At 44.2% G+C, this 490,140-nt stretch overlaps 2 protein-coding genes and 1 long non-coding RNA gene across 6 annotated transcripts; 1 reads left to right on the plus strand and 2 right to left on the minus strand.

Annotated features, from left to right (window-relative positions):
* Positions 1 to 32,864: 32,864 nt before the first annotated feature.
* LOC138649680 (gamma-aminobutyric acid receptor subunit pi-like) lies at positions 32,865 to 305,237 on the minus strand. Of its 3 annotated transcripts, XM_069740284.1 has the most exons (11): positions 305,120 to 305,237; positions 294,105 to 294,432; positions 281,107 to 281,163; positions 179,049 to 179,146; positions 128,143 to 128,210; positions 79,768 to 79,985; positions 71,977 to 72,059; positions 64,617 to 64,754; positions 48,517 to 48,669; positions 35,630 to 35,826; positions 32,865 to 33,312 (listed from the first exon to the last, which is right to left on the minus strand). In XM_069740284.1, exons 2-11 carry the CDS (start codon positions 294,149 to 294,151, stop codon positions 33,025 to 33,027), a joined length of 1,347 nt encoding a protein of 448 aa, XP_069596385.1. In that variant the 5' UTR covers positions 294,152 to 294,432; positions 305,120 to 305,237; the 3' UTR covers positions 32,865 to 33,024. The 3 variants fall into 3 exon arrangements, with proteins under 3 accessions (XP_069596385.1, XP_069596393.1, XP_069596403.1); XM_069740292.1 differs by lacking the exons at positions 281,107 to 281,163; positions 294,105 to 294,432; positions 305,120 to 305,237 and adding an exon at positions 262,237 to 262,391; XM_069740302.1 differs by lacking the exons at positions 281,107 to 281,163; positions 294,105 to 294,432; positions 305,120 to 305,237 and adding an exon at positions 183,851 to 183,893.
* A 15-nt stretch (positions 305,238 to 305,252) lies between these two features.
* UPF1 (UPF1 RNA helicase and ATPase) lies at positions 305,253 to 448,270 on the plus strand. Of its 2 annotated transcripts, none has more exons than XM_069740264.1 (24): positions 305,253 to 305,609; positions 347,878 to 348,020; positions 350,133 to 350,222; positions 350,989 to 351,156; positions 352,952 to 353,132; positions 353,391 to 353,552; positions 355,063 to 355,147; positions 358,257 to 358,355; positions 370,625 to 370,733; positions 375,506 to 375,665; positions 381,814 to 381,932; positions 402,324 to 402,488; positions 408,656 to 408,770; positions 409,204 to 409,347; positions 410,498 to 410,711; positions 410,800 to 410,917; positions 411,013 to 411,169; positions 411,263 to 411,405; positions 414,934 to 415,108; positions 415,280 to 415,361; positions 421,435 to 421,596; positions 424,986 to 425,236; positions 432,419 to 432,541; positions 446,326 to 448,270. In XM_069740264.1, the coding sequence occupies exons 1-23, from the start codon at positions 305,445 to 305,447 to the stop codon at positions 432,536 to 432,538; spliced, it is 3,327 nt and encodes a 1,108-aa protein (XP_069596365.1). In that variant the 5' UTR covers positions 305,253 to 305,444; the 3' UTR covers positions 432,539 to 432,541; positions 446,326 to 448,270. The 2 variants fall into 2 exon arrangements, with proteins under 2 accessions (XP_069596365.1, XP_069596373.1); XM_069740272.1 differs by having other exon boundaries at positions 305,275 to 305,609; positions 355,069 to 355,147.
* Positions 360,104 to 360,570, minus strand: LOC138658146 (uncharacterized). Its single transcript, XR_011317362.1, has 2 exons — positions 360,533 to 360,570; positions 360,104 to 360,415 (listed from the first exon to the last, which is right to left on the minus strand). It is a non-coding gene; the product is annotated as an uncharacterized lncRNA (long non-coding RNA).
* Positions 448,271 to 490,140: the final 41,870 nt, after the last annotated feature.

Raw genomic sequence — 490,140 nt, forward strand, 5'->3', positions numbered from 1 at the left:
AACAAATGCCCTAGGGAGAGACTCTTAGAGGTAATACCCTCACTTCAAAATGCAGCAGGCTTCCTCGCAGATGCCGCCATTGACTCAGTGCGGTTTTCTGCCCGCGCATGTGCCCTCTCCAACTCTGGCAGAAGGGCATTGTGGCTAAAAAATTGGTCAGCTGACTTTCAGTCCAAAGCCAAATTATGTGCAGTCCCTTGTGAGGGCCAGTATCTATTTGGGAAGGCACTTGATGAGATTCTAGAGAAGGCTGCGGATAAGAAGAAACACTTCCCACCTCCCCCCTTCTCAAGACGGCGGTGGAGTGATAACCGGCGTTCCTTTCGGGGTTCAGGAAAAGCAGGCCGGGGTCGGCCGGGGGATAGATCCGCCCGTGGGAAGCCCTGGGGTGAGAGAAGGAGGATATCTCTTTAATAAGCCTTCTCAGAAATGAGACCCCAAACAACAACAATGACGCCGATATCCGGGTGGGAGGAAGATTTCGTTTTTTTGTCCACCAATGGAAAAAATTGCAGACATCACAGTGGGTAGTATCCCTACTAACCGAAGGCCTGCGTCTAAATTTCACCTCCCTCTTTGGGCAGCACGGTGGCGCAGTGGTTAGCACAGCAGCCTTGCAGCGCTGGGGTCCTGGGTTCTAACCCCACCCAGGACAACATCTGCAAAGAGTTTGTATGTTCTCTCCGTGTTTGCGTGGGTTTCCTCCGGGTACTCTGGTTTCCTCCCACTCCAAAGACATACTGATAGGGATTCTAGATTGTGAGCCCCAATTGGGACAGTGATGATAATGTGTGCAAAACTGTAAAGCGCTGCGGAATATGTTAGCGCTATATAAAAATAAAGATTATTTATTTATTATTATCAAGTAAAGTTCACCCATGTCGCAAAAAGGAATCAAGCAACATTGGAAAGGGAAGTTCATCTCCTCAGGGAGAAACAAGTTCTCGTAGAAGAACCAACACAAGAAGTTGGGAAAGGATATTACAGTACCCTATTCCTTACACCGAAGCCAGATGGTTCGCTAAGAACGATCTTCAATCTGAAATCCCTAAACCAATACATCAAGGTAGACAAATTCAAAATGGAGACGTTAAAAACTACAATAAAGCTGCTATATCCAGGCTGTTACATGGCAGTAATAGACCTCACAGATGCCTATTATCACATTCCCATCTGTGTAGAACATCAACAATTCCTAAGACTAATAGTAGAAATAAATCAAATCCCCACTCATCTACAGTACCAATGTCTCCCCTTCGGGGTGTCTGTGGCTCCCAGAATTTTTACAAAAATAATTTCAGAGATAGCGTCACTGGTAAGAAAGGAAAATATCTTACTAATACCATATCTAGACGACTTTCTCCTTGTGGCGGACAGCCAGGAAGAATGCGTACTAGTAGTCTCGAAAGTACGGGACCTATTATCCAGATTGGGGTGGCTGATCAATTTAAAAAAAAAGATGCATATACTACATCAGAACGAATGGTCTTTAAACCAGGAAATTTTTGGGGAAATCTGTGCCCTTTGGGGTACCCCACAGATAGATCTCTTTGCCACAAAGCAAAACCGGAAGGTAGAAAGGTTCTATTCCCTGAACCCGTGAGAGAACCCAGAAAGAGTAGATGCGCTGTTACACCAATGGGATTTCCATCTGGCCTACATTTTTCCTCCGTTTCCGCTGATACCGACAGTGTTGAAGAAGATCCGGGAGGAGGGAACACGAATAATACTGATTGCACCCTTCTGGCCAAAGAGGGCCTGGTTCACCTGGCTCAGGCGTATGTCCATGTCGGACCCATGGATCCTTCCAGAAGTGCCGAACCTTCTACATCAGGGTCCAGTGTTCCATCCTCAAGCACACAATCTGCATCTCACTGCTTGGAACTTGAGAGGGGGCTTCTACTAGGAAAAGGTTTCTCAGCTCCGTTAGTTTCTACTCTGCTATCCAGCAGGAAAAAAACTACATCTAATAAATATCAAAAAATCTGGGAGAAATTTCTAGAGTTCTCAGGGCGACGCCTATCAACCACCACTCAGAAAGTCCCAATAAGAGAAGTCTTAGAGTTCCTCCAAAAAGGTCTGGAACGGGGGTTATCTACCAGCACCCTAAACGTGCAAGTTTCGGCGCCTTATTTGATAAAAAAATTGGCGGATCACCCCTGGGTGTACAGGTTCATCCGAGCCTCCTTCACGGCCAGACCATTTAAACCTCGGCCAAAAGTTGCTCCCTGGGATCTAAATTTATTGCTCCAGGCCTTAACTTGTCCTCCTTTTGAGCCTCTTAGCTCCATATCGGAGAAAATCCTAACCCTAAAAACGGTTCTCCTGGTTGCCCTGACATCTGCCCGACGCATTAGTGAGATTCAGGCTATATCTATTGATCCTCCATACACTACAATTCTGGGGGATAGAGTAATAATTAAAACTGACCTGGCCTTCTTACCAAAGGTCAATTCAAAATTCCACAGGGACCAGGAGATTGTTTTACCTTCATTTTGTTCCAATCCAAAATCCCAGGGAGAACAAACCTTTCATTGCCTGGACGTCAGACGTTGCCTAATCCAATACCTGGAGGTGACAAAATCATGGCGACAATCTTCAGCCCTTTTTGTTTCCTTTCAGGGAGCAAACGGGTTAAAAAGCCACGAAATCTACTATTGCTCGGTGGCTCCGCATGGCTATTGCACTCTCTACTCTTCTGCAGGGCAATGCCCTCCACTAGGGGTGACAGCACACTCCACAAGAGCTATCGCCACATCCTGGGCGGAGAGGGCAAATGCGTCAATAGAGCAAATTTGTAATGCGGCGGTATGGTCTTCACTCTCTACCTTCTTTCGCCACTATAGGTTAAACTTGGGGCTTTCAAGTCTTGCCTTTGGGAGGAAAGTCTTATCGGCTGTTGTCCCACCCTAGGAGTCGTCTTCTATTTTCTCCTCTCACGTTGGTGCCGTCATGGGGAAGGGAAAAAATGATAATTACTTACGGGTAATTTGATTTTCCAGATCCATGACAGCACCGTATTAATTCCCGCCCTGTCTTGGTGATGGTTGTGTGTTGCACAAAAAAAAAAAAAAAAAAAAAAAAGGTATATGTATATAAAATGTATATATGAGTTAAGAAAAAATATATACAAAAAAAAAAACTGATGGGGAAATATAACTGCGCCTACAGCAATGGTAGAGATAAATGTAATGTTACATTGAACCTGAACTAATAAAGCGGTTACCTTACATACTCTGTCAACAAACTGAGGAGAGAGGTGCCGCCCCCATCTTTTATCTCCTATGCAGGTTTTCTGTTCCTGGGGGGGCTGGAACCATCTCTCCCGTTGGTGCCGTCATGGATCTGGAAAATCAAATTACCCGTAAGTAATTATCATTTTTTTTTGCTCATTCTGCTTTGCAAAATAGCTCTAGCTCAGTGAAATTGCATGGATAGAGTCGGTGAACAGACAATTTTCGAGTTTTGCCACAGATTCTCAATGGATTTAGGTCTGAACTGTGACTGGGCCATTCAAAAACATTAATATGCTTTGATCTAAACTACCAGCGTCTTTATCAAGTGAAAAAAACCAAATGTCATTTCATTTACTTTTGTCACTTGATAAAGACGCCTGTACGACATTGAAACTCGTTGTGAATAAAAAACCTTATTCTCTTCATCCTTTCTGAAAAATTGATTTACTCCAGCAGCACAGCCCACCTACATGATCATCCAACTGGATTCAATATCTCTTGGAGGATTTATTCATCAGCCATGGGGCAGCAGCTATTTTTCTTCCTGTCTTCACATGAGTTGTGCCTATCACAACTCCGCCAGGTGAGCCTAACCAGCGCTCTCCTACTCTCCCTCCATAGCTTATTGCCCTGTTGTGCACTTTATTTCCCACTCTTAGATTTCTAGTTATGGCTCTTTTTAGCCACTCCTCCACAATGACCAGATTTGTTCGGTATACAATAGGAGTAATAGTTGTCCTGTGGACAGATTTTCCCACCTGAGCTGTGAATCTCTGCAGCTCCTCCAGAGTGACCATGAGCCTCTTGGCTGCTTCTCTAATGATAATTGCTCTCCTTGCAAGGAATGTTAGGTTAGGTGGACAGCCATATGTCTTAGTAGGTTTGCGGTTGTACCATACTCCCATTTCTTTGGTTTACATGGTGTTTTTTGATCCTTTATGTTCTCCAGTTTTACTGAGAATACATTACATATGGGTGGACTCAATATATTAACTAGGTGACTTCTGGAGACAGTTGGTCACTCAGGATTTTATTTAGGAGTATCATAATACAGAGGGCTGAATACCTATGCATATCACAATTTTCACATCTATATTTAAATGTTTCGAAAACCATGTATCTGTTCCTGTACACTTTGCAAATACTTGCTACTTAGCGTTGGTATATCACACAAAATCCCAATAAAATACATATAAGTTTGTGGGTGTAACATGAAAATATGTGGAAAAGTTCACAGGGTATACATAACTTTTCAATGCACTGTATATAGCTATATATACATATATTACTCTCTTGTTCCGGATCCAGGCTTTACTACCTTCACCCTGCTCTGCAGAATGCTGTTGTGCTGTATGTCAGGCTTTGCATTTGGCCTTATGTGCTCCCATGAGATCGTCTGCCTGAGCCTATGTAAGGCTCACCGAGACATACACCTGTGTCTTGGTTTTGAGACTCTACTCCTGTTTCCTCTCTGCCTTTGGCCTCCACTGCTTCTCCTTCCTAGTCTCATGCACCTGCGGCCTCCAGTTCATGTTTTCCCTCAACTGCTGCACAGACGCCCATTTGCCCACTCAGACTTTGGGCTTGGAGGATCCACCTCACCAGGTGAGCCAAAACGAATATATGTGTGTATATATTTATTTATACACACACGGCGTGCAATGACCTTTTTTATTCTGAAGGCCACACTATCAACTTTTTCTACTGTAGCTGGCTGCAATAAAAATTCATATTTGTGTCATACTAATATTGCATGGGTACTCAATTTGTGTCTAAATAATTTAATCTCTTTATGTATTCGTGTGAATTGCTCAGTATTCCCTAGCTGTTGCTGTTCAGGTTGTATTCTATTAAGTGGTATTCACATATCAAACACATGCAGCATGCGCACACATACCACTCGTATTGAGCACACACCACTCACATATCAGACACATGAGCACATGCCCTATATTCTAATCACTAGTACATTAGACGGATGTTGGTAAAGTGATGCATGTCAAGAATTACAAACATCACTTAACCTCTTCATGCCGAAGCCTGTTTTCACCTTATTTACCAGGCCAAATTATTCAATTCTGACAAGTGTCAATTTGTGGTAATAACTCTAAAATGCTTCACCATATCCCAGTAATTCTGAGATTTTTTTCTTGACACATTGCACTTCATGAAAGTATAAAATTTAGGTCGATATGATTTGCGTTTTTGACAATAGCTAAAAATATCACAAAATTTGAAAAATTGGCAATTTTGTAACTTTGACGTTTTATGTCCTCAAAACAGTCATACCACACAAAGTAATTATTAAATAATATTTGCCCCACATCTACTTTGTCAGCATCTTTTTTAAACTTTTTTTGTTAGAAGGGCTAAAAATTTTGCAGAATTTTTTTTTCATTTTTCCTGCGAAATTTACAAATCCTATTTTATTAGTGACCTCTTCACTTTAGAAGTGTCTTTAATGGTCCTATGCATCAGACAGCCCCCCCCCCACAAAAGACCCCATTGTAAAAACGACACACATCACGATATTCAAAACCGCATTCCGGAATCTTACTAACCCTTCAGGTGCTTCACAAGAATAATAGCAAAGTGGAAGAAAATATTAAAATTAAAAAGGTTGTCCACTACTTTTACCGTGATGGCCTATGCTTAGGATAGGTCATCAATGTCTGATCGTCCCGGGTCCTACACCTCTGCCTATCAGCTGTTGTGCTGGCGGACGGAAGTACTCACTTGCTGAGCTGCTCAGTCTGATCAGCGGGGGTGTCGGGTCTCGGACCCTGGCTGATTAGACATTGATGACTCATCCTAAGGATAGGTCATCTATGTAAAAGTAGTGGACAACCTCTTAAACAAATGTTTTGCACCAAATTTTCATTTTCACAATGGTAACAGGCGAAAACTAACCCAATTTGTTGTGCAATTTCTCCTGAGTACATCAATGACCCATATGTCGGGTAAAACTGCTATTGAGGGGCACAGGAGGGCTCAAACAGGAAAGATCACCATTTGATTGCAAATTTTGCTGGAATAGACAGCGGACACAATGTTGCCTTTAAAGAGCCTCCAAGGTGGCAGCTAGTTAACGGTGATTGTAGTGAAGTGTGTGTATTTTTGTATGTACAGTTGTGCACAAAAGTTTGCATACCCCAGCAGAATTTTTGCTTTCTTGGCCTTTCTTCAGAGATTATGAATGATAGCACCAAAACTTTCTCCACTCATGGTTAATGGTTGGGTGAAGCCATTTATTGGCAAACTACTGTTTTCTTTTTAAATCATAATGACAACCCAAAACATCCAAATGACCCTGATCAAAAGTTCACATACCCTATTTTTTATGACCGCGTATTGCCCCCTCTAAGATGAATGACGGCTTGAAGTCTTTTGTGGTAGTAGTTGTGGATGAGGTTCTTTATTTTCTCAGGTGGTAAAGCTGCCCACTCTTCTTGGCAAAAAGCCTCCAGTTACTGTAAATTCCTGGGCTCCCTAGCATGAACTGCGTGCTTGAGATATCCTTAGAGTGGCTCAATGATATTGAGGTCAGGAGACTGAGATGGCCACTCCAGAACCTTCTATAAATTCTGCTGTAGCCAATGACAGATTGACTTCGCCTTGTGTTTTGGATCGTTGTCATGTTGGAACCTTCAAGTATGTCCCATGCGCAGCTTCCGAGCTGATGAGTGCAAATTTGCCTCCAGTATTTGCTGATAACATGCTGCATTGATCTTTCCTTCAACTTTGTCCAAGTTTCCTGTGCCTTTGTAGCTCACACATCCCCAAAACATCAGTGATCCACCTCCGTGCTTTACTGTAGGAATGGTGTTCTTTTCATCATAGGCCTTGTTGACCACTCTCCAAATGTAACTTTTATGGTTGTGGCCAAAAAGTTAATCTTTGGTCTCATCACTCCAAATGACCTTGTTCCAGAAGTTTTGTAGGCGAGATACTTTGTGGCATTTATAGAAATACAATAATTTTTATTGAATGCAAAAAATACACCAAACAAGGACAAACGGACTATAAAAACAACTAAAAAAGTCAAAATAGGCCATAGAAAAAGCCACTAGAGGTCCATGTGAGGACCAAAATTAACCTCCTCCAATGCATTGGCTATAGAATACAGGAAAGAAACAATGTATGAATAGGGTCACCCAATTCAACAAAACGAAATATTACCCATGTGATGCCAAATGCTAATAATAATAATTTCCAGGTCGTGCCTCCTGACAGCACCACCAGAAGGTTGCCCTTCATATCCTTGATGGGGACAGGAACACAGAAGAGGTTAAATAGCTCCTCCCCACCTCCACCCTTCAGTGTTTTTCCTGTCCCTATCAGGGACAGACACAGGGGAGTGTTCTCCAGAAGAGAATGGATTTACCTGATTAAGGAATCAGGTTTCGGTAGAGCAGGCACTCCCGAGGGCGGTCTTTTCCTCCTGGTGGGGGCTTTGGGCCGCCGGAGTCTTGTTGGAAGGACTCCCCAGATCGCAGGATACCGATGGAGGTCCTTGACGCGATAAGGTAGAGCTGTGTGCTCCCGTCAGCTGCCCCATCCCTTAACAGAGGGGCTCTGAGGCTGCTGCTGCGGTGTCCGGCGCTAATCCCTGAGCTCCACATGCAGCCAACGGTGTCACCCGAACTTCCGGTCCGGCGCTTCACGTCAGATGTTGCCGGTGACGACTTCCGGGGGGCGTGACCAAATTCCCAGAGGTCTGCAGCGCCAGCGATTTCCGGGTAGGCCGAGATACATCAGTGGAACAGGAGTCCGTGACATAATGGCGCCAGGATCAGGGTCCCAGGCTGGTCAGTGTGCGTTCCAGATGACGCATGCGCAGTACAGCTGGGGACCTGCAATCACCGCAGATGCCAGCAGCTGAGCTCGGAAAGAGGACGAATCAGATGTCTTGAAGTCGGGTAAGACTGACTAATGACTGACAGCACACCTGACTTAGTAAGATGGAGGGTGCTAGTCGTCCAGACGTCCAGCCCTTAGAGCTGCCCACGGACCATGTGAGTAAACATGGTGGGGAAGAACCTAGCGGGACTTTAGATCCATTAGATACAGGGCCGCCTTTTACATTTTTAGGACAAGGACATCCCCAAACAGTCTGCCACTAATAAGGCGGCTATCAGATGTTCGTTATGTGCCGCCAAGCTCCCAGATGGTTATAACAAGAAGTTATGCGAAGTGTGCATCGCTAAACTACTTAAAGACGAGCAAGCTTCGTTATTGACTAACATTAAAACCATGTTTAGAGACGAAGTCCAGGCTACAGTATCCAGGCTACAGTATCAACATTGGTGCCACCCCAATCCCCTCACCCTAAGAGGCCCAGATGGGATATGGACTTAAGTTTGGAAGAAGGAGAGGTATCCGGATATTCCGACCCCGACTCGGGTGAAGGTGGCAATCCCTCTGTTGTATTTCCGGAGGAACACAAGAGATACCTGTTCTCGTCCGAGGAGAACTATGAAAATAGAGGACTCCACTGAACCACTATCGGTTCAGGATGAAATGTTCGGGGGCCTGAGAACCCGCAGAAATAGAGTATTTCCAGTTAACAACCATATAACGGCGATGATACTGGAAGAATGGGAAGATGTTGAAAAAAGCTAGTAGTCCCGAGGAACTTCAAGTACCGTCTTCCCTTTGATCCGGAAGAAACTAAAGTCTGGTAATCTGTCCCAAAGATTGATATTCTGGTAGCTAAAGTCTCATGGAAAACATCTATTCCTTTTGAAGACAAATCTGTGTTGAAAGACCCGATGGATAAAAGGTCGGAAGATCTCCTTAAAAATGCCTGGGAGTCGTCAGCTGCCAACAAACAAACATAGCGGCCACTTCTGTAGCAAGATCCATGAGTCTCTGGGTAGACGAGCTGGAATGTCACATTTAAAGACAGGACTCCCAGGGAAGAAATTCTGAAGTCTCTCAGTACTGAAAATGGCGACTGATTTCATGGCGGATGCTTCAGCGGTATCAATGCGTTTTGCTGCCAGAAATAACGCACTGTCAAATGCGGCAAGACGGGCCTTGTGGCTAAGATCTTGGGATGGGAGATACTCAATAGAAAAACAAACTATTTGATTCCGTTCTCAGGATCTCATGTATTCGGTTCAGTCCTAGATGAGCTGCTCGAGAAAGCATCCGACAAGAAAAAAGGCTTTCCCGAAGAGAAGCCAAAGATGATGCCATTCTTTCGGAAAACTTGCTCCCACCCGAGGCAGGACTACAAAGGGAAAGGGAAGTCCGACAGATGGAGCTACCCTAAAAGTGGCAGGGGAAGAGGTTCCTTTCGAGACCAATCATCAGGACCCAGCAGGCAATGACACCAACAATATGGGAGGAAGACTACAGTACGTCTTAGAGGGACGGCAGAATATTGCTCAGAATCAGTGAATTCTACAGACAGTCGCACAGGGGTACAAGATAGCATTTACTCACCTACCCCCCAAAAGGTACTGTCTAACGCATACCGAGTCATCAGCAGTTCATCAAAGACTGTTCATCAACAGACATACAAGAGCTCTTAGAGCTGCAAGTCATAGTTCCGGTACCCCATCACCAGCGTTTCTATGGACATTACTCCAGCTTATTCTCCAAAGAAAACCAAGCGGAGAATACAGTACAATAATAAACTTAAGACCATTAAATCAATGGGTGGCTTACAAACGCTTCAAGATGGAGTCTCTCCGATCAATCATACCTTTAATAAAAAAGAACTTAGTAATGTGCACGCTAGATCTCAAACATGCATACATCATGTGCCCATACATCCCTCACACCAAAGATTCCTCAGGTTTGCAATAAGGAGCCACAAGGAGATGCTTCATTTCCAGTTCCAGTGTCTACCATTCAGTCTCGCCTCTGCCCAAAGAATATTCACAAAACTCATGACGGAGGTCATGGCTCACCTAAGAGAAAAAAGTTCTTATCGCTCCATACCTGGACGATCTGTTGTTGATAGCAGGTTCATCTCATCAGATGGAAGAATCCTTAAAAATTACCATATCACTCCTGAAGAGTCTAGGGTGGATAATAAATTCAAAAAAAGTCAAGTCTCAAACCAGAAAGACAAAAAATATTTCTGGGAGTACTACTAGATTCTGAACGGGAATACTCCTAGCTACCAGACCAAAACAATGGACAATCAAACAGGAATTTCAAACATTAAGAAAACGCAAATACATTTCCATCAGGAAAGCCATGAGGATTCTAGGTCTAATGACCTCATGTATTCCCAGAGTACAATGGAGCCAGTTTCACTCCAGAACTCTTCAACGGGAAGTCCTTTCGGTATGGAATGGAAGGAAAAATTCATTAGACAACAAGCTGCTGTTACCCAGCGAGGTAAAGCTGTCCCTCTCATGGTGGGTCAACATGGAGAACCTCAAAAAAGGGAGACCTTTGAGAGTATCTCCATGCGTAAATATAACCACCGATGCAAGCTTAAGCGGCTGAGTAGCCCACATAGGACGTTACCTTCAGGGAACATGGCCCACATCGGTACGCAACAGTTCCTCCAATTACAGGGAACTCAGAGCGGTTTGGGAAGCACTAAAAAGGTGCCAAGAGGAGATGCAGGGGCGTCGCATCAGAATCTTCTCGGACAACTCGACCACGCTATCCTTTCTTCATCAGGGAGGTCTGAGGCACCATCACCTCCAGAGACTAGCAGAATCCATATTCTCTTGGGCAGAATGCACTGTGAAGTCCATCACGGCAGTACATCTAAAAGGTTCAGAGAACCAGATAGCAGAGTCTCTCAGCAGAGAAAAGGTGCAACCCTTGGAGTGGTCTCTAAATGGAAAAGTCTTTGTTCAGCTAACTCAGCAATGGGGCACTCCACAAATTACTTATTTGCCTCAAAGCAAAAGACAAAAGAATTCTTTTTATTAAATCCAAGAAACAATCCAACTGGCGTAGATGGCTGGCTCAACACTGGGACATGGAACTTGTGTATGCATTCCCTCCACTCGCTTTAATTCCCAGAGTTCTGAGGAAGATTCAGGAAAGTCTGGCAGCAGTAATCCTAATAGTGCCATATTGGCCCAAGAGGAGCTGGTTTCCCCTGCTGAAGTGGATGGCGTTGGAAGAACCAGTTCTACTACCGCTAAGGTGGTGGGACCTTCTGACGCAAGGGCCGCTGGTCCATCAAAATCTAGACATGCTACAACTTTCAGCGTGGATCTTGAAAAGGAGATCCTAAGATCAAATGGACTATCAGATTTGGTTATCTCAACCATGCAAAAAAGCAGGAAGCAGATGACCTCGGCTATATACCTAAAAATCTGGAAGAAATTATGCACACAGAGCAAAACTCCAATATCCGTTTTCCAAGAACCAGATATTCCTCAGATCTTAAATTTCCTTCAAGCAGGCTTCGATATGGGTTTGAGGCCTAGTATTCTAAAGGTACAAATTTCCGCTTTACGCGCCTTTTATGACTATCCACTAGCTGATCACCCCTGGGTAGTGAGGTTCATCAAAGCTACGCAACGTATCAGACCAACAATACGTAGTTCAGTACCCCCTGGAACCTCAACTTGGTACTAAACGAATTACGGAAAGCTCCATATGAGCCACTAGATCAGGCAGACCTAAAGTCTGTAACATTCAAAACTGTCTTCCTAGTAGCAATAACGTCGGCAAGGCGAATAGGCGAGATCCAAGCCCTGTCCATAACAGATCCACACTTAAAATACAAGAAGATTGCATTATTCTAAAATTGGATCCTACGTTTCTCCCAAAAGTAGTGACAGACTTTCACAGAAACCAAGAAATTATATTGCCTACGTTCTGCCAGAACAACAACAGTGACAAATAACGTTTTCTCCATTCCCTGGATGTTAAAAGAACAGTATTGCTATATCTAAAACTTACAGACGGCTGGAGAATTGACTAAAACCTCTTTATCCAGATGTCTGGCAAGAATAGAGGCAAAAAAGCCTCAAAGGCTAATCTAGCCAGATGGATTAAATCTACCATTTGCGCTGCTTATATTTCAGCCGATGAATCTCCTCCAGAACACCTAAAGGCTCACTCACTAAGAGCAATATCTGCTTCATGAGCAGAGTGTGCAGGTGCATCCATGGACCAAATTTGCCAGGCGGCAACTTGGTCTAGCTCAAATACCTTTTGCAAACACTACAAGCTGGACATTCTGTCAAATCAACAGACTGTCTTTATGAGGAAAGTCCTCCAAGCTGTAATCCCACCCTGAATCGGAGTTATTTGGTATTTCTCCTGGTGGTGCTGTCAGGAGGGACGACCTGGAAACTAGGAATTATTCCTACCGGTAATGGTATTTCCAGGAGTCCATCATGACAGCACCCATTATTTACCCTCCCTTGAATTCCTGTCTGATGTGTGATATGAACAAGTATAGAGAGGAAGTTCAATAAAATTGCGTTGTATCCATCCTGGTTTGGTACTTTGTAAAATCACTGAAGGGTGGAGGTGGGGAGGGGCTATTTAACCTCTTCTGTGTTCCTTTCCCCATTAAGGATATGAAGGGCAGCCTCCTGGTGGTGCTGTCATGATGGACTCCTGGAAATACCGTTACCGGTAGGACTAATTCCTAGTTTTTATATAGCGCGAACATATTTCGCAGCGCTTTATAGTTTGGACACATTATTATCATCACTGTCCCCGATGGGGCTCACAGTCTAAATTCCCTATCAGTTTGTCTTTGGAATGTGGGAGGAAACCGAAGGAAACTCACGCAAACACGGAGAACAGTCAGGTTTGCCATATATGATGATAATAACAAAACTATTAGAAAAAATACAGACAAGGAAAATGCCAAAAGACCTAAAAATGTATTGAATATTGTTAGAAATTCCAACAAAAAATCACTCCAGACAGCTATAAAACCCTGCTGCAAGAGTTGTATATATAGTAACATAGTTATTAAGGTTGAAGGAAGACTATAAGTCCATCTAGTTCAACCCATAGCCTAACCTAACATGCCCTAACATGTTGATCCAGAGGATGGCAAAAAAAACCCATGTGGCAAAGAGTAAGCTCCTCTTTGAGGAAAAAAAATCCTTCCCGACTCCACATACGGCAATCAGACTAGTTCCCTGCATCAACGCCCTATCAAGAAATCTAGTATATATACCCTGCAACATTATACTTTTCAAGAAAGGTATCCAATCCCCTCTTAAATTTAAGTAATGAATCACTCATTACAACATCATACGGCAGAGAGTTCCATGGTCTCACTGCTCTTACAGTAAAGAACCTGCGTCTTATTATGCCTAAACCTTCTTTCTTCCAGACGTAGAGGATGCCCCCTTGTCCCTGTCTTAGGTCTATGATTAAAAAGATCATCAGAAAGGTCTTTGTACTGTCCCCTCATATATTTATACATAAAAATAAGATCACCCCTTAGCCTTCATTTTTCCAAACTAAATAGCCCCAAGTGTAATAACCTATCTTGGTATTGCAGACCCCCCAGTCCTCTAATAACCTTGGTCGCTCTTCTCTGCACCCGCTCCAGTTTCTTACACACCGGAGACCAGAACTGTACACAATATTCCAAGTGTGGTCGAACTAGTGACTTGTATAGAGGTAAAATTATATTCTCCTCATGAGCATCTATGCCTCTTTTAATGCATCCCATTATTTTATTTGCCTTTGTAGCAGCTGCCTGACACTGGCCATTAAATGTGAGTTTGTCATCCACCCATACTCCCAGGTTTTTTTCATTGACGTTTTTGCCCAGAGATTTAGAATTAAGCGCATAGTTATACATCTTATTACTTCTACCCAAGTGCATGACCTTATATTTATCCCCATTAAAGCTCATTTGCCATTTATCAGCCCAAGTTTCTAGTTTACATAAATCATCCTGTAATATAAAATTGTCCTCCATGTATTTATTACTCTGCAGAGTTTAGTGTCATCTGCAAATATTAAAATTCTGCTCTGAATGCCCCCTACAAGGTCATTAATAAATATATTAAAAAGATGGCCCAATACTGACCCCTGTGGTACCCCACTGCTAACCGCGACCCAGTCCGAGTGTGCACCATTAATATCCACCCTTTGTTTCCTATCCCTGAGCCAGCTCTTCACCCACTTACACATATTTTCCCCTATCCCCATTATTCTCATTTTATGTATCAACCTTTTGTGTGGCACCGTATCAAAAGCTTTTAAAAAGTCCATATACACTACATCCACTGGGTTCCCTTGCTCCACTCCGGAACTTACCTCTTCATAGACATTGATGAGATTAGTCTGACAGGAACGGTTCCTAGTAAACCCATGTTGATATTGGGTCATGAGGTTATTCCTCTTCAGATACTCCAGTATAGCATCCCTAAGGCTATATGCACACGTAGGAAGGGTCCCTGCGTGTTCTCCCGCAGCGGATTTGATAAATCTGCAGGGCAGAACCGCTGCGGTTATCCCTGCAGATTTATCACGGTTTGTCTTGCGGTTTCCGCTGCGGGTTGTTTACTATTGATGCTGCATATGCAGCATCAATAGTAATGTTAAAAATAATTAACAGGGTTATACTCACCCTCTGATGTCCCGATCTCCTCGGGGCTGCACGCGGCGGTCCGGTTCCAAAGATGCTATGCGAGAAGGACCTTCGTGACGTCGCGGTCACATGACCGTGACGTCATCGCAGGCCCTGCTCGCATAGCAACCCTGAGACCGGACGGCCGTGTGCAGCGCTGAGAGGTGAGTATATCATTATTTTTCATTTTAATTCTTTTTTTTTTTTTTTTACACATATATGGTTCCCAGGGCCTGGAGGAGAGTCTCCTCTCCTCCACCCCGGGTAGCAACCGCACATTATCCGCTTACTTCCCGTATGGTGGGCATAGCCCCATGCGGGAAGTAAGCGGATCAATGCATTTCTATGTGTGCAGAATCGCTGCGATTCTGCACAAAATAAGTGACATGCTGCGGATTGTAAACCGTTGCGTTTCTGCACGTTTCTTCCCGCTGCATGTGCACAGCGGTTTGCGGTTTCCCATAGGTTTACATGTTTACTGTAAACGCAATGGAAACTGCTGCGGACCCGCAGCATCAAAATTGCTGCGGTTCCGCGGTAAAAACCGCTACGTGTGCACATAGCCTTAGAATGCAGTATTTTTCTGCCCAATGATGATAGTATTCTAGGAGTGATACCTTTATTGGCTAACCAGAAAATGTTTGCAAGCTTTCAGAGCACAGAGGCTCCTTCTTCAGGCAAGATTACAAATAGATTAGTAAGAAACAAGCACAACATTTAAAGAATACTACAGGAGGACATTTGTTAGGGGGTGGGATGAGTCCATAGATAAGCCAAGGTAATCGAATTTGGCATTTTCTTACAAATGGAGAGGCAGTGGGAATAATGTTCTTAGTTATCTGGAGTCCATCTGGTGGAGGTGTGAATTGTATCCATGTAGTGACTCATAAATCCAGGTGATAAATTGAGTCCTAGTGTCAAGGAATTAAACATCTTCATTAGTTTGTATTCACAAATTTTTCTTTCCCTGTGGTCCTTAACCCCTTACCGGCATCGGACGTACTATACCGTCCGATGCCGGCTCCCCTGCTTTGATGCAGGGCTCCGCGGTGAGCCCGCACCAAAGCCGGGACATGTCAGCTGTTTTGAACAGCTGACATGTGCCCGTAATAGGCGCGGGCAGAATCGCGATCTGCCCGCACCTATTAACCAGTTAAATGCCGCTGTCAAACGCAGACAGCGGCATTTAACTACCGCTTCCGGCCGGGCGGCCGGAAATGACGTCATCGCCGACCCCCGTCACATGTCCGGGGGTCGGCGATGCGTCTCCATTGTAGCCATAGAGGTCCTTGAGACCTCTATGGTTACTGATTGCCCGTCGCTGTGAGCGCCACCCTGTGGTCGGCGCTCACAGCACACGTGCAATTCTGCTACATAGCAGCGATCAGCAGATCGCTGCTATGTAGCAGAGCCGATCGTGCTGTGCCTGCTTCTAGCCTCCCATGGAGGCTATTGAAGCATGGCAAAAGTTAAAAAAAAAAGTTTAAAAAAATGTGAAAAAAATAAAAAAAACATAATAGTTTAAATCACCCCCCTTTCGCCCCAATCAAAATAAATCAATAAAAAAAATATCAAATCTACGCATATTTGGTATCGCCGCGCTCAGAATTGCCCGATCTATCAAATAAAAAAAAGTATTAACATTAAAAACGTCATCTCGGCACGCAAAAAATAAGCCCTCAACCGACCCCAGATCACGAAAAATGGAGACGCTACGAGTATCGGAAAATGGCGCAATTTTTTTTTTTTTTTTTTAGCAAAGTTTGGAATTTTTTTTCACCACTTAGATAAAAAATAACCTAGTCATGTTTGGTGTCTATGAACTCGTAATGACCTGGAGAATCATAATGGCAGGTCATTTTTAGCATTTAGTGAACCTAGCAAAAAAGCCAAACAAAAAACCAATGTGGGATTGCACTTTTTTTTGCAATTTCACCGCACTTGGAATTTTTTTCCCGTTTTCTAGTACACGACATGCTAAAACCAATGATGTCGTTCAAAAGTACAACTCGTCCCGCAAAAAATAAGCCCTCACATGGCCAAATTGACGGAAAAATAAAAAAGTTATGGCTCTGGGAAGGAGGGGAGCGAAAAACGAACACGGAAAAACGAAAAATCCCCTGGTCATGAAGGGGTTAAAATTACCTTTTAGTATTAAGACTTTTAAGTCTGTCATACTGTGTCCAGGTCCAGAGAAATGGTTTCCCACTTACAAACATACATACAAACTAATGAAGATGTTTAATTCGTTGACACTAGGACTCAATTTAACACCTGGATTTATGAGTCAAAACATAGATACAATTCACACCTCCACCAGACTGACTCCAGATAACTAAGAAGAACATTATTCCCACTGCCTCAACATTTGTAAGAAAATGCCTAATTTGATTACCTTGGCTTATGTATGGACTCATCACACTTCCCACCCCCTAACAAATGTCCTCCTGTAGTATTCTTTAAATGTTTGCTTGTTTCTTAATAATCTATTTGTAATCCTGCCTGAAGAAGGAGCCACTGTGCTCTGAAAGCTTGCAAACATAATATTTTCGGGTTAGCCAATAAAAGTATCACTCCCAGAATACTTCTGTCATCATTGGGCAGAAAAATATTCACATCGATTTTTGTGGCTAACACGGTACCACAATACAATTTGTTATTGTACATCATATATGCAGTAACATTTTTTACTGTATAACATTCAATGGCTGTATTGCAGCAACAAATATCTATGTATATTGTAACATGCACAAAGAATATAAATCCTGACAATGAAAAAGAACACAGAAGGCAATATTGGACTGAGAGATATTAGCAGCAATGAGAATACATGAAGAAACAGTCCTTAAGGGGAACCTGTCACCCCCAAAATCGAAGGTGAGCTAAGCCCACTGGCATCAGGGGCTTATCTACAGCATTACAGCATTCTGGAATGTTGTAGATAAACCCCCGATGTATCCTGAAAGATGAGAAAAAGAGGTTAGATTATACTCACAGGGCGGTCCGATCCGATGGACATCGCTGTCTGGTCCGGGGCCTCCCATCTTTATAGGATGACACATAGTATACTGCCCAGTCGCGTAGTATATTGCCCAGCCACGTAGTATATTGCACAGCGACATAGTATACAGCACAGAGCCACGTAGTATATTGGCCAGTCACGTAGTATATTGGCCAGTCACGTAGTATATTGGCCAGTCACGTAGTATATTGGCCAGTCACGTAGTATATTGGCCAGTCACGTAGTATATTGGCCAGTCACGTAGTATATTAGCCAGTCACGTAGTATATTGCCCAGCCTCGTATGTAACAGGTTAAAAAATAAAAAGGAAACATATACTCACCTTCCGAGGGCCCCTTGTAGTCCTGTCGCCTGTGTGCGATGCACCCGGCAGCTTCCAGTCCCAGGGTTGGTATGAGCGCAGGAACTGTGATGACGTCTCGGTCACATGATCGTGACATCACGGCAGGTCCTTCTCGCATAGCATCCTTAGCACCTGAACCTGCCGCTTGCACTGCCGAGGACAGGGCGCAACGTCGTAGGGTGAGAATAACGTTTTTTTTTTTTTATTATTATTTGTAACATTAGATCTTTTTACTATTGATGCTGCATACGTTCAACTACCTTTTCCTGTAGATCCGTTGACCCGTAGATCCGTTGACAATTCTTTTGCTTTCCCCATGACTTACAATCCAGAAACGTCAGTGGCTGGATGAAAGATGCAAGAGTCTGTCTGGAACCCAGGAACCCTCTCAGCTTTTATGCACACACACTGATTAGAAGCAAACAGGTCACAGATGAGGATGTTACCTTTAGTAGCCATTCAAACCATGTATGTCAACTTCTGTGCAGGTTATCAGGCCAAAATCACCAGGGTATGTGACCTTTTGATCAGGGTCACTTGAATATTTTGGGTTGTCCTTTATGATTTAAAAAGAGAAAACACGGCAGTTTGGCAATAAATGGCTTCACCCAACCTCTAACCATGAATGGAGAAAAAGTTTTGGTGTCATCATTCATATTCTCTGAAAAAAAGCCAGAAAGCAAAAATTCTGCCTGGTTATGTAAACTTTTGAGCACAACTGTATGTATATGTATGTATGTGTGTGTATATATGTGTATACTGTATTTTTCGCTTTATAAGACGCACCCCCAAATTTGGTGAAGAAAAAGGGAAAAAAATATATGTTAAATGGGGGTCTGTCTTATAATACCAGTGTCCGTCTTACAAATCATATGTCCCTCATACTGGTATCTATATAACCCCCATCCTTGTGCTGGCACATGCCCCCCTGTGCTGCTGGCAGACACATGCCCCCCCCCCCCCTCCTGTGCTGCTGGCAGACACATGCCCCCCCCCTGTGCTGCTGGCAGACACATGCACCCCCCTGTGCTGCTGGCAGACGCATGCCACCCCTGTGCTGCTGGCAGACACATGCCCCCTCCTGTGCTGCTAGCAGACGCATGCCCCCTCCTGTGCTGCTGGCAGACGCTTGTCCCCCCCTGTGCTGCTGGCAGACACATGCCCCCCCCCTGTGCTGCTGGCAGACACATGCACCCCCCTGTGCTGCTGGCAGACGCATGCCACCCCTGTGCTGCTGGCAGACACATGCCCCCTCCTGTGCTGCTGGCAGACGCATGCCCCCTCCTGTGCTGCTGGCAGACGCTTGTCCCCCCCTGTGCTGCTGGCAGACAAATGCCCCCCCTGTGCTGCTGGCAGACACATGCCCCCCCTGTGCTGCTGGCAGACACATGCCCTCCTGTGCTGCTGGCAGACACATGCTCCCCCTGTGCTGCTGGCAGACACATGCTCCCCCTGTGCTGCTGGCAGACACATGCTCCCCCTGTGCTGCTGGCAGACACATGCTCCCCCTGTGCTGCTGGCAGACACATGCCCCCCCTGTGCTGCTGGCAGACACATGCCCCCCCTGTGCTGCTGGCAGACACATGCCCCCCCTGTGCTGCTGGCAGACACATGCCCCCCCTGTGCTGCTGGCAGACACATGACCCCCTGTGCAGCTGGCAGACACATGCCCCCCCTGTGCTGCTGGCAGACACATGCCCCCCCTGTGCTGCTGGCAGACACATGACCCCCTGTGCAGCTGGCAGACACATGCCCCCCCCTGTGCTGCTGGCAGACACATGCCCCCCCTGTGCTGCTGGCAGACACATGCCCCCCCTGTGCAGCTGGCAGACACATGTCCCTCCTGTGCAGCTGGCAGACACATGCCCCCCCCTGTGCAGCTGGCAGACACATGCCCCCCCTGTGCAGCTGGCAGACACATGCCCCCCCCCTGTGCTGCTGGCAGACACATGCCCCCCCCTGTGCAGCTGGCAGACACATGCCCCCCCCGTGCTGCTGGCAGACACATGCCCCCCCCCCCCCCCTGTGCTGCTGGCAGACACATGACCCCCCCCCCCCCCCCCCCTGTGCTGCTGGCAGACATAATTTCAGTTGTTTCACACTTTTTTAAGTATATAATTCCACATGTGTTAATTCATAGTTTTGATGCTTTCAGTGTGAATGTACAATTTTCATAGTCATGAAAATACAGAAAAATCTTTAAATGAGAAGGTGTCCAAACTTTTGGTCTGTGCTGTATGTAAATAAAAATATTAGTAATTTCCTTGAGGGTTTTAAGGTGCTGATCTAGTTTATCCAATATATTTCTTTTCTCTTCAAGGTTTTCATAGGGTTTGGGATTTCTAGGGAAACTGATTCAAATGGTGTGATGGAGAAAGTTGTAGTACAGCTAAAAAGCATTCAATAGGGTATAACCTTGGCAATAAACAGTGTACATAGTATGGTATTGCTCACTTGGTTAGGTCAGGCACCACTTTTAGACAGATGGAGGGAAAAAAATGTGGGAGGCAAGGATCAGCATTAATAAACAAAAATTTAATTTAGTTAAAAATAACTAGCAGTATGAGAAATGCATTTAAAAACAATTTAAAAAGCCAGACCTGCTAAGGGTAAATAACTGGGGGGCCATATAAGGACCCACCAAACTCCTCCACTATTTGCATCGGGGTGTGCTAAAATATTGTCCACTATAGAAAATCTGTCTATAAAATACAGTTTATATATCCAGGACTTTGACAATACAAGAGAATGCAAATATCCTTAACCATTAAGGCCCTGAAACAAAAAGATATTCCTTTAAGAAAATAGGGAGAGTAGAGGTAGATGTGGGGGTATCCCGGAGGTATGGGATACAAAATCCCAAATGGAAGGATACGAAAGAGAGCAGGTAAATAAGACTGTGTAAGAGCTGTTGGTTGAAATATTTGGATAAATGTCACCCAGTCACATCATGGTGTGTGGGGGAAAAGAAACTCCACGCGTATCGCCACACAGCGTGGCTTCCTCAGGGGAAACTTTTATAGAGATCTAAATACCAGCTGCTCCTGCTCTGTTTGCTAGAATAAAATTTGCTGCACTGCTGGTGAAAAAGATATTCAATGGTGATGATGGTGTTGACCAAAGATAAGTTTTGTTAATCTAAGCATTTGAGAGTGGAGCAAACTCCTTAATCTAATATATAAAGCTGAATGTGTGTGTGCATGTGTGCAGCTACAGCCACAAAATTTTAATAAAGTATATAACACAGTATACCCAAGATTATACGCAAATACAATAATAAAAAATAAAATGGTATAAAATATACAAAGACTGTATAGGGTGCGCTGTGCAGAAGTACAGTGAAAACCCACTGTGAAGAGGACCTAACAACCAACGTAAAATTACATGGGACAGAGTCCAAAAAGACACCACCAAGGCTGGAATAAGGATGAATCAGGCTTTATTAATAGGATGCCTATGATTACATATAATCAAATATAATATATGAATTAAGTAAAAATCACAAAAAGTAGATAAAATAAAAGCTTGCGCACACTAATATTGTATAAAAAACCAACCAGCAGGATATAAATTATTATATGACTGCACCAAAGAGTAAAAAATTGTAACTGTATACAAAAATAAATTGAATTATTATAAAAAACAATTTTTCATATATATATAGAATATGAGTGCAAATAATTTAATATATTATTTCAAAATATTGTGAAAAAAGGGGGGGGGGGGGGTCGGGAGGGAAAAAGAAGAGGGCAGCTTACTAAATACCTCAGAATGTACACTGTGACAAATCAAAGTGACTAGTGCAAAAAAGAGCAGCAGGAAGAGGGATATAAAATTCCTGATATCTATCAATATCTCTATTGTATTACCCAGACAATAAAATGTGCAAATAAGTAAAAGTGTATAAAAATTAGGTATAAAAACCATCCACTACATATGCCATAATATTTAATGTGCAAATATGCTAATTAAAGTAACAGAGTGCAAAGCATACAAATAAGGAGAAATAAAAAAGAGAAAGGGAACAAAATAAGAGATAAAGGGATATATACCCTATCCTACTGCTGTTTGTCCACTCCAGGGACTCAATTACCGTATATACTCGAGTATAAGCCGACCCGAGTATAAGCCGACCCCCCTAATTTTGCCACAAAAAACTGGGAAAACTTATTGACTCGAGTATAAGCCTAGGGTGGAAATGCAGCATTTACCGGTGAATTTCAAAAATAAAAATAGATCATTATTTCCCCATAGCTGTGCCATATAGTGCTCTGCACCGTTCATATTGCCCCATAGATGCTGCACAGATGCCCCATATAGTGCTGTGTGCCGTTCATACTGCCCCCATAGATGCTGCACAGATGCCCCATATAGTGCTGTGTGCCGTTCATACTGCCCCCATATAGTGCTGTGTGCCGTTCATACTGCCCCCATATAGTGCTGTGTGCCGTTCATACTGCCCCCATATAGTGCTGTGTGCCGTTCATACTGCCCCCATATAGTGCTGTGTGCCGTTCATACTGCCCCCATAGATGCTGCACATAAATCTGTGCTGCCGCTGCTGCTGCTGCAATAAAAAAAAAAAAAACACATACTCACCTCCCTTGATTGCAGCTCCCAGCGTCCGGTCCCGGCGCCTCCATCTTCCCGGCGTCTCTGCTCTGACTGATCAGGCAGAGGGCGCCGCGCACACTATATGCGTCATTGCGCCCTCTGACCTGAACAGTCAGAGCGCAGACGCCGGGAAGATGGAGGCGCCGGGAAGATGGAGCGACGCCCGGCGGCTGGAACGCGGACAGGTGAATATAACATACTTACCTAGTCCCAGCGATCCTCGCGCTGTCCCTGCCTTCCTCCCCGTCTTCTGTGCTGCAGCATCTTCCTGTCAGCGGTCACCGGCACCGCTGATTAGAGAAATGAATAGGCGGCTCCGCCCCTATGGGAGGTGGAGCCGCTTATTCATATCTCTAATGAGCGGTCCCACGTGACCGCTGAAGAGGGGAAGACGCTGCAGCACAGAAGACTGGGAGGAAGGCAGGGACAGCGCGAGGATCGCTGGGACTAGGTAAGTATGCCTCAGCGCCCTCTCCCCCTCACCCGCCGACCCCACCACTACCGTGACTCGAGTATAAGCCGAGGGGGGCACTTTCAGCCCAAAAATTTGGGCTGAAAATCTCGGCTTATACTCGAGTACATACGGTATAAAGGAACTATTAAAACTCCCGATGCACTGCGATTCTCGGTGATTAAATAAAGTGCACAGGTGCCAGTGATAAGCCTAACTAATGCCCAACAATAGAGAAGTATTCACAAATTGGTGCCGAAGAAATAGTTAATATGTACCTGCGGTGGTTAAGAGTGTGTGCGCGCTCACCCGACGCGCGTTTCGGAAACGATCCTTCTTTCCTTCGTCAGGGGTCACCGAAACGCGCGTCGGGTGAGCGCTCACACTATCTTAACCACCGCAGGTACATATTAACTATTTCTTCGGCACCAATTTGTGAATACTTCTCTATTGTTGGGCATTAGTTAGGCTTATCACTGGCACCTGTGCACTTTATTTAATCACCACCGAGAGTCGCAGTGCATCGGGAGTTTTAATAGTTCCTTTATAATTGAGTCCCTGGAGTGGACAAACAGCAGTAGGATAGGGTATATATCCCTTTATCTCTTATTTTGTTCCCTTTCTCTTTTTTATTTCTCCTTATTTGTATGCTTTGCACTCTGTTACTTTAATTAGCATATTTGCACATTAAATATTATGGCATATGTAGTGGATGGTTTTTATACCTAATTTTTATACACTTTTACTTATTTGCACATTTTATTGTCTGGGTAATACAATAGAGATATTGATAGATATCAGGAATTTTATATCCCTCTTCCTGCTGCTCTTTTTTGCACTAGTCACTTTGATTTGTCACAGTGTACATTCTGAGGTATTTAGTAAGCTGCCCTCTTCTTTTTCCCTCCCGACCCCCCCCCCCTTTTTTCACAATATTTTGAAATAATATATTAAATTATTTGCACTCATATTCTATATATATATGAAAAATTGTTTTTTATAATAATTCAATTTATTTTTGTATACAGTTACAATTTTTTACTCTTTGGTGCAGTCATATAATAATTTATATCCTGCTGGTTGGTTTTTTATACAATATTAGTGTGCGCAAGCTTTTATTTTATCTACTTTTTGTGATTTTTACTTAATTCATATATTATATTTGATTATATGTAATCATAGGCATCCTATTAATAAAGCCTGATTCATCCTTATTCCAGCCTTGGTGGTGTCTTTTCGGACTCTGTCCCATGTCATTTTACGTTGGTTGTTAGCCACAAAATTTTGCACAGTCACACGTCTGGACCCCGAGAGCGTCATAGGCCATGTTGTGAGGCAAAATTTTAACCCCGCGTGTTCCAATTCACCAAACAATTTTGCCCCTATCTACATAATGGGGAAAAAAGTGAAAGGAAAAGTGTTGGAGGCAAATTGACAGCTGCCAGATGTGCACAAGGGGGACTTAAAGAATGAGAGCGATGGCGCCAAAGACTATATACCGTACAGTTGATAAGGTGGGGCCCTGACATAGGATACTCACCACACATGGGGATTAGAACACACACACAAAATGCGCCACACACTACCACGTGCTTGAACACATATACCACCCTCAGCACACATTTCACCACACATACACCAACATCGCCACATAAAAGTCGAAACACAAAAGTCGCCGCTCAAAACCCGCCACGTGCAAAACTCGCCACATGCAATACTAGGCTCACGCAAAACTCACCACTTGTGCAAAACTCACCACACGCAAAACTTGCACACGCGGAAAAATTGCCACATGCAAAAAAGTTGCAGCACATGCAAAAGTTGCCTCACACAAAACTTGCATACTCAAAACGCACCACACATAAAACTTGCCATGCGCAAAACTCACCATGCGCAAAACTTGCTGCACACAACTTGCTACACTAACCTGTCACATGCAACTTGACACACAAAAAATTGCTACACGCATGTCGCCACACAAAACTCATCTCACAAATGTCGCTACATGCATGTCGCCACATGCAACTCAACACACACAACTTGACACATGAAACTCGCCCTAAAACACACACAAGTCTGGTATTATCCTTCAAAAATAAAAATCTGATTAATAAGCAGACAAACTACAAGAGCAACAAATGTACCATATAGGAAATACGGCAGCTGTCAGTCACATGACCTGTCTATGATGTGTATGTGTGAGCTATTATATACTGCCAGGGGGGAGGGGTTACTGTTGGCTGGGGATTTATCAGGCTGCCAATTTAGCTTACAAATACTGAGGTAAAAATACTGAGCAAATAACGTGTGAACGCAGGCTAATACAGGAGGAGATGGCACACAGGTATATACTATGTACAGGGGAGATGACACACGGATATATACTATATACAGGGAAGATGACATACAGGTACACACTATATACAGGGGAGATGACATACAGGTACATACTATATACAGGGGAGATGACACACAGGTACATACTATATACAGGGGAGATGACACACAGGTACATACTATATACAGGGGAGATGACACACAGGTATATACTATATACAGGGGAGATGACACACAGGTATATAATTTATACAGGGGAGATGACACAGGTACATACTATATACAGGGGAGATGACCCACAGGTATATACTATATACAGGGGAGATGACACACACGTATATACTATATACAGGGGAGATGACACACAGGTATATACTATATACAGGAGATGACATACAGGCATATACTATATACAGGAGATGACAACCTGGTATATATTATATACAGGGGAGATGACACACAGGTATGTACTATATACAGGAGAAGATGACACACAGGTAAATAATATATACAGGAGCAGATGACCTACAGGTATATACTATATACAGGAGGAGATGACACACAGGTATATACTATATACAGGAGGAGATGACACACAGGTATATACTATATACAGGAGGAGATGACACACTCGTATATACTATATACAGGAGGAGATGACACACACATATATACTATATACAGGAGGAGATGACACATATATACTATATACAGTAGGAGATGACATACTGGTATATACTATATACAGGAGGAGATGACACACACATATATACTATATACAGGGGAGAAGAGACACAGGTATATACTATATACAGAGGAGATGACATACAGGTACATACTATATACAAGAGGAGATGACACATATATACTATATACAGGGGCAGATGACACAAGTATATACTATATACAGGGGAGATGACACAAGTATATACTATATACAGGGGAGATGACACACGTATATACTATATACAGGAGGAGATGACACAGATATATACTATATACAGGAGGAGATGACACACAGGTATATACTATATACAGGAGCATATGACACATGTATATACTATATAAAGGAGGAGATGACATGTGTATACTATATACAGGAGGAGATGACATACAGGTATATACTATATAAAAGAGGAGATGACACCTAGGTATATAGAGGAGGGGATGACATACAGCAGGTATATACTATATACAGGGGAGATGACATACAGGTATATACTATATACAGTAGATGACATACAGGTATATACTATAGGAGGAGATGACATGCAGGTATATAGTATATACAGAAGAGATGACATACAGGTACAGTGGGGCAAAAAAGTATTTAGTCAGTCAGCAATAGTGCAAGTTTCACCACTTAAAAAGATGAGGCGTCTGTTATTTACATCATAGGTAGACCTCAACTATGGGAGACAAACTGAGAAAAAAAAAATCCAGAAAATCACATTGTCTGTTTTTTTAACATATTATTTGCATATAATGGTGGAAAATAAGTATTTGGTCAGAAACAAACAATCAAGATTTCTGGCTCTCACAGACCTGTAACTTCTTCTTTTAAGAGTCTCCTCTTTCCTCCACTCATTACCTGTAGTAATGGCACCTGTTTAAACTTGTTATCAGTATAAAAAGACACCTGTGCACACCCTCAAACAGTCTGACTCCAAACTCCACTATGGTGAAGACCAAAGAGCTGTCAAAGGACACCAGAAACAAAATTGTAGCCCTGCACCAGGCTGGGAAGACTGAATCTGCAATAGCCAACCAGCTTGGAGTGAAGAAATCAACAGTGGGAGCAATAATTAGAAAATGGAAGACATACAAGACCACTGATAATCTCCCTCGATCTGGGGCTCCACGCAAAATCCCACCCCGTGGGGTCAGAATGATCACAAGAACGGTGAGCAAAAATCCCAGAACCACGCGGGGGGACCTAGTGAATGAACTGCAGAGCTGGGACCAATGTAACAAGGCCTACCATAAGTAACACACTACGCCACCATGGACTCAGATCCTGCAGTGCCAGACGTGTCCCACTGCTTAAGCCAGTACATGTCCGGGCCTGTCTGAAGTTTGCTAGAGAGCATTTGGATGATCCAGAGGAGTTTTGGGAGAATGTCCTATGGTCAAACTGGAACTGTTTGGTAGAAACACAACTTGTCGTGTTTGGAGGAAAAAGAATACTGAGTTGCATCCATCAAACACCATACCTACTGTAAAGCATGATGGTGGAAACATCATGCTTTGGGGCTGTTTCTCTGCAAAGGGGCCAGGACGACTGATCCGAGTACATGAAAAAATGAATGGGGCCATGTATCGTGAGATTTTGAGTGCAAACCTCCTTCCATCAGCAAGGGCATTGAAGATGAAATGTGGCTGGGTCTTTCAACATGACAATGATCCAAAGCACACCGCCAGGGCAACGAAGGAGTGGCTTCGTAAGAAGCATTTCAAGGTCCTGGAGTGGCCTAGCCAGTCTCCAGATCTCAACCCTATAGAAAACCTTTGGAGGGAGTTGAAAGTCCGTGTTGCCAAGCGAAAAGCCAAAAACATCACTGCTCTAGAGGAGATCTGCATGGAGGAATGGGCCAACATACCAACAGTGGCAACCTTGTGAAGACTTACAGAAAACGTTTGACCTCTGTCATTGCCAACAAAGGATATATTACAAAGTATTGAGATGAAATTTTGTTTCTGACCAAATACTTATTTTCCACCATAATATGCAAATAAAAAAACAGACAATGTGATTTTCTGGATTTTTTTCTCAGTTTGTCTCCCATAGTTGAGGTCTACCTATGATGTAAATTACAGACGCCTCTCATCTTTTTAAGTGGTGGAACTTGCACTATTGCTGACTGACTAAATACTTTTTTGCCCCACTGTATATACTATATACAGGAGGAGATGACACATAGATATATACAGTATACAGGGGGAGATGACATACAGCAGGTATATACTATTTACAGGAGAGATGTCATACAGGTATATACTATATATAAGGGAGATGACAAACATATACTGAGGGGAAAATGAGAGGTGTGAGGTGAAAATGAAAAGGTGTGAGTGCAAAATGAGGAGTGAGGGAAAATAGTGGAATGATCGGAAAATGACAGATGTGAGGTCGAAATGACAAGTGTTAGGGGGAAATGAGGGGCGTGATGGGAAAATGAGAGGTGAGGTGCTATAACTAACCACAGATATTTACTATGCCCAGGCAACGCCAGGCTCTTCAGCTAGTCTGGAATAAAACAAAACCTCCTTCTTGATCAGCAGTGCAGCTTTTTTTTAATCTTATGAACATATATTTTAACATCATATAAGAATGAATTGCAAACAAAAAACAGTGATTGAAAATGAAGTCGAATATCGAGATTTTATATGTATACAATAATATTGTCATTTCCGGTGTAGAAATCATTCTTGTCACCGTGTAAGATCTGAGGGGACATTCCTCAACAGTTTGCTGGATTGTTTGACGGTCAGCTCCACAGTCACAGGCAGGAGAGTCAGATTTTCCCCACTTATGCATAAGATCTGCACACACACCAAAGTTTGGTCTGATACGATTCAATGTAAGCCAGGTTTTCCTTGGTAGGTTAAAGCCTGGTGGTGGATTTTGTAAGTGAGGAAACGTTTGAAGCTCACAGTCTACTGCACTGATCCAAAGTTCTCGCCATTTCTCTTCTAAATTGAAATCATGTTCATACAGGGTAATTGCGGTTCGGTTGGGTGGATGTCTTGATTTCAGTCGCTGTATTTGAACATCTTGGATATTTTGATGTATTGGGAGATTTTTATTATTCACTACTTTGGTGTATTTAAGTAGGAGCTTTTGTCTTCTCAGGTTTGCAGGTGCGATATAGCTCAAGACAGGTAACCAGTGGACGGGCGTAAGTCTGATGGCACCAGATATTATGCGCTTAGAGTTGTTCAGCTGAATGTCGATTGTATTCACCTGACTACTATTCAACCATACTGGAGCACAATATTCTGCGGTAGAAAACACCAATTCAAGGGTAGACGTTCTCAAGACCAATGTTGAAGAACCCTAAGATTCCCGCTCCCCTCCCCCCCACACAAATGACCCCATTTTTGAAACTATACCCCTCAAGTAATTTATCTATTTTGTGGTTAGCACCTTGAACCCGGTAGCGCTTCACAGAATTTTATAAAGTTGAGCCATGAAAATAAAAAAGTAATTTTTCCTAAGAAATGTTGCTTTAGTCCCAGTTTTATTTTCCAAAGGATAATAGGAGAAAATGGACCATACAATTTGTTCTGCAATTTCTCTTGCCTACGCAGATATGCCATATGTGCTACAAAACCACTGTATGGGCACATGGCACTGCTCGGACGGGACGTCAATGGGTTGCTGACGCCATGTCAAATTTGAAAAGCCCCTGATATGCCAAAACGACAGAAACCCCCACTAGTAACCCCATTTTGAAAAAACCTCTCGAGGAATTCATCTAGGGGAAAATAATGAGTGTTTTTAACAATCAGGTGATTCACAGAATTGTATAACATTTAGGCTGAGTAAACTAAATATTACTATTTTCCACTAAAAGGTTGCTTTGGCTCCAATTTTGTACTTTTCAAAGGGGATAATAGGAGAAAACAGCACAATTGACTACACAATTTCTCCTGCGTACACCAAGTGGTCGAAATCTACTTTTGAGGTACAGTGCAAAGATCAGAAGGGAAGGAGTGCCATATTGCAGTGCAGGTTTTGCTTGATTGGTTTGCGGGTGGTATGTCACACTGGGAGAGCACCGGACTTCCCAGAACAACATAACCCCCAACCCGCCCCGTAAGTGACATTTTACAAACTACACCTCTCAATTCATCTAAGTGTGCTGTGATCGTATTGACACCATATGTGTCTCACAAAATATTATACCATTAAGCGGTGAAGAAAAAATAATTTACATTTTTACCACACAAAATTTTTAGCCCCACATTTTATGTTTCCACAAGGGCAAATGGGTATAAGTGGCACTGAAATTTGTCACGCAATTTCAGCTGAACTTGGCAAAACCCCACGTGGCTGTACACTACTGCTTAGCCACATGGAGAGACTTTAGTACATCACATTGTTAATGCACTTTATCACTATGCCTTTGCAGTGCGTAAAATAATGTTGTATATTATATATATTTAATAATTTTTTTAAATGCCTAAATAATTCAGCTACTTTAAATACTATGCACTTGCACCTTTGTATTGCTTAAAAAAAGGCCACACTTTTTTTTTGGGACCGAAAGTCGCCATATGGGCAACTGAACTGCACGCGGATTGACTCTACCATGGTGTGCTGCCTCCATTTTCATTTTTGTGGATATATATATATATATATATACAGTGGGGCAAAAAAGTATTTAGTCAGTCAGCAATAGTGCAAGTTCCACCACTTAAAAAGATGAGAGGCGTCTGTAATTTACATCATAGGTAGACCTCAACTATGGGAGACAAACTGAGAAAAAAAAATCCAGAAAATCACATTGTCTGTTTTTTTAACATTTTATTTGCATATTATGGTGGAAAAAAAGTATTTGGTCAGAAACAAACAATCAAGATTTCTGGCTCTCACAGACCTGTAACTTCTTCTTTAAGAGTCTCCTCTTTCCTCCACTCATTACCTGTAGTAATGGCACCTGTTTGAACTTGTTATCAGTATAAAAAGACACCTGTGCACACCCTCAAACAGTCTGACTCCAAACTCCACTATGGTGAAGACCAAAGAGCTGTCAAAGGACACTAGAAACAAAATTGTAGCCCTGCACCAGGCTGGGAAGACTGAATCTGCAATAGCCAACCAGCTTGGAGTGAAGAAATCAACAGTGGGAGCAATAATTAGAAAATGGAAGACATACAAGACCACTGATAATCTCCCTCGATCTGGGGCTCCACGCAAAATCACACCACTTGGGGTCAGAATGATCACAAGAACGGTGAGCAAAAATCCCAGAACCACGCGGGGGGACCTAGTGAATGAACTGCAGAGAGCTGGGACCAATGTAACAAGGCCTACCATAAGTAACACACTACGCCACCATGGACTCAGATCCTGCAGTACCAGACGTTTCCCACTGCTTAAGCCAGTACATGTCCGGGCCCGTCTGAAGTTTGCTAGAGAGCATTTGGATGATCCAGAGGAGTTTTGGGAGAATGTCCTATGGTCTGATGAAACCAAACTGGAACTGTTTGGTAGAAACACAACTTGTCGTGTTTGGAGGAAAAAGAATACTGAGTTGCATCCATCAAACACCATACCTACTGTAAAGCATGGTGGTGGAAACATCATGCTTTGGGGCTGTTTCTCTGCAAAGGGGCCAGGACGACTGATCCGGGTACATGAAAGAATGAATGGGGCCATGTATCGTGAGATTTTGAGTGCAAACCTCCTTCCATCAGCAAGGGCATTGAAGATGAAACGTGGCTGGGTCTTTCAACATGACAATGATCCAAAGCACACCGCCAGGGCAACGAAGGAGTGGCTTCGTAAGAAGCATTTCAAGGTCCTGGAGTGGCCTAGCCAGTCTCCAGATCTCAACCCTATAGAAAACCTTTGGAGGGAGTTGAAAGTCCGTGTTGCCAAGCGAAAAGCCAAAAACATCACTGCTCTAGAGGAGATCTGCATGGAGGAATGGGCCAACATACCAACAACAGTGTGTGGCAACCTTGTGAAGACTTACAGAAAACATTTGACCTCTGTCATTGCCAACAAAGGATATATTACAAAGTATTGAGATGAAATTTTGTTTCTGACCAAATACTTATTTTCCACCATAATATGCAAATAAAATGATAAAAAAACAGACAATGTGATTTTCTGGATTTTTTTTTCTCAGTTTGTCTCCCATAGTTGAGGTCTACCTATGATGTAAATTAGACGCCTCTCATCTTTTTAAGTGGTGGAACTTGCACTATTGCTGACTGACTAAATACTTTTTTGCCCCACTGTATATATATATATATATATATATATAATAGTATTTTTTTTCTTTTAATTAACAACTAGGCATTACCTTTCATTTTTAAACACTGGCTGAACAAACTGTTCGGCGACACAACCCACCAGAAGTGGAAACATCCAGTTGTCTATTAATGTTTAGAACTAAATGTAGCAATTACAAACTATAGAGATCAAAGTAAAAATGTTCCAGAATTATTTCTTGAAAAATACGGTACATGTCTTTACCAAAACAGTCATTTCCGGAGAGACAACTACTGGTAAGTATAAATTTCAATATCTTTTGCTTGGTCATTTTCTTTAATTGTGCTGTACATGAATTTGTCTTGATCTTCCTACATATGATAATGAAGCTTTATTGCACAGTAAAAATGAGAACCAATTTGACATTTAATAGCCAATTTAACATAAATGAAATTTGTAAACTATTTTGCATGTGCCACAATACTGTCTTACATGTATAGTTTTACTATAAAATGTTTCTTAACATGGATGCTTCCTTACAAATAGAGGTAATAAGACCAGTAGAATACGTTCACAATTAAAAATAACAGAGGAAAAGCCACTCTGGAGTAATAGTCAACGTTTTCAGGATTTTTCACTGTGAAAAAATCAACAAATGTGTCAAATTGTTCTCTTATTTTCAAGCAAAAGCTAAAATGGACTCTAGTTGTGTTAATTTCTGGTTTTAATACATTGTTTTCTATTTTATCCTCGCTTGTGTTCTTTTCTTTAATATCATTGTTGAGTAGGATGACAATATTATCTTTCCATTCCTCAGGTGGAATCTAGAACAGAGTAAAATAATTGAGAAAATATACATCATACAGTAAATATATGCAAGATGTAAAAGTATTTGCTAGCCCTAAGTATAAAAGGCCCATATCTATGGAACCAAATTTAAGGTAACTAACGGCTATCTTTGACCTGGTGATAGGTCCTTTAACTTTTAAATTCAACTTGAAAGTTTTTGATTCATTAAACAACATTAATTTTATCCACCAGATCCCAAAAGGTTTCCCGTAGGCCATATCCACATTAATGTGCTGAATATTGCAGTGTCTTAACAAAATAAGCTTAAAATTCTTTTACTTTGACCATAGGCTGAGCTCAGAGAAGAAAAACATGAAAATCTAAAACTTTCAATAGAAATTTATGAAAAAAAACATTTTATTTTCTGAAAGTCAGTTGTAATCTGATAGCTGCTAGATTTATATGGTCAATTATGTCATAAGGAGCTTTATATTTGCCACCTAACTTAGAAGGTGGCAACTTGCGTTCATTTTTACTTGGTGGCCAACCACACCAATATGAGAATAAGGGCTCATTCACACTTGCGATGAAATCAGACGAATGCTATCCAATTAAAAATCAGATAGAATTATATTGGTCCGAATGCAATCATTGTGTGTTCATCTGCATTGTGTATTCGACAATGAGCGAAGTGGAAACAAGTTACAGCATGCTGCAGTTATCGGAAATCAGATTGCATCCCGCAATGGAAGTCATTGGGTGTGAGAAAAAAAATCTCACAGCACTCGGACCATGTGAGTGTTGTCTGATTTTTACACACCATACAGTAAAATCACACTGACAGGTTAGCATAGAATAGATATATACACGTAGGATACATACATATATAGATGTCAGTGACATGCACATACACTGCTCAAAAAAATAAAGGGAACACTAAAATCCCACATCCTAGATATCGCTGAATGAAATATTCCATAGTGGAACAATAAAACCTAAAAATGATCAACTTAAATCACAACTAATATCTCACAGAGGTCTGGATTTGGAATGATGCTCAAAATCAAAGTGGAAAATGAAGTTACAGGCTGATCCAACTTCAGTGGAAATGCCTCAAGACAAGGAAATGATGCTCAATAATGTGTGTGGCCTCCACATGCCTGTATGGTCTCTCTACAACGCCTGGTCATGCTCCTGATGAGGCAGCAGATGGTCTCCTGAGGGATCTCCTCCCAGACCTGGACTAAAGCATTTGCCAACTCCTAGACAGTCTGTGGTGCAACATGATGTTGGTGAATGGTGCGAGACATGATGTCCTAGATGAGTTCAATCGTATTCAGGTCTGGGGAACGGGTGGGCCAGTCAATAGCTTCAATGCCTTCATCTTGCAGGAACTGCTGACACACTCCCGCCACATGAGGTCTGGCATTGTCCTGCATTAGGAGGAACCCGGGGCCAACCCCACCAGCATATGGTCTCACAAGGGGTCTGATCTCTTCTTGGTACCGAATGGCAGTCAGGCTATCTCTGGCAAGCACATGGAGGGCTGTGTGGCCCTCCAAAGAAATGCTACACCATTACTGACCCACTGCCAAACCGGTCATGCTGAAGGATGTTGCAGGCAGCAGATCGCTCTCCACGGCGTCTCCAGACTTTCACGTCACATGTGCTCAGTGTGAACCTGCTTACATCTGTGATGAGCACAGGGCACCAGTGGCGAACTTGCCAATCCTGGTGTTCTGTGGCAAATGCCAAGGATCCTGCACGATGTTGGGCTGTGAGCACAACCCCCATCTGTGGACGTCAGGCACTCAGACCATCCTCATGGAGTCGGTTTCTGTCAGTTTGTGCAGATACATGCACATTTGAGGCCTGCTGGAGGGCGCATCTCCACTTAGTTCTTCATTTCTTAGTTCTTCATTTCTTGTCAACTGTATTGGCATTCCTTGTTTTATGTGTTTTAACTTCATGTTTCAATAAAATGATTAATTTAACCCGGATGGTTTTTGGAGGCGCTTTTGCTCTTCTGTAGGTCGTTGCATTGTACACGGGCCTCCACATCATTGCCTAGGGCACTTTAGGTTTATATTTTGCACCCGGTAACCGGATACATCGTTGGAATCAGTATAACTTTGCCTACATTATCCTGCTCTCACTTAAGGTAGAAAAAACCTGCTGACAGATTCCCTTCAATACAAATAAATTCCAAATAAGAGCTACTCCTTTGTTTTAGAATGAGGGCATAAAGCATCAGTAACGGTATGAACAGTGCATAACATCTGCCAGCCAAATACCAGAAATTTTTTTCCATGTGCATTGAATACCAAAACCCCCGTTCCTTTGTTATCTTACCTTTTCTTCTTTTTCTTTATTGGCAGCATATTTTTCACTGCAATAATGAGCGACTGCATATTCTAGTAATGCGCCAAAAACAAAGGCGAAGCAAATACCAAGGTACACATCAATTGCCTTTACGAAACAATTGGCAGTAGGAAGAGTGGATCGGGACCCCATTAAAATGGTTGTCATGGCTAAGACTGTGGTAACTCCTAGAATGACACAAGAATGTCATAAAGGTATTAGACAGAACATCGGTAGGATGTATGTCACTTTTTCTCAAATACATCTGTGTGAATTAGCATTGTAGCTTCCACTAACAAAGCCATGGCGGCGGCGTTTGATTTCGGGGTGTTTCCCATTCATAATGCTTTCTGTTGTGGGTTTGCTAGTACAATCAATACAAAGGCCTGATCACATTATGTCCTACGTTTGCAAATAGTACAAACATACTGTACTCTATTATCGAGTGACCAAACATCCAGCAAGTATACATCTATGTATTGGGCAGCATCAAATAATAAAGTAGGAGAATACAATGTTCTATACAAAATGAAATAGTACAAAAGGAAGACCGCTTGGCATATTCTTTTTCAGTAACTGGAAGCCTATTTGTGACTCCTCCGCTGTTTGCCATTACAGTTAGATATATCACAAGTTACCTTCTAATATATATATATATATATATATATATATATATATATATATATATATATATATATATATATATATATATGGAAATCGTACACAAAATGTAATGTAATCGTAAAATGTAATGTAATCGTACACAAAATGGAAGTTTTGCCCACTGCAACCAGCTTCCAGCTCGTCACAACTAGTTACTGTCCCGATACTTAAGTACACAGGGAATAATTAAACACATGGGGGTATTGTTTTTTTTTTGTTTTTTTTTTAATATATTTCTAATATATTTTAACTTAAGTAAAAATGTTCAAGTTGATTTTGGCAGGAAGGTGCCATCTAAAAAAAAAAAAAATACTTTTTTCAACTATTTAAAAAAATGTAAACAATTATTTTTTATATATAAATATATGGCAGAGGGAGCGGCCGCCCCGGGCCCCGTGTTCTGTCGGGGCCAACCCGAAGCTACATTACTGTAACTGTATCAGCGTGCAGAGCACGCCCATACAGCTACACTCTGTCGCAGAGTAGAGAGACGCGATCTTCCTGCTCTAACACCGGACCACTATTGGGCCTCTGAGCAGGAGTGAGGGGTCGGTGTCAGCCATAATCGCAAGTTTAACTGTATCAGCTAGATGCCGATACAGTTGACCACATTGATGAGTGGGAGTGTCATGCTTCCTGTCCCATCAATCCCCCTCTGTCTGATGTCCCACCCAGACACTGATAGCGGGCGCGATGATGTCATTAGTTGGCGCCTGCTATGCTGAGATGAGCAGATGCTCAGAGCCGCAGGGGAATGAGGAGAAGATGTGAGTATTGTATTTGTTTTTTATGGGGGTGCTCTATATTGTATAGTCTCCCTATAGCGGTGCATTATACTAAATAGTGTGACTATGGGGGTGCATAATATATCTAATATATAAAGCTGAATGTGTGTGTGTGTGTACAGGTCCTTCTCAAAAAATTAGCATATAGTGTTAAATTTCATTATTTACCATAATGTAATGATTACAATTAAACTTTCATATATTATAGATTCATTATCCACCAACTGAAATTTGTCAGGTCTTTTATTGTTTTAATACTGATGATTTTGGCATACAACTCCTGATAACCCAAAAAACCTGTCTCAATAAATTAGCATATTTCACCCATCCAATCAAATAAAAGTGTTTTTTAATAACAAACAAAAAAACCATCAAATAATAATGTTCAGTTACGCACTCAATACTTGGTCGGGAATCCTTTGGCAGAAATGACTGCTTCAATGCGGCGTGGCATGGATGCAATCAGCCTGTGACACTGCTGAGATGTTATGGAGGCCCAGGATGCTTCAATAGCGGCCTTAAGCTCATCCAGAGTGTTGGGTCTTGCGTCTCTCAACTTTCTCTTCACAATATCCCACAGATTCTCTATGGGGTTCAGGTCAGGAGAGTTGGCAGGCCAATTGAGCACAGTAATACAGTGGGGCAAAAAAGTATTTAGTCAGTCAGCAATAGTGCAAGTTCCACCACTTAAAAAGATGAGAGGCGTCTGTAATTTACATCATAGGTAGACCTCAACTATGGGAGACAAACTGAGAAAAAAAAATCCAGAAAATCACATTGTCTGTTTTTTTAACATTTTATTTGCATATTATGGTGGAAAACAAGTATTTGGTCAGAAACAAACAATCAAGATTTCTGGCTCTCACAGACCTGTAACTTCTTCTTTAATAGTCTCCTCTTTCCTCCACTCATTACCTGTAGTAATGGCACCTGTTTAAACTTGTTATCAGTATAAAAAGACACCTGTGCACACCCTCAAACAGTCTGACTCCAAACTCCACTATGGTGAAGACCAAAGAGCTGTCAAAGGACACCAGAAACAAAATTGTAGCCCTGCACCAGGCTGGGAAGACTGAATCTGCAATAGCCAACCAGCTTGGAGTGAAGAAATCAACAGTGGGAGCAATAATTAGAAAATGGAAGACATACAAGACCACTGATAATCTCCCTCGATCTGGGGCTCCACACAAAATCCCACCCCGTGGGGTCAGAATGATCACAAGAACGGTGAGCAAAAATCCCAGAACCACGCGGGGGGACCTAGTGAATGAACTACAGAGAGCTGGGACCAATGTAACAAGGCCTACCATAAGTAACACACTACGCCACCATGGACTCAGATCCTGCAGTGCCAGACGTGTCCCACTGCTTAAGCCAGTACATGTCCGGGCCCGTCTGAAGTTTGCTAGAGAGCATTTGGATGATCCAGAGGAGTTTTGGGAGAATGTCCTATGGTCTGATGAAACCAAACTGGAACTGTTTGGTAGAAACACAACTTGTCGTGTTTGATGGATGCAACTCAGTATTCTTTTTCCTCCAAACACCATACCTACTGTAAAGCATGGTGGTGGAAACATCATGCTTTGGGGCTGTTTCTCTGCAAAGGGGCCAGGACGACTGATCCGGGTACATGAAAGAATGAATGGGGCCATGTATCGTGAGATTTTGAGTGCAAACCTCCTTCCATCAGCAAGGGCATTGAAGATGAAACGTGGCTGGGTCTTTCAACATGACAATGATCCAAAGCACACCGCCAGGGCAACGAAGGAGTGGCTTCGTAAGAAGCATTTCAAGGTCCTGGAGTGGCCTAGCCAGTCTCCAGATCTCAACCCTATAGAAAACCTTTGGAGGGAGTTGAAAGTCCGTGTTGCCAAGCGAAAAGCCAAAAACATCACTGCTCTAGAGGAGATCTGCATGGAGGAATGGGCCAACATACCAACAACAGTGTGTGGCAACCTTGTGAAGACTTACAGAAAACGTTTGACCTCTGTCATTGCCAACAAAGGATATATTACAAAGTATTGAGATGAAATTTTGTTTCTGACCAAATACTTATTTTCCACCATAATATGCAAATAAAATGTTAAAAAAACAGACAATGTGATTTTCTGGATATTTTTTTCTCAGTTTGTCTCCCATAGTTGAGGTCTACCTATGATGTAAATTACAGACGCCTCTCATCTTTTTAAGTGGTGGAACTTGCACTATTGCTGACTGACTAAATACTTTTTTGCCCCACTGTACCATGGTCAGTAAACCATTTACCAGTGGTTTTGGCACTGTGAGCAGGTGCCAGGTCGTGCTGAAAAATGAAATCTTCATCTCCATAAAGCATTTCAGCCGATGGAAGCATGAAGTGCTCCAAAATCTCCTGATAGCTAGCTGCATTGACCCTGCCCTTGATGAAACACAGTGGACCAACACCAGCAGCTGACATGGCACCCCACACCATCACTGACTGTGGGTACTTGACACTGGCCTTCAGGCATTTTGGCATTTCCTTCTCCCCAGTCTTCCTCCAGACTCTGGCACCTTGATTTCCGAATGACATGCAAAATTTGCTTTCATCAGAAAAAAGTACTTGGGACCACTTAGCAACAGTCCAGTGCTGCTTCTCTGTAGCCCAGGTCAGGCGCCTCTGCCACTGTTTATGGTTCAAAAGTGGCTTTACCTGGGGAATGCGGCACCTGTAGCCCATTTCCTGCACACGCCTGTGCACGGTGGCTCTGGATGTTTCCACTTCTCCACAATCTTCCTCAGGGTCCGGTCTCCTCTTCTCGTTGTACAGCGTTTTCTGCCACATTGTTTCCTTCCAACAGACTTACCATTGAGGTGCCTTGATACAGCACTCTGGGAACAGCCTATTTGTTGAGAAATTTCTTTCTGGGTCTTACCCTCTTGCTTGAGGGTGTCAATGATGGCCTTCTTGACATCTGTCAGGTCGCTAGTCTTACCCATGATGGGGGTTTTGAGTAATGAACCAGGCAGGGAGTTTATAAAAGCCTCAGGTATCTTTTGCATGTGTTTAGAGTTAATTAGTTGATTCAGAAGATTAGGGTAATAGGTCGTTTAGAGAACCTTTTCTTGATATGCTAATTTATTGAGACAGGTTTTTTGGGTTATCAGGAGTTGTATGCCAAAATCATCAGTATTACAACAATAAAAGACCTGAGAAATTTCAGTTGGTGGATAATGAATCTATAATATATGAAAGTTTAATTGTAATCATTACATTATGGTAAATAATGAAATTTAACACTATGCTAATTTTTTGAGAAGGACCTGTATGTATATGTGTGTATGTCCGGGATTGGCATCTGTACCATCGCAGCTACAGCCACAAAATTGTGCACAGCCACACGTCTAGACCCCGAGAGCATCATAGGCTATGTTGTGAGGCGAAATTTTAACCCCGCGCTTTCCAATTCACCAAATAATTTTGCCCCTATCTATATAATGGGGAAAAAGTGAAAGGAAAAGTGTTGGAGGCAAATTGACAGCTGCCAGATGTGAACAAGGGGGACTTAAAGAGTGAGAGCGATGGCACCAAAGTCTATATACCGTACAGTTGATAAGGTGGGGCCCTGACATAGGATACTCACCACATACGGGGATAGGAACACACACAAAATGTGCCACACACTACCACGTGCTTGAACACACATACCACCCTCAGCACACATTTCACCACACATACATCAACCTCGCCACATAAGTCGAAACACAAAAGTCGCCACTCAAAACTCGCCACGTGCAAAATTCGCTACATGCAAAACTCGCGACATGCAAAACTAGGCTCAAGCAAAACTAACCACACGTGCAAAACTCTCCTCATGGAAAACTCGCTACACGCAAAACTTCCACACGTGGAAAAATTGCCACATTCACAAAAGTTGCAACACATGCAAAAGTTGCCTCACACCAAACTTGCACATACTCAAAACGCACCACACATAAAACTCGCCACGTGCAAAACTCGCCATGCGCAAATCTTACTGCACACAACTTGCTACACTAACCTGTCACATGCAACTCGACACACAAAAAGTTGATACACGCATCTCGCCACACAAACCTCATCTCACAAAAGTCGCTACATGCATGCTGCCACACGCAACTCAACGCACACAACTTGACACATGAAACTCGACCTAAAACACACAAGTCTGGTATTATCCTTCAAAAAAAAATCTGATTAATAAGCAGGCAAACTACAAGAGCAACAAATGTACCATATAGGAAATACGGCAGCTGTCAGTCACATGACCTGTCTATTATGTGTATGTGTGAACTAATATATACTGCCAGGGGGGAGGGCTTCCTGTTGGCTGGGGATTTATCAGGCTGACAATTTAGCTTACAAATACTGAGGTAAAAATACTGACCAAATAACGTGTGAACGAGGTCTAATATAGGAGATGACATACAGGTACATACTATATACAGGAGGAGATGACACACAGGTATATACTATATACAGGAGGAGATGACTTACAGGTATATACAGGAGGAAATGAAATACAGGTATATACTATATATAGGAGGAGATGGCATACAGGTATATACTGGAGGAGATTATATATTATATACAGGAGGAGATGACATACCTGTTATGATCCGGTGACTTTGGAGCTGCATGAGAACTTTCACTGGAGATGGTGGCCACTGTACTGACTGCAATCCTGAACTTAACACTGCAACTAGAAGTAGCCGTGGAGTGTACCTAACACACCTAGACACCTCGTCACAGCCGGAGGACTAATTACCCCTAAAGATGGAAAGAGGAATACTATCTTGCCTCATAAAAAATCCCCAAAGGATAGACAGCCCCCCACAAATATTGGCGGTGAGTCGGAGAGGAAAAAACATACACAGGCAGAAAACAGAATTTAGCACAGAAGGCCACACTAGCTAAACAGAACAGAATAGGACAGAGTTTTGTGCGGTCAGTAAAAAACCCTTCAAAACATCCACAGCAGAAATAACAAAAACTTCCTACATCTAACTAATAGCTATAGGAGCGTAAATCTGCAACTCCAGTGAATCCTACAATCAGAGCAGGAATAAAGCTGAAACCAGCACACAGCAGTGTGCCACAGATACAAAGAACCAAACACTTATCTTTGCTGAATTTGGCAGCAGGCAGGAGAAGCCAGAAAGTGATCCATTACTTCACAAGAAACATTGACAACTGGCAAGGGCTAAAGGATCCAGCACATCTAAATAACCCAGTCCGAATTGTAATCATCAGATACACCTGGCCAGGACTGTGACTCAGAGACAACTGCATTCCCACCTACAACCACCGGAGGGAACCCAAGAGCAGAATTCACAACACATACCGGTATGTACTATATAAAAGAGATGACACATAGGTATATAGAGGAGGAGATGACATACAGCAGGTATATACTATATACAGGAGATGACATACAGATATATACTATATATAGGATGAGATGACATACAGGTATATACTATATACAGAAGAGATGACATACAGGTATGTACTATACTAGATTGTGGCCCGATTCTAACGCATCGGGTATTCTAGAATATGCATGTCCCCGTAGTATATGGACAATGATGATTCCAGAATTCGCGGCAGACTGTGCCCGTCGCTGATTGGTCGAGGCAACCTTTATGACATCATCGTCGCCATGGCAACCATTATGACATCTACGTCGATACTGTGCCCGTTGCTGACGCGGGATGTCTACGTCCTTTATGACATCATCGTCGCTGTGCCCGTCGCTGATCAGAGACGCAGGATTTCCAGGACAAAGACAGACAGACGGAAAAACCCTTAGGCAATTATATATATAGATACAGGAGGAGATGACACAGGTATATACAGGAGGAGATGACATACAGCAGGTATATACTATTTACAGGAAAGATGACATACAGATATATACTATATACAGGGGAGATGACATACAGACTATACACAGGAGATGACATACTGGTGTATACTGTATATAAGGGAGATGACAAACATATATACTGAGGGGAAATGAGAGGTGTGAGGTGAAAATGAAAAGGTGTGAGGGAAAATAGTGGAGTGATCGGAAAATGACAGATGTGAAGTTGAAATGACAAGTGTTAGGGGAAAATGAGATGTGAGGGGGGAAAATGAGAGGCGTGATGGGAAAATAAGAGAAGTGAGGTGCTATAACTAACCACAGATATTTACTATGCCCAGGTATGGCCGGGCTCTTCAGTTAGTATATACAGTACAGACCAAAAGTTTGGACACACCTCATTTAAAGATTTTTCTGTATTTTCATGACTATGAAAATTGTAAATTCACACTGAAGGCATCAAAACTATGAATTAACACATGTGGAATTATATAAATAACAAAAAAGTGTGAAGCAACTGAAAATATAATATTCTAGGTTCTTCAAAGTTGCCACCTTTTTCTTTGATGACTGCTTTGCACACTCTTGGCTTTCTCTTGATGAGCTTCAAGAGGTAGTCACCGTAAATGGCTTTCACTTCACAGTTGTGCCCTGTCAGGTTTAATAAGAGGGATTTCTTGCATTATAAATGGGGTTGGGACCATCAGTTGTGTTGAGCAGAAGTCTGGTGGATACACAGCACATAGTCCTACTGAATAGACTGTTAGAGTTTGTATTATGGCAAAAAAAAAGGAGTTAAGTAAAGAAAAACGAGTGGCCATCATTACTTTAAGAAATGAAGGTCAGTCAGTCTGAAAAATTGGGAAAACTTTGAAAGTGTCCCCAAGTGCAGTTGCAAAAACCATCAATCGCTACAAAGAAACTGGCTCACATGAGGACCGCCCCAGGAAAGGAAGACCAAAAGTCACCTCTGCTTCTGGGGATAAATTTAGCTGGGTCACCAGCCTCAGAAATCGCAGGATAAAACAGCAGCTCAGATTAGAGACCAGGTCAATGCCACACAGTTCTAGCAGCAGACACATCCCTACAACAACTGTTAAGAGGAGACTTTGTGCAGCAGGCCTTCATCGTAAAATAGCTGCTATGAAACCACTGCTCAGGACAGGCAACAAGCAGAAGAGACTTGTTTGGGCTAAAGAACACAAGGAATGGACATTAGACCAGTGGAAATCTGTGCTTTGGTCTGATGAGTCCAAATTTGAGATCTTTGGTTCCAACCACTGTGTCTTTGTGCGACGCAGAAAAGGTGAATGGATGGACTCTATATGCCTGGTTCCCACTGTGAAGCATGGGGGTGCTTTACTGGTGACACTGTTGGGGATTTATTCAAAATTGAAGGCATACTGAACCAGCATGGCTACCACAGCATCTTGCAGCGGCATGCTATTCCATCTGGTTTGCGCTTAGTTGGACCATCATTTATTTTTCAACAGGACAATGACCCCAAACACACCTCCAGGCTGTGTAAGGGCTATTTGACATAGGAGAGTAATGGGGTGCTACGCCCTCCACAATCACCAAACCTGAACCCAATCGAGATGGTTTGGGGTGAGCTGGACCGCAGAGTGAAGGCAAAAAGGCCAACAAGTGCTAAGCATCTCTGGGAACTCCTTCAAGACTGTTGGAAGAACATTTCTGGGGACTACCTCTTGAAGCTCATGAAGAGAATGCCAAGAGTATGCAAAGCAGTCATCAAAGCAAAAGGTGGCTACTTTGAAGAACCTAGAATATAAGACATATTGTCAGTTGTTTCACACTTTTTTAAGTATATAATTCCACATGTGTTAATTCATAGTTTTGATACCTTCAGTGTGAATTTACATTTTTCATAGTCATGAAAATACAGAAAAATCTTTAAATGAGGTGTGTCCAAACTTTTCGTCTGTACTGTAAGTGTGTATATATATATATAGAGAGAGAGAGAGAGTGAGTCTGCCTATGGGGGTGCATTATTCTATATAGAATCTACCTATAGTGGTGCATTATACTATAGAGGCCTATGAGGAGTGCATTATACAATATAGAGTCTGCCTATGGGGGTGCATTATACTATATAGGCCTATGGGGAGTACAATATACAGTCATGGCCAAGAGTATTGACACCCCTGCAATTCTGCCAGCTAATAATTATTTTCGTCCTGAAAATGCTTGCAAACACAAATTATTTGGTATTATCTTCATTTAATTTGTCTTAATTGAAAAAACACAAAAAGAATTGTCCTAAAGCCAAATTGGATATAATTCCACACCAAACAAAAAAAAGGGGGTGGACAAAAGTATTGGCACTGTTCGAAAAATCGTGTGATGCTTCTCTAATTTGTGTAATTAACAGCACCTGTAACTTACCTGTGGCACCTAACAGGTGTTGGCAATAACTAAATCACACTTGCAGCCAGTTGACATGGAGTAAAGTTGACTCAACCCCTGTCCTGTGTCTTTCTGTGTACCACATTGAGCATGGAGAAAAGAAAGAGGACCATAGAACTGTCTGAGGACTTAAGAAACCAAATTGTGAGGAAGCATGAGCAATCTCAAGGCTACAAGTCCATCTCCAAAGACCTGAATATTACTGTGGCTAACCTCCCCAGATGTGGACGGAAAAGAAAATTGACAAGAGATTTCAACGCAAGATTGTGCGGATGTTGGATAAAGAACCTCGACTAACATCAAAACAAGTTCAAGCTGCCCTGCAGTCCGAGGGTACAACAGTGTCAACCCGTACTATCCGTCGGCGTCTGAATGAAAAGGGACTGTATGGTAGGAGACCCAGGAAGACCCCACTTCTTAACCCGAGACATAAAAAAGCCAGGCTGGAGTTTGCCAAAACTTACCTAAAAAAGCCTAAAACATTTTGGAAGAATGTTCTCTGGTCAGATGAGACAAAAGTAGAGCTTTTTGGGCAAAGGCATCAACATAGAGTTTACAGGAGAAAAAAAGAGGCATTCAAAGAAAAGAACACGGTCCCTACAGTCAAACATGGCAGAGGTTCCCTGATATTTTGGGGTTGCTTTGCTGCCTCTGGCACTGGACTGCTTGACCGTGTGCATGGCATTATGAAGTCTGAAAACTACCAACAAATTTTGCAGAATAATGTAGACCCCAGTGTGAGAAAGCTGGGTCTCCCTCAGAGGTCATGGGTCTTCCAGCAGGACAATGACCCAAAACACACTTCAAAAAGCACTAAAAAATTGTTTGAGAGAAAGCACTGGAGACTTCTAAGGTGGCCAGCAATGAGTCCAGACCTGAATCCCATAGAACACATGTGGAGAGATCTAAAAATGGCATTTTGGAGAAGGCACCCTTCAAATATCAGGGACCTGGAGCAGTTTGCCAAAGAAGAATGGTCTAAAATTCCAGCAGAGCATTGTAAGAAACTCATTGATGGTTACCGGAAGTGGTTGGTCGCAGTTATTTTGGCTAAAGGTTGTGCAACCAAGTATTAGGCTGAGGGTGCCAATACTTTTGTCTGGCCCATTTTTGGAGTTTTGTGTGAAATGATCAATGTTTTGCTTTTTGCTTCATTCTCTTTTGTGTTTTTTCATTTACGAGAAATTAAATGAAGTTAATAATACCAAATAATTTGTGTTTGCAATCATTTTCAAGAAGAAAATGAGTATTATCTGACAGAATTGCAGGTGTGTCAATACTTTTGACCATGACTGTAGAGTCTGCCTATGGGGGTACATTATGCTAAAGAGGCCTATGGAGAGTTAATTATCCAATATAGAGTCTGCCTATGAGGAGGTGCATTATACAATAGAGACCTATGGGGGTGCATTATGCTATATAGAGTCTGCCTATGGGGGTGCATTATACAATATAGAGTCTGCCTATGGAGGGGCTTTATACTATATAGTCTGCCTATGGTGGTGCATTATACAATATAGAGTCTGCCTATTGGGTGCATTATACTATATAGAGTCTGCCTATGGATATGCTTTCTACTATATAGGGTTTGTTTCCCTTTGTGTCTATCTGAGACCAGGACTAATGCTCCTGCTGCCCCATGCACTAGCCAGGGCCATGCTTAGGGAAAGACAGGAATAGGAATGTGTGGGCCAAATGGCATGAAAGAACTTGTCTAGGGACGTCAGGGTTCTCAGGGCTATGCAGAGCAAGTTTCAATAATTTCCCTTCCTATATCTCCCTAGTGGCAGAGCTTCCCTTCCCAACCATCTTGCTGTGTGCCTCTGTGGAGCGTTACAGGGCTAATGTGATGGCCATCATACAGTGTAGGGACTACTTTCGGGCCATCATACAGTGTGTGTAATACTGTGGGAACATTCATACTGTGTGAACTACTATTTTGGTATCATAGAGTGTGGGTGGACAACTGTGGGGGCATCATTCATACATTTTGGAGGCTACTGTGGGGTCCATCATACAGTGTGGGGGACGACTGCGGGGGCCATCAGTGTTGGAACTACTGTGGGGGCCATCATAGAGTGTGGGGGCTACTGTTTGGTTATCATACAGTTTGGTAGCTATTGTGGGGGCTATCATAGTGTCGTATAGTGGCTCATTATACTGTATGGAGCAATATATGGGGCATGTTATTCTGTAAGGGGAGCTGTGCGGTGTCCACAATACTGTATGGAGCAATATATGGGGCTCATTATACTGTATGGAGCAATATATGGGGCATGTTATTCTGTATGGGGCGCTGTGCGGTGCCCACAATACTGTATGGAGCAAAATATGGGGCTCATTATACTGTATGGAGCAATATATGGGGCTCATTATTCTGTAAGGAGCACTGTGGTGCCCAGAATACTGTATGGAGGGCTTTCTGCTGGATACCGGCTGCACGGGAGTACACACATGGGTAAGCCTAACATGCGGCATGCCACTTAGGCATATCTAAAGTTATTCGCACTTTATGGGCACTGCTGCAATATGGATGGGTGTAAAAAGGGATAGGATAGAGCAACGCTTATGAGTCACTGGCCACTGAGCCTTATTACGCCTCACCTCCACCCCATTAGCGTCCGGATAATGCCCTGTCTCCTCTGAGACATTTACTACATCTGCTGCTGATTGGCAGTACCCTCACCTCTTATGTGTGTGTTCTCATGTGACTGGTTTCCTTTGTAGTCTTTCACCTTACCCTCATCATTTGGTATTGTACTATTATTTTTTGATGTACTTATTTGAATAAAATGTGTACATTTTTATATTTAATCTATTGTCATGAATATTTATGGGGCATTATGCTCTGTTGTTGATAGGATTCTATTTGTTTGGGAGTTTTGACCCCTTTTCCCCTTGTTGGAGAGCAATGGGCATTTCACGTAGAAGGGACTGATTTATGACCTATTGTAGAATGTGCAATAGTTATCACTCATGTAATGTATGGGGGGACATTGTGTATGAGATGGGAGCCCTATAGGGGGGCTGCAATGTATATGTGTTTGGGGGGGCGCCGTTTTGAAGTTCGCCTCAGGCACCAGTGTGGCTAGGTTCACCCCTGCTTACATTGAAGATGCATTACGATGCAGGATCTTACCAAAGCATGTTCTTGCAGGAACAGAAGTTTTTGAAATCCAAAAAGAAATCCATGATACCATAACAAGCAAAGATGATGGAATATAGGTTTCCAAAATGAAGTAAAGAATGCTCCTTTTGAGCACAAAGTATAATGAAAGTCTTGGGTAGGTCCCTGTGGAGACACAAGCATAATATTGATAAGGATATCAGAAAACATGCAAAAATACATGTCATACAACTGATGGCAGTTACTATAGGAAAATGACAAACGTAGAGATGAGCAACATTTTTTTGGAAATTCAAATTCATTCAGGCAGCCTTATTTGAAAATGCCTGTTTACTATAATAGCGCTATTTTGCAAGTAAAGCACTCTTGGGAAAACAAGTATCTGGAAGCTCAGTGTGTCTGCTTGGCTGGAGCACATTTTTACTTTCGCTTTGCAAGCTGACAGACTAGATGCTAAGATCCCAAGCTATAAGAAATACCAGCTGTAAGCTGTGTTATCTTTGTTCCTGAATAAATATATATTCACTGTTCAATGGCTGGACAGTACAGAGATTAATCTGCTGCCAACAGGTAATGGGCCTAGAGACTCGGTTACCCAGAAACCCAAAAAACAGCCCACAGGAGAGAGAACCATAGTGTACTAAGGAGAAGCAAAGATGGCACCAGCCGAAACTCTACTGTAAAGTTTACAGTGCCAAATCTGACTAACCAGAACTATCAAACCTGGAAATTCAAGGTAAGAATGCTGCTGATAAGAGAAGGTAAGTGGAAATACACACAGGAGTCTAGAACTGACCCACTACCAGAAAACTGGGTAGAGAATGATCAAAAATCACAAAACTATCTCCCTCAGTATAGATGATCAAATTGTGAATGTATGGGGGGGTCAGCGGGTGCTGTAGTCCGCTTGCCCCATGGACCAGGGCCTATTCCACTAAACGCCGACTCTCCTTTTACCGTGTGAATAATACTACTCAGATAATACAGCGTGAGGGTAAAACAGCATGGCAATATTGAACCAACAGACACTAACATATAGAACAGTCCCAGCAAGATACCCAAGATGGTGCAAAATTACAGAGTCTCAGCCTTCCGCTGACTCGCCAGGGTTAGAGCAGTTGCAACTTCGGGGATTCCAGGGCCGACTACTCCCACCTGTGACACCCACAGAGAGGAGGTAACAACAAGCTTAGGAAGCTGACCCTACATTGAGGCACGTGGCCAGGTGACCAGAGGGTTTCAACCTGGCTTCTCCATATGTCTCCAAGGAGCGAGGTGACCGCTGGGTCCCAATTCTGGCTTCCCCAAACAAATTCAAGGAGCTCAGGTGACCGGTGGGTCCAAATCCTGACTGCCGCAAAGGTATCGATGGCTCATCAATGGTCAAAAGAGCAGATCTGTTTTCTTTCAGCCAGGACCATGGTCCCTTAAGCTGGCATCCTGTAGAGCAAGGGTGGGCAATTGATTTTCCCGAGGGGCCACATGAGACCTTGACTGTTGTGGAGGGCCAAACTAACAGCTTGAAATTAATTCTACTCCATATTAATTTATTAATATTAATTGTATCACTTAATATTGAGCATCATTAAGTATGCTGACACCCCCTATATATCTTTGAACCCCCCACAGCCCCTTATGTACAGCATGAGCCTCACACAACCTACTACATATGCGGCATGAGCCCCACACAGCCTTCCTGGATACAGCATGAGCCCCACACAGCCTCCCCATGTACGGCTTGAGCCCCACGCAGCCTCCCTATTTACAGCATGAGCCCTACAAAGCCTCCCCATGTACAGCATGAGCCCCACATAGCCTCCCCATGTACAGAAAGAGCCCTACAAAGCCTCCCCATGTACAGCATGAGCCCCACAAAGCCTCCCGATGTACAGCATGAGCCCCACACAGCCTTCCCATTTACTGCATGAACCCCAGTTTCCCCATATACTGCAAGAGGATCCACACCGCCTCCCCATAAACTGCATGATCCCCACACAGCCTTCTTATATACAGCATGAGCCCCGCAATCTCTCCACATAATGAATGAGGCCCCACACAGCCTCCCATATACTGCATGAGGGCCCACAGCCTCCCCATAAACTAATTGAGCCCTACACAGCCTCCCCATATATTGCATGACAGTATACAGCCTTCCCATAACCTCACCATGTGCAGCATGACACCCCCATAGCCTCCTTGTGTGCAGGATGATTCCCCCATAGCCTCCCCGTGTGCAGCATGACACCCCCATAGCCTCCCTGTATGCAGCATGACACCCCATAGCCGTACCATGTGTAGCATGTCACCCCCATAGCCTCCCCATGTGCTGCATTCCTATGTTCACCCCTATAGAATCCCCATGTTCACCCCCATAGAATCCCCATGTTCACCCTCATAGAATCCCCATGTTGACCCCATAGAATCCCAATGTTCATACACATGAAAAAAAAAACACCACATACTCACCTCGGTCCTGTTCCCAGGCACTCTGCTTCTGTTGTGGTCTCGGTTGCGCTGACTCTCTGGCAGTACACAGCTGACGCGATGACATGACTTCATCGCGTCAGCTGTTTCATGCGCCGATTGGTGGAGGAAGTGGCCAGAGGCCACTCCTCCACCAATGCTGACAGTGGGTGGGCATGTGCAGCCCACGGACCTCAGGTTTTCAGCCCCACGGCTGTGTCGGCCGGACTGAGACAACCAGGGGGCCGGATGTGGCCTGTGGGCCGCACTTTTCCCAGGTCTGCTGTAGAATGTCAAATCTTTGTCCATCGTGATAGAGCCATGATGTTTTGGCTGCTGTCCTGTAGATTGCTCCTGTCTGTGATTTTATAAAGAGTCTCCGATTCTTTTAGAAGGATAGAAAATCCCTTTCTATACCCACTTCTGTGGTTCAGGTCATCATCCATATATCGGGGGGAAGGTGGGATGAGTTTAACTCTAATTGTTTGAATATTTAATCAATCTATAGTTTGTCCTCTATTTTGCAGGTCAATAAACTAGCTTGACTTATATAATAGGCTATCAACATATTAACGAACATCTATTGTTCAATTATCCTGTCATCCAAGATAACAACCTTACATCCTTCTCCACTTATTGGGGACAGTCCTCCAGAATGTCTTTGAGCATAGACAAGAATGTAAGAGGTCTCACCTTCATGAAAACAAAACTTTGTATGATTCAGTTTTTTCGATGCATATTCCGTGTCTTCCTTTGCGAATAAACTTGACAAATAATTGACGAGAACCGAGTCCTATCTCTTGCGTCCACACATCGCGTCCTCCACATCCCAAGGTTCCTGGATAAAATCCGTTCGAGTGCCAATGGCCTGGCACAGCTCCTGTAGTTGTCATTTCTTTTTGCAGTTATACGTCCACTCTGGTCCTCTTTGCCCCTTATTCCCATCCTTGTCTGCATGGTTCCTCATCTCTATCTTTGTATGTATGGCCCCCATGAGAAAAGCATTAAAAAATCCTACTTACCTTCCCTGCGAGCCCTCGCTGCATCTCGTTCCGATGTCAGCAGCTCCTGCGGCCAAGCGATCACGTGTCTCTGCTCATTAAGGTAATGAATATTCCCCTCACTCCACGCCTATGGGAGTGGAGAGAGGTGAATATTTATTACCTTAATGAGCGGGCACCCTGCTAGCCCAGCAGCTGCTGCTGTAACTGTGTGCGCTATAAGAGAAATGGATATTCATTGCCAGTGCAGTAAATATTCAGTTATCTTTAGCACTGGGCACAGGCTTTAGTCACAGCCACCAGGTCCTGCCTCCTGTGAGCCACCGCTCCCCAGATCTGATCTCCCTTAGTCCTGGACCTCCCGCACATTGGGGTGTCTCTCTAAGTCTCTAGCGAAGTCGGCGATCAACGCAGATAGCCAGAGACATGGCCACCTCAAGGGAGACTGGAGTCTCATACGGGGCTAAGGCGTCATTCACCCTTACTGATAGTCCCTCACAGAACTAACTACGGAGTGCAGGGTCATTCCACGTCAGTGGACCACCTTCGGAACTCTGCAATACTTTTCTGTCAGCCGGTCTCCCTGCTCAAGCTGACGCAGTGTGGACTCAGCCAAGGAGACGTGGTCTGGGTCGTCGTATGTAAGACCTAGTGCCAGAAAAAAATCCTCCACCGTCTGAAGCAACTTTGAGTCAGACGGGAGAGAAAATGCTTATGCTTGCAGATTCCCCTGAAAGAGCAAGATTATTATACCCACACATTTCTTCTCGGTTCCTGAGAAACCAGGACGTAACCTAAAGTACAGTTTACAGGTCTCACTGAAAATAAAGATTTAAAAAAGAAAAACTGACCGTCACATCCAAACATAGACTGTGTAAACAGGTGCTGAACCTAGAGTCATCAACTCATATACAGTCAAATAAATAAGGCAGCACACTGCGGCGCTAAAACATGCAAACACGAAACATGAAAAAAACATGAGAAATGCTGTTCAATTTTCATGTTTGCCTGTTTTAGCGCCGCAGTGTGCTGCCTTATTTATTTTACTGTATATGAGTTGGTGACTCTAGGTTCAGCGCCTGTTCACATTTAGTCTATGTTTGGATGTGAAGGTCAGTTTTTTTTTATTTGTATTCGCTAGCCTTCTAACTGAGCACTCCGCCTCTTAGCCACAGGTGTTTTAATCGCAGCAGGTCCATTACCCCTCCACAGAGAGAGAAATTTAGTCTCAGAAGAGGTTTCACAGTTACCCATTCAGATAAAGATGTTTATTCTCAGCAAGGAAAGTGTAGGACCTGGTATACGAGCGATGCCCTAATGTGGCTACCAGGTACACATGAATTGGCCAATTTATGCGCTAAACGCTCTCATTTTTTCATATTTCTAGTGCAGTAATGCAGGTCAATTTTCATGTTTGCATGTTTTAGCGCCGCAGTGTGCTGCCTTTTTTATTTAACTGAAAATAAAGAACTTGTCACGCCCTCATATTGAGCTCCACTAAGGGTTGCTTGGTTGCTTCAAAACATCAGTACGTAAATCTGCCACATCCAGGCTGAGATGCTGTAGTTGCTCTGTCAGAGCAGTAATAGGATCCATAATGGATCAAAAAACGGTTTCTGTCAGAGCTAATGTCATAAATCTGTTGTCCTGTGACTTGGGACCAGAGGTTCCTTTCCTGTCCCTAATGCTAGGGGGCACTATAGCTTGCTCTTTTCCCTGGGTCAATTCTGAAGGTGAAGATGCCGAGGCCACATACCTTGCCTTATCTCCTGAATCCACCCTCCGTCTGTACCCTTCCTTCCCCCACCCAGGAAGAGAGAAATAAGTATGCACCGTTGTACACCAATCAGACAAACAAGGTAACACGAACAGGGGAAACAGAAAATAACAGGCATACAAATATTAACATATAACAGAGGAATGCATCGGAGAGTGGAGAATGCGGTACAACCAAAGTAGGAGAAGGAAAGGGATTTATCACACAACGATATCTATAACTCTGTATGTAACCTCTTTCTCATGTACAGCACCATGGAATTAATGGTGCTATATAAATAAATAATAATAAATAATCACACTTACTAAACTGAGCAACAGTCACAGATAAACCCACCAAACGCCTTCTCATATAACCACCAACTGCTATCCTCCCAGCCATGTAGCAAAAGTGAGCTCTGACATGTATTTAAGTCAGGAGCCAGATTATATAGGGGATAGGACTGACTGACAGTGCTCAGCTGGAAGCTCTAACTCCCAGAACTCTCAACATGGCCAATTAACCCTTGTACTGCCAAAATAAATTTACACCATTTAAAAAGGTGAAGTGCTTGAAAGTAAGTGTAGGAGTAATCAGCTGCTGCAGTTGTCTAGGTCCTCTCTGTTGCACTAACCCCGTGATAGGTGATACTGATGAGACTCAGACACCATAGGCGCATGTGTAATAGAGTGCAGGGTAGACTATGTCACCACGGAACAGACAGACCAACTGTTGAGGGCGGTTTATTAACAGGGGCGGTATTCTCGCAGGGAGAAAACAGTAGAATATAAACTGCAGAAATAACGGTGCAAAATATATGGGAAGCAGTATAACAGAAGTAAACGGAAGTTCTTGGGAAAAACACTTATCAGTCTGAGGACTTGCTTGTAGGGTCGTCTTCTCCAATGATGTAGGTGCCGGGAATTAGCGGCATTTGTCGTCCCTCTGTTATCTGTGAGCTGTGTAGTCTCTGGGAACCCGCAACCTGAGGTTTGAGGGGTTACTGTGGTGAGTAGAGGGGATGCTAGGCAAACGGGGTCCCCTGTGCTGAGTCTTCTGCCTCAACAGTGCAGCCTATCTCGGGAGAGCGATGCTCAGTCTATTATTGGGTCTCTCAACAGTAATCAGGGGCTCTGCACTAATGCCGTGTGTGCTAGGGGCCACTGTCTCTGCACGGGTCACTGTCTTTGCACGGGTCAATGTCTTTGCTCGAGCATCAGGGCGCACCTCTCCAGTCACAGCAGAGTCCGCTTTCACGTACTCACAAGATGCAGTCTTTCTGGACAATCTTCCTGTCTCAGTCCCAACCGGAAGCTCTCTCCTCCCCGAAGTGCAGCTGCGTGCTGTTCTGTCTGCTGTATTTGTTGCTCTCTCTGCTGCACATGCTGCTCTCTCTGCTGCACACTCTACTCTCTCTGCTGTGCATGCTGCTCTAGCCCTGGAAAGCGTGCCTCTTTTCTCTCTCAGCTGGGCTTCCTTCCTGTCCCGGCTTCTAAGTCTGCCCCCAGGGAAACCTGCTGCACAGCTAAATGGTTCCAGGCATGGAGCAGAGAAGGTAACCCCCTTACATTTGCAGACTACTGTGCTGCCAGGGCAGGAAGATGAAGAGGGTGACTCACAGGGCGAGGAGTGGGAGAACAGAGAAAATGATGATGAGGTTGTATATCTCGCTTCATGTAAACCCAGAGGCAGGCAGCTGAGTAGCTCAGCAGAGGAATTGGAGGAGGAGGAAGATGTTGGGTTGTGGTTTGATGCACAGATACGGAGTGATGCAACCAGGACAAGCACTACATCCTCAGCTACAACTGTGGCTGTGGCCAGCACTGGTCGCAAGTCTGCCGTTTTCAGGGGTGGCAATTGTTGCCTATACTGGGACTTTTTTGAGACCACAAAGGATTACCCAACTCGCATTATCTGCCAACTTTGCAAAAAAACAACTCTGTAGAAGGAAAAATTGCTATAATTTGACCACTACATGCATGAAATGGTACATGCGCGATTAACATGCCTTAGTCTGCGCTGAAGTGCAGACAAGCGGACCTCGCCAACCACCAGCCATCCATCCCATCAACCACATTTGCTGCTTCTTCCTTCTGTCACAGTGCCAAATGTTCTCATACAGAACCTTCATTTATTAACCCCTACAGTCGGGATGAGTGAGAGCTGTCAGCTGTTACAAAAGTGGACATGCCTGCTGTTTTTCCTTCATGGAGCACAACATATCTTTCTCAATCCACCATAACATCACCTGTACCTCTCAGTCCAGCAGTTTGTCCTGTTAATCCTACTCCACCCTCTCTCAACACAGCAGCCAGGCCTCAGTCACGCAGTTGTGGCCACGTAAAATAATTTTTCCTTTTACACATGCCAAAGCTAAGAGCTTGAACTCCACCATTTCAAATCTGTTGGCCATGGAAATGCTGCTATTCCACCTGGTGAATACAGATGGTTTCAGAATGTGATGGCCATCCCAGTACCAGCTGCCCACTCGCCATACAACATCACCCATTCCCTGAACAAAAATCTGTCTGCTAGGTGCATTTCACCATTGACACCTGGACAAGCAAACATGGGCAGGGGTGTTAAATCTTGCTGACTAGGCACTGGGTGATTCTGGTAGCTGTGGTGGCAGGCATTCAAGGGGCTACTCCACAAGACTTGAAATCCCCAAGGCTTGCGGGACAAACCTCTGTATCTAACAGTACCTCCATTGCTTCTGGCTCCTCCACCTCCTATAGCAGGGGTGTCAAACTGCATTCCTCGAGGGCTGCAAACAGGTCATGTTTTCAGGATTTCCTTGTACTGCACAGGTGATAATTTAATCACCAACTCATTATTTGTGTAGGTGATTAAATTATCACCTGTGCAGTACAAGGAAATCCTGAAAACATGACCTGTTTGCAGCCCTTGAGGAATGCAGTTTGACACCCCTGTCCTATAGGGCCTCCACCTGTGCCCCCAACCTCTCCCTTAATTAGACGATTTCCAATAGTTCAGAGATAATCCCCCACCTCCATACTGCGCATCGCTGCCCTATCTTCTATCTTCAACATTATACCTGTATTCTTGGGATTAGAACTAGTGCTGACTACTGGGTTACCACTCTGTTAGATCCATGGTACAAGAGTAAATTTTACCAGATGCTTCCCCACCCCCTGGAAAGGGACATGCGCATGCTGGAGTATCTAAGCACGCTTGTAGACAATCTTACAAGTGGTTTTCCTAAAGACAGCAGTGAGGCACACCGTGTGCATCGCAGTTCTAGATTTCCATCCCTGGAAACGTCAAGAAGTTACCGCAAAAATATTAGCAGCTGCAGCAGTGTAAGTGGCATAAGCAATTCCTGTGAGTTATTTCACACATTTTTTAGACCAGCCCATGCACTAGCGGAACAGACCTAAAGTCTGAAACTTTGTGAATGACTGGAGGGGATGGTGCAGCAGTGTCTTGAGCACAATGTCAATTTCCACCTCTCGTGTCTCCCTTTTTCCTGTAGATTGTAAGCTTGCGAGTAGGGCCCTCACTCCTCTTGGTATCTATTTTGAACTGTGTTTTTATTACGCTGTAATGTCTATTGTCTGTACAAATCCCCTGTATAATTTGTAAAGCGCTGCGGAATATGTTGGCGCTATATAAATAAAATTATTATTATTATTATTATTATTATTAATGCTATCAGTGGGAATTTAGACCCTTTTGCGGTTTGGTCTTCAAAAATAGAAGAATGAGAACGTGTCTTCAGCACTGCTGGTGGTGTCCTGACTGATAAGCGCAGGCGGCGGGCCCCTGAAAGGGTAGACCGCCTAACTTTCATCAAAATGAACAAGTCATGGATCTCCAGTGACTTTTGCACCCCAGTCATAGACTTTGCAGACTAAGCGATGAAGTTGTTTGCAGTGTCATGCATTGATCTCATGTTATTGCAGTCTGTGATACCTTTGCCGTGGCCTCTGTGCCTGGTTTTGCTACTGCTGCTGATGTTACAAATAATTTTTTGAAATGTGGATACTCCATCTGTTGGGTTGCCTGCTGTGGAAGGGATGTAAGAGGCGCATTATACTGTTTCTACTCTGTGAAACTTGATGCCACTTTAGTGGTGTGTGACAATAATTTTTTTTAAATATGGAGGGTCTCCATTGTGTGTTGCCTGTAGCAGTAGGTCTCCCTGACCAGCAGGCCTGCACTTACTTTCAGTCAACTACCTGTGTTGCTATCCTTACATCTATTGTTTGAGGTATCGGGGCTCCCAGCAAGGAAGGCTTATACCGCTCACTTACTCACCTCATCTTATTTGAAACTTCCATTCAAATCTCTAAATATTGGGCCCAGACCCTGACACCTCATGAATGGCCCATGACTGACTGCTTTTGTGCCTTTTTAAAATGTTCTACTGTGGGTCAATTGATCAGTTGTCTACCTGTTACTATCCTTATTTTACCCTTCGCCACAACAGCACCCACAATGAGAGGGACCCGCCCATAGGAACAGGAAACCTACAGAGATAAAAGGGCGGTCCCCCTTTCCTCCTCAGTTGGTGTTCTGTTCCTATTGGAAATCCCTGGAATACCTGCATGAACGGAGGTGGTTGGAGCACCTTCATGAACCCTGGCCTGTGCACCCACCTGTGTAGTCTCTGCGTAGACAGCAGGGGCTGTGGCGCCGGTAGCAGCGGCGGGGGAGCCACTGCATGCAGCCTCCCCCCTCTTCTGATCACATTCCTGGCAGGTTCCAGGCAGCAAGCCTGGCCTATGGAGAGGAGGACGCAGGAGCGGATCACTTCTAGGAGGGGGCGGCGGCATCTCCCAGGTAAGTGCGCTCTGTCTCATTGAACAGGAAGTAGTGGAAACACTTCCGGTTCGCGGTCTGGCACGTGGGCAAACGCCACACTTTCAAATATGGAGCCGGGACACAGAGCAAGCATGCTCAGAATATCGTCCCCGATGCAGGAAGAGTATCCACCAGTGGTGGAGCAGGATAGCGCTGGCAAGGACAGCAGCGCTAAAGCCTCAAAGTCCACAGCAAAACCTGTGAGAGAGAGTGGTCGCTCTGCTAATGGGTCTGACACTCATACAAGAAGAAGTAGAGATACGGATCTACTTAGACTCCGCACAGCGTCTCCTCCTCCAAGACAGGTATAATGAATGCTTCACTCGGTGAGTGTATATAATCCTCTACCTATAAGCTGATCCCTTCCTTCTCTATCCTCTCCCCATAGGCTAAGAAAACCAGTAAATCGAAGCATAAGGAGTTGCACCCTGTGTGTACAGCCTCTACCCGAGTCATATTCAAAAAGGTTGTGTTCAAGTTGCATAAATCAAACCTTACAGGACGAGGCTGCGGGTACAACCACTAAAATCAGGACTATAATTAGGCAGGAGATCCAATCTCTGGGATCAAAAAGCCTAAAAAAGCAAGAAAGTAAAAGCTTTTCCCTCGTTTCTAGTTCAGAGTCTGAGGAAGGGTTAATCCAGTCCTCTAATACCTCGGGATCATCATCCAGTTCTTCTGAGGATGAGGGCGGAGCATGCTTTCCACTTAACAGTATAGACAATCTTATAAAATCAGTGAGAAACACTATGGGTTGTCCAGACACTAAAGGGGTCAGATCAGCCCAGGATATCATGTTCGCAGGCCTGGGTCACAAAAAACGGCAAGCTTTCCCAGTCATTTCCGCCATCAAAGACCTTGTAAGAAAAGAATGGGACAAACAAGGAAAGGGGTTTCTTCCATCCTCTTCCAAAAGGCGTTAACCCTAAATCTTAATTAGTCACTTCTGATGCAGGCCCAGAAGGGTGGGGGGCCCATCTGGATCAAAATATAGCTCAAGATCGCTGGAATTCTTTAGAGATTCAGCAGTCCTCCAACTGGAAAGAACTAAATGCGGTGTATTATGCCTTGAATTTTTTTCCTTCCCCAGCTCCGAGGATCTCATATCAGAATCCTGTCAGACAACACAACAGTCATTGCATATTTAAATCGTCAAAGCGGAATGCGATAGGGAAGTCTGATGTCTTCAGCAGCAAACATCTTCAACTTAGCAGAATTCAATTTTCTATCACTCACAGCTCTCCATATCAGAGGAGTAGAAAACTTAAAGGCCGACTTCCTAAGTCGCCACACTCTTCGCCAGGGAGAATGGACTCTCAATCCTCAAATATTCAGGAGCATAGTGGACATATGGGGTCTGCCACAAATAGATTTGTTTGCAACCAGAAACAACAAGCCGGTACAGACATTCGCCTCTTTAAATGTAGCAGATCGTCCAGACATAATAGACTCGCTCCAGTATCCTTGGGACTACGATCTGGCCTATGCTTTCCCACCAATGATAGTAATCCTGTTGGTCATCAAAAAGATAAGGGAAGAGAAAGCAAGAGTGATATTAATAGCACCATTTTGGCCAAAAAGGCCTTGGTTCTCCTGTCTTCGAGCGATGTCAGTTTGTGATCCCTGGATTCTGCCAGTGATCCCAGACCTACTGTCTCAGGGTCCATTCTACCATCCACAAGTAAAAGGTCTTCACCTAGCGGCGTGGAACTTGAGGCAAATACTAATGTTAAGAGGGTTTTCTCAAGAGCTAATTAACACGTTACTGCTAAGTAGGAAAAAGTCTACAACTTTAATATATAGCAGAGTATTGAGAAAATTCCTCAATTTCTACACAAAACCCTTCTCTAATAAGGTTCCTATTAAAGCCATCCTAGAATTTCTACAAAAAGGCCATGCGCTGGGCTTATCAGCCAATACCTTAAGAGTTCAGGTGTCTGCCTTAGGAGCCCTTTATAGTGCTAACATAGCTGGTGACAGGTGGATAGCAAGATTTATTAGAGCATGTGAAAGATGTACACCAGTACATATTCCATGTTTGCCGCTCTGGGACTTGAATCTAGTCCTTGGTGCTTTGACTGAACCTCCTTTTGAGCCCTTACATTCTATTTCTCTAAAAAATATCACATATAAAGTAGCCTTGTTGATATCTTTAACTTCGGCCAGAAGAGTGGGAGACATCCAGGCTCTCTCCATAGACCCACCATTCTTAATGACATACCAGGACAGGGTAGTTCTCAAACCAGATCTATCATATCTCCCCAAAGTAGCAACAAACTACCATAGATCTCAGGAGATTTTTCTGCCTTCCATTTATGATAATCCATCAAATCTAGAGGAAGAGAAGCTACAGATGTTGGATGTGAAAAGAGCAGTCTTAAATTACATAGAGAGAACCCAGTCCTGCAGACAGAGTAGGGCTCTGTTTGTATCTTTTCAGGGTCACCGAAAAGGCCATGGGGTCACAAAAGTTACTTTGTCCCGCTGGATCAGAGAGGCCATCCATCTTGCATACTTATCAAAAGGCAAAGATCCTCCAGAAGGAGTAAAAGCACATTCAGCTCGGGCCGTATCATCCTCTTGGGCAGAGAACAAAGACATCTCCATCGAGCTCATATGTAAGGCCGCAACCTGGTCGTCACCTTTGACTTTTTATAAACATTATAGGCTTGATCTATCTTCTGCATCTGACTTGGCATTCGGGAGAGCTGTCCTGAGCTCGGTGATCCCACCCAGGTGCAGGTTCTCTGTAAATCTCTCACTGTGGGTGCTGTCGTGGCGAAGGGTAAAAAGCCGGATTACTTACCGGTAATGCCCTTTTAATGAGCCACGACAGCACTGTCACTTCCCACCCTAGTTAGTTATGTATAGTTATTTATACAAATATTCTCATGGGTGAATATAGATGAGATAAAATGTACAAACAAATTACGGACATATATACTAATTTAACAACGGCGGTTCCTCTTGTACTCTGAAAAACAACTGAGGAGGAAAGGGGGACCGCCCTATTATCTCTGTAGGTTTCCTGTTCCTATGGGTGGGTCCCTCTCATTGTGGGTGCTGTCGTGGCTCATTAAAAGGGCATTACCGGTAAGTAATCCGGCTTATTTTTCTTACATTAGTGTTTTAACAAGCTGATATATAGGCCACCTGAGTGTGGCTGTGCAAAAAAAGCAGTTTGAGGTGTTGCATGAGGTATAAGGGCTCCCATTAAGTCAGAATTACACCAGTTACCCCTCCCCCCTCCACACACACACACACACACACACACACACCTCGTATTAACTGAAATTTCAATTCAAAACTCTAAATACATTATGCATCATGCATGGCTGACTGTTACTGTGCAATTATCAAATTTCTACTATGGATCAATTTATGCCACTTTTCCTGGTGTCTTCCCCTAATTTTTTTGTAAATGTTTTGACTCCAAGTTGGGTCTCCTTCATGTGTGGTGCCTGAATTTGGCAGGGTTCTCAGAGCACCAGGCCTACACCAGTCTCTCATCAACCTGTTACTGATCAATGTTTAAGCTATAAATGCTGGTCCAAGCCCTGTCCCATGCATCCATGCTGCGCAATCATACTTATTGTAATCTGGGTCAATTGATACCACTTTTCCTGGTGTCTGCCCCTAATTTGAGCTGTTTGAGAAGCTTTTTCTCCCCCTTTAAGGTGTTGTGTATATGTTTAGCTTTGCCTCCCAATGAATTCAATGGGGCTCGGGTGCGTTCGACAAACCAAACCTTGAAACATCCAGCCTAACACTGTGGAAACAGGAACACATGGGCTACTTGCACAGTGAACAAGTCTGTATGATCATGTTCACACACCACCAAGAAACCTGAAGACACAAAAGAGAATAGTAAAACCAAAAACACCCAGTTTGAAAAAATGTTGCAGTAATCCGCAAGTGCTAGTAAAAGATGTAAAAAACAGGGTATTTGGTTGATACGTTTTTTGCAAAAAATGTATACTAAGCTGCTCTACCAATCTTCACGGTATACCCTTATCAGAGCAGTCCTAACTAATGTATGCAATCCCTATCTGATGTATTTAAAAACCTGATCATCTGTATATAACCTGTGTGAACAGGGTTCAGAGAGGAAAAATCCATGTGTGCATACAGGGTAGAACAGCTTTTGTGCAGATAGCCCAAGAGGAGTGGTGGAACTCCCCAGTCTTGTAGACACAAGAGAACAATTATGGAAACAGGAACACATGGGCTACTTGCACAGTGAACAAGTCTGTATGATCATGTTCACACACCACCAAGAAACCTGAAGACACAAAAGAGAATAGTAAAACCAAAAACACTCAGTTTGAAAAAATGTTGCAGTAATCCGCAAGTGCTAGTAAAAGATGTAAAAAACAGGGTATTTGGTTGATACGTTTTTTGCAAAAAATGTATACTAAGCTGCTCTACCAATCTTCACGGTATACCCTTATCAGAGCAGTCCTAACTAATGTATGCAATCCCTATCTGATGTATTTAAAAACCTGATCATCTGTATATAACCTGTGTGAACAGGGTTCAGAGAGGAAAAATCCATGTGTGCATACAGGGTAGAACAGCTTTTGTGCAGATAGCCCAAGAGGAGTGGTGGAACTCCCCAGTCTTGTAGACACAAGAGAACAATTATGGAAACAGGAACACATGGGCTACTTGCACAGTGAACAAGTCTGTATGATCATGTTCACACACCACCAAGAAACCTGAAGACACAAAAGAGAATAGTAAAACCAAAAACACTCAGTTTGAAAAAATGTTGCAGTAATCCGCAAGTGCTAGTAAAAGATGTAAAAAACAGGGTATTTGGTTGATACGTTTTTTGCAAAAAATGTATACTAAGCTGCTCTACCAATCTTCACGGTATACCCTTATCAGAGCAGTCCTAACTAATGTATGCAATCCCTATCTGATGTATTTAAAAACCTGATCATCTGTATATAACCTGTGTGAACAGGGTTCAGAGAGGAAAAATCCATGTGTGCATACAGGGTAGAACAGCTTTTGTGCAGATAGCCCAAGAGGAGTGGTGGAACTCCCCAGTCTTGTAGACACAAGAGAACAATTATGGAAACAGGAACACATGGGCTACTTGCACAGTGAACAAGTCTGTATGATCATGTTCACACACCACCAAGAAACCTGAAGACACAAAAGAGAATAGTAAAACCAAAAACACTCAGTTTGAAAAAATGTTGCAGTAATCCGCAAGTGCTAGTAAAAGATGTAAAAAACAGGGTATTTGGTTGATACGTTTTTTGCAAAAAATGTATACTAAGCTGCTCTACCAATCTTCACGGTATACCCTTACCGTGAAGATTGGTAGAGCAGCTTAGTATACATTTTTTGCAAAAAACGTATCAACCAAATACCCTGTTTTTTACATCTTTTACTAGCACTTGCGGATTACTGCAACATTTTTTCAAACTGAGTGTTTTTGGTTTTACTATTCTCTTTTGTGTCTTCAGCCTAACACTGTGTTGTTAATGTTTGATTTACAGCTAGCCTATCAGGCCTTTCAGGCCCTGACACTGGTGGGATCTCATTGACAAAAGTGTATGGCATTCTAAAATGCTTTTTTTAGGGCTGACACAGCTAGTGCTTGACAGCAGCATTATTATTATTATTATTTAACGGCGTTCAGCTCTTTCTCGAGTCATGGATACTTGATGGATTAACGCTCTGTGGATGATTGATTGTATCAAGCCATTGGGTTGCTGGTCATCCTTTTCACCTTGTAGCTTTTATTTTTCTGACTATTATGCACTTGTCCAGTGATTGCTCTCTTTGTATGATGTGTGCAAAGTAGGCAAGTTGTAGCTTGGTGATCCTTGCTTCGAGTGACATCCTTCTACAGCACCACATTTCAAAGGCGCCAAATTGTGCTGCATCTTAATAAATTTGGGGCTTTGCACTCAAGTGAGCTCTTCATTAAGACTGCTGTGTAATGCCAGTCTTAATGAACTGTCCCCAACTAATGCAATTCACTAAAATAAGTGATAGATAACATTCTTTATACAATTTTTTTAAATTTTCTAAGTAAGAAGTTTTACCAGTTTCATCGTTTCCAACCGAGACTTCAGTATAATATTTTTCAACAGTATATTGTGCAAGTTGCAACTTGTTCATTCCATAAATTGAGTTATTTCCTCTCATCCATTTATATACAAGGTCTTTAACGTTATATCCCCCTAGGGAAAAATATAAATAGATTAAGAAATTTAGAATACTTATTTACCAGTTCAAGATTGGACCATTTACCCACATTTCACATTTTTCCTTCTTTTGGGACTTCATTTTTATGTCATTGTCATATTCATATTTTATATACAGTGAGGAAAAAAGTATTTAGTCAGCCACCAATTGTGCAAGTTTTCCCACTTAAAAAGATGAAAATCATCTTGTCTGGTTTGGAAAAAATTATTTTGCATTTTATGGTGGAAAATAAGTATTTGGTCACCAAAAAACATGCAAGATTTCTGGCTCTCACAGACCTGTAACTTCTTCTTTAAGAGGCTCCTCTGTCCTCTACTCATTACCTGTACTAATAGCACCTGTTTGAACTTATCAGTATAAAGGACACCTGTCCACAACCTCAAACAGTCACACTCCAAACTCCACTATGGTGAAGACCAAAGAGCTGTCGAAAGACACCAGAAACAAAATTGTAGCCCTGCACCAGGCTGGGAAGACTGAATCTGCAATAAGCAAGCAGCTTGGTGTAATGAAATCAACTGTGGGAGCAATAATAAGAAAATGGAAGACATACAAGACCACTGATAATCTCCCTCGATCTGGGGCTCCACGCAAGATCTCAGCCCGTGCGTTCAAAATGATCATAAGGACGGTGAGCGAAAATTCAATAACCACACAGGGGGACCTAGTGAATGACCTGCATAGAGCTGGGACCACCATAACAAAGGCTAAAATCAGTAACACACTACGACGCCAGGGACTCATATTCTGTAGTGCCAGACGTATCTCCCTGATTAAGCCAATACATGTCCGGGCCCTTCTGAAGTTTGCTAGAGAGAATTTGGATTATCCAGAAGAGTATTGGGAGAATGTCATATGGTCTGAAGAACCAAAGTAGAACTGTTTGCTAGAAACAAAACTCGTCATGTTTGGAAGAGACAATGCTGAGTTCCATCCAAAGAACACCATACCTACTGTAATGGGGGTGGCAACATCATGCTTTGGGGCTTTTTCTCTTCAAAGTGACCAGAACGACTGATCCGTGTACTTGAAAATTAATGGGGTCATGTATTGTGAGATTTTGAGTGCAAACTTCCTATCAGCAAGGGCATTGAAGATGAAACGTGGATGGGTCTTTCAGCATGATTATGATTCCAAGCACATTGCCAGGACAACGAAGGAGTGGCTTCGTAAGAGGCATATGAAGGTCCTGGAGTGGCGCAGCCAATCTCCAGATCTCAACCCCAACCCCATAGAAAACGTTTGGAGGGAGTTGAAGTTCTGTGTTGCCCAGCAACAGACCCAAAACATCACTGCTCTAGAGGACATCTGCATGGGGGAATGGGCGAACATACCACCAACAGTGTGTGCCAACCTTGTGAAGACTTCCAGAAAACGTTTGACCTCTGTCATTGCCAACAAAAAATATAAAACAAAATATTGAGACGAACTTTTGTTAATGACCAAATATTTATTTTCCACCATAATTTGCAAAATAATTCCTGCCAAATCAGACAAGGTGACTTTCTGGATTTGTTCTTATTTTGACTCACAGTTGTGGTCTACCTATGATGTCATTTATAGGGCTCTCTCATCTTTTTAAGTGGGAGAACTTGCAGAATTGGTGGCTGACTAAATACTTTTTTCCCCCCACTGTGTGTGTGCGCACGCGCGTGTGTGTATATAGATATATATACATACACACACATTATATATATATATATATATATATATATATATAGATATATATATCTATATATATATAGATATATATATCTATATATATATAGATATATATATCTATATATATATAGATATATATATATATATATATATATATATATATAGATATATATATCTATATATATATATAGGAAGGAACTGCACAGTAAACTTATCTTCATGTGCAAGGCCCCCAAACAATCTGTCCACTGATCATTCAGGCTTCATGGAATTAAAAAATAAAAAAAAGAGGCAGCACTCCATTGTTCCAATATAAAACGTGCAGGGTTTAATTTACCCACATGACTGGGCAATGTTTCAGCTCAAAATGAGCCTTGAGAAAGGCTATTGCACTATTTTGTAGTGCAGCGGTGACCTTGCTGTGCAGTGAGACGGCAGTGACCCAGGAAAAGATTCAAAATAAAGTCTTGTTTACTGTTCAGCGTACTCACAAACAGAAAGTAACAAGTCCCCCGGTACGCAACCAGGAAAAAATGAAGACCGTCTGTTCACGAGTCCACGAACAAACTACACCAACCGTGTATGTGGGAGGGTGTCAGACTTTAGACCCTGCCTGGCCCTGTGTTGCTCCACACAGAAAGAGCTCTGCACAAGTCTCCTGCTCGGTCTGCTTCCAAGATCAACACTGACACACCCCTCCCTATACTACAGCTACATCTGCGACTGCAATACCCCCCGTGGCCTCACTATGCCTCCGTGCGCATTCTGGGGAGCACAAACAGTGCCCCCTAGCTGTAAATCACTCACTTATCCAGCTCATGCAAATATTAAATGGAGGAGATTAAGATAGAATAAAAATCTTGTCCTTTATTAGTGCATCATAAAAACAAGTTGGCAAGCTAATGCAGCCGCTCCCGGCTGTAAATGACTGTTGAATTAATGAAATGAAGGTAACGTAGCTTCGAAGACTTGCGGTGCCCCCTGGTGGCATAAACTTACATGAACTGTAGCATGGGAATTTTTCTGAATATTTTCTCACGCTACAGTTCAAATGAGTGTATGCAACCAGGGGCGCAGATTCTGTGACGGCACCACAAGTCACCGAAGCTACGTTACCTTAATTTCATTCATTCCCCAGTCATTTATAGCCAGGAGCGGCTGCATTAACCCCTTCAGATGTATTTACATCGTGGGACATAACTGTACGGTGGACAGGTATGGGATATTGTTGCTTTTTATTTTCCTTTTTTTTATAGGAGAACGAGGGTCTTCAGTTGGATTGAGCATACAATAAAGATAATAAAACCCCATGTGTTTGTTTATTTCATTAACCCCTTAGTGACGGAGCCAAATTTTTGAAATCTGACCAGTGTCACTTTATGTGGTAATAACTCTGGAATGCTTCAACAAATAACTGATTTTGAGATTGTTTTTTTGGGACACATTATACTTTATGATAATGGTAAATTTAGGTCGATATGTTTTGTGTTTATAAAAAATATCAGAAATTTGAGAAAAAAGTAAAAAAATTAGCAATTTTCAAATTTTGAATGATTATCCCTTTAATCCAGATAGTCATTCCACAGCAAAACAATAATAACATTTCCCACATGCTGGCTTTACATCAGCACCATTTGTAAAATGTTCTTTTATTTTGTTAGCATTTTAGGAGGTTTAAAATTGTAGCAGCAATTTTTCATTTTTTCAAAGAAATTTACAAAATTTATTTTTTTAAGGACTTAGCCATGTTTGAAGTGACTTTAGGGGTCCCATATATTTGGAACCCCCCAAAAGTGATACCATTTTAAAAACAGCACCCCCTGACATATTGAAAACTGCTGTCAGGTAGTTTTTTAACCCTTCAGTTGCTTTTCAGGAATTAATGCAAAGTGACATGACAGAAATGAAAATGTGCATTTTTACCACCTACATGCCTTTAACTTCTGAACAGATTACAACAGTCGGCAGACTCTTAAGCCAGAATTTGGTCATGAATTGCCAATCGCAAACATCAGGACTACACAATCGTGATCTGAGGGCACCAATTGGGATTAGGAGGAAGCCCCCACAGTCTGTTTACCATTTATTATAATGTAGTCACTATTGAAAGGAGCATCTAAGGGGTTAAACAGATTTGAACGGTGCAAACACTGATCGTGGCTGATGCAGCAATTTGTCAGCTGTAGTGTACAGCCGACAGCTGCTGGATTGTCACCTGTATGGGAGGCTATTCTCTTAAATCTCAGGTCAGTTAAAAGACGTATTGGCTGTCACTAAGGGGTTAAAATACTTTATTCTTAGTGTGTGTGTATTTTTAACCCTTTACTAATATTGGCGTAATAATGGATAGGTGTCTTATTGACATCTCGCCATTATTAACCAGGCTTAATGTCACGTTACATTAGCAAGGTGACATTAACCCTTTATTACTCTATATCCCACCGCTACACGGGAATGGGAAGAGAGTGGCTAAGTGCCAGAATAGGCACATCTTGCAGATGTGCCTCTTCTGGGGTGGCTGGGGGCAGATGTTTTTAGCTGGTGGGGGCCAATAACCATGGACCCTCTCCAGGCTATTAATATCTGCCCTCAGTCACTGGCTTTACCACTCTGTATTTATACTCTGTATTAAATATAAATATATATGTGTGTGTGTCAATGACATATATATATATATATATATACCTATTCTATGTGTAGACATTTATTCTATCTATTCTATTCTAACCTGTCAGTGTGATTTTACTGTACACCTCACTGAATTACCGGCTTTTCTATAGAACATCGGTGCGTATTTCTCGCAAGGCAGACTTGTAGTCCGTGTGTAATCCGTATTTTCCTTGCCCCATAGACTTTCATTGGCATATTTTTGGAGGAATGCGCTAATAATGGCAGCATGCTGTGATTTTCTCAGCCTGTAAAATACGGCTGAGAAATATACGGCTGATGGAAGCTGCCCCCATAGAGAAACATTGGTCCGTGTGCAATGCATTGTTTTTGCGCCTCTCCCTCGTCCGTATTTCTCTCTAGTGTGACCCAGACCTTGTGAAATTTCTGGATGAAATAACATTTTCAGGGATACTGTTTTTATAAATATAAAACTTTTGATAGTGTCATATACATCTACTTTTTGTGCAGTTGTATGATATAAAAAAAACATTGTTTTGCCATTTTTTTTACAGTATTCACTGATGTAAAATAGTACAAAAGATTTATAAATCGGGTACTTCCAGATTCGGTGATACCAATTACCGTATATACTCGAGTATAATTTTGCCACAAAAAACTGGGAAAACTTATTAACTCGAGTATAAGCCTAGGGTAGGAAATGCAGCAGCTACCGGTGAATTTCAAAAATAAAAATAGATGCTCCATACCGTTCATTATTGCCCCATAAGATGCTCCATATAAAGCTGTGCCACATATAATGCTCCATACATTTCATTATGGCCCCATAGATGCTCCGTATAAAACTGTGCCACATATAATGCTCCATACATTTCATTATGGCCCCATAGATGCTCCATATAAAGCTGTGCCACATATAATGCTCTATACCGTTCATTATGCACTCATAGATGCTCCATATAAAGCTGTTCCATATATAATGCTCTGCACCGTTGATTATGGCCCCATAGATGCTCCATATAAAGCTGTGCCATATAGAATGCTCTGCACCGTTCATTATGGCCCCATAGATGCTCCATAGAAAGCTGGGCCATATAGAATGCTCTGCACCGTTCATTATTGCCCCATAAGATACTCCATATAAAGCTGTGCCCCATATAGAATGCTCTGCACCGTTCATTATGGCCCCATAGATGCTCCATAGAAAGCTGTGCCATGTAGAATGCTCTGCACCGTTCATTATGGCCCCATAAATGCTCCATAGAAAGCTGTGCCTGTGCCATATAGAATGCTCTGCACCGTTCATTATGGCCCCATAGATGCTCCATAGAAAGCTGTGCCATGTAGAATGCTCTGCACCATTCATTATGGCCCCATAGATGCTCCATAGAAAGCTGTGCCCCATATATAATGCTGTGCACCGTTCATTATGGCCCCATAGCTGCTCCATAGAAAGCTGTGCCATATATAATGCTCTGCAACGTTCATTATGGCCCCATAGAAAGCTATGCAATATATAATGCTGCTGCTGCAATAAAAAAAAAATGACATACTCACCTCAATTGCTGCTCGCTGCTCCTCAGCGTTCCGTCTCGCCGTCTCTCCGCACTGACTGTTCAGGCAGAGGGCGGCGCGCACACTAGTACGTCATCGCGCCCTCTGACCTGCACAGTCACTGCCAGAGGACGGGAAGACGGAGTGGAGCCCGGCGTGTGGAACGCGGACAGGTAAATATGACATACTTACCTGCTCCCGGTGTCCCTGGCTCCTTATCCCGGACAGATGGTCTCCGGGTGCCGCAGCCTCTTCCTATGTCAGCGGTCACCGTTACCGCTCATTAGAGGAATGAATATGCGGCTCCACCCCTATGGAAGTGGAGTCCATATTTATAACTTTAATGAGCGGTCCCACGTGACCGCTGAACAGGGGTAGAGCTGCGGCACCTGAAGACCGTGGGACTGCAGGGGCAGCGCCAGGAGCGCCGGGACTAGGTGAGTATATGACAGAACTCTCTCCCCCTCGTCCGCCGACCCTGCCGCCGTCCATGACTCGAGTATAAGCCGAGAGGGGCACTTTCAGCCCAAAAATTTGGGCTGAAAATATCGGCTTATACTCGAGTATATACGGTATGTGTACTTTTTTTTTTTTTTTTTTACATACTAATGCATATTAATTGGCGTAATATTTTTCCAAGACTTTTTCCGTTTTTCATTTTGAGGGTTTTTTAAAAAAAATATTTTTACAATTTATTTTTAGAGCTTTTTTTTTTTTTTTTTTTTTACTTTTACTTAATTCTTCTGTGGGATTTCAACTTTAATTTTTGGGATCACTCGTCTATAATGCACTGCTGCCATGGCTTTCGTCCCAGTTTAGACCACTGGAGCTGCCTACGCTGGGTCCAGTGTGTTGGCAGCAGCGGATTGTGCTTCCTGTTGTTAATTTTGCCTCATCTTAACATGCCGGCAAAGTTTTTAATAGGGTGGAAAGCCCTTTTTTAAAATATGATAAAGGAATGAGTAGAGATAAGTGGATTAATTTATATATGATCAACTTTGTGTTGACTTTCCTCAAATTTGCAGTTTCCCACGAATTTGAATACTTTGCGATTTGATAGTGTTGCAAAAAAAACATGCTTTTTTGCCATTTCATACACTGCTGAACATTCAGAGCAGGCTAAAGTCTCTCTCTGTCTCTTTCTCTCGCTCTCACTTTTCCTCTCTCCCCTCTCCGCACCTCTCTCTGTCTTCTCTTCACCTCCCCTCTTCATCTCCATCTCTCCCTCCTCTCAACTCCTCTCTCTGCCATTGCTTATTATATTACGGAAAATGAATTTGTCAGTTCAGTTTAGATTGTCATACCGTTATACTACAATTATTTACAGTCTTGTTAAATTACTATTATACTTACAGCTCTCTAGCTGCAGTTTGCATGTCTGCTTGTCCATGGGATATTTGGTAAGGTCCATATTGCAAGCCACTGTTGTTGTAATTCTAAATGGAAAAACACATATAAGCAGGTTAGGTAGAAAAAAGGCCTGATGTGATGTGAAATGTACATGTACCCCAGTAATTTGGCACCTTAAAAAGTCACAATATTTTTGTCCAACTTGGCAGTTGCAGAAACATATCGCAACTTTTGCCATTTACACGCTAGTCCTGGATAGCTAAGATGGGTGTATCATGGGTGGAACAGGGCATGGTCATGTCCGCTGATCAAATTTATCTTTATTTACGCCACTAAAGTTGCACAACTTAATACAGCTGGTGTACTTTTTTGGTGGTGGTGCATGATGGGTATTAGACACCCCTGATTAATGAATCTGATCAGTGTACTCAAGTGAACACTGCAATGAATTTGAGTTTGTTGCTGTAATATTTAGTTACAAAGTTCTAATAAATGCATTTTAACGGGAGAGTCATACTGCCTGAACAATGGGCAGCATCGATCAAACTCTTGCCGCTTAACTGCAGCCTTGTATGTTTTAATCAGAAACGCAGCAGCCAGAGCAGAGAAAACATACTTTAAAGAAAATGCTGGCGACCATGGCCTCGATTCATGAAAGTGTTTTCTCAGGCAACTGATGTAAAACGCTAATAGGTTGCAAAATGTCTGCGGAACTCAAGGTTGCACAAAATATTGTGAATTTTTGGCAGTTTTGAAATTGGAGAAAATGAAGCAATTCTCCCAGAAAATAATTGGCATCTCACATGTTTTATTATACTCATGTTTATTTCAAGGGAAAAAAGGCAATTTGGACATAATTTCACACAAGACCCCCAAATTGGCTGAACAAAATTGTTGACACCCTTAATTTAATATTTGGTTCACACGATCAACAAGCTCTTTCACCTCTCAACTGAAATTCTGGACCACTCGTTTTTTTTTTTCAAACTGCTCCAGGTCTTATATTTGAAGAGTTCTTTCTCCCAACAGCAATTTTACGATCTCTCCACAGGTGTTCAATGGTATTTTGATACAGACTCATGGCTGGCCACTTCAGAACTCTCCAGCGCTTTGTTTCCATCCATTTCTGGAAGCTTCTTGAAGTACGTTTGGGGTCATTGTCTTAGGTCACAATCCCAGCTTTCTGACACTAGGCACTACATTGTGACCCAAAGTCCTTTGGTAATCTTCAGATTTCATGATGCTTCGCGCACAGTCATCTGGCCGGAAATGCATGCACTGCTGACCCCCATCACGTGATTGGGGGTCATCGGTGCATCGGCATAACAACCAGAGGTCTCCAGCAAACCTCTATAGTTGTTGATGCCAGATTGCTATGAGCGCCATCCAGTGGTCGGCGCTCATAGCAATGCAATAATTTAGCATTTTTTTTCTCGTTTTTTTCGCGCTAAAAACGCTATAAAAACTCATTAAAAACGCATACATTATGCATTCTATTATTTAGAATGCATTCTGCATGTTTTGTGCACATGGATGGGTTTTTTTCTGCAAAAAAAACGCATCGCGGTAAAAAAAATGAGCATGTTCATTATTTTTGCGGATTTTCTGCGTTTTTCCCGCAATTCTATGCATTTGGGAAAAAACGCACAAAAAACGCAAAAAAAACGCATGCAGATTTCTGGCAGAAATGTCCGGTTTTTGTCAGGAAAATTTCTGCAAGAAATCCTGACGTGTGATCCTTTAACAAGCTGTACTACATGATTTAGGATAATAAGCCAGTTAAGCACTCCATTTGCATACACGTGTTTCAGTGTGCTTGACTTTCCTCAGTTCAATGCAGGAGATCTGATTTGGCTGGGTGAAACACCTCTGTTCTAAACAGAAACGTTTCTCTTAGTGAACTGCGTCAAGGTCGCATAAAGACACTTAAAGCCATGCAATGCTCTCCTGAGAAATTGGTTTTGCAAATATCCTCTTCATAAAGGAAGAGGTCTTGAAATCTACTAGATATAATAATAATAATAATATATCTATTACAGTATATGTGGCAATCTGAAAAGTCAATATGGAAGAAGAAAGAATAGAACGTGGGTTGTATATGGAACCAGGAGTCTGAGCAAATACTGTTGGAATTTAATATGGGCAAAAGCTCAAATCAGGGGCGTAACAATCGCATTCACAGAGGATGCGACTCTGACCAGGCCCATGCTGGAGGGGGACCATGAAGGTGAGTGATCAACCGACGCCATCAGAAACTTCAACTGGATGTGCGTCATTCACACATGTAGCTAAAGTGCATTGCGGCGCACAGACCCGTTAGGTCTATGAGGGCAATACACGCTGCCGGCCAATCAGAAGATAGCACCTGGCGTTGGTATGCCGGTGACTGGGGGCACATGGCAGTGACATCATGTGGTCCTGTTGCTTGCACGCTGTAATCAGCTGCCAGCTTCCGAAGAGGACACCTCGCAGCGGGACAGTGGAGGGAGTATGATTGTTTATTTTTTTTCTATGCATTATAGAACAGCAACAGAATGGGGGGACTTACACCAGCAAGGGGCCATACTAACAGGATGGGGTCAAGGATAAGGGACATATGCCAGAATAAGGGACATATTACCAGAATAAGGGACATATCAGTATGGGGCCCAGGATAAGCGATATATTACTAGGAAAAAGGACATGTGTATGTATGCATCAGGATGGGGCCCAGGAAAAGGGACATATACCAGGATAGGGCATATATATCCTTGGATGGGGATATATATATATACCATGATGGGGCCCAGGATAAGTCGCATATATACCAGGATGGGGGATATATATCAGGATGGGGCCCGGGAAAAGGGACATATACCAGGATAGGGCATATATATCCTTGGATGGGGATATATATACCATGATGGGGCCCAGGATAAGTCACATATATACCAGAATGGGGGATATATATCAGGATGGGGCCTGGGAAAAGGGACATATAACAGGATGGGGGACATATATACAAGGATGCAGTATATATACACCAGAATTGAGGGCACACATATATAGATTCCTCCCGTGACTGTTAGCAGCACATGTCAGCTGATCAGATCAACTGTCATGTACCGGAAAAGGTGCAGGCTCATCGCCGGAGCCTGCACTGAACAGGGGGAGGTGTCCAATGAAGGATAGATCCATCATTGGTTGTTAAGGGGTTAAAGGTATCAGAAAGCAAAACTTCTGTAGAATTAAGGTATGTTCACACATTGCAGTTTTGCAGCTTTTTTTAATGTTAACTTTAATCTGCTTAGAAATAGCAGGTTTTGCTTAGTTTTTGATCTTTTTTTTACTGCATTTTTGTCAGGGTACATTTGTTTCTTGTGCATGCTGATAAAGTTTAGTGCATTAAAAAAAATCAGATTTCAGTACATCAGATTTTAGCACCAAAAGCGCAGCAAAAACCTGACACCTGCGTTTTTTTGCAAAAACGCAGCTCTTTGATAAAACAGTCGGGGAATAAAAGAACAAGCTGTGTGCATGAGATTTCTGAAATCTCATAGACTTTGCTGGTACTGTGAAATGCAGCTGAAAATTTGCATAAAAATGCATCAAAAACGCTGCAAAAAGGCAAAATTTGGATCAATCAGCGGTGAAAAACATTGTTTAAAGTGATGAATCTACATTTCTGGCCCTTTCCTGTACTATTTGGAGAGTGAGAACTTCATTTCAGATGTGACTATTCCAGGTTGTTTGAGTTATAGTAGTTAAGCCTTCACGAAGAAGGAAGTACCCAAAATAAAATAAAGATTATGTCAAGGTACACAAGCTAAAAACAAGAAAATCCAAAATAGCCCAGTAATTAAAAAACCATGATTTTCTTAATACAAAAAGAAACGAAGTACAACAGAACATGAAAACATTACTAAAACGATAGATGGCATAGCGGAGTGAGAGGAAGTCAGGTGATTGCAGAAAAATAAATGCAACAATTATTGACAACACAGGTCTAGAAAAAAAAAATTTCAGGTGCCAAGGTTTTTTTTCTTTAATGGACATAGGGTATTTTGAGGGTGCTGAATTAAAAATCCCTTTACTTTTCTTGAAGAGTTTTTAGATAATTCATCCATGAAAATAATGCATTCCTCCAATGAGACTTGTGTGTGATAAATGCAATGGCTGTTGGTCTTTTGATTCTTTACAATATCTCATATTTTGTATTTTAATTTGTAGGTTTTCAATGCTATAAAATTGAATTTTTGAAGCCAGAATTCTACTGAAATTAATTATTAAATATCTCAGAAACTAGAGCCAATCTGGCAAAATCAAAGTAATATTCTTAATCAGAACCATAAACTTAATATAAATCCATTCAGACATCACTGACGCCAACATCACTGTATACCAGTGTGATAATAACCACATAAACCAAACCCATGTTGTGCGCACCTAATTTTAATGTATATAATAAAAAACAACAATGTAACCCCTTACTGACATCCACCCTACTTTACAGTGCACAAAGGCACAAAGTGAGTCCGACCCATACCTGGCAGATAATGGTTGAGTGTCACAACCAGGTCCTGCCTCTAACAGCCGCAGTTGGAGCGGAACTCTGCCTTCTACATGACAAGCGCAGTGGATGGGATTTATAGCACTCCCATGCCCACTGTGCTTCTATTTGACGCTGCGTACACTCCCCCGCTGTGCGGGTTTACGAGCCGCAGCATGTCAAATATCTGAAATTTCCACAATATAATGTATATGATGGACCATCCCTGAACAGGGTCCCCTTGCCGATGGTGGAATCTCTTTTATGCCTTTTTGATCAAAAACAGTGTTACTAAGAACCCCTAAGTAATTTAAATGCACTTTTACTTTTGCTACTTACTTAGTAACAGCAGGGTATATGATGATTTCATTTGTTATAGGTTTTATACGCATTATTAATCCAAGGACGCAGTCAGACGGCCGTATAAATTGGAGTGTGATGTGAATGCAGTGCATGGACTGCCCGGTGGCGCTCCCAACCCGAATATGGCAGAGACAAGGACATGCATGACGCTGTCACACTCGGCATCGGGCAGTCCATGCCGATCTTACACTGATTTACATGGCCGTCTCACTGCGCCGCAGAGGACACCTGTCATGGTGAAAATGGCATCTCATCTGCAGGCAGGATGTTATAGGAGAGTAGGAGTTGATCAGATTGATGTACATTTTTGTGGGAAAAGGTTCACTAAAACTTGCATGTTATTCATTAAAATCCCTTGCATTGCATGCGTAAGAGTCTTAAGCGTGGTCCTATTCAGTGATTGACCCCCTGTATGACTGTGCTGCAGAGATAGCTGTCAATCATAGCTTAAAGCATGGCCAGGAAAAACTTATACTAAAACTTAACATTTACTGAATATATTAAAAAGGCCAATATATACCTAGGACAAACATATAACCAACAATTACAAAGTATAAGTGGTCATGTTTAGCAGTGCTCGAGTAAAAAATGGTTCAATCTCACCATGTCCTCCAATACCTGTTTACTATAATGAGGGAACCAAAGCGGGAAGGGAGAAGAGGGGGATTTAAAGAGTAAAGACAAGGTAGTCTTTCTATTTCTCCCTGTCGTGCCTCTGTTATACTCCCGCCCTGACGAGGGCAGTACCCAAGTGTGGCCCTGCTTCTAAACTACCGTATTTTTCCGACCATAAGACGCACTTTTTTCCCTCCAAATTTGGGAGGAAAGTGTGTGTGCGTCTTATGGTACGGATGTAGCATGTGGGGAGGGGGGTAACAGTGAGTGGGATCACACTGTTATGCCACTTCAGGATGTCCCAGCTGCCCAGAATCAGTGCTGGGGAAACCATGTGGTCCCGATGATTAAGTGCAGTGAATATTCATTAGCGGCTCCCTGCCCACCTATCAGCTGAGAGGTGAGCTGGGAGCAGCAAATGAATACTGCACTTAAGCAGGGACACACATGGCTTCTCCAGCGCTGATTCCTGCAGCAGCTGGGGAGGTCTGTGTGTCCGGGGGAGAAGGAGGCAGCAGCAGCAGGGGCCAGAGGAGAGAGGAGATCGCTGCATAACTGCCTGCCATGCCTGGGCTGGACGTCAAGTGCTGTGCACAAACAGGACCTGTTTGATGTCAGGAGTGGGCGGGCTGGAGCATCACATGGCAGCTCAGAGCCCTCCCTCTTCTTGACATCATCACAGGTCCTTCAGGCTCTCCACTAGAATCTGCAGCTTCCTGATAACCTGTGCTGTGGAAAGGAAACAAGAGGGAGGGCTCTGTGTGCAGTCATGGGATGCTTTTACCTCACCACAGTGTGGCTGGCTGCCACATTTAAGAGGTTAGTCTTTCCAAAACACAATAAAGCACTCTGCCACTCCTTTGGTGAACTATAACTCCCAGCATGTCATAGGCTCTGCAGGACATGCTGGGAGTTATAGTTCTCCCATGGGATTTTAAAGCAGCACTCCAGTGTTATTTTGCAGTGCTGGAGTGGTGCTTTCAATATAAGCCCTGTGCCCCCATTCTTATACTCACCCTCCAGCATCTTCATATAGTACTGTACAGACGCCACACTGGTCCCGCAGCTTCCAACATAATAACATACTATTATATATAATAACACCACATATAATAGTATGTTATTAAATATGTTACCACTTTTTTTTGCTTCAAATATTTTTTTTCCCTATTTTCCACCTCTAAAACCTGGGTGCGCCTTATAGTCCGGTGCGTCTTATAGTCTGAAAAATACGGTACCCATGAATAATGTAGCTAGAGATAGCTGTCAATCACTAGAGGAACCAATGGCCTCATACAAGTTATTCTGAACATCATTCTGCTTCTCTCTACCATGCTGTCCACAGACTGGCCAATGTACAATGTTATTATTATTTATTTATATAGCACCATTAATTCCATGGTGCTGTACATGAGAATTTCTCTCATATCAACAAATATCAGTCGGACATCAACACCGGCCAAGTCAGGTACCCTCAGTCCACCAAAGTGGAAGAAAAGAGTCAACGCCTCACAGAGAAAGGGTGAGAGCTAACTTCATTTGATCATCCGGATGTAGTTCCAGCCATGGCGACCAGATTTGAAGAAAGGAGTTCCAGCTATCGGTTCTCGTCGCTTGGATGCGCTCATATATCATGATAGTGTTCATTCTATCTTTGACAAGAGATATTGAGAGTGAAGGAGACCTCCATTTTGACGCTATGTGTATTTTGGTCTCCATTCCCAGCAGGACCACCAGTCTGTGTAAATTTTTGGATATTCCCCGCGGCCTTAATTCCAGGAGGAAGGTCCATGGATTCATTGGTGTCTCCCTTCCACAGGTTCCTTCTAAGGCCGGGATCACACACAGCGAGATACGGCTGAGTCTCACAGGTTAAAACCAAGCTCTGGCACCGGCACTCCAGAGCGGAGCGTGCGGCCGCATAGCAATACATGGAGCCGCACGCTCCGCTCCGGAGTGCTGGTGCCAGAGCTTGGTTTTAACCTGCGAGACTCAGCCGTATCTCGCTGTAGTGTGACTCCGACCTTAGGATGTGTTAAAAATTGCAGTGAAAACCATCATAAATTCAGACAAATTTGACAGAACAGATTCATGTAGAAACCTGACAGACCACTTTGTAAGTCAATGGTGTTCACTGGGCTCCTGAATGTTTCATGGTCCAATAGATCTGATGCTAGGTTGTGAATTCTGTCATACAGGTGTGAAGCATTCTCTTCTCTAAATGCATAGATGTCATAATAATGCCTTAGTGCAATAGATACAAAAATATTCAAAAATGTCATGGTTACCTGATTGCATAAAGCACAGTTCCATTGGAATAGAGACGAACAAGACGATTATCCACAGTAACGTCATGCAGGAATGATTTTTTGGAATCTACAATGTATGTGTCTGGAACCCAAAGCAATTGCACAAGCCTGGGATCCAAAGTAATGCTTTTACTGCCATCAAATACTAGACGTTCATCTATCCATCTCTGGCGCAGAAATATTGTGGCTGTATAATCCTGTAATATGGAAAATATTGTAAATCACAGAGAGGAATGTCAAATATTGAAAAATATTTGAAGGCATTTTTTCAAAGGGGTTGTCCACTACTTTGACATTGATGACCTGTCTGATATTCATAGTCAATTTAAGCCAATATATTAAGAATTAAAAATAAAAGATGTATGACATTTACAAGAAAATGAAAAATTTGAACATTTAAAACTTTTAATGAATTTCTGTAAACTAGATATTTATAATGCACAAAATTTATTACTGACATTTCCCATACTTCTTTGTTATATTGGCTTCGATTTTCAGTGTAAGGCTGGAGTCACACTAAATGTATGAAAAATCGGTCCGAGTCTCCCTGCCGAGAGTCGCATGTGTCATGCCAGTACAATCCGATTTTTCACACCTACCATCCGATTTACATCCTAATGCAGTGCGATTGCGATCCGATCTTAACATGAGCTTTTACATACAGCAATTCTGTCATTTACACATCGATTTCAAAGGAAATATTCAGCAAAACACACACACACATATGTGTATATATATATATATATATACTGTATGTATGTATGTATATATATATATATATATATATATATATATATATATATATATATATTAGAAGAAAAGCCGGCAATTCATGGGCCGCATACAGTGTAATCACAGCATGACAGGTTAGAATTGAATATATAGAATAGATATATACACATATAATACATAGATATATAAATGTCAGTGACACACACATATAGGTATATATATTACATGGAAGAAAAGCGGGCAATTCTTGTGCTGTGTTCTGTAAAATCACTGCAGGAGCCGACAGGATAGAAGAGATGGATTACATATAGTAAATACAAATAGAATAGGTAGATATACAGATATCTGTGGTAAGTACAATTAGTAGTGTGTGTGTGCAGCTTACTGTACATGTATTTAATTAATAAAAGATTATTTTTCAGAAAAGAATGGCGTGGGCTCCAGAGCCAATTTCGTAACCAGCAGCGGTAAAGCCAATAGCTGGGGGCAGATGTTTATAGCCTGGGAAGGGGTAATACCCATGGAGCTTTCCAGGCTATTAATATCTGCTCACAACTGTATACTTAGTCTTTACTGGCTACTAAAATGGGGGACCCTAAAAAAAAATGACATCGGGCCTCCTATAATTAATAATCAGCAAAGGCTATTCAGATAACTGTGGGTGGATATTAATAGTCTTGGAAGGGGCCATGGATACTACCCCCAAACTAAAAATATCAGCTCTGTCACCCCAGAAAAGGCACATCTCTAAGATCCGCCAATCCTGGCACTTAACTTCACTCTTCCCACTTGCTCTATAGCGGTGGCAAGTGGGGTGATAGTTGGGGGGGTTGATGTCACCTTTGTGTTGTCAGGTAACATCAAGCCTTGAGGTTAGTAATGAAGAAGCATGAATAAGACGCCCCCATTACTAGTCCCATAGCCACATTGTAAGAAAACAAACACCCAGAAAAAGTCTTTTAATTGAAAGAATGAAACAGACTCCTTTAATAATCTTAATTAAACCTTAGTTACGCTCTCGACCATTCTCCCGATGCCCTCGTCTGTTGTGAATTCTGTTGTCAAGCTCCCTCCTGTGGTCATGAGTGGTACTTCGGCTGGTTCTGTCCATGGGCTTCCTCTGGTGGTTGTGAGTGGGGCTGCGGCTTCTGAGTTTCCTTCCACAGGTGACGAGGTTAATTCGTTAGCTGGCTGCTCTATTTAACTCCACTTAAATCATTGCCCCATGCCACCTGTCAATGTTCCAGTATTGGTCTAGTTCGCTCCTGGATCGTTCCTGTGACCTGTCTTCCCAGTAGAAGCTAAGTTCCTGCTTGTTTTTCTCTGGTTTGCTATTTTTCTGTCCAGCTTGCTATTTTGATTTTTGTCTTGCTTGCTGGAAGCTCTGGGACGCAGAGGGAGCACCTCCGCACCGTGAGTCGGTGCGGAGGGTCTTTTTGCGCCCTCTGCGTGGTCTTTTTGTAGTTTTTGTGCTGACCGCAAAGTTACCTTTCCTATCCTCTGTCTGTTCAGTAAGTCGGGCCTCTCTTTGCTATATCTATTTCATCTCTGTGTTTGTAATTTTCATCTTAACTCAGTCATTATATGTGGGGGGCTGCCTTTTCCTTTGGGGAATTTCTCTGAGGCAAGGTAGGCTTTATTTTTCTATCTTTAGGGCTAGCTAGTTTCTTAGGCTGTGACGAGTTGCATAGGGAGCATTAGGAGCAATCCACGGCTATTTCTAGTGTGTGTGATGGGATTAGGGATTGCGGTCAGCAGAGTTCCCACGTCCCAGAGCTTGTCCTGTGTTATTAGTAACTATCAGGTCGTTCCGTGTGCTCTTTACCACCAGGTCCATCATTGTCTTAACCATCAGGTCATAACACTCATCATCTACAAAAGAGTTAAAAGCAAACAGTATTCCTCACCTTTCCGCAGAGATGCGTCTAATCAATTTGGCCCACAACAGGTCCAGCTCTGCTACATCTAGATGGCAGGCTACATGATGCGACCCTGCAACCTGTAATCCAGCAGAGACACTGAGCAGCTCATTGTCTCCCTGTGAACGCCTATTCCTTGTCTGACGGCACCGTGAGCTCGAGAAAGTTCCCCTGCTCGTGGTGCCATCAGAAAGGTTCTGCGAGTTCACAGCCAATGAACTCACTTCACCTTTCTGACATCAGCGCGAGCACCATGGGAAATATTGCAACCCATACTATTCATATAATATTTAATTACTTATGACCTACTGATGGTACCTATAAACACTACTCTATGTGTAGACCAATCTAGAGACATGTGTGTTCACCTTTAACCGGGATGAACAAAGAGGAAGTGGAGGGCACCATCCAGGCATGATAGCAGTACCAAAAATACCAAAAATAGTGGGTCAACCCTAAGCATGACATAAATAGGATACAAGATACAAAGAAAAAGAGCGTCAAGCTATATAAAGGGGACCACCGCTAGAGTATTTACACAACCATACAAAATTATTTTTATTTGTCACCCAAAGAACAAAACACCACACTATTAAAATCACTTAAAAAACAAATTGGATCATGGGTTCCAAATGAAGAACCACCCACTTGGACATGAGTGTGATAGGGAGCAATGTGCACACAAGTGAACAATATATGTAAAGGAGATACACTGGTTTATAAGCAAAAAATGGAACTATGTTATATGTAGATGAGAATGATACGACTAACAGAGTATCACCGTTAAAATAATCACACATGAAGGTATAGTACGGCTCGCAGCATTAATGGCACTGTACGACAAATAATATACAGGCCTGTGTGTAAATGAATTTTAACTGCTAGTCGGCATTATAAACATAATATGATAGACCCACAAACACACAATTACATGCATTACACATAGAGATAAGGCACAGCTCACAACGTGGATGGCACTAGAAAATAATATGTAAGCTAAACGTAAATAAGTTCTAGCTGCTAGTCGTCATTCTGAAATAGCAGAGAAGAATATACATATAGAGCTGTAGGCCGAGTAACAAAAGAGAGACCAAATCCACTGTTCTCTGAGGATGTAACAATAAGATCAGTGTACAACCCACTCCAAATGCCCAGAGACTGCCAAAAGAAACTATAGTTCACTTATACATAGAGACGTCTATCTGAGAGATATCAATGACACAGTCAAATGAATATATAAATCGAGAGATGGTTATTCGGTGAACCAGCATCGTGGAGTGAAAACATCCCTGGAGACTATAATTCACCTTTAACCGGTCAGCAGAATCTATACCTGTCCAGGAGGTACACTATCCTGAAAACCTAAATCCAATTTACAAGCGAGCACTTTATTATAAACTGTTTATTCAACACTCACTGAATAAGACAGGCTAATTGTCAGGTTCTTCAACCTATAAGCACTTTATGGGTGTTGGTGATGGCTTGGTGAGGGATTTCATTTAGGGTCAGACAGGTTTAGTCAACGTGGAGCGGGGGCGCCAATTCGTCTCCCCATAGGGTGCCAACCTCCGCTGCCAGGTAGGGAAAAATGTATTATTTTATCTATTTCACTAGTATATAGCCTTTTTGCAATTGAGACAATATTGGACCTGGCTGACAACTATTATGCACTCCTATACATTCTGTCTGACCCTCTCACTGAATTGTTATTAATGCTTTAGACTTTTTGAGATTTTTAGAGGAATTTAATTAAAAGTTACCTTTAAGGTCTGATTTATTTTGGTTTTCATAGGAATGACCAGGATAGGGATGAGGGGCCCCTGCATCCCAGGATATTATTTTGTTTTTCATATTCATATCAGACCCACTATACTCTGTTTTGTTTTTTCTCTCCTCATTAGGGATGAGCGAGTGTACTCGTCGGTCGGGTGGTCTTCGAGTATTTGTAACTGCTCTGAGATTAAGTTTTTGTTGACGATGCTGCATGATTTACGGCTGCTAGCCAGCCTGAGTACATGTGGGGGTTGCCTGGTTGCTAAGGAATCCCCACATGTATTCAAGCTGTCTATCAGCTGTAAATCATGCAGCTGAGGCAAGGAAAACTAAATTTCCGAGCACTTACAATTACTCGGAGACCACCGGAACGTGCTCGGGAAAACCCAAGCAACGAGTTTACTCGCTCATCACTACTCCTCATCTCTTGCCTGGTATGCATGGGCTCCTCCTCCCTATCTTGGTATGCATGGCCTCCTCATCCAGATATGCATGGCCCCCTTCTCTCTAGCCTGGTAGGCATGGCTTCTTGATCCCTATCGTGGTAGGCATGGCCCCCATCTCCGTCCTGGTATGCATGGCCCCTTTATCCCTATCCTGGTATGCAGGGCCCCCATCTCCATCCTAGTATGCATGGCCCCATCCTTATCCTGGTATGCATTGCCCCAATCCTGGTATGCATGGCCCACATCTGAAAAACATTAACAAACCATAAACCATTATACTTACCTTCCTGCTCTCTCTTGCAGCGTCCTGTTCTGATGTCAGCAGCTGATTTATGCTTGTAAGCAGCGCATTGCAGGAATGTCATGTGCTGCTTACAAGCAGAGGACCGCTTCCAGAATGCTCACTGCTCTCTATGCCAGGACTATGTGCCTGGAGATCAGTGAATATTCATTGCTATTTAACAGCGGGCAGTGTTAGCCGCAGCTGCTGGCTTCCTGCAGCTGCCGGGCGTTCGTGTGCTGAGACTAACAGCATGCCCGCTATTAAAGAGGAATAAATATTCACTGCCCTCCACCCCCATGGGCATGGAATGCAGTGAATATTCATTTCTCTTTAGCAGCGGGCACAGGAGTTAGCCGCAACAGCCGGCTCCTGCCTCCTGTGACCCGCTGGCACTCTCCCACCTCTTCACCACAGTCAGAGCAGCTACTTCCAGACAATAAGAGACCCCCCCCCATTTTCCTTCTCATTTTTGGAGCAAAAAATGTGTTTTCTAGTGCGAAAAATATCTGTCTCTAGTATATGTCAATCAGGTGCTTGTGTGATTGTGTGCTCTTTTAGTGTATGTGTTTTGCTTGTAAGTTGTCTGACGTGTACTATGCGTCTGTGACGTTCACTGTTAGTTTGGTATCTCTGACCTATATGCTGTGCTTGTGCGATGAGTTTTGCATGTGTTCTGTGCTTGTGTGACATGTGCACTGTGCTTCTATGACTTGAGTGCTGTGTGTGTTCTGTGCCTGTCTGATGTAAGTTCTATGCTTGTGTGATGTTAGTGCTACTTATTGGAAGGGTCCCATACACAATTCTTACAAAAGGGCCCTTTGATCCAGGGCTACTGTATGGCTACATGCCAGGGCTCAGAAGGGAAGGAGCACTATTTGGGTTTTGGAATGCAAATTTTTAATTGACTTTGTATCACTATATTAAATTTGCATCGTACCTGACGTGTTAAGTACCCATAAGTGACAATTTTTTAAGCTTTAGGGTATGTGTCCACGTTCAGGAAACGCTGCGTGTTTGACGCTGCGTAGAGCCGCAGCGTCAAACACGCAGCGTCCAGATGTTACACCATAGTGGAGGGGATTTCATGAAATCCCGTCTCCACTATGCGGTAAATCACGCAGGCGGCAGACCCGCGTAAACGGACATGCGGCGCGTCTTTTCAGAACGCAGCATGTCTGTTTACAGTGCGGCGACGCTCCGTCGCCGCACCGTAAATTTCCCATAGATAATCATTAGATGCGGTAAAACCTCATCTAATGATTAGTGAAATGCGTAGAAACTGCGTTAATGCAGCTTACTATGCATGTCACATGCCGGCTTACCTGTCCCGCCACCGGAAGCCCTGTGTTCACTGCAGTTCTCGCGGTAAAATAAGTTTTCACGATAACTTAGCTTACCGCGAGAACTGCCGTGCACGTGACCGGGGCTTATCTCCGGTCACACTAGGCTGGTTCTCACCGTCAGCTGATTGTGAGAAAACTGCAGTGTAGATGATCGCTGGAGAGTTATCTCCATCGATCATCTACAAGCTCTGCTATGTCTGGATGTCAGGCATCCAGATGTAGCAGAGCTGGACTCGTCCTGGGATACTCGTTAAGGGATATCTGCAGACAGGGAGTATGAATTTGTTTTTGTTTTTTTGCAGGACGAGGGTCTTTAAGAGGATTGAGTATACAATAAAGATATGGTCAAAAAGTGTGTGTAATCATTTCATTAAAATACTTTTTTTCTAGTGTCTGTGTTTTATTTACACTTTACTAGGATTAATAATGGATAGGCGTCTTATTGACGCCTCGTCATTATTAACCGGGCTTAATGTCACTTAAGGTGTCATTAACCCCTTATTACCCCATATCCCACCGCTACTCGGGAGTGGGAAGAGAGAGGCTAAGCGCCGGAATTATAGGTGCGCCATTTCTGGGGCGGCTGGGGGCTGGTATTTGTAGCCGGGGGGTCCAATATCCATGGTCCCTCTCCAGGCTATGAATATCAGCCCGCAGCTGTCTGCATAGCCTTTCTGGCTATAAATTATATGGGGACCCCACATGATTTTTTTTTTTTGAGGTCCCCTTATTTTTATAGCCAGTAAAAGCTACGCAAACAGCTGCGGGCTGATATTCATAGCCTGGGAAGCTCCATGGGTATGAACCCCTTCCCAGGCTTCAAATATCAGTCCCCCAGTCGCTGGCTTTCCTTCTCTGGCGCAGAAAATTGCGTGGGAGCTCCCACGCCTTTTTGTTTTCAAAAGTTTTTTTTAAATTAAACATTGCATTTAATGCTGGGGTAAATACCCGACACTGCCGCGGGCACTCAGGACCGGAGCGTTCAGCTGCATAGAAATACGTGCAGCCGCACCCTCTGGTCCCGAGTGCCCATAGCAGTGCCGGGTATTGAAGCGAGAGACTTGTGTGAGTTCCTCGCGAGTGTGACCCCTGCCTAACACAGATTTCATGGGTGTATGTGTCTTTATTTAAGGCCGGGATCACACATGAGAGAAACTTGGACGAGTCTCGCATGTTAATGCCGCTGGAACTCGGGACCGGAGCGTGCGGCTGCACAGAAATACATGCAACAGCACGCTCCGCTCCCGAGTGCCGGCGCCAGTACTGGGTATTAAGATGCGAGACTCGTCCGAGTTTCTCGCATGTGTGATCCATCTATCGTATCCATCATATCCATCTATCGTATCCATCTATCTATTGTATCTATCTATTAATCTATTTATCTCTTATCTATCAATATATCTATCGATATATCTATATATAGATAGATATATTTATAGATAGATATATCAGTAGATAATAGATACATTATATTGATAGATGGATACCATAGATAAATACGATCGATATCTATCGTATCTATCTATCTATCTATCTACTTTTCAAAAAAGAGGCAGCACTCCGTCATTTCAAGGCTTGAGAAAGGCTAATTCAGAGCCGAAACGTCGCCCACACAAGTGGGTTGATTAAAATCCTGCACGTCTAACACTGAAATGATGGAGTGCTGCCTCTTTTTTGAAAAGTATATGTGAAGTTGGGATATATTGGACGGATTCCCTGGGGGCCTTGCACCCGAAGATAAGTAGAATTGTGCTGTTCCTTTTTTATATCTCTATGTATCTATCTAGCTGTTGTATGTGTAAACATTATTCTTCAATGCAGTATGTAAATGAAGAGGTTGGACAGTAAATAACATCACAATTCTTTTTTTTGTATATCTTTATTTAGCTTTCAAAAACGCACACAAATCCGCATGTAAAAACGCATAAAAAACGCAGGTGACCTGCCAGTGACCTCAGGTGCAGATTTGGCACAGATTTTACCTGCATCAAATCCTGAGGTAATCCTGATGCAATCCTGAACATGGACACATACCCTTATATCTCATTTACTAACGGACATAGTGAGTATTTTTGGCAAAAAATGTTTCATGAAATGAGTAAGCGGCAGAAGGAATAAAGTTACTTTTTTTTTTGTCCAGACAGGGAATTCCACAAAAGGATCATGAATGTCAGAAGTGTGAAAGTGGCCTCAGGGTTTATTTTTCCTTTACAGAATTGACCATGTTGTACCTGATACATATTACCTTAAGGCTATGTGCACACGTAAGAAAAGAGGTGCAGAATTTTCTGCACAAAATCCACATCTGCTGGCAGAATCCGCAGCTGCGGATTTGCTGCGGTTTTTATGCGGTTTTAGTACGGAATTGATGCGGATTTTCTGCAGTTTTTACCACTGCGGATTTCTATTAATGGAGGGGTGCAGAAACGCTGCAGATCTGCACAAAAGTGACATGCACTTCTTTGAAATCTGCAGCGTTTCTGTGCTGATTTTTCTGCACAGCTTTTTTTTTTTCACATTGATTTACATTGTACTCTAAATCACAGTGCAGATTTGCAGCGTTTCTGCGTGGAAAAAAAATGCTGCAGATCTGCACTAAATCTGCATCGTGTCCACACAGCCTTATTCTGTGCCAGTACAATTAATGCAATACCACATTTATATAGTTCTATTTGTTTTACTGTGGTGAAACAATACAAAACCTTTTTTAGGGTTAAGTTCCCACCATGAGTTTTTAACCCTGCAACAAATGCAGTGTCTTCCAGCAAAGTTGATAGGACTTACAGAAATCTGTCCGTTTTTATATTGCGTATACTCACTGCGATGTGTTTTTTTTTATTCCACAACATGTACATTTCTCTTGCATGTAATGCTGAGTTTTCTGTGTGGTATTGTATTAGATGTGGAAAGGCCACTAAAAAAAATCCAGGTAAAAAGCGCATACGTGTTTTTAGTGCATTTCCCATGCAAAAAATGATTTAAAACACACGTGGTCCACACATGAATAAAGTTTTCTCAAAGCCAAATACTAAGAAGCATCAAAAACATAACTGCCTAATTTAAAATATTAAATGCCAAAAAGTGTCAAAAATTACAGCGTCAAAAATGCACTAAATATGCAAGGAAAAAACCCCTAATGATCTATTTTACTTAATAAACACCTATAAACAAAGGCACCACACATTGGTACTATAAAAGATCACTTTATTAATAGAAAAAAGACCACAGCCTGATCTATATTAAAAAAGCCATAACAGGCATACTGGTAAGACATAACAAACACAGAACGGGTAGACACAACCTGGTAGATAACAACAAATCATTATATATATGTACTAAGTGTGACAATAAAGACTCTCATTACATAACATACATGCTATATATAGCAATAGGGCAATTATGGAGTCACTTTATTAACTCCAGGACAGTGCTATAGTCACTGTCCACCAAGTACAGGTGTACTTATCTAATGGTGCTGGAGTAAACAAAGTGAGTCCACATATATTACATCTGACTCATTGGAACAAATCAACATGCGTTGTAACATGAGATTAGCTAGGCCAAAGACACTTAATATGCACAATATCAGAAAAATACCAAAACATATGCCCTGCTACAAAGTATATACATAGAACATGTGTTACCCGTGTACAGGAGAGAGAGGAACCAGGAGTCTGGTGTGGTAGACTCCTGGTTCCTCTCTCTCCTGTACACGGGTAACACATGTTCTATGTATATACTTTGTAGCAGGGCATATGTTTTGGTATTTTTCTGATATTGTGCATATTAAGTGTCTTTGGCCTAGCTAATCTCATGTTACAACGCATGTTGATTTGTTCCAATGAGTCAGATGTAATATATGTGGACTCACTTTGTTTACTCCAGCACCATTAGATAAGTACACCTGTACTTGGTGGACAGTGACTATAGCACTGTCCTGGAGTTAATAAAGTGACTCCATAATTGCCCTATTGCTATATATAGCATGTATGTTATGTAATGAGAGTCTTTATTGTCACACTTAGTACATATATATAATGATTTGTTGTTATCTACCAGGTTGTGTCTACCCGTTCTGTGTTTGTTATGTCTTACCAGTATGCCTGTTATGGCTTTTTTAACCCCTTCATGACCCAGCCTATTTTGACCTTAATGACCTGGCCGTTTTTTGCAATTCTGACCAGTGTCCCTTTATGAGGTAATAACTCAGGAACGCTTCAACGGATCCTAGCGGTTCTGAGATTGTTTTTTCGTGACATATTGGGCTTCATGTTAGTGGTAAATTTAGGTCAATAAATTCTGCGTTTATTTGTGATAAAAACGGAAATTTGGCGAAAATTTTGAAAATTTCGCAATTTTCACATTTTGAATTTTTATTCTGTTAAACCAGAGAGTTATGTGACACAAAATAGTTAATAAATAACATTTCCCACATGTCTACTTTACACCAGCACAATTTTGGAAACAAAATTTTTTTTTGCTAGGAAGTTATAAGAGTTAAAATTTGACCAGCGATTTCTCATTTTTACAACGAAATTTACAAAACCATTTTTTTTAGGGACCACCTCACATTTGAAGTCAGTTTGAGGGGTCTATATGGCTGAAAATACCCAAAAGTGACACCATTCTAAAAAATGCACCCCTCAAGGTGCACAAAACCACATTCAAGAAGTTTTTTAACCCTTCAGGTGCTTCACAGCAGCAGAAGCAACATGGAAGGAAAAAATGAACATTTAACTTTTTAGTCACAAAAATTATCTTTTAGCAACATTTTTTTTATTTTCCCAATGGTACAAGGAGAAACTGAACCACGAAAGTTCTTGTCCAATTTGTCCTGAGTACGCTGATACCTCATATGTGGTGGTAAACCACTGTTTGGGCGCACGGCAGGGCTTGGAAGGGAAGGAGCGCCATTTGACTTTTTGAATGAAAAATTGGCTCCACTCTTTAGCGGACACCATGTCACGTTTGGAGAGCCCCCGTGTGCCTAAAAATTGGAGCTCCCCCACACGTGACCCCATTTTGGAAACTAGACGCCCCAAGGAACTTATCTAGATGCATAGTGAGAACTTTGAACCCCCGGGGGCTTCACAAATTGATCCGTAAAAATGAAAAAGTACTTTTTTTTCACAAAAAAATTCTTTTAGCCTCAATTTTTTTCATTTGCACATGGGTAACAGGATAAAATGGATCCTAAAATTTGTTGGGCAATTTCTCATGAGTACGCCGATACCTCACATGTGGGGGTAAACCACTGTTTGGGCACATGGTAAGGTTCGGAAGGGAAGGAGCGCCATTTGACTTTTTGAATGAAAAATTATCTCCATCGTTAGCGGACACCATGTCGTGTTTGGAGAGCCCCCGTGTGCCTAAACATTGGAGCTCCCCCACAAATGACCCCATTTTGGAAACTAGACCCCCCAAGGAACTTATCTAGATGCATATTGAGCACTTTAAACCCTCAGGTGCTTCACAAATTGATCTGTAAAAATGAAAAAGTACTTTTTTTTCACAAAAAAATTCTTTTCGCCTCAGTTTTTCATTTTCACATGGGCAATAGGATAAAATGAATCCTAAAATTTGTTGGGCAATTTCTCCCGAGTACGCCGATACCTCATATGTGGGGGTAAACCACTGTTTGGGCACACGGCAGGGCTCGGAAGGGAAGGCGCGCCATTTGACTTTTTGAATGGAAAATTAGCTCCAATTGTTAGCGGACACCATGTCGCGTTTAGAGAGCCCCTGTGTGCCTATGCATTGGAGCTCCCCCACAAGTGACCCCATTTTGGAAACTAGACCCCCCAAGGAACTTATCTAGATGCATATTGAGCACTTTAAACCCCCAGGTGCTTCACAGAAGTTTATAATGCAGAGCCATGAAAATAAAAAATAATTTTTCTTTCCTCAAAAATGATTTTTAGCCTGGAATTTCCTATTTTGCCAAGGGTAATAGGAGAAATTGGACCGCAAATGTTGTTGTCCAGTTTGTCCTGAGTACGCTGATACCCCATATGTGGGGGTAAACCACTGTTTGGGCGCACGGCAGGGCTCGGAAGGGAAGGCACGCCAATTGGCTTTTTAAATGGAAAATTAGCTCCAATCATTAGCGGACACCATGTCACGTTTGGAGAGCCCCTGTGTGCCTAAACATTGGAGATCCCCCACATATGACCCCATTTTGGAAACTAGACCCCTAAAGGAACTAATCTAGATGTGTGGTGAGGACTTTGAACTTCCAAGTGCTTCACAGAAGTTTATAACGCAGAGCCATGAAAATAAAATAAAAATTTTATTTTCTCTAAAATGATTTTTTAGCCTGCAATTTATTATTTTCCCAAGGGTAAAAGGAGAAATTTGACCCCAAAAGTTGTTGTACAGTTTCTCCTGAGTACGCTGATACCCCATATGTGGGGGTAAACCACAGTTTGGGCACATGTCGGGGCTCGGAAGTCAAGTAGTGACATTTTGAAATGCAGACTTTGATGGAATGCTCTGCGGGCGTTACGTTGCGTTTGCAGAGCCCCTGATGTGGCTAAACAGTAGAAACCCCCCACAAGTGACCCCATTTTAGAAACTAGACCCCGAAAGGAACTTATCTAGATGTGAGGTGAGCACTTTGAACCCCCAAGTGCTTCACAGAAGTTTATAACACAGAGCAGTGAAAATAATAAATACGTTTTCTTTCCTCAAAAATAATTTTTTAGCCCAGAATTTTTTATTTTCCCAAGGGTTACAGGAGAAATTGGACCCCAAAAGTTGTTGTCCAGTTTCTCCTGAGTACGCTGATACCCCATATGTGGGGGTAAACCACTGTTTGGGCACACGTCGGGGCTCAGAAGGGAAGTAGTGACTTTTGAAATGCAGACTTTGATGGAATGGTCTGCGGGCGTCACGTTGCGTTTGCAGAGCCCCTGGTGTGCCTAAACAGTAGAAACCCCCCACAAGTGACCCCATTTTGGAAACTAGACCCCCCAAGGAACTTATCTAGATATGTGGTGAGCACTTTGAACCCCCAAGTGCTTCACAGACGTTTACAACGCAGAGCCGTGAAAATAAAAAATCATTTTTCTTTCCTCAAAAATGATGTTTTAGCAAGCAATTTTTTATTTTCTCAAGGGTAACAGGAGAAATTGGACCCCAGTAATTGTTGCCCAGTTTGTCCTGAGTACGCTGATACCCCATATGTGGGGGTAAACCACTGTTTGGGCACATGTCGGGGCTCGGAAGTCAAGTAGTGACGTTTTGAAATGCAGACTTTGATGGAATGGTCTGCGGGCGTCACGTTGCGTTTGCAGAGCCCCTGGTGTGCCTAAACAGTAGAAACCCCCCACAAGTGACCCCATTTTGGAAACTAGACCCCCCAAGGAACTTATCTAGATATGTGGTGAGCACTTTGAACCCCCAAGTGCTTCACAGACGTTTCCAACGCAGAGCCGTGAAAATAAAAAATCATTTTTCTTTCCTCAAAAATGATGTTTTAGCAAGCAATTTTTTATTTTCTCAAGGGTAACAGGAGAAATTGGACCCCAGTAATTGTTGCCCAGTTTGTCCTGAGTACGCTGATACCCCATATGTGGGGGTAAACCACTGTTTGGGCACATGTCGGGGCTCGGAAGTCAAGTAGTGACGTTTTGAAATGCAGACTTTGATGGAATGGTCTGCGGGCGTCACGTTGCGTTTGCAGAGCCCCTGGTGTGCCTAAACAGTAGAAACCCCCCACAAGTGACCCCATTTTGGAAACTAGACCCCCCAAGGAACTTATCTAGATATGTGGTGAGCACTTTGAACCCCCAAGTGCTTCACAGACGTTTACAACGCAGAGCCGTGAAAATAAAAAATCATTTTTCTTTCCTCAAAAATGATGTTTTAGCAAGCAATTTTTTATTTTCTCAAGGGTAACAGGAGAAATTGGACCCCAGTAATTGTTGCCCAGTTTGTCCTGAGTACGCTGATACCCCATATGTGGGGGTAAACCACTGTTTGGGCACATGTCGGGGCTCGGAAGTCAAGTAGTGACGTTTTGAAATGCAGACTTTGATGGAATGGTCTGCGGGCGTCACGTTGCGTTTGCAGAGCCCCTGGTGTGCCTAAACAGTAGAAACCCCCCACAAGTGACCCCATTTTGGAAACTAGACCCCCCAAGGAACTTATCTAGATATGTGGTGAGCACTTTGAACCCCCAAGTGCTTCACAGACGTTTACAACGCAGAGCCGTGAAAATAAAAAATCATTTTACTTTCCTCAAAAATGATGTTTTAGCAAGCAATTTTTTATTTTCTCAAGGGTAACAGGAGAAATTGGACCCCAGTAATTGTTGCCCAGTTTGTCCTGAGTACACTGATACCCCATATGTGGGGGTAAACCACTGTTTGGGCACACGTCGGGGCTCGGAAGGGAAGGAGCACCATTTGACTTTTTGAATGAAAGATTGGCTGGAATCAATGGTGGCGCCATGTTGCGTTTGGAGACCCCTGATGTGCCTAAACAGTGGAAACCCCTCAATTCTAACGCCAACACACCCCTAACCCTTATCCCAACTGTAGCCGTAACCCTAACCACAACCCTAACCGCAACACACCCCTAACCACAACCCTAACCCCAACACACCCCTAACCCTAACCACAACCCTAATTCCAACCCAACCCTAACCCTAAGGCTATGTACCCACGTTGCGGATTCGTGTGAGATTTTTCCGCACCATTTTTGAAAAATCCGCGGGTAAAAGGCACTGCGTTTTACCTGCGGATTTACTGCGGATTTCACCTGCGGATTCCTATTGAGGAATAGGTGTAAAACGCTGCGGAATCCGCACAAAGAATTGACATGCTGCGGAAAATACAACGCAGCGTTTCCGTGCGGTATTTTCCGCACCATGGGCACAGCGGATTTGGTTTTCCATAGGTTTACATGGTACTGTAAACCTGATGGAACACTGCTGCGGATCCGCAGCGGCCAATCCGCTGCGGATCCGCAGCCAAATCCGCACCGTGTGCACATAGCCTAATTCTAAAGGTATGTGCACACGCTGCGGATCCGCAGCAGTTTCCCATGAGTTTACATTTCAATGTAAACCTATGGGAAACAAAAATCGCTGTACACATGCTGCGGAAAAACTGCACGGAAACGCAGCGGTTTACATTCCGCAGCATGTCGCTTCTTTCTGCGGATTCCACAGCGGTTTTACAACTGCTCCAATAGAAAATCGCAGTTGTAAAACCGCAGTGAAATGCGCAGAAAAACCGCGGTAAATCTGCCATAAATCCGCAGCGGTTTAGCACTGCGGATTTATCAAATCCGCTGCGGAAAAATCCGCAGAGGACCAGAATACGTGTGCACATACCGAAACCCTAACCCTACCCCTAACCCTACCCCTACCCCTACCCCTAACCCTACCCCTAACCCTACCCCTAACCCTACCCCTACCCCTAACCCTACCCCTAACCCTACCCCTAACCCTACCCCTAACCCTAACCCTAGTTCTAACTCCAACCTTAGTGAAAAAAAAAAAAAATTCTTTATTTTATTATTGTCCCTATCTATGGGGGACAAATGGGGGGGGTCATTTACTGTTTTTTTATTTTGACCACTGTGATAGATTATATCACAGTGATCAAAATTCACATTGGAACGAATCTGCCGGCCGGCAGATTCGGCGGGCGCACTGCGCATGCGCCCGCCATTTTGGAACATGGCGGCGCTCGGGGAAGAAGACGGACGGGACCCCGCCAGGATCGGTAAGTATAAGGGGGGGAGATCAGGGCACAGGGGGGGGAGATCAGGGCACGGGGGGGCGTCGGAGCACGGGGGGGGAGGGATCGGAGCATGGGGGAGAGTGATCGGTGTGCGGGCGGGTGGATCGGTGTGCAGGGGGGGTGGATCGGTGTGCAGGGGGGGTGGTTCGGAGCACGGGGGGGGATCGGAGTGCGGGGGGGTTTGATTGGAGCACGGGGGGGTGTGATTGGAGCACGGGGGGAGCGGGCAGGAGGACGGCGGAGCGGAGCACAGGACGGAGGGGAGCGGGCCACAGATCGGGGGGCTGGGGGGGCGATCGGTGGGGTGGGGTGGGGGCACATTAGTATTTCCAGCCATGGCCGATGATATTGCAGCATCGGCCATGGCTGGATTGTAATATTTCACCATTTTTTTAGGTGAAATATTACAAATCGCTCTGATTGGCAGTTTCACTTTCAACAGCCAATCAGAGCGATCGTAGCCACGAGGGGGTGAAGCCACCCCCCCTGGGCTAAACTACCACTCCCCCTGTCCCTGCAGATCGGGTGAAATGGGAGTTAACCCTTTCACCCGGCCTGCAGGGACGCGATCTTTCTGTGACACAGCATATGCGTCACAGGTCGGATTGGCACCGACTTTCATGACGCATACGCTGTGTCACAGGTCGGGAAGGGGTTAATATAGATCAGGCTGTGGTCTTTTTTCTATTAATAAAGTGATCTTTTATAGTACCAATGTGTGGTGCCTTTGTTTATAGGTGTTTATTTGTAGTTTGGTAATCCACATAAGGATATATTATAGGTGTTATATTTTACTTAATAGTTACAGAAATTCTGCAACATCACAGGCTCACCAAATACTCAGTGGGTTAAATTAGATTCCGTCTTCAGTGACGGAGCCAGTTTTCATCCTTGTAATTAAGCTGCAACATTCAATTCTGACAGGAGTCATTTTATGTCATTATAGATGTGGAAAGCTTCTACTTATTCCAGTGATTCTCAAAATGATTTTTGTAATGTAGTATACTTTATTTTAGTAGTAAATTTAGGTCTCAATATGTTATTAATGAAAATATCTGAAATTTGACAAATTTAGAAAAATTAACAATTTTCAAATGCTAAAAATGTAAACCTTATTCCAAATATTTGTACCACACCAACATGATATTAATATTCACCATACTAACGGCTTTTTTTTTTCTTTTTTTATTGTGTTAGGATGTTAAAAAGGTTTCAACGTTTAGCTGCATATGTTCATATACATAACCTATTTTTACTGGCCTACTCAATTTGCTGTGACTTCAAAGAAGCACTACCATCAAAATTGTTATCATCTTAATATATTGCAATCATATTATACAGCACTGTGTACTTACAATTGCTCATTTTGCCTTTCTACCCAGCTAATTCTTCTCTTTTCCAATAGGTCCATGACATCACATAGTTAAGATCTGACTAGCAAAATCCTTCTAAGCTCTATGTAGAAACAGGAGGTATAGTTTCCCTGCATGAGCCTGGCAGGTGGAAGAGTGGAGCAGCTGGGTCAGGAGTTGGAGAGGAGAATGACAAATGCAGGGAAGAGAGTCTTCCTGTTTCTACATAGACCTAATACAAAAGAATTAATTGGGAAGAAAGGCAAAATGAGCAATTGTAAGAACACAGTGCTGTATAATATGATGACTGCAACATGTTAAGGGGATAAAAACTTTAATGGCAATTCTTCTTTAATTGTTTACAGGGCCCATATATTAAAAAACAAAAGTGATACCATTGTAAAAGCTATACCTCTGTAAAGTATTCAAGACTGCTCTCAAGAAGTTTAACACTTCAGGTGCTTCACGGGAATTACTGGACGAAAATTTTGCTTTCGCCACAAAGTTTTCATTTTCACAAGCAGTTAAAAATATAAAATAGACCATATAATTTGCTGCACGATTCTCCCAAATTGGTCAATACTACATGTGTGAATATTTGTAATGCATAATAAAGACTTAACTTTTCAAATTTTAGCCAATATATCCTACTCCTTCAGATCAGCTAAGAAAATAATGGTATTGATAGATTTAAAAATGTTATCCAAAGTAATCTGACAATTTGTTTTACAATTTACTTTTCATTGCTATCTTCAATGGTGCAGTATGAATGAATATGTCCATGTTATTACTGAGCAGCCATTAAGATCTCTCTTCTGATTGGCCTCAATATGGCTTTTGAGAATGCTAGTACACCAGTTTTCTTAAATATGTTAGGGATGTTGAACTGTGCTCTTTTTTTGTACCAGGTTAGGATACAGGAAAGATATATATCTTTGTACTGTGTTAACCAGTAGATAGATGAACATTTAGATTTGAGAGTCCTCAGTGGCTGATGAAATGGCTAACTGAAAAGATGTAACAAATTGCGAACTTTGGAGACTACTCAGGTGTCTTCATAAGGCATAGACTAATACAAAATCTGATGAGTCACATAATTATAGACAACGGGAAACAGAAATAATGCAGAAATAAGACAAGTGAGGTGAACCAGAACTATCATTATGGGAGAGAGATAAACAGTAAATATTGGAACAGTTCATAGATAAGGAGTGTGAACGTTTTATTGTTCTGTGATTGAGGTCTGGTAATGTGTTCTGATACCCCGACAAGGTCTGAGGAGTAGATTCCTTAGTTGATGTAGAAAGACATAAATCCATGTGACACATTCGTTCCTGCACTGAGTGTGTCAAATGTTGTCATACGTTTGTACTACCAGACTCTGTTTCTCTGAGATTTGAAGTTACCTTTCAATACTAGTAATTTCATGTCCATGGTGCTGTGATCTGGGATACAAAAATGTTTGGCCATAGGTAAATCTATTATTTTTTCTTTTATTGTGTGGCGATAAGAATTCATCCTTGTTCTAAGCTTTTGCCCTGTCTCCCTCACATACAGACCCCCAGTAGGACATTTGGTTCATATAATTAAGTATAAGTACATTTAATGTGATGCAACTAAAAGTACCTGGGATCTTGTAGTCCTGATGTGAGTTGGGGATCTCTATCTTGTCCATGGTCATTTTAAATGGACAGGTTTTACATTTTTTCTGGTTGCAGGGAAAAGTTCCTGCAGCTGTTTGAGAGGACATGGAGCTTCTGAAAATGATACTTCTTAGATTTGAGAGCTGCCTGAAACACAGTAGTGGGGGTCTGGAAATACTGATTGTATTCGGGCATCTTTTTGTAGTGAAGGTTGTAACTTCCAGGTAGCTCCCCTTAGCACCTCCAGATTTGGATTGTAGGTGACTACTAGAGGTACCCAGTTGCTTTCTTGTTTAGCTTTGCACTGTAGAAGATGATTGCTTGATATTCTGGTGGCTCTTGTAATTTGCATTTCAATTGTTCTTGGATGGTAGCCCTGATTCAAAAAGATTTTCTGAGGCCACCAAGGTGTCCATTGGGTTGGAACATATGCTGATGTACCTGGTGGTTTGGCTGTAGACAATAGTTTTTATGTGATTTGGATGGAAAAGGTAACAACCACTGGGGACTCTCAAATTGTAATATTTTTGTACCAGGTTAATCATACAAGTTTGTTACAGTAAAGCTGCTTTTACACTTGCCGTGTTTTTGCGGGCCATTTTTGTGGCCCCTATAGATTTCTATGGGGCCGCAAAAACAGCCCGCAAAAATACATCGTAACGCTGTGTCCCGTATGGCCGTGAGGGCCGTATATGCGGCCGTGAAAAAATATCGAGCTTGCTTGATATTTTTCACAGCTCACGGATGCAGCCTCCATTTAAAAAAATGGTACCGCAAAAACAACGGTAGTTCGTTTTTGCGGTACACCGTATTTGCGGATCGCCTTTTTTTCCCCTGCAATTTGTTACAATAGGGAAAAACGGTGATCCGAGAAAGTCAATTGTGGCCAGTTTTTGCGGGAGACTGCAAAAAACACGGCAATACGGCCTGCAAAAACGGCCTGTAAAAACAGGCCGCAAAAAAACCCCGCATGTGTAAAAGCAACCTTGAGCATTTTCTAGATCCAAGCAAAAATAGGAGATGCAATATGTTATGTTATTTGAACACTAGATGGTGGTGTTGACTTACAAATGAGAAGCTCAATGCTGCTCTATGTCAGTGAAATCACAGAATGATGTTCATATGCAAGTGATAATGAAAAAGTGTGAAATCAAAAGACTTTTCAGAAAAAAAGATATGTTAATATGTATCTTCAGTAGGTACTTATATATCGAATGCTGTGAACTACAATAATAAAGGAATCGGGGCTTGAGACTGAAATTTTAGAAATACAGTGCCTTGCAAAAGGATTCGGCTCCCTGGAACTTTTCAACCTTTTCGCACATATCATGCTTCAAACATAAAGATACCAAATGTAAATTTTGGGTGAAGAATCAACAACAAGTGGAACACAATTGTGAAGTTGAACGAAATGTATTGGTTACTAGATGGTGGCCCGATTCTAACGCATCGGGTATTCTAGAATATGTATGTATGTATGTATGTCATGCTTAGCACAGCCACGTAGTATATAACACAGCTACATAGTATATAGCACAGCCACATAGTATATAACACAGCCACGTAGTATATAACACAGCCCACATAGTATATAGCACAGCCACGTAGTATATAGCAGCCACGTAGTATATAACACAGCCCACGTGGTATATAACACAGCCCACGTAATATACAGCACAGCCCACATATTATATAGCACAGCCCACGCAGTATATAGAAACAGGAACACATGGGCTACTTGCACAGTGAACAAGTCTGTATGATCATGTTCACACACCACCAAGAAACCTGAAGACACAAAAGAGAATAGTAAAACCAAAAACACTCAGTTTGAAAAAATGTTGCAGTAATCCGCAAGTGCTAGTAAAAGATGTAAAAAACAGGGTATTTGGTTGATACGTTTTTTGCAAAAAATGTATACTAAGCTGCTCTACCAATCTTCACGGTATACCCTTATCAGAGCAGTCCTAACTGCACAGCCCACGCAGTATATAACACAGCCACCCAGTATATAACACAGCCCATGTAGATTATAGCAGCCACGTAGTATATAACACAGCTCAGGTAATATATAGCACAACTTACGTAATATATAGCACAGCCCACGCAGTATATAACACAGGCCACGTAGTATATTGCACAGCCCACACAGTATGTAACACAGCCCACGTAGTATATAACACAGCCCATGCAGTATATAACACAGCCCACACAGTATATAACACAGCACACGTAATATTTAGCACAGGCCACGTAGTATATAACACAGGCCATGCAGTATATAACACAGGTCACGTAGTATATAACACAGCCCACGTAGTATATAGCAGTGTGGGCACCATATCCCTGTAAAAAAAAAAAATTCAATAAAGTTATATACTCACCCTTCAGCATCCAATGAAGCTGTGCCGATGTGCTCGATGCTGCCACCAGCCTCCGTTCCCAGTGATGTATTGCGAAATTACCCAGATGACTTAGCGGTCTCACGGGACCGCTAAGTCATCTGGGTAATTTCGCAATGCATCTCTGGGAACGGAAACTGTCGGCCGCATCGCGAGGAGCGGGAAAGCTGCGGAGGCGACGGAAGGTGAGAATAGCATGTTGTTTTTTTTTTATTATTATTATTTTTAACATTATATCTTTTTACTATTGATGCTGCATAGCCAGCAACAATAGTAAAAAGTTTGTCCGGGATGGGGCAACACACTGGCGCTGACTGGAGGGGAGTAGGGAGGGGGCACTGACTGGAGGAGAGTAGGGAGGGCCCAATTCGCGGCCGGACTAAACCTGTTGCTGATTGGTCGCGGTCTGCCGGCCACGACCAATCAGCAATGCGGGATTTCCTTTACGGAAGTTGCAGACAGACAGACAAACAGATAGAAGTACCCCTTAGACAATTATGTATATATAGATTTTAAATTTTTGTGGAAATTCAAAAACTGAAAAGTGGGGCGTGCAATATTATTCGGCCCCTTTAACTTAATACTTTGTAGCGCCACCTTTTGCTGCGATTACAGCTGCAAGTCACTTGGAGTATGTCTCTATCAGTTTCGTACATCAAGAGACTGAAATTCTTGCCCATTCGTCCTTGGCAAACAGCTCGAGCTCAGTGAGGTTTGATAGAGATCATTTGTGAACAGCAGTTTTCACCTCTTTCCACAGATTCTCGATTGGATCGAGGTCTGGACTTTGACTTGGCCATTCTAACACCTGGATACTTTATTTGTGAACCATTTCATTGTAGATTTTGCTTTATTTTTGGGATCGTTGTCTTGTTGGAAGACAAATCTCCATCCCAGTCACAGGTCTTTTGTAGACTCCAACAGGTTTTGGTAGATTTACAGGGGTATGATACTCCTTCCATTTCAATATGATCCCTTGCACAGTGCTCCTTGGGATGTTTAAAGTTTTGGAAATAATTTTGTATCCAAATCCAGCTTTAAACTTCTCCACAACAGTATCATGGACCTGCCTGTTGTGTTCCTTGGTCTTCATGATGCTCTCTGTGCTTCAAACAGAACCCTGAGACTATCACAGAGCAGGTGCATTTATACAGAGACTTGATTACACACAGGTGGATTATATTTCTCATCATTAGGCATTTAGGACAACATTGGATCATTCAGAGATCCACAATGTACTTCTGGAGTGCGTTTGCTGCACTGAAAGTAAAGGGGCCGAATAATATTGCACACCCCACTTTTCAGTTTTTAAATTTCCACAAGTGTTTGCAAATTGAGATCTGGTTTGGCGCTTATCCTAAGTCATGTGACAAGGCTCGTTAAAGGGTCAACATTGATTGTTAGGATTGCTACTTCCAATAGGTGGCACTTGAGTTCTAGTCCTCTTCCTCTCTGAAGAGATAATTTGCATATTTCCCAGAGGAGCATTGCGGCTTTGTCTCCTCACCTTGACATGCTTAACATGTCACTCTCCGCAAGGAGAAACGATACTTCTTGAATTTCCACAAAAATTTAAAATAACCAATAAATTTTGTTCAGCTTCACATTTGTGTTCCACTTGTTGTCGATTCTTCATTAAAAATGTACATTTGGTATCTTTATGTTTGAAGCATGATATGTGGGAAAAGGTTGAAAAGTTCCAGGGAGCTGAATACTTTCGCAAGGTACTGTAAGTACCCAAGAAAGTCGGTCCAATTATGTAAGCACATCCAAATAATTAGAGAATCGAAAAAACAATGGAAGCCAATGAGATTAAACATAGAAATAAATTTTATTGAGAAAATATTCAAATATAAAATTTTTAAAAGGGATAACAAGGAGAAAGTGCCAAGGAGCACTATAAGGAGCATAGGTGATAAAGGGCTTTTCCAAAATGGTAATAAAAAATATAATAAAAAATATACAAAGCAATGTATAAACACCCTTGCACAGATGGTCAGAATTTATAACGAGGTATACTGGGACTCAAAGATCTATTTATTAGGGATGAGCGAATCTGAACCATGGGTTTATGAGAAATCGCTCCTGTCAAACCAATCTAATCAGTTTTTATGAAGAGGTAAGCTATAGGCTGGACCACGGTGAGTCATTGGACGTGGTATATCTCGATTTTTCCAAAACGTTTGATACCGTGCCGCACAAGAGGTTGGTACACAAAATGAGAATGCTTGGTCTGGGGGAAAATGTGTGTAAATGGGTTAGTAACTGGCTTAGTGATAGAAAGCAGAGGGTGGTTATAAATGGTATAGTCTCTAACTGGGTCGCTGTGACCAGTGGGGTACCGCAGGGGTCAGCATTGGGACCTGTTCTCTTCAACATATTCATTAATGATCTGGTAGAAGGTTTACACAGTAAAATATCGATATTTGCAGATGATACAAAACTATGTAAAGCAGTTAATACAAGAGAAGATAGTATTCTGCTACAGATGGATCTGGATAAGTTGGAAACTTGGGCTGAAAGGTGGCAGATGAGGTTTAACAATGATAAATGTAAGGTTATACACATGGGAAGAGGGAATCAATATCACCATTACACACTGAACGGGAAACCACTGGGTAAATCTGACAGGGAGAAGGACTTGGGGATCCTAGTTAATGATAAACTTACCTGGAGCAGCCAGTGCCAGGCAGCAGCTGCCAAGGCAAACAGGATCATGGGGTGCATTAAAAGAGGTCTGGATACACATGATGAGAGCATTATACTGCCTCTGTACAAATCCCTAGTTAGACCGCACATGGAGTACTGTGTCCAGTTTTGGGCACCGGTGCTCAGGAAGGATATAATGGAACTAGAGAGAGTACAAAGGAGGGCAACAAAATTAATAAAGGGGATGGGAGAACTACAATACCCAGATAGATTAGCGAAATTAGGATTATTTAGTCTAGAAAAAAGACGACTGAGGGGCGATCTAATAACCATGTATAAGTATATAAGGGGACAATACAAATATCTCGCTGAGGATCTGTTTATACCAAGGAAGGTGACGGGCACAAGGGGGCATTCTTTGCGTCTGGAGGAGAGAAGGTTTTTCCACCAACATAGAAGAGGATTCTTTACTGTTAGGGCAGTGAGAATCTGGAATTGCTTGCCTGAGGAGGTGGTGATGGCGAACTCAGTCGAGGGGTTCAAGAGAGGCCTGGATGTCTTCCTGGAGCAGAACAATATTGTATCATACAATTATTAGGTTCTGTAGAAGGACGTAGATCTGGGTATTTATTATGATGAAATATAGGCTGAACTGGATGGACAAATGTCTTTTTTCGGCCTTACTAACTATGTTACTATGTTACTATGAACCAGAAAACTTGGGGTTCATAACGGACACCCAATGTCCGGTGCCGAGCATGGACATTTTACTGTATGTCCGGTTTTCTGTTCAGGTTCAAAAGGCTGTAATGCAGCCATTCAACATGCTATTAGACTGTGGGCATGTAAGGAGCATTCACAGCCATGCCAAGTAGTGCCATGGCTGAGATAGGCCAGCACAGCATGTGACCCGGCCCGTATAAAGGCTGGATCACGAGTGCAGCTGCCATTATGCTCATGGTGGTGTAGGAATAGGATGCATCAGGGGGACAGATAGTAAATGCGCACTCTGCAAACACAGGGTGTACTCTGCAACCGCTATATGTGCTATTTCTGTGGTAAAAGCCACTGTGTGTACTTTGGCCCCCCGCCTGTAGGAGTTCTAACCTTTAAACTGCTTTGTGTACTCTGCACCCTCTGACTGTGGGGGAGTACTGTTCTTGAAGAAGCTGTGGCTACTCTGCACCCGACCTGTGGGAGTACTATTCTTGAAGAAGCTGTGGTTACTCTGTACCCCCGCTTGTGGGAGTACTGTCTTTGAAGAAGTTGTGGATACTCTGCACCCCCCGCCTGTGGGAGTACTGTCTTTGAAGAAGCTGTGGGTACTCTGCACCTCCCCCGCCTGTGAGAGTACTTTACTTGGAGAAGCTGTGGGTACTCTGCAACCCCCGCCTGTGGGAGTACTGTCCTTGAAGAAGCTGTGGGTACTCTACACCCCTGCCTGTGGGAGTACTGTCCTTGAAGAACCTCTGGGTACTCTGCACCCCACCCCCCGTCTGTTGGTTGTACTATCCTTGAAGAAGCTGTGGGTACTCTACACCCCCCGCCTGTGGGAGTACTTTATTTGAAGAACCTGTGGGTACTCTGCACCCCCCACCTGTGGGAGTACTGTCCTTGAAGAAGCTGTGGTACTCTGCACCCCCGCGTACTTTGCTTGAAGAAGCTGTGGGTACTCTGCACCCCCTGCCTGTGGGAGTACTGTCCTTGAAGCTGTGGTACTCTGCACCCCCGCATGTGGGAGTACTGTCCTTGAATAAGCTGTGGGTACTCTGCACCCTGCTCCTGTTGCAGTACTGTCCTTGAAGCCACTGTATGTTTTCTATTAGTTTGAGAAATAAATAATTGGCATCAGTAGACTCATTGCTATTAGTAGGCCTCAAAAATAATTTTTCAGGCCAGGTGTTTGTTTTCTACTATTTTTGCAAATCAGTACATTGCATAAACCTTCTCATTGCCACTTGTAGACTTCAAAATTATTTTTTAATGCCTGATGTGTGTTTTCTTGTACTTTTACAAATCAATATATCGCATCAGCCGTGTTATTGCCATTTCTAGGCCCCAAAACTAAGTTTTCAGGGCTGACGTGTTTTTTTTCCAGAGTCTGAGAAAGAAATACCATCAGTCGTCTACTTGCCATTTTTAGGCAAAAGACATACGTTTTCAGGCCCACTGTGTTTTTTCTAGTATTGTTGCAAATAAATAAATCTACTCTTCCGCCATGTCTTTGCGAGTAGCGTTTACAAAATCAACTTAGAAAAATGAGGAGAGCATCAAATAAGGGACGTAGGTGTTGTCGTGGTGGTGCTGGTGTAGCTGCTGGTGGTGTAGCTGATGCAGGGAGAGGATGTGGTCATTCGGTACCTACTATGTGCATAATTCCACCTTCCTCTGGTGCATGCAGGCGACAGGACGTTATGCATCCTTTTGTAGGCCCAAAAACCACTGCATGAAGGGTGAGGCCACAAGATGTTGAAAAGGTGTTAGATTGGATGGCTCATAGTGGCTTCAGTTCCTTCTCATTATCCTCCAATCAGCCCAGTTCAGAAAGTGCACAGTTGGCACCTGAGGACCATAAGCTTCCATCTCACCCCCTTGAAAATCAGCCAAGCAGTCTGAGCCCCAAGTCCTGCAGCAGTCTCTTCTGCTTTTTGATAACTCTGCTGGCTGGGGTTCTGTGGCCCATCCACCTGTCCATACTCCAGATTTTGAAGAGAATAAGTGTACTGATGCCCAACCACTTGTTAAGTTGGATTATGAGTACGTGGGAGGGCTATTGCACACAGTGAGTAGACCACCGCAGCACATGTCAGATGATAATGAAACTCAGTTGCCAACTACAGTGTCTTCATGAAATGTGCAAGGAGGGCAGGGTTAAAAAGTTGATGGAAGATGATGCAGGGGATGAGGTCCTAGACCCCACATGGAGCGAAAGCCATCCTAGTGACATGCACAGTTCAGAGGAAGAGGAGATGGCCACGCTGCCACAACAGCACAGCAAAAGAGGGAGCAGGGTACAAAGGCACAGCCGGCCACCGCTAGCCAGTACATTGGCTGCTAGTGCCCACCGCATCGCTGCTATAAGTACACCAAAGAAAGCTCCAAAGAATTCACTGGCATGGTATTTCTTCACGGAATGTGCTACCGACAAGCGACAGGTGGTTTGCACTTTGTGCCAATAGACCCTGAAGTGAGGCATAAATGTTCTGAACCTGAGCATCACCTGTATGACAAGGCACCTGAATTCCAAGCACGAGGTGCAGTGGAGTGCACACCTTGAAAACCAACACAGATTTGAGCCTCCTTCTGCTCCGTCTTCTGCTGTGGTCTCAGCCTCTTCTACTCACGATCAACAGGGCCACCTGGCTCGTCACATTTAGAGGATGTGACATCAACACCACCACAAGTGTCATTGAGCATCTCCACACCATCCCATGGAAGTGTTCAGCTTTCCATCCCCCAAATCCTTGAGTGAAAGAGGAGTTACCAACCTAGCCACCCACAAGCCATGGTCCTGAAAAACAGCATTTCAAAATTACTGGCCCTTGAAATGCTGCCATTCCATCTGGCGGAGTCATACAGTTTTTAGAAAATATCAGTGGCTGTCCCGCAGTGCGTTGTTTCCAGCTGCCACTACTTTTCAGACGGAGCATCCTTGCCCTGCACACAAAAGTGTGCAGTGTGCCACGCCATTAGTAGCAAAGTCCACATACCCGCCGATACGTGAACTAGTATGCGTGGCCAGGGAGGGTTACATCTTCCTAAGTGCCCACTAAGTAAATGTAGTGGTGGTTGGGGCAGAGGTCCTATTTCATGTCCTACCATCTAGTATTCCTGGACATTTATCTGTCCAGATTCCCTCCTCCTCCTACTCTTCTTCCTCCACCGCTTCCTCATTTAGTCACAAGAAGACCTGCACCACCAACTTGAGCACAGCCAGGGTTAAAGAACAGCAGGCTGTTCTTAAACTCCTCTGTTTGGGGCACAAATCCCACAAAGCACAGGAGTTGTGGACTTGGATCAAACAGCAGACAGATCAGTGGTTGTTGCTGGTGAACCTCTTGTCCAACCTGGTGGTGTGCAATCATGGGCTGCACATCCCTTGTCTGGTGCATGTGCTTAAACTTGGTGGCACAGAGCTTCCTGAAAAACTACCCAGACATGTTGGAACTGCGGCTGAAAGTGCTCACCCTGTTGCTGCTACCCTGTTTGCGCTGCAGCATCACTTTTGCCTTCCTGCTCACCAGCTGATAAGCGACATACCAACAAGGTGGAACTCCACCTTGCATATGCGATGCCCACCAGGGCGATGGGGTTCTCAGAAGCAGGTCAGACAGTTCTTTGGGGAAATCACGGGGCTGTGACCCGACTCTGTGGCCCTGGGCATGCAATAAAAATGCAAGGGGGAAAATTATATGGGATTGATTCGTGACGCCACCCGTGGTGTTCGGCCAGGGATTGCCTACGCTACAGTTCAGATCCACTGGGGCAGATGGTGACGCAGCAAAGATGTTTCAGCTCTCCACAGGTAGAGCGGGCCCCAGGGAAAATATAGGAAGCAATTAGACGATGGGTACTGTTGCAGTACTGGGTAGGTGACGCAGTAAATAATTCTGAGGACACAGCAGGGTGCAGTCTTCACACTTTACTCACAATCTCCAGGTTACAATCACCCGCCAGGTGGTCCAGCCAGCTGCGCTGCTTTGATTACTCCACCAGTATAGCCAGCGCTGATGAAGCCATCATCAATGTTACTATACCACTTATATGTTTGCTGGAAAAAGCAAATCAGGCCACAATTGATGAGGTGGTAGCACAGAAGGAAGAGGAGGTGCAGTAGAGCCAATTCACACGGTTATCAGGCACGTTGTCCACTCATGGTTGGGAGGGTGGGTTACTGTCCCAACATTGGATAGGTATCCAACTGTACAGGTAGGGGACAGATTGGGAGGGTGATGAGGTGGTGGGGGTGGAGGAACAACCATTTTCACAGTCACAGTCAGATCAGCTCCTGGGCATCACTGGAGCGTGGCTGGGGGGATAAAGAGCACCCAGATGATATAACTCCCACCGAGGACAGCTTGTCGCTATCTCTGGCAAGCCAATACATGTTTGCAGTGCCAGGATGCAATGATGAGCAGGAGGCAGAGTAAGAGTTAACAGATTATATATATTTATATATATTTCTCAACAGTAAATACTCCACGCAAGGAGTAAGGGGGTATCAACATACAGGCCCACAATGTGTATATGGCAATATAGGAATGACAACGGGTGAAATAGCTGGTTAACTTATCAGTCTCTGGTTCCTGGACGAAGGTGGCTGGAAAATCCCACGATGGTGGTGCGTGAAGTCTCTGAGCCGGTCCTGAAATAAAGTGTAGCACTGTCTCTGTATGGCAAAAAAGCATCCTGTTCTTCTTTCCTGTGGTCTTGTGGTCCTGGAATGAGGTGCTGAACGAGGAAAGATCTGCTGCATGGCTAAAGATATACAAAGTCCCGAACTGGAGGCTGCAGTCTCTCCACTACGTACCGCGTGCAAAGCCAGATCAGTGCTACCAAGAGGGACAGAAGATGTCAGATGTACCGACTGGTTAATGCTGTTAAGGTCGGAGAGTAGCGGGGAGTTAGTCTCGGGGAATGCACAGTCTGTGTGCATGGGGGATGGAGCGCTGCAAAGCGGTCTTGTCAATTGGCGTCGGTCAGCGGAGAGGGAGTCAACCTTGTCCTGTAGCGCAAGCTGGGTACCCACCAAAAGCCCCGTTCCAGCACGCAGTCCCTTTTTATCTCACACCCACCCCCAACAGTCAGGTGCAAAGGTCTACTGTCAGAAAGTGCTTCCCCCGGCAACAATAGTGACAGTCCCAACAGTTCCGGCCCAGACACACAAGAGAGGCCACTATTCTGGTCCATCTTCCTACACCTGCAGAATTACCGCTGAGTTGTCTGTATTGTTACCAGTGCAGATTCTGAGTGGCCACCCTGATGGAACCCCGGTAAAAGGACAATGTGCCATCACTACTTCCATCGCTGGAGAGGGATTGTAAAATGCGCAAATACAAGCACACGCTGGCAGAAAAATTGCTAATGGTTTTCCCATTTGACAGCGGTGGCTCAGTGGAACAACAAGGTGAAGGAGAATGTTGCCAATGCAGTTGGGTCACTGCCAGCAGCTCGGAAGGCAGGGTTAGCATGGCCGAAATATGGAAAAACTTTATGAACACGCCATGACATCCGACACCACCATCTGATAAAGTCTGTATTAGTTGAAGGCAGCATTACAACAACATGGTGGAAGACTACATGTCCACACTTTTCCATGTACTAACAGATTTAACTTTTGGGTCTCCAAATTGGACGTATGACCTGAGCTTGCTCTTTATGTTTTGGAGGTGCTGGCCTGCCCTGCAGCAACTGTACTGAAGGATTGTGTGTTTGCACAGCAGGCACATCCACCTGTCCACATCCAAAGTGGGTAACCTAACGTTCCTTAAAATGAACTAGGCGTGGATCCCACATAACTTGTCCATAACTTTTGGATGACTAGACAACTTATAACATCCACACCTAGTGAATATTTAACTCTATTTGCCATTCGTTACATTTGGCAAATGTGTTTGCTAGTTCTTCCTCTGCCTCTTTCACTTGCAGTATACCGCCACGTCCACCTGTTCCTCCACAGGAAGCAGCTGTAGTCAGGTGCAGTATTAGGCTTTGTGTGTGCACAGTTTTACAAAAACACTGTCTATGTGTACTTTGCACATGTATCTGTGATATTATCGTGGGTACACAAAGAAGGGAAAGAAGAGATTAAGTACTTGGGCTACATCGTTGGAAGGGGCGAGATAAAACCACAAATAGACAAAGTGGAGGCAATCCAAAGGTGTCTGCTGACATTCTCCATAAAGCAGGTTAGGGAGTTTCTGAAAATTACGGGATATTATCGGCGATTTATCCTGAATTTCACCATGATAAAACCCCCAACGGATCTTCTCAAGGGCACAAGGTAGTTGATGGTCAAATGGTACTCCGAAGAGGAGATTGCATTCCAGGAGTTGAAGTTCATCCTGTGCAGACAGATGGTCTTGGTCGCACTAGACTTCACTAAGGAGTTTGTGCTCCATATGGATGCCTCCGAGGTTGGTTTGTGACCTGTGTGACCTATGTCCCAGGAAATAGACAAACATCCAGCCTTATACGATAAGTACGAAACTTTCCTCCTGTGAGAAGAACTATGCCATCGTAGAGAAAATGTGCTTGGACATCAAGTGGGCAATCGACACCCTGTTAGGCAGAAAGCTCAGGCTAGTGTCAGACCATGCGCTCCTGAGAAGGGTGAGGGAATTGAACGGGAAAAATGCTTGGGTGACTAGGTGGTTTCTGGCGCTCCAAGACTTTTCATGTGGAGCACAGGCCAGGGAAGTTGCACGGGAACACAGATGTCCTGTCCAGATTCCCCTGGTTAGTGAGTGAAGGTGCCCAACCCCCCGGCTTTGCGCAGAGGGGGGGAATATGTGACAGTCACTGGTAAAGGGGAGATAGGTTTTACTACAACTAATGTCGTTAGTGATATAAAAACCCAGAGTTTTTCCTCCAGCACACTAAGTGATATTAGGGGTTAAGTTATTTACATAATGGGCAGGCTTTTATGTGGACATCCACAGAGCAGGTGGGAGGATGTCCACCTTGTCTCCAGCCCAGAGTGTGGTCTGGGGCTTAAATAGCTGGCCTCCAAAGGCAGCAGTGTCTGGAGAGGAACACTCCAGAGAAGTGGTTTGTGTTTATGCTAAAACTTGAACCGTGTGTGTTCTGTTAGCTGTGAGCTCTCAGAAGGACTGTGCTTTCTGCTACAGTTTTATCTTGTTTTACTGTTTTGCCCAGAGGGCTGTATTTGCTTTTTACACCTTCGTTTATGCTGTCCATAGTCGCAGACTATTGTTGTCACAGACAACATCACCCGTTCCGTGAAATAATCCATGTCTGCAAGGGTGCATTTCACTACTGACAACTGGACGAGCATACATGGCAGGGGCATTACATCTCTCTGACTGGGCACTGGGTGACTCTTGTGGCTTTGCGGGTGTCATGACTCAGGACGGGGTGGTTCTGGCTCTGTCCTGGTCAGGTCAGGGTTAAGATAGTTTGCCTTTCTTTGGTTCTGGGGCAGCTATTTAATGCTTTTAGTTCCTGGGTCCAGTGTCGGTGATACTTCCTTTTACTTGGCTAGGGATTGCTGACCCAGGTTACTCGTCTGTAATCGTTGTGCATCTGTGCGTGTGAGCTTTTCTGTGTATGACCCGGTTTGTCCCCTGACTTCTGCCTCTGTGTTCTGCCCTGTACTGCTTTGTCCTTCCTGGTTCTCTGACCCCTTTGCTCAGCTCGGTTTACGCGCGGTCTCATCCCTAGGTACCTCGCTCTCGTTTGGCTTTGACCGTTGGCTCTCCATTTGACTATGTTTTTGTTTTGTGCCCCATATTCCACGCTCTCAGCTGCTTCCCCGTCCTCTTGTGCGGTAGCTCCGCCCCTGCCATCACGTGACTGTTTAGTGTCAAGTCGTGTGCACACTGCGTGCTTTAGCTCTCACACTCCCTGAGTTCGGTTCCGCGCCCCCTAGGCTTCTCAGGTGACACACACGCCGTGTGTCATTGCAATATCCCGACCCACTTTCAAAATTTGTTTGGTGGCACTTTTGTTTGTCTGTGTATATGGATCCGCTGCATGCTTTGTCTGAGCAGGTAACTAATCTGACTCGGATGATGCAAAATCTATCTGTGGAGCAAAGGTCCTTAGTGGCATCTCACCAACAGGTGCGGAGAGAACTGGCTGAGACTAAAATCCATTCGGAGTGGTTCTTTTGTTTCTGACTGTAAGGATGGGGGTGTGTCTGATGTTTCATTACCTTTATCTGAACCCTCTGTCAAACTTCTGGACACCTTTTCTGGGGACAAGAGTAAATTCCCGGTGTTTAAGGAGGAATGCAAACTTTTTTTTGTCATTTCTCTTTTGACGGAGGGTCTGCAGTACTGGGCTTATTCCCTGTCTCCCTCCACCCCTGAGAGAGTGTCTGTTGATCAGTTCTTCGAGGCCTTGGGGCTGATTTACGATGAACCAGATCATGTGAGGTTGGCTGAGGACACGATTATGAGTCTCTCAGCTGAATGGTATTGTTCTGTGCATCGACGTTGGGCTCTGGAGGTTACTTGGAACAACTCTGCACTCAGAGGGTTGTTCCAAAGAGGGTTGTCCGACCACCTTAAGGACACAATGGCTCTGCATCCACCACCCAACTCTTTGGAGGAGGCCATGACGCAGGCCATTTGAATGGATCGCAGGCTTCATGAAAGAGGAGTGATACAGCGTGAGGCTCCCTTAGTTTCTACCAAATCTGAACCCGCATCTCTTTTGAGCCCATGGAGGTAGGATCTGTCTCTGTGAATGAGAGGAGACGCCGCAGAGAGAATAAGCTCTGTTTCTACTGTGGGTCCACGGGACATTTGTGAAAAGACTGCCCTACCTGTCCTACATCTTCCAAGGTGTCGGGAAATGCCTAAGTCTGGGTAAGTGTCGAGGAGGTTGCCCAGACTCCCAGGTACATTTTTCCTCAGTTTCCAAGTTATTGCTTAAAGTCGACCTTTTTGCAAACAGCTGTTTTTCCCCCCTGAGGCTTTTGTGGATTGTGGGTCCACTGTGAATTTGATTGACTCATGGATGGTGGCCCAGTATAGGTTAGGGACAGCTAGGTTGGCTACTCCCATAAAAGTGGTGGCTATCGACTCTACACCCCTCACCAAGAATGAGATCTGTTCTGTGTCAGAGGAGTTGATCCTCAAGGTGGGCCCCGTACACACTGAACGCATCACCTGTTTTGTTCTGGACAACTTGTCTGCGGGGTTGGTGTTGGGGTTCCCTTGGTTGCTATGTCATATTCCAGTCATCAACTGGGAATCTCGTGAGATTGTTAGTTGAGGTCCAAATTGTGTTAATAAATGCCTAATATTTGCATCTGTCTCGTCTGTCAGTCTGGAGTGTAATCCAGAGTACATGTAGGACTTCGAAGATATGATCTCTGAAAGCGAGGCTGAGGTTTTATCACCTCATCGCCCTTTTGACTGTGCCATTGACCTGATTCCAGGTGCCCAATTACCCAAGACCCATCTGTACAATCGCCATGAAAGAGTCTTCGTAGGGGGCACATTCACCCTTCTGTTTCTCCTGTGGTAGCAGGGTTCTTTTATGTTAAGAAAAAAGACGGTGGTCTCCGCTCATGCCTCGACTTTCGGGAACATAATAAGATCACGGTAAGAAATACTTACCCGCTTCCACTCTTTCTGATTTATGTAACCAATTATCTGGGGCTAAATGGTTTTCAAAGCTGGACTTGCGGGGCATATAACTTGATTCAAATACGAGAGGGGGATGAGTAGAGTCGGCATTTCTCACATCCAAAGGCTTGCTCGAGAATCTTGTTATGCCTTTTGGGTTGCCAAATGCTCCTGCAGTCTTTCAAAATTTCATGAATTATGTGTTCTCTGATTTGATTGGGCAGTTTATGGTCATATATTTAGATGTTATTCAGATTTTTTCATCTGATAAGCAGGCTCATATTGGTCATCTGTGTATGGTTCTCCAGAGGCCCTGGAAGAATCAGCTGTTCGCCAAATTAGAGAAATGTTTTTTGGGGTTCATTGTGTCCTGTGAGGGGTTTTGCATGGATCCCAAGAAGGTTCAGGCTATTGTGGACTGGTTCCAGCCTCGGGATCTGAAAGGTCTGCAATGCTTCTTTGGACTCTAATTATTACCGGAAGTTTATTAAAGGGTTCTCACAGGTAGTTAAGCCCCTCACTGATTTGATGCAGAAGGGGGCTGATGTTAAGAACTGGTCAGTCCCAGCTATTTTGGCATTTTTGTCCTTTAAAAAAATGCTTCATGAGTGCCCCGGTTTTGGTTTAGCCTGATCCATCTGAGCCCTTTATGGTAGAGGTGGATGCCTCGGAGGTGGGGGTGGGGGCAGTGTTGTCCCAGGGGCCCACCACATTGACCAATCTGAGACCATGTGCCTTCTTTTCTAAGAAGTTCTCCCCAGCAGAAAGGAAGTATGATGTGGGCAATCGAGAACTTCTGGCTGTTAAGTTGGCTTTTGAGGAATGGAGGCGTTTTTTGGCTCATCCCATTACAGTGGTGACCGATCATAACAACTGTGCCATCAGGGCTGGAATGGGTGATTCGAGAAGCTCAGTCTCAAGCTCCCCCGTTCAAATCGGTTGATAAACTGTTTGTGCCTATTCAGTTTTGACTCAGGGTTCTCCGGGAGTTCCATGTCTCAGCTCTGAGTGGACATCCTGGGATCTTGACTATTCGTGGGGCCATTGCGAGGGTTTTTTGTGGCCCTCGCTTACGTCTGATGTGAAATTTGTGTCTACCTGTGAAGTGTGTGCCCGCGCTAAGGCTACGTTCACATTTGCGTTGTGCGCCGCTGCGTCGGCGACGCAACGCACAACGCAAATAAAAACGCACCAAAACGCACGCAAAAACGCTGCGTTTTGCAACGCATGCGTCGTTTTTTGCCGAAATTTCGAAGCAAAAAAAATGCAACTTGTTGCGTTTTCTTTGCCCGACACTTGCGGCAAAAAAAACGCATGCGTCGCACAACGCAGCACAACGCATGTCCATGCATCCCCCATGTTAAATATAGGGGCGCATGACGCATGCGTCGCCGCTGCGTTTCCCGACGCTGCGTCGGGAAACGCTAATGTGAACGTAGCCGAAGAGCTCTCATAACTGGCCGGCCAGGGAATTGGTGCCTTTGCCAGTTCCTGATAGACCATGGACACATTTGTCCATGGAATTTATCACCAATCTTCCCCCTTCCAAGCTAATATGGTCATATGGGTGGTGGTTGACAGGTTTTCGAAACAGGCACACTTTGTACCCTTGGTAGTGTTGCCCTCTAGGTTGTTCATTCATCATGTGGTGCGATTGCATGGTTTGCCCTTGAGTGTGGTGTCTGACCATGGAGTGCAGTTGGTGTCCAGGTTTTGGAGGGCGTTTTGCAAAAGGTTGTTGCGTTATCCTTTTCATCTGCATATCATCATTCGATAGAGCGAATTTTGTGATGTCTTTCCACCTCCAGACAGGATGATTGGTGTGATGCCTTGCCCTTAGCAGAGTTTGCATTCAATAACCGTGTAAACCACTCCACAGGTACCTCCCCTTTCTTCTGCAACTACGGGTTCAATCCACACTTTGGGGAGTTTTCCCGTATGGACTCCGGTTGCCCTGGGACTGATGTAGCTGTACTGCAGTTGGGGGATTTGTGGCGGGAGGTCCAAAGGAATATTGGGGAGGCTCACAGGAAGTTTAAGCTATTTGAGGACAGGAGACGGGCTGTGGGACCGACTCTCCGGGTTGGGGATAAAGTTTGGCTGTCTACGAGGAACATTAAGCTTACGGTTCCTTCGCCGAAATTGGGGCTTAAGTTTATTGGCCCTTATGAGATCACGGAAGTGGTTAACCCAGTGGCGTTTCGGATGCATCTCCCATTGTCTTTTAAGATCCCCAATGTATTCCATAGGGCCCTGCTGAAACCTTTGCGTGCTGTCGAAGAAGGATCATTGGGTCCCTCACCACCTGTTTTGGTGGATGGTCAGGAAGAGTACGAGGTGGAGTGCATTGTGGACTTCCAGATGGTCCGTTGTACCCTCCTGTATCTTGGGCACTGGAAAGGGTATGGTCCGAAGGACCGATCCTGGGTTCCTGCCCAATCGGTTTATGCCGATCATCTGGGGCAGGCTTTCCATGCCCAATTTCCTGAGAAACCTGGGGGTCCGGTGGCCACCCTTTGAGAGGGGGGTACTGTCATGATTTAGGACAAGTTGGTTCTGGCACTGTCCTGGTCAGGTCAGGGTTAAGATAGTTCACCTCTCTTTGGTTCTGGGGCGGCTATTTAACCTTCGTCAGGCTGCATAATTTTACAACGTTAACAGGCTGCAGAGGTACAATTGTACCTTCATATATATTTTATTGAAATTTGGCCAATATATTCTGGACCAAAACTGCAGAGATGTCACGAAGTTTCAGCACTCTACGGCTTTTCGAAGAAAAAAAAGTTATTGCAATTTTAAAACGGAATAGTTACAATTGTACCTACTCAGCCGGACAAAGGTTAATGCTTGTAGTTCCTGGGTCTAGTGTCGGTGATACTTCCATTTACTCGGCTATGGATTGCTGACCCAGGTTACTCGTCTGTACTGGTTGTGCCTCTGTGTGTGTTAGTTTTTCTGTGTATGACCCGGTTTGTCCCCTTACTTCTGCCTCTATGTTCTGCTCTGTACTGCCCTGTCCTTCCTGGTTCTCTGACCCTTGGCTCGTCTCTGTTCACTCACTGTCTCATCCCTAGGTACCTCACTCTCCTTTGGCTTTGACACTTGGCTCTCCATTTGACTACATTTTCGTTTTGTGCCCCGTATTCCGTGCTCTCAGCTGCTTCCCCGTTCTCTAGTAGTAGCTCTGCCCCCCTGCGATCACATGACTGTTTAGTGCCAGGTCCTGTGCACATTGCATGCTTTAGCTCTCACACTCTGTGCTCTCGGTTCCGGGCCCCCTGCAAGCACCCCCTATGTCCTTCAGGTGACACACATGTCATGTGTCATTACAGTGGGCAGGTGGCTGCTCCACAAGTCTTGGAATCCCCAAGGCTTGTGGGCAAACCTCTAACACTTCCTCCACTGCTTCTGCCTTCTCCACCTCCTCTAGGGCCCTATATCTGTGCCTTCAACCTCTCTCTTAATGAGACAAATATTCCAACAATGCAGAGAGAAACCCCCCACCTCTGTACTGTATAGCCATGGCTCACTAAATCAAGCAGTGTTTAAATTGATATACCTTGGTGACAGCAGTCACACAGCTTAAGGGTAGTGGACAGCTATACAGGCCGAGTGTCAGCAATCACTGTCTCCACTGAACCTGGAGCCAAGGAAGGCCGTGTGATAGCGGGGCGAACCTGGGGCCCTAAGCCAGAGCAAGCACACACACGAGCCTTGCATGGCTCATGTCCTTAACCAGGTGGTACGTCAATTTCTCCGCCACTATCCCGGCATGGATGAGCTGTGGCAGAAATCACGGTCACTGTGTGCTCACTTCCGCCATTTGCACCCTGCAGGTCATCGACTTGCATTGTTACAGAGGTCTTTCTGCCTACCAGCTAACCGTATGATTTGCGATGTTCTAACACACTGTCACGAAACAGCTGTTGGGTGACCCGGGACAAGGGCCTCCTTCCTTTACCCTACCATTAGGGGGTGCCCTATGCCCCGGGATACTTCTGAAGGTGAAGATGTCAGGGCTGCCACCCTTGCCTTATCTCCTGAGTTAGCCCTCTGTCTGTTCTCTTCCCCCACCCAGGAAGAGGGGCGCTATTGTGCATCGCAGTACACCAACCCAACAAACATGGCTACACAAACAAGGGTTAACAGAAAACTCCATGCATAAAAAATATTTACTCAGATATAACAGAGGAAAGCACCAGGGAGTGGTGGATGGGGAATAAACAAAAGTAGAGAAGGGAAGGGAATTGCCACACTTGCAAGCCACACAACAGTCACAGATAACTCCACCAACACTCCTTATATGAACATCTATTCCTCATGAAGCCATGCAGCAAATGCTAGCTCTGACAAGGATTTGCATCAGAGCTCAAATTATAAAGGGGAAGGGAGTGGCTAACTGAGCTGAGCTGCAAGCACATGGCCGATTAACCCCCTGTTCTGCCAAAAGGAATAAACACCATTTAAAATGAAGGAGAAGTGTTACTTTTAAGCACTGGAGTAGGAGCAATCAGACACTGCAGTCTTCTGGCTCCACACTGTCGCAAGACATGTTGCAGCGACGGTGGCAGCTGCGATGAGCCCTGGTGCAGTATGTCTTTTTGCATAGCTTGGGCCAATGCAGTACGGACATGGTGCAAATCATGCTTTTGGAGTGGGCACAGATAAAGGACCTCTGCTCCCGTCTGAACAATTTCGAAGTGGTTACTAAAATGGTTAACATTGACGATGTCATCATCAGCATCACCATTCCGGTCATCTGCATGCTGGTACACACTTTGGAAGCAAAGGAGGATGAGGAAGGGATAATATGTCTAAGTTCTGTTCTGTCGTCACACAGGTGGGTGATATGGAAGGATGAATTACAGTGATCAAGGGGGCTCATGGTACCAGACAAACTGTTAGTGAAGGTGCAGGAGCCGAGTAACAAATGGAGGAGGAAGAGGTGATGGGCTTGCAACAGTGAGGAGATGAAGATGATAATGATCCCCTCTCTATTGTCTGTGGTTGGTGGGAGGGGATGGAGGAAGCAAGCTTGAGTATTACACCACCACCAACACACCATGGACTTGGACCTCATGGAAGCGCCCGACACATGAGCGACTTCTTTCTGCACTGCATCTGCAACATGATGCCCGTATTGTCAGGATTTGAAATAGTGCTAACTACAGGGTTGCCACTCTGTTAGATCTACAGCTTTTAGGCCCTCTTAAAGCGTTGTCTATGCGTTTGGTTTTGCCTCCCATTGAATTCAGTGGGGTTCTGGTATGTTTGACAAATCTAACCGAACCTTGAAAGGTTTGCTCATCGCTACTCTTTGGCAACCATGTCTGTCATAGTACTTGGGGAAAAGGTGGTGTGTATTCTTGAACCATAAATGTGTGGGAGTACTTTGCTAAAAGCTGCTGTGTCTACTCTGCAGCCCTGCCTGTGGACCATTGTCTGGGTGTGAAATTTGTTATCAGCTGCTGTGGGGAAAATTTGGAAACCTGCTCTGTGGGTGTAATTTTTAAGTCGGCAGCAAGACTTGCTATGGACCGCCAGCACGATCCAAGCTGATATAAGCTTTTCATCAGTGGCATTTAGAACATACACTACTATAGCAGACAATTTGAAGCTGTGGGGGTAAAAATTTATAAACTGCTTCTGAGGTGTACTCTGCTCCATGGTCTGTGGATGAAATTTGTAAGCTGCTTCTTGGGGGATACTCTGCCTCATGGTCTGTGGGTGAAATTTGTAAGCTGCTTCTTAGGGGATACTCTGCTCCATGGCCTGTGGATGAAATTTGTAAGCTGCTTCTTAGGGGATACTCTGCCTCATGGTCTGTGGGTGAAATTTGTAAGCTGCTTTTGAGGGAGAGATACTCTGTCCCAAGGTCTGTGTGTGAAATGTTTAAGCTGCATCTTAGGGGATACTCTGTCCCATGTTTTGTGGTTGAAATTTGTAAGCTGCTTCTTAAGGTGTACTCTTTCCCATGGTCTGTGGGTGAAATTTGTAAGCTGCTTCTTAGGGGGTACTCTGCCCCATGGACTGGACTGGAAGTAGCTAGCCTCAGTCTCTGTGAGGGAACTGTTAAAATATATATGTTATTTATTTACTTCCAATTTTCAAATGATTGCTATAGTGACAGAACCCCTTTAACTGATTTCCTTATTCACATTTTTTGCAGGGTATTTGTCCTGCTCTTACCCCCATTTAGCTTCCTTTTGCAGCCCACTAGCCCTCACTATGACCATTCTATAGTTATTATAAGGCACCAAAGTTCAAGTTCCCATTGACCTCTATTGGGTTCTGGTCAGGGGTCAAGTTTGAGGTCAAACTCAGACCCGAAACAAACTTTTTACTTTATATTTGGCAAACCAGAAGATCGACAGGTTTGCTCATCTCTAATAATGAAAATCAAGTTTACCAAAGGAGTTTGGATCACAATGATCCAGCGCTGGGTTTGCATCCCAGGAGGACAATGACCCCAAACATACTAAAAGAAGCACCTAGAAACAGATGGAAACAAAGCCCTGGAGAGTTCTGAAGTGGCCAGCAATGAGTCTGGATCTAAAAATTCCATTGAACACCTGTGGAGAGATCTTAAAATTGCTGTTGGGAGAAGGCACCGTCACGTATAAGAGACCTGGAACAGTTTACAAAAGAGGAGTGGTCCAACATTCCAGTTGAGAAGCGTAAGAAGCTTTTTGATGGTTATAGGAAGTGAGTGATTGCAGTTATTTATTCCAAAGGGTGTGCAACCAAATATTTGAGTTGAAGGTGCCAACAATTTTGTCCAACCCATTTTTGGGCATTGTGTGAAATTATGTCCAGTTTGCCTTTTTTCTCGCTGTTTTTTTGTGGTGTTCCAATACACACAAAAGAAATAAACGTGTGTAACAAAATTTTTGTAATTGCAATAATTTTCTGGGAACAATACTTAATTTTCTGGTACAATTGCAAGGGTGCCAGCACTTTCTGCCATGACTGTATATAACATATGTATGTTTACACATTACACATGCATTAAAAATGTACTATACACATGCACAAAAGGATGATGTATATAAGATACACACATATATACATTACGTATACATATACACACACTGACACATACATAGTTGACATACAGCATTTACAATTTCTACATTTCTGTTTTTTCAGTCAAGATGGGGTGCAGAGTGTACATTAATAAGAAAAAAATGAACTTTTTTGAATTTACCAAATGGCTGCAATGAAACAGAATTAAAAATTTAAAGGGGTCTGAATACTTTTCGTACCCACTGTGTGTACATATTATGCACAAAAGTGCACATTACTGATATATTCACATAGCACTTGTGACTTAGCTTTTGTAAAGAACTACAGGAAAATATGTTCCCATGATGATTATTTGGTGAGTTTTTTATGTTACAGATTTTCTGCAGCATTTTTGCACATTTGTGACTCTGGTTTTTGTCTCTGTTTATAATGTCATCTTTTATATAAAGCTGGTTTTTTCATACTTTCTGGTATGTAGCTTTGAAAAAAAGTGTTTAAAAATGTATTAATTATACGGTAATTTTTTTTGCTCCATTTTTTAAGAATTTTACAAAAACAGATTTCTGATGTTTACCTTTAATATGATATGTTAGTACATAATGTCTGTAAAGAAGAATACAATTTATCCTCTTACAAATAATGGTACAGAGGCTCAGTGTTAATGTTTGTGCCTATCGAGATAAAGGCCCTGAGTTTGAATCCCAGATATTATACTCTTCAATCATAAGCAGGCAGCAAAACTCAAAGGAAAAAAGTACATGCCTCCACCATAGTTACATCACATCTGACAGACAGCGCTGATCAACTGGTTTAATCCTGCAAGATTAGAAAACACAGATGACTAACACTTTTCCGAAAAGGTCCCTGTTGGGGTGAGGCAGCACAGCTGAGTTTAGGTGTGTTGATTGCAAACTCTCATCAGCTCTCCTCTTTTCCTCTATTTGCACTGTTAGCTCTGCTGAACTGTCTCTCCCTCCAAACTGGATATGTGACAGTAATCATACTTACCATATGTTTCTGTGCTCAACTTATAATTGCTCTGCAGTGAGATCAGAGCAGGGTGTCATTATAGCTCACACAGAAGTAGTCCAGAATGAGCAGGTCACTTCTGCTCGAGACATAATGACAGCCCTGGTCTCTTTGCAGAACAATTACCAATTTCTTGAGCACAGCAAACAAAAGTCTGATTACTGACACCCTCAGTAATCAGGAGAGCTGATAGAAGGGTTCTTAATGTGATATAGCTAAACTCAGCTGTACTGCCCCTTTCCCATAATTACTCATACAGGAGTTAGACCAGGCCATCCAGGCAGTATAATTTAACCTCATAGACTGAGAAATCTACTCTAATCTTTGGTGGCGGCGTGTTCTTGTTTCCTATCCGTGTTGGTGCCTGCTCATGATTGGTAAGCATCATACAGGGAGAAAAATACACCCCCCCTCCCCCCCAGTGAAAACTATCTAATATTACATCTTGTGTCAAGCTCAATATGAAAAACACAAGTTGGAATAGAAGGTCAGATGGGTGCATATGCCCTCCCTATGCTTACTCCTGTCATTTGCTAGTTATTGCATTGTTATTGCATTGGACTGACATGTGTTCTGAGTCTGACCCAACTTCTATATCTTGATTACTCTACTAAATAACCCCATGGATGACTTATTGAATGCCATTTTGAATCATTTGATTACTCTTCTGTTGTGTGTCTCTGTCAGACTGCGCTATTTGGTAACCGATTCTGTTAGTGAATGCCTGACTCCCTGGTTCTAACTTCTAACCAGGTTAGCGGACTCCTCTTCCTTTGACCAGCAAGCAGCTTGTCTGTAGATTTAACCCTAGAGATTCTGCAATGAAGACCAATCCTCTGTATAGAGGTGAAAGAGTGACTACTCGAGTGCACTTAGGACCTCCAAAGTGGCATAGCTTATATCAATTCTGTCTGTGGAAGACCATTATGAGCTGATAAATATCTTACATTAAAGGGGTGATCTTCCCTTTTTAAACATGAGTCACGACTGCAGCAGTCATGCACCATCCCCATCAAAAAAGAAGGCAGAGAAAATGTAGATGAATCCAGGCAGCAGCACAGTGGAGCAGAGGAGGACCGACAGATGAGTATTGCTATATATTTATGCTATGCTGAGCCCTTTTATAAAATAAAAAGGGACAGAAAACCACTAAAGTTTGCTCCATAAAAGTTCCCTTTAACAGTAGTCGAGCCGGGATGTCAGTAAGGATAAGATATCAAACAAACCCTTGCGAACGGTCATACATTATCCAAGTAGCTTTAATACCTATATATGTATATATATATATATATATATATATACACACACATATATATATATATATATATATATATATATACATATATATATATCTATATATATAATTGTCTAAGGGTTTTTCCGTCTGTCTGTCTGTCCTGGAAATCCCGCGTCTCTGATTGGTCAAGGCCGCCAGGCCTCGACCAATCAGCAACAGGCACAGTATCGACGTAGAAATCCCGCGACGGGCACAGCGACGATGATGTCATAAAGGACGTAGACATCCCGCGTCTCTGATTGGTCGAGGCCACCAGGCCTCGACCAATCAGCAACGAGCACAGTATCGACGTAGATGTCATAATGGTTGCCATGGCGACGATGATGTCATAAAGGTTGCTTCGACCAATCAGCGACGGGCACAGTCTGCCGCGAATTCTGGAATCATCATTGTCCATATACTACGGGGACATGCATATTCTAGAATACCCGATGCATTAGAATCGGGCCACAATCTAGTATATATATAATTGCCTAAGGGTTTTTCCGTCTGTCTGTCTTTCTGTCTGTCTGTCTGTCCTGGAAATCCCGGCTCTCTGATTGGTCGAGGCCGCCAGGCCTCGACCAATCAGAGACCGGCACAGCATCGACGTAGAAATCCCGCGTCTCTGATTGGTCGAGGCCGCCAGGCCTCAACCAATCAGCAACGGGCACAGCGACGATGATGTCATAAAGGACATAGAAATCCCGGATCTGATTCAGCGACGGGCACAGTATCGACGTAGATGTCATAATGGTTGCCATGGCGACGATGATGTCATAAAGGTTGCCTCGACCAATCAGCGACGGGCACAGTGTGCCGCGAATTCTGGAATCATCATTGTCCATATACTACGGGGACATGCATATTCTAGAATGCCCGATGCGTTAGAATCGGGCCACAATCTAGTGTATATATATATATATATATATATATATATATATATATATATATATAGGTATTAAAGCTACTTGGATATATATATATATACAGGTCCTTCTCAAAAAATTAGCGTATAGTGTTAAATTTCATTATTTACCATAATGTAATGATTACAATTAAACTTTCATATATTATAGATTCATTATCCACCAACTGAAATTTGTCAGGTCTTTTATTGTTTTAATACTGATGATTTTGGCATACAACTCCTGATAACCCAAAAAAACCTGTCTCAATAAATTAGCATACAGTGGGGCAAAAAAGTATTTAGTCAGTCAGCAATAGTGCAAGTTCCACCACTTAAAAAGATGAGAGGCGTCTGTAATTTACATCATAGGTAGACCTCAACTATGGGAGACAAACTGAGAAAAAAAAATCCAGAATATCACATTGTCTGTTTTTTTATCATTTTTTTTGCATATTATGGTGGAAAATAAGTATTTGGTCAGAAACAAACAATCAAGATTTCTGGCTCTCACAGACCTGTAACTTCTTCTTTAAGAGTCTCCTCTTTCCTCCACTCATTACCTGTAGTAATGGCACCTGTTTAAACTTGTTATCAGCATAAAAAGACACCTGTGCACACCCTCAAACAGTCTGACTCCAAACTCCACTATGGTGAAGACCAAAGAGCTGTCTAAGGACACCAGAAACAAAATTGTAGCCCTGCACCAGGCTGGGAAGACTGAATCTACAATAGCCAACCAGCTTGGAGTGAAGAAATCAACAGTGGGAGCAATAATTAGAAAATGGAAGACATACAAGACCACTGATAATCTCCCTCGATCTGGGGCTCCACGCAAAATCCCACCCCGTGGGGTCAGAATGATCACAAGAACGGTGAGCAAAAATCCCAGAACCACGCGGGGGGACCTAGTGAATGAACTTCAGAGAGCTGGGACCAATGTAACAAGGCCTACCATAAGTAACACACTACGCCACCATGGACTCAGATCCTGCAGTGCCAGACGTGTCCCACTGCTTAAGCCAGTACATGTCCGGGCCCGTCTGAAGTTTGCTAGAGAGCATTTGGATGATCCAGAGGAGTTTTGGGAGAATGTCCTATGGTCTGATGAAACCAAACTGGAACTGTTTGGTAGAAACACAACTTGTCGTGTTTGGAGGAAAAAGAATACTGAGTTGCATCCATCAAACACCATACCTACTGTAAAGCATGGTGGTGGAAACATCATGCTTTGGGGCTGTTTCTCTGCAAAGGGGCCAGGACGACTGATCCGGGTACATGAAAGAATGAATGGGGCCATGTATCGTGAGATTTTGAGTGCAAACCTCCTTCCATCAGCAAGGGCATTGAAGATGAAACGTGGCTGGGTCTTTCAACATGACAATGATCCAAAGCACACCGCCAGGGCAACGAAGGAGTGGCTTCGTAAGAAGCATTTTAAGGTCCTGGAGTGGCCTAGCCAGTCTCCAGATCTCAACCCCATAGAAAACCTTTGGAGGGAGTTGAAAGTCCGTGTTGCCAAGCGAAAAGCCAAAAACATCACTGCTCTAGAGGAGATCTGCATGGAGGAATGGGCCAACATACCAACAACAGTGTGTGGCAACCTTGTGAAGACTTACAGAAAACGTTTGACCTCTGTCATTGCCAACAAAGGATATATTACAAAGTATTGAGATGAAATTTTGTTTCTGACCAAATACTTATTTTCCACCATAATATGCAAATAAAATGTTAAAAAAACAGACAATGTGATTTTCTGGATTTTTTTTTCTCAGTTTGTCTCCCACAGTTGAGGTCTACCTATGATGTAAATTACAGACGCCTCTCATCTTTTTAAGTGGTGGAGCTTGCACTATTGCTGACTGACTAAATACTTTTTTGCCTCACTGTATTTCACCCATCCAATCAAATAAAAGTGTTTTTTAATAACAAACAAAAAAACCATCAAATAATAATGTTCAGTTATGCACTCAATACTTGGTCGGGAATCCTTTGGCAGAAATGACTGCTTCAATGCGGCGTGGCATGGAGGCAATCAGCCTGTGACACTGCTGAGATGTTATGGAGGCCCAGGATGCTTCAATAGCGGCCTTAAGCTCATCCAGAGTGTTGGGTCTTGTGTCTCTCAACTTTCTCTTCACAATATCCCACAGATTCTCTATGGGGTTCAGGTCAGGAGAGTTGGCAGGCCAATTGAGCACAGTAATACCATGGTCAGTAAACCATTTACCAGTGGTTTTGGCACTGTGAGCAGGTGCCAGGTCGTGCTGAAAAATGAAATCTTCATCTCCATAAAGCATTTCAGCCGATGGAAGCATGAAGTGCTCCAAAATCTCCTGATAGCTAGCTGCATTGACCCTGCCCTTGATGAAACACAGTGGACCAACACCAGCAGCTGACATGGCACCCCACACCATCACTGACTGTGGGTACTTGACACTGGACTTCAGGCATTTTGGCATTTCCTTCTCCCCAGTCTTCATCCAGACTCTGGCACCTTGATTTCCGAATGACATGCAAAATTTGCTTTCATCAGAAAAAAGTACTTGGGACCACTTAGCAACAGTCCAGTGCTGCTTCTCTGTAGCCCAGGTCAGGCGCCTCTGCCGCTGTTTATGGTTCAAAAGTGGCTTTACCTGGGGAATGCGGCACCTGTAGCCCATTTCCTGCACACGCCTGTGCACGGTGGCTCTGGATGTTTCCACACCAGACTCAGTCCACTGCTTCCTCAGGTTCCCCAAGGTCTGGAATCGGTCCTTCTCCATAATATTCCTCAGGGTCCGGTCTCCCCTTCTCGTTGTACAGCGTTTTCTGCCACATTGTTTCCTTCCAACAGACTTACCATTGAGGTGCCTTGATACAGCACTCTGGGAACAGCCTATTTGTTGAGAAATTTATTTCTGGGTCTTACCCTCTTGCTTGAGGGTGTCAATGATGGCCTTCTTGACATCTGTCAGGTCGCTAGTCTTACCCATGATGGGGGTTTTGAGTAATGAACCAGGCAGGGAGTTTATAAAAGCCTCAGGTATCTTTTGCATGTGTTTAGAGTTAATTAGTTGATTCAGAAGATTAGGGTAATAGGTCGTTTAGAGAACCTTTTCTTGATATGCTAATTTATTGAGACAGGTTTTTTGGGTTATCAGGAGTTGTATGTCAAAATCATCAGTATTAAAACAATAAAAGACCTGACAAATTTCAGTAGGTGGATAATGAATCAATAATATATGAAAGTTTAATTGTAATCATTACATTATGGTAAATAATGAAATTTAACACTATATGCTAATTTTTTGAGAAGGACCTGTATATATATATATATATATATATATATATATATATATATATATATATATATATATATATATATATATATATATTCTGTTGGCAATATCCTAAGAAAAATCTTTTCTTTGCAAGATTGTTTTTCAATAAAAGATGCATAGATAATTTTTTAGCCAACCCATTGAGTTAAACCATCAGTTCTCATAGACTCTTTCCCTTACCATGTTCTCTTCTGAAACAGAGGCAATGCTTGCAAATTCCAGAGTCACTGCAATTTCAACAGGCTTTTCTGCAAGGAACAAAAATTGTTCATAGTTGTTAGTGACTCGCTCACTGAAATAAAGTATAACTTTTAAAACATATTTGTACATTTCAAAGTTGTCATATATGTGCATGTATGTGTAGCCATTATATGGTTTGTATTCTGCATTTTTCACCAGTTTTCCATTCTGCAGAATCTCTCAGAACAATATGTATGACTTCACGTCCAATCATTATAGCACCCAAGCTCATAAGGTTATGCCCGGTCATCACCGCGTCAGCGAGCAGGAGGTAACATGAGGGCACATGGGTTACATCAGATCACCCCAAGGTAAGGGAATCATACAGATTGAAGAGTTCATGTCAAGTCATATGAGTAATCATGATACACAAAAAAACAGAGGGTGTGACTCAGGTGGAGAAAGGTGCAAGTGTTGGACAACATCTAAGATTAAGCCAATGTGGGAGAACTAATAGGAAATGTAGTAAATTGGAGATAGATGATATAATCAACCGACAATGACAATAAAATTAAGAGACAAACAAATGATGCATGACAAAGATGACACAAGTTCACAAAGTATACAAATTGAATGAGGAAACCACACACACAAATGCATAAAAACACTTTGTGAAATATATGACATAATCAAATATGCAATGTAAAAAAAAGAAAATATGTAATAGGACTCATTAAAAATAAGTACAGACAGGCTTTCCCATTACTGAGATAGGAGACAGTTACTATGTATATATGTTCTATATATATATATATATATATATATGTGTGTATATATATATATATGTATATATATATATATATATATATTTCAGTTTTTCTTTTTTTAATATATTTGCAAAAAATACTACATTTCTGTTTTTTTCAGTCAAGATGGGGTGCAGATTGTACATTAACCCCTTAAGCCCCGAGGGTGGTTTGCACGTTAATGACCGGGCCAATTTTTACAATTCTGACCACTGTCCCTTTATGAGGTTATAACTCTGGAACGCTTCAACGGATCTTGGCGATTCTGACAATGTTTTCTCGTGACATATTGTACTTCATTTTAGTGGTAACATGTATTCGATATAACTTGCGTTTATTTGTGAAAAAAACGGAAATTTGGCGAAAATTTAGAAAATTTCGCAATTTTCCAACTTTAAATTTTTATGCCCTTAAATCACAGAGATATGTCACGCAAAATACTTAATATGTAACATTTCCCACATGTCTACTTTACATCAGCACAATTTTGGAACCAAAATTTTTTTTTGTTAGGGAGTTATTAGGGTTAAAAGTTGACCAGCAATTTCTCATTTTTACAACACCATTGAGGGGTCTATATGATAGAAAATACCCAAGTGTGACACCATTCTAAAAACTGCACCCCTCAAGGTGCTCAAAACCACATTCAAGAAGTTTATTAACCCTTCAGGGGTTTCACAGGAATTTTTGGAATGTTTAAATAAAAATGAATATTTAACTTTTTTTCACACAAAATTTATTTCAGCTCCAATTTGTTTTATTTTACCAAGGGTAACAGGATAAAATGGATGCCAATCGTTGTTGTACAATCTGTACTGAGTACGCTGATACCCCATATGTGGGGGTAAACCACTGTTTGGGCACATGGCAGAGCTCGGAAGGAAAGGAGCGCCATTTGACTTTTCAATGCAAAATTGACAGGAATTGAGATGGGACGCCATGTTGCGTTTGGAGAGCCCCTCATGTGCCTAAACATTGAAACCCCCCACAAGTGACACCATTTTGGAAAGTAAACACCCTAAGGAACTTATCTAGATGTGTGGTGACCACTTTGACCCACCAATTGCTTCACAGAAGTTTATAATGCAGAGCCGTAAAAATAAAAATCATATTTTTTCACAAAAATGATCTTTTCGCCCCCAATTTTTTATTTTCCCAAGAGTAAGAGAAGAAATTGGACCTCAAAAATTGTTGTCCAATTTGTCCTGAGTACGCTGATACCCCATATATGGGTGTAAACCATTGTTTGGGCGTATGGCAGAGCTCGGAAGGGAAGGAGCGCCATTTGACTTTTCAATGCAAAATTGACAGGAATTGAGATGGGACGCCATGTTGCGTTTGGAGAGCCCCTGATGTGCCTAAACATTGGAACCCCTCACAAGTGACACCATTTTGAAAAGTAGACCCCTTAAGGAACTTATCTAGATGTGTGGTGAGCACTTTGACCCAACAAGTGCTTCACAGAAGTTTATAATGCAGAGCCGTTAAAATAATTTATTTTTTTTTCGCAAAAATTATTTTTTAGCCCCCAGTTTTGTATTTTCACAAGGGTAACAGAATAAATTGGACCCCAAAAGTTGTTGTCCAATTTGTCCTGAGTACGCTGATACCCCATATGTGGGGGGGGAACCACTGTTTGGGCGCATGGCAGAGCTCGGAAGGGAAGGAGCGCCATTTGGAATGCAGACTTAGATGGATTGGTCTGCAGGAGTCACGTTGCATTTGCAGAGCCCCTGATGTACCCAAACAGTACAAACCCCCCACAAGTGACCCCATATTAGAAACTAGACCTCCCAAGGAACTTATCTAGATGTGTTGTGAGAACTTTGAACCCCTAAGTGTTTCACTACAGTTTATAACGCAGAGCCGTGAAAATAAAAATTCTTTTTTTTTTCACAAAAATGTTTTTTTAGCCCCCAGCTTTGTATTTTTTACAAGGGTAACAGAATAAATTGGACCCCAAAAGTTGTTGTCCAATTTGTCCTGAGTACGCTGATACCCCATATGTGGGGGGGAACCACTGTTTGGGCGCATGGCAGAGCTCGGAAGGGAAGGAGCGCCATTTGGAATGCAGACTTAGATGGATTGGTCTGCAGGCGTCACGTTGCATTTGCAGAGCCCCTGATGTACCCAAACAGTACAAACCCCCCCACAAGTGACCTCATATTGGAAACTAGACCTCCCACGGAACTTATCTAGATGTGTTGTGAAAACTTTGAACCCCCAAGTGTTTCACTACAGTTTACAACGCAGAGCCGTGAAAATAAAAAATCCTTTTTTTTTCCCACAAAAATGATTTTTAGCCCCCCAAATTTTTATTTTCCCAAGGATAACAAGAGAACTTGGACCCAAAAAGTTGTTGTGCAATTTGTCTCGAGTACGATGATACCCCATATGTTGGGGTAAACCCCTGTTTGGGCGCACGGGAGAGCTCGGACGTGAAGGAGCACTGTTTTACTTTTTCAATGCAGAATTGGCTGGAATTGAGATCATAGTAACATAGTAACATAGTTAGTAAGGCCGAAAAAAGACATTTGTCCATCCAGTTCAGCCTATATTCCATCATAATAAATCCCCAGATCTACGTCCTTCTACAGAACCTAATAATTGTATGATACAATATTGTTCTGCTCCAGGAAGACATCCAAGCCTCTCTTGAACCCCTCGACTGAGTTCGCCATCACCACCTCCTCAGGCAAGCAATTCCAGATTCTCACTGCCCTAACAGTAAAGAATCCTCTTCTATGTTGGTGGAAAAACCTTCTCTCCTCCAGACGCAAAGAATGCCCCCTTGTGCCCGTCACCTTCCTTGGTATAAACAGATCCTCAGCGAGATATTTGTATTGTCCCCTTATATACTTATACATGGTTATTAGATCGCCCCTCAGTCGTCTTTTTTCTAGACTAAATAATCCTAATTTCGCTAATCTATCTGGGTATTGTAGTTCTCCCATCCCCTTTATTAATTTTGTTGCCCTCCTTTGTACTCTCTCTAGTTCCATTATATCCTTCCTGAGCACCGGTGCCCAAAACTGGACACAGTACTCCATGTGCGGTCTAACTAGGGATTTGTACAGAGGCAGTATAATGCTCTCATCATGTGTATCCAGACCTCTTTTAATGCACCCCATGATCCTGTTTGCCTTGGCAGCTGCTGCCTGGCACTGGCTGCTCCAGGTAAGTTTATCATTAACTAGGATCCCCAAGTCCTTCTCCCTGTCAGATTTACCCAGTGGTTTCCCGTTCAGTGTGTAATGGTGATATTGATTCCCTCTTCCCATGTGTATAACCTTACATTTATCATTGTTAAACCTCATCTGCCACCTTTCAGCCCAAGTTTCCAACTTATCCAGATCCATCTGTAGCAGAATACTATCTTCTCTTGTATTAACTGCTTTACATAGTTTTGTATCATCTGCAAATATCGATATTTTACTGTGTAAACCTTCTACCAGATCATTAATGAATATGTTGAAGAGAACAGGTCCCAATACTGACCCCTGCGGTACCCCACTGGTCACAGCGACCCAGTTAGAGACTATACCATTTATAACCACCCTCTGCTTTCTATCACTAAGCCAGTTACTAACCCATTTACACACATTTTCCCCCCAGATCGGACGCCATGTCGCGTTTGGAGAGCCCCTGATGTGCCTAAACAGTGGAAACCCCCCAATTATAAATGAAACCCTAATCCAAACGCACCCCTAACCCTAATCCCAACTGTAACCCTAACCACACACCTAACCCTGACACACCCCTAATTCTAATCCCAACCGTAAATGTAATCCAAACCCTAACCCTAGCCCTAACCCTAGCCCTAACCCTAGCCCTAACCCTAATGGGAAAATGGAAATAAATACATTTTTTTTATTTTATTATTTTTCCCTAAGGCTAGGTTCACATTGCGTTAGGGAAATCCGTTTAGCGCTAGCGGATTGCGCTAACGCAATGTCTTTTTAGGTGTCGTGTTTAGTGGTCGCGTTAACGTCCCCGCTCTGGAAGATCGGGGATCGGACGTCGGGCGCAGCGTCCGCGGCGCGCCACAAAAGAACGGCACCTTGCTAGCGCGAGCCGAAAATGGCACGCTCTAGCGATGCGCTACACCCGAAAATCACATTGCTGTCAATGGGTGTGCTAACGGACCCGTTGCACGGCGTTAATTGTGACATTTTCGCCGTGCAACGCTGTCCGTTAGCGTTAACCCATTAACGCAATGTGAACCTAGCCTAACTAAGGGGGTGATGAAGGGGGTTTGATTTACTTTTATAGCGTTTTTTATATCGGATTTTTATGATTGGCAGCCGTCACACACTAAAAGACGCTTTTTATAGCAAAAAAGTTTTTGCGTCTCCACATTTTGAGAGCTATAATTTTTCCATATTTTGGTCCACAGAGTCATGTGAGGTCTTGTTTTTTGCGGGACGAGTTGTCGTTTATATCGGTAACATTTTCGGACACGTGACAGTTTTTGATCGCTTTTTATTCCGATTTTTTGTGAGGCAGAATGACCAAAAACCAGCTATTCATGAATTTCTTTTGGGGGAGGCGTTTATACCGTTCCGCGTTTGGTAAAATTGATGAAGCAGTTTTTTTCTTCGGGTCAGTACGATTACAGCGATACCTCATTTATATCATTTTTTTTATGTTTTGGCGCTTTTATACGATAAAAGCTATTTTATAGAAAAAATAATTATTTTGGCATCGCTTTATTCTGAGGACTATAACTTTTTTTATTTTTTTGGTTATGATGCTATATGGCAGCTCGTTTTTTGCGGGACAAGATGACGTTTTCAGAGGTACCATGGTTATTTATATCCGTCTTTTTGATTGCGTGTTATTCCACTTTTTGTTCAGCGTTATGATAATAAAGCGTTGTTTTTTGGCTCTTTTTTTTTTTTTTCTTACGGTGTTCACTGAAGGGGTTAACTAGTGGGCCAGTTTTATAGGTCGGGTCGTTACGGACGCGGCGATACTAAATATGTGTACTTTTATTGTTTTTTTGGGTTTTTTTTAGATAAAGAAATGTATTTATGGGAATAATATTTTTTTTTTCTTCTTTATTTAGGAATTTTTTTTTTTATTTTTTTTTACACGTGTGGAAATTTTTTTTTTTACTTTTTCACTTTGTCCCAGGGGGGGACATCACAGATCACCGATCTGACAGTGTGCACAGCACTCTGTTAGATCGGTGATCTGACATACAGCCGGGCAGGATTAGAGCTGCAGCTGCAGCCTGATCCTGACCCGGAAGTGCTCCCTGCAGGACCCGGATGCAGCCCCGCGGCCATTTTGGATCCAGGGACTGCAGGGAGAAGACGCTCGGTACACGGTGAGCACATCACCGTGTACCGATCGTCTCAGGGAAGCCCGCAGGGAGCCCCCTCCCTGCGTGATGCTTCCCTGCACCGCCGGCACACCGCGATCATCTTTGATCGCGGTGTGCCGGGGGTTAATGTGCCGGGAGCAGTCCGTGACCGCTCCTGGCACATAGTGCCGGATGTCAGCTGCGATAGGCAGCTGACACCCGGCCGCGATCGGCCGCGCTCCCCCCGTGAGCGCGGCCGATCGCATATGACGTACTATCCCGTCACTGGGAATTAAGTCCCAGGTCACCTGGACGGGATAGTACGTCATATGGGATTAAGGGGTTAATGATAAAAAATGAACTTTTTTGAATATACCAAATGGCTGCAATGAAAAAGTGAAAAATTTAAAGGGGTCTGGATACTTTCAGTACCCACTGTATGGTGGTGGTCAAGAAAAGGACATCCCTCTTGTCCTTGTACTTGGCCACCAGCATGTTGTCGCTACTTTGGGCTCTACTCTCACCCTCCCTGAGCAGCTGCTGAATTAGCATCATAGGGAGGCCTCTCTGATTTTTGCAGACAGTAACGCATACTGCGGTAGCTCGCGCAGAGAGGACTTGAAGAGTGAGATGATGGTATAAAAGTTATCTACATAGAGGTTATAACCTTGATCCAGCAGTGGGTGCACCAAATCCCACACAATTTTCCCACTCACTTCCAGGACAGGGCGGCATTCAGGGGATTGAATCCAGGTGTCATTCCCTTCATAAACCCTAAACACAAACTCGCACAGTTTTTAGAGCTTAATTTCATTCTTGGGCCTCTTACTGGACAGGTATTGCCAGAATTTGAGACTCCTCTTGAAAAATATTAGGGACTCATATGAGCAGATGTCCCTTTTGGGAACTTACATCAAACTTGTTGCTGAAGTGCTCAATAACTGGCTAAACTTTGAAAAGTCGGTTAAATTTGGGGTCATCTCGGGGAGGACATAGTGCATTTGAAAGCAGCTTGGGGGATGCAGTGACAGACAGAAGGCAGAGCAACGAGTAAACAAATGTAATAGTTTTTAATTTAACAGGGGGTTAACTCCTCGCAGGGAGATGAAGGGTTAAACAAGGGAATAGCAGTCCAACTGCAAAGGATATGCAGGGTTAATAAATAGTGATGAGTGAGTGTACTCGTTGCTCGGGTTTTCCCGAGCATGCTCTGGTGACCTCCGTGTATTTGTTAGTGTTCGGAGATTAAGTTTTCATCATGGCAGCTGAATGATTTACAGCTACTAGACAGCTTGATTACATGTGAGGATTCCCTAGCAACCAAGCAATCCCCACATGTACTCAGCCTGGCTAATGGCTGTAAATCATTCAGCTGAGGCGATGAAAACTTAATCTCCGAACACTAACAAATACTTGGAGGTCACCTGAGCGTGCTCGGGGAAACCCGAGCAACTAGTATACTCGCTCATCACTATTAGTAAACAAAGTAACAGTAGTTATGTTGTGCACTTATTGTGTCAGGAGTTCTTCAGAATGCAGGTACCACTTGGGGGTAGGTAGCACCAGCAACGGCTGGCGCGGAGTTTGCCCAAGGAGATTTGGTTGCTAAGGGCAGTCCGTCTTCTTGCAGCAGCGGTTGGTCTCCGGCACCTTCCGCTGAGTCTAGTCCATGAACATATGCAACTGGAGGAAACAAGGCCGCAGCACGATCAGGATCCCGTGGGCAGTAAGGTATATGCTGGTAAGGTGGGCTGCAAACTTCTGTCCAGTACCCGGTTCTTTACGGCACATGTGCTGTACTCACAATCACAAATCGCACAGCACCTTGCTCTCTGCCAGCTACCGGGCGTACTGCACTTCTCTCTCTGCAACCCCCGCTGGTCACGGCGGGAGTACATGGATGCGGGCCGGTGCAGGAAGCTTAAGGAACGAAGCACTTCTTTCCCTGTGCTGCGCGCTGCCTGTTCCCGCCAAGACTGACTACTTCCACGCGCGCTGTGGCTGTAGCCACTTAGCCACACCCCCTGTTTCTGAATGCAAAGGTCTGTCCGGTCTCTTACTCTTTCCCCCGGACAACAGAGGAGACAGCCTCGACAGTTCCAAAGCTGGCATAGGACAGGTACCCACGGCCCGGTTATCCTCCTTACACATTATCACCGTAATGCAAAAATTTGTGGATGGGTTCAACGTTTGTCCGGGGCATAGCCATGCGGAGCAGTAGAGTGTTATACAAAACGTCAACACTCCTATAGTTTCAGAATTTTTGTCTTCTTCACTATCCCCATGTGAATAACAAGGCCCCCCCAAAATTCATAATTTTTATGGCCTCTACAGGGGTCCAGTTGGAAAATCATGAAGTGGGATTTGGGAATAAAAGTTGTTGCATACAAATTTGTCTGGGACACCATGAGATTTACAATATCCTCAGAGAAAAAGACTTTGAAAAAGTAAATTTCTTTGAGTCTGGTAGTGTCAAATTGGATTCCTGATTGCATCACAAAATCAGGAATTTGTGGCTCATAATTTTCGGGTCGTGAGGTTCATAAGGGGTCACTAACAATAGGAGCTGGCTGTTTTCTGGGGCATCTGTGTGGCGGTTCCGAATCACTCGAGGAAGAGGAGGACGAAAATAAAGGAAGGAGAGATCCTCTCCCTCACTGTCAGAAGAAAACGTAAAGAAAATAAGATATGTAATAGAGAAATTATAAACTGTGTAACATATTATCCCCTTAAAAAATATAATTTTTAATTAGATAACCTTAAAAATACCAATACCCAGTGAAACAAAAAATAATTGGTATTTTTAAGGTTATCTAATTAAAAAATTATATTTTTTAAGGGGATAATATGTCCCTCACTGTCAGAAGCAAGGAAAGTGTATGCATCCTCTGTTGAATACCGTGTTTGGGGCGAGCAGAACAACATATTTTCATGTATGTGGTGTGGTGTTTTAGTGTGTACCAAATTTTATTCAGGTGTGTTTGGTGTAAACTTTTTTATTTAGAAGAGAAAAAAAAAGAATCTAGACAGAAAAAGCTAAAAATAAAAAGAATATACAAATTTTGTAAAATAAAAAACAACTTCCTAAACGGATGTCAGAAAAAAAAATTGCTGAGCACCCGAAACTATCTGACACTAACCCTGACTAACCCTGACTATATTCAGTAAAAATACTGTAGTAGTCACCGATTGCTACAGTATATTTTTACAGTCCCTAATCTAGTCCTATCAACTAATCAAAATTATTATTTTTTATTAAACAACCACCGGATGCCAATCAGTGATGTCACTGATCAGTGCCGTGGCTATAAGTAAGACACACGCACAGATATGATTTTTTTTTTCGCTATCTGACATTAGCCCTGACTATATTCAGTAAAAATTACTGTAGTAGACGCTGATAACTACAGTATATTTTTACTGTCCCAAACTAAATCCTATCAACTAATCTAAATAATTTTTTATACAATTCTTTCTTCACACAAAAAACAACAATGGAGGCCAGCCAGTGATTTGTGTTAATGACCAGCTCTCGATGGCTGTAGGATGCATGCACGGATGTCGTGAAAAAAGGGGATAAAAAAAGTCTTGGCCAAAAGCGAACATGGGTGCCAATCAGTGATGTATATATGATAAGCGGCTTGGCGACTGTAGGATGCACACTCTGAGGTGGTGCAAAGGGAGGGGGAATTAGTTAGGGAGAAAAAAAAAGTCCTGGAAAGGGACTCCATCTCTTCATTAGCGGCATTTATCCACTTCTGTTTCTCGTGGACAGGCAGTTTTTGCATCTCTTGCCATGACTGTGGCTCTGGTTCTGGAAGTATTCTGACCATATAAGAAAGGCGTCTAGCTGGGATACCTTTGTTTGGCCTTTCTGGTCTGTTGATTGGAGGTTGACTTGGTTCTTCTGTGTCATCCTTGGTGGCTTCAGAGCTTATCCATACTTCAGTGTTTTCCTTTTCGGGGTCTGGGTTTGGTGATGGAGATTCTTGTTCTTGCTTCTTAGGTTGAATAACTGGTGCTATTTAATGGAATTTGAGTTTTCATCAATCACTACGTTTCTGCTGATTGTTACTGTGTTGGTCTCTGGGTGTAGGATTCTGTATCCCTTTTGAGTTTTGCCATAGCCCACCAAGACTCCTTGCTTTGCATGTGATTCCCACTTGGAACGTTTTTCTTTGGGAACATACACAAACGTTTTGCTTCCAAATATCCTGAGATGCTTCAGGTTAGGCTTCTCGCAGTTCCATAGCTCATATGGAGTATTCTTTGTGTCTTTACCTGGCAGTCTGTTTTGAAGATAGCAATTAGCAAGCTGTCACGATGGCTTCTTCCCAATACATTGTAAGTAAATTTGCATCAAACAACATACTCCTTCCACTTTCACAGAGAGTACTGTTCTTTCTCTCTGCAATGCCATTTTATTCTTGGTTGTATGGAACGGTAGTCTGGAACACGATTCCGTTCTTTTTCAAAATGGTTTGCACCTTACCACTTGTAAATTCGGCTACATTATCTGCACGCAGGGTTTTTGACATTCTTCAAAATTTGCTAAACATTACAGCAAGATATTCTTCATGTTTCTGTGGAACTTCTTCCTTACTGTGAAGCAGGTAGGCGACTGTATATCTGGAGTAGTTATCAATAAGAGAAAATATCTCTTCTTGCTAGGAGTTTGAACGCTCATTGGATCGCATACATCTGTATGTATCCGATCCAGTGGCTGTGCAGATCTAGTGGTGCTTATTTTAGGAAAGGATTTTCTGGACATTTTCCCTTTAAGAAGGCTAAAGGTACCGTCACACATAGCGACGCTGCAGCGATACCGACAACGATCCGGATCGCTGCAGCGTTACTGTTTGGTCGCTGGAGAGCTGTCACACAGACAGCTCTCCAGCGACCAACGATCCCGAGGTCCCCGGTAACCAGGGTAAACATCGGGTAACTAAGCGCAGGGCCGCGCTTAGTAACCCGATGTTTACCCTGGTTACCATCCTAAAAAGTAAAAAAACAAACGCTACATACTTACCTTCCGCTGTCTGTCCTCGGCGCTCTGCTTCTCTGGTCTGGCTGTGAGCGCCGGGCAGCCAGAAAGCAGAGCGGTGACGTCACCGCTCTGCTTTCCGGCTGACCGACGCTCACAGCCAGAGCAGGAGGAGAGCAGAGCACAGCGCTGGAGGACAGAGAGCGGTAGGTAAGTATGTAGTGTTTGTTTTTTTACTTTTAGGATGGTAACCAGGGTAAACATCGGGTTACTAAGCGCGGCCCTGAGCTTAGTTACCCGATGTTTACCCTGGTTACCAGCAAAGACATCGCTGAATCGGTGTCACACACGCCGATTCAGCGATGTCTACGGGGAGTCCAGCGACGAAATAAAGTTCTGGACTTTCTTCCCCGACCAGCGATCTCCCAGCAGGGGCCTGATCGCTGCTGCCTGTCACACTGGACGATATCGCTAGCGAGGACGCTGCAACGTCACGGATCGCTAGCGATATCGTCTAGTGTGACAGTACCTTAATGCACTTCATCATTTGACTACACTGGTTAATTTCAATACCATTTGCAAGTTGAGCTAGCTTCCTTATGCTTCTGGGTCTGTGCCATACATGGATACAGTTCTTATGCAAATCTTGCCTAGCACTGTACCCTCTTTCTTTGCATTTTATCTGATAAAGTTCATCTTGGATTTTTCCTTCTACAAGCTTGTGACACTTTGAGATGATGCAGCTGTTATCTTTAAAAGTAACTACATTCCCCTTTTGTGTGAGCTTCTTTACTGACAGGAGATTGCTTTCAAGGCTGGAAACATAGAGAACATCCTTTATTGGGATCTTTGTGCTGAGGAAACTGGACAGTGGAGTTAGCCATCTACTACTCCTTCTCAAGTTATATTGTGACCATTAGCTAAGAGGACCTTTTCTGACTTGCTTTCATTAAGGTCAGTGAAGAAATCCTTATTTGTTATTTGTCATATGGCTGCTTGCACCAGAATCTATACACTATATATGCTTTGCGGATAGGCTTGTACTGGCATTAAATGCAGTTTCAACAACCAGATTCAAGTTAGTCTGCAGTTAGCTATTAGATATTAGTTAGCTATTCGATTTTCCATGCATGGTGAATTATACATAGAGTGGATATTGTTTGGGTAAAATTTTGATCAGGACTTTGAGACGTTTATTTTGACTACTTGTGGTCCTGGGTTATTCACATAAATCGCTTATGTCGCACATAAACGCACTCAATCGTACGTAAGTTCAATTTGAAAAGAGGTACCCTTGACCACTAGTACTCAAATTGAACATATCAATGTCCTGAACAATATTTACCCAAAAAAATATCAACTCTATGTGTAGTTCAGAAGTTATTCACGTAAATCGCTTATGTCGCGAATAAACAAACGCACTCAATCGTACGTAAGTTCAATTTGAAAAGAGGTACCCTGGACCACTACTACTCAAAATGAACATATCAATGTCCTGAACAATATTTACCAAAAAAAATATCAACTCTATGTGTAGTTCAGAAGTTATTCACGTAAATCGCTTATGTCGCGAATAAGCAAACACACTTAATCGTACGTAAGTTCAATTTGAAAACAGGTACCCTGGACCACTACTACTCAAAATGAACATATCAATGTCCTGGACAATATTTACCCAAAAAAAATCAACTCTATGTGTAGTTCAGAAGTTATTCACGTAAATTGCTTATGTCGCGAATAAACAAACGCACTCAATCGTACGTAAGTTCAATTTGAAAAGAGGTACCCTTGACCACTAGTACTCAAAATGAACATAATAATGTCCTGAACAATATTTACCAAAAAAATTATCAACTCTATGTGCAGTTCAGAAGTCATTCACGTAAATCGCTTATGTCGCGAATAATCAAACGCACTTAATCGTACATAAGTTCAATTTGAAAAGAGGTACCTTGGACCACTACTACTCAAAATGAACATATCAATGTCCTGAACAATATTTACCCAAAAAATATCAACTCTATGTGTAGTTCAGAAGTTATTCACGTAAATCGCTTATGTCGCGAATAAACAAACGCACTCAATCGTACGTAAGTTCAATTTGAAAAGAGGTACCCTGGACCACTAGCACTCAAAATGAGCATATCAATGTCCTGGACAATATTTACCCCAAAAAATATCAACTCTATGTGTAGTTCAGAAGTTATTCACGTAAATTGCTTATGTCGCGAATAAACAAACGCACTCAATCGTACGTAAGTTCAATTTGAAAAGAGGTACCCTCGACCACTAGCACTCAAAATGAACATATCAATGTCCTGAACAATATTTACCCCAAAAAATATCAACTCTATGTGCAGTTCAGAAGTTATTCACGTAAATCGCTTATGTTGCGAATAAACAAACGCACTTAATCGTACGTAAGTTCAATTTGAAAAGAGGTACCCTGGACCACTACTACTCAAAATGAACATATCAATGTCCTGGACAATATTTACCCCAAAAAATATCAACTCTATGTGCAGTTCAGAAGTTATTCACGTAAATCGCTTATGTCGCGAATAAACAAACGCACTAAATCGTACATAAGTTCAATTTGAAAAGAGGTACCCTGGACCACTAGCACTCAAAATGAACATATCAATGTCCTGAACAATATTTACCCCAAAAAATATCAACTCTATGTGCAGTTCAGAAGTTATTCACGTAAATCGCTTATGTTGCGAATAAACAAACGCACTCAATCGTACGTAAGTTCAATTTGAAAAGAGGTACCCTGGACCACTAGCACTCAAAATGAACATATTAATGTCCTGAACAATATTTACCAAAAAAAAAAATCAACTCTATGTGCAGTTCAGAAGTTATTCACGTAAATCGCTTATGTCGCACATAATCAATCGTACTCAATCTAACAAATTTTGTCCCAAAAATTCAGAACTCTATGTATTTTTGAAGAATTATACAAAATATGCTAACTCCATATGTGAAACATTTTATAGGTACCTGACTGTTTGATATCATAACTTACTTGAAGTTTCCATAAGGGCTTAACCCACTAATCGATGTTTAATTCAAGGGTTGTTGAACAGATGCTAAGTTTGTGTGTGAAATTATACTTAATAAAGTTTTATGTCATCAAATTATTTATATGTAATTGTATCGTCATTCTTAACCTTTTTTAACTTTACATAGTGGTTCTTCTGTAGACAAGGGGGTCAGTGGGTGCTCTCGTCCGCTGTCCCGACCGCCTTTACAAAGACAGCACGGACCATGGCTCATCCCAACTGAACGCCCGACCTCCTCAACAGTGGGTGGAACACTACTCAGACAACACAGGGTGAGGGAATCACAATATTAGGACTTTCTTGGATCTCCAAACAATTAATGGCATATATCACACAACCAGCAAAACACAAAATGTAACAGGCAACAGTTTCTCACCCTTCCACTGGCTCACCAGGGATTATAATATCCGTTCATCAGAGCTTCCAGGGCTACTTACTCCAAGCCAGCAGCACCCTGCTTTCGGCGGGCACCCACCGAGAACGGAATAATGCCAGATTTAGGAAGCTGACTGAGTACCGCAAATTCTGTAGTCAGGTGACTGGATTATCCCAAGCTGTATACCATCCTTATGTAGTCTTTGATATCTCAGCCGAATCCTTGCATTTGGTGCTAAAGTCCATGTAGTCTTATAATTCATGTTCAGTTATGGCCTGCAAATCGGATCCGCAGATCAAAAATTGGTACCATGCAGCAAGAGAGACTTGGTCACTGGACAGTCCTTCTATACCCCTGAGCTCTCAATTCAGACTTGGGGCTTCATGATTGGTGGAATAAGAGTGTGCTAGATTGGCTAGATTCCAAGCCGCAAACATAATATCCTTAGTACTAATGGTGTCTAACAGAGATGAGATAGTCAGCTAATTTACATAGAATCGAGCAATACAATGAAAGGTTAGCATAATTGATTTATCTGAGTCTGTGACCTTCCCTGGCAAAGGTAATTATATGAGTTAACAGGAACTGTAAAGGTACCTTCACACTAAAGGCCCCTTCACATTTAGCGACGCTGCAGCGATACCGACAACGATCCGGATCGCTGCAGCGTCGCTGTTTGGTCGCTGGAGAGCTGTCACACAGACCGCTCTCCAGCGACCAACGATGCCGGTAACCAGGGTAAACATCGGGTAACTAAGCGCAGGGCCGCGCTTAGTAACCCGATGTTTACCCTGGTTACCATGCTAAAAGTAAAAAAAAACAAACAGTACATACTTACCTACAGCCGTCTGTCCTCCAGCGCTGCGCTCTGCTTCTCTGCTCTCCTCCTGTACTGTCTGTGAGCCGGAAAGCAGAGCGGTGACGTCACCGCTCTGCTTTCCGGCTCACAGCCAGTACAGGAGGAGTGCAGAGCGCAGCGCTGGAGGACAGACAGCGGTAGGTAAGTATGTACTGTTTGTTTTTTTTTACTTTTAGCATGGTAACCAGGGTAAACATCGGGTTACTAAGCGCGGCCCTGCGCTTAGTTACCCGATGTTTACCCTGGTTACCAGTGAAGACATCGCTGGATCGGTGTCACACACGCCGATCCAGCGATGTCTCCAGGGAGTCCAGCGACGAAATAAAGTTCTGGACTTTATTCAGCGACCAACGATCTCCCAGCAGGGGCCTGATCGTTGGTCGCTGTCACACATAATGATTTCATTAACGATATCGTTGCTACGTCACAAATAGCAACGATATCGTTAACAATATCGTTATGTGTGAAGGTACCTTAAGCGACGCTGCAGCGATCCAGACAACGATCCGGATCGCTGCAGCGTCGCTGTTTGGTCGCTGGAGAGCTGTCACACAGACAGCTCCCCAGCGACCAACGATGCCGGTAACCAGGGTAAACATCGGGTTACTAAGCGCAGGGCCTTGCTTAGTAACCCGATGTTTACCCTGGTTACCAGCGTAAACGTTAAAAAAACAAACACTACATACTTACCTACCGCTGTCTGTCCCCAGCGCTCTGCTTCTCTGCTCTGGCTGTGAGCACAGCGGCCGGAAACCAGAGCGGTGACGTCACCGCTGTGCTTTCCGGCTGCCCGGCGCTCACAGCCAGAGCAGAGAAGCAGAGCGCCGGGGACAGACAGCGGTAGGTAAGTATGTAGTGTTATGTAGTGTTACTAAGGCCCTGCGCTTAGTAACCCGATGTTTACCCTGGTTACCAGTCAAGACATCGCTTCACACACGCCGATTCAGCGATGTCTGCGGGAGAGCCAGCGACCAAATAAAGTGCTGGCCCTCTATCCCCGACCAACGACATCGCAGCAGGATCCTGATCGCTGCTGCGTGTCACACTGAACGATATCGCTAGCCAGGACGCTGCAACGTCACAGATCGCTAGCGATATCGTTTAGTGTGAAGGTACCTTAAACCTACACTCCTAAAGGTACCGTCACACTGAGCAACTTTTGAATGAGAATGACAGCGATCCGTGACGTTGCAGCGTCCTGGCTAGCGATCTCGTTGTGTTTGACACGCAGCAGCAATCTGGATCCTGCTGTGACATCGCTGGTCGGAGCAGAAAGGCCAGAACTTTATTTCGTCGCTGGATCTCCCGAGGACATCGCCGATTCAGCGATGTCTTCACTGGTAACCAGGGTAAACATTGGGTTACTAAGCGCAGGGCCGCGCTTAGTAACCCGATATTTACCCTGGTTACCATTGTAAATGAAAAAAAAAAACAAACACTACATACTTACATTTCGGTGTCTGTCCCCTCGCCGTCAGCTTCCAGCACTGACTGTGAGCGCCCGCCAGCCGTAAAGCACAGCGGTGACGTCACCGCTCTGCTTTACAGCCGGCTGGCGCTGAGACAGTGCAGGGAAGCTGAGGTCGGGGGACAGACACCGGAATGTAAGTATGTAGTGTTTTTTTTTTTTTACATTTACAATGGTAAACAGGGTAAACATCGGGTTACTAAGCGCGGCCCTGCGCTTAGTAACCCGATGTTTACCCTGGTTACCCGGGGACTTCGGCATCGTTGGTCGCTGGAGAGCTGTCTGTGTGACAGCTCTCCAGCGACCACACAGCGACGAAACAGCGACGCTGCAGCGATCGGCATCGTTGCCTATATCGCTGCAGCGTCGCTTAATGTGACGGTACCTTTAGAGTCTTGTAGAAACAATGAGGGTCTTATCACATGGTAATAAACAGAATACCATCATGTGTGACCAAATTTTAAGAAACTCAACCCATGCTAGGCATTGAAAGAGTCCATGTCATCACTGATCTGTTCTGAAGTGATACACTCACTTGGAAGCCATTGAAGTATGCCATAGAGCGGCCCTACTTGGAGGATTGTCTGTGAACGTCATCTGTCCATGGTAAGTGTTGAATTGGCATACTGGAGTTAACTTACACTGTAACCTCAAGTCTGAATTTCAGTGTTGTTGTGTTTGTCCTGTTTGAAAGTTAAATTTATATTTGGGTATATAAAATTTTTAATATGTTTATGAATAAAAGTAAATGATGAGATCAGTCTCAACATTTTACTTAAAAATGTACTTGCTTAACCCCTTCCCGACCTTTGACGCACCTATGCGTCATGAAAACCTGTGCCAATCCGACCTGTGACGCAGCATATGCGTCATGGCTGGATTGGGCTCCTGCAGGCCGGGTGAAAGGGTTAACTGTAATTTCACCCGGCCTGCAGGGACAGGAGGAGTGGTACTTTAGCTCAGGGGGGGTGGCTTCACCCCCCCGTGGCTACGATCGCTCTGATTGGCTGTTGAAAGTGAAACTGCCAATCAGAGCGATTTGTAATATTTCACCTAAAAAACTGGTGAAATATTACAATCCAGCCATGGCCGATGCTGCAATATCATCGGCCATGGCTGGAAACACTTATGTGCTCCCACCCCACCGATCGCCCCCCAGCCCTCCGATCTGTGGTCCGCTCCCCTCCGTCCTGTGGTCCGCTTCCCCGTCCTCCTGCCCGCTCCCCCCGTGCTCCAATCCCAACCCCCGCACACCGATCCACCCCCCCGTGCTCCAATCCACCCCCCCCCGTGCTCCGATCCACCCCCCGTGTTACGATCCACCCCCACGTGCTCCGACGCCCCCCCGTGCCCTGATCTCCCCCCCCCCCCCTTATACTTACCGAGCCTCCCGGGGTCTGTCCGTCTTCTTTCCTGGGCGCCGCCATCTTCCAAAATGGCAGGCGCATGCGCAGTGCGCCCGCCGAATCTGCCGGCCGGCAGATTCGTTCCAATGTGAATTTTGATCACTGTGATAAAACCTATCACAGTGATCAAAATAAAAAAACAGTAAATGACCCCCCTCCCCCCCCCCTTTGTCACCCCCATAGGTAGGGACAATAATAAAATAAATATTTTTTTTTTTTTTCCACTAAGGCTGGAGTTAGGGTTAGGGTTAGGGTATGGTATGTGCACACGTATTCTGGTCCTCTGCGGATTTTTCCGCAGCGGATTTGATAAATCCGCAGTGCTAAACCGCTGTGGATTTATCGCAGATTTATCGCGGTTTTTCTGCGCATTTCACTGCAGTTTTACAACTGCGATTTTCTATTGAGCAGTTGTAAAACCACTGCGGAATCCGCAGAAAGAAGTGACATGCTGCGGAATGTAAACCGCTGCGTTTCCGTGCAGTTTTTCCGCAGCATGTGTACAGCGATTTTTGTTTCCCATAGGTTTACATTGAACTGTAAACTCATGGGAAACTGCTGCGGATCCGCAGCGTTTTCCGCAGCATGTGCACATACCTTTAGAATTAGGCTATGTGCACACGGTGCGGATTTGGCTGCGGATCCGCAGCAGTGTTCCATCAGGTTTACAGTACCATGTAAACATATGGAAAACCAAATCCGCTGTGCCCATGGTGCGGAAAATACCACGCGGAAACGCTGCGTTGTATTTTCTGCAGCATGTCAATTCTTTGTGCGGATTCCGCAGCGTTTTACACCTGTTCCTCAATAGGAATCCGCAGGTGAAATCCGCACAAAAAACACTGGCAATCCACGGTAAATCCGCAGGTAAAACGCAGTGCCTTTTACCCGCGGATTTTTCAAAAATGGTGCTGAAAAATCTCACACGAATCCGCAACGTGGGCACATAGCCTTAGGGTTAGGGTTGGAATTAGGGTTGTGGTTAGGGGTGTGTTGGGGTTAGGGTTACGGCTACAGTTGGGATAAGGGTTAGGGGTGTGTTGGGGTTAGGGTTGTGATTAGGGTTATGGCTACAGTTGGGATTAGGGTTAGGGGTGTGTTGGGGTTAGTGTTGGAGTTAGAATTGAGGGGTTTCCACTGTTTAGGCACATCAGGGGGTCTCCAAACGCAACATGGCGCCACCATTGATTTCAGCCAATCTTTTATTCAAAAAGTCAAATGGTGCTCCCTCACTTCCGAGCCCAGACGTGTGCCCAAACAGTGGTTTACCCCCACATATGGGGTACCAGCATACTCAGGACAAACTGCACAACAATTACCGGGGTCCAATTTCTCCTGTTACCCTTGAGAAAAAAAAAATTGCTTGCTAAAACATCATTTTTGAGGAAAGAAAAATGATTTTTTATTTTCACGGCTCTGCGTTGTAAACGTCTGTGAAGCACTTGGGGGTTCAAAGTGCTCACCACATATCTAGATAAGTTCCTTGGGGGGTCTAGTTTCCAAAATGGGGTCACTTGTGGGGGGTTTCTACTGTTTAGCCACATCAGGGGCTCTGCAAACGCAACGTGATGCCCGCAGAGCATTCCATCAAAGTCTGCATTTCAAAACGTCACTACTTTTCTTCCGAGCCCCAGCATGTGCCCAAACAGTGGTTTACTTCCACATATGGGGTATCAGCGTACTCAGGAGAAACTGGACAACAACTTTTGGGGTCAAATTTCTCCTGTTACCCTTGGGAAAATAAAAAATTGCGGGCTAAAAAATCATTTTTGAGAAAAGAAATTTTTATTTTTATTTTCATGGCTCTGCGTTATAAACTTCTGTGAAGCACTTGAGGGTTCAAAGTGCTCACCACACATCTAGATTAGTTCCTTTGGGGGTCTAGTTTCCAAAATTGGGTCATTTGTGGGGGATCTCCAATGTTTAGGCACACAGGGGCTCTCCAAATGTGACATGGTGTCCGCTAAAGAGTGCAGCCAATTTTTCATTCAAAAAGTCAAATGGCGCTCCTTCCCTTCCAAGCCCTGCCGTGCACCCAAACAGTGGTTTACCCCCACATATGAGGTATCAGCGTACTCAGGACAAATTAGACAACAACTTTCGTGGTTCAGTTTCTCCTTTTACCATTGGGAAAATAAAAAAATTGTTGCTAAAAATCATTTTTGTGGCTAAAAAGTTAAATGTTCATTTTTTCCTTCCATGTTGCTTCTGCTGCTGTGAAGCACCTGAAGGGTTAATAAACTTCTTGAATGTGGTTTTGTGCACCTTGAGGGGTGCAGTTTTTAGACTGGTGTCACTTTTGGGTATTTTCAGCCATATAGACTCCTCAAACTGACTTCAAATGTGAGGTGGTCCCTAAAAAAAATGGTTTTGTAAATTTCGTTGTAAAAATGAGAAATCGCTGGTCAAATTTTAACCCGTATAACTTCCTAGCAAAAAAAAATTTTGTTTCCAAAATTGTGCTGATGTAAAGTAGACGTGTGGGAAATCTTATTTATTAACTATTTTGTGTCACATAACTCTCTGTTTTAACAGAATAAAAATTCAAAATGTGAAAATTGCTAAATTTTCAAAATTTTCGCCAAATTTCCGTTTTTATCACAAATAAACACAGAATTTATTGACCTAAATTTACCACTAACATGAAGCCCAATATGTCACAAAAAAACAATCTCAGAACCGCTAGGATCCATTGAAGCGTTCCTGAGTTATTACCTCATAAAGGGACACTGGTCAGAATTGCAAAAAACGGCAAGGTCTTTAAGGTCAAAATAGGCTGGGTCATGAAGGGGTTAATGTAAATTTTTTGAATAATTTTTGTTTTGATATCTCAAAAAGGTTAGATATTGGAGGTCTTGCTTTAAAATTTTTGTCTTAATACGAAACTGCTACAGTGTATGTATAAATATTGTTGACAAGTATCAGTGTATGTATAAATATTGTTGACAAGTATCATCTTGTCAATAGTGTGCAAGGAAGTAGTGCTTCAAATAGATATTCATAGTCTATGTATTATATGCACAAATTATGTGAAATTAACCCCTTCCCGACCTGTGACACAGCGTATGCGTCATGAAAGTCGGTGCCAATCCGACCTGTGACGCATATGCTGTGTCACAGAAAGATCGCGTCCCTGCAGATCGGGTGAAAGGGTTAACTCCCATTTCACCCGCTCTGCAGGGACAGGGGGAGTGGTAGTTTAGCCCAGGGGGGGTGGCTTCACCCCCTCGTGGCTACGATCGCTCTGATTGGCTGTTGAAAGTGAAACTGCCAATCAGAGCGATTTGTAATATTTCACCTAAAAAAATGGTGAAATATTACAATCCAGCCATGGCCGATGCTGCAATATCATCGGCCATGGCTGGAAATACTAATGTGCCCCCACCCCACCCCTCCGATCGCCCCCCCAGCCCCCCGATCTGTGGCCCGCTCCCCTCCGTCCTGTGCTCCGCTCCCCCGTCCTCCTGTCCGCTCCCCCGTGCTCCAATCACACCCCCCCGTGCTCCAATCAAACCCCCCCGCACTCCGATCCCCCCCCGTGCTCCGAACCACCCCCCCTGCACACCGATCCCCCCCCCCTGCACACCGATCCACCCGCCCGCACACCGATCACTCTCCCCCATGCTCCGATCCCTCCCCCCCCGTGCTCCGACGCCCCCCCGTGCCCTGATCTCCCCCCCCTGTGCCCTGATCTCCCCCCCTTATACTTACCGATCCTGGCGGGGTCCGTCAGTCTTCTTCCCCGAGCGCCGCCATGTTCCAAAATGGCGGGCGCATGCGCAGTGCGCCCGCCGAATCTGCCGGCCGGCAGATTCGTTCCAATGTGAATTTTGATCACTGTGATATAATCTATCACAGTGGTCAAAATAAAAAAACAGTAAATGACCCCCCCCATTTGTCCCCCATAGATAGGGACAATAATAAAATAAAGAATTTTTTTTTTTTTTCACTAAGGTTGGAGTTAGAACTAGGGTTAGGGTTAGGGTTAGGGGTAGGGTTAGGGGTAGGGTTAGGGTTAGGGTTAGGGTTAGGGGTAGGGGTAGGGGTAGGGTTAGGGGTAGGGTTAGGGGTAGGGGTAGGGGTAGGGTTAGGGGTAGGGTTAGGGTTAGGGTTTCGGTATGTGCACACGTATTCTGGTCCTCTGCGGATTTTTCTGCAGCGGATTTGATAAATCCGCAGTGCTAAACCGCTGCGGATTTATGGCAGATTTACCGCGGTTTTTCTGCGCATTTCACTGCGGTTTTACAACTGCGATTTTCTATTGGAGCAGTTGTAAAACCGCTGTGGAATCCGCAGAAAGAAGTGACATGCTGCGGAATGTAAACCGCTGCGTTTCCGTGCAGTTTTTCCGCAGCATGTGTACAGCGATTTTTGTTTCCCATAGGTTTACATTGAAATGTAAACTCATGGGAAACTGCTGCGGATCCGCAGCGTTTTCCAAAGCGTGTGCACATACCTTTAGAATTAGGCTATGTGCACACGGTGCGGATTTGGCTGCGGATCCGCAGCGGATTGGCCGCTGCGGATCCGCAGCAGTGTTCCATCAGGTTTACAGTACCATGTAAACCTATGGAAAACCAAATCCGCTGTGCCCATGGTGCGGAAAATACCGCACGGAAACGCTGCGTTGTATTTTCCGCAGCATGTCAATTCTTTGTGCGGTTTCCGCAGCGTTTTACACCTATTCCTCAATAGGAATCCGCAGGTGAAATCCGCAGGTAAAACGCAGTGCCTTTTACCCGCGGATTTTTCAAAAATGGTGCGGAAAAATCTCACACGAATCCGCAACGTGGGTACATAGCCTTAGGGTTAGGGTTGGGTTGGAATTAGGGTTGTGGTTAGGGTTAGGGGTGTGTTGGGGTTAGGGTTGTGGTTAGGGGTGTGTTGCGGTTAGGGTTGTGGTTAGGGTTACGGCTACAGTTGGGATAAGGGTTAGGGGTGTGTTGGCGTAAGAATTGAGGGGTTTCCACTGTTTAGGCACATCAGGGGGTCTCCAAACGCAACATGGCGCCACCATTGATTCCAGCCAATCTTTTATTCAAAAAGTCAAATGGTGCTCCTTCCCTTCCGAGCCCCGACGTGTGCCCAAACAGTGGTTTACCCCCACATATGGGGTATCAGTGTACTCAGGACAAACTGGGCAACAATTACTGGGGTCCAATTTCTCCTGTTACCCTTGAGAAAATAAAAAATTGCTTGCTAAAACATCATTTTTGAGGAAAGTAAAATGATTTTTTATTTTCACGGCTCTGCGTTGTAAACGTCTGTGAAGCACTTGGGGGTTCAAAGTGCTCACCACATATCTAGATAAGTTCCTTGGGGGGTCTAGTTTCCAAAATGGGGTCACTTGTGGGGGGTTTCTACTGTTTAGGCACACCAGGGGCTCTGCAAACGCAACGTGACGCCCGCAGACCATTCCATCAAAGTCTGCATTTCAAAACGTCACTACTTGACTTCCGAGCCCCGACATGTGCCCAAACAGTGGTTTACCCCCACATATGGGGTATCAGCGTACTCAGGACAAACTGGGCAACAATTACTGGGGTCCAATTTCTCCTGTTACCCTTGAGAAAATAAAAAATTGCTTGCTAAAACATCATTTTTGAGGAAAGAAAAATGATTTTTTATTTTCACGGCTCTGCGTTGTAAACGTCTGTGAAGCACTTGGGGGTTCAAAGTGCTCACCACATATCTAGATAAGTTCCTTGGGGGGTCTAGTTTCCAAAATGGGGTCACTTGTGGGGGGTTTCTACTGTTTAGGCACACCAGGGGCTCTGCAAACGCAACGTGACGCCCGCAGACCATTCCATCAAAGTCTGCATTTCAAAAGTCACTACTTCCCTTCTGAGCCCCGACGTGTGCCCAAACAGTGGTTTACCCCCACATATGGGGTATCAGCGTACTCAGGAGAAACTGGACAACAACTTTTGGGGTCCAATTTCTCCTGTAACCCTTGGGAAAATAAAAAATTCTGGGCTAAAAGATTATTTTTGAGGAAAGAAAACGTATTTATTATTTTCACTGCTCTGTGTTATAAACTTCTGTGAAGCACTTGGGGGTTCAAAGTGCTCACCTCACATCTAGATAAGTTCCTTTCGGGGTCTAGTTTCTAAAATGGGGTCACTTGTGGGGGGTTTCTACTGTTTAGCCACATCAGGGGCTCTGCAAACGCAACGTAACGCCCGCAGAGCATTCCATCAAAGTCTGCATTTCAAAATGTCACTACTTGACTTCCGAGCCCCGACATGTGCCCAAACTGTGGTTTACCCCCACATATGGGGTATCAGCGTACTCAGGAGAAACTGTACAACAACTTTTGGGGTCAAATTTCTCCTGTTACCCTTGGGAAAATAATAAATTGCAGGCTAAAAGATCATTTTAGAGAAAATAAAATTTTTATTTTATTTTCATGGCTCTGCGTTATAAACTTCTGTGAAGCACTTGGAAGTTCAAAGTCCTCACCACACATCTAGATTAGTTCCTTTGGGGGTCTAGTTTCCAAAATGGGGTCATATGTGGGGGATCTCCAATGTTTAGGCACACAGGGGCTCTCCAAACGTGACATGGTGTCCGCTAATGATTGGAGCTAATTTTCCATTTAAAAAGCCAATTGGCGTGCCTTCCCTTCCGAGCCCTGCCGTGCGCCCAAACAGTGGTTTACCCCCACATATGGGGTATCAGCGTACTCAGGACAAACTGGACAACAACATTTGCGGTCCAATTTCTCCTATTACCCTTGGCAAAATAGGAAATTCCAGGCTAAAAATCATTTTTGAGGAAAGAAAAATTATTTTTTATTTTCATGGCTCTGCATTATAAACTTCTGTGAAGCACCTGGGGGTTTAAAGTGCTCAATATGCATCTAGATAAGTTCCTTGGGGGGTCTAGTTTCCAAAATGGGGTCACTTGTGGGGGAGCTCCAATGCATAGGCACACAGGGGCTCTCTAAACGCGACATGGTGTCCGCTAACAATTGGAGCTAATTTTCCATTCAAAAAGTCAAATGGCGCGCCTTCCCTTCCGAGCCCTGCCGTGTGCCCAAACAGTGGTTTACCCCCACATATGAGGTATCGGCGTACTCGGGAGAAATTGCCCAACAAATTTTAGGATTCATTTTATCCTATTGCCCATGTGAAAATGAAAAACTGAGGCGAAAAGAATTTTTTTGTGAAAAAAAAAAGTACTTTTTCATTTTTACAGATCAATTTGTGAAGCACCTGAGGGTTTAAAGTGCTCAATATGCATCTAGATAAGTTCCTTGGGGGGTCTAGTTTCCAAAATGGGGTCATTTGTGGGGGAGCTCCAATGTTTAGGCACACGGGGGCTCTCCAAACACGACATGGTGTCCGCTAACGATGGAGATAATTTTTCATTCAAAGAGTCAAATGGCGCTCCTTCCCTTCCGAACCTTACCATGTGCCCAAACAGTGGTTTACCTCCACATGTGAGGTATCGGTGTACTCATGAGAAATTGCCCAACAAATTTTAGGATCCATTTTATCCTGTTGCCCATGTGAAAATGAAAAAAATTGAGGCTAAAAGAATTTTTTTGTGAAAAAAAAGTACTTTTTCATTTTTACGGATCAATTTGTGAAGCCCCCGGGGGTTCAAAGTTCTCACTATGCATCTAGATAAGTTCCTTGGGGCGTCTAGTTTCCAAAATGGGGTCACGTGTGGGGGAGCTCCAATTTTTAGGCACACGGGGGGCTCTCCAAACGTGACATGGTGTCCGCTAAAGAGTGGAGCCAATTTTTCATTCAAAAAGTCAAATGGCGCTCCTTCCCTTCCAAGCCCTGCCGTGCGCCCAAACATTGGTTTACCCCCACATATGAGGTATCAGCGTACTCAGGACAAATTGGACAACAACTTTCGTGGTTCAGTTTCTCCTTGTACCATTGGGAAAATAAAAAAAATGTTGCTAAAAGATAATTTTTGTGACTAAAAAGTTAAATGTTCATTTTTTCCTTCCATGTTGCTTCTGCTGCTGTGAAGCACCTGAAGGGTTAAAAAACTTCTTGAATGTGGTTTTGAGCACCTTGAGGGGTGCATTTTTTAGAATGGTGTCACTTTTGGGTATTTTCATCCATATAGACCCCTCAAACTGACTTCAAATGTGAGGTGGTCCCTAAAAAAAATGGTTTTGTAAATTTCGTTGTAAAAATGAGAAATCGCTGGTCAAATTTTAACTCTTATAACTTCCTAGCAAAAAAAAATGTTGTTTCCAAAATTGTGCTGGTGTAAAGTATACATGTGGGAAATGTTATTTATTAACTATTTTGTGTCACATAACTCTCTGGTTTAACAGAATAAAAATTCAAAATGTGAAAATTGCGAAATTTTCAAAATTTTCGCCAAATTTCCGTTTTTATCACAAATAAACGCAGAATTTATTGACCTAAATTTACCACTAACATGAAGCCCAATATGTCACGAAAAAACAATCTCAGAACCGCTAGGATCCGTTGAAGCGTTCCTGAGTTATTACCTCATAAAGGGACACTGGTCAGAATTGCAAAAAACGGCCAGGTCATTAAGGTCAAAATAGGCTGGGTCATGAAGGGGTTAATTTATAATATTAGAAAGTATACATATTATAAATGTTTATTAAATTCATGTCACTGACAATAATTTCAAAATATGTGGATTATTAAGTTTTATGTACCTGATCAAGGTTATTGATTTAGTAGTATGGTTTTAGTAAACTGATTATTAGGCATACATTTTATTTGTTACCAATCCTTGTAATATCTATGAAATGCAACTAAAGTGAGTTGTGTCATTGAGAAAAGTGGAACATTCATGTATTTTAAACACAGTGGATAATTTTAATGCGCATAAAATTTTTAGGTTGTTGGCTTAGGAATGTTTTGATGTACGAAGAGCAGCCATAGGCACATTAAGATTTTTCAAAGGCAGATAAGAGACTTTAGTTATGACTCAGTGGTTGAGTCTATACCCATCGTTGAACTAACAGGTTTGAGTTTACGAAACGTTGCAACGTGCATGTTAGCTATTGCAGGGCGTAAATTTGTGTGGCTATCTTGCATCAGGGTTGTATGATTGGCGTTCTAGTTGGCTTAAGGTACCGTCACATTTAGCGACGCTGCAGCGATCCAGACAACGATCCCGATCGCTGCAGCGTCGCTGTTTGGTTGCTGGAGAGCTGTCACACAGACAGCTCTCCAGCGACCAACGATGCCGGTCCCCTGGTAACCAGGGTAAACATCGGGTTACTAAGCGCAGGGCCGCGCTTAGTAACCCGATGTTTACCCTGGTTACCAGCGTAAAAGTAAAAAAAAAAAAAAAACACTACATACTTACCTTCCGCTGTCTGTCCTCCGGCACTGTGCTTTCCTACACTGACTGTGAACGCCAGCCGGAAAGCAGAGCGGTGACTTCACCGCTGTGCTTTCCGGCTGGCCGGTGCTCACAGTGCAGAGAAGCACAGCGCCCGAGGACAGACACTGGAATGTAAGTATGTAGTGTTTTTTTTTTTTTACTTTTACGCTGGTAACCAGGGTAAACATCGGGTTTCTAAGCGCGGCCCTGCGCTTAGTTACCCGATGTTTACCCTGGTTACCCGGGGACTTCGGGATCGTTGGTCGCTGGAGAGCTGTCTGTGTGACAGCTCTCCAGCGACCAAACAGCGACGCTGCAGCGATCCTGATCGTTGTCGGTATCGCTGCAGCGTCGCTTAATGTGAAGGGGCCTTTAGACACCATTAGTACTAAGGATATCATGTTTGCGGCTTGGAATCTAGCCAATCTAGCACACTCTTATTCCACCAATCATGAAGCCCCAAGTCTGAATTGAGAGCTCAGGAGTATAGAAGGACTGTCCAGTGACCAAGTCTCTCTTGCTGCATGGTACCAATTTTTGATTTGCGGATCCGATTGGCAGGCCATAACTGAACATGGATTATAAGACTACATGGACTTCAGCACCAAATGCAAGGATTCGGCTGAGATATCAAAGACTACATAAGGATGGTATACAGCTTGGGACAATCCATTTTGTGTTTTGCTGGTTGTGTGATATATGCCATTAATTGTTTGGAGATCCAAGAAAGTCCTAATATTGTGATTCCCTCACCCTGTGTTGTCTGAGTAGTGTTCCACCCACTGTTGAGGAGGTCGGGCGTTCAGTTGGGATGAGCCAATGTCCGTGCTGTCTTTGTAAAGGCGGTCGGGACAGCGGACGAGAGCACCCACTGACCCCCTTGTCTACAGAAGAACCACTATGTAAAGTTAAAAAAGGTTAAGAATGACGATACAATTACATATAAATAATTTGATGACATAAAACTTTATTAAGTGTAATTTCACACACAAACTTGGCATCTGTTCAACAACCCTTGAATTAAACATCGATTAGTGGGTTAAGCCCTTATGGAAACTTCAAGTAAGTTATGATGGCAAACAGTCAGGTACCTATAAAATGTCTCACATATGGAGTTAGCATATTTTGTATAATTCTTCAAAAATACATAGAGTTCTGAATTTTTGGGACAAAATTTGTTAGATTGAGTACGATTGATTATGTGCGACATAAGCGATTTACGTGAATAACTTCTGAACTGCACATAGAGTTGATATTTTTTTTGGTAAATATTGTTCAGGACATTGATATGTTCATTTTGAGTACTAGTGGTCAAGGGTACCTGTTTTCAAATTGAACTTACGTACGATTAAGTGCGTTTATTCGCGACATAAGCGATTTACATGAATAACTTCTGAACTACACATAGAGTTGATATTTTTTTTGGTAAATATTATTCAGGACATTGATATGTTCATTTTGAGTACTAGTGGTCAAGGGTACCTCTTTTCAAATTGATCTTACGTACGATTGAGTGCGTTTGTTTATTCGCGACATAAGCAATTTACGTGAATAACGTCTGAACTGCACATAGAGTTGATATTTTTTTTGGTAAATATTGTTCAGGACATTGATATGTTCATTTTGAGTGCTAGTGGTCAAGGGTACCTCTTTTCAAATTGATCTTACGTACGATTGAGTGCGTTTGTTTATTCGCACATAAGCGATTTACGTGAATAACTTCTGAACTACACATATAGTTGATATTTTTTGGGGTAAATATTGTCCAGGACATTGATATGTTCATTTTGAGTACTAGTGGTCAAGGGTACCTCTTTTCAAATTGAATTTACGTACGATTGAGTGCGTTTGTTTATTCGTGACATAAGCGATTTACGTGAATAACTTCTGAACTACACATAGAGTTGATTTTTTTTTGGTAAATATTGTTCAGGACATTGATATGTTCATTTTGAGTAGTAGTGGTCAAGGGTACCTTTTTTCAAATTGAACTTACGTACGATTGAGTGCGTTTGTTTATTTGCGGCATAAGCGATTTACGTGAATAACTTCTGAACTACACATAGAGTTGATATTTTTTGGGGTAAATATTGTTCAGGACATTGATATGTTCATTTTGAGTAGTAGTGGTCAAGGGTACCTCTTTTCAAATTGAACTTACGTACGATTGAGTGCGTTTGTTTATTTGCGATATTAGCGATTTACGTGAATAACTTCTGAACTACACATAGAGTTGATATTTTTGGGGGTAAATATTGTTCAGGACATTGATATGTTCATTTTGAGTACTAGTGGTCAAGGGTACCTCTTTTCAAATTGAACTTACGTACGATTGAGTGCGTTTGTTTATTCGCGGCATAAGCCATTTACATGAATAACTTCTGAACTACACATAGAGTTGATATTTTTTTGGTAAATATTGTCCAGGACATTGATGTGTTCATTTTGAGTATTAGTGGTCAAGGGTACCTCTTTTCAAATTGAACTTACGTACGATTGAGTGCGTTTGTTTATTCGCGACATTAGCAATTTACGTGAATAACTTCTGAACTGCACATAGAGTTGATATTTTTTTTGGTAAATATTGTTCAGGACATTGATATGTTCATTTTGAGTACTAGTGGTCAAGGGTAACTCTTTTCAAATTGAATTTACGTACGATTGAGTGCGTTTGTTTATTCGCGGCATAAGCGATTTACATGATTAACTTCTGAACTACACATAGAGTTGATATTTTTTTTGGTAAATATTGTTCAAGACATTGATCTGGTCATTTTGAGTACTAGTGGTCCAGGGTACCTCTTTTCAAATTGAACTTACGTACGATTAAGTGCGTTTGTTTATTCGCGACATAAGCGATTTACGTGAATAACTTCTGAACTACACATAGAGTTGATAATTTTTTTGGTAAATATTGTTCAGGACATTGATGTGTTCATTTTGAGTAGTAGTGGTCAAGGGTACCTTTTTTCAAATTGAACTTACGTACGATTAAGTGCGTTTGTTTATTCGCGACATTAGCAATTTACGTGAATAACTTCTGAACTACACAAAGAGTTGATATTTTTTTGGTAAATATTGTTCAGGACATTGATATGTTCATTTTGAGTAGTAGTGGTCAAGGGTACCTCTTTTCAAATTGATCTTACGTACGATTGAGTGCGTTTGTTTATTCGCGACATAAGCGATTTACGTGAATAACTTCTGAACTACACATAGAGTTGATATTTTTTTTGGTAAATATTGTTCAGGACATTGATATGTTCATTTTGAGTAGTAGTGGTCAAGGGTACCTTTTTTCAAATTGAACTTACGTACGATTGAGTGCGTTTGTTTATTTGCGGCATAAGCGATTTACGTGAATAACTTCTGAACTACACATAGAGTTGATATTTTTTGGGGTAAATATTGTTCAGGACATTGATATGTTCATTTTGAGTAGTAGTGGTCAAGGGTACCTCTTTTCAAATTGAACTTACGTACGATTGAGTGCGTTTGTTTATTTGCGATATTAGCGATTTACGTGAATAACTTCTGAACTACACATAGAGTTGATAATTTTTTGGGTAAATATTGTTCAGGACATTGATATGTTCATTTTGAGTACTAGTGGTCAAGGGTACCTGTTTTCAAATTGAACTTACGTACGATTGAGTGCGTTTGTTTATTTGCGACATAAGCGATTTATGTGATTAACCCAGGACCACAAATAGTCAAAATAATCATCTCAAAGTCCTGATCAAAATTTTATTCAAACAATATCCACTCTATGTATAATTCACCATGCATGGAAAATCGAATAACTAACTAATATCTAATAGCTAACTGCAGACTAACTTGAATCCGGTGTTTCAACACATGCAGAATCTTCCTTTACAGCTGTTTTAACCATCTGATGACTGTTCTGCTTTTTAACTCTTTCACCCCCGGAGCTTTTTCCGTTTTTTCATTTTCGTTTTTCGCTCCCCTCCTTCCCAGAGCCATAACTTTTTTATTTTTCCATCAATATGGCCATGTGAGGGATTATTTTTTGCGGGACGAGATGTACTTTTGAACGATACCATTGGTTTTACCATGCCATGTAACAGAAAAGGGGAAAAAAATTCCAAGTGTGATGAAATTGCAAAAAAAGTGCAATCGCACACTTGTTTTTTGTTTGGCTTTTTTGCTAGGTTCACCAAATGCTAAAACTAACCTGCCATTTTGATTCTCCAGGTCATTACGAATTCATAGACACCTAACATGCCTAGGTTATTTTTTATCTAAGTGGTGAAAAAAAATTCCAAAGTTTGCTAAAAAAAAAAAAAAAATTCCGCGATTTTCCGATACCCGTAGCCAGAGGCGTATCTAGCCTTTCCTGCACCCGGGGCAAAGTATCAGTTCGGTAGCCCCCCCCTCCCCCCGACCACAGATCTGGACAGTATGGGGGCACAGAACCGGACAGTATGGGCCATAATGTCCAGATTTGTGCCCCCAAATGTCTAGATTTGTGCCCCCCATACTGTCCTGATTTGTGCCACAGTGCCCCCATACTGTCCTGATTTGTTGTGCCCCCTTAATGTCCTGATTCTGAAACCCATCCGCATCCATTCCCCTCGGCCCCCATATCATGATATGTTCCCTCAGTCAAAGCAGCAGTCTTTCATCCAGCTGAGCTGCCAGTGCCTGCCCTTAAAGGTACCTTCACACTGAGCAACTTTACAATGACAACGATCCGTGACGTTGCAGCGTCCTGGATAGCGATCTCGTTGTGTTTGACACGCAGCAGCGATCTGGATCCCGCTGTGCCATCGCTGGTCGGAGCTAGAAGTCCAGAACTTTATTTGGTCGTCAGGTCGGCGTGTATCGTCATGTTTGACATCAAAAGCAACGATGCCAGCAATGTTTTACATGGAGCTAACAACCAGCTACAACGATAAGTGAGTCGCCGATACGTCACTGGATCGCTCCTGCATCGTTCTGGAGCTGCTGTGTTTGACGTCTCTACAGCGACCTAAACAGCGACGCTCCAGCGATCGGCTCGTTGTCTATATCGCTGCAGCGTCGCTGAGTGTGACGGTACCTTTAGGTTTTGCCTTGCTTTGCTAAGCTTCACAGTCGTCAGACTCACATTCTCACAACAGCGAGTATGACAGACACACATACCCATTTTTTCCGTTGTTGCCCCTGCCCTGCAGGCTGCCCTGGCGCCGTCATCCAGACACAGTGGATCCCGAAAATATAAGGATCTGCTCCACCAAAGACTCAGGGCCCCCCTAATACAAGGATCCGCTCTCTCTTCCAGATATACAAGACCCCCATAATGTAGTCATATGCTCCACCAGAGATGCAGGGGACCACATAATACCAGGATCTATTCCTCCAGAGATTGCGGATCCCCTGTAATACAAGAATCTGCTCTCCATAGATCAGGACCCTCATATACGGGTTTGCTCTTCCAGAGACCCCCCATGATGTAAGGATCTTGTCCTCCAGAAAAACAATAATCCCCATAATATAAGGATCTGATCCTCCAGAGACACAGGACCCCCATAATACAGGGATCTACTTCTCTGCATACATAGGACCACTATAATACAAGGCTCTGCTTTTCCATTGTCACAGGGCCCCATAGTACCAGGATCTGATCCTCCAGAGATATAGGGACCCCCATAATACAAGAGGATCTGCTCCTCCAGTCTGACACAGACACCCCCCTAGTACAAGGATCTGCTCCTCCAGAGATCAGATCACTGTAAATCTGCTCCTCCAGTCCTACACACCCTCCCCCTATGCAGCAGGCAGGTTTCGGTTCGGTTACTCGGTCGGTGTCTGCAAAGTTACTAACTTAGTTCAGACTCTTCAGAGTCACACTTCAGCTCCACCCGGTCCCCGTGGCCGCAGACTGGAGCACTTACCACTGGCATTGACGACGTCACCGTCCAACTCTCCAACCACAAACAACACACAGCGAGTGCGAGTGAGTGACCCGAGTCACTGACCGGCACTGCGGCGCAACGACCGTGAGTGACGACGAATGAACTGAAGCAGCCTGTCACACGCTAAGTGACGTCAGCCGCTGCTGGCGCTTCCCTGATGCGGAAGTGCCAGCAGCGGTCAGCGCCTCTCAGCGGTTGTCAGGGGCGCACGCAGGGACAGGACTCCTCTTGTCACTGAGTGAGTGAGTCACAAGGCAAGCGAACCGGCGCCCGGCGGGCGGGTAGTAGTGCAGCAGCACGGGGTGGATTATCTCACTGGTCTGTCTGTCTGGGGGCGGCAGAATGCCGCCGGCGCCGACGAGGAGCCTGGCTTTGAGACAGGCAGCTGCAATGCTGCATCATCAGGCGGCCCCGCTGACGCCCCCTGTCAGCTGCGCCCGGGGCAGATGCCCCGCCTGCCCCCCCCTGGATACGCCACTGCCCGTAGCGTCTCCAATTTTCGTAATCTGGGGTCAGGTGAGGGCTTATTTTTTGCGTGCCGAGCTGGTGTTTTTAATTATACCATTTTGGTGTAGATACGTTCTTTTGATCGCCCGTTATTGCATTTTAATGCAATGTCGTGGCGACCAAAAAAACGTAATTTTGGCGTTTTGATTTTTTTTCTCGCTACGCCATTTAGCGGTCAGGTTAATCCTTTGTTTTTATTGATAGATCGGGCGATTCTGAACGCGGTGATACCAAATATGTGTATGTTTGTTTTTGTTTTTTAATTGTTTTATTTTGATTGGGGCGAAAGAGGGGGGAGATTTGAACTTTTAAATATTTTTTATATTTTTAAACACTTTTTTTTTTTTGGCATGTTTCAATAGCCTCCATAGGAGGCTAGAAGCATGCACTACACGATCGCCTCTGCTACATAGAGGTGAAGTACAGATCACCTCTATGTAGCAGAAATACAGGTGTACTTTGAACGCCGACCACAGGGTGGCACTCAAAGCAATCGGCCATCAACAACCATAGAGGTCTCAAGGAGACCTCTGGTTGTTATGGCAATGCACTGCTGACCCCCGATAATGTGACGGGGGTCAGCGGTGCGAGTACTTCCGGCCGCGCGGTCGGGAGCGCTAGTTAAATGCTGCTGTCAGCGCTTGACGGCGGCATTTAACTAGTTAATGGGCGCGAGCGGATCGCGATTCCGCTCATGCTCATTGCGCGCACATGTCAGCTGTACAAAACAGCTGACATGTCGCGGCTTTGAGGTGGGCTCACCGCCGGACAGGAATGGAGTTGTTGCACCAAACATATCCCAACAGAAAGTCCTTCCCTTGACATATACATACTTCAAATGTTGGGGAGGGGTTAAATGACATCATTGCTGGTAGGAATGCGATCACTTGGATCTGAAGGGTTATGAAAGCAGCCAGGGATCTGCTAAAGGTCTCTGTAACTGCCTTATTTGTCCTTGAAAAATGATAAAGGTTGCACCATTATTAACCAAAAATGATTACTCTAGAACATTGAAAATGCATTACTGCCATAGAAAATAGGAAAAAAGCCCAATTGCCATGTCAAGGCGTCCTTCGTAATTGTGTGCCTGTCCTGTTTTGTCACCTCTCCCGGGCAAAACAGGACAGGGACCCAATTACGAAGGACGCCTTGACGTGGCAATTGAGCTCACATACATTGGCTAATTTATGCACAAAGTACCTTCCTTTTTTCATAGCAATTTTTGCAGATAAATATTTCATGTGTACATTATATAGCGCTTTTTTCCTATTTTCTATGGCAGTGATGCATTTTCAATGTTCTAGAGCAGGGGTCTCAAACTGCATTCCTCGAGGGCATCAAACCATGTGTGCTTTCAAGATTTCCTTAGCATTGCACATGGTGCTGCAATCATTATGTGTGTAGGTGATTAAATTATCACCTGTTCAGTACAAGGAAATCCTGAAAACATGACCTGTTTGCGGCCCTTGAGGAATGCAGTTTGAGACCTCTGTTCTAGAGTAATAATTTTTGGTAAATAATGGTGCAACCTTTATCGTTTTTCAACTTATGTTTTTTTAACTGGCGCCTGTTCACACTAGCTTAGATGTGCTGGTCTTTTTCGCTATTTGTATTATGCCTTATTTGTCCTATTATGAAGCTCGGCCACAGGCAGAGCTTCATAGAAGAACTGAAATTTCGCTTTAGGCTACGGTCACATTGTCAGTATTTGGTCAGTATTTCACATCAGCATTTGTAAGACAAAACCAGGAGTGGATGAAAAATGCAGAATTGGTACACCCGTTTCTATTATACTTTACTTTTTCTCTGATTGTTCCTCACCTGGTTTTGGCTTACAAATACTGATGGAAAATACTGACCAAATACTGATGGTGTGACCATAGGCTTGTACTGCCAATTTAAAGTAATACTGTAGATCAATCACAGGTTCAGTCCCCTTCATGAAAATAAAAAAGTAAGAAAGTATAAATAAAGTTTTAAACATAAACATTGATAATATAGAAAAGTTTAAATCACCCCATTCAAAAATAATGAAATTAAGTTTTTTTTTTTGTTTTTTTTTAAAACAACATATTTGGTATCATCTTGTTGAAAAAAGTCTAACCTATCAAAAATGTAAAATTAAAAAGAAAAAGGAGAAAAAAAAGATGCCGGAATTGACATTTTTCATCTGTCAAATTTCCCAAAATATAATACAATAAGTAACAATCAAAATTGTATATTACCTCCAAATATTTAAAACCTCCATGCAAAGTTCATAAGTATTTGGAATGTTGTTCTTGAGACTGTTGTTTAGTGATGTGTCTGTGTGCATAGCCTCATCCTCTCTTACTTGGTTTTTCCTTCCTTTACTTCCCGGTGTTCCACTCTGTTGTTTGTGAGTGCATATTTGCATGATTGGTATTTTCACTTATCCCTGTACATCTTCCCTTGTTAGTCTGGGTTGTGTATTCTTATACACTACAACTCCCCACTTCACTGGGTGGGAGAGGGGACAGATAAGGACCAATTGAGGTCAGCAAAGCACATGGCCCAAGCATCTTCAGTATTAGAAGTAATTTGGGTAGCAGGGATAGCTAGGGAGCCCCTAGCTTTAAGTATATAAGGATAGATATAGGGCAGTGCTTCACTTCTGAGGTGATTTCCCTCCTAGAGGTGAAATAGAAATCCTTCCAATATGAAGGTTGTCAGATCCCCTTATTTGTATTTCTCCTTTCTCTGCAGGATGAGGATCAAGGGAGTACCTTCTTCTACTGGCTCCTATCCCACTACTCATGACTGAACTATCTTCAACAATCTCACAGGAGTTAACTCCTCCCACTCCAATGTGACTTTTACAGTGGCAGTCATTGTCTGACTTCCAGGGGAAGCTTGTTCAAGCTCTTTCCAGAAATGTCTGCATAACAAGCTGTGCTGAGTCATGTGAACAAGCCCCTGAGAGGGAAGCTTATCCTTTGAGTGCTGCCTGTCTGCAAGTTTCACAATGTGTTACAACTAGTTCCGATACTGAAATATCGGGTATCGACCGATATTCGCTGTATCGGAGTTCCGATACTGAGTTCCAATACTTTTAGAATATCGAATACGGAATCGGAAGTTCCCATAATGCAATGAGCCAGTTTGATTTTGTTCAGCCAATGAGGATCCTAAGAAGTGTGGGCACATCCTGTTACGCATGTTAAACATGTTAACTAATGGCATGGCTGTGATTGGCTGCTGAAATGATGTCATTACCTAGGGGGTCTGTGCGGGCTGCCGGGGGGTCTGTGCTGGCCTGTCGAGGGTCTGTGTGGGCCTCTCGGGGGTCTTTGTGTGTGTGTGCAGGCATCGTCTGATGGGACTACAAGTCCCATCGGGCTATGCCTGCTACAATGAGAGCGATTGACACATTAGCCAATGATGGGACAGTAGTAGTCCCTTCATCCGGCTAATGTGATGAATGTAAAAAAAAACATAAACATACATACTACATACATACTACATACATACATACATACAACATACATACTGCATACATACAACATACATATGTACTACATACAACATACATACAACATACTACATACATACAGCATACATACTGTTATGGCTGGCAATCAGGCAACACAGCGTGCAGTAATCAGCGCACATACAGAGATCTGGCAATAACCAAAAACAATAGGACGAGCTCTGAGACGTGGAATCTCTGTAGACTGCAGTACCTGATCTATCCTCACACAACTATAAGCAGCAGTGGATTGCGCCTATCACTACCTATGCAACTCGGCACTGCCTGAGGAGCTGACTAGCCTGAAGATAGAAATACAAGCCTGACTTACCTCAGAGAAATACCCCAAAGGAATAGGCAGCCCCCCACATATAATGACTGTTAGCAAGATGAAAAGACAAACGTAGGAATGAAATAGATTCAGCAAAGTGAGGCCCGATATTCTAGACAGAGCGAGGATAGCAAAGAGAACTATGCAGTCTACAAAAAACCCAAAACGAAAACCACGCAAAGGGGCAAAAAGACCCAACGTGCCGAACTAACAGCACGGCGGTGCACCCCTTTGCTTCTCAGAGCTTCCAGCAAAAGTTAATAGCAAGCTGGACAGAAAAAACAGAAAACAAACTAGAAGCACTTATCTAGCAGAGCAGCAGGCCCAAGGAAAGATGCAGTAGCTCAGATCCAACACTGGAACATTGACAAGGAGCAAGGAAGACAGACTCAGGTGGAGCTAAATAGCAAGGCAGCCAACGAGCTCACCAAAACACCTGAGGGAGGAAGCCCAGAGACTGCAATACCACTTGTGACCACAGAAGTGAACTCAGCCACAGAATTCACAACAGTACCCCCCCCTTGAGGAGGGGTCACCGAACCCTCACCAGAACCCCCAGGCCGACCAGGATGAGCCACATGAAAGGCACGAACAAGATCTGGGGCATGGACATCAGAGGCAAAAACCCAGGAATTATCTTCCTGAGCATAACCCTTCCATTTGACCAGATACTGGAGTTTCCGTCTAGAGACACGAGAATCCAAAATCTTCTCCACAATATACTCCAATTCCCCCTCCACCAAAACAGGGGCAGGAGGCTCCACAGATGGAACCATAGGTGCCACGTATCTCCTCAACAACGACCTATGGAATACATTATGTATGGAAAAGGAGTCTGGGAGGGTCAGACGAAAAGACACCGGATTGAGAATCTCAGAAATCCTATACGGACCAATAAAACGAGGTTTAAATTTAGGAGAGGAAACCTTCATAGGAATATGACGAGAAGATAACCAAACCAGATCCCCAACACGAAGTCGGGGTCCCACACGGCGTCTGCGATTAGCGAAAAGCTGAGCCTTCTCCTGGGACAAGGTCAAATTGTCCACTACCTGAGTCCAGATCTGCTGCAACCTGTCCACCACAGAATCCACACCAGGACAGTCCGAAGACTCAACCTGTCCTGAAGAGAAACGAGGATGGAACCCAGAATTGCAGAAAAATGGAGAGACCAAGGTAGCCGAGCTGGCCCGATTATTAAGGGCGAACTCAGCCAACGGCAAAAATGACACCCAATCATCCTGGTCAGCGGAAACAAAACATCTCAGATATGTTTCCAAGGTCTGATTGGTTCGTTCGGTCTGGCCATTAGTCTGAGGATGGAAGGCCGAGGAGAAAGATAGGTCAATGCCCATCCTACCACAAAAGGCTCGCCAGAACCTCGAGACAAACTGGGAACCTCTGTCAGAAACAATATTCTCAGGAATGCCATGTAAACGAACCACATGCTGGAAGAACAAAGGCACCAAATCAGAGGAGGAAGGCAATTTAACCAAGGGCACCAGATGGACCATTTTAGAAAAGCGATCACAGACCACCCAAATGACCGACATTTTTTGAGAAACGGGAAGGTCAGAAATGAAATCCATCGAAATATGTGTCCAAGGCCTCTTCGGGACCGGCAAGGGCAAAAGCAACCCACTGGCACGTGAACAGCAGGGCTTAGCCCTAGCACAAATTCCACAGGACTGCACAAAAGCACGCACATCCCGTGACAGAGATGGCCACCAGAAGGATCTAGCAACCAACTCCCTGGTACCAAAGATTCCTGGATGACCGGCCAGCACCGAACAATGAAGTTCAGAGATAACTTTACTAGTCCACCTATCAGGGACGAACAGTTTCTCGGCCGGACAACGATCAGGTTTATTAGCCTGAAATTTCTGCAACACTCTCCGCAAATCAGGGGAGATGGCAGACACAATGACTCCTTCCTTGAGGATACTCGCCGGCTCAGATAACCCCGGAGAGTCGGGCACAAAACTCCTAGACAGAGCATCCGCCTTCACATTTTTAGAGCCCGGAAGGTATGAAATCACAAAATCAAAACGAGCAAAAAATAACGACCAACGGGCCTGTCTAGGATTCAAGCGCTTGGCAGACTCAAGATAAGTAAGGTTCTTATGATCAGTCAAAACCACCACGCGATGCTTAGCACCCTCAAGCCAATGACGCCACTCCTCGAATGCCCACTTCATGGCCAGCAACTCTCGGTTGCCCACATCATAATTACGCTCAGCAGCAGAAAATTTCCTGGAAAAGAAAGCACATGGTTTGAACACTGAGCAACCAGAACCTCTCTGTGACAAAACCGCCCCTGCACCAATCTCAGAAGCATCAACCTCGACCTGGAACGGAAGAGAAACCTCAGGTTGACACAACACAGGGGCACAGCAAAAACGACGCTTCAACTCCTGAAAAGCTTCCACGGCAGCAGAAGACCAATTAACCAAATCAGCACCCTTCTTGGTCAAATCGGTCAATGGTCTGGCAATGCTAGAAAAATTACAGATGAAGCGACGATAAAAATTAGCAAAGCCCAGGAATTTCTGCAGACTTTTTAGAGATGTCGGCTGAGTCCAATCCTGGATGGCCTGAACCTTAACTGGATCCATCTCGATAGTAGAAGGGGAAAAGATGAACCCCAAAAATGAAACTTTCTGCACACCGAAGAGACACTTTGATCCCTTCACGAACAAGGAATTAGCACGCAGTACCTGGAAAACCATTCTGACTTGCTTCACATGAGACTCCCAATCATCTGAGAAGATCAAAATGTCATCCAAGTAAACAATCAAGAATTTATCCAGATACTCACGGAAAATGTCATGCATAAAAGACTGAAAAACAGATGGAGCATTGGCAAGTCCGAACGGCATCACCAGATACTCAAAATGACCCTCGGGCGTATTAAATGCCGTTTTCCATTCATCTCCCTGCCTGATTCTCACCAGATTATACGCACCACGAAGATCAATCTTAGTAAACCAACTAGCCCCCTTAATCCGAGCAAACAAGTCAGAAATCAATGGCAAGGGATACTGAAACTTAACAGTGATCTTATTAAGAAGGCGGTAATCAATACACGGTCTTAGCGAACCATCCTTCTTGGCTACAAAAAAGAACCCTGCTCCCAATGGTGACGACGATGGGCGAATATGTCCCTTCTCCAGGGACTCCTTCACATAACTGCGCATAGCGGTGTGTTCAGGTACGGACAAATTAAATAAACGACCCTTAGGGAATTTACTACCAGGAATCAAATCGATAGCACAATCACAATTCCTATGCGGAGGTAGGGCATCAGACTTGGACTCTTCAAATACATCCTGAAAGTCCGACAAGAACTCTGGGATGTCAGAAGGAATGGATGACGAAATAGACAAAAATGGAACATCATCATGTACTCCCTGACAACCCCAGCTGGTTACCGACATAGAGTTCCAATCCAATACTGGATTATGGGTTTGTAGCCATGGCAACCCCAACACGACCACATCATGCAAATTATGCAGTACCAGAAAGCGAATAACTTCCTGATGTGCAGGAGCCATGCACATGGTCAGCTGGGCCCAGTACTGAGGCTTATTCTTGGCCAAAGGTGTAGCATCAATTCCTCTCAACGGAATAGGACACCGCAAAGGCTCCAAGAAAAATCCACAACGTTTAGCATAATCCAAATCCATCAGATTCAGGGCAGCGCCTGAATCCACAAACGCCATGACAGAATACGATGACAAAGAGCACATTAAGGTAATGGACAAAAGGAATTTGGACTGTACAGTACCAATAACGGCAGAGCTATCGAACCGCCTAGTGCGTTTAGGACAATTAAAAATAGCATGAGTAGAATCACCACAATAGAAACACAGTCTGTTCAGACGTCTGTGTTCTTGCCGTTCTACTTTAGTCATAGTCCTGTCGCACTGCATAGGCTCAGGTTTACTCTCAGACAATACCGCCAGATGGTGCACAGATTTACGCTCGCGCAAGCGACGACCGATCTGAATGGCCAAGGACATAGACTCATTCAAACCAGCAGGCATAGGAAATCCCACCATTACATCCTTAAGAGCTTCAGAGAGACCCTTTCTGAACAAAGCCGCTAGTGCAGATTCATTCCACAGAGTGAGTACTGACCACTTCCTAAATTTCTGACAATATACTTCTATATCATCCTGACCCTGGCATAAAGCCAGCAGATTTTTCTCAGCCTGATCCACTGAATTAGGCTCATCGTAAAGCAATCCCAGCGCCTGGAAAAATGCATCAACATTACTCAATGCAGAATCTCCTGGTGCAAGAGAAAACGCCCAGTCCTGTGGGTCGCCGCGCAAAAAAGAAATAATAATCAAAACCTGTTGAATAGGATTACCAGAAGAATGAGGTTTCAAGGCCAAAAATAGCTTACAATTATTTCTGAAGCTCAGGAACTTAGTTCTGTCACCAAAAAACAAATCAGGAATCGGAATTCTTGGTTCTAGCATCGATTTCTGATCAATAGTATCTTGAATCTTTTGTACATTTACAACGAGATTATCCATTGAGGAGCACAGAGCCTGAATATCCATGTCCACAGCTGTGTCCTGAAGCACTCTAATGTCTAGGGGAAAAAAAAGACTGAAGACAGAGCTAAGAAAAAAAAATGATGTCAGGATTTCTTTTTTCCCTCTATTGGGAATCATTGGTGTGGCTCCTTGTACTGTTATGGCTGGCAATCAGGCAACACAGCGTGCAGTAATCAGCGCACATACAGAGATCTGGCAATAACCAAAAACAATAGGACGAGCTCTGAGACGTGGAATCTCTGTAGACTGCAGTACCTGATCTATCCTCACACAACTATAAGCAGCAGTGGATTGCGCCTATCACTACCTATGCAACTCGGCACTGCCTGAGGAGCTGACTAGCCTGAAGATAGAAATACAAGCCTGACTTACCTCAGAGAAATACCCCAAAGGAATAGGCAGCCCCCCACATATAATGACTGTTAGCAAGATGAAAAGACAAACGTAGGAATGAAATAGATTCAGCAAAGTGAGGCCCGATATTCTAGACAGAGCGAGGATAGCAAAGAGAACTATGCAGTCTACAAAAAACCCTAAAACGAAAACCACGCAAAGGGGCAAAAAGACCCACCGTGCCGAACTAACAGCACGGCGGTGCACCCCTTTGCTTCTCAGAGCTTCCAGCAAAAGTTAATAGCAAGCTGGACAGAAAAAACAGAAAACAAACTAGAAGCACTTATCTAGCAGAGCAGCAGGCCCAAGGAAAGATGCAGTAGCTCAGATCCAACACTGGAACATTGACAAGGAGCAAGGAAGACAGACTCAGGTGGAGCTAAATAGCAAGGCAGCCAACGAGCTCACCAAAACACCTGAGGGAGGAAGCCCAGAGACTGCAATACCACTTGTGACCACAGAAGTGAACTCAGCCACAGAATTCACAACAACATACATACAACATACATACTACATACATACATACTACATACAATACATTCATACATTACATTCATACATTACATACATATAGACATACAGTACATATAACAGAGTACATACTCCCCATCACTTGTTACTTTGATCCCCAAAGCCAGTGTCACCTGTAAAAAATATTAAAATAACAAACAAACAATATACTCCCTGATCCGCAGAAATCCACGAGTGTCCCACAACGATCTCCCATGGAGAGCATCAGCATCAGCTGATGCGACCGCTCTCTAGGGGCTCCAGGAATACAATCACAGGAGGAAGGTATCCTTCCCCACTGTATTCCTCTGCCACTGTAAAAAATAGTCCCTAGTCTCACTTTTGGCACTGCTGTGTGTGAAAGTTCCCATGCAGCAATTGTCATAAAGTGAGACCAGTGAACAACAGTAACCTCTCAGTGATACACTGCAGGAGCCATGGCCATGGCCCCTCTCTAGGCTATGAATGTCAGACCGCAGCTGTCTGCGTAGCCTTTTTGGCTATAAAATATAGGGGGACCCCACGTAATTTTTTTTGGGGGGGTCCCCCTATTTTAATAGCCAGTAAAGGCTACACAGACAGCTGCAGGCTGATATTCATAGCCTGGGAGGGGCCATGGGTATTACCCCCTTCCCAAGCTACAAATATTGGCCATCGGCTTTCCCCTTCTGGTGCAGAAAATTGCACGGGAGTCCACGACATTTTTTTCCTTATGTTCATTAATCAACATCGGCCTATCTATGGATATATCTATCTATAGATATATCTATAGATACATAGATGTTTCTATCCATATATCTCTCTGGCTAATTTCACACATCAGGTTTTTGCCGTCAGTCACAATCCAGCGAGTTTTGAAAAAAACGATCCGTTTTATTTTCTGCTGAATCCTTTTTTTCTCATAGAGTTGTATTAGCGCCGGATTACGCCTGATGGCCACATGTTTCATCCGTTTTTTGCCGGATCCGTCAAAAAAGCTGTTTCCGCCGGATGGAAAACACATACAGAGGAACAGTTTTGGTGCAGTTTTGATGCAGTTTTTGGTGCAGTTTTAATGCGTTTTTGATGCAGTTTTGGTGCAGTTTTTGGAAATAAACGGAAAATGTGCATGATTTGAATGCAAACATGCATGAAGAAACGGATTCGGAGGCCGGATTCATCATATCACATCTCAGTTTCATACGTTTTTCGCCGGATCCGTCGCTGTGTGTTTTTTCGCCGGACAGAAAAACTGTTCCTCTGTATGTGTTTTCCGTCCGGCGGAAACAGCTTTTTTGACGGATCCGGCAAAAAACAGATGAAACATGTGGCCATCAGGCGTAATCTGGCGCTAATACAACTCTATGAGAAAAAACGAATCCAGCAGAAAAAAAAAAGGATCGTTTTTTTTCAAAACTCGCCGGATTGTGCCTGATGGCAAAAACCTGATGTGTGAAATTAGCCAGATAGATATATGGATAGAAACATCTATGTATCTATAGATATATCTATAGATATATCCATAGATAGGCCAATGTTGATTAATGAACACAAATAAAAAAATGGCGTGGGCTCCCGTGCAATTTTCTGTGCCAGAGGGGGAAAGCCGACGGCCGGGGCCAATATTTGTAGCCTCGGAAGGGGGTAATATCCATGGCCCCTCCCAGGCTATGAATATCAGGCCGCAGCTGTCTGCGTAGCCTTTACTGGCTATTAAAATAGGGGGACCCACAAAAAAATGCCGTATATTTTATAGCCAGAAAGGCTACGCAGACAGCTGCCGGCTGATATTCATAGCCTAGAGAGGGGCCATGGGTATTGCCCCCCCCCCCTCCCCGGCTACAAATACCAGTCCACAGCCACCCCAAAAATGGCGCATCTGTAAGATGCGCCAATTCCGCCACTTAGCCCCTCTCTTCCCACTCCCGAGTAGCAGTGGGATATGGGGTAATAAGGGCTTAATGTCACCTTGCTATTGTAAGATGACATTAACCCCTTCACCCCAAAGCCTGTTTTCACCTAAGTGACAGGGCCAATTTTTACAATTCTGACCACTGTCACTTTATGAGGTCATAACTCTGAAACGCTTCAACGGATCCCGGTGATTCTGACACTGTTTTCTCGTGACATATTGTACTTCATGATAGTGGTAACACTTCTTCGATATGACTTGCATTTATTTGTGAAAAAAACAAAAATTTGTCGGAAATTATGAAAATTTAGCAATTTTCAAACTCTTAGTTTTTATGCCCTTAAATTAGAGAGTTATATCACATAATCTAGTTAATAAACAACATTTCCCACATGTCTGCTTTACATCAGCACAATTTTGGAAACATAATTTTTTTTTGTTAGGACGTTATAAGGGTTAAAAGTTGACCAGCGATTTCTCATTTTTGCAACAAAATTTGCAAAACCATTTTTTTACGGACCACCTCACACTTGAAGTGACTTTGAGGGGTCTATATGACAGAAAATGCCCAAAAGTGACACCATTCTAAAAACTGCACCCCTCAAGGTACTCAAAACCACATTCAAAAAGTTTATTAACCCTTCAGGTGCTTCACAGGAATTTTTTGAATGTTTAAAAAAATGGAACATTTAACTTTTTTTTCACAAAATTTTTACTTCAGGTCCAATTTGTTTCATTTTACCAAGGGTAACAGGAGAAATTGGACCACAAAAGTTGTGGAAACCCCCACAAGTGACACCATTTTGGAAAGTAGACCCCCTAAGGAACTAATCTAGATGTGTGGTGAGCACTTTGAACCTCCAAGTGCTTCACAGAAGTTTATAATGTAGAGCCGTAAAAAAAAATTTATATTAATTTTCACAAAAAATGATCTTTTTGCCCCAAATTTTTTATTTTCCCAAGGGTAAAAGGATAAATTGGACCCCAAAAGTTGTTGTGCAATTTGTCCTGAGTACGTCGATACTTCATATATGGGGATAAACCACTGTTTGAGCGCATGGCAGAGCTCGGAAGGGAACGAGTGCCATTTGACTTTTCAATGCAAAATTGGCTGGAATTGAGATCGGACGCCATGTCGCATTTGGAGAGCCCCTGACGTGCCTTAACAGTGGAAACCCCCCACAAGTGACCCCATTTTGGAAAGAAGACCCCCTAAGGAACTTATCTAGATGTGTGGTGAGCACTTTTAACCCCCAATTGTTTCACTAAAGTTTAGAATGTAGCATTGTGAAAATTAAAAAATCATTTTTTCTTTCCACAAAATGATGTTTTAGCCCGCAATTTTTTTTTCCCCAAGGGTAACAGCAGAAATTGGACCACAAATGTTATTGTCCAATTTGTCCTGAGTACGCTGATACCCCACATGTGGGGGGGAACCACCGTTTGAGTGCATGGCGGAGCTCGGAAGGGAAGGAGCACCGTTTGAAATGCAGACTTAGATGGATTGGTCTGCAGGCGTCATGTTGCATTTGCAGAGCCCCTGATGTACCTAAACAGTAGAAACCCCCCACAAGTGACCCCATATTGGAAACTAGACCCCCCCAAGGAACTTATCTAGACGTGTTGTGAGAGCTTTGAACCAACAAGTGTTTCACTACAGTTTATAACGCAGAGCCGTGAAAATAAAAAATATTTTTTTTCCACGAAAATGATATTTTATCCCCTATGTTTTTATTTTCCCAAGGGTAACAGGACAAATTGGACCCCAAAAGTTGTTGTCCAACTTGTCCTGAGAACGCTGATACCCCATATGTTGGGGGGAACCACTGTTTGGGCACACAGGAGAACTCGGAAGGGAAGGAGCCCTGTTTTACTTTTTCAAAGCAGAATTGGCTGGAATTGAGATCGGACGCCATGTCGGGTTTGGAGAGCCCCTGATGTGCCTAAACAGTGGAAACCCCCAATTATAACTGAAACCCTAACCCTAGCCCTAACCCTAACCCTAGCCCTAGCCCTAACCCTAGCCCTAGCCCTAACCCTAGCCCTAACCCTAGCCCTAACCCTAGCACTAATGGGAAAATGGAAATAATACATTTTTTTACATTTTATTATTTTTCCCTAACTAAGGGGGTGATGAAGGGGGGTTTGATTTACTTTTATAGCGTTTTTTTGGCGGATTTTTATGATTGGCAGCTGTCACACACTAAAAGACGCTTTTTATTGCAAAAAATAGTTTTTGCATCACCACATTTTGAGAGCTATAATTTATCCATATTTTGGCCCACAGAGTCATATGAGGTCTTGTTTTTTGCGGGACAAGTTGACGTTTTTATTGGTAACATTTTCGGGCAGATGACATTTTTTGATCGCTTTTTATTCCGATTTTTGGGAGGCGGAATGAACAAAAACCAGCTATTCCTGAATTTCTTTTAGGGGGGGCGTTTATACCGTTCCACGTGTGGTAAAATGGATAAAGCCGTTTTATTCTTTGGGTCAGTACGATTACAGTGATACCTCATTTATGTAATTTTTTTTATGTTTTGGCGCTTTTACACAATAAAAACTATTTTATATAAAAAAAATAATTGTTTTTGCATTGCATTATTCTGAGAGCTATAACTTTTTTATTTTTCTGCTGATGATGCTGTATGGCGGCTTTTTTTTTGTGGGACAAGATGACGTTTTCAGCGGTACCATGGTTATTTATATCCGTCGTTTTGATCGCGTGTTATTCCACTTTTTGTTCGCCTGCATGATAATAAAGCGTTGTTTTTTGCCTTGTTTTTTTTTTTTTTTTTTTGCGGTGTTCACTGAAGGGGTTAACTAGTGGGATAGTTTTATAGAGCGGGTCGTTACGGACGCGACAATACCAAATATGTGTACATTTATTGTTTTTGTTTTTTTTTTACATAAATATATGGATTTATTGGGAAATGTTTTTTTTTTTTATTTGGGGATTTTTTTTAATTTTTTTTACACATTCTATTTTTTTTTTTTTACTTTCTAACATTGTCCCAGGGTGGGACATCTCTGTATTAGATCAGATCGTTGATCTGACACTGTGCATAGCACACTGTCAGATCAACGATCTGACAGGCAGCTTAGCTGGCTTTCCAGCGCCTGCTCTCAGCAGGCGCCGGCTAGCCAGGTCACTTCATGACCCGGAAGGAGTCCGGCGGCCATCTTGGATCCGGGGACTCCTTCCGGGTCACCGGAGCAACGCGATCTCATTGCGTTGCTCCGGTGGGAGAGCGCAGGGAGCCCCCGTCCCTGCGCGATCCCCCTCTATGCTGCTGTCACTACTGACAGCGGCATCAGAGGGGTTAAATGCCCGCGATCGGCGATAGCGCCGATCGTGGGCATTGCTGCGGGGTGTCAGCTGTCATATACAGCTGACACCCGCACCCGATCACCGCGGCGCTCAGCGCGAGACCGCGGTGATCGGTGCGCCGTACTAGTACTGCTGCTGGCACTAATGCAGTGCCGGCAGCGCAGTACTAGTACGGCGCATGTCACGAAGGGGTTAAGCCGGGTTAATAAAGGAGCGGTGTCAATAAGACGCCTATCCATTATTAATCCTAGAGTAGTGAAAGAGATAGATGAAAACAAAATAAAGACACAGCCAGAAAAAAGTATTTTATTATTCTTAATTTAACCATACTTACCATACTTCAGTGCCTGCAAAAACGTAAAATAATAAACCGTATACTCCCTGTCCGACGCAGTCCAATTAATAACGAGTGTCCCATGACGATCTCCCCTATAGAACAGTGACATCTGGTGATGTCACTGCTCTATAGGACCTCCAGTGACACACTGACAGGAGACAATGGCTCCTGCAGTGTATCACTGAGAGGATACTGTAGTTCACTGGTCTCACTTAATAGCAATTGCTGCGTGAGAACTTTCTCACATAGCAGTGCCAAAAGTGAGACTAGGGACTATTTTTTACAGTGGCGGAGGAATACAGTGCGAAGGATACCTCCCTCCCATCATTGTATTCCTGGAGCCCCTCGAGAGTGGTCGCATCAGCTGATGCAGCTGCTCTCCACGGGAGATCGTTGTGGGACACTCGTGGATTTCTGCAGATCAGGGAGTATATTGTTTGTTTGTTATTTTAATATTTTTTACAGGTTACACTGGCTTCAGTGATCAAAGTGACAAGTGATGGTGAGTATGTACTCTGTTATATGTACTGTATGTCTATATGTATTGTATGTAATGTATGAATGTATTGTATGTAGCATGTATGTAATATATTGTATGTATGTAGTATGAATGTAGTATGTATGTTGTATGTATGTAGTATGTTGTATGTATGTAGCATGTATGAAGTATGCATGTAGTATGTTGTATGTATGTAGTATGTATGCTGTATTTATGTAGTATGTACGTAGTATGTATGTTGCATGTATGTGGTATGTTGTATGTATGTAGTATGTATGCTTATGTTTTTTTTTTTCTTTTTACATTTAACACGTTAGCCGGATGATGGACTACTACTGTCCCATCATTGGCTAATGTGTCAATCATTGTCATTGTAGCAGGCACAGCCCGATGGGACTTGTAGTCCCATCGGACGATGCCTGCACACACACACAAAGACCCCCGAGAGGCCCGCACAGACCCCCGAGAGGCCCGCACAGACCCCCGACAGCCTGCACAGACCCCTGAGAGGCCAGCACAGACCCCCGACAGGCCCGCACAGACCCCCGGCAGCCTGCACAGACCCCCCGGCAGCCCACACAGCCCTCCGGCAGGCCCACACAGACCCCCGGCAGCCTGCACAGACCGAGAAACCCTAGTGTGGTTCCATCCGTATCCAGCTAGATTGCTTGCAAACCTCCCCCAATACATTCTACATTATTCTTAGTTGTTTTCCTTCATGTAGAATTAACCTACAAGTAAAGAAAGGGTTTATTTTCATTCCGATATTTGTGTCCCATTGACTTGCATTGGTTTCCGGTATCGGAATTGGCGATATCCGATATTTTTTGGGTATCGGTCCTATCCAATCCGATCCGATATTTCTCGATATCGGAAGGTATCACTCACACTAGTTACAACATACAGTGTATACAGAATTCACAGTATTTGCATGAAACACACTATACATCCATTATTCCATGCAGATTGCCACTTTGAGATATCACACTATATGTACAAACCGCTGTCTTCAGCCCTTCCTGGCGATGTTCTAGTCCCAATCTGCCATCTTGTGACCACAACTTCTGGCTGGCAGGAATTCAAAGGTAACGGTCAGAAGCTCTCAATGCAAGTCTATGAGAGCCTCGTTCTGGCCTTTTTCTGGCTCTCATAGGCTTAAATTGAGTTGTGACTTCCAGATCATCCAGTAAAAGACTGACCAGAGGCACAATAAGAGATGAAGACGGGTCTGGTGAGTAAAATATTAGGGGCAGGGAATATAGATTATTGACTCCACTCCAGCGCTGCAATAAAAATTACATACTGGACTGGTACTTTAAGTTCTTATATTGTGTGGAGGACACAGTCTGTGATTGCTTAATAAGTGACTCGGCAACAAGTGGATTAAAAAAAAATGCAAGAGATTAAAACAAGAGTTTTAGGTCTATAATTGATTAATTTTCCCCAATCTTTTATTATTCTTTACGGTGTGCTTGGTTGATAATTGATAGAATTAATAAGAAAAAAACTGCTATACTTACCGTTGAAATGTGGTCGTAAGTATTTGTTGTAATTATTGGTGACATTTTGAAATCCTGAAAACTCATCCATCTCTTCAGCTTGTAGGGAATACATATCACTGGAATATAAATATAAACTGATTATAAAACATATGAATGTGCATCTACTGTATATTTAGATTTGTGTTGAATCTAAAAATTTAATTAACCATAACATTACATTAATATTAGCAAACAATCATCTTTTAGTTTTAACCTCTAAATAATTGCTGATATGCTTTTTTTACTGCTGTGGTGTAGAATTATATCATGCTACAACCAAGATTAAAATTGCCATGCCCCAACTGTTAACTTAAAGACAGTGCATGTGAGAAGCTGTGATAGGCCTGTCAGAGCTGTCAATGCTGTGGTAGGCCTGTCAGAGCGGTCGGTGCTGTGGTAGGCCTGTCAGAGCTGTCAATGCTGTGATAGGCCTGTCAAAGCTGTCAATGCTGTGGGAGGCCTGTCAAAGCTATCAATGCTGTAGGAGGCCTGTCAGAGCTGTCGATGCTGTGGTAGGCCTGTCAGAGCTGTCAATGCTGTGGGAGGCCTGTCAAAGCTATCAATGCTGTGGTAGGCCTGTCAGAGCTGTCAATACTGTGGTAGGCCTGTCAAAGCTGTCAATGCTGTGGTAGGCCTGTCAGAGCTGTCAATACTGTGGTAGGCCTGTCAAAGCTGTCAATGCTGTGGTAGGCCTGTCAAAGCTGTCAATGCTGTGGGAGGCCTGTCAAAGCTATCAATGCTGTAGGAGGCCTGTCAGAGCTGTCGATGCTGTGGTAGGCCTGTCAGAGCTGTCAATGCTGTGGGAGGCCTGTCAAAGCTATCAATGCTGTGGTAGGCCTGTCAGAGCTGTCAATACTGTGGTAGGCCTGTCAAAGCTGTCAATGCTGTGGTAGGCCTGTCAGAGCTGTCAATACTGTGGTAGGCCTGTCAAAGCTGTCAATGCTGTGGTAGGCCTGTCAGAGCTGTCAATGCTGTGGGAGGCCTGTCAAAGCTATCAATGCTGTGGTAGGCCTGTCAGAGCTGTCAATACTGTGGTAGGCCTGTCAAAGCTGTCAATGCTGTGGTAGGCCTGTCAGAGCTGTCAATACTGTGGTAGGCCTGTCAAAGCTGTCAATGCTGTGGTAGGCCTGTCAGAGCTGTCAATACTGTGGTAGGCCTGTCAAAGCTGTCAATGCTGTGGTAGGCCTGTCAGAGCTGTCAATACTGTGGTAGGCCTGTCAAAGCTGTCAATGCTGTGGTAGGCCTGTCAGAGCTGACAATACTGTGGTAGGCCTGTCAAAGCTGTCAATGCTGTGGTAGGCCTGTCAGAGCTGTCAATACTTTGGTAGGCCTGTCAAAGCTGTCAATGCTGTGGTAGGCCTGTCAGAGCTGTCAATACTGTGGTAGGCCTGTCAAAGCTGTCAATGCTGTGGTAGGCCTGTCAGAGCTGTCAATGCTGTGGTAGGCCTGTCAGAGCTGACAATACTGTGGTAGGCCTGTCAAAGCTGTCAATGCTGTGGTAGGCCTGTCAGAGCTGTCAATACTGTGGTAGGCCTGTCAAAGCTGTCAATGCTGTGGTAGGCCTGTCAGAGCTGTCAATACTTTGGTAGGCCTGTCAAAGCTGTCAATGCTGTGGTAGGCCTGTCAGAGCTGTCAATACTGTGGTAGGCCTGTCAAAGCTGTCAATGCTGTGGTAGGCCTGTCAGAGCTGTCAATGCTGTGGTAGGCCTGTCAGAGCTGACAATACTGTGGTAGGCCTGTCAAAGCTGTCAATGCTGTGGTAGGCCTGTCAGAGCTGTCAATACTGTGGTAGGCCTGTCAAAGCTGTCAATGCTGTGGTAGGCCTGTCAGAGCTGTCAATGCTGTGGGAGGCCTGTCAAAGCTATCAATGCTGTGGTAGGCCTGTCAGAGCTGCCAATACTGTGGTAGGCCTGTCAAAACTGTCAATGCTGTGGTAGGCCTGTCAGAGCTGACAATACTGTGGTAGGCCTGTCAAAGCTGTCAATGCTGTGGTAGGCCTGTCAGAGCTGTCAATACTGTGGTAGGCCTGTCAAAGCTGTCAATGCTGTGGTAGGCCTGTCAGAGCTGTCAATACTGTGGTAGGCCTGTCAAAGCTGTCAATGCTGTGGTAGGCCTGTCAGAGCTGTCAATACTGTGGTAGGCCTGTCAAAGCTGTCAATGCTGTGGTAGGCCTGTCAGAGCTGTCAATACTGTGGTAGGCCTGTCAAAGCTGTCAATGCTGTGGTAGGCCTGTCAGAGCTGTCAATACTGTGGTAGGCCTGTCAAAGCTGTCAATGCTGTGGTAGACCTGTCAAAGCTGTCTATGCTCTGGGAGGCCTGTCAAAGCTGTCAATGCTGTCTGTTGTAGGCCTGTCAAAGCTGTCTATGCTGTGGGAGGCCTGTCAGAGGTGTGGGTGAATTTCAGATTAAAAGGATTGTTGTTGTTATAATAAATAAAAGCTGTTAGTGAATTACAATCACTTTCCCACACCAATAATAAATCATCCATGTATCTGGAATACCATTTAATATGTTCACAAAAGGATTGTCAGGACTAAAGATGTACTGCTCCTCCCACCATGCCATTACTAGGTTGGCTACCGAGGGTGAGAACCTGGCTCCCATCGAAACTCCATTATTTTGGAGTAAAAAAGATTTGTCAAATAGAAAATAATTGTGAGACAGGAGAAAAGCAAGAACCGAGATAATGTACAATTGTAAATCATGAGAAAATGTGCTACAGTATATTTCTGCAAATGAAACTGTACTGCATGTAAAGCTATCTAATGTGGGATGGACGTGTATAGAGCAACTACATCGCAAGTTAACCATGACCGGGAGTTCCACGTGATTTCATTAGAGATATTAAGTATACCTCTGGAATCTTTCAGATAGCGGGGTACTCTTTGTGCTAACGGTTGAAGAATAGTATTGAGCCATTCACCTAAGTGTTCACTATAAGACCCAATGCCTGAAACAATGGGACGCAAAGGAGGTGGAAAGATATTTTTATGCGTCTGAGGCAGGGCATGTAGGATCAGGATTACAGGATTATCAATGAAAATATACTCCGCCTGTTTTTTTGGTTAAAAAAATCCTGACCTAGACCGTCATCAATAATTCTTTTGCAAATTGTCAGATATTCCAATGTGGGATCTGATTTGAGCTGGTGATAGATATTAGTATCTGACAACATGTCATGAATAGCATTAATATAATCCGATTCATTTAGAACCACCACTGATCCCCCTTTATCCGACATTTTAATAATAATGTCTGTATAAGATTTTAACTTCTTGAAAGCTTCAAGTTCTGGTCTTGACAAGTTGTATTTCTTGGAACGAACGGCAGATTCCAGCATAAGTTTTCGGATGTCCCTTTCTACGTTTTCCTGGAAGCGATCCATAGAATCAGTCCTTGTGTGAACTGGATAAAATGAGGGATTCTTGGTTCTGAACGCAGTGATCAAATTAGTGTCCATTGGAGATTCATTTGTGGTGTCCAAATCCATAAGGCATAATAAACCATTCTGTTCAGAAAAATCATTTAAGACAAGTGGTTGAAAAGGAACAGGCACTTCTTGTTCTTCTGTAAAAAAAAATGTTTTTTTTTACTGTTAAGTCTCTAACAAATGTATTGATATCTTTCAAAGTGGAAAAAACGTTGAGATCCGTATTAGTTGGAGCAAAGTTCAAACCTTTTGATAATAATTTAGTCTCTGCATCTGAAAGAACAATGGATGGAAGATTTATCACATCTAACGAGGCGTCTTGTTGTAGCTCCTCAGTCAATTTTGAAAGAAGGGGGGACATTTTTATGATGTTTTCTCCCACCGCTCCTGATGCGTTTTTTGAGGCATTATTTTTTGGAAGTCCAACATTATAATTTCTTGACTTACAATAGTAACTAGTTTGCGATTTATTATCATTAGTCATTTGACGCATGTTGCTGTCATGATTGTTCGAAGAATCAACAGATACATCCGACTCCGAAGTGCGAGTGCGTTTTTTCAAAATTGATCTGGGTGGCGTTGGTTGCCTTTCCCATCTACCCCATTCGTAGACCTGATTATTCGTGTAGTCAAAAACATCCCTGCTGAATTTCCTCTTTTTGGTCAAAATAATAGACTCCTCCAGGGAATGTAATTTTGTCCTTAGGTCTTTTTGGAAGTCTTCATATTCCTGCTTGGTCACTGTGGATTTGAGTGACAGCAGGTCTTTGTCCAGATTATTTTTAATAGTGGACAGTTCATTATTTTCATATTTCACTATGAGTTGCATTAGTTGTTTTGAACAATTAGACAATAAAGTATTCCATTCCTTTACGAAATCCTCATTAAATATCGTTGTAGGGATTTTTTTTATTTGCAAACCTCTTGGAATAATGTCTTGTTCAATATAATTTTCAAGGGTGGTTTGATCCCGCCAAATGCGTGTCTCATTGAGAGATAATTTTTTTTATTGCATACATAGTGTTTAATATGTCTGGAGAGGTGTCTGCATTTTTGCTCACTGATTGATAGACCTGTGCTGCACGTTCCCTTCTAGAGGGATCAATTAGAAACTCCATATGGGGTAGATTTGGTCTTGCAAAAAGTGCACCATTGGTATAGGATTTTTAAAACAAATGTGAAAATAAAAACAAGAAAAAATCTAAAGGCATTGTTGAAACAAATGTCCACTTTGCATAGTGACATGGATAGCAGCTTAACAGCAATGTATATCCATTAAGTCCAAAACATAATAATTTAGTAAGGAGTGCATGAAAAGCAGACAATTCAGAGCAAGAAAAATTCAGCTCACCCTTATAAGAACATTCCCATAATCAAAGGGAAAAATTCGAGCACGGAGAAGCGTCTCTGCCCAAAGCTGTAAACTTGTATGAGGAGAAAAAGAGGTATCCAGCTCCGGAGATAAAAACAAAATGTCTTTATTTTGACATCTTTAAAATGAAAAGCCGCTTACAAATAACCGGCATTTGCCAAGGAGAAAATGCCATGAACCACTGAACGCGTTTCGAACACTTGTAGTGTTCTTAGTCCTCAGTATCTAAGTGAGCAGTCTGGTTCAGAATAAGAACGTTCCTGAAAGGTGAGAAACACATGTGATGATTAATTAGCTATTATCAAGATAATCTCCTTAGTATGAATGCAGGAAAATTAGGCACAATTTATAAAAAAAAACATAAGTGAGAAATTACATGATAAATTGAACTAAGTAGGCCTGTTCAATTGGTAGGCCTGTCAGAGCTGTCAATGCTGTGGTAGACCTGTCAGAGCTGTCAATGCTTAGGCCTGTCAGAGTTTTCCATACAGTGGCAGGCCTGTCAGAGCTGTCAATGCTGTGGTATGCCTGTCCGAGCTGTCATTGCTGTGGTAGGCCTGTAGGAGCTGTCAATTCTCTGGTAGGCCTGTAGGAGCTGTCAATGCTGTGATAGACCTGTCAGAGCCGTCATAGTTACCCTGCAGGCCCCTTCCCAGACTCTCACTTTTAATTTTGTCAGAAGAAAGGCATGTACCTGCCAGAACAGTTCAACATGTAAAAAATAATCAGCGGAAGGGTGAGACTCTGTAATGTGCACCATCTTTGGTACTGTGCTGGTGTAAGGGATGACTTGGTACGTCATGTGCCGCCCCTTCTTTGGTTGCTGTGCACATGTAATACATGCAGGACCTTGGTGGTTATTCATGTTTATGTGATGCAATGTTTATATACTGTAATGCTAATGTAATGTGTGGTCCCCTACTCTTATTCAATGTGTGTTATATATTGTGATGTATTTGATATGTCTAAGATTAGGGATAAGATAGGATAGAGGTTATTATAGTATATTAGTGGATTAGATTAAGGGGGGCACATTAGGGTAAGGTAGTAGCATAGAATAGGTTACTGAGATGCAGGTAGCAATTGGGAGGGTCTGTAGAGCAGAGCAGCACACATCAGGGAAATATAGGAGAGGCACTGAAGTTCCTGATTAAGATTAGTTGCAGTCTGGGGCATCCTGCCCTGAGGGCAAGGAGCATATTGCTTATGGAACAGCCTCAAGCTGGGAAGAGAAAGCTGTTATAAAGGAGTGGGGCCTCAGGCCTTAAGACACTGTGGATGGGCACCAGTTTAGTGGAACTATCTCCAGGGAAAATCCTGGGTCTATGACCAGGACAGGAGCAGCTATTAGGCTACGTTCACATTTGCGTTGTGCGGTGCAGCGTCGGCGACGCAACGCACAACGCAAATGTAAACACATGCACAACGCAGCGTTTTGTGATGCATGCGTCCACTTTTGCATGGTTTTTGGCGCCGAAAAAACGGCATCATGCAGCGTCCTCTGCGCCCTGACGCATGCGTCAGAAAACGCAAGTGCAACGCATGTCCATGCGCCCCCCATGTTAAATATAAGGGCGCATGACGCATGCGTCGCCGCGGCTGCGCCTGACGCAACGTTAATGTGAACGTAGCCTAATACTGTTCCTGGCAACTTTTCCTATGGAAGCTAGACAAGGGGATTTTGAAGAGCTGGTGATGCAGAAAGGACAAACGGGACAAAGAGAGTCCATAGAGACAGATGGGACTACAGATAGATTGAAGGAAGAGGTCACAGAAGAGTTAAAGTTTGCCTGGAAGCCAGGGAAAGAACAGGATATGAAACGGTGTATGGAATGTGCTGCTAAAGTGTTATGTGCCTGTGTTTCAAGTAAAGTTGAAATGTTTGCAAAAGACTGTGAATCCGCATTGATCTTTGGAATTGGGAACTCTGAAGCCAGAATGACAGAAACCATGAGTGCTAAGCACCTGAAAAAAACTTTATATTTCACCTGTGAGGCACCAGGGTGAGGAAACGCTAATTCCTGTTGCCACGGCTACCACCCTGGTCCCCTTACAGAATTGGCGTAGTTGGCAGGATCCAGATAAATAATAATAATCTTTATTTTTATATAGCGCAAACATATTCCGCAGCGCTTTACAGGTTGCACACATTATCGTCGCTGTCCCCGTTGGGGCTCACAATCTAAATTCCCTATCAGTATGTCTTTGGAATGTGGGAGGAAACCGGAGTACCTGGAGGAAACCCACGCAAACACGGAGAGAACATACAAACTCTTTGCAGATGTTGTCCTTAGTGGGGCTTGAACCCAGGACTCCAGCGCTGCAAGGCTGCTGTGCTAACCACTGCGCCACCGTGCTGCCTTGCATATTGCGAGCGGAGGAACCTTAAAAGTGACAGCTGTGAGTACATCAAAGATGGTGGCTGAGTGACTGTGTAATGGCGCCAAATAGCACCAAGATGGCTAATGGCGTGAAATCTGGGTGCCGTGCCGCCTATTGTGGGCATTTCCAATGGAACAAGGCATGAAAATGGAAGGCTGATGCCCGCCCAAAAGGGGGTGTGGCTGAAGAAAAGACCCCAACATCTGCAGCAGAGTATGAAGAAACGGGTGGAGCAGTTGGAAGTGACTCCACCCACGAAGGGGTGGGAAGACGAAGAATTAATCATCATGGTTGAAGAGAAGAAGCCATTGCATGTTGTGATCGAAATTATGGAGATCGTGTGGAAATAAGTTGTTGCGGCTTTGGTGAGTGAGCGGCCCCCACCCGTCTCGGTTTCTGTACATTCCTTGGCCCCGCCACCCATGTCGGCCCTACCACCTGTGCCAGCCACGCTACATGCCTCAGTCTCTGTCATTCCCAGCCGTGTGTACCTTGAGGATGCCCGGGTGCATACTGCAGAGTAGGCCAGGTGGATTAGAGGGGTCATCAAAGAGACGAAGTGGTGGGAGCGCTGAATCTTAAAGGAGCTGCGATGCCCCAGGGGAGGAAGTATGTCTGTCTGGATGATCCGCGGTCCTGCATTGACTATTAAGGACCCCTTTAAGTAAGAACAGTTGTGCCAGTTGCACCAAGAGAGAGACTGCTCCGCATCTCCTGAGGGGCAAGGAGCCCTGATTGACACCAGAACCTGGTGTCAGGTATAGTTGAAAGACTTTTGTTTGTTTCCCCCCTCCAAGTTTTTGCTTTCACACCGTTGCGCAACATCTGCTGGATTATAGGACTGTAGCCCTAAAAGGGTTAATTGTTATGGACTGTGAGTGCAGCTACTTTAAAGACTGTTTTCATCCTGAACTGTACCTACTTTTAACCTTGAACTGTCCCTGTTAAATAAACAACCCACTCATTTTGAGTGATCCTGTGATCTGCAAAAGAAGGGAGGGGGAAACACCTGTGCAGGAGGACCTGAGGGGTGAGCCGGGTCAGAACCACATGAACTGTTTGAACCTGTGGTAAGTTGGCTGTGGGCCATTGTGAACGTGGACATTAAGTCTCGTGGTTCCCATAAAGTAGAGACCAGGGTTAAATGGACCCACAGTGTTATTTGGAGGACCCGAGGAGTGAGTCGGGTAACGACTGAGAGAACTGTTGCCGAGTTGACCATTAGTCAGTATGTTTGTTTAAAGTGAATTCCTGTGCTTTATTGATTCCTGTGTTTGGAAACCCGGAGCAGGAAACGACTGGCCCTATGGGCCCCAAATTGTTGCTTCTTATGTGTATAGGTTCCAGGAGCCAAGGGACCAGGGTAAGCATGGCCCATGTTAAAGAACTTAAACTCTTTGTTCCAGGGCTTCAACCGAGTGGAGCCGGGGTCATGGATGACTTCTTGAAGTCAACAGAGACTGTGTGAATTTTATTAATGTTCTAGGATGTTATATTAAAGTGGAATGTGTTTTAACCACTGTAGGTTACAGGTGTCGCCATGGTCGGGGACGACCATATTTAAGAAGGGAGGAATGTAAGGGGGTGACTTGGTGCATCACGTGGTGCCCCTCCTTTGGTTGCTGTGCACATGTAATACCTTCGTGTTGATGTGATGCAATGTTTATATACTGTAATGCTAATGTAATGTGTTGTCCCCTACTGTTATTCAATGTGTGTTATATATTGTGATGTATTTGATATGACTAAGATTGTCATCTCTATGCCAACGACACACAGATCTACTGTACATCTCTGGACCAGATATAACCTCCCTACCAGAATCCCACAATGTCTGTCTGCTATTTCATCCTTCTTCTCCGCTAGATTTCTAAAACTTAATATGGACAAAACAGAAGTCATCATCTTTCCCCCATCTCAATCGACTCCCCCCAACAGATCTATCCATTAAAATAAATGGCTGCTCTCTCTCCCCAGTCCCACAAGCTCACTGCCTTGGGATAATCCTTGACACTGATCTCTCCTTCAAACCACATATCCAAGCCCTTTCCACTACCTGACGACTTCAACTCAAACATATTTCCCAGATCCGTACATTCCTAAACCAAGAATCTGCAGAAACCCTAGTCCATGCCCTTATTATCTCGTGCCTTGACTACTGCAACCTCCTACTCTACGGCCTCCCCTCTAACACTCACACCCCTCCAATCTATCCTAAACTCTGCTGCCCGACTAATCCACCTGTCCCCCCGCTATTGCCCCGCTATTGCCCAGCCTCTCCCCTCTGTCAATCCCTGCACTTGGCTCCCCATTACCCAACAACTCCAGTTCAAAACCCTAACCAAGACATACAAAGCCATCCGCAATTTTTATCCTCCATATATCTGTGAGCTCATCTCCTGGTACTTACCTGCACGCAACCTCCGATCCCCACAAGATCTCCTTCTATACTCCCCTCTTATCTCCTCTTCCCACAATCGCATACAAGATTTCTCCAGTGCATCCCCCATACTTTGGAACTCTCGACCCCAACACATCAGACTCTCACCTACCATGGAAACCTTTAAAACAAACCTCAAGACCTACCTCTTCCAACAGGCCTACAACCTGCGGTGACCACTGATAGACCAAACCGCTGCGTGACCAGCTCTACCCTCACCTACTTTATTCTCACCCATCCATTGTAGATTGTAAACCCTCATGGGCAGGGTCCTCTCTCCTCATGTATCAGTCTTGTCTTGTATTGATTAAGATTATTGTACTTGTTTTTATTATGTATACCCCTCCTCACATGTACAGGTGTCATGAGTGTGTGGTTCATGTGTCATTAGCGTATGGTCCGTGTGTCATCAGTGTGTAAGGAGGAAAACCAACCTGCGGGTACCTATATTGAGCTGGGTCCGGAACTGTCGAGGCTGCGTCCCATGTTGCCCGGGAGAAGGAATAGGAGACCGGACCGGTCCCATGACCTGGAAGGAGGGAGCCCGGGTGAACCGGTAGCTAAGGGGAAAGCGCGCAAAGTGGCAGATAGTTTCCCGCCGTCAGAGAGAGAGCAGAAGGGTGAGCAGCGCTCTCCGCACCCTGAGCAGTGGCAATGCGACAGACTTCAGCTGACATCTCCCAGTACCACTAGCTGGACAGTGAGTGTAAAGAGCGCCACGCGCCTAGTGACAGTTAATACCGCGCACGTGCAGAGAAGCGAGGGTTGGCTACAGGACAGTAGGCCGCGGTCCTTTCAGCCGGACCGTGCACGTCAGCCCACGTGGAACCCTTGGATTGCTGCAGCCCTGTTTGCTTTGGCTGCACAGGCTCATGGACTAGGGGATCAATGGGTGAAACCGGGAACCGCCCATTGCTGCCAGAAGACGGATCATCAAGTGTACGGTCTGTGAGTCATCAGTGTGTGATCCTTGTGTCATCAGTATACAGTCTGTGTGTCATCAGTGTGTAGTCCGTGTGTCATCAGTGTATGGTCCGTGTGTAATCAGTGTTTTGGATCCGTGTGTCTTCAGGGTACAGTCCATGTGTCATCAGTGTACAGTCCGTGTGTCATCGGTGTGTGGTCTGTGTGTCATCAATGTTTGGTTCGTGTGTCATCAGTGTTTTGGATCCATGTGTCATCAATGTGTGGTTCGTGTGTCATCAGTGTTTTGGATCCGTGTGTCATCAGTGCGTGGTCCATGTGTCATCAGTGCGTGGTCCATGTGTCATCAGTGCGTGGTCCATCTGTCATCAGTGTTTGATCCGTGTGTCATCAGTGCATGGTCCATCTGTCATCAGTGTTTGATCCGTGTGTCATCAGTGTGCGGTCCGTGTGTTTCCGCTTTTACCATCAGTGTGTCATCAGTGGATAAATAGATAACTTAAAAATCTCCTATCCTTTGCCATGTGAAATAGGGACTGCACTCGGATATGCTGTACGTGTTTTTCACACCTACATAAATTTAAATTTGCCCCTTTCATCTGGGCTGCCAGTTTTGCGCTGGCACACAGTCCATGAAAAAACCACGGACATGTGAATAGCACCCTAGACAATGATGGGTATGTGTTCTATTCATTAAAAAAAGGGATACAACTCGTGCGTGCAAGACGGACGTCTAAATGGGGTCTAAAACAGTGATTTTAACAAAAATACAGCAAGCAGCCCACTAAAAGATACATTGCTGTAATCATTGTCTCTGCCCCTACATCATGCTGCGTTCATATGGGTATGTAAAACCTGGTGACAGATTACCTTTGGGTTTTCCATGCTAATTTTTTGTTTTTACCCCCATCAGTTTGTTCTTTCAAAAATAATAAAACCAACTGCACTCACCTTCCCTTGCTCTAGTGCTGGCTGTCTGTGAATGCCCAAAGTGATTGTTCACAGGCTGCAGTGGGGTCATCATGGCTTCTGTATTTTGTACAAACGGGACAGGGCTCCCCATTCCGTGGTAAGTATCCCTTCTGTATAGCTTTACATGGATGGGTGTCTCAGTCTGGCCCTGTCCTGCTCTCCTCTTATTCACATTGTCAAAATATAAGGTTTTAATATTAGAGACAGGTTAGGGCCATCCCTATATCTACACCTTGACTTTGGTGTGATGGTTTTATGCTTTTTGGATCAAAACAATATAACTTAAAAACCCTATTTACATGCACTCTTACCGTTTACTGATTTATGCCACATTCACACCTTCAGTATATGGTCAATATTTTACCTCCATATTTGTAAGACAAAACCTGGAGTGGAACAGTCAGAGGAAAAGTATAATAGAAACACATCACCACTTCTGTATTTATCACCCGCTCCTGGTTTTGGCTTACAAATACTGAGGTAAAATAAAAATACTGACCAAATACTGAAGGTGAGAATTGCTACCTTGGATTTAATCATTATAAACAGGGGGGAAATGGTTGAGGAGGTAAGAGTGGCTGGGACCCTAGGAGGTAGCAACCATGCTATTTTAGAATTTTGAATAACTAGAAGAGGAAGACCTGTGAAGACTCAGAATTCAAGGTTAGATTTCAGAAAGGCAGATTTTAAGGGACTCAGAAAGAGAATCGGAGGGATCCAATAGCTGGATATCCTTAAGGACAAAAATGTCCAGGAAAGTTGGGAAGTCTTGAAAAATGAGATTCTCAAAGCACAATCGTTAATAATTCCAAAAAGAGGAAAGAATACAAAGCATTTATGGAAACCAGGATGGATGAACACAGAACTTAAACACATTCTAAAAAGGAAGAAAGAAATGTTTATCAAATGGAAAGAGGGAGGCATGTCTAAAGAAGAATATAATGCTGTCTGCAGAACCTGCAGGGCACTAATAAGATTATCTAAAGCTGACAATGAATTAAGGCTTGCAAGAGATGTCAAAAGCAATAAAAAAAAGATTTTGGGGATATGTCAAAAGTAAAAGAAAAGTCAAATATGCTATAGGATTTTTACAGGATGAAAATGATGAAATGGTAAGAAAGGTTGTTGAGAAGGCCGAACTTTTAAATTCCTATTTTGCATCTGTTTTGTCTCAGAAAGGAAAATGTAACATCAACTGATCTTCACTATCCTATTAAACGAATAGAAGCATCCAGGATATCTATAAACAGAAAGATAGTGAGGAAATACTTAGCTAACATAAATGAATTCAAGTCCAGATGAATTACACCCCAGAGCACTCAAGGAGAGTGCAGAAGAAATTTTTGAACCACTCTCCATAATCTTTGAAAATGCTTGGAGAACAGGAAAAGTCCCAGAAGACTGGAGAAAAGGAAATGTTGTTCCTATCTTCAAAAAGGGGAAGAAGGTGGACCCAGGGAATTATAGGCCAGTGAGTCTTACTTCCATACCAGGAAAGATCTTTGAACAAATTATTAAACAACATGTATGTAAGTACCTGGATAAGAATGAAGTGATTAACCAGAGTCAGCATGGGTTTGTAACTAATAAGTCATGTCAGACTAACTTAATTTCTATCTATGACAGAATCACTGACTGGGTGGATCAGGGAAATGCTGTAGATATAGTATATCTTGACTTCAGCAAAGCATTTGACAAAGTATCTCACACCATCCTTATTAAAAAAAATGACTAAGTATGGAATGGACAAGAAAACTGTTAGGTGGATTTATAACTGGCTTAGTGATCGGACCAAAAGACAAAAAAATCAAGTATTCACCGCACACTCTGTCTGGTACTCTGTCTGGTACGTAATGCCATAAAATGTTTTAATACAAAAAGTGATAACAGCTCAAAGTATAGAGAATTTTGGGAGCGACAGAAAAGTGACGTTTCGGCCTATCCCCGGCTTTAATCAGTACGTCATGTAAAAAGGTTTGACTTAATGGAACACACAATAAATGTGTGTCTGGAGAAGCCCCAAAAAATAACAGAGGAACCAGGCTGTGGTTCTCAGGAAACCATATGCTGTAGTGTGCTCAATGGTGGATTGGCAACGCTCCCGCGCCAACAGCAGCAGAGGGGCCAAGCACGGGAGCGTTGCCAATCCACTCGCCAAAGCAAGCCTATGGGTGTGAGAAAAACTCGGACACCACACGGATCATTCGTTTAGCTTGTGACAAATATGCACTCGTTTTCCTCATTTCAGCCCATTGAGCCATTAAATTCAATGGGGAAAATCAATGAGAAACGTAAAGCCGTACGCATGTCATACGAATGCCATACGGATACACAGCTGCAAGAAAATCGCATCATCGCAATGCAAACGCATTACACACAGAAGACAATACGGAGAACACTCATGCGACTCTCGATAGGGAGACTCGGACCGATCTTCCTTACAGTAAGTGTGACCCCAGCCTTAGTGTTCTAAACACAAAAAAAATGAAACGAGATGACCACATCTATGGTCATATACAGAAAATAATCTCCATTTGGTAAAAAGAAGGAAATATGTATCAATACCTAGTTTTATTTTGAATACTAAAGGCGATATATTCTATATAAACCATTATTTGTTGCTAATATGCTTGGATATATCATTGTGGTAATAGCAGTTTCTCCAATGTTAACCCCTTTCTGACATCGGGCATAATAGCGCGCCGATGTCGGTCTCCCTCCCTTTGATGTGGGCTCCGGCGGTACATGTCAGCTGTTTTGAACCGATGACATGTGCCCGGAATAGCCACGGGTGGAATCGCGATCCACCCGTGGCTATTAACCCATTAAATGCTGCTGTCAAACGCTGACAGCAGCATTTAAATCATGCTTTCGGCCTTTGCGCCAGAAATATGCACACCGGTGACCCTGTCACATGATCGCAGGTCTCCGGTGTGTTGGCATGACAACCGGAGGTCTCACAGTGGTTGGTGCTCATAGCAAGTAAGTAAATCTGCTATATAGAGGCGATCTGATCATCGCCTCTATGTAGCAGAGCCGATCAGGTTGTGGCAGTATCTAATCTCCCATGGAGGCTATTGAAGCATGACAAAAGTAAAAAGAAAATGTTTTTAAAAATAAAAAAAATATAAAAGTTCAAATCACCCCCCTTTCACCCCATTCAAAATCAAACAATAAAAATAAAATCAAACATACACATATTTGGTATCGCCGCTTTCGGAATCTCCAGATCTATCAACTAAAAAAAATATTAACCTGATCGCTAAACTACGTAGTGAGAAAAAAAGACAAAACCCCAGAATTACTTTTTTTGGTCGCCGCAACATTGCATTAAAATGCAATAACATGCGATTACAAGATCGTATCTGCACCAAAATGGTATAATTAAAAACATTAACTCAGCACACAAAAAATAAGCCCTAACCCAACCCAAAATCACGAAAAATGGAGACAGTATGGGTATCAGAAAATGGCGCAATTTTTTTATTTTTTTAACAAAGTTTGGATTTTTTTTTTCACTACTTAGATAAAAAAGAACCTATACATATTTGGGGTCTATGAACTCGTAATGACCTGGAGAATCATAATGGCAGGTCAGTTTAAGCATTTAGTGAACCTAGTAAAAAAGCCAAACAAAATACAAGTGTGGGATTGCACTTTTTTTTGGGAATTTCACCGCACTTGGAATTTTTTTCCCGTTGTCTAGAACATTACATGGTAAAACCAATGGTGTCATTCAAAAGTACAACTCGTCCCACAAAAATCTAGCCCTCACACGGCCATATTGACCGAAAAATAAAAAAGAGAAGTTTCTTCTCCAACAAATAAAAGGGGAGAACACTCAGATCATGGACCTTTTATCCCCTTAGATTATGTGATCAATAGAGTCAGCTGCATTAAAGCAGGATGCAGAAGGAAACTCCTCTCTGTCACCTCATCGTCACTTGGTGTGACTGTAACGTGTTAATTACTTTAAATAGCAGTTGATGGCCTAATGAAGGCCCCAAGAACTGTACTCATTGTGCTCCTGTAAGGTGTTGCCAGAGGCAGGACATACCACAATGCTTGTCACTTTTACGATAAGGGTAATAATATTGCACATATTTGGTTATGCCTTAAAGACCTGAACTAATGAGTTGCCATGTTTATCACATGTGGTGAATATTGTGAAAAGGAAAGCCTGCAAATGCTAAAATCATTTATTTTTCTCCCAAAAACACCCCAAACTGAAATATAAAATAAGTAAAAATTTGTATACACTTTAAATGGTGCAAATAAGAACTTCAACTCATCCCACAAAAATAAGCCAGATACTGTTCTGTTGGCAGAAAAACAAAAATTGTCTTGCAATAGAAAAATGAATAAATACATTTATTTACATTGAGTGTAAAAGTAAAAAATAAAAAAGTATTCCAATATCAAATACAGACAAACGAATGGCACTCACCAGGCTAATTTTTTAGACTTTATTGCAGCATCTTCTGCGGGAGAATGGGAACAGGGGTGCGTGAATGACGACGATTGTTTTGCGCAAGTGCGCTTCAACGGGTCACCATTCTCCCGCAGAAGATGCTGCAATAAAGTCTGAAAAATTAGCCTGGTGAGTGCCATTCATTTGTCTATATTTGATATTGGAAGACTGTTGTGGTCCTGGAGGAGCACCCGAAAGCTTCAGGTAGGGATATGGACGGCAGCACTGCAGGTGTTTAAGTGGTGCGGACTCTTTTGATTCTTTCATGAGAAATAAAAAAGATAAAAAGTATGTTAATCTTTACTGAAGAGTGAATATCATATTAATATATCCAACAAACTATGGCAAAATATATATTTTCTTCTAAATGTTACATAACACATATGTGCCTAAAAATGGTGCCATTAAATAAATAAATAAATCTTATTTTGCATAAGACAAGCCCCTATAGAACTATGGAAACAAATAAAATAATTAAAAGTTACTAGTAGAGCTAGATGCACTTTAAAGATACTGTGGTCCTACAGGACCATAGGCACACTAGTGTTATAACCTGCAAATCCATCATTTCCCATCCTACTTTTTTATCATTCTTTCCTTTCTCTCGTTTTTTTCCTCACCTCACTATACCTTTAAAATATTCTGTCTTGACATGTACAGGTGCTTCTCACAAACTTAGAAGATCATCACAATGTTAATTTATTTCAGTTCTTCAATATAAAAAGTCAAACTCATATTATATAGAGTCATTACAAACGGAGTGATGATCTATTTCAAGTGTTTATTTCTGTTAATGTTGATGATTATGGCTTACAGCCAGTGAAAACCCAAAAGTCATTACCTCAGTAAAATAGAATACTTTATAACACCAGCTTGAAAAAGTATTTCTAAATCTGAAGTGTTGGCCTACTGAAATGTATGTTCAGTAAATGCACTCAGTACTTGTTCGGGGCTCCTAATGAAAGTCATTTTAGGGGTGTGTGTGTATGTGTGTGTGTGTGTGTAGCCCATTCACTACTTCCATCTATCCCCCATCCCCTGAAGATAGCTGGACCATCATTGTAAAATACACACCTGTACTTTGTATCTCCCCACCTCATTGTATATTATATGCTCTCACAAGCAGGGTTGTCTTATTTTGCTTTAATTATTTTTCTTGTTAACGTTGTTACTTATGACTTGCGTTTGAAACTGTTAATCTGTAAAGCGCTGCGGAATATGTTTGTGCTATATAAATAAAGATTAGTATTATTATTTTGCATCAATTACTGCATCAATGCGGCATGGATATGATCAGCCTGTGGCACTGCTGAGGTGTTATGGAAGCTCAGGTTGCTTTCACAGCAGCCTTCAGCGCGTCTGCATTGTTGGGTCTGATGTCTCTCGTCTTCCTCTTGACAATACTCCATGGTTAAGGTCAGGCGAGTTTGCTGGCCAATCAAGCACAGTGATACTGTTGCTTTTAAACCAGGTATTGCTACTTTTGGCAATGTGGACAGGTGCCAAGTCCTGCTAGAAAATGAAATATCCATCACCAAAAAGCTTGTCGGCAGAGGGAAGCACGAAGTGCTCTAAAATTTACTGGAAGACTGCTGCTCTGACTTTGGTCTTGATAAAACACAGTGGACCTACACCAGCAGATGACATGGCTCTCCAAACCATCACTGATTGTGGAAACTTCACACTAGACCTCAAGCAGCTTGGATTGTGTGCCTCTCCACTCTTCCTCCAGATTCTGGGACCTTGATTTCCAAATGAAATGCAAAATTTACTTTCATCTGAAAACAACACCTTGGACCACTGAGCAACAGTCCAGTTCTTTTTGTACTTGGTCCAGGTAAGGCTGGGTTCACATTGCGTTAGAGGCAGTACGCTAACAGAATCCGTTACATAGCGCCACTAACGCAATGTAACGGATCCGTTAGCACACCCATTGACCGCAATGTATCTAACGCATCGCTAACGTATGCCATTTTTGGCATGCGTTAGCGATGTCCCGTTATTTTCTGACAGACCTCAAACGCTGCTTGCAGCATTTTTGGGTCCATTCTCGCTAGCGCAGATCGGGCATCTTCGCTAGCGGGATCTCTAAACGCAATCCCTTTTTGTACATTGCGTTAGCGCATTCCGTTAGCGTATGCGCTAAACGGATTGCACTAACACAATGTGAACCTAGCTTAAGACGCTTCTGGCCTTGTCTATTGGTCATGAGTGGCTTGACACAAGAAATGCGACACTTGTAGCCCATGTCTTGGATACATCTGTGTGTGGTGGCTCTTGAAGCAATGACTCCAGCAGCAGTCCACTCCTTTTGAATTTCCCAGTTTTTGAATGGCCTTTTCTTAACAATCGTTTCAAGGCTGCGGATATCCCGGTTGCTTGTGCACCTTTTTCTACCACACTTTTTCCTTCCACTCAACTTTCCATAAGTATGCTTGGATACAGCACTCTGTGAACAGCCAGCTTCTGTAACAATAATAATAATAATCTTTATTTTTATATAGCGCTAACATATTCCGCAGCGCTTTACAGACATTATCACCGCTGTCCCCAATGGGGCTCACAATCTAAACTCCCTATCAGTATGTCTTTGGAATGTGGGAGGAAACCGGAGTGCCCGGAGGAAACCCACGCAAACACGGAGAGAACATACAAACTCTTTGCAGATGTTGTCCTTGGTGGGAATTGAACCCAGGACTCCAGCGCTGCAAGGCTACAGTGCTAACCAATGAGCCACCGTGCTGCCCTTTTTGTGGCTTACCCTCCTTGTGGAGTGTGTCAATGACTGCCTTCTGGACATGTCAAGCCAGCAGCCTTCCCCTGTGGACTGTGGAGCCTACTGAAACAGACTAAGGGACCTTTTTAAACGCTTAGGAAGCTTTTGTAGGTGTGTTTTCATTAATTATTCTAATTTACTGAAATAATGACTTTTGGTTTCCATTGGCTGTAAGACATAATCATCAACATTAGCAGAAAAAAACACTTGAAATAGATCACTCGGTTTGTAATGACTCTATATATAAAAGTTTCACTTTTTGTATTGAAGAACTGAAATAAATTAACTTTTTGATGATATTCTATTTTTTTGGGAAGCACCTGTATATTATCAAGCACAATGTATACCTAGATTTACAATTTCTTATCTGTGAATATTAATCTACTAGATGGTGGCCCGATTCTAACGCATCGGGTATTCTAGAATATGCATGTCCACGTAGTATATTGCCCAGCCACGTAGTATATTGCCCAGCCACGTAGTATATTGCACAGCCCACGTAGTATATTGCCCAGCCACGTAGTATATTACCAGCCACGTAGTATATTGCCCAGCCATGTAGTATATTGCCCAGCCACGTAGTATATTGCACAGTCACGTAGTATATTGCACAGTCACGTAGTGTATTGCCCGGCCACGTAGTGTATTGCCCAGCCACGTAGTATATTGCCCAGTGACGTAGTATAATGCCCAGTGATGTAGTATATTGCCCAGCGACGTAGTATATTGGCCAGTCACGTAGTATATTGCCCAGTGACAAAGTATATTGCCCAGCGACATAGTATATTGCCCAACCATGTAATATATTGCCCAGCCACGTAGTATATTGCCCAGCCACGTAGTATATTGCACAGTCACGTAGTATATTGCCCAGCCACGAAGTATATTGCCCAGTGATGTAGTATATTGCCCAGCGACGTAGTATATTGCCCAACCATGAAGTATATTGCTCAGCCACGTAGCATATTGCCCAGCCACGTAGTATATTGCCCAGCCACGTAGTATATTACCCAGCCATGTAGTATATTGCCCAGTGACGTAGTATATTGCCCAGCCACATAGTATATTGCCTAGTGACTTAGTATATTGCGCAGCCACATAGTATATTGCCCAGTGACGTAGTATATTGCCCAGTGATGTAGTATACAGCACAGAGCCACGTAGTATATTGCCCAGTTACGTAGTATATTGCACAGCGACGTAGTATATCGCACAACGACGTAGTATACAGCACAGAGCCATGTAGTATATTGGCCAGTTATGTAGTATATTGCACAGCGACGTATACAGCACAGAGCCACGTAGTATATTGCCCAGTTATGTAGTATATTGTACAGCGACGTATACAGCACAGAGCTACGTAGTATATTGCACAGCGATGTAGTATACAGCACAGAGCCACGTAGTATATCGCCCAGTTACATAGTATATTGCACAGCGAAGTAGTATACAGCACAGAGCCATGTAGTATATTGGCCAGTCACATAGTATATTGCCCAGCCAGGTTTGTCACAGTTGAAAAAATAAAAAATAAACATATACTCACCTTTCCGAGGGCCCCTTGTAGTCCACGGCAGCCTCTGGTCCCAGAGTTGGTATGAGCGCAGGACCTGTGATGACGTCGCGGTCACATGACCGTGACGTCATGGCAGGTCTTTCTAGCGCAGGCGCGCAGGGCCTGTGATGATGTCGCGGTCACATGACCGTGACGTCATGGCAGGTCCTTCTCCCATACCATCATTGCCACCGGAACCTGCAACGGAAGATGGCGGCCGGCGCAAGCGACTTCGGAGGGTGAGTATAGCAGGTTTTTTTTTTTTAATTATTTTTAACATTACCTTTTTTTTACTATTGATGCCGCATAGGCAGCGTCAATAGTAAAAAGTTGAGGACACCAGGGTTAATAGCGGCGGTAATGGAGTGCGTTACCTGCGGCATAACGCGGTCCGTTACCACCGGCATTAACCCTGTGTTAGTGGTGACCGGAGGGAAGTATGCGGGCAACAGGCACTGACTGCGGGGAGTAAGGAGCTGCTATTTTCCTCTGGACTGTGCCCAGTGGCGTAACTACCGCGGTCGCAGCGGTCACCATTGCGACGGGGCCCGGCTGGTCAGGGGCCCTCCGCCCGGCAGGTCAGAGGCACCGGCCGACACCATGCTGCAGTGCAGGAGGAGATCCCTCCGCACGGCAACAGTCCCAGGCGTATCTAGGGGGAGGGGGCAGCCGGGGTATGGGAGAGGAACTTGGAAGTTGGAAGCAGCTCCAGTCAGCACTGTGAGACTGTGACAGCGTCTCCTGCTCTGAGCCCCGGGACTGAAGGGGAGAGCGGGGGAGGGGCGGGACATGACAGCGGTGTGCAAGCAGGAGACGCTGAGGAGCTTCAGGTTAATATCAGCCTCCCCTTTACCAGAGAGGAGTGTGAGATGTGTGTATGAGCTGGTGTGTTTGTGTGTGATATCTATAGTGTGTGTGTGTGTGTTATATATGTAGTGTGTGTGTGTGTGTGATATCTGTAGTGCGTGTGTTATATATGTAGTGTGTGTGTGTGTGAGTGATATCTGTAGTGTGTGATATCTGTAGTGTGTGTGTGTGATATCTGTAGTGCGTGTGTTATATATGTAGTGTGTGTATGACATCTGTAGTGTGTGTGTGTGTGATATCTGTAGTATGTGTGTGTGTGATATCTGTAGTGTGTGTGATATCTGTAGTGTGTCTGTGTGTGTGTGTGATATCTGTAGTGCGTGTGTTATATATGTAGTGTGTATGACATCTGTAGTGTGTGTGATATCTGTGTAGTGTGTGTGATATCTGTAGTGTGTGTGTGTGTGTGATATCTGTAGTGTGTGTGTGTGTGTGTGTGATATCTGAAGTGTGTGTGTGATATCCGTAGTGTGTGTGAGGCAGGGGCGTAACTACGACAGACTGGCAAGTCAGGGGCCCGATAGGTCAGAGGCACCTGACTTTCCCCGCCGCAGTGAACTATACCGACATTTATGATGCCGGTACAGTTCAAAGCAATGATGGAGGAGAGAACATCAGCTGATGCTCCCTCTCCCATCATTCCCCTCTGCCTCTGACACTGCGGGTGCGTGATGACATCACTTCATCGCGCACCCGCTGTGTGTGGGGCCCAGGCAGTGCAGCATCTGCACAGGTGATGGTGGCCGCCATATTGGCAAAGCCTGTGGTGGCTGCTGGGACCGGGAACAGGTGGTTCCGGAGCTAGTGGGGGGCACGTGGACCAAGCCGCCCAGGAGGGGGATGCCGCAGCAGCTCAGCCATATGGAGGATCCGGGGATGAACATGGAGGTGTACGGGACCGGCGGAAGTGAGGTGTGTCTGCCGCCCTTGTGTCGCCGTCTCGGCCCCCAGCGTCCCTGGCCCCCTGTGACACCAGCCCCATTTCCTCCCTGCTGTCCCATGCCCCATGTCCTAGTAGGTCCCCAGGTTCAGGTCATGATGCTCCTCTGGGCTCCCCGTACACACCTTGTTCCTCCTCCCCTGGTCTCCCAATGCTCCTCATCTCCCATGCCCTGAGTCCTCCTGCACCCCCCATGCATTCCCTGCCCCTTGTCCCCGTGTGACTCGTCTGCTCTGCTCTCAAGTCTCCCCTGTCCCCTTTCTCACCGTGTGTTCTCCATCTACCCTGTCCTTGTAATCCCTGTGCCCCCTTCTTCCCTCCTCCCAAGTCTCCTCCCCATCTTCCTCTGTCCCCTTGCGTCCTTATCTACTCTGCCCTCAGAATCCCCTTGTGTCCTCTTGTGCCTGTCTCCATTGCACCCTAGTCCCCGTGTGTCCCATTGTGCCCTTCTCCCATTCCTCTTAGTCCCTATGAGTCCCCTTGTGCTTCTATCCCTTGTCCCCATGTGTAGCCTTGTGTCAGTGTCCCTTGCCCACTAGTCCCTGTGTGTCCCCTTGCGCCTGTCTCCCTTGTCCCCTTATGCTTGTGTCCCTTGTCCCCGTGTGCCAGTCTTCCTTGCCCATTAGTCCCTGTGTGTCCCCTTCTCAGTCTCCCTGGCCAACTAGTCCCTGTGTGTCCCCTTGTGCCAGTCTCCCTTGTCCCCTTGTGTCAGTCTCCCTTGCCCACTAGTCCCCTTGTAACCTCCCCTGCCTCCTAGCCACCATGTGTCCCCTTGTGCCTGTCTTCCTTGCTCCCTAGCCCCCCTATGTTACCATTGTGCCTGTCTCCCCTACTCCCCTTGTGTCCTTGTCCCCTGCCCCCTAGTCACCATTTGCTCATGTCTTTCTCACTGCCCCTGTATGGAGGGGCTGCATTATACTGTGAGGGGGGCTGCATTATATTCTATGGGGGTTACATTGTATTGTATGGCAGGGCTGCAGTATACTCTGTGGGGTGGCTGTATTATACTATATATGGGCTGCATTATACTGAATTGAGGACTATGGGGAATATATTATACTATATGAAGAACTATGGTCCATCATACTATGGGAAGTGAATTGTACAACATGGATGACTATGGCGGTGCATTATACTATATGGAGCACTATGAGGAGTGTATTATACTATATGGAGGACTGAGCAGTGTATTTTAATATATGGAGGACTATGTGGAGTGTATAATACTAAATGGAGGACTGAGGAGTGTATTATACTATATGGAGGACTATGAGGGGTGCATTATACTATATGGAGCACTATGAGGAGTGTATTATACTATATGAAGACTGAGCAGTGTATTTTAATATATGGAGGACTATGTGGAGTGTATAATACTAAATGGAGGACTGAGGAGTGTATTATACTATGTGGAGGACTATGAGGGGTGCATTATACTATATGGAGCACTATGAGCAGTGTATTATACTATATGGAGGACTGAGCAGTGTATTTTAATATATGGAGGACTATGTGGAGTGTATAATACTAAATGGAGGACTGAGGAGTGTATTATACTATATGGAGGACTGAGCAGTGTATTATACTATATGGAGCACTACGAAGAGTGTATTATGCTATATGGAGGACTATGAGGAGTGTATTTTAATATACGGAGGAGTGTATTATACTATATGGAGGACTAAGGAGTGTACAATACTATATGGGGGACTATGGGGAGTGTATTATACTATAAGGAGTACTATGGGGGTGCATTATACTTCTCATATGGATCCCCATGACTTCTATGTTAGCCCCTGATGAGTATAATGGTTTATTTTCTTTTATACATTACAAAACAATGGCAGTACGGGGGACAAATATATGCCAGGATGGGGCACTGGATAGTTATGCAACTGAGGTCACACTATACAACTTTGCAATAAAGCTATAGTGTGCAATATTAATAGGGAAAATGTGAATTTGGGTGGAAAATATTTTGGCATGGTGGGGGGCCCCATTTGAAAGTTCGCACCGGGGCCCATAACTTTGTAGTTACGCCACTGACTGTGCCCCTCGATGATTGGTCGCGGCAGCCATGACAGGCAGCTGGCGAGACCAATCAGCGAATGAATAACCGTGACAGACAGACAGAAGGACAGACGGAAGTGACCCTTAGACAATTATATATATAGATTATTTAATATATTGGTTAAAATGAATGTAACTTATTCTTGGAGAACAAAGAAATGCTAAAGAAAACTGATCAAAACTTAGCATGATGTAATGCTAGTATATAAGAGAACTACTATTCCCAGGCTGTTGTCACTTAAGGAAAATAAGGGATATAACAAGAATGTGACTGAGGGTTCTACACAAAAGACTACACAGATCAGCCAAGCGTTCATGTCTTCTCTATGGGAAGTTAATATGAATGAAAATGAAGAAATTTCAGAGTGAATATCGCATACAGTATTTCAAGTTTTTATACAGATGTCCCTGTGTCCAGGTGTCTATGTGGAGTTACTTCTGTCTCCTACTACTGCAGAGTCATGTTACAGTACAGGGTATGTTCTGTTGCAACAAAAATGAGCTTAGCTAAAGTCTACAGATTTCCATAGTTTGGTTCAGGGGCTGAATGGAATGAGCTGCTCCCTGGGAAATACATTGTCATTCAAAGTGGACTGCGGTGCTGTAGTGGCACCCCTTCCAGTGTCAGGAATAAGCTGTGGTGAGGTTTTTTACTGGCAGGAGTACAGGTAAAGGTTATTTCTGTCCAGCCTGAAGACCAAATATATTATTATTAAAGAGCAGGCGGCTTGTTGGACTAGTGTTGCTCATTGGTGCTATTGCTTGTGAAAAAAATAGCTAGTGATGCCATCATGAGTTCAGGAGTTCACTGTCTCGCAAGCTCCCACTGGAACATTAAGTTCTATGTGTTCTTTCTTGGGGTTAACTGCCCTTATTTTTCCTCCAAGCTTAAACTCTAATGAATGTCTTTAATTAGTGAGATTCCTCACTGAGAGTGACAAGGAACCTCATCCTGTAAACACCTACAACCTACAAGAATAGGGGCTCTTCTGATTAACCTCAGATTACACATTCCATACTTGAACTGACCTTGTGGAATGTAGCAGGCTTGGTTATCAGAAAGAAAATCTTGACACACCTTCACAGTTGCATAAAGTAGATACCATGACATTGGATAGATAACTGCAGGATTCTAGAAAAATTGTTGCAGAAACACAAATTATGAGTCCTAATTTGACCCTATTGGTAGATAATTGAAATGAGTAGATCGATTTTTAGAGGATCAACTTCAAGTTGAATTTCTTCGAATGTGTAAGTCCCTGTGCATTCGAACAATCTGCCATTAGCAGAGATGACCTGCAAAAAAATAACTTGATGCCATTTCACACCCTCTTGAAGACTAAGAGTGTGCTAATGACTTCAGGTGCAGTGAGGTAGGCTTCCCATAATGACCTACAGCTATTAGAACCCATTTTCTAACGCTGTCCATTATGGGTTCTATGACAGGGACTATGAAAAAGAGAGCCAACCAAGCAGCACCATTTTAGGCTTTTACTGCGTAGTTCATCCCATACAGGGATAAAAAAAAGCACGTGGGAAATGGGAGTGATAGTCAGAGTCTGTGAATACTAATCCAAACATTAGTATGCAGAAACAACAATTTAAGAACATGATGTTTACTAATTGCTCACATACTGGAATCAAGAATTGCAGTTTAATAACCCCGTGTCGAAATTTAGATTTTGATGAAGCCAAAATCCTGTGTGTCACAGAAAGTGTGCTTTTTAGATTTTGTTGAAAGAAAAAAATGTTTTGGTTGCATGTTTAGCCAGTTGAAAAATTGTTGATTGTTCTCAGTGGGAGCAACAAAATAATAATTTTGTAGATATAATACCTTTTAATGGCTAGCAAAAACAAAATAAGCGATGTTTGATTGCACGCTATTGAGACTACTTACAGTTAGGTCCATATATATTTGGACAGAGACAAAAAAAATTTAACTTTGGTTATAGACATTTCCACAATTAATTTTAAACAAAACAAATCAGATGCAGTTGAAGTTCAGATATTCAGCTTTCATTTGAGGGTATCCACATTAAAAGTCAATGAAGGGTTTAGAAGTTTCAGCTCCTTAACATGTGCCACCCTGTTTTTAAAGGGACCAAAAGTAATTGGACAATTGACTACAAGGCTATTTCATGGACAGGTGTGGGCAATCCCTTCGTTATGTCATTCTCAATTAAGCCGATAAAAGGCCTGGAGTTGATTTGAGGTGGGGTACTTGCATTTGGAAGGTTTTGCTGGGAAGTAAACATGCGGTCAAAAGAGCTCTCCATGCAGGTGAAACAAGTCATTCTTAAGCTGCGAAAACAGAAAAAACCCATCCGAGAAATTGCTACAATATTAAGAGTGGCAACAGCTACAGTTTGGTACATCCTGAGAAAGAAAGAAAGCACTGGTGAACTCATCAATGCAAAAAGACCTGAGCGCCCAGGGAAGACAACAGTGGTGGACGATCACAGAATAATCTCCATGGTGAAGAGAAACCCCTTCACAACAGACAATCAAGTGAACAACACTCTCCAGGAGGTAGGCGTATCAATATCCAAATCTACCATAAAGAGAAGACTGCATGAAAGTAAATACAGAGGGTTCACTGCACGGTGCAAGACACTCATAAGCATCAAGAACTAAAAGGCTAGACTGGACTTTGCTAAAAAAACATCTAAAAAAGCCAGCACAGTTCGGGAAGAACATTCTTTGGACAGATGAAACCAAGATCAACCTCTACCAGAATGATGGAAAGAGAAACGTATGGCAAAGGCTTGGTACAGCTCCTGATCCAAAGCATACCACATCATCTGTAAAACACGGTGGAGGCAGTGTGATGGCTTGGGCATGCATGGCTGCCAGTGGCACTGGGTCACTTGTGTTTATTGATGATGTGACACAGGACAAAACCAGCCGAATGAATTCTGAGGTATTCAGAGACATACTGTGTGCTCAGATCCAGCCAAATGCAGCAAACTGATTGGTCGTCGTTTCATACTACAAATGGACAATGACCCAAACATAAAGCCAAAGTAACCCACGAGTTTATTAAAGCAAAGAAGTGGAATATTCTTGAATGGCCAAGTCAGTCACCTGATCTCAACCCAATTGAGCATGCATTTTATTTGTTAAAGACTAAACTTCAGACAGAAAGGCCCGCAAACAAACAGCAACTGAAAACCACCGCAGTGAAGGCCTGGCAGAGCATCAAAAAGGAGGAAACACAGCATCTGGTGATGTTCATGAGTTCAAGACTTCAGGCAGTCATTGCCAACAAAGGGTTTTCAACCAAGCACTAAAAATGAACATTTTATTTAAAATTATTTAATCTGTCTAATTACTTTTGGTCCCTTTTAAAAAACTGTGGCTCATGTTAAGGAGCTGAAACTCTTAAACCCTTCTTCCAATTTTAATGTGGATACCCTCAAATGAAAGCTGAAAGTCTGAACTTCAACTGTATCTGAATTGTTTTGTTTAAAATTCATTGTGGTAATGTCTATAACCAAAATGCTAAAAATGTTGTCTCTGTCCAAATATATATGGACCTAACTGTATGTCTTCATCAGGCATAGTATAAAAAAGTATCTGAAGAAACAAATGAACAAAAAGAGCAGAGACATGGCATAAGAAATAGCCATTTAAATAACAAACAAACTGAGCTTAGAAAGTGGATCCTTAATTAGAGTAAAGGCCCCTTCACATTAAGCGACGCTGCAGCGATACCGACAACGATTCGGATCGCTGCCGCGTCGCTGTTTGGTCGCTGGAGAGCTGTCACACAGACAGCTCTCCAGCGACCAACGATGCCGGTAACCAGGGTAAACATCGGGTAACTAAGCGCAGGGCCGCGCTTAGTAACCCGATGTTTACCCTGGATACCATGCTAAAAGTAAAAAAAAACAAACACTAGATACCTACCGCTGTCTGTCCTCCAGCGCTGCGCTCTGCTTCTCTGCTCTCCTCCTGTACTGTCTGTGAGCCGGAAAGCAGAGCGGTGACGTCAGTTCAGGTAACCATATTTTCAATGGGGTTTAATTTCTGGTTTAAGTTCGGGTACCGTTCTGGTACCCGAACCAAGCTTTCTAAAAGGTTTGGAGCTCCACCCGCAGCTGTTGACCAGATAAACCAGTTAAATCTCGCTGTCAATCTCTAATAGCAGGATTAAACAATGGCCAGCTGGAAGTACGTCACAAATCCCGCCTATTGACACCTCTGTCACGTGATCAGGGTGCGCCGAGAGGTTGTGATGACAGCTAGGAAATCTATGGAAGACCCCCATGCTTGTCATTATAACACTCCTGTGAATAAAGGTCGTGAGTGACCAGCGTCCATAGTAGATCATGGTTTCTTCTATACAAAGCAGTTCTGAACAACTGCTATGTATAACACAGGCAATCCGCTTCAGGTTTCCTAAGGGGAATATTAACCACTTATCGACCGAAGGTATTTTCATTTTTGTTTTTTGCTCCCCTTCTTCCCAGAGCCATAACTTTTGTATTTTTCAGTGAAAATGGCCATAAGAGGGCTTGTTTTTTGTGAGACAGGTTGTACTTTTGAAAGATATGATTGGTTTTAACATATCGTGTGTTATTCTGTTATCGAACTCCCTCCTGTGGTCATGAATGGTACTTCGGCGAGTTCTGTCCATTGACTCCCTCTGGTGGCTGAGAGTGGAGTTGCTGGTTCTGAGGTTCCTTCCACAGGTGACCTGGGTTATTCTTAGGCTGGCTTCTCTATTTAACTCCACTCAGATCGTTACTCCATGCCAGCTGTCAATGTTCCTGTACTGGTTCAGTTCGCTCTTGGATCTTTCTGGTGACCTGTCTCTTCCTGCAAGAAGCTAAGTCCCCGATTGTTATTTTCTGTTCTTTGCTTCCTTGTCCAGCTTGCTTTCATGATTTTGTCTTGCTAGCTGGAAGCTCTGGGATGCAGAGTGGCACCTCCGCACCGTGAGTCGGTGCGGGGGTCTTTTTGCACACTCTGCGTGGTCTTTTGTAGTTTTTTGTGCTGACCGCAAAGATACCTTTCCTATCCTCTGTCTATTTAGTTAGTCTGGCCTCCCTTTGCTAAAACCTGTTCCATTTCTGTGTTTGTGACTTTCATTTTAACTCACAGTTAATATTTGTGGGGGGCTGCCTTTTCCTTTGGGGAATTTCTCTGAGGCAAGGTAGGCTTTATTTTCTATCTCTAGGGCTAGTTAGCTCTTAGGCTGTGAAGAGGCGTCTAGGGAGAGTTAGGTACGCTCCACGGCTGTTTCTAGTGTGTGTGATAGGATTAGGGGTTGCGGTCAGCAGAGTTCCCACTTCCCAGAGCTTGTCCTATATCGGTTTAACCATCAGGTCATTTCGGGTGCTCCTAACCACCAGGTCATAACAATCGTGTACTTAAAAACGGGGAAAAAAATTACAAGTGCGGTAAAATTCCAAAAAAGTGCAATTCCACTCTTTTTTTTTTATACCATGTTCACTAAATGCTAAAACTGACCTGCCATTATGATTCTCCAGGTAATTATAAGTTCATAGACACCAAACATGTCTACGTTACTTTTTTTATTTTAGTAGTGAAAAAAAAATGCTAACTTTGGTAAAAAAAAATAATGGCACCATCTTCCAAGATGTGTAGCATCTCCATTTTTCGTGATTTGGGGCTGGGTTAGGGCTTATTTTTTGCTCACTGAGCTGATGTTTTTATTGATATTGATGGTGTAGATATGATCTTTCGATCGCCCATTATTGCATTTAATTGCAATGTAGTGGCGATCAAAAAAATTTAATTCTGGTGATTTTCTTTTTTCTCACTTTACGCCATTTATGGATCGGGTTAATTCTTTTTTATATTGATAAATCGGGTGATTATGAACGCGGAGATACCAAATATGTGTATGTTTGATTTTTTTTTTTTGCTGTTTTATTTTGAATGGGGTGAAATGGGGGTGATATGAACTTTTATATTTTTTAATTTTTTTAATATTTTTAAAAACATTGTTTTACTTTTTACATGCTTCAATTGTCTCCATGGGAGACTAGAAGCTGCAGTTGTCTGATTGCCTGTGCTACAAACAGGCAATGATCAGTTCACCTGTGTGTAGCAGAAATGTACGCTAGGGGTCTCCTGGAGCCCTCTGGTAGTCATGCCAACGCATCGGTGACCAGCAATTATGACGGGGTCACCGATGCGTAGGATTTCCGGCGTGCTTCCAGTAAGCGCAAATTAAATGCCGCTGTCAGAGATTAACAGTGGCATTTAACAGGTTAATAGCTGCGTGTGAATCGCAATTCCACCTGCCACTGTTAGAGGCATATGTCAGCTGATCAAAACAGATGACATGTGCCAGAAAAGATGTGGGCTCAGCGCCAGAGCCCGCATCAAAGGGAGCGATTCAGACGTGGGCGTACTATCGTCGGAAAGGTGTTAAATAAAGTAAAAAGTGGAAACAAAGTTTGTAAAAAATATGGTAAAAAAAAAACCCATAATGGAAAAAAAAACCCCATAAAGGTTCAAGTTATCCTTTTTTGCCACATTGAAAATGAAACAATAAAAAATATACATATTTGGTACTGTTGCATTTAGAAATGTCTGATCTATCAAAATATAAATTAAATTAATTAGATAGGTAAATGGGATAATGAGAAAAAAAAATCAAACTCCAGAATTATATATTTTTTGGCTTCCATAAGATTACAATAAAATGCAATAAGAAGCTATTAAAACATTGTATCTAATGATATTATTAAAAACATCAGATCATGGAAAAAAAAAAAGAAGCCATCACTCAGACCCAGTTCCGGAAAAGTGAAAACGCTATGCCTCTCAGAAAATGGCAGCAAACACAAACAAAACTTTTTTCATATAAATTTAAAAAAATAAATAAACAATACATGTTGGCATTGCCAAGTCAGTGAACATGCTAAAAAAAAACAAAAAACAACATTGTGGAACTGAACTTTTTTTTGCAATTTCACCGCACTTCAAGATTTATTTCCATTTTAAAGTATATTATGTAGTAAAATCAATGTTGTCATTCAAAAATATAATTCGTCCGGCAAAAGTCATATTTCTATACTGAAGGAAAAATTAAAAAAAACTTATGGCTCTTGGAAGAAGGGGTAGAGAAAACGAAAGCAAAAAAAAAAAAACAGAAAATAGCCATAGGCATGAAAGGGTTTGATTCTCCACAAATGCACCATTTTTGGAAACTACACCCCTCGAGGAGCTCTTATAGAGGTGTGGTGAGCCCCTTGAACTTACAGAATTCAAGGTTATAATTGGGGGGTTTCCACTGTTTAGGCACATCAGGGGCTCTCCAAACGCGACATGGCGTCCGATCTCAATTCCAGCCAACTCTGCGTTGAAAAAGTAAAACAGTGCTCCTTCCCTTCCAAGCTCTCCTGTGCGCCCAAACAGGGGTTTACCCCAACATATGGGGTATCAGCGTACTCACGACACATTGAACAACAACTTTTGGGGTCCAATTTCTCCTGCTACCCTTGGGAAAATACCCTTTGGGCTAAAAAATAATTTTTGTGGAAAAATTTTTTTTTTTTTATTTTCACGGCTCTGCGTTATAAACTGTAGTGAAACACTTGGGGGTTCAAAGTTCTCACAACACATCTAGATGAGTTCCTTAGGGGGTCTACTTTCCAAAATGGTGTCACTTGTGGGGGGTTTCAATGTTTAGGCACATCAGTGGCTCTCTAAACGCAACATGGCGTCCCATCTCAATTCCAGTCAATTTTGCATTGAAAAGTCAAATGGCGCTCCTTCCTTTCAGAGCTCTTGCATGCACCCAAACAGTGGTTTACTCCCACATATGGGGTATCAGCGTACTCAGGACAAATTGTACAACAACTTTTGGGGTCGAATTTCTTCTGTTACCCTTGGGAAAATAAAAAATTGGGGGCGAAAAAATCATTTTTGTGAAAAAATATGATTTTTTTATTTTTACGGCTCTGCATTATAAACTTCTGTGAAGCACTTGGTGGGTCAAAGTGCTTACCACACATCTAGATAAGTTCCTTAGGGGGTCTACTTTCCAAAATGGTGTCACTTGTGGGGGGTTTCAATGTTTAGACACATCAGTGGCTCTCCAAACACAACATGGCGTCCCATCTCGATTCCAGTCAATTTTGCATTGAAAAGTCAAATGGCGCTCCTTTGTTCTGAGCTCTGCCATGCGCCCAAACAGTGTTTTACCCCCACATATGGGATATCGGCGTACTCAGGACAAATTGTACAACAACCTTTTTGGTCCATTTTCTCCTGTTACCCTTGGTAAAATAAAACAAATTGGAGCTGAAGTAAATTTTTTGTGAAAAAAAGTTAAATGTTCATTTTTATTTAAACATTTCCAAAAATTCCTGTGAAGCACCAGAAGGGTTAATAAACTTCTTGAATATGGGTTTGAGCACCTTGAGGGGTGCAGTTTTTAGAATGGTGTCACACTTGGTTATTTTCTATCTTATGGATCCCTCAAAATTACTTCAAATGAGATGTGGTCCCTAAAAAAAATGGTGTAAAAATGAGAAATTGCTGGTCAACTTTTAACCCTTATAACTCCCTAACAAAAAAATGTTGGTTCCAAAATTGTGCTGATGTAAAGTAGACATGTGGGAAATGTTACTTATTAAGTATTTTGTGTGACATATCTCTGTGATTTAATTGCATAAAATTTCAAAGTTGGAAAATTGCGAAATTTTCCAAATTTTCACCAATTTTCCGTTTTTTTTCACAAATAAACGCAGGTAATATCAAATAAATGTTACCACTATCATGAAGTACAATATGTCACGAGAAAACATTATCAGAATCACCGGGATCCTTTGAAGCATTCCAGAGTTATAACCTCATAAAGGGACAGTGGTCAGAATTGTAAAAATTGGCCCGGTCATTAACGTGCAAACCACCCTTGGGGGTAAAGGGGTTAAGGATGCAGTGGTCATATTGACACCACAGGTGTGCCATAGAGTTTTTTTTTTACTATTGAGCAGTGAAGAAAAAATAATTACATTTTTACCATAAAAATTTAGTTTTAGCCCCAGATTTTACTTTTTCACACATGGAAATTGGTAGAAATAGATAAAAATTTGTCACACACTTTCTGCTGAATGTGGAAATACTCCATATGTGGCTGTACAGAACTGCTTAACAACATGTCAAGAGTTGGGAGGGATGGAGCGCTCTTGAAGAGCAAATTTTCCTAGAATAATTTGAAGTTAACATATACAGAGCCCCCAAGAGCTAAAAGAGCAGAATCTCGCATCAAGTGCCCCCTTTTTGCAAATTACACCCCTCTGGGAATTTATCTACTGGTGCAGTGACAAATTTGACCCCATGGCTGTTTTCCAGGAACAAACAGCATAGGATGTGTTGTGAATTCTGTGGCTGAATTCACTCCTGTGGTCACAAGTGGTACTGCAGCTTCTGAGCTTCCTCCCTCAGGTGTTCTGGTGAGCTCGTTAACTGCTTCATTACTTAACTCCGCCTGATGCTGCTATCCTTGCTCCTTGTCAATGTTTCAGTGTTGGATCTGAGCTTCTCCTGATTGTTCCTGTGACCTGCTGCTCTGTATAGCTAAGTGCTTCTTGCTTTTTTGTTGCTTTTTTTCTGTCCAGCTTGTCTTTTGTTTTGCTGGAAGCTCTGAGACGCAAAGGGTGTACCGCCGTGCCGTTAGTTCGGCACGGTGGGTTTTTTTTTGCCCCCTTTGCGTGGTTTTGCTTTAGGGTTTTTTGTAGACTGCAAAGTTCGCTTTACTGTCCTCGCTCTGTCCTAGAATATCGGGCCCCACTTTGCTGAATCTATTTCATCCCTACGTTTTGTCTTTTCATCTTACTCACAGTCATTATATGTGGGGGGCTGCCATTTCCTTTGGGGAATTTCTCTGGGGCAAGTCAGGCCTATTTTTCTATCTTCAGGCTAGCTAGTTTCTTAGGCTGTGCCGAGTTGCCTAGGTAACATAGTAACATAGTTAGTAAGGCCGAAAAAAGACATTTGTCCATCCAGTTCAGCCTATATTCCATCATAATAAATACCCAGATCTACGTCCAGGTAGTTGTTAGGCGCAATCCACAGCCACTTTTAGTTGTGTTTAGGATAGGATCAGGTGTGCAGTCTACAGAGTTTCCACGTCTCAGAGCTCGTTCTTGTATTTTTGGGTATTTGTCAGATCACTGTGTGCGCTCTGATCGCTAAGCACACTGTGTTTCTGGATTGCCTTCATAACACCTGTCATTAGCAAACATAACAGTACAAGGAGCCAAACTAATGATTCTCAATTGAGGGAAAGAAAAAGTTCTGACATCATTTTTTTTTTTTTTCTGCTCTGTGTTCACTTTTTTTTTTTCTCCCCTAGACATTTGGGTGATTCTGGACACAGGTGTGGAAATGGATATTCAGGGTCTGTGCTCTTCAATGGATAATCTCGTTATGAATGTACAAAAAATTCAAGATACTATTGATCAGAAATCTATGTTAGAACCAAGAATTCCTATTCCTGATTTGTTTTTTGGAGATAGAACTAAGTTTCTAAGTTTCAAAAATAATTGTAAGCTATTTCTGGCCTTGAAACCTCATTCTTCTGGTAATCCTATTCAACAGGTTTTGATTATTATTTCTTTTTTGCGCGGCGACCCTCAAGACTGGGCATTTTCTCTTGCGCCAGGAGACCCTGCATTGAGTAGTGTCGATGCGTTTTTCCTGGCGCTCGGATTGCTGTACGATGAGCCTAATTCAGTGGATCAGGCTGAGAAAAATTTGCTGGCTTTGTGCCAGGGTCAGGATGATATAGAAGTATATTGTCAGAAATTTAGGAAATGGTCAGTACTCACTCAGTGGAATGAATCTGCGCTGGCAGCTTTGTTCAGAAAGGGTCTCTCTGAGGCTCTTAAGGATGTCATGGTGGGATTTCCAATGCCTGCTGGTTTGAATGAGTCTTTGTCTTTGGCCATTCAGATCGGTCGACGCTTGCGCGAGCGTAAATCTGTGCACCATTTGGCGGTACTGCCTGAGGTTAAACCTGAGCCTATGCAGTGCGATAGGACTATGACTAGAGTTGAACGGCAGGAATACAGACGTCTGAATGGTCTGTGTTTCTACTGTGGTGATTCCACTCATGCTATTTCTGATTGTCCTAAGTGCACTAAGCGGTCCGCTAGGTCTGCCGTCATTGGTACTGTACAGTCCAAATTCCTTCTGTCCATTACCTTGATATGCTCTTTGTTGTCGTTTTCTGTCATGGCGTTTGTGGATTCGGGCGCTGCCCTGAATCTGATGGATTTGGATTATGCTAAACGTTGTGGGTTTTTCTTGGAGCCTTTGCGGTGTCCTATTCCATTGAGAGGAATTGATGCTACACCTTTGGCCAAGAATAAACCTCAATACTGGGCCCAGCTGACCATGTGCATGGCTCCTGCACATCAGGAAGTTATTCGCTTTCTGGTGTTGCATAATCTGCATGATGTGGTCGTGTTGGGGTTGCCATGGCTACAAACCCATAATCCAGTATTGGATTGGAATTCCATGTCGGTATCCAGCTGGGGTTGTCAGGGGGTACATGGTGATGTTCCATTTTTGTCGATTTCGTCATCCACCCCTTCTGAGGTCCCAGAGTTCTTGTCTGATTATCAGGATGTATTTGAAGAGCCCAAGTCCGATGCTCTACCTCCGCATAGGGATTGTGATTGTGCTATCAATTTGATTCCTGGTAGTAAATTCCCTAAAGGTCGATTATTTAATTTATCCGTGCCCGAACACGCCGCTATGCGCAGTTATGTGAAGGAATCCCTGGAGAAGGGACATATTCGCCCATCGTCATCACCACTGGGAGCAGGGTTCTTCTTTGTAGCCAAGAAGGATGGTTCGCTGAGACCGTGTATTGATTACCGCCTTCTTAATAAGATCACTGTTAAATTTCAGTATCCCTTGCCATTGTTATCTGACTTGTTTGCTCGGATTAAGGGGGCTAGTTGGTTCACTAAGATAGATCTTCGTGGTGCGTATAATCTGGTGAGAATCAGGCAAGGAGATGAATGGAAAACTGCATTCAATACGCCCGAGGGTCATTTTGAGTATCTAGTGATGCCGTTCGGACTTGCCAATGCTCCATCTGTGTTTCAGTCTTTTATGCATGACATCTTCCGTGAGTATCTGGATAAATCCCTGATTGTTTACTTGGATGACATTTTGATCTTCTCAAATGATTGGGAGTCTCATGTGAAGCAGGTCAGAATGGTTTTTCAGGTCCTGCGTGCTAACTCTTTGTTTGTGAAGGGATCAAAGTGTCTCTTCGGTGTGCAGAAAGTTTCATTTTTGGGGTTCATCTTTACCCCTTCTACTATCGAGATGGATCCAGTTAAGGTCCAAGCCATCCAGGATTGGATTCAGCCGACATCTCTGAAAAGTCTGCAAAAGTTCCTGGGCTTTGCTAATTTTTATCGTCGCTTCATCTGTAATTTTTCTAGCATTGCCAAACCATTGACCGATTTGACCAAGAAGGGTGCTGATTTGGTTAATTGGTCTTCTGCTGCTGTGGAAGCTTTTCAGGAGTTGAAGCGTCGTTTTTGTTCTGCCCCTGTGTTGTGTCAGCCAGATGTTTCTCTTCCGTTCCAGGTCGAGGTTGATGCTTCTGAGATTGGAGCAGGGGCGGTTTTGTCACAGAAAGGTTCTGATTGCTCAGTGATGAAACCATGTGCTTTCTTTTCCAGGAAGTTTTTGCCCGCTGAGCGTAATTATGATGTGGGCAATAGAGAGTTGCTGGCCATGAAGTGGGCATTCGAGGAGTGGCGTCATTGGCTTGAAGGAGCTAAGCATCGCGTGGTGGTATTGACTGATCATAAGAACTTGACTTATCTCGAGTCCGCCAAGCGCTTGAATCCTAGACAAGCCCCTTGGTCGTTATTTTTTTCCCGCTTCGACTTTGTGATTTCGTACCTTCCGGGCTCTAAAAATGTGAAGGCGGATGCTCTGTCTAGGAGTTTTGTGCCAGACTCTCCGGGTTTATCTGAGCAAGCGGGTATCCTCAAGGAAGGAGTCATTGTGTCTGCCATCTCCCCTGATTTGCGGCGGGTGCTGCAAAAATTTCAGGCGAATAAACCTGATCGTTGTCCAGCAGAGAAACTGTTCGTCCCTGATAGGTGGACTAATAAACTTATCTCTGAACTTCATTGTTCGGTGTTGGCTGGTCATCCTGGAATCTTTGGTACCAGAGAGTTAGTGGCTAGATCCTTCTGGTGGCCATCTCTGTCACGGGATGTACGTACTTTTGTGCAGTCCTGTGGGATTTGTGCTAGGGCTAAGCCCTGCTGTTCTCGTGCCAGTGGGTTGCTTTTGCCCTTGCCGGTCCCAAAGAGGCCTTGGACACATATTTCGATGGATTTCATTTCTGACCTTCCCGTTTCTCAAAAGATGTCAGTCATTTGGGTGGTCTGTGATCGCTTTTCTAAAATGGTCCATCTGGTGCCCTTGGCTAAATTGCCTTCCTCCTCTGATTTGGTACCTTTGTTCTTTCAGCATGTGGTTCGGTTGCATGGCATTCCTGAGAATATTGTTTCTGACAGAGGTTCCCAGTTTGTTTCAAGGTTTTGGCGAGCCTTTTGTGGTAGGATGGGCATTGACCTATCCTTTTCCTCGGCTTTCCATCCTCAGACTAATGGCCAGACCGAACGAACCAATCAGACCTTGGAAACATATCTGAGATGTTTTGTTTCTGCAGACCAGGATGATTGGGTGTCCTTTTTGCCGTTGGCTGAGTTCGCCCTTAATAATCGGGCCAGCTCGGCTACCTTGGTTTCTCCATTTTTTTGCAATTCTGGGTTCCATCCTCGTTTCTCTTCAGGACAGGTTGAGTCTTCGGACTGTCCTGGTGTGGATTCTGTGGTGGATAGGTTGCAGCAGATCTGGACTCAGGTAGTGGACAATTTGATCTTGTCCCAGGAGAAAGCTCAACTTTTCGCTAATCGCAGACGCCGTGTGGGTCCCCGACTTCGTGTTGGGGATCTGGTTTGGTTATCTTCTCGTCATATTCCTATGAAGGTTTCCTCTCCTAAATTTAAACCTCGTTTTATTGGTCCGTATAGGATTTCTGAGGTTCTCAATCCTGTGTCTTTTCGTTTGACCCTCCCAGACTCCTTTTCCATACATAATGTATTCCATAGGTCGTTGTTGCGGAGATGCGTGGCACCTATGGTTCCATCTGTTGAGCCTCCTGCCCCGGTTTTGGTGGAGGGGGAATTGGAGTATATTGTGGAGAAGATTTTGGATTCTCGTGTTTCTAGACGGAAACTCCAGTATCTGGTTAAATGGAAGGGTTATGCTCAGGAAGATAATTCCTGGGTTTTTGCCTCTGATGTTCATGCTTCCGATCTTGTTCGTGCCTTTCATGCGGCTCATCCTGGTCGGCCTGGGGGCTCTGGTGAGGGTTCGGTGACCCCTCCTCAAGGGGGGGGTACTGTTGTGAATTCTGTGGCTGAATTCACTCCTGTGGTCACAAGTGGTACTGCAGCTTCTGAGCTTCCTCCCTCAGGTGTTCTGGTGAGCTCGTTAACTGCTTCATTACTTAACTCCGCCTGATGCTGCTATCCTTGCTCCTTGTCAATGTTTCAGTGTTGGATCTGAGCTTCTCCTGATTGTTCCTGTGACCTGCTGCTCTGTATAGCTAAGTGCTTTTTGCTTTTTTGTTGCTTTTTTTCTGTCCAGCTTGTCTTTTGTTTTGCTGGAAGCTCTGAGACGCAAAGGGTGTACCGCCGTGCCGTTAGTTCGGCACGGTGGGGTTTTTTTTGCCCCCTTTGCGTGGTTTTGCTTTAGGGTTTTTTGTAGACTGCAAAGTTCGCTTTACTGTCCTCGCTCTGTCCTAGAATATCGGGCCCCACTTTGCTGAATCTATTTCATCCCTACGTTTTGTCTTTTCATCTTACTCACAGTCATTATATGTGGGGGGCTGCCTTTTCCTTTGGGGAATTTCTCTGGGGCAAGTCAGGCCTATTTTTCTATCTTCAGGCTAGCTAGTTTCTTAGGCTGTGCCGAGTTGCCTAGGTAGTTGTTAGGCGCAATCCACAGCCACTTTTAGTTGTGTTTAGGATAGGATCAGGTGTGCAGTCTACAGAGTTTCCACGTCTCAGAGCTCGTTCTTGTATTTTTGGGTATTTGTCAGATCACTGTGTGCACTCTGATCGCTAAGCACACTGTGTTTCTGGATTGCCTTCATAACACCTGTCATTAGCAAACATAACAAGGATGTTGCTGTTTGAAAATTGCCAATCTGCCTTGGTAGTGCCCATACAGTATAGTGCCCAGTACATTGTAGTCCTTAGTTTCTGGAGACACGCACCCATATATTAGGCTGAGCCTCACTGCGATCTTTGGGAGGCAGAAAGAACAAATCAATAACATAGTAACATAGTAACATAGTTAGTAAGGCCGAAAAAAGACATTTGTCCATCCAGTTCAGCCTATATTCCATCATAATAAATACCCAGATCTACGTCCTTCTACAGAACCTAATAATTGTATGATACAATATTGTTCTGCTCCAGGAAGACATCCAGGCCTCTCTTGAACCCCTCGACTGAGTTCGCCATCACCACCTCCTCAGGCAAGCAATTCCAGATTCTCACTGCCCTAACAGTAAAGAATCCTCTTCTATGTTGGTGGAAAAACCTTCTCTCCTCCAGACGCAAAGAATGCCCCCTTGTGCCCGTCACCTTCCTTGGTATAAACAGATCCTCAGCGAGATATTTGTATTGTCCCCTTATATACTTATACATGGTTATTAGATCGCCCCTCAGTCGTCTTTTTTCTAGACTAAATAATCCTAATTTCGCTAATCTATCTGGGTATTGTAGTTCTCCCATCCCCTTTATTAATTTTGTTGCCCTCCTTTGTACTCTCTCTAGTTCCATTATATCCTTCCTGAGCACCGGTGCCCAAAACTGGACACAGTACTCCATGTGCGGTCTAACTAGGGATTTGTACAGAGGCAGTATAATGCTCTCATCATGTGTATCCAGACCTCTTTTAATGCACCCCATGATCCTGTTTGCCTTGGCAGCTGCTGCCTGGCACTGGCTGCTCCAGGTAAGTTTATCATTAACTAGGATCCCCAAGTCCTTCTCCCTGTCAGATTTACCCAGTGGTTTCCCGTTCAGTGTGTAATGGTGATATTGATTCCCTCTTCCCATGTGTATAACCTTACATTTATCATTGTTAAACCTCAGCTTGCCAATAATTTATATTTATTTTTTATGCCGTTCTTAGTGCAATATAAGTGATAAGACACCTTTATTTTTATTCTTCTGGTCAGTATGTGTCATGTGTGTGTCAGAGGCTGTAGAACGTCACTCTGCATCTCACTGCAGAAGGTCTCAGCAGTTTGCTTTGCAGACTTCTTGGGTCTTCTGACTTTAGGACCCAGTGGCAACCTCCCCCAGCTCTAGTTGACACACCTGGAACCTGGACAGAGGTGTATATAACTCCCAGTCTGCTGCTGGAAGGCTGTTGTGGCTTGGAGCTATTGCAGTCAGCTAGCTTCCCCCTTGGTGTTACTGAAGGACATCTGTTTTTCTCTCTGACTCTACTAAGTGTTCCCCCTTGTTTGTGTATCCCATCCGTCTTTAGTGATAGTGGGGATTGATTAGCGCACATCCTGTCCTTCCTGATGCAGGGCTTATCGCCAGGGTCAAGCAGGGATTAGGAATCCTGCTTGGTAATAGGTGCGGAACCTATATAGATACTATAGGGCAGACAGGGTGACGTTAGATCTGTCTAGGGGTCTCCACTCCCCTCTTCTCTAGTGATTGGTTCCCTTTCCCTTATCCCTTCGTGTTGTACTTGATAGTATGGTAAGAGTGATACCATTTTTATACAATTTTTTTTTTGTTTTCTTGCTCTTACACAATAAAAACAATGTAAAAAAAGAATAGATTTTTTCACCACTATATTCTGATAGCTATTGCTTTTTAATCTTTCCACTTATGGATTTGTATGGTTTGTATTTTATGGGACAAGATGACGTTTTCATCAATTTCCATTTTTTTTATATTCAAATTTTTAACCCCTTCATGACCCAGCCTATTTTGACCTTAAAGACCTTGCCGTTTTTTGCAATTCTGACCATTGTCCCTTTATGAGGTAATAACTCAGGAACGCTTCAACGGATCGTAGCGATTCTGAGATTGTTTTTTCGTGACATATTGGGCTTCATGTTAGTGGTAAATTTAGGTCAATAAATTCTGCGTTTATTTGTGATAAAAACGGAAATTTGGCGAAAATTTTGAAAATTTCGCAATTTTCACATTTTGAATTTTTATTCTGTTAAACCAGAGAGTTATGTGACACAAAATAGTTAATAAATAACATTTCCCACATGTATACTTTACATCAGCACAATTTTGGAAACAAAATTTTTTTTTGCTAGGAAGTTATAAGGGTTAAAATTTGACCAGCGATTTCTCATTTTTACAACGAAATTTACAAAACCATTTTTTTTAGGGACCACCTCACATTTGAAGTCAGTTTACGGGGTCTATATGGCTGAAAATACCCAAAAGTGACACCATTCTAAAAACTGCACCCCTCAAGGTGCACAAAACCACATTCAAGAAGTTTATTAACCCTTCAGGTGCTTCACAGCAGCAGAAGCAACATGGAAGGAAAAAATGAACATTTAACTTTTTAGTCACAAAAATGATCTTTTAGCAACAATTTCTTTGATTTCACAATGGTAAAAGGAGAAACTGAACCATGAAAGTTGTTGTCCAATTTGTCCTGAGTACGATGATACCTCATATGTGGGGGTAAACCACTGTTTGGGCGCACGGCAGGGCTTGGAAGGGAAGGAGCGCCATTTGACTTTTTGAATGAAAAATTGGCTCCACTCTTTAGCGGACACCATGTCACGTTTGGAGAGCCCCCGTGTGCCTAAAAATTGGAGCTCCCCCACAAGTGACCCCATTTTGGAAACTAGACACCCCAAGGAACTTATCTAGATGCATAGTGAGCACTTTGAACCCCCAGGTGCTTCACAAATTGATCCGTAAAAATGAAAAAGTACTTTTTTTTCACAAAAAAATTCTTTAGCCTCATTTTTTTCATTTTCACATGGGTAACAGGATAAAATGGATCCTAACATTTGTTGGGCAATTTCTCCTGAGTACACCGATACCTCACATGTGGGGGTAAACCACTGTTTGGGCACATGGTAAGGCTCGGAAGGGAAGGAGCGCCATTTGACTTTTTGAATGAAAAATTATCTCCATCGTTAGCGGACACCATGTCGCGTTTGGAGAGCCCGTGTGCCTAAACATTGGAGCTCCCCCACAAGTGACCCCATTTTGGAAACTAGACCCCCCACGGAACTTATCTAGATGCCTAGTGAGCACTTTAAACCCTCAGGTGCTTCACAAATTGATCTGTAAAAATGAAAAAGTACTTTTTTTTCACAAAAAATTTCATTTGCGCCTCAAATTTTTCATTTTCACATGGGCAATAGGATAAAATGGATCCTAAAATTTGTTGGGCAATTTCTGCCGAGTACGCCGATACTTTATATGTGGGGGTAAACCACTGTTTGGGCACACGGCAGGGCTCGGAAGGGAAGGCGCCCCATTTGACTTTTTGAATGGAAAATTAGCTCCAATTGTTAGCGGACACCATGTCGCGTTTGGAGAACCCCTGTGTGCCTAAACATTGGAGCTCCCCCACAAGTGACCCCATTTTGGACACTAGACCCCCCAAGGAACTTATCTAGATGCATATTGAGCACTTTAAACCCCCAGCTGCTTCACAGAAGTTTATAACGCAAAGCCAAGAAAATAAAAAATAACTTTTCTTTCCTCAAAAATGATTTTTTAGCCTGGAATTTCCTATTTTGCCAAGGGTATTAGGAGAAATTGGACCCCAAATGTTATTGTCCAGTTTGTCCTGAGTACGCTGATACCCCATATGTGGGGGTAAACCACTGTTTGGGCGCACGGCAGGGCTCGGAAGGGAAGGCACGCCATTTGGCTTTTTAAATGGAAAATTAGCTCCAATCATTAGCAGACACCATGTCACGTTTGGAGAGCCCTTGTGTACCTAAACATTGGAGATCCCCCACAAGTGACCCCATTTTGGAAACTAGACCCCCAAAGGAACTAATCTAGATGTGTGGTGAGGACTTTGAACCCCCAAGTGCTTCACAGAAGTTTATAACGCAGAGCCATGAAAATAAAATAAAAAATTATTTTCTCAAAATTGATCTTTTAGCCTGCAATTTTTTATTTTCCCAAGGGTAACAGGAGAAATTTGACCCCAAAAGTTGTTGTCCAGTTTCTCCTGAGTACGGTGATACCCCATATGTGGGGGTAAACTACTGTTTGGGCACATGCCGGGGCTCGGAAGTGAAGTAGTGACGTTTTGAAATGCAGACTTTAATGGAATGCTCTGCGGGCATCACGTTGCGTTTGTAGAGCCCTTGATGTGGCTAAACAGTAGAAACCCCCAAGTGACCCTATTTTGGAAACTAGACCCCGAAAGGAACTTATCTAGATGTGTGGTGAGCACTTTGAACCCCCAAGTGCTTCACAGAAGTTTATAACGCAGAGCCGTGAAAATAATAAATATGTTTTCTTTCCTCAAAAATAATTATTTAGCCCAGAATTTTTTAATTTTCCCAAGGGTAACAGGAGAAATTTGACCCCAATATTTGTTGTCCAGTTTCTCCTGAGTACGGTGATACCCCATATGTGGGGGTAAACCATTGTTTGGGCACACGTTGGGGCTCGGAAGTGAAGTAGTGACGTTTTGAAATGCAGACTTTGATGGAATGCTCTGCGGGCGTCACGTTGCATTTGCAGAGCCCCTGATGTGGCTAAACAGTAGAAACCCCCCACAAGTGACCCCATTTAGGAAACTAGACCCCGAAAGGAACTTATCTAGCTTCGTGGTGAGCACTTTGAACCCCCAAGTGCTTCACAGAAGTTTATAACGCAGAGCCGTGAAAATAATAAATACGTTTTCTTTCCTCAAAAATAATTATTTAGCCCAGAATTTTTTATTTTCCCAAGGGTTACAGGAGAAATTGGACCCCAACATTTGTTGTCCAGTTTCTCCTGAGTACGCTGATACCCCATGTGTGGGGGTAAACCACTGTTTGGGCACACGTCGGGGCTCGGAAGTGAAGTAGTGACTTTTGAAATGCAGACTTTGATGGAATGGTCTGCGGGTGTCACGTTGCGTTTGCAGAGCCCCTGGTGTGCCTAAACAGTAGAAACTCCCCACAAGTGACCCATTTTAGAAACTAGACCCCCCAAGGAACTTATCTAGATACAGTGGGGCAAAAAAGTATTTAGTCAGTCAGCAATAGTGCAAGTTCCACCACTTAAAAAGATGAGAGGCGTCTGTAATTTACATCATAGGTAGACCTCAACTATGGGAGACAAACTGAGAAAAAAAAATCCAGATAATCACATTGTCTGTTTTTTTAACATTTTATTTGCATATTATGGTGGAAAATAAGTATTTGGTCAGAAACAAAATTTCATCTCAATACTTTGTAATATAACCTTTGTTGGCAATGACAGAGGTCAAACGTTTTCTGTAAGTCTTCACAAGGTTGCCACACACTGTTGTTGGTATGTTGGCCCAATCCTCCATGCAGATCTCCTCTAGAGCAGTGATGTTTTTGGCTTTTCGCTTGGCAACACGGACTTTCAACTCCCTCCAAAGGTTTTCTATAGGGTTGAGATCTGGAGACTGGCTAGGCCACTCCAGAACCTTGAAATGCTTCTTACGAAGCCACTCCTTCGTTGCCCTGGCGGTGTGCTTTGGATCATTGTCATGTTGAAAGACCCAGCCACGTTTCATCTTCAATGCCCTTGCTGATGGAAGGAGGTTTGCACTCAAAATCTCACGATACATGGCCCCATTCATTCTTTCATGTACCCGGATCAGTCGTCCTGGCCCCTTTGCAGAGAAACAGCCCCAAAGCATGATGTTTCCATCACCATGCTTTACAGTAGGTATGGTGTTTGATGGATGCAACTCAGTATTCTTTTTCCTCCAAACACGACAAGTTGTGTTTCTACCAAACAGTTCCAGTTTGGTTTCATCAGACTGTAGGACATTCTCCCAAAACTCCTCTGGATCATCCAAATGCTCTCTAGCAAACTTCAGACGGGCCCGGACATGTACTGGCTTAAGCAGTGGGACACGTCTGGCACTGCAGGATCTGAGTCCATGGTGGCGTAGTGTGTTACTTATGGTAGGCCTTGTTACATTGGTCCCAGCTCTCTGCAGTTCATTCACTAGGTCCCCCCGCGTGGTTCTGGGATTTTTTCTCACCGTTCTTGTGATCATTCTGACCCCACGGGGTGGGATTTTGCGTGGAGCACCAGATCCAGGGAGATTATCAGTGGTCTTGTATGTCTTCCATTTTCTAATTATTGCTCCCACTGTTGATTTCTTCACTCCAAGCTGGTTGGCTATTGCAGATTCAGTCTTCCCAGCCTGGTGCAGGGCTACAATTTTGTTTCTGGTGTCCTTTGACAGCTCTTTGGTCTTCACCATAGTGGAGTTTGGAGTCAGACTGTTTGAGGGTGTGCACAGGTGTCTTTTTATACGGATAACAAGTTTAAACAGGTGCCATTACTACAGGTAATGAGTGGAGGAAAGAAGAGACTCTTAAAGAAGAAGTTACAGGTCTGTGAGAGCCAGAAATCTTGATTGTTTGTTTCTGACCAAATACTTATTTTCCACCATAATATGCAAATAAATTGTTAAAAAAACAGACAATGTGATTTTCTGGATTTTTTTTTCTCAGTTTGTCTCCCATAGTTGAGGTCTACCTATGATGTAAATTACAGACGCCTCTCATCTTTTTAAGTGGTGGAACTTGCACTATTGCTGACTGACTAAATACTTTTTTGCCCCACTGTATGTGGTGAGCACTTTGAACCCCCAAGTGCTTCACAGACGTTTACAACGCAGAACCGTGAAAATAAAAAATCATTTTTCTTTCCTCAAAAATGATGTTTTAGCAAACATTTTTTTATTTTCACAAGGGTAACAGGAGAAATTGGACCCCAGTAATTGTTGCGCAGTTTGTCCTGAGTATGCTGGTACCCCATATGTGGGGGTAAACCACTGTTTGGGCACACGTCGGGGCTCGGAAGTGAGGGAGCACCATTTGACTTTTTGAATACAAGATTGGCTGGAATCAATGGTGGCGCCATGTTGCGTTTGGAGACCCCCTGATGTGCCTAAACAGTGGAAACCCCTCAATTCTACCTCCAACACTAACCGCAACACACCCCTAACCCTAATCCCAACTGTAGCCATAACCCTAATTCCAACCCTAACCCTAAGGCTATGTGCCCACTGTGACGGGGTGTACGGCAGAGCAAGAAGGGACAACAGGCCGAGGGATGATTTAACAGATTTATTATCAAGAACGCTGGAACAACACATGCAGGTAGATCTACAGAGTTCACAATTAGTCCAATGGAACAGGTTCAGGGGCACCTCCCGATAATCCTTGTGCCAGGTAACAAAGCAATAGTCCACAATTAGTCCAAGGGATCCCAAAACAATCTCACGAATGACGAGATATGTCCTCAGCTCAAGTCTCGCCCCGTTCGCTTCCGCAGTCCCAGATGGACATGGGGTCTTGCCTTAGCTAAGAATCCCCACTCCTTCTCCTTCAAGGATCAACTCACATCTGATCTCAAAATAAGAATGGATTGTCTGAGCTTCTGGGATCCGCCCATGAAGGGGTAGGGGTTACACCTTCTATTCAATGGTTGGGTCCACCAGAAGATTCTAGACTGGTGGGCTCCAGGCAGTCTATGTAATATGTACATTTGACTAGCCACCTGCTGTGAGGAAGAATGGCTATTCCTCCACTAGTGATGTTGACAAAGCTTAATTACATTAGAGCTTAGGGCTGCAAGTATTGGGGGAAGGAGACATATTGTTACAGCCAACTCCCTGAACTCCCAGCCAAGAAAATACATGAATTACAGCTAATAGACACCAGAGAACAGTTACATACATCAAATGGCGTATTATTCAAATACAGGACAGGGCAAAAGTACATATCATGACAATCCCTTCCCCTCCCAATTTGTGTACGTACTAGGGACCTCTACAGGGTCACTGGTTAAGTACACACAGGCAGAGCGTAACTTACATGTGGCTTCATGCAGCCACGAATTGGCATCGTAGCTCTCCCACATCATTGCCCAGGAGAACATCTGCAGGCAGACCACCCATCACCCCAACCACACATCGCCTGACCCCAAAACCAAAGTTCAGATCCACAGTGGCTGTGGGAATAGTCCTCCATTGTCCACCAGCCAGTTCAATGACAATCCCAGGTCCTCGATGGATTGCCTCAGGCCGAACCACTCGGGGATCAGCCAGTGTGAGGGAAGCCCCTGAGTCACAAAATCCAATAAGTCTCTGTCCATCCAGCACGACCTCCTGCAAGTGCTTACCTCGATGAGCAGAAGTCGTCATAGCTGCGGGTCGCACACCATAAACTCCTAGTGGTGCAACATGGGTGGGTGAGGCACTAGGCCAGTCCTCACGTAGTGGTGACATGTCGTCCTCCATGGCACTTGGGTGTACATAATTAATAATACGACTGGGTACAGGATTAATCCTCATTTGAACAGCTGGGCAGGAGGCTTGCAGATGCCCCGGCTGTCCACATCGATAGCATCTCTGCTGGGTCTCACTCCATCCAAGGCGTCCTCTTGGGCGAGGGGTAAGGGAACCTGGAGGCCAGCTCCCACCTGAAGGTGCTGTAAGGGTTTGAGGACGAGTTCTCCATGAGCTGGCTGGGCATGAGGCCTGCAGATGCCCCGGATGCCCACAACCATAACACCTGCGCTCTGCTACTTCCTCTCCTCGTCGTATTCCAGAAAACGCAGTAGAAGCAACTGGAGGTACATTTACACGGGTATCAGCATGAGGTGGTGGCTTAGAGGAACGGGGAACAATGGGGACAGAAGAACAGGGGGCCACCGGTGTTGTGGAGCTGGTAGGCCTCTCTCCATCCTCCAACAGAACCCTCCACTGAGGCTTGATGGTGAGAGCCTCATCAGCTAGAGCTGCAGCTTCCTCCACAGTGGCTGGTCTCCTCTCACGCACCCATTCCCGGATCTCAGCAGGGCACTTGAAGTAAAACTGCTCTTTTAGGATAACCTGGAGGAAGGTCTCCCAGGTTAAGGCCTCATCTGCCTCCAGCCAGCGATGACATATCTGTTTGAGTCTGTGGGCATACATCTTGAAAGACACTTCCTCATCACAGGCTAAAGTACGGAACTGAGTCCTGTAAGTGTCTGGGGTAACAGCATAATATTCTAGAATAGTCCGTTTAATCTCCGCATACTCACAGTTCCCCTGAGGGTCCATAGCTCTATAGGCTGCGGCAGCTCCACCCTCTAAGAGCCCCACCAGATGTCGGACTCGCTCCCTTTCCGGGACTTCCATTAATCGACACTGATGCTCAAAGTCCTGGAAGAAGCCCTCAATGTCGCCTGCAGCCTCATTAAAGGGCTTGAAGTCTTTGCGGGACACTCTGGGGAGTTCCCTCATGGTGGGTGCTGGGGTTACAGTCTGTCTGGAGCTTCTAGCTGCTTCCAAAGCGATCTGCCTCTCCAGCAATGCCATCTCCTGAGCTCTGTCCTCGGCTCTGTGAATGGCCTCCCTCTCCCTCTCCTCGGCTCTGTGAATGGCCTCCCTCTCCTCGGCTCTGTGAATGGCCTCCCTCTCCTCGGCTCTGTGAATGGCTTCCCTCTCCTGAGCTCTGTGAATGGCCTCCCTCTTATCGTCCATGGTGGCCTCTTCTCCCAGCAATGCCAACTCCTCCTCGTACCACATAACCCACTGACTTTTTTGGGTATTTACCTCCGGCTGCAGTCTTTCCTCCATTTGCTGTGAGGGTCCTTCCTCAGCGTCATCTTGCAGGCGAACTCCTTCCAAAGCCTCAATAAGCTGCTCCTTGGAGAGTCCCTTAAAACGGACTCCTACTTCACGGGCCTTTGATTGTAGGCTCCCCAAAGTCCAGTTCTTGTACTCTGCGGTGTTGGTTCCCGATGTTGGGCCATTGTCCTCCATTCCTTCTGCTCTGATCCCACTGCTTGCCACCAGTTTGTGACGGGGTGTACGGCAGAGCAAGAAGGGACAACAGGCCGAGGGATGATTTAACAGATTTATTATCAAGAACGCTGGAACAACACATGCAAGTAGATCTACAGAGTCCACAATTAGTCCAATGGAACAGGTTCAGGGGCACCTCCCGATAATCCTTGTGCCAGGTAACAAAGCAATAGTCCACAATTAGTCCAAGGGATCCCAAAACAATCTCACGAATGACGATATATGTCCTCAGCTCAAGTCTCGCCCCGTTCGCTTCCGCAGTCCCAGATGGACATGGGGTCTTGCCTCAGCTAAGAATCCCCACTCCTTCTCCTTCAAGGATCAACTCACATCTGATCTCAAAATAAGAATGGATTGTCTGAGCTCCTGGGATCCGCCCATGAAGGGGTAGGGGTTACACCTTCTATTCAATGGTTGGGTCCACCAGAAGATTCTAGACTGGTGGGCTCCAGGCAGTCTATGTAATATGTACATTTGACTAGCCACCTGCTGTGAGGAAGAATGGCTATTCCTCCACTAGTGATGTTGACAAAGCTTAATTACATTAGAGCTTAGGGCTGCAAGTATTGGGGGAAGGAGACATATTGTTACAGGTGAACTCCCAGCCAAGAAAATACATGAATTACAGCTAATAGACACCAGGGAACAGTTACATACATCAAATGGCGTATTATTCAAATACAGGACAGGGCAAAAGTACATATCATGACACCCACGTTGCGGATTCGTGTGAGATTTTTCAGCATCATTTTTGAAAAATCCGCGGGTAAAAGGCACTGCGTTTTACCTGCGGATTTACTGTGGATTTCCAGTGTTTTTTGTGCGGATTTCACCTGCGGATTCCTATTGAGGAACAGGTGTAAAACGCCGCGGAATCCGCACAAAGAATTGACATGCTGCGGAAAATACAACGCAGCGTTTCCGCGTGGTATTTTCCGCACCATGGGCACAGCGGATTTGGTTTTCCATAGGTATACTTGGTACTGTAAACCTGATGGAACACTGCTGCGGATCCTCAGCCAAATCCGCACCGTGTGCACATAGCCTAATTCTAAAGGTATGTGCACACGCTGCGGAAAACGCTGCGGATCCGCAGCAGCTTCCCATGAGTTTACAGTTCAATGTAAACCTATGGAAAACAAAAATCGCTGTACACATGCTGCGGAAAAACTGCACGGAAACGCAGCGGTTTACATTCTGCAGCATGTCGCTTCTTTCTGCGGATTCCGCAGCGGTTTTACAACTGCTCCAATAGAAAATCGCAGTTGTAAAACCGCAGTGAAATGCGCAGAAAAAACGCGGTAAATCCGCCATAAATCCGCAGCGGTTTAGCACTGCGCATTTATCAAATCCGCAGTGGAAAAATCCGCAGAGGACCAGAATACGTGTGCACATACCGAAACCCTACCCCTAACCCTACCCCTAACCCTACCCCTACCCCTAACCCTAATTCTTACCCCAATCTTAGTGGAAGAAAAAAAAATCTTTATTTTATTATTGTCCCTACCTATGGGGGTGACAAAGGGGGGGGGTCATTCAGTATTTTTTTTATTTTGATCACTGCGATAGGTTTTATCGCAGTGATCAAAATGCACTTGAAACGAATCTGCCGGCCGGCAGATTCGGCGGGCGCACTGCGTATGCGCCCGCCATTTTGGAAGATGGCGGCGCCCAGGAAAGAAGACCACGGACGACGGGAGGCCCGGTAAGTATGATGGGGTGGGGGGGGGAGTACGGGGGGGTGGATCGGAGCATGGGGGGGTAAATCGGAGCACGGGGGGGTGGATCGGAGCACGGGGGGGTGCATTGGAGCATCGGGGGGTGGATCGGACTGCAGGGGGGGTGGATCGGACTGCAGGGGGGTGGATCGGAGTGCAGGGGGGTGGTTGGAGCACAGGGGGGTGATTGGAGCATGGGGGTGAGCGGACAAGAGCACGGGGGGGAGCGGACAGGAGGACGGAGGGGAGCGGAGCCGTGTAAAGGAGAGATCGGGGGGCTGGAGGGGCAATCGGTGGGGTGGGGTGGGGGCACATCAATATTTCCAGCCATGGCCGATGATATTGCAGCATCGGCCATGGCTGGATTGTAATATTTCACCAGTTATAATAGGTGAAATATTACAAATCGCTCTGATTGGCAGTTTCACTTTCAACAGCCAATCAGAGCGATCGTAGCCACGGGGGGGTGAAGCCACCCCCCCTGGGCTAAACTACCACTCCCCCTGTCCCTGCAGATCGGGTGAAATGGGAGTTAACCCTTTCACCCGATCTGCAGGGACGCGATCATTCTGTGACACAGCATATGCGTCACAGGTCGGATTGGCACCGACTTTCATGACGCATACGCTGTGTCACAGGTCAGGAAGGGGTTAATCACGTTTTATTCCACTTTTTGTTTGGCTGTATTATGAGAAAGCAGTTTTTTGCCACATTTTTTCCTTATTGGTATAGCATTTTTTTGTTCTTTATTTTGTGATTTTTGTAAATATTTGTACAATATTTTAAGCTCTTTTTTACTTATTACTCTATGGGTCTTTAACTTTTAATAATTTGATCATTGAAATGCATTATACGCTGACAGAACACCTTTTAGACCTTGCTCCTGGCAAGGTCTAACAAACCACCTTAGCTGGCAGACCCGGGGTCATCATTTGACCTTCATTTGCCACGACTACCATCGGCAGGTCGTGATTATGTTGGGGGATGATAGGAAAGGAGAGGGAGCCCCTCCCTTTCTTTTCCTGTTAAATGCTATGATTTACAGTTAGGGCCAGAAATATTTTGACAGTGACACAAGTTTTGTTATTTTAGCTGTTTACAAAAACATGTTCAGAAATACAATTATATATATAATATGGGCTGAAAGTGCACACTCCCAGCTGCAATATGATAGTTTCCACATCCAAATCGGAGAAAGGGTTTAGGAATCATAGCTCTGTAATGCATAGCGTCCTCTTTTTCAAGGGACCAAAAGTAATTGGACAATGGACTCTAAGGGCTGCAATTAACTCTGAAGGCGTCTCCCTCGTTAACCTGTAATCAATGAAGTAGTTAAAAGGTCAGGGGTGGATTCCACGTGTGTGGTTTTGCATTTGGAAGCTGTTGCTGTGAGCAGACAATATGCGGTCAAAGGAACTCTCAATTGAGGTGAAGCAGAACATCCTGAGGCTGAAAAAAAAGAAAAAATCCATCAGAGAGATAGCAGACATGCTTGGAGTAGCAAAATCAACAGTTGGGTACATTCTGAGAAAAAAGGAATTGACTGGTGAGCTTGGGAACTCAAAAAGGCCTGTGCGTCCACGGATGACAACAGTGGTGGATGATCGCCGCATACTTAATTTGGTGAAGAAGAACCCGTTCACAACATCAACTGAAGTCCAGAACACTCTCAGTGAAGTAGGTGTATCTGTCTCTAAGTCAACAGTAAAGAGAAGACTCCATGACAGTAAATACAAAGGGTTCACATCTAGATGCAAACCATTCATCAATACCAAAAATAGACAGGCCAGAGTTAAATTTGCATTAAAACACCTCAAGAAGCCAGCTCAGTTCTGGAAAAGTATTCTATGGACAGATGAGACAAAGATCAACCTGTACCAGAATGATGGGAAGAAAAAAGTTTGGAGAAGAAAGGGAACGGCACATGATCCAAGGCACACCACATCCTCTGTAAAACATGGTGGAGGCAACGTGATGGCATGGGCATGCATGGCTTTCAATGGCACTGGGTCACTTGTGTTTATTGATGACATAAGAGCAGACAAGAGTAGCCGGATGAATTCTGAAGTGTACCGGGATATACTTTCAGCCCAGATTCAGCCAAATGCTGCAAAGTTGATTGGACGGCGCTTCATAGTACAGATGGACAATGACCCCAAGCATACAGCCAAAGCTACCCAGGAGTTCATGAGTGCCAAAAAGTGGCACATTCTGCAATGGCCAAGTCAATCTCCAGATCTAAACCCAATTGAGCATGCATTTCACTTGCTCAAATCCAGACTTAAGACGGAAAGACCCACAAACAAGCAAGACCTGAAGGCTGCGGCTGTAAAGGCCTGGCAAAGCATTAAGGAGGAAACCCAGCGTTTGGTGATGTCCATGGGTTCCAGACTTAAGGCAGTGATTGCCTCCAAAGGATTTGCAACAAAATATTGAAAATAAAAATATTTTGTTTGGGTTATGTTTATTTGTCCAATTACTTTTGACCTCCTAAAATGTGGAGTGTTTGTAAAGAAATGTGTACAATTCCTACATTTTCTATCAGATATTTTTGTTCAACCCTTCAAATTAAACGTTACAATCTGCACTTGAATTCTGTTATAGAGGTTTCATTTCAAATCCAATGTGGTGGCATGCAGAGCCCAACTCGCGAAAATTGTGTCACTGTCCAAATATTTCTGGCCCTAACTGTATATTTATTGCAGCACTTAGAGAATTAAACAGCCATGGGCTAAGCGGGTGTAAGGCGGCCAGGGTGGTAGTCTTGGCAATGGGCTGTAGTGTTCCTACACCCTGGCGCCTCACAGGTGCAATATAATGTCCTTTGTGCTGCACGTTGAGTGTACGCAGCAGTACACTCACATTTACTGTCAGAGTCCCCTCGATTTCTGTCTCTATGGCTCCGTATCCACAAGCTTCACAAACCATTTCAGAGACAATCTTCTTTTTCAACAGTTCAACTTTACTTGGCAGTAGGGTATCCATCAAAAATGCAGCACAGTGTGGACAGAATGGCATTAGTGATGAGCAAATATACACTCGAGATTTCCCGAGCATGCTCGGGTGTCCTCCGAGTATTTTTTTTAGTGCTCGGAGATTTAGTTTTTCTTGCCGCAGCTGAATGATTTACATCTCTTAGCCAGCATAAGTACATGTGGGGGTTCCCTAACAACCAGGCAACCCCCACATGTACTTAAGCTGGCTAACAGATGCAAATCATTTAGCTGCAGTGCTAAAAACTAAAACACTGAGCACTAAAAAATACTCAGAGGACACCCGAGCATGTTCGAGAAATCTCAAGTAACAAGTATATTCGCTCATCACTAAATGGCATCTCTCAAGCTTTCCCTGCCTTCCTGGCAGCCTCTGTTCTTCCTCACACACTCTGTCTTTATTCTGGCAATCCTTGCCTCGCTTCTGGACAATCTTTGTTCCATCCGTGCCTTCAGTCCCATCAGCTTGATACCATTCTCTTGTCCAGTTTCAAAAGGAAAAGGTGCCAGGGTTCGCGGTCTCATCTTCACCTGCCCCAGTTGTAGACCCTGGATCCTCCTCGGAATGGTCCTGTCTAAGCTGGTGCCCTCCTGCATGACTCTCAGCCTGGGGCCCCTTCCTGCCGTAGCAGCCTTATCCTCATGGCTGGCAGACTGTCTCTCTCACTGCTGCTCCTTTCCCCATGGCAATGAGTAAGGAGCAGCAGTGAAAGAGACAGTCTGCCACCACCTTATGTTCCTCCCTCCTAAAATATCATCCCCGACCAATGGGGCACCTGTAAGCTTTAAAACAGCATATCTAAATCAACAATAAAGTTAATACAGTCTTAATACAATGCTTCTTGTGGGTCAACCGTGACCCCGGCTCCACTTGGCTGGAGCCCTGGAACAAAGAGTTCAAGTTCTTTTAACATGGGTCCGAACTGAGGGAGGTGTCCACATTCACCCATGCATTCAGACATTAGCCTTAGGTAAGTGTTCACATTTGGACAGTGAGGTCAGGGACCCATCAGATTAATGAGGCCACCTTGACGATGGCTGATGGGCTCACACTATTTGGCCAAATTTTGTGTAAAGCATCTCATAAATATTTTTCCCAATGTTCAAAAGCAATTTTGCTATTCATATTTCATGTATTTCATATTCAACATGCTTTGGCACGATAGACTGCAACGTTTTTTTTGTATATTCTTTCTCCGAGCAACGGCTGACTCAGCAAACTTGGAGCCTCTTGCTCCTGTGATCTGCCTGTGGCCATCGCCTCCTGTAAGGGCTCCTCTGGCCTTCTGCAGAGTCTGCGACCATTACTGGTGGCCGCCGATCACGCTGGTCCTCCTGTCTTTCTTCAATGCCAGCAACCACTGTGACCGCCACGGCATATGGTCCCCAGGGTCCTTTCTCTTGTACAAGTCACCTGGTCCCACTCCTGCAAGGAACCCTTGTATGTAATGGACCTGACATTTACATAGATTTTGTCCCCTGTCTCGGCCTCTTGAATGAACCCATACCCTCGGGTATGGTTACAGTACCTCAGCAGGCTGCGCGTCATCCGGCCAGACATGCTTCTTCAACCAGGGTGCCGCAGCTCAAATTCGGTGCTCCCACTGCTTCTCCTCTTCAATTATGCCTGCCACCCACCGGGCCTCTTCTGCCATGGGAACCCAGGGTTCTTCCCCGTAGATGCCGTGGGTAGATACGGAGACCGGAGAAGGTGACGGGGCAGGAGTCAGTGCGGGAGCTGAGGTGAGAGTAGATGATGCACTCACCATGACTGCAGCCAGCTGCGACGATCCTCCACTACGGCCGCATGAATTCGGGATCACAGCCAACACAGTCCCTCTCTTCACAACTTCCGGCTCCAGCTTCTCCGCACCTGTGGTGTTCCAGCTCCCAGCCGAAGGGGAACCAGTCTTCCAGTTTCATTGTCCACCAACCCCCAGGTGCGCGAGTCGAACTACAACTGGGCCACAGAGCGCTCCCAGTCCTGCCGGCCGATTCCTCTGTGGAACGACATACTCCTCCGCTGCATTTGGACAGGTATCTCACTTGGCAATGGCATCTCTCTCCTGGGCACGCCGTTTTGCTCTTCTGGACTCCATCCATTTGTGCATTTGTGGGTGGAGCTACTTCCGGCTGCCCCACCTGTTCTTCAGGAATCTGCTGCAGGAGTCTGGGCTTCTACTTCTGCTCACTAACCAGGAAGTCTCTACCTTATATCCTATTGCTCTGTACTAAATTACTCTGTTAACTCCTCTCCACTGGGAAACTCCTATGCTGCCTGTACCTAAGCTAACATGCATAATCCCTGTCTCTAATATGCCCCCTCTATTCTAACCCCACTATTGCCCTATACCTACTGCTAGTTCCTATTGTATCCCTAATCCTGTACATCAGAGGTCCCCAACCGCCGGTCCGCGGACCAGGACCGGGCCGTTGAGGTTTTTCAGCCGGTCCGCGGCGCCGCTGACAGCTAGCTTCGCGGCCCTGCGCCTGGTCAGAGCAAGCTCTGTGACAGCTCGCAGCTCCCGGCAGAGAACATTATGCAGGACGAGGGGGCAGCCCTCCTGCGCAGCATGGTGTGTTCCTGATGGGGTGGGGTGGCAGGCTCTCCTCACTGACACGCCCAGTGGCGTATCTAGGGGGGGGGCAGCCGGGGCATTTGCCCCGGGTGCAGCCGGCAGGGAGGGGCGCAGTCGGGCCGCCTCATTCGGCGGTCCGCAGTGTCTCCCCCCGGCGGCTGCATTCTGCCGTCCCCAGTCAGGGAGTCAGCTGTTCTCTGTGCTGACTGTCAAGCTGACAGCCGGCACAGAGAAGCTGCAGAGCGCCGGATCCCAATGTGTGCAGAGGTGGAGGGGAGCCCCTGCAGGGTGGCTGCGGCAGGCAGGGAGAAATCTGTGCAGCTCAGCTGCCCAGCGATCTGTCTTCCTGCTTCCTCTCACACAGACGCGCCGCTGGATGACGTCATCATTCAGCGGCCGGCTGTGTCAGAGGAAGGCAATGAGATGCTGTGGTAGAGTGCGAGGAGAGGTGAGAGGGGTGTGTGAATGTGTGTGTGTGAATGTGTGTGTGAATGTGTGTGTGTGAGAATGTGTGTGTGTGAATGTGTGTGTGTGTGAGAATGTGAATGTGTGTGTGTGAATGTGTGTGTGAGAATGTGTGTGTGTGTGAGAATGTGTGTGCGTGTGAGAATGTGTGTGTGTGTGAGAATGTGTGTGTGTGAGAATGTGTGTGTGTGTGTGAGAATGTGTGTGTGAGAATGTGTGTGTGTGTGAGAGTGTGTGTGTGTGTGTGTGTGTGTGTGTGAATGTGTGTGTGAGAATGTGTGTGTGTGAATGTGTGTGTGTGAATGTGTGAATCACATTCTCATTATAAATGTCATAATTACATGATAAGTATGCACTAAGCTCCACCCCTCCATAACTCCACCCCATATGACCAGAGCCCCACCCCTGCCCCACCCCCACCCCACCGGGCCATGGAAAACTGGTCTTGCTTAAAGCCGGTCCCTGGGGCAAAAAAGGTTGGGGACCTCTGCTGTACATGACACACATCAAAGACATTCACATTACAGCAACATTACATGAACACATTTACACTGATAAACATTAGCGAACCGCACATAATTAATAGACCAAAGAGGGGGGGGGGGAGTATTTTGAGAGTCCCCATCACCTCCTTACATGGGCACTGTCACTGGCTGTGATACCCAGCGCTCTGCTATCACTTAAGCCGAGTTTCCGGTGCCGATTGTGTGGGCAGAGCTCCTGTGCCAGTTTGTTTGCCAGGACACATCTGTGCATCCATTTGCAGGAACACAATGCAAAATACGACGTACTGGTACGTCTAATGTTGGGAAGGGGTTAAATGTCCATTTGTTATGCTATATACTTGCTCTTTTTGTAGCAACAGGTGAAAGCACACACCAGAAAACGGAGTATAATCCTCAATATAGTTTTATTAAGATACAAACAGTAACAAATACACCATAAATATTAAAACAAGAACCACTGGAAAACCAGTGACAGGACACAACATTACCGACATACAGAAACAGCCAGTAGATATATAAATACCATGTGAAAGTTCAATACTCCATAAACTACCTATCAAATGCAGTATCCCAGTATATCAGCATATGCTTAAACAGCTAAATGCATTGGGTAGTACGAGAAAATGCACAGTGCAAAAGAGGGGCTATTAGTCTAACCAAGACCTAACAAGAAGGTAAACATGAAGGAGACATGGTATACTTACTAAGTAGCAAAGGCAATATGCCGGTAAGAGGTCGGTCCCTGCCGCCCCAACGCACCTTTCGTCGAGACTTCCTCAGTCTCATAGTATATAGAATATTTTCTTGTTACATATAGTGGCATAATTACATAGGTTCCTATTACTTCCAGTTATTATGTAGCATTCTCTCTAGTTATGTATGGCACCTTACCTTATTATATAGCATCCTCTGTTGCTATTTACGGCACCATCCCATTGTTACATAGTATCATCTCTTGTTATGTATAGTACCATCCCTTAGGGTATAATGTATTCTCTTGTAATTTTTTGTTATATATAGCACCATCCTTAATTACATTAGTTCCACTTACCGTCCTTTATTATGTACCATCCTCACTAGTTATGTATGGTGTCATCCCTTACAATATAGCATCCTTCTGCTATGTATAGCACCATCCCTTATTTAACATATCCTCATTATTTTTGTTATTCACAGCACCCTATCTTTATTATATAGTCATCTCTTGTAAGATATGAAATAAACTGCTGATGGGGCAACATCTGGTCCGAAGACCAGTCCATCAGCCTCATCCATTAGAAGAGAAGCTTTACCATGCTTTATCTGCCATTGTTGCAGTTTATATTTAACAAGAGAGGATGCTATGAAATTAAGAGAGGGTGCTATAAATAACAAAAGTACTGTACGAGATTGAGATATGCTGTATGTAATAAGGAGTGGCAATATACATAAGATAAGTGACTATCTTTTATATGTGTATATATATATATATATATATATATATATATATATATATATACAGTGCCTTGCAAAGGTATTCGGCTCCCTGGAACTTTTCAACATTTTCCCACATATGCTTCAAAAATGTAAATTTTTGGTGAAGAATCAACAAGTGGAACACAATTGTAAAGTTGAACGAAATTTATTGGTTACTTTAAATGTTTGTGGAAATTCAAAATCTGAAAAGTGAGGCGTGCAATATTATTCGGCCCCTTTACTTTCAATGTAGCAAACTCACTCCAGAAGTTCATTGTGGATCGCTGAATGATCCAATGTTGTCCTAAATGCCTAATGATGATAAATATAATCCACCTGTGTGTAATCAAGTCTCCATATAAATGCACCTGCTCTGTCACAGTCTCAGGGTTCTGTTTGAAGCACAGAGAGCATCATGAAGACTAAGGAACACAACAGGAAGGTCCGTGATACTGTTGTGGAGAAGTTTAAAGCCGGATTTGGATATAAAATGATTTCCAAAACTTTATACATTCCAAGGAGCACTGTCCAAGTGATCATATTGAAATGGAAGGAGTATCATACCACTGTAAATCTACCAAGACCCGGCCGTCCCTCTAAACTTTCATCTCAAACAAGAAGACTAATCAGAGATGCAGCCAAGAGGCCCATGATCACTCTGGATGAACTGCAGAGATCTACAGCTGAGGAGGTACAGTCTGTCCATAGGACAACAATCAGTCGTACACTGCACAAATCTGGCCTTTATAGAAGAGTGGCAAGAAGAAAGCCATTTCTCAAAGATACTCATTAAAAGTGTTGTTTAAAGTTTGCAACAAGCCACCTGGGAGACACACCAAACATGAGGAAGAAGGTGCTCTGGTTAGATGAAACCAAAATCAAACTTTTTGGCAACAATGCCAAACGATATGTTTGGTGTAAAGGCAACATAGCTCATCACCCTGGACACACCATCCCCACTGTCTAACATGGTGGTGGCAGTATCATGGTTTGGGCCTGCTTTTCTTCAGCAGGGACAGGGAAGATGGTTAAAATTGATGGGAAGATGGATGGAGCCAAATACAGGACCATTCTTGAAGAAAACCTGCTGGAGTCTGCAAAAGACCTGAGCCTGGGACAGAAAATTTGTCTTCCAACAAGACAATGATCCCAAACATAAAGCAAAATCTACAATGGAATGGTTCACAAATAAACGTATCCAGGTGTTAGAATGGCCAAGTCAAAGTCCAGACGTCAATCCAATCGAGAATTTGTGGAAAGAGCTGAAAACTGCTGTCAGGGGTGGATTAAGGGTAGCCAGGGCCCTGGGCTGTTCAGAGATTGTGGGGCCCCCCGGTCATGTGACGGGGTGGGGTCATGTGACGGAGGTGGAGTCATGTGACGGGGTGGGGTCATGTGACGGGGTGGGGTCATGTGACGGGGTGGGGTCATGTGACGGGGTGGAGTCATGTGATGGGGTGGGGTCATGTGACGGGGTGGGGTCATGTGACGGGGGGTGGGTGGTCATCATGTTATACCTGAACCTGATTATTCAAGGAAAATAGTTGCTGTGTGAAACTATAACCTGTCAAACATCCATTGATGTAGTCAATTTTCCCTTCAGTTAGGAAGAAAAACAAAACAAAAATAAAAACACTTTAAACCATAGCTTTGAACAGTCCAATTTTAACCAGTGATCAAATTATATCACATACAATGAACAAATGCCAGACCACATATTACCACCAGTGACCGAATAATATCACATACAAGGAACAAATACTGCTACACCATGTCAAGACCACTGTTATGGCTGGCAATCAGGCAACACAGCGTGCAGTAATCAGCGCACATACAGAGATCTGGCAATAACCAAAAACAATAGGACGAGCTCTGAGACGTGGAATCTCTGTAGACTGCAGTACCTGATCTATCCTCACACAACTATAAGCAGCAGTGGATTGCGCCTATCACTACCTATGCAACTCGGCACTGCCTGAGGAGCTGACTAGCCTGAAGATAGAAATACAAGCCTGACTTACCTCAGAGAAATACCCCAAAGGAATAGGCAGCCCCCCACATATAATGACTGTTAGCAAGATGAAAAGACAAACGTAGGAATGAAATAGATTCAGCAAAGTGAGGCCCGATATTCTAGACAGAGCGAGGATAGCAAAGAGAACTATGCAGTCCACAAAAAACCCTAAAACGAAAACCACGCAAAGGGGCAAAAAGACCCACCGTGCCGAACTAACAGCACGGCGGTGCACCCCTTTGCTTCTCAGAGCTTCCAGCAAAAGGTTATGGCAAGCTGGACAGAAAAAACAGAAAACAAACTAGAAGCACTTATCTAGCAGAGCAGCAGGCCCAAGGAAAGATGCAGTAGCTCAGATCCAACACTGGAACATTGACAAGGAGCAAGGAAGACAGACTCAGGTGGAGCTAAATAGCAAGGCAGCCAACGAGCTCACCAAAACACCTGAGGGAGGAAGCCCAGAGACTGCAATACCACTTGTGACCACAGAAGTGAACTCAGCCACAGAATTCACAACAGTACCCCCCCCTTGAGGAGGGGTCACCGAACCCTCACCAGAACCCCCAGGCCGACCAGGATGAGCCACATGAAAGGCACGAACAAGATCTGGGGCATGGACATCAGAGGCAAAAACCCAGGAATTATCTTCCTGAGCATAACCCTTCCATTTGACCAGATACTGGAGTTTCCGTCTAGAGACACGAGAATCCAAAATCTTCTCCACAATATACTCCAATTCCCTCTCCACCAAAACAGGGGCAGGAGGCTCCACAGATGGAACCATAGGTGCCACGTATCTCCTCAACAACGACCTATGGAATACATTATGTATGGAAAAGGAGTCTGGGAGGGTCAGACGAAAAGACACCGGATTGAGAATCTCAGAAATCCTATACGGACCAATAAAACGAGGTTTAAATTTAGGAGAGGAAACCTTCATAGGAATATGACGAGAAGATAACCAAACCAGATCCCCAACACGAAGTCGGGGTCCCACACGGCGTCTGCGATTAGCGAAAAGCTGAGCCTTCTCCTGGGACAAGGTCAAATTGTCCACTACCTGAGTCCAGATCTGCTGCAACCTGTCCACCACAGAATCCACACCAGGACAGTCCGAAGACTCAACCTGTCCTGAAGAGAAACGAGGATGGAACCCAGAATTGCAGAAAAATGGAGAGACCAAGGTAGCCGAGCTTGCCCGATTATTAAGGGCGAACTCAGCCAACGGCAAAAATGACACCCAATCATCCTGGTCAGCGGAAACAAGACATCTCAGATATGTTTCCAAGGTCTGATTGGTTCGTTCGGTCTGGCCATTAGTCTGAGGATGGAAGGCCGAGGAGAAAGATAGGTCAATGCCCATCCTACCACAAAAGGCTCGCCAGAACCTCGAGACAAACTGGGAACCTCTGTCAGAAACAATATTCTCAGGAATGCCATGTAAACGAACCACATGCTGGAAGAACAAAGGCACCAAATCAGAGGAGGAAGGCAATTTAACCAAGGGCACCAGATGGACCATTTTAGAAAAGCGATCACAGACCACCCAAATGACCGACATTTTTTGAGAAACGGGAAGGTCAGAAATGAAATCCATCGAAATATGTGTCCAAGGCCTCTTCGGGACCGGCAAGGGCAAAAGCAACCCACTGGCACGTGAACAGCAGGGCTTAGCCCTAGCACAAATTCCACAGGACTGCACAAAAGCACGCACATCCCGTGACAGAGATGGCCACCAGAAGGATCTAGCAACCAACTCCCTGGTACCAAAGATTCCTGGATGACCGGCCAGCACCGAACAATGAAGTTCAGAGATAACTTTACTAGTCCACCTATCAGGGACGAACAGTTTCTCGGCCGGACAACGATCAGGTTTATTAGCCTGAAATTTCTGCAACACTCTCCGCAAATCAGGGGAGATGGCAGACACAATGACTCCTTCCTTGAGGATACTCGCCGGCTCAGATAACCCGGGAGAGTCGGGCACAAAACTCCTAGACAGAGCATCCGCCTTCACATTTTTAGAGCCCGGAAGGTATGAAATCACAAAATCAAAACGAGCAAAAAATAACGACCAACGGGCCTGTCTAGGATTCAAGCGCTTGGCAGACTCAAGATAAGTAAGGTTCTTATGATCAGTCAAAACCACCACGCGGTGCTTAGCACCCTCAAGCCAATGACGCCACTCCTCGAATGCCCACTTCATGGCCAGCAACTCTCGGTTGCCCACATCATAATTACGCTCAGCAGCAGAAAATTTCCTGGAAAAGAAAGCACATGGTTTGAACACTGAGCAACCAGAACCTCTCTGTGACAAAACCGCCCCTGCACCAATCTCAGAAGCATCAACCTCGACCTGGAACGGAAGAGAAACATCAGGTTGACACAACACAGGGGCACAGCAAAAACGACGCTTCAACTCCTGAAAAGCTTCCACGGCAGCAGAAGACCAATTAACCAAATCAGCACCCTTCTTGGTCAAATCGGTCAATGGTCTGGCAATGCTAGAAAAATTACAGATGAAGCGACGATAAAAATTAGCAAAGCCCAGGAATTTCTGCAGACTTTTTAGAGATGTCGGCTGAGTCCAATCCTGGATGGCCTGAACCTTAACCGGATCCATCTCGATAGTAGAAGGGGAAAAAATGAACCCCAAAAATGAAACTTTCTGCACACCGAAGAGACACTTTGATCCCTTCACGAACAAGGAATTAGCACGGAGTACCTGGAAAACCATTCTGACTTGCTTCACATGAGACTCCCAATCATCTGAGAAGATCAAAATGTCATCCAAGTAAACAATCAAGAATTTATCCAGATACTCACGGAAAATGTCATGCATAAAAGACTGAAAAACAGATGGAGCATTGGCAAGTCCGAACGGCATCACCAGATACTCAAAATGACCCTCGGGCGTATTAAATGCCGTTTTCCATTCATCTCCCTGCCTGATTCTCACCAGATTATACGCACCACGAAGATCAATCTTAGTAAACCAACTAGCCCCCTTAATCCGAGCAAACAAGTCAGAAATCAATGGCAAGGGATACTGAAACTTAACAGTGATTTTATTAAGAAGGCGGTAATCAATACACGGTCTTAGCGAACCATCCTTCTTGGCTACAAAAAAGAACCCTGCTCCCAATGGTGACGACGATGGGCGAATATGTCCCTTCTCCAGGGACTCCTTCACATAACTGCGCATAGCGGTGTGTTCAGGTACGGACAAATTAAATAAACGACCCTTAGGGAATTTACTACCAGGAATCAAATCGATAGCACAATCACAATTCCTATGCGGAGGTAGGGCATCAGACTTGGACTCTTCAAATACATCCTGAAAGTCCGACAAGAACTCTGGGATGTCAGAAGGAATGGATGACGAAATAGACAAAAATGGAACATCACCATGTACTCCCTGACAACCCCAGCTGGTTACCGACATAGAGTTCCAATCCAATACTGGATTATGGGTTTGTAGCCATGGCAACCCCAACACGACCACATCATGCAAATTATGCAGTACCAGAAAGCGAATAACTTCCTGATGTGCAGGAGCCATGCACATGGTCAGCTGGGCCCAGTACTGAGGCTTATTCTTGGCCAAAGGTGTAGCATCAATTCCTCTCAACGGAATAGGACACCGCAAAGGCTCCAAGAAAAATCCACAACGTTTAGCATAATCCAAATCCATCAGATTCAGGGCAGCGCCTGAATCCACAAACGCCATGACAGAATACGATGACAAAGAGCACATTAAGGTAATGGACAAAAGGAATTTGGACTGTACAGTACCAATAACGGCAGAGCTATCGAACCGCCTAGTGCGTTTAGGACAATTAGAAATAGCATGAGTAGAATCACCACAATAGAAACACAGTCTGTTCAGACGTCTGTGTTCTTGCCGTTCTACTTTAGTCATAGTCCTGTCGCACTGCATAGGCTCAGGTTTACTCTCAGACAATACCGCCAGATGGTGCACAGATTTACGCTCGCGCAAGCGACGACCGATCTGAATGGCCAAGGACATAGACTCATTCAAACCAGCAGGCATAGGAAATCCCACCATTACATCCTTGAGAGCTTCAGAGAGACCCTTTCTGAACAAAGCCGCTAGTGCAGATTCATTCCACAGAGTGAGTACTGACCACTTCCTAAATTTCTGACAATATACTTCTACATCATCCTGACCCTGGCATAAAGCCAGCAGATTTTTCTCAGCCTGATCCACTGAATTAGGCTCATCGTAAAGCAATCCCAGCGCCTGGAAAAATGCATCAACATTACTCAATGCAGAATCTCCTGGTGCAAGAGAAAACGCCCAGTCCTGTGGGTCGCCGCGCAAAAAAGAAATAATAATCAAAACCTGTTGAATAGGATTACCAGAAGAATGAGGTTTCAAGGCCAAAAATAGCTTACAATTATTTCTGAAGCTCAGGAACTTAGTTCTGTCACCAAAAAACAAATCAGGAATCGGAATTCTTGGTTCTAACATAGATTTCTGATCAATAGTATCTTGAATCTTTTGTACATTTACAACGAGATTATCCATTGAGGAGCACAGAGCCTGAATATCCATGTCCACAGCTGTGTCCTGAAGCACTCTAATGTCTAGGGAAAAAAAAGACTGAAGACAGAGCTAAGAAAAAAAAATGATGTCAGGATTTCTTTTTTCCCTCTATTGGGAATCATTGGTGTGGCTCCTTGTACTGTTATGGCTGGCAATCAGGCAACACAGCGTGCAGTAATCAGCGCACATACAGAGATCTGGCAATAACCAAAAACAATAGGACGAGCTCTGAGACGTGGAATCTCTGTAGACTGCAGTACCTGATCTATCCTCACACAACTATAAGCAGCAGTGGATTGCGCCTATCACTACCTATGCAACTCGGCACTGCCTGAGGAGCTGACTAGCCTGAAGATAGAAATACAAGCCTGACTTACCTCAGAGAAATACCCCAAAGGAATAGGCAGCCCCCCACATATAATGACTGTTAGCAAGATGAAAAGACAAACGTAGGAATAAAATAGATTCAGCAAAGTGAGGCCCGATATTCTAGACAGAGCGAGGATAGCAAAGAGAACTATGCAGTCCACAAAAAACCCTAAAACGAAAACCACGCAAAGGGGCAAAAAGACCCACCGTGCCGAACTAACAGCACGGCGGTGCACCCCTTTGCTTCTCAGAGCTTCCAGCAAAAGGTTATAGCAAGCTGGACAGAAAAAAACAGAAAACAAACTAGAAGCACTTATCTAGCAGAGCAGCAGGCCCAAGGAAAGATGCAGTAGCTCAGATCCAACACTGGAACATTGACAAGGAGCAAGGAAGACAGACTCAGGTGGAGCTAAATAGCAAGGCAGCCAACGAGCTCACCAAAACACCTGAGGGAGGAAGCCCAGAGACTGCAATACCACTTGTGACCACAGAAGTGAACTCAGCCACAGAATTCACAACAGACCACATATTACCACCACTTGGTGACCAAATAGCACATACAAGGGACAAATACCGCAACACCATTTCCAGACCACATATTACCACCACATAGTGACTGAATACTACAATACTGACAGTAATAAATAAACAAAAAAACAAAATACTGTCACCATAACTGCCAGTATTCACAGGAGATCTGTAATTGGTATGCAGTGTCTGTGTAGAGGTTATACAGCGATCACTGGCGACATTATACACAGGAGCTCTGTATATGGTTTACAGCAGGGGTGTCAAACTGCATTCCTCGAGGGCCGCAAACAGGTCATGTTTTCAGGATTTCCTTGTATTGCACAGGTGATAATTTAATCACCTGCACAGAATGATTCCAGCACCTTGTGTAATGCAAAGGAAATCTTGAAAACACGCACGGTCTGAGCTGAGGCCTTCGACGAATGCAGTTTGACACCCCTGGTTTACAGTGTATAGTGTCAGTGTATAGATAACACTGACTCACCAGTGACGTCTCTAGCGGTGAAGTCCTTCATCTGTCATGAAGCACAGACCGCCATCATTTATTCCAGCCAGGGCTTGTTTGTTGTTTCTGCAGGAAATAACAGTTATCTCGAGCTCCGCTTGCAGAACACATTACTTAATTTTTCCCAATTTCAACATTACACCACATGAAGAAAAAAAGGCGATATAGTGTCACTCTACACAGTAAAAGGACCGCCCCATTTAAAAAAAAGTATACTCAAAAAATAAAATAAATGCATCACTGCAGTAATAATATCCCTTAATTAGCTCCTACGGAAATAATATTCCCCATCCTGGCCCCGTTTATCTCATTCCTGGCTCCTGCAATATGTTCACGCATCCTGCACTCATGAGTATCCATTCTACACCATATGATCGCCCCATCCTGCCCCATCTGTCTCCATCCTGTCCCATGACAGTGTGTTCAACAATCTGCCCCAGTGTGGCCAGCATATTACCCCCAGTGTGTCCAGCATATTACCTCCACACAGTGTATCCAGCAATCTGCCCCCGTATGTCCAGCATTGCCCCCAGTGTGTCCTGTCCAGCAATATGCCCCAGTATGTCCAGCAATCATCTGCCCCAGCCAGACTGTGTCCTCCAGGCTCCAGCATTGCCCCAGTCAGTGTCTCCAGCAATCATCTGCCCCAGACTGCGTCCTCCAGCATTGCCCCAGTGTGTCCAGCAATCATCTGCCCAGCCAGTCCCCAGACTGTGTCCTCCAGCATTTCCCCCCCAGTGTCTCCTGCATTGCCCCCCCAGTGTCTCCTGCATTGCCCCCACCCCACTGTCTCCTGCATTGCCCCCCCCAGTGTGTCCAGCAATAGCAAATGCAATCATTTGAGGCCCCCAGTCCCGACTGTGTCCTCCTCCAGCATCATTGCCCCAGTATGTCCAGCAATCATCTGCCCAGCCAGTCCCCAGACTGTGTCCTCCAGCATTTCCCCCCCAGTGTCTCCTGCATTGCCCCCTCCAGTGTCTCCTGCATTGCCCCCCCCAGCGTCTCCTGCATTGCCCCCCCCAGTGTGTCCAGCAATAGCAAATGCAATCATTTGAGGCCCCCAGTCCCGACTGTGTACTCCTCCAGCAACATTGCCCCAGTATGTCCAGCAATCATCTGCCCAGCCAGTCCCCAAACTGTGTCCTCCAGCATTTCCCCCCCAGTGTCTCCTGCATTGCCCCCCCAGTGTCTCCTGCATTGCCCCCCCCCCACTGTCTCCTGCATTGCCCCCCCCAGTGTGTCCAGCAATAGCAAATGCAATCATTTGAGGCCCCCAGTCCCGACTGTGTCCTCCTCCAGCATCATTGCCCCAGTATGTCCAGCAATCATCTGCCCAGCCAGTCCCCAGACTGTGTCCTCCAGCATTTCCCCCCCAGTGTCTCCTGCATTGCCCCCCCCAGTGTCTCCTGCATTGCCCCCCCCAGTGTCTCCTGCATTGCCCCCCCCAGTGTGTCCAGCAATAGCAAATGCAATCATTTGAGGCCCCCAGTCCCGACTGTGTCGTCCTCCAGCAACATTGCCCCAGTATGTCCAGCAATCATCTGCCCAGCCAGTCCCCAGACTGTGTCCTCCAGCATTTCCCCCCCAGTGTCTCCTGCATTGCCCCCCCCCCGTGTCTCCTGCATTGCCCCCCCAGTGTCTCCTGCATTACCCCCCCAGTGTGTCCAGCAATACTAGCAAATGCAATCATTTGAGGCCCCCAGTCCCGACTGTGTCCTCCTCCAGCATCATTGCCCCAGTATGTCCAGCAATCATCTGCCCAGCCAGTCCCCAGACTGTGTCCTCCAGCATTTCCCCCCCAGTGTCTCCTGCATTGCCCCCCCCAGTGTCTCCTGCATTACCCCCCCAGTGTGTCCAGCAATACTAGCAAATGCAATCATTTGAGGCCCCCAGTCCCGACTGTGTCCTCCTCCAGTATCATTGCCCCCCCAGACCCAGTGTGTCCAGAAATCAGAGTGCCCCAGTCCCAGACTGTGTCCTCCTGCTCCCAGCAGTCTGCCCCTGGCCCCCCCATCCCCAGTGTCCGACTCCTCCGCTCCGCCTCCACCGTTATAATTATATCTCCAGGTTATAAAAAAATAAAAAATTCTCCAGTCCTCACCTTACCAGCGATCCAGGCGGTGAGCTCCCTCCAGCAGCGCGCACTCGCCAGCGACTGACAATGACGTCAGACGCCGGCGACGTGTGCGCTGCGCCTGCGGCCGACGGCTGTTGTTAACTATTGCCGTGCGGGAAACCGCAAAGGCAGCGCCGCTAGGGGCCCGGTGAGCAGTGAGAGTGACGGCACGCAGGGGCACGGCGGCCGGCCGCACGGGCCCGGCACATAAATCAGGACTCAGGAGGAGGAGGTTAACGCGTCGGCGCGTCGCCACCGCGGCGCCGGCAACACCAGTCTGACAGGGGCGGGCGGGCGGCTGGTGGGTCACGGCCGGGGGTGCCACTGTGTCACTGACTCACTGTGCTGTCATATGATGCGAGTAATGCCCTGATGATGGCGGCGGCCGGCGGGCAATCTGTGCGGTAGCCCAGGGCCCCCCCACACCACTGGGCCCTGGGCTACCGCCCAGATTGACCCTCTTATAAACCGCCCCTGACTGCTGTTCACAAACAATCTCCATCAAACCTCACTGAGCTCGAGCTGTTTGCCAAGGAAAAATGGGCATGAATTTCAGTCTCTCGATGTACAAAACTGATAGAGACATACCCCAAGCGACTTGCAGCTGTAATCGCAGCAAAAGGTGGTGCAACAAAGTATTAAGTTAAAGGGGCCGAATAATATTGCACACCCCACTTTTCAGTTTTTGAATTTCCACAAAAATTTAAAATAACCAATAATTTTCATTCAACTTCACAATTGTGTTCCACTTGTTGTTGATTCTTCACCAAAAATTTACATTTCATATCTTTATATTTGAAGCATGATATGTGGGAAAAGGTTGAAAAGTTCCAGGGGGCAGAATACTTTCGCAAGGCACTATATATATATATATACATATATATACATATATATATATATATAAACATATATATATATATATATATACAGACGTTTACAAACACTATATAAAAAGACACTTATGCCTGCTTTTCTCAATATCTGACATGAAGTCAGAATAAATCTTTCCCGTTTTAGGGCAATTAGGATTACCATAATTATTATTTGACAAATGCCAGAATAATGAGAGAGTGAGAATGTTTTAAGGCATTTGTACTACTTACTGCAAAGTCAAAAATTTACATACACTAAAATTACTGTATTTAAACAATTCTGGACTGCCTATTTTATGATGTCATGTGGTTGGAAGCTTCTGATTGTTTTTTTTTGCAAAGTTAATTAGAGACACACATGTGGATGTATTTTCATGCACACATGAAACACACTGCTTCTTTGTGTAGCATCATGGGAAAGTCTCAAGATATCAGCCAAGATATCAGGAAGAGAATTGTGGACTTGCACAAGTCTGGCATAATCTTGGGTACAATTTAAAGATACCCGAATGTGCCTTGTTCATCTGTACAAACAATTATATGCAAGTACAAACAAGATGGGAATGTCCAGCCATCATACCACTCTGGAAGAAGACGGGTTCTGTATCCCTGAGATGAACGTGCTTTGGTCTGACATGTGCATATGAACCCAAGGACAAAAGCAAAAGAACTTGTGAAGATGATGGTGGAATCTGATAAGATTGTGTCAATATCCACAGTGAAACGAGTACTGTATCAACATGGGCTGAAAGGCCACTTTGCCAGGATGAAGCCATTTCTCCAAAAGAAACATAAAAAAGCCAGATTAATGTTTGCAAATGCACACAGGAACAAAGACCTTTATTTTTGGAGACATGTCATGTGGTCTGATGAAACTAAAATCGAACAGATCAAAATTGTTGGCAATTATCAAGACACACTCAGTAAAGGAGTGGTTCTGCAGGTGGGTACCAAAGACCACATCTCCGTACCAATGCTTTCTAGCTGATGTTTTAGTCACTTTTGAATGTTGGTTGTGCTTTCACACTCGTGGTAGCATGAGATGGACTCTACAACTTACACAAGTGGCTCAGGTAGTGCAGCTCATCCAAGATGGCACATCAATGCGAGCTGTTGCAAGAAGGTTTGCTGTGTCTGTCAGCATAGTGTCCAGAGGCTGGAGGTGCTACCAGGAGACAGGCCAGTACACCAGGAGACATGGAGGGGGCCATAGGAGGGCAATAACTCAGCAGCAAGACCGCTACCTCAGCCTTTGTGCAAGGAGGAACAGGAGGAGCACTGCCAGAGCCCTACAAAATGACCTCCAGGAGGCCACAAATGTGCATGTATCTACACAAACGGTTAGAAACTGACTCCATGAGGATGGTCTGAGTGCCCGACGTCCACAGATGGGGTTTTGCTCACAGCCCAACACCGTGCAGGACGATTGGCATTTGCCACAGAACAACAGGAATGGCAAATTCTGCCACTGGCACCCTGTGCTCTTCACAGATGAAAGCAGATTCACACTGAGCACATGTGAAAGACGTGACAGAGTCTGGAGACGCCATGGAGAGCGATCTGCCGCCTGCAACATCCTTCAGCATGACCGGTTTAGCAGTGGGTCAGAAATGGTGTGGGGTGGCATTTCTTTGGAGGGCCGCAGAGCCCTTCATGAGCTCACCAGAGGTAGCCTAACTGCCATTCGGTACTGAGATGAGATCCTCAGACCCCTTGTGAGACCATATGCTGGTGCGGTTGGCCCTGGGTTTCTCCTAATGCAGGACAATGCCAGACCTCATGTGGCTGGAGTGTGTCAGCAGTTCCTGCAAGATGAAGGCATTGAACCTATGGACTGGCCCGCCCGTTCCCCAGACCTGAATCTGATTGAACACATCTGGGACATCATATCTCGCACCATCCAACAGCGTCACGTTGCACCACAGACTGTTCAGGAGTTGGCAGATGCTTTAGTCCAGGTCTGGAAGGAGATCCCTCAGTAGACCATCCACCGCCTCATCAGGAGCATGCCCAGGCATTGTAGGGAGGTCATACAGGCACATAGAGGCAACGCACACACAACTGAACATCATTTCCTTATCTTGAGGCATTTCCACTGAAGTTGGATAAGCCTGTAATTTGATTTTCCACTTTGATTTTGAGTATCATTCCAAATCCAGACCTCCATGGGATATTCATTTTGATTTACATTGATCATTTTTATGTTTTATTGTTCTCAACACATTCAACTATGTAATGAATAAAGATTTGCAACTGAAATATTTAATTCAGTGATATCTAGGATGTGGTATTTTAGTGTTCCCTTTATTTTTTGAGCAGTATATATATATATATATATATATATATATATATATATATATATATATATATACAGTGGGGCAAAAAAGTATTTAGTCAGTCAGCAATAGTGCAAGTTCCACAACTTAAAAAGATGAGAGGCGTCTGTAATTTACATCATAGGTAGACCTCAACTATGGGAGACAAACTGAGAAAAAAAAATCCAGAAAATCACATTGTCTGTTTTTTTAACATTTTTTTTGCATATTATGGTGGAAAATAAGTATTTGGTCAGAAACAAACAATCAAGATTTCTGGCTCTCACAGACCTGTAACTTCTTCTTTAAGAGTCTCCTCTTTCCTCCACTCATTACCTGTAGTAATGGCACCTGTTTAAACTTGTTATCAGTATAAAAAGACACCTGTGCACACCCTCAAACAGTCTGACTCCAAACTCCACTATGGTGAAGACCAAAGAGCTGTCAAAGGACACCAGAAACAAAATTGTAGCCCTGCACCAGGCTGGGAAGACTGAATCTGCAATAGCCAACCAGCATGGAGTTAAGAAATCAACAGTGGGAGCAATAATTAGAAAATGGAAGACATACAAGACCACTGATAATCTCCCTCGATCTGGGGTTCCACGCAAAATCCCACCCCGTGGGATCAGAATGATCACAAGAACGGTGAGCAAAAATCCCAGAACCACGCGGGGGGACCTAGTGAATGAACTGCAGAGAGCTGGGACCAATGTAACAAGGCCTACCATAAGTAACACACTACTCCACCATGGACTCAGATCCTGCAGTGCCAGACGTGTTCCACTGCTTAAGCCAGTACATGTCCGGGCCTGTCTGAAGGTTGCTAGAGAGCATTTGGATGATCCAGAGGAGTTTTGGGAGAATGTCCTATGGTCTGATGAAACCAAACTGGAACTGTTTGGTAGAAACACAACTTGTCGTGTTTGGAGGAAAAAGAATACTAAGTTGCATCCATCAAACACCATACCTACTGTAAAGCATGGTGGTGGAAACATCATGCTTTGGGGCTGTTTCTCTGCAAAGGGGCCAGGACGACTGATCCGGGTACATGAAAGAATGAATGGGGGCATGTATCGTGAGATTTTGAGTGCAAACCTCCTTCCATCAGCAAGGGCATTGAGGATGAAACGTGGCTGGGTCTTTCAACATGACAATGATCCAAAGCACACCGCCAGGGCAACGAAGGAGTGGCTTCGTAAGAAGCATTTCAAGGTCCTGGAGTGGCCTAGCCAGTCTCCAGATCTCAACCCTATAGAAAACCTTTGGAGGGAGTTGAAAGTCCGTGTTGCCAAGCGAAAAGCCAAAAACATCACTGCTCTAGAGGAGATCTGCATGGAGGAATGGGCCAACATACCAACAACAGTGTGTGGCAACCTTGTGAAGACTTACAGAAAACGTTTGACCTCTGTCATTACCAACAAAGGATATATTACAAAGTATTGAGATGAAATTTTGTTTCTGACCAAATACTTATTTTCCACCATAATATGCAAATAAAATGTTAAAAAAACAGACAATGTGATTTTCTGGATTTTTTTTTCTCAGTTTGTCTCCCATAGTTGAGGTCTACCTATGATGTAAATTACAGACGCCTCTCATCTTTTTAAGTGGTGGAACTTGCACTATTGCTGACTGACTAAATACTTTTTTGCCCCACTGTATATATATATATATATATATATATATATATATATATATATATATATATATATATACACTACGTGCAGAATTACTAGGCAAGTTGTATTTTGATCACATGATACTTTTTATACATGTTGTCCTACTCCAAGCTGTTCAGGCTTGAGAGCCAACTACCAATTAAGTAAATCAGGGGATGTGCATCTCTGTAATGAGATGGGGTGTTGTCTAATGACATCAAAACCCTATATGAGGTGTGCTTAATTATTAGGCAACTTCCTTTCCTTTGGCAAAATGGGTCAGAAGAGAGATTTGACAGGCTCTGAAAAGTTCAAAATTGTGAGATGTCTTGCAGAGGGATGCAGCAGTCTTGAAATTGCCAAACTTTTGAAGCGTGATCACCGAACAATCAAGCGTTTCATGGCAAATAGCCAACAGGGTCGCAAGAAGCGTGTTGGGCAAAAAAGGCACAAAATAACTGCCCATGAGTTGAGGAAAATCAAGCGTGAAGCTGCCACGATGCCATTTGCCATCAGTTTTGCCATATTTCAGAGCTGCAACGTTACTGGAGTAACAAAAAGCACAAGGTGTGCGATACTCAGGGACATGGCCGAGGTAAGGAAGGTTGAAAAACGACCACCTTTGAACAAGAAACATAAGATAAAACGTCAAGACTGGGCCAAGAAATATCTTAAGACTGACTTTTCAAAGGTTTTATGGACTGATGAAATGAGTGACTCTTGATAGGCCAGATGAATGGGCCAGAGGCTGGAACAGTAAAGGGCAGAGATCTCCACTCACTCAGACGCCAGTAAGGTGGGGTACTGGTATGGGCTGGTATCATCAAAGATGAACTTGTGGGACCTTTTCGGGTTGAGGATGGAGTGAAGCTCAACTGCCAGACCTACTGCCAGTTTCTGGAAGACAACTGCTTTAAGCAGTGGTACTGGAAGAAGTCGGTATCGTTCAAGAAAAACATGATTTTCATGCAGGACAATGCTCCATCACATGCCTCCAACTACTCCACAGCGTGGCTGGCCAGTAAAGGTCTCGCAAAGAAAAATTTGTGACATGGCCCCCTTGTTCACCTGATCTGAACCCCATAGAGAACCTGTGGTCCCTCATAAAATGTGAGATCTACAGGGAGGGAAAACAGTACTCCTTTTGGAACAGTGTCTGGGAGGCTGTGGTGGTTGCTGCACACAATGTTGATCGTAAATAGATCAAGCAACTGTCAAAATCTATGGATGGAAGGCTGTTGAGTGTCATCATAAAGAAAGGTGGCTATATTGGTCACTAATTTTTTTGGGTTTTGTTTTTGCATGTCAGAAATGTTTATTTCTAAATTTTGTGCAGTTGTTTACCTGGTGAAAATATACAAGGGAGATGGGAATATATTTGGTTTTTATTAAGTTTCCTAATAATTCTGCACAGTAATAGTTACCTGCACAAACAGATATCCTCCTAAGCTAGCCAAATCTAAAAAAAAAAAAAAAACACTCCAAGTTCCAAAAATATTAAGCTTTGATATTTATGAGTCTTTTGGGTTGATTGAGAACATAGTTGCTGATCAATAATAAAAATAATCCTCTAACATACAACTTGCCTAATAATTCTGCACACAGTGTGTATATATATATATATATATATATATATATATATATATATATATATATATATATATATATATATACACACAGTACAGACCGAAAGTTTGGACACACCTTCTCAGTCAAAGATTTTTCTGTATTTTTATGACTATGAAAATTGTAGATTCACAATGAAGGCATCAGAACTATGAATTAACACATGTGGAATTATATACTTTACAAAAAAGTGTGAAACAACTGAAAATATGTCTTATATTCTAGGTTCTTCAAAGTAGCCACCTTTTGCTTTGATTACTGCTTTGCATGTGTTAATTCATAGATTTGATGCCTCCAGTGTGAATGTACAATTTTCATAGTTATGAAAATACAGAAAAATCTTTGAATGAGAAGGTGTGTCCAAACTTTTGGTCTGTACTGTATATATGTATGTGTGTGTATATATACAGTGGGGCAAAAAAGTATTTAGTCAGTCAGCAATAGTGCAAGTTCCACCACTTAAAAAGATGAGAGGCTTCTGTAATTTACATCATAGGTAGACCTCAACTATGGGAGACAAGCTGAGAAAAAAAAGCCAGAAAATCACATTGTCTGTTTTTTTAACAATTTATTTGCATATTATGGTGGAAAATAAGTATTTGGTCAGAAACAAACAATCAAGATTTCTGGCTCTCACAGACCTGTAACTTCTTCCTTAAGAGTCTCCTCTTTCCTCCACTCATTACTTGTAGTAATGGCACCTGTTTAAACTTGTTATCAGTATAAAAAGACACCTGTGCACACCCTCAAACAATCTGACTCCAAACTCCACTATGGTGAAGACCTAAGAGCTGTCGAAGGACACCAGAAACAAAATTGTAGCCCTGCACCAGGCTGGGAAGACTAAATCTGCAATAGCCAACCAGCTTGGAGTGAAGAAATCAACAGTGGGAGCAATAATTAGAAAATGGAAGACATACAAGACCACTGATAATCTCCCTCGATCTAGGGTTCCACGCAAAATCCCACCCTGTGGGGTCAGAATGATCACAAGAACGGTGAGCAAAAATCCCAGAACCACGCGGGGGGACCTAGTGAATGAACTGCAGAGAGCTGGGACCAATGTAACAAGGCCTACCATAAGTAACACACTACGCCACCATGGACTCAGATCCTGCAGTGCCAGACGTGTCCCACTGCTTAAGCCAGTACATGTCCGGGCCCGTCTGAAGTTTGCTAGAGAGCATTTGGATGATCCAGAGGAGTTTTGGGAGAATGTCCTATGGTCTGATGAAACCAAACTGGAACTGTTTGGTAGAAACACAACATTTCGTGTTTGGAAGAAAAAGAATACTGAGTTGCATCCATCAAACACCATACCTACTGTAAAGCATGGTGGTGGAAACATCATGCTTTGGGGCTGTTTCTCTGCAAAGGGGCCAGGACGACTGATCCGGGTACATGAAAGAATGAATGGGGCCATGTATCGTGAGATTTTGAGTGCAAACCTTCCATCAGCAAGGGCGTTGAAGATGAAACGTGGCTGGGTCATTCAACATGACAATGATCCAAAGCACACCGCCAGGGCAACGAAGGTGTGGCTTCGTAAGAAGCATTTCAAGGTCCTGGAGTGGCCTAGCCAGTCTCCAGATCTCAACCCTATAGAAGACCTTTGGAGGGAGTTGAAAGTCCGTGTTGCCAAGTGAAAAGCCAAAAACATCACTGCTCTAGAGGAGATCTGCATGGAGGAATGGGCCAACATACCAACAACAGTGTGTGGCAACCTTGTGAAGACTTACAGAAAACGTTTGACCTCTGTCATTGCCAACAAAGGATATATTACAAAGTATTGAGATGAAATTTTGTTTCTGACCAAATACTTATTTTCCACCATAATATGCAAATAAAATGTTAAAAAAACAGACAATGTGATTTTCTGGATTTTTTTTTCTCAGTTTGTCTCCCATAGTTGAGGTCTACCTATGATGTAAATTACAGACGCCTCTCATCTTTTTAAGTGGTGGAACTTGCACTATTGCTGACTGACTAAATACTTTTTTGCCCCACTGTATATATATATATATATATATATATATATATATATATATATATACACATGCAGTAGTTTTGACAATATAAAAGGGATTGGGGCCCACATTCATTTCATATACAGCCCCAAGATGTCAGTGTCTGCCACTGCATGTTGTGAACCCTGTCTAGCAGTTTTGGTTGATTGCATATTTTTCCTGGGTTGGCTAAGAAAGGTACAATTTTGGGGAAATTAATTAAACATATTACTTATGTCCAAAAATGTTGTTAAACAGAAATGAAGCAATGACAACAGATGTGATTGCAATAGATATAAAATTTCACACCACTGCTAAAAAAGTGGGAACGCTAGCAGCAGCACCAAAACTGTCGGCAGCAACTATCCTGCTGGCAGCAGTACTAGTAACAATCTCAGGTCACAATTGGATTCCTTTGCCTCGGGCAAGTGTATTGTTGGGCAAGAATCAGAGGACGTCATGGAATATATATCAGATCACTCAACACAATTGACATTTAATGTTGTACACAGAGGAATTTCCATTCCGTCAATGACACCTGTTTTTGTTATCTCCACTTTCCCCTAACCCACTGCACGCTGGGGGCTAAGGAACATACTACACCAGAACAACTTCTTCCAGTTGATTAATTAGAAAATCTGAACAGTCATTGTTTTTACTTGGATGATATGGGGCCAGGGGAGATGGAGGACACAATTCTAACACCAACCTGTGATGCAGGCTCTTCAAGCTGTGGTGGTAGGGACACTGGCAGAGGTAGTACCACTCTCAGCCAGGGCAAGTCTTATGCTGGGAATCAGGCACTTAATTAAGAAGCTCAGGCCGTTTACCACACAAAGGCAACTGTTAAGCGAATCAGGGATGAGGATGATGACTCTCTGGTGTGCATTATTAGAAGTGACGTCAGGGGCTGGCCTCTGCTCGCTGGTTCTCTTCTTACAATGCATTCTGTCAATTCTAATCAGAGCAGGCGAGGAAGGCGATGGCACCGTGCATAAACCATCTTTAGCATCCACATGTTTGACAGGGGTATAATTTCCAAAATGGGGTCAATTTATAATAATAATAATCTTTATATAGCGCTAACATATTCCGCAGCACTTTACACACATTATCATCACTGTCCCCAATGGGGCTCACAATCTTAATTCCCTATCAGTATGTCTTTGGAATGTGGGAGGAAAACGGAGTACCCAGAGGAAACCCACGCAAACACGGAGAGAACATACAAACTCTTTGTAGATGTTGTCCTTGGTGGGATTTGAACCCAGGACTCCAGCGCTGCAAGGCTGCAGTGCTAACCACTGAGCCACCGTGCTGCCCCAGAGGATTCTCCTCTCTAGCACTTAGGGGCTCTCTATATGGAGTCCGCTAACTATTCTAGGAGGCAAATAGCAATCAGTCCCTCAAGAGTCTTGCTGTATGGCTAAGCAGTGCTGTACAGCTACATATGGGGTATTTCTACATTCAGCATAAATTGTAGGACATATTCTGGTGCCATTTATACCCATTTTCCCATGTGAAAAAGTAAAATCTGAGGCTAAAACAATTTTTTTTTTGTGGTAAAAATGTAATTATATTTTCTTCACTGCCCAATTGTATAAAATTCTGTGACATACCTGTGGTGTCAATATGATCACTGCATCACTAGATTAATTCATCAAGAGGTGTATTTTGTAAAATGTGGTCACTTATTACTTCTGCTGTTTTGGCACCTCAGGGGCTCTACCAGTGGGTCATGGCAACCTAAAACCATAACAGTAAAATCTGCACAATGATATAGCGCTCCTTCCCTTTTGAGCTCTGCACTGTGCCTCAAAAGTAGTTCCAAATTGCATGCAGGGTATTGGTGCACTCAGGAAAAATTGCACAACAAACTGAGATGTCCATTTTTTCCTATTAACCTTTATAAAAATTAAACATTTGGGGAAATCAATGTAATTATTCTCTCTTCAACAATAGTATAAATTTCTGTGACACACCTTTGGTGTCAATATGATCACTGCACCCTTAGATGAATTCATTGAGAGGTGTAGTTTGTAAAATTGGGTCACTTATGAGGGTTTCTGCTGTTCTGGCAACTCAGGGGCACTAGTAATGTGACATGGCACACTCAAACCATTCCAGCAAAATCTGATCTCAAATATGGCGCTTCTTTCTTTCTAAGCATTGCACTGTGCCTCAACAGTTTTCATCCACACACGGCGTATTAGTACATTCAGGAGAAATTACACCACAAATTTTGGTGCCCATTTTCTCCTGCTGGCCTTGAGAAAATAAAAAATTTGGGGCTAAAAGAAAAAATTTGCTTGAAAAATGTGATTTTTTATTTTCTTAGCTATGTTATAAACTTTTGTAAAGCACTTGGTGGTTCAAGATACCCACTGCACATCTAGGTAAGTTCCTTGAGGGGTCTATTTTCCACATGGGGTGCCAGCATACATAGGAGAAATTGCACTACAATTCTTTTGTCCACTTTCTTCTGTTACCGTTGTCATAATACAAAATTTGGGGCTAAAAACATTTCTGTGTTGAAAATTTGATTTTTTTTTTATTTTCACAGCTCAACGTTATAAACTTCTGTGAATCACCTGTGTTTTCAAGATGCTCACTACACATCTAGATAAGTTCCTTAAGGGGTCTAATTTCCAAAATGGTGTCACTTGTGGAGTGTTTCCACTGTTTAAGCACATCCAAACGCGACATGATGTCTGCTAATTATTCCAGCAAATTTTACATTCAAAACCCTCAATTAGCGTTTCTTCCCTTCCGAGCCCTGCTGTGCATACAAACAGTGGTCTTCCTTAACACATGGGGTATCGGCATATTCAGGAGAAATTGCACAACAAATATTCTGGTTCATTTTCTCCTCATACCCTTTTGAAATAAAAAAAAAAATGGGTCCAAAATAAGATTTTTGTGAAAAAAGGAAAATGTTAATTTTTTTCTTCCATGTTGCTTCAGTTCCTGTGAAGCACCTGAAGGGTTAATAAACTGCTTGAATGTGGTGTTGAACACCTTCATGGGTGCACTTTTTAGAATGGTGTCACATTTGGGTATTTTCTGTCATATAGGCCCCTCAAAGTCACTTTTACAGTGATGTGGTCCCTAAAAAAAAAATGGTTTTGAAAATTTTGATTGAGAAAAATCGCTGGGCAATGAGAAATCGCTGGGCAAGCTTTAACCCTAACTTCATAACAAAAAAAAATTAGGTTTCAAAAATTATGCTGATCTAAAGTAGACATGTGGGAAACTTTATTTATTAACTATTTTGTGTGATATAGCTCTCTGATTTAAGAGCATAAAAAATAAAAGTAAAAATTATGAAATTTTCAACATTTTTGTAAAATTTAAGTTTTGTTTTTTTTATAAATAAACCCAAGTCATATTGGAGAAATGTTACCACTATCATGAAATATGTCACAAAAAAACAATTTCAGAATCAGTGGAATCCGATGAAGCGTTCCAGAATTATTACTGCACAAAATGACACTGGTCGTATTTCAAAATATAGTCCTGGTCATTAAAGGGAACCTGTCACCCCCAAAATCGAGGGTGAGCTAAGCCCACCGGCATCAGGGGCTTATCTACAGCATTCTGGAATGCTGTAGATAAGCCCCCGATGTATCCTGAAAGATGAGAAAAGAGGTTAGATTATACTCACCCAGGGGCGGTCCCGGTCCGGTCCGATGGGTGTTGCGGTCCGGTCCGGCGCCTCCCTTCTTCATCAGATGGCGTCCTCTTCTGGTCTTCACGCTGTGGCTCTGGCGCAGGCGTACTTTATCTGCCCTGTTGAGGGCAGAGCAAAGTAGTGCGGTATGCAGGCGCCGGGAAAGGTCAGAGAGGCCCGGCGTCTGCGCACTGCAGTACTTTGCTCTGCCCTCAACAGGGCAGACAAAGTACGCTGGAGCCGCAGCTGCAGCGTGAAGATCAGAAGAGGACGCCATCTGATGAAGAAGGGAGGCGCCGGACCGGACCGCAACACCCATCGGACCGGACCGGGACCGCCCCTGGGTGAGTATAATCTAACCTCTTTTCTCATCTTTCAGGATACATCGGGGGCTTATCTACAGCATTCCAGAATGCTGTAGATAAGCACCTGATGCTGGTGGGCTTAGCGCGATTTTGGGGGTGACAGGTTCCCTTTAACCTACAAAGTGGCTTGGTCCTTAAGGGGTTAATAGTGTCATATACAGTATATTTATTTTTCTCTGTGTTCTACATTCCTCATATAGGAATATATGGTAGTTCCATGCAGCTCACTGTTGCTATCTGGATTTGATTTCGACCGTAGGCAACATTTCTATGCAGGACATATTTTCTCCCTGTGATTCTCCAGGTTTCCTACTGATTCTAAAGTAATCCTTTCAAATTTAGAATTAACCCTTTAATGACCGCCAATACGTCTTTTAACTGACCTTACATATAAGAGAATAGCCTCCCCATACGAGTAACAATCCAGCATCTGTCGATTGTGTACTGTAGCTGACAACTTTCTGCATCAGTCACGATCAGTGTTGGCACCGTCCAAATCTGTTTAACCCCTTAGATGCTGCTGTAAATAGTGACTACATCATTATATATGGTTAACAGAGTGTGGGGGCTTCCTCTTTATCCAAATTGGTGCCCTCAGATCATGATTTTGTGGTCCTGATGTTTGCCATGGCAATTCATGACCAAATAGCGGCCTTAGAGTCTGCCGGCTACAGTAATCTGTGCAGAAGTTAGAGGCATTTAGGTGGTAAAAATACACATTTTAATTTCTGTCATACCACTTTGCTTTAATTCCTGTAAAGCACCTGAAGGGTTAATAAACTACCTGACAGCAGTTTTTGATATGTCAGGGGGTGCTGTTTTTAAAATGGTATCACGTTTGGTGGTTTCCCAATATATGAGACCCCTAAAGTCACTTCAAACAAGGATAAGTCCCTAAAATAATAAATTTAGTAAATTTCCTTGAAAAAATGAAAAATTGCTGCTACAATTTTAAACCTCCTAAAATGCTAAAAAAATAAAATAACATTTTACAAATGATGCTGATGTAAAGCTGACATGTGGGAAATGTTATTTATTAATGTTTTGCTGTGGTATGACTATCTGGATTACAGGGATAATCATTCAAATTTTGAAAATTGCTAATTTTTTTTAAATTTTTCTCAAATTTTTGAGATTTTTTATAAATAAACACAAAACATATTGACCTAAATTTACCATTATCATAAAGTATAATATGTCTCGAAAAAACAGTCTCAAAATCACTGGGATTTGTTGAAGCGTTGCAGAGTTATTACCACATAAAGTGACACTGGTCAGATTTCCAAAATTTGGCTCCGTCACTAAGGGGGCCCAGAATTTTAATTGTTCTACTTAAAACAAATCACAGTCTATAAAAATCTACTAGGCTGGTTAAATTACATGTAACTTACAAATCTGTCTGAAGTAACTAATTTTAATGAGTTTATGCTATGATAACTGTATGGAAAAAGTTTAGCTACAAAATTTTCAATCTAGTCCAACACAGATACTTAACAAGCAACACACTTACCTATTAAATAGCAAAACCCAGAAGAAAAGCTTTATATTCCATCCGAAGTTCATGTTGGCTGCTTGCATACAGGGGTGATTGGCAAAATGATGAAATGTTCAACCTGAAAGAGGTTTTGTTCTGCAATGCAGGCTATGATTGAGACTACTCGATAATAAATGAACTGGAAATATTTATTTTTGAGCCACCCAAGTGTTGCATCATAGCCATTGTGTATTTTCAAGTTTGTCATAATTTTTTACTCTAGTTAGGCAACATTTCTTGAAAGGTGTTTCTCAGTTGTCATGTACTCAATGTATATTCTTATTTTTCAAGACAGTTGTGAAAATTGAATTCTTGTAATAGTTTTCAGGGAAAACATATCCTCCTTTTTGCCTCAGTGCACAACATGTACTGAATTATTTACACTGGGAACATATAATAATATATTTCATGAATTGTGGTTATTAGAGATGAAGGTTCGGTTCGGTGAACATCCCGATGTTCATCAAACATGTAGGTTGAACAGTTCGTCATACATACCCAAACCCTATTGAATTCATTAGGAGGCAGAACCAAATGCACAGACAACACATTGGAGGGGGGGGGGGGGCAAAAAGCTTCCCAAACAGATAAAATTAGGGACAGACACCAGGAAAAGTGGCATAAACTGACCCAGGGTGAGAAATAGTATAACTGTGTAGCATGGATGCATGGGACAGGGCTTGGACCAGCATTTCTGGCTGCAACATTGATCAGTAACAGGTCGATGAGTGACGGTGTAGGACAGGTGATCTGAGAGCCATGCCAAATACAGATAACACACATTAAAAAGACCCAACTTGGAGTCCAAGCATTTCCAAAAATTAGGGGCAGACAACAGGAAAAATGGCATCAATTGACCCACAGTAGAAATTTGATAATGGCATAGCAGCAGTCAGCCATAGGCCATGTATGGGGTATCCGGACCAGGGGCAGCACTTATAGTTTTTAATTTAAGTTTAAGGTGAGGTACTGGTGAAAGGTTTCTTTACTGGGAGCCCTGATACCTCATGCAACAGCTCAAACTGAATTTTTGCTCAGCCACACTCAGTTGCCACAAACATCAGTTTTGTAGAGTACTATTGGTAGAATTTTTTTATGATAATAACACAGTTAGTTGACTGATCATCAATTCACCCACAGTAGAAATTCTATAATGGCACAGCAGCAGTCAGCCATGAGCCATGCACGAGGCATCAGGGACTGGGCCAGCATTTAGAGCTTTGAATTGACTTTACTATTGCTCAGCCACACTCAGGTGGCACAAATATCATCTTGGTAGACCCCAAATCTTAGAAAAATGTAATGATATTAATACAGGTAGTTGACTGATCAATTCACCCACAGTAGAAATTTTAGAATGGCACAGCAGCCGTCTGATATATGCCATGCATGAGGTATTAAGGTGAGGGCATGCATTTCTAAGTTTAAATTAAAATGAGGTGGGTGAGAGACCAGTGTAAGCCTTCTTTGCTGGAATCCCTGATACCCCATGCCACAGCTCAAACTGTTGTTCTGCGCAGCCAACTCAGGTGGCACAAATATCAGCTTGGTATACCACTAACATTAGATATTTTTAAAGATTGTAACACAGGTAGTTTACTGAAAATAAGTGCAGGCATGCTGGTCTTGGAGCCCTACTGTTACAGGCAACACACATGAAGGAGACCCAACTTGGAGTGCAAACATTTCAAAAAATTATTTCCACACACCACTAAAGTGACATCAATATCCCCAGAGTACAAATAGTATAATGGGCCCTTCCACTAAAGGCAACACACCAGATGGAGACCAAACTTTGAGTTTCCACATTTCCAAAAATTGTCACACACCACTAAGGTGGCATCAATTTCGCCAGAGTAGAAATAGCATAATGGTGCTCTTAGACTCCTTCCACTACAGGCAACCCACCAGATGGAAACCCAACTTAAGAGTTTCTTCATTTAAAAAAATTGTTTGTAACATCAGCAGCAATAGCAAAAGCATGCTGTCACTACACAGCTGTCAGGGGACCAGGGGCTCCATCCCTGTCCCTAACACCAGGGGTGTCCTAGCTCACCCTGCTCCCCGGGATACTTCAGATGGCAAAGATGACGGGGCCTCCGCCCTTGCCTTATCACCTAAGTTAGCCCTCCATCTGTTCTCCTCCCCCAACCAGGGAAAGGGGGGGCACTACTGTGCATCGTAGTACACCAACCCGACAAACAAGGCAACATGGACAAGGGTTAAGAGAAAACTCCAGGCATACAAAATATTCACTCGCATGTAACAGAGGAATGCACCGGGGTGTGAAGGTAGAGGAATAAACAAAAACAGAGGATAAGGAATTACCACGCATATAAACCAAGTCACTATTAACTCCTTCAACTTTCCTTCTCATATGTGCTCCTCTCCCACCATTAGCCATGCAGCAAATGCTAGCTCTGACGAGGATTAGTAAAAGAGCCCAGATTATAAAGGGAATGGAGTGGCTAACCGAGTACAGTTGTGGGCACAGGGATTTCTGACATGTCCGATTATCCCCTGTTCTGCCAGAAGAAATAAACAGATTTAAAATGAAGGAAAAGTGCTTCTTCTCAGTACCGGAGTAGGAGCAATCAGACGCTGCGGTCTTCTGGCTCCACACTGTCACAGTAACCCCGTGACAGTGCAGCAAGAAGGCACTCATGTGTCGGGCTTTTCCATGAGGTCCAAGTCCATGATGTGTTGGTGGCTGGGTAACATTCAAGCTTGCTTCCTCCGTCCCCTCTCGCCAACCACAGAAACATAGACGGGATCATTATCTTCTTCAACTGCTGTCGCACGCCCATCACCTCTTCCTCCTCCATTTGCTCCTGCACCTTCAGTAACAGTTTGTCTGGTGCAATGAGCCCCCCTCAATCGCTGTAATCCACCCTATCATGGCACCTACCAGTGAGACGAAAGTCCGGAACTTAGAGATATTGTTAGCCCTTCTGCATCCTCCTCTGCTTCCACTTCTTCCTCTGGGACCACCATCTCCTCCCACAGACTATTCAAAATTTGCTCCAGCATATAGATGACTGGAATAGTGATGCTGATGATAGCGACTGCATCATCAGTGGTAACCATCTTAGTAGCCATTTCAAAACTGAGCAGAAAGGTGTAGAGGTCCTTCATCTGTGCCCACTCTGCAAGGTGATTTGCACCACGTCCGCACTGCGTTGACCCAGGCTATACAAAAGGACATACTACACCAGGGCTTGTTGCTGCTGCCACTGTCACTGCAACATGTGCAGAGTGCAATTGCACCTTGTCAGTACATCGCAAATCAGTTAACCAGTATTCCGAAAGACCTCTGTAGCCATGCAAGTCAATGACCTGTGGGGTGCGAATGGTGAAAGTGAGCACACAGCGACCGTGCTTTCTGCAGCAGCGCATCCAAGCCGGGATAGTGGCGGAAAAATTGCTGTGCCACCATGTTGAGAACTTGAGTCATGGAAGGCACATGTGTTTGATTGGCCTGGTGTAGAGCCGCCACCAGGTTTGCCTTCCCTGGCCCCAGGTTAAGTAGAGACAGCCATTGCTCAAATTTGGCATGGATTGCTGTCCACAACTCTTGAACTGGGTGACTGCGATCTCCAAGGCATATTAATTTAAATAGAAAAAATTGAAGTCCAGTCAACAGGACTGGATTTTCCTTTTCGTTTTCAAAAGAAAATATAGTGCATACAAAAGAAAATGTACATGGTCGACATGACCCAGTCGACGCATTTCGACTGCACTCGGCAGTCTTATTCATGACTCAGATATTCTATGAACAGGCGGTAAAGGGCTATTTTACCACTAGCCAGGTACGGCTGCGCGATGAAGACGGACTCAAAGGCTCCCATATACAGATTTGCGTAACTGGGGACGAATCTCATCCCCATCGCGCAGCCCTTATCCTGACGGTAGAAAAAATGCTCAAAAATGAACACATTATTACTAAGGACAAAACTAATGACATTTAAAAAAAATCCTTTTGTAATGTGGGTAATTGGTCATCTGTTGAAAGAAATTGGTCCATTGCTTCTAAACCACGGTCATGGGGTCTATTAGTGTATAGGGCTTGGACATCAATTGTTAACAGGACACAATTGGGCATTGAAGAATTTCAATGAGATGAGATTGTATTTTTTATGATGTTTGTATTTATTGTCTGTCTCATTTTTGCCAATCCTTTGTCATTATGTACGTGGTTCCTATGTGATTTTACTTCGTCATGTGACACCATCATGTGAAATGATGATTGCATTTTGATTGGTCGAATCTTGTTTAAATACCTCTTCCTGTGTGTTATTAATACATCTCCACCTGATGAAGACGGGGTACCGTCGAAACTCATTGTGGATTCACCAAAAACACCTATGTCCTGTATTTCCTAGCGCTCCATAGACCGTAATTTTATTTTACTATTGCATCCATCCTCTATTGGAGGCACACGGCTGGAGCTGCAGGGGAATATTCATCTATCCGAACCATCTGCCTCCTATGCGCTCCCCTGAGACCGCAATTCACCTGACGGTTACATATCTCTGTAGTAAGCTCTGTTCTGCTCCCTTTTCTCTGTATTAAGCTCGGTTCTGCTCTCTTATCCTTGTAGTAAGCTCGGTTCTGCTCCTATACCGATGTAGTAAGCTTGGTTCTGTGCACATATCTCTGTAGTAAGCTCCGTTCTGCTCCCATATCTCTGTAGTAAGCTCCTTTCTAGAACCAAACAAAAGAAGTGGGCCTTAGACCATATCTTAAAAATGTATAGAAATTTTATTAAGACAATTAAAAAAACATAGTCATATGATCATAGAGACAATTATATGCAAAAAGAATCAGGGTGTAAATGACATCTAAGTGCCACGTACGCAAAACAGTTGGTCAGGTTGTATGGCAAAAAACAGGAAGTAATACAAATATGCATAAGTACTCCCACAACAGATAGCCACGTATAGAGTATACCACTAAGAAATGTGGTTGTGACCGTTGGTAATTCCTATTCAACAATTAGTACATAGATCCAAAGTATAAGATTTCCGTATAATCCAGATAAACATACGGGTCAAAGTAATACAGAAGGAATTATGACAAAAGCCAAAGATCACATATTATGAAGTTAGGCCAAAACTGAGGGGATTGTACCAAGATATCAATCCATAGATGACACACAGTTTGTTATATCATGTATAATGAAGGGAAGAGAATGCCCATAGTGCACCAACCTGAATGTGTAGCTTGGAAAAGCGAACTCACTGTAGTAAGCTCGGTTCTGCGCCCATATCTCTGGAGCAAGCTCGGTTCTGATCCCATATCTATGTACCAGCCTGTTTTTAAAGCGTGCTATCTCTGCTGCTTTAATACAATGCCCAGAGATAAGTAGGGAAAAGGAGGGCCACTGCCTTGTGATTGCCCCCCAGGCTGAAAAGTGCCAGCCAGCCCCTGCTCCCAACACAGAAGCTTTCCACAGTGCGCTATTCAGGATGTCCGTCCCCACCTGGGACCGTCCAACACACAGGTGTGTGGCCTGTCCAGGTGCTATTCAGGAAGACCATGCAGCACCCCCTACCTGTAACCAGGGCTGTGGAGTTGGAGTCGTGGAGTCGGAGTTAGTTTTGGTTGGAGTCGGAGTCGGTAGAAATGTACCGACTCCGACTTCAGCTTTAAAAAAATTTTATTAATATTTCATAATTGAACTTTCATATGAATTTTATAAATGTTACTCAAATATATATGTTCTATCAAACTATGAACAACACTGATAAGCAGTTCTGCTGGAGATAGAGACATTTCTTACTTCTTGTGTGTCACTGTTCTCCAATGCCCTTATCTAATCTTATACTTGGTTAACCTCATGCTGCCCCAACCCCCCTACTTACAATGTATGAAACTGAAAGTGAAAATGTGTTGCAAATTCTTAGTAGTAAAGCTCCTCCTCTAGACTAGATGTTTGGTGTGCGTCTTCCAAGCATCTCACAGCTGCTACTCAGAAGAGGAAGACTGTAAGAAGTATTATCCTTTCAACAAACTTTGCATCAGTTAACTGTGAGTACATGAGGAATAACAGTATTACTGACCACTATATCAGTTGTTTGACCTGGCAATAATTTTGTACAATTGTTTTTAGGAAAAACAATTGTCATTTGGATTGTGAGTGCAGAATTAAAAACCTGAGAATGTCAAAGAAGCGTCACATTAAATCAGCTGTATTTGAACATTTCACCATCACTCAAGATAGAAAACATTATGTCTGTCAGTGTATGACAAATGATCCAGACGAAAACAAATGCTGTGAAGCCAAGATCAGGGCATCCATGAAGGAGGATCTGACAGAGGCAATACTTTTTCTGATGACAAATGTATAGATTTCTTCTTATTAACTGCATAGCAGTGTTTATTGCATATTTACTTACAAAAGTTTAGAAAAGTTTATAAAAGTTATTTGCTATATTCTAATTGAATTCTAATAAATATAGTTTTTGCTCTAAGTGGTCTGATTACTTATATGATGGTGAGAAACTAAATAAGCACGATGTTAATATTTGACAACAGTAAATTTATTGTTACGAATTGGCCATTTATGAATGCGTCTGAGTCGGAGCCGGAGTCGGAGTCGGAACCTGATAAAATCCAGGAGTCGGAGTCGCAACTGTGGCTTACCGACTCCACAGCCCTGCCTGTAACAGGGGTCACTGCATCACACCGTGTAATACATATATAAATTAGATACATTCAATATATTGTACGAAGAATGAAATAAAAGAGAAAAAAAACCTGAAAAAAGAAAACTGTCATTGATACTTCTCTGACTGACTGAAAGGTAAAGTTGAAAACCACTAAGAAAACAGAATCTCCAGGAATCAAAAATTAATTGTATATGCATGTAATCCCTTTAACCCCTTCCCGACCTTTGACGCATACGCTGCGTCATGAAAGTCGGTGCCATTCCGACCCATGACGCAGCATATGCGTCATGGAAAGATCGCATCCCTGCAGGCCGGGTGAAAGGGTTAACTCCCATTTCACCCGATCTGCAGGGACAGGGGGAGTGGTAGTTTAGCCCAGGGGGGGTGGCTTCACCCCCTCGTGGCTACGATCGCTCTGATTGGTTGTTGAAAGTGAAACTGCCAATCAGAGCGATTTGTAATATTTCACCTAAAAAACTGGTGAAATATTACAATCCAGCCATGGCCGATGCTGCAATATCATCGGCCATGGCTGGAAACACTTATGTGCACCCACCCCACCCCTCCGATCGCCCCCCCAGCCCCCCGATCTGTGGTCCGCTCCCCTCCGTCCTGTGCTCCGCTCCCCCGTCCTCCTGTCCGCTTCCCCCGTGCACCAATCACACCCCCCGCGCTCCAATCAAACCCCCCCGCACTCCGATCCCCCCCCGCACACAGCGACCCCCCCCGTGCTCCGATCCACCCCCCCCCCCGCACAGCGATCCCTCACCCCGTGCTCCAATCCTCCCCCGTGCTCCAATCCTCCCTCCCGTGTTCCGATCCACCCCCCCCCATGCTCCGATCCACCCCCCCGTGCTCCGACGCCCCCCCCCCCGTGCCCTGATCTCCCCCCCTTATACTTACCTGGCCGCCCGAGGTCCGTCCGTCTTCTTTCCTGGGCGCCGCCATCTTCCAAAATGGCGGGCGCATGTGCAGTGCGCCCGCCGAATCTGCCGGCTGGCAGATTCGTTCCAGAGTGAATTTTGATCACTGAGATATAACCTATCTCAGTGATCAAAATAAAAAAAATAGTAAATGACCCCCCCCCCTTTGTCACCCCCATAGATAGGGACAATAAAAAAAATAAAGAATTTTTTTTTTTTTCACTAAGGTTGGGGTAAGAACTAGGGGTAGGGTTAGGGGTAGGGTTAGGGGTAGGGTTAGGGGTTAGGGGTAGGGTTAGGGTTTCGGTATGTGCACACATATTCTGGTCCTATGCGGATTTTTCCGCAGCGGATTTGAAAAATCCACAGTGCTAAACCGCTGCCGATTTATCGTGGATTTACCGCGGTTTTTCTGCGCATTTCACTGCGGTTTTACAACTGCGATTTTCTATTGGAGCAGTTGTAAAACCGCTGCGGAATCCGCAGAAAGAAGTGACATGCTGCGGAATGTAAACCGCTGCGGAATGTAAACCGCTGCGTTTCCGTGCAGTTTTTCCGCAGCATGTGTACAGCGATTTTTGGTTCCCATAGGTTTACATTGTACTGTAAACTCATGGGAAACTGCTGCGGATCCGCAGCGTTTTTTGCAGCGTGTGCACATACCTTTAGAATTAGGCTATGTGCACACGGTGCGGATTTGGCTGAGGATCCGCAGCAGTGTTCCATCAGGTTTACAGTACCATGTAAACATATGGAAAACCAAATCCGCTGTGCCCATGGTGCAGAAAATACCGCGCGGGAACGCTGCGTTGTATTTTCCACAGCATGTCAATTCTTTGTGCGGATTCTGCAGCGTTTTACACCTGTTCCTCAATAGGAATCCGCAGGTGAAATCCGCACAAAAAACACTGGCAATCCGCGGTAAATCCGCAGGTAAAACGTAGTGCCTTTTACCCGCGGATTTTTCAAAAATGGTGCTGAAAAATCTCATACGAATCCGCAACGTTGGCACATAGCCTTAGGGTTAGGGTTGGAATTAGGGTTGTGGTTAGGGGTGTGTTGGGGTTAGGGTTGTGGTTAGGGGTGTGTTGGGGTTAGGGTTGTGATTAGGGTTATGGCTACAGTTGGGATTAGGGTTAGGGGTGTGTTGGGGTTAGTGTTGGAGGTAGAATTGAGGGGTTTCCACTGTTTAGGCACTTCAGGGGGTCTCCAAACGCAACATGGCGCCACCATTGATTCCAGCCAATCTTGTATTCAAAAATTCAAATGGTGCTCCCTCACTTCCGAACCCCGACGTGTGCCCAAACAGTGGTTTACCCCCACATATGGGGTACCAGCATACTCAGGACAAACTGCGCAACAATTACTGGGGTCCAATTTCTCCTGTTACCCTTGAGAAAATAAAAAATTGCTTGCTAAAACATCATTTTTGAGGAAAGAAAAATGATTTTTTATTTTCACGGCTCTGCGTTGTAAACGTCTGTGAAGCACTTGGGGGTTCAAAGTGCTCACCACATATCTAGATAAGTTCCTTGGGGGGTCTAGTTTCCAAAATGGGGTCACTTGTGGGGGGTTTCTACTGTTTAGGCACACCAGGGGCTCTGCAAACGCAACGTGACGCCCGCAGACCATTCCATCAAAGTCTGCATTTCAAAAGTCACTACTTCCCTTCTGAGCCCCCACGTGTGCCCAAACAGTGGTTTACCCCCACACATGGGGTATCAGCGTACTCAGGAGAAACTGGACAACAACTTTTGTGGTCCAATTTCTCCTGTAACCCTTGGGAAAATAAAAAATTCTGGGCTAAAAAATTATTTTGAGGAAAGAAAACGTATTTATTATTTTCACTGCTCTGTGTTATGAACTTCTGTGAAGCACTTGGGGGTTCAAAGTGCTCACCTCACATCTAGATAAGTTCCTTTCGGGGTCTAGTTTCCAAAATGGGGACACTTGTGGGGGGTTTCTACTGTTTAGCCACATCAGGGGCTCTGCAAACGCAATGTGACGCCCACAGAGCATTCCATCAAAGTCTGCATTTCAAAACGTCACTACTTCACTTCCGAGCCCCAGCATGTGCCTAAACAGTGGTTTACCCCCACATATGGGGTATCAGCGTACTCCGGAGAAACTGGACAACAACTTTTGGGGTCAAATTTCTCCTGTTACCCTTGGGAAAATAAAAAATTGCGGGCTAAAATTCATTTTTGAGAAAATAATTTTTTTTTTTTATTTTCATGGCTCTGCGTTATAAACTTCTGTGAAGCACTTGAGGGTTCAAAGTGCTCACTACACATCTAGATTAGTTCCATTGGGGGTCTAGTTTCCAAAATGGGGTAATTTGTGGGGGATCTCCAATGTTTAGGCACACAGGGGCTCTCCAAACGCGACATGGTGTCCGCTAATGATTGGAGATAATTTTCCATTTAAAAAGCCAAATGGCGTGCCTTCCCTTCTGAGCCCTGCCGTGCGCCCAAACAGTGGTTTACCCCCACATATGGGGTATCTGCATACTCAGGACAAACTGGACAACAACATTTGTGGTCCAATTTCTCCTATTACCATTGGCAAAATAGGAAATTCCAGGCTAAAAAATCATTTTTGAGAAAAGAAAAATTATTTTTTATTTTCATGGCTCTGCATTATAAACTTCTGTGAAGCACCTGGGGGTTTAAAGTGCTCAGTATCCATCTAGATAAGTTCCTTGGGGGGTCTAGTTTCCAAAATGGGGTCACTTGTGGGGGAGCTCCATTGCATAGGCACACAGGGGCTCTCCAAATGCGACATGGTGTCCGCTAACAATTGGAGCTAATTTTCCATTCAAAAAGTTAAAAGGCGCGCCTTCCCTTCCGAGCCCTGCCGTGTGCCCAAACAGTGGTTTACCCCCACATATGAGGTATCGGCGTACTCGGGAGAAATTGCTCAACAAATTTTAGGATCCATTTTATCCTGTTGCCCATGTGAAAATGAAAAAATTGAGGCGAAAATAAATTTTTTGTGAAAAAAAAGTACTTTTTCATTTTTACGGATCAATTTGTGAAGCACCTGAGGGTTTAAAGTGCTCACTAGGCATCTAGATAAGTTCCTTGGGGGGTCCAGTTTCCAAAATGGGGTCACTTGTGGGGGAGCTCCAATGTTTAAGCACACAGGGTCTCTCCAAACGCGACATGGTGTCCGCTAACGATGGAGATAATTTTTCATTCAAAAAGTCAAATGGCGCTCCTTCCCTTCCGAGCCTTACCATGTGCCCAAACAGTGGTTTACCCCCACATGTGAAGTATCGGTGTACTCAGGAGAAATTGCCAAACAAATTTTAGGATCCATTTTATCCTGTTGTCCATGTGAAAATGAAAAAATTGAGGCTAAAAAACTTTTTTTGTGAAAAAAAAGTACTTTTTCATTTTTACGGATCAATTTGTGAAGCACCTGGGGGTTTAAAGGGCTCACTATGCATCTAGATAAGTTCCTTGGGGCGTCTAGTTTCCAAAATGGGGTCACTTGTGGGGGAGCTCCAATTTTTAGGCACACGGGGGCTCTCCAAATGTGACATGGTGTCCGCTAAAGAGTGCAGCCAATTTTTCATTCAAAAAGTCAAATGGCGCTCCTTCCCTTCCAAGCCCTGCCGTGCGCCCAAACAGTGGTTTACCCCCACATATGAGGTATCAGCGTACTCAGGACAAATTGGACAACAACTTACGTGGTTCAGTTTCTCCTTTTACCATTGGGAAAATAAAAAAATTGTTGCTGAAAAATCATTTTTGTGACTAAAAAGTTAAATGTTCATTTTTTCCTTCCATGTTGCTTCTGCTGCTGTGAAGCACCTGAAGGGTTAATAAACTTCTTGAATGTGGTTTTGTGCACCTTGAGGGGTGCAGTTTTTAGAATGGTGTCACTTTTGGGTATTTTCAGCCATATAGACCCCTCAAACTGACTTCAAATGTGAGGTGGTCCCTAAAAAAAATGGTTTTGTAAATTTCGTTGTAAAAATGAGAAATCGCTGGTCAAATTTTAACCCTTATAACTTCCTAGCAAAAAAAAATTTTGTTTCCAAAATTGTGCTGATGTAAAGTAGACGTGTGGGAAATGTTATTTATTAACTATTTTGTGTCACATAACTCTCTGGTTTAACAGAATAAAAATTCAAAATGTGAAAATTGCGAAATTTTCAAAATTTTCACCAAATTTCCGTTTTTATCACAAATAAACACAGAATTTATTGACCTAAATTTACCACTAACATGAAGCCCAATATGTCACGAAAAAACAATCTCAGAACCGCTAGGATCCATTGAAGCGTTCCTGAGTTATTACCTCATAAAGGGACACTGGTCAGAATTGCAAAAAACGGCAAGGTCTTTAAGGTCAAAATAGGCTGGGTCATGAAGGGGTTAAAACTTTGCTTTTATTGCTACTCAATATAAAACCCAGACCCAGTATAAAAAGAGAGCTGAATGCAGATATAATATATAGAAAAAAATCACCAAATTAGATTACCTAATCGCCAGACAGCGATGACAAAACCCACAATAGGAATTTCTTAATATATAGGGTAACGTAGCGTATGCCGGTATCGTCCCAACGCGTTTCGCCGTTTTCACGGTTCATCAGGAGGAGATGATGTTCATGATGCCGGATGCTCTATGGATAGATGTCATCGCTGTCTGGCTATGGAGTTACTGCACATTGATGATTGGTGAAGACCATGACAGCTTTTTGCCTAATTGGAGTGTCATTTGACAATATAGGGTATTATATATCTCCATTATATGCATTGTGATGGGAACGTTGTTATACTTTTTGGGGGTACCTATCTGGGTCTAAAGTGTGATTCATTTGTTTGTTTATTTGAGTTATTTGTCTCTTTTTTGACCACTGTTCTCAGCTATTTTGTTTTCCCACCTTCATTGAGAGGGACATTGTAGGGGAGAGAGGGACAGCCTGCGGTGAGTGGGGGCGCCAAAAAATCGTTTCTTAGGGTGCCAATCCCCAGAGTTAGGCAGGCGTGAGCAGTAGGTGTATTTTAGGTAATCTAATTTGGTGATTTTTTCTATCTAATATACAATTGCCTAGAATACTACTTCCTGCAATTTGTGCCAACTTCCTGTCCGGAGCTAATGTCCGGAGCTAATGTCCGGAGATAATGTCCGGAGATAAGTGACGTCAACAGTGTCCAGTGTCTGATTGGTTGCCGCCTGCTGCGAGCGACCAATCAGAAACGTGCCGTACTGTGACACACTCCGCCCGCCATTTTGGTGTGATTTTTGAATTTTTACCTCACAGCAAGTTTCTACTGCGTGGAGGCGGGCCCAGTGACGTTGCTCTTCAAGCTCCTGCCGAATTTCGTCAAAAAAATGATAATACCATTTACCAAAACTATATATATTTAGTTGTGAAGTGGTTCAGTGACATTTTCACACCAATTTTGAACTTTTGTTTGGTGTTTTCTCCATATACTGCCTATTATTCACTGACTGTTATACTGAGAGACTGCCGTTTATTAACCTCTTCTTTGCCACATTGGGTATATTGCTCTATTATTTGCCACATAAGGACATTGTCCATTATTGCCCAGCAATTTCTCTGCAATATAAACTGCCTATTTATTAATATCTGCATTCCTGCAAAGAACTATTGCCTATTATTAACTGGCTATTTTCCTACTACCTGACACTGCCTCTTATTAACCTGTTGTTTGCCACCACCACGCTTAAAGCTGTTTAGCTTAGCCAACATGAGCTCTAATAGTAAGGATACTAATGACACAGAGCCCAAAGCTGCTGATGGCGCACGTAAGATTAGGTCTGATAGAAAGTATACTAATAATGCAGAGCAAAAAGACGCCGCTGCCGCACGTAAGCGCAAACAGCGTGCTAACAAGAGTACAGAGGATAGATGCAAGCGCATGGACACTGTTAAGTATACTAATGACACAGAGTCCAAAGCTTATGATGGCGCACGTAAGATCAGGTCTGATATAAAGTATGGTAATGATGCAGAGCGAAAAGCCGCCGATGCCGCACGTAAGCGCAAACAGCGTGCTAAGTCTGATGTCTTTCATCCCTCCCCTCATAAGCATGTTCATGGATCCTGTGTAACTGTACCTTAAATAACAAGAATTGTCAAGAGCTGGTGAGTGCAGCCATTTTTTGTTCTTTCTTACTATTATTTATTAATTGTATTATTCTTACATTTGAATAAATAAAGTATATATGGATTCTAGACTCCCGATTCTTTAGAATCGGGCTGCCATCTAGTATATTATATCTGCATTCAGCTCTCTTTTTATACTGGGTCTGGGTTTTATATTGAGTAGAAATAAAAACAAAGTTTTAAAAGGATGACATGAAAGGTAAAGTTGGGATCAAAATTCCCAAAACACAACCTAAAAAAAAGGAAGGGGGGATCAGATTAGTCAGAAATTAATATTCTAATACTGTAGTTTCTTTCTATTCCGGTTCCTGAGGGTTGTCTAGATTCTCTTATTTTTTCTTGCACTGAAATATATCTGTTACTTTGCACATGCATGCACGGATTAGATGACACTTTGTTACGGTAAAATATACTAACAAGGCTACACTTAAATCACAATAAACCAATTTTAGCACGTCAGTATATGTATAAATCAATATGAAATCCATGTACTAATTTATACACAGTCACAATACATGAAAAACACCTGTAAAAATACCTTCACCCATCTATATATATAATTGTCTAAGGGTCACTTCCGTCTGTCTGTTCTTCTGTCACGGTTATTCGTTCGCTGATTGGTCTCGGCAGCTGCCTGTCATGGCTGCCGCGACCAATCAGCGACGGGCACAGTCCGATTAGTCCCTCCCCTATTCCCCTGCACTCACTGCCCGGCACCCGCTCCGTAATCCCCTCCACTCACACAGGGTTAATGGCAGCGGTAACGGCCTGCGGTGTAACGCGCTCCGTTACCGCTGCTATTAACCCTGTGTGTCCCCAACTATTTACTATTGATGCTGCCTATGCAGCATCAATAGTAAAAATAGGTCATGTTAAAAATAATAAAAAAAATAAAAAACCTGCTATACTCACCCTCCGCCGCCTTTGCCGCTCCTCGCCACGCTCCCGGGACCGCTCCATTGCAAGCGGCAGCTTCCGGTCCCAGGGCTGGTGTGCGACAAGGACCTGCCGTGACGTCACGGTCATGTGACCGCGACATCATCATAGGTCCTGCTCACACCAGCCCTGGGTCCACTGGAAGCTGCCGCTTGCAATGGAGTGGTCCCGGGAGCGTGGCGAGGAGCGGCAAAGGCGGCGGATGGTGAGTATAGCTGGACTTCAACGGGCCTTCGGAAGGTGAGTATATGTTTATTTATTTTTAAGTCTCTATACTACGTGGCTCTGTGCTGGGCAATATACTACGTGGCTGGGCAATATACTACGTTACTGGGCAATATACTATGTGGCTGGACAATATACTCCATCGCTGGGCAATATACTACGTGGCTCTGCTATATACTATGTGGCTGGGCAATATACTACGTGACTGGGCAATATACCGTACTACGTGGCTCTGCTATATACTATGTGGCTGGGCAATATACTACATCACTGGGCAATATACTATGTGACTGGGCAATATACTACATAGCTGGGCAATATACTACGTCGCTGGGCAATCTACTACGTGGCTGGGCAATATACTACATTACTGGGCAATATACTACGTGGCTGGGCAATATACTACGTGGCTGGGCAATATACTACGTGACTGGGCAATATACTACGTCGCTGGGCAATATACTACGTGGCTGGGCAATAAACTACGTGACTGGGCAATATACTACGTGGCTGGGCAATATACTACGTGGCTGGGCAATATACTACGTCGCTGGGCAATATACTACGTGGCTGGGCAATATACTACGTGGCTGGGCAATATACTACGTGGCTGTGCTATATACTACGTCGCTGGGCAATATACTACGTCGCTGGGCAATATACTACGTGACTGGGCAATATACTACGTGACTGGGAAATATACTACGTGGGCTGTGCAATATACTACGTGGCTGGGCAATATACTACGTGGACATGCATATTCTAGAATACCCGATGCGTTAGAATCGGGCCACCATCTAGTTCAATTATAAAGGCTCACGGACACACAGCACAAGCAGCCTCCCCACTCACTCCCCATAACAATACTCACTTGTTCCTATTACTAAGGGGACACAGGAATATCACAGAAAGAGGGTTAGGGGTAGAAGAATGGGTTAGGAGGTGTAAATAGGGGAAGACTGGAGAGTAGGGTTTGATACTTATGAGGCTCTTGGTTTGCATGCAATCGTATAGAAATAGAATGTACACCAGAATCTGAGAATATACAAACGTATATTTTCTTAACATATAAAAAAATCACATACATGTAATTAGTCTGTGCCTGATGAAGAGACCTGTGTAGTCTCAAAAGCTTGCAATTTGTTACGAACTTTTCAGTTAGACATTAAAAGGTGTCAACCACGGAGGACTCTCAAATCTAAATATTTTTTATACATGTAACTAGAAATGTTAAAAAGTGGGAAACCACAAGGTGGCGCTACAGTACCAAAAACCACACAAAGAGCCTAAAGACCATCAATGCATGCTGAGTGAATAGTAAGTGGGGTATAAGTGGGAACTAGGAGAGATAAATGAAACCAGACAAGGAAGGTGACTAGGATATAGTAATCAGAGAAAATCCCTGCTAAGTTTCAAAAAATATTAATGCAAAAAAAAACAAAAACGGGACATTCTTGTACCACTCCAGAGCAGTACCCCTTTAACCCCCCTCTCCACATCATCATGTGCAGTCCCCCTTTAACCCCCCTCTCCTCATCATCATGTGCAGTCTTTAACCCCCCACATTATCATGTGCAGTTCCCCTTTAACCCCATCCCCACATCATCATGTGCAGTCCCTTTATCACCCCTCCCCACATCATGTTCAGTCCCCCTTTAAGCCCCCACATCACGTGCAGTCCCCCTTTAACCCCCTCTCCACATCATCATGTGCAGTCCCCCTTTAACCCCCCTCCCCACATCATCATGTTCAGTCCCCCTTTAACCTCCCACATCATCACGTGCAGTTCCCCTTTAATCCCCATCATGTGCAATCCCTTTAACCTCCCTCCTCACATCATGTTCAGTCCCCTTTAACCCCCCACATAATCACGTGCAGTCCCCCTTTAACCTCCCTCTCTACATCATGTGCAGTCCCCCTTTAACCCCCCTCACCACATCAAGTTCAGTCCCCCTTTAACCACCCACATCATCACGTGCATTTCCCCTTTAATCCCCATTCCCACATCATGTGCAGTCCCCCTTTAACCTCCCTCCCCACATCATCATGTTCAGTCCCCTTTAACCCCCACATAATCACGTGCAGTCCCCCTTTAACCTCCCTCTCTACATCATGTGCAGTCCCCCTTTAACCCCCCTCACCACATCAAGTTCAGTCCCCCTTTAACCACCCACATCATCACGTGCATTTCCCCTTTAATCCCCATTCCCACATCATGTGCAGTCCCCCTTTAACATCCCTCCCCACGTCATCATGTTCAGTCCCCTTTAACCCCCACATAATCACGTGCAGTCCCCTTTTAACCCCCCCTCCACATCATCATGTGCGGTTCACCTTTAACCCCCCTCCCCAAATCATCATGTTCAGTCCCCCTTTAACCCCCCACATCATCACGTGCAGTCCCCCTTTAACCCCCCTCTCCACATCATGTGCAGTCCCCCTTTAACCACCCTCCCCACATCATGTTCGGTCCCCCTTTAACCCCCCACATCATCACGTGCAGTTCCCCTTTAATCCCCATCCCCACATCATGTGCAGTCCCCCTTTAACCCCCCTCTCCACATCATCATGTGCAGTCCCCCTTTAACCCCCCACATAACAGTGTGCAGTCCCCCTTTAACCCCCCTCTCCGCATCATCATGTGCAGTCCCCCTTTAACCCCCCCTTCCCACATCATGTTCAGTCCCCCTTTAACCCCCCTCCCCATATCATGTTCAGTCCCCCTTTAACCCCCCTCCCCACATCATCATGTGCAGTCCCCTTTAACCCCCCTCCCGACATCATCATGTGCAGTTCCCCTTTAACCCCCAACATCATCATGTGCAGTCCCCCTTACTCCTTCCCGTCATCGTGTGCAATTCCTCCTCCCTCTCACCCATTTAATTCATTTTGGGCAGAAAAAAAAGCTTTGTATACTTACCTCACAATCACTCCCCAGGAGCGTGGGCATTTCAAACTTCTGCACACGCCCTGGTGCACACTCTCCTGCTTGTCCGCACTGACGCGGGCCACCGTGGCCCTGGTCAGCTCATGCACCGAGAGAGTACGTGCACACCAGGGCCTGTGCAGAAGATTTAAAGGGCTGACAGCCCATTTTGAAGGTCAGAGCCGCTGGCCCAGCAGGCTTCTGCCCGCCTGGGAAGATTATCAATCCGGGCCTGAATAGCCCCCAGCAGTTTATAATCACACTGCTTGAGGAGGTATTACGTTGATGTATACCAGCAATTCATCAAATCAGGACATCAATAACTATTCTGGACTTTGTAATTTTTAATGAGCACAATTTTTCATTATTATAATTAATCATTAAAAGTTATATTTTATTGTCTAATGATCTTTAGTTAGTGTCTATTTGCCATTCGGCAATTATTGTATTAAACCCTATGCTGATTCCAGTTGAACCGTATCAGTCTTGGTGCTTCATGGCACCTCGCAATGCCTTATGCTGCCTCTTGGCTCCTGGTAGTGCCTCTATGTCTCATAGTGCCACTTGGCGCCATGTGGGGATGGGGAATAGGGGACTAGTGCTGCCCGGAGGCTGCTGTATCAATACCGGCCAGCTTTGAGACCGATCAGGGCAGATTTACCCCTTAAATACAGCTGTCAATGGTGACAGCCATATTTAAGTTGTTACAAGGAGGCCACAAGATCCCCTTAGAAACCATCGGACCCCCGCTATGAGAATTGTGGGTACCGATGGTTACTATGGTACACTGAGATCATGTGATGACTCCAGCGTACGGTGGCCTGTTAGATCCAGCAATAAGCAGCAGTATATGAGACCAAGGATCAAAATAAAAAAATTATACATGTCCCACAGTGAAAGTGTGGGAATTAAAGTAAAATGGTAAAAACAAAACAAAAGTGCACACATAACAAAAATCCGTTTAACTACTCAAGACGCAGAGTTTCTGAAAAAAACAAACATACAAAATAAAGCATACCGCATCCGGATCGACCCACTGTATATAAAACTGGCACGTTGTTCCACTTGGCGAACGCTGTAAAAAAAAAAAACAAACACTCCAAATATTGCTTTTTCATCATACTGACTCACATAAATGAATAAAAAGCAATCAGTCATATGCTAAATTACAAAAAAATGGTACAAATGAAAATGCCAACTTGTCTTTCAAAAAAACAAGCCCTTACATGGCACATTCAGCAAAAAAATAAGTTACAGCTCTCAGAATATGATGATAGAAAAACAAATTCATTTTGCTAAAATATTGTTTAGTGTGTAAAAATAGCAAAGCATAAAAAAAAAAATATCGGGTATTTCTATAATCGTACCAACCCGACAAACAAATCTGTCTTATCACTTTCACCGCGCTGAGACAAGCGCAAAAAATAAAAACAATAACTGAATTACTGGATTTTGCTCATTCAGTGTCTGGAAAATCTGAATAAAAATTGATAAAAAAATATGATGTCCTGAAAAATTATAAGCCCTCATGCAGCTCTGTTCGCCAACAAAGTAAATTACAGCTCTCAGAATATAGGAATAAAAAACCCCGTTTTTTATAAAAAAGCATTTTTACAGTGATAGCAGCAAAAACAAAAAAAAGGTATCGCTGTAATTGTACCGACACAAAGAATAAATCTGCCTCATCACTTAGGCTAGTTTCACACTAGCGTTTACCTGATCTGCCGCGGGCTGCTGACTTCCTCCGTGAAACCCCGCCCTCCGCCTCACCTCCGCTGCTAGCTCCGCCTACATCTGCATGTGGCCTACATGCGGCCTGCATACCTATATTTAACATTAGGTACGCAGGTCGTGCGGCTGTATGCGCATGGTGCCGCATGCGTCGTTTTGACAATGCGGAAAAAAAAAATGCTGCAGGCTGCGTCCTATGCTGGGTGCCGCATCGTCAAAACGACGCATGCGGCACCATCCGCATACAGACGCACGACCTGTGTACCTAATGTTAAATATAGGTACGTGGGCCGCATGCAGATGTAGGCGGAGCTAGCAGCGGAGGTGCGGCGGAGGGCGGGGCTTCACGGAGGAAGTCCGCAGCCCGCCGCAGATCAGGTAAACGCTAGTGTGAAACTAGCCTTATACCGCACAAAAATGAGAACAACTTTTGTACTGCTGTCTATTTGTTCAGTCGACCTCTCAAAAGTCAGAATAAGGCTCAGTTCACATTTATCCTGCGTTCTCTACTGAGCGCTTACGTCGGGGTTTCCGTGTAAATTCCCCAAAAATGGCAAGGCAGACAAAATCCCAGACAGAGCTACTCACTTACGAGGCAAACAGAGTCACTTTGGACTGGTCTCTGTTCCAGCTGTGTCTCACTATTTTAGGCGTCTTTTTAGTGCACACTTGTGGGCGAACACAGATATGTGCACACCTAAAATGATGGATACCACCAGAGCAGATGCCAAACAGAGTACGAACTGTCTCTTTCTGCCTCGTGGTGGGTGGTTCCATTTGGGTGTTTTCTCTGAATCCCATTGTTGTGGGTTTTCACAGAAACCCTGAGGCAAGTGTTCACTGTAGAACACAAGAATGTGATGTCAGCCTTATTCTGGAAGCGATCAAAAAGTATTATGTACCCCAACCTGTCACTTTAAAATCCCTAATTTATCCCACACAAAACCAATCCCCTCTCAAGTCCGTCATCTCTCACTGGAACTACTGTATAATAGGCTCCCATGTTACTGGTTAAAGAAAGTCTCTTAAAAAGCAACATGGCTCCCGCCCTCTCAAATAATATCCAGTCAAATACAAATGCCCTCCCTTCTGAGCCCCACTGTGTCTAAACCACAGTAAGCAGACACATTTGGCATTATTGCAGTGGAGAGAAGGCACTTAACAATTTATGTGATGCGTGCATCCAGAAGAACAAATGTGGCACCCCAGCGGCACGGTGACATTGCCTCCCTCTGTAGGGCAATGTCATGCCTGGAAGCAGGAAGAGGTCCCCATGCCAGTTAATACACAGCATGCACCACAGTTCCTGCTCCAGGCCAGAGGGGGGAGCTCTAGACCAGACTTCTGGAGAGCTGATCTCTCTGGTTGGGAGGAGGAGTCAGTGTAGTCTGTTAGGAGTGAGCCTGAGGAGATAGGAGTGGAGACAAGGGCTCTGGGGAATGGCAGCTGCGTCAGAGCTGACCCCGGAGCCGAGCGCTGACAAGAAGGATGCCAGAGTCCTTGGCTGTGCGGGTGCTGTATGCCCCAACAGCTGAATTTGGAGGGCAGGGGATTGCAAGCTCCCTGGCCACACTGAACACCCGGAGGCACCACACCACACCAAGAGCCCGGGGTTGATAGTAAACAGGCAGTGCCCAAGATAGGTTCTCGCTGTCTGCCATACAGGCCGAAGCCAACACGAAGGAGAAGGCTGCAGCTAGCTACGGGGACCCGAAAGTAGAGCGCAGCAGGTAGGTCTCCAACCCCTCCTGCCAAGGTGGACCACTGAATGCTTCCAGGCTAGCCGGACTACTGCTGTCGTCTGTAACTGGTACCCTTGATTGCATGTTCATCTACTAAGAAGTAAAGGCAAAGAAAACTGCACTTTTCTGCGTACCTTGCTTATTCTCAGCACCCCTACATTCAACACCACCTGAACAGACTGTTATAACTGCCCTGGGGCCCCGTTCTACCCGTGGAGAGCTGTACCACCTTTGCTGTGTCAACATCGGCCCCAGTGGACCTGAACCACAGGGTCGGCCATCCCTTGCCGAACACCACGGGTGGCAGCACAAATCAATTCAATATAACTTTTCCCCTTGCATTTTTATTGCACGCCCAAGGCCACGGAGCCGAGTCACAGCCCCGTGACTTCCCCAAAGAACTGTCCAACCCAGTTCAGAGTACTCCACGGCCCTGGTGGGCATCGCAACTTGGTGTCACAAACAGGATTTCGTAGCACGATACTACCGGGTCCTGTGTGCCATAAACTTTATTGAACTGTGTGGCAATCGGCATTATCACGCTGCGCAGCGCGCAAGAAGCAGAAGGGATGTGTTGTTATGGGCGGAGCCCAAGAAAAGGCACGAAGAGAAGCACTGCCCCACGCTTGGATGTCAGTGGGCGGGAAGCAGGAGACCCGGACCCCCTGTGTGCTCGATTGATCCCGCCTACAGAGCAGCAGACTGATAAGCCAGCAGAAGCACAGAACCTGGCTAAGGTTCACTAGGGGGGAAGAAAGTGTCCAACCCGGTTGGAGATCCAGCGGCAGCTAGAGCCGCCATAATGCCACTATCAATGCTGTACATACCGGGAGCGGCCTGGTTACCGCAATACTCAGGGGAGTTGCACACTGAGCGATTTCAAGTAGAGACTATGTAGTTTGTTTGAAGTGTACCCCCTGTCTGAGAGTCAAAAAGTCAGCATCCTCACTGGCCACTTAACTGGTGCGGCCCAGAGGGAGGTGAAGTCCTGGCCGGACACCGATAAAAGAACTGTCAAGCAAATTCTTTGGGTGCAAAGGGTGCAGGACAGTATATGGGACTATGCCCTTAATCTTCAGGAGGCGCTGCGAGCCATTAAGCAGGTTGACCCCGACAGCGTGCAAGACGAGGGTAGACTGCTAACTGAGCAGTTTATTGAGGGGCTCCTGTCCAACACCCACAGGACACAGCTGCGCATCATGGCCCTAAAAAACCCTGACCTGGCCTTTACGCACTTTAAAGACCAAGTTAAGTCATTAGAGATATCAGTACTGCGTAGATCCACCCGTAGTACGAGAGGTTAGGTCCCAGCCCGGTATAGGGACAAAAATGTAAATAAGTTAATAGTGTGTATAATTGCAACCGTTAAGCATGAGAGCCTACAGAGACTTACTGTATGAACCTTTAAATATTTGTAATAACCTGTTGAAGGAGAGTTGGGCCACAGGACTATGTGTGGCCAGGACCTTACTTATAAATACTTACCCCGACTTGGCCTTATAAGCCGCCGGCGTGGCTGAAAACCAGGCCCACCGACAGAGTGCACAGTAGCCACGCCCATGGTCGAAACACAAAGTGAGTTAAGGCGGTTCCCACCAACCAAACTCCAGGTACGTGGACAAAGACAATTCCTGGATGGCAGTGTAATGACTAGGCGCTGCAGTATTTGTGTTATTGTTTTTCTTTTTGGGGGGAATTTTCATAATTTGTACATTTTTAAGACTTTGTAGATTTTTATTTATCGTTGATATTAACTCATCTTGTTGTTTTTTCTCAGTCTGGGATGTACTGAAATTAACTAGTGGGGAATGTGCCACCTCAGAGTCCGGTTGCCATGGTGACATTGCCTCCCTCTGTAGGGTGATGTCATGCCTGGAAGCAGGAAGAGGTCCCCGTGCCAGGTAATACACAGCATGCACCACAATTCCTGCTCCAGGCCAGAGGGGGGAGCTCTAGACCCGACTTCTGGAGAGCTGCTCTCTCTGGTCGGGAGGAATCAGTGTAGTCTGATAGAAGTGAGTCTGGGGAGAGAGGAGCAGAGACAAGGGCTCTGGAGAATGGCAGCGGCATCAGAGCTGAACCCGAAGCGAAGCGCTGACAAGAAGGATGCCAGAGTCCTTGGCTGTGCGGGTGCTGTATGCCCCGACAGCTGAATCTGGAGGGCAGGAGATTGCAAGCTCCCTGGCCACACCAAACACCCGGAGGCACCACAGCAGACAAAGACCCCAGGGTTGCTAGTGAACAGGCAGTGCCCGTGATAGGCTCGTGTTGTCTGCCATACAGGTTGAAGCCAACACGCAGGAGAGGGCCGCAGCTAGCTACAGGCAGCAGGGACCCAAAAGTAGAGCGCAGCAGGAAGGCCTCCAACCCCTCCTGGCAAGGTGGACCCCTGAATGCTTCCAGGCTAGCTGCACTCCTGCTGTCATCTATAATTGGTACCCCGGATTGCATGTTTATCTACCAAGAAAGTAATGAAAACTGCACTTTTCTGCGTCCCTTGCTTATTCCCTGCACCCCAACGTTCACCACCACCTGAACCGACTGTTATATCTGCCCTGGGAGCCCACTCTACCCAAGCGGAGCTGTACCACCTTTGCTGCATCACCATCGACCCCACTGGACCTGAACCACAGCGTCGGCCATCCCTTGCCGAACACCACGGGTGGCGTCACGAATCAATCCCATATAACTTTTCCCCTTGCATTTTTACTGCACACCCAGGGTCTCGGAGCCGGGTCACGGCCATGTGACTTCCCCAAAGAACTTTCCGACCCGGTTCCGGTTCCGAGTACCCCACGGCCCAGGTGGGTGTTGCAGAAGCTGGGCACAATGTACGGGTGAGCTACAATACATGGGGGCTCTACACTCTATGGGGCACAATGAATGCACATTAAACTGGCATGTTTGCAATTTTCCAGAAAAAAAGCCTGGTGTTGGATGTTACAAGATAGGCTACGTTCACATTAGCGTTGCGCCGCCGTGCGTCGGCGACGCAACGCGCGACGCACGCTAAAACGCGCGCAAAAACGCGCGCGTTTTGCGACGCGTGCGTCGTTTTCCGACGAAAATCGGACGCACAGAAAATGCTACATGTAGCGTTTTCTTGCGTCCGACGCTAGTGTCGGAAACGACGCACATGGCGAAAAACGCCACCAAAACGACGCACGCGTCCCCTATGTTAAACATAGGGGCGCGTCGCCGCTGCGTCGCCGGCGCAACAGCGACGCACATTGGCGGAACGCCAATGTGAACGTAGCCATAGTCAATGCAGCCGTAGATTAATTCATTGAGAGGTGCAATTTCAACAATGGGGTCACTTTGGGCTTTTTTCTGCTGTTCTCGCACCATCGAGGCTCCGCAAATGTTGCTCATAAACTATTTTAGAAAAATCAACCAAATAGCACTCCTTCCTTCTCAGCCTTAATGTGTGGCCTAAAAGCAATTTCTGACAACATATGGAACAGCACTGCATTCGGGAGAAATTGTGCAATAAAGTGTGGGGTCTAGTTTAATTTATTAACCCTTGTGTACCTTGTGACAAATTTGCAGCAACTACAAAAATTACATTTTACCACTAAAATGTCATATTTCCATGTCTCAAGGTTATAAAATTCTGTGAGGCACCTATGGGTTCAAAAGGCTCACTATACACCCCTCAAGGATATTATCTAGGGTTAGTTTCCAAAGTAGGGTAACTTGGGGTTTTTCACTGTGTAGGCACATCAGGTGGTCTCCAAATGCATATGAACCCCCTCCCCCCCCCCCCCCGCAGACCATGGCAACAAAGTCTGCATTCCAAAACATCACTTCTTCCCTTTCCTTTTCCTCCATGTATGGTGTTGAAAGGAGGAACACCAGGCTGCAAGTACATGTAGTGAACCGGGTCCAGAACTGCTGAGGCTGCATCCCCTGTTTCCTGGGGGAAGGAATAGGGGACTGGACAGGCCCCATGACCCAGGAAGAGGGGGCGTGTTTAGAGAGGGATCCCGGTCAGAAGCTGAGGGAGAAAGCGTGCAAAGCTGCAGAGGCCCCCGTCGTCAGCATGCAAGCATCAGGGCAGGCAGCGCGCTCCGCTGTAGAATTACAGGGATTGGGATGTTATCACGGACAGGAGACAGATCAAGAGTTAACAAATTTATTAACAAATGTAAACTACACGCAGGGAGAAAATGAGTATAGGAGGTAGAGTATTGTTATGAATAGGTAATTCAGAACCACAATGGACCTTGAAGTTCAGAGCACACAAGTGACCTGACAAAAACCACAAAACATAGGACGAGCTCTGAGACGTGGGAACTCTGCTGACCGCAATTCCTAAACCTATCAAACCACACTAGAGGTAGCCGTGGATTGCGCCTAACGCTCCCTATGCAACTCGGCACAGCCTGAGAAACTAGCTAGACCTGAAGATAGAAAAATAAGCCTACCTTGCCTCAGAGAAATTCCCCAAAGGAAAAGGCAGCCCCCCACATATAATGACTGTGAGTTAAGATGAAAATACAAACACAGAGATGAAATAGATTTAGCAAAGTGAGGCCCGACTTACTGAATAGACCGAGGATAGGAAAGATAGCTTTGCGGTCAACACAAAAACCTACAAACAACCCCGCACAGGGTGGTAAAAAGACCCTCTGCACCGACTAACGGTACGGAGGTGCTCCCTCTGCGTCTCAGAGCTTCCAGCAAGCAAGCAAAACCAAAAAAACAAGCTGGACAGAAAATATAGCAAAAAGTAACACAAGCAGAACTTAGCTTATGCTGAGCAGACAGGCCACAGGAACGATCCAGGAGGAAGCAAGACCAATACTAGAACATTGACTGGAGGCCAGGATCAAAGCACTAGGTGGAGTTAAATAGAGCAGCACCTAACGACTTAACCTCATCACCTGAGGAAGGAAACTCAGAAGCCGCAGTACCACTCGTGACCACAGGAGGGAGCTTGATCACAAAATTCACAACAGAGTATATAACGATACTGAAACTGGAGGGATGAAAAGGTAAAACAGGGGCTGGGCGAATGTTCAAAGGGGAAGAAGAGTAAACTTATCAGTCTGTCGGCTTCTTGATTGCAGCATCTCGGTCTCCAATGGTGGCACCAACAACAGCGGCACGTGATGTCTCGGGGTCGTCCTGGATAGACGGAGGTCCAGTTCCTCGATACAGGCAGAGAGTCTTTGCTGTACTAGGAAGGTTCCCGTTCCCGTGGTTTCCTCATACTGGTATCAGTTCTATATGCGATACCACTGGAATGTGGCTCTGCTCCGCGGTGTATGCGGGTGAGGAGTCGGTATGCTCTGGCCTAGTCTCCTGTTCTAGGTTAGGCCGCAAGCACGCAGCAGTCACTGGTCTTGTGAGATCTTTTGGAACACCTGGAGTGGATCCACGACAATGAACCTCCCAAGGGTGAGCTGACCAGGTAGACCACCCCTATACAGGGAGCGTTAGGGGCAGACCCAAGGGAGACTATTGCCGCAGAAGCTGGAACCCGGAGACAGGTAGTAGTAGGTACAAAATAGAGAAGCTGGACGTAGGACGGACAGAGCGAGGTAAGATGAAGTACAGTTTGGTAAGAGCCGAGTACTGGTGAGACCAAAGGAGCACTGGGAAGGGGAAGACACAAAGGAAGCAGGACATGACAGAGACACCAGACTAACAGAGTACGGAGCGGACACTGGGAAGGCTGGACTGGATGAGGAGACAAGGAAGCCAGGGAAAGGCAGAGAAGCTGAACTGGCTGGACAGAGCGGAGACTCAGAACAGGTAGTGCAAAAACAAAGGTGGACCTGAGTCACAGAAGCTCAAATGACAGACAGGCAAGGAGCAGAGGAAGAAATCGCCTTAAATAAATTGAGTGCTGAAGGACTTCCGGTTCACGGTCCTCCAGGATCACAGAGAGGAGTTACAGAGCGCCTGTAAATCAGAAAGAGGAAGTGCTGGAGTGGGCGGTGCGCACGCGCACCTGCGAGAACCAGGGAGTGGAGAAGAATGAAGGAGAGGACACGCGCCTGCAGGAGCGCGCCGCAGCGGGTAAGTATGAGCAGGGGGAGCGGTGGTGGTCCTGGCAGCAGGCACGACCGCAGAAGGAGTGGCTGTGACAGGCCTCATGTGTGAGTCACCTCCCGGAACGGAAGATGTCGGGTGCGTAGCCATCTGATGTCCACGAGCAGTGGATACAGTTACAGGAGTTGTGCAAGGTGGGCCTACGTTCAAAAGATGCTCCGCTATCAAGGCCTGCTCCTCACCCTGCTGCGCGCTTTGTCTTCCCACCAGGACTGCTGCCTTTTTCCCGCACGCAGCCCTTTTTACCTCTGACCCGCCTCTGCTGACAAGTGCATAAGTCGGTCTGGGTCAGAAAGCTCTGCCCGGTGCAACAATGGTGACAGTCCCGACAGTTCCAGAATTAGCGCAACAGAGGTACTCCTGGTCCGGTTCATCTTCTTACATTCCCCTTCTCTTTTTGCTCGCCATCCCAAGGGCGAGAGTTTCTTTTTTTCACGTTGACACTCTTCTAGTCCTTGAACTATTTGCCGCCAAACAAATTGATCTTGGTTATATCTGTTAGGGGGTATGCCAGCTGTTGCTCGTTCGGAGTGCCGTAAGTTAGAAGTTGAGTGAGTAGTTGAATCAGGCTATACAGGTGAGGACAGAGGTACACCCATTTCCTCTGGAATGGCTGCTTCGGGTACCGCAGGCATTTGCCTCTCTGCTAGATCTACCGGAGGTTGTTCAGGGCCTTCTTCTTCTTCACAATCGACTACAACTGACGGGACCATTTCTGGGACATTTGGCACCTCCTCAACTGAGTCAGGATCTTTGGACAGGCAGGGCCGTAACATATTTTGATGACCTATTCGAGTGGGAGCATTCTTGTCTCTCTCAGGTTGGATCTCGTAGACGGGTCCCTCGGAGATGATTTCTCAGCTTCACCCGATACGGGTTCTTTTCCCACCAGGGCTCCAGTTTATCTCGAGGAAGTTTATCTCATACCAACACATGGTCCTCAGCCTGAAGAGCTGTCCCACGCAGAGGAGCTGTTTCTGTATGTTCCAGTTCCTGAAACCTGGTTTGTACCAGATGATGTAAAGTCTGCAGCCGATGACGATGTTCTCGGACCCAGGTGGACACCCCCGTCCGTGGGTAGTCCTCCTCTGCCTCAATCTAAACCTCAACTCCTTCCAGAGGGGTTCAGGCCCGGACGGGCAGGGTAAGCACTGTTTGTCTTGGCGGCAAAACTCGATTGACAGAAGCTGGAGCAATTAGGGTATGTGCACACGCTGCGGATCCGCAGCAGTTTCCCATGAGTTTACAGTACATTGTAAACCTATGGGAAACGAAATCCGCAGTACACATGCTGCGAAAAAAAACCGCGTGGAAACGCAGCATTTTATTTTCCGCACCATGTCAATTCTTTGTGCGGAATCCGCAGCATTTTTACACCTGCTCCAATAGAAAACTGCAGATGTAAAACCGCAGCAAAATCCGCGATAAATCCGCAGGAAAAACCGCAGCGGTTTTGCACTGCGGATTTATCAAATCCGCTGCGGAAAAATCCACAGAGGATCTTTCAACGTGTGCACATACCCTCACTTTCCCCAGTGTTTTCCCACCGCTGGAGGTTTCTTGGGCTTCAGCCACCCGGATTAACTGCTGAAAAACTCTCCTTTGTGGGGTGCTAGGGCTCCACTGTCTTAGAAACATGTCTGGAGACTTGTTAATAAGAAGACTCTCAAATTCTTTTAGCATGTTCATGCCTAGCGTAACAGTATGTCCTTTATTCGCATCGTCAGCTGTCAGTACCACTCCCTTTCAGCCTAGATCTTTACCACAGACAGTAATGTGCATTCAGTCCACCCCTGCGACCAGGATGGGCAAGTAATTGGCAGCCGTCAACTTGATCACCAGGCCCCATCGCCTCTGTGAAATGTCGACGAAAGTATGCTTCGGGCATCGTGGTCACCTGTGAACCCGTATTGACCAGACAGCGTAAAGCCCGACCATCCATCTCAGCCCAGACAAGAGGATACATGGAAACGAGATTTGTGGGACTTCTAGTACTCCTCGACTGTTCAGGCCTGAGCAGTGTCCCCCAGGCTCGGAGCCCCCTAGTTTAACGGACGTCATTGAAGAGGCCTGCTCTGTCTGGCGCAACCCCGAGCTATATGTCCGTTTTCTCCACAGTTGTAACATGTGGGAGGTCCTTCTCAGCAAGGCATTCTCGCCTCACGACATGGAAGCAGCTCACTTCTGTACCCAGGTAAACTTGGGGTGACTGTGGGTACCTTTTTTGAATCAGCCAACTCTTCGCATATATGCTGGATCTCCTTTCGCAACTCTTCCACCCATTGGGGTGTAGTAGCCATTATCGCAAATACCTCTCCGCTCCGGACCTTCCCCGCCAGAACTGCCACCCCCTGCTTTTGCTCACACCTGCGTACTTCACTCCGTACTTCGGAAAAAGTCATGTGCGGATTCACCCGCAAGCACTCATGTACGGATTCACCCGCAGAGCCTGTTTCAGCAGCACATCTCGCAAGCCTGTCACTAACTGGTCCCGCATTTCTATGTCAGTAGACCTTATGCCTACACCATCTTTCCTAGTAATGGCAGTGTGGATTTCCTGTAGCGCATTCATGTACTGGGTCACCATCTCCCCCTCTCTTTGAACCCGGCAAAACAAGCGCATGCGTAACTCCCCTACGTCCGTGTGGTCCCCATGAGTCTCCTCCAGAATCTGTAATACTTTGTCAAAAGTGTCTCGCACCTGGGGGGGGGTCGAAGCATGACAGAGTCACTTGCTTCCCCATCTAAAGTCATCATGGCAACCTCCGCCTCGAGTGCAGGGGTCATGGGATGCATCCTCATCATTCCCCTGACCCGTTCAGTCCAGCTCTAAAGCATAGTATTATTCCCAGTAAACTTCGGGAGGTTATTTAACATTGCCCCCAGGACTATACTGGACCTAGATCCCCCCCAACAGCTTGGTCTGCTGCCTCCTTGCTGTTGAACGACATCCTGCCGACTACGCCAAATGTAGAATTTCAGGGATCGGGATGTCGTCACGGACAGGAGGCAGATCAAGAGTTAACAAATTTATTAACAGACTAGCTGAAGAGTCAGCGTTGCCTGGCATAGTAACAAACTGTGGTTAGTTATAACAAATTATAATGATCATATTGCACATAAAAACATTTCACATCACATATTCAACATTACAGATTTGCAACACAAATTAACTATGATTACCCAATTATTGATAGAATTTTATTTTCAACTCATTCAAGAGCCTTTTGGTAAACAACAATTTTGGTTTTTCCTTCCGTTGCAAAGATGAACAGATTTCTCACATCATCCCGTCAGCCAGAGCCACCGAACTACTACCCCTAATATCCCAATCATGCCATTAGCCAGAGCCGCCGGACTACCCCTAAGGCCGGCGTCAAACTGGCGTATTGCATCCGATGCGAGAGCATCGGATGCGATATGCTAATGACACTCGGCTCGTGCTCGCAGCAGAACAGCAGCCGAGTGTCATGCGTCTGTGCTCCGATTCTCTCGCACAGGGAGGATTGGAGCACAGCTGCGGAGGAGACGGAGAAATGAATTTCTCCATCTCCTCCATTGCTGGGGTCCGCTTAGAACGCACATCACTCGTATGATATCCGAGTGGTGTGCGCTGTCTCACTCGCACCCATAGGCTTATATGGGTGCGAGTGAGCCGAGAATTTTCCTCGGTCCGAGACAATCGCAGCATGCTGCGATTATCTCGGACCGAGGAAAATGGCCGACAAAAAGTCGGCTGTTGGGAGCTGCCCCATAGCTTAACATTGGTCTGAGTGCAATGCGATTTTTTATCGTATTGCACTCGGCCGTTTAAAACGACAGTGTGATGCCGGCCTAATATCCCACATCATCCCATCAGCCGGAGCCACTGGACCACTACTACCCCTTATATCCCACATCATCCCGTCAGAGCCACCGGATTACTACCCCTAATATTCCACAAAATCCCTTGAGCCAGAGCCACCGGACTACTACCCTTAATATCCCACATCATCCCGTCAGCTAGAGCCACCAGACTACTATCCCTAATATTCCACATCATCCCGTCAGAGCCATCGGATTACTACCCCTAATATTCCACATCATCCTGTCAGAGCCTCCGGATTACTACCCCTAATATTCCACATCATCCTGTCAGAGCCACCGGATTACTACCCCTAATAGTCCACATCATCCTGTCAGCCAAAGCCACCGGACTACTACCCCTAACATCCCACTTCATCCCGTCAGAGCCAACATTGTCAGGTTGGCGCTGTTACATCAATTAAAATGATACCTGGGTTGGAGAAATTCGTCTTGTGTTTCTTTTTTTTAATCTGTGTTTGAAGTTTTAAGTTAAGGTACCGTCACACTCAGCGACGCTACAGCGATATAGACAACGAGCCGATCGCTGCAGCGTCGCTGTTTAGGTCGCTGTAGAGACGTCAAACACGGCAACAGCAGAACGATGCAGGAGCGATCCAGTGACGTATCGGCGACTCACTTATCGTTGTAGCTGGTTGTTAGCTCCATGTAAAACATTGCTGGCATCGTTGCTTTTGCTGTCAAACACGACGATACACGCCGACCTGATGACGAAATAAAGTTCCGGACTTCTAGCTCCGACCAGCGATTTCACAGCGGGATCCAGATCGCTGCTGCGTGTCAAACACAACGAGATCGCTAGCCAGGACGCTGCAACATCACGGATCGTTGTCGTTCTTGTTGGAAAGTTGCTGAGTGTGAAGGTACCTTTAATAAAGTGCTTCATGCCAAAGCGAAGTTCCTGATTCTGGGCTCCCCCTGCAGTTTGTGTCAGAGCAGGGTGATCCCTGTAAGCACAGTAAAAAATTGTGTTATTTTCCAGCTTTACAGAAGAACAATAACACCATAGAAATGATAAGAATAATAGGCATCAGTTACCACAACTGTCTACAAGGAAAACTGTTGCTCATAGCAACCAATCGCAGCTCAGCTTTTTTTTTAAACAGCTCTGGTGAAATTAAAGATGCTTAGTGATTGGTTGGGGCTATGTGGAGTGGGCATGGCTGATACATACACATGCTTAGTGATTGTTTGGGGCTCATTTATATATATAGAGAGATAGATAGATAGATAGTTATACTCTGCTAATGCCTAATTCCACCGAATCCCTGGTCTTCTGTAATAAAACAAAAATAAAAAAACAACAATATTCCCCACCTCTCCGTCGTTCTGTCCCACGCCGTAATCCATGTCTTGCGGATATTTTTTAACCCGGACGGTGCAAGTGAGGCTCCGTTCCCAGCCGGGCCGAATTGCGGTGACCTCAGCACCGTGGGAAAAAGTCAGTGATGCAGTCACAGCAGTTCAGCTCAATGACTTCACAGCAGATCACTGTGAAAAATTCTCACTGTGATTAGTGGTGAAGTCACTGAGCTTGAACTGATGAATGACAGAGAGGTGAGGGACTTTATTGTTTGTTATTTTTGTTTTTATTACAGGAGAAGCGGGATTCAGTGAAATTAGGCATTAGGTGAGAATAACTGTGTTTGTTATTTTTGAATAAAAATCGAAAAGTGTGTTTTGTTTTATTTTTAATAAAATACTTTACACTTGCTGTGTCTTTATTTATCATATAACTATAGGATTAGTAATGGATATGTGTCTTATAGACACCCCTCCATTACTAAGCCATGGGCTTGATGTTACCAGATCACACAAAGGTGACATCAACCTCACAAATATTACCCCACCTTCCACTGCTACAGGGCAAGTGGGAAGAGCCAGGAAAGCGCCAGAATAGGCGCATACAATAGATGTGCCTTTTCTGGGCAGCTGCTGGCTGCTATTTTTAGGCTGTGGTGTGTGTGTTTCAGTATTCATGGCCTCCAGCTTGGCTGGTTGTCAAAAATGGGGTGGAACCCACGCTGTTAAAATTATTGATTTAACCCCTTCGCGCCACGCGCCGTACTAGTACTGCGCTGCCGGCACTGCATTTGTGCCAGCAGCAGTACTAGTACGGCGCACCGATCACCGCGGTCTCGCGCTGAGCGCCGCGGTGATCGGGTGCGGGTGTCAGCTGTATATGACAGCTGACACCCTGCAGCAATGCCCACGATCGGCGGTAGCGCCGATCGCGGGCATTTAACCCCTCTGATGCCGCTGTCAGTAGTGACAGCGGCATAGAGGGGGATCGCGCAGGGACGGGGGCTCCCTGCGCTCTCCCACCGGAGAAACACGATGAGATCGCGTTGCTCCAGTGACCCGGAAGGAGTGCCCGGATCCAAGATGGCCGCCGGACTCCTTCCGGGTCATGAAATGACATGGCTAGCCGGCGCCTGCTGAGAGTTGCTGAGAGCAGGCGCCGGAAAGCCACCTAAGCTTGTCTGTCAGATCGTTGATCTGACAGAGTGCTATGCACACTGTCAGATCAACGATCTGATCTAATACAGTGATGGCCCACCCTGGGACAATGGTAGAAAGTAAAAAAAAAAAAATAGAATGTATAAAAAAAAAAAAAAAAAAAATCGCCAAATAAAGAAAAAAAAAACAAATTTCCCAGTAAATCCATTTATTTATGTAAATAAAAAAAAAACAATAAAAGTACACATATTTGGTATCGCCGCGTCCGTAACGACCCGCTCTATAAAACTATCCCACTAGTTAACCCCTTCAGTGAACACCGCAAAAAAAAAAAAAAAAAAAAACAAGGCAAAAAAAATTGCTTTATTATCATACAGGCGAACAAAAAGTGGAATAACACGCGATCAAAACGACGGATATAAATAACCATGGTACCGCTGAAAACGTCATCTTGTCCCGCAAAAAAAAAGCTGCCATACAGCGTCATCAGCAGAAAAATAAAAAAGTTATAGCTCTCAGAATAAAGCGATGCAAAAACAATTTTTTTTTATATAAAATAGTTTTTATTGTGTAAAAGCGCCAAAACATAAAAAAATGATATAAATGAGGTATCGCTGTAATCGTACTGACCTGAAGAATAAAGCTGCTTTATCAATTTTACCACACGTGGAACGGTATAAATGCCCCCCTAAAAGAATTTCAGGAATTGCTGGTTTTTGTTCATTCCGCCTCATAAAAATCGGAATAAAAAGCGATCAAAAAATGTCATCTGCCCGAAAATGTTACCAATAATAACGTCAACTCGTCCCGCAAAAAACAAGATCTCACATGACTCTGTGGGCCAAAATATGGATAAATTATAGCTCTCAAAATGTGGTGATGCAAAAACTATTTTTTGCAATAAAAAGCGTCTTTTAGTGTGTGACAGCTGCCAACCCTAAAAATCCGCCAAAAAAACCGCTATAAAAGTAAATCAAACCCCCCTTCATCACCCCCTTAGTTAGGGAAAAATAATAAAATGTAAAAAAAAATGTATTTATTTCCATTTTCCCATTAGGGTTAGGGCTAGTGTTAGGACTAGGGTTAGGGCTAGGGTTAGGGTTGGGGTTGGGGCTAGGGTTACCATTGGGATTAGGGTTAGGGGTGTGTTTGGATTAGGGTTTCAGTTAGAATTGGGGGGTTTCCACTGTTTCGGCACATCAGGGGCTCTCCAAACGCGACATGGCGTCCGATCTCAATTCCAGCCAATTCTGCTTTGAAAAACTAAAATACTGCTCCTTCCCTTCCGAGTTCTCCTGTGCGCCCAAACAGTGGTTCCCCCCAACATATGGGTTATCAGCGTTCTCAGGACAAGTTGGACAACAACTTTTGGGGTCCAATTTGTCCTGTTACCCTTGGGAAAAAAAAAAACCTGGGGGCTAAAATATCATTTTCGTGGAAAAAAAAATATTTTTTTATTTTCACGGCTCTGCGTTATAAACTGTAGTGAAACACTTGTTGGTTCAAAGTTCTCACAACATACCTAGATAAGTTCCTTGGGGGGTCTAGTTTCCAATATGGGGTCACTTGTGGGGGGTTTCTACTGTTTAGGTACATCAGGGGCTCTGCAAATGCAACATGACGCCTGCAGACCAATCCATCTAAGTCTGCATTTCAAACGGCGCTCCTTCCCTTCCGAGTTCTCCTGTGCGCCCAAACAGTGGTTCCCCCCAACATATGGGGTATCAGCGTTCTCAGGACAAGTTTGACAACAACTTTTGGGGTCTAATTTGTCCTGTTACCCTTGGAAAAATAAAAACGTGGGGGCTAAAATATCATTTTCGTGGAAAAAAAAATATTTTTTATTTTCACGGCTCTGCGTTATAAACTGTAGTGAAACACTTGTTGGTTCAAAGCTCTCACAACACATCTAGATAAGTTCCTTGGGGGGTCTAGTTTCCAATATGGGGTCACTTGTGGGGGGTTTCTACTGTTTAGGTACATCAGGGGCTCTGCAAATGCAACATGACACCTGCAGACCATTCCATCTAAGTCTGCATTTCAAACGGCGCTCTTTCCCTTCCGAGCTCTGCCGTGCACTCAAACGGTGGTTCCCCCCAACATATGGGGTATCAGCGTACTCAGGACAAATTGGACAATAACTTTTGTGGTCCAATTTCTCCTGTTACCCTTGGCGAAAAAAAAAATTGCGGGCTAAAACATCATTTTGTGGAAAGAAAAAATGATTTTTTAATTTTCACACCGCTACATTCTAAACTTTAGTGAAACAATTGGGGGTTAAAAGTGCTCACCACACATCTAGATTAGTTCCTTAGGGGGTCTACTTTCCAAAATGGTGTCACTTGTGGGGGTTTCCACAACTTTTGTGGTCCAATTTCTCCTGTTACCCTTGGTAAAATGAAACAAATTGGACCTGAAGTAAAAATTTTGTGAAAAAAAAGTTAAATGTTCAATTTTTTTAAACATTCAAAAAATTCCTGTGAAGCACCTGAAGGGTTAATAAACTTTTTGAATGTGGTTTTGAGTACCTTGAGGGGTGCAGTTTTTAGAATGGTGTCACTTTTGGGCATTTTCTGTCACTTCAAGTGTGAGGTGGTCCGTAAAAAAAATGGTTTTGCAAATTTTGTTGCAAAAATGAGAAATCGCTGGTCAACTTTTAACCCTTATAACTCCCTAACAAAAAAAAATTATGTTTCCAAAATTGTGCTGATGTACAGCAGACATGTGGGAAATGTTGTTTATTAACTATATTGTGTGATATAACTCTCTAATTTAAGGGCATAAAAACTAAAAGTTTGAAAATTGCTAATATTTCATAATTTCTGACAAATTTTTGTTTTTTTCACAAATAAATGCAAGTCATATCGAAGAAGTTTTACCACTTTCATGAAGTACAATATGTCACGAGAAAACAATGTCAGAATCACCAAAATCTGTTGAAGCGTTTCAGAGTTATGACCTCATAAAGTGACAGTGGTCAGAATTGTAAAAATTGGCCCTATCACTTAGGTGAAAACAGGCTTTGGGGTGAAGGGGTTAAACAGCGTAGGGACTCCTGTATTCTTGATAACTAACCTTGCTAAGGCTGACAGCTGAGGACTGCAGCCCAAGGCTGTCAGTTTTGCCTGGCTGGTTATAGAAAATACAGAGGAACTCACACTGGATTTTTTTTTCACTTACCGGATATACTCGAGTATAAGCCGAGATTTTCAGCCCAAATTTTTGGGCTGAAAGTGCCCCTCTCGGCTTATACTCGAGTCACGGTGGGTGGCAGGGTCGGTGGGTGAGGGGGAGAGGGCGCTGAGGCATACTTACCTAGTCCCGGCGATCCTGGCGCTCCCCCTGCCGTCCCACGGTCTTCGGGTGCTGCAGCTCTTCCCCTCTTCAGCGGTCACGTGGGACCGCTCATTAGAAAAATGAATATGGACTCCACTCCCATAGGGGTGGAGCCGCATATTCATTTCTCTAATCAGCGGTAACGGTGACTGCCGATAGAGGAAGAGGCTGCGGCACCGAAGACCGTGTGACAGGCAGGGGCAGCGTCAGGAGCGGCGGGACGAGGTGAGTATTTTATATTCACCTGTCCGCGTTCCAGCTGCCGGGCGTCGCTCCATCTTCCCGGCGTCTCTCCGCACTGACTGTGCAGGTCAGAGGGTGCGATGACGCATATAGTGTGCGCGGCGCCCTCTGCCTGATCAGTCAGAGCGGAGAGACGTCGGGACCGGACGCTGGGAGCTGCAAGCAAGAGAGGTGAGTATGGCCTTTTTTTTTTTTTTTTATTGCAGCAGTAGCAATGGCAGAGCTTTATATGGTACATCAATGGGGCAATAATAAACGGTGCAGAGCACTATATGGCACAGCTATGGGACAATAATGAATGGTGCAGAGCACTGTATGGGGCACAGCTATGGGGCAATAATGAACGGTGCAGAGCACTATATGGCACAGCTATGGGACAATAATGAACGGTGCAGAGCACTATATGGCACAGCTATGGGGCAATAATGAATGGTGCAGAGCACTATATGGCACAGCTATGGGGCAATAATGAACGGTGCAGAGCACTATATGGCACAGCTATGGGGCAATAATGAACGGTGCAGAGCACTATATGGCACAGCTATGGGGCAATAATGAATGGTGCAGAGCACTATATGGCAGAGCTATGGGGCAATAATGAATGGTGCAGAGCACTATATGGCACAGCTATGGGGCAATAATGAATGGTGCAGAGCACTATATGGCACAGCTATGGGGCAATAATGAATGGTGCAGAGCACTATATGGCAGAGCTATGGGGCAATAATGAATGGTGCAGAGCACTATATGGCACAGCTATGGGGCAATAATGAATGGTGCAGAGCACTATATGGCACAGCTATGGGGCAATAATGAATGGTGCAGAGCACTATATGGCACAGCTATGGGACAATAATGAACGGTGCAGAGCACTATATGGCACAGCTATGGGGCAATAATGAACGGTGCAGAGCACTATATGGCACAGCTATGGGGCAATAATGAATGGTGCAGAGCACTATATGGCACAGCTATGGGGCAATAATGAACGGTGCAGAGCACTATATGGCACAGCTATGGGACAATAATGAACGGTGCAGAGCACTATATGGCACAGCTATGGGGAAATAATGAATGGTGCAGAGCACTATATGGCACAGCTATGGGGCAATAATAAATGGTGCAGAGCACTATATGGCACAGCTATGGGGCAATAATGAATGGTGCAGAGCACTATATGGCACAGCTATGGGGCAATAATGAATGGTGCAGAGCACTATATGGCACAGCTATGGGACAATAATGAACGGTGCAGAGCACTATATGGCACAGCTATGGGGCAATAATGAATGGTGCAGAGCACTATATGGCAGAGCTATGGGGCAATAATGAATGGTGCAGAGCACTATATGGCACAGCTATGGGGCAATAATGAATGGTGCAGAGCACTATATGGCACAGCTATGGGGCAATAATGAATGGTGCAGAGCACTATATGGCACAGCTATGGGACAATAATGAACGGTGCAGAGCACTATATGGCACAGCTATGGGGCAATAATGAATGGTGCAGAGCACTATATGGCACAGCTATGGGGCAATAATGAATGGTGCAGAGCACTATATGGCACAGCTATGGGGAAATAATGAATGGTGCAGAGCACTATATGGCACAGCTATGAGGCAATAATGAATGGTGCAGAGCACTATATGGCACAGCTATGGGGCAATAATGAACGGTGCAGAGCACTATATGGCACAGCTATGGGGCAATAATGAACGGTGCAGAGCACTATATGGCACAGCTATGGGGAAATAATGAATGGTGCAGAGCACTATATGGCACAGCTATGAGGCAATAATGAACGGTGCAGAGCACTATATGGCACAGCTATGGGACAATAATGAATGGTGCAGAGCACTATATGGCACAGCTATGGGGCAATAATGAACGGTGCAGAGCACTATATGGCAGCTATGGGGCAATAATGAACGGTGCAGAGCACTATATGGCACAGCTATGGGGCAATAATGAACGGTGCAGAGCACTATATGGCACAGCTATGAGGCAATAATGAATGGTGCAGAGCACTATATGGCACAGCTATGGGGCAATAATGAATGGTGCAGAGCACTATATGGCACAGCTATGGGACAATAATGAACGGTGCAGAGCACTATATGGCACAGCTATGGGGAAATAATGAATGGTGCAGAGCACTATATGACACAGCTATGGAACAATAATGAATGGTGCAGAGCACTATATGGCACAGCTATGGGGCAATAATGAATGGTGCAGAGCACTATATGGCACAGCTATGGGGCAATAATGAATGGTGCAGAGCACTATATGGCACAGCTATGGGGCAATAATAAATGGTGCAGAGCACTATATGGCACAGCTATGGGGCAATAATGAACGGTGCAGAGCACTATATGGCACAGCTATGGGGAAATAATGAATGGTGCAGAGCACTATATGGCACAGCTATGGGGCAATAATAAATGGTGCAGAGCACTATATGGCACAGCTATGGGGCAATAATGAATGGTGCAGAGCACTATATGGCACAGCTATGGGGCAATAATGAATGGTGCAGAGCACTATATGGCACAGCTATGGGACAATAATGAACGGTGCAGAGCACTATATGGCACAGCTATGGGGCAATAATGAATGGTGCAGAGCACTATATGGCAGAGCTATGGGGCAATAATGAATGGTGCAGAGCACTATATGGCACAGCTATGGGGCAATAATGAATGGTGCAGAGCACTATATGGCACAGCTATGGGGCAATAATGAATGGTGCAGAGCACTATATGGCACAGCTATGGGACAATAATGAACGGTGCAGAGCACTATATGGCACAGCTATGGGGCAATAATGAATGGTGCAGAGCACTATATGGCACAGCTATGGGGCAATAATGAATGGTGCAGAGCACTATATGGCACAGCTATGGGGAAATAATGAATGGTGCAGAGCACTATATGGCACAGCTATGAGGCAATAATGAATGGTGCAGAGCACTATATGGCACAGCTATGGGGCAATAATGAACGGTGCAGAGCACTATATGGCACAGCTATGGGGCAATAATGAACGGTGCAGAGCACTATATGGCACAGCTATGGGGAAATAATGAATGGTGCAGAGCACTATATGGCACAGCTATGAGGCAATAATGAACGGTGCAGAGCACTATATGGCACAGCTATGGGACAATAATGAATGGTGCAGAGCACTATATGGCACAGCTATGGGGCAATAATGAACGGTGCAGAGCACTATATGGCAGCTATGGGGCAATAATGAACGGTGCAGAGCACTATATGGCACAGCTATGGGGCAATAATGAACGGTGCAGAGCACTATATGGCACAGCTATGAGGCAATAATGAATGGTGCAGAGCACTATATGGCACAGCTATGGGGCAATAATGAATGGTGCAGAGCACTATATGGCACAGCTATGGGACAATAATGAACGGTGCAGAGCACTATATGGCACAGCTATGGGGAAATAATGAATGGTGCAGAGCACTATATGACACAGCTATGGAACAATAATGAATGGTGCAGAGCACTATATGGCACAGCTATGGGGCAATAATGAATGGTGCAGAGCACTATATGGCACAGCTATGGGGCAATAATGAATGGTGCAGAGCACTATATGGCACAGCTATGGGGCAATAATGAATGGTGCAGAGCACTATATGGCACAGCTATGGGGAAATAATGAATGGTGCAGAGCACTATATGGCACAGCTATGAGGCAATAATGAATGGTGCAGAGCACTATATGGCACAGCTATGGGACAATAATGAATGGTGCAGAGCACTATATGGCACAGCTATGGGGCAATAATGAACGGTGCAGAGCACTATATGGCAGCTATGGGGCAATAATGAACGGTGCAGAGCACTATATGGCACAGCTATGGGGCAATAATGAATGGTGCAGAGCACTATATGGCAGAGCTATGGGGCAATAATGAATGGTACAGAGCACTATATGGTACAGCTATGGGGCAATAATGAACGGTGCAGAGCACTATATGGCACAGCTATGGGGAAATAATGAACGGTGCAGAGCACTATATGGCACAGCTATGGGGCAATAATGAACGGTGCAGAGCACTATATGGCACAGCTATGGGGCAATAATGAACGGTGCAGAGCACTATATTGCACAGCTATGGGGCAATAATGAACGGTGCAGAGCACTATATGGCACAGCTATGGGGCAATAATGAACGGTGCAGAGCATTGTATATGGGGCACAGCTTTATATGGAGCATCTATGGGGCAATAATGAACTGTATGGAGCATTATATGGGGCTCCTGATTCAATATGGATATTCAAAAACACTTAACCTACTGCTGTCTCAATTAATTTTACTTTTATTGGTATCTATTTTTATTTTTGACATTAACCGGTAGCTGCTGCATTTTCCACCCAAGGCTTATACTCGAGTCAATAAGTTTTCCCAGTTTTTTGTTGCAAAATTAGGGGGGTCAGCTTATACTCGGGTTGGCTTATACTCGAGTATATACGGTATTTAATTATAGCGCAGGTGGCGGGTGATGAATACTGCCATCAGTTGCCACCTCCTGCCCTCACTAGAATTAGCGGCAGCAGATGTAGCCTGATGGGATTGTTATCACTTGAATATAACTCTCATCATTCTTCCCTGCTTGTGGTTATTGCCGGCAGAGCAGGGGAGAATGACGAGAGCCATCTTCAGGACCCGGCGCCGGGGATCAGCACTAACCGTACTGCTGCTTCTCAGGCTCCGGTGCGTGGGATGTTATGCAGCCCGTGCTGTCAGTAAAAACTGTACGTCAGCATGTTTTGGCCATGGACATGCGATCCGTGGACATACACTGATAGGACGGTGGCCTAAAATAGGTGCAGTTGTGGTGCTGATTTTTCCTACTCATTACAGTATATTTACGCCAGGCAGTTCTGCTGCTTCTTTTCTCTGCAACAAAACCTGCTTTCTTGGCAATAAAGCAGCAGAAAAAAAGCAGGTTTTTCTTGCTGGACTTTTATCAACATTTGTCTCTTGTGCATGCTAATAAAGTTCAGTCACAAAAAAAATCATTCCACTTTATAAGGTTTTGGCACAAAAATGCAGCAAACCCTGCTACCTGCGTTTTTCCACCGCCCATTGCTTCAATGGATGAAAAACTCTGAACGAAGTGACAAGCTCTGTTCCGCAAAATACCGAGGGAAAAACAACCAAGCTGTGTGCATAAAGTCTCTGAAATGTCAGACTTGTGTTCTATAGGAGAAGCAAGCTGAAAATATGCAGAAAGAAACACAGCAAAAAACGCCTAATGTGAACGTAACCTTAGTATGAGGGAAATCTGCAGCAAAAATGTGGAAAGAGCTGACAGGATGCAGCTCGGCAAGGACACGCTCCAGGTGGTGTGACAGGGCCGCACGGTGTGTGGTGACTCTGGGAGGACAGTGTCGCCATGACAGGACCACAGAAGCTCTGAGCGCAGTAATATTGGCCTGCACTCATTATTGGCGCGGGGATAATGGGGGTGGGGCGGCTGGGCCGTTCTGGCCAGAACTATGGGAAACAGTCACCTGGAAGCTGTTCAGAGCCTGACCGCTAGGGGGCACACGCACCTTCCAGTGATGGCGGCCCTCACAGCACGGTCTCCCTCTACAACCAGCGCTGAAATCACCGCCAAGAAAGTTCCTGTTGCCCATAGTAACGGGGAGGGGTACGTACGGTTGCGTGCGCAGGACGTCACATTTTGGCGCAGGCGCGCAGCTCTCCTGCGCGGCGGCGTGTGACGTCAATTGCGGTGGAGGGTGCTGGATCTCTTGCGGCTGCTCGGAGTGCCCGCGCTCGGTGACGGTGTAACGTGAGCAGTTAGAGGTCGAATCCCGTTCCTCAGCTCCCCAGAGGGTTCCACAGTCGCTGGAGCCGCTTCCGAGCCGGTACATCATGAGCGTGGAGGCGTACGGGCCTAGCTCGCAGACTCTCACCTTCCTGGACACGGAGGAGGCCGAGCTGCTGGGGGCCGACACTCAGGGCTCCGAGTTCGAGTTCACCGACTTCACGTTGCCCAGCCAGACCCAGGGGCAGACCCCGAGCCAGCTGGACGGGCAGGTAAGTGCGGCGCTTCCGGGATGTGGGAGAGCGGCCTGCGGGGCAGAGCCTGTCACTGGCTGCCTGTCACTGCCTGCCTCTAGCTCCACGTGGCGCTGTTCACACTGCTGCGGCAGGAGTGCGCGTGGAGGAGGCTGGCAGGAGTGCGCGTGGAGGAGGCTGGCGGGAGTGCGCGTGGAGGAGGCTGGCAGGAGTGCGCGTGGAGGAGGCTGGCGGGAGGGCGCGTGGAGGAGGCTGGCGGGAGTGCGCGTGGAGGAGGCTGGCGGGAGTGCGCGTGGAGGAGGCTGGCGGGAGTGCGCGTGGAGGAGGCTGGCGGGAGTGCGCGTGGAGGAGGCTGGCGGGAGTGCGCGTGGAGGAGGCTGGCGGGAGGGCGCGTGGAGGAGGCTGGCGGGAGTGCGCGTGGAGGAGGCTGGCGGGAGGGCGCGTGGAGGAGGCTGGCGGGAGGGCGCGTGGAGGAGGCTGGCGGGAGGGCGCGTGGAGGAGGCTGGCGGGAGGGCGCGTGGAGGAGGCTGGCGGGAGGGCGCGTGGAGGAGGCTGGCGGGAGGGCGCGTGGAGGAGGCTGGCGGGAGGGCGCGTGGAGGAGGCTGGCGGGAGGGCGCGTGGAGGAGGCTGGCGGGAGGGCGCGTGGAGGAGGCTGGCGGGAGGGCGCGTGGAGGAGGCTGGCGGGAGGGCGCGTGGAGGAGGCTGGCGGTGCCCTGCTGCCGCAGGAGTGGCCCTGGAGGAGACTGGTGGTGTCCTGAATCTATTTTCAAGTAATGATATGCCTGCGGGACGGCCTGTGGGGGGCTTCATGTGGTGCTCTGATTATAGTCATCTGTATGGCTTCTGACAGGTCACTGATCCCTCCCTGACCTGCCCCCTATAGTTTACATACTGAATCTATATATATATATATATATATATATATATATATATATAAAATTGTCTAAGGGGTACTTCTATCTGTCTCGGAAATCCCGCGTCGCTGATTGATCTCACCAGCTTCCTGTCCTGTCTGCCGCGACCAATCAGCGATGGGCACAGTCCGGCCGAGAATTAGTCCCTCCCTATTTTAGTCCAGTCAGTGCCCGGTGCCCGCTCCATACTCCCGTCCAGTCCCCGCTCACACAGGGTTAATGCCAGCGTTAACGGACCGCGTTATGCCGCTGGTAACGCACTCTGTTACCACCGCTATTAACCCTGTGTGACCAACTTTTTACTATTGATGCTGCCTATGCAGTATCAATAGTAAAAAGATCTAATGTTAAAAATAATAAAACAAAAAAATGCTATTCTCACCTTCCGTCGTCCGCCGAGACGCGTGCGGTTTAAGCCAGCTTCCGTTCCCAGAGATGCATTGCGAAATTACCCAGAAGACTTAGCGGTCTCGCGAGACCACTAAGTCATCTGGGTAATTTCGCAATGCATCCTGGGAATGGAAGATGGCAGCAGCCGCGCGCGTCTCGGCACAGCTTCGCTGGATCCTGGCGGGTGAGTATATAACTATTTTTTATTTTAAATAGTTTTTTTTTTAACAGGGATATGGTGCCCACACTGCTGTATACTAAGTGGGCTGTGTTATATACCGCGTGGCTGCTATATACTACGTGCCCACTGTTATATACTATGTGGCCAGTGTTAGATACTTTGGGGGCTGTGTTACATACTGTTTGGCCTGTGTTATATACTGCGTACCCTGTATTAACGCATCAGGTATTCTACAATATGTATGTATATAGCAGCCACATAGTATATAGCACAGGCCACGTAGTATTTGCTATATACTACGTGGCCTGTGCTATATACTACGTGGCCTGTGCTATATACTACGTGGCCTGTGCTATATACTACGTGGCCTGTGCTATATACTACGTGGCCTGTGCTATATACTACGTGGCCTGTGCTATATACTACGTGGCCTGTGCTATATACTACGTGGCCTGTGCTATATACTACGTGGCCTGTGCTATATACTACGTGGCCTGTGCTATATACTACGTGGCCTGTGCTATATACTACGTGGCCTGTGCTATATACTACGTGGCCTGTGCTATATACTACGTGGCCTGTGCTATATACTACGTGGCCTGTGCTATATACATACATATTCTAGAATACCTGATGCGTTAGAATCGGGCCACCATCTAGTAGTATATATAGATACTGGAAACCAAACCCTTCTGCAGGCAGGCTCTGGCCGTATCACCTGCGCTGCAGCATAATCGCATATGTACTGTGTATATAATTGTTTGCGGTTCAAATCCAATTGATAATGACGCCTGCGCAAGTAGTAGATATCTGTGTGTATTGAGACTACTGCGCAGGCAGCACCATGTTCCTAGAGAGAAAAAAAAAGTCCTTCTCCAAGATGGCGCCTCCTGCGCAGTAGCAGTTATCAGATCACTTCTATATACACCGATATCTGCTATAGTGCAGGTGCGGCGGGCGCCATTTTCTAATGGATTTTTTGTGTGCAATATGAGGATAACCTCCACCATAATAGTTATATGCACATTACATGCGATCTGCTGCAGGGTAGGTGCCACGGCCAGTGCCTGCCTGTAGAAGGGTTTTTTTTTCAGTATGTACGGTATATATAATATTCATTGTTAAAGGGAACCTGTCACCCCGTTTTTTCAGATTGAGATATAAATACTGTTAAATAGGGCCTGAGCTGTGCGTTACTATAGTGTATGTAGTGTACCCTGATTCCCCACCTATGCTGCGAAATACATTGCCAAAGTCGCCATTTTCGCCTGTCAATCAGGCTGGTCTGGTCAGGTGGGCGTGGTGACATCGCTCTTTTCTTCCCCAGCTTTCCGTTGGTGGCGTAGTGGTGTGCGCATGTCGCAGTGACGAATCCACTGCGCGCACGTGAAGAAGCAGCGCGCGATCTGCGCTATTACCCCCTGTCATCGGTGGGGGCGGCCATCTTCCTGGGGCCGCGCGTGCGCAGATGGAGTGCTCTGCTGCACGGAGCTTCAGGAAAATGGCCGCGGGATGCCGCGCGTGCGCAGAAGAGATCGCGGCGGCCATTTTCCCAAAGCCGAGTGCAGCAGAGCACTCCATCTGCGCACCCGCGGCCCCAGGAAGATGGCCGCCCCCACCGATGACAGGGGGTAATAGCGCAGATCGCGCGCTGCTTCTTCACGTGCGCGCAGTGGATTCGTCACTGCGACATGCGCACACCACTACGCCACCAACGGAAAGCTGGGGAAGAAAAGAGCGATGTCACCACGCCCACCTGACCAGACCAGCCTGATTGACAGGCGAAAACGGCGACTTTGGTAATGTATTTCGCAGCATAGGTGGGGAATCAGGGTACACTACATACACTATTGTAACGCACAGCGCAGGCCCTATTTAACAGTATTTATATCTCAATCTGAAAAAACGGGGTGACAGGTTCCCTTTAAGTAGGAGGCAGGTCAGTGACCTGTCAGCAGGCTGCATTATGAATACCTAATCAGAGCACCCCATGAAGCCCCCCCACAGGCCGCCCCTGGGCAGGAGCATATCATTAACTCAAAACTGAAAATACAGATTACACAACAACCACATGACGGATTTCATCACCGGGTATCATTGTAATCAGTATAACCGCGCCGACCTGACACTGTAGGTTAGTCGGCACAATCCTGCTGACCGGTTCCCTTGAAGACCTTTACGTCAACGTACAAATTCTCTTGTGAAACCGTATGACAGGTGAAAGCTGTGCTGAAAGAATTAAAGGGTTTGTCCAGTTATAACAAGTTATCTGTCCAGGTCTTTGTTCTGCTGATCAGTTCAGGTCTCAGCAATCAGACCTCCTCACATCAACAAATTTTGACTGGACAACCCCTTTGAAGACGCACACAGTATTGATGAGCAAATGTGCTCGGATAAGACGTTATCCAAGCGTGCTCGTGTGGTAACAGTGCCTTTGGCATCTGCGCGGCTGCATTTTTCACTACTGTTAGACAGCCACTATACACGAAGGGATTGCCTAACAAACAGCTCCACATTCAAGAGATGTGCTCCAGCTTCATTCCATGCCGGGGTGGACTTACTATTGGTGCATCCTGTACCGGGATCTAGTGGGTAAGCCCCCCATGAGGTAGAATGGAGGGTCCATAAGTGAAATAAGGAAGCGTGCCCACGATCAGGAACTGCTGCGGGTTTGACACTGCACAAGGTGGCTCTTTTTAATTACAAACGCCTGGGGGGGGACAGGTTCCCTTTAACCCCTTAGTGACGGAGCCAAATTTTTGAAATCTGACAAGTGTCACTTTATGTGGTAATAACTCTGCAACGCTTCAACAAAATCCCAGTGATTTTGAGACAGTTTTTTCGTGACACATTATACTTTATGATAATGGTAAATTTAGGTCAATATGTTTTGTGTTTATTTATGAAAAATATCAAAAATTTGAGAAAAATGCTAAAAAATTAGCAATTTTCAAAATTTGAATGATTATCCCTTTAAGCCAGATGGTCATACCACAAAAAAAATTAATAAATAACATTTCCCACATGTCGGCTTTACATCAGCATCATTTGTAAAATGTTCTTTTATTTTGATAGTATTTTAGGAGGTTTAAAAATGTAGCAGTAATTTTTCATTTCTTCAAGGAAATTTACTAAATTTATTTTTTTAGGGACTTAAACATGTTTGAAGTGACTTTAGGGGTCTCATATATTGGGAAACCCCCAAACGTGATACCATTTTAAAAACAGCACCCCCTGACATATCAAAAACTGCTGTCAGGTAGGTTATTAACAATTCAGGTGCTTTACAGGAATTAATGCAAAGTGGCATGACAGAAATGAAAATGTGTATTTTTACCACCTAAATGCCTCTAACTTTTGAACAGATTACTACAGCAATCAGACTCTAAGGCCGCTATTTGGTCATGAATTGCCACCGCAAACATCAGGACCACAAAATCATGATCTGAGGGCACCAATTGGGATAAATAGGAAGCCACCACACTCTGTTAACCATTTATAATGATGTAGTCACTATGTACAGCAGCATCTAAGGGGTTAAACAGATTTGGACGGTGCAAACACTGATCGTGGCTGATGCAGAAAGTTGTCCGCTATAGTGCACAACCGACGGATGCTGGATTGTTAACTGTATGGGGAGGCTATTCTCTTATATCTCAGGTCAGTTAAAAGGCGTATTGGCGGTCATTAAGGGGTTAAGGGGCCACATGTTACAGCATAGTGGATGGGATTTCTTGAAATCCCTTGTCCACTATGTGTGTATGTGCACCTGCTGCGGGTCACCCGTGGACACTGACATGTGGCGTGTCTCTCAGGGGTGCAGCAATATATTGAACGCGGTAAATGCGCACGGTTCAGTGACCACATGCGGCTTTACCTGCATTCAAAAGAAGATAGGGCTTTGGATGCAGTGAACATGCTCTGCTACTTCCGGATCGTGGGCACGTACCCTAAGTGCCCATCCTTGTATTTAGTTTTAGTTTCACTTCTTACATTCGTGTACATACTGTCACATGTTGCTTTTTGTGACCTGTCTGCTTAGAAATGCCGTACAGTCTATGGATGTTTTGTATTAGAACAGGAGGAGACGAGCATATCGCTGTATGGTTTTTGGGGTGAGATTTTGAATAACTTGCATTTTATACATTTACATCTTCTCTTTCTGGTAACTGCATTTCAAACTGACAGGTTCCTTTAAAAATAAAATCTTGGTGATGCACTAAAGTGAGCAAAACACAAGTTTACCTTCATAATTAAAAAAAAATATATAGGAATGGTAGCCCATGAGCATTGTTTATCCAGGGGAAAATCTTGAAATATTTCTTGTACTCTGTTCACATTTACTTTTATACCATTCACCCTAACATGCAACTATAGTATATCCCAGAGCTGTTTGTGACGTATTTTATACCCGTTGCTATATAACCTATGGCATAAACAGAGAGCATTCAAGGGCTTTGGTTGTCATTCTCTTCGCTGCCAATGTCCATGGTATTTCAGTGGCTTGGTTTTCAGTGCATCTTAGTTATTCTGTGATAAGATGCCTGCTTTTGTTTGCTATACAAGTAGGTAGATTTCAGTTCTCTGCAAATCCTAGTTGACAACTCTTGTGCAGTCTGCCGTAGTAGTCAGGACTTGGCGTTCTACCAGTATGTATATACACATCAGCATAGGCCTGTCCGACCGTTTACTGGGATATTCCTGTCTCTTATTGAGGGATGCACAGCTACAGCAATATATATATATACTAGATGGTGGCCCGATTCTAACGCATCGGGTATTCTAGAATATGCCCGGCCACGCAGTATGTTGCCCGGCCACGCAGTATGTTGCCCGGCCACGCAGTATGTTGCCCGGCCACGCAGTATGTTGCCCGGCCACGCAGTATGTTGCCCGGCCACGCAGTATGTTGCCCGGCCACGCAGTATGTTGCCCGGCCACGCAGTATGTTGCCCGGCCACGCAGTATGTTGCCCGGCCACGCAGTATGTTGCCCGGCCACGCAGTATGTTGCCCGGCCACGCAGTATGTTGCCCGGCCACGCAGTATGTTGCCCGGCCACGCAGTATGTTGCCCGGCCACGCAGTATGTTGCCCGGCCACGCAGTATGTTGCCCGGCCACGCAGTATGTTGCCCGGCCACGCAGTATGTTGCCCGGCCACGCAGTATGTTGCCCGGCCACGCAGTATGTTGCCCGGCCACGCAGTATGTTGCCCGGCCACGCAGTATGTTGCCCGGCCACGCAGTATGTTGCCCGGCCACGCAGTATGTTGCCCGGCCACGCAGTATGTTGCCCGGCCACGCAGTATGTTGCCCGGCCACGCAGTATGTTGCCCGGCCACGCAGTATGTTGCCCGGCCACGCAGTATGTTGCCCGGCCACGCAGTATGTTGCCCGGCCACGCAGTATGTTGCCCGGCCACGCAGTATGTTGCCCGGCCACGCAGTATGTTGCCCGGCCACGCAGTATGTTGCCCGGCCACGCAGTATGTTGCCCGGCCACGCAGTATGTTGCCCGGCCACGCAGTATGTTGCCCGGCCACGCAGTATGTTGCCCGGCCACGCAGTATGTTGCCCGGCCACGCAGTATGTTGCCCGGCCACGCAGTATGTTGCCCGGCCACGCAGTATGTTGCCCGGCCACGCAGTATGTTGCCCGGCCACGCAGTATGTTGCCCGGCCACGCAGTATGTTGCCCGGCCACGCAGTATGTTGCCCGGCCACGCAGTATGTTGCCCGGCCACGCAGTATGTTGCCCGGCCACGCAGTATGTTGCCCGGCCACGCAGTATGTTGCCCGGCCACGCAGTATGTTGCCCGGCCACGCAGTATGTTGCCCGGCCACGCAGTATGTTGCCCGGCCACGCAGTATGTTGCCCGGCCACGCAGTATGTTGCCCGGCCACGCAGTATGTTGCCCGGCCACGCAGTATGTTGCCCGGCCACGCAGTATGTTGCCCGGCCACGCAGTATGTTGCCCGGCCACGCAGTATGTTGCCCGGCCACGCAGTATGTTGCCCGGCCACGCAGTATGTTGCCCGGCCACGCAGTATGTTGCCCGGCCACGCAGTATGTTGCCCGGCCACGCAGTATGTTGCCCGGCCACGCAGTATGTTGCCCGGCCACGCAGTATGTTGCCCGGCCACGCAGTATGTTGCCCGGCCACGCAGTATGTTGCCCGGCCACGCAGTATGTTGCCCGGCCACGCAGTATGTTGCCCGGCCACGCAGTATGTTGCCCGGCCACGCAGTATGTTGCCCGGCCACGCAGTATGTTGCCCGGCCACGCAGTATGTTGCCCGGCCACGCAGTATGTTGCCCGGCCACGCAGTATGTTGCCCGGCCACGCAGTATGTTGCCCGGCCACGCAGTATGTTGCCCGGCCACGCAGTATGTTGCCCGGCCACGCAGTATGTTGCCCGGCCACGCAGTATGTTGCCCGGCCACGCAGTATGTTGCCCGGCCACGCAGTATGTTGCCCGGCCACGCAGTATGTTGCCCGGCCACGCAGTATGTTGCCCGGCCACGCAGTATGTTGCCCGGCCACGCAGTATGTTGCCCGGCCACGCAGTATGTTGCCCGGCCACGCAGTATGTTGCCCGGCCACGCAGTATGTTGCCCGGCCACGCAGTATGTTGCCCGGCCACGCAGTATGTTGCCCGGCCACGCAGTATGTTGCCCGGCCACGCAGTATGTTGCCCGGCCACGCAGTATGTTGCCCGGCCACGCAGTATGTTGCCCGGCCACGCAGTATGTTGCCCGGCCACGCAGTATGTTGCCCGGCCACGCAGTATGTTGCCCGGCCACGCAGTATGTTGCCCGGCCACGCAGTATGTTGCCCGGCCACGCAGTATGTTGCCCGGCCACGCAGTATGTTGCCCGGCCACGCAGTATGTTGCCCGGCCACGCAGTATGTTGCCCGGCCACGCAGTATGTTGCCCGGCCACGCAGTATGTTGCCCGGCCACGCAGTATGTTGCCCGGCCACGCAGTATGTTGCCCGGCCACGCAGTATGTTGCCCGGCCACGCAGTATGTTGCCCGGCCACGCAGTATGTTGCCCGGCCACGCAGTATGTTGCCCGGCCACGCAGTATGTTGCCCGGCCACGCAGTATGTTGCCCGGCCACGCAGTATGTTGCCCGGCCACGCAGTATGTTGCCCGGCCACGCAGTATGTTGCCCGGCCACGCAGTATGTTGCCCGGCCACGCAGTATGTTGCCCGGCCACGCAGTATGTTGCCCGGCCACGCAGTATGTTGCCCGGCCACGCAGTATGTTGCCCGGCCACGCAGTATGTTGCCCGGCCACGCAGTATGTTGCCCGGCCACGCAGTATGTTGCCCGGCCACGCAGTATGTTGCCCGGCCACGCAGTATGTTGCCCGGCCACGCAGTATGTTGCCCGGCCACGCAGTATGTTGCCCGGCCACGCAGTATGTTGCCCGGCCACGCAGTATGTTGCCCGGCCACGCAGTATGTTGCCCGGCCACGCAGTATGTTGCCCGGCCACGCAGTATGTTGCCCGGCCACGCAGTATGTTGCCCGGCCACGCAGTATGTTGCCCGGCCACGCAGTATGTTGCCCGGCCACGCAGTATGTTGCCCGGCCACGCAGTATGTTGCCCGGCCACGCAGTATGTTGCCCGGCCACGCAGTATGTTGCCCGGCCACGCAGTATGTTGCCCGGCCACGCAGTATGTTGCCCGGCCACGCAGTATGTTGCCCGGCCACGCAGTATGTTGCCCGGCCACGCAGTATGTTGCCCGGCCACGCAGTATGTTGCCCGGCCACGCAGTATGTTGCCCGGCCACGCAGTATGTTGCCCGGCCACGCAGTATGTTGCCCGGCCACGCAGTATGTTGCCCGGCCACGCAGTATGTTGCCCGGCCACGCAGTATGTTGCCCGGCCACGCAGTATGTTGCCCGGCCACGCAGTATGTTGCCCGGCCACGCAGTATGCACCATATCCCTGTTAAAAAAGAATTAAAATAAAGTTACATACTCACTTTCCGGAGCCTCCCGATTGAAGCGGCCGGTTACCGATGGTCCTCGCGCACTCCAGTCTGAAGAGTGCATTGCGGTCTCGCGAGATGACATAGCGGTCTCGCGAGACCGCTACGTCATCATCTCGCGAGATGACATAGCGGTCTTGCGAGACCGCTACGTCATCATCTCGCGAGATCGCAGCATGGACCGGTTACCGGAGCATCTCGAGCGGGAAAGGCCTGTTGTGGATCCGAGGGGCCGACGGACGGTGAGTATATAACGATTTATTTTTTTAATTATTTTTAACATTAGATCTTTTTACTATTCATGCTGCATAGGCTGCATGAATAGTAAAAATTTGGTCACACAGGTTTAATAGCAGCGTTAACCGAGTGCGTTACACCGTGGGCAACGCTGCCATTAACCCTGTGTGAGCGCTGACTGGGGGGGGGGAGTACGGAGCGGGCACTGACTGCAGGGAGGAAGGAGCGGCCATTTTCTTCCTGACTGTGCCCGTCGCTGATTGGTCGCAGCAAAACAGCCACGACCAATCAGCGACTTGGATTTCCATGACAGACAGAGGCCGCGACCAATGAATATCCGTGACAGACAGACAGAAGGACAGAAAGACTGAAGTGACCCTTAGACAATTATATAGTAGATCTAATATATAATTGCCTAGAATACTACTTCCTGCAATTTGTGCCAACTTCCGTGGCTTTGTCCGGAGCTAATGTCCGGAGCTAATGTCCGGAGATAAGTGACGTCAACAGTGTCCAGTGTCTGATTGGTTGCCGCCTGCTGCGAGCGACCAATCAGAAACGTGCCGTACTGTGACACACTCCGCCCGCCATTTTGGTGTGATTTTTGAATTTTTACCTCACAGCAAGTTTCTACTGCGTGGAGGCGGGCCCAGTGACGTTGCTCTTCAAGCTCCTGCCGAATTTCGTCAAAAAAATGATAATACCATTTACCAAAACTATATATATTTAGTTGTGAAGTGGTTCAGTGACATTTTCACACCAATTTTGAACTTTTGTTTGGTGTTTTTCTCCATATACTGCCTATTATTTTTGTTCTTTCTTACTATTATTTATTAATTGTATTATTCTTACATTTGAATAAATAAAGTATATATGGATTCTAGACTCCCGATTCTTTAGAATCGGGCTGCCATCTAGTACTATATAATTGTCTAAGGGTCACTTCCGTCTGTCTGTCTTTGTCTGTCCTTTTGTCTTTTATTCTGTCACGGATATTCATTGGTCGCGGCCTCTGTCTGTCATGGAATCCAAGTCGCTGATTGGTCGTGGCAAAATCCCCACGACCATTGCATCGACCAATCAGCGACGGCCACAGTCCGGCGGCAATATGGCCGCTCTTTCCTCCCCGCAGTCAGTGCCCGCTCCATACTCCCCTCCAGTCATCCAGTCAGCCCTCACACAGGGTTAATGCCAGCGTTACCGGAGCGCAGTGTAACGCACTCCGGTTACGCAGCTATTAACCCTGTGTGACCAACTTTTTACTATTGATGCTGCGTATGCAGCATCAATAGTAAAACTATCTAATGTTAAAAATAATAATAATAAAAAAGGTTATTCTCACCCTCCGACATGCGTGCTGTCCTCGGCAGTGCAAGCGGCAGGTTTCGGTACCAAAGATGCTATGCGAGAAGGACCTTCCATGACGTCACGGTCATGTAACATAGTAACATAGTTATTAAGGTTGAAGGAAGACTTTAAGTCCATCTAGTTCAACCCATATCCTAACCTAACATGCCCTAACATATTGATCCAGAGGAAGGCAAAAAAAACCCATGTGGCAAATAGTACGCTCCACTTTGGGGGAAATAATTCCTTCCTGACTCCACATACGGCAATCAGACTAGTTCCCTGGATCAACACCCTATCAAGGAATCTAGTGTATATATACCCTGCAACATTATACTTTTCAAGAAAGGTATCCAATCCCCTCTTAAATTTAATGAATCACTCGTTACAACATCATACGGCAGAGCGTTCCATAGTCTCACTGCTCTTACAGTAAAGAACCCGCGTCTGTTATTATGTCTAAACCTTCTTTCCTCCAGGCGTAGAGGATGCCCCCTTGTCCCTGTCTTAGGTCTATGATTAAAAAGATCATCAGACCGCGACGTCATCACAGATCCTGCGCTCATACCAATCTTGGGACCAGAAGCTGCCGCGTGTATCGCACACAGGCGACAGGACTACAAGGGGCCCTCTGAGGGTGAGTATATGTTTTCTTTTTTCTTTTTTAACCTGTTACATACGTGGCTGGGCAATATACTACGTGACTGGGCAGTATACTACGTGTCTGTGCTGTATACTATGTTGCTGTGCAATATACTACGTGGCTGGGCAATATACTGCGTGGGCTGTGCTATATATTACGTGGCCTGTGTTATATACTGCGTGGCCTGTGTTATATACTGCGTGGCCTGTGTTATATACTGCGTGGCCTGTGTTATATACTACGTCGCCTGTGTTATACACTGCGTGGCTGCTATATACTGCGTGGGCTGTTATATACTGCGTGGCCACTGTTATATATTGCGTGGCCTGTATTAACGCATCGGGTATTCTACAATATGTATGTATATAGCAGCCACATAGTAACATAGTAACATAGTTAGTAAGGCCGAAAAAAGACATTTGTCCATCCAGTTCAGCCTATATTCCATCATAATAAATCCCCAGATCTACGTCCTTCTACAGAACCTAATTGTATGATACAATATTGTTCTGCTCCAGGAAGACATCCAGGCCTCTCTTGAACCCCTCGACTGAGTTCGCCATCACCACCTCCTCAGGCAAGCAATTCCAGATTCTCACTGCCCTAACAGTAAAGAATCCTCTTCTATGTTGGTGGAAAAACCTTCTCTCCTCCAGACGCAAAGAATGCCCCCTTGTGCCCGTCACCTTCCTTGGTATAAACAGATCCTCAGCGAGATATTTGTATTGTCCCCTTATATACTTATACATGGTTATTAGATCGCCCCTCAGTCGTCTTTTTTCTAGACTAAATAATCCTAATTTCGCTAATCTATCTGGGTATTGTAGTTCTCCCATCCCCTTTATTAATTTTGTTGCCCTCCTTTGTACTCTCTCTAGTTCCATTATATCCTTCCTGAGCACCGGTGCCCAAAACTGGACACAGTACTCCATGTGCGGTCTAACTAGGGATTTGTACAGAGGCAGTATAATGCTCTCATCATGTGTATCCAGACCTCTTTTAATGCACCCCATGATCCTGTTTGCCTTGGCAGCTGCTGCCTGGCACTGGCTGCTCCAGGTAAGTTTATCATTAACTAGGATCCCCAAGTCCTTCTCCCTGTCAGATTTACCCAGTGGTTTCCCATTCAGTGTGTAATGGTGATATTGATTCCTTCTTCCCATGTGTATAACCTTACATTTATCATTGTTAAACCTCATCTGCCACCTTTCAGCCCAAGTTTCCAACTTATCCAGATCCATCTGTAGCAGAATACTATCTTCTCTTGTATTAACTGCTTTACATAGTTTTGTATCATCTGCAAATATCGATATTTTACTGTGTAAACCTTCTACCAGATCATTAATGAATATGTTGAAGAGAACAGGTCCCAGTACTGACCCCTGCGGTACCCCACTGGTCACAGCGACCCAGTTAGAGACTATACCATTTATAACCACCCTCTGCTTTCTATCACTAAGCCAGTTACTAACCCATTTACACACAATTTCCCCCAGACCAAGCATTCTCATTTTGTGTACCAACCTCTTGTGCGGCACGGTATCAAACGCTTTGGAAAAATCGAGATATACCACGTCCAATGACTCACCGTGGTCCAGCCTATAGCTTACCTCTTCATAAAAACTGATTAGATTGGTTTGACAGGAGCGATTTCTCATAAACCCATGCTGATATGGAGTTAAACAGTTATTCTCATTGAGATAATCCAGAATAACATCCCTCAGAAACCCTTCAAATATTTTACCAACAATAGAGGTTAGACTTACTGGCCTATAATTTCCAGGTTCACTTTTAGAGCCCTTTTTGAATATTGGCACCACATTTGCTATGCGCCAATCCTGCGGAACAGACCCTGTCGCTATAGAGTCACTAAAAATAAGAAATAATGGTTTATCTATTACATTACTTAGTTCTCTTAGTACTCGTGGGTGTATGCCATCCGGACCCGGAGATTTATCCATTTTAATCTTATTTAGCCGGTTTCGCACCTCTTCTTGGGTTAGATTGGTGACCCTTAATATAGGGTTTTCATTGTTTCTTGGGATTTCACCTAGCATTTCATTTTCCACCGTGAATACCGTGGAGAAGAAGGTGTTTAATATGTTAGCTTTTTCCTCGTCATCTACAACCATTCTTTCCTCACTATTTTTTAAGGGGCCTACATTTTCAGTTTTTATTCTTTTACTATTGATATAGTTGAAGAACAGTTTGGGATTAGTTTTACTCTCCTTAGCAATGTGCTTCTCTGTTTCCTTTTTGGCAGCTTTAATTAGTTTTTTAGATAAAGTATTTTTCTCCCTATAGTTTTTTAGAGCTTCAATGGTGCCATCCTGCTTTAGTAGTGCAAATGCTTTCTTTTTACTGTTAATTGCCTGTCTTACTTCTTTGTTTAGTATATAGCACAGGCCACGTAGTATTTGTCTGCTATATACTACATGGCTCCTATATACTACGTGGCCTGTGCTATATACTATGTGGCTGCTATATACATACATAAATACATATTCTAGAATACCCGATGCGTTAGAATCTGGCCACCATCTAGTGTGTGTGTATATATAGATAGATAGATAGATCGATCGAGGGATCTAAAGAGATTTGATATCACCTTCACAATTCTTGCATCCATCGAACTTGTGGGTTTTTGGAGAGTTTCTGCTTGTATTTCTTTGCATGAAGTTAGAGTAGCCTCCCAGAGCTGCTGTTTTGATGTGAACTGCCTTCCACCCTCATAGATCTTTTACTTGATGATACTCCAATGGTTTTCTATAGGGTTGAGGTCAGGGGAAGATGGTGGCCACACCATGAGTTTATCTCCTTTTATGCCCATAGCAGCCAATGACTCAGAGGTATTCTTTGCAGCATGACATGGTGCATTGTCGTGCATGAAGATGATTTTGCTCCTGAAGGCACGTTTCTGCTTTTTAGACCATGGAAGAAAGTTGTCAGAAACTCTAAATACTTTGCAGAGGTAATTTTCACACCTTCAGGAACCTTAAAGCGTCCTACCAGCTGTTTCCCCGTGATTCTGGCCCAAAATGTGACTCCTCCACCTCCTTGCTGACGTCACAGCCTTGTTGGGACATGGTGGCAATCGACCAACCATCCACTACTCCATCCATCTGGACCATCCAGGGTTGCTTGACACTCATCAGTAAGCAAGACTTTTTGGAAATTAGTGTTCATGTATGTCTGGGCCCACTTTAACCATTTCTGCTTGTGAACACTGTTTAAGGGTGGCTAAATATTAGGTTTATGCACCACAGCAAGCCTTTGAAGGATCCTACACCTTGAGGTTCGAGGGACTCCAGAGGCACCAGCAGCTTCAAATAACTGTTTGCTGCTTTGTAATGGTATTTTGGCATCTGCTTTCTTAATCCCATGATTTTGTCTGGCAGAAACCTTCCTCATTATGCCTTTATCTGCATGAACTCTGTCTGTGCTCTGTTTCAGTCACAAATCTCTTCACAGTATGATAACCACTCTTAAGTTTTCGTGGAATATCTAATGTTTTCATACATTGTCCAAGCAGTGCTGTGGATTCGGAGTTAGTTTTGGTTGGAGTCGGTAGAAATGTACCGACTCCGACTCCAGCTTTAAAAAAAAAAAGTATTAATATTTCATAATTAAAATTTCATATTAATTTTATAAATGTTACTCAAATATATATGTCCTATCAAACTATAGTATGAACAACAGCGATAAGCAGTTCTGCTGGAGATAGACATTTCTTAATTCTTGTGTGTCGCTGTTCTCCACTGCCCTTATCTAATCTTATACTTGGTTAACCTCATGCTGCCCCAACCCCCCTACTAATAATGTATTATTATTATTATTTATTATTATAGCGCCATTTATTCCATGGCGCTTTACATGTGAGGTGGGGTATACATAATAAAACAAGTACAATAATCTTGAACAATACAAGTCACAACTGGTACAGGAGGAGAGAGGACCCTGCCCGCGAGGGCTCACAATCTACAAGGGATGGGTGAGGATACAGTAGGTAGGGTAGAGCTGGCCGTGCAGCGGTTTGGTCGATCGGTGGTTACTGCAGGTTGTAGACTTGTCGGAAGAGGTGGGTCTTCAGGTTCTTTTTGAAGGTTTCGATGGTAGGCGAGAGTCTGATATGTTGTGGTAGAGAATTCCAGAGTAGGGGGGATGCACGAGAGAAATCTTGTATGCGATTGTGGGAAGAGGAGATAATAGAGGAGTAGAGTAGGAGATCTTGTGAGGATCGGAGGTTGCGTGCAGGAGAGTACCGGGAGACGAGGTCGCATATGTATGGAGGAGACAGGTTGTGGATGGCTTTGTATGTCATGGTTAGGCTTTTGTACTGGAGTCTCTGGGTGATGGGGAGCCAGTGCAGGGATTGACAGAGGGGAGAGGCTGGGGAATAGCGGGGGGACAGGTGGATTAGTCGGGCAGCAGAGTTTAGAATAGATTGGAGGGGTGCAAGAGTGTTAGAGGGGAGGCCACAGAGCAGGAGGTTACAGTAGTCAAGGCGGGTGATGATGAGGGCATGGACTAGGGTCTTTGCGGATTCTTGGTTTAGGAATGTGCGGATCCGTGAAATATTTTTGAGTTGGAGGCGGCAGGAAGTGGAAAGGGCTTGGATATGTGGTTTAAAAGAGAGATCAGTGTCAAGGATTACCCCAAGACAGCGGGCTTGTGGGACTGAGGAGAGTGGGCAGCCGTTTACTGTAATGGATAGGTTCGTTGGGGAGGTCGTGTGAGATGGGGGAAAGATGATGAATTCTGTTTTGTCCATGTTAAGTTTTAGAAATCTATTGGAGAAGAAGGATAAAATAGCAGACAGACATTGAGGGATTCTGGTTAGTAGGGTGGTAATATCTGGTCCGGAGATGTAGATCTGTGTGTCGTCAGCATAGAGATGATACTGAAAGCCGTGAGATTCTATGAGCTGTCCCAGGCCAAAGGTGTAAATGGAGAAGAGCAGGGGTCCTAGAACTGAACCTTGCGGGACTCCGACAGATAGGGGGTGAGGAGGTGGTGTGTGAGTGGGAGACGCTGAATGTACGGTCAGTTAGGTATGACGAGATCCAGGATAGGGCCAAGTCTGTGATTCCAAGGGATGAGAGGGTCTGCAGCAGCAGGGAATGGTCCACTGTGTCAAAGGCAGAGGACAGGTCCAGGAGGAGGAGGATAGAGTAGTGTCGCTTGCTCTTGGCGGTTAATAGGTCATTGGTGACCTTAGTTAGGGCAGTTTCAGTGGAGTGGTGTGACCGGAAGCCTGATTGAAAGCGGTCGAAGAAGGAGCAGGAAGATAGATGGGAGGACAGTTCAAGATGGACATGTTGTTCCAGTAGTTTTGAGGCAAAGGGGAGAAGTGATATAGGGCGATAGCCAGATACAGAGGATGGGTCAAGAGAGGGCTTTTAGAGGATAGGTGTGATTGAGGCATGTTTAAAGCTTGAGGGGAAAATGCCAGTTGTTAGTGATAGGTTGAAGAGATGGGTTAAAGTTGGGATGAAGACTGTGGTGAGGTTTGGGATGAAGTGGGATGGGAGTGGGTCAAGTGCACAGGTGGTGAGATGCGATCTTGAGAGTAGAGTGGAGAGTCCGTCTTCTGTAATGTTGGAGAAGTTGGTTTTGGAGGTGGAGGGCTGGGTGGTTGGGAGGAAGGGTTCTGGGGGTTGTTTACTAAAACTGTCTCTGATGTTCTCAATTTTCTGCTTGAAAAATGAGGCAAAATCTTCTGCTGAGATGAGTGGGGAGGGAGGAGGTGCTGGGGGACGGAGGAGAGAGTTGAAGGTGTTGAATAACTGTTTGGGGTTGTGAGACAGGGAGGATATGAGAGATGAGAAGTAGGTTTGTTTAGCTGTGGCGAGTGTGGTCTTGAAAGTAGTGAGGGACTGTTTGAATGCGATGAAGTGCTCGTTGGAGTGGGATCTTTTCCATCTGCGCTCAGCAGCTCTGGAAGCTCGCCTCAGTTCTTTGGTCATGCTGGTGTGCCATGGTTGTCAGTTGATTTTGCGAGCTTTGGTATGTGTGAGAGGGGCAAGAGATTCCAAAGCTGCAGCTATTGTGGTGTTATATAGAGCGGCAGCATCATCCGCATTGTGTAGGGAGCTTATGTCTGTGAGAGGGAGGAGGGATTCAGAGAGTGAGTGAAGATCAAGGTGTTTAAGATTTCTGCAAGGATGTGAGAGTTTGTGGGGTGGGGGTTGTAGACAAGGAGTGGAAAGGGAAGAGAATGTGAGTAGGTTGTGATCAGAAAGAGGAAGAGGTGAGTTTGAGAGGTTAGATGAGGTCGTGTGTGACCATCTTTGTGGGTGGCTGTAGAAGACCATTGAGTGAGGCCAAAGGAGGAAGTGAGAGATAGAAGTTTAGTGGCAGCTGAGAGGGAAGTGTCAATGGGGATGTTGAAGTCACCCATGATGATAGTGGGGATGTCAGCGGCGAGGAAATGGAGTAGCCAGGTGGTGAAGTGGTCAAAGAAGGTGGTGGCAGGCCCTGGGAGACGGTAGATGACAGCCAGTTGGAGGGTGAGTAGATGCGTACAGAGTGCACCTCAAAGGAAGGGAGGGTAACAGAGGGTGGCAGTGGGATTGGGGTGAAGGAGCAGTTATCTGACAGGAGAAAACCAACTCCTCCGCCATGCTTGCTGCTGGGGCGGGGTGTGTGAGAAAGGTGGAAGCCACCGTAAGAGAGTGCAGCAGGGGAGGCTGTGTCAGAAGGGGTGAGCCAGGTTTCAGTGATGCCGAGGAAGGAGAGTTTGTTAATGATAAAGAGGTCATGGATAAATGAAAGTTTATTGCAGACAGAGCGTGCGTTCCATAGTGCAGATAGGGAAATTGGGGGAGTGGGGGCAGGATGAATGGGTATGAGGTTACTGTGGTTGCAAGGACGTGTAGAGGATCGTGGCAGGGGATTCGAAATGAGTGTGGGAATGTGATGATGAGGGCCAGGATTTGGGGATATGTCGCCAGCAATGAGGAGCAGCAGACTGAGCGTTAGAAGGTGTGAGCTGGATAGGTCATGATGTGGCCGTGTGTGCCTGGAGAGAAGGTATTGTATGTGGAGGAACAGTTCTGTGGAGGAGGTGAGGTGGCTGGGGAGGATTGAGGAAGAAATGACTAGTTCCTTACTGGGTGGAGGGACTACAGGAGATGGGAAGAAATAAAGTAGTATGGGGGTGAGTGTTAAAAGAAACCGAAACGTTATAGTGGTTTTCTATTCCTTTACCTTCCAGTCAATTCCAGTCCAATTCTAGTCTAATTCATAGCAATTAAAAAACTGCAATTTCTAAGATGGTCAGACACATGGCTTGGAATTTATGTGCACCTAAGGGCTCACAGCTGAGAGAGGGGATGTGGGCGTGTGTGTCCAGAGCACATTTTCACAGTTAAGCCAGGTCATAGAGGGGGTGGGGTTGATTGGCTACTCAGGTATGCAAGGAAGACGCAAGAGAGGAGTGAAGTACATATGGATAGAAAATAACGGTAAGGAAAGCATACCAGGTGGGAATTATATGCACTTCATATACACAGAAAGCAGGAAAGCTGGGTGAAGCATACCAGGTGGGAATTATATGCACTTTATATACACAGAAAGCAGGAAAGCTGGGTGAAGCATACCAGGTGGGAATTCTATGCACTTCATATACACAGAAAGCAGGAAAGCTGGGTGAAGCATACCAGGTGGGAATTATATGCACTTCATATACACAGAAAGCAGGAAAGCTGGGTGAAGCATACCTGTGGGTAGACAAAACAAATGGATTAGATGATGCAGGTGGTGATGAGGATGATGAAAGTACAGCAGTGATGAATGGTCAAATGCCCCATGTATGAAACTGAAAGTGAAAATGTGTTGCAAATTCTCAGTAGTAAAGCTCCTCCTCTAGACTAGATGTTTGGTGTGCGTCTTCCAAGCATCTCACAGCTGCTACTCAGAAGAGGAAGACTGTAAGAAGTATTATCCTTTCAACAAACTTTGCATCAGTTAACTGAGTACACGAGGAATAACAGTATTACTGACCACTAAAGTCATGGACAAAAATTTTGAGAATGAGACAAATATTAATATTTCCAAAGTCTACTGCTTCATTTTTTCTAATGGCAATTTGCATATACTCCTGAATGTCAGTGATCAGCTTATCAGCAATTACTGTACTTGCAAAGTCAATATTTGCACAGAAAATGAACTTTAACCCCCAAAACACATTTCAACATCATTGCAGTCCTGCCTTAAAAGGAGCAGCTAACATCGTTTTAGTGATTGATCCATTAATCAAAGGTGTGGGTGTTGATGAGGACAGGGCTGGCGATCAATCAGTCATGATTAAGTAAGAATGACATCACTGGACACTTTAAAAGGAGGTTGGTGCTTGGTATCATTGTTTCTCTTCAGTTAACCATGGTTATCTCTAAAGAAACACGTGCAGCCATCATTGCACTGCACAAAAATGGCCTAACAGGGAAGAGTATCGCAGCTACAAAGATGGCACCTCAGTCAACAATCTTTCGCATCATCAAGAACTTCAAGGAGAGAGCTTCCATTGTTGTCAAAAAGGCTCCAGGGCGCCCAAGAAAGACCAGCAAGCGCCAGGACCGTATTTTAAAACTGTTTCAGCTGTGGGATCAGACTACCAGCAGTGCCGATCTTGCTCAGGAATGGCAGCAGGCTGGTGTGAGTGCTTCTGCACGCACTGTGAGGCGGAGACTCTTTGAGCAAGGCCTGGTTTCAAGGAGGGCAGCAAAGAAGCCACTTCTCTCCAGAAAAAAACATCAGTGGACTGCTGAGGACTGGGGCAAAATCATTTTCTCTGATGAATCCCCTTTTCGATTGTTTGGGACATCTGGAAAACAGCTTATTCGGAGAAGAAGAGGTGAGCGCTACCACCAGTCTTGTCTCATGCCAACTGTAAGGCTGTGTTCACACGTTCCGGTTTTTTCGCGGTTTTTCCCGATAAAAACGCTATAAAACCACAAAAAAAATGTATACAATAAGCATCCCATCATTTAGAATGAATTCCGCATGTTTTGTGCACATGATGCGTTTTTTCCCCGCAAAAAAAACGCATCAGGCACAAAACCGGACATGCTCTATCTTTTTGCGTTTTTTTTGCGGATTTCCCACTCCAAAATGCATTGGGAAGTGTCCGGAAAAAAACGCGGCAAAACCGCGGCAAAAACGCACGCGGTTTTCTTGCGGATTTCATGCAGAAAATGTCCGGAATTGTCAGGAATTTTCTGCATGAATTCCTGAACGTGTGCACATAGCCTAAAGCATCCTGAAACCATTCATGTGTGGGGTTGCTTCTCAGCCAAGAGAATCGGCTCACTCACAGTCTTGCCTAAAAACACAGCCATGAATAAAGAATGGTACCAGAATGTCCTCCAAGAGCAACTTCTCCCAACCGTCCAAGAGCAGTTTGGCGCCCAACAATGCCTTTTCCAGCATGATGGAGCACCTTGCCATAAAGCAAAGGTGATAACTAAATGGCTCATGGAACAAAACATAGAGATTTTGGGTCCATGGCCTGGAAACTCCCCAGATCTTAATCCCATTGAGAACTTGTGGTCAATCATCAAGAGACGGGTGGACAAACAAAAACCAACAAATTCTGGCAAAATGCAAGCATTGATATGCAAGAATGGACTGCTATCAGTCAGGATTTGGTCCAGAAGTTGATTGATAGCATGCCAGGGAGAATTGCAGAGGTCTTGAAGAAGGGTCAACACTGCAAATATTGACTTGCTGCATTAACCCATTATAACTGTCAATATAACCTATTGGTACTCATAATATTATTGCAATTATATTTCTGTATGTGATATAAACATCAGACAAACACTAATAAAAACCAGAGGGCAGCAGATCATGTGAAAATATAATTTTGGTGTCATTCTCAAAAATTTTGGCCATGACTGTATATCAGTTGTACGACCTGGCAATAATTTTGTACAATTGTTTTTAGGAAAAACAATTGTCATTTGGATTGTGAATGCAGAATTTAAAACCTGAGAATGTCAAAGAAGTGTCACATTAAATCAGCTGTATTTGAACATTTCACCATCACTCAAGATAGAAAACATTATGTCTGTCAGTGTATGACAAATGATCCAGACGAAAACAAATGCTGTGAAGCCAAGATCAGTGCATATTCAGGCAAAGATAAAAATGCTCCCACCAGAGCTTCTAATCTAAAGAGACATTTACAGCGCTTTCATCCAGAAGTACTGAAAGCAGTGGATGAGAAAGACTGCATCCAAACCAATGAACCAGTGCCCAGCTCTTCCAGCCAAACAAAGGAGCAGAGAACTTTGCAGCCATCAGTTGCAAGATATTTTGTCAGTGACAGTTACTGTGACAATGACAGTAGATACGTTTAAAAAACAGATCATAGAGCTTGTTGTAAAGGATAGTGTGCCTATTTCATTATTTCCACGACAAGCTTTTGTGTGTCTGAATGGGGAAATGGCCCGCAAGCTTGGTGTTTCTCTGGAGAGAGAGTATTAGAAAATTAGTAATCGAAGAAGCTTTAAAACAAAATGAAGAACTTAAAAAAACTCTCAAGGGACGCTTTCTGTTTCTTAAAATGGAGGCCTGTACACCTCACAGAGTGAACTATTTTGCCATCAATGTCCAATTTGTTTGTGACAAAAATGAAATAGTTACCAAGACATTGGCAGTAAAAGACACCAAAGCTCATCACACCAGTGAGTTTCTCCAGGTCTTGGTGGAAAAGGTTCTGCAAGACTATGAACTTAAAAAAGAGCAAGTGCTTTCTGTCGTAACTGACGATGCTTCAAATATAGTTACTATTAAGCTAATGAATGAGAGTAATGATGGTGACCAGCAGCTAGAAGAACATTCTGGGTCCACAGACACAGAAATGTTTGAAATAGAGGAACACAGTATTTGTAACTGAGGAGCAAACTGAAGTTGCTTCAGATGAACAGCAGCATGATAGTTTAGATGATCTTGTTGAAACTGTGTCAATACGTTCTTTCATTAATCACATGCGCTTTGTTGTGCATACGCTACAGCTGGCTATAAGAGACAGTCTGCAAGAAGGACATGCTGCTGCACTGATTGGCAAGGTGAGAAAATTGGCTACTGTTGCCAGAACCCCTAAAGTTGACTCAATTTTGAAGAGACGTGCTGGAAAAGGGGCAATTATTGATCAAGCCACAAGATGGGGCAGTACTTAATGATTCAGCGCTTGGTTGAACTGAAAACCTTTCTTGTAGACATGGCTAACCCTCAACTGACGCTAAATGAAAGTCAGTGGAATCAGGTGACTGAGCTGGAAAAATTGCTAGAGCACCCATTTACAGTGACTAAAAAATTACAAGCAGAGGACTTAACTCCAGGTATTTTATTAAAGGAGTGGAAGAACCTGATGTTTTGCCTGTCCCAAAGAGGAGGGTAATTGCAAGTGGCATTGCTACATCAATGAAACTGAGAGAGGAGCTACTATTACAAAATAACATTCTTTTGGCAGCTGTTTATGTAGACCCAATGCATCGGATTCTTCTAGATGATCAACAACTAACTAAAGGAAAAGACCTCTGTTTGAAATAGCAGTAAGGATGAAAGGGTTGCAGAACAGTCAGGAGGAACAAGAAGAATTTGGTCGTCCTGCTACATCTTCACCCTCATCAACTGATGAAAAATGTAATTTCGAAAAATATTTGGATCACAAGGACCGTGCAAAGCGTTCCCGCATAGAAGATTCATCCCCATCAAAGAACACCGCCAGTACATTTCAGCAGAAGTTTTCATGTGTGCTAAAAGAAATTGAGAAATTTGACCTTTCATCAAAAATAATAGTGCAACAAGCGATTCCTCCTTATCCTGACCTTGTCAGAGATGTTGCCCGAGTGGTTACTGCTTTGACACCAACCCAAGTTAGTGTAGAGAGGTTGTTCTCTGCTCTCAAAATAATTAGATCAGATTTGAGGGCATCCGTGAAGGAGGATCTGACAGAGGCAATACTTTTTCTGAGCACAAATTTATAGATTTTTTATTTACTGCATAACAGTGTTTATTGCATATTTACTTACAAGAGTTTAGAAAAGTTCATAAGTTATTTGCTATATTCTATTTGTATTCTAATAAATACAGTTTTTGCTGTAAGTGGTCTGATTACTTATATGATGGTGAGAAACTGAATAAGCATGATGTTAATATTTGACAACAGTAAATTTATTGTTACGAGTTGGCCATTTATGAAGGAGCCGGAGTCGGAACCTGATAAAATCTAGGAGTCTGAGTAGCAACTGTGGCTTACCGACTCCACAGCCCTGGCGTGGGCTGTTATATGCTGCGTGGGCTGTTATATGCTGCGTGGGCTGTTATATGCTGCGTGGGCTGTTATATGCTGCGTGGGCTGTTATATGCTGCGTGGGCTGTTATATGCTGCGTGGGCTGTGTTATATGCTGCGTGGGCTGTGTTATATGCTGCGTGGGCTGTGAGACTTTCGCCTGGGGTTCTCAAAAACCTGCAGCTGGTGCTGGCTTCACTGATTGTTCGCAGCGGGCGAACAATCAGTGACCGGCGCAGTCCGGCCGTGAATTGGCACGGGATTTGAACCACGCTTCCCTAATTGGTCGCGCTCGGCTGGCCGAATCCTGTGTATTCATTGCATTAATCTGAAATCTTCATAAATAAACTACATACATATTCTAGAATACCCGATGCGTTAGAATCGGGCCACCATCTAGTGCTGTATATCAGGCCTGAAAGGTAATGGCCCGATCTCTTATCGGCCAAACCTGGTGACAGGTTCACTTTAATTGTAAGGCAGTTAGAATCTAAGTCATATTCACTCAGATTTAGGCTATGTGCCCACGTTCTGGATTTTTAGCGGTTTTTTTTAAGCGTTTTTTTTTTTTTTTGCGGTGGTTTTCCACTGCAGAAACGCTTACATAAAACATCCCATTATTTTAATGCATTCCGCAATTTTTATGCCCATGGTGTGTTTTTTTTTTTTCCTGCAGTGGAAAATCATTGTGGAAAAAAACGCAGCATGTTCATTAATTTTGCAGAAAATTGGGGGTTTTGCCACTATAGAATTGTATTTGGACCATTGGAAAAAAAACACTAAAAATCTGCAAAAAAAACAGCGACTAATATGAAAAAAAAAAAAAAAAGCAAGTGGATTTCCTGCGAGGGGAGTCCCGATTTTGTCAGGAAAATTCTGCATACTTTCTGCTACGTGGACACATAGCCTCAAGAAGTTAAAAGCTCATCAGGAGAAACACATTGGCAGAGAGAAAAGCAAGGCTGGCAGATCATATCACATATCAGAGATTGTTATTACGTGTTCGGGCACAATGTGCCTGAGAGGCCATTTCTAAGTAAACACTCTTATTTATACAAAATATTCACATACTTTGCATTATTCATTTATGAAACGTGCAAAATAAACAATTGTGATGAAACCCCCCCCAGAAAGTGCAAGCCTTCAAAAGTAAGAACCTTTGGGCACAATGAGCCTGAGGCTACTTTCACATATCAGTTTTTTACTGTCAGGCACAATCCGGCGAGTTTTTCAAAAAACAGATCCGGCAAAAATTTTGAAAAACTGATGCGACAGATCCGTCTTTTTTTTTTTTTTTTTTTTAAATCCGCGGATAAAATTTAGACTTCCTGTTGCGGGGAGGAGAGAGAGATTAAAATTCGCCAGATTGTGCCTGACAGAAAAAAATTGATGTGTGAAAGTAGCCCGAGATGCCCTGGAGGTCTCACCCACTCTCCACAAGGAGGACGGTAAAACTGAGGGAGGATTTCAGGCAGCACCTAAGGATACAATGGTACTGGCAGGCACTAGATCCCCTGCTGCCTTGGAGGAGGAAACAAATGTGTGAGCTGGGACAAATGCGCCTGAGACAGACTTAAGGGTATGTGCACACGTTGTGGATTTTGCTGCGGATTCTCAGCAGTTTTCCCTGAGTTTACAGTACCATGTAAATGGTATGGAAAACAAAATCCACAGTGCATATGCTGGAGAAAAAAACCGCACGGAAACGTAGCGTTGTTTATTCCGCAGCATGTCAATTCTTTGTGCGGATTCCGCAGCGGTTTACACCTGCTCCATAATAGGAATCCGCAGGTCTAAAACCGCAGGTGAAATCCGCAAAAAAAGCAGTAATCCGCAGTGCGGTTTACCTGCGGATTTATCAAAATCTATCCGGAAAAAAGCCTCCGGACTTTCCGCAATGTGTGCACGTAGCCTGAGTGTTATTTTACATGACACGTTCCCTTTAAAAGAGTTGTTCACTGCTGGACAATCACTTATCAATGTTTCCATGGTGCTGCATTAAGGTTAAAAAGAAAGGTTTACTTGCCTCCATGACTAGCACCACTGCTCCATTCCCAGCCTTGTGTCCACTGTCCACAGTCAGTCTGTTTTTTGTAGCTAATCAATGGACAGGACACAAAGAGAGCTCTAAAGAAATGCCTCATTAATATGTCAGATTTTCTGGTACCAGTGCTTTACCACTTTTGTGCAGATACGTTTTTTTTTATCGCCCGTTATTGCATTTTAATGCAATGTTGCGGCAACAAAAAAACCATTTTGGCATTTTAATTTTCTTTTTTTAATTGATTGGGCGATTCTGAACGCGGCAATACAAAATATGTGTAGGTTTGACTTCTTTTTTTTATTTTTTTATTTTATTTTGATTGGGGTGAAAGGGGGGTGATTTGAACTTTTTATATACCGTATATACTCGAGCATAAGCCGACCCGAGTATAAGCCGACCCCCCTAATTTTGCCACAAAAAACTGGGAAAATGACTCGAGTATAAGCCTAGGGTGGGAAATGCAGCAGCTACCGGTAAATGTCAAAAGTAAAAATAGATACCAATAAAAGTAAAATTAATTGAGACATCAGTAGGTTAAGTGTTTTTGAATATCCATATTGAATCAGGAGCCCCATATAATGCTCCATAAAGTTTATGATGGCCCCATAAGAAGCTCCATATTAAAATATGCCCCATATAATCCTGCATAAAGGTTAATAATGGCCCCATAAGATGCTCCATAGACACATTTGCCCAATATAATGCTGCACAAATATTGATTATGGCCCCATAAGATGCTCCATACAGTCACTTGCCCCTTATAATGCTGCACAAACGTTATGGCCCCATACAGATGCTCCATACAGTCACTTGCCCCATATGCTGTGGCTGCGATAAAAAAAAAAAATCATATAAAAAAATCATATACTCACCTCTCCGTCGCTCAGGACCCCGGCACTTTTACCTGCTCCTCGTTCGGGTGCGGCTCCGTCTTCAGCACTGACGTTCAGCAGAGGGCGCGCATTGACACTGCCAGAGGACGCTGATGACAGAAACGCACCAGAACGAGGAGAGGTAAATATCGTGCAGCGCTGCGCTCCCCCTCCCCATATACTTACCTGCTCCTGGTGCAGTCCCTGCGCGTCCCTGCTTCTCTCGGCGCTGCATATTCTTCCTGTGCTGAGCGGTCACCGTTACCGTTCATTACAGTAATGAATATGCGGCTCCACCCCTGTGGAAGGTGGAGCCGCATATTCATTACTGTAATGAGCGGTACCATGTGACCGCTCAGTACAGGAAGAAGCTGGGGAGCAGGGACGTGCAGGGACCGCGCCAGCAGTAGGTGAGTATAATTAGACAGCTCCCCCTCCCCTGCCGACCCCTGGGTATGACTCGAGTATAAGCCGAGAGGGGGACTTTCAGCCCCAAAAAATGGGCTGAAAATCTCGGCTTATACTCGAGTATATACGGTATATTTTTTTTTATATATATATATTTTTAAACACTTTTAAACATTGCTATGAGTGCCGACCACAGGGTGGCACTCACAGCAATCTGCCATCACCAACCCTAGAGGTCTCAAGGAGGTCGGCTCGCCGCCGGAGCCCACTTCAAAGCGGGGGAGTCTGCCAGCTGACGTACTATCCCATCAGCTGGCAGAAAGGGGTTAAAAATTTGGCCCGGTCACTAAGGGGTTAAGACCAGACCCGCTTTAAGTATATACTAAAAAGCAAACGCATGAATACCCTCTCTTTTAAATAAGATATTTGATATTTCTACGTCTATAAAAGTCTGATTTGGCAAAATCTAAATCTGATTGATCAATACATCACATGTCCCCCTACATGGTACCCATAAGTCCGCTCACCATTGAAAAAAAGCTAAACCCCACCACAGGTTTGAAAAGGTATGAGTCGCACAAAATGGGAACACTTTTTTTTTTTTTGTAGTAAAGCTTACACATTTTTTAATATTTAATTTAGTGATGAAAAACGAGTTTGGCATCGCTGTAATCGTACTGGCCTGAAGTATCATGTTCATGTGTCATATTTACACTACAAAGCCCTAAATACAGTAGTTACATTTTGGAGTTTTTGCCATTTGATCCCAATTGGATTTCTTTTTCTCTCCCTTTTTCCCAGTACAGCTCTGTTGATGGAAAAGTAAACATTTGGCTCTTGGACAAACACTGAAGATGTGCTATGGCAGGAAGGGGTTAAGAGCAGATAGTTTGTGATAATATGACAATTCTTGGACTTGGCTTATGCTGGAGATCCTTGTGAAGCACCGTAACACTAAGCTGCATGTCGCCCTGTTTTATGGCGCACCGAGTACACATACTAGCTGTTTAACCAGTTCTGTGGCCGGGATATTCAGGGATTAATTGGTACCTGTCATACAGTAGATATGACTATTGTTCTCCCTGAGACCGAATATATAAAACACTGCTGCATAGGGAATGAAAGTATTTGCTGTAGTGGTGACATCCTGTAGCATTTACTCACTACCTATTATGCTGGGCTACCCAGGACCCATAGAAGCGCTGATGATTGTATTCCACATGGGACTCTCCTGCCTTGGATGTTTTTCAGCTACTTCAATAAAGTGTTTTTTTCTGGGACAGCGAGTGTCACCTTTTTCCTTCTTTTTGCATACCCAGCGAATTGCGCTACAGTTTGGCAGCCAAAGACAACTGTATGGTGCTGCTTCGTTGCAGCATATTGCGAGTGAGTGGGGTCTTGTTTCAACCTGCAAACTACAGCGTCTTACTCTGGGGTCTCAAACTCGGCTGGTTAAATAGGCTACACATAGAATACAATCTATAATATAACGGTGGGAGCGTCACTCTGTCCGAAGCCTTTATAGACTGCGCAAGCGCCAGCGCCGTCTGGACCCCACAGACAGTGACGCAGCCGGGGACCCGCACAACAACTTCCTTATCCTCCCCCAATATACCGGCCATGGGGGGCTCCTCACACCCCTGTATCCCTCCCAATATACCGGTCATGGGGGCTCCGTGCTCTGCAGCTCCGTGCTCTGCAGCTCCAGGACCTTCGATGATGTCACCACCATGTGACTAGTGTGGGCAGATTCAGCCCTCCGCTGTGCTGGCTTCAAAGGTTCTGTATCTTATATAGCCACACTCAGGCTGTAAGTATAGCCTCCCGCAGGCACGCTCTGCACAGCCGCCCTCAGGCAGCACAGGCAGGCACACTCTGCACAGCCGCCCTCAGGCAGCACAGGCAGGCACGCTCCGCACAGCTGCCCTCAGGCAGCACAGGCAGGCACGCTCCGCACAGGCGCCCTCAGGCAGCACAGGCAGGCACGCTCCGCACAGGCGCCCTCAGGCAGCACAGGCAGGCACGCTCCGCACAGCCGCCCTCATGCAGCACAGGCAGGCACGCTCCGCACAGCCGCCCACAGGCAGGCACGCTCCGCACATTCGCCCTCAGGCAACACAGGCAGGCACGCTCCGCACAGCCGCCCTCAGGCAGCACAGGCAGGCACGCGCCGCACTCAGGCAGCACATTCAGGCACGCTCCGCACAGCCGCCCTCAGGCAGCACAGGCAGGCATGCACCGCACAGCCGCCCTCAGGCAGCACAGGCAGGCACGCTCCGCACAGCCGCCCTCAGGCAGCACAGGCAGGCACGCTCCGCACATCCGCCCTCAGGCAGCACAGGCAGGCACGCTCCGCACAGCTGCCCTCAGGCAGCACAGGCAGGCACGCTCCGCACAGCGGCCCTCAGGCAGCACAGGCAGGCACGCTCCGCACAGCGGCCCTCAGGCAGCACAGGCAGGCACGCTCCGCACAGCCGCACTTAAGCAGCACAGGCAGGCACGCTCCGCACAGCCGCCCTCAGGCAGCACAGGCAGGCACGCTCCGCACAGCCGCACTCAAGCAGCACAGGCAGGCACGCCCCGCACAGGTGCACTCAGGCAGCACAGGCACACTCTGGCAGGATGGGAGCAGCTCATACCAGGATGGAGACCATATACCAATATAAATGCTCGCCACCCCAGGTGTAGAACGGGTTTAATAGCTAGTTTAATATGACGGGCCTCGTTCTTTGCTGGTTTTCATTGATGCCATTATTTTTCTATATGACTTTTTAGTCATCTTTTCTTTTTTTGTCATGCTTTTTATTCTTTTTAATATTGTTTATCATATCGGTTACGGTACAGGGTTTCTTTAACTTAAATTTTTGCATAAAACTGCATTTTTAGTGGCCAAATATTACTCCTTTATTTTTTTTCATTCTTTATTTCACATTGTTCTGAAATGTTTTCCTTTTTGACCCTTAATCTGCTCCATACATTAATGTAGTTTTACAATTCGCCCCATATAGTAATTCTGGCCCCTATCCTGTAAAAATGGTCCCCCTGCACTGTAATAATGTCCTCTGTTCTACAGGAATGCCCCATCCTTGTCCTCTTCTTGTAGCAGTGCTCCCTCTGCGAACTGCGTCCACTTCCTTTCTCCATAGCCGAGGGCTTAGCAATGACATTGTGTCCATGTTGGGACGTTGATGGCCTCTGGCTGGTATTGTGGTGCAGAGAGCTGGTCTTTGCACCACAATACATTGCAATTGAATTGCACAATCAGTTGAAAAGAGTTGATGTCGGTGACCCAGATTCGCGTGACGCAGTTGTCTCGGGGGTCCTTAGGCCACACAACAGAGCTTCAGGGGCTGCATGTGGCCCTCGGGTCACATGTTTGAGAACCCTGGTCTAACTCAATCTGACTTAGAGGTTATGGTTACCATTTAGGATCAGTAATCGCTGCAGGTTGGACGCTTCACACCCCCAGCATCTGGCTGCGACAGCATAGTGCATGGGATTTCCAGAAAACCCATGCCCAGAGATGGACATGCGGCATGTCTCTCCAGACCGCAGCATGCCAATGTCACTTGCAGTGACGCTAGTCTCCGCCAGAGAAATTTCACCAATAGATTGCATTGGACGCTATGAATCCGCACGATTCAGTCAACACATGCTGATTTATCTTCATTCTATAGACGGCAGTGAACAATCACTGTATTCTAAGCGCTGATGGGTTCCGCAGCATGTTCATTATTTCTGCGGATTCCGCCTCCATAGGATTGCATTGAAACGCTCACTTTACGCATGTGGCTATGCCCACTATGCGTAAAGTGAGCGCTTAATGTGCGGATGGTGCCCAGGATCTGGAGGAGAGGAGACTATTCTCCAGGCCCTGGGATCCATATTCATGTAAAAAAAATAATTAAAATAAAAAATAGGGATATACTTCCCTTCTGATGGCCCCCAGAGTCATCCCGCCTCTCAGCGGTGCACGCGGCGGCTTCCGTTCCCAGGGATGCATTGCGTGAATCGCCTGAGATGACGTTACGGTGACGCGACCGTGACGTCACAAAGGTCCTTCACACAAAGCATCCCTGGGAACGGAACATACCGGGAGCGCCGCTGAGGAGATCGGGGCCGCCGGAAGATGAGAATAACCATATTTATTTTTTAATTATTTTTAACATTCTATCTTTTACTATTGATGCTGCATAGGACGGATGCTATGTCGCGTTTGGAGAGCCCATGATGTGCCTAAACAGTGGAAACCCCCCCACAAGTAACACCATTTTGGAAACTAGACCCCCAAGGAACTTATCTAGATGTGCAGTGAGCACTTTGAACCCCCAAGTGCTTCACAGAAGTTTATAACGCAGAGCTGTGAAAATAAAAAAATCTTTCTTTCCTCAAAAATGATTTTTTAGCCCGCAATTTTTTATTTTCACAAGGGTAAGTTCACACAGGACGTTTTTGCTGCATTTTTTTCTGCTTTTTTCTGCTAATTTTCAGCTGCTTTTTACAGTACCAGCAAAGCCTATGAGATTTCATAAATCTCATGCGCACACCTTTTTTTTTTTTTTTTTTTGTATGATCAGTATTTTGCGCTTTGCGTTTTTTTGGACATAGAGCATGTCACAGCATGTCACTTCTTTCAGCGTTTTTGCTGCGTTTTTTCACCCATTGACTTGAATGGATGTTGACAGGACAGAGGAGAAAGCTTTGTCAGGGGTAGCCAGTGAATGCAGAACAGATGACCGGCCAGCATCTCGGGCCTCCAGAGGCCATATTCACACCAAATCTTAATACCCAGGCAACTGTTCAAATGGAGGGAGAAAAATATTCTTAACATCCAGTTCATGTATTGTACGAACCAGGACTACGAAGAGGAGGAGGAGAGTTTGTGAAAACCTCAGTTACAGGAAGCAGAAAGGGGACTCTGCAATACCGCACTGTCATCCCATGTAGTGACACAGAAATAAAGACAGTGACGTCCATGAAGTGGTAGAAGGCGGCACAAGATCGGCAATGGATGACAGAACTGGTGATGTGACCTGTGAATATGATCGGCGCTGGTGGCGGCTACTGGACTCTCCAAAGGTTGTGAAAATGAAGAAGTAGAAGTGACTTTTCTGCAGCTTCTGGTCCAGCGCCGTCCTTTGTGTATCCAAGAAAACCAGACATTGTAAGGGTATGTTCACACGTTCCTGATTTCCATCCTTTTTTTTTTTCAGGACTGTTTTAAAAAACTGCAGCTCTTGGCAGAAAACGCAGGTCCTTTTTTTTAATCCTTTTTTTTATCCTTTTTTTGATCCTTTTTTTGATCCTTTTTTTTATGCAGTTTTCTATGCAGTTAAAATGGCTGAAAATACCCTACCCCTAACCCTACCCCTAACCCTACCCCTAACCCTACCCCTAACCCTATTCTAACCTTAGTGGAAAAAAAAAAAAAATTCTTAATTTTTTTTTATTGTCCCTACCTATGGGGGTGACAAGGGGGGGGGAGGGGGTGTCATTTACTATTTTTTTTATTTTGATCACTGGGATAGGTTATATCTCAGTGATCAAAATGCACTTTGGAACGAATCTGCCGGCCGGCAGATTCGGCGGGCGCACTGCGCATGCGCCCGCCATTTTGCAAGATGGCGGCGCCCAGGGAGAAGACGGCCGGACGGACACCGGGACGCCGGGTAAGTATAAGGGGGGGAGATTAGGGCACGGGGGGGGCATCGGAGCACTGGGGTGGGGCATCGGAGCATGGGGCGGTGGGATTGGAGCACGGGGGGGCGGGATCGGAGCACGGGGGGGCAGCCACACTCCGCCCACGCACTTCCGCCCGCTTACCCGCACTTCCTGCTGCAGCGGTTCGGCACCACAAACCGCAGTAAAACCCGCAGATATTTTTTTCATCTGCGGGTTTTACTGTGGGTTTGACCTCACAATGGAGATCAATGGGTGCAGAACCGCTGCGGCTCCGAAAAAAGAAGTGACATGGTACTTCTTTTTTCCCGCAGCTATTCAGCGCGGTTTTTTTTTTTGATTTTCCGCATTGTGGGCACAGCAGTTCCTGTTTTCCATAGGGTACAATGTAATGTACCCTGCATGGAAAACAGCTGCGGACCCGCAGCGGGAAAATCGCGGCAATTCCGCATGAAAAAAAGGATGGTGTGAACATGGCCTAAAAGTTACAAAAATCAGATATAACTCATGTGGAGCCGAGCACCATGACCGGCCGCACATACTCTGACACAAAAGGAAACGGCCACTGCTAGTAAGCCCTTATGGACAAGATGACATTTCACCCTCTAGAAGGGACACATTGATGATAGGCCAGTGTAAAAACCTACTATTGTTTGATTAGTTCATATTTTATAGAACGAGGATTTAACTACTGTACTATTCTTCTTAAACACTTCAGAAATGACATGTTTAGTGATATAATAGAAAAAACATTGTTCCATGTATAAATAGGTGGTAAAAATATTGGTTCTTTTAATCTGGTTTTTAGCATATAATTAGGATCAGACTGTATTTGGAAAATCACACTTGAGGACATGATCACCTTTTTTCTTTTGGCTTGCTCAGCATTTTCAACCTGAATGCATTGAACAAGTTGTGTTATGATTAAGATGTATTTATTCTGGCACTTCGGTATTTGTTTTTTGTTTCTTTATTGTTGCATATAAATGTTGAATTCAATAAGTTGTGATTTGAAAAGAAAAAAAGGAAGAAATTCGCACAAACATAAAATCAGATGATGCAAGGCTTAAAAAAAAAAAAAAAAAAAAAATTTGACAGGTCCCAAGTTGAATCCCTGTACAAATATAAACAAGAACACAAGTAACACACATGCATGTTTTCACAATTTTAAAACATACTTTTTTTTCACAATTACGCATCAAAATTTTGAAAGCCGCTACAGTTCTGAGAAAAATGATGCCTCTCCCACCTCTTTATCTTAATTCTAGCCAGAGATATGATAAAAAATGTAAAGCCATACCAGGCCAAAATCCGCGCTTTTTTGAAGCTTTAGAAATCTGTAAAAAATTAACTGATGAAGAAAAAAATTCTAAACTTTAAATTTGTAATTAACTAAAGTTGTACTTCATAAAAACAAAAAAATAAAAAAAATCTAAAGACATGAGTTAAAAAAAAAAATCGTATTTGGATCACTTGATGTGGAATGACACAAATGCAGACTTTGATGGAATGGTCTGTGGGCTTCATGTTGCATTTGCAGAGCCCTTGATGTGCCTAAACAGTAGATTCCCCTCCCCCCCCCCCCCCCCCACACAAGTGTCCCCATTTTGGAAACTAACAAGGAGCTTATCTAGATATGTGGTGAGCACTTTGAACGCCCAAGTGCTTCACAGAAGTTTAGAACGCAGAATCGTGAAAATAAAAAATTTATTTTTTTCCACAAAAATGATTTTTTTTAGCCCACTCTTTTTCCCCCAAGGGTAACAGGAGAAATTGAACCCCAAAAAGCTGTCCAATTTGTCCTGAGTATGCTGATGCCCCATATGTGGGGGTAAACCACTGTTTGGGCGCACAGCAGAGCTCAGAAGGGAAGGAGCACTATTTGACTTTTTGAACACAAAATTGGCTTGAATCAGTGGTGGCGCCATGTCACGTTTGAAGACCCCCGATGTACCTAAACAGTGGAAACCCCCAATTCTAACTCCATCCCTAACTCCAACAAACCTTAATCCCAACCCTAACCATAGCCCTAATCACAACTCTAAAACCAACACACCCCTAAGCCTAACCACAAACCTAATCCTGATCCCAACTCTAATCCTAACTTTAGCCCCAACCCTAACTGTAGGCCAACTCTCTTTAGCACAACTCTAGAAAATGGAAATAAATACATTTTCTTTATTTTATTATTTTTCCATAACTAAGGGGGTGGGTTATTTACTATTATTTAAAAAAACAATTTTTTCTCTTTTTGATCACTGTGATAGACCCTATCACAGTGACCAAAATTAACCAATAGGAAAAATCTTCCTATTTTTGCCGGGTGCCTATCGGAAGAAGATGCCAGCGGCCGTGGGGAAAAGCAGGAGGACCCAGGGAAGCCGGGAGACACTAGTAAGTATCGAGGGGCGTTCGGGGGATCCTATTTCTCTGACCTCTGATGTGCGATCGCATCGGAGGACTGAGAAATTACCGTAAATGGCAAATCGTGCTTTTTTTTGCGGTCGCTCTAATACATAATAACTTTATATAGCGCCGACATATTCCGCAGTGCTTTACATTATAGAGGGGACTTGTATAGACAATAGACATTACAGCATAACAATAGTCACAGTCCAAAATAAGATAAGATACCAGGAGGCGTGAGGGCCCTGCTCGCAAGCTTACAAACTATGAGGAAAGGGGGAGACACGAGAGGTGGATGGTAACAATTGCTTTAGTTATTCGGACCAGCCATAGTGTAAGGGTACCGTCACACTATACGATTTACCTACGATCACGACCAGCGATATGACCTGGCCGTGATCGTAGGTAAATCGTAGTGTGGTCGCTGGGGAGCTGTCACACAGACAGCTCTCCAGCGACCAACGATGCCGAGGTCCCTGGGTAACCAGGGTAAACATCGGGTAACTAAGCGCAGGACCGCGCTTAGTTACCCGATGTTTACCCTGGTTACAAGCGTTAAATTAAAAAAAAAAAAAACAGCACATACTTACATTCTGGTGTCCGTCAGGTCCCTTGCAGTCTGCTTCCCGCACTCAGTGACTGCCGGCCGTAAAGTGAAAGCACAGCCGCTGTGCTCTGCTTTCACTTTACGGCCGGCAGTCACAGTGCGGGAAGCAGACGGCAAGGGACTTGACGGACACCAGAATGTAAGTATGTGCTGTTTGTTTTTTTTTAGTTTAACGCTTGTAACCAGGGTAAACATCGGGTAACTAAGCGCGGTCCTGCGCTTAGTTACCCGATGTTTACCCTGGTTACAAGCGAACGCATCGCTGGATCGCATCGCTAGATCGGTGTCACACACACCGATCTAGCGATGACAGCGGGAGATCCAGCGATGAAAGAAAGTTCTAAACGATCTGCTACGACGTACGATTCTCAGCAGGATCCCTGATCGCTGCTGCGTGTCAGACACAGCGATATCGTAGCGATATCGCTGGAACGTCACGAATCGTACCGTCGTAGCGATCGAAATGTTATAGTGTGACGGACCCTAAGGCTCAGGTGTTCATGTAAAGCTGCATGAACCAGTTATCAGCCTAAATATGTAACAGTACAGACACAGAGGGCTATTAACTGCATGAAGTGCATGAGAACAAGATGTGAGGAACCTGATTATGGTTTAAGTCTTTTGAGTGGGCCACACAGGGATAGTTAGGTTAGTTGTTGAGGTGGTACGCCAGTCTGAACAAATGCGTTTTTAGGGCACGCTTAAAACTGTGGGTATTAATTGTATTAACATGGGTAGTGCATTCCAAAGAACTGGCGCAGCACGTGAAAAGTTGTACGGTTAATAACTATGATCGCAACCCGGGGGTTGGTAAAAACTAACCCGAATCATGTTCTCTGGGGTCTCTAATAGCAGCCGTGATCTCGGAGAAAGTTTGACTCTGGGGGGTGCTATATACTTTTTCCACAGCACCGTTAATTAACGGCGCTGTAGTTTAACCCCCAAAGCGCTTTTTCAGTTTTTGTTTTTCGCTCCCCTCCTTCCCAGAGCCATAATTTAATTTTTCCATCAATATGGCCATGTGAGGGCTTGTTTTTTTGCGGGACGAGTTGTATTTTTGAACATCACCTTTGGTTTTACCATTTCGTGTACTAGAAAACAGGAAAAAAATTCCAAGGTCTGTGAAATTGCAAAAAAAAAGTGCAATCCCACACTTGGTTTTTGTTTGGCTTTTTTGCTAGGTTCACTAAATGCTAAAACTGACCTGCCATTGTGATTCTCTAGGTCATTACGAGTTCATAGACACCAAACATGTCTAGGTTCTTTTTTTTATCTAAGTGGTGGAAAAAAAATTCCAAACTTTGCTTAAAAAAAAAAAAAAAAAAAAAATTCTGAAGTTTTCCAATACCCGTAGCGTCTCCATTTTTCGTGAACTGGGGTCGGGTGAGGGTTTATTTTTTGCGTGCCGAGCTGAAGTTTTTAGTATCATTTTGGTGCAGATACAAGCTTTTGATCGACCACTATTGCATTTTAATGCAATGTCACGGCAACCAAAAAAAAATATTCAGGAGTTTTGATCTTTCCTTTTCGCTACGCAGTTTAGCGATCAGGTTAATCCCCCCTTTTTTTGGGGGGGGGGGGGGTCGGGCAATTCTGAACGCAGTGATACCAAATATGTGTAGGTTTGTTATTTGTGTTTTATTGTGATTGCGGTGAAAGGGGGATGATTTGAACTTTTATATATATATTTTTTTTTCATATTTTTAAAAACCTTTTTTTTTTTTTTTTTTTAATACTACTTCTGGTTGTCATGCCGATGCAACGATGACTCCTGATCATGTGACGGGGTTACCGGTGCACGCATTTCCGGCCGAATGGCGGGAAGCGCTTATTAAATGCTGCTGTCACTTTGACGGCAGCATTTAACTAGTTAATAGGAGCAGGTGGATTGCGATTCCACCTGCGCCTATTTCTGGCACATGTCAGCTACTTTGAACAGCTGACATGTCCCAGCTTTGATGCGGGCTCACCGCCGGAGCCCGCATCAAAGCGGGGAATACTGCCATCGGACGTACTATTCTGTCCAATGGCAGTAAGGGGTTAAGTACCCTTAACGATCGCCGCTAAAAGGCGTATTGGCGGTCGTTAAGGGGTTAAGTTATCCGATTTGGAAAACAAATCTAGTACCAAAGCTAATAACTAACTTGTCTGGTGGCCACATTTCAGATGTGTCTTATATTTCATTTTTTTCATATTTCATTAGATAAAGGAAACTTGTCATGTAAAATAACACTGTTAACCTACAGATATGCAGATACTTGTGATCACCGATATCTGTAACTGCGCAGGTGTAGCCGGTTCCCTTTAATAAACTATTGATATTCAAAAAGGGCATATCTGCATCATAGTCATGGTCCAATTTATTAAGACAGACGTGCATGCCAGCCTTAATAAGGGGACTACCGGAGTATGTTGTGCCTAATTCATTTAGGGGGCATGCTTCTAAACGGATGAGGTGCATCTTACCACTTGTTTACCTCTGCCAGAAATGCGCACCAGTCAGTGACTGAAGTACTGTACATCTGTGGCGCAATTTATTCGTTTGGATGAGTTTGCATCTCCAGTCCTGCCTATGCTTTGCATTCTTTGACTAAACTACCCTGGATTGGCATAAACACGGCAAAATAAAGAAGTGCACAGTTTCAGGTTGCATAAGCATTTTGTAACATTACAACAGAAGCCTATCAAAGTCTTTGATGAATCGGGCCCATTGTGTTTTCACTCAGTGGCCCTAATTCATCCGTTTTTGGCAGAATTCTGGCATAAAGGTGTTTTAAAATGTGGCTCAGTTTTGTACAATTCCTAATTGCACAAAAATGCAGTGACATTTCATGTTTTCCAATCATCTCCACCAAGTTTTTGAAAAATAGACCAAGCTTTGTGGGGTGAGGGTGCGTCCGAGTGTGACCTAAACTTGGGTACCTTTTCTTACACTGGCGTGCCACAGCTGAGAAATATACCACATTCCTTAAGCGGGACATTCACTCACATTAGTTTGGTTGCATCTTACTCCAGGGGTTCTGTTCATCGATTCTAGACTATAGAACATAACATCTTCTCTAGGTGAATAACTGTTCTTTTCATGGTTCTTTTTTCCCCAACTTTGTAGAATGTATCACATTGTAGCTGAAATCATAGATAGATCATAAATCATAGATAGAATGTATCACATTGTAGCTGGCTCATAGCTTTCCTGGCACAGTCAACACACACATGCACCGACTGTTTTGTCTCGGCAGCTGCCTGTCATGGCTGCCGCAACCAATCAATCAGCGACGGGCACAGTCCAATTAGTCCCTCCCCTACTGCCCTGCAGTCAGTGCCCGGCGCCCGCTCCATAATCCCCTGCAGTCACGTCTCACACAGGGTTAATGGCAGCGGTAACGGGCCGCGGGTACCGCACTCCGTTACCGCTGCTATTAACCCTGTGTGTCCCCAACTATTTACTATTGATGCTGCCTATTCAGCATCAATAGTAAAAATGTCATGTTAAAAATGATTAAAAAAAAAAAAACCTGCTATACTCGCCATCCGTTGCCTTTCCCGCTCCTCGCGACGCTCCCGGGACCGCTCCATTGCAAGCAGCAGCTTCCGGTCCCCGGTCCGGTGCGACAAGGACCTGCCGTGACGTCACGGTCATGTGACTGCAACGTCATCACAGGTCCTGCTCATACCAGCCCTGGGACCGGAAGCTGCCGCTTGCAATGGAGCGGTCCCGGGAGCCTCGCGAGGAGCGGGAAAGGCAGCGGAGGGTGAGTATAGCAGGACTTCAATGGGCCTTCGGAAGGTGAGTATATGTTTATTTTTTTTTTTTAAGTCTCTATACTACGTGGCTCTGTGCAATATACTACGTGGCTCTGTGCAATATACTACGTGGCTCTGTGCAATATACTACGTGGCTCTGTGCAATATACTACGTGGCTCTGTGCAATATACTACGTGGCTCTGTGCAATATACTACGTGGCTCTGTGCAATATACTACGTGGCTCTGTGCAATATACTACGTGGCTCTGTGCAATATACTACGTGGACATGCATATTCTAGAATACTCGATGCGTTAGAATCGGGCCACCATCTAGTAGCACAATATTTGTACATTCAAAGTGTCACGGCCGAAGTCTTAGTGACTTGCTGCCTCCTAAAAAAACAAAAAACAAAACCGTTTTCTTTGTATTTTTTTCAATGTATTTTTCTATACCAGCCAGATGTTTCTTAAAATATTTTTGGTGTAAGAAAACCCTGCTATACTCATGCAAACCTGTTCCAGCACCAGCTCTCCTCCATAGCTGGGTGTGTTTTGTGTTTTGTTTTTTTTTTAACAAGTTTTAGTGGTGGTTAACTCTACCAGTGGGTTGGCTGGTGAAGAAACCTCTCTTGTTAAAGTGTTTCGGTATTTCTCCAGTTGATACGAATTGATTCACACATTCCATTCTATCAGTTTTAACATTTGATCTGAAACCGCTGCATCAGAGAGTGAGTTCCGCCTGTTACCTGGTGGTGGTTTCGGCTCTTCATTCGATTAGCTGGCCAATGAAAAGGGCTGCAGATGCCCCCCAGGTAAATCTGATACATTTGGCACAAATAACCTTCTAGCAACATTAAGTTTAGAAATTCCCGTCATGACGATTTGCCATCACGATTTCTTCTTTTTTTTTTCCCAGCAACTGATGCATCTCTTGTCTAAAATCAATCGCACAAATTTATGGTTCACTTTTGGCATCAGTATCTCTGATGCTAAAGAGGAGAAACGTGGCTTGCCAGTTACATGGTAACGAGGGCAAAGTTAATAGTTGCTTAAACTGTGATATCTATTCTTCACAATGCACATATAATAAATTAAAAAAAAAAAGTCCCAGAAAACCTTTTTCTATGGGTTTGTTCTTTAGATTAGGGTGTTTTTAAAACCAGGAGGTGCATAATACGGTAATTAAAAATAGATCTGTTTTCACAGTGACACAAGCTGAGCACAAAATATTGACCTCTGAAATTACATGTGATGCAAATGGTGCACTCATTTCTAGGAAGCACCTGAGAGTTGTAAATGCTTACTAGACCCCTTTATGAATTGCATGGAGGGGCATAGTTTCTATTAACGGCAAATAGCTCAAGGTGCCCAATTCAGTGAAATTTTCACTCCAAATGGCAGTCTCTCTCTTCAGATCTGCTGTTTGCCCCAACCACATATAGGGCATTTTCGGACTTTGGAAAAATTGTGTTACACGCTGAAGGGCTGCCTGTGCTACATATTACTACCTGTGAAACGTTTGGGACTAAACATTTCATTGGGAAGAATGTCATTTTCCATTTTTGCAATAAGTTAAAAATATTATGCACCAATTAATATCAAATAACTATAAGGAAACTCGGTGCTGTGGGTTGGCCACCGCGACCGCACCCCTTCCTCTGATACTCTGCTCACTGTCCATATACATAGAGCTGTGGTGTGGGTGGGACACAACTGCTGCACTCCATAAACTAAGTGATATATTGTTGGAATTGGGCTCACTTACCCTATATTATGCTGCTATCAGATTAAATGGCATAAAATCCTGCTGACCAATTCCCTTTAATGAACAAAAATCGCATCTGTTTGCGGAAATGCTGCAGAATTTTTTCCTTTTTCATTATAAAATTGTTAGGCAGACTTTTTCCTGCAGGGCGTGGATGGAAATGAATAATCTCCTCCACAGTGCGGGGTTTGTAAAGCCGATGTGACTGTACCGTTATAGTGGGCTAACTACGCCATTCTCACTAACTGCGCTCTAGCATGCTCTGTGTGACTAGGGTTTGCAGTATGTGGCTTCTGCAGATGGCTAGCAGGTGTCTGTGTAACGTCCAGGTGAGAAATATCTAAGGCAATGTGTCCCTGATTAGGAAATGGCAGTGTTTTGGGTGCTTTGCATTTCCGCTGCTTTTTAATTGCACAGATAAATGCGCATGATTCACAGAACACATGCGGATTTGCCGCATCTAATGACTGGCTATGGGTGAGTCTCCGCTGTAGATAATTGACATGCTGCGGCGGCTCTTTAACCTGCACCGTGGGTGAGTCTACACAGCGGTAAATAGAGGCACAGTGGGCAGGGGATTGCTATAAATCCCATCCTCTGTACTTGTACTGTACAACACAGCTTTTTGGGGAAAAGCGCTGCTATTCTGAATTATGGGTGCGTTCCAAAAGGATTCGGCAATGAATTGCACATGCATAGTTATAGGATGACTTTTTAGTTGTTAATGTGTGCACATTTCTTGTAGGTTAATGGCCCAGATGGTATACTACAGAATGGCACAGTGGATGATGGGGTGGGAAAAACAAGTCAGTTGCTGGGTGAGCTGAACTTTGAGGAAGATGAAGAAGACACCTATTACACCAAGGATCTTCCGGTGCATGCCTGCAGGTAGGTGTACTGAGTTCTCTGAGGTCTCTGCCGTTAACATTAAGGCCATGTTCACACCATCCTTTTTTTCATGCGGAATCGCCGCGATTTTCCCGCTGCGGGTCCGCAGCTGTTTTCCATGCAGGGTACATTACAATGTACCCTATGGAAAACAGGAACTGCTGTGCCCACATTGCGGAAAATCGCGAAAAAAGCCACGCTGAATAGCCGCGGTAAAAAAGAAGTACCATGTCACTTCTTTTTGCGGAACTGCAGCGGTTCTGCACCCATAGACCTCCATTGTGAGGTCAAACCCGCAGTAAAACCCGCAGATGAAAAAAATATCTGCGGGTTTTCTGCGGTTTGTGGTGCAGAACCGCTGCAGTGTGGCTGCCCCCCCGTGCCCCAATCCCACCCCCCATGCTCCGACGCCCCCCCCCCGTGCCCTCATCTCCCCCCCTTATACTTACCCGGCCTCCCGGTGTCCGTCCGGCCGTCTTCTCCCTGGGCGCCGCCATCTTGCAAAATGGCGGGCGCATGCGCAGTGCGCCCGCCGAATCTGCCGGCCGGCAGATTCGTTACAAAGTGCATTTTGATCACTGAGATATAACCTATCCCAGTGATCAAAATAAAAAAAATAGTAAATGACCCCCCCTCCCCCCCCCCCCCCCATGGGTAGGGACAATAAAAAAAATTAAGAATTTTTTTTTTTTTTTTCACTAAGGTTAGAATAGGGGTAGGGTTAGGGTATTTTCAGCCATTTTAACCCTAAAAAACTTCCTAGAAAACACAGACTCTCTGCATAGAAAACTGCATCAAAAAACGCACCAAAAAAGCACCAAAAACGCACCAAAAAAAGGACCTGCGTTTTCTGCCAAGAGCTGCGGTTTTTAGTCCTGAAAAAAAAGAGGGAAATCAGGAACGTGTGAACATAGCCTAACTATTCCTTTACAGTTTCATGGATCCAGTTAGATTCCATGTATTTTATTTAGGCTTTTTATTATTTTTCTTAACGGATAAACCCAAATCAGTTACCACATTTTATGTATGTTCCATGCACATTCTTCTAGGACATCCAGGAAAGCCTCAAAGTAAAAGGAGACCAAAATCTAAAAATCCTTCTCAAATACATTGGAAAATGAGAGAAAGTAGGAAAGTACATTTCATGAAAAAACAAACAAACAGCTGTGGACCTTTTGTAAAGGAGTAACTAGAGTGAGCTGTCCTGTCTCTGGGTCCGTGCACACGTTGCAGTTTCATAATGCCAGCAAAGTGAACAAAAACCTAAAGTCTTGGGCGGACATTGCTTATTTGTGACTTGCAAATGTAAATCTGCCGCATGTCAATTCTTTCAGCGTGTTTGCTGCATTTTTCACCATACTAGTGAGTGGGGTAAAAATTGGCAACAAAAATGCACCTATTTTATGCAACGTTTTTCCTTCCAAGAGATGCAGAAATTTCTGCTGCAAATACTTAAAGGGGTTGTCCACTATCCACAACCTTTTCTTTAACTAAATGTTTGGGCCCTAATAAAATAAAACCTGCTTCTACTCCCATTCCATGCTGGAGCCGGTCCCACGGTGTCTGCACTTGCTCGCCCTGGGGCTCTCGTTTTGTGATACATGACCCCGGCGCCCAATTATGTATCGTGGTCTCCGCCTACTTACGGATTGAACATGAGGAGGAGGTGAAATCCGCTGCAGCCTGGACGTCCTCTTCATGTTCAATCTGTGCGTAGGTGGGGACAGTGACTCCAATGCTGATTAGGCGCTGGGGTCACCTTCCCCACCTATCTATGGATTGGACACTAAGAGGTAGTCCGGGCTGCAGCACGCGAGCCCCAACACCACTATAATGGCACCTTCATGGGAGACTGCTGTCTGGGCCAAACATTTAGTTCAAGAAGGGGTAGTAGTAGTGGACCATCCCTTTAACGTGTGCACATAGCCTCATTGGTTAGAATTGGGGCCTACAAAGGGGAGAACACACACCTTTTTCTGAAACATTACCGTATATGGCAGGTACCATTTAGGTTCAGTCAGGAAAACTTCTCATGATAGATTACCTTTAATGTTAATGCAACTCTAAAGCAAATGAAAGTTTTCAATCTAGTACATTTCTTTTCTTATCCAGCTATTGTGGCATTCATGATCCTGCTTGTGTGGTCTACTGCAACACAAGCAAAAAATGGTTCTGCAATGGACGTGGGAACACCTCTGGCAGGTAGGTGACTAATATCATTGGTCTATCTGGTTTTCATTGCATTGTCCTTGGAAATCACAGAAACATTGACTTTTCTTATTTTAGTATTAAAGGGGTACTCTGAAGAGATAAAAATGTTTGTACTGGCCCTGCACTAAAGATGAGTGATGAGCTTTTCAACGCAGTTATATCATCTTTATAACCCTTGTAATTCCACTCCTCCTGTCTGGGTCAGTACATCCTACTCCAAGTGCTGCCCCTCGCTGTAAGGAACCGTCAGTCTGAGAAGTGTCTGCAGAGATACAGTTATTACACACACTGACTGCAGACTTATCAATTTAGACCGGACAAACCCTTTAATAGCTGCTGTGTAAACGAAAAACTGATTGCATGTGGACTACACACAGATGACAAATGTAACACATATCGTCTCACACATATTGTGGAAAACAAATGATGCCTGAAGGAATCTGAAGTCTCTGTTAGAAAGAATCTGTCACCAGGTGTTTGCTACCCTCATCTGAGAGCAGCATGAATATAAGGCTCAGATCCTGATTGCAGCAATGTATCACTTACTGGGCTGCTTGCTGCAGTCTTGATCAAATCCATATTTCTTCTGCTGCAGATATAGCGGTTATCTGAATGTTGAGCTCTGCATTAGCCTCACCCAAGCCCACCACTGTACCGTGTACATAGACCACTGCTAATCAGTGGGGGGGCAGGGTTAGATAGCCCGACTACCTGGCTGCAAACCTATTTAATACAATATTGTGATTTTACTTTCCAGCCACATTGTGAATCATCTGGTAAGAGCGAAGTGTAAAGAGGTGACTCTGCATAAGGATGGCCCACTTGGCGAGACAGTGCTGGAATGCTACAACTGCGGCTGCCGTAATGTATTTCTCCTGGGATTCATTCCGGCTAAGGCAGATTCTGTTGTTGTGCTCCTCTGCAGGTCAGTATAGTTCTTTCGAAGGCTTCTGTTGGTTGGCGACTGACCAATCTTGTGTGATTTGCGGATTTGTGACCCTTTTAGGCCCCGTGCACACTCCATATGCGGTCAAGATTGTACATGAGGATTTGTAAGCCAAAACCAGGAGTGGGACAATCAGAGGAAAGTATAATAGAAACATATGCACCACTTCTGCATTTATCACCCACTCCTGGTTTTGGCTTACAAATACTGATGTAAAATACTGACCAAATACTGAACATGACTTTAGAGTTGCAATTTGATTGGGTAAAAAAGCAGTGTAAAGGTACCGTCACACTGGCCAACTTAACGATATCGCTAGTGATCCATGACGTTGCAGCTTCCTGGATAGCGATATCGTTGTGTTTGACACGCAGCAGCGATCTGGATCCTGCTGTGACTTCATTGGTCGGAGCAGAAAGTCCAGAACTTTATTTCGTCGCTGGATCTCCCGCAGACATCGCTGAATCGGCGTGTGTGACGCCGATTCAGCGATATCTTCACTGGTAACCAGGGTAAACATCGGGTTACTAAGCGCAGGGCCGCGCTTAGTAACCCGATATTTACCCTGGTTACCAGTGTAAATGTAAAAAAAAAAAAAAAACACTACATACTTACATTCCGGTGTCTGTCGCGTCCCCCGGCGTTCTGCTTCCCTGCACTGTCAGCGCCGGCCAGCCGTAAAGCAGATTACAGCGGTGACGTCACCGCTGTGCTTTGCGGCCAGCCGGCGCTCACAGTCAGTGCAGGAAAGCAGAACGCCGGGGGACGCGACAGACACCGGAATGTAAGTATGTAGTGTTTTTTTTTTTTTTTTTACGTTTACGCTGGTAACCAGGGTAAACATCGGGTCACTAAGCGCGGCCCTGCGCTTAGTAACCCGATGTTTACCCTGGTTACCAGGGGACTTCGCATAGTTGGTCGCTGGAGAGCTGTCTGTGTGACAGCTCTCCAGCGACCACACAGCGACGCTGTAGCGATTGGGATCGTTCTCTAGATCGCTGCAGCGTCGCTAAATGTGACGGTACCTTTAGCACCGTTACTGCAGCCTGTGACCAAATACTCCGCAGGTTGGACAGTCATGTTGTCTGCTGCAGTGCCCCCATATCGTTAGCTAACAGCCATCTGATGAGGTGTAACACAAACTTAGGATCACATGGCCAGAGTCGCTGTGTAAGCCCAGTCCTAACTCGCATATTCCTCCTTTTATTCTTTACTTCACAAGCTTGTGAGGAAGCAACTTTCAGTTTTGTCGTACATAAATCTACCTCCTTTTTAAGAGTTTGATGGGGTTTGTGTTTAGTATTAATGACCACACACTCTTCAGAGGTGAAAATGAACCAGATTCTGCTCTTACTTTATTCCTGCTGCTCCCAACTATTCATTATTTTTATTTCTATATAACTCCAGTTCATGAGGGCATGCATTTTTATTTCATCTGAACATGTGTGTCTTATAATTCTGGATCCCCCACCATGATTGTTAGAAAATATCAGCAAAGTGTTCCTTTTTTTTTTTTTAAACTAAAAGCGAGCATATTGTAGGTTCGGACTGATTACCGGAATTAAGATGGTTGGCTTTGCTTTTCCCAGGTCCATTGTGGCTTTGTTTGGCTGTGTCTGGTATTCAGATTGGTTTTACTTTTTTTTTTTTTTTTTTTTTTTTCTTCCACCAAGCAAGTTAAAAGTATGAATAAAAATCACTCCATTATGGAAAAGTTAAGATGTTACTACATACACTCCCCACTTGCATATTACTATTAATTTTATTTTCGTAGGCAACCATGTGCAAGTCAGAGCAGTTTAAAGGACATTAACTGGGACAGTTCCCAGTGGCAGCCCCTTATTCAGGACCGTTGCTTCCTCTCGTGGTTGGTGAAGATCCCCTCTGAACAAGAGCAGCTGAGAGCTCGCCAAATTACTGCTCAGCAAATAAACAAACTGGAAGAGTTGTGGAAGGTAATGTTGTTGGACCTGCTGGATCCGTGACCTAGTGTCTTCTAAAATGTATTCATGGGTATTCTTCTAACACACGGAGCTCTTGGGCCAGAAAACTTTGGAACACTAGGGTTCAGATTATTGGAAAGAATTGGTCCTCTTTACTCTCAATGTAATTCACCTTACATAGAAGTTGGTTGTCCTCATACAGCTCTCCTGGAATATTTGGGTAAGGATCCCGGGGATTCAATGTATTAAAAATGATTTGTCTACTTTTAGGAAAACCCTTCAGCTACATTGGAGGATCTGGAGAAGCCTGGTGTTGATGAAGAACCACAGCATGTTTTACTTCGGTATGAAGATGCTTACCAGTACCAAAATATATTTGGCCCTCTTGTTAAACTGGAAGCTGACTATGACAAAAAGCTGAAGGAATCTCAGGTGGGTAGCTTCTCTGCACAGCCTTCAGCTGCGATTTAATGTACTAGTCACTTGTGGAGATGAGTTTATTTTCTAGGTTAAGTTACAGCCCTATCTTCTCTGGCGAGTTTTCATTATTACTCTTTTGTAATTTCCCCTCCTTCTTTTAATAGCCATAATGTCATGTGAAATTGTCATTCTCATTCAGAAAAAAACAAAAAACATTCTCTTTTGCTATACAATGTCCTGAAAGAATATGTAAATATTCCCAGTGGGATGAAATGGTGACAGTCAATTCGGCCATTGTTTTATTGGGGATTTCTTTCTACAGCGTTCATTGTATGGTAATATTGACTTGGAAACATGATTCTCCACATTGGTACCATTGTGGCAATACCACTAAATAGGTGATAAACCTACCTTGTTTTGTCACCTTGAGAATGTAAAAATGTATATACGCCAGTGTTAATATTATCAAACAAAATGTTAACTGATCATAGGCCATGTACACGTATTCAGTATTTGGTCAGTATTTTGCATCAGTAGTTGTAAAAAAAAAAAAAAAAAAAGGATTAATCAGTGGAAGAGTAAAATTGAAACACGTGGACCAACTCTGTATTTATCACCCACTCCTGATTTTGTCTTACGAATAGTGACCAAATACTGCCGTGTGATCATCGCCATAGAGCGGGAATAGCACTGCCATCTTTATTTTGAGGGTTTCCTTTCCCCAATAGGGTTTGATTGGTGGATTAGAATATCAGTATTCCTTTTAATTGTTGACCGCAATCATGTGGTTCCTAAAAGCACATCTTAGTATAACAAGTGGAGGGGCATGGCCAACAACCTCCGCACAAAGCCACTATAATTTCAAGTCTGACATTTAGCTGGAGTAGATTTGTGAGTCGCACAAGGGAGATGTGCCAAATTCACTAGCGATATCAGGAAATTAATTATGACGTGCCCGTCTTGGTAAATCTAGTACATATATAGCTTAGGGTGCACTGCTGAATGCCAAGAAGTCTTGGTACGTCTGTCTCCATTGTTCCCTGTGCAACCACAAAGTCCAGGTTGACAGTTGAGCATTATACCGATATTCCTATCCATCCAACGTATGGTGGCAGGAAAAAGATACCTCTGAAAGAACCAGTTAAATTGCTGAGGTGGGACTGTATGAGCAAACCCAGCACTGTGGAGTTGGTCTGTATAAAACTCAGACTTTTATAAAATATCTAATAAATTGGGTTCAGTAGTACAATGCTAGATGTGCTGTAAATGTTTTCATAATAATTTGGGAAAGTTATGAGATGTCCTTTAAATGTCTGTTCCTGATCCAAGGATCTCTTTTAGTTGCAATGAATCTGTGCAGGGCTGGGGAGTTGGACATTGGGGTTACCGACTCCACAGCCCTGATATCTGTGTATTTATCGTTTCTGATAGATATGTATAGGAGGAGTTTATTAATCCCTTATAGAACTGCATATGGTTAATAATATTGCAATTTGGAAAATGTGACTTTACATTTTTCTAGACACAGGATAATATAACAGTGCGATGGGATCTTGGCCTCAACAAGAAGAGGATTGCTTATTTCACTTTGCCAAAAACGGATTCCGGTAATGTAAACTTCTTATTGATGTTTTTACTAAAACGCAGCTAACCTAGTTGTTTGACTGTTAGGCCAATGTATTTCCTATTTGGGTTGTACTTCTGCAGCATGCGGTGCATTACCTGCTCATTGGCTAGTGAATTCCACGAGGTCTATACCTCTCTAAACACATTGCCCTTAGCCATCCATCAGGTTGCTTTCATGGATCTGCTTTTGGGGAAGTGGAGTGCACACCAGTGAGTATAGCTATTGCTTTGCTAGGGAATGAGCAAATGGTAATCTTGCTTACTCTTCAGTGCTTAACCTCTTCACCCCAAAGCCTGTTCGCACCTTCCTGACCGGGCCAATTTTTACCATTCTGACCACTGTCCCTTTGAGGTCATAACTCTAGAATTCTTCAACAGATCCCAGTGATTCTGACATTGTTTTCTCGTGACATATTGTACTTCACGATAGTGATAAAATTACTTTGATATGACTTGCATTTATTTGTGAAAAACAGAAATTTGACGAAAATCATTAATTTTGCAATTTTCAAAATGTTAATTTTTATACCCTTAAGTCAGTCACATCACGCAAAATAGTTAATAAAAAACATTTCCCACATGTCTATTTTACATCAGCACAGTGTTTTAAACAAGTGTTTTGTTTTTTTAGCAAGTTAAAAGTTGAACAGCAAAACTATTTTTTTTTATGGACCACCTCATATTTCAAGTGACTTTGAAGGGCTTATATGACAGAAAATACCCAAAAATGACACCATTCTAAAAACTGCACCCCTCAAGGTACTGAAAACCACATTCAAGAAGTTTATTAACCCTTCTAGTACTTCACAGAAACTAATGGAATGTGGAAGGAAAAAATAAACCTTTATTTTTCTTTCACAAATTTTCCTTTAGACCTATTTTTTTTTTTGTTTACTTTTCAAGGGTACCAGGAGAAAATGGACCATACAGGTTATATTATACTCACCCAGGGGCGGTCCCGCTGCGGTCCGGCCCGATGGGCGTCGCGATCCGGGTCCAGCTCCTCCTATCTTCATTCGATGATGTCCTTCACGCTGCGGCTCCGGCGCAGGCGTACTTTCTCCTGTTGATGGCAGAGCAAAGTACTGCAGTGCGCAGGCGCTGGGCCTCTGACATTTCCTGGTGCCTGCGCACTGCAGTACTTTGCTCTGCCCTCAACAGGGAGATAAAGTACGCCTGTGCCGGAGGTGCGACGTGAAGAAAAGAAGGGGACGTCATGGAATGAAGATGGGAGGTGCTGGACTCAAATTGCGACACCCATTGGACCTGACCAGCAGCGAGAACGCCCCTGGGTGAGTATAATCTAACCTTTATTTCTCATCTTTCAGGTTACATCGGGGGCTTGAAGACACAAAAGCGCACAGAGAGGTCAAAAAATACTCTGTTGTAAAAAAAGTCACAGTAAATAAGCAAGTGTTAGTCAAAAAATGAAAAAATACAGGGTATTTAGTTAATACGTTTTTTTTTTGCAAAAAAAGTATGTTAAGCTTCTCCACCAATCGCCAAGGTATACCCTTAATAGAGCAGTCCTATCTAATGTATATAATCCCTATCTGATGTATTTAAAAACCTGATCATCGGTATAGTACCTGTGTGAACAGGGTTCAGAGAGAAAATATCCATGCAGAACTTGCAGGATGGAACAGCTACAATGCAAATGACCCACAGAGGAGTGGTGGACTCCCCAGTCTTGTAGAAACAAGAGAACAATTATAAAACCAAAAACACATGGGCTACTTGCAAAGTGAACAAGTCTGTAGAAATTACAGAAGAATGCTGTAGATAAGCCCCTGATACCTGTGGGCTTAGGTCAGATACGATTTTTGGGGTGACAGGTTCCCTTTAAGCCTAATAACTTCCAAAAATAAAATTGTTTCAATAATTGTGTTGATGTAAAGTAGACATGTAGGAAATGTTAATAACTATTTTGTGTGACATCTCTGTGATTTAAGGGCGTAAGAATTCAAAGTTTAAAAATAAACTTTTCCAAATTTTAGCAAAATTAGTTTTTTTCCCCCACAAATGAACACAAGTCATATTGAAGAAATGTTACCACTATCATGAAGTACAATATGTCACGAGAAACATTCTCAGAATCACTGGGATCCATGGAAGCGTTCCAGAGTTACCTCATAAAGTGACAGTGGTCAGAATTGTAAAAATTGGCTCGGTGCAAATCACCTTGGGGGTAAAGGGGTTAAACACTGACATGTGAATGAGGCCTATCCGTATAAAAAAAGTGTATTGCAGAGAGGGCAAGTTGTTCATATTGATAAACACACATTAGGCATCAGATGTCCCCGTCCTTTACTCTGTTGCCCTTCTGTTACATTAGACTTACAATGGAGAAATGTTCAGGCATCGGAAGGGTCTTCAGGAATGAGGGGTAACTGATAAGTCATGAATAAATTGTATCGTGCGCCCAGTGAGATTAATAAAATAATGCGTCAACACCAAAATGGCTGAAATAATTTGACCTTCTGGGTCAGTTTTTCTCATGAAATAACACATCTGGAGCATTTGTTCTTAGAAACACAGTACTGTTCCTCTTTTATTTTTCCTGTAAATGTGATACATTAACAACTATTTCCTCAATCAGTGGGGTCTGTTCTTGTAACCCCTGACTGTGCTGAATGACCGGCGTCAGGAGGTGTAGGGACATGCCATATTGGCAAGGAATATAGTAGCACCCATGGCTAACCTGTCTATTTAATTACAGACCAGCGTCCTGATCACTAAGGAAGCATGTCAGATAGCTGTCAATCACACAGCACATAAGCCCAGAGCTGAGATATCAATAAATAGTCCCCATGATACTGCACCTTCCTTATGGCCGGTTCCCATTCAGGCTGGTCTCCAGCTTAGAAATACTAGTAAAGCAGCATAGCTTTATAGGCTTCTCCTGTATAAAGCTGTTGCAGCAGACCAATATTCACAGCCTAAAAGTCTTTAGTCTGCCGTAATGTACATATAGAGCAGTCGTTAGTGTTCCTTCCCCTTTATCTGAAAGTAGCTGCAGGACTAGTGTTCATCCGTAATCCTAATAACATGTACTTGAATTTAATTTCTGTTTTGTTTTTTATCTTCCAGATATGCGTTTAATGCAAGGAGATGAAATTTGTTTGAGATATAAAGGTGACCTTGCACCTTTATGGAAAGGAATTGGACATGTGATCAAGGTGCCGGACAGTATCCTTTCAGAGCGTTAATAACTGATTTTTAAACCTGCTAACATCCTAAAACAAAACTCTAAAAAGAGACCTACTAAAAAATAAAAAGCGAGTTTAATAGTTTGGTCCCTAGGTGGTCCCTAGGTGGCATTTGATTAACGCCTAATCTTGAGCTGAAAAACTGCCAAGTCTCATGCCAACACTTCCTGTTCTGATTTGTGTGTTACTTTGAAGATCCTGCAATAATCAAATATGGCGTACAGTATGAATATGGCTATAACAAATTGTAGCTTTCTGACTATAGGACACACCTTACTAGAAGATGCACATCACGTTTAGACAGTGCAAAATGTTTCCTGCAAATTAAAATTCCCCTAAGGCTATGTGCCCACGTTGCGGATTAGCCTTAGGATTTCTGGTGCGGATTCTGCATATCTCGGCAGAAAATGCAGGTGCGGATTTGTTGCGGTTTTTTTGTGCGGTTTTGCTGTGGATTTTCAGCATTTTTAATCCCTGCGGATTTCTATATTGGAATTGGTACAAAAACGCTGCAGATCCGCAAAAAAGAAGTGACTTGCTACTTTTAATCCGCAGCGTTTCCAAACGGAAATTTACGCACCATCTGCACAGCGTTTTTTTTTTTCCTCATTGATTTACATTGTGGTGTAAATCAATTTCGGATCTGCGGCGTTTCTGCACCGCAAAAAACGCTGCGGATCTACAGAGAATCCGCAACGTGTGCACATACCTTAACAGTGAAAGGTGGAGGGGTCAATATCACTCATTTTAATGCACTAGTGAAGAATTGCTAGGAAATAGATCTATTGTCAGTGTTTCTATGCTGCGCCTGCATGATACAGACATACCTTTGCAGAACATGCATTATGTACACTTTCTGCAGCACACACACATACATGGCAGTTGAGCGGTGTGTTAATGATTGAGTACACACACTCAGCTCTGCTACATCATTAAAACACACACCGCTTAACTGGAACATGCTCAGTTACAACGTCAAAACACTCACTCACACTCACACACGCCCTATTTATATATTACCATGACTTGATGTTCCTTCCTGCCATGTGACTGATCACATGACCTGAAAGGTACTTCAGCTACTCTGAAAGTGCAGCATCCTAATAGGTCCAGGTAGCATTCTTTCCTGCCCTGCACCATCGGATAAATCAGTGTAGGGCTGGAGGAGAAAAAGCAGTACTCCTGATAGAGAAGGACAAGGTTTCAGCAGTCTCCTTGATCACAGGACGCTGACTTGAGATATTAGACACACACACTTTGTAACAAGATTTTTTTTTCCTTTCTAGAAAGTGTCTGAAGCTACGTACAAGTACCAACACTACTGTTTGTCAGGCAAAAAATAAGCAGTCATACAGCTCCACTGATTAATTGTAGAACTTAACAGTTCTCAGAATTACAATATAAAAACAGACTTTAAGGCCACGTGTATGCGTTGATTATTTGATATATTGTACCTCAATATCTGTAAGCCAAAACCAGGAGTGGGTGATAAATGCAGAAGTGGTGCATATGTTTCTATTATACTTTCCTCTCTGTTCCTCTCCTGGTTTTGGCTTACACATGCTGATGTCAAATACTGAACATGTGCACGTGGCCATAAAGTCTGCTTTTATGGTGTCATATTCTGAGAACTAAAGACAAAACACACGGCACTCAAGGATCCTGTGTGGTGCCCAAGTCAGGTTTCCAGCCCGTCAATCCAATAGTAATCACTTGGCACTCAAATGGTTTCTTTCAGATGAAAAAGTGAACATCCCATTTATTTGTGCATCCAGTTCAAAGATTATTTAAACGTTTTCGGTCAAATCACAAGACCTTCATCAGAAATATCTTTAACAAAACTGAAATACAGACAAAAATCAAATACAGATTAGCGACAATCCTTCATAAGATGCACAAAGGAGAATAACGGATTCATGGTGTATGTAATGACGAATACATCCATCACGTGATGCAGAGAAAGTGAACAACCGTGGCGGTCAGAGTAAATCCAGGATGGTGTTCCGTGAGTCGTGAAGGTATCTGAATTAAAGGCTGACGCTGTGAACAATTGGTAAGGAAAAAACGGCTAGAGAAAGACAAAACATGGTGACAAATAGCTTGAGCCCTGTAGAAGGACTCCAGATGTGGCCGTGGCCAATATGGCCTGAAGGATACTGGGTACAATAGTGATCCGGGTGCTGGAGTACCGTGCTATACACAAAGGTACCTAATAGCGACCTATAACTATGGCAAAACTATAATACGGACATGAGTCAATAAACAGGGATAAAATGAGAAAAAACGGACAAGAGCTGTGTGCCATCTAACTATGGCTAAACTATAATACGGACATGAGTCAAACAGGGATAAAATAAGAAAAGCCGGACAATACCTGGAAGCATAGGACAATGGGGTATATGAGCCTAGGCAACACGGGATGGAAAGCGCACCTGGAGCGTCTGCGGAAAATTATACAGGCGTGTTGTTTTCCGCAGACGTTTCAGGTGCGCTTTCCGTATTATAGTTTTGCCATAGTTAGATGGCACACAGCGCTTGTCCGTTTTTTCTCATTTTATCCCTGTTTATTGACTCATGTCCGTATTATAGTTTTGCCATAGTTATAGGTCGCTATTAGGTACCTTTGTGTATAGGACGGTACTCCAGCACCCGGATCACTATTGTACCCAGTATCCTTCAGGCCATATTGGCCACGGCCACATCTGGAGTCCTTCTACAGGGCTCAAGCTATTTGTCACCATGTTTTGTCTCTCTAGCCGTTTTTTCCTTACCAATTGTTCACAGCGTCAGCCTTTGATTCAGATACCTTCTCGACACACGGAACACCATCCTGGATTTACTCTGACCGCCACGGTTGTTCACTTTCTCTGCATCACGTGATGGATGTATTCGTCATTGCATACACCATGAATCCGTTATTCTCCTTTGTGCATCTTATGAAGGATTGTCGCTAATCTGTATTTGATTTTTGTCTGTATTTCAGTTTTATTAAAGATATTTCTGATGAAGGTCTTGTGATTTGACCGAAAACGTTTAAATAATCTTTGAACTGGATGCACAAATAAATGGGATGTTCACTTTTTCATCTGAAAGAAACCATTTGAGTGCCAAGTGATTTATTACTATTGGATATTTTGAGAACTGTTAAGTTTTACAATTTTTCATTAGTGGAGATTATTTTTTGCCTGACAAACAGTAGTGTTCATTGGTGCCAATTTGTAGTACACGCAACCTTTTGATAATTTATTACCCTTTTTGAGAGGTAAACTGAACAAAAATAACTTACTTGATATTTTCTTAACTCTGTTTAAACTTTGGTATACTGTATTTTTCAGACTATAAGACGCACCTAGGTTTTAGAGGAGTAAAAAAAAAATTTAAGCAAAAATATGGTCAATTCTGTACTTAATATCCCCTATCCTGGTATATATGGTCCCCTCATCCCCATCCTGATATGCATGGCCTCTTCATCCCTATCTTTGTATGCATAGCCCCATTCCTATTCTGGTATGGTTTGCTCCCAAACCCGATACTGGTATGCTTTGCCCCATCTGTATAATTTTCCCCCATCCCCATTTTGGTATGCATGGCCCCATCCTTAACCCCTTCCCGACCTGTGACACAGCGTATGCGTCATGAAAGTCGGTTCCAATCCGACCTGTGACGCATATGCTGTGTCACAGAATGATCGCGTCCCTGCAGATCGGGTGAAAGGGTTAACTCCCATTTCACCCGATCTGCAGGGACAGGGGGAGTGGTAGTTTAGCCCAGGGGGCTTCCCCCCCCCGTGGCTACGATCGCTTTGATTGGCAGTTTCACTTTCAACAGCCAATCAGAGCGATTTGTAATATTTCACCTAAAAGACTGGTGAAATATTACAATCCAGCCATGGCCGATGCTGCAATATCATCGGCCATGGCTGGAAACACTTATGTGCACCCACCCCACCGATCGCCCCCCCCCCACCCCCCCGATCTGTGGTCCGCTCCCCTCCGTCCTGTGCTCCGCTCCCCCGTCCTCCTGTCCGCTCCCCCCGTGCTCCAATCACACCCCCCGTGCTCCAGTCAAACGCCCCCCCGCACTCCGATCACCCCCCCCCCCCAACCTTTGTCACCCCCATAGGTAGGGACAATAAAAAAAAATAATAATTTTTTTTCCCACTAAGGTTGGGGTAAGAACTAGGGTTAGGGGTAGGGGTAGGGTTAGGGTTTCGGTATGTGCACACGTATTCTGTTCCTCTGCGGATTTTTCCGCAGAGGATTTGATAAATCCGCAGTGCTAAACCGCTGTGGATTTATCACGGATTTACCGCGGTTTTTCTGCGCATTTCACTGCGGTTTTATAACTGCGATTTTCTATTGGAGCAGTTGTAAAACCGCTGCGGAATCCGCAGAAAGAAGTGACATGCTGCGGAATGTAAACCGCTGCGTTTCCGTGCAGTTTTTCCGCAGCATGTGTACAGCGATTTTTGTTTCCCATAGGTTTACATTGAACTGTAAACTCATGGGAAACTGCTGCGGATCCGCAGCGTTTTCCGCAGCGTGTGCACATACCTTTAGAATTAGGCTATGTGCACACGGTGCGGATTTGGCTGCGGATCCGCAGCGGATTGGCCGCTGCGGATTCGCAGCAGTGTTCCATCAGGTTTACAGTTCCATGTAAACATATGGAAAACCAAATCCGCTGTGCCCATGGTGCGGAAACTCTGCGTTGTATTTTCTGCAGCATGTCAATTCTTTGTGCGGATTCCGCAGCGTTTTACACCTGTTCCTCAATAGGAATCCGCAGGTGAAATCCGCACAAAAAACACTGAAAATCCGCGGAAAATCCGCAGGTAAAACGCAGTGCCTTTTACCCGCGGATTTTTCAAAAATGATGCTGAAAAATCTCACACGAATCCGCAACGTGGGCACATAGCCTTAGGGTTAGGGTTGGAATTAGGGTTGTGGTTAGGGGTGTGTTGGGGTTATGGGTGTGATTAGGGTTATGGCTACAGTTGGGATTAGGGTTAGGGGTGTGGGGGGGTTGGTGTTGGAGGTAGAATTGAGGGGTTTCCACTGTTTAGGCACATCAGGGGTCTCCAAACGCAGCATGGCGCCACCATTGATTCCAGCCAATCTTGTATTCATAAAGTCAAATGGTGCTCCCTCACTTCCGAGCCCCGACGTGTGCCCAAACAGTGGTTTACCCCCACATATGGGGTACCAGCATACTCAGGCCAAACTGCGCAACAATTACTGGGGTCCAATTTCTCCCGTTACCCTTGTGAAAATAAAAAAATGTTTGCTAAAACATCATTTTTGAGGAAAGAAAAATTATTTTTTATTTTCACGGCTCTGCGTTGTAAACGTCTGTGAAGCACTTGGGGGTTCAAAGTGCTCACCACATATCTAGATAAGTTCCTTGGGGGATCTAGTTTCTAAAATGGGGTCACTTGTGGGGGGTTTCTTCTGTTTAGGCACACCAGGGGCTCTGCAAACGCAACGTGATATCCGCAGACCATTCCATCAAAGTCTGCATTTCAAAAGTCACTACTTCCCTTCTGAGCCCCGACGTGTGCCCAAACAGTGGTTTACCCCCACACATGGGGTATCAGCTTACTCAGCAGAAACTGGACAACAACTTTTGTGGTCCAATTTCTCCTGTAACCCTTGGGAAAATAAAAAATTCTGGGCTAAATAATTATTTTTGAGGAAAGAAAACGTATTTATTATTTTCACTGCTCTGTGTTATGAACTTCTGTGAAGCACTTGGGGGTTCAAAGTGCTCACCTCACATCTAGATAAGTTCCTTTCGGGGTCTAGTTTCCAAAATGGGGTCACTTGTGGGGGGTTTCTACTGTTTAGCCACATCAGGGGCTCTGCAAACGCAACGTGACGCCCGCAGAGCATTCCATCAAAGTCTGCATTTCAAAACGTCACTACTTCACTTCCGAGCCCCAGCATGTGCCTAAACAGTGGTTTACCCCAACATATGGGGTATCAGCGTACTCAGGAGAAACTGGACAACTACTTTTGGGGTCAAATTTCTCCTGTTACCCTTGGGAAAATAAAAAATTGCGGGCTAAAAAATCATTTTTGAGAAAAGAAATTTTTTTTAAAATTTTCATGGCTCTGCGTTATAAACTTTTGTGAAGCACTTGAGGGTTCAAAGTGCTCACCACACATCTAGATTAGTTCCTTTGGGGGTCTAGTTTCCAAAATTGGGTCACTTGTGGGGGATCTCCAATGTTTAAGCACACAGGGGCTCTCTAAACCCGACATGGTGTCCGCTAATGATTGGAGCTAATTTTCCATTTAAAAAGCCAAATGGCGTGCCTTCCCTTCTGAGCCCTGCCGTGCGCCCAAACAGTGGTTTACCCCCACATATGGGGTATCTGCGTACTCAGGACAAACTGGACAACAACATTTGTGGTCCAATTTCTCCTATTACCATTGGCAAAGTAGGAAATTCCAGGCTAAAAAAATCATTTTTGAGAAAAGAAAAATTATTTTTTATTTTCATGGCTCTGCATTATAAACTTCTGTGAAGCACCTGGGGGTTTAAAGTGCTCAGTATGCATCTAGATAAGTTCCTTGGGGGGTCTAGTTTCCAAAATGGGGTCACTTGTGGGGGAGCTCCAATGCATAGGCACACAGGGGCTCTCCAAACGCGACATGGTGTCCGCTAACAATTGGAGCTAATTTTCCATTCAAAAAGTCAAAAGGCGCGCCTTCCCTTCCGAGCCCTGCCGTGTGCCCAAACAGTGGTTTACCCCCACATCTGAGGTATCGGCGTATTCAGGAGAAATTGCTCAACAAATTTTAGGATCCATTTTATCCTATTGCCCATGTGAAAATGAAAAAATTGAGGCGAAAAGAAATTTTTTGTGAAAAAAAGTTTTTTCATTTTTACGGATCAATTTGTGAAGCACCTGAGGGTTTAAAGTGCTCACTAGGCATCTAGATAAGTTCCTTGGGGGGTCCAGTTTCCAAAATGGGGTCACTTGTGGGGGAGCTCCAATGTTTAGGCACACAGGGTCTCTCCAAACGCGACATGGTGTCCGCTTAACGATGGAGATAATTTTTCATTCAAAAAGTCAAATGGCGCTCCTTCCCTTCCGAGCCTTACCATGTGGCCAAACAGTGGTTTACCTCCACATGTGAGGTATCTGTGTACTCAGGAGAAATTGCCCAACAAATTTTAGGATCCATTTTATCCTGTTGTCCATGTGAAAATGAAAAAATTGAGGCTAAAAGATTTTTTTTTTTGTGAAAAAAAAGTACTTTTTCATTTTTACGGATCAATTTGTGAAGCACCTGGGGGTTTAAAGGGCTCACTATGCATGTAGATAAGTTCCTTGGGGGTCTAGTTTCCAAAATGGGGTCACTTGTGGGGGAGCTCCAATTTTTAGGCACACGGGGGCTCTCCAAACGTGACATGGTGTCCGCTAAAGAGTGCAGCCAATTTTTCATTCAAAAAGTCAAATGGCGCTCCTTCCCTTCCAAGCCCTGCCGTGCGCCCAAACAGTGGTTTACCCCCACATATGAGTTATCAGCGTACTCAGGACAAATTGGACAACAACTCTCGTGGTTCAGTTTCTCCTTTTACCATTGGGAAAATAAAAAAATTGTTGCTGAAAAATCATTTTTGTGACTAAAAAGTTAAATGTTCATTTTTTCCTTCCATGTTGCTTCTGCTGCTGTGAAGCACCTGAAGGGTTAATAAACTTCTTGAATGTGGTTTTGAGTACCTTGAGGGGTGCAGTTTTTAGAATGGTGTCACTTTTGGGTATTTTCAGCCATATAGACCCCTCAAACTGACTTCAAATGTGAGGTGGTCCCTAAAAAAAAAATGGTTTTGTAAATTTCGTTGTAAAAATGAGAAATCGCTGTTCAAATTTTAACCCTTATAACTTCCTAGCAAAAAAAAAATTTGTTTCCAAAATTGTGCTGATGTAAAGTAGACATGTGGGTAATGTTATTTATTAACTATTTTGTGTCACATAACTCTCTGGTTTAACAGAATAAAAATTCAAAATGTGAAAATTGCGAAATCTTCAAAATTTTCGCCAAATTTCCGTTTTTATCACAAATAAACACAGAATTTATTGACCTAAATTTACCACTAACATGAAGCCCAATATGTCACGAAAAAACAATCTCAAAACCGCTAGGATACGTTGAAGCGTTCCTGAGTTATTACCTCATAAAGGGACACTGGCCAGAATTGCAAAAAACGGCAAGGTCTTTAAGGTCAAAATAGGCTGGGTCATGAAGGGGTTAAAATTGACCCCCATCTTCAACCTGGTATGTATGGCCCCATCAGTAAACATAAAAAAAACAACCCATTACACTCACCTACCCGGCGCTCCCTTGCATCGTCCTGCTCCGGGTCCAGCAACTGCTTTATGCTTGTAAGCAGCACATGGCAGAGACATTCTGCGCGGCTCACAAGCAGAGCACAGCTGCCGTAATCCTTACTGGGACTGTGCGGGCAAAGAGCAGTGAGTATTCATTGCTCTTCTGTAGCGCGCAGTGTCATGAATAGATGGGTTGACAGAGGGAACATGCTGCTGCCACTATTGACGTCTGAGAGGTTAAAGTGCTGGGATCCGAGCTGTATCCAAGTCTCAGCACACATAAAAGGAGTATAACAGCTGTCTCCTCTTGCTAAATGGCACATGCACAACTCCCGTTTCTTCCCAGAGACATTGTACTACAGTGGGTTGCTGTAAACTACTTGCAATTCAGACTTGGTTTATCCCTTTCCTGCAGTTGACTATCATCTCATTTCTGCATGAGTAAGATTATAAAACATTGTCCTTTTTTAGTGGAGCGTTAAGGACCGTCACTTTTTTCCGGGATGGTGTCCATTAGCCACTTACTGACATTGAATTAAGGCAGGGATCACACTGCGTTATGGCAGACCGTTAGACAGACTGCATTACATTACGGCATAACGCGTTGTAACGCAGTCCGCTAACGCTGCCATTAACCCCTATTATTGGGCGCATTACCAACACATACCATAATCGGCATGCGCTAGCGATTTGCCGTCATTCAGTGATGGAGCCTTGGACGCAGGCTGCAGCGTTTGAGGCTCCGTCACCGCTAGCACAGATGAATCATCTGCACTAGCGGTATAGCATAATGCAATGACGTGTATGCTATAGCTTTAACGCAGTATGAACCTGTCCTAACTGGTACAGCCAACATCAGCTGTCTATCACAGTTTCCAGAGCAGAGCCTGCACTATACACAGCAGATGCCAGCTGAGTTACACAGATGGCATATGCCTATAACAGCAGTTACTCGGGTTAGCTGAACTGCAGTCACAGCTGTCAACCCTTTAAATTGACAGATGCAATTAAAGGAAATCTGTCACCACTTTTTTTGGGATATCAGGTAAAAATATCATTCAATTCAGTGTCCCCAATGCATTATACCAGTACTTTTGATACCCCTTGACTCCCCACCTATGATTCATAAATACTGTTTTTATTCCTCCCGCGGTGTATGTAAATATCCTCGGTCCGATGGGTGGGCTTATTGTCCATCTCTTCCGCCCCTCCCTCCTGGCTTGCTGTATGCATTCTTTACGGGAAATTTCTGCGTTTTGGCGCGTGCGCATTAAAATAGCTTCGCATGTGCGCAGTATCCTTTGCCCAACTGTGGGCAAAGCCGAAAAACAGTATTGCGCATGCGCCGGCATACCCTATTGCTTTCTGTGTCCCGGAAGTATACTTGTATACTTCCGTGCCATAGAAAGCCATGGCGTATGCCGGTGCATGCGCAATAATGAATTTTGGCTTTGCCCACAATTGGGCAAAGCATACTGCGCACACTCGAGAGGCCATTTGAATACTCACGCACCAAAACTATACGCGATCTGTGATAATCACAGAAAAGAATGCATAGAGCAAGCTGGGGGGGGGGGAGATGGACAATAAGCCGCGCCCATCGGACCGGACCGAGGATATTTACATACACCGCTGGAGGAATAAAAACGGTATTTATGGATCATAAATGGGGAGTTAAGGGGTATCAAAACTACTGGTATAATGCATTGGGGACACTGAATTGAATTATATTTTTACCTGATATCCCAAAAAAGTGGTGACAGATACCCTTTAAGGCACGCAGTCCAGAGCGTATGCCATTCCATGTGCCCACTGATCTTCCCGGACTATGACCTTGCTGAAGGCTCTTGTGGGTTTCAGGGGACTGGAAAGTCAAAAGAAATATTTTAATATAAATTTTCTTTGTGTGAAAAAATATATGCCCCATTCCTGATTTCCTATTCTTTTGCATCTTTGTCTCACTTAAATGTTTCAGATCACCAAATAATTTTAAATATTAGACAAAGATAACACGAGTAAGCACAAAATGCAGTTTTTAAATGAAGGTCTTTATTAAAAAAAAAAGTGAAGTAGACCAAAAGATCCTCAAAAGCTAGGCATCATGCCGTGATCGAAAGAAGTTCTGAAACAAATGAGAAACAAAGTACAGTAATTGAGATCTATCATTCTGCAAAAGGCTATAAAGCCATTTCTATAGCTTTGGAACTCCAGCAAACCACAGTGAGTCATTATCCACAAATGGCAAAAACATGGAATTTAGCCTTAGAGTGCAGCGACGATAGATCAAAGTCACAAAAGACCCCACAGCAACATCCAAAGAACTGCATGCCTTACTTTCCTCAGTTAAGGTCAGTATTCATGACTCCACTATAAGAAAGAGACTGGGCAAAAATGGCCTGCATGGCAGAGTTCCAAGACAAAAACCACTGAGTACATTAACACTAAAGCTCCTCTTAGTTTTGCCAGAAAACAACTTGATGAATCCAAGACTTTTGGAAGACTACTCTGTTGACTGATGAGACCAAAGATTAACTTTTTTTGGAAGATATAAATCCCATTACATCTGGCATAGAAGTAACACAGCATTTCAGAAAATCATACTAACAGTAAAATATGGTGGTGGTGATGTGATGGTCTGGGGCTGTTTAACTTCTTCAGGACCTGGAAGACTTGCTGTGGCAAATGGAACCATGAATTCTGCTTTCTGCGAAAAAATCCTGAAGGAGAATGTCCAGCCCTTCTGTTCATGTCCTCAAGATGAAGTGCACTTGGGTTATGCAGCAGGACAATAATCCATGGTTCATGCTTGGACACCCTCCAGTGTGGCTGAATTACAACAATTCTGCAAAGATGAGTGGACCAAAATTCCTCCAGAGCAGTATAAAAGACTCATTGCCCGTTATCGCAAACTATTTCCGTTGTTGCTGCTAAGGCTGGCTAACCAATTCTTGAGTTTAGGGGGGGGGGGTGGCGGCAATCACTTGCTCACACAGGCCCCTGTAGGTTTGGATTTCTTTTTCCCTTAATAATAAAGACTATCATTTTATTCATTCAAAAAACACAAAATGCAGTTTTTGTCTAATATTTAAATTTGTTTGGTTATCTGACACGTGTGACAGACATGCAAAAGAATAGGAAATCAGGAAAGGGGCAATTTTTCCCAAAACTGTATTTGTATAATTTTTTTTGTTTTAATTTCTAAAATGATAAACAATTTGAATTGCCAACCATCCACTTTTAAATATAAAGCCTAAGCAAATGTTGATAGTGTCACGTCCGTGAAAGGTGAATCTTACGTAAACATAATCTTACTTAAACGAAGAATCATGTTTCCAGTTAATTTTTACTGTGCAATGAACTGCTGAAAATGACCTAAAAAATCTGAATTTTGTGGGGGGTTTCAGTTTACAACACTTAAAATTTGTTTTTCCCTGTTTTCAATGCATTGTGGTAAATTTAATATCATTCACAACTATCACTTGTCCAGTCAAAAACACTGAAAATTAAGTTGCAGCTCTTGGAAGGAAAAAAAAAATGCAGAGACGAAATTGCCCTATTGGGGCTATTAGGGGTTAACGTTCGCACTTTTAGTGATGGGAGTTGGAGCAGGTAACGTTCCCTGGGCTACTTGACAAGTGAATGAATGTGATGATTGTCTTTAGTTTTTCATTACGCTTTTTTTTTTCCCCCCCCCCCTCAGACACTGTATTGTGGATATGATTTGCCGAAGATCATCCTGACTTTATTTTTTAGGAGAACAAGTAGCACAAGCATCGAGCTTAGTTATAGGCCTGTTCAAAGAATGAAAGGCAATGGAGTAGATGCTACATAATAAGGTCTAATAATGCGGTAAAGTTCCCACTGTGGACATTGCACAGAGCTGTTATGAGACTTAACCCAACTTTTAGATTATGGTGATGAAATTGCCATAGAGCTGAGAAGCAGTGTTGGTGCTCCAGTGGAAGTGACTCACAATTTCCAAGTGGATTTTGTATGGAAATCGACTTCATTTGACAGGTATGTAACGAGCATTTACACTTTTGTCAGTTTGTAGGTAGTATGTATTATTGCTGGGTTACACAAGTATTGAAAAGGCATCAAAGCTTACCTTACCAGTATCCCAGAATCCTCAACTAATAATAATCTTTATTTTTTATTTTATTTTTATATAGCGCTAACATATTCCGCAGCGCTTTACATTTTGCACACATTATCATCACTGTCCCTGATGGGGCTCACAATCTAAATTCCTTATCAGTATGTCTTTCGAATGTGGGAGGAAACCTGAGTGCCCGGAGGAAACCCACGCAAACACGGAGAGAACATACAAACTCTTTGCAGATGTTGTCCTGGGTGGGGTTTGAACCCAGGACTCCAGCGCTGCAAGGCTGCAGTGCTAACCACTGCGCTAACTGAAGTCTTTCTGTGAAAAGGGAGGGTTTTTTTTGTTTTTGTTTTTTACATCACTGCAGTCCACATTGTGTCCTTATCACAGGTCCTTGAGTAAGGCTGGGTTCACATTAGCGTTTGTGCACCGCATATGATTCGCATGCAGATGCATACGCATGCGTCGTTTCGAGGTGTGCGGCGGTGTCCGGCGAACGCAACATTTTTTTTGAGGCTTCAAATATTGCGCAATCATGTGCATGCGAATGAGTGCATCAAAAAACGCATTAGTCTATGCGAATACATTGGTACGCAAGGACATGCATACGCATGCATACTTTAGACTGCGCATGTCCAGAAAATGATGTCACCGCCTCCACCATGCGCATAAAAAACGTAAACGCATTTCAAATCACATGCCCACACAGCGGGTTTTTTTTGCGTCCTGTGCAAGATGATGCGGAGGCGTAAGCATACGTTTTGGCATGCAGATGATAGGCTGCTCACAGAAATGCTAATGTGAACCTAGCCTAACTGAAGCTGTTTTTTTTTTGTTTTTTTTTCTCTGCTTTAACCCTCCGTCACATACAATATTCGGACTAACGAGTTCACATACAATGTGCCTGCCAGGCGCCTGCTGGAAAAATACCTATAATATCTAATGTTTGCAATTTCAGTGCTCTAAAAGTGATCAGTGACCTTCATAGGGATGTAATAAAAGAGACTACACATAATCAGTTGCAAAAAAAAACATTTACTTAACATAAAACTAATAACTATGAAATACAAACTTTTCAAAACTCCCGCCAAATAGTCCCCAGTTCGACTCTCTCAAAAAAATGTACAAAGAAAATTTTTGAACACAAACTTAATTTTAAGGTACCTTAAGTACTATTAAAAACATATTCAATCAGAAGTAGGTGCTGAGGTTTCCCCAGAAAAGTCACACTTGCAGAGCAAATAGCAATAATTACACACCATTTTTGCATGTGTCAGGCAAATTGCTTTATGACATTTGAGACATTCATAATTTGAAAGCCTTCTGGTTCCGCTTTCCGTTTGGCAGGTGGTGCATCTCCTTCTTTTGTGAGGTGGTGCAGATGGTGACTTTTCACCATCATCTTCTGGGCGGAACCTTTTGAGCTGAACTTGAAGGTGAGAGGGGATACCGATTGTTTTCACGCTTCTGCGTAGCTCTCCAAGTACTAGTTCATGGGCCAATTTTTTCAGATACAATCGTCTACGGAGTGGTTCAAGCTTGTTTTCAAGATAAATTACTTGTGAATTTATACCACCCAAATTCAACATAGCAAAAAATATGACCATTGGCCAGCGTTTGATGTTTCTGCTGACGTTGAAAGTGGAGCACATCTGATCTGCTGTATCCACACCCCCTTTTGGTGGCATTGTAAAATGTAATTATCTCCGGGTTTTTTTCTGCCCCAGTCCCAGGATCGATGGCAGCATCATCATGAAGTGTTGATAGAAGAAGTACGATTTTTTTGGCATGTGGTACATAGGAAACTAAAGCCTTTCCATTATGGAATGCAAACATACTGCTGTACTGTTGTCTCTCTTTCACACTTACAAACTGTGGCGGCAATTCCCTTTTGTTTTTTCTTACAGTTCCCACATATGACAGCTTCTGAATTTTCAGATAATCAATCAGATCACAACTTGTAAACCAATTGTCAGCTGTAATATTGCGACCCGATCCAAATAAGGGTTCAGCCAGTCTTTTTACAACATCAATGGGTTTGTTGCTCACACAGTAAGGACCTTCTGGTTGTTTTCCTGCATTAACTTCCAGGTTGTAAGTGTAGGTCTTACTGGCATCAACAAGGGCATACATTTTTATTCCATATTTGTTTGGCTTTGATGGAATATATTGACGAAAGGCACATCTACCACGAAAACCAGGGAGCATTTCGTCAATAGTGAGATTCTCTCCAGGGTAATAACTTTGTTTACAGTTTACAACAAATCTTTGAAATATATCACGAATTGGAGCAAGTCGGTCATGTGTTTTGCGTTCGGTTCGGGTAGTTCTGTCGTCAAACCGAAGGCAACGAATTAGAATCTTGAATCTGTTTATGGACATAACAAGGCTAAATTTTTCAACTCCATCCCCATCTTTACCCCAAAGTTCCTCCAAACTTTGTCTATTTGCCCTATAAGCTCCTGCAAGGTACAGTAATCCAAAAAAAGCACGCAGTTCTATTTCATCTGTGGGCTTGATGGTTCTGTTGCAGATGTACTTGTCCTTTATAATGTCTATATATTGGTTGGTATATGTGACAATAGAGTCCAGAATGTCATCTGTAAATATACTGTTCCAGCATTCAACTGCAGTTTTTGCATTACGTGCAGTTCCTATTACTGCAGGAAGGTGAGTAATAATGTTTAAAGGTTCCCTACGTTTTTTCTGGAATGGCTTCTTGTTCCATTTAGTATTTTTATCTTTTCCAATATAATATGATCCAACTTCTTCATCCTCACCACTGGCACCATCTTGCTCTGTTTCAGAATCCAGGACACATTCTTCCACCTCATCATGAGAATCAATCTCACTTTCCTCTCCTAAATCCTCATTCAGTGTGAGGTCTCTGTCATCTAACAGCATGTTTGTTACTTCCTCAACATCAAGTTGTTTGGATAAATTGTACATTTTCCTCTCCATTTCAGCAGATAATCTGAAGCAAGAGAAGGAATATGTTAGGGAACTACTGTATATGCCTGAGCAGCACTCTTTCTTTTATAAAATCTCCCTTATTTCTATGAAATATCCTCACATTTTGTGCTATACATTCATAAACCAAGCTAAATAAACTATTGTGATGAATAAAAACATAAAATACCAACCTTACTGAATGTGAGGTATTCACATACAATGAGCCTGAGAGATCTGTGCAGCTATATCCTCTCCCGTGAAGCTCTGAAATCCAACTGTGATATCAGGTTTCACAGACCTTCAAGAGACAGGAGACTACCTGGAGGGAGGGGGTTTCCTCACAATCTGGTGAGGAAGGAGAAATGAAAGTAAAAGAGAAGCGCCTGTCAGATCAGTTGTATGTGACGGAGGGTTAAAATGGCCTTTACCACCGGTGTGAGACATGTAAACCAGTAGATCAGAAAGCGGCCATTACACATCACACTGGTAACGACCCGCTGTCAGTCAAACAAGCTCTGGAGGCACATTCTCATTGAGATCTGTGTCCAGCCCATAGATCTTATGAGGTCACGTACATCTAAAGGGACCTTCACACATAACGATATCGTTAAGGATATCGTTGCAACGTCACGCTTTTTGTGACGTAGCAATGATCCCGCTAACGATCTCGTTAGGTGTGACAGCGACCAACAATCAGGCCCCTGCTGGGAGATCATTGGTCGCTGGGGAATGATCAGGACCTTTTTTTGGTCGCTGATCACCCCGCTGTCATCGCTACATCGGCGTGTGTGACGCCGATCTAGCGATGTGTTCACCTGTAACCAGAGTAAATATCGGGTTACTAAGTGCATTGCCGCGCTTAGTAACCCGATATTTACCCTGGTTACCAGTAAAAAAAAAAAAAAAAAAAAAACACTACATACTCACATTCCGATGTCTCACGTTCTCTGCCGTCCACAGGGTCAAAACTGCTTTCGGCAGGAGCGCTGCTATTGCACGTGCTCCGGCCGAGAGCTTCCCTGCACTGACTCAGTGCCGGCCGTAAAGCAGAGCACAGCGGTGACGTCACCGCTGTTTCTGCCGGCGCTGACACAGTGCAGGGAAGCTTCTCGGCAGCAGCGCGTGCATTAGCAGCGCTCCTGCCGAAAGCAGTTTTAACCCTGTGGATGCCGGTGGGGGACGTGACAGACATTGGAATGTAAGTATGCAGTGTTTTTTTTTTTTTTTTTTCCTTTTACAATGGTAACTAGGGTAAATATCGGGTTACTAAGCGAGGCCCTGCACTTAGTAGCCCGATGTTTACCCTGGTTACCCGGGGACTTCGCCATCGTTGAAGACAGTTTCAACGATGCCGAAGTCTTTCCCCTGATCGTTGGTCGCTGGAGAGAGCTGTCTGTGTGACAGCTCCCCAGCGACCACACAACGACTTACCAACGATCACGGCCAGGTCGTATTGCTGGTCGTGATCGTTGGTAAATCGTTTGGTGTAACGGTACCTTAAGGAAAAATGAGGATTTCTCTAGAAAGAGACATAAAATTGCAGCTGACAAGGTACCGTTTTATTCAGCCTCTTATGACCTGCAGACCTGTGTAGATGGCTTAGGAGGGTTGGTCCTGTTGACAAATTCCCTTTCAAGTATCTTATTCAGATATTCGTGTAAAATGAAAGCAGTGATTTCTCCTTGATCATGTATCTTACTGTTTTTTTCTGTTTTTAATTTACTTTATGTAGAATGCAAAGCGCACTGAAGACCTTTGCTGTAGATGAAACTTCAGTTTCTGGTTACATTTATCACAAGCTTTTGGGTCATGAAGTGGAAGATGTAATTATAAAATGCCAGCTTCCCAAGAGGTTCACAGCACAAGGGTTACCGGATCTCAACCATTCCCAGGTAATGTTACTTAGTACACCAGGTAATCTCAGGATATTTTAAGATTATCAATTTTATTTTTTTTCTCTGCTTTAGTGACCAAACAAAATAGAAAATAAAAAAATTCATATATAACTCCTCCCCCCCAGTGTCCTGCTTAATGAATATGCTGCAATCACAGTAAGACCATGTTCACACCATCCTTTTTTTCATGCGGAATCGCCGCGCTTTTCCCGCTGCAGGTCCGCAGCTGTTTTCCATGCAGGGTACATTACAATGTACCCTATGGAAAACAGGAACTGCTGTGCCCACATTGCGGGAAAATCGCGAAAAAAGCCGCGCTGAATAGCCGCGGTAAAAAAGAAGTACCATGTCACTTCTTTTTGCGGAACTGCAGCGGTTCTGCACCCATAGACCTCCATTGTGAGGTCAAACCCGCAGATGAAAAAAATATCTGCGGGTTTTCTGCGGTTTGTGGTGCAGAACCGCTGCAGTGTGGCTGCCCCCCCGTGCCCCAATCCCACCCCCCCATGCTCCGATGCCACCCCCCCATGCTCCGATAACACCCCCCCCCCCCCGGTGCCCTCATCTCGCCCCCCCCTTGTACTTACACGACCTCCCGGTGTCCGTCCGGCCGTCTTCTCCCTGGGCGCCGCCATCTTGCAAAGGTTAGGGTATTTTCAGCCATTTTAACCCTAAAAAACTTCCTAGAAAACACACAGACTCTGCATAGAAAACTGCATCAAAAAACGCACCAAAAAAAGGACCTGCGTTTTCTGCCAAGAGCTGCGGTTTTTAGTCCTGAAAAAAAAGGAGGGAAATCAGGAACGTGTGAACATAGCCTAACTGTAGCTGGGTTACATGTCTTCATCTATCATTTATTATGGGGGGTTTCAAAGATCGCTGTCACTGTAAAGAGTGGGGGTTCCATCAGTGGTTTGGAGTTTGTGTTGAGAGCATCAGTGTGATAAATGTCAATTATGTTGCAAGAATTCATATCATGCACATGTACCCTTGACTGCATGCATCAATGTATTTTGTTAAAATAAATACCGGTATTTATGAATCCCTGTATAGACCTTTATTTTTCTTCTCTGAGCTGACAGTACTAAGACATTGTGGCTGCAATATCCGAGGGGCACATAAGGATAAAACAGCCTTTTTCTGACAATGGCTGATAAGGCCGCGTTCACACGTTGAGAATGTTGTCAGTATTTCGTATTTGTAAGTCAAAATCAGGAGAGGAACATTCAAAGGAAAAATAGAAACACATCACCACATTTGCAGTTTGTTCCTACTCATTATTTTGGCTTACAAATACGAAGGTAAAAAACTGACTACATACTCAACTTGTGCACTTGACTGATAAAATACTCTCATAAGGGATGTCAGTTGGATGTTGTGCCTATTAGTCAGGCATGAGGCTTTTTTTAATTCGTTTTTATTAATGTTTAATAATAAAAATGTTGCCATTGTTAGGCTAGGTTTTCATTGCGTTTTAGGGTGAGCGCTAACGGACAGCCTTGCACGGCGAAATTAACGCCGTGCAACGCGTCCGTTAGCGCTCCCATTGCCAGCAATGTTAAAGCGCATCGCTAGCGCGTGCCATTTTCGGCACGCGCTAGCGATGTGTAGTTCTTTTGTGGCGCGCGCCCGAGGTCCGTTTTCCGCTCTCGCAGATCGGGGATCTGCACTAGCGGGGACGTTTAACGCGACCCCTAAAAAGACATTGCGTTGGGGCAATCCGTTTAGCGCTAGTGGATTGCGCTAACGCAATGAGGACCTAGCCTTACACACACTGTTTCCTGGTTTCTTTGGGTTCTGGTTAATGCAGTATAAACCATTAGCACTAAAGTTCCCCTCTCTTGGTCCACGTTTATAAAAGCCTTAAGCTATGTGCAAAGGCTATGGACAGTTTATGCCAGCTAATTCAATGACAATCTTAGTGTTGTGCACATGATCAGTAAGTTTTTGCAGTGCGTTTTTTCTGCAGTATGTCATTTGTGTGGATTTGTAGCGTTTTTTACACATTGACTTCAGTTGAGTCAGACAAATCCACAGCAAAAATGCAGTATTACTGTACTAAAAATACAAAAGTACTGTATAAAAATGTTTGCAGATTTGCTGAGTTTGTTTGCGTTTTTACCGACTTCCTATTGTGTTTCCCATGCTGTCATCTGTGTGGCAGCATGGGTAACACCGGCGCAGTGGTTCATATTGGCAGTAACGCTACATCGGTTAAGGCCGTCAGTCAGAGCATCCTTACTGCAGTTCAGCAGGCGTGGGCTGATGAGACTACTCCTCCCTTCATCCTACCTCTGCTGTCACTGATAGCAGTGATGGCAGGAGCTGCTGAAGGCAGACTTAGTCATCAGTCGGCACCTGTGCTCACACTTAAGTAACATGATAAATAGTTATATTAAAAAAACTAATGGTACCTTCACACATAACGATATTGTTAACGATATCGTTGCTATTTGTGACGTAGCAACGATATCGTTAATGAAATCGTTATGTGTGACAGCGACCAACGATCAGGCCCCTGCTGGGAGATCGTTGGTCGCTGAACAAAGTCCAGAACTTTATTTCGTCTCTGGACTCCCTGGAGACATCGCTGGATCGGCGTGTGTGACACCGATCCAGCGATGTCTTCACTGGTAACCAGGGTAAACATCGGGTAACTAAGCGCAGGGCCGCGCTTAGTAACCCAATGTTTACCCTGGTTACCATGCTAAAAGTAAAAAAATACAAACACTAGATACTTACCTACCGCTGTCTGTCCTCCAGCGCTGTGCTCTGCACTCCTCCTGTACTGGCTGTGAGCCGGAAAGCAGAGCGGTGACGTCACCGCTCTGCTTTCCGGCTCCCAGACAGTACAGGAGGAGAGCAGAGAAGCAGAGCGCAGCGCTGGAGGACAGACAGCGGTAGGTAAGTATCTAGTGTTTGTTTTTTTTTACTTTTAGCATGGTAACCAGGGTAAACATCGGGTTACTAAGCGCGGCCCTGCGCTTAGTTACCCGATGTTTACCCTGGTTACCGGCATCGTTGGTCGCTGGAGAGCGGTCTGTGTGACAGCTCTCTAACACCAAATCCCCAATGCCTTTGTCTCCTAGAAAAAATGTAAAATAAACAAGATATACTTTAACACCCAATCCCCGATTCCCATTTCTCCTAGAAGTAATCAAAAATAATAATCCACCATATTCTCACCTGTCCGCCTTAGTCCACATAATCCCAAGTGTCCTACGACAATCTCATGTGTACTCTACCCGGCCGCTGGTGATACACTGACAGGAGGTAATTGCTCCCGCAGTGTATGACTGAGCTGCCGTGAGAGGGGTCACGTGAGTTCATCATGTGATCAGCTTCTGTGCTCCCACTTTCAGCACCACCGCTGCGTGAGAACTTTCTCACGCAGCAGTGGTCCCGTAAGGGAGATCACCAGATCTGGTCAAGCTGATGAAGTCAGGTAAACTCACGACAGCCCAGTCATACACTGACAGGAGGTAACCGCTCCCGCAGTGCTTTGACGGCTGTCTTTGAGAGCAGTCACATCAGTGACTGCTCTCAGTTATCAGGACCGTCATGGGACATTATGGATTATCTTCTCTGTGGACAGGTGAGGAATATTGTGGTTTATTTCATTTTTGTTGCAGAAGAAATTGGTGTCAGTGGATTAGGCATTCGATGATTATGGTTTAATTTAGATTTAATAAAGGAGTCTGTCATTATTTCAAATAAAGGACTTTACTCTGTGTGTTTTTATAATTCACTATGGGGTTAGTAATGGGGGCGCCTTGTCGACTGCACCATTAATAACCTATACATAAATGAACATCAGTTATTAATTATACTATATATATAGATGGCGACTCAACTTGCAATACTACTAAACAGGAGAAACAAGAGTCAAAAATGGCCAAAAAGTTACAAACTCACATTTATTGAAAATTCTGTCACTAATTTTCACATAAAGCATCTACTATATAAGGCCATGTTCACACAGTGCGTTTTTTACTGCGGGGTACATAACAATGTAACCCTATGAAAAACAGTCACTGCTGTGCACATGATCCGTAATTTCGTTTAAAAAGCCGCGCAGAATAGCTGCGGCAAAAAAGAAGGAGCATGTCACTTCTTTTTCCTGAACCGCAGCGGTTCTGCACCCATAGACCTCCATTGTGAGGTCAAAATCGCAGTAAAACCCGCAGATCAAAAATATATCTGCGGGTTTTACTGCGATTTGATGTGCAGAACCGCTGCAGCAGGAAGTGCGGGGGAGCGGGCGGAAGTGCGTGGGCGGAGTGTGGCTGCCCCCCCGTGCTCCGATGCCCCCCCCCCCCCCCCCGTGCTCCGATGCCCCCCCCCCGTGCTCCGATGCCCCCCCCCCGTGCCCTAATCTCCCCCCCTTATACTTACCCGGCGTCCCGGTGTCCGTCCGGCCGTCTTCTCCCTGGGCGCCGCCATCTTGCAAAATGGCGGGCGCATGCGCAGTGCGCCCGCCGAATCTGCCGGCCGGCAGATTCGCTCCAAAGTGCATTTTGATCACTGAGATAGGTTATATCTCAGTGATCAAAATAAAAAAATAGTAAATGACACCCCCCCCCACTTTATCACCCCCATTGGTAGGGACAATAAAAAAATTAAGAATTTTTTTTTTTTTTTTTTCACTAAGGTTAGAATAGGGGTAGGGTTAGGGGTAGGGTTAGGGGTAGGGTTAGGGTATTTTCAGCCATTTTAGCCCTAAAAAGCTTCCTAGGAAACACACAGTCTCTGCATAGAAAACTGCATAAAAAAAGGATAAAAAAACGCATCAAAAAAGGACCAAAAAAAGGACCTGCGTTTTCTGCCAAGAGCTGCAGTTTTTTAAAAAAACTGTCCTGAAAAAAAAAGGATGGAAATCCTGAACGTGTGAACATACCCTAATTGTCTTAAGGGTCACTTCTGTCTGTCTGTCTGTCTTTCTGTCATGGATATTCATTGGTCGCGGCCTCTGTCTGTCATGGAAATCCAAGTCGCTGATTGGTCGTCCCCCTGGAAACTAGCCAGTAAAGGCTAAGAAAACAGCTGTGAGCTGATATTAATACCCTGGGGACCTTTGTGGCTTTTGGCTCCCAAAATATTAAAATTACCCATCGGCTTTCCCTCTGCTGGTTATGAAAATTACGTGGGAGCCCACACAATTTTTAAAGAGTTGCTATTTGGTTACAGCCTATGTTGGTTCATTCTGTTAACGTTCTTACATATGCTAGAGACTGTGTGTTTGTTAGTGATAAGCGAATATACTCGTTACTCGAGATTTCCCGAGCACGCTTGGATGTCCTCCGAGTATTTTTAGTGCTCGGAGATTTAGTTTTCATCTTGGCAGCTGAATGATTTACATCTGTTAGCCAGGCTGATTACATGTGGGGATTCCCTAGCAACTGGGCAACCCCCACGTGTGCTTATGCTGGCTACTAGCTGTAAATCATTCAGCTGCTTGCGAGGAAAACGAAATCTCCGAGCACTTACAAATACTCGGAGGACACCCAAGCGTGCTCGGGAAATCTCGAGTAACGAGTTTATTTGCTCATCACTAGTGTTTGTGTTACCGACTTAGTGATGAGGGTGTTGGGCTTGACACCTTTTTCTTACTAAGCCTAGGACTTGGCGTCAGTGACAGCTGCTGACACAAAGCCCTAATCCCCTTACCCTGATGCTACTGCATCAGAATTAAAAAGGTGGTGTTAAACCAAGAATTTACATCACACAACTTTTTTTTTTTTATTTATTTAGCTCAAAATAAACCTTCCTTGCTGTACAAATATGCGTACAAAACCACGGCAAAACACTCGTTTTTGCTGCCAAGAGATGCAGAAACCTTGCTGAATTTTCTGCAAGCAAATAACGTGCGCACATAGCCTTAGCGTGTCATATGGTCTCCAACCATTTGTGTGAAAGTAGGACATCTTCCCTCTTGGGTCCTTGTGCTGTTGCACCAATGGTATGTCTGCTCCTAGTAAAGAGAGTGCAGATCAATGTAGGGCTCACCGTTCATGTCAACGTGCAATCGTAAAGCTAAGACATGACTTTTAAATTACCGTAAGTGCCTGCAACCCATGCTTTGTCTTGTATAATATAGAATTGTAATGCACCTCGTTAAAGTTTTTCTTTTTTTCATGGATGTTAGGTGTATGCCGTCAAGACTGTTTTACAGCGACCACTCAGTCTCATTCAGGGGCCTCCTGGTACTGGAAAAACTGTCACTTCTGCAACAATTGTGTATCATCTTGCCAGACAGGGGAATGGGTAAGTTTAGTATTTTACTGAATAGAAAATGCAATGGCATTTAAAGCAACATTATAGCTTGTTTTTGTTTTGTTTTTCTTCTTTAGAGCTTGAGGGGGGTACTTCTTTAAGTTCCCTGCCCTCAGTCTTATACTTGCCTTCTGCTTCTTCACCTTTTTTTTTGGCGCTGCTCCGATCCTGCGGCACCATCTTTTGACTGCAGTTTCTGACTGACCAGAGGTCAGAAATTATGTTGCAAGCTCTCAATGTGAGGTCATCATAGACTTGTATTGAGTTGTGATCTCTGGCTTGCTCCATAAAAACAATGGAGCTATCCAGCAGGTCACAAAGTGCCGGAGACCAATGGGATCGGCAGTGATAAAGGGGGAAGATGCGGGAAAGTGAGTATGAGTAGGTACAGGGACCTTCGATTAAAACCATCACTACATTGGTTAAAAACAAAACAAACAAAAAAAATGCTACAGTTGTGCTTTAAAGTGAATTTGCCAGCTGATAAATGATGCCCAATCTATGAGCAATATGTATCAGGTACTGGCAGTATTATACAATGGAGGAAATTAGTATTTGACCCCTTGCTGATTTTGTAAGTTTGCCCACTGACAAAGACATGAACAGTCTATAATTTTAAGGGTAAGTTAATTTTAACATTGAGAGAATATTAAAAATAAAATCCAGAAAAATCACATTCTATAAATTATATAAATGTATTTGCATTTTGCAGTGAGAAATAAGTATTCGATCCCTCTGGCAAACAAGACTTGAAGGTGGCAAAACCCTTGTTGGCAAGCACAACAGTCAGACATTTTTTGTAGTTAATGATGAGGTTTGCCCACATGTCTGGAGGAATTTTGGTCCACTACTCTATGCAGATCATCTCTAAATCATTAAGATTTTGAGGCTGTCACTTGGCAACTCACAGCTTCAACTCCCTCCTTAAGTTTTCTAAGTGATTAAGGTCTGGCGACTGGCTAGGCCACTCCATGACCTTAATGTGCTTCTTTTTAAGCCACTCCTTGTTGCCTTGGCTGTATGTTTTGGGTCATTGTCTTGCTGGAAGAACCAGCCATCACCCATTTTTAATGTTCTGGCGGAGGGAAGTAGGTTGTCACTCAGGATTTTATGGTACATGGTTCCATCTATTCTCCCATTGATGCGGTGAAATACTCCCTTAGCAAAGAAACACCCCCAAAACATAATGTTTCCACCTCCATGCTTGACAGTGGGGATTGTGTTCTTTGGGTCATAGGCAGCATTTCTCTTCCACAAAACACGGTGAGTTGAGTTAATGCCAAAGACGTCAATTTTGTTTAATCTGGCCACAGCACCTTCTTCCAATCACTCACAGAATCACATTGTCTTACTATTGCACCAATAGTTGTCTCCTTCTCACCCAGCATCTAATTTATGGTTTTGTAGCCCATTCCAGCTTTGTGCAGGTCTATGATATTGTCCTTGACCCTGATAAAGCTCTTTGGTATTGCCCATGTTGCAGAGGTTAGAGTCTGACTGAGTGTGGACAGGAGTCTTTTTTCAAGGTAACGAGTTGATTAGGAGCATCTATCTGGTCTGTAGGAGCCAGAACTCTTAATGGTTGGTATGGGATTAAATACTCATTTTTCACTGCAAAATGCAAATTAATTTATACATTTTTTACAGTGTGATTTTTCTTGATTTTATTTTTGATATTCTACCTCTGTGTTAAAATTAACCTACCCTTAACCCCTTTCTGCCATTAGACGTACTATTGCGTCCATGTGGGGTGGGCTTTACTTCCCAAGGACGCAATAGTACGTCATATGCGATCGGCAGCGCTCACGGGGGGAGCGCCGCCGATCGCGTCCGGTTGTCAGCTGTTTATCGCAGCTGACATCCGGCACTATGTGCCAGGAGCTGTCACGGACCGCCCCCGGCACATTAACCCCCGGCACACCGCGATCAAAGATGATCGCGATGTGCCGGCGGTACAGGGAAGCACCGCGCAGGGAGGGGGCTCCCTGCGGGCTTCCCTGAGCCCCCCGCAGCAACGCGATGTGATCGCGTTGCTGCGAGGGTCTCACCTCCCTCCCTGCTCCCTCCAGCCCCGGATCCAAGATGGCCGCGGATCCGGGTCCTGCAGGGAGGGAGGTGACTTCACAGAGCCTGCTTAGAGCAGGCACTGTGAAGCAGCCTGCACTCCTATCAGATCAGTGATCTGACAGAGTGCTGTGCAAACTGTCAGATCACTGATCTGTGATGTCCCCCCCTGGGACAAAGTAAAAAAGTAAAAAAAAAAAATTTCAAATGTGTAAAAAAAAATAAAAAAAAATATTCCAAAATAATGAAAAAAAAAATAAAAATATTATTCCCATAAATACATTTCTTTATCTAAATAAAAAAAACAAAACAATAAAAGTACACATATTTAGTATCGCCGCGTCCGTAACGGCCCGACCTATAAAACTGGCCCACTAGTTAACCCCTTCAGTAAACACCGTAAGAAAAAAAAAAAAAAACGAGGCAAAAAACAACGCTTGATAATCATACCGCCGAACAAAAAGTGGAATAACACGCGATCAAAAAGACAGATATAACTAACCATGGTACCACTGAAAACGTCATCTTGTCCCGCAAAAAACGAGCCGCCATACAGCATCATCAGCAAAAAAATAAAAAAGTTATAGTCCTGAGAATAAAGCGATGCAAAAATAATTATTTTTTCTATAAAATAGTTTTTATCGTATAAAAGCGCCAAAACATAAAAAAATGATATAAATGAGGTGTCGCTGTAATCGTACTGACCCGAAGAATAAAACTGCTTCATCAATTTTACCAAACGCGGAACGGTATAAACGCCTCCCCCAAAAGAAATTCATGAATAGCTGGTTTTTGGTCATTCTGCCTCACAAAAATCGGAATAAAAAGCGATCAAAAAATGTCACGTGCCCGAAAATGTTACCAATAAAAACATCAACTCGTCCCGCAAAAACCAAGACCTCACATGACTCTGTGGACCAGAATATAGAAAAATTATAGCTCTCAAAATGTGGTAACGCAAAAAATATTTTTTGCAATAAAAAGCGTCTTTCAGTGTGTGACGGCTGCCAATCATAAAAATCCGCTAAAAAACCCGCTATAAAAGTAAATCAAACCCCCCTTCATCACCCCCTTAGTTAGGGAAAAATTAAAAAAATGTATTTATTTCCATTTTCCCATTAGGGCTAGGGTTAGAGTTAGGGCTAGGGTTAGGGCTAGGGTTAGGGCTAGGGTTAGGGCTAGGGTTAGGGCTAGGGTTAGGGCTAGGGTTAGGGCTAGGGTTAGGGCTAGGGTTAGGGCTAGGGTTAGGGCTAGGGTTAGGGTTAGGGCTAGGGTTAGGGTTAGGGCTAGGGTTAGGGCTAGGGCTAGGGTTAGGGCTAGGGTTAGGGCTAGGGCTACAGTTTGGGTTGGGGCTAAAGTTACAGTTAGGGTTTAGATTACATTTACGGTTGGGAATAGGGTTGGGATTAGGGTTAGGGGTGTGTCAGGGTTAGAGGTGTGGTTAGGGTTACTGTTGGGATTAGGGTTAGGGATGTGTTTGGATTAGGGTTTCAGTTATAATTGGGGGGTTTCCACTGTTTAGGCACATCAGGGGCTCTCCAAACGCGACATGGCGTCCGATCTCAATTCCAGCCAATTCTGCGTTGAAAAAGTAAAACAGTGCTTCTTCCCTTCCGAGCTCTCCCGTGTGCCCAAGCAGGGGTTTACCCCAACATATGGGGTATCAGCGTACTCAGGACAAATAGGATAACAACTTTTGGGGTCCAATTTCTCCTGCTACCCTTGGGAAAATACAAAACTCGGGGCTAAAACATATTTTTTGTGGGAAAAAAAAAGATTTTTTATTTTCACGGCTCTGCGTTATAAACTGTAGTGAAACACTTGGGGGTTCAAAGTTCTCACAACACATCTAGATTAGTTCCCTGGGGGGTCTAGTTTCCAATATGGGGTCACTTGTGGGGGGTTTCTACTGTTTAGGTACATTAGGGGTTCTGCAAACGCAATGTGACGTCTGCAGACCATTCCATCTAAGTCTGCATTCCAAATGGCGCTCCTTCCCTTCCGAGCTCTGCCATGCGCTCAAACGTTGGTTTCCCCCAACATACGGGGTATCAGCGTACTCAGGACAAATTGGACAACAACTTTTGGGGTCGAATTTCTCCTCTTACCCTCGGGAAAATACAAAACTGGGGGCTAAAAAATAATTTTGGGGGGAAAGATTTTTTTTTTTAATTTTCACGGCTCTGCGTTACAAACTGTAGTGAAACACTTGGGGGTTCAAAGCTATCACAACACATCTAGATGAGTTCCTTAGGAGGTCTAGTTTCCAAAATGGTGTCACTTGTGGGAGGTTTCTACTGTTTAGGTACATTAGGGGCTCTGCAAATGCAATGTGACACCTGCAGACCATTCCATCTAAGTCCTCATTCCAAATGGAGCTCCTTCCCTTCCGAGCCCTCCCATGCGCCCAAACAGTGGTTCCCCCCCACATATGGGGTATCAGCGCACTCAGGACAAATTGGACAACAAATTGTGGGGTCGAATTTCTCCTTTTACCCTCGGAAAAATACAAAACTGGGGGCTAAAAAATAATTTTTGTGGGAAAAAATTTTTGTTTTATTTTTACGGCTCTCCATTATAAACTTCTGTGAAGCCCTTGGTGGGTCAAAGCGCTCAGCACACATCTAGATAAGTTCCTAAGGGGGTCTACTTTCCAAAATGGTGTCACTTGTGGGGGGTTTCTACTGTTTAGGTACATTAGGGGCTCTGCAAACGCAATGTGACACCTGCAGACCATTCCATCTAAGTCTGCATTCAAATGGCACTCCTTCCCTTCTGAGCCCTCCCATGTGCCCAAACAGTGGTTCCCCCCACATATGGTGTATCATCGCACTCAGGACAAATTGGGCAACAAATTTTGGGGTCCAATTTCTCCTGTTACCCTCAGGAAAATACAAAACTGGGGGCTAAAAAAATAATTTTTGTGGGAAAAAAATTTTGTTTTATTTTTACGGCTCTGCATTATAAACTTCTGTGAAGCACTTGGTGGGTCAAAGTGCTCACCACACCTCTAGATAAGTTCCTTAGGGGGTCTACTTTCCAAAATGGTGTCATTTGTGGGGGGTTTCAATGTTTAGGCACATCAGTGGCTCTTCAAACGCAACATGGCGTCCCATCTCAATTCCTGTCAATTTTGCTTTGAAAAGTCAAACGGCGCTCCTTCCCTTCCGAGCTCTCCCATCCACCCAAACAGTGGTTTACCCCCACATATGGGGTATCCGCGTACTCAGGACAAATTGTACAACAACTTTTGGGGTCCAATTTCTTCTCTTACCCTTGGGAAAATAAAAAATTGGGGGCAAAAAGATAATTTTTGTGAAAAAATATGATTTTTTATTTTTACGGTTCTACATTATAAACTTCTGTGAAGCACTTGGTGGGTCAAAGTGCTCACCACACCTCTAGATAAGTTCCTTAGGGGGTCTACTTTCCAAAATGGTGTCACTTGTGGGGGGTTTCAATGTTTAGGCACATCAGTGGCTCTTCAAACGCAACATGACGTCCCATCTCAATTCCTGTCAATTTTGCATTGAAAAGTCAAACGGCGCTCCTTCCCTTCCGAGCTCTCCCATCCGCCCAAACAGTGGTTTACCCCCACATATGGGCTATCAGCGTACTCAGGACAAATTGTACAACAACTTTTGGGGTCCAATTTCTTCTCTTACCCTTGGGAAAATAAAAAATTGGGGGCGAAAAGATAATTTTTGTGAAAAAATATGTTTTTTTATTTTTACGGTTAATAATAATAATTTTTATTTATATAGCGCCAACATATTCCGCAGCGCTTTACAAATTATAGAGGGGACTTGTACATACAATAGACATTACAGCATAACAGAAATACAGTTCAAAACAGATACCAAGAGGAGTGAGGGCCCTGCTCGTAAGCTTACAAACTATGAGGAAAAGGGGAGACACGAGAGGTGGATGGTAACAATTGCTTTAGTTATTCGGACTGGCCATAGTGTAAGGCTTGGGTGTTCATGTAAAGCTGCATGAACCAGTTAATTAATTTTTTTTTTTTTTTTTAATATAGGCCACACAGGGATCGTTAGGTTAATGCATTGAGGCGGTAGGCCAGTCTGAACAAATGAGTTTTTAGGGCACGCTTAAAACTGTGGGGATTGGGGATTAATCGTATTATCCTAGGTAGTGCATTCCAAAGAATCGGCGCAGCACGTGTAAAGTCTTGGAGACGGGAGTGGGAGGTTCTGATTATTGAGGATGCTAACCTGAGGTCATCAGCGGAGCGGAGGGCACGGGTAGGGTGGTAGACTGAGACCAGAGAGGAGATGTAGGGTGGTGCTGAGCCATGGAGTGCTTTGTGGATGAGGGTAGTAGTTTTGTACTGGATTCGTTACTGGATTTTGTACTGGATTGTACGGTTCTACATTATAAACTTCTGTGAAGCACTTGTTGGGTCAAAGTGCTCACCACACCTCTAGATAAGTTCCTTAGGGGGTCTACTTTCCAAAATGGTGTCACTTGTGGGGGGTTTCAATGTTTAGCCACATCAGGGGCTCTCCAAACGAAACATGGCGTCCCATCTCAATTCCAGTCAATTTTGCATTGAAAAGTCAAATGGCACTCCTTCGCTTCCGAGCTCTGCCATGCGCCCAAACAGTGGTTTACCCCCACATGTGGGGTATTGGCATACTCAGGACAAATTGTACAACAATGTTTGGGGTCCATTTTCTCCTGTTACCCTTGGTAAAATAAAACAAATTGGAGCTGAACTACATTTTTTGTGAAAAAAAGTTAAATGTTCATTTTTATTTAAACATTCAAAAAATTCCTGTGAAGCACCAGAAGGGTTAATAAACTTCTTGAATATGGTTTTGAGCACCTTGAGGGGTGTAGTTTTTAGAATGGTGTCACACTTGGGTATTTTCTATCATATAGACCCCTCAAAATGACTTCAAATGAGATGTGGTCCCTAAAATAAAATGGTGTTGTAGAAATGAGAAATTGCTGGTCAACTTTTAACCCTTATAACTCCCTAACAAAAAAAAATTTTGGTTCCAAAATTGTGCTGATGTAAAGTAGACATGTGGGAAATGTTACTTATTAAGTATTTTGTGTGACATATCTCTGTGATTTAATTGCATAAAAATTCAAAGTTGGAAAATTGCGAAATTTTCATAATTTTCGCCAAATTTCCGTTTTTTTCACAAATAAACGCAGGTACTATCAAATAATTTTTACCATTGTCATGAAGTACAATATGTCACGAGAAAACAATGTCAGAATCACCAGGATCCATTGAAGCGTTCCAGAGTTATAACCTCATAAAGGGACAGTGGTCAGAATTGTAAAAATTGGCCCGGTCATTAACGTGCAAACCACCCTTGGGGGTAAAGGGGTTAAAATTAGACTTTTCATGTCCTTGTCAGTGGGCAAACTTACAAAATCAAGAGATCAAATAATTATTTCCTTCACTGTATCTGCCAGGTATGTTTGACTAAGAAACACTGGCACTTCAGAGAAAAACATACTTTAATAGCCGCCTGGGACGGAGGCGGTCTGTAGACTAGTCAGAGAGGCGGGTCCGCGGCGACTTCTCCCTGCCCATGCACATGTAGGCAGAGACCTGTCAATCCAGGGCAGCCGTCTGGGAGAAGTTGCCGGTGACCCACCTGTTCGACTAGTCTCCATCTATAAGCTCGGTGGCCTATAAAGCATGTTTTTCTCGGAAACATCGCAGTGTTCAGAGTACAACATTTCATGCTGGTTTGATACAATCGGTGCCTGAAACAGACTGCCCATGAATTGGGCAGATATATCCACTGTCAGGTTGACTTAAAGTGCTGATGATGGTGGCAAAAGAACATTGAATCTGAGATCTCAAAACTACCTGATGGTAAAACCTGACTTGTTCCCCACTGCAACCATTACTAATGAAATAAAAACACTGTATTACACTGTAAATGTTTTGCCTTAGGACTAGTGATGAGCGAATATACTCGTTGCTCTGGTTTTCCCGAGCACGCTCGGGTGGTCTACGAGTATTTGTAACTGCTCCGAGATTTAGTTTTCGTCGCCTGCAGATGAATGATTTACAGCTGCTAGACATGTGGGGATTCCCTAGCAACCAGGCAACCCCCACATGTACTCAGCCTGTCTAGCAGCGGTAAATAATGCAGCTGCGTCAACAAAAACTTAATCTCCAAGCAGTTACAATTACTTGGAGACCACCCGAGCAACGAGTATTCTCGCTCATCACTACTTAAGACATTTTTTAATGATGTGGGCTACTGGCTATTTGTTATCCAATCTAAAACATATTTCATATGCATACATTAGACCAAGCCAGAATTCTTAACCCCTTCACAACCTTAGATGTATCCATATGTCCAGGTTAAAAAGTACTTACCGACCTTGGACGTATAGATTTGTCCTGGTGGTTTTGCGCTGGTTTTCAGCTTGTATAATAGCGGACACCCGGATTTGACTGCCGGGAGCAGTGCTTACACCCCACCCAGCACTTTAACCCGCTTAATCGCAGCATTTAGAAGGAAGGCACAGGTACGGTCAAGCAACAGTTTTGTGTACTTCTGAGAAGGACACCGCTGAACAGAGGCCAGGCGGAGACCAGAATAACTCTGCTGTCTCATTATAGTTAATGGATCCCTCTGGGCTTTCATCTGAATCACATCACTTTGAGATTTAGTTGGAAACCCCAATGAGTTTTCACCGTAGAGCGCCGGATAAATGTGATGCAAAATGTCCCCAACAAAAGTTTTAAATCAACCTCCAAGAAAAAGGCAAGCCCTCACTCAAGTCTGTCATCTGTAAATGGAAATGTAGGGGGCTTGCACGTTACTGGTAGTACAAAAACTCTGGAAAAGTGAAATGGCTCCTCACCCGCAAAAAGAAATTCAGCAAATAATGCACTCCCATATCTAAATACCCCCCTCCCTTCTGAGCTCCCCCCAGTGTGCCTAACCCGCATTTGGTGTCCATATTTGGCATTAGAGCCCACCTAATTTTACGGTTGCGTGTTTGCAGAATCATAAACTAAGCAAGATGTACTTGTCACTACAATGGTAGTTTTACAATTTTCACTCGGCAACATCCACTGCTGCTTCTTTCTGGAAAACTTCCATGTAGTCAAAGTAGTCACTGTAACCTGTAGATAAAATCTCAGGAAGGTATAATTTCCAAATAGCGTCACTTGAGGTTGAATTCTGCTTTTCTTCCACTTAGGGGCTCTGTATATGGAGTCCGCAAACTGTAGACAAATCTGTACTCCAGGAGCCAAAAATAGCGCTCTGTCCCTCCTGAGATTTGCCATATAGCTATGCAGTGCTGTACAGCCACATATGGGGTATTTCTACATTCAGCAGAGATTGTGGGACTAATTTTGGTGACATTTTTACCCTTTTCCAGTGTAAAAATGTAAAATCTGGGGCTAAAGCAAAATTTTCAAAACATACCGTATATACTCGAGTATAAGCCGACCCGAGTATAAGCCGACCCCCCTAATTTTGCCACAAAAAACTGGGAAAACTTATTGACTCGAGTATAAGCGTAGGGTGGAAAATGGAGCAGCTACCGGTTAATGTCAAAAATAAAAATAGATACCAATAAGAGTAAAATTAATTGAGACATCAGTAGGTTGTGTTTTTGAATATCCATATTGAATCAGGAGCCCCATATAATGCTTCATACAGTTCAATATTGCCCCATAGATGCTCCATATAAAGCTGTGCCCCATATACAATGCTCTGCACCGTTCATTATTGCCCCATAGCTGTGCCATATAGTGCTCTGCACCGTTCATTATTGTCCCATAGCTGTGCAATATAGTGCTCTGCACCGTTCATTATTGCCCCATAGCTGTGCCATATAGTGCTCTGCACCGTTCATTATTGCCCCATAGCTGTGCCATATAGTGCTCTGCACCGTTCATTATTGCCCCATAGCTGTGCCATATAGTGACCTGCACCGTTCATTATTGCCCCATAGCTGTGCCATATAGTGCTCTGCACCATTCATTATTGCCCCATATATGTGCAATATAGTGCTCTGCACCGTTCATTTTTGCCCCATAGCTCTGCCATATAGTGCTCTGCACCGTTCATTTTTGCCCCATAGCTCTGCCATATAGTGCTCTGCACCGTTCATTATTGCCCCATTGATGTACCATAGAAAGCTCTGCCATTGCTGCTGCTGCAATAAAAAAAAAATGCCATACTCACCTTTCTTGCTTGCAGCTCCCAGCGTCCGGTCCCGGCGTCTCTCCGCACTGACTGATCAGGCAGAGGGCGCCGCGCACACTATATGCATCATCGCGCCCTCTGACCTGCACAGTCAGTGCGGAGAGACGCCGGGAAGATGGAGCGACGCCCGGCGTGTGGAACGGGGATAGGTAAATATGACACTTACCTGCTCCCGGCGTCCCGCTCCTTCTCCCGGACAGCTGGTCTTCGGTGCCACAGCCTCTTCCTCTGTCAGCAGTCACCGTTACCGCTGATTAGAGAAATGAATATGCGGCTCCACCCCTATGGGAGTGGAGTCCATATTCATTTTTCTAATGAGCGGTCCCACGTGACCGCTGAACAGGGGAAGAGCTGCAGCACCCGAAGACCGTGGGACGGCAGGGGGAGCGCCAGGATCGCTGGGAATAGGTGAGTATGCCTCAGCGCCCTCTCCCCCTCACCCGCCGACCCTGCCACCCACCGTGACTCAAGTATAAGCCGAGAGGGGCACTTTCAGCCCAAAAATTTGGGCTGAAAATCTCGGCTTATACTCGAGTATATACGGTACTTCTTAATAGCACACCAGAAGGCCGTCCTTCTCATCCTCTAGGCACAGGAAACGCACGAGAGGTTAAAAGCGCTCACCATGCTAAACCTCATCCTCAGGAGAGGAGGCGCATCAGCGTGAACAGTTGCCTAGAAAAGTAAGCTCCATCCCGCTTTCAGGGTTAGAGGTGTTTTAACCAGTGTTAGATGAGATACTAGAAAGCCATGTCGGGTATCTGTGCACTCAGAAGACATTTCATAGCAAATTGTGGGGTCCATTTTCTCCTGCTAGTCTGGTGGAGGAAAAACAAACAAAACATTTTTGTGATGAAAGCTATATATATTTTATTTTATTTCATTTTCACAAATCAACATTGTAAAAATCTGTGAAGCCACCTGTGGGTTGAATGTGCTCACCACACATCTAGATAAATTCATTGAGGGGGTCTAATTTCCAAAATGGGGTCACTTGTGGGGGTTTCCACTGTTTAGGCACATCAGTGCTTTCCCAACGCGACATGACTTCCCCAGACAATTCCGTCAGGCTACGTTCCAAAACATCACTCCCTTCTTTCTGAGCCCTGCTGTGAACCCAAACAGCAGTTTTGCACAACAAATTTTGGTTTCCTTTTTCCCTGTTACCCTTGTGAAAATAAAACATTTGGGGACAAAAGAATACTTTTGTGGGGAAAATGTGACCCTCTGCCCCACTGCTTAACGTTACAAACTTCTGTGAAGCACTTGAGGGTTCAAGGTGCTCACCACACATCTAAATAAATTTTGTGAGGGGTCTAGTTTTCAAAATGGGGTCACCTGTGGGAGGTTTCCATTATTTAGGCACATCAGGGGCTCTCCAAATGCGACATGGCCTCCACTAATGATTCAAACAAATTTTGCATTCAAAAAGCCAAATGGCGCTCCTTCCTTTCCGAGCTCTGCCGTGTGCCAAGAGAAATTTAACACACTATTTTTCTCCTGTTACCATTGTGAAAATAAAGAATTTAGGCCTAAAATACAATTTTTGTTAAAGTTAATTGTTCCTTTTTTCCCCCATGTTGCTCCAGTTCATGTGAAGCACCTGAAATGTTAATAAACTTCTCGAATGTGGTTTTGAGCACCTTGAGGGGTGCAGTTTTCAGAATGGTGTCACTTTTGGCTATAGATCCCTCAGTCACTTCAAATGTGATGTGGTCCCTTAAAAAAACAAACAAAAAAAAAAAACCGCTGGTCAACTTTGAATCCTCTTAACTTTTTAACAAAAATAAAGTTTCAAAAAATTGTGCTGATGTCAAGTACACATGTAGGAAGTGTTATTTATTAACCGTTTTGTTTGACACAACTTCCTGGTTTCAGGGCATAAAAATGCAAATCTAAATTTTAGTCAAATTCAGAACCCTCGACATAAGTCATATTGAACATATTTTACCGCTATCGTGAAGTGCAATATATAGCAAAATTTAAAAAAAACTCATAATCCATGGGATCCATTGAAGTGTTCGAGTTATTACCTAATGTAAAAAAAAAGTCTCATTTTGTTCAAGCCAAACCTATTCAATAAATAGACACAATTTGCTCCCCCGCCCCCTTTTTTTTTGTTGTTGTTCAGCTAGGCTAGTCATTCTTCTGTAATAGTTGACAACACTTGTTCAGATGGACTAAGCCACCCACTTCCCAGTAGAAGTTTCATTTCCACAAAAAAATTACTTTTCTTTATCGCCTCTCATTGGGGGACACAGGAACCATGGGTGTATGCTGCTGCCACTAGGAGGCTGACACTATGCAAATAAAAAAGTTAGCTCCTCCTCTGCAGTGTACACCCCACCGACTGGCATTATACTCTTCAGTTTAGCTTAGTGTCAGTAGGAGGTGGACACGGGTCTTTCATTAGACCCTTATCTACCTCAATGTGCGTCGTTCCTTTTCAGGTTTCCGGAGGGATACAGGGTGAACAGTCACACCTGTACTCCCACATTATGGACTATGAGTACGGCGTGTACTGCCACCCCGTATCCTCATAGATCCCACAGCAGGACCAAGATCCTGGCACAGAAGCGTGCTCAGAAGTCCGGTCCTGGCTCCGTCCCCCACCCACTCGCCCACCAGAGCCTGTCGGTCGGAGGAGACGAGGACGTCCGTCACCACCTACACGGACGTCTAATACCTTCCACTTCTTAAGGTTAGTACCGACGGCGTGGGAAGTTAGGTGAGTATTTGTGCCCCTATCAGTTAGGGGGCCCTGTGGATCCCCTACGTTTCCTGCGCAGTTTTCCTTTTGAGCAGCGCGGTGCCTTACCGGCAGCCGCACTGCTATTTCTACGGCCGCACTTCTCCACCTGCGGCCGCACTTTTTCCCGAACCGATCTGGGTGACACTTAGGCCCCATTCCTTCCCGCAGTTTTCCACCGCGGCCGCGTTTTCACAGGCAGTCGCACTGCCTTACCTGCGGCCGCATCCTTTTAATCTTTGCGGCGCGGCCCCCTTCAGGCAGCCGCACCGTTTTCCCCGGCGGCCGTACCTTGGGAGGTGACGCGCGGCCGCGGTCCTATCCAGCGGCCGCCGGCTTCTAATACAGGCCCCGGCTCTTCCCGGGCCTACTTCCGGCGCCGGCGCTCCCCCCTTTCCTGCGGCGGCTGCCGCGCCTATCAGCCGGGCGGCGCCCGCACTGTTTTTTTTTTTGCGCCGCACCGCCGATTACCATCTTTTCGGCGGTCACCGGCTTCTAATTTAGGCCCCGGCTTTCCCCGGGGCCTACTTCCGGTGACGCGCTCGCCCACTTCCGGTATCATCGGGCGGGCTTTCTCCCGCCCGACAAACTCCGCATTCTCCTCCCACCGGCGCCATCTCGTCTGGCTCCGCCCCTTCCTCCACGCCGCTGCTGGACGCTTAGGGCACGAGTCTCCTTCATTCTGCCACGCTCCTGCGCCGGGAAACTTCGCAGAGCGCTCGGTCCGGGGACGCAGCACGCCATCTGCGCCGGGGATCCACAGCATCTTCCTGCAGCTCCTGGTATCCGGGCTTTTCGTCTGCCGTGAGTAGCTCTGCACTGCAGACTGACACCCTCCTCTGCCCCACTGTCCCCTAACCTGCTGGCATTTTCTTCAGGGACCTCTTCAAAATGTCTAACTCTAAAGGGGGCCGCTCTCGTCCTCCGACTTCTTCATCTTCTGCCCTAGTCACCTACTTTGCATGTTCGTCCTGTAACAGCAAACTTCCCTCAGGTCAGTCCTTCCCGCTGTGTCAGTCCTGCAGCAACCCGATTGTTCCCACCGCCCAGGATCCCCCGGCTGTTCCGCCCGAGACTGACCCCCCCATCCCAGGCTGGGCCGCCTCTCTGTCACAATCGGTGGCGGATTTAACACGGGTATCTCAAACCCTGGTGTCCGCGCTGGATCGGTTACCCCTGCAGACCCCTGCCGTGGCCAGCGGGTCGCAGGAACCGCCGTCCGAGCCCTCCTTGATAAGCCACAAAAGGTCCAGACAGGAACGTCGGTCTGAGTCCTCTTCGCGCTCCATCTCGCCACTCGGCCCTCCCCTGCGGTCGGCATCTCCTCGACCCTCCTCCCCTGAGTCAGGCGAGGCACCCTCTGATGCGCCCTCGGAGGATATTTCGGAGCTGGATTCTAACCAAATCGCCACCATGAGGGAGATGGTCCAGAATCTCATTGTGGCAGTAAACCAATCTTGTGGCATAAAGGATCCCTCTACGGAACCCGCAGATCAGGCGGTTTCGTTTAGACGGGCCAAACCACCTTCCAAGTTTTTTGCTCCTCATCCTGAATTCGAGGAAATCATGTCCAGAGAGAGAGAGAACCCCACTAGGCGTTTTCAGAGGGGAAAACGCCTGGGTGTGCTATATCCCTTTTCTCCAGAAGTTACCGCCAATTGGACGGTCTCTCCCTCGGTGGAACCACCTGTGTCCAGGCTGTCCACCAACACGGTGCTTCCTCTGTCAGGCGGAGCATCTCTGAAGGACTCTAACGATAGGGCTATAGAATCCTTTGCGAAGTCAGCTTTTGAAGCGGCTGCAGCGGCCATATGCCCAGCTTTTGCTTCCACTTGGGTTTCTAAATCCATCTCCAAATGGGCCAAAGAACTCCGTCGAGGTATCCTGGACGGGGCGCCTCCCATGCAACTAGCGGAGCTTGCCAACCAGATTTCCCACGCCGGTGAATACCTGGTCTCTGCCTCCCTGGATGTCGCGTCTTGTGCGGCTCAGGCTTCCAGCAATGCCGTTGCCATCCGCCGCACCGTTTGGCTCAAGGCCTGGCAGGCGGATTTATCTTCTAAAAAGTCCCTCACTAGTCTGCCCTTCCAGGGCTCTCGTCTCTTTGGTTCCCAGCTGGATCAAATCATTAAGGACGCCACCGGGGGTACAAGTTCTCTTCTCCCCCAGGCTAAGCCTCGTCGCCCTCCTCCTAGACGGCAGTTTCGCTCTTTTCGGCCCTTTCGTCGCTTCGCTGCGTCAAACTCCTTTTCCCAGCAGCAACAGAGGCCACAGGCACGTCAGGAGAAGAAGGCGGTGTCCTTTAGGCCCACTCCGTCCTGGCGTCCTCGTTATTCCCAGGGTAGATCCTCCAGGCCCAGGACTGGAAGATCCACCTCGGCATGACTCTCGGCAAGACCCCAGCCCACCTCCCAGGTTGGGCGGCCGTCTTCTCTTCTTCAGGGACGTCTGGATTTCCGCAGTGGAGGACGCATGGGTCAGGGAAGTTGTATCCTCGGGATACAAGATAGAGTTCGCCTCCCGACCCAGGGATCGTTTCTTCCAATCCCGTCCTCCAAGAGATCCCGCTCTAGTTCCGGGCTTCTTCGCAGCCATCGCTTCTCTGCTCAAATCCGGGGTAATCGTTCCCGTCCCAGAGAAAGAACGGTTCACGGGTTTCTACTCGAACCTTTTTGTGGTACCGAAAAAAGACGGCAAGGTTCGCCCCATTCTGGACCTCAAATTGCTGAACAGGAGAGTTTGCCTGAGACACTTCAGGATGGAATCCCTTCGTTCAGTAATTGCTTCCATGGAGGCCCAGGAATTTCTATGCTCAATAGATATCCAGGACGCCTACCTCCATGTCCCGGTATTTCCCGGACATCACAGTTTCCTGCGCTTCGCAGTACAACAGGAACACTTTCAATTCGTCGCCCTGCCGTTCGGTCTCGCAACCGCTCCAAGGGTGTTCACGAAGATCATGGCGGCGCTGATGGCAATATTGAGAGTCAGAGGCCTGGTCCTATTTCCATACCTCGACGACATTCTCATCAAGGCTCCGTCCTTTGCTCAGGCCCACGAAAGCCTGTCCATTGTTCTCGACACCTTAGCCCGTTTCGGGTGGCTGGTCAACCGGAAGAAGTCCTGCCTTATTCCTTCTCAGCGCATCATCTTTCTGGGCATGCTTTTCGACACTCGTCAGAGCAGAGTCTTCCTTCCCAAGGACAAGAGATCCACTCTTTGTCGGGACATACGCTTGCTCCAGGGTCCTCGGCCTCCCTCCCTCCGATCGGCCATGAAGGTTTTGGGGAGGATGGTGGCTACCTTGGAAGCGATTCCCTTCGCCCAATTTCATTCGCGACCCCTTCAGCAAGCCATTCTGTCTCAGTGGGACAGGTCTGTCTTCTCCCTGGATCGGCCGATCAGGCTCTCTTCTCGGGTCAAGCGGTCCCTCAACTGGTGGCTGACGTCACCTCTCATCTCCCAGGGCAGGTCCTTCCTTCCAGTTCACTGGCAGGTGGTGACAACGGACGCCAGCCTGATCGGCTGGGGTGCGGTTTTTCGCCACCTGACGGTTCAGGGCCGTTGGTCGTTGCAGGAGTCAACTCTGCCAATCAATGTCCTCGAGATTCGGGCCATCTTTCTGTCCCTCCGCCACTGGGAAAGGATCCTCAGGGGCCTTCCAGTCCGGATCCAGACGGACAACGCCACGGCTGTGGCGTATGTCAACCATCAGGGGGGGACCCGGAGCGCCTTGGCCCTTGCCGAGGTATCCAAGATCCTCCTTTGGGCAGAGGCAACGGTTCCGGTGATATCCGCGGTGCATATCCCCAGCGTGGACAACTGGGCCGCCGACTTCCTCAGCCGCGAGGGCCTCGCGGCAGGGGAATGGTCCTTGCATCCGGAGGTCTTCCATCAGATTTGCCTTCGATGGGGGACTCCGGATGTGGATCTCACGGCGTCTCGAATCAACAGGAAGGTTCCGCAGTTCGTCTCCAGGTCCCGCGATCCTCTCGCAGTGGACGTCGATGCTCTGGCCATTCCTTGGTCACAGTTCGAGCTGCCCTACCTGTTCCCACCCCTTCCATTACTTCCCAAGCTGTTGAAGAAAATCAAAGCGGAAGGGGTGCCGGTCATCCTGATCGCCCCGGATTGGCCCAGGAGAGCTTGGTTCGCGGAGCTCGTCAACCTTCTCGCGGACGCTCCCTGGCGCCTTCCAGACAGGCCCGATCTGCTGTCCCAGGGTCCGATCTGCCACCCGAATTCTCGGTCGCTCAGTTTAACGGCGTGGCTGTTGAGACCGCGGTTTTAAAAGCGTCCGGCCTCTCGGACCGGGTGATTCACACTATGATTCAGGCTCGGAAGCCTTCGTCTTCCAGGATCTACTACCGCACCTGGAAGGCTTACTTCCGTTGGTGCGAGTCCAACCACGTTCCGCCTATGGTTTTTTCCCTGCCTTCTCTTTTGGCCTTCCTTCAGGCAGGACTGGATTCGGGCCTGGCGCTTAGCTCCCTGAAGGGTCAGGTCTCTGCGCTTTCCATCCTCTTTCAGAAGACCTTGGCCTCTCGGCCACAAGTTAAGACCTTCTTTCAAGGGGTAGCCCATGCTGTCCCGCCGTACAGGGCCCCTGTGGAGGCATGGGACTTAAACCTGGTACTGGACGTTCTGAGGGTTTCCCCCTTTGAACCTCTTAGGGAGATTCCTCTATCAGTTCTATCTTGGAAGGTGACCTTTCTTGTGGCCATCACGTCTATTCGCCGCGTTTCCGAGTTGGCGGCCCTGTCTTGCCGCCCTCCGTTTTTGGTCATTCACCAGGACAAGGTGGTCTTCCGGCTCCCACCTTCCTTTCTTCCTAAGGTGGTTTCCACCTTCCACCTCAACGAGGACATCGTTCTACCTTCCTTTTGTCCAGTTCCGACTCATCCTCTGGAGCGATCATTGAACAAGCTGGACCTCGTCAGGGCAGTGAGGATCTATCTGGACAGAACGTCCACTTTCCGGAAGACGGATTCCTTTTTCGTCATTCCTGATGGCACGCGCAGAGGCCAACCGGCTTCTAAAGCGACTATTGCTCGCTGGATCAGATTGGCAATTTTGGAGGCTTACCGGGTCAAGAACAGAGTGCCCCCTCCTGGGATTAAGGCTCGCTCTACCCGGGCAGTCGGCGCCTTCTGGGCGGTGCACCACAGGGCTTCCGCCTTACAGCTTTGCAAAGCGGCAACTTGGTCTTCCATCCACACGTTCGCCAAATTTTACAAGGTCCATACCTACGCTTCGGCGGACGCCGGCCTAGGCAGAAGGATCTTGCAGGCGGCAGTGGTGAGTCCTCTGACCTGATGGAAGTCTGTCTTTCCCACCCGTGGGACTGCTTTGGGACGTCCCATGGTTCCTGTGTCCCCCAATGAGAGGCGATAAAGAAAACAGGATTTTTGGTTGCTTACCGTAAAATCTGTTTCTTGAAGCCTCCATTGGGGGACACAGCTCCCTCCCAATGTTTCTGTTATCGGTTTTATGACTGTTCTCACGTTTACAGTTCTCAAATTTGTGGTTATGGTTTTTCAACCTTGTTCTTTTCTCCTACTGCTTTCTCACTAACTGAAGAGTATAATGCCAGTCGGTGGGGTGTACACTGCAGAGGAGGAGCTAACTTTTTTATTTGCATAGTGTCAGCCTCCTAGTAGCAGCAGCATACACCCATGGTTCCTGTGTCCCCCAATGGAGGCTTCAAGAAACAGATTTTACGGTAAGCAACCAAAAATCCTGTTTTATGGCACATGCATATGCATTTCAGTCCAGCTCTCTTAATATTTAATACGGATGTATGAATGCCTATCTTATAGGGAATCTGTCATCAGATAATGTAGGAAAACAGACCCTGATTCCAACAGTGTATCATTTAGTTTACTGTGTACAGCAATTGAGACAGATCTTAAATATAGCATGGAGCAGACCTGAGAAATCTAACCCTGCCCACACCAGGCCCTCTGTACATTGTCTATTGGCAATAAGCTGCTGCTTATCAGCTGAGGGGACGTGGTCAGACAACTTGGCGTAAAGCAGCTAGTCACAGCCCTGATAATGTCCTAACAATAAAGCCTTCATCGTAAGTAAACTGCTCCCAGCCTAAGTGACAGATCGCTGAAATTTGTGTTTTTACCCCTCATGCTGTCCTCCACTTAAATAACATAAACCTGCTGACAAATTAATTGCACCTTATGGTCTATAAAATGAAAGCCTAAATTCCAAGAGACAAACACATAATTGCATTTGCGCATATTTTTCGGACCTTTTTAAATGTGTTTAATAATGTTAATCTTAGTTTAGAAACATTGAAAAAAATGATAGGCTTGTCTAATAGAGCGATCGTGCTCTGATAACGTGTTATAAGAGTATGTTGGGCGAGCTTGAATAATGTGCTTGAGTCCCTGCGGCTGCATGATAAACTGCTGGGGTTGCCTGTTTGTTAGCCAATCTCCGCATGTGTTGCCACTACCTAACAGCAGTGTATCATGCGGCCTCAGAAAAAATTATTTAAGCATGGCATACATACTCTAAAGGTACCGTCACACATAACGATATCGTTAACGATATTGTTGCTTTTTGTGACGTAGCAACGATATCGTTAACAAAATCGTTATGCGTGACAGCGACCAACGATCAGGCCCCTGCTGGGAGATCGTTGGTCGCTGGGGAAAGTCCAGGACTTTAGTCGCTGGATCTCCCGCTGACATCGCTGAATCGGTGTGTGTGACGCCGATTCAGCAATGTCTTCACTGGTAACCAGGGTAAACATCGGGTTACTAAGCGCAGGGCCGCGCTTAGTAACCCGATGTTTACCCTGGTTACCATTGTAAAAGTTAAAAAAAAAAAAAAAAAAAACACTACATACTTACATTCCTGTCACGTTCCTCAGCGTCAGCTTCCCTGCGTCCCCCAGTGTCAGCGCCGGCCGGCCGTAAAGCAAAGCACAGCGGTGACTTCACCGCTCTGCTTTCCGGCCAGCGCGCTTACACAGTGCAGGGAAGCTGAGGCCTGGGGACGCGACAGGAATGTAAGTATGTAGTGTTTTTTTTTTACTTTTACAATGGTAACCAGGGTAAACATCGGGTTACTAAGCGCGGCCCTGCGCTTAGTAACCCGATGTTTACCCTGGTTACCCGGGGACTTCGGGATCGTTGGTCGCTGGAGAGCTGTCTTTGTGACGGCTCTCAGCGACCAAACAGCGACGCTGCTGAGATCGGCATCGTTGTCTAGATCGCTGCAGCGTCGCTTAATGTGACGGTACCTTAAGAGTTTAACCAATCACGCTCGCTCATCACTACTAATGAATGTTGAATAGAAAGCTAATATATTTACCTTTTAACATAGCCCTGTCCTAGTGTGCGCTCCAAGCAATATTGCTGTTGATCAACTCACTGAGAAAATACACCAAACTGGACTCAAAGTTGTTCGTCTCTGTGCAAAGAGCCGTGAAGCTATTGACTCCCCAGTTTCTTTCTTGGCACTGCACAATCAGATACGCAACATGGAGAGGTATGACATTTTTTTTCTAAGCTGCACTATCTTATTCTTTGTAATATACACTGACCAAAAAAATAAAGGGAACACTAAAATACCGTGTCCTAGATATCACTGGAATATTCCAGTGTCATCCTGGTTTAGCTGCACTATCTGAGCAATTTCTGCGGGTTGTAAACACCCCCTCATGCTACTGTACTTCTAGGGGAGAGGCATTTACACTATTGAGCCTGTAATTTGATTTTCCACTTTGATTTTGAGCATCATTCCAAATCCAGACCTCCATATGGGACATAAATTTTGATTTGCATTGATAATTTTTGTTATATTGTTCTCAATGCATTCCACTATGTAATTAATGAACAAAAATTTGAAACTGGAATACTTCATTCAGTGATATCTTGGATGTGGTGTTTGTGTTCCCCTATTCTTTTTTGCAGTGTACAGTTGAAAGCAGAAGTTTAATTACACTATATAAAAAGACACGTTTCCTGTTAGATATTGAGAAAAATATGCATAAGAATAAACCTTTCCAGTTTTAGGTCAATTAGGATTACCCTAATTTGCTAAATGCCAGAATAATGGGAGAAGGAGAATGATTTAGGTCATTTTTATTATCGTATATACTCAAGTATAAGATGAGCCGAGAGTAAGCCGAGGCACCTAATTTTGCCACGGAAAACTGGGTAAGCTTATTGACTCGAGTATAAGCCGGGTTTGTATTGTCCCCTCATTCCTATCCCGGTATGCATGGTTCCCCCCCATCCTGTCCTGCTCTGTGTGGCTCTCCCTGTTGTATGCATAGCTCCCCCTATCCCCTCATTTTATGCATGGCTCCCCCCGTCCCATCCCTGTATGCTCGGCTCCCCCCTCCTCCCCCTTGTATGCATGGCTCGCCGTCCTCCCCCGTCATACTCGCCCTGCCTGCGCCGTCGCTGAACGTTCCTGCATCTCCATTGTCCCGTTGCTGCAGCTTCTTCCTGTGCTCAGCGGTCCATGGTACTGATCATTAAGGTCATGAATATGCGCTCCATGCCTATGGGAGTGGAGTCGCGTGCATATTCATTACCTTAATGAGCGGTACCACGTGACCGCTGAGCAAGAACAGGAAAGAGCTGCTGGCACCTGGACGGAGATGCAGCGACGGAGGGCGAGTATTGATGTCACCCTCCCCCGCCGGCTTTGTGGACCATGACTTGTGTATAAGCCGAGGGGGGGCGTTTTCAACACAAAAAAAATGCTGAAAATCTTGGCTTATACACGAGTATATACGGTACTTACTGCAAAGTCAAAAGTTTACATAAATTTCATTAGTATTTGGTACCCAGGGCTGTGGAGTCGGAGTCGTGGAGTCTGAGTTAGTTTTGGTTGGAGTCGGTAGAAAAGTACCGACTTGAGCTTTAAAAAAAAAAAAAATGTATTTCATAATTGAACTTTCATATGAATTTTATAAATGTTACTCAAATATATATGTTCTATCAAACTATGAACAACAGTGATGAGCTGTTCTGCTGGAGATAGACATTTCTTACTACTTGTGTGTCACTGTTCTCCACTGCCTTCATCTAATCTTATACTTGGTTAACCTCATGCTGCCCCAACCCCCCTACTTACAATGTATGAAACTGAAAGTGAAAATGTGTTGCAAATTCTTAGTAGTAAAGCTCCTCCTCTAGACTAGATGTTTGGTGTGCGTCTTCCAAGCATCTCACAGCTGCTACTCAGAAGAGGAAGACTGTAAGAAGTATTATCCTTTTAACAAACTTTGCATCAATTAACTGTGAGTACATGAAGAATAACAGTATTACTGACCACTATATCAGTTGTACGACCTGGCAATAATTTTGTACAATTGTTTTTAGGAAAAACAATTGTCATTTGGATTGTGAATGCAGAATTAAAAACCTGAGAATGTCAAAGCAGCGTCACATTAAATCAGCTGTATTTGAACATTTCACCATCACTCAAGATAGAAAACATTATGTCTGTGAGTGTATGACAAATGATCCAGACGAAAACAAATGCTGTGAAGCCAAGATCAGTGCATAGTCAGGCAAAGATAAAAATGCTCCTACCAGAGCTTCTAATCTAAAGAGACATTTACAGCGCTTTCATCCAGAAGTACTGAAAGCAGTGGATGGCTAAGACTGCATTCAAACCAATGAACCAGTGCCCAGCTCTTCCAGCCAAACAAAGGAGCAGAGAACTTTGCAGCGATCACTTGCAGATATTTTGTCAGTGACAAAGTTACTGTGACAATGACAGTAGATACGTTTAAAAAACAGATCATAGAGCTTGTTGTAAAGGATAGTGTGCCTATTTCATTATTTTCATGACCAGCTTTTGTGTGTCTGAATGGGGAAATGGCCCGCAAGCTTGGTGTTTCTCTGGAGAGAGAGAGAGTATTAGAAAATTAGTAATCGGAGAAGCTTTTAAACAAAAGGAAGAACTTAAAAAAAACTCTCAAGGGACGCTTTGTTTCTTAAAATGGATGCCTCTACACGTCACAGAGTGAACTATTTTGCCATCAATGTCCAATTTGTTTGTGACAAAAATGAAATAGTTACCAAGACATTGGCAGTAAAAGACACCAAAGCTCATCACACCAGTGAGTTTCTCCAGGTCTTGGTGGAAAAGGTTCTGCAAGACTATGAACTTAAAAAAGAGCAAGTTCTTTCTGTCGTAACTAACAATGCTTCAAATATGATAAGTACTATTCAGATGAACAGCAGCATGATAGTTTAGATGATCTTGTTGAAACTGTGTCAATACATTCTTTCATTCATCACATGCGCTTTGTTGTGCATACGCTACAGCTGGCTATAAGAGACAGTCTGCAGGAAGGACATGCTGCTGCACTGATTGGTAAGGTGAGAAAATTGTCTACTGTTGCCAGAACCCCTAAAGTTGACTCAATTTTGAAGAGACGTGCTGGAAAAGGGGCAATTATTGATCAAGCCACACGATGGGGCAGTACTTTAATGATTCAGCGCTTGGTTGAACTGAAAACCTTTCTTGTAGACATGGCTAACCCTCAACTGATGCTAAATGAAAGTCCGTGGAATCAGGTGACTGAGCTGGAAAAATTGCTAGAGCACCCATTTACAGTGACTAAAAAATTACAAGCAGAGGACTTAACTCCAGGTATTTTCTTAAAGGAGTGGAAGAACCTGATGTTTCGCCTGTCCCAAAGAGGAGGGTTAATTTCAAGTGGCATTCCTACATCAATGAAACTGAGAGAGGAGCTACTATTACAAAACAACATTCTTTTGGCAGCTGTTTATGTAGACCCAATGCATCGGATTCTTCTAGATGATCAACAGCTAACTAAAGGAAAAGAAGCTCTGTTTGAAATAGCAGTAAGGATGAAAGGGTTGCAGAACAGTCAGGAGGAACAAGAAGAATTTGGTCGTCCTGCCACATCTTCACCCTCATCAACTGATGAAGAGTTTAATTTCGAAAAATATTTGGATCACAAGGACCGTGCAAAGCGTTCCCGCATAGAAGATTCATCCCCATCAAAGGACACAGCCAGTACATTTCAGCAGAATTTTTCATGTGCACTAAAAAATTGAGAAATTTGACCGTTCATCAAAAATAACAGTGCAACAAGCGATTCCTCTGTATCCTGACATTGTCAGAGATGTTGCCCGAGTGGTTACTGCTTTGCCACCAACCCAAGTTAGTGTAGAGAGGTTGTTCTCTGTTCTCAAAATAATTAGATCAGATTTGAGGGCATCCATGAAGGAGGATCTGACAGAGGCAATACTTTTTCTGAGGACAAATTTATAGATTTCTTCTTATTAACTGCATAACAGTATTTATTGCATATTTACTTACAAGAGTTTAGAAAAGTTTATAAAAGTTATTTGCTATATTCTAATTGTATTCTAATAAATATAGTTTTTGCTCTAAGTGGTCTGATTACTTATATGATGGTGAGAAACTGAATAAGCACGATGTTAATATTTGACAACAGTAAATTTATTGTTACGAATTGGCCATTTATGAAGGAGCCGGAAGCCGGAGTCCGACTCCTGGATTTTATCAGGTTCAGAGTCGCAACTGTGGCTTACCGACTCCACAGCCCTGTTGTTACCATTGCCCTTAAACTGAATGACTTGGGTCAAATGTTTGAGATATACTTCCACAAGCTTCTTACAATAGTTGGTTGGAGTTTGGGCCCATTCCTTCTGACAAAACTGGTGTAACAGATCCAAGTTTGTAGGTCGCCTTGCTCGCACCTGCCTTTTCAGCTTTGCCCATACATTTTCAATAGGATTGAGATCAGGGCTTTGTGATGGCCACTCCAAAACATTAACTTTGTTATCCTTAAGCCACTTTACCATTTTGGCAGTAATCTTCTTTTCTCATGAGGCCATCTATGTTGTGAAGTACACCAGCCCCTCCTGCATCAAAACAACCCCACAACGTTACGCTGCCACCCCCGCGTTTCACAGTTGGGATGGTGTTTTTAGGCTTCCAAGCTTCTCCTTTTTTCCTCCAAACGTAACGATGGTCATTATGCCCCAAAACTTCAATTTTAGTTTCATCAGACCACTGGACAAGTCTCCAAAAATGAAGGTCTTTGTTCCTGTGTGCATTAGCAAACATTAATCAGGCTTTTTTTTTCTTTTGGAGTAATGGCTTCTTCCTGGCAGAGTGGTCTTTCAGCCCATGTTGATACAGTACTCATTTCACTGTGGATATTGACACAATCTTACCAGCTTCCTCCATCTTCACAAGGTCTTTTGCTTTTGTCCTTGGGTTGATATGCACATGTAGGACCAAAGCACGTTCATCTCTCGGACACAGAACCAGTCTCCTTCCTGAGCAGTACGATGGCAGGCCATTCCCATCTTTTTTGTACTTGAGCATAATTGTTTGTACAGATGAATGAGGCACCTTCGGGTATCTTGATATTGTACCCAAGGATGAGCCAGACTTGTGCAAGTCCACAATTCTCCTTCTGATATCTTGGCTAATTTCTTGACTTTCCCATGATGCGACACAAAGAAGCAGTGTGTTTCAGGTGTGCATTAAAATACATCCACAGGCGTGTCTCAAATTAACTCGGCTATTGCCAAATAAGACGCTTCCAAACGCATGACATCACATGGACAGTCCAGAATTGTTTAAAGGTATAGTAATCTTAGATTATGTTGACTTTTGACTTTGTTTTAAGGCAGTTATTTTACTTACTGCATTCTCTCTCTCTCATTATTCTGGCATTTGGCAAATATTAATAATTGATAATCCTAATTGACCTTAAACGGGAAAATGTTGTTCTTACCAGATATTCAGGAAAAACATGCGTATGTGTCTTTTTATATAGTGTATGTAAACTTCTGGTTTCAACTGTATATTGTGTATGTAAAATATATATAGGGTGTGTGTGTTCAAAGCTTTTATGCCAGAATAGTAGCTTGAAAGCTATAATCAGGGCCTAAGTGTCTGAAGCTACTGTATGTAGTATTGAGCCTTCTTCCAGACTGTGGAGCCTAGGATTCTATACATAACAGTAATGTTAATTCCCTATCATCTAGGCCTCTACTTGGTTAAAGAAGCACTCAAATAAAAGTTTTAATCCCATTAATAGATTGCAGTCACCATATTATACAACTGTGTAATTACAATTGCTCATTTTGCCATTTTACCCAGATAATTCATCTCTTCCATTAGATCTATGACGTCATGTGGTTAAGAACTGACCGGCTAAATCATTTTAAGCTCTAAGTAGGAAGTAGCTCAATTTTCCCTGCATGTGTCATGAGCCACTGAGTGATGAGTTAAAGAGGGAATGATAATTACAGGGACAAGAGACTTCTTGTTTTTACATAGAGCTGAGAAAACAGAAGTTATCTATGTAAAAAGGCATAATGCGCTATTGGAAACACACAGCCTTACATAATTATGATCACAATATATTAAGAGCATGAAACCTTTGATGGGAGGGCTTCTCTGTAGGGCCTTAAGTCACCTTTTTTAGTTACTGGGAAGGAAATGGTCATCTAAAGTTTTGGATGCAACTAATAGGATGCATGTTAAAATTAATGGCTAGCTATGCATGATGTTTGACCAAGTGTATATTTTCCTTTCTAAGCTAATGTTTACAACATGTATTCGTAGCTCGAGTGCAGATTAGATTTAGTCTGGACTAACTATTTTTTTTTTCTCTTCAGTATGCCAGAACTTCAGAAATTGCAGCAGTTGAAAGATGAGACAGGAGAACTGTCATCAGCTGATGAGAAACGATACAGAGCTCTGAAAAGAACCGCAGAAAGAGAATTGCTTATGGTAAGGCTAAATCCACACTATTTAAAGGTTGCACTTAATGTTGACCTTGGTTGAGATGAGGGAAGGGCACTGGTGTATCATACTATGAATTGCCTTTCTGCACAGGGCATTATTTGGGTGCCAGCTGTAGTTGTGCAGCACGTCTGCAGCGTTAATAAGTACTGGGGGTTCTTGGTTCAGTTACAGAAATGTCGTCGCCTCAAATTGAAACGGAAAGGTTAATACATTTGCTATGTGTAAATATACACCTTAACCACTTGATAGATGTACCGTATATATTTTTCTCAATATTATTTTGATATTAAACTGTGTACTCAAATGTTAAACTACGTGACGTGGCTGACTGTTAATATTGAATAGCATGTTCTATAGCACTTCCTTTATTCTTAGTCAGTTCATAACATGACTGCTAATTTTGCTTCCTCAATTACAGAATGCTGATGTGATCTGCTGTACATGTGTTGGAGCCGGCGATCCTAGGCTTGCTAAGATGCAGTTCCGATCAATTTTGATTGATGAAAGTACTCAAGCCACGGAGCCCGAGTGTATGGTGCCGGTTGTTCTAGGAGCAAAACAGGTGTTAATTTTTTAAAAGGAAAAAAATACTTTGGATTTTTTTTTTGCTTAAATGTTGCTGCGGATTTTGACATTAGTTAAAAATATGAATTTAAAACGATCATACATCAACTAGATTGTGGCCCGATTCTAACACATCTGGTATTCTAGAATATGTATGTATGTACGTCGCGCTGTAAGTTGGGGTTAAATTCCATGCCAATATCGCTGATTGGTCGCTCCTGGCTTGCCGATCAGCGAAGCGTGGTTCAAATCTGGCGCCAATTCGCGGCCGGATTGCGCCTGTTGCTGATTGGTCGTGCCCGGCCGGACGTGACCAATGACCGAAACGGTGTTTAAATACCGCGCCAATATCGCCGATTGGTCACGGCCGGGCGCAACCAATCAGCGAAGCGTGGTTTAAATCCCGCGTCAATTCGCGGCTGGACTGCGTCTGTCGCTGGATGTCGGGGGTTCGGGGCGCTGGATTTCGGGGTGCAGTATATAGCACAGCCACGTAGTATATAGCACAGCCACGTAGTATATAGCACAGCCCACGTAGTATATAGCACAGCCCACGTAGTATATAGCACAGCCCACGTAGTATATAGCACAGCCCACGTACTATATAACACAGACAGCCACATAGTATGTAACACAGCCCACGCAGTATATATCAGTCATGCAGTATATATCAGTCATGCAGTATATAACACAGCCCACGTAGTATACAGCAGTGTGGACACCATAAAAAAAAAAAATTAAAATAAAAAAGTTGTCCCGATGCGTGCGAGGCTGCCGCCAGCTTCCGTTCCCAGTGATGCATTGCGAAATTACTCATATGACTTAGCGTTCTCGCATCAGTGGATGACGGAAGGTGAGAATAGCACTATTTTTTATTTTTTTATTATTTTTAACGTATCTTTATTATTGATGCTGCATAGGCTAAAACGCTATGTGGGCGGCGGGCGCGGACTGGGGGGGGGGGGATAATGGAGGGGGCACTGACTGCAGGGGAGCAATCAGCGACTTGGGATTTCCGTGACAGACAGACAGACGGAAGTGCCCCTTAGATGATTATATATATATATATATATATATATATATATATATATATATATATATATATATACAAGTGTGGGTAATCTTATATATCCAATTTTATGTTTCAGTTGATACTTGTAGGAGATCACTGTCAGCTTGGTCCAGTTGTGATGTGTAAAAAAGCGGCAAAGGCTGGACTGTCTCAGTCTCTGTTTGAGAGACTTGTGGTTCTTGGCATCAGACCAATTCGCCTTCAGGTCCAGTACAGGATGCATCCTGCTCTTAGTGCTTTTCCATCAAACATTTTCTATGAAGGCTCCCTTCAAAATGGAGTAACTGCCGGTAATAAAGATGATTGGAAAAAATTGTTTTCTTGTTGCAAATACCTGTGCTAATACATGTGTAATTTTTTTGGGTATAATTTATGTAGCGGATCGAGTGAAGAAAGGCTTTGACTTCCAGTGGCCACAACCAGACAAGCCAATGTTTTTTTACGTTACCCAGGGCCAAGAAGAGATTGCCAGTTCTGGTACATCTTATCTGAACAGGTGAATTAAGATGGCTGGTTACGACGTGCGCTATTCATTAGTGCCTGCAATGTAAATGTTATAGAGGCTTACCTGTATCTTGTGCTCTATGATAGAACGGAAGCTGCGAATGTTGAGAAGATTACTACCAAACTGTTGAAGGCAGGTGCCAAGCCAGACCAGATTGGTATAATAACGCCATATGAAGGGCAGAGGTCCTATTTGGTTCAGTACATGCAGTTCAGCGGCTCTCTGCACACTAAACTCTATCAGGTACAGTTCTACCAATCTACAGCATGCATCTATTGTATTAGAATTTTGTTATGTTATTACGGATTATAATTGTTTTTTTTCCACTTTCTTTAGGAGGTAGAAATTGCCAGTGTAGATGCTTTTCAAGGAAGGGAGAAAGATTTTATTATTCTTTCTTGCGTCCGTGCAAATGAGCACCAGGGAATTGGTTTCTTAAATGATCCTCGTCGTTTGAATGTGGCTTTGACGAGAGCAAGGTACATTTTCTGTGCTTTAATTTTTTTAGCCCGTTTGTAGGAGTTACTTTAAAGGGAACCTGTCACCTGAATTTGGCGGGACCAGTTTTGGGTCATATGGGCGGAGTTTTCTGGTGTTTGATTCACCCTTTCCTTACCTGCTGGCTGCATGCTGGCTGCAATATTGGATTGAAGTTCATTCTCTGTCCTCCGTAGTACACGCCTGCGCAAAGCAAGATTACCTTGCGCAGGCGTGTACTACGGAGGACAGAGAATGAACTTCAATCCAATATTGCGGCCAGCATGCAGCCAGCGGGTAAGGAAAGGGTGAATCAAACACCTGAAAACTCCGCCCATATGACCCAAAACTGGTCCCGCCAAATTCAGGTGACAGGTTCCCTTTAAGGAAGCCTGGAAATTGAGTTGGTGGAAGAGCACAAATGAAAGGTGGTGAGGTGCAGGAGTATCCTTTTCATTTTTCCCGTCAAATTATAGTTGTAATGGCAGTAAGAGTGCAGTTAGTTATATTTACTCTTAAGAGCAGGGGTGTCAAACTGCATTCCACGAGGGCCGCAAACCATGCGTGTTTTCAAGATTTCCTTAGCTTTGCACAAGGTGCTGTAATCATTGTGTGTAGGTGATTAAATTATCACCTGTGCAGTACAAGGAAATCCTGAAAACATGACCTGTTTGCAGCCCTTGAGGAATGCAGTTCCTGCTTAAGAGTGTGTTCACACATCCCAGATTGGCCGGAGGTCCCACAGCATGTTTACAGTACAAGAATTGTCGATGAACTATTATAAAATCCTATCAATATGCTGCTTGGAAAATCCTCAGAATGTCATCTTATTCTGCAGGTCTTCAGATTGGATTTCAGACTTTGTAATGCAAGACAAAACCTACAGAAAATTACTCCCATGAGAAGCAGAATAATATCCAAACATCTTTATTTGAACAAGAGATTAAAAGTGGTTAAAAATAGGAGATGCATTACTGAATGAATAAACTATGGCAAGATACAGGATTTTGTGGATTTAGTCTGAGCTGCCAATAATGATAAAAAGTCAAGGTTTTTAAATATTTGAACACCTTGACTTTTCATCATTATCAGCAGCGCGGACTAAATCCACAAAAGCCTCTATCTTGCCATATTGATACATTCTCTTGCGGACCCGTGAAACTTCTGCAGCTGAAATCCTCATTGAGATCTATATGCCTTACAAATAGATCTATCAGGTTAGCGCAGTCTGAATGAAATTAAATTTGTGCCCATCGGATAAGACCATATTGCGCTGATCTCTCCTACAGTTTATTCGTTAATTAAAAAACTGGCATAGAGATCAACAATATACAGTTGTGCGCAAAAAATTTACTTACCCCGGCAGAATTTTTGCTCTCTTGGCCTTTTGTTCAGAGAATATGAATGATAGCAAAAAAACTTTTTCTCCACTCATGGTTAGTGGTTGGGTGAAGCCACTTATTGTCAAACTACTGTGGTTTCTCTTTTTAAATCATAATGACAACCCAAAACATCCAAATTACCCTGATCAAAAGTTCACATACCCCATTTACTACCATGTATTGCCTCCTCTAACATGAATGACAGCTTGAAGTCTTTTGTGGTAGTTGTGGATGAGGTTCTTTATTTTCTCAGATGGTAAAGCTGCCCACTCTTCTGGGCAAAAAGCCTCCGGTTCCTGTAAATTGGCTTGTCTAGCATGAACTGCGTGCTTGAGAACTCCCCAGAGTGGCTCAATGATATTGAGGTCTGGAGACTGAGATAGCCCCTCCAAAACCTTCACTTTGTTCTGCTGTAGCCAATGATAGGTCGATTTGGCCTTATGTTTTCTATCGTCATATTGGAATGTCCAAGTACGTCCCATGCGCAGCTTCCGGGCTGATGAGTGCAAATTTGCCTCCGGTATTTGCTGATAACGTGCTGCATTCATCTTTCCTTCAACTTTGACCAAGTTTCCTGTGCCTTTGTAGCTCACACATCCCCAAAACATCAGTGATCCACCTCCGTGCTTTACAGTAGGAATGGTGTTCCTTTCATCATAGGCTTTGTTGCCCTCTCTCCAAATGTAAAGTTTATGGTTGTGGCCAAAAAGTTATGTTCTCCCCACTCCAGATTACCTTGTTCCAGAAGTTTTGAGGCTTGTCTCTGTGCTGTTTTGTAGGCGAGATACTTTGTGGCATTTGCGCAGTAATGGATTTCTTCTGGCAACTCGACCATGCAGCCCATTTTTCTTCTAGTGCCTCCTTATTGTGCATCTTGAAACATCCACACCACTAGTTTTCAGAGAGTCCTGTATTTCCTGGCAGTTGTGGACGACATTTTTGTTGGTCTACCTGACCGTGGTTTTGTTTTTACAGATTCCCTGATTTTCCGTTTGTTAATCACGGTTTGAACGCTGCTGACTGGCATTATCAATTCCTTGGATATCTTTTTGTATCCCTTTCCTATTTTATACAGTTCAAGTACCTTTTTCCGTAGATCCGTTAACAATTCTTTTGCTTTTTCCGTGACTTACAATCCAGAAACGTCAGTGGCTGGATGAAAGATACAAGAGTCTGTCTAGATCCCAAAAACTCACTCCGCTTTTATGCACACACACTGATCACAAGCAAACAGGTCACAGGTGAGGATGTTATCTTTAGTAGCCATTCAAACCCATTGTGTCAACTTCTGTGCATGTTATCAGGCCAAAATCATCAGAGTATGTGAACTTTTGATCAGGGTCTTTTGGATGTTTTAGGTTGTCATTATGATTTAAAAAGAGAAAACACAGTAGTTTGACAATAAATGGCTTCACCTAACCACTAACCATGAGTGGAGAAAAAGTTTTGGTGTCATCATTCATATTCTCTGAAAAAGGCCAAAAAAGCAAAAATTCTGCCGGGGTATGTAAACTTTTCAGCACAACTGTATTCAACATGAAATTTTAGAAGTATAAGTAGTAAACTGACCCATGTGGAGTGCAGACGGATGCATACACACATATAACTGACAAAGTAGCTCAAAGTAAAGTTTGTAATACAATAGTATCACCAAGTGGTATAACAATTAAATAGAAAAAAAAGGGCGGGGGGAACAAGTTATACATATATGCATACAAGCATGCGTCAGCATCTAAAAACTTAAGAATCGGTCCACACGTTATGGAAAGTGCCAATGCGCATGTAAGAGAGTTAGAGTGCAAATGCAAAATAATTTATAAAGTGCAAATAAATATTAAGCTTCCGAAAAAATACTCAAGGACCTGCACTTTCCCAACACATGGAGGTTAAACATTACGAAAATATATAATATATTTATATGTATATTTAATGCATGTATCGCTGATAGCTTCCTCAGAAAGGGTATCATTTTGTAATGCAAAAGCTGAAGTCTGGTAAGTCCGCCTCATTTCAAGTAAATACAGATGATTTAGTAGAGCCTCATAAGACCCATGCCTGCCCATCTGACTGTACATTTTGAAATTAGAAAATTGTGCTGGAATATAGTACATTTCTTTTGACCCTCATTTTAACACATCCTGATTATAGGTATGGTGTAATAATTGTGGGCAACCCAAAGGCACTTTCAAAGCAGCCCCTCTGGAACCACCTTCTAAATTACTACAAGGAACAAAAAGTTCTTGTTGAAGGACCACTCAACAATCTTAGAGAGAGTCTCATGCAGTTCAGTAAACCTCGAAAACTCGTAAACACCATCAATCCTGTAAGTATCCCAGCTAGAGAACTTTGCAGTGTACTTGTCTGTTTTAGGTTGCTTACTGAGAATGCTTGTCTGATGGCTGGATGGATTGCTTGGTGTTTGCTGTTAATTCCGAGGTTTTTTGTTTATATTTTTCTTGACTTTTATAGTAATAGTTTTGGCTTTGTATTCCAGGGAGCACGTTTTATGACAACAGCAATGTATGATGCTCGTGAAGCAATTATACCTGGATCTGTGTATGACCGGAGTAGTCAAGGTAAACTAATTCACATCCTTGGTATCTTTGTATTGACCCTTTCCTGACATCCATCTGTATGGTCATAGAAGAAAATTACCGCACACTCAAAACTGGTCAAATGCAAAAAGGTATATGCCAATATTTATTCAACACAAAATTAGTAGTTGCCACATTTGGAAAAAAATAGACAATGAACCCGACGTTTCGACCCTCCCGGGTCTTATTCATGGGGTTACTCTAGTCTTTTGATATCTATGCATATAGGTGGCAGTGGTGGAGGAAGAGCAAGCGATCCCTTAAGCTTAAGGCCCCTTCACATTAAGCGACGCTGCAGCGATACCGACAACGATCCGGATCGCTGCAGCGTCGCTGTTTGGTCGCTGGAGAGCTGTCACACAGACCGCTCTCCAGCGACCAACGATGCCGGTAACCAGGGTAAACATCGGGTAACTAAGCGCAGGGCCGCGCTTAGTAACCCGATGTTTACCCTGGTTACCATGCTAAAAGTAAAAAAAAACAAACACTAGATACTTACCTACCGCTGTCTGTCCTCCAGCGCTGCGCTCTGCTTCTCTGCTCTCCTCCTGTACTGTCTGTGAGCCGGAAAGCAGAGCGGTGACGTCACCGCTCTGCTTTCCGGCTCACAGCCAGTACAGGAGGAGTGCAGAGCACAGCGCTGGAGGACAGACAGCGGTAGGTAAGTATCTAGTGTTTGGTTTTTTTTTACTTTTAGCATGGTAACCAGGGTAAACATCGGGTTACTAAGCGCGGCCCTGCGCTTAGTTACCCGATGTTTACCCTGGTTACCAGTGAAGACATCGCTGGATCGGTGTCACACACGCCGATCCAGCGATGTCAGCAGGAGTCCAGCGACGAAATAAAGTTCTGGACTTTATTCAGCGACCAACGATCTCCCAGCAGGGGCCTGATCGTTGGTCACTGTCACACATAACGATTTCATTAACGATATCGTTGCTACGTCACAAATAGCAACGATATCGTTAACAATATCGTTATGTGTGAAGGTACCTTTAGGGTATAACCTGATAGTGGGGCCAGTGGGGGCTGCTGTCCCAAGTAGAAGGAAGCCTGATAGAGGGAGGGCCGCCTTGTAGCCAGTGGGCCTGAGAGTCGTCCTGTGTGAGATCCTATCTGAAGTCAGCGGCGCATCCCGCGCCTTGCTGCATGGTCTAGGATGGAGGCTAGACCATGCAGCAAGGCGCGGGATGCGCCGCTGACTTCAGATAGGATCTCAGACAGGACGACTCTCAGGCCCACTGGCTACAAGGCGGCCCTCCCTCTATCAGGCTTCCTTCTACTTGGGACAGCAGCCCCCACTGGCCCCACTATCAGGTTATACCCTAAGCTTAAGGGATCGCTTGCTCTTCCTCCACCACTGCCACCTATATGCATAGATATCAAAAGACTAGAGTAACCCCATGAATAAGACCCGGGAGGGTCGAAACGTCGGGTTCATTGTCTATTTTTTTCCAAATGTGGCAACTACTAATTTTGTGTTGAATAAATATTGGCATATACCTTTTTGCATTTGACCAGTTTTGAGTGTGCGGTAATTTTCTTCTATGATTGACTTGACCATACGGTCAGTTTACCAGCACCTCATTGTCCCTGACCTGAGTGCACACCATTTTTCTACTTATCCATCTGTATGGCACAGTGTTAAGTTAAATTATGCAAACTAATGTAAATATACTCTGAGATGATGTAGCCCAGGTCGCAGCCGGTTGTCAGCTGATTCTGACTGCTGGCTTCCGGCACTTTAACCCACGAAACACGTTCGCAGCATTCCGGAAGCCCCCTTTGATGTGGGCTCCGGCGGTGAGCCTGCATCAAAATTGGGACATGTCAGCTGATTTGAACAGCTGACATGTGCCCACAATAGGTGTGTGTGGAATCGCGATCCACCTGAACCTATTAACTAGTTAAATGCCGCTGTCAGACTCTGACAGGGGCATTTAACAAGCGCATCCGGCCAGAAATGTGTGCATCGGTGTCCCGCGTCACGTGATCTGGGGACATCGGCGCGTTAGCATAACAGCCAGTGGTCTCCTTGAAACCCTGTGGATGGCGCTCATAGCAATGCATTCAGCTACATAGGGGCAATCTGCCCATTGCCTCTATGTAGCAGAGCCGATCAAGTTGTGACGGCTTCTAGCCTCCCATAGAGGCTATTGAAGCATGCCAAAAAATTTTTTAAAAAGTTTTTAAAAATATATGAAAAATAATTAAAAAAAATCTAAGTTTAAATCACCCCCCCCCCCCCCCTTTCGCCCCATTCAAAATAAAACAAAAAAAATAAAACCTACACATATTTGGTATCGCCGCATTCAATAAAAAAATGGAGATGTTACGGGTATCGGAAAATGGCGCAATTTAGGGTTTTGTTTTTTTTTTTAAGGTAACTTTTGGAATTTTTTTTCACCACTTAGATAAAAAATAACCTAGCCATGTTTGGTGTCTATGAACTCGTAATGACCTGGAGACTTGTAATGGCAGGTCAGTTTTATCATTTAGTGAACCTAGCAAAAAAGCCAAAAAATAAAAACAAGTGTGGGATTGCACTATTTTTGTAAATTCACCGCACTTAAAATTTTTTTTCCCGTTTTCTAGTACACGGCATGCTAAAATCAATGATGTCGTTCAAAAGTACAACTCCTCCCTCAAAAAATAAGACCTCACTTGGCCATATTGACGAAAATTTAAAAAGTTATAGCTCTGGGAAGAAAGGGAACGAAAACGCAAAACGGAAAAAAAAAAGCTGTGGTCGTGAAGGGGTTAATAATCATACCGCCGAACAAAAAAGTGGAATAACACGCGATCAAAAAGATGGATATAAATAAACCTGGTACCGCTGAAAACGTCATCTTGTCCCACAAAAAACGAGTTGCCATACAGCATCATCAGCGAAAAAATAAAAGTTATAGCTCTCAGAATAAAGGGATGCAAAAATAATAATTTTTTATACAAAATAGTTTTTTGTAGAATAGTTTTTTTTGTATAAAAGCGCCAAAACACAAAAAAAATATAAATGAGGTATTGCTGTAATCGTGTTGACCCGAAGAATAAAACTGCCTTATCAATTTTACCAGACATGGAACGGTATAAACGCCCCCCAATAGAAATTCATAAAAATTCATTAATTGCTGGTTTTTGTTCATTCCGCCTCCCAAAAATCAGAATAGAAAGCGATCGAAAAATGTCATGTGCCCAAAAATGGTACCAATAAAAACGTCAACTCGTCCCTCAACAAAACAAGACCTCACATTACTGTATGGGCCAAAATATGGAAAAAATTATAGCTCTCAGAATATGGTGATTCAAAAACAATTTTTTGCAATAAAAACCGTCTTTTAGTGTGTGACAGCAGCCAAACCTAAAAACGTGTGTAACGTCCTGATATTTCCGGTACCGGAGATCTCCGTGTGTGTAACACTTGCGGCACACGTGTAGCATGCCTGTGCCGCATCAGTACCACAAGGACGGGCGCCAGAGTAGAAGCGTTACAGTAAGTTCTATTCCCCAGCGGTGTGTGCTAAACATGGCTCTCATCATTCTCCCCTGCTCTGGCAACCGTAGCGATCAGGGGAGAATGATGAGTTACATTTAAGTAATAAAAGAGACAGCAGGTGGCGGCTGATGGGACTTACTCCCATCAGCCTACCCCTGCTGCTGCTAATAACAGTGACAGCAGGAGCAGCGGATGGGAGTATTCATCAGCCGCTCCTGCGCTGTAAATAAATACGGTAATAAGGAAAAAAAAAACTGCTTGGGTTCCCCTCTATTTTTGATAACCAGCCAGACAAAATTCACAGCTGGGGGCCGCAGCCCTCAGCTGTCAGCTTCAGCAAGGTTGGATATCAAGAATAGAGGGGTCCCCATGCCATATTTTTTAATTATTTAAATAATAATTTTGATAAAAAGGCTTGTGGTTCTCCCCATTTTTGACAACCAGCCTTGCTAAAGCTCACAGCTGGGGTGCTTGTACTGTCTGGTAAGGGGCCATGGATTTTGACCCTCTCAGCATAAAAATAGCAGCCCTAAAGCTGCCCATAAAAGGGACATCTATTAGATGCGCCAATTCTGGCGCTTAGCCCGACTCTTCCCACTTGCCCTGTAGCAGTGGCAAGTGGGGTAATATTTGTGGGGTTGTCACCGGTGACATCAAGCCCACGGCTTAGTAATGGAGAAGCGTCTATAAGACACCTCCGTTCCTCACGAGTCTCTCCTCCTCAGGGCTAAGTAGTACTGTACAGCCACATATGGGGTATCGCCACGTTCAGTAGAAATTGTGGCACAAATTTTGTTGCCATTTTTACCCACTTGTGTGAAAATGTAAAATCTTTGGCTAAAACAAATTTTTGGTGGTAAAAATGTAGTTATTTTGTCCTCATTGCCCAATGGTATAACATTCTGTGACACACCCATGGTGTCAATATGATCACTGCACCCCTAATTGAATCCATAGAGAGGTGTAGTTTGTAAAATAGGGTCACTTTATGGGGGTTCTGCTGTTTTGACACCTCATGGACTCTCCCAGTGGGTCTTGGCACCTGCAAACCATAACAGTAAAATCCGGCTCTCCTTCCCTTCTGAGTTCTGCCATGCGCCGAAACAGTTTACCCCCACATATGGGGTATCAGCGTACTCTGGACAAATTGCACATTAACTTTTGGGGTCTAATTTCTTCTGTTACCCTTGGGAAGATTAAAACATTGAGGGCAAAAAGATCATTTTTGTGACAAATGATTTTAATTTATTTTTACTGCTCTACGTAATAAACTTCTGTGAAGCACATGGGGGTTCAAAGTGCTCACCACATATCTAGATAAGTTCCTTAGTGGGTCTTTCCACCCAATTTTGCATTGAAAAAATAAAACGGCTCTCCTTCCCTTCCGAGCTCTGCCATGCGCCCAAACAGTGGTTTAATCCCACATTTGGGGTATCGGCGTACTCAGGAGAAATTGCACAACAAATTTTGTGGTCCAATTTCTCCTGTTACCCTTGGAAAAATAAAAAAGTTTTGGTCTGAATTAAATTTTTTGTGAAAAAGTTAATGTTTAATTTTTTTTTTTAAACATTCCAAAAATTCCTGTGAAGCACCTGAATGGCTAATAAACATCTTGAATGTGGTTTTGAGCACTTTGAGGGGTGCAGTTTTTAGAAAGAAAATATCCAAAAGTGACACCTATCATATAGACCCCTCAGTGACTTCAATTGTGAGGTGGTCCCTAAATAAAAAAATGTAAAAATGAGAAATTGCGGTTTAACTTTTAACCCTTATAACTTCCTAACAACAAAAAAAAATGTTGGTTCCAAAATTGTGCTGATGTAAAGTAGACATGTGGGAAATGCTACTTATTAAGTATTTTGTGTGATACCTGTGATTTAATGGCATGAAAATTCAAGTTGGAAAATTGCGAAATTTTCTAACTTTTCGCCAAATTTCCGTTTTTGTCCACAAATAAACGTAAGTGATGTCAAGGAAATTTTACCACTAACATGAAGTACAACATGTCACGAAAAAAACAATGTCTGGATCCATTGAAGCGTTCCAGAGTTATTACCTCATAAAGGGACAGTGGTCAGAATTGTAAAAATTGGCCTGGTCATTAACATGCAAACCACCCTCGAGGTAAAGAGGTTAAAATAGGTGGTACTACAGTTCTAGTCCTGTTCCTCTCTGAAGAGAATTTTCATATTTACTTTCCCATAGGAGCATTGCAGTGCTTAAGTCTCCTCACTTTGGCATGTCAGGCTTGACATGTCATTCTTTCCAAAGAGAAACGTTAAACCTTATATCCCGGTCAGGCGCCTCTTACCCAGCAAACCGGATCTCACACTTTGCACTGACTAGGGGAAGTACCCCAAAACAGTGATTCCAAATTGAGATTCCGGGTTTTGCGTTTATTTGAAGTCTTGTGGCAAGACTCGTTAAAGGGTGAATGTGTATTTTTAGGATTGCTACTTCCAATAGATGGCACTAGAGTTTTAGTCTTCTAAAGCATATACGAAGCCCGAGATTATTGAAATAATTTTCTAATGTAATTTGTGTTTTACCTTTTTCTTTAAGCTCGGCCCTCAAACATGTACTTTCAAACCCATGATCAGATTGGCATGATTAGCTCTGGACCCAGTCACGTGACTGCAATGAACATTCCAATTCCTTTCAATTTGGTCATGCCACCAATGCCTCCACCAAGTTACTTTGGACAGGCCAATGGACCAACTGCAGGTATTTAACATTATAAACGATTAAGCTCATAAAGCTATTCTGTACTTGACTTGAAAAAAGCCTATTGTCCTGTAGTTTTCAATGGATTGTGAAGACTCTTCTGATCGGATCTATAGAAAGCTCACCATTTTTTGGCATTGTCAGGTAGGAGATATGCAGATGCCCATAGAACATATGTGATTCATCCAGACCAGGGGTCCTTAAGAGCCATATTTAGCACATCTTATAGTGCTGATAGAGGGCCATGAACCACATCCAATGACTCCCCCGCCCCACAGTAGTGACACCCAGAGTTCCCCATTACCGGTTTAATGACAGTCAAAACTTCACCATAGAAAGCACACATGCCTTGAACCTCTCTCTCTTATAGGCAGTATAGCTATATCTAGAGGTTTCCACTTTACCACTATTCAGTATTCTCGAGTCAAACGCACTCACCACAAGATCGCATCCAGCTTCAAGCACCATTCTAACTGGCAGTATCCTCCTATCTCCACCTCACCATGTATATCTTCTTTTCTGCCTTGTTATATTGGAGTAGTCCACAGTAAATTAGGCGTTTGGAAGCGCTCAGGTGGTAATGAGGTGGCAGCTGGGTTTTTGCAGGTTGTAGACTTTCCTGAAGAGATGGGTCCTCAGATACATCTGATGTCTTCAACTGCAGAGGACAATCTCTGATATGTTGAGGTAGTGCTTTTCTTTAACCTTTTTCTGCTATCGGATGGAATAGTACGTCCGATGGCAGGACCCCTGCTTTGATGTGGGCTCCAGCGGGGAGCTTGCATCAAAGCCGGGACATGTCAGCTGTTTTGAACAGCTGACATGTGCCCGCAATAGGCACGGGTGGAATCGCTATCTGTACGCGCCTATTAACTAGTTAAATGTCACTGTCAAACTCTGCTGCCTTTAACACTCAGCCGCTTTTAACAAGCGCTTCCAGGCGGAAATGGGATTGCACTTGTTTTTGCAATTTCACCGCAATTGGAATTTTTTTCCCCATTTTTTTAGTACACGACATGGTAAAACCAATAGTGTCTTTCAAAAGTACAACTTATCCATCCAAAAATAAGCCCTCATATGGCCATATTGGCGGAAAAATAAAAAAAGTTATGGCTCTGGGAAGGAGGGGAGTGAAAAACGAAAATGCAAAAACCGAAAAAAGCTCCGGGGGTTAATGCTTGGGAGAAATTGTGAAGATGGTTGTGTGAGAAACACAAATAGAATACAGGTAGAGATTGTGTGGAGAGTCATTTTGATATTAGGACGGATATGTATGGAGAAGTCAGTATTGAACCTTCCTTGTAAGCCATCGTTGGTATTTTAAACTGAATTCTCTGGTTACGGTAACTGAAATCCAGTAAAGGAATTGGCAGAGAGGGAGTAAGGAAATAAGCGATAGAAGAGCAGTAAAAATAGGGCACCAAGGGTAAATGGTGAGTTTGAGGGAGATAAACGGCCACAGAAGAGGATGTTGCAGTAGTTTGGGCTAGAGATGAGGGCATACACTAGCATTTTTGATGACTGGGTTGAGAAAAGGTTGAGTTTGGGAAATAATTTTGAGTTGGTATTGGCAGGAGGTGACACTGTTTTGGTCGTATACGGTAGTTTGAAGTACATGGTAGAGTGGAGGGTTACACCGAGACGGCAGCTCTGACAGTGATTGGCTGAATTTATGTCTAGAGCAGTCAACGACAGGCTTTGGGTGCAACAGACGGGTTGTTGCCTCTGTTAGCAACCACATGTTTTTTAGTCCCGGATATTCCCTTTAAGCTGAAGGAAATCTGTATGCGACTGGAGTAACCTAAATTGACATGTTTATTTTCATCTGAATTTCACCCAGGTTTTTTTTCCATGTGGGAATTGGCAGAATCTCACCAACTTTGCTATTATAATACATTATTGGTTTTCCATATATCTTTATGAGCACATTTGCTTGAAAACTAGAACAGAATGAAAGGTATTCAAAGTATTCTTCTCTGTGATAGACATTGTACTGATCAAGCCTGTACTTTCTATATTGTTAGTCTGAGCAGGATTTTTTTTTATTGCGAGCACCTCCTTAGTGTAAGGCAAGTGCCTGTTGTCTGCAGTTTCTCTAACATCATGTCCTCCCTCTATCTGAAACTAAACCTGTCAAAAACTGAACTCCTCGTGTTCTCTCCCTCTACTAACCTACCTTTGCCTGACATTGCCATCTCCGTGTGCGGTTCCACCATTACTCCAAAGCAACATGCCCGCTGCCTTGGGGTCATCCTTGATTCTGACCTTTCATTCACCCCCTACATCCGATCACTGGCTCGCTCTTCTTACCTGCATCTCAAAAACATTTCTAGAATTCGCCCTTTTCTTACTTTCGACTCTGCAAAAACTCTTACTGTTTCACTTATTCATTCTCGTCTGGACTATTGTAACTCTCTACTAATCGGTCTCCCTCTTGCAAAACTCTCCCCGCTCCAATCTGTCCTGAATGCTGCAGCCAGGATCATATTCCTCACCAACCGTTACACCGATGCCTCTACCCTGTGCCAGTCATTACACTGGCTACCCATCCACTCCAGAATCCAGTACAAAACTACTACCCTCATCCACAAAGCACTCCATGGCTCAGCACCACCCTACATCTCCTCCCTGGTATCAGTCTACCACCCTACCCGTGCCCTCCGCTCCGCTAATGACCTCAGGTTAGCATCCTCAATAATCAGAACCTCCCACTCCCGTCTCCAAGACTTTACACGTGCTGCGCCGATTCTTTGGAATGCACTACCTAGGTTAATACGATTAATCCCCAATCCCCACAGTTTTAAGCGTGCCCTAAAAACTCATTTGTTCAGACTGGCCTACCGCCTCAATGCATTAACCTAACAATCCCTGTGTGGCCTATTTATAATAAAAAAAAAAAAAAAGGTTCCTCGCATCATGTTCTCATACACTTTATGCAGTATTAGCCCTCTGTGTCTGTACTGCTACATACTTAGGCAGGTAACTGGTTCATGCAGCTTTACATGAACACCTGAGCCTTACACTATAGCTGGTCCGAATAACTAAAGCAATTGTTACCATCCACCTCTCGTGTCTCCCCTTTTCCCCATAGTTTGTAAGCTTGCGAGCAGGGCCCTCACTCCTCCTGGTATCTGTTTTGAACTGTATTTCTGTTATGCTGTAATGTCTATTGTCTGTACAAGTCCCCTCTATAATTTGTAAAGCGCTGCGGAATATGTTGGCGCTATATAAATAAAAATTATTATTATTATTATAAATTGACATTGTAAGATTTTTGGCAATCCTTTTCAACATGCTTTGCCTGCTAACTTTTGTGTTTTGGTCCCTTTTTTTGTGTCAAGAAATGTTTTATTCTTATGTTTTAAAGTGTTATTTTACTCATCTTTCAGCTCATTCATACATTGACCGTATTTCGCAAGGTCGTGGAATGCCTAAAGGAAAAGCAACTCGTGGTGGACGCCAGAAACCGAGAGGCATTGGACTTCAGGGCATGAGTCAAGGAAATATGCCAAATAGTCAAGCCAGTCAAGATGTTGTGTCTCAGCCATTTTCTCAAGGACCTCTAACCCAGGGTTACATATCTATGAGTCAGCCATCACAGATGAGCCAACCAGGACTTTCTCAACCAGAATTATCACAGGTATAGAAGTTGTTCTAGAATTTAACCCCATCCTTACATTTGCAGTATATATGCCATCATCGGGAAGTACTTATTACTGATTCGGTATATATATGTCAGCGTGGTCTCCCGCTCACAGGAGGCTGTGCATTGCTCCTGACACTTAAACCCGCAAAATACTGCAACAGATGTAAATTGCCGCATTTAGCAGGCATGCAGCATATTATAAATATAGTATATTTTATATTTAGATATAAATATGGATATATATTGTGTGTATGTATACTGTATATACTTGAGTATAAGCCGAAACGCCTAATTTTGAGAAAAAAAAGGGAAAACTTATTGACTCGAGTATAAGCTTAGGGTGGAAAATGCAGCAGCTACTGATAAATTTCAAAAATAAAAATAGATACCAATAAAAGTAAAATTTATTGAGACATCAGCTGGGGCCGATACCGCAGGGTGTCGACTGTCATTTACAGTCGACACCAGTGGGAATTTCAGTCGAGTGGCGGGTGATATACTTATTCCTCAGTGCCCTTAACCCCTTAGTGACCGGGCCAAATTTTTTAAATCTGGCCAATGTTACTTTGTGTTAATAACTCTAGAATGCTTCAACAAATCCCAGTGATTTTGAGATTGTTTTTTCGTGTCACATTATAATTTATGATAATGGTAAATTTAGGTCAATGTTTTATTTTTTAAAAACTATCAGAAATTTGACAATTTAAAAAAAAAAATAACAATTTTCAAACGTTGTAGGAGTATCCCTTTAATCCATATAGTCATACTACAGAGAAACATTAAAATAACATTTCCCTCATGTCTGCTTCATATCGGCACCATTTGTAAAATGTTACCGTATATACTCAAGTATAAGCCGAGAATTTCAGCCCAATTTTTAAGGCTGAAATTGCCCCTCTTGCCTTATACTCGAGTCATTCCCAGGGGTCGGCAGGGGAGGTGGAACAGCAGCTGTCTAATTATACTCAACCTGCTCCAGTGCGGTCACTGGACGTCCCTTGTTCTCCGGGCGGGGACAGCTTCTTACTGTATTGAGCGGTCACATGGTGCCGCTCATGACAGTAATGAATATGGACCCGACTCAACTCCCATAGGGGTGGAGCATCCTATTCATTACTGTAATGAGTGGTACCATGTGACCGCTCAATACAGGAAGAAGCTGTCAGCGCCCGGAGAACCAGGGACCGTGCCAGGAGCAGGTGAGTATAACGGGGGCAGCTCACGATATTCACCTGTCCCCCGTTACACCGTCGGCGCCGCTCCGCCTTCTGCGTCCTCTGCAGTGACGCTCAGATCAGAGGGCACGATTTGTGTGGAAAGCGGACAGGTGAATATAGCAAGTGCTGGGGGCCTGAGCGACGAGAGGTGAGTATGTTGTTGTTTTTTTTTTTTTGTTTGTTTTTATCGCAGCATATGGGGCAAATATCTCTATGGAGCTTCTTATGGGGCCATGTGCAGCATTACATGGGGGCAAATATCTCTATAGAGCATCTTATGGGGCCATGTGCAGCATTATATGGGGGCAAATATCTCTATGGAGCATCTTATGGGGCTATAATCAGCATTTGTGCAGCATTATATGGGGCAAATGTGTCTATGGAGCATCTTATGGGGCCATAATCAGCATTTGTGCAGCATTGTATGGGGCAAATGTCTCTATGGAGCATCTTATGGGGCCATAATCAGCATTTGTGCAGCATTGTATGGGGCAAATGTCTCTATGGAGCATCTTATGGGGTCATAATTAACATTTGTGCAGCATTATATGGGACATATTTTAATACGGAGCCTCTTATGGGGCCCATCATGAACTGTATGGAGCATTATATGGGGCTCCTGATTCAATATGGATATTCTAAAACACTTAACCTACTGATGTCTCAATTCATTTTACTTTTATTGGTACCTATTTTTATTTTTAACATTTACCGGTAGCTGCTGCATTTTTCACCCTATGCTTATACTCGAGTCAATAAGTTTTCCCAGTTTTTTGTGACAAAATTAGGGGGGTCGGCTTATACTCGGGTCGGCTTATACTCGAGTATATGCGGTATTTTATTTTGTTAGCCTTTTAGGAGGTTTAATAACATAGCAGTAATTTTTCGTTTTTTCAAGGAAATTTACAAAATTTTATTTTTTTGACGTTGTTGAGGGTCCTATATATAGGAAAATCTCCAGAAGTGATACCATTTTAAAAACAGCACCCCCCTGACATAAGTTTATTTATCCTTCAGTTTTTTCTGGAATTAATGTAAAGTGGCATGCCAGGAATGAATGTGTATTTTTGCCACCTAAATGTTGCTAACTTCTGAACAGGTCGCTATAACCAGCAGACTATGGGTAAGTTCACACAGGGCGTGTTTGCGGCATTTTTTGATAATTTTCAGCTGCTTTTTACAGTACCAGCAAAGATTATGAGATTTCAGAAATCTCATGCACACACATTGGTTTTTTTTGTCATCAGGATTTTGTGCTTTGCTGCTTTTTTTGGACATGGAGCATGTCACTTCTTTCAGCGTTTTTGCAGTGTTTTTCACCCATAGGCTTGAAAGTGTTGAAAAAACGCTGCCAAAACGCAGGTACCATTATTAGTAACATAGTAACATAGTTATTAAGGTTGAAGGAAGACTTCAAGTCCATCTAGTTCAACCCATATCATAACCTAACATGCCCTAACATGTTGATCCAGAGGAAGGCAAAAAAGCCACATGTGGCAAAGAATAAGCTCAATATTAGGGATAAAAAAAATCCTTCCCGGCTCCACATACGGCAATCAGACTAGTTCCCTGGATCAACGCCCCGTCAAGGAATCTAATATACAGGTCCTTCTCAAAAAATTAGCATATAGTGTTAAATTTCATTATTTACCATAATGTAATGATTACAATTAAACTTTCATATATTATAGATTCATTATCCACCAACTGAAATTTGTCAGGTCTTTTATTGTTTTAATACTGATGATTTTGGCATACAACTCCTGATAACCCAAAAAACCTGTCTCAATAAATTAGCATATTTCACCCATCCAATCAAATAAAAGTGTTTTTTAATAACAAACAAAAAAACCAACAAATAATAATGTTCAGTTATGCACTCAATACTTGGTCGGGAATCCTTTGGCAGAAATGACTGCTTCAATGCGGCGTGGCATGGAGGCAATCAGCCTGTGACACTGCTGAGATGTTATGGAGGCCCAGGATGCTTCAATAGCGGCCTTAAGCTCATCCAGAGTGTTGGGTCTTGCGTCTCTCAACTTTCTCTTCACAATATCCCACAATATCCCACAGATTCTCTATGGGGTTCAGGTCAGGAGAGTTGGCAGGCCAATTGAGCACAGTAATACCATGGTCAGTAAACCATTTACCAGTGGTTTTGGCACTGTGAGCAGGTGCCAGGTCGTGCTGAAAAATGAAATCTTCATCTCCATAAAGCATTTCAGCCGATGGAAGCATGAAGTGCTCCAAAATCTCCTGATAGCTAGCTGCATTGACCCTGCCCTTGATGAAACACAGTGGACCAACACCAGCAGCTGACATGGCACCCCACACCATCACTGACTGTGGGTACTTGACACTGGACTTCAGGCATTTTGGCATTTCCTTCTCCCCAGTCTTCCTCCAGGCACCTTGATTTCCGAATGACATGCAAAATTTGCTTTCATCAGAAAAAAGTACTTGGGACCACTTAGCAACAGTCCAGTGCTGCTTCTCTGTAGCCCAGGTCAGGCGCCTCTGCCGCTGTTTATGGTTCAAAAGTGGCTTTACCTGGGGAATGCGGCACCTGTAGCCCATTTCCTGCACACGCCTGTGCACGGTGGCTCTGGATGTTTCCACACCAGACTCAGTCCACTGCTTCCTCAGGTTCCCCAAGGTCTGGAATCGGTCCTTCTCCACAATCTTCCTCAGGGTCCGTTCTCCTCTTCTCGTTGTACAGCGTTTTCTGCCACATTGTTTCCTTCCAACAGACTTACCATTGAGGTGCCTTGATACAGCACTCTGGGAACAGCCTATTTGTTGAGAAATTTCTTTCTGGGTCTTACCCTCTTGCTTGAGGGTGTCAATGATGGCCTTCTTGACATCTGTTAGGTCGCTAGTCTTAAGGTACCTTCACACATAACGATATTGTTAACGATATCGTTGCTATTTGTGACGTAGCAACGATATCGTTAATGAAATCGTTCTGTGTGACAGCGACCAACGATCAGGCCCCTGCTGGGAGATCGTTGGTCGCTGAATAAAGTCCAGAACTTTATTTCGTCGCTGGACTCCCTGGAGACATCGCTGGATCGGCGTGTGTGACACCGATCCAGCGATGTCTTCACTGGTAACCAGGGTAAACATCGGGTAACTAAGCGCAGGGCCGCGCTTAGTAACCCGATGTTTACCCTGGTTACCATGCTAAAAGTAAAAAAAACCAAACACTAGATACTTACCTACCGCTGTCTGTCCTCCAGCGCTGTGCTCTGCACTCCTCCTGTACTGGCTGTGAGCCGGAAAGCAGAGCGGTGACGTCACCGCTCTGCTTTCCGGCTCAGACAGTACAGGAGGAGAGCAGAGAAGCAGAGCGCAGCGCTGGAGGACAGACAGCGGTAGGTAAGTATCTAGTGTTTGTTTTTTTTAACTTTTAGCATGGTATCCAGGGTAAACATCGGGTTACTAAGCGCGGCCCTGCGCTTAGTTACCCGATGTTTACCCTGGTTACCGGCATCGTTGGTCGCTGGAGAGCGGTCTGTGTGACAGCTCTCCAGCGACCAAACAGCGATCCGGATCGTTGTCGGTATCGCTGCAGCGTCGCTTAATGTGAAGGGGCCTTTACCCATGATGGGGGTTTTGAGTAATGAACCAGGCAGGGAGTTTATAAAAGCCTCAGGTATCTTTTGCATGTGTTTAGAGTTAATTAGTTGATTCAGAAGATTAGGGTAATAGGTCGTTTAGAGAACCTTTTCTTGATATGCTAATTTATTGAGACAGGTTTTTTGGGTTATCAGGAGTTGTATGCCAAAATCATCAGTATTAAAACAATAAAAGACCTGAGAAATTTCAGTTGGTGGATAATGAATCTATAATATATGAAAGTTTAATTGTAATCATTACATTATGGTAAATAATGAAATTTAACACTATATGCTAATTTTTTGAGAAGGACCTGTATATAACCTATAACATTCTACTTTTCAAGAAAGGCATCCAGTCCCTTCTTAAATTTTAGTAATGAATCACTCATTACAACATCATACGGCAGAGAGTCCCATAGTCTCACTGCTCTTACAGTAAAGAACCCGCGTCTGTTATTATGCTTAAACCTTTTTTCCTCCAAACGTAGAGGATGTCCCCTTGTCCCCGTCTCAGGTCTGAGTAAAAAAGATCATTAGAACGGTCTTTGTACTGTCCCCTCATATTTATACATTAAAATAAGATCACCCCATTAGCATTCGTTTTTCCAAACTAAATAGCCCCAAGTGTAATAACCTATCTTGGTATTGCAGACCCCCCAGTCCTCTAATAATCTTGGTCGCTCTTCTCTGCACCCGCTCTAGTTCAGCTATGTCTTTCTTATACACCGGAGACCAGAACTGTGCACAGTATTCTAAGTGTGGTCAAACTAGTGACTTGTATAGAGGTAAAATTATGTTCTCCTCATGAGCATCTATGCCTCTTTTAATGCATCCCATTATTTTATTTGCCTTTGTAGCAGCTGCCTGACACTGGCCATTAAATGTGAGTTTGTCATCCACCCATACTCCCAGGTCTTTTTCATTGACGGTTTTGCCCAGTGTTTTACAATTAAGCGCATAGTTATACATCTTATTACTTCTACCCAAGTGCATGATCTTACATTTATCCCCATTAAAGCTCATTTGCCATTTATCAGCCCAAGCTTCTAGTTTACATAAATCATCCTGTAATTTTAAATTATCCTCCTCTATATTGATTACCCTGCAGAGTTTAGTGTCATCTGCAAATATTGAAATTCTGCTCTGTATGCCCCCTACAAGGTCATTAATAAATGTTAAAAAGAGGGCCCAATACTGACCCCTGTGGTACCCCACTGCTAATAGCTACCCAGTCCGAGTGTGTTCCATTAATTACCACCCTTTGTTTCCTATCCCTGAGCCAGCTCTTAACCCACTTACACATATTTCCCCCTATCCCCATTATTCTCATTTTATGTATTAACCTTTTGTGTGGCACCATATCAAAAGCTTTTGAAAAGTCCATATACACTACATCTACTGGGTTCCCTTGGTCCAGTCCGGAACAAACCTCTTCATAGAAGCTGATCAGATTAGTCTGACATGAACGGTCCCTAGTAAACCCGTGCTGATACTGGGTCATGAGGTTATTCCTCTTCAGATACTCCAGTATAGCATCCCTTAGAATGCCCTCCAGGATTTTACCCACAGTAGAGGTTAAGCTTACCGGCCTATAATTTCCGAGTTCAGTTTTTGTCCCCTGTTGAACTATTGGCACCACATGCGTTATTTGCAGCATTTTTACTGCAGAAAGTCAATGGACATTAGCATGGACAAAGAGACGCAACAAGAACGCAGTAAATCCGCACCTAAACCTGCATTTTTACCCCAGCTTCTTTCCTGCCAAGAAGATCAGGTTTTGCTGCAGACAAAAAAGCAAAAACGTCCTGTGTGAACTTACCCTAAAGCTATTATTTGGCCCTAAATTGTCATGGAAACCATCAGGACCACACAATCAAGATCTCAGGGTGCCCATGGGGTTAAAGAGGAAACCCCCTCACTTTGTTAACCATTTATATGATGTAGCCATTATTTATCACAGCACCTAAGGGTTTAAACAACCATAGTCCGTGCCAACACTGATCGTGTCTTATACTGCAAGTTGCCAACTATAGTGGACAGCCGACAGCTGTTGGATTGTCACCTGTATGCGGCAGAGGCTATTCTCTTATATCTCAGGACATATTGGCGGTGGTCATTAAGGGGTTAAATAGCAGCGCTGAGGAATAATGCCCCTTAACGTTTGCCCATAAGAGGCTTATCAGCGGTTAAGGGGTTAAACACATGCTGCTAAGAATGAATGAAGAGAGAAAGCAGAGGTCTTCTAAGAGATGAATTCAGTAAGGAATCTGAATTGTAGATCCTTTTAATTCTTCTAATCCACATTTTGTCAGTACATATGGTATATTTTACCGTTCCAGGATAGCTACCTTGGTGATGAATTTAAGTCGCAGATTGATGTGGCGTTATCGCAGGACTCAACTTACCAGGGGGAGCGCGCCTATCAACTTGGAGGTGTGACTGGACTGTCACAGTACTAGTGTGTAAGTTACTATTTCTACCGAAGAGCAGATCTTTCAAACGCTTATAGAGAACTAAACTTTCATTTTGTTTTCCTTTAGATAATATTTTACATCATGGAAAGTTATGAAACTTGGCAAATCCTTTCTTAACAACTGTCTTCAATCCTGCAAAAAGTGCTTACAATTAGTTTCCAAACTTATGCCTTTTCCCAGTTTAATTAGCGTTTTTTCGGACTAAAAGATCCATAAGACGCAACTACGTTATAGAGGAGAAAATTAGGAAAAATATTTGAAGCAAAAATGTGGTCTGTTCTGTACTTAATATTCCCAGGGTAAATATGGTCCCCTCATCCCCATCCTGATACACATGGCCCCTCTCATCCCTATCCTTGTAAGCATGGCCCCCCTCATGCCTATCCTGGTAAGCATGGCCCTCTCATCCCTATCCTGGTAAGCATGGCCCCCTAATCCCCATCCTGATACACATCCCCTCATGCCTATCCTGGTAAGCATGGCCCTCTCATCCCTATCCTGGTAAGCATGGCCCCGTCATCTCCATCCTGATACACATCCCCTCATCCCTATCTTGGTAAGCATGGCCCCCTCATCCCCATCCTGATACACATCCCCTCATGCCTATCCTGGTAAGCATGGCCCTCTCATCCCCATCCTGGTAAGCATAGCCCCTGTCATCCCCATCCTGATACACATCCCCTCATCCCTATCCTGGTAAGCATGGCCCCCTCATCCGTATCCTGATATGATTGGCCCCCACCCCTATCCTGGTATGCATGGCCCCATCAGAAATTTAAAAAAAAAATAATAATAATAATAATTACACCTACCTTCCCGGTGCTCCCTCATAGCATCTTGTTCTGATGCCAACAGCTGCTTTATTTTTGTAAGCAGCACATGGCAGGGACGTCATGCGCTGCTTGCAAGCTGAAGAGCAGCTGCCGGAATACTTGCTGCTCTGCACACCGGGACTCTGTGCGTGGAGAGCAGTGAGTATTTAGCAGCGGGCACAGGAGTTAGCCACAGCAGCCGGCTCCTGCCTCTGTGACCCACTGCTCTGCCGATGCCACTCTTCCACCTCCCCACCGCAGTCATAGCCGGTATATCCAGACTATAAGACACATCCCCCAATTTCCTCCACATTTTTGGAAGAAAAAAGTGCGTCTAAGGGCCCCTTTCCACTTGTGAGGAAAACGGACGAGTGCAATCCGATAAAAAATCGGATTGCACTCGGACCAATGTTAATCAATATGTGACACTCCATTTGCGATTTTTTTTCCCAGCCGAAATCGGACTGAGAAAAATCTGTGTCGGCTGAGAAAAAAAATCGCAGCATGCTGCGTATTGGTGAGATTCTCGGACGAGACTCGCCAATGCAAGTCAATAGGTGCGAGAAAAAAAACGCACAGCACTCGCACCATGCTTTCTAGGAAAGTTCCCACGATCTATGAACAGCCAGCAGAGGGCGCCTCACCGCAAATGAAGCTAAATATAGCTCATTGATCTATATTTAGACTCATTCCCCGGGGTTTTGCAGCGAGGAGTAGCATTGCATTAGCAAAGCTCCTGGCTGCAAAATGTTTTAACCCCTTCAGAAGGATTTACATCGTTGGACTTTACAGATCTGTGGAAGGTAAGTATATTGTTGGTTAATTTTTTTTTTTTGTCACAGAACGAGGGTCTTCACTGAGTGGATTGGGCGTTAAATAAAAAATTACAACAACCTTTGTTTTTATTTCATTAAAATAATTTTTAATGTGTGTGTGTATTTTTTTTAACCCTTTCTTTCAATTGGATTAATAATGGATAGGTGTCAATTGACGCCTCTCCATTATTAATTAGGCTTAATGTCACCTTACAATTGCAAGGTGGCATTAACCCTTCATTACCCCATATCCCACCGCTACACGGGAATGGGAAGAGAGTGGCCAAGTGCCAGAATAGGCGCATCTTCCAGATGTGCCTTTTCTGGGGTGGCTGGGGGCAGGTGTTTTTAGCCAGGGGGGGGGGGGGCAATAACCATGGACCCTCTCCAGGCTATTAATATCTGCCCTCAGTCGCTGGCTTTACTACTCTGGCGGAGAAAATTGTGCGGGAGCCCACGCCAATTTTTCCCGCCATTTAACCCTTAAATATAATAGCTAGAACGCCCAAATTTTGCATATACACACTACTAACATTAGTAGTGTGGAATATGCAAAAAAAAATGGTGATATGAGATGGTTTACTGTATGTAAACCAGGTCTCATATCATGTCGGGTTTGTGAAGGAGAAAGCAAAAGCCGGTAATTGAATTACCAGCTTTAAAGCTATCTAGCGCTGCATTAAATATATATATATATATATATATATATATATATATATAGGTGTCTCCCTGACATATATATATATATATGTATATATACCTATTCTATGTGTATATATCTACTCTAATCTAACCTGTCACTGTGATTTTACTGTACTCTGCGCTGAATTACCGGCTTTTCAAAGGAGACCCGTGCGTAAAAATCGGACAGCAATACGGATGTCATACGGATGTTGCGATAAAAAAATCGCATGACACTCGCATGGCACTCGCAGACGTTACATCAGTTTTTTCGGTCCGTAAATCGGACCGTTTTTTTCTCACACAAGTGGAAAGGGGCCCTTATAGTCTGAGAAATACGGAACTTGCCTACTGCTGCATTGATATGAGAACCTACGCATTTGCAGTACAGATGATGGCAGTGAAAGGGTCAGCTCAGCACATGTGTCTGCATGGGAGGTGACCCTTTATCTTCTGTATTTGTACAGAAATTAAAAGAGTCTGGTAGTTGCAGCTAAAGGCAGGCAATTTAGACTGGTGAAAAGCACTGGTCTGAAGCTACTTACATGCATAAAAAAAATTTTGTGACAGAAATGAAGAGAAAATCTTAAAGTTGATTTGCAAAGTTCCATAACTTAACATGCTGGACAAACAAAAAGTTAAAATAAAGTTTTATGTTTTTAAGTCAAGAACTCATTTCACATTGATCTACATTTTCTGATGGCAATAATTTTTTTGAGGTTGTCTGAAACATAACTGAATTTAATATTTAATGTGAAAAGAAAAAAATCCTAAGCACTTTTCTAATATACTTCAAGTAAAATATAACTACTCATCTGACTCTACCTTCCTATTTGTGTTATTTTTTCTCTCCCCTCACATCTGATGAAGTTTTGTTTAAAAAAAAAAAAAAAAAAAAAGAGGGAAAAATGGGGATTTCTTTATTCTTCATTGGGGGACACAGGTATGCTGCTGGCACTAGGTAAAAAAAGTTGGCTCTTCCACCGACACACACAAAGCTCGTCAGTTTAAGCTTAGTGTCTGTAGGAGGCAGATCTGGAGATCTGTCTTTTTTCCTACAGGGCTCTTTGTTTTTTCCATTAATCTTTTTCCTTTTTGTCTTCAAGGGCAGCAGGGTGTAATTTCCACTCTGCCTTCCCACTTACATGTGACCGAGAACAATGTGGCATCTCTACACTGTACACTTTAATCTCGCCAGGCAGAACCCTATCCCATGCCACTTCACTGAGTCCAGGGTGATTTTGTGGTGGGTGCCTTATTCCCCACCCTAGCCCCCTCCTGTGAGCGGGCTGTGAGGAAGACTGTGGTCCCTACCACTTGGGACCTGACCCCTTTTCAGGGGCGACACCGTCTGCTGCACCGTCAAGGACCATGACTGTGCGGGAAGGCGGACTCCTTATCAATATCAGGGACCCCCTTTTATCTCAAGGGGGGCCCCTGATGCCGTCCTCAAGAGTGTGAAGAAGGAATCAAGACTCGCCTATCAGGTACTGTCCCTCTTCCTTCACTCCAGCAGATCCCACATGGGTGTCCTCCCCTAGCAAGCGTGACCGGGGCACCAGCGTTTGCACACTGGTCGGTGCCTAACAGCTGTGCATCCCGGCTTTGTGCAGGTCCAGGCGCACTATCCCGCCCCTAGGATGCAAGCTGCTGAACAATTTTTAAAAAAAACGGCCGAAGATACACAGTGTCCGAAGGAAAGGGTTTTTATTTTATTTTTTTTCCCAGCCCTGGGCCGGACGGTTCCTGGCAGGCAGGGCACCGTCTCTGCTGCGGCCTGCCCCAGGAGGTGCTGGAAGCGCCGCGGCAGGTCCCACGTTGGTCTCTTCCCCAACTGAGCCTGAGCGGGGCACCAGCGCTTTTCCACAGGCTGGTACTAGATGTCCTGGCATTGTGCATGTCCAGACGCAGGACGCTATTCAGGTAATTGCACGCTAATGATGCGCTCAGGTGAAAAAGGATGCAAATCCCTGATCTCATTGACACGGATCGCAGCTTCTACACAGCTTGAGGTTGGCCAAGTGCCGGTATGGGAGACTGGCTAGGCGCCAAGGGTCAGTAGGAGGCATCAATGAGCTGTATCAGGTCCCCCATTTTAAATAGGGTCTGACCGCAGTAAGAGCACTTTGGCTCCAGCTCTCCTTCCCGTGTATAATGTAGGTACAGCAGCAGGGAAGAAGCAACAGGCCAACCAGTGGAGCAGAGAGGGTCGTGAGTGCACAGCTCCCGAGAGGAACAGTCTTAAAAAAAAAAAAAAAAAATTGGTACATCCTCCGAATCTGTTTCCGTTCAGTAAACAGCCGGTCATGAGTGATCCTCGTGAATGTTCACAGGCATACCTCTAACAAGCCTTGTTAATGGGGATCTTTCCTTGTTGTTTGTTGCTAGGAAAGGCTTAAAAAAGTTAACGCAAAACTCAAAATATTGGGGAGCGTGGGCTTTATAAGACCCCCGGCTGGGCTAAAGGCTTCATTTACTTAAATGTTGTCTTCAGGATGTAAGCTGGGCCTTGGACCCTTCTAAATTATCTACAGCACAGAGCCTCATGATTGGGCTTCAGAGTTTATCGTATGCAAGCAGGCTTTTTCTTCATTTTTGTGGTAGATGAACACTCAGACTGGACAACAATGTAAAAATCTATTTACTCCAGAGGGCACATGGTGTTAATAGTACATTGTCGTTATGAAAGTCTGCCCTCCAGCTGCGCTTAATTAGTTTTCTCTTTCAGGTGGGGTTAGTCTGACAATTGAGATTTACCACCCAAGGTGAAGGTTTACCTTTACTGAGATGAATTACTCTCTTAAATGGAAATCTGAGTTGAGCCTCATAGTGCCTCATGGCCGCACTTTTAAGGCGGCGCCTCATGGCGATGCTTTTATGGTGCTTCACGGCAGCACTTTTATAGCGGCGCTTTTTTTGCGCTTCGTATTGCTTTAATGTTGCTTCATGGCATTGCACCTCGTAGGGCCTTATGGTGTCTCTGTGCCTAATGGGTGTCTTTGCCTTGTGGGGGTGTCTTTGCCTCATGATACCTTATGGTGCCTCATTGTAAGGTACCAGTTGCATAACTTGTTAGGGTCTGACAGATCCAAGTTCACCAACTGTACACTGCAAGTCAAGGTTACCAAATTCAGGGGTAGCATTCGTACAGCCAATGGGGGCTTGGTCCAAGCAAGTGCAGTTTATGTTCCTTCTACAAGTTGCACAGAGATCATAATCTTAAAATTTCTATCCTTCTCCAGCACTGACTGTGCAGGACAGACCCTGACTACTCATATACAGCTGAGTCAACCCCAGCTTGAGAAAACAAAACCGCATTTATCCAGGGCAACCAATGATGCTCACAGTTCTTTGCATATGACCATGTGCAGACTCCTCCCAAGTGGAGTCTCTGGCCTGTCGCTGTTTAGCTCCAAGACACATGCAGTCTGCTCTGCTTTCCAGCAGTCTGGCTCCCTAGGTGCCTTAAGTAAGACCCTTTAGGCTATGATTCAACCCAGTTCTTCCTGGGTTTGCTACAACCTGAAGGGGCTGTACAGATTCTTGAGTTGGGTAGTTTAGAATTGAGGCTATTAAACCTCTGGTTCCAGATTGCTATATATGAGTCTAGGAGGTAAAGAATGTGCATAATCCTGTTCCAATGCACATGAAACACACAAAATTTCCGGAGGATAGTTCTCAGCATAAAAAGGAGTAATGTTGTCAATGGTGCCAAAAGGCTTTAGGGAGATTATAGTAGTTATGACAACGTGCTTATCGAAGGAGGAAGCCATAGTGATGCCTTACCTTGATTATATCGGGATCATGGACCGATCTGTTGAGCGCTGCAGAACTTAGTTGGCAGAGTTGGGGACAACCTTGACAGTTAGGTTGTCTACTTTTTAATTATTATTTTTTTTTTTTTTTAAGAGTTAGAAACTGAGTGTAAGTCTTCCCTTGTCTTCTCATAAACTTGGGGAGTCATAGTTGTTGTCTCCCAGGGGGAAAAAGGTGTCCTGCGAAGTGTCAAAATTAATAAGCAGTCTGACCACACCTCTAAGGAAGGCATTATCACTGTTAGAAACGAACCTCCAGTTGTAGCATGGTCACAGATATCCACCTGTGTTTCAATGAAAGATTCAATTCCTTTTAAACCTAAAGAAGCCTAAGCAGTATATAACAAAGCTCCTTTCATCTATACAAAGTCACGATGTAAATGTATTGTCATACAAACAGAGTAATTGTAGCTTACATAAACTATTAGGTTCTACTCTGCTAAGATCCTTAATGGCAGGTCTGATCAGTTCAGGTTGTGGAGTCTCACCCTTTATCTTAACAGCACCTCATATAAAGTGGGAAGAGAATTGCAAGCATACCTCTACCAAGCATTTGATGGAACACTTGGTTTCTGCCTCAGACAAGATAGTTTTGGTTAAAACATCCCTGCTGGTAGCCTTACCATCGGCCCGTAGAATAAGTGACATCCAAGCTTTATCAGCAGAGCCTCCATTCACTTAGGTTCTGGATCATAGGATAGTTTTGAAATTGGACCCGGGTTATCTCCCTAAGGTAGTGTCAAAATTCCATAGGTCGCAGGAGATTGTTTTGGCATCTTTCTGCTCTAATCCTAGGAATCCCAAGTAAGATTAAACTACATACCTTAGATGTCAGCAGATGTTTACTGCAGTATTTAGCAATCACAGAACCTTGGAAGAAAGATTGAGATCCTTTTTGTATCCTTTCAGGGGCCTTGGTGTTAAACGAGACCTTAGCAAGATGGGTCAGAGAGGCTATTAAATGAGCTTATGTGTGTAGGTAGGGCTGTTCCAGAATGTCTGAGGGCGTCCACTACACTGGAGCAATGGCTGTATCCTGGGCGGAGAAGGCGGATGTCTTCATGGACCAGACCTGTAAGGTGGCCATGTGGTCCTCTCCATCTACCTTTTATAAGTAATGTAGACTGCATTCCTGATCTCATGTTTGGTCACTGTGCTGTGCTGATCTTATGCTGTGGTCCCTCCCTAATATATGATTAATTCTCTGTAATTCTCTCATTGGTGCGGTCAAGAGTGACAGAAAAACATGTTTATTACGGTACTTACCGGTAATGTTTTCGGAATCCATGATAGCACTCTTGTATTCTCTCCCTTTTCTAAAACAATAACCTTCAGGTTGGTGGGTGCTTTTTTTTTTTTTTTCTTTTATTATACTCCCCTTTGATGTTGGTGAAAGTTAGTTAAAAATAGAGATATATGTTTATATGCAGGTATGTACGCTAACCTGGGAGTTCCTCTTGTGCTTTGTAAACCAACTGATGCGGAGAGTGTTACCGCCCTTTTTATCTTGAAGGTTTCCTGTCCTTGAAGGTCATATCCCCTCTCTCATTGGTGGTCTCATGGGTTCCGAAAAGATACATTACCTTAAAGTAATATACATGTTTCTTCCCTATGCCCTCCCTCCTTTCTTTGCGCGACATCCTTTCGCTCACTATATTGTTTTTTAAAAAATCCATTAACGGCACGCTCTTGCCAGCCATCCTATCATCTGCGAGGCTTGGGCACTCCCCCTTCTCTTCCTATCGGCGACGTAGGTTCATAGCCATGAGTCATGGTCTGCCTGCTGTGCTCCTTCCTCCCTCTCTCTCTGTCAGGACACTGGTATCGGTGATGTTTTCCTCTGGCTGCAGCGCTCTGATCTGCATCGCACAGGATCTCCCATCTGCTGGACTCTGGCACAGAACGGTACTTCCTTCCACAGCACCTGGCTTCAGTCAGCATCCAACCCCTGCAGACCAGCCTTTTCTCTCAGTGCCTCCCTGCACAGAGCTGTCCTGGGACCTCTGGATCACCTTTCCTCCGGGACCGTGTAGGCTCTGTCCAGGCTACTTTTTTTCTTGCTAGGCACCCTCATCAGCAGTATACCCAAGGCCTTCACAAATGCCCAGACCTGGGGAGTCTCTATCCCGTCTCCCCCAAATGCCTGCGCCATTTGAAAAAGAAAGTGGCCCACAGGTCAGGCTTTGGCCTTCTGCCAATCTTGCACTTCTTCTACCTTACTGGCATCACGGGAACGCCTCATGAGGAGTTAACACCCAGCCACCCAGAGTGGGCTGTGGCTATCTCTGTCTGTTGGACCTCACCAGGGTTTCTCAGTGCATGGCCCAGGTCCTTAAACATCTGCCCGCTGCCACCAGTGCTCCGATCGCTCCTCAGGACGATTCACAGGCACCCCGTCACCACTCTCACAAAGGAAGATCCAGAGTTAGATCTAAGAAGCAGACATTATTCAAACTCCGCATCCAGCACTCCAGCCTGTCCACATCCTCCAGGTTACACTCGATGTCCCATGCCTCCTCCCTGGAGGTGGCCCTGGTGTCAGACTCTTATTTCGGTTCAGATTCTGAGCACATAAATATCCAGCATATGGTTGACAGCCTTATATCTGTAGTAAACCAAACCCTTACTGTTAAGGAAGATGAGGGTTCTCTTCAGGATCATTCCATCTCCTTTAAGAGAGTGAAACGCCGTTCCCGACGTTTTCCAATCACGAGTCATTTGAAGTGATATTCGTGATACACTGGGAACATCCCAAGAAACAGGGCAGCACGGTGGCTCAGTGGATAGCACTGCAGCCTTGCAGCGCTGGGGTCCTGGGTTCGAATCCCACCCAGGACATCATCTGCAAAGAGTTTGTATGTTCTCTCCGTGTTTGCGTGGGTTTCCTCCGGGCACTCCGGTTTCCTCCCACATTCCAAAGACATACTGATAGGGATTCTAGATTGTGAGCCCCATCGGGGACAGCGATGATAATGTGTGCAAATTGTAAAGCGCTGCGGAATATGTTAGCGCTATATAAAAATAAAGATTATTATTAAAAATAAAGATTATTATTAAGAAACGTTTCTCGGGTAAGAAACGGATGGATATCCTATATCACATTCATGCTGAACTTGTCATTAAGTTGTCAGTCACCGGCTGTTGGTCCGCCCATCTCACGACTGTCTGGTCCTTTCCCAACGGGTCATCTCCTAAGTACTCCACTGACAGACTGGTTGTGAGATTAGGCCCTGCATTTGCTTCCACATGGGTGGCCAAATCTGTTTCCGCCTTAGCAATACTTCTCCTGTAGGGCATACTACAATCCCTTGCAAAAATTATGGAATCACCGGCCTTGGAGGATGTTCATTCAGTTGTTTAATTTTGTAGAAAAAAGCAGATCACAGACATGGCACAAAACTAAAGTAATTTCAAACGGCAATTTTCTGGCTGTAAGAAACACAAAGAACAAAAATGTGGTGTCGGTAATGGTTACTTTTTTTAACCAAGAATAGGGGAAAATTATGGAATCACTCAATTCTGAGGAAAAAATTATGGAATCATGAAAAACAAGCACCACCTCTGGCTTTTATAACAGCTTGCAGTCTGAGGCATGAACTTAAAACTTAAAATTTCAACCTAAACTTGTGCATTTATTGAAGATGTAATGACAGCCATCTCCCCAGTGCCTTTACCTGACATGCAGCCCCATATCATCAATGACTGGGGAAATTTGCATGTTCTCTTCAGGCAGTCATTTATAAATCTCATTGGAACGGCACCAAACAAAAGTTCCAGCAACATCACCTTGCCCAATGCAGATTCGTGATTCATCACTAAATGACCTTCATCCAGTCATTCACAGTCCACGATTGCTTTTCCTTAGCCCATTGTAACCTTGTTTTTTTTCTGTTTAGGTGTTAGTGATGGCTTTCGTGTAGCTTTTCTGTATGTAAAGCCCATTTCCTTTAGGCAGTTTCTTTCAGTTCAGTCACAGACGTTGACTCCAGTTTCCACCCATTCGTTCCTCATTTGTTTTGTTGTGCATTTCCTGTTTTGGAGACATATATTGCTTGAAGTTTCTGGTCTTGACACTTTGATGCCTTCCTTGGTCTACCAGTATTGTTTCCCTTCAATAACGTTCCCATGTTGTTTGTATTTGGTCCAGATTTTAGACACAGCTAACTGTGATGCGTGATGATTTACCCTCTTTTAAGAGTTTGGTAAGCCTCTCCTTTGTTTCAATTGACCTCTCATGTTGGAGCCATGATTCATGTCAGTCGACTTGGGGCAACAGCTCCCCAAGGTGTGATCACTCCTTTTTAGATGCAGACTAACAAGCAGATCTAATTTGATGCAGGTGCTATTTTGTGTATGAAAATGTACAGGGTGAGTCCATAATTTTTTCCTCAGAATTGTGATTCCATAACTTTCCCCCTATGCTTGGTTAAAAAAAAGTAACCATTACCAACTACCATATTTTTTATTCTTGATTTTTGTGTTTCTTAAAGTCAGAAAGTTGCCATTTGAAATGACTTTAGCTTTGTGCCATGTCTGTGATCTGTTTTTTTTCTACAAAATTTGAACAAGTGAATGAACATCCTCCAAGGCTGGTGATTCCATAATTTTTGCCAGGTGTTGTATCATCTGCTCCTCCTGACGAGCTGGCTGCGCTAGCTGACCAGATCGCTCACATGATGTTCTCTGAGTACTCTGGCTCAAGGCCTGGAACATGGGTTTTACTAATCTTTCAAGGGACAAGACACGTTGTTGCCAAACTCGATCAGATCATTTTTGAGGGTACCTCTCTTCCATAATCCAAGCCCAAGTGCCCATTTCCAAGGAATTATCTTCAATTTTGTCCCTTTCGACACTTTCCATCCACAGGGAACTATTCCCAGCATGACTGTGTACGCTTGCCCAGTGGGAGAGATGTAAGCCATGATTTAAGCCAGACCCTTATTGTCGTCCCTCAAAGTCCTCCATGTCCCTATCCAATAGATTTTCTTCGGCGAGGGCTCTTCCATGAGTGAGAGGCCGATTTCGTCTCTTCTGGCACACATGACTGTTGGTAGTTTTCATCACCTGGGTCAGAGAAAAAGTGACTTCCAGCTACAAAATAGTTCTCCTTTTCCCCTGGGAACCGTTTTTTCATGTCTCACCCGCCAAGACTTCCAGTTCGGGTCCCTGGTTTCTTTCAAGCCATTTCCTCTCTCCTCCAAGCAGAAGTCAGCTTACCCATTCCTTCCACCCTCCCCCTCCCCCCCCCCCCTAAAAAGAAAGTTTTTCTGGTTTGTAGTCCAATCTCAGTTGTCCCAAAGAAGGACGGCTTCCTCATCTGGACCTCAAGCATCTGAACCGACGCATGCGTCTTTGCCATTTCCAAATGGAGTCCTTCCGCTCGGTAGTTTCTTCGATGGAACCCGAAGAGTTTCCTTACTTGATGGACATTCAGGACACTAATCTCCACATCCTGATTTGTGCAAGCAGTTTTCTGCACAACACAGGGCCACTGGAACTTTCGGGAAGTTACCCTTCCAATCAATCTCTCTTCTACACTGGTTGGCATTCAGTCGGACAAGGCCACGACTGTGGCATACATAAACCACCAGGGTGGAACACACAGAAGATCTATTTTGGCGGAGATATCCAGGATCATAGTCTGTACAGAAAATCATGTAACGGCAATCTCTGTGGTTCACATTCCTGGAATACAAAACTGGGCTGCAGACTTTCTAAGTCTCCAGGGTCTCTCCTCAGACAAGTGGTCACTCAACCAAATCTGTCAGAAGTGGGGAACCCCCGACATAGATCTGAGGGTGTCTCGGATGAACCCCAAGGTGCCCCACTTCATAGCCAGGTCCCGCAATTGCTCAGGATGCCCTGGTCCTGTCTTGTTCTCTCTTTCGCCTTCCATATCTCTTTCCACCCCTCCTTTTTTATCCCAAGGGTCATGAAGAAGATCAAGTCAGAGGGAGTAGTCATAGTTTTGGTGGCTCCAGACTGGCCGAGACAGGCCTGGTACGCAGAGCTAGTAAACAGATTTGCACACAATCCCTGGAAACCTCCTGACTTCCGTTCACAGGGTCTCTCTTCCACCAGAATTCTCATTCACTGAGTTAAATACCATGGCAGTTGAGGCCGCCGTTTTGAAGAAAGCTTGGTTTTCACCTCAGGTCATACAAACCATGATCAGTGCGAGAAGGATGGCATCTTCTCGTATTTATCATAGAACCTGGAGGGCCTATTTCCGATTGGTGTGAAGACAATCCATTCTCCCCCATGTCCTCCTTCTCACCCCCAGTTGCCCTGGCTTTTTTCGAGTTTGGCCTAGACTCCAAGCTTTCCCTCAGCACTCTTAAGGGTCAAGTCTCTGCCCTCTCAATTCAGTTTCAGAAGGAGCTGGCGTCTCAGCCCCAGGTCAAGACCTTCTTCAAGGGTGTTGCTCGTTTGGCTCCACCTTATCAGCCTCCGGTAGATCCTTGGGACCTTAACTTGGTCCTATGTGCCCTTCAGCATTCTCCATTCGAGGTCATCCTGGACCTTACAACTTCCCTTCTCTCCTGGAAGGTTGCTATCTTGGTGGCTATCGCGTCTATCCCACAAGTTTTGGAACTGGCCGCTCTTTCCTGTTGTTGTCCTTTACTAATAATCCATCAGGACAGGGTTGTTCTCAGAACGGTTATTTTGTACCTTCCGAAGGCATTTTTTTTTCCATATCAATGAGGATTTCCTTTTGCTCTTTCCTAGTTCATACCTTGGAAAGGTCTCTCCACAAGCTGGATCTGGTCAGGGCTCTGTGCTTCTACCCCTCTATTACAGCTCCTTTTCGGTGCTCTTATTTTGTCATTCCTAAGGGTCGTCGTAAGGGTCTTCCAGACTCTAAATCCACCATTGCTTGCTGGATTCGTTTAGTTATCTTGGAGGCATATCTTCAGGACAGACTACCCCCTCCGGGGGTATGGACTCACTCCACCCGAGCAGTGGGGGCCTCCTGGGCCATTAGTTACTAGGCCTCTGCATCTCAATTTTGCAAGGCAGCTACCTTGTCTTTTGCAGATGGCGGTCATCCACCATCTGACCTGAGTTTTCAAGTTATTTTATTCCCTCCCCTGGGACTGCTTTAGGATGTCCCATGGTTGCCTGTGTCCCCCAATGAAGCGATAAAGAAAGATGGATTTTTGGTCCACACTTTCAGATCTTTTAGAGACTTCATTAGGGGACACACCACCCTCCCTGTTTTGTGCCTATGTTGGGCCTATGTGGCTTCATTTAAGCCTGGTTTGTTGATGTTTTGACTTCTCCTACTGCTTTTTCACTAACTGACCAGCTTTGTGTCTGTCGGTGGGTGTCTACTGCTGAGGAGCTAACCTAATTTGCCTAGTGGAAGCTTCGTAGTGAAAGCTGCATACACACATGGTTCCCTGTGTTCACCAATGAAGGGTCCTATAGAGATTTTACGGTGAGTACCGAAAAGTATATTAAAAAGTGGTTAGTTATATGACGTAGAGAATTGTAATAAATTCAGTTAGGTTTCAGACAACACCTTAACATTTGTAGAATTAGAAATGTTCTTTATAATTTTATATATTTCTCTTGATAAATAAGTTGCCTTCACATACATAATTTCAATCAGTAAGGAATGAGTGTTTTTTTTCCTTTTCTTCCAGGTTGAAGACGAGCTAAGCCTGCGTGGAACTTAGTTCATCCACATTTTATTCTGAGTAATAAAAAATAAACGGATACCTGTTTTCCACTGCTAAAACTGAAGCACCACTGTGAGAGCAACAGGAGAGAGAGGAACGTGAGAAGGATAAAATATAAAAAAATCGAGAGAGCGAAAGCGAGCGAGACCACTGCAAGCACACAGAGGCGAGGAGAACGATAGGAGACGTGGCTATACATCCGAGAAGCCACATGCACCTCAACAGGATAGGTAGTAGATGGGAGTAACCATTGCCGCTAAGTTACTGCTATAAAAATTTCAACATGCTAGACCTGTCTAGCCTGATCTGTAACTTGGGCATGGGCTGGCAGAATGGCTTTTGTTTTCCAGCTGGTTATGTACTGCTTTGGCACTATTTTATCAAAGCTGGAGGAAAACAGTCCCTTATCTCAGAGTTGTGTCTTTTAATACAGATTCTGTGGAGTCTGTTCATATTCTAGTTCCTTCAACACGAACCACAGTATTAATGAGAATTGAAGGTCAACTTTGAGATGCAGGTTTGATTTTCAAACTGGCTTTAAGAAACAGATGGTCTCCACCTTGTGCCCCTCTACCTAAAGGTTCTGTACTAGTTGGTTTTAAAACTTTCTAGAGCAACAAAGTGTTGGATGTATTTTCTTTTCTTTTTTTATTCTGCTGGTTGCGGTGGACCGGAGTACTGCAAGACATGGTTGATGTTGTGGCAAGATAGAAACACCGCCACAAACAGGGACTTTCAGATGCAGCAAATGACTAGCCTCTCTTTCCTAAAGCAGTGTAGCAGAGCAATGGAGTATACAAACTCCCTTAAGGAGAGGGGTTTTTTCAGTGTTTTCTGTATGCTTTGATTGGCTACTGTCTGGACTTTACTCCACAAAACAAATCTTCGTTAGGCAAATCGTACGCTTGAAAAAGGGACAGATTTTTCTGCCCTTCGGCACCCAGTTGTCAGGGAGAGACAAGCTAGCCTGCTATTGTGATTTTTTTTTTTCCCCTCCCAGATATGGATCTAGTAGCGGAAACTGGGGATTATATAGGTTTGAAAGTCAAGTTTTCTTCATAGATTTTGAAACTGATTGAAAAGCAAACAGGTATGCAGGCGGAGTGGAAGGTGGCCTACAGTCGGTGTATGACTGGAAGAGCATTCAGTGAATGTCATCAAACTGAATGGACTTTGCCTTAGACCAGGGCAGTGATTCAATTTGTTCTGCTCGAGGATCCATTGAGCTCTATTTAACATGCAAGAATGGATACACATTTACCTTGCATTAATCCATGATTTTATGGTAATGACATTACTACAGTCTTAAGAAATAAAATACATGGTATAAATAGCTTACAGTCCCACCCCTTACTATTCAGAGGCCATGAGCTTTACTTGGGCAGATGTGCGAAAAACAAAGTGTAGTTTCTATCCTCCTTAATTAGCTGTGGCTTGGTTTGCATATATGCACTGTTCCATTGAGTTACTGGTAGCATAACTGCTGCAGAAGTGTAGCTTTAGCCTTCTATGTACTCAGCAATTTCTACACAACGTCGGCCACCTTCCTTGCTGCAAGAAAAGGAGTTTTATCTAGCTATGCTGCCGAAGGGCTCTTTTCCTTTTAATTTTTTTTTCTCCCTTACCCCCTGCACTGCTTTCTTAGTAGATGAACTATATATAAATTTTGAGATTCCTCTTCAATAACATCAATATTTATTGTGCAAAGATGAATGAGTAGCCTGATCTTCTCATTTCTATTTTGCAGACTAAAAAGCATCTGCTGGCTTCCTTTGTTTTCCTGTAGAAATTAAAGTTTTTAATACCCAGGAATGCTTGTGCTAGCACAGTGTATTTTCGTTTTTTTTGTTTTTCCTCTCCCATTAATTTGTTTTAATCATATTTGTCATTAATAAAATGATTAATAAAACGCCCTTGCATTTATTGTGGTTTTTATGACTTGCAGAACTTTTGTAAAGTATTACTTTTATCTAGATGCAGCTGAGCCCATCCATATGTTTGTAGTAATTAAAAGATTCTTTAGCAAGTTCATATGTAATGTGTACAATGTGTGTGTGTGTATAACTGGGTGTGTACAATGTCACAGGCTGCTCGAAACACTATTCGGTCTGGGCTGTTTACTATAATCCTACGGTACTGAATTCTGGTGGACCTTGTTGGCATAACTACCATATCTTGCATTTAAATTCCCCATGTGCAGTGACTTTAACCAGGTCTTTACCAGTTTGCCTTCAATCAGTTATCGAACTCTGCAATACACAACCCGTATTCATTCTTTTTAAACCTCAATGTTTTCTTTTTTTCTTCCCATAACCCAAATTATTGAACTATAGGGCAAATTCAGAGTGTGCATTTTAGTAAAAATCAAGTACGTAGTTCTCTGGTGGAGTTGCCATGCTGAAAGTCTCCACGCTTATTACGGTATATGATGCACTTCTGTCACTCATTATATAACCTGTGCTAAACCCCATATGATATTCAATGAAGTCATTGTAAAATATTTGAGGTGGGAGTCATCTGGGTCTAAGAAACACAATATTTTTCTAAGATGTCATTCTAAAATTACCTCTGTCAAACAAGCGCACCAGTTGTGTAACATTGTACCGGTCTTTGCATTGCCACATTATGCATTTGCATAATTTGGGCACATTCAGGTAAACTTTAACGATCTTGAGATGGCACTGCCAGTGCTTCTTCATATCCTTTTTGTTCTTGGTTTTAATAGGTCTTAAAAATATTAGATAAGTTTATATGTTTAGCCAATCCATCTTGGGCTCTTACAGGTCCTTTTGACTTTCGTTTGTCACGGATCCAGTATTTTAAAAAAGAAAAAAACCAAAACCTGGATAATTTTATAAACTTAGTGTAACAATCGCAGTCACAGAGGTCACGATTGAACTATACAGGCCAGCGCAAACTTTAACTGGATGTGCGTCCAAATCTTGCATCGGGGCTCATTAGATTCTAGTTACGCCTCTGGTTATAAACTGGGCTAAACAATGCAAAAATAAAAGCCTAAGTGGGCGATTCATTAAGAATGGCATGGCTCACGCCAGTATTAATGGAATGCTCACTGGGTTACACTGACCTGATTAAATGGAATCTGTCACCCCAAAATTGGCCTATAAGCTAAGGCCACCGGCATTAGGGGCTTATCTACAGCATTCTGTAATGCTGTAGATAAGCCCCCGATGTATCCTGAAAGATAAGAAAAGCAGGTTATATTATGCTCCCCCAGGGGCGGTCTGGTCCGGGTCCAGCGCCTCTCATCTTCATACAATGACGTCCTCTTCTTTTCTTCCTGCCGCAGCTCCGGCGCAGGCGTACTTTATCTGACCTGTTGAGGGCAGAGCAAAGTACTGCAGTGTGCAGGCCTTTCCTGGCGCTTGCGCACTGCAGTACTTTGCTCTGCCCTCAATAGGGCAGACAAAATACAACTGCGCAGGAGCCGCGGCAAGAAGAGGACGACGTGATTGTATGAAGATGGGAGGCGCTGGACCCGGACCACGATGCCCATCAGACCCGGACCGCATCGGGACCGCCCCTGGATGAGTATAATCTAACTTGTTTTTCTTATCTTTCAGGATACATCGGGGGCTTATCTACAGTATTACATAATGCAGTAGATAAGCCCCTGATGCCGATGGCCTTAGCTTATAGGCCAATTTTGGCGTGACAGATTCCCTTTAGGCTAGGTTCACACTGGGCTTTAGCGGTTCGTTAGACGGACTACGTTACACCGCAGCATAATGCGGTGTAACGCAGTCCGTTAACGCCGCCATTAAGCCCGATGGCGGACGCATCACTAGCGCACGCCCACAATGGCGTGACGGACCCTGGGACGCGTGCTGCAGCATTTCCGGGTCCGTTACTGCTAGCGCAGATAGAGCATCTGCTAGTTCTATCTGCGCTAGCGGTATGACAATTTGGCACTTACAGCAGCCCGTTAACGCATGTGTTGAACGGGCTGCTGTTAATGCAATGTGAACCTAGCCTTAATTAGGTGGCATGCACTGCTTAGTGAATCAGACACGTTTGATATTCAGCATGTAACGCTACTAGAAATGTATGCCAGCCGGATACTGGTGTACATTTCTGGAATAAGTTGCAAGTAAGGAAGGATTGCCGCTTAAAATGCCAAAATCGCAAAACTGACAAGTTGCACAAAAACATTGCAACATTTTTAAGATTTCTGGCTTTTACACCTTAATGAATTGACTCCATGTAAGTTTCCATTTTTGAATAGATCGACTGCAGCATTAAAAGCACGTTGGCATGGGGGGGCCCCATGTGACGTGACTGAGGTTAGCCGATGGTTTGCCATGGCAGCAGAGGGTCTGTTGAAGACCTCTGTGCCAGGTATTGACCAGCTCCTTTGAAACCTGACCTATGGTTGGGCTTCAAAGAAGACAATGATTTTTCCTATATGTTGTGCAGGAAAGCCACGCAGGACAGGGTTATAACCTAGTACTGGATGTCCTGGTTACATGCACCTGACTTTCTATGTCTGGAGCCAGGCCCTCTTTTTGTTACACAGCTGGGGAAAGCTGAGCAGACTGTCGGAGCTAGTGAGTGACCAGCAAATCTGAGCTGTGTGAGAGGTGAACACTTCTGTGTGGTAATGGAGCTGAAGAGAAGCCATTGTTGATATACAGTTTGTGCCTGCAACAACTGATTCCCGTGCTGAAGAAAAGCTGTAATGTTTTGATTTTCTTATGCTGGAGAAAAGCGGTTTAACCCCTTCATCCCCCTTTGATGTGCTCTCCGACACTGAGCCCACATATTTTCCGGCACATGTCAGATGATTTCATCAGCTTACATGTGCCCCTAACAGGCACGGGTGGAATCTTGAAACACCCGCGGCTGTTAACATGTTAAATGCTGAGTCACATGACTGCGGGTCGCCGATGGGTTGACATTGGCATAAGACTCCTGTGGTTGTCATAGCCGAATAGCTATGAATGCCGCCCAACAGTCGGAGCTCATGCCATGTGAGCATTTCTACTACACAGGGCAAGGCTGCAGCTCTGCAACGTGTAACACAAGTGATCAGATCGCAGCTGCTAGACTCCCATGGAGTCTATTGAAGCTAGTAAAGAGTTAAGAAAATGTTTTTACATTAAATATTAATCACCCCCCAATCAAAATAATCAAACAAAATGCACATTTTGTATTGCCTCAAACAGAATTGCCCAATCTATTAATATCTAAAAATAATTAACCCGATCAGTAAATGGCGTAACCAGAGGAAAAAAATCAAAACTCCAGAATTGTTTTCTTTGGTTGCTGCAACATTGCATTAAAATGCAATAATGGGTGATCAAAACATTGTATCTACACCACAATGGTATCAATAAAAATGCCCTCACCCTGCCCCAGATCCAAAAAAATAAAGATGCTACAGGTCTCAGAAGAAGATGGATTTTTTTTTTAATTTAACAAACTTTTTCACCACTTAAAAAAAAAAAAAAAAAACCTAGAAATGTTTGATATCTGCAAAACTGTCATGGAGAATCATAACAGCAAGTCATTTTTAGCATTTGATGTACTTGGTTAAAAAATAAAAGTGGAATTGCACTTTTTTCTTGTTGTTGCACTTGGATTTTTTTCCCCGGATTCCAGTACACTGTATGGTAAAATCAATGCTGTTGTTCAAAAGTACAACTCGTCCCACAAAAAATAAGCCCTCACATGGCCAAATTGATGGAAAAATATATGAAAGTTATGGCTCTGGGAAGAAGGGGAGCAAAAAACAAATGCAAAAACAGAAAATGGCCCCAGGGTGAAGGGGTTAATTGGGAGTTAGGAGAAACGCAATAAAACTTAACTTGTTTTGCACCGAGACTTGTGCCTGTGCCAAGTGAGTGCCTTCTGCTTAGTGAGAATCCCTACAGTTAAGGTAACGTTACACTAAACGACTTACCAACGATCACGACCAGCGATACGACCTGGCCGTGATCGTTGGTAAGTCGTTGTGTGGTCGCTGGGGAGCTGTCACACAGGGAACGACTTCGGCATCGTTGAAACTGTTTTCAACTATGCCGAAGTCCCCGGGTAACCAGGGTAAAAATCAGGTTACTAAGTGCAGGGCGGCGCTTAGTAACCCGATATTTACCCTGGTTACCATTGTAAAAGTAAAAAAAAAAAAAAACAGTACATACTTACATTCCGATGTCTGTCACGTCCCCCGCCGTCAGCTTCCCACACTGACGGTGACGTCACCGCTGTGCTCTGCTTTACAGCCGGCACTGACAGTCAGTGCGGCCCTGCACTTAGTAACCCGATGTTTACCCTGGTTACAGGTGAACACATCGCTAGATCGGCGTCACACACGCCGATCTAGCGATGACAGCGGGGTGATCAGCGACCAAAAAAAGGTCCCGATCATTCCCCATGACCAACGATCTCCCAGCAGGGGCCTGATCGTTGGTCACTGTCACACATAAAGATATCGTTAGTGGGATCGTTGCTACGTCACAAAAAGCGTGACGTTGCAACGATATCGTTAACGAAATCGTTGTGTGAAGGTACCTTTAGTGTTCGAATGTAGAGCGCCATTCCAAAGAAGCACAAGGTAATTACAATGTAAGGCTATGTTGAGACATTGGATTTTTGCTGGGTTTTTTTTATACCAAGTGTAAGCTGCATTTAAGCTACTTCTAAAAAGCAGGATTTACTTAGTTTTAGCTGCGTTTTTTGCTTAGTAATTGCTACGTTTTTTCACTACACAATACTTTTAATGGGTACATGCTGCATTTTGCAAAAAACAAGCTCTTATGACAAGTTAGGAAAAAAAGGTGTGTGCATGAGATTTCTGAAATCTCATTTACTTTGCTCGTATTGTGAAAAGCAGCTGAAAATTAGCAGTAAAAAAACTAAAAAAAAAAATTCAACATGTGAACATTAGTAATGAGCAAGTATACTCGTTGCTTGGGTTTTCCCGAGCACACTCTGGTGACCTCCGAGTATTTGGTAGTGTTCAGAGATTGTTTTTGTTGACAAAACTGCATGATTTACAACTACTAGCCATCCTGACTACATGTGGGGGTTGCCTGGTCGCTAGGGAATCCCCACATGTAATCAAGCAGTCCAAAGAAAAACAGAAGACCAGCGCTCCATCCGGATGTATTGTTCCAAAGTGCAAACTTTATTGAGCCATGTAGCAGCAACGTTTCGACCCAGAGGTCTTTGTCAAGCATACCTAAACCTGCAGCGGAGCGGCCTTAAATAGCGTGGATGTTACACAAAACACCAATCACCACCAGGTCCGCCCCCTGTCACATAATATCACATTTAAATAACAAAACACACATCAATTACATATCAACTAAAAATCCACCACCGCAGATATAAACACCATAGAGGAAGCATGGAAAAGATACACACACAATATAATATGTATGTTGTTTATCTTTACATCCACCAATACAATCGATGCATCTAACGTTACTATGGAGATATAAACCAATCGTAGATAAAGCAAACTCCACCAATACCTAACTGTTGTGAACGGCGCCTAAAAATACACATAGCCTATCAGATAGTCCCAATCATACAGGCGTATATTCAACCAACCGGCCACCCTGTTGTAAGCTAAACCGCTCACGTCATATCCTGTCCTGGTCTCCACACCGATCACCGGACCCGGCAATATCAGCGTCATCAGAGCCACACGCATGCGCACACCACGCCGCAAGGGCACCTCCCAAGGACCAGGGAGACCAATCGGCAGATGTAACCGCCCACCTCTACAGTCACATGACATGAAGGGAGCTTGTATCCAAGGCAATATAAACAAAAGCAACGCTCCCAGGTTGCCTAATCCAGCGCAGCCCAAATACGAGTCCTTTATGCAGCCCCCGCATACGGGAGTATACCCGCAGCCGACACTATACGTGCACCGCCACCCGACAATGCAACCCACAGATCGGCGCGCGTACCCCCACATATAACCGAGGCGCAACAAGAGCACAGTCAGGAGCCTAAATTCAAAGATATTACTATACTAAAGGGCCAAATGTCAAATATAAAGGACAAAGACGCCCATCCACCCATATATGCTATAAAGCCCCACCGCAAAATACACAATCAAGTGGAATTAAATGATATAAAATATAGCGGAATCTGATCATCTAAGCCATAGCTTCAATCCCGTCCTCCATTATTCAAACTGCATCCACTCTCCAATGCCTATACTTAGATAACCACCTATGGGAAAATGAAAAAGAAAAAAGAAGAAAAAAAACATAAAATATAAAAACCACGGAGTGGAACATATAAAAGAGACTAATATAAAATTACACCGACGCGAGCTGCCCGCATCTCATCAATACCGTAAAACTATACCACACAGTTATGTAAGTTGTAATCCAGGTTCAAACCACCCGGTTGTAAAGATCCCAGCAAGAATATCCACTTCAACTCTTTCTGCTTTAATAACTGCAGTCTGTCCCCACCCCTCCTCAGGGTCGGCACACTATCAATAACCCTGAAACGCAGTTGATTGACAGAATGTTTATGTTCCAAGAAGTGTTTCGGGACAGGTAACTCAGTCAAGCCAGTTCTCACAGTGCTCTTGTGTTTGATTATTCGAGCTCTGACCTCCATGGTTGTCTCACCAACATAGGTGAGCCCACACGGACAAACAATCATGTATACCACCCAACTGGACGTACAAGTGTATCTCTCTTTCAAGAAAATCCTTCTGCCAGTATGGGGATGGCAGAAGAATTCACCTTTTAAAATGTTGTTGCAACACGAGCAACCCAAACATGGAAAATTACCATGCTTGGCCACCCTGAGGGTACTCTGAATCGAGGATTTAGAAGTCCCCACATCAGAGCGAACCAACCTGTCCTTGAGATTGCGCCCCCTTCTATAGGACATCAGAGGATACGTCATAAAGCTAGGGATCGATGGAAAACCCCGTTGTAGAAGTGACCAGTGTTTCCTAATCACTCTACCAATCTGATTACTTGCTGGATTATAGGTGGTCACAAATGGGATTCGATCACATACCCGTTTTTCCCGTGTCTTTTTACGAACACTTTCACGAGAGCAATTCAGGGTTCTCTCCTTGAACCTCACAACCTCCTTACCAGGATACCCCCTCTGTAAAAACTTCGAGCACATCTCATCAAGACGTAGATTGACCCTATCCTCATCTGACACAATCCTCCGGACCCGCAACAACTGACTCCACGGCAATGAATTAACCATCCGTCTCGGGTGGTTGCTATCGAACATCAACAAACTATTCCTGTCAGTTTCTTTAACAAAAATATCAGTTCGCAACCTACCCATATCCTTATATACCAAAGTATCCAGGAATTGAATCTGAGTCATAGAGTGTGTAAGGGTAAATTGCAGCTCAGAGTGTATCTGATTCAGATAAATCTGGAACTCCAGCAGTTCTTGTACACTACCTTCCCAAATGACAAAAATATCGTCAATGTAACGCCACCAGGCTCTGACGTGACGCCAGAGGATGGAACCGTACACAAACCTGTCCTCAAGCACCGCCATAAAGATGTTAGCATACGTGGGGGCCACATTAGACCCCATGGCGGTGCCCCTCAACTGCAGGAAAAAATCGTCCCCAAAGAGGAAAAAATTCCTCCTGAGGACGAACTCCAACAGTGTGAGGACAAGCTGTGCACACTCCGGGGCCACGTCAGAGCCTGATAGCATACATGAGACCGCATCCAAACCCTTTTCATGTTCAATGGCCGGGAATCCATCAATAACCATCAAACCAGCCGATAAGGGCGGAGCGGTGGTTGTGATGGACAGTGTGAAATATAAGGCTGAGATACAGCGACAACTGGCTGATGATTCTGTGTATGCGAAATTGCCTGGTAATCCGACATCTGGATTTCAGAGAGAATTACAGCTTGTGGTCAGTGATTCCCTTTCTATGGGACTCATTGACCATAAGCTGTCAGAATTTTTGATTGTTGATTTTCCTGTCACACCGGTAATATACGTGTTGCCGAAAATACATAAGTGTTTATGTGATCCCCCGGGTCGCCCCATTGTTTCGGGCCGGGGCTCATTGTTTAACAAAACGGCCATTTTTCTTGATCGTATATTACGTCCCTTTGCAGTTTCAGCGAGGTCATATGTGAAGGATACCAACGACTTTTTGGATAAGATTGAGAAGGTTAATGTTACTGAGATGACGGTTTTGGCATCCTTTGATGTTGTATCGCTATACACGTCTATTGAACATGAAAAGGGTTTGGATGCGGTCTCATGTATGCTATCAGGCTCTGACGTGGCCCCGGAGTGTGCACAGCTTGTCCTCACACTGTTGGAGTTCGTCCTCAGGAGGAATTTTTTCCTCTTTGGGGACGATTTTTTCCTGCAGTTGAGGGGCACCGCCATGGGGTCTAATGTGGCCCCCACGTATGCTAACATCTTTATGGCGGTGCTTGAGGACAGGTTTGTGTACGGTTCCATCCTCTGGCGTCACGTCAGAGCCTGGTGGCGTTACATTGACGATATTTTTGTCATTTGGGAAGGTAGTGTACAAGAACTGCTGGAGTTCCAGATTTATCTGAATCAGATACACTCTGAGCTGCAATTTACCCTTACACACTCTATGACTCAGATTCAATTCCTGGATACTTTGGTATATAAGGATATGGGTAGGTTGCGAACTGATATTTTTGTTAAAGAAACTGACAGGAATAGTTTGTTGATGTTCGATAGCAACCACCCGAGACGGATGGTTAATTCATTGCCGTGGAGTCAGTTGTTGCGGGTCCGGAGGATTGTGTCAGATGAGGATAGGGTCAATCTACGTCTTGATGAGATGTGCTCGAAGTTTTTACAGAGGGGGTATCCTGGTAAGGAGGTTGTGAGGTTCAAGGAGAGAACCCTGAATTGCTCTCGTGAAAGTGTTCGTAAAAAGACACGGGAAAAACGGGTATGTGATCGAATCCCATTTGTGACCACCTATAATCCAGCAAGTAATCAGATTGGTAGAGTGATTAGGAAACACTGGTCACTTCTACAACGGGGTTTTCCATCGATCCCTAGCTTTATGACGTATCCTCTGATGTCCTATAGAAGGGGGCGCAATCTCAAGGACAGGTTGGTTCGCTCTGATGTGGGGACTTCTAAATCCTCGATTCAGAGTACCCTCAGGGTGGCCAAGCATGGTAATTTTCCATGTTTGGGTTGCTCGTGTTGCAACAACATTTTAAAAGGTGAATTCTTCTGCCATCCCCATACTGGCAGAAGGATTTTCTTGAAAGAGAGATACACTTGTACGTCCAGTTGGGTGGTATACATGATTGTTTGTCCGTGTGGGCTCACCTATATTGGTGAGACAACCATGGAGGTCAGAGCTCGAATAATCAAACACAAGAGCACTGTGAGAACTGGCTTGACTGAGTTACCTGTCCCGAAACACTTCTTGGAACATAAACATTGTCAATCAACTGCGTTTCAGGGTTATTGATAGTGTGCCGACCCTGAGGAGGGGTGGGGACAGACTGCAGTTATTAAAGCAGAAAGAGTTGAAGTGGATATTCTTGCTGGGATCTTTACAACCGGGTGGTTTGAACCTGGATTACAACTTACATAACTGTGTGGTATAGTTTTACGGTATTGATGAGATGCGGGCAGCTCGCGTCGGTGTAATTTTATATTAGTCTCTTTTATATGTTCCACTCCGTGGTTTTTATATTTTATGTTTTTTTTCTTCTTTTTTCTTTTTCATTTTCCCATAGGTGGTTATCTAAGTATAGGCATTGGAGAGTGGATGCAGTTTGAATAATGGAGGACGGGATTGAAGCTATGGCTTAGATGATCAGATTCCGCTATATTTTATATCATTTAATTCCACTTGATTGTGTATTTTGCGGTGGGGCTTTATAGCATATATGGGTGGATGGGCGTCTTTGTCCTTTATATTTGACATTTGGCCCTTTAGTATAGTAATATCTTTGAATTTAGGCTCCTGACTGTGCTCTTGTTGCGCCTCGGTTATATGTGGGGGTACGCGCGCCGATCTGTGGGTTGCATTGTCGGGTGGCGGTGCACGTATAGTGTCGGCTGCGGGTATACTCCCGTATGCGGGGGCTGCATAAAGGACTCGTATTTGGGCTGCGCTGGATTAGGCAACCTGGGAGCGTTGCTTTTGTTTATATTGCCTTGGATACAAGCTCCCTTCATGTCATGTGACTGTAGAGGTGGGCGGTTACATCTGCCGATTGGTCTCCCTGGTCCTTGGGAGGTGCCCTTGCGGCGTGGTGTGCGCATGCGTGTGGCTCTGATGATGCTGATATTGCCGGGTCCGGTGATCGGTGTGGAGACCAGGACAGGATATGACGTGAGCGGTTTAGCTTACAACAGGGTGGCCGGTAGGTTGAATATACGCCTGTATGATTGGGACTATCTGATAGGCTATGTGTATTTTTAGGCGCCGTTCACAACAGTTAGGTATTGGTGGAGTTTGCTTTATCTACGATTGGTTTATATCTCCATAGTAACGTTAGATGCATCGATTGTATTGGTGGATGTAAAGATAAACAACATACATATTATATTGTGTGTGTATCTTTTCCATGCTTCCTCTATGGTGTTTATATCTGCGGTGGTGGATTTTTAGTTGATATGTAATTGATGTGTGTTTTGTTATTTAAATGTGATATTATGTGACAGGGGGCGGACCTGGTGGTGATTGGTGTTTTGTGTAACATCCACGCTATTTAAGGCCGCTCCGCTGCAGGTTTAGGTATGCTTGACAAAGACCTCTGGGTCGAAACGTTGCTGCTACATGGCTCAATAAAGTTTGCACTTTGGAACAATACATCCGGATGGAGCGCTGGTCTTCTGTTTTTCTTTGGACTATGTGGACAATCCAGGAAGGTTCCCTGGATGTGGACCTGGCGCCCCAATAAGTGAGTGCTGTCAGTCTTCTTTTTCCTTGTTGTACTGTTTGAACCTGGATTGACGGGCACCCTATCTCCAAGATGGATACAATTGTTAACCCAGATGTGGGTGATCTGGGTAATGCCATGACTTTTTCTTACACCGACGACGATGCTGTACGTATTTTATCAGATACTAATATGGACACTGCTTTTTTGAGCAAGCCGACTACGGAGATGCTAAAGAGAAAATTGGAGAATGAGAAACGGAGATTGATTTCTTTTGAATTACATATTATAACTTTGACTGAATATTTTAAGGTCCGTAGAATACCACGTGGGTTGCGACCACATCTAAGACCGACTTTACTTCCGGACAACGTCCAGTTCTGTACGAAATTTGAGTCAATCTCGAATAAATATGCGTTCGACATTATGTTGTTGAACATTGAATTTCTGAAGGCTGAGACTATTGTGATTAAACAGAATATTGCTGGCTTGGAGGAGCAATTGAAGTCTCAACTGACAGCACAAGATTGGGGGCCCCTGGAAACTAAGATGGGTGAGAATCTGTCTAAATTTAGAAATGACATAGAGACCACTAAGCGCACCAAATGGTTTCGCGATGCTGATGACTATAAAATGGGCCATGTATTCTCTTGGCAATCTACCTCTAATCAGTATTCCAATAGTGGGAGGAAGAGACCGATGACACCAAGGAGACGTAAGAAAATACAGAATAAGAAACAGTCCAATTTTGGCTTTACTACGGCTGACTCCGAGTCGACAGATGATTCCAGCTTTGGAGGAGCCAGGAAGGATCAGCAGCATTTTTTAGGCAAAGAAAGGATGGACAAAACGACTCCAGGAGGCGTGGCCGGAGAGGTGGTCGCAAACACAGAAAATGGCAGCACATCCCGGATACAACGTGTGGGGCGGAACACCACAATGAGGACGAGGAATATGAGGGACAATCAGTAACCAGTAAGGAGTTGGTGGTCAATATTTCGTCTATGATTTTGTCTGACATAGAACTTAAAGTCCTATCTAAGGGACTTTCTTTTTGTCCATCGAATAATCCGGACTGGTTTGGTTTGGAGGTTGATTTACATGCTTTTTTCAGGAGACTGAGACTATCCTCTTATTTTTCAGATAGGGTGGATGGTGGCAGTACGAGTTGTGAGGCCCCTACCCGTGGCTTTACGCTGGGTGAAGTGGGTCTGTATAATAAGAGTTCCTTTCAACCTCCTAGTAAGAACCATTTTGTTGAATCGTATATTGAGCTAGTACGGAAGGATATTGAAAAGATAAGGAAAGACTTTAGACCTCAGTCAGTCCACAATTTGTCGTATAGGGAAAGAGTGACTTTGGAAACATTGGCCGGGAATCCATCAATAACCATCAAACCAGCCGATAAGGGCGGAGCGGTGGTTGTGATGGACAGTGTGAAATATAAGGCTGAGATACAGCGACAACTGGCTGATGATTCTGTGTATGCGAAATTGCCTGGTAATCCGACATCTGGATTTCAGAGAGAATTACAGCTTGTGGTCAGTGATTCCCTTTCTATGGGACTCATTGACCATAAGCTGTCAGAATTTTTGATTGTTGATTTTCCTGTCACACCGGTAATATACGTGTTGCCGAAAATACATAAGTGTTTATGTGATCCCCCGGGTCGCCCCATTGTTTCGGGCCGGGGCTCATTGTTTAACAAAACGGCCATTTTTCTTGATCGTATATTACGTCCCTTTGCAGTTTCAGCGAGGTCATATGTGAAGGATACCAACGACTTTTTGGATAAGATTGAGAAGGTTAATGTTACTGAGATGACGGTTTTGGCATCCTTTGATGTTGTATCGCTATACACGTCTATTGAACATGAAAAGGGTTTGGATGCGGTCTCATGTATGCTATCAGGCTCTGACGTGGCCCCGGAGTGTGCACAGCTTGTCCTCACACTGTTGGAGTTCGTCCTCAGGAGGAATTTTTTCCTCTTTGGGGACGATTTTTTCCTGCAGTTGAGGGGCACCGCCATGGGGTCTAATGTGGCCCCCACGTATGCTAACATCTTTATGGCGGTGCTTGAGGACAGGTTTGTGTACGGTTCCATCCTCTGGCGTCACGTCAGAGCCTGGTGGCGTTACATTGACGATATTTTTGTCATTTGGGAAGGTAGTGTACAAGAACTGCTGGAGTTCCAGATTTATCTGAATCAGATACACTCTGAGCTGCAATTTACCCTTACACACTCTATGACTCAGATTCAATTCCTGGATACTTTGGTATATAAGGATATGGGTAGGTTGCGAACTGATATTTTTGTTAAAGAAACTGACAGGAATAGTTTGTTGATGTTCGATAGCAACCACCCGAGACGGATGGTTAATTCATTGCCGTGGAGTCAGTTGTTGCGGGTCCGGAGGATTGTGTCAGATGAGGATAGGGTCAATCTACGTCTTGATGAGATGTGCTCGAAGTTTTTACAGAGGGGGTATCCTGGTAAGGAGGTTGTGAGGTTCAAGGAGAGAACCCTGAATTGCTCTCGTGAAAGTGTTCGTAAAAAGACACGGGAAAAACGGGTATGTGATCGAATCCCATTTGTGACCACCTATAATCCAGCAAGTAATCAGATTGGTAGAGTGATTAGGAAACACTGGTCACTTCTACAACGGGGTTTTCCATCGATCCCTAGCTTTATGACGTATCCTCTGATGTCCTATAGAAGGGGGCGCAATCTCAAGGACAGGTTGGTTCGCTCTGATGTGGGGACTTCTAAATCCTCGATTCAGAGTACCCTCAGGGTGGCCAAGCATGGTAATTTTCCATGTTTGGGTTGCTCGTGTTGCAACAACATTTTAAAAGGTGAATTCTTCTGCCATCCCCATACTGGCAGAAGGATTTTCTTGAAAGAGAGATACACTTGTACGTCCAGTTGGGTGGTATACATGATTGTTTGTCCGTGTGGGCTCACCTATGTTGGTGAGACAACCATGGAGGTCAGAGCTCGAATAATCAAACACAAGAGCACTGTGAGAACTGGCTTGACTGAGTTACCTGTCCCGAAACACTTCTTGGAACATAAACATTCTGTCAATCAACTGCGTTTCAGGGTTATTGATAGTGTGCCGACCCTGAGGAGGGGTGGGGACAGACTGCAGTTATTAAAGCAGAAAGAGTTGAAGTGGATATTCTTGCTGGGATCTTTACAACCGGGTGGTTTGAACCTGGATTACAACTTACATAACTGTGTGGTATAATTTTACGGTATTGATGAGATGCGGGCAGCTCGCGTCGGTGTAATTTTATATTAGTCTCTTTTATATGTTCCACTCCGTGGTTTTTATATTTTATGTTTTTTTTCTTCTTTTTTCTTTTTCATTTTCCCATAGGTGGTTATCTAAGTATAGGCATTGGAGAGTGGATGCAGTTTGAATAATGGAGGACGGGATTGAAGCTATGGCTTAGATGATCAGATTCCGCTATATTTTATATCATTTAATTCCACTTGATTGTGTATTTTGCGGTGGGGCTTTATAGCATATATGGGTGGATGGGCGTCTTTGTCCTTTATATTTGACATTTGGCCCTTTAGTATAGTAATATCTTTGAATTTAGGCTCCTGACTGTGCTCTTGTTGCGCCTCGGTTATATGTGGGGGTACGCGCGCCGATCTGTGGGTTGCATTGTCGGGTGGCGGTGCACGTATAGTGTCGGCTGCGGGTATACTCCCGTATGCGGGGGCTGCATAAAGGACTCGTATTTGGGCTGCGCTGGATTAGGCAACCTGGGAGCGTTGCTTTTGTTTATATTGCCTTGGATACAAGCTCCCTTCATGTCATGTGACTGTAGAGGTGGGCGGTTACATCTGCCGATTGGTCTCCCTGGTCCTTGGGAGGTGCCCTTGCGGCGTGGTGTGCGCATGCGTGTGGCTCTGATGACGCTGATATTGCCGGGTCCGGTGATCGGTGTGGAGACCAGGACAGGATATGACGTGAGCGGTTTAGCTTACAACAGGGTGGCCGGTTGGTTGAATATACGCCTGTATGATTGGGACTATCTGATAGGCTATGTGTATTTTTAGGCGCCGTTCACAACAGTTAGGTATTGGTGGAGTTTGCTTTATCTACGATTGGTTTATATCTCCATAGTAACGTTAGATGCATCGATTGTATTGGTGGATGTAAAGATAAACAACATACATATTATATTGTGTGTGTATCTTTTCCATGCTTCCTCTATGGTGTTTATATCTGCGGTGGTGGATTTTTAGTTGATATGTAATTGATGTGTGTTTTGTTATTTAAATGTGATATTATGTGACAGGGGGCGGACCTGGTGGTGATTGGTGTTTTGTGTAACATCCACGCTATTTAAGGCCGCTCCGCTGCAGGTTTAGGTATGCTTGACAAAGACCTCTGGGTCGAAACGTTGCTGCTACATGGCTCAATAAAGTTTGCACTTTGGAACAATACATCCGGATGGAGCGCTGGTCTTCTGTTTTTCTTTGGACTATGTGGACAATCCAGGAAGGTTCCCTGGATGTGGACCTGGCGCCCCAATAAGTGAGTGCTGTCAGTCTTCTTTTTCCTTGTTGCACATGTAATCAAGCAGTCTGTGGTGTCTAAAACTAAATCGCCCGAACACTAACAAATACTCGGAGATCACCCGAGCAACGAGTACACTCGCTCATCACTAGTGAACATAGCCTACAGTTTGAATGTCTTGGGTAAAGGCAACTACAGCATTGTAAAAACAGTCTGAAAGCATGTAAGAGCTCGTTAAGCAATTGATCCTGGTACAACAGCAAATACAGCAGCACAGCAACAGTTTCAGCAGCAGATGACTCTCCTGACAAGCCGTTGTGCTCTGGGAGACCCTTTACGTCTGCCAAAGTGTAGGTACCCTTGTGAGGCGAGCAGTAGGGGAGGCTTTGCAGAAAACGACTCTGGAAGGCAGTGAGGCTTTCCTGATTGTCTTTGAGATGTATGACCAGCTGGGAGAAACTGCCCCCAGACCAATGGGCAGAGATACTAGCTTCTTACCTTATGGGGAACCTCAGAAAGCATACTACAAACTTAACCTGCAGGATGCCAAGGAGTATGGCAAGATGAAGAAAAAGAATGCCTCTTGTGTCTATACATTTTATGTCTGGGCGCAGTTGATGCACCTCTGGCACTGCCAAAAGGAGAAGCCTTCTTGGTCCCAGAAGTTTAACCTGTTAGGGTATGTGCGCATGATTGGTAAGCGCTGTAAGTTGAATGCTGCGTTCTTGCACAGCGTCCAACCAGCAGCATCTAGATGTTACATCATAGTGGATGGGATTTCAAGAAATACAATGCCCACTGAGTCCAGAGACACCCTCAGCTCACCCACGGAGATGGACATGCAATGCTTCTATCCAAACCGCAGTATGTCTTTCTCTTGCGAAGACTCGAGCCTCAGCAAAATATACCCGTACGATGTATTGGATGCTGTGAATCCACACAGTTAAGTGCACACATGCAGATTCACCTGCCGATGCGCTGCGTCCAAAGCGCTGCCAATTCGTGATCGTGTGCACTTACCCTTACATGTGATGAAAAATGGCTGAAGCCTGAGACCTGCTCTCCAGCACAGATGGTGAAAAGAGTGGTGGTAGACTGATTTATCCAGTCACTACCTAGGTCCTTACAAAACTGGGTTTTCCCAATGAGCGTCCCAAAATACAGATGGCATTGTGAGCTTTGTGGAAAGATACTTGCATGTGGAAAATACCTGAGCAATCAAGGGAGCCTGAGGTTACCTTTGTAGGATATCGAAAAGGAGCGCAAGATAACATTTGAAGGGCACCTAAAGACCCAGGAGCGCTAAGTTCAAGGGGTTCATCTCGTACCATTGTCTGTTGCCTTGGGTCATATATCTGCCCACTGCACTCTATCGCAATCCATGGACTGCTCCATAGGCTACCGCTTCTATTTTGCACATTTGATGTGCAGGTGCAGTGCCATACTGCTCCTTGATTCGTGACCTTCGGTAAGCCAGGTGACATTGAATGGTGGTTACCTGCAGTAACCACCGATTGACCAAACCGCTGCACGGCCAGCTCTACCCTCACCTACTGTATCCTCACCCATCCCTTGTAGATTGTGAGCCCTTGCGGGCAGGGTCCTCTCTCCTGTACCAGTTGTGACTTGTATTGTTCAAGATTATTGTACTTGTTTTATTATGTATACCCCGCCTCACATGTAAAGCGCCATGGAATAAATGGCGCTATAATAACAAATAATAATAATGGAGTTAATGTGACTGGGCTCGGAGTTAGGTGACGCTTGTAAGTCCATAGGAAAGGTGTAAGGTGTATCCATGGAAATGCCAAGAACTATCCTAGGTCCCAGGTTGTCATACACACAGACAGGGGAACTGTGTCCCACAAAGTAGGAGTGGTGAAGAATTTGTTGCATGCTATTATCGGTTGACAATTTCCTATGTTCTGGGACTTGCGGGCTAAAGCTGAAGCACCCAGTAGTCTGATATGCCTCCAGGAGTTGACGATAGTAAGTCACATGATGTAAAAAAAAAAGTGAATAAACTACTGGCTTGAAAAAAGATGATGAAGCATCCCCTGATGCCAATATCCCTGACCTGGAGAAGTCCCAGGGCAACTATTGTACTTCACAGATCAGTGATTTAATGGTATAAGGTACTCTGGAAAAGACATGTTAAATGGGTTTTCCCACCAGCAAATATTTGGTTTCCGCTATTTGCCAGCTATAATCAATCTGTTGTCAAGGGACCAAAGTGATGGGTCAGGTAAAAGACCACCTCCTATAGGTCTGAGGCAAACTCCAGGGTGTAATCTGTTGGCTCGAGTGGGAAAATTAAAGCCTGGAGATCAGGTACTTAAATTAGTGCCCAAAATGAAGAGTAGGTTCCTTACCAAGTGGCAGGGAACCTATAAAGTGATAGGATAGGTAAATTTATAAAATGCACCAACCAGGGAAAAAGCTCTTTCCCATATATTGTGGCAACCTACTAAAACCCTTGAATGATAGAAACCCCTTGTTGGCCTGGTTGTAAGCCAAAACTGTGGGTGTCCGCGGCAGAAACTTTGCCGCCTTTCCAAAATCACACAGCTAAAAATTGGTACCCCAAAATAGGGGGAGGGACTTGGAGTGACTAGGTCACCCTTGTGGCACCAAGCATGAGACTCCTGCTCTGATCAATTTAAAGCCCTGTAGGCTCTGTGTGTTGGAAGATGGTGCCCCAGTCCCCCGCTTTGGGCAGAGGGAGAGGATTTGTAAGAAAGCCAGCTTAGAACAGGGTTAAAACCTAGCTTTGGAGGTCCTGATTACATGCATCTAGTTACCTAGGTCTAGAGCCCAGGCCCTGTTTCCATTATTAGACAGCTGGGAGAAGCTGAGTAGTATCTTTGTTGGCCCTAGTGAGTGACCAGAAAATCTGAGCTGTCTGGGAGGTGAACACTTATGTGGTCATGGAAATGAAGAGAAGCCAGTGTTGATTTACAGACTCCCTGCAACAACTAATGGCCATGCTGTGATGCAAGTACAACCATGTTAATGTATTGTGCTTATTCTGACGAAAGGACTTTGCAATTTATTATGTACTTTGGACTGAAGAAAAGTTATGTTTTGATTTTCTTATGCTGGAGAAAGCATTTTAATTTGGAGTGCGGAGAAACGCAATAAACCTTACCTTATTATGCACCAAGACCTGTGCGGAGTGCGTGCCTACTGCGGAGCCTGAATCCCTGCAGCAGCAATCCTGTCTTATTGCTGTAAATGGTACAAGCGATCAAACAATTGCAGGTTCAAATACTCTAAAGGGACTCGGAAATAGTAAAAAAAAAAAAAAAAAGTTCAAATCATACTGTCCCCATTAACCCATTCCTGACATGCGCTGTACATGTACTGCTCTGCGGGAGCCGAGTTCCCACAAACAGCAGTATATGTACTGTGGCACGATCGCGCGGCCTCACTCTGAGCGCTGCAGTGATCAGGTGTGGGTGTCTGCCTGTGAGAGCGGACACCCTGCAGTAAGGCCCACGATCGATCAGTGTTAGCACTGATCACAGGCATTAACCCTTCTGATGCTGCTGTCAGCACTGACATGCTGACAATTCCCTGCATCCTCCCCTGCCTTTCAGATGCTGCTCCAATACTCTGCAGTGCAGATGCATTGCAGAATATCAGAGCAGCGATCTGATACTGTATAGTGATGTCCCAGGTAGGGACAATATAAAAAAAAAATCCTCAAGTAAAGAAAAAATATATATTTTTCCAATAAATACATTTATGTAAAAAAACAAAAATCAAAGTACACGTATTTGGTATCACTGCAACGACCCGCTCTGTAAGGCTATGTGTGCATGTTGTGTATTTCATTGCAGAAATTTTAGCAAGGTGTCTATCTCTTGGCAGAAAAACGCAGCTGGAAATTCATGTTTTTATGCGTTTTTTCATTCATTTTTGTAAATCCATAGAGCTAAATAATGATATATTTAAAAAAAAAAAATAGTGGTCATTTTTTTGTTCAACCTCTTCAGCCAGATACCCTCATTAATATTAACCCCTTTCTGCCAACGGACGTACTATTCCGTCCATGTCTGGTGGGCCTTAATTCCCACGGACGGAATAGTACGTCCAGCGCGATCGGCCGCGCTCACGGGAGTGTCAGCTTCCTTTCGCAGCTGACATCCGGCACTATGTGCCAGGAGCGGTCACGGACCGCTCCCGGCACATTAACCCCTGGCACACCGCGATCAAACATGATCGCGGTGTGCCGGTGGTGCAGGGAAGCATCGCGCAGGGAGGGGGCTCCCTGCAGGCTTCCCTGAGACCCCCGCAGCAACGCGATGTGATCGCGTTGCTGCGAGGGTCTCTTACCTTCCTCCCTGCAGCAAGGCCCGGATCCAAAATGGCCGCGGCATCCAGGTCCTGCAGGGAGGCAGATGGCTTACCAAGTGCCTGCTCAGAGCAGGCGCTTGGTAAGCCTGCAGCACTGTAAGTCAGATCGTTGATCTGACAGAGTGCTGTGCAAACTGTCAGATCAGCGATCTGTGATGTCCCCCCTGGGACAAAGTAAAAATAAAAATTTCCACATGTATAAAAAAAAAAAAAAAAAATCATAAATAAAGAAAAAAAATATTCCCATAAATACATTTCTTTATCTAAATAAAAAAACAAACAGTAAAAGTACACATATTTAGTATCACCGCGTCCGTAACGACCCAACCTATAAAACTGTCCCATTAGTTAACCCCTTCAGTAAACACCGTAAAAAAAAGAGGCAAAAAACAGCGCTTTATAATCATACCGCCAAACAAAAAGTGGAATAACACGCGATCAAAAAGACAGATATAAATAACCATGGTACCGCTGAAAACTTCATCTTGTCCCGCAAAAAACGAGCCACCACACAGCATCATCAGCGAAAAAATAAAAAAGTTATAGTCCTCAGAATAAAGCGATGCAAAAATAATTATTTTTTCTATAAAATAGTTTTTATCGTATAAAAGCGCCAAAACATAAAAAAATGATATAAATAAGGTATCGCTGTAATTGTACTGACCCGAGGAATAAAACTGCTTTATCAATTTTACCAAACGCGGAACGGTATAAACGCCTCCCCCAAAAGAAATTCATGAATAGCTGGTTTTTGGTCATTCTGCCTCACAAAAATCGGAATAAAAAGCGATCAAAAAATGTCACGTGCCTGAAAATGTTACCAATAAAACCGTCAACTCGTCCCGCAAAGAACAAGACCTCACGTGACTGTGTGGACTCAAATATGGAAAAATTATAGGTCTCAAAATGTGGTAATGCAAAAAAAATATTTTTTGCAACAAAAAGCGTATTTCAATGTGTGACGGCTGCCAATCATAAAAATCCGCTAAATAACCCGCTATAAAAGTAAATCAAACCCCCCTTCATCACCCTCTTAGTTAGGGAAAAATTTAAAAAAATGTATTTATTTCCATTTTCCCATTAGGGTTAGGGATAGGGTTAAGGCTACAGTTAGGGTTGGGGCTAAAGTTAGGGTTAGGGTTTGGATTACATTTACGGTTGGGAATAGGGTTAGGGTTGTGTCTGGGTTAGAGGTGTGGTTAGGGTTACCGTTGGGATTAGGGTTAGGGGTGTGTTTGGATTAGGGTTTCAGTTATAATTGGGGGGTTTCCACTGTTTAGGCACATCAGGGGCTCTCCAAACGCGACATAGCGTCCAATCTCAATTCCAGTTGAAAAAGTAAAACAGTGCTCCTTCCCTTCCGAGCTCTCCCGTATGCCCAAACAGGGGTTTACCCCAACATATGGGGTATCGGCGTACTCAGGACAAATTGGACAACAACTTTTGGGGTCCAATTTCTCCTGTTACCCTTGGAAAAATACAAAACTGGGGGCTAAAAAATAAATTTTGTGGAAAAAAAAAAAATTATTTGCACGGCTCTGCGTTATAAACTGTAGTGAAACACTTGGGGGTTCAAAGTTCTCACAACACATCTAGATAAGTTCATTGAGGGGTCTAGTTTCCAATATGGGGTCACATGTGGGGGGTTTCTGCTGTTTAGGTACATTAGGGGCTCTGCAAACGCAATGTGACGCCTGCAGACCAATCCATCTAAGTCTGCATACCAAATGATGCTCCTTCCCTTCCGAGCTCTGCCATATGCTCAAACGGTGGTTCCCCCCCACATATCGGGTATCAGCGTACTCCAAACAAATTGGACAACAATATTTAGGGTCCAATTTCTCCTGTTACCCTCGGGAAAATATAAAACTGGGGGCTAAAAAATAATTTTTGTGGGAAAAATTTTTTGTTTTATTTTTACAGCTCTGCATTATAAACTTCTGTGAAGCCCTTGGTGGGTTAAAGTGCTCACCACACATCTAGATAAGTTCCTTAGGGGGTCTACTTTCCAAAATGGTGTCACTTGTGGGGGGTTTCAATGTTTAGGTACATCAGTGGCTCTCCAAATGCAACATGGCGTCCCATCTCAATTCCTGTCAATTTTGCCTTAAAGTCAAACGGCGCTCCTTCCCTTCCGAGCTCTCCCATGCGCCCAAACAGTGGTTTACCCCCACATATGGGGTATCGGCGTACTCAGGACAAATTGTACAACACATACCACATTTGGGGTCCATTTTCTCCTGTTACCCTTGGTAAAATAAAACAAATTGGAGCTGAAGTAAATTTTTTGTGAAAAAGTTAAATGTTCATTTTTATTTAAACATTCCAAAAATTCCTGTGAAACACCTGAAGGGTTAATAAACTTCTTGAATGTGGTTTTGAGCACCTTGAGGGGTGCAGTTTTTAGAATGGTGTCACACTTGGGTATTTTCTATCATATAGACCCCTCAAAATGACTTCAAATGAGATGTGGTCCCTAAAAAAAATGGTGTTGTAAAAAATGAGAAATTGCTGGTCAAGTTTTAACCCTTATAACTCCCTAACAAAAAAAAATTTTGGTTCCAAAATTGTGCTGCTGTAAAGTAGACATGTGGGAAATGTTACTTATTAAGTATTTTGTGACTTCTGTGATTTAATTGCATAAAAATTAAAAGTTGGAAAATTGCGAAATTTTCATAATTTTCGCCAAATTTTCATTTTTTTCCACAAATAAACGCAGGTAATATCAAATAAATGTTACCACTATCATGAAGTACAATATGTCACGAGAAAGCAATGTCAGAATCACTGGGATCCGTTGAAGAGTTCCAGAGTTATAACCTCATAAAGGGACAGTGGTCAGAATTATAAAAATTGGCCTGGTCATTAACGTGCAAACCACCCTTGGGGGGTAAAGGGGTTAAAGCCACACACACACACCAGCCTATTTAGGAGTATTAACATAATTAACCTACATATGTAATAACAAAAAAGGAACTGTCTGAAATCTGCAGGGGCGGACACTGACAGCTTGGGGCCACTGTGCAAGAAATGGGTCTGGGCCCCTATCCTTCTATGGCGACAAAGCTACAAATGTATATTGCCACACACATACATGCATATATATTACATAGTCTCCTTTATCTACTATATAATTGTCTAAGGGTCACTTCCATCTGTCTGTCTGTCCTGTCATGGTTATTCGTTCGCTGATTGGTCTCGGCAGCTGCCTGTCATGGCTGCCGCAACCAATCGGCGACACGCACAGTCCGGAAAGAAATGGCCGCTCCTCACTCCCCGCACTCACTGCCCGGCGCCCGCCTACTCCCCTCCAGTCTGCCCTCACACAGGGTTAATGGCAGCGGTAACTGACCGCGTTATGCCGTGGTGTAATGCAGTCCGTTACCGCTGCTATTAACCCTGTGTGACCAAGTTTTTTTTTACTATTGACGCGCCAATAGTAAAAACATCGAATGTTAAAAATAATTAAAAAAATAAAAAATGATTATATACTCACCTACGCCGCCTTTCCCGCTCCTCGCGATGCAACCTGCACGTTCCGGTCGCACGGATGCTCTGGCACAAGGACCTGCCATGACGTCACGGTCATGTGACTGCCTCACGGTCACGTGACCGCGACGTCAGCACACCCTGGGGCCGGAAGATGCCGCCTGCACCCCACACAGGCAACAGTGCTACAACGCGCCTGCGGAATGTGAGTATATGTTTTTTTTTTTGTTTTTTTTTTAACCTGTGTCGTACGTGGCTGGGCAATATACTACATAGCTGGGCAAACTACATGGGCTGTGCAATAGACTGTGGCTCTGTGCTGTATACTACGTCACTGGGCAATATACTACATCACTGGGCAATATACTACGTGGCTGGGCAGTATACTACGTGGCTGGGCAGTATTCTACGTGGCTGGGCAACATACTACGTGGACATGCATATTCTAGAATACCCGATGCGTTAGAATCGGGCAACCATCTAGTTATATATATTTGTATATTGCTGTTACTTTATTATACAGCTCCCTCTCTTATGTACAGCATTGTCCCTTACATATTGGATTATATAGAGCCGTTTTCTATTGCATACCGTCCTGTTTTGTTGGCTGTATAATGCAATGATGGCTGATAGAGCATGGGAAAGCTTCTTTTCTAATGGAGTAGCTGATGGACGGTCGTCTGGTCACCAGCTCCTCCATCATATTTAAAAAAAAATATATTATATATATATATATATATATATATATATATATATATATATATATATATATATATATATATATATATATATAATATTATGTCTTCTATTCTGGTTTCTTCAGTTGTTTCACACTTTTTTTAACCCTTTCCCGACTTTTGACGCAGCGTATGCGTCATGAAAACCCGTGCCAATCCGACCTGTGACGCAGCATATGCGTCATGGTCGGATCGCGTTCCTGCAGGCCGGGTGAAAGGGTTAACTCCAATTTCACCCGACCTACAGGGACAGGGGGAGTGGTACTTCAGCCCAGGGGGGGTGGCTTCGCCTCTCCCCCCCCCCCCCCCCCCCCATGGCTACGATCGCTCCAATTGGCTGTTGAAAGTGAAACAGCCAATCAGAGCAATCTAATATTTCACCTATGAAAATTTGTGAAATATTACAATCCAGCCATGGCCGATGCTGCAAAAGCATCGGCCATGGCTGGAGACCCCGATCTGGCCCCAGCCCCCCCCCCCCCCAAATGATGGCGGCGATCTGCAGCCGCCGTCAGTGTTCCCTACCCTTCCGTTATGTCCTCAGCACCATCCTCTCCCCTCCGACCCTCCCCCCGTCCTCCCCCCCCCCCCCACTGTCCGATTGCACCCCCCCATACTTACTTAGGCCGGTGTCCTCGGTCTTCTCGCATGGGCGCTGCCATCTTGGAAAATGGCGGGCACATGCGCAGTGCGCCCGCCGAATCGGCCGGCAGATTCGTTCCCTGTACATTTTGATCGCTGTGATAGGTTCTATCACAGCGATCAAAATAAAAAAAAAAAAAGTAAATAAATCCCCTCCTTTATCCCCCCCATAGGTAGGGAAAATAATAAAATATAGAAAATATTTATTTTTGTTTTTCCATTAGGATTAGGGGTAGGGCTAGGGTTGCACTTAGGGCTAGGGTTGCACTTATTGCTAGGGTTGCACTTAGGGCTAGGGTTGCACTTAGGGCTAGGGTTGCACTTAGGGCTAGGGTTGCACTTAGGGTTGCACTTGGGGCCAGGGTTGCACTTGGGGCCAGGGTTGCACTTGGGGCCAGGGTTGCACTTGGGGCCAGGGTTGCACTTGGGGCCAGGGTTGCACTTAAGGTTAGAATTAGGGCTAGGGTTGGAATTAGGGTTAGAATTAGGCTATGTTCACACGGTGCGAATTTGGCTGCGGATCCGCAGCGGATTGGTCACTGCGGATTCGTAGCAGTTTTCCATCACGTTTACAGTACCACGTAAACCTATGGAAAACCAAATCCGCTGTGCCCATGGTGTGGAAAGTACAGCGCGGAAACGCTGCATTGTATTTTCCACAGCATGTCAATTCTTTGTGCGGATTCCGCAGCGTTTTACACCTGCTCCATAATAGGAATCCACAGGTGAAATCCACACAAAAAAACACTGGAAATCCGCGGTAAATCCGCAGGTAAAGTGCAGTGCGTTTTACCTGCAGATTTTTCAAAAACGGTGCGGAAAAATCCCCACACAAATCCGCAACGTGGGTACATAGCCTTAGGGTTAGGTTTGGAATAAGTTAGGGTTGGAATTAGGGTTAAGACTAGGGTTAGGGGTGTGTTGGGGCTAGGGTTGTGGTTGGGATTAGGGTTAGGGGTGTGTTGGGGTTAGTGTTGGAGTTAGAATTGAGGGGTTTCCACTGTTTAGGCACATCAGGGGGTCTCCAAACGCGACATGGCGCCACCATTGATTCCAGCCAATCTTGCGTTGAAAAAGTCAAATGGTGCTCTCTCCCGAGCCCCGACGTGTGCCCAAACAGTGGTTTACCCCCACATATGGGGTACTAGCGTACTCAGGAGAAACTGGACAACAACTTTTGGGGTCCAATTTCTCCTGTAACCCTTGGGGGTTCAAAGTGCTCACCACACATCTAGATAAGTTCCTTTGGGGGTCTAGTTTCCAAAATGGGGTCACTTGTGGGGGGTTTCTACTGTTTATCCACATCAGGGGGTCTGCAAACACAACGTGACGCCCACAGAGCATTCCATTAAAGTCTGCATTTCAAAACGTCACTACTTCCCTTCCAAACCCCGACGTGTGCCCAAACAGTGGTTTACCCCCACATATGGGGTATCAGCGGACTCGGGAGAAACTGGACAACAATTTTTGGGGTCAAATTTCTCCTGTTACCCTTGGGAAAATAAAAAAATGCGGGCTAAAAAATCATTTTTTGAGAAAAGAAAAATTATTTTTTATTTTCATGGCTCTGCATTATAAACTTCTGTGAAGCACTTGGGGGTTCAAAGTGCTCACCACACATCTAGATAAGTTCCTTTGGGGGTCTAGTTTCCAAAATTGGGTCACTTGTGGGGGAGCTCCAATGTTTAGGCACACAGGGGCTCTCCAAACGCGACATGGTGCCCGCTAATGATTGGAGCTAATTTTCCATTTAAAAAGCCAAATGGCGTGCCTTCCCTTCCGAGCCCTGCCGGGCGCCCAAACAGTGGTTTACCCCCACATATAGGGTATCCGCGTACTCAGGACAAACTGGACAACAACATTTGGGGTCCAATTTCTTTTGTTACCTTTGGGAAAATAGGAAATTCCGGGCTAAAAATCATTTTTAAAGAAAGAAAAATTATTTTTTATTTTCATGGCTCTGCGTTATAAACTTCTGTGAAGCACCTGGGGGTTTAAAGTGCTCAATATGCATCTAGATAAGTTCCTTGGGGGGTCTAGTTTCCAAAATGGGGTCACTTGTGGGGTAGCTCCAATGCATAGGCACACAGGGGCTCTCCAAACGCGACATGGTGTCCGCTAACGATTGGAGCTATTTTCCATTCAAAAAGTCAAATGGCGCGCCTTCCCTTCCGAGCCTTGCCGTGTGCCCAAACAGTGGTTTACCCCCACATATGAGGTATCGGCCTACTCTGGAGAAATTGCCCAACAAATTTCAGGATCCATTTTATCCTATTGCACAGGTGAAAATGAAAAAAATGAGGCTAAAAGAATTTTTTTGTGAAAAAAAAAAAAAGTACTTTTTCATTTTTACGGATCAATTTGTGAAGCACCTGAGGGTTTAAAGTGCTCACTATGCATCTAGATAAGTTCCTTGGGGGGGTCTAGTTTCCAAAATGGGGTCACTTGTGGAGAAGCTCCAATGTTTAGGCACACGGGGGCTCTCCAAACGCAACATGGTGTCCGCTAAAGAGTAAAGCCAATTTTTCATTCAAAACGTCAAATGGCGCTCCTTCCCTTCCGAGCCCTGCCGTGCGCCCAAACAGTGGTTTACCCCCACATATGAGGTATCAGCGTACTCGGGACAAATTGGACAACAACTTTCGTTGTTCAGTTTCTCCTTTTACTATTGGGAAAATAAAAAAATTGTTGCTAAAAGATCATTTTTGTGACTAAAAAGTTAAATGTTCATTTTTTCCTTCCATGTTGCTTCTGCTGCTGTGAAGCACCTGCATTATATGGTTTTGAGCACCTTGAGGGGTGCAGTTTTTAGAATGGTGTCACTTTTGGGTATTTTCAGCCATATAGGCCCCTCAAACTGACTTCAAATGTGAGGTGGTCCCTAAAAAAAATGGTTTTATAAATTTCGTTGTAAAAATGAGAAATTGCTGGTCAAATTTTAACCCTTATAACTTCCAAAATTGTGCTGCTGTAAAGTAGACATGTGGGAAATGTTATTTATTAACTATTTTGTGTCACATAACTCTCTGGTTTAACAGAATAAAAATTCAAAATGTAAAAATTGCGAAATTTTCAAAATTTTCGCCAAATTTCCGTTTTTATCACAAATAAACGCAGAATTTATTGACCTAAATTTACCACTAACATGAAGCCCAATATGTCACGAAAAAACAATCTCAGAACCGCTAGGATCCGTTGAAGCATTCCTGAGTTATTACCTCATAAAGGGACACTGGTCAAAATTGCAAAAAACGGCCAGGTCATTAAGGTCAAAATAGGCGGGGTCATGAAGGGGTTAAATATATAATTCCACATGTGTTAATTCATAGTTTTGGTGCCTTCAGTGTGAATTTACAATTTTCATAGTCATGAAAATACAGAAAAATCTTTAAATGAGGTGTCCAAACCTTTGCTCTGTACTGTATATATTCAGCCTAAGTAAATACCAAACGCACATAATGTACATTCAGTCCGTCAGCTTGAACTGCAAGCAATAGGGCACCACATAAATATAAAGTGCATTATCTTAGTAATTTAAGTATATATTTGTGTATTCAAAATTAATAAACAAGGTGCCAGAGCACTACCACGAGCAGGGCTGACATAATAGAGATTAAACTCCCCAAAAATATGCAAACCATGCAATCCAATTCGCTCGTATAAGCCAGCAGCGAGGGACCCACCACACCCGACGCGTGTTTCGCTATGGAAAGCTTCATCCAGGGGTGATAACTGTGCCTCCAAAGTATCTTTTTTTTTCCTGTTACCCTCATGAAAATAAAAAATTTGGTGCTAAAAAGATTTTTGCTTGAATTTTTTTTTTTTTAATTTTCACTCCTTAACATTATAAACTTTTGTGAAGCGCCTATGGGTTCAAGGTGCTCAACACACATCTAGAGAGGTTCCCTAAGGGGTCTAGTTTCCAAAATGGTGTCACTTGTGGGGGTTTCCACTGTTTAGGCACATCAGGGGCTCTCCTCCAAATGCGACGTGGCATCTGCTAATTATTCCAGAAAATTTTACATTCAACAAGTCAAATCGCTGTCCTTCTCTTCCAAGACCTGCCATGTGCCCAAACAATTGTTTTCCGCCACATATTGGGTATATGCGCACTCAGGAGAAATTGTACAACAAATTGTATGGAGCAATTTCGCCTGTTACCCTTTTAAAAATGCAAAATTTGGAGCTAAAAAAGATTTATCTGGTAAAAAATGTTTTGTTTTTTTTCATGGCTCTGTGTTAAACTTCTGTGAAGCATCTGTGGGTTCAAGGTGCTCAATATATATCTAGATAGGTTATCTAAAGGGTCTAGATTCCAAAATGGTGTCACTTGTGGGGGCTTTCCATTGTCTAGGGACATCAGGGGCTCTGTAAACATGACATGGTGTCCGCTAATTATGCCAGCAAATTTTACATTCAAAAAGTAAAATAGCTCTCCTTCCCTTCTGAGCCCTGCAGGGTGCCCAAACAGTAGATTTCCCCCACATATGGGGTATGCTCAGGAGAAATACACAACAAATTGTATGGTCCATTTTCTCCCCTTGTGAAATAAAAAAAAAAAAAAGGTCTAAAGGAAAATTTTTGTGTAAAAAGTAAATGTTTATTTTTTCCATTCCAAAAATTCCTGTGAAGCACCTGTAGGGTTATTAAACTTCTTAAATGTGTTTTTTAATATTTCTTTTGGGGGGTGCAGTTTTTAGAATGGTGTCACTTTTGGGTATTTTTTGTCATATATAGGCCACTCAAAGTCACTTCAAATGTGAGGTGGTCCCAAAAGAAATAAGGTTTTGCAAATTTTGTTGTAAAAATGAGAAATCGCTAGTCAACTTGTAACCCTTATAACTTCCTAACAAAACAAAAAAAATTGTGCTGATGTAAAGTAGACATATGGGAATTGTTATTTATTAACTAAAATGTCTCTAAATTTCCATTTCTTTTTACAAATAAACGTAAGTCATATCAAACAAATTTTACCACTCTCATGAAGTACAAAATGTCACGAGAAAGCAGTCTCCAAATCAGTGGGATCCATTGAAGAGTTCCAGATTTATGACCTCGTAAAGTGATATTGGTGAGAATTGTAAAAATTGGCCTGGTCAGAAAGGTGAAAACAAACTTTAGGGTGAAGGGGTTAAAAATAGATGTTAAAATACACGTGGTATCAGCGCATTCACAAAAGTACAATTTATCAAAATATAAAAACAATTAACATGAACGTTAAAAACCGTAAACAAAAAATAAAAAAATTTGAAAAGGCAAAAATTTGGGTTTTTTTTTTTTTTTTTTTTTGCTGCACTACTACTACTACAAAAAAGTAAAAAATGTCATATCTATCCTATAATGGTATCAATTAAAAGTTCTCTTCCTGCAAAAAATAAGCCCAGCTCTATCTACTGAACAATGAAATGTTATGGATCTTGAAAAATGGCTGACCTAACCCCAAAAAATTTGGACAAGTTTGGTATTGCAGTAATCGTATTGATGAGAATAATATTGCCCCGTCATTTTTATAACATAATCTACGCCTTAAAAACAGTTCCCAAAAAATGTTAGAATCCCAATTTCACAGTATGGATCTGTAAGAACGGATGCTTTTAGTTTTCATTTTGCATGTTTTTCCTTTTGTAATGGATCCCTTTTTACTAGGCGTCTCTGCATCAGCTAATTTTCTGAGCATGCTCAGTGCTAAAAATCAGATCCGTTAACAGATGACAAAACCATTACCAACTGTTAGGGTATGTGCACACGTCAGGATTTATTCCTGACAAAATCCTGAGAATTCTGCCAGAAATCCGCGTGCTTTTTTCGCGCGGATTTCTTGCGGAATTTGCGCGGAATTTTTGCAGATTTTTTTTTTTTTTCCTGAATGACCTTTTTGATAGGAAATCCGCAAAAAATCCGGAAAAAGATAGAGCATGTCCGGATTTTTTGCGGGATGCGTTTTTTTTTTGCGGAAAAAAAGGCTAACATCTGCACAAAAAGTGCAGAATGCATTCTAAAAGATAGGATGCATAATGTTAGCTTTTTTTACCGGATTTATAGCGTTTTTATGGCGAAATTCCGCAAAAAAAACCGCTAAAAATCCTGACGTGTGCACATACCCTTTAAGATCAGTTATCCATAGTCATCGTTTAAAGGATTTTTTTTTTTTTTTTGGGGGGGTGGGGGTTGGCAAAAAGAAACAGTTGAGGAGGGGTCGAAACTGCTAATTTTAAAAATGCAACTGGACTGCAATCAACTGAAAGACCTTTTAGGACATTTCTGCCCACATTCAAATGGACTGATCTTGTGCTAAAAAGCTTTTTCAGTTTGTTATCCCAAAACAGATCGAAAAAACAGATACAGGTAGTCCTCGACTTATGATGTTGATCCGTTCTAACGCGGCGTCGTAAACCGAATTTCGACGTAAGTCGGACCATACGTTTATACAGTACTGTACCATAATAACATTATCAATAAACATAGGTACAGTCAAATATTGTGCAGTACAGTAAGTTTAATAATGAAATACTGTACTTTAAGTGCTGTAACAGTAATAAACAGTGTACTGTAATAAACAAAAGATAACCATTCCAAAGAGATAACAGGCTTAGGCTACGTTCACATTTGCGTTGTTGTGTGCTGCGTCAGCGACGCAACGCATAATGCATGCAAAAACGCATGCAAAACGCTGCGTTTTGTGACGCATGCGTTCATTTTTATAGCGCAAAAAAAATGCAACAAGCAGCGTCCTCTGCGCCCTGACGCTTGCGCCTAAAAAACGCATGCGTCACAAAACGCAACACAACGCATGTCCATGCGCCCCCCATGTTAAATATAGGGGCGCATGCGTCACCGCGGTTGCGCCCGACGCACCGCAAATGTGAACGTAGCCTTATTGGGATGAAGCTGCAGAGGGTGCTGGAGATACTGGGGGTGGTGAGTCAAGAGGAGCAGGTGAGTCAAGAGGGGCAGCTTAGGTAGAGGGTACAGGATCTGTTGCAGGCCCCTCGCCACAAATTCTTCACTTTCACTTCCTTCCCCCTTTTCTCTTTTCAACGCCTCAAACAGTCAATTAGCCTTTGCCTGAATAACCATAAGGCTCACAGGCATACGGTGTTGATTTTGGTCTTCCAACCAAAGCACCAGTAATCTTTCCATCTCAATAATAAGACCACTACGCTGCTTTATCACTGTCTCTTTCATAGGAGCAGATCCTTTCACATGTTCAAGGATACGATCTTTATCCTTGATAATCGTAGCGACAGTCGAACGCCTAAGTCCTAATGACCTGCCAATTTCTGTTGGTGTTTCCCCCTTATCAGATCACCTTATGATATCCACTTTCACCTTCATGGTGATGGCCTTACTTTTCTTTGATGCACTGGTATCAGATGAGTCTTCGTTACGTTTGGGAGCCATAATGAAGGGTGTTATGGCGTGCAGGAGACATGTTTTCCTCTGTAACCGGGTGCAGTGTACAGTACTGGACTCTATAGTTCTGCCCCTGCACGTAGTTCGACTTACGACGCAAAACCGTAACAAGGCGTCATATAAAGCGTCGTAAAGACGAAACAACGTAACCCGAGACCGTCGTAAACCGAGGACTAACTGTATAGCTACTGGACATGGCGAGGACATTACAGATAAATGAATGTAGCACATTCTGAAAATGACCTAAAGAGGTTTATCATAAAGCAGTGGTTATTTACCCAGCCGCGCTCCCTCACCGTTTTCCTCCCAGGACCTGCGCACGGCATGTAGGTCTCCTGGTTGTGTGCTCCCTGCCTCTTAAAGGGCCAGTAAATGCTGCTAAAAACGTCTTTAGCCAATAGCTGTGAGATGTTTGGTATATGTCATCTTCTCTTGAGGTGCCGTTGCAGCTTAAGCTAATCAGTGTATATCCTGCTAGCTAGTTGTTAGGTCCCCGTACCTGTGCTCCCTGGTCCTGTCTGCACCTGTTCCAGTCCATCCTGCTGTATCAATATCCATCTAGACCATGCCTAGTCCTGTTCCTGAGCTGCCTAAACCTGCACCTGTGTACATGATCCCGTACCTGTGGCTGTCCTATGATACCAAACCAGTCCTGCTTATGCCTGATTCTGCATCGGTCTACCAGCCATACCCTTCTACTAACCAGTTCCTGGCTGGCCCTGCCTCCCTGTCCCCCTTTGGGGGTCAGCTGCCAAGGCTCCTTGGGTCCTTTCCGAAGTAGCACCTGGTATTCATTTGGAGCCAAGTCTAATCCCACCATAGTGGGCTCTAGCGAAGAGTAAGGTTTTTGCCTAGTTATGCCCATCCAGGCTCTCCCCGGACCGTGGAACAGTGGTTCCACAACCCAACCACGTGCCTAACAGTTTGCTAAGGCCATGAAACCACTGCCTCTCATACCCCTCCAGTCTTTGACCAGTCAGACAAATCAACAAGACTAGGTCCTAACTTACCTGTGGACTGTTAAGACCTGCCTGGACGCTTTGACATCAGCCGCCGCATCCACTCCAGTTCAAGCTGTGACCATCTCTGCAATGACTATTCAATTAGCATGTCGTATTTCAAATGCTAGACCCCTTCTGTCGGCACCACCACATTTTGACGGAGATTTGAAGCAATGCTGAGGTTTTATCAATCACTGCTCGCTGCACTTTGAACGGCCTTCCCACCAATTTCTCTTGGAGCAGGCGGATTCAACCTTTCTAATGTTCCATCTTGGATGAGAGGCCTTGGCATGGCTCAACCCATTGTGGGAAAGAGGAGATGTGATAATCTCAGACCTGCAAGCATTCCTGGAGGTGTTCTGAAAGGTTGTAGACAAACCCGATATTAACTTCTGCCTCACCCCTCCTCAGGCTTCATCAAGCGTGGAAAAAATTTCTAGAATTTTTCAGGGCATCCTCTAGGGCAGTGTTCCCCAACTCCGGTCCTTAAGAGCCATCAACAGGTCATGTTTTCAAGATTTCCTTAGTATGGCCCAGGTGATAATTGAATCACCTTCACAGGCAGGAATTTCATCACCTGTGAAATACAAAGGAAATCCTGAAAATATGACCTGTTGGTGGCTCTTGAGGATTGGAGTTGGGGAAAACTGCTCTATGGGATAAGGTTCCAGTAGGTTCCATTCCAGAATTCCTGCAGTCAGGTTTGGAGCTAGGATTAAGGACTAGTACCCTCAATGTGCAGGTTTCGGCCTAAGGCCGTAGTCACACTACAGCGAGATACGTCCGAGTCTCGCAGGCATAAAACAAGCTCTGGCACCGGCACTCCGGAGCAGAGCATGCGGCTCCATGTATTGCTATGCGGCCGCACGCTCTGCTCTGGAGTGTCTGTGCCAGAGCTTTGTTTTAACCTGCGAGACTCGGCCGTATCTTGCTGTGTGTGATCCTGGCCTTAGGAGCATTCTACAATTGTAATCTTGCAGCCAATAAATGGGTGTCATGATTCATAAAATTCAGGCCTGTCACAATCTCAAGAGTTCCACCATGGGATCTAAATTTGGTACTAGAGGCATTAATCAAAGACCCATTCGAACCCCTTCAGGAATTGTCAGTTAAATTCCTTAGGCTTCAAACCATTATATTAATGGCTCTGACACTGACCCGCAGGGTAAGCGATATACAGGCCCTGTCCATATACTCTCTCTATACACAGATATGAGGATTTGGTTATACTACGTATACTTAGGCTGCCGTCACACTAGCAGTATTTGGTCAGTATTTTACATCAGTATTTGTAAGCCAAAACCAGGAGTGGGTGATAAATGCAGAAGTGGTGAATATGTTTCTATTATACTTTTCCTCTATTTATCACCCACTCCTGGTTTTGGCTTACAAATACAGATGTAAAATACTGACCAAATACTGCTAGTGTGACGGCAGCCTAAGACCTAACCTGGCTTAGGCTACTTTCACACTAGCGTCAGTACGGGCCTGTCGCAGTGCGTCGGGCCGAAGTACCGACGCATGCTGTGAAGTAAAATCACAACTGGGGCAGCGGATGCAGTTTTACAACGCATCTGCTGCCCCATTGTAAGGTCCGGGGAGGAGTGGGCGGAGTTCCGGCCGCACATGCGCGGTTGGAAAAAGCAGACCTGACGGACAAAAAAAAGTTGCAAGCAACGTTTTTTTGTCCCGACAGACTGCAAAAAACACGTTGCATCCGTCGCACGACGGATGCAACGTGTGGCAATCCGTCGCAATGTGTCGCTAATTAAAGTCTATGGAGAAAAAGCGCATCCTGCAGGCAACTTTGCAGGATGCGTTTTTTTCTTCAAAACGACGCATTGTGACGTGCGTCGAACGACGCTAGTGTGAAAGTAGCCTTACCTTCCTATGGTAGCCCTTATGTTCCATAGGAGCCAAAAAATTATTCTGCCCTCCTTTTGTAATAACCCCAGAAATCCAGGGAAGGTAAGATTCAATAGGTTAGATGTCACCAGGACACCGTTACAATATATATCTATGACCAGTGGAGAAAAGCCCAGTCCCTGTTCATAGCTTTTCAGGGTAGCAGAAAGGAGTATGGGGTTTACAAAAGTACCATTGAAAGATGGATCAGGGAGGCCATTAGTTTGTCTTAGGCTGGTTTCACACGTCAGTGGCTCCGGTACGTGAGGTGACAGTTTCCTCACGTACCGGAGCCACTGACACACGTAGACACATTGAAATCAATGCATCTGTGCAGATGTCATTGATTTTTTGCGGACTGTGTCTCCGTGTGCCAAACACGGAGACATGTCAGTGTTCGTGGGAGCGCACGGATTACATGAACCCATTAAAGTCAATGGGTTCGTGTAAAACACGTACCGCACACGGACGTTGTCCGTGTGCCATGCAGGAGACAGCGCTACTGTAAGCGCTGTCCTCCCCTCTGGTGCTGAAGCCACGATTCATATCTTCCCTGCAGCGTTTGCTGTAGAGAAGATATGAATAATCGTGTTTAAAATAAAGATCCATGACCCCACCCCCTGTGCACCCCCCTCCCCCGCTGTTATTAAAATACTCACCTGGCTCCCTCGCTGGCTGGTGCTGCTTCCTGTCCTGGCCGCACCTTCTACTGTATGAGCGGTCACGTGGGGCCGCCCATTACAATCATGAATATGCGGCTCCACCTCCCATAGGGGTGGAGCCACATATTCATTACTGTAAATGTTTGCTGAGGATCTTTATTTTAAACACGATTATTCATATCTTCTCTACAGCAAACGCTGCTGCAGGGAAGATATGAATCGCGGCTTCAGCACCAGATACAGGGGACGGCGCTAAACTTTAGCGCTGTCTCCTGCAGGCAGCGTGTGGTACCCAGTGGGCACACGGGCGGCACACGTGTGCCACACTGATGTGCCACAGAAACGCACCGGCTCACGGACACAGATAATTCCGGTACCGATTTTTCCGGTACCGGAATTATCTGGACGTGTGAGACTGCCCTTAGGCCTCTTTTCCACTTGCGAGAAAAACGGACGAGTGCAATCCGATAAAAAATCGGATTGCACTCGGACCAATGTTATTCAATAGGTGACATTCCATTTGCGATTTTTTTTCTCAGCTGAAATTGGACTGAGAAAAAAATCACAGCATTCTGCGATTCTCGGACGAGACTCGCCAATGCAAGTCAATGGGTGCGAGAAAAAAAACGCATGGAATACGGACCATCCGTATTCCATCCATTTATTACGGATACCTTACCATTCTGTGGCATAGAACACTGTAAGTAGTCCTGTAGATGACTGTATAAAAATAGTTGCAGAGAAAAAAAAACTGATTGCATACGGATGTCATACAGATGTAAAACGGATGGTGCGATTAAAAAATCGCATTGAATTCTCATGACAAATGCATATTTTTCATCCCTTTTTTTCGGTCCAGATTATGGACCGTTTTTTTTCTCTCAAGTGGAAAAGAGGCCTTACACTGCGAGTGGTGTTCCGGTTCCTGTAGTCATCAAGGCTCACTCTACCAGAGCCGTTGCAACTTCTGGGCAGAAAAAGCAGAGTTATCAATTAATCAGATTTGTAAGGCTAGGTTCCCATTGCATTAATGGGTTAGCGCTAACGGACAGCGTTGCATGGCGAAAATGTCGCAATTAACGCCGTGCAATGGGTCCGTTAGCCCACCCATTGACAGCAATGTTGTTTCTGCCTGTAGCGCATCGCTAGCGCGTGGATCTGCGCTAGCGGGGACGGCGAACGCGGCACCAAAAGAAACATTGCGTTAGCGCAATCCGCTAGCGCTATGTGCTTAACGGATTGCCCTAACGCAATGGGAACCTAGCCTAAGGCTGCTACCTGGTCCTCACCATTTACCTTCTTTAGGCTCTACATAGTGAATCTGTCCTCCCTTTGGTAGAAGAGTGCTGTAAGCAAACTCTTTGCAGATGTTGTCCTTAGTGGGATTTGAACCCAGGACCCCAGCACTGCAAGGCTGCAGTGCTAACCATCATGGTGCTCGAGATGTTCGTTGCTCAGTGAGTGTTTTTGAATACTAGCACGCAACCTCTAGTCATCGCTCCACATTTGGTGAATGAGGGGATTGCCTGCCAGTCACGCTGATGCCGTAGCCATGTTGCTAGCGGCAGTAATGTGATTGGCTGGCTACATAGCTTCATCGGATCTATATAAGTCCTGGGACGCTATGCTCGCACAGTGTACCATCAGAAACAGGCAGAGGTGCTGCTAAACTAAGGACAGAGTTTAAGCGGCGTATAGGCAGAGATTAAAGACACCATTACTATTTCTTTCAACTGCAGCAGCCCTCATTAGGGCTAATTACAATCAATATTACTGCTTTTAGCAGCAATCTGGGAAATATTGTGCTGAAGGGATAGTGTAGGATGGGATACGGTTAATTTCACGCCCTTTCTCCTGCCACACATACCAAAAGCCAGTCTGAGATAATCCTTTATTCCTGTTAATCCTGCAAATTGTTCCAAGCAGGGAAATATACGCCATTTAAACTGCATAAGTTGTGCGCCAAAAGCATATAGCTAAACTTGGTTGGTTGCAATAGTATCACTATATAGAGCAAGCAATGAAACAAGTCCATCTGATGTGTGCAAATTTTCCTGCAATACTAATAATGCAAAGTGCTCTCGACAGGGACATATCATACGTAATTTAAAATGGACAAGGGGCATAGTAAGGGACAGGGAAATGGACATGATGCTGATGTGAGCGCAGAGGCCGTGGGCAAGGTGAAATTGTGCCTGCTGAGGGACCACAATGAATGTACACATCATGTTGGCCTAGGCTCCTGTTCCACTTGGTTCCGAACATATTCGCTCATCTGTATTCCCATTGACTCCATGTTCGGTGAATATTGCAAATACGGCTATTGTAATCTGAACTATATATATATATATATATATATATATATATATATATATATAGGGTATGGAAAGTATTCAGACACCCTTACATTTTTCACTGTTTCATTGCAGCTACTTGGTAAATTCAAAAAAGTTCATTTTTTTTCTCATTAATGTACACTCTGCACCCCATCTTGACTGAAAAAAAAAATGTAGAAATTTTTGCAAATTTACTAAGGAAAAACTGAAATATCACATGGTCATACGTATTCAGATTTGCTCAGTATTGAATAGAAGCCATGAGTCTTCTTGGGAATGATGCAACAAGTTTTTCACACCTGGATTTGGGGATCCTCTCCCATTCTTCCTTGCAGATCCTCTCCAGTTCCGTCAGGTTGGATGGTGAACATTGATGGAAAGCCATTTCCGGGTCTCTCCAGAGATGCTCTATTGGGTTTAGGTCAGGGCTCTGGCTGGGCCAGTCAAGAATGGCCACAGAGTTGTTCTGAAGCCACTCCTTTGTTATTTTAGATGTGTGCTTAGGGTCATTTTCTTGTTGGAAGGTGAACATTTGGCCAAGTCTAAGGTCGAGAGCACTCTGGAAAAGGTTTTCATCCAGGATATCTCTGTACTTGGTCGCATTCATGTTTCCTTCAATGGCCACCAGTAGGGTTGAGCGACTTTTACTTTTTTAAGATCGAGTCGGGTTTTGCGAAACCCGACTTTCTCAAAAGTCGAGTCGAGTGAAATCGGCCGATTATCGCGAAAAGTCGGGGTTCGACCGAAACACGAAACCCAATGCAAGTCAATGGTAAAAATTCTCTCTCTCACCGAAAAGCTCACGTTACACATTGCAAATCGCTACTACAGCACACAAGCGATAAGATGGCGATAGGCACACCCCTAAGACCTGTCATCACTCTGCCCACGCTCCTTCATTGGCTGAAAAAATGGCGCTAAACGCGTCATACAAAACGCGACTTTGGCGTGAAGATCGCCGACTGCATGGCAGATCCCACACTAGGGTCGGGTTTCATGAAACCCGACTTTGCCAAAAGTCAGCGACTTTTGAATTTATCAAATGGCTGCAATGAAACAAAGTGAATAATGTAAATGAATACTTTCTGTATCCACTGTAAGTGCAGGGACTCCTCTGCCTGTCTGGCATTGGAGTCTCCTTGCACTTCTAAGGGTATGTGCACACGGTGCAGATTTAGTGCAGAACTGCAGCAGATTTATCTGCAGCAGAAACGCTGCAGAACTGCACTGTGATTTACAGTACAATGTAAATGTGAAAAAAAAAAAAGCTGTGCAGAAAAGTGCATGTCACTTCTTTTGTGCAGTTCTGCAGTGTTTCTGCACCCCTCCATTATAGAAATCCACAGTGGTAAAATCTGCACAAAAAACGCACAAAAATCACATAAAAAACGCACCTGCGGATTCTGCCAGGAGATGCAGATTTAGTGCAGAAAATTCTGCACATTTCCTACGTGTGCACACAGCCATAGAGTAGCGATTTTTAACACTGTGACAGCTGCAGGTGCAGCTATCCTTTTGATCCTTCTGCCCTACAGATGAAGGCTGTAAATTAAATGAGCCCACATTTGGACTGTGAGGGGTGGCAGAAGAGCTATGTTTAGTAACTGGGTCCAGAAATGTGGCACAGGCAGCAGGCTATAGAGGCATAAGCTTGCTCTCTCTGTTTTGGTGTCCTAGGGACCCTGCTGAGCTAACTTCTCCTGACATCATTGGTGGCAGTGAAATTGAGGTGTCCAGAGTAAAGGTACCGTCACACTAGACGATATCGCTAGCGATCCGTGACGTTGCAGCGTCCTCGCTAGCGATATCGTCCAGTGTGACAGGCAGCAGCGATCAGGCCCCTGCTGGGAGATCGCTGGTCGGGGAAGAAAGTCCAGAACTTTATTTCGTCGCTGGACTCCCCGTAGACATCGCTGAATCGGCGTGTGTGACGCCGATTCAGCGATGTCTTTGCTGGTAACCAGGGTAAACATCGGGTAACTAAGCGCAGGGCCGCGCTTAGTAACCCGATGTTTACCCTGGTTACCATCCTAAAAGTAAAAAAACAAACAGTACATACTTACCTACAGCCGTCTGTCCTCCAGCGCTGTGCTCTGCTCTCCTCCTGTACTGTCTGTGAGCGTCGGTCAGCCGGAAAGCAGAGCGGTGACGTCACCGCTCTGCTTTCTGGCTGCCCGGCGCTCACAGCCAGACCAGAGAAGCAGAGCGCCGAGGACAGACAGCGGTAGGTAAGTATGTAGCGTTTGTTTTTTTTACTTTTTAGGATGGTAACCAGGGTAAACATCGGGTTACTAAGCGCGGCCCTGCGCTTAGTTACCCGATGTTTACCCTGGTTACCGGGGACCTCGGGATCGTTGGTCGCTGGAGAGCTGTCTGTGTGACAGCTCTCCAGCGACCAAACAGCGACGCTGCAGCGATCCGGATCGTTGTCGGTATCGCTGCAGCGTCGCTATGTGTGACGGTACCTTAAGACTAGCTTACCAAGAGACCTCATATATGTTGGAGTCTATGTATGTGGGCAGGGACACCCCTGTACTCTGCTGATGCGGACAAAGTTTGTGCATAGTAACAGCTGCAGAGGGGGTCCCAACCTACCCTGCAGGTGTCTTGGTCCTTCTTCGATATAGATGAGGTCTCATGATAAATTAGAGCCTTATTATTGCTTGGTGGAAGCAATGGAGCGATCTTTGGAGCGGTTAACCATGGATGCAGCACTGGTACCTTGCTGTAGGTGTGGGTTCTTCTTGATACTTCCCAGGTAGAGAGGTTTTCTTTGAAGATAGAGGGTCCTTAGTAGTGATGAGCGAATATACTCGTTACTCGAGATTTCTCGAGCATGCTCAGGTGTCCTCCCGAGCATTTTCTAATGCTCGGAGATTTAGTTTTCATCGCCAGCTGAATGATTTACATCTGTTAGTCAGGCTGAGTATATGTGGGGGTTGCCTGGTTGCTAGGGAATCCCCACATATAATCAGCCTGGCTAACAGATGTAAATCATTCAGCTGTGGCAAGAAAAACTTTCTCCGAGCACTAAAAAATACTCAGAGGACCCCCGAGTGTGCTTGAGAAATCTCGAGTAACGAGTATATTCGCTCATCACTAGTCCTTAGTCTTGCTGGGGAGAGAGGCAGGGATCTGGTCTGAAGATCAGAGAGCTGTAGGAACTGTTCTAATATTGATAGATATATGTTTCCTCAGAAAGGAGATTTCTTTGGAATGAGTCAGCCATTACTTGGTGTTTTTTTCCAAGAGGAAAAATACAAATCTTTCCCTTTTTTTCCCTCTGTAGTCCAGGAGGGATTTTCTTCTAAATATAAGCGTTTACGTCCATTGGAATTGCACTGAAGTAGCTTCAACAGGCTCGACTGAGCAGGAGCTCAGGCAAATACATCCATTCACCTTGCTCACCAGGCAGCAAACCCAGGAACATAATTTCCAACATGTGTGAATTTAGACTGAAGTTAAATATAAAACACTATGAATCTCCCTTCTCTCACAGTTAGGCCTGTCCCACACGTCCAGATAATTCCGGTACCGAAAAAAATCGGTACCGGAATTATCCGTGTCCATGTGCTCACGTGGCACATCAGTGTGGCACATGTGCGGCATCCGTATGCCAACTGGGTACCACACGCACCGTGCAGGAGACAGCGCTACAGTAAGCGCTGTCCCCTGCATCTGGTGCTGAAGCCATCATTCATTTCTTCTCTCCAGCAGCGTTCGCTGGAGAGAAGATATGAAAAATCTTTTTTTTTTTTTGGTGTTTAAAAAAATAAGATTTTTTGCGGACCGTGTCTCCGTGTGCCA

This window comes from Ranitomeya imitator, chromosome 1 (assembly GCF_032444005.1).
Source record: "Ranitomeya imitator isolate aRanImi1 chromosome 1, aRanImi1.pri, whole genome shotgun sequence".
Lineage (NCBI taxonomy): Eukaryota > Metazoa > Chordata > Amphibia > Anura > Dendrobatidae > Ranitomeya > Ranitomeya imitator.

Bases quoted from the DNA above. Each gene is read 5' to 3' on its own strand.
- LOC138649680 (XM_069740284.1), bottom strand. From the start codon at position 294,151: ATGCCAGCAATGTTTTACATGGAGCTAACAACCAGCTACAACGATAA. The intron at 128,211-179,048 runs GTAAGTATAGCA...TGTTCCTTGCAG, and splicing joins CTTACGACCACATTTCAACG to AAAAGCCTGTTGAAATTGCA. The intron at 48,670-64,616 runs GTAAAACTTCTT...GTGTCTCCACAG, and splicing joins GGTTGGAAACGATGAAACTG to GGACCTACCCAAGACTTTCA.
- UPF1 (XM_069740264.1), top strand. From the start codon at position 305,445: ATGAGCGTGGAGGCGTACGGGCCTAGCTCGCAGACTCTCACCTTCCTG. The intron at 408,771-409,203 runs GTAAGGCTAAAT...CCTCAATTACAG, and splicing joins CAGAAAGAGAATTGCTTATG to AATGCTGATGTGATCTGCTG. The intron at 410,918-411,012 runs GTGAATTAAGAT...GCTCTATGATAG, and splicing joins GGTACATCTTATCTGAACAG to AACGGAAGCTGCGAATGTTG.